At 38.8% G+C, this 576716-nt stretch overlaps 5 protein-coding genes, 2 long non-coding RNA genes, 7 other non-coding genes and 3 pseudogenes across 31 annotated transcripts in view; 11 read left to right on the plus strand and 6 right to left on the minus strand.

Annotated features, from left to right (window-relative positions):
- Positions 1–259: 259 nt before the first annotated feature.
- Positions 260–147588, plus strand: TRIM37 (tripartite motif containing 37). 5 transcript variants are annotated; one of them, XM_011289105.4, is made up of 25 exons: positions 260–714; positions 2422–2523; positions 12234–12274; positions 16224–16340; positions 19564–19651; positions 22555–22677; positions 27336–27459; positions 28542–28609; positions 42334–42458; positions 48969–49019; positions 50643–50724; positions 59088–59164; positions 71401–71580; positions 75220–75334; positions 76464–76679; positions 77920–78056; positions 81487–81572; positions 91937–92131; positions 101027–101335; positions 117036–117164; positions 117521–117710; positions 119975–120114; positions 130656–130766; positions 132121–132199; positions 147328–147588. In XM_011289105.4, the coding sequence occupies exons 1-25, from the start codon at positions 694–696 to the stop codon at positions 147329–147331; spliced, it is 2910 nt and encodes a 969-aa protein (XP_011287407.1). In that variant the 5' UTR covers positions 260–693; the 3' UTR covers positions 147332–147588. The 5 variants fall into 5 exon arrangements, with proteins under 5 accessions (XP_011287407.1, XP_011287406.1, XP_044900662.1 ...); XM_011289104.4 differs by lacking the exon at positions 147328–147588 and having other exon boundaries at positions 132121–133399; XM_003996626.6 differs by lacking the exon at positions 147328–147588 and having other exon boundaries at positions 261–714; positions 119996–120114; positions 132121–133399.
- On the minus strand, positions 145053–372955 carry PPM1E (protein phosphatase, Mg2+/Mn2+ dependent 1E). The gene is made up of 7 exons (XM_023243797.2): positions 372377–372955; positions 170231–170349; positions 162509–162708; positions 159002–159190; positions 156501–156644; positions 156173–156266; positions 145053–150224 (listed from the first exon to the last, which is right to left on the minus strand). The coding sequence occupies exons 1-7, from the start codon at positions 372832–372834 to the stop codon at positions 149167–149169; spliced, it is 2262 nt and encodes a 753-aa protein (XP_023099565.1). The 5' UTR covers positions 372835–372955; the 3' UTR covers positions 145053–149166.
- LOC109494302 lies at positions 248653–253089 on the minus strand (annotated as a pseudogene).
- A 21938-nt stretch (positions 372956–394893) lies between the features above and the next one.
- Positions 394894–433933, minus strand: RAD51C (RAD51 paralog C). 2 transcript variants are annotated; one of them, XM_011289106.4, is made up of 9 exons: positions 433715–433933; positions 430441–430699; positions 429662–429828; positions 428077–428210; positions 416847–416978; positions 408084–408150; positions 407090–407150; positions 397952–398012; positions 394894–396492 (listed from the first exon to the last, which is right to left on the minus strand). In XM_011289106.4, exons 1-9 carry the CDS (start codon positions 433830–433832, stop codon positions 396403–396405), a joined length of 1089 nt encoding a protein of 362 aa, XP_011287408.1. In that variant the 5' UTR covers positions 433833–433933; the 3' UTR covers positions 394894–396402. The 2 variants fall into 2 exon arrangements, with proteins under 2 accessions (XP_011287408.1, XP_044900739.1); XM_045044804.1 differs by lacking the exon at positions 433715–433933 and adding an exon at positions 432848–433705.
- A 69-nt stretch (positions 433934–434002) lies between these two features.
- TEX14 (testis expressed 14, intercellular bridge forming factor) lies at positions 434003–543520 on the plus strand. 11 transcript variants are annotated; one of them, XM_045044798.1, is made up of 33 exons: positions 434003–434519; positions 450741–450783; positions 464491–464627; positions 479540–479654; positions 485577–485742; positions 486767–486903; positions 490871–490952; positions 491842–491972; positions 493748–493861; positions 494918–495041; positions 498161–498339; positions 503095–503246; positions 504389–504579; positions 505199–505349; positions 506922–507823; positions 511168–511274; positions 513544–513632; positions 514980–515261; positions 516143–516243; positions 517818–517937; positions 519341–519407; positions 522341–522422; positions 525677–525739; positions 526253–526380; positions 527298–527503; positions 528547–528643; positions 530071–530145; positions 532852–532929; positions 533652–533751; positions 538643–538735; positions 540996–541105; positions 542353–542404; positions 542858–543520. In XM_045044798.1, the coding sequence occupies exons 3-33, from the start codon at positions 464492–464494 to the stop codon at positions 542892–542894; spliced, it is 4467 nt and encodes a 1488-aa protein (XP_044900733.1). In that variant the 5' UTR covers positions 434003–434519; positions 450741–450783; position 464491; the 3' UTR covers positions 542895–543520. The 11 variants fall into 11 exon arrangements, 10 of the variants coding, with proteins under 10 accessions (XP_044900733.1, XP_006940206.4, XP_044900734.1 ...); XR_006589657.1 differs by lacking the exon at positions 434003–434519 and adding an exon at positions 541399–541475 and having other exon boundaries at positions 450765–450783; XM_006940144.5 differs by lacking the exon at positions 450741–450783.
- Positions 444410–444573, plus strand: LOC111557925. Its single transcript, XR_002738334.1, has one exon. It is a non-coding gene; the product is annotated as a U1 spliceosomal RNA (small nuclear RNA).
- On the plus strand, positions 445117–450337 carry LOC123382065 (annotated as a pseudogene).
- Positions 445190–445355, plus strand: LOC111557933. The gene has a single exon (XR_002738342.1). It is a non-coding gene; the product is annotated as a U1 spliceosomal RNA (small nuclear RNA).
- Positions 452094–452223, minus strand: LOC111557948 (annotated as a pseudogene).
- LOC111557914 lies at positions 453955–454120 on the plus strand. The gene has a single exon (XR_002738323.2). It is a non-coding gene; the product is annotated as a U1 spliceosomal RNA (small nuclear RNA).
- On the plus strand, positions 461851–462014 carry LOC111557892. The gene has a single exon (XR_002738303.1). It is a non-coding gene; the product is annotated as a U1 spliceosomal RNA (small nuclear RNA).
- Positions 465308–478318, minus strand: LOC123381970. The gene is made up of 3 exons (XR_006589658.1): positions 476929–478318; positions 467468–467527; positions 465308–465600 (listed from the first exon to the last, which is right to left on the minus strand). It is a non-coding gene; the product is annotated as an uncharacterized LOC123381970 (long non-coding RNA).
- LOC111557946 lies at positions 468155–468371 on the plus strand. Its single transcript, XR_002738351.1, has one exon. It is a non-coding gene; the product is annotated as a small nucleolar RNA U3 (small nucleolar RNA).
- LOC111557947 lies at positions 473410–473622 on the plus strand. The gene has a single exon (XR_002738352.2). It is a non-coding gene; the product is annotated as a small nucleolar RNA U3 (small nucleolar RNA).
- On the plus strand, positions 478649–478863 carry LOC111557945. Its single transcript, XR_002738350.1, has one exon. It is a non-coding gene; the product is annotated as a small nucleolar RNA U3 (small nucleolar RNA).
- On the minus strand, positions 542826–553874 carry LOC102902113. The gene is made up of 4 exons (XR_441847.4): positions 553340–553874; positions 552894–552941; positions 545753–546026; positions 542826–543087 (listed from the first exon to the last, which is right to left on the minus strand). It is a non-coding gene; the product is annotated as an uncharacterized LOC102902113 (long non-coding RNA).
- Positions 553875–553977: 103 nt separating this feature from the next.
- SEPTIN4 (septin 4) overlaps positions 553978–576716 on the plus strand; it is a 23547-nt gene continuing 808 nt past the window's right edge. For 2 of the 3 annotated variants that reach the window (XM_019817610.3, XM_045044803.1), the window contains exons 1-12: positions 553978–555684; positions 556329–556373; positions 557626–557633; positions 570616–570909; positions 571289–571382; positions 571826–571912; positions 572417–572540; positions 575470–575604; positions 575717–575834; positions 575923–576024; positions 576211–576307; positions 576396–576558. In XM_019817610.3, coding sequence (XP_019673169.2) covers positions 554085–555684; positions 556329–556373; positions 557626–557633; positions 570616–570909; positions 571289–571382; positions 571826–571912; positions 572417–572540; positions 575470–575604; positions 575717–575834; positions 575923–576024; positions 576211–576307; positions 576396–576558 — 2867 coding nt within the window. In that variant the 5' untranslated portion in view covers positions 553978–554084. The remainder of the gene's footprint in view (positions 555685–556328; positions 556374–557625; positions 557634–570615; positions 570910–571288; positions 571383–571825; positions 571913–572416; positions 572541–575469; positions 575605–575716; positions 575835–575922; positions 576025–576210; positions 576308–576395; positions 576559–576716) is intronic. The other variant, XM_006940146.5, reaches the window with a different exon arrangement.

Consider the following 576716-nt stretch of genomic DNA (forward strand, 5'->3'; position numbering starts at 1 on the left):
AGGTGGTTGTTCCAGTCTTTGGCGCGCCAAAGTTTGAGACTGGTGGAGCGCCGCCCTTCCCTAAGGGCGCAGAGGCGTGGAGACCAGCGAGCGCCAAACTCTCATCCGCTTGCGCGCTAGACTGTGGCCAAAGACACGCAGCCCTGCGGCTGCTAGCAGCCAAATCTCGTGTGCGCCCCCGCACCGCGGGAACTAGTCGCCCGCCTCTCTCCTCCCGGCTCCCCTAACGCCGCGTTCGGCGCGCATGCGCACCGCGCCTTTCCTCTTCGCCGCTCTTTCAGCTGCCCTGGTTACCGTTGGTGTTTGCGAATTCCCTGCAGCACCTTCTTTGCTGGAGACCAGCGCCGCCGGGCTCTAGCAGCAGTTCGATACGCGCGCGCCCGCGTCACGTGGTGCGAGGCTCCCTCGCGGTCGCTGGCGGGCGGCTTTAGCGGTGAAGAAGCAGCTGCGGCCACCGCTCGCCCTCCCACTGCGCCCTAGGGCGGGTGCGCGGATAAATATGGCGAAGTGGGGGTAGCTGGCGCCGGACCCGACGCGATGGGGCGAGCAGGTGGGGCGGTCGTCGGAGCCCCCTGAACCACACGCCGGCGTGGTTTTCGTCGGCGATTTGACCTGGCGACCTCGGGCCGGCGCCCAATAGGTCAGACCACGGACTCCGCGGGTCGCCGAGGGCCCCGCCGAGAGCCGGAGGCAATGGATGAACAGAGCGTAGAGGTGAGGGGGGTTGAGAGGGGTGGTGGTTACTCTCCCTCCGCTACCCCCTGAGCCTTCTTTATTTGGGGCGCCCTGCCCTAGCCCTCCCTGTAGTAGAGCACCCCCACTCCGCCGCTGCGGGTGTAGTGAAGGCTGGCCCAGTGCGAAGGACGCCGTGCTAGGTCCGCAGCTCTTCGGGTGCCTTGTCAGGTGGTGGTATCCTGGCGTTTTCTGGGTGTCTTGGCACCGGTACTCATTCTCAGGGTTTTTGCAAACTACAGTCTGGGAAGAGCAAAACTGCAAATTCATTAGATAGACGTGCCGTGCACTCGCTACCTGTTCTTGGGAGTTCAAGTGCAGATCCAAAACTCTCTCCAACTGGAATCATTCCTCCCCGACCCGTACATTTTGCAGACTTCTGCCCTTCCTAAATTGAATGAGGATATACTTTTATTATCCTATTTGTAGTTTTCTGGAACAACCTATTCTTTTATATTTGGCTCTTGTGAGCTGTGATTCCAAATGGTTGAGATATTTACTTAAAGGCCAGTAACATTAAAAAAAAAAAAAAGATTGCTTATTGGACCTAATTATTTAACAGTTGTCGAATTTTGAACTTTCCATTACCTTGGTCCTTAGTAAGTTGCAACTGTATTACAGGCACTCCAGTTGAAAGTAGTTCACCCAATGGTCTTATTGTCCACCCTACCCTCCCCCAGCGTCTGCATCTCACAGGTTCTTTCTGGTTCTGCAGAGTCATGATTGGACTAATGAATAATTTTCTCCTTAGTTCCTCCTGCGAAAGTGTTATAAAGGTTTTGTAACGTTTTCTTGGTTTGGGAGCGTTTAATTCTCCTGGGATGGAGTAAATAAATGTGAGTACGGTAAAAATAAAATATACAATAAGTTGCTTTTCATTATGTCTGTTTTCTTGGTAGTTACTTCCTAAAATGATTTATCTGAGGCTTGCAAACTATCGTTTCTTCTATTTATTCTTATTTTTTTCTTTTCAAAGCCTTCATGGGGCGACCACTAAAATTTTCCATAGGAACAAAATCTAAGGCTCCAATAAAAAGCTAGTTGGTTGGAGTATCAGGGCAAATTCAGATTTCTGGATTCTGAATTAGTTTCTTTCTTGATCAAAGTACACTCTGTTAGTATATGTATCTTTTTTAAAGGTTTTTTTTTTTTTTTTTTTTTAATTTTAAAAGCAGTCCATCCCCTTGGGGAAATTGCAGAAAAAGTTCATATAGTTCATTCAGTCAGTCCATCTTTTTTTTTTTTTTTTAGCTGTTCTGCATCATAATAAGGATATTTTTTTCTATATCCTCAAATCAAGAAGTTTCTAGTGACTGTCATAATCTGTGTTAACTGTCCTAATTTTTTTTATTAACTGTCATAATTTAATATTTTGAAATTTGGGTTATAGCCACATTCTTGTGATTACAATTTATGCTTCAGTGAGAGTATTTGTGCACAAGTGTGTTTGCATTTCATGTTCTTTCCTTAGAATAGAGCCACTGTGAAGCTTAGGAAAGAAAAAGCACTTTTTCCAGATGTTCTGAGGTACACTGGGCCTTGACCAACCAAGTACTGATAAGACTTATTAAAACAGGTTATATCAGCCCCAAATTAATGTCAGTGTTGAGTGAGTTGTTTTAAGCATGCTTTTTACTTTTGATTCAGTAGTCTAAATCTGGTGTACCTTACATTTTTTATTATTTTCAGAGCATTGCGGAGGTTTTCAGATGTTTCATTTGTATGGAGAAGTTGCGGGATGCACGCCTGTGTCCTCATTGCTCTAAGCTTTGTTGTTTTAGCTGTATCAGGGTAAGTTGCATTTCTTTCTACATGCCCTTAGTGTATATACGATGTGTTGTAAAAATCAACCATATTCTTTTAAAATTATTTTTTTAAATGTTTGTTTATTTTTGAGAAAGAGAGAGCATGAGCAGGGGAGAGGCAGAGAGAAAGGGAGACACAGAATCTCTAGTAGGCTTCAGGCTCTGAGCTGCCAGCAGAGCCCGATGTGGGGCTTGAACCCGTGAACCATGACATCATGACCTGAGCCGGAGTAGGATGCTCAACCGATTGAAGCACCCCAAAATCGACCATATTTTTTATCTTTTTTTTTTTTTAAGTTTATTTATTGTGAGATAGAGAGTGAAAGAGAATCCTAAACAGGCTCCGTGCTATTAGTGTGAAACCTGATGTGGGGCTTGAACCCATGAACCTGTGAGATCATGACCTGAGCTGAAACCAAGAGTCAGACACTTAATCAACTGAGCTATCCAGACACCCCAGTTTTGTTATCTTTTTAATTTTTACATTTTGTCTCCTTTTAAAAAATGTTTTAAATGAATGTTCCTTATAGGGAGACCATCACCATATATTACTTAGTACTGTGGAGGTGAGATAACTACCATGAAATGTCTAGAAATCAAAACCCATTATAATTTTAATATATTTATTAAATCATTGCACATTTAACAAGTGCTGGTAAAGTGGTTGCCTGCATTGTGTTTGGGGTTGAAGACTTCTAAGATAAATGATGGAGTGCTTGCCCTGAAGGAGCTTAAATCTAAGTGACATAATGGGTTCCGTTTATACTGAAGAATGTATGTATAGTGTCATAAAGAGGCACTAACAAAGTGCTGTGAGACTCAAAGTTTATACTGTTGGATGGGTAGGATGGAGAAAAAGCTAATAATGGGTTCAGAGGCTTAGATTAAAATCGTATAATCTTACAGGTACAAGAGACTTTAGAGATTAATATAGTCCTTTGGCTTTAAAACGAATGTAGGTGAACCCCTCAAAGAACATTATGAGGAAGCCTAAGATGTGAAACAGAAGAATTTCTTTTTTGTGTGGAGGGATTCAGTAGCACATCCGCAAATCATGGTTAAAAACTGCCCTGCCCACATTACTCGCAGTAGGTTTTGTCTTTTACTGGGAAAATCAAAGCCATCTAACATGCTCTTCACCTCAAAATTTCTCTGTGGTTCCTTATTTCTGCCTTAGGAAGATAAATAAACCTTTGTCGAGAGTAATGGTTGTAACACTTAAATCACTTGCTTCCGGTCACACAGCTAACAAATAATAGAGCTGGATTTGAATCCAGGAAGTCTCGCTTTAGAGCCTGCGTTCTTGGCTTCTACACCATGTGGAGAAGACCAAGGTTATATATCATGCTAGTTCTTCCATTCATAAGCTGAGAAACTCAACTTTTCCTAGTCTTGTTTCTTCAGCTATAGAATGAGGTAACAAGATTTGCCTCACAGAATGGTTGTGGCATTAAATGAGATAAGCTAAAAAGCAATTTAGAAACTGTAAAGTACAGTCCCATTGTAAGGTGTTAATATTTTATTGTTAAAATAGCAATTAATAAATTTCGCATTATTTTTTATAAATGGTGAAACAGAAGCTGTGGAAATTAGGTAATTGGCCTGTATCACTCTCTCAAAATTAAAAAGAAGTGGGAAAATTTCATCTACCTTGGGAAATTTGATTTATTCTTGCAGGTTTAACTATCATTTCTCAGTATATGGCTTTTAAATCTATTCCTTTGGCTTTGACTTTCCAGCACCTTGAACTTTGTTCCCGATCAAATTCTGTTTTTTTAAACTGATTCTTTTTGACTTCTTTTTGTTCTGTTCCGCCAGTCACTCCAACTTGAAACCTTTTACACCAATGATATTTTTTAGGTTTATTTAGAGAGAGCACATGTGCATAAATGAGTGGGGAAGGGACAGAGCAAGAGGGAGAGGCTCCCAAGCAGGCTTTGCACTGTCAGTGAGAACCTGATACAGGGCTTGATCTCCTGAATCATGAGATCATGACCTGAACATGACCTGAGCTGACATCCAAAGTCTAAGGCTTAACCAGCTGATCCCTGGCACCAGTAATTTTTAAGTCCTGTCAGTTATTATCTTCTGCTTTCACTTACATCTGTCCTACTTTTCCATTCCATTATCATCCTAGCAGAGAAATATATACCTTTATTACCTCATACTTAGATAATTATAATCTTTTTTTTATTAAAAGAATTTTTTAATTGTTTATTCTTGAGAGAGAGAGAGAGAGAGAGAGAGAGAGAGAGAGAGAGAGAGAGAGAATGAGTGGGGGATGGGCAGAGAGTGGGAGACACAGAATCTGGAGCAGGCTCCAGGTTCTGAGCTGTCAGCACAGAGCTGGAGGCGGGCTCAAACTCGCAGACTGTGAGATCATGACCTGGGCCAAAGTTGGTTGCTTAACTGAGCCACCTAGGTGCTCCAATCGTTTGTTTTTTTTTTCTTTCCCCAGAGAGAGAGAGAGAGAGAGAGAGCGAGCTTGCAAGTGAGCAGGGGAGGGGCAAAGAGGAGAGAGAGAGAATCCCAAGTAGGCTCTCCGCTCAGTGCGGAACCTGACGTGGGAATTGATCCCAGGACCCTGAGATCATGACCTGAGCCGAAATCAAGAGTTGGATGCTGGGGCGCCTGGGTGGCGCAGTCGGTTAAGCGTCCGACTTCAGCCAGGTCACGATCTCACGGTCTGTGAGTTCGAGCCCCGCGTCAGGCTCTGGGCTGATGGCTCGGAGCCTGGAGCCTGTTTCCGATTCTGTGTCTCCCTCTCTCTCTGGCCCTCCCCCGTTCATGCTCTGTCTCTCTCTGTCCCAAAAATAAATAAAAAACATTAAAAAAAAAAAAAAAAAAGAGTTGGATGCTTAACTGACTGAGCCACCCAGGCACCCCTAGTTAGCTTTTAACTGATCTATCTTGAGTCTTTTTTAAAGTTTATGTATTTATTTTGAGAGCTAGAGTGTGTTTGCTAGGTGGGGAGGGGTATAGGAAGAAGAGAGAGAGAATCCCATGCAAGATCCTCATTGCCAGCGTGGAGCCCTAGGTGGGGCTCGATCTCACGAACCATGAGATCATGACCTGAGCTGAAACCAAGAGTTGGATGCTTAACCGACGGAGCTACCCAGGCACTCCAAGTCTTTTCTTTTCTTTTTTTTTTTTTTTAATATGAAATTTATTGACAAATTGGTTTCCATACAACACCCAGTGCTCATCCACTCCAAGTCTTTTCTTATCTGTGGTTCATTTTATATCCTGCTGCCATATTGATGTTTTCCAGAAATGTCATTTTTTTTTTTCCTTATCAGAAGGATAAGGAATTTTTTTTTCCTTATCAGATTCATTGCCTTAATTCCTTAGAATATTATCTTTATATTCAGACCACTTGGATAATCTGGTTCTTTTCTTTCTTTCTTTCTTTCTTTCTTTCTTTCTTTCTTTCTTTCTTTCTTTCTTTCTTTCTTTCTAATGTTTTATTCATTTGTGAGAGACAGAGAGTGAGTGGGGGAAGTGCAGAGAAAGAGAAGGAGACACAGAATTCAAAGCAGGCTCCAGGCTCTGAGCTGTTAGCACAGAGCCTGACGTGGGGCTTGAACTCACTAACTGTGAGATCATGACCTGACCTGAAGCCAGACGCTTAACCAACTGAGCCACCCAGGCACCCCTCTATTCTTTCTTTCTAAAGCTGTCTTGGTTCCTGAATGTACCATTCATGTGTTTATTCATTCAACAAATACTAATTACACATCTACTTGGAGTTAAGCATCGACTTCCCAGGGAGTTGATTTATTTACTACTTGGGATATGGACAAAAAGGTAAATAGACATATGTTAGATACCAGAAAGTGCTATGAAGAAAATGAAACTGAATAAGGTATAGAGTGGGGACTTTGAGGAGGGTATGAGCAGGTTGTTAGTTATTTTAGATAGTCTGTGAAGGTCTCTGAGAAGTGATATTTGAGCCAAGACCAGAATGAAATGTGGTAGTGATGTATCTACAGGAAGAAAGTCCCAGGCAGAGAAATCAGAAGGAGCAAAGCCCCTGAGAGAAAGAACAAAGAAGCCAGTGTGGCTGGAGCAAAGAGAGAAAGAGGGAAAGGAGATGAATTTGGAGATGGAGCTTAGGGCCTTGGTAAAGACCTTGGCTTTTATTTTAACTGTAATGGTACCATTGAAAGCTTTTGAATGATACGCAGTAATTTTTAAAAACTCACTTTTGCTGCTATGTAGAAAGTGGATTATAGGCACCATAGGTGGGAGAGGAAGTGAGGAGACCAATTTGGTTTAGACTCGAATGGTAACAGTGGAGGTGGTGAAAAATAGGGCAGTTCTGGATATGTTTCGAAGGTAGAGCCAATGGATTTACTTATAGATGGGACATGAGAGTTTTATACAACATTTAGATGAATGGTTTTCTATTCTGAGATAGAAGAAATTTGGGGAGGAAGAGTTGGGTAGGCTATAGATGTATAAGTTTTGTTTTTAAATATGTCAAGTTTAAGATTTTATACATCTAACTGGAGAAGTTGGCAGTTGGAAATACGAATCTGGAGTTGAGGAAGGGGATGTTAGTGATATCGAATTAATAGCATATGGATAGTATTGAAGGCGTTTGATGAGATCACCAGATTACCTGATAGGGAAAAGACTTTTTGCTTTGAACTCTGGGTCACTCAACATTTAGAGGTCAGGAGGAGGAGGAGGATTAAGCAGGAGATAACAAGAAGGAGCCATGAGTGAGGCATCACAGAATTCAAGTGAAAAACATGTTTCAAAGAGGAGTAGGTTAACTGTGTCTTGTATTTCTGGTTCGGGATTTAACCATTGGATTTGAGAATGTGTAGGACATTGGTAACCTTGATGAGTAGTTTTAGTGGAATAATGAAGACAAAATCTTGATGTCTGGGAGAGGGAGGCAAATAAGACAGCAAGTATAAAAACTCTAAAAATTTTGATGTAAAGGGGAAAAAAAAGGAGTGGGTTGAAAAGGTTTATATCTCATTGAATGTGAACCAGTAGAGAAAGATTAATTAATGAAGCTGGGGAGAGGGGATAATTACAGGAGCAAAGTCCTTGAGAGCTGGGCATTCCACCCAACCAAATTGTATTATTGTTTATTTGAATGCCTCTCCCTTCTCTTCCATCCCATCTCTGTTCATTTGACCATGGAAATTTAATTATCCATGACAGGCCAGATGCTTGTGTCACTGAATAAAACAGACTAAGGTCCAGACCCATGAATAGACTTGTCCAAAGTTATCTAGTGGTTTGGGACAGACCAAAACTGGACTCACTCCGAGGCCAACACTCTACCTATGACTCTCTTGTGCTTCTATATGCATATACCAAAAAGTGGGAACATTGGCTGTATTTTCAGGCCAGGTCTCTTTCATTCTTCCAGTTACTCTCAGTTGATTCTCCATCATTACCTGTTCTTATTTTTGTATTTTCACCCATTTTTTTTGCCCCAGTCTTTTTCATCAAGTAGTTTCGGTTTTGTTTTTGACTCCTTGATTTTCAGCATTGGTAGCATTTTATGATTTCCTGTAAATATCGACTTTGTTTTCTTTTTAATATTGGAGTTTTAAAAAATTAGATATAATTGACATACAGTAAGCTGCACATATTTAAAGTGTATAGTGTGGTAAGTTTGATAAATGTATATACTTGAGAAACAATCACTACAAGATAGTGAACATACTTATAATCCTCAAAAGTTTCTTTGTACCTCTTGGTAATCCTTCCCTCCACTTGTCTTATTCCTAGGAAACCACTGATCTGCTTTCTGTCACTGTAGATAAGTTTGCATTTTTTGGACTTTTATAGAAATGGAATCTTATGATATGTTCTCTCATGTGTCCAGCTTTTTTCACTCAACAAAATTATTTAGAGATGTATCTATGTTGTGTGGATCAATAGTATTCCTTTTTATTGCCAAGTGGTAGCATCCCATTGTAGGCATATGCCATAATATGTTTATCCATTCACCTGTTGATGGACATAACTGTGTCTACTTTTTGGTATTTACATAGAAAACTGCTATGAACATTTATATACAAGTATTTGAATGGGCTTAAACTTTCTTTTCTCTTAGGTAAGTAAATAGGAATGGAAGAGCTAGATCACATGGTAGATGTATATCTAACTGTTTAACAAATTGTACAACTGTTTTCTAAAATAGTAGCATTTTAAATTCTTACCAGCAATGTGTGAGAGTTCTAATTCTTCCACATTAATGCCCACACTTGGTACGTTCAGTCTTGAATTTTAGCCATTCTCATAGATATGGAGCAGTACCTTAACATTTTCCTTTAAGATCAGGATAAAGATAGAGATGCCTACTTTCCTTACGTTTATCCATTACCCTTTTCCCCAGTCCCAGTAACCACTATTCTTTCTGTCTCTGAACTAAGTACTTCATATAAATGTAATCATATAACATTTGTCTTTATATATTTTTTATTTAAAAAAAAAATTTTTTTTAACGTTTTATTTATTTTTGAGACAGAGAGAGACAGAGCATGAACTGGGGAGGGGCAGAGAGAGAGGGAGACACAGAATCAGAAGCAGGCTCCAGGCTCTGAGCCATCAGCCCAGAGCCCGACGCGGGGCTTGAACTCACGGACCGCGAGATTGTGACCTGAGCTGAAGTCGGCCGCTTAACCGACTGAGCCACCCAGGCGCCCCTTTATATATTTATTTTTAAAGCTTTATTCCTTTTTTTTTTTAATTTCTTTTTTGTGTTTATTTGTTTATTTTGAGAAAGAGAGAGACAGAGCACGAGCAGGGGAGGGACAGAGAGAGAGGGAGAGAGAATCCCAAGCAGGCTCTATCCAGTCAGCTCAGAGCCCGACACAGGGCCTAGTATCACAAATGGCGAGATCATGACCTGAGCTGAAATCAGTAGTAGGACAGTTAACTGATGGAGCCACTCAGGTGCCCCTCCGTTTGAATTTTAGAATGGGTTTTTCTACTTTTGTAAAAAGCACCATTGTGGTTTTGATAAGAATTACATTGATACCCTAGATTGCTTTGGGTGGTATTGGGATTTTAACAGTATTAAATCTTCCAATACATGAACATGGGATGTCTGTTTATTTAGGACTTTCTTTCAGTGGTGTTTTGTAGTTTTCCATGTATAAATCTTCCAACTCCTTGGTTAAGTTTATTCCTAGGTATTTTACTTTTTTCTTTGATGTTGTAGATGTATTTTCTTAATTTCCTCTTTGAATTCTTCATTGCTAGCATATAGAAACGTGTTTTTTTTGTGTGTGGGTTGATATTGTATTCTGCAACTTTGGTGAATTTGTTCATTTTGTTCATTAATACTAACAGTTTTTTGTGGAACCTTTAGGGTTTCCTACATACAAGATTATGTTATTGCAAACAATTAATTTTACTACTTTTCCAGTTGGGATGCTTTTGTACTTTTTTTCCTTGCTTAAATTGCTCTCTGTGAAATTTTTAGTATTGTGTTGGATAGAAGTGGTGAAAATGAGCATCTTTGTCTTTTTCCTGATCTTAAAGAAAAAGTTTTCAGTGTTTACCATTGAGTATGATGTTCACTCTGGATCTTTTTTGTATGGACTTTATCAAATTGAAGAAGTTCTCTTTTGTTCCTTTTTCTTGAGTGTTTTTATCATGAAAGGATATTAGATTTTGTCAGAGACCTTTTATGCATCAGTTGAGATGATCATGTGGGTTTTTTCCTTCATTTTATTAATGTGATGTGTTATATTGAATGATTTTTGTATGTTGAACTATCTCAGCATTCCAGGTAGTAAATCCCACTTGGTCATGCTGTATAGTCTTTTTAATATACTGTTGAATTCGATTTGCTGGGCTCTTGTTGAGAATTTCCCTAGTCCAGTCTTGCAGAGTTAGGTATGTTGATTCTCTTGTTACCTGTGAGGAAACTTGAGCCCAGTCACATGTCTGGTGTCTTGTAGTCAGTAAGTGCCAGAGCTAGGAGTCAGACTCAGGTCTGAATACTGTCTAAAGCTGTGATTCTTCCATTTTAATGGAGAGAAATTCTTAAATTGAATGTGGGGAATTGCTCTACTATAATTTTTATTTTCTTTAATTCTTCTTGTGCATTAATATTGTATTGCTCGTTCTTACCTTTGGTTTTGGTTTGGGAGAAATATTGTTTTTCCCCAAGTATTAAAATTACCATATTTATTTTGTGATTAAGTTAGATTATGGAATACAAGGTAAAAATGCCATAAATATTCAGAGATGGGAAAGATTACTAGCTTGTTATAGTTAGGAAGGTTTTGTGGACCTAATTACTGGACATTCCCATGGGACAGCACATGGCGGGGGGGGGGGGGACATACTAGCAAATACACAAATATACCAAGCGTGATGTATAGTGTAGAAATAAGCCTGTTTTGACTGGAACGGAGAGACATATTTAAAAATATGGACTGGTCACTCCCTGTCATGGTCCCAACCTTTAGAGAGCTTATAGTCTGGCAGGGCAGAGGAGACCGATAAATAAGTCAGTGTAATAAAGTATTATAAGCACAATAAAGGAAGAAGTACAGGTTGCTGTGGTAGTCTGTAGAGAGTCAGGGCAAGCTTTCTGGAGGAAGTGACATAAACTGAAATCTAAAGAATGAGTAGGAATGATATAGTTGAAGAATATCCTGGGGAGAGAGAGGAAATAAATATACCTAAAGCCTTAACCTTGTTGGGTTCCCTAGAGTGAGGTAGAAGGTGAGGCAAGAGAGGTGTGGGCTGAAACCAGCCCTAGAAGTGTGCTATGGATTTAAGCAGAGCATTGTTTGAGAGGAAGAAACCTGACCCAAATCTTACTTTTGCTGAGGGACCAAAGAAATAATCTTCAAAGTTATTAATAGAGGAATCCTTATGTGTCTGTTTTCTTTTTCTTCCAGCTTTATATGGTTTGCTGTGAAGTACCTTTGTCCTTATTATCTCTTACCTTTTGTTGTCCTTTAAGGTTTCCTTGGGAATTTCATTTCTGAGTTAATTATTTGACTTTAAAAAGCTTAACCATGATCCTATTGTTTTTGGAAAGGTATTCAAATAAACTTCGCATCTCCTTTGTATGTGGTGTAAAACTACTCCCTATCCAGTAATGACTAAAACAATTAACTCAATAGAATTTGAAGTTTAGTGGAGATATTCTCTTATAAAAGCTTTTTATAATTACATTACTGGACTGTAGAGCTCTTAAGATGTAAAGTTCTGTTGTATTGCTTATTCATATTTTAGGTCTAATGTATATATCCATAATTCATAATCCATATTCAAAATTAGTTAGCTTTTCAGAAAGGAATTTAGTAGTACCTTAGACTTTCTCAGGGATTTTATGAGAGATTAGATGGAAGTAAATCATCACTGTGGTTTATTTTCAGGGGTGGTGTATTATTACTGATTTTGTGAAGATTATCAATATCTTCCTTGGGATAATCACATATTCTTAAGATCACTTTCTTTCCTATGAGAGAAAAGCTTCTTAACTGTTTTGGAATTAGTTCTGTCCCTTTGAAAATTTGTCCCCATCATAATGATAATGAGAGGGAGATAGTAGATTGAATGCTATTTCTGTACGTATCTCTGTAATTAATACAAGCACTAGAGAGTTAAACTCATTAAATTTTGTATTTAAGTATTCAATATGTACAAATTAAAGTAATAATTTTTCTATAATCAAAATCTAATTTTTTGCCTCCTTAGCGCTGGCTGACAGAGCAGAGAGCTCAATGTCCTCATTGCCGGTAAGTGTTTTGCTATGATTATTTGTGAATTTGGAAAAATAGCAAGGTGATGGGATTAAAGTGTGCCTTAATATTCAGAGTTTTTTTTGCATTCTGTCACATTTCTCCTCTTTGTAAATACAGTTGAAAAGAAAATAAGCAATCTGTCTAGATAAATGCGAACTAATTTACCTGACTTAGAATTATGTAGAGTGCAGGGGCACCTGAGTGACTCAGTTGGTTAGGTGTCTGACTTTGGCTCAGGTCACGATCTCATGATTCGTGGGTTCAAGCCCCACATCAGGCTCTGTGCTGACAACTCGGAACCTAGAGCCTGCTTCGGATTCTGTGTCTCCTTCTCTGACTCTCCCCTGCTCGAACTCTGTCTTTCTCTCTCTCAAAAATAAATAAACATTAAAAAAATAAAATAAAATAAAAGAATTATGTAGAGTGCATTAAGTACGTTATTTACCATCTTTTATTTTTATTTTTTTAAAGTTCTTATTCATTTTTGAGAGAGAGAGAGAGAGCCAGAGAGTGTGAGTGAGCTGGGGAGGGGCAGAGAGAGAGGGAAACACAGAATCTAAAGCAGGCTCCAGGCTCAGAGCTGTTAGCACAGAGCCTGATGCCAGGCTCAAACTCACGAATGGTGAGATCATGACCCGAGCCGAAGCCAGATGCCCAACCGACTGAGCCACCCAGGTGCCCGTTTACCATCTTTTAGAGAAGCATTGTTTAACTTCTTGATTTTTATAATTAAAATACAACCGAAAAGTTCTCCAACTTTCTAATTAATACAGGTAAATAAAATAAAAAGACTTCTATTTCTGATACTCCCTGCCTAATCTTTTCATTAAATAACACTTTGAAAAGAGATGGTTAGATTTTATTATGTATTCTAGACATTTTTCTAAGAGTATACTGATATGTATACATTTTTCTCAAAATACCCAGATGTGATATAATTCTATTTTGGGTTTTTTTTTTTTTTTTTTTTTTTTTTTTTTTCCGTAAAATATGGTGGGACCTTCCTTGAAGATAGGTACATATATGTCATCTTTTTAAAAAGTGTGAATAATCCACTGTATGACTGTATGTTGATTTATTTAATATGCTTATATTCAGACACATTTAGATAATTTCCACTCTTGTTTTTTTCATATAATTGTGCCAGATTACATTGAAAGAAAGGTTTTTACCATTTACCGTTCCTAATAATAGATATAAAAGTGCCTTTTCCTCTGCCAATACTGGTTATCAATCTATCGTTTTTTTTTTTTTGGGTCATTCCATTCAATGAAAAATAGTATCTCATTTTTAATATGCTTTTTTATTTTTTAAAGTTTATTTATTTATTTTGAGAGCAAGAGTGTGTGTGTGAGCTGGGGAGGGGCAGAGAGGAGAGAGAATCCCAAGCAGGCTCTGCACTATCAGTGCAGAGTCTGATGGGGGCTTGAACCCATGAACCATGAGATCATGACCTGAGCCAAAACCAAGAGTCAGATGCTTAATTGAATGAGCCACCCAGGGGCCCAATTAATTATGCTTTTCTAAAAAATGATTGAAACTGAACATTTTTTGAGGCATATTTAGTTATATTTGTTTTGCTTAAACTACTTCTTCATCTCATTTGTTGCCCATTTTCATCATGTATTGTTTACTTTTTTTATATTAACTTTTAAGAAAGCCAGCACTATCAAACAGAAACTTTCTGTAATGATGGAAACGTTCTGTAACTTTGCTGTTTAATCCCACTGGGTACAGTTCAACAGTGGCAGTTCAACACTTGAAATATATTTAGTTTGACTATATAATGAAATTTTATTTTTTTTTAATAAATTGTTTTTTAATATTTATTTTATTTTTGAGAGAGAGACAGAGCACAAGCAGGGGAGGGACACAGAGAGAGGGAGACATAGAATCTGAAGCAGGCTCCAGGCTGAGCTGTTAGCACAGAGCCCAATGTGGGGCTCAAACCCATGAACTAACTGTAAGACCATGACCTGAGCTGAGGTTGGTTGCTTAACCGACTGAGCACCTGGGAAACAGAAGCCCCATGAAATTTTATTCTTATTTAATTTTAATTAAATTTTAGGGGTGCCTGGGTGGCTTAGTCAGTTGAGCGTTGACTCTTGGTTTCAGCTCAGGTTATGGTTTCATGGTTGTGAGATTGAGCCCCGTGTTGGGTTCTGTGTGCTGAGCGTGGAGCCTGCTTGGGATTCTCTCTCCCTCCCTTTCTGCCCTTCCCCTGCTTGTGCATGCTTGCAGTCTCTCAAAAAAATAAAAAAACTTAAAAAAATAATTAAAATTTTAAATAGTCACTTGTGACTAGTGGCTGTCATTTTGGATAGTACAACTTTAAGGTATTGAGAATTCAATCTGTAATTGGAATTTTTTTTGTAAATGACATTAATGTAAAAATAAGTTGCAAACCATACTTCTCATTCAGTCTGTTATTATTTTAATAGTAATATGGTATGAATATGTTGTGAACCCTGTTTTGAGTATGTTTTTATTTGATAATTTTTTTTTGCAACTGTCTTCCTTCACTTTGTATGTCATAGTTCATGCATGTTGTAGCATATGTTAGAGTTTCATTCCTTTTTTAATTTTTTTTTTTTAATTTTTTTTTCAACATTTATTTATTTTTTTGGGAGAGAGAGAGACAGAGCATGAACGGGGGAGGGGCAGAGAGAGAGGGAGACACAGAATCAGAAACAGGCTCCAGGCTCTGAGCCATCAGCCCAGAGCCTGACGCGGGGCTCGAACTCACAGACCGCGAGATCGTGACCTGGCTGAAGTCGGACGCTTAACCGACTGTGCCACCCAGGCGCCCCCATTCCTTTTTTAAATTTTTAATGTTTATTTATTTTTTAATGTTTTTACTTATTTTTGAGACAGAGAGAGACAGAGCATGAGCAGGGGAGGGGCAGAGAGAAAGGGAGACACAGAATCTGAAGTAGGCTCCAGGCTCTGAGCTGTCAACACAGAGCCCGACGCGGGGCTTGAACTCACAGACTGTGAGATCATGACCTGAGCTGAAGTCGGATGCTTAACCAACTGAGCCACCCAGGCGCCCCCTTTTTTTTTTTTTTAATTTTTTTTTTTCCCAACGTTTATTTATTTTTGGGACAGAGAGAGACAGAGCATGAACGGGGGAGGGGCAGAGAGAGAGGGAGACACAGAATTGGAAACAGGCTCCAGGCTCTGAGCCATCAGCCCAGAGCCCGATGCGGGGCTCGAACTCACGGACCCCGCGAGATCGTGACCTGGCTGAAGTCGGACGCTTAACCGACTGCGCCACCCAGGCGCCCCCAGGCGCCCCTTTTTAATGTTTATTTTTTAGAGAGAGAGAGAGATACAGAGTGTGAGCAGGGGAAAGGCAGAGAGAGAGGGAGAGACAGAATCTGAAGCAGGCTCCAGGTTCTGAGCTGTCAGCACAGAGCTTGATGTGGGGCTCAAACTCATGAAATGTGAGATCATGACCTGAGCCAAAGTCGGATGCTTAACCCACTGAGCCACACAGGAGCCTCAGAGTTTCATTTCTTTTTAAGGCTGATTATTACTCCAGCGTATATATGTATCACATTCCATTTATTCATTAATCTGGTAATGGACATTTGGATTGCTTCCACTTTGGGGCTAAGGTAAATAATGCTGCTATGGTCATGGGTGTTCCTCTTTTCAAGACCTGCCTTCAGTTTTTTTTTGATATATACCCAGAAGTGGTATTGCTGGATTATATGGTAATTCTGTTTTTTAATATTTTGAGGTATAGTTGGCCGATAAAATTGTAAGACATTTAAAGTGTGCCTTGTGATGATTTGATATGTGTATGTATGTATTGTGAAAGGATTCTCCCCATTGATAGCACTTTCATCATCTCACATATTTACCTTTGGAATGTGTTTATGTTAGAAAATAATCTCAAATTCCTGAATTGGAGTATATGTACATATTTTTTCTCCAGTGCTCCACTCCAGCTACGAGAACTAGTAAACTGTCGTTGGGCAGAAGAAGTAACCCAGCAGCTTGATACTCTTCAACTCTGCAGTCTCACCAAACATGAAGAAAATGAAAAGGACAAGTATGCCCTCAACTTGTGTTTGAGTATTTCATAGATGTTGATAGGTGTTATTTTAACGACACTATTGAAAATTTTTTTCGTTTTATAGGTGAACACTTAAGTATTTTTCTCTTGGCATTGTATCAGTATCACTATTTTGAAAGACCCTTCTAACTCTTGATTGGGCTTCTTTTATTAGAGCCTCTGATAAAAGGAGTGGAACTGCTAGTGTTTGCTAAGTCTCTCTTCTTTGTTCTTGATGTCAGCTGGCCCCTCTTCCCCTTGGTCTGCTGAAGATGCATATAGGCCATTGATAAAGAATTGTTCTGATAAATTTCCTTTATTATAAAATCTATGTTAAACTTGGTACTATGGAAATATGCTAAATATGCTAAATGAGCTTACAGATATGCCTAATATGCTGTTTTTTTATACTTTCATTAATTTCTTTTTGGTATTCAGATTACTTACAAATGAGAAAATAAAATGTAGGTGCATTTAGGTATTTTCTCTAAGCTCAGTGTACTCCATTAGTGAGAAGCTTTTTCTTTTTTTTTTAATGTGTATTTATTTTTGAGAGAGCAAGCATGAGCAAAGGAGGGGCAGAGAGAAAGGGGGGGACAGAGGTTCAGAAGCAGCCTTTGTGCTGACAGCAGAGAGCCCAGTGCAGGGCTCAAACTCAAAACCTGCTAAGATCATGACCTGAGCCAAAGTCGGATGCTTAACTGACTGAGCTACCCAGGGGCCCCAGTGAGAATCTTTTTAAGAAATGCAACAGTATGTCTCTTCTATAGGCAACAGACACTTAAAAAAAAATTTTGTTATTGTAGTAAAATACACTTATATAAAATATAAAATTTACTGTTGTAATTATTTTTAAGCATACAGTTCCATAGTGTTTAATATATTCACATTGTACAACCAATCTCCAGAACTTTTTCATCTTGGAAATCTGAAACTCTCCACCCATCAAACAATAATTCCTCATTCTCCTACCAGCCCTGGCAACCATCATTTCACTTTGTTTCTTTGAGTTTGACTACTCTGGATTATTCATGTTAGCAAAATTACGCAGTATTTGTCTTTTTGCTACTACCATCCTTGACTTTGCATAATGTAGCATATGTCAGAATTTCATTCCTTTTTAAGTCTGATTAATTTTCCACCATGTATTTGTATCACATTTTGTATATCTGTTTATGTGTTGGATATTTGGATTGCTTTCACTTTTGGGCTATTGTGAGCAATGCTCATAATGTGTTCATCTTTTCTAAACCTTGTCTTCAAGTTTTTTGGTTTGTTTGTTTGTTTGTTTTAAGGATTTTTAAGTAATCTCTACACCCAATGTGAGGCTTGTACTCACAACTCTGAGATCAAGAGTTGCATGCTGGGTGTGCCTGGGTGACTCAGTAGGTTAAGCATCCATCTCGGCTCAGGTCATGATCTCACAGTTTGTAAGTTCTAGCTCTGCATCAGGCTCTGTGCTGACAGTTCGGAGCCTGGAGCCTGCTTCAGATTCTGTGTCTCCCCGTCTCTCTGCCCCTCCCCTGCTAGTGCTCTGTCTCTCTGTCTCTCTGTCTCTCTGTCTCTCTGTCTCTCTCTCTCTCTCTCTAAAAAATAAATAAACCTAAGAGTTGCATGCTGTATTGACTTAGCCAGCCAGGCACCCCTTTTTTGGATATATACTTGGCAGTGGTATTGTTAGATTATATGGAATTTTGTTTTTAATACATTGAGGAACCTCCATAGTGTTTTCCATGGCAGCTGTACCATCTTATATTCCTACCAACAATATACAGGATTCCAATTTCTCCACATCCTTCCCAAAACTTGTTTTGTTTTTTAATAATAGCCATCTTAATGAGTATGAAGAAATATCTTGTGGTTTTGATTTGCATTTATCTGATGATTAGGATGTTGAACATCTTTTTATATGCTTGTTGGTTATTTGTATATCTGTGGAGAAAAGTGTCTGTTAAAGTGCTTTGCCCATATTTTAATCAGGTTGTTTTGTTTTTGTTTTTGCTTTTGTTTTTTACTGTTGAGTTGTAGTAGTTCTTTATGTATTTTGGGTATTAACTCCTTTATTAGGTACAGGATTTCCAAATATAGTCTCCTATTCCATAGATTGGCCTTTCACTCTGTTTCTTGTATCCTTTGATGTACAGAAGTTTTAAATTTTGATGTAGTCTAATTTATTTATTTTTTACCTCTGTTGCATGTGCTTTTGGTGTCATATTTAAGAAATAATTTCCAAATCCAATATTGTGGATTTTCCTTTATGTTTTCCTTTATGAAGCTTTTCCTTAATGTTTTCTTATGAGTTACATAGTTTTAGGTCTTATGTTTAGGTCTTTGGTCTACTTTGATTTAAATTTTGCATATGATATAAGCTAAAGGTGTTTGTCTGCTAAGGTTGCCATAACAGAATACCACAGGTTGGCTTACATAACAGAAATTTATTTTCTAATGGTTTTGGAGGCTGAAAGTTTAAGGTCAAGGTATTATCAAGGTTGTTTCTGGTGAAGCCTTTCTCTTTGACTTGGATAAGGCTCCTCCTCACATACTCCTGGTGTCTTTCTCTTCTTGTATAGACAGCAGTTTTGTGGGGTGAGGGTTCTCCCCTTATGACCTCATTTGACCTTCATCACCTCCTTAAAGGCTGTATCTCCAAATACATTTACATTAGGCCTCCAAAAGGAATTTGGGGAGGATGAAGTTCAGTTTGCAAACAGGTCCAAATTCATGTTTTGTATGTAGATATCCAACTTAAGGGGAAACTCATTTTTTAAAATTGGGCTGTTCATTTCTCATGAGAATATGGCATTACATTATACAATTGCATGTGTCTTGATTATTATGTGGCATTGGCCACACGTGGGGGACACGCATACATGTTTGGGTAGGTATAGACTCATAATGTGATTTGCCCAAAATGTGAACCTATCTTCTACAGTGATGCTAGGAAATGATGTTGTATTTATACTTTATTTAGAAATTAGTCTACGTTTTTCATATGATCTTAAAGTCTTTATCAATTAATGAAAACAGTACTTAAAATTTGCGTCCACATGTGATTCTTTAGCTTAATTTATGAAAGCTATGGAATGTATTTTATATTGTTTGCTGAGATATTGTTTAAAATTGATTGACCTGTATCCCAAATGTAGGAATTTGTTGAGGTAATTATGTTTTAGTTTTAATTTATTTAATTTAAAGGGTATTTTCTTTTCATAAAATATAGATGTGAAAATCACCATGAAAAACTTAGTGTATTTTGCTGGACTTGTAAGAAGTGTATCTGCCATCAGTGTGCACTTTGGGGAGGAATGGTGAGTAGAACAAATTTAGCACATTACTTTTAGTTAGAGACTGGAAAGCACTGAAATACTTGTTTGATTTAGATAGAAAATAATATTTTACTCTTGTTTATAAAGTTGAAAATTAAATATGTCTGATTTTAGCAGAAGGTATCATACCACAGACTTCTTTTGTGGGAGATGTTGATGTGGGATGTTTACCTCTTACATAAATATATATTTTAATGGAAAACCTATAAAATTTGGGGCACCTGGGTGACCCAATCAGTTGAGTGTCCGACTTCGGCACGGGTCATGATCTCATGCCTTGTGAGTTCGAGCCCCTGCGTTGGGTTCTGTGCTGACAGCTCAGAGCCTGGAGCCTAGTTCAGATTCTGTCTCCTCCTCTCTCTGCCCCTCCCCCGCTTGCCCCATGTCTGTGTCTGTCTGTCTGTCTGTCTTTCTCTTTCTCTCTCAAATATAAAGAAACATTTAAAAAAATGTATAAAATTTATATTCATTAGCAAATCTTTTATTGTAGGATCAAGGTCTTATCTTTGATTAAAGGTCAGTTGATCTGATGTCCTGGCCACAATTTCCAATTTTGGTTTCTTTAAAATGGAACAATAACTTGGGGCGCCTGGGTGGATCAGTCGGTTGAGCGTCCGACTTCGGCTCAGGTCATGATCTCGCGGTTTGTGAGTTTGAGCCCCGCGTCGGGCTCTGTGCTGACAGCTCAGAGCCTGGAGCCTGCTTCTGATTCTGTGGCCCCCTTTCTCTCTGCCCCACCCCTGCTTGTGCTCTGTCCCTGTCTTTCAAAAATGAATAAACATTAAAGAAAATTAAAAAAAAAAAATGGAACAATAACTTTAGGTATTTGTGAAACAATACGAATGCAAATATCTGGATCTTATAATTTTTTTTCTTTTCCAATCTAATTCAAAAGTAGTTTTTTAAAAAGTATTGTACCTTTTATCAAGTCTAAAACATTCAAGTTAGTTTTCCTGGAAATAGCTTTTATTTCATAGTTGTCTTATTGTCTGATTAATATTTACTTAAAACTGTACTTATGTAATAGGTACAATTAATGTAAATAGGCTTGAAAATTAAAACAATAGGTTATTGGGGCTCTGGGGTGGCTCAGTCAGTTTGGCGACCGACTTCGGCTCAGGTCATGATCTTGCAATTTGTGAGTTCAAGCCCTACGTCAGGCTCTGTGCTGATAGCTCGGAGCCTGGAGCCTGCTTTGGATTCTGTGTCTCCCTCTCTTCCTCGTGCTCGGTGTCTGTCTCTCAAAAATAAATAAACGTTAAAAAAAAAGAAAACGATAGGTTCTTGGTGGGGAGAGTTAGTTATAGTAGGAGTAGAAAGTTGTTAGACAACTAGACATATCTGTCAGCAATGAGAATTGATCACTCTTTGGGCATTAGCATATTTTAGGGAGAGAATGACAGGCAACTTGGTTGAGTAGAGCTCAATATAGAATTTTCTGTTAGGATTTGAATAATGTGTTTCTAATTTGATGAATAGAAAAATTGAATTCTTACAATTTAGTTCTTAAATGCATGGGTTTGGTAAGAAGCAATGGAAACATTCTTTTCTGTACTTTAAGTGGACATGCAAAAATCTACATCTTTTTTATCTTACAGACTACGTTTAGGTGCTTTGGTTGGATAAGACAATGCTAGTGAGGACTTTTCCATTAATAGGTAGTTTCTTACAATATAAATTCAAGTTCTATATATTAAGAGAGTTATAAGTTATAGTACTAAAATTGGACAGAAAATTGGTTTTAGGGGGCACCTGGGTGGCTCAGTTGGTTAAGTGTCCGACTTCGGCTCAAGTCGTGATCTTGCCGTTCATGAGTTTGAGATCTGTATCTGAGCTGTCGGCACAGAGCTCTGACCTGCTTTGAATTCTGGGTCTCCCCCTCTCTATCTGCCTCTCTCCTGCTCGCACTCTGTCCCTCTCTCTAAAAAAATAAACATTAAAAAAAAAGAAAATTGGTTGTTAGCTCTCAAAAATTATTTGAATACAAATGGATTAATGAGTCTTCTGTCTCTACAGTAATTCTTTGTGGAGTAAGGAATGAGTGTATTGCTTTGCTAATAGTGTCCTTTCAGTGTCTTACTAATTAATTCAGTTGTGCTAGAGACTGGCGGTTTAGTGATAATATAGATATCAAACAGTTCTGTATATTTAATCGTCGTAATAGGTATTAGGGATGTTTATGCAGTGCTGATAACTGTGAATAACTTTGGGACCTGACCCTGTAAGACTGAGCTAAGCTCCCAAGGATGAGTAGTAATTAAAAGGTGAAGAGTTTGGGGAGGGAAGATGAAGGAAAATTGTTTTTGAGTAAGGAGTTACTTTCGCAAAGGCCTACTGAAAAGAAGTTTGAGAACTTGAAAAGGCTAGTGCTGATGAAGAAGAAAATGGCAAATAAAGTTGTGTCAGGTGGTTGGAACCATGGTTAAAGATTTTGGTTCTTTTTAATGAGTAAAGATTTCTAGATAAATGTAAACATTTTGCTACAGTTCTTTAAAAAAATTTTTTTTTTAATGTTTATTTTTGAGAGAGAGAGTGCGCAAGCAGGGGAGGGGCAGAGAGAGATGGAGACACAGAATCTGAAGCTCGCTCTAGGTTTTGACTGTCAGCACAGAGCCCGACATAGGGCTTGAACTCATGGACAGTGAGATCATGACCTGCGCCGAAGTTGGATGCTTGACTGACTGAGCCACCCAAGCCACCCCTATGCTACAATCTTTAAGGATTTCCTATATGGGCCAAGTGATTTTAAGGAAGCTCTGGTTGATTTTAACAAAGTAAAGACAGCTACTAACCAGTTTATTAGCATCCATAGAGTGTTAATAAAGAAATGTAAATGAATAAGGTAAAAGGAAATGTTCTAAAATTATTCTTATTACTTCAAATAGCATGGTGGACATACCTTTAAACCTTTGGCAGAAATTTATGAGCAGCATGTTACTAAAGTGAATGAAGAAGTAGCCAAACTTCGTCGGCGTCTCATGGAACTGATCAGCTTAGTTCAAGAAGTGGTAAGACTACTACTGAAAGATCATTATCCCTTTTGTAGTTTATCATATATAATATATATGTTTTTGCAGTACAAATCAATTATATTGAAATTGATACTTGAAAATTTGATAAAGTATATTTATAGTCAGTTTTACCAACTTCAAACAGCTAAGGAATTTGCATCTAAACCCCTGGCCTGTTCCACAGTTGGAGTCAGAGAATTGCCTTATGCAGAATTAAGAGAATCAATGAATGAGTTAAATAAGCCTGTTTCATACAGAGTCAATAATTGACTCCTAAACAGTCAATACTGACTTTTAAAAAGTCATTAAGTCATTCATTCTTTGGACTCCCGGGTTTTGGGAGAGTTTCTGCTACCAATAAATGAACTGTTTCCGATGTCTTGAATTAGAACTCTGGAGAATTGAAAGAGTAATATTTAACACTACTCTTTAGATACCTTATGGGTCAAACAGCTTTGGTAAGCTATTTACCATTTGAAATATTATTTGGGGAAATGTGTTAAGTTTCAAACATTTAAGTACTGAACGTACTCTTGAAATATATTTTGTTTAATGTTGCCAGAAGGCCAGTTGTAACTAGTGAGTTTTACAGACCATTCCTAACTTAAGATATCTTTGTTTTACCCTTTCAGGAATGAAGATTCAAACCATTGTTTATAGTAGTGTTTCTGAGTTGTGTGTATGCTACCTACAAAGTAGTTTTGGAATATAAACAAGTTGAAAGACTTCTCTTTGGACTTCATCTAACTACCTTTCTTTTCTTTTCTCTTGGCAACATTATTTGGTTGTTAAGGAGGGTGTTCTAGGTTGATTTTCTTATTGTTTGTATTTATAATAACAAGTATAGGAAAGATTGCTTTTTTAATTTTGGTAGCATCCTATTATGAAATCTACAATGTACTCTGGAGTCTTTGAAAATTCTATTTTTTTTCCTCTGTTCTGAAAAAAATTAAAAACTATGTAAACTAGAATAGATGTGTTTTCTTTTTATGTGTATTTTTTAGAGACAGAGTGAGAGAGCACGCGCTTACGTTCACGCAAGTTGGGGAGGGGCAGAGAGAGGGACAGAGGATGAAAAGCAGGCTCTGTGCTGACAGCAGAGAGCTTGATGCAGGCCTCAAACTCATGAACTGCGAGATCATGACCTGAGCCGAAGTTGGACACTTAACCAATGGAGCCACCCAGGCGCCCGAAGAATAGATAATGGTTTTTGAGTTTTTATTTGTTCTAGGGTTTTGCATGATGTGAACCTGGTATTAGTATATATTTTTATTTTTGTATAGTGGTTTTCTATCAGAGATATGATTGGGGCTTTGAGTATGTATGTATTTTGTATATGGTACCTGAAGCATTTATTTTTTAAGATTTTATTTTACTTTTAAGTAATCTCTATACCCAGCTGGGGCTCAAACTCACAACCCAGAGATCAAGAGTTTCACACTCCACTGACTGAGCCAGCCAGGCTCCCCAAACAATTTTTTTGTAATTGTCTTACACTGTTAAAATAGCATGTACTTTATTATGTTTTGTTTATTTTTAAGAATATCATTCCTGATTTGGTTCAGTGCACAGTTTTTTAAAACAGTGAGTTTCCTATGATATGTAAACAATTAAAAAGTATTATTGGCTTGGGGCACCTGGGTGGCTCAGTTGGTTGAGCCTCTGATTCTTGATTTTAGCTCAGATCATGATCTCACAGTTCATGTGATCGAGCCTTGTGTCAGTCTCTGCACTGACGGCAAGGGGCCTGCTTTGGATTCTCTCTCCCTCTCTCTCTGTCCCTCTTCTGCTCACGTTATCTCCCCCCCCCCCGCCCCCCAAATAAGTAAACATTTTTTTTCTTCCAGTATGACATTTATTAGGTAATGCTGATATTTTGATACTTTATTAGGTAATGCTGATGTTTTGATCCCTATTTAATATACTCCTTTATTTTTTTATTTTTATGTATTTAATTTTATTTTTTAATTTAAATTCAAGGCAGTTAACATACAGTGTAATAATGATTTTAGGAATAGAATTTAGTGATTCATCACTAAATGTACATGTAATATCCAGTGCTCATCCCAACAAGTGCTCTCAATGCCCATCGCCCATGTAGCCATTCCCCCCACCCAACTCCTTGCCAGCCACCCTCTGTTCTCTGTATTTAAGAGTCTCTTATTGTTTGTCTCCCTCTTTGTTTTTATCTTATTTTTCTTCACTTTCCCTTTTTTGTTTCTTAAATTGCACATGAGTGAAATCATATGGTATTTGTCTTTCTCTGACTTATTTTGCTTAGCATAGTACCCTCCATTTCCACTCATGTTGTTGCAAATGGCAAGATTTCATTCTTTTTCATCATTGAGCAATATTCCATTGTTATATATATGTGTGTATATACACACATACACACACCACATCTTCTTTATCCATCCATCAGTCTGTGGACATTTAGGCTCTTTCCATACTTTGGCTGTTGTTGATAGCGCTGCTATAAACATTGGGGTGCATGTGTCCCTTCAAATCAGCATTTTTTATCCTCTGGATAAATACCTAGTAGTGCAACTCCTGGGTTGTAGGGTAGTTCTATTTTTAGTTTTTTGAGGAACCTCCATACTGTTTTCCAGAGTGGCTGCACCAGTTTGCATTCCCAACAGTGCAAAAGGGTTCCCCTTTCTCCACATCCTCGCCAACATCTTTGTTGCCTGAATTGTTCATTTTAGCCACTCTGACCAGTGTGAGGTGGTATCTCATTGTGGTTATGATTTTTATTTCCCTGATGGTACGTGATGTTGAGCATCTTTTCATGTGTCTGTTAGCCATCTGGATGTTAGCCACTTATTTGCAAAAGTGTCTATTCATGTCTTTTGCCCATTTCTTCAGTAGATTATTTGTTTTTCGGGTATTGAGTTCTTCATGGGTTTTGGATACTCTTTATCAGACGTGTCATTTGCAAATATCTTCTCCCATTTTGTAGGCTGCCTTTTAGTTTTTTTGGTTGTTTCCTTCGCCGTGCAGAAGCTTTTTATCTTGATGAAGTCCCAATAGTTCACTTTTGCTTTTGTTTCCCTTGATTCTAAAGATGTGACTAGTAAGAAGTTGCTATGGCCAATGTCAAAGAGGTTGCTGCCTGCCTTCTCTAGGATTTTAATGGCTTCCTGTCTTATGTTTAGGTCTTTCATCCATTTTTAGTTTATTTTTGTGTATGGTGTAAGAAATTGGTCCAGGTTTATTCTTCTGCATGTTGCTATCCAGTTTTCCCAATACCTTTGCTGAAGAGACTTTTTTCCATTGGATATTCTTTACTACTTTGTCAAAGATTAGTTGGCCATATGTTTATGGGTCCATTTCTGGGTTCTCTATTCTGTTCACTGATCTGTGTGTCTGTTTTTGTGCCAGTACTGTAATGTCTTGATGATTACAGCTTTGTGATATAGCTTGAGGTCTGGAATTGGGATGCCTCCAGCTTTGGTTCTTTTTCTTTTTTTTCTTTTTAATTTTTTTGTTTTAATTTTTTCTTTTTAAGTTTATTAATTTTGAGAGAGAGAGAGCATGAGCAGGGGAGGGGCAGAGAGAGAATCCCAAGCAGGATCCATGCCATCCATGCCCGATGTGGATGTGGGGCTTGAACCCACAAACCGTGAGATCATGTCCTAAGCTGAAATCAGGGGCCAGATGCTTAACCACCTGAGTCACTCAGGCGCCCCTGGTTTTCTTTTTCTACATTACTTTGGCTATTCAGGGTCTTTTCTGGTTCCATACAAATTTTAGAATTATTTGTTCTAGCTCTGTGAATAATGCTGGTATTAATTTGATAGGGATTGCATTGAATATGTAGATTGCTTTGGGTAGTGTCAACATTTTAACAATATTTGTTCTTCCAATCCATGAGCATGGAATGTTTTTCCATTTCTTTGTGTCTTCAATTTCTTTCATAAACTTTCTGTACTTCTTAGTGCATAGATCTTTCATTTTGGTTAGGTTTATTCCTATGTATTTTATGGTTTTGGTGCAATTGTAAATGGGATTGATTCCTTGATTTCTCTTTCTGCTGCTTCATTATTGGTGTATAGAAATGCAGCCGATTTGTGTACATTGATTTTATATCCTGCAACTTTGCTGAATAGAAATGCAGCCGATTTGTGTACATTGATTTTATATCCTGCAACTTTGCTGAATTCATGGGTCAGTTTTAGCGGTTTTTTTGGTAGAGTCTTTTGGGTGTTCCAGTCATGTTGTCTGTGAAGTGTGAGAGTTTGACTTCCTCCTTGCAGATTTGGATGCCTTTTATTTCTTTTTGTTGTTTGATTGCTGAGGCTATCTAACACTATGTTGAATAACACTGGTGAGAGTGGATATCCCTGTTGTGTTCCTGAACTTTGGGGGAAAGGTCTGTTTTTCTCAAGGATGGTATTAATTGTGGGTTTTTCATATATGGCCTTTATGATCTCGAGGTATGTTCATTCTGTCTCTACTTCCTTGAGGATTTTTATCAGGAAAGTATGTTGTATTTTGTCAAAATTAAATGAACATTTTTAAAAAAGTATTATTGGCTTACATAAAAGAGGAAATCAACTGACTTTAAGAATAATTTCAGTGATTGCATTAATGTATGTTTGCTTCTATTTTAAAAATTCTTCAATCAGATTTTTTTTTACTTGTTCACCTTCTAGGAAAGAAATGTAGAAGCTGTACGAAATGCAAAAGATGAGCGTGTTCGGGAAATTAGGAATGCAGTGGAGATGATGATTGCACGATTAGACACACAGCTGAAGAATAAGCTTATAACACTAATGGGTGAGTGGTTTTCTATGCTGTTGGGATATTTGATGCTTTGAACCAATCTAGAAAGAATCAAATAGGCTAGGGAGGAAAAGATTGGTTTCAAAAATAAAAGTTCCAGTTATTAAATGTCCCTTTATCAAATAATATTATACCTAATTAATATAACTCCTGCTAACCTCTTGGGTATGTATGCTTCTAGAAATGGCCTGACTTGGCAAACATGCCTGCCTTTCATCATCTTTTTTTTTCCCCCCAACATGCAAAGTGGTTTCTTCTTTTTCTTTTTTATTTCTACCTTTTTTTAAAGTTTTTTTTTTTTTCCTACTTTTTTAATAGTAATTCTATAATGATAATTCGTTTATTCTTGTGTGTTTCAGCTTCTTAAGACTGTTCCTGTCTGGGCATTGTTTTTTGTTTTCACAGGTTTTTATGTTTAAAGGACATATCTTTTGTTGACATCTGGCCAACTTACTATATTCTTCTTTTTAAGCCACAGTTAAATTTTGCAGGGGGGAATTACTTCAGAAGAGTTGATTGAGTAAAAAATTTACTTTGCTAGATCTTTTATATTCCTTTAGAAGAAACAATAACCTTAATGTCTTTCCAGAGTATAGTATTATGTATTCTTTTATGAATTTAATTGACCTTAATTGCAGTTTGTCTAGAACTATAGTTATGGTTGATTCTGAAATCCCCTTGTCAAAGCTACTACAATATTAGATCGAACCTTTTTCTTTTTTTTTTTTTTTTTTTAAATGTTTACTTATTTTAGAGAGTATGTGCACGAGCAGGGGAGGGGCAGAGGGAGAGGGAGAGAGAAGCCCAAGTAGGCTCCGCACTATTAGTGCAGAGCCCAATGCAGGACTTGTTCCCACAACTGTGAGATCATGACGTGAGCCAGAATCAAGAGTGAGACGCTCAACCGAGTCACCCAGGTACCCCTAAATGGAACCTTTTAAAGTTCTGGTGAAATTTTTTAGGGTAGCTATAGTGAAGTTTCACATAATTGAAATTGATTCTTTGTTATTGACTATGTTCAGTGAAAGTTAATTTTATTCTTAAACCAGTGTTGGTGTTTTGCTGTTTTTAAATAGGTCAGAAGACCTCTTTAACACAAGAAACAGAGCTGTTGGAATCCCTACTTCAGGAGGTAGAGCACCAGGTGATGAAATAATAAATGAAATTTAATAAAATCTGTCCACAGGCTTTAAAAATTATTTATTATGGCTTTAGTTTGCATTTGTCTTATAACTAATGTTGTTAAGCATCCTTTTGTGAACTTACTTGCCATCCCTTTATCTTCTTTATTGAAGTGTCTTTTGAGGTCATAGCTAAGAAATTTTTACCTAATGCAACATTGCAAAAAGTTTTTCTTAACGTTTTCTTGCAGAGGTTTTGTAGTTTTTGGTTTTATATTTAGTTTTATGGTTGTCTTTGAATTTTATGTTATTATTATTATTTTTAATGTTTATTTATTTATTTTGAGAGAAAGGCAGGGACTCCCTGAGAGGAAGAGAGGGAATCCCAAGTAGGCTCCACACTGTCAGTGCAGAGCCCGACATGGGTCTCGATCTCATGAACCATGAGATTATCACCGGAACTGAAACCAAGAGTTGGACGCTTAACCAACTGAGCCATCCAGGCACGCTATTGTGTTTTTTTAATGTGAGGTGTGGATCCAATGTAGTTTTTTGTTTTTGTTATTTGTTTATGGCTGTTTTTTCTAGCACCATTTGTTGAAGACCAGCCTTTCTGCACTGAATTGTCCTTGTATCTTTTTAAAAAACTAGTTGTCCATATATACATTGGTCTATTTTTAGACTCTGTTTTGTTCCACTGATTTATTTTTATGCCAATACCACACTATTTTTCATTACTGTAGCTTTATTATTTTTTTATTTTTTTGTCATTCTATGGCCAAATCTGGTCACCAGGGTTGTTTTATTTGACTCATGCTAACACATATATTTTTAAAACAGACATTTTTTTTTTAATTTTTTTTTTTCAACGTTTTTTATTTATTTTTGGGACAGAGAGAGACAGAGCATGAACGGGGGAGGGGCAGAGAGAGAGGGAGACACAGAATCGGAAACAGGCTCCAGGCTCTGAGCCATCAGCCCAGAGCCTGACGCGGGGCTCGAACTCACGGACCGCGAGATCGTGACCTGGCTGAAGTCGGACGCTTAACCGACTGCGCCACCCAGGCGCCCTGTAGAATATTTCTTATAATGAAAAATTTAAAACTAATTTAAATGTCCAAATCAATAGAAATATTAGATAAATTATTGTAGATTCAGACAATGTAACACCAAGAACTCCCAGGAAAAAATAAAGACATTAAAAAATTTATGTAACATATTATTAGATGAAAAGTATGTGTGCACCTAATGATCTTATTTAACATTTTGTTTTAATGTTTATGTATTTTTGAGAGAGAGAGAGAGAGAGAGAGAGAGAGAGAGAGAGAGAGAGAGAGACTGCGCGGGGGAGGGGCAGAGAGAGAGGAAGGCACAGAATCTGAAGCAGGCTCCAGGCTCTGAGCTGTTAGCACAGAGCCCGATGTGGGGCTCAAACTCACGAACTATGAGATCATGGCCTGAGCTGAAGTTGGATGCTTAACGGACTGAGCCACCGAGGTACCCCTATAATGATCTTATTTTAAAAGAATTATATGTGGGAGAAATCCCGGAAAGTATACACAAACTATTAATAGCAATCTTCTCTGGTGGGATTATTTTATACATTTCTCTGTTCAGTTTTTAACTAGAGTATATTTCTTCTGTAAACTTTGCTCACCTGGGGAAAAAAAAAGCTATATAGATATTTTATGTTTCCTTTAGTATCTGCTTTCTCCTTATTTCTTTCTAGGAAACTAGTATCTTGGGCTATCTGAAGAAGAGATTTTTTTATTTTCTCTAATTCCCCCTCCATCCAAGGACCCCATGCACTTAACACATTTACAGTCGAGAAAATAAATGGGAAGAGGCTGTCTCCAGTCCTATATGCTCAATCTTTACTTAGGCTTAAGAAGAATACAGTTTAGTAGTGTGTACTTCAGAGACCAGGACAGTGCATGTGTGCAGCCATGGGCAAACTGCTTAATTCAGTTTCCCTCTCCATAAACCAGTCACAATAATATCCAATTATTAGAATGGCTATAGGGATTGAATGAGAATATAAATGCCTGGCATATGGTAATTACTTGCTAAGTAGTTATCACTATTTTTTTTTTAATTTTTAATTTTATTTATTTTTTAAAAAATTTACATCCAAATTAGTTCAACCATGATTTCAGGAGTAGATTCCTTAGTGCCCCTTACCCATTTAGCCCATCCCCCTTCCCACAACCCCTCCTGTAACCCTGTTTGTTCTCCATATTTATGAGTCTCTTATGTTTTGTCCCTCTCCCTGTTTTTATATTATTTTTGTTTCCCTTCCCTTATGTTCATCTGTTTTGTCTCTTAAAGTCCTCATATGAGTGAAGTCATATAATACTTGTCTTTCTCTGACTAATTTCACTTAGCATAATACCCTCCAGTTCATCCATGAAGCTGCAGATGGCAAGACTTCATTCTTTTTGATTGTCGAGTAATACTCCATTGTATATGTATATATACACCACATCTTCATCCATCCATCGATGGACATTAGGGCTCTTTCCATACTTTGGCTCTTGTTGATAGTGCTGCTATAAACATTGGGGTGCATGTGTCCCTTGGAAACAGCATACCTGTATCCCTTGGATAAATACCTACTAGTGCAATTGCTGGGTTGTAGGGTAGTTCTATTTTTAGTTTTTTGAGGAATCTCCATACTGTTTTCCACAGTGGCTGCACCAGCTTGCATTCCCATCATTACTGCAGCTTTATAATAAAAGTGTTAACTCTCCAACTTCACTCTTCTCTTTTTTAGAGTTGTTTTAGCTATTCCAGGTCCTTTGCATTTCTATATGAATTTTAGCATCAGCTTATTAATTTCTTTTTTTATTATTATTTATTTATTTATTTTGAGAGAGAATGCATTATGTTTATTATTTATTTTTAGAGAAAAAGAGAGCCCGCATGTGTGAGCCGGGGAGAGGCAGGGAGAGAGGGACGGAGAGAATCCCAATCCCAATCTGTGACAACAGTGGGAAGTCTAACTCAGGGCTTGATCCTGAGAACCATGAGATCACATCCTGAGCCGAGATCAAGAGTCAGATGTTCAACCAGCTGAGCCACCCAGGTGCCCCATCAGCTTGTTAACTTCTACCACAAAGAGTTTTGGGGTTTTATTTAAATTGTGTTGGATCTATAAATTAGTTTAGGTAGATGTGACATCTTAATATTGAATCTTTGTTCGTGAAGACTCTTTATTTAGGTCTTTTATAATTTCTCTCAGCAGTGTTTTGTAGTTTTCAGGATAGAAGTTTTTCACATCTTATGTCTGATTTATTCAGTATTTCAGAATTCTTAATGTTATAGTAAATAGTGTCTTTAAAAATTGTTCATTTCTGATTTTTTGTGCTTATACAGTTGGTTTTTGTATATTAGTCTTTTTTTTTTTTTTTAACGTTTATTCATTTTTGAGAGACAGAGGGAGACACATTGTGAGTGGGGGAGGAGCAGAGAGAGAGGGAAACACAGAATCGGAAGCAGGTTCCAGGCTCTGAGCTGTCAGCACTGAACCTGATGAGGGGCTGGAACTCACGAACCCTGAGATCATGACCTGAGCTGAAGTCGGCTGCTCAACTGACTGAGCCACTCAGTCGCCCCTGTATATTGGTCTTGTATGCTTCCATCTTGCTAGATTTAGTTTAGTTCTAGTAACTGTTTTGTAGATTTCTGGGTTTGCCTGCAGATAATCATGTTATCTCTGAATACACACAATTTTCTTTTTGATCTGCTTTTTATGTAGTTCCTGTCAGGATTTTACTGACCAGAACTTCTAGTATAATGTTGATTTAAGTATGATGTTAGCTGGATGTTTAATGTAGATATTCTTTATCAGGTTTTGGAATTCTGTTCCTATTTGATGAGAATTTTCATTAGGAATGAATGTGGGATTTTGTCAAATTCTTTTTCTACATGTATCAAGGTTATATGGTTTTCCTTTTTCTTAATATGGATTATTACTATTTTTAGTATTAAATGAACTTTGTACTTCTGGGTTAAAAACCTTGGTTTGGTCAATGTACCGTCCTTTTAATGAATTATTGGATTTGATTAGAAAAGATTTTGTGTATAATTTTTGCATTTTTATGCCTCAGAGATATTAGATGATAGTTTTCTTTTCTCAGAGTATCTTGTCTGGTATTGTTATTAGAGTAATGATGGTCTCAAAGAATTTTAAAGTATGCCCTCTTCAGTTTTCTGGAATAAGTTCTGTAGAGTCGGTGTTCCTTTAGAAGTTTGATAGAATTCACCAGTGAAGACATTTGGGCCTTGTTTTCTTTTTTTTATTGGGTTCGTCTCCCCACACCCACTTCCCGCCAACCCTCCCCGCTCACTCCTCCCACCACCACCCCCGGGCCTTCTTTGTGGAGTGGTTTTCAACTACAAATTCAATTCCTTTAATAGACATAGAGCAGTTTATATTACTTATTTCTTGAGTAGGCTTTGGTGGTTTCGGTCTTTAAGGAATTATTTCATTTGAATTTGCCAGATTTATTGGCACATAGTTCTTAATATTCACTTATCCTTTTTTTTTTTTTTTAATTTGTTTTTATTTTAGAGCTCATGAGCCGGAGAGAGGGCTAGAGGTAGAGAGAGAATCTTATGCAGACCCCATGCTCAGCATGGATAGAGCGTGACATGGGGCTCTATCCCTCGACCCTGAGATCATGACCTGAGCAGAAATCAAGAGTCGGCTATCCACCTGACAGAGCCACCCAGGCACCCCCTCTTGTTATCCTTTTAAATTTGTAGAATGCAGTGATATTACCTCTTCTTTTTCCTGGTATTGGTAGTTTGTGTCTTTTTTGCCTGATCAGTTTGGCTAGAAGATATCTATTTTTCCTGATGTTTTCAAAGAACCTGGCTTTTTGTTTTTCTCTGTTTTTGTTTTCTATTTCCTTGATTTTTGTTTTGATCTAATTGTTTTCTTTCTTTTGCTTAGTTTGAGTTTATTTTGCTCTTTTTCTGAAATCTTAAGATGGAACCTGGGGTTAGTAATCTGAGACATTTCTGTTCAAAATATTTTCTTCCTTTGTGAGTTATTCTTTGAGCCATATTACTTAGTTTCCAAATGTTTGGTTTTTTTCTGATTGCAGTGTCTTGAGATCAGGTTGGTTGGTGATGTTGTTCAAGTCTACTATATTGTAGATTTTCTTTCTACCTGTTTGATTATTGAGAGAGGGTTGTTGACATTTTCAGCAATAATTGTGTGTTTATTTGTCTTTTCTTCTGGCAGTGCAATCGGTTTTTGCTTCATGTATTTTGGTTTTTTTTGTTTTTTTTTTTTGTTTTTTTTCAACGTTTATTTATTTTTGGGACAGAGAGAGACAGAGCATGAACGGGGGAGGGGCAGAGAGAGAGGGAGACACAGAATCGGAAACAGGCTCCAGGCTCCGAGCCATCAGCCCAGAGCCTGTCGCGGGGCTCGAACTCCCGGACCGCGAGATCGTGACCTGGCTGAAGCCGGACGCTTAACCGACTGCGCCACCCAGGCGCCCCTGCTTCATGTATTTTGAAGCCATACTATTAAGGTCCTAAATGTCTAGGATTGTTACATCCTCTTAATTGTTTCCAACATCACTATGAAATGCCTTTTTTTTTTTTTTTAGTTTATTTATTTGAAAGAGAGAGAGAGGGAGAGAGAAAGGGAATCTAGGCAGGCTCTGCACTATCAGCCCAGAGCCGGACATGGGCTTGATCTCATGAACCATGAGATCATGACCTGAACCTAAATCAAGGGTCAGATGCTTAACTGACTGAGCCACCCTGAAGGCATCCCTGAAATGACTTTATCATAAATTTTTTGCTTTGAAATCTATTTAAGAAAGCCACATCATCTTCCTTTTAACTCATGTTACCATGACATATCTTATTCTGTCTTTTTATTTTTAATATATTTGTTTTTAAATATTTAAAGTCTGTGTCTTAAAGGCTGCATGCAGTTGGGTCTAATGTTTTAATCTGATTGAACAATCTTCGACTTTTTTTTTTTTTTTTTTTAAGTAGGCTCAGGCTCCATGCTCAGCATGAAGCTCAATGCAGGGCTTGAATTGAGTAATTGTTTCTGGATTTTGAGTATTATTGTCAGTGAATGACACTAATATCAGTAATAAAAAAATAAATGTAAAGGATTAATTTGAATTAAAAAAATCACACAATGATCTACTTAATAAGAGATAGATCTAGAGAATGGTGAGGAATTTAAAATGGGGAAAAAAACATTACTAGTGTAAAAAGGACTACTGACAAAGAGGGAACTGTCTACCTTAAGAATAAGAAGAGGGGCACCTGAATGGCTCAGTTGGTTAAGCATCCGACTTCAGCTCAGGTCATGATCTCATGGTTTATGGGTTTGAGCCACACATCAGGCTTTGTGCTGACAGTTCAGTTCCTGGAGTCTGCTTTGGATTCTGTGTCTCCCTCTCTCTCTGCCCTTCCCCCACTTATGCTCTCTCTGTCTCAAAAATAAATAAAACCTAAAAAAATTTTTAAAAAGAGTATGAAGATAGGACAGTTATGATTTTGTATTCTAGGATAAACTCAGAATGTAGAAAACAGAGAATTAAATGATTTTGATAAAATCACTATAGTGAGTTTTTAAATACTTAATAAACTGATAGCACCAACTAAAAGAAGTTTGTAAGAATACAGGGTATTTGAAAAAAAAAAATTAAGATGCTTTATCTAAAAGGTATGTGGAAAAAAAATAAAAGATATATAGGGAGCCCTGCATCCCCAAATGAAGAATACATGCTCTGTTTCAGTTCATATGAAACTGCTCCAGGGTGCCTGGGTGGCTCAGTTTAATTGTCTGACTCTTGATTTCAGCTCAGGTCATGATCTCACAGTTCATGGGATCGAGCCCCTCATTGGGCTCTGCACTGACAGCACAGAGCCTGCTTGGGATTCTCTCTCTCCCTGTCTCCGCTCTCCCCCCCCCCCCCCATGTGCATGTGCTCTCTCTCTTTCTCTCTCTGTCTCTCAAAATAAGTAAATAAACATTTTTTAAAAATCCATAAAAAGGAGTTTACAAAATTATTTGCAAACCCACTATTAAAAAAAATCATTTTGCAGTGCCTGGGTGGCTTGTCTGTCCAACTCCTGATTTTGGCCAAGGTCATGATCTCACAATTTTGTGGGTTCAAGCCCCACATCGGGCTCTGCAGTGACAGTATGGAGCCTCCTTGGGATTGTGTCTCTCTCTCTGCCGGTTTCTGTCTCTCTCAAAATAAATAAACAAACTTAAGAAAAAAAAGTTTCAATACCTAGCCAAGTACTAAGTTATATAGAAGTCTGAAGAAATTTCAGAAACTTATGTAAAGAACATGTTCTATGACCACAGTATAGTTAAGGTAGACATCAAAAACCAATATTATTTTAAATATCATATGTATTCAAATATACATTGAAATATGTTAAATATCTACATTGTTCTTCAGCTTAAGAGGAATTGCAATTGAAATGATAAATTATTGGGGTGCCTGGGTGGCTCAGTCAATTGAGTCTGACTTTGGCTCAGGTCATGACCTCATGGTTTATGAGTTTAAGCCCCACATCGCTCTCTCTGCTGTCAGCACAGAGCCGGCTTCAGATCCTCTGTCCCCTTCTACCCTCTACCCCACCCCTGCATGTGGGCTCGCTTGCTCTCTCTCAAATAAACATTTAAGAAAATTTCTAAGAAAATAAAAAAATGATAAATTATTAAAATACCAGACTTCGCTAATGGATATTTAGAAGAAGACATAGTCTAAAGTGCGATTTAAGAAAATTATGAATGAATGAGTTGTGTTCAACTAAAGAGGCTAATAAAGGAACAATAGTGTAGAAGCATAAAATGGAAAGAAATCATGAAGATAGTGATGTAATTCACAAAAAAGAGAGCCATGAAATAGTTGGGAGTATCAGCATACCCAATATTGGATCTTTGAAAAGCTGCATTAAGTAGAAGATAATTCTAGCACGGTTATCAAGAAAATTGAAGGAAGTGTTCAATGTTGTATTGGGAAGAAGAATTGGGATATAACTACAGATGCAGTAGAAATTTAAATAATAATCATTTTTAAAAGTAAATATTTATACCAGTGTTCTGTGTGCTTTACAAATATGAGCAACATTATTGAGGTAGAATCTACATGACGAGGATAATTTTTAGGAAATTGTAATTGTCTAGAGTCACTTAAGAAAGTATATAACTTAAACAAGAAACATTAAGTAAATTATATTGTTGATAAGTCTCCTTCTAAAGACATCAAATTCAGACTAATGGAAAATTTTTACCAAATTTTTAAATGTCTTTTGCCTATCAAGTAATTTTTTCTTAGAGAATACCAAAGTACTAGATCTCATTCAAGACTGTATATAACACTAATATTAATAACCAGTTGTCATAAGAACAATGTAAGAAAATTAAAGCTCAATATTTTATTTTTAAAGTTTATTTACTTGAGAGAGAGAACATGGGGGAGGGATAGAGAGGGAGAGAGAGAAACCCAAGCTGGCTTGGTGCTGTCAGCGCAGAGCTTGAGGCAGGGCTCGAACTCATGAACTGTGAGATCATGACCTGAGCTGAAGTCAGATGCTTAACTGACTGAGCCACTCAGGCACCCCAAAGCTCAATTTTATTTTAACATAAATGCCAAAATCTTAAGTATATACTGGCAGTTAAAAATCAGTAGGATATGTACAAAAACAAATGAGCGCAAGACCAGTGGGATGGCTCAGTGGAGTATGCGACAGTTGATCTCAGGATTTTGAGTTCAAGTCCCAGGTTGGATGTAGAGATTACTAAAAAATAAAATCATAATTAAGAACGAAAAAGCCAGGTCAAGTAGGGTTACTCAAAGGAATGAAAGGAATGTTTCACTATCAGAAAAATCTTCTTGATTATAACTCAAGAGATTACAGAGCAAAACTATATGAACATTTAAATAAAAATGAACAGGATAATATTAATTTTTAAAGTAACATTATTATATTTGATCTTCATTCATGGCTAAATTACTTAGCAAACTAAGACTAAAAAGGAACAAGTTTGAGCCCTGCATCAGGCTCTGTCCTGACAGCTTGGAGTCTGGAGACTGCTTCGAATTCTGTGTCTCCCTCTCTCTCTGCCTGTCCCCACTCGCTCTCTGTGTCTCTCTCAAAAATAAATAAACATTAAAAAAATAAAAGGGAACTACATTAACTTTATTTTATTCTTTTAATCTTTATTTTTGAGAGAGAGAGAGAGCTCAAGCAGGGGAGGAACAGAGTGAGAGAGAGACATGGAATCTAAAACAGGCTCCAGGCTCCGAGCTGTCAGCACAGAGCCTGATGCGGGGCTTGAACCCATGAACCGCGAATTCATGACCTGACCTGAAATCGGACACTTAACCAACTGAGCTACCCAGGCACCTATACATTTAACTTTATTTATTTTTTTTTTTATTAAAAAAAAATTTTTTTTTAACGTTTATTTATTTTTGGGACAGAGAGAGACAGAGCATGAACTGGGGAGGGGCAGAGACAGAGGGAGACACAGAATCAGAAGCAGGCTCCAGGCTCTGAGCCATCAGCCCAGAGCCTGACGCGGGGCTCGAACTCACGGACCGTGAGATCGTGACCTGAGCTGAAGTCGGACGCTTAACCGACTGAGCCACCCAGGCGCCCCCATTTAACTTTATTTTATAGGAAACAGTCTAAATGGTAAAAATTGTGAAGCTCTGATAAAGAATCCAGAGTTGCTTCATATTGTCGTTTCACTTCTGAGTGTGCTACTCCTGTGTATTAAATTAAAACAGTAAATATGGTACAACTATATATATATATATATATATATATAAATTAAAAATTTTTTTTCTAATGTTTACTTTTGAGAGAGAGAGTGTGAGCAGGGTTGGGGCAGAGAGAGAGGGAGACACAGACTCTGAAGCAGGCTTAACTCATTTGTTCATAATGAGCCACCCAGGGGCCTCAAGACAATAAATGTGGTAGAAATATATTAAAAGGAAGATATAAAATTGGTTATTTGTAGAGGATATGGTTATCTACGTAGAAAGTATGTAACTTACACCTTTTTAGTGAGCTTATCTTGGTTACTGGATATGTAATCAAGACAGAAATCAAATATCGGAAATAATCGGCTAGAAAACTTAATTGAAAATAATCCTGTTTGGGGCGACTGGGTGACTTAGTCGATTAAGCAACTGACTGGTTCAGGTCATGATCTCGCAGTTCATGAGTTCAAGCCCCACGTCAGGCTCTGTGCTAACAGCTCAGAAAATAATCCTGTTCATAATATAACAAAAACTAAGGATTTTGAGTAAATCTAATAAAAAGTGTTGGAGACCTTTGTAAACACTAGAGTTGAATGAAGAAACATCCTGTATCTCATTGATTCTCAGATGTATATTATGCTATTTTGATATGGGATATGTCTTGGGCTCCTGGGTGGCCCAGTCAGGTTAAGTGTCCAACTTTGGCTCAAGTCATGATCTTGTGGTTCGTGGGTTTAAGCCTGGCATGGGGCTTTGTGCTGACAGCTCAGAGCCTGGAGCCTGCTTCAGATTTCTGTGTGTCTCTCTTTCTCTTTGCCTCTCCCCCACTTGCGTGTTTGCGCTCTCTCTTCATCTCTCTCTCTCTCAAAAATAAACATTAAAAAAAATTAAATTTGAAATGGGATGTGTCTTAACAGTTAATACAGCCATAATTTAGTGAAGATTTTTTTTCATACTAGCACATAAAATAGTTAATGTTTAATAATTTATAGCCTACTACATTTTATGGAATATGGTGTATTTATGTAGGGGAAAATTCAGTGTTATAAAGGTGCTATTGATACCGTTCTACAAGTGCAATTCAGCCTTTATTTCAACATATGTTTTCTAAGAATTTGGTAAAATTCCAATATTAATGTGAAAGAGCAAGGGGCCCCATATAGCCAGCATAGTCTTAGATTAAAAAAATAAGTTAAAATTCCTGTCATGTATCAAGACATAATGTGAAAACATAGTAATTATGACACAAGTTTCAGCACAAGGACAGTTCGAGAAGATAACAGAATATAAAGCCCAGAAACAGAACCCCAGGTATGCGTGGAGACTTGATACATTACATGACAGAAATGGAGAAGGATGGGCCTTTCAACAAATATTGGCATTTGTACATGTGGGAAATAAAATTTGATCTTCATTTGATACACAAGACTTAGTTCCAGGTGGACTAAAGACCTAAACATCAGTAGCAAAATTTGATTATTTTTAGAGGAGTTTAGAGGAGAATACCTTTGATGTGGGATAGAGGAAGATTTCTTAAGGTACAGTAGGTACAAAATAGAAAGATTTGAATGCATTAAAATTCAAACTTTAAAAAAGAAATTCAACAACTTGGATGACAGGCCATAGACTTGGAAAAGATACTTGTTACTCCTAACCTGAACAGGAATTGCTATCCAGAATTTATAAAGAAATACAGTTTAAATCTAAATAACTAAAGCAATCTCAAAAAGTAGGCAAGGCAGATGAACAGATAGTTTACAGAAGTGTACAGAGACCAGTAAATGTGAAGTTTCATTGCTAGTCTGGTAAATATAAACTAAAACCACAACAAAATGCCATTTTACACCCATTAGTTGGCAGAAATTAATAGGTAAAAATGTAAATGTTGACAATATACAGCAGAGGGAACTTGTGTAGTACTGATGTAAACTATGTTGGAGAGGAGTTTGCTAATACCTGCTAAAGTTGTCGTATGTTTCAACCAGTAATTCAAATCCTAGAGAAACTTGCATATGTGTACAAGGAACTGCACAAGGGTCTTCTCTCCAGAGTTTTAATAATGAAGAATGGGAATCAACCTGAATGTTCATTGACAGAGAAAAATAACATATTATATTCATGCAATGATATTCTTTAAAACTGCTGAAATGAGTAGATCTGTAGATACCAATAAACAAATCTCAGAAGCAATGTTAAGTGAAAAATGTAGGCTACATGGTGATGTAGCTTGGTCGTATTTATGTAAAGTCTAAAAACATTCAGAACATTGCTGAACACGTAATACATGTGATATAAACTTGAGTGATTTACCTTTGGAGGAAATGGGGTCAATGCCTATGACACTCATCATAGGCATTAAATATTTATTTATTTATAATTTTTTTGAGTTTATTTTGAGAGCAAGAACATGTGAGTGAGAATGGGGCAGGTGCAGAGAGCAAGGGAGAGAGAAAATCCGTAGTAGGCTCCTTGCTGCTAGCGCAGAGCCCCGTGTGGGGCTCCATCCCCTGAACCATGAGATTATGACCTGAGCCAAAAGCAAGTGTCAGATGCTCAACTGACTGAGCCATCCAGGCTCCCCACATTCAATAAATATTTTATAAAAGCTGTAGGTTTTGATATTTGTCGTATGATACCAGTCATATCGTATCATTCTTCACGAGTTATAAGCAACTGTCATTTAAAAAATATAAACCTAACTGTAGTGAGTATTATGAATATCATCTGTATGGCATTTGATAGTGTATTGCTTTGCTAGGGCATCCCTAACAAAATAACACAGACTAGGAGGCTTAAACAATAGAAATTTATTTTCTTATAGTTCTGGTGACTGGGAGTTTTAAGATCAAAGTGTCAGAAGTTTTGTTTTCCCCTGAGGTGTCTCTTGTAGACACTGCTTTCTCTTTGTATCCTCTAAAGACCTTATTTCCAAATATAGTTAACATTCTGAGTTACTTACTAGGGGTTAGGACCAACAGGAATTTGGTGGAGGCACTGTTTAGCCTGTAACAGTTTATAAAGCTGTCTCACATATGGCTTCATACTTGTTACAACAGTCCTAGTGAAGTAGGCAGTGGTAGATATGATTCCAGTTTTACAGATAAACAGACTCTGAAAGTCATATGATTAGTGTGTGGCAGAATTAGGACTTCAAATTGATTGTCTGGAGTAGAAAGTCTTTTAACTATTATGCTTATTTTACTGGAGTTGAATTTCTCAGTTTTTAACCTTTGGCACTACATAATGTAGTGTTTTCCAAATTGATAGAAGTTGAGACTTCTCTGGGTCTGTTACATCCTAACATTTCTCTCTCTCGGAATGCAGTTTGAGAAATCCTTGTTTGATGGCTATTGACCTATAGAGTTTTGTTCATTAGTATATATAATAACTTCTCTATGCTAGTATATATAATAACTTCTCTATACTATTCTCATTAGTATATATAGTAACTTCTCTATATAACATAAATGTATGTTTGCTTATAGTTGGATTTATGCTAACATGCAAGGTGAGAAAAATGCATTAAAATCAAATACATTTCTTGGGGCGCCTGGATGGCTCAGTCGGTTAAGTGTCTGACTTCAGCTCAGGTCATGATCTCGTGGTCTGTGAGTTCGAGCCCTGCGCCGGGCTCTGTGCTGACAGCTCAGAGCCTGAAGCCTGCTTCAGATTCTGTGTCGCCCCCTCTGTCTGCCCCTCCCATGCTCATGTTCTGTCTGTCTCTGTCTCTCAATAATAAATAAATGCTAAAAAAAAAAAAAAAAAATCAAATACATTTCCTCAGTGACTTTACTGTTAGAATGGAAATAACTTAGATCCTTTGTAGATTCTTAACTCTCAAAACCACTTTGAAAGATTTTTATCTCATTTTTTTTTTCTAGAATATGACCAAAATAATTCCTATTTTTATTCTTCATTGAGGATTTTGTGATGCCATGAATATTACTTTTGTTTATTTGATTGTTTTCCTCACACAGCTGCGGTCTTGTAGTAAGAGTGAGTTGATATCTAAGAGCTCAGAGATCCTCATGATGTTTCAGCAAGTTCATCGGAAGCCCATGGCGTCCTTTGTTACCACTCCTGTTCCACCAGACTTTACCAGGTGCGGCATAGTTTTTTAACTTGATTTTCATTTAACGTTTATGTGCATATGCACATACTTGTTTCAAAAGAATGTTAGTTTTCTTAATTAACTCTATGTTTTTTAAGGTGTTATTTATAATGATGTGGTTTAGTAAACTTTATATACATGTAAATCTGGTTAAAAATTCTGGTGGAGTTACACTTTTGACTGTAAAGAGATGATCTTGAATTAGGAGTTAGTTTCTTCCTGGAGTATCACCTTCTGTAGAAAAAGTAACTGATCAAAAAAAAAAAAAAAGTAACATCCCAATTTAATCACTATCTGTTCATTTTTTTAAATTGATATATAATTGACATGTAACATATTAGTTCCAAGTGTACAACATAATGATTTGACCTTTTCAAGTATTGCAGAACGATCACAGTAAGTCTAGTTAACATCTGTCACCATAAACAGTTAAAAAACTTTTCTTATAATGAGAACTTTTAAGATCTGTTTTCTTAGCAACTTTAAAATTTGCAGTACAGTTTTGACTATAGTTACCATGCTATCTAGTATATCTCCATGACTTACTTTATAACTAGAAGTGTATACCTTCTGACCCTTTTTTTTTTTTTTTTTTTTTGGTATGTGTCTTTCTCTGACTTATGTAGCATAATGCCCTCAAGGTCCATCCATGATGCAGTATGGTCATTCTTTTATTTACCTTTTGAATTTAATTTATATCTCATTTAATTTATATCTCATTGTTTACATATATGTTGCCAGAAAGAAAACTCAGAATATGGATGAAATGCCAGAAGATTCTGAAGGTGACATGATGTTACCTCCAGATCCTAAAAGGTGGTGGGAGGAAACAGCTGGTTGTGTTCTATGCATCTTTTAGTTTTTGTCTTGGGCAGTCTTAGAATCCTTTTGAACCAGCATATTCTTTCAAGCATGTTTGCACTGTGGTATTAGACCAGTGGTTCTTGGCATTAGTTGTATGTTAGACTCAGTTGGGATTCTATTGAAAATTACCAATGCTGGTTCATACCTCAGGTCATTTGAAATAAAATCTCTGCAGATAGATTAGTCTGCTTGAACAGCCATAACAAAATAACACAGATTGGGTGGTTTCTACTACAGAAGTTTATTCTCTTATAGTTCTGGATGCAAGAAGTATGAGATCAAGGTGCTAGGAAATCTCATTTCTGATGAGGCTTCTTGCTTGCTTACAGACAGCCTTCTCCCTGTGTCCTCACAACACCTTTTCTCTCAAGCACAGAGATCAGTGTCTGGTATCTTTTTCTCTTCTAAGGACATGAGCTTTATTGAGTTAGGGTCCTTCCCACCCTTATGACCTCAGGTAATCTTAATTACCTCCTTTTAGTTTTTATCTTGGGTAGTCTTAGAATTCTTTTGAACAGCATATTCTTTCAAGCATTTTTGCCCTGTAGTGTTAGAGCAATGGCTTCTTGTATTAGCTGTATATTAGATTCATTTGGGATTCTTTTGGAAAGGTCCTGTCTCCAAATACATTGGGGATTAGAGCCTCCACATACAAATTTTGGGGGACACAGATGGTCCATAACATTGGGTGCAACTAGGCATTTGTATTTTGTTCATTTAAAATCTCCTTAGTTGGTTCCTAAGAAGAGAGGTTAAACCACTGCCTCAGATAAAAATGTTGGTATGGCAGATTTTAGTCCATCTTAGACTTTAAAGATGGCTTTGAAATACTGCCACATGTTTAGTATGTTGAAGGCTGTGTTACCTAAAGGAAATAGCCTTTGTTTTAAAAATGTATAATTGTCTTTTCTTTTTTCTCTGATATGTGGTGCCCTCTGATGGCCACAGGGCATTGATGGTACTCAACTGAATAGTGCAAGCCAGGGTTTTTCAACCTTGACATTGTTGATCAGGATAATTTTCTGTGGGGTTGAGGGAGCTTTGTTGTTTATTGTGGGATGTTTAGCAGTGTCCCAGTAGCACGTTTTCCTTTATAGTTGTGATGAAAATATTTCCAGACATTGCCAAATGCTTCCTAGGAGTAAAACTGCCCCTGGTTTAGAATTTCTGGTGTAAGCCCTTGTTCCTCATCACAGATGCATTCCTGAGGATTATCACCACCCATAGTCCTATAAACAGAAGGGTAAAGTTCTTTTGACAGCCAGAACTCAGGTAGATCTCACTGACTATTAAGTCTTCATTTCTCTCTGAATTAACAAGGCAGATATAATATTCCTATTTTAATCAAGAACTGAATATTACTAAAAGTACTTGGTATTTGCTATCCTTAAGTACATTAGGTGAACTAAGGATGTTCACCAATATCGAAAGGCTGCCTCTTTGATAACATGGTCAGTCATTTCAGTTTTGAAGAATACCTTTTTGGAACCATCCATCACCGCGGAATGAAACGTAAGTTTTGATGTAAATACCATATATAAAGGTAAATGTTTTTCAATTCAAAGTATAGTGCATGGATCACATATCAAAGCCAGCTCTGGAGTGTTTGTCCATAATGCAAATTCCCAAGCCTATTGCCTGGCAATATTTGGAGGTGATGTCTAGATAATGAATCTTGGGCATCCTGAGTAATTCTGTCCTCAATTTTGGGAACCACAAATATAGGTAAACTCCTATGCTGATACTACTTGCAGTGTCTCATTAGGCAGGCACCTCTGCTTTAGATTTCTTGTCAATCTCTCTTATATCCAGTGATTGTTTTGCTTTCTGTTCCCTAACTGCCTAAGTGGCTCAGAACCCCAACAGTCCCTTTTCATTATCTTGTTTTTTTTGGTGTAGATAGAAGGGACTGAAATTGGGAGGGCAGGGAGCAAGGGAGGCAGGTAGGAGGGACATCAAAGAGGAAACGACCAAAAAAAATTTTTTAAGTATGAAAAATTAAGGAGCTTTCCATAGATAAAGTTCACCTTAGGACCCTTTCTATCCCAAATAATGCTTATTTACTGCCTTACTGGACATTTTGGCTTGTAGCTTTGTTGACGTTAAGTTACAGATCAAATTTAGATGTACAAAGGCAGTGGTGAATGTTTCTAAGCTTTGAGACTGGATTGCCTTAAGTTCCATCAGTTGATTTGTGATGGAGCCACAATGGAGAATAAAAAGTCATTGAACAAGTGCGGTGTTATTTATTAAAGACTATATGTTCAGCACTATTGTGCTACACAGGGGAGAAGAAAAACTAATAATCTTACTGGGTGTATATTCCATATTAAATAGTATAGAATTATATATTAAAATCTAGTATTTCGTAATCAGTTACAATTGATCTTTGAACAGTGTGGGTCAGCTGTATAATGCATCCTGTTTAATGCTGCCACATAGCACTAATTTGTTAACAATGTTATTTTTCAAAAAGTTTCCCTAAAAATTATACATGTATAGGAGTACATCACAATACCCTGGGATTGATAGAGGTTTTCTGTGCTCTGAATGTGATCATTTTCTCTTGCAAGTGACAGCTTGGGCACATCATACTATACTCTCTTGGTCAGTGAGCTTTAGTGATCTATTTTAGCTCTTTAGCTCCTAAGCTTTCCACTCCACTGTTCTGAGTTAAACGTATCATCTCCTTCTCTTATTTATTTTGTGTTTTGGTATTTATGTATGTATGTATGTATGTATGTACGTATGTATGTATGTATGTATGTATGTATGTTTGGTTATTTATTTATTTAACCTCCAAGTTAGCGTATAGTGCAATAATGATTTCCAGAGTAGATTCCAATGATTCATCCCCTATGTATAACACCCAGTGCTCATTCCAAAAAGTGTCTTCCTTAATGCCCCTTACCCATTTAGCTCATCCCCGCCCCCACCTACAACCCTCCAGCAACCTTCAGTTTGTTCTCTGTATTTGAGTGTCTTATGTTTTGTCCCCTTTCTTGTTTTTATATGATTTTTGCTTCCCTTCCCTTATGTTCATCTGTTTTGTATCTTAAATTCCACATATGGGTGAAGTCATACAATACTTGTCTTTGACTAATTTCGCTTAGCATAATACCCTCTAGTTCCTCCATGTTGTTGCAAATAGCAAGATTTCATTCTTTTTGATTGCTGAGTAATTAATACTCCATTGTGTATATATACCATATATACCATATCTTCTTTATCCCTTCCTCTGTTGATGGACATTTGGGCTCTTTCCATACTTTGGCTATTGTTGATAGTGCTGCTATAAACATTGGGGTGCATGTGCCCCACTGAAACAGCACACCTATATCCCTTGGATAAATAGTAGTGCAATTGCTGGCTCATAGGGTAGTTCCATTTTTAACTTTTTGAAGAACCTCCAGACTGTTTTCCAGAGGGCTGCACCAGTTTGCATTCCCACTCACAGTGCAAAAGAGATCCTCTTTCTCCACATCCTCGCCAACCTCTTTTGTTGCCTGAGTTGTTAATTTTAGCCATTCTGACAGGTGTGAGGTGGTATCTCTGTGGTTTTAATTTGTGTTTCCCTGATGATGAGTGATGTTGACCATCTTTTCATGTGTCTATTAGCCATCTGGATGTCTTTGGAAAAGTGTCTGTTCATGTCTTTTGTCTATTTCTTCACTGAATTATTCGTATTTTGGGTGTTGAGTTTGATAAGTTCTTTATTGATTTTGGATACTAACCCGCTATCCAAAATGTCATTTGCAAATATCTTCTCCCATTCTAGCAGTGGCCTTTTAGTTTTGTGGTAAACTCTTTTGACCCTTAATGGCTAACAAAAATATGACAAAATAATAGTTTGGTCTTCCAGCCAAAACAACAAAGGAAATGTATAGCACTGGATGTTAAGGATATGGTGGAAAAAACGTTATGTGGAAAACATAACGTGGAAAGATGTTATGAATTTGATGGGAGAACGAACCAACGCTGGTATGATTGGAACTTGCATGAAATTATAAACAAAAGCATGTCATGACTTGACCAAATTTGGAAACTGTCCTGGAGACATTTCCTTGAAGCTCTGATTAGGTTTGTGGTTCCAGGTAGGCTTTCTAGGTACTGCTTACATTCATTCTACTAATTGGGGTTTGGTATACTGAATGTGCGGAAACATAATGGAGAGAAGTTAGAGCAGACGTTCAATGGACCGTGACTTCTAATCTGTTACTTGAAAGAATAGTAAAGATTAACGAGGCAAACATCTGGGAGTGAGGAATATGAGTGTTTTAAGAAAAGGTAACAGCTGCCTTGGAATATGGTTAGGGGTGTTTGACGGTAGGATAGTAGCTATATAGTTAACTATTGCAGGGCAAACCCCATACTTATGTGAAAAAGATATGAGCTATTTAGCTATACATACTTACCATAAAATAAAAAATAATATATTTTTAAATCTATGCTGTGTTTTCACTGGCAAACCACTAATTTCTTTAGGCACTATCACGGTGTGAAAGTGCTGTAGACGTTATCATATATTTTATTTTGGTAATAATGAATTTTCATGAATTAAACTTTAGAAGATATATCTGAGGATACAGTGAAATGGCTTGCAGTTTATCTTTTCGGTAAATTTATAATTTTATTAATTTTATTTATTAAAAACATTTTTTAAAATGTTTATTTAGTTTTGAGACAGAGAGAGACAGAGCATGAGTGGGGGAGGGACAGAGAGAGAGGGAGACACAAAATCAGAAGCAGGCTCCAGGCTCTGAGCTGTCAGCACAGAGTCTGACGCGGGGCTCAAACTCACAAACCATGAGATCATGACCTGAGCCGAAGTCGGTTGCTCAACCTGAGCCACCCAGGCGCCTCTATAATTTTATTTATTAAATACAGAATATTTTATGTTATAATACTGTATATGATAGTGTCTTTATCATAAATGTTTTATTGACTGACTTTTGAAGTGTTTGAATGACAGTACTGTAGACTGTTCACATATCTAAGGGTATATCCTGTGGTTGTGTTGTAGTTCAGTTCTCTTTAGAGAAGAATGTATGGAACTAAAGTTAAGTTGCCTGAGGTAATTTTGCCTTGCCAAAAAATTGTTGCTTATCCACTCTATTTGCCCCTAGGTGATTATGTATTCTTATTCCATAAAATGGTATTTCCAAGTTAATATTCTTAAAATATTTAAGGTCATCAGTATTCCTCATAATTTGTTTTAGAGACTGAAGTTGGGGATTTATTGTGATGTCTTTTGCTGTTTCTTTTGTTTTTTTCTAAACTTCCTTATATCTGTTCATATTTTAGGTTCCCAACTTAAGCACCCTTCCTTTTCCTATTTCCATGAGTAGTTTTGAGAGTCTCTTATGCTTATTTTAATGCTTACTTGTTGCTTCTCAAAAAGCCCAACTATTTTATAAACTATTTGTTGAGTCTCCAATTTAATTGAAAACTTTTGATGTTAGCTTTTGATGGTTTTACAAATTCATTTGGTTTAATATCCGTATTTAGTAAGGATTGAAAAATATTTCTTAGGGACTTAGTTTAAAAACATTTTAAAGGTATTACTGAGGGACTTTGTTTTTAAATTAAATGAAATTTTAAACTTAAATAATTATTTTACCTTTTGCTTCTTTTTAGTGAATTAGTACCATCTTATGATTCAGCTACTTTTGTTTTAGAGAATTTCAGGTAAGAGTTTTTGACTACTGAGATTTGTTTTGTATGTCTACCTAAGTAAGAGCCAGGAAGTATCATTCTTGGGTAGAATACAGAACAAGGATCTGTGTCACTCAGTGTGTAATCTTAGAAGAAGCAAGTTTCATATTAGAAACATATAGGTCATTTGTCTGGATTGTATTTTATCTTCAGGACAGATTGCTTCTCTATCTAGTCTGGGAAAAGAAACCATTTTTTTTATTTTTATTTTTTTTTATTTTTATTTTTTCAACGTTTATTTATTTTTGGGACAGAGAGAGACAGAGCATGAACGGGGGAGGGGCAGAGAGAGAGGGAGACACAGAATCGGAAACAGGCTCCAGGCTCTGAGCCATCAGCCCAGAGCCTGACGCGGGGCTTGAACTCACGGACCGCGAGATCGTGACCTGGCTGAAGTCGGACGCTTAACTGACTGCGCCACCCAGGCGCCCCGAAACCATTTTTTTTAAAGAAGAGGGTCCACTTAGCCTTTGCTAAGGTGGGGCGAATGGGATTATTAAGGTCAATGACCATCCCCCCATCCTCGGAAATAAGAGTGGTGGGAAGAAGTCGATTTGAGTCCATTTATCTTAGCTGGAAGTGAGAAATTGTGAATGAGAGGCCATTGTCATAAGAAATTTTATGCTTTGTAACTTGCATGTTACTTTGTTAGCTTTTACTACTTTTTCTTGAAGATTGGAAACAAAGATCTTAAAACGCTGAGGTCTTAAAGGGACTTGTTTTCAAAGACAGTTTGGAAATGGGGAACCATGAAATAAAAGGCCTTGCCTTGGGGAGAGAAATTCTAGGAGGTGATAACCATCACCAAAGGCCAAAGTTTGAGGATTAATACCTCTTTCTTTCCTTTCTTTCTCTCTCTCTCTCTCTCTTTCTTTCTCTTTCTCTCTTTATCTCTCTTTCTTTTGAGAGATATAGAGAGAGAGCACGTGAGCACCTAAGCAGGGGAGAAGCAGAGAGAGAGAATCTTAAGCAGGCTCCATGCTCAGTGTAGAGCCTGACGCAGGGCTTGATCTCACGTCCTTGAGATCCTGGCCCGAGTCAAATTCAAGAATTGGATGCCTAACCGACTGGGCCACGCAGTGGCACAGTGGGGGCTGGAGCGCCCTCCTCCATCTGTCTTTTCTTATGGGATAATTTTTTGGCTAAAATACAAACTTTCTGAGGATATCCCCACATATGTTAAGATTAAGCATATTTCTTAAGTTTTTCCATATTAGAAAAGGATAATTGTACTACAGCTATGTGAGGAAGAAGCCCATTGGGTTTTTTCTTTAATGGTAAAAGACTGCTTGTTGAAGTGGTAATTAAATTCAGGACACTTAGTTTTATTTTTCTTTATATTTTCCTTTTCCCTTGAATGTCCTAATTTTGAAACTGAAAAGATACTGCTGAATATTTCAGTATCATTAAACCTTATTTCAGAATGTAAGTATATATAAATTTATGCAGTGGAGTCTTGACTTGTTTAGCACCTTCATTTACTTGTTTAGGACTGCAAATAAGTAACATAAGTAAAGTGCTTAGAGTTTGGTTTTGCCTGTTGATATTTCACAACAGTTTTGATCTTGGGATTTGGTTGGTTTTCTTTTACTTCAGCACTTTGCGCCAGCGAGCAGACCCTGTTTACAGTCCACCTCTTCAAGTTTCAGGACTTTGTTGGAGGTTAAAAGTTTACCCAGTAAGTTTTTCATATTTCTAATGAATTTTGAAACCAGGGTCTTTCTTTCAGTGTTCTGTAGCACAGTGGTTCACTTATATGTTTAATTTGACAATTTCATTTACTTCATTAAGCAATTCATGAATCAGGCAGTATCCCATCTAACAGATAGAAAGATGCTCCCTGGTTCACTTTTCTTAGTGGAGTAAAGAGTTAAAGTAATGATAATATTACGGTTTTTTTATAGGGTAGATTACTAAGCATACCAAAAAAATGAGTTAAAATGAACAGTATAAACCTTGACATTACATGAATTTTATTTCTAGGAAGATATTTATCTTTAGATGAAATATTTAAAATTCTTATTTTAGATAATCATTTTTTAAATAAAAATAAATTATTGATACAGAAAGCCATAAAAAAATACGTGTATGCTGATTGCATACTCATGGTGCATTTCAGTGTGTTCCTTTGACCTAGGAATTTTCTGCAAATTGGCAGCTGGATGCAGTGACATGATGAGAGATATATAGTTGCTTCCTATGGCAACAGTATAAGTAGTAGTATGTTCTTTTATCACACCATGTCTAGTTGCATCTCTTATTGTGATGTTGGCAGCTATCGATGTTCATTGCCTACATCTGTTAATTCATTGGAAGTTGTAAAATAGTGATATTCTCATTTTATTTTTCATTTATTTGTAATAACTTTTATAAAGATACGCTTCTAAGAGATGCTTCCCGTTATGTTATTTGGCTACCCATGGTTATAGTTCATAAAGAAGAAACAATTTTTTCCTGTTATTTACTAGTTATCCTTAGTATTTTCTGGAAGTGATCAATTAGGTTTTTAAAAATGTCATTATGAATTCATGGATTTATACATATGTAATGTCTTTAAGTTAGCTTCTGTGTCACTTTGCTCTGACTCTAAAAGTCCCTAGTAGTGATTCTTAGGAGTTAGCTTTCTTATTCTCATATTTATGGCAAGATGTTCTAGGCTCATTATGTACATTTCCTACTCCATATCTGGAGTCAGCCATTTTATTCAAAGAGTCCTGATTCCTTTTAGTGGGAAGTGATATTTCAAGACCAAACTGGGTGCTAGGGATGCTTATTTTTATGAGGTTGGTCACAGTTTCTAACCTCCTTGGTGAAGGGAGCTAGGAAATACAGTGATAAATATGTTAGATGTTTGGAAAGGGGGAAATCTGTATTTATTTATTTAAAATTTATTAATAGATTTTGTTTTTTAGAGCAGTTTTGAGTTAAACATCAAAATTGAGTAAAAAGTAAAGAGAGTTTCATATGCCCCCTGACCTCATACGTGTACATGCTCCTCCATTATCAACATATCTTGCCCCAGAGTGGTACATTTGTTACAGTTGATGAACTCCTATTGACACATTATTATCCAAAGTTCTAGTTTACATTAGAGTTCATTATTGATACACATTTTAGGGTTTTTTTGTTGTTGTTATGTTGTTTTTAGGCCAAAGAATATAATTCGAGAAAACTGGGTAGGAGTATGGATAAAATTGAATTGGATAAGCTCCAGGGATCTCAGTAGACAAAATATATTTATGAACACTTTAAAATTGCTATATAATTAAATACTGGGTTTTTTTTTTTTTGATATATGTATTTTTTTTAAAGATAAAATAACTCATGAGTCAGTGCTTACATTTATAATTCAAGTTCAAGACTGTGGAGTGTTTTTACTTAATCTCTTTATATTACACCTGTGTCTCCTTCCATTTTAGTAATCCCTTTTTTAAAAATTATTATGTATGTATATTTTTTTAAGTTTACATCCAAGTTAGTGTATAGTGCAATAATGATTTCAGAAGTAGAATCCAGTGATTCATCCCCTACTTATAATACCCAGTGCTCATCCCAGGTGTCTTCCTTAATGGCCCTTGTACATTTAGCCCATCTCCCCACCCACAACCCCACCAAGTGCGCACAGTTTGTTCTCTGTATTTAAGAGTATCTTATGTTTTGCTCCCCTCCCTGCTTTTATATTATTTTTGCTTCTCTTCCTTTATGTTCATCTGTTTTGTATCTTAAATTCCATGTATGAGTGAAGTCATATATTTGTCTTTCTCTAATTTTGCTTAGCATAATACACTCTAGTTCCATCCACGTTGTTGCCAATGGCAAGATTTCATTCTTTTTGATTGTTGAGTAATACTCCACCACACACACACACACACACACACACACACACACACACACACACACCCGCATCTTCTTTATCCATTCATCTGTCGATGGACATTTGGGCTCTTTCCATGCTTTGGCTATTGTCGATAGCACTGCTGTAAACATTGGGGTGCATGTGCTCCTTCAAAACAGCATACCTGAATCCTTTGTATAAATACCTAGAGGAATCCTACCTCTTGAAGCCTTTGGAAATTATGTAACCAATCACTCATCTGCTTTATTTCATCTTATAGACAGAAATATTTCAGGATAGGAAGTCTTAATTCTACCATCAATTTGATTACAGAGAACTGCTTTTGTTTATATTTTTTTGTTTATGCTTCATGTTCCCCACACCCCTTCCCCACTTTCTGCCATATTAAGTAGGAGTTTTGATGTCCGAATCTTACTCTCTAGTAGATTCTACTGGAACAGCTAGTGGAAACAATATTCCCTGACTTTATATTTTGAAAAGTTTGTATTTATATACTCTAAAGCCAGTATTGCTGGATATAAAATCCATAGCTTATATTTTCTATCATTGGGTATCTTAAATGTTTAATTCCATTTTCCATTAGGTAAAATCTGATTATAAACTAAGTCTTAAAAGCATTCAGTGATATGGACTAAATGCCCAAATAATCTTTTTGTTTGTTTAAGTCCAGTAATTTACTATTATGTGTTTGGTTGTTTTGAGTCATTATATGCTGGTGTCTTTCAGTATGTAGATTTAGATCTTTTTTGTTTTTCTTTTTTAATGTTTTTTATTTATTTTTGAGAGGCAGAGAGAGAGAGAGCATGAGCAGGGGAGGGGCAGAGAGAGAGGGATTCACAGAATCTGAAGCAGGCTCCAGGCTCAGAGCTGTCAGCACAGAGCCCAGTGTGGGGCTTGAACCCACAAACCGAGAGATGATGACCTGAGTCAAAGTTGACACTTAACCAACTGAACCACCTAGGCGTCCCATCTTTTTTTCCCCCTAAGAAAATATTTCCTGAATTCTAGTTTTAAGTATTTATTATGTTTTTTTCTCTGTTTTTTTCTTGGGACTTGGTGTATTATCTGTATTTTGAGATTTCTTTTCCTGTCTTCAGTATTTATCACTTTCTACTCTTATGAGCTTTTCATTTCTTATTCATTCATTCACTCATTCATTTATTTTTTCTATTTTTATTTATTTATTTTTAATTTTTTTTTTTAACATTTATTCATTTTTGAGAGACAGAGACAGAGCATGAGCGGGGAAGGGTCAGAGAGAGGGAGACACAGAATCTGAAGCAGGCTCCAGGCTCTGAGCTGTCAGCACAGAGTCTGACATGGGGCTCGAACTCATGAACCGTGAGATCATGACCTGAGCTGAAGTCGGATGCTCAACCAACTGAGCCACCCAAGTGCCCTTCGTTCATTTATTTTATTTATTTTATTTTTTATTTAATTTTTTTTTTAATTTTTTTTTTTTTTTTTTTTTTTTTTTTTTAAATTTCTGGGACAGAGAGAGACAGAGCATGAACGGGGGAGGGGCAGAGAGAGAGGGAGACACGGAATTGGAAACAGGCTCCAGGCTCCGAGCCATCAGCCCAGAGCCCGACGCGGGGCTCGAACTCACGGACCGCGAGATCGTGACCTGGCTGAAGTCGGACGCTTAACCGACTGCGCCACCCAGGCGCCCCTCGTTCATTTATTTTAAAGTTTATTTATTTTGAGTGAGTGAGTGCACAATTGGGGGGGAAGGGTAGACAGAGGGAGAGACAGAATCCCAAGTAAGCCCTATGTTGTCAGCACAGAGCCTGACACAGGGCTCAAACTCATGAACCATGAGAACATGACTTGAGCCAAGATCAAGAATCAGACGCTTAACTGACTGAGCCACCCAGATGCTCCTCTTTTTCATTTAAAAAATTTTCCTTAGTTCACTTACAAGATCTGTTTTGTTTATTTGCTCTCATGTTCTTTTTAGTTCAGTGATTATTTCTTGAATAACTTTTTCTTTTATTTCTAATTCTTTCCTTAGTTTTATCACCTGATTTCTGAGTGTTTCTAATTCTGGTATGTTATTCTTTTATGTCCTATTCTTATTTGTTTATTTTTTTTTTTCCTTCTGCAGGTTGTCATATTGTTTTCTTAGTGTCATGGATTGTTTTGAAATGGGTTACAATTTTGATCTATTCTTTGAGTATGTTTTTCAAGAATGTTTTCATTATAAGGATGTTATTCTCTTTTTTTACTTTGGCAAATAATGCTTAACACTGAATTTGCCATCTTAATCATTTCTAGGTGTACATGTAGTATTGTTAAGTGTATACACGTGTTGTGCAGCAAATCTCCAGAACTTTTTTTACATCTTTCAGAACTGAAGCTCTCTGCTCATTAAATGATAACTCCCCCTTTCTCCTTCCTCTCAGTTTGGTAACCACCATTAAACTTTTTGTTTCTGTGAATTTGACTGCTCTAGAGATATCATCTATGTGGAATCATACAGTATTTGTCTTTTTGTGACTGGCTTCTTACATAATGTCCTCAAAGTTGATCCATTTTGTGGCTTGTGTCTGAATTCTCTTTTTAAGGCTGAACAACATCCAGTGTGTATACCACACATCATTTATACCACACATCGTTTATACCACACATTGTTTATCCATTCATCTGTTGATTGGCACTTGGGTTGCTTCTACCTCTTGGCTCTAGTGAACAGTGCTACTGTGAACATGGGTGTGCAAATATCTTTTCAAGATGTTGCTTTCAGTTCTTTCGGCTATGTACCTAGAAGTGGTATTGCTAAATCAAATGATAATTCTGTTTTTAATTTTTTGAGGAACCTCTACACTGTTTTCTGCAGGAACTACCCCATTTTATACTCTCATTGATGCACAAGGGTTCCAATTTCTCCCTATCTTTGTCAGTACTTGTTTTCTGCTTTGATAGTAGCCATCCTGATGAGAATGAGGTAGTAGTTTGGTTTCAGTTTGCATTTCTTTAATGACTAGTAATATTGAGCATCTTATGCCTATTGACCATTTGTACATCCTGTTCAGAGAAATGTGTACTCAAGTCCTTTGCCCATTTGAAAATTTTGTTGTTGGTGTTGAGTTGTAGGAATTTATATATTCTGGATATTAACCCCTTATTAGGGGTTATGATTACACATATTTATTAGATATATAATTTATACATATTATCTCCTATTCTGTAAGTTTCTTTTTATTCTTTTAACATTTCATGTGCAGAAGTTTTAAATTTTGATGTGGTTAAATTTATGTTTTTGCTTTTGGTTTCACAGCCAGGAAATCTTTACCAAATTTAATGTCATAAAGCTTTTTTCTTATGTTTTATTTTAATAGTTTTATAGTTTTAGAATTTACGTTTACAACTTTAATCTATTTTGAGTTAATTTTTGTACATGAAGTAGGGACCCGATTTCATTTGTATGTGGATATCCAGTGTCATAAGGCAATCAAAAATAAATATGGTACCTTGCTTTCTGAGAGATGTCCTGGCTCTGCCCTTCTCCTTCCTTTGTTTTTATTATTTCTCCGCTGTTTATTTTTTATTTCACTCCTAGCACTTTCTATGTAATCTCGGGAGTTATCATGAAAGGCCCTATACATTCGTTTATAATAAGAATAAGAACTTATAAGTGTATAAAATTTAGAGTGACTTAACTGCATTTAATTCTCAGACTTGTTAATGTTAGGCATCCTTGTACTCAGTTCATAATCTGTTGAGCAGCTCATTCCATTTTCAGTTGTCTGTATTTGGCTTGTGAGGCTTTTCAGTGGCCAACTCTGCCATTTTGTGCTTTTTCCTGTTTTTTGTTTCATTAGATGTCCTACAGCTTCCCTCTCTTTTCTCCCATAAAGATGTATATATCATACAGGTCTTAATGGCTGTAACTGATATATCTTTATTTGCTTATATTTTTGGGGTTGTGGAGATAACCTTTTATCTAGTTTTGTTGTAAATATTGTTTGTGAGCTTTTGGATTTTCTGTCCAATTATGTGTTTTGTTTTCTGTTTGGATTTAGAGAGTTGCATAAACTATGTTGCCATTGCTGCAATCTTTCCAGAATCCTGTGTTGAAAAATCTTAAAGCTAGTATTTTGTTGGAAGTGCAGCTGGCATGTACTTAAGATACTAAAACATTTTCCTTAAAATTATGATTAAAATTAAAAAGATTTCTAATATTATTAGCTGATAAAGATCAGGAGTAAAAAATATTCCTTTTTATTAAAAATTATTTTTAACATTTATTTATTATTGAGAGACAAAGAGACACAGAGCATGAGCAGGGGAGGGGTGGAGAGAGGGGAGACACAGAATCCGAAGTAGGCTCCAGGCTCTGAGCTATCAGCACAGAGCCTGACTTGGGCTCAAAGTCACGAACTGTGAGATCATGACCTGAGCCCAAGCCAGTTGCCTAACCATCTGAGCCACCCAGGCGCCCCTATTCCTTTTTATTAATTTATTCCAGGGAAATAGTTCTAGGAGCATAATTTAAAGATTTTTAAAAAAATGTTTATTTGTTCATTTTTGAGAGAAAGAGATACAGACCAAGCAGGGGAGGGTGAGAGAGAGAGAGAGAGAGAGAGAGAGAGAACGAGAACCCCAAGCAGGCTCCATACTGTCAGCACAGAGCCCTATGCAGGGCCCAAACTCACAAACTGTGAGATCATGACCTGAACCAAAACCAAGAGTCATGCTTCACTGACTGAGCCACCCAGGTGCCCCTCTTGGAGCATAATTTAAAAAAAGAAAAGAATCTAGCCATTTGAACAAGGATATTGATAGATTTTTTAAAATAAATATAATTTGAGATAAATTTATATTCAATAAAATTTACTAATTTTGGCAAGTTTCCACAAATATATATAGTCAAATAATTATTACCACACCGTGATTTTTATTAACCCCCCAGTTTTCTCATTTGTTTTTTAAGCTGATCCCTTCTTTCTTCCTTCCTGGCCCCTCTGCAACCACTGATGTGTTTTTTTCACTATAGTTTTACTTTGCATAATTTCATATAATGGGATCATACAATACATAATTCTTTGTATCTCATTTTTTTCACTTAACTGATAATTCCTTTATTCTTTACTGTGTATTGAGCATTTACCTCCTTTAACCCTGAAAGTTTCCTCAGGATCTTTTGAAGCATAGTAGCCTAGAAATGAAGGGGTTAGTAAGTACTTGTACTCCTCCATAGTCATATCCTAATAGACACTGGAGATGAATAATAAGAATCCTTCCTTCAATCCTCACAGTCTGGTTGGGAAAACATGTTTATATATGTAATGACAACAGTGATAGTCATTTAGAAAGGTAGACACGTGAGCAAAATACTGGAGAAATAGAGAAGGAAGTTATTATCTTTGTAATAATCTCTGTAATACAAGTTTAAACAACTTCTTAATCTTCAGACAGACTGTTATATGGAATGCTAACATATAAACATTATATAGAAATTATATTTAATTACTTTCAACATCAAGTGTTATCTTTTTCTGTTTTACTCACTTTTGGTTTTAAATATTTTTTGTCTCCTACCCAGTAAAGTTGAGGTTTTTTTCATATTTGGTGTGTTCATTTTTCATGGAGGCTGATATTTAAGAGTTTTGTGTATGTTAGAACTCCTTCTTTTTGTATGTTAGAATTCTTAACTCTTTTTTAAAAACTTTTTTTAATGTTTTATTTATTTTTGAGGGAGAGAGACAGAGTGTGAGTTGGGGTTGGGGCAGAGAGAGAGGGAAACACAGAATCCGAAGCAGGCTACAGGCTCTGAGCTGTCAGCACAGAGCCCTACATGGGGCTTGAACTCACGAACGGCAAGATTGTGACCTGAGCTGAAATCGTTCACTTAACCAACTGCGCCACCCAGGTGCCCCTAGGATTCTTAACTTTTATCATAGTTGTTGACATTTTCCTTAGTTTGAATGCCTATATATTTTCCATTTTCTTTTTTAATGTACAAAAGATTTAAATTATTAGAGATTTAAATCTGTTGGTCTTTTTATCTGTGTTACTGTTTTAATCGTAGAAGTATTTCCCAATCCAAATATGAGATATTAATGTTTGCTTCGTTGTTGCTTAAATTTTTACACTTAAGTTATCTAGAGTTTGTATTTGTATAACATCTCTCTTTCTCTTTAATTATTGATGTATAGTTGACTCTTCTTCCTTTTTTTAAGGATGGAAATGGAGTCGTTCGTGGTTACTACTTATCTGTGTTTCTGGAACTGTCAGCTGGCTTGCCTGAAACTTCCAAGTAAGACATGCAATTAAATAACAAACTTTATTTATTTTTTTTTTCAACGTTTTTATTTATTTTTGGGACAGAGAGAGACAGAGCATGAACGGGGGAGGGGCAGAGAGAGAGGGAGACACAGAATCGGAAACAGGCTCCAGGCTCCGAGCCATCAGCCCAGAGCCTGACGCGGGGCTCAAACTCACGGACCGCGAGATCGTGACCTGGCTGAAGTCGGACGCTTAACCGACTGTGCCACCCAGGCGCCCCAAATAACAAACTTTAATGTGTATTTATATGCATTCCTCTTAGGATTTTTTAACTTTTGTTAGTTACTGTATTGTTGTATCTGTTAAGATGTGTACTAGTATGGAATCCCTGGCATAGTATAGCACACACTGGCAGTTCTTTCTTTTTTTTTTTTAATGTTTATTTATTTTTGAGAGTGAGGGAGAGCACACATGAAGGGGGAGGGGCAGAGAGAGGTGGACAGGATCTGAAGTGGGCTCTGCACTGACAGCAGTGGGGCTCATACTCATGAACTGTGGGATCACAAACTGGCAGTTCTAAAACTGCCTCAGGAATACTCCTCTTTTTTTTTTTAACCCAATTTTTTTTTTAATTAAAAAAATTTCTAAATTTCTTTTTTGAGGGAGAGAGAGAGAAAAGTGGGGCTCATCCTAAGCAGAGCTCATGTTTGTTTGTTTTTTTACATGAAGCGGGGCTTGAGCTCACCCGGTGTGGGTCTTAAACTCACAAACCTTGAGATCATGACCTGAGCCAAAGTCAGATGCTTAATGACAACCACCCAGGCACCTGGACTCTTTATACTCTTAAATTTTATTGCAAACCCCAAAGAGGTTTTTTGGCTTTTGGTTTTTGTTCTTAATTTTTTTAAATTCAGTGTACGTTGGAAGGCCAGGTGTTCTTTTTTCTGTTTTGTGTTTGAGAGAGAGAGAGGATCCCGAGCAGGCTCTGTGTTGTGCAGGGCCTGACTTGGGGCTTGAACTCATGAACCAGGAGATCATGACGCGAGCCAAAATCAACTGGAAGCTTAACTGACTGAGCCACCCACATGGCCCAAGAGTTTTTTGTTTGTTTGTTTGTTTGTTTGTTTTTTTGAATATGGGTTATATCTGTTATTTTCTGAGTTAGAAATTAAAACTGAGAAAACCTTAAAAAAATGTTATAAATTCGCTTTAAAATAATAAACCTATTGTATACTAACATAAATAATATTCTTGTGAAAGATAACTATTTTTCTAAAGCAAAATAATATTTGGTGAGAAAACTTGTACTATTTTGCATTTTTTGAAATGTCTTAATGTATAGCTTTAAAAAAGACAAATGGATCCTCACATTGGCTTCTATATTCACTTTGTTGCAGTAAGTTCTTTGGTTGAAGTATATGTTTAAAATCTGGTCTCAGAGATTTTGAATATCATGGGTAGTTGGGAAAAGTCGTGTTTTTTTTTGTTTTGTTTTTGATGAGATACAAACAATTCATATACCATAAAATTGACCTTATAAATAAGTATACAGTTCAGTAGATTTTAGTATATTCAGTGAGTGCTGTAACTATCACTGATAACTAATTTCAGAACTTTTATATCACCCCATGAAAAAACCCATTAGCAGTAACTTCCCTTCCCCCTTCTTCCCATTTCTTGGGAACCACTAATCTACTTTTTTTAAGGAGGAATATTTAGAAAAGCAGTTTTAGATAATTGTGAATTTTGATATTACACCAAAGTTGAACAAGTTGTAGTTTGTTGAATGTAGTTTGTAATGGGGAATCTAGAACCATATCAGTGAATTTTATTTTACTCTACTGCAGTAAAATTTGTTGATGTGGTATGAGATGTCTGTTTCTAGCTATGATGGTCTAATAAGGAGATAACCCTTTCTCCTACAAAAATCAATAAAAAGAAAGAAAGAAAAACAACACTTTCTGGACATGAGGCAACAAAGGAAAGCAATCCTTTAGAAATAAGAAACAGATAAGCTGTATGATTGCCTCACCTTATATAGCCTTGAGAGAGTTTTCAGTCTGTAACATAGGGAGGAGGAGCTGAGGTAGAGTCTGGCAGACGCTTTGTGTTTGAGTGTCCAGGAAGACCAGTTTAGCTAGAATGTGTTGGACAGAATTCCAGAGAGGGGAGAGCTCCACAGAGAACTCTGGAGATCTGTAGAGGGTTCCCTTAAATTTAGTGTTCTGCAGAGTACTGATCAGGGCACATGTCTGAGGAAACTATCTGAGGTCGGGAAAGAACCATCTGAAAGATTAGAGGGAGTGGTGCCTGGTGCCCATAGGAGGTAGTAATGTGTCTGTTCTTACAACTGTAGTGGAGAAGCTTGTAATTCATGGGCACTAAATACAATAGTCAGGAAATTGTTGCTTCAGTAATGGAGAACTATTAGTACTAGACTGAACACTGCTCCCAACCCACCTAACAAAGAAAAAGCAAGGCCTGAAAGATCTTGTAACTAAATTGTGTCCCAGAACAAAGTTCAAGAAAATTTATAGGATCACAAAATGTCTAGCACCTGAAAAAGTCAAATTTACAATATCTGATGTTCAATCAAAGATTAATTGACATGTAAGGAGGCAGGAAAACATCAGAAATGAGGAGAGTAATCAGTCAAAATTGAGCAAGAACTGTTTTTTTTTTAAGGATGATTTTAGGCTGATTATTTTTTTAAAGTTTATTTTTTTATTTTGAGAGAGACAGAGACAGCGTGAGGGGAGGGGCAGAGAGAGAGAGAGAGAGAGAGAGAGAGAGAGAGAGAGAGAGACTGAGAATCCCAAGCAGGCTTCAAGCTGCCTGCACAGAGCCTGACACCAGGCTCAAACTGGAGAAACTGAAATCATGACCTGAGCCAAAACCAGGAGTCAGATGCTTAACCCACTGAGCCACCCAGGTGCTCTAAACGATTTTTCTTTATGCAGATTACTTCTGTTGATGTTTTCAGAATTAGAAATTAAAACAAATTGATCTTTTATTCACTAAAAACAATTAAACCTATTGCATATTAAATAATATTTTTCTTAAAATTTTTTTTAAATGTTTATTCATTTTGACAGAGAGAACATAAGTGTATGTGTGCAAGTGGGGGAAGGGCAAAGAGAGATGGGGAGAAGAATCCCAAGAAGAGTCCAAGCAGGGCTTGATCTCTGGAACCATGAGATCATGACCTGAGCCAAAATCAAGAGTCAGACGATTAACCAACTGAGCCACCCAGGTGTTCCTCTACTTTTCTCTTAAAGTAACACTCATCATTATATTTAGGGTCTACATGGATTATCCAGGATAGTTCCCTCATTTGAAGATCTTTAGCTTAATCCCAGCTGTATACTCTCCTTTTTTGCTTGAAAAGTTAACAATCACACATTCCATGGATTAAGATGTGGATATCTTGGGGTAGGGGGTAATATTCAGCCTACCGCAGCCATAAACTATAAAGCCACTATTAAAATGACAAAGACATATTGCTAATAAAGCAACAAAGGGGATAAAATGGATTTACAAACAAATACTTAAGGCAGAAAGAATTAATGGGTAACAAAAGAACAGATGGGATGAATACCCAAATGTATTCGTGTGAATTGTCTCACTACCCAGTTAAAAGGTAGAGATTGTTGGGGCGCCTGGGTGGCTCAGTCGGTTAAGCGGCCGACTCCAGCTCAGGTCATGATCTCACGGTTCGTGAGTTTGAGCCCCGCGTTGGGCTCTGGGCTGATGGCTCAGAGCCTGGAGCCTGCTTCCGATTCTGTGTCTCCCTCTCTCTCTGCCCCTCCCCTGTTCATGCTGTGTCTCTCTCTGTCTCAAAAATAAATAAAACGTTAAAAAAAATTAAAAAAAAAAAAAAAAAGGTAGAGATTGTCAATCAGCCTCCCCTGATTGACATTTATAGACTGATCAGACAGTAGCAGAAGTGCCCAGATTGTTTACCAAGAGAGGCCGTATTCTGGGATATAAAACATATCTCAATAAATTCAAAAGGATTCAACTCATTCAAAGTATGTTCTCTTGCCATCATGGAATTAATTTAGATATTAACATACTGTATTTTGGAAATCTGAAATATTTGGAACTTAACACATTTCTAAATAACTCTGGATCAAAGAGGAAATCATAAGGGATTTTTTAAAAGTATTTTGAACAAAAAATATTTTGAACCAAATGAAAATGAAAGCATATTAGGATTTGTAGTGTGCTGCTAAAGTAGTAAGTAGAGGGAAATTTATAGCAATAAATGTCTATATACAGTTGACCTTTGAACAGTATGGGTTTGAACAGTGCAAGGTTTGAACTGCAGGTTCATTTATACACAGATTTTTTTCAATAAATACAGTAAGTACAGTATTGTAATTGTATTTTCCTTACCTGTTTCTTAACATATTCTTTAGCTAACTTTGTTGTGAGAATATAGTATATAATACAAATAGCGTACAGAATACACTTAATCAACTGTTTATGTTATTGGTAAGGCCTCTGGTCAACGGTGGTCTATTAAATTTTGGGGGAGTCAGAAGTCATACATTTTTGACTGTGTGGGGATCAGGGCCCCTAACCCCCCTGCATTGTTGAAGGATTAGTTGGTAAGTGAAAAGCAGAAAGGTTGCGAGTCAGTGATCTCAACATCTACTTTAAAAAACTAGAGAAAAGAAAAACAAGTTAAATGGAAGGTAAGCTGAAGAAAGGAAATTACAATAAAGATCAGAGCAGAATGCAATGAAATAAAAATTGAAAAAGTAATAGAGAAAATCATTGAGATGAACACAAAATTAGACTAAACCTGCATGATTGTGAGACTTACAGTAAAGCTACAGTATTAATATAGCATAGTATTAACATAAGGATAGAAAAATTCATCAATGGAATATACCACGTTCAGAAATAAACTCACATTCATAAGCACAACTGATTTTTGATACAGATGCAAATGTAATGCTGTGGAGAGAGTATAGTCTTGGTCCTTGAACATTTGGATATCTATATGCAGAGAACATAAACTGATACCCATACCTCATACTACATATGTAAATTAGTGAAAATTGACCATAGTCCTAGATTTAAATTCTAAAACAAAAAAACGTATAGAATATCTGTGACTTTGGGTTAAGCATTGCTGTTTTAGTTACAAACCAAAAGTATAATCTTTAAAAGAACACATTTATTAGACTTCATGAAAACCATGAAGTTCACCTCTTCAAGTTACATAGACTTTTATTCAGAATATATAAGGAACTCTCAAAACTCAGCAATTAAAAAATAAACAAGCTCCCTTCCCCCTGGGGACAAAACATTTGACATCTCACTATGAAAGATATATTGATGGCAAAATAAACCTATTTAAAGTAATTAATAGAATTAGCCATTAGGGAAAAGGAAATTTACCAGCAATACACTACCAGTATACCCTATTGCATTAATCATTAGGGAAATGGAAGTTTATAAACAGTATGATACCACTATATCCTATTGCATTGGGTAAAATTAAAAAGATCATACTGGGCGGGGTGCCTGGGTGGCTTGGTTGGTTGAGTGTTTGACTCTTCATTTTGGCTCAGCTCATGATCTCACAGTTCGTGAGTTTGAGTGGGCTCTGGGCTGTTAGGAGCCTGCGTGAGAATCTCTTTCTCTCTCTCTGCCCCTCCCCTGCTGTCTCTCTCTCTTTCTCAAAAATAAACATTTAAAGAAAGAAAAAAGATCATACCAAGTATTGGCAAGAATATATAGAAATTTGAAGTCGTGTACCTTCCTCATGGGAATGTAAAACAGTAACTACCACTTTTATAAACTATTTGGTGATTTGTTAACAAGCTAACTATACACTTGCTACATGACTCAGCTAAGCCACTCCTAGATATTTACCCAAGAGAAAAGGGACTATATGTCCACACAAGGATTTTTACTCAAATGTTCATAGCAGCTTTGTTTGTAATAGCCAAATAGAATCAACTCTATTTTCAATCAACAGCTGAATAGATAAATAAATTTTGGTGTGTCCCTACAATGGAATACCACTCAGCAATAAAGAGTTATGAACTATTGATACATGCAACAATATGAATGGTTTTTAAATTATTTGTGAAAGAAACTAGAATATGTATATATGATTCCACTAATGTAAAAACTCTAGAAAAATGCAAACTAATCTGTAGTGACAGAATGCATGTATATAGTTGTTTGGAGATGGAGGGACAGACAGGGCTGGGGTTAGGTGAAGGAAAATGGTAAGGAAGGGAGCACAAAAGGCAGAGGAAACTGGGAAAGGATGTGTTTTGTATCTTGGTTGTAGTAATGGTTTAATGGGTATGTATTTATGTGTATGTGTGTATACATATAAAAATTACCAGATTGTGTAACTTTCTTTGTTATACTTCATTAAAGCTATTTACTCAAAAAACAAACAACAATGAGAACTTAATTGGTCTGTCTTGTATTTTGTTTTTTTTTTGTGGGTGTGTGTTTTAAATTTTAGAGAGCAAGTGTGAGGAGGGGAGAGGGATAGGGAGGGAGGGAGGGAGGGAGGGAGAGAGAGAGAGAGAGAGAGAGAGAGAGAGAATGAGAATGAGAATGAGAATGAATCTTAAGCAGGCTCCGTGCTGAACCCAACAAAGGGCTCGATCCCACAACCCTGGGAACATGAGCTGAGCCAAAATCAAGGGTTAGATGCTTAACCAACTGAGCCACACAGGGGCCCCTAATCTGTCTTATACTTGGAATGGATGTTTTACTCATGTATTGATCATTTAGAAAATAATAATTTACAGGGGCACCTGGGTGGCTCAGTCGCTTAAGCGTCTGACTTCGACTCAGGTCATGATCTCACAGTTCTTGAGTTTGAGCCCTGCATTGGGCTTTGTGCTGACAGCTCAGAGCCTGGAGCCTGCTTCGGATTCTGTGTCTCCCTCTCTCTCTGCTTGCACTCTCTCTCAAAAATAATAAACATTAAAAAAAAGAAAATAATAATTTGCTAAATATACAGTTGACACATTTCATCATGTGATATTAAAGAATTACATTCATTGATATTACCATTTTTTATCAGGAGAGTCTTCAAGTATTAGAAAACTTTTTTTTTCTTTTTAACGTTTATTTATTTTGAGAGAGCAAAGGGACAGGGAGAGAGAGTTTATTTATTTTGAGGAGCAAAGGGACAGGGAGAGAGAATCCCAAGCAGGCTTTGCACCGTCAGTGCAGAGCCTGACACGGGACTCAAATTCACAACTGTGAGATTATGACCTGAGCTGAAATCTAGAGTCAGACGCTGAACTGACTGAGCCATGCAGGTGCCTCTGTTAGAAAGCTTTTAAGCTCACGTAGCACCTCCAGATTTTCCAGAGTTAGGACTTTTTTATTTCAAAGCTTGTGTTTTGTCATTGGCAACCAATATTGGAAGTTTTTTTCTTTAGATGTTTTGGTCCAGAAAATGTCTGCCAGATATCCACAACTGAATAACCATTGTTTATTGTTGTTCTTTTAATTTGATATTACACAAAAAAAGTGACTAGTGAATTTACAACTAAGTTAAAGTTATTTACCCAAGACAACCATTGTACATGACTATACAGCAAAAGTACTTTATGTATGTGTCCCATTTTGTGACACCAAGAGGTGAGATTTAATAAACTGTATCAATTTTACTACTTCATCAAAAACATTCCTGAGAGACACTGGCATTTTGTTTCACTGTCTGAAAGTGTGTAGTACTGAATAATTTAATGACTTTAGTGGTACATTAAAAACAAATTTTTTTTAATGTTTATTTTTGAGAGAGAGACCAAGAGACAGAGCATGAGCAGGGAAGGGGCAGAGAGAGGGAGACACAGAATCTGAAGCAGGCTCCAGGCTCTGCGCTGTCAGCACAGAGCCCGACACAGGGCACAAACCCACAAACTGCGAGATCATGACCTGAGCCAAAGTTGGAAGCTTAACTGACTGAGCCACCCAGGTGCCCCTTTACTGGTACATTTTTAACTACTGTTCTTCTGCACCATTATTCCGAATGTCCTCACAATGAAAGAGGCACACAACTTAATATTACGATAATGGTTTGACATTTCGGATCTCTAATAGGACCGTTTAGGAGCTGACCCTTGGGCACACAGATTACATTTTAACAACTTCTGACATAGACTAACCTTAATGCAGAATATTCTTGCCCCTACTGGGGAGTCAAACTATGAATAATGCTAGTGATATGGAAAGGATTCTGCCTTTGAATTATAAGTATGTTTTAGCTGTTGGCTTTGCTTCAAATCTCCTGTGTGATCTTTAGCAGTGGACTCACCTGTATTTTCTTTTTTTAATGTTTATTCATTTAGAGAAAGAAAGAAAGCACCTGCATGTGCCTGAGTGAGTGTGGGAGGGGCAGAGAGAGAATCCCAAGCAGGCTCTGTGCTGTCAGCGCAGAGCCTGACTCGGGGCTTGATCTTACTAGCTGTGAGATTATGACCTGAGCCAGAATCAATAGTTGGCGCTTAAATGACAGAACCACATAGGCGTGTCTCTAACCTGTGTTGTTATTATAACAGCTAACATCTGCTATGTATTTACTTTATGCCAAGCACTGGGCTTTATAGTACCTTTTTTCTTTACTATCCCCTTGTGACCTGTAGGTTATATTATTAGTCCCATTTCACAGATGGTAATACAGTGATGGCTCAAATTATTCAATCAAGATCGGCATTGTTTAACAGCAGTTGGTTTAACACAGACTTTTTGGTTTCTGTATTGTTGTTAATGACCAGGCTGTTTTGATTCTCTGAAATGAGCCATTTTGGTTGGAAAGTGGTTGATCGAGGGCAGAATTATAAGAATCTCAGTGATTACAGGATTTTGTTTGTGTCCCTGTTGCTACCATTAAATCTTGGGCCTCTCCTCATCTCTTGATTAAGCTATTTCTTGATCTATCTCTATTTCTTGCATTGGAAAGTTTCCTTTCTCTGTTACTGATAGGTAGATTTTGTGACATTTCTATTGCCTTTGGTACTGATTTTATTTCTGTGCTTTTATTGTTGATCATATACACTTCAGGAACCTAAAGTTCACATTGTCTTATAAAGAGCAATAAATGTTATCAGTGATAATGAAACATTCAGGATACTGAGGTTGAAAAAGATTATGATTCATATATTTGTTAAATATTATGTAAATACTTTAGCGAGACCTTTCTATTCTGATAAAATGACATCTTACTATCTGTTAATTCTCTTAACACTTCAATAAACCTAGAGGAGAGTTTTGAATACTTTTTCATTAATATTAAAATGTCATTCAGTTATGGAATTCAGAGTTGAACAGTGAAGTAGTTTAACTGCCAAAATATGAAATAAAAACTTAAATCTTTGTGTCATTATCTAGTATATTTTAGTATCATCTGGGATGCTGCAGAAGTACTATCATAATTTCATTATGCTTAAGTATCTCTCTAAAGGTGTGTTGGCATACATGTGTATAGACTTTCAGAGAATATTTGCATATGAGTGACATCCTGAAATTGACTCTACAGTCCTTGCTGAGTGCCTTGTTTTAGAGAAGGGAATTTCTTTGAGTTGCTTAAGGAAAGAGTTGAATTTTTCCTGGAGGAGTAATTAAATCTAAAATTTTTAAGTGAACAGTTATTATATTTATTCAGAGCCTTCAGTTTGGTAGAAGGAATATTCAAATTTAAGGTTTTAGTTTTATCTAAGATTGGGGTTTAGATGCTAAGTTAAGTATTTTAATTTGGATTAATTCCCACATTTGTTAGAAATACAAGTATGTATTTGTCATGATTTTAAAGAACTAAAGCTGGTAAAGGAACTTCTTTCATACATTATGTGGTTTTTCGTACAGTGTGAGTTTTTACTTTTTTCTGTTGATCTTTGTGCTCGCTTTGGCAGCACATATACTATTGATCTTAAACTTTTATCTGTTTTGAACCGAGATGTATTTGACTATCTGCATTAATGTATTCTCCCCCAGATTTTCAATATTCTTGATTGTTTTTCTATGTATTTTGAGTTTTTCACTACTCATTTTAAAAATAGAAGTAACAAGTTAATATTGTAGAGGTGAAATTCATGTAACATATAATTAACGATTTTATTTTATTTTATTTTTAATATGAAATTTATTGTCAAATTGGTTTCCATACAACACCCAGTGTTCATCCCAACAGGTGCCCTCCTTAATGCTCATCACCCACCGGGAGCTCCCCTCCCTCCCACTCCCTATCAACCCTCAGATTATATTCTCTGTTTTTAAGAGTCTCTTATGGTTTGGCTGCCTCCCTCTCTATCTTTTTTTTTTTTTTTTTCCCTTCATCTCTCCCATGGTCTTCTGTTAAGTTTCTCAGGATACACATAAGAGTGAAAACATGGTATCTGTCTTTCTCTGTAGGACTTACTTCACTTAGCATAACACTCTCCAGTTCCATCCACATTGCTACAAAAGGCCATATTTCATTCTTTCTCATTGCCACGTAGTATTCCATTGTATATATAAACCACAATTTCTTTATCCATTCATCAGTTGATGGACACTTAGGCTCTTTCCATAATTTGGCTATTGTTGAAAGTGCTGCTATAAACATTGGGGTACAAGTGCCCCTATGCATCAGCACTCCTGTATCCCTTGGGTAAATTCCAAGCAGTGCTATTGCTGGGTCATAGGGTAGATCTATTTTTAATTTTTTGAGCAACCTCCACACTGTTTCCAGAAGTCAAGCTTTCACTTTTTGCAGATGACATGATACTATACATGGAAGACCCAATAGACTCCACCAAAAGTCTGCTAGAACTGATACATGAATTCAGCTATTCTCAGAATACAAAATCAATGTACAGAAATCAGTTGCATTCTTATACACTAATAATGAAGCAACAGAAAGACAAAGAAACTGATCCCATTCACAGTTGCACCAAGAATCATAAAATACCTAGGAATAAACCTAACCAAAGATGTAAAAGATCTGTATGCTGAAAACTATAGAAAGCTTATGAAGGAAATTGAAGAAGATATAAAGAAATGGAAAAACATTCTGTGCTCATGGATTGGAAGAATAATTAACCATTTTAAAATATACAATTCAGTAGAATTCAATGCATGTAGAGTGTTGTAAACCATCACCTCTTTCTAATTTCAGAGTGTTTTCATCACCCCAGAACACCCCATACCTATTAAGTAAACACTCCATATTCCTTTTTTCCCCTATACCTAGATAAATACAATTTTGCTTTTTCTGTCTCTGTGTATTTGCCTGTTGTGGCTATTTCATATAGAAGATCCTATAGTCGGACCTTTTGTGTTTGGCGTCTGTTCATTTAGCATGGTGTTTTCAAGGTTTGCTCATGTTGAAGCATATACCAGAACATCATTCCTTTATATGACTGAATAATACCAATTTTAAGTATATACTTCAATTTGTTTATCCATTCATCTGCTGATGGATATTTGGGTTGTATGCAACTTTTGGCTATTATGAGTAATCCCGTACAGTTTCTATATGGACATATGTTTTTGTTTCTTTTGAATATACACCTAGTATAGAATTGCAGGATTATATGGTAATTCTGTGTTTATAACATCTTTGGGGACTTGCCAGGCTTTTCCACAGTGACTGCACAATTCTATGTTTTCTACCAGCAGTGTATGAGAGTTCATATTTCTCTACATCCTCACCAATATTTAATAATTTGTCATTTTTAATTATATTTTATTAGCATCCCTGTGAGTAAGTACCTTTGTTAAAGCAAAAGTAACTTTGAAAGTACTATTTTATACAAAATTTATTTATTTTTTGAGGTGCTGTTTTATACCTGCTATATTGGTAAACATGTTTTTTAAATTTTTGTTAAGTTTTTAGTTATTTCTTTTAAGAGAGAACACAAGTAGGGGAGGAACAGAGAGAGAGGGAGAGAGAGAATCCCAAGCAGGCTCTGCAATGTCAGCACAGAGTACAATGCGGGGCTCAAACCTATAAGCCATGAGATCATGACCTGAGCTGAGTTGGATGCTCAACCAACTGAGCCACCCAGGCGCCTCTATTGGTAAACATTTTTAAGAGGGAAAAAGGACCTGGTGTCAATCATTTTGTCGGAGCCCATTACAAAACTGGTGTCTTTATAAATGATAGTCATTTCTGAAAGAAATGTGTCAATAAGTTTTTTCTCAGGTAATTAATGACCTACTTAGTGTTTCAGTATGTTTGTCTTCTATTCTTGTTTATTAACTCTGTATTAATAGTCTGTTTTTCAAATTTAGGTATGAGTATCGTGTAGAGATGGTTCATCAGTCCTGCAATGATCCTACCAAAAATATCATTCGAGAATTTGCATCTGACTTTGAAGTTGGAGAATGCTGGGGTTATAATAGATTTTTCCGTTTGGACTTACTTGCCAATGAAGGATATTTGAATCGGCAAAATGATACAGTGATTTTAAGGTAATAGGAAACATTTGATATTGTTTTTATCATGGGGGAATAATGTCATCAGAACTTTATTTTGAAATTTATTCATTTAACAAACATGAATACTGAAATTCATACTAACTATAATCCTATTATGTTTTTAAGTGTTTCTTTTCAGAAGTCCTGTATAGTGAGTAATATAACTTAGAAATGTGCTTGACATCTAGTTAGTAATTCCATAGAAAGGAAACTACTACTTTTTTTTTTTTTAATATTTATTATTTTTGAAAGAGAGAGACAGAGTGCAAGTGGGACATGGGCAGAGAGAGAGAGAGAGAGAGGGACACAGAATCTAAAACAGGCTTCAGGCTCTGAGTTGTCAGTACAGAGCCCAACACGGGGCTTGAACTCAGGTACAGTGAGATCATGACCTAAGCCGAAGTCGGACACTTAACCAACTGAGCCACCCAGGCACCCCAGGAAACTACTGCTTCTTATAGGTAATGTTCCATTTACTTACCTATTGAACATCTAGCAACCTCCCCATTTGGAAATACAAAAATATTGAGGAATCAAGTGCTTATTTTTTTCAATTGACATTGTATATTATATGTGGGTGACTGGTTTTACAAGCTTAAATTCACAAAATAATTTTCAGTTTCTTCCAGATAACACCAAATTAAAAGTAAGGAAATAGAAATGAAAATTCATGAAAACAAATTAAGTGATAAGTAGTTGGTGTGTTGTTTGTAAGAAAGGACAACATAAACTGACTATAAAACCGCACAGCCCTGTTTAATACTGGGGAACCCTGTATAAGTCAGACATTTTGGAGCATCATTACATGATGTTTTAATTTGATGATGACAGAGCTTGAGTATTAAAAAAGTAGATTCAATTATGGTTTTTTGTTTTTTTTTTTAAGTTTATTTTGTGAGAGACAGCAACTGGGGGAGGGGCACAGAGAGCCCAATGTGGGGCTCAAATTCATGAACTGTGAGATCATGACCTGAGCTGAAGTCAGACACTTAAGTGATTAAGCCACCCAGGTGTCCTGATTCAATTATGTTTTGAACAATGTTTAACAGTTTAAGGAGCTTCCATGAAAACCATTTTCAGAGCATTTTCCTTGGGATTGATTTGGTATACTCTTAATTTCCACTTATTCTGAGCTCTTTGATTCAGAGCATGCTGTAGGAGTTGCTGTTGTATGAACCTTTACTCGTATGTGTTCTTCATAACCCTTTTGGGAGAATGAATAAGTGATAAAAGAGTATTGCATTTTCAGTGTAGGAAAAAAGATTCTTGTTTTTGCCTTCATTTGGGGAATTATTTTAGTTCCATTTTATAACCTTTCAGGGTTTTGTTATTACTATTATTATTTGCCAAAACAAATAGCTTGTTGCTATTCCATACTTTACCATAGGGAAGATAGCAAAATTATTCAGCCATCAATTTGACCAGCCTACAAAAGGGCCTTAAAAAAAAATATTTATTTATTTATTTTGAGAGAGAGAGAGAGAGAGAGAGAGAGGGCAGGAGAGGGGCAAAGAGAGAGGGAGAGAGAATCCCCTGCTGTCAACATGGAGCCTAATGTGGGGTTCTGTCCCACAACCCTGGGATCATGACCTGACCTGAAATCAGGCATCAGACACTTAACTAAGTCACCCAAGTGCCCCAAGAGCTTTTTTTTTTTTTTTTTTAAATCCTTAGTCCTCGCCTTATTGGAGTCATAGTAATGTTGAATCTTTCTGGTGGAAATCTGTGTAATAGTTTTTTTTTAAATGCAGTTTAGCCCAAATTCTAATTCTTTATTTAGGCCATCCCTATTTATAACAAAACTTTTACTTACAGGCTTGAATATTAGTGCAGGAACAGATTCCTATTGTAATATCTTATTATCATTTATACAGCAATGTTTACTGAGTGGCAGTGGGTTAATATTAAGAAAGAATAAGATGGATTTTGCCTCAGGAAAATCAAGATGAAATGGGTAGATAAAAACAATTTTTTCTAAAAGATAGTGCTATAATAGCAGTATAAATAAATTGCTGTAGGATTCGTGGAGAGGAGGCTTTTAATTATCTTATTGCTCATAATATTTAATGGGAGATCGCTGAAAATTTGAACCTCAATTCAAAATTCTGAAGGAATTTTAAATGTACATATCAGAAAGTTACTTTAAGGCTTTTCTACAACTACATATGAATAAATATGTATTTTATTCTCTTTTTGTTAAATGAGAAAGTTAAGGAATTTTACCTGTTGCTTGCTTTCATTTTGATGATACATATACTAACCAATGATAATGTGTGGGCTTGGCTGTAGTTCATTAGGTATTCAAAGGTAATAGTCTTTTGAAAGTCTTACCAGTGTATACTGAGTAGGCAGTATCCACTTAAGCTAGTGATTGAGTGAATAATCTCTGACCTCTAATGCCTGAGTATGCTTGACTGGAAATAGTTATCTGCTGCAGATAATTCTAGATGGTCAGTAGATTCCTATACTAGCTTTAAAATGTTACGAAAAATGGAATAGTATTTAACATAAAGGTGACAAGACTGGAAAGAGGATTTGCAGGCTTCCAAGTTAGTCTTTTCTCTTGGGACTCTTCCTTTCTTTAGAAACATCTTTACATGTTACTGAAAATTTTTTCAGTATAGACTCATTTTCATTCATCTGACGTAGGTAGAGATTCTTTGCATTAGTAGGTATTAGTGTTTTAAAAGTACAGATAACTCTGAAAAGATTGAGATCCTATCACTTACCCATTAAAATCCTTTATTATACTTGTTTTTTTTTCCCTAACCCTCCTGAAATATGCTGTATTGTGATATATGGAGGGTTGATTTAAGCTGCTATCTGGAGGGGTTTAGAATATAGGTTATTTAGAGGATGCAACTCTTTGGGGGACAGTAAAGCAGTCCTGGATAGTTGATCCTTTAAATTATTTTTTTATTGAGGAGTAAGAAAAATGGGGACATGAGATGGAGGCAGGAAAGAAAAAAAACAGAGTCTAAAACAAACTTTGCCTATTTTTGTAGTGCCTGACCTAAGCAAGAAAGGGGAAGGAAAGCATTAGCTTCTTTCTTCCTGCATAGCATGGTCTTCCCATCTCATGATCAACAGTGTATTTGAACTAGTAGTTTGGGAGCTTTAACCATGATATGTAATGTTATTTCTTTACAAAAGTATAGTTTGAATTTAGACAACTGACTTGAAGATAACTTTTTTCTTCCAAGTTTTTATTTAAATTCAAGTTAGTTAACATATAGTGTATTGGTTTCAGGAGCAGAGCTTAGTGATTCATCACTTACGTATAACACCCAGTGCTCATCACAACAAGTGCCCTCCTTAATACCCATTACCCATTTAGCGCTCTAACCCCCCCCCCCCACGCCAGCAACCCTCAGTTTCTTCTCTATTGTTAAGAGTCTGTTATGGTTTGCCTCCCTCTTGAAGAGAACTTCTCAGAACATTATGTCATTCTAATTTGTAAACTGTATGTATAAATGGTTGATACCAGCAGCTCTGAATTCAATTTGAATTTTAGCTTTGTTGTAATGTAATCAAGTAAACTTAAAATTATAGAATTTATAGTTATAGATTCAAGGCTTGGTTGATAATATTTTACTGTTTGGATCACGTTTCATGTGCAGTTCTTCTTTTAAGGTTTCAGGTTCGTTCTCCAACTTTCTTTCAAAAATGCCGGGACCAGCATTGGTATATTACTCAATTAGAAGCTGCACAAACTAGCTATATCCAACAAATAAATAACCTTAAAGAGGTAAGGAAAAAATGTATTTTGGGTTTAGTGTTTCATATTGTGTTTTTGGCCTGATACATTTGTAATTAGATTTTGTAATTTTGTAGAAAAGTCCAATTATCTTATTCTCCCATCTACTTCCCACCTTTGAGCCTCTAATTTTACAGTCTTCACAGTTTGTTAGCCATTAGCCACATATGGCTATGCAAACTTAATTAAAATAAAAAATTCAGTTCTTTAGTTGTACTGGCCGCATTTCAAGTGCTTCTATTGGGCATTGCACATATAGAACATTTCCGTACTGTATTGGACAGTGCTGCTCTCATTGAGGTAAACATTTTGTGTTTTTCTCAATGACTTGAGTATTTCTGTTTTCCATGCTGTCATGAAGTCAAAGGATTCTAAGTTATAGAATAATTGAAAATTGCCACATCTTGAATTTTCACTATTCTTGAATGGAGCATTATGGAGGATCAGTTAAGGAATTTTTATCTTACAGTGGTAAATTACATTATGTAAGGGATTCTTCTTTCTGCCAGTGGAAATTGAGATGGGGTAATAGGATTGAAGTGCTGAGAATGGTTAATAGAAAAGGGAGGAAATATGAATGAATACATGCTTTGAGAGATTTTCATGTTAAGTGTACTATTTAAAACTGCTTATATTGGGGCGCCTGGGTGGCGCAGTCGGTTAAGCGTCCGACTTCAGCCAGGTCACGATCTCGCGGTCCGTGAGTTCGAGCCCCGCGTCAGGCTCTGGGCTGATGGCTCGGAGCCTGGAGCCTGTTTCCGATTCTTTGTCTCCCTCTCTCTCTGCCCCTCCCCCGTTCATGCTCTGTCTCTCTCTGTCCCAAAAATAAATAAACGTTGAAAAAAAAAATTTAAAACTGCTTATATTTATTGACTTTACAGTTTGCTAATTGTATGTGCAGCTTGGGCTGCATATAAGAAGAATGAGGGTAAATTGGGCAGATTTTTTTTTTTTTTTTGCCATAGATTTTTCCATAAGCAAAACCTGGAGGGAGTGAGAGAAATGGTTCAAAAATGTTTTTAGGAACATCTGGATATATCTTTTTACTGAAAATATTTTTACTGTACGAGGGAACTCTTCTTTTGACTCATGTTTATGTGTGCTGTTATTGTTTTAAAAGAGACTTACTATTGAGTTATCTCGAAGTCAGAAATCAAGAGATTTGTCACCACCAGATAATCATCTGAGCCCCCAAAATGATGACACTCCTGAGACACGTGCTAAGAAGCCTATGCCGTGCACCGATATGCTTCTCCAGGATGGTCCTACTACAGCTTCTATAAGAGATGTCAAAGAGGATGAAGAAGAGGAAAAGATTCAGAATGAAGATTATCATGTAATAATTAGACTTGTTTTAGATTCATTTTGTGCTTTGTAAGAGAAATGATAAGACCATGGTTTCCAGCATATATAGAGGAATCAATACACTGAAAGACTTCTCCATTTATTTTCTTTAGTAGAGTATGCCCTTCTGTAAATATTAAGTCAGAAGTTGAATCAAAGTGTTACAAGGCTCTAAAGTTAATTTATTATAGAAAACGTATGTTCTACCAAACAAACTGACACACATTCCGGAAAATATACAACTATACAAATTGTGGAATTAACAAATCTGATCTATTTTCATTCACTAAAACTAGTACAGTACCTTATTTTTGCATATGTAGGTAGAATCATTTAGGATTTGGGAGATAGCCAGGTTTTATGCTAGATAAACAACAACCAGAATGAGAATTTGAGAAGTGATTGTTACTGTTTAAAGTTATGGGTACCTGGGTGGCTCACTTAGTTAAGCATCCAACTCTTGATTTCGGCTCACTTCATGATCTCGTGGTTCATGGGATTGAGCCCTCGCTGTCAGCGCATAGCCTGCTTAGGATTCTCTCTCTGCCCCTCCCCCGCTCTCCCACTCTTTCTGTCAAAATAAATAAACATAAAAAAGAATAGAGTTGAAAAGTAAGACAGTGATGCAGAGACCAGCTTTTGTTGTTATAGTTGTTATTTGTAAGATAGGACACTTCAAGTATGTACTAAAATGAAGGAGCCAGTGAGGAGAGAGGTCAGTTAAGGTATTGACAAAAGAAACTATTTAAGGAGATAATGGAGCACTCAGGTGAAGCAATTAACCTGTGAAAGGGGTGTTAATGGAATTAATGATGGGGTTTGGAGGTAGGGCAGGTGAAATTTGGAGGTATTTACACATAATAACCAGTGTGTTTTTCTATGCAGATAGGTGACAAGAGTTTTATGATGTCCTTGATGTTAGAGATTAGGTCGGACTACAGGATGGTGGTTTGAAATGTTACCCTGTGAAGAGCCTCATTGGCATCTGCAGTGGAGTATATGAAGCATCTCTAGTCACATTGAAGGCCTAACTGAAAATGGCAGCAATAAGTTATTAGTGGAACCAGATAATGTGGTTGTGTGCTGTTCTCTAATGGGCTCAACTGCCTATGCACAGGAGAGAGAATTCTGATCATTTCATTATTCTTTGGTGCTTGGTCCATTGGCTGGATCAGATGATCAATGAGTAAAAACATTTGAGATAGAAGTCTTGTTTCTTTGCCTTGATCTAGCATGAACTTTCAGATGGAGATCTGGATCTGGATCTTGTTGGTGAAGATGAAGTGAATCACCTCGATGGCAGCAGTTCCTCTGCCAGCTCCACAGCAACAAGTAACACAGAAGAAAATGACATTGATGAAGAAACTATGTGAGTGTCTCACATTAACTGCCATAAAGCATCTAAGTAGTAATTATCAGAAGCATATTAACTAAATTTGGGCCTAAAAGTGGAGATACTCAGCATGTTTACTTGCTGTAGAGTATCTTATATAAATGAAGGAACTTGAAGGAAAGATAGTTTTCCTTCTTCACACCTCTGGGTTCCAAACTTAGCTTTAGTTTTTCTTTTTAATTTTTCAATTATTCAATTTAAGAAACATGGAGAAAATGCTAGATAACAATTCCCATATTCCCTTTGTCCAGATTAATTCCCCAGATGTTAATATTTTGCTTAGTTCCTCTTTTCTGTATTTTATAAAAATATTTTTTGGTGAGACTTTCGAGTTAGGTGAATATACTTTTCATTGTGTACTATGTTTCCTATGTAACTACAGTATAGTTATCAAACTCAGGATTTAACATTGATGTAATACTATAATCTGTTACCTTTTAAAAATTTGCCATTGATGCCCTTTGGTCTAGGATCCAAAGCAGTATTACATTACTTTTAGTTAAGTTTCTTTAGTCTTTAATTTGGATCACCTGATCTTTTTTGTTTGTTTGCTTGTTTATGACTTTGACACTTCAGAGAAAGAGCAGTTCTTTCCTAGCAAGCTTCAATTTGGGAGTTGTCCAAATGTTTCTTCACAATTAAATTAAGATTGTGCACTTTAGGCAGGAGTACTAAAGAAATTATGATACCTTTTCAGGACCTCATATGATGGAGTAGTGGGAGAGCACATGTCTTTTATCTCTGTACCATTAATTTAGATTATTTGGTTTAAAAAATAATTTTTTTAAATATTTGTTTATTTTTGAGAGAGAGAGAGAGAGGCAGAATGTGAGCAGGGGAGGAGCAGAGAGAGAGGGAGACACAGAATCCAAAGCAGGCCCCAGGCTCTGAGCTGTCAGCACAGAGCCCGAGGCGGGGCTCGAACTCACAAACCGCAAGATCATGACCTGAGCCGAAGTCGGACACTCAACTGACTGAGCCACACAGGCGCCCCTACATCACTTGGTTAACGTGATGTCTGTCAGGTTTCTCCAACCTGAAATTACTAATTTTTCCCTTTGTAGTTAATAAATACCCTATAGGGACATATTCTGAGGCTGTAAATGTCTTCCCACCCTATCACCTGTTCCCCCCATTCTCCCACCCACCTTCCCTCTGGTAACCCTTAGTTTGTTCTCTATAGTTAAGAGTCTGTTTCCTGGTTCCCCCCCTTACCCCCGTCTCTCTGTCTGTCTCTCTGTCTCGCGTGCGCCCACACACATTTTCTCTCTTTGCTCATTTCTTTTGTTTCTTTAATTCTCCGTAGGATTGAAATCATATTTGTCCTTCTCTGACTTCATTTAGTGTTCATTATACCCTCTAGCTCCATCCATGTTGTTGAAAATTGCAAAATTTCATTCTTTTTGATGGATGAATGATATTCCTGTGTGTGTGTGTGTGTGTGTGTGTGTGTGTGTGTGTGTGTGTGTGTACACCAAATATTCTTTATCCATTCATCAGTCAGTGGACACTGGGGCTTCCATATCTTGGCTGTTGTAAATAGCACTGCTATAAATATAGAGGTGCCTATATCCCTTTGAATTAATGTTTTTATATTCTTTGGGTAACTAGTAGTGCAGTTGCTGGATCATAGAGTAGTTCTATTTTTAACTTTTTAAGGAAACTTCATACGGGTTTCCAGGGTTTACCAATTTGCATTCTCACCAACAGTGTAAGAGGGTACCCCTTTCTCTGTATCCTCCCCGACATCTGTTGTTTTCTGTTGTTAATTTTAGTCATTTTGACAGCTGTGAGATGGGTATCTCATCGTGGTTTTGATTTGTATTTCCCTGATGATAAGTGATGTTGAGCATCTCTTAATGTGTTTGTGTCTTCTTTGGAAAAATGTCTATTCATGTGCTCTTCCCATTTCTTCACTGGATTGCTTTTTGTGTGTTGAGTTTGATAAATTCTTTATAGATTTTGGATTCTAACCTATTATCTGACATGTCATTTGCAAATTATCTCCCATTCTGTCAGTTGCCTTTTAGTAGTTTTTTTTTTTTTAATGTTTATTTATTTTTGAGAGAGAGAGAGAGCATGAGCAGGGGAAAGGCAGAGAGAGAGAGGGAGTCACAGAATCCAAAGCAGGCTCCAGGTCTGAGCTGTCAGCACAGAGTCTGACATGGGGTTCGAACCCATGAACCATGAGATCATGACCTGAGCTGAAGCCAACGGTTAACCAACTGAGCCACCCAGGCACCGCTAGTTTTTTTTATTGTTTTCTTTGCTGTGCAGAAGCTTTTTATCTTAGGTCACAATAGTTCATTTTGCTTTCATTTCCTTTGTGAGTTCCTTAAATATCCCAAACTAGCATTGGTTAGTGTTGTTCCATATAGCACTCTCATTATAATAAGTGGGGCATCTGGATGTCTCAGTTGGTAGAATATGTGACTCTTGATCTTGGGGTTGTGAATTTAAGCCCCATGTTGGACATAGAGCTTACTTAAAATCAATCACTAAGTAAATAAGGAAATTAAAATAAATTTTTTAATTAAAAAATAAAATAAAGCAATAGTAGTTTTTTTGGTAGGAAAGATTTTGTGAGGACTTTGGTAGGAGGCAACACCCTTTTTCTGAAATACCATCTTAAGAAAATAGTATTGATGGGGTGCCTGGGTGGCTCTGTTGGTTGAGCAGCTGACTGACTCTTGATTTCTGCTTAGGTCATGATTCTAGAGTTGTGGGATTTAGCCCCGCATTGAGCTCTACACTGTATGTCAAGCCTGCTTGGGATTCTCTGTCTCTCCCCCACTCGCATGTACACTCTCTCTCTTTAAAAAAAAAAAAAAAAAAAAAAAAGTAATCATATATGTTAATTTGATCTTTTTTTAACCTTAAAGGTAGTGTTTTAAGGCTAATAATTTCTTACCATTAAGTTATAAATTCTTTAAAGCTATATAGTTCCTTCTGCTTACAATGGTTCTCATATTTTCTATTTTAAAAATTAAACATTGGGGTACTTGGGTGGCTTAGTCAGTTAAGCGTCTGACTCCTGATTTCAGCTCAGGTAATGATCTCATGGTTTGTGAGTTCAAGCCCTGCACTGGGCTCTGTTCTGATAGGGAGGAGCCTGCTTGGGATTCTCTCTCTGCCCCTCCCATGCTCACACTCTGTCTCTCAAAATAAATAAGTAAATTTTACAAAAGAAAAATGTTGCCAGCCATCTCGGTGTTTTTGGAAGGTAGTTTGAACATTAACACTACCATGATAATATTAAAAGTCCTTTTCCTCATTTCCGTATTGAGAAATAGCATGTCTTACTTTGTAGGAGAAAGCTATGCACTACTGTTTTAAAATTCATTGAGGTGTGACAAATGTTAATTGTCCTTACTGTATAGGAATGATGAATTTTGTATATTCTTAGGTCGGGAGAAAATGATGTGGAATACAACAACATGGAATTGGAAGAGGGAGAACTTATGGAAGATGCAGCTGCTGCAGGACCACCAGGTACAGAGGCTAAGATGCACAAGCTGTTCTGTCTTCTCTTTCCTCTTCTCTATCATATTTTAATATATGGCAGCCACTGCTCTATATAGCTTGTGGTATTGGAAGTGCTATATATGTATATAATATTGTATATTGGAAGTGTCAATATATATTATATATCTTAGAGTGTATACTAATGGTATTTAAAACAGCAATAATAGCTAACATTTGGTAAGTGTTCTTACATACCAAGGATTGTGCACAAGCACTTTTATATGTACCTTTTCTCATTAATTTCTCACATTCTGTGAGATAGATTTTAATATTATCTACTTTTTATAGCTGTACAAACTGGTATGTAGAGAATTTAAGCAACTTGCTCTCATTCACAATTTAGTAAATGAAAGAGGGATTTGAGTTTTGGGTTTGTCTGAATCCATAGTTCTTGGTCTTCTCTACGGTTATGTATTAATTATCCTTTTATGATATTTGTCTTGTTTGTAAATCTAATTTAACTATAGAATAATCTGAATAGATTCATGGACTGTGACTTACAAAGGACTTTTTGAGAGCTCATCTTATGCATTGAAAAAACTTGAGATTTAATTGCCTAGGTCACATAGGTAGCTGTTGGTAGAACTAGTCTAGAGCTCCATATCATCTTTTTCTTAGATTCCGATTTTTGCCAAACCACACTGTTCTTGTTGGGATGAAGTGGCTCAAATGCTGAGTTTTTCTCTTGTGTTCTTGGACCTGTTTAATTAAGCATGCAAATCTTGGCTAAAATAATTATAAGCTAGCTTTGTATTGCTATTTATTGATGTTGCCCTTGATACAAACACTGGCATATTCTGTGGCGTGTTTGGATCTCTGAAGACCTCTTAAACATTGGAAGCCTTGCAACTTCCACCCATGCTTTGTACTCTTCCTACTTCTCACATTTTTCTAGGTGATTTCAGTTCCACTTGTACTTCAATTCTATTTATATGCTGATTACTCTCTAAGTTCTAGCTGTAGCTTTTATTTTTCTCATAACTTCCAGTTCCATGTAGCTGTGTGGTTTTGATGTTAACAGATTCAGTGTCTCCCAAACAAATCATTGTCTTTTTATCTGTCAGCCTGCCTATCAGTAATAGCTCATCATCTTAGTGATTGATGGTGCTATACATTCTTCATCTTTTCCTCTTGCTTAAATTCTGCTTGTAATACATTACCAAAATCTGTTGATTCTACCTAAATAGTGCATGAATTCATTTGTACTTTCCTTTGACATTCCTAGTCTAGGCCACTGTCTTTCAAAATAGTCTCTTGTCTGGATTCCTTGTATCCATTATTCTTCCTTTCATATGCTCAAAATGAGTTCTTTTTCCCCCTTCAATTTATATCTGATCATGTCACTTCTCTACTCTAAAACCCTTTATTGAATTCCATTTACTTACAGGATAAAATCCAAACTTGCTTAATGGTACAGAAGCCCTTTCATATGCTGACTCCTACTCACTTCTGTAGCCTTACGTCTCTCACACTTGCCTCTGTCATTTTTTTAGTCTAGAGGAACTTCTTTCATCCCCCCAAATGTGCTTCCCACCATGTTCCTTGTGTCTCTCCTCATGCTGGGCGTAGCTCCTATTCCTTCTTAATTTTAGCTTGTATTCTATTCCTGGAAGCCCTCCTCAATTGTGTGCCCTGGGTCTTTTTCTGCTCCCTCAAATTAACCTATTAGAATAAATATTAAACCTGATTATAATTGCTTATTTAGCTGCCCATTATCCCTTTTGGCTCTGAGCTCCACAAAGCTGTATGCCAAGAAATAATGCACATCTTAATTTTGTATCCCTGACATTTAAAAATATAATAAGTGATCATTTAATATTTTTCAGATAAATATTGAGTGAATATATTTATTTTTACTAAGTGTTGAATGTAATTTTTAAAGTTTTAAATAGTATAGAAAAATTCAGAGGGTATCTTGGTATAAAATGGAAGATGGATATATTAAATCAAGGTTACTGAATATTTTTCAGCCTTCTGGGATACTTTTTCTTAGTTAAATCTGTCATTTCCTCTCTTAAACTATATAACAGGGAAATACTTATGTAAAACATTTTTATACATACTGGGTAATGGGTAAATAAGAGGTTATATTTTTCAATTTATTCATTCATTCACCAAATACTTACTGGACACTTGCCTAGAACTATGTACTATTTTACTATCTGGAGCTATAGTACTGAATAAAAAGACTTCTCTGTTCCATGCTGCTTATGTTCTATAATTATGAAATTGTAATTCATTTATTTAAAAAATTTTTTTAATGTTTATTTGTTTTTGAGAGACAGACAGGGCACAAGCAGGGGAGGGGCAGAGAGAGGGAGACACAGAATGAAGCAGGTTCCAGGCTCCACACTGTCAGCACAGAGCCTGATGCAGGGCTCAAACTCACAAACTGCAAGATCATGACCTGAGCTGAAGTCAGACGCTAAACCTACTGAGCCACCCAGGCACCCCCGAAATTGTAATTTATTAATTCAATAAATAGTTTTGGGGACCTATTATACCTCAGACACTAAATTGTGGGTGCTGAGGATACAATAGTGAATCATACCCAGATAATTTTTATTGTATGCTTTTGGGAATTTTAAATACTTGGCATTTGTCAAATGCCTTTCCTATATCAAGATTTTTGGGAAATACAGTGAAAATTACTTACTCTTAACATAATTGATAATCTAAAGGTGAATAGATGTATGAGCAGATAGCTAAGATACGTAAGATAGTGCACCCACAAAAGAATCCCAGTTTCTTTAGATATTGCCTCCTCAGGAGGTAGAACATAACTCCCTACCCTTAAATGTGGGCTATGCTTAGTGACTTGCTTAGATGAAAATATAGTGGAAAGAGAGAAATAATTTTATGCCAAAGAAACAGGGCAAACATTATTGTAGCCAAATTATCAAATTTAACATCATCCATGTTGTCATGTTGATAGCATATGTACCCTTGTTATGATGTGTTGAGAATTGTACTTTACATCTGTGGTGTTGTCCTCCCAAAAACCCATAAACACGATCTTACCACGAGAAAAACACCACATGAACCCTTGTTGGAGGAACATTTTATAAAATATATGACCAGTACTTTTCAAAACTGTCAAAAGCAAGAAAATTCTGAGGAATCACCCCAGACCAGAGGAACCTAAGGAGAAATGACCATCTAGGTGTAATTTGGTATTCTAGATGGAACCCTGAGACACAAGAAGTACATTAGAGAAAGATTAATGAAATCTGAATAAAGTACAGATTTTATTAGTTAATAATAGCATATCAGTATTAGTTCATTAGTTGTGATAAATGTACCATGATGATGAAAGTTGTTGACAGTGGGAAAAATGGATTATGGGATTTATAGGAATACACTGAATTATCTTTGCACCTTTTATAGAAATCTAAAACTATTCTAAAATAAAACATTTTAATATATAAAGAGAATAAAAGCTGAATTAAGGGTGAGGTGGGGCTGAGTGTGGAATGTATTATTGTTATAATTTAATTATGGAAAGTCCATTTCAGGCTTGAGTTTCATATTTCAGAACCACACAATCATTTAAAGAATTATATCAGTTAAGATGTTAAGTTATCCACTAACTAGAAGATCTTCGTTACACAGAAGCTAGGTATGAGGTAAAATAACATTTACTTAATTTCAATGTGTAGATAGTATTAAATAAGGTTATAGCTTGAAATAAATATTTAATGATTCAGGTGGCCTCATTCCATCAAGAATGCTTTTAGTTTATTCAGTTATTTTCATTAGTTACAAGAGAACTTCCGCTTATATTAAGTACTGAAAATGTAAATAAAAAGTTTCATTGTGAAAGTATTCTTTTTATGAAAAAAACTTTTAAATGTTCATTTTTGAGAGAGAGAGAGAGAACGAGCAGGAAAGGGGCAGAGAGAGAGAGAGAGACACAATCTGAAGCAGGCTCCAGCCTCCAAGCTGTCAGGACAGAGCCTGATTGCGGGGCTGGAACTCACAAACTGCGATATCATGAACTGAGCGGAAGTCGGACACTTAACCAACTGAGCCATCCAGGTGCCCCTTGTAAAAGTATTCTAATCTAGAACATTAGCTAGTTGAATCTTGTTTGAGAACTAAAAGATTCTAGTAATATGACGCACTTGTATAACAAATTGATGTTATGTAGGTTATTACTTAAAACATTTGTTACTTATTTTGGTTAAAGACCTTTAAGGTTACTTGTTCCACAGGTATTTAATGATTGCCCACTTGGCATCAGGCATTGTGTTGTTCATTGGGTTAATAAGATGAATGAGCATTATCTTTCTAAAATGAGAATCTAGCACTAGTGATTACAGACCTTTGTGATTGTAAATACAGATATAGGGTGATACTAAAAATAGAACAGGTAATTAGGAATGAGTGAAAAAGGCTTTAGAAAGGGAGTGGTGCTTGCTTTTGTTCTTGAAAGATGAGCTAAAAGTTCATTAGTGGAGCAGGGAAACAATGAGATTAAGAGTGGAAAGGCATTCCAAGCAAAAGATGCAGCATTGTTCTTTTTAGAAACTTGAAATATTGAGACTTGATATGGGGGCAGGCCAGTGGAGATTGGTAAGCAGGAACCCACATCAGGTAATGGAAAGTTTCATTTGCTAGGCTAAGGATTTGGGGCTTTATTCTGTGGAACCATTAAAGGTCTTTAAAAAGAAGTGTGATCAGATTTGGTTACATAGTGGAAGATGAGTTAAAGGACAAGATTAATTAGAAACTACTGAAATGTTCCAGAAGGGAAAATTATGAGGGCCTAACTTAGGGCAGTAGTAGTAGGGATGGAGACAATTTTTTGAAAGATGTTAAATAGTAGAATCAATAGGACTTGGGAATCTAACTGGATGAGATGGATTTGGTGGATATGTGGGGATGATTCCTTAAGGTTTCTGGGTTAGGCTGTGCCATTACCTAAGACAGTGAGTCCAGCAGCAGAAGATACTATATTCAGTTTGATCTTTGTTGATTTTGAGAAACCTGTGGGACAATTATGTGTTGATCTCCAGACCCAAATATCTAACTGTTTAGAAGGTCTCAGCTATGTAATCTGGTCTAGAAAGGCACAGTGTTTGTTTGTTTGTTTGTTTGTTTATTACAAACAATATAAATTTTATTAATTGGAATAAATAAATAAATTAAAAATTTCCAAAAGATTTGTCTATAACATATAAAGAACTTCTACAAATCAACAAGAAAAAGGTAAGACTACCTCCCAGTAAAAAAGGACAAAAGATTGGAATACACCCTTCATGGGGGAGGCTATTGAGATGACCAATGCACGTTTTAAAAAGTACTTAGCCTCTTTCATCAGAGAAATGCAAATTGATATTATGTCTTAGTATGGATCTCTTGGGTATTTATCCTACATGGAGTTTGTTGAGCTAAGCTCCTTGAATGTGATAGACTAATATTTTTCATCATGTTGGAAGTTTTCAGCCATATTTCTTTGAACATTCTTTCTCTTTGCTCTTGTGTTACCCCCATTGTATGTATGTTGGTACATTTGATGAGATCCCACAGATCTCTGAGACTCTTCATTTTTCTTTATTTTTTTCAGGAAGTGTTGAAGTAAAAATCAATAAGATACTGTTGGCACGCCCACTGTAGCAACTAATATATGATAATATTTTTTAAACTGGCAATACTAAATATTGAAGGCATGTAGAGAGGTGGAAACTCTCATACCTTGTCAGTAGGAATGAAAATTGGTAGCACTACTTTGGAAACGTGTTAGGCAATATGTTTTAAAGATGAACATACACATTCCTTTGTATGAGCCAGGGCTTGCCAGTAGATTTTTAGAAGAGTATTTAGAGCAGCATCATTCTTTTTTAGGTGTTGTCATTGTGTGTGTGTGTGTGTGTGTGTATGCATGTATGTGTTTTAATTAAGAAAAATAAGCATAATTTACGGGGCGCCTAGGTGGCTCATTTGGTTGAGTGTCCAACTTCGGCTCAGGTCATGATCTCATTTGTGGGTTTGAGCCCCGTATTAGGCTATGTGCTGTCAGCTCAGAATCTGGAGCCTGCTTCGAATTCTGTGTCTTCCTCCTCTCTACCCCTCCCCTGCTCGTGCTCTGTCTGTCTCTCTCTCAAAAATAAATAAACATTAAAAAAATTTAAGAAGAAAAATAAACAATTTATAACAGTAAAAGATGTGAATAAGCTGGTTTAAGACTAGACTGTATAAGACCTTGAATGTCATGCTGCTGCACACAGGTACTATGATAAAATCAAGAACTTAGATCAGTGTGACATTTTATTTTGTTTTATTTTATTTATTTATTTTTAGTGTGACATTTTAGTAGGGGGTTGGCTCAGGAGGTGGGGGAACCTGTCACTGATTGATTTGCTTTTTTATGAGGTATTTTATATTTTCTTCATGTGACCTTCAAAAGCAGTTTATGTATTTAGAATTTTAGTAGCTTTATTCTTAGCAGCTAAAAACTAGAAGCAACCCAAATTCTTTCCAAATAGAATAAAGAAAGAAATTGGGGTATATTCATATACTGAGATGCTACACAGCAATAATGAAAATGAATAAACTGCTACATATAACAATATAGATGAATCTCTTGAATATAATGTTGAACAAAGAAGCAGGGTATTAGTGCACATTATCATTTCATTCATATAAAATTTAAAAACAGGCAAAAGTAATCTATGGTTTTAACCATAGGATGGAGGTTACTTTTGGAGAGGAAGGTAGTAAACAATATTAGGAGGCATGGGAAGGTCTGGGGGTACTGATACTTTGTGAACATTTATTAAGCTGAATACTTATGTATAAGACAGATATGCATATACAACACACCCAGTACAATGGCAGTATTAGCTCTGAGAGAGGGAAACTGAAATAGATGCTACAGTCTTTGATGTCCTGTGGATAGTTAGTAGAAAGATGGGAACATGGGAAGGAGGGAGTCGCCAAAGAGCATAAACCACGAAGGAAGGGAGTTTTTGTTTATTGGTGAAAGTAAGGCCTGGAAGAGCACTGAGAAACAGGAGAGGGCTAGTGTTAAATAAGTCCATTTAACATGGAAAAATGGGCAACTTCTACTTTTAAAGAAGAACTAGATACCAGGGCAGTAGATAAAATATACAGGGCTGCTGAGTTACTTATTATCCAGTCAGTACCACCTGGGCAGCTTTTAAGAAAAAGATCCTGGATCCCACTCCAATATTCTTTTTCAGACATCTGTAGTGGAGGTAGGGATCTGTAATTCTTTTTTTTTTCTTTTTTTAACATTCATTTTTGAGAGACAGAGTGAGACAGAGCACGAGTAGGGGAGGGGCAGAGGGGCAGGGTGGACACAGAATCTGAAGCAGGCTCCAGGCTCTGAGCTGTCAGCACAGAGTCCAACACGGGGCTCGAACTCACAGACTGTGAGATCATGACCTGAGCCAAAGTCGGATGCTTAACAGATTGAATCACCCAGGTGCTCCAAGGAAACTGTAATTCTTTTTTTTTTTTTTAATTTTTTTTTTTTAATGTTTATTTATTTTTGGGACAGAGAGAGACAGAGCATGAACGGGGGAGGGGCAGAGAGACAGGGAGACACAGAATCGGAAGCAGGCTCCAGGCTCTGAGCCATCAGCCCAAAGCCCAACGCGGGGCTCAAACTCACGGACCGCGAGATGGTGACCTGAGCTGAAGTCGGACGCTTAACCAACTGAGCCACCCAGGCGCCCCAAGAAACTGTAATTCTTAAAACTCCTCAAATGCAGCCTGATTTGGAAACTTCCTAGTAAAGGAAAAGAGTTAAGATGTGTTCTTTTTTTTTTTTTAGTTATTTGTTTGTTTGTTTAAAATTCGCATCCAAGTTAGTTAGGATACAGTGCAATAATGATTTCAGGATGAGAATCCAGTGATTCATCACCTATGTGTAACATCCAGTGTTCATCCCAACAGTGTCTTCCTAAATGCCCCTTGCCTATTTAGCCCATCCCCGCACTCAAAATCCCTTCAGCAACCCTCAGTTTGTTCTCTGTATTTAAGAGTCTCTTATGTTTTTGTCCCCCTTACTGTTTTTATATTATTTTTGCTTCCCTTCCCTTATGTTCATCTGTTTTGTATCTTAAATTCCACGTATGAGTGAAGTGATACAATATTTGTCTTTCTCTAATTTCGCTTAGCATAATACCCTCTAGCCGAGCAATATTCCATTGTGTATACACACACACACCCCCTACATCTTTATCCATTCATCAGTAAGATGCAGTTTTAAAGTGGAGAGGGGATAGTTTTCTGCTTTTTTCTTTTTCTTTTTCTTAAGAGTTCAGCTTTTTCTTGAGTATGTCACAAAGGTTTAATCAAAAAGACTAAAGCCCATATCATCATCAGACTCCTCAGATTCTCCTTTCTTTGCTTTCACTTTCTTTTTTTTTTCCCCTTCTATCCACATTTCTATTTTATTCCTGTTGTAGATAGGTGTGTGTGGTTTTTTTAAGTAATTATTTAATTTAATTTAATTTAATTAATTTATTTATTTAACGTTTATTTATTTTTGGGACAGAGAGAGACAGAGCATGAACGGGGGAGGGGCAGAGAGAGAGGGAGACAAAGAATCGGAAACAGGCTCCAGGCTCCAAGCCATCAGCCCAGAGCCTGACGCGGGGCTCGAACTCACGGACCGCGAGATCGTGACCTGGCTGAAGTCGGACGCTTAACCGACTGCGCCACCCAGGCGCCCCTAATTTAATTTTTTTTTAATTGCAGTTCTTTGCTTCCACTTTCTTTTCCTCAGCTGGGGCAGCAGCATTAGAGGAGCCCAGACCTCCTGCTGGTGTAGCACCAGCTTCTGGGACAGGTCCACCAGCCCCTGCATTACAAATGAGGCTCCTAATGTTGACATTGACAGGGCCTTTGCAAACAAGCCTGGTCAGAAAGGTTTAACATTTATACTGACCGCCTTGATGAGGAGATTCCTCTTATCCTCCATGGTGTCATTGCAGGATGAGGGCCAAGTAGATCCAAGTGAGCTCCTGAGATACAGGCCATGGTACAGGTGAATGCTGAGTGGTGCTGCCAGGCATGGTGCTAGTCACCAAATGAAGTGAGAGCCTTCCTACAAAGGACCAAGCAGTTGTAGCAGTTTGAGGAAAAGGGGAGTTTTCTGCTCTTTTTAATAGGAGTTGCAGGGGGTACCAAGGCTGGGAAGAAAAATTTGCAGTAGGATGATAACCTCATAAAGAGGAAGAGGAAGAAGTTGGAAAAGGTGAGGATGTGAATATAGATGGAATATATATAAGTAGATAATTAGCTTGAAGCTTGTGAATAATTGGAACTTTTCTCCTAAGTTATTTCCTTCCAGATCTCTTTGAAAAACTCATGAATAGTCGGAACCTGGTTATTTTATGTTATTTTTATATTATCTATTTTAAGACTTTGTTGAATGTAACACTTTAAAATTTTAAGTTTCTTTAGAACATATTTAAATAGTTTTATTGAAGGAGGTCAGTTTAAACCACCATTTCTGTACCTGATATTTGCTAGGTATTTTAGTAGGCACTAGATACAAGTCCAGTGGTTTCTTTAGCTTAAGGTGCTTAGTCCAATATAGGTGATACAGATATCACATTGCTCATAGGTGTCCATACTGTGCATCAGTCATTAACAAGTTCAGTCTAGGGGTGTCTGGGTGGCTCAGTTGGTTAAGTGTCCTACTCTTGGTTTTGGCTCTAGTCATGATCTCACGGTTCAAGAATTTGAGCCCTGCGTTGGGCTCTGCGCTGTCAGCACAGAATATGCTTTGGATTCTCTCTCTCTCTCTCTATCTCTATTTCTATCTATCTCTTTATCTCTCCCTCTCTGACCCTACCACTCCCCTGCTCACTGTGTCTCTCTGTCTCTTTCAAAATAAATAAATAAACTTAAAAAGTTCAGTCTAAAAACTCCTCAAGAAGAGTACTGTTTTGGTGTCTAGTTTCTTGGGATCTGTGATACTGTGGGGATTTGTCTTTCTTTGACGATCACTGGGTTATGGGATATATTCTCCTTTTCCTCACCCTTATCTCCCTTATTGTGTATATTATATATGTTATCACCTTTTTATTTCTAGGCCTAAGGATGGGGTTGAGGGTTCCTCCAGAATTCTGGATAGTAATAAGGCCAGTGCTTAGTCACTGTGCTTCTGTATACCTCTCTGGCAGTCTGGTTTCTCCTTTCTGCTTCTCACCATGTTCTTACACCAACTCCTAAAAGACAGGTCCATAGACAAGTATTCAAACCACACTAACCAATTTACTTTTTCTTTTAATGATAATTAAATTCATGCAAATTTATAGCATGCATTTTCTTCATCTCTGTTTCTTTTGCAGGTAGTAACCATGGCTATCTGGGCGCCAGTAGCAGAATGTCAAGAAGAGCACATTTATGTTCTGCTGCTACCAGTAGTTTATTAGACATTGATCCGTTAATCTTAATACATTTGTTGGACCTTAAGGACCGGAGTAGTATGGAAAATTTGTGGAGCTTACAGCCTCGCCCTCCTGCTTCACTTTTGCAGCCCACAGGTAAAATATTAATAGTAATTTCCCTTTTTTCTGTGATTCTACAAACAAACTCTTCATTTTAATCCAAGTGTCTTATTTAAGTGTTGGAACACAGTATGTTTCTGTAGCAAGTTGATTTTTCATTATGTATTATAAAACATGACATTTAAAAAGAATAAATGAATTATCAGTTAAGTGAAAAAAATGAGATACAAAAAATTTTATATTGTATGATCCCATTATATGAAATTCTGAAAAAGTAAAACTGTGGTGAAAAAAACACATCAGTGGTTGCAGAGGGGCCAGGAAGGGAGAAAGAAGGGATCAGCTTAAATAACAAATGAGAAAACTGGGTGGGGGGGGGGTAATAAAAATCACGGAGTGGTAATAATTATTTGACTATATATATTTGTGGAAACTTGCCAAAATTAGTAAATTTTATTGAATACAAATTAATCACAAATTACAGTCATTTTAAAAATCAATCATATCCTTGTTCAAGTGGCCGGATTTTTTCTTCTTTTAAAAAATGACATTTAGGGGCGCCTGGGTGGCGCAGTCGGTTAAGCGTCCGACTTCAGCCAGGTCACGATCTCGCGGTCCGTGAGTTCGAGCCCCACGTCGGGCTCTGGGCTGCTGGCTCAGAGCCTGGAGCCTGTTTCCGATTCTGTGTCTCCCTCTCTCTCTGCCCCTCCCCTGTTCACGCTCTGTCTCTCTCTGTCCCCCAAATAAATAATGTTGGGAAAAAAAAATTTAAAAAAAAATGACATTTAGTGGCACCTGGGTGGCTCAGTCGGTTAGGTGTCCAACTTCAGCACAGATCAAGATCTCACAGTTTGTTGGTTTGAGCCCCTTGTTGGGCTCTGTGCTGACAGCTCAGAGCCTGGAGCCTGCTTCACATTCTGTGTCCTGCTCTCTCTCTCTCTGCCTCTCTCTCAAAAATGAATAAACATTAAAAAATTTTTAAAAAAGGACATTAATATAAATCAGGTTAAGTTTTTGGTTGTTATTGTTACATGATGTTTTTGCACAATAATGTCAAAATGTCTATTAGAATGTTTGTATATGATCTGGCATTTAGATTGTGTATGATTGACAGTTTGATTTATATGAAGTACTGTTGTCCTCTTTGTGAATGACTTAATAAGAGTTTTGCAGGACTCATTAATACCTTTTTTTTTTTTAACGTTTATTTATTATTGAGAGACAGAGAGAGACAGAGCATGAGCATGGGAGGGGCAGAGAGAGGAGTAGACACAGAATCTGAAGCAGGTTCCAGGCTCTAAGCTGTTAGCACAGAGCCCATCTCAGGTCTTGAATCCACAAACTGCGAGATCATGACCTGAGCTGAAGTCAGATGTTTAACCAACTGAGCCACTCAGGTGCCCCATAATACCCTAACTTGTAAGTGGAACTGTGTCTGAATTGAATATAAAAAAGATGGTTTTGTGCTTTGATGTTCAGTAGCCTAAAAATGCATACCAACTAGCATCAGTGTTTTATTTGCCTCAAAACATATACCAACTAGCATCAGTGTTTTATTTGCAGAGGTTATTTGTTAAAGAGAAGTTACATCTGTATTACTGTAATGTGATGTATACCCACACATATTAGATGTGTTGTCAAACCTGGAGGTTTTGAAACTCTCAGGCCTACTTATTTTGAACAGCTAAGGATTTACCTTTAAATGCCATGTTTTAAAAACCATTTTTGTTAGCTTTCTAAAATGTACTCAGTATTTTCCTGCCTTTTTATTTTTATTATTTTTTTTTCAACGTTTTTATTTATTTTTGGGACAGAGAGAGAGCATGAACGGGGGAGGGGCAGAGAGAGAGGGAGACACAGAATCGGAAACAGGCTCCAGGCTCTGAGCCATCAGCCCAGAGCCCGACGCGGGGCTCGAACTCACGGACCGCGAGATCGTGACCTGGCTGAAGTCGGACGCTTAACCGACTGCGCCACCCAGGCGCCCCTCCTGCCTTTTTAAACAGTAGTAGTATACAAATCAAATATCAGTGATTTAGAACAGTGATTTTGATGCTTCTTTATTTATTTTTTTTTTTAATTTTTTTTTCAACGTTTTTTATTTATTTTTTGGGACAGAGAGAGACAGAGCATGAACGGGGGAGGGGCAGAGAGAGAGGGAGACAAAGAATCGGAAACAGGCTCCAGGCTCCGAGCCATCAGCCCAGAGCCTGATGCGGGGCTCGAACTCACGGACCGCGAGATCGTGACCTGGCTGAAGTCGGACGCTTAACCGACTGCGCCACCCACGCGCCCCTTGATGCTTCTTTAAAACAACAGAACTCATTTTTCAAAGTGTGAGGCAGAGCTTTGATGTAGAAAACACCTAGAACTGCTCTAGTTGGAGGGTGAACTCAGAGACTGGATTATTTAGGCCTCTTTTTTTTTTTTTTTTTTTTAAACGTGTATTTATTTTTGAGAGACGGATGTGGGCAGAGAGAAAGGGAGACACAGAATCTGAAGCTCTGAGGTGTCAATACAGAACCCGACACAGGGCTTGAACTCAGGACCATGAGATCATGACCTGAGCTGAAGTTGAATGCTTAACTGACTGAACCATCCAGGCACCCCTAGGCCTCTTTCTTTCTAAGGTATACTCTGGGAAGTCTGGATCCTCAATTTCAAAGATTGTCTCCAGTTATGTTATGAAATACTTGTCTTTTATCTGTGATCCAAGTACATTTTGTATTATACTTGCATTTTTATAAAACTTAATCACACTATATAATTTTACATTTTTTTCTGTGATATTTTTATTGTAGAAAATTTGGAAAATACAGAAAATTGCAAAGAAAATAAAAATCACATATAGTTCTTGTGATCAAAGAAATAGCTTTAAAAAAAAAGAAAAGAAAACACCTTGGTAAGGGTTTTGCTTAAATTACAGCCAGTGTTACTTGCAGTGACCTAGTGGAACAGACAAGTTATGATTCTGCAGGTAGATGTAACTTTTTTGAAGGTAGGTAACTTTTTTGCAGGAAACTGCAGGTAACTGCAGGTTACTGCAGGTAACTTTTTTGAAGGAAATTTTAGTACTAGGTTTAAAATACCTCTATCCTTTGGGACTCCTGGATGGCTCAGTTGGTTAAGCTTCCAACTCTTGATTATGACTAAGGTCATGATCTCATGGTTTGTGAGTTCAAGCCCGCATCGTGCTCCACACTGACAGTACCAGCCTGCTTGGGATTCTCTCTCTCTGTGTCTCTCTCTCTCTCTTCCTCCCTCCCTCCCTCCCTCTATCTGCCCCCCCCCCAAATAAATACATACAATGATACATACATACATAAATAAATAAAATACCTCTATCCTTCAATGCTTATTTTCACTTCTAGGAGTATATCCGAAATAGAAAACAGTCAGAGTTGTTTGAAAATATCCAACAATGTAGTTATGTCTGAAAAATTATAGCTTAACTGTGTGTATTTTATAGACAGGTGAAATCATGTTTTTGAAAAACATTCAACATCAATGGAAAAATGAATATACACTATTAACAGAATAAGATCTTTGTTATCAAAAATAAGTTTTCTATGTAAAATTAATAATATAAATGAAATGATCTGAGTTTCCAATCCAGGTGATCAAAATGCTGATGATGAGGAAGGGGGAACAGTAGAGAGGAAGAGCAAATCTTTAAATATCTACATGCCAGTGGGTATCAAAATAGAGATGCCTATTAGATACCTAAAAATTAAGAAGCGGAATATAGGCAGTTATTTGCCTAGAGGTGATACTGGATAATTAAAACTAAATGAGTTAGATTGTAGAAGAGGGAGTTTTAAGAAAATTTTAACAGGAAGAGGGCCTGGGATGATTATGGTGAACATCTGTTTTTACTAAGTGTGTGGAAGATGAACCAGATTAAAGAACCTTTGGAAAGGAAAGAAACCAAGAAAATAGAAGTCATGGAAACTAACTGAAGATAACCTATATGAGAGGATATGAAAAGCTAACATTGCAGATAGATCCAACCTTCTTTTTAATTAAAATGCTTGTTTCGGTTTCAGTGTTTATTTTGTTTATTCAGTTATTTCTTTGCTTATTTTCTTCTCTTTTTTTTAAAATTAATTAATTAATTTTTTAATTTACATCCAAGTTAGCATATAATGCAGCAAGGATTTCAGGAGTAGATTCCAGTGATTTATTCTTTCTTTCTTAATCTGTGTACCTTTCATTTTCTTTCTTTTTCTTTCTTTCTCTCTCTCTCTTTCTTTCCCCTTCCTTCCTTCCTTCCTTCCTTCCTTCCTTCCTTCCTTCCTTCCTTCCTTCCTTCCTTCCTTCCTTCCTTCCTTCATCTTACTGCATTAGCTAGGACTTCCAGTAAAGTGGTGAAAAGGAGTGGTGAAGGGGAACATCCTTACCTTGTTCCTGATTTTGGTGGGAAAGCTTTGAGGTTTTCACCATTAAGTATGATGTTAGCTATAGGTTTTTCATAGCTATTCTTTATCAAATTGAGAACACTTTCCTCTATTCTGGTTTACTAGGAGTTTTGTTTCTTTAAAAAAAAAATTTTTAATGTTTATTTTTGAGAGAGAGAGAGCACGAGCGAGCATGAGTGGGGGAGGGGCAGAGAGAGGGGGAGACATAGAATCTGAAGCAGGCTCCGGGCTCTGAGATGTCAGGACAGAGCCCGATTCAGGGCTCGAACTCATGAACCGCGAGATCATGACCTGAGCTGAAGTCCGATGCTCAACCGACTAAGCCACCCAGGCACCCCTGTTTGTTTTTTTAAAGTTTATTTATTTTTGAGAGCGACAGAGACATCGTGAGTGGGGGAGGGGCAGGGGGAATCCTAAGCAGGCTCCGTGCTGTCAGCACAGAGCCCAATGTGAAGCTTGAAGTCGAAACTGAGACGACCTGAGCCAAAACCAAGAGTTGGTTACTTAACTGACTGAGCCACCCAAGTGCCCAAAGAGTTGTTTTTTGTTTTTGTTTTTAAATTCATGAATGGGTATTGGATTTTGTCAAATGCTTTTTCTGCATCTATTGATACAATGTGATGCTTTACATTATTTTCGAATGTCAAACCGGCATATCTGGGATAAATCCCACTTAATTGTGGTATATAATCCTTTTTATATACACTGTAAGATTTAATTTGCTAATGTTTTGTTGATGGGTTTTTTTTTTTTGTCTCTATTCATGAAAGATACTGGTCTGTAGTTTTCTTGTAATGTCTTTGATTTTGATATTAGAGTAATGCCTCGTAGATTGGGTTTGGAAGTATTCCCTCTTCCTTGGAAGTATTCCCTACTTATATTCTTGGAGATAATAGAAGGTGGATGTAGGCCTCTTCAGATTATCTATTTCTTCTTCGGTTTTTGGCAGATTGTCTTTCAAGGTATTGGTCCATTACATCTAAGTTATCAAAAATTTGTTGGCATAAAGTTGTCCATAGTATTCCTTTATTTTCCTTTCATTCTTTCAGTACATATTGAGTGAACCTATTATGTATCAGACTCGCTGCAGGTTCATGTTCTTAAAAACATCATACTGTACTGTAGAAGCATTTTAAGAGGTATCAATCAGGGTATGAATTACAGATAATATATTTGAACCAGATTTTATGGTACATGTAGTGGTGAGTAGAAATAGAAAGTCAGACAGGGTTATTCCATGGAAGGTGTTGCATGCCTAGTCTGAGGAATGATGCATAGTGGGCTTTGAGAAGCCAGTTGCAGTTTAGGAGTGGTTTGATTCAAGCTGCTTTTTAGAAGGCTGGCAATGCCCAGAAAACTATCAGAAATGGAAGCTTAATGAGGCTATTATTGTAGAAGTTTATTTCAGTGGTTCCTAGTATGAGAGGGCAAATTCATACATTTCTGGATATTTTCTCAGTCATCGTATACGCAAAAATACGTAGATCTGAGATCTTCAGAATCTTTTGACATTATAAAAGTTCTACTTAACTTCTAAGGAATACATCAATCTACTCTCTATATAATTAAGATTTTATTTGTAGCATGGCAATGGTAGTATGTGGAATCTTGTGAAGTTACAATTACAGGGCTTGGCAATTGAGTGGAATGTGCTAATGATTCTGAAAAAGCTTAGGTGAGCAGAATGGTGGTAGCATTGAGTGATGCTGAAATCTGGAGAAGCTTTAAAGAACTATCAGTCTTGAAGGCCATAACTGAATGATAAGAAAGAATGGTTACAGATGAGATTCTCAATTCTAATTAACCTTGTAACTTGGCACATTCAGGAAAGCTTCTTATTTTCAGCGCAGTAACTTTCTTTAAATTGTCAGGTTCCTGTGGTGTAAGATCCCATTACACTTTCCTGTCTTGGCAGTTATCACATGGTACTGAAATAGATTATTTTTCATTTTTCCAGCTGGACTGAGAGCTTTGTGAGAGCAAAGACTGAGGGTTTGTCTTGTTCACTGTTCTATGTCCTGTCCAGCACAGTGCCTAGCATTTCAAACAATCTTGGTAGTTGTTTGATTATCAGCTGATGGAGGTTTGTTTAATTTTTTTTTTTTTTATTTTCCCATTTGGGATTTTTACTTTTTAAAGTTCTTGTCAGTTTCTAGTAATAATAAACTGGGCCATGTGGGTTAATACAGATTTTCATATTTAAGTCCATGTAGATGTGGGGTACTAGATTTTGTTTAGGAAAACATTTTGAAATATCTTGTGGAGCTCTTGGGTGGCTCAGTTGGGTAAGCTGACTTGGTTAATTGTCTGACTTTTGATTTTGACTCAGGTCATGATCTCACGGTTCTTGAGATCAACCCCTAAGTCACGGGCTCTGTGCTGACAGTGTGGAGCCTTCTTGGGATTCTCTCTCTCTCTCCCCCTCTCTCTGCCCTTCCTCTGTGCTCTCTCTCTCTCGCTCTCTCTCTCTCTCTCTCTCTCTCAGGATCCTCTGTCCCCCTCTCTGCCCCTCCTTTGCTTGCTCTCTCAAAAATAAATAAATAAAAATTGTGAATATCTTGTGCCATAAGCTGTTCAGCCTGGAATACAAAGATCACTAAGATGTTATCTCTACCCTTTGGTTTTTCAGTCTGTATGTTTGTCTTTCTTACTATAATGTGTAAAGTGCTGTAGTAGAAGTATACTCTTAAGTATTATAAAAAATTGGGTCAGAATTGATTTGGAAGAAGTGAGGCAATTGGTGGTTTAGGTGCCTAAAGAAGTAGACATTTCAGATTTCATCTGATGGGCTTGAGTTAACAGAGGGAGCACCGGAAATAGGACATGTGAAAAGCATAAGGGGATATAGCATTGCCTATGTATTACAGAGTTGCAGGTAATACCAAAACATTGGAATATGTTTGGGGTAGAGGTAGGAGATAAAACCACTGAGAGGTAGGGTAGAATCAGATAATGGGCCTCGTGTTCCACGCTGGTGCTTTCATGAATGATTGTCAGCAGGAAAGCAATAGAAAATAATAACTGATTTGGGTTTTAGAAAACATTTCTGACATCCTGGTGGAAAGGGGTTGGATGGAGGATTACACCACAGAGTGCTTTCACAAACATTGTGTCTTCTGAGCCTCATGACAGCCCTGTTATGTGTATATTATTGTCTTCATTTTACAAGTAAATAATGGACTCAGAAGTTGGTGGACTTAGAGAAAGTTACAGCAACTAAATGGTAGATTTGAGACTAAATCCTAGATTTCTAAAATCTGTCCTTACTTAGCTCATTTATAAAATGGAGATAATAATAGTATTTAGTTACCTCAGAGGACTGATATGAGAGGATTAAATGACTTAATTTCCTTAAAATATCTGACATTCAGTAAGCTCTTTATGGATGTTTCTTAAATAAACAAAGACAGTAAAATCTCCCTATCAAGATAGAAAATCTTTCTCAGAAGCACTTCCACCCCAGACTTTTGGCTGGCTGAGTGATGTACCCACCCTAAACACTGTCAGAAGAATGAACCAGTTCTAGACTCTCGTATGTCCTGGGGCCAAAGGAGGGATCTAACCTCCCTGAGCACATTGCTGCCTACTGCCTGATACCTGAACACAATCTGAGTCCTTTCTGCAAGGTAGAAGTAGGGGATTGGCTGTCGAACACATTACAGTGTTTACTTTCTACAGCACTTCATCTTCTATACTAGAAGGCAGGCTGTTTCAGCTGTCATTCCTGCTAATAAAGGACGTGTTCTTTTCTATTTAGTGGCTATTGGTCCCCCATTTTTGTTTTTTTTTAGGTGGGGGGTAAGGCTTGGTTTCTTTTTGCTTTGAGTCTGTCATAACATTCTTTGATTTTCAAAATATTGATATCTTTTTCCTTTCTGCAGTAGAAAGTCTGTAGTTTCCTTACTTATACCTCTATTTTAATATTTGAGGAGTGGGATGGGTGAAAAACAACTACTTTGGGAAGAGAGAAAACTTTAGAAGCTGCAAAGACTGATGGGGAAGTATTTTATGTTGTTCTATGGCACTTAGTAGCTGTAATTACACTGGAAACCTTCTTAGACTTAGATGGAATATATATTTTTTTATATACTATGTATAGCAGATTTGACTACTTAATTTGGATTCTAGGTTTTTGGGTTCTTTTTTTTTTTCATTTTTGTCAGTTATGAAGATGATAAAAGCTCAGCATAGGAAATTTGAGAAAAATGGAGAAGTATAAAGAAGAAAGCACAGGCAGGCAATAAGGCAGCTTTTTTAAACTTTTAGAATTAGATAACTATTCTGATTTGAATGATTATATTGTGATCCAGACTCTAACTTTGAAGGTATGGATAAAATTAGGATACTTGGATCTATCTTTATTTTCATTAATGGAATTTAATGCATGCTTTTAATTGTTGATTCCACCAAAGCACCTTAGCTTTTTACACCTCAAGTTTGCATATATTGACTGTATGATAGAACGATTTAATAGAAGTGTCTATTAACATGACTTACAACTTTCTGTCTAAAGCATCATATTCTCGAAAAGATAAAGACCAAAGGAAGCAGCAGGCAATGTGGCGAGTTCCCTCTGATTTAAAGATGCTAAAAAGACTCAAAACTCAAATGGCTGAAGTTCGATGTATGAAAACTGATGTAAAGAATACACTTTCAGAAATCAAAGGCAGCAATGCTGCTTCCGGAGACATGCAGGCAAGCCTTTTTTCTGCTGACCAGGCAGCTCTGGCTGCATGTGGAACCGAAAACTCTGGCAGATTACAGGATTTGGGAATGGAGCTCTTGGCAAAGTCATCAATTGCTGGTTGTTACATACGAAACTGTAAGTGGAAAAGATCCTATTAGTGTCATTTCTCTGTGTGTCATTTGGGAAGCTAGAGGATGGGTTATTTTTAGAATAATAATATTTAAACACCTCTCTTATAATGACTTAAGACTACAAATACATATAGCCTTTTTTCCCATTCAGAACTGACTGTAGATTTTCTATATAGAGCTAATATTTCTTTTTTTTTTTTTTTAACGTTCATTTATTTTTGACAGAGCATGAGCGGGGGAGGGGCAGAGAGAGAGGGAGACACAGAATCAGAAGCAGGCTCCAGGCTCTGAGCTGTCAGCACAGAGCCCGACGCGGGGCTCGAGCTCACAGACCATGAGATCGTGACCTGAGCTGAAGTCAGACGCTCAACCAACTGAGCCACCCAGGTGCCCCAAGAGCTAATATTTCTTGATTGAATATTCTGTGCTGGACAGCAAACAAGACAGAATACTTAACCTCTTGGATCTTACATTCATAAATTCATGTGGTGGAAATTGGACATTAAAACGTGTAGACAAGTAAAGATAATTTCAGTTAGTAAAAAGTGCTGTGAAGGAAACAGGAATGGGATAGGAAGATGAGGAGTGTGCTGCTTAGGTTAGGGAAGTAAGAGAAAGTCTCTGAGGAGGCAGCTTTTGAACTGAGACCTAAAGGTTGAGAAGGTGGCAGCCATGCAAAGATCTGTGGGAAGCATTTTTCAGGGTAAACAGAACAGAAGATGCGGATTCACTGATACAGGATTTGCTCCGCATATTTGAATACTTGAAGGAAGACCAGTATGGTTGAATATGATAAACAAAGCAGAAGGGAGAATACTAGGGGATAAGTCAGAGAGGTAGGCAGGATCTAGATCAGATAGGGCCTTGTAAGACCTAGATAGGAGTTTTACTCTGATTTTAGAAGCAAGTCTCTAGAGAATGAAAATCGAGGTGGTGGGGGGATGGCAGTGGCATTTATGATCTGATTTACCTTTTTTTTTTTTTTTAATTTTTTTTTTTCAACGTTTATTTATTTTTGGGACAGAGAGAGACAGAGCATGAACGGGGGAGGGGCAGAGAGAGAGGGAGACACAGAATCGGAAACAGGCTCCAGGCTCTGAGCCATCAGCCCAGAGCCCGACGCGGGGCTCGAACTCCCGGACCGCGAGATCGTGACCTGGCTGAAGTCGGACGCTTAACCGACTGCGCCACCCAGGCGCCCCTGATTTACCTTTTACAAAGATTACTTTGCTTGTTGTATGGAGAAAGGTCTAAAAGGGGTTGAGAGTGTATATGAAATATGGTGACCTATTCTGGAGTTACTGCAGTGGAGAAGTGGACTTGCTCATTTTCTAGCAGCCCTTCTTGACTGGGGTTCCTATCTTTCTTAATTCTCTGAAGGGTGGTACATAACTATTACTATTCTAGATACATAGGAGAGAAATTAGTTCATTACATACAATGGATATTTTGGACCAAGAAGACTCTGTTCTCCACTCACAACCCTGGTGTGGAAAGGCTGGATAGTTTGTAGGGAAAGAAAAAAAACTAAGAATGATATTTAAGTTTTTGTCCTAAGCAACTTAGTGACTGATGCTATCATTAATTTAGGAAATAAGGAAAAAGCTGGTGTAGGAGTTGGGGGAGGTGGTGGCAGGAAATTTGGAATTCTTGTTTAAACATTCTAGGTTTTTTTTTTTGGCTTTTTTTTTTTTTTTTTTTTTTTTCAACGTTTTTTTTGGGACAGAGAGAGACAGAGCATGAACGGGGGAGGGGCAGAGAGAGAGGGAGACACAGAATCGGAAACAGCCTCCAGGCTCCGAGCCATCAGCCCAGAGCCTGACGCGGGGCTCGAACTCACGGAGCGCGAGATCGTGACCTGGCTGAAGTCGGACGCTCAACTGACTGCGCCACCCAGGCGCCCCTGAACATTCTAGGTTTAATGGGGTACCTGGGTGGCTCAGTTGGTTAAGTGCCTGACTCTTGATTTTGGCTCAGGTCTTGATCTCATAGTGATAATATCAAGCCACACAATGGACTCCACTCTGGACATGGAGTCTGCTTGGAGTTTTCTCTCTCTTTCTCCCTCTCTCTCTACACCTCTCCCCTACTCACTCTCTCCCACCTACCTCCCACACATACTCTGTCTCTCTCTCAAAAAAACAAAACTAAACTTGTTAGGATTGAGATGTCTATTAGTTATCCTAGTATAATGTCTTGTAGGTAGATGGATGGTAAATAAGTATGAAGCTTATGAGGTCAAAGCTGGATATAAACAGTTAGGCGTCAACAGTGGCAGATACTGTTTAAAGTCAGGGAGTGAATTAGATCAAGTATGGAAGGAGTTTAAATGGCAAAGAGAAATTTTGGCTCTGGGGCACTTTAACATTTAAAGACATGGTAATGAAGGGTGTCCAATAAAGGAAACTGAGAAGCAAAAGAAGTGGGAGTGGTTATACCATTGAGAGGTGTCAAGTTGAAGTGTGGGTGGCCCTTTTAAGAACCATTCCCAGGGGCGCCTGGGTGGCGCAGTCGGTTGAGCGTCCGACTTCAGCCAGGTCACGATCTCGCGGTCCGTGAGTTTGAGCCCCGTGTCAGGCTCTGGGCTGATGGCTCAGAGCCTGGAGCCTGTTTCCGATTCTGTGTCTCCCTCTCTCTGCCCCTCCCCCATTCATGCTCTGTCTCTCTCTGTCCCAAAAATAAATTAAAAAAAAAAAAAAAAAAAAGAACCATTCCCATTGAGGAGTGTAGCAGGGTAGATCCAGTGAGAAACTGAAGCATTATTGCATAGCTCCTTCAAGAAGTTGCATAATGAATCAGGTTGTATCTGGAAGTGGTGTGAAGTCAAGAAAGAGTTTTCTGTTATCTGTCTGTGTTTTCACTTTCTAAGCCTATATGCTTTTTTTTATACCTGTTTCTTTTTTACTGTGGTAAAATGTACATAACATAAAATTTACCATTTTAGCTATTTTTAAGTGTATAGTTTAGTAGCATTAAGTCCTTTCATACTGTTGTACAACCATCACCACTGTCCATTCACAGAACTTTTTTCATCTAGTAAAACTGAAACTTTGTACCAATTAAATAATAATTCCCCATTTCCATCACCCACCCAACCCCTAGCAACCACCATTCCACTTTCTGTTTCTATGAACTTGACTATTTTAGATATCTCATATAAGTGGAACTCATACAGTATTTGTCTTTTTGTGTCTGGCTTATTTCACTTTCACATAATGTCTTCAGGGTTCATCAATATTATATCATGTGTCAGAATGTCATTCCTTTTTAAGCCTGGAAAAAATATTTGATTGTATATATACATATATATATACCACATTTCATTCATCCATTCATCCTCTGATGGACAGGGGTTGACACCTACTTTTTGGCTGTTTCAAATAATGCAACTCTGAGGATGGGTGTTCATCTCTTCAAGACCCTGCTTTCTATTTTTCTGGACATATATACCCAAAAGTAGAATTGCTGGATCATATGGTAATTTGCTTTTTAATTTTTTGAGGAACTGCCATAGTGTTTTCCATAGAGGTTGCACCATTTTACATTCCTACCTAATAAATAGTGCACAAGCATTCTAGTTTGTTCACATCTTCCCCATCATTTACTGTTTTCTGTTTTTTGTTTTGTTTTTGATAATAGCCATATTAATGGGTGTGAAATGGTATCTTGTTGTCTTACTGTGCTTTTGATTCACATTTATTAGTGATGTTGAACATTTTTAAAAGTGTTTATTAGCCATTTATATATTTTTCATTTCATTAAAGAAATGTCTGTTCAGATCCTTTGCCCATTTTTGAAATGAGTTTTTGTTTTGGGGGGGGGTGTTGTTTTTTTAAAGATTTTATTTTTAAGTAATCTCTATACCTAATGTGGGGCTCAAACTTAAAACCTGAGATCAAGAGTTGCATGCTTTACCAGCTGAGCCAGCCAGGCACCCTGGGTTGGCTTTTTAGTTTTGAGTTTCAAGAGTTCTCTGTATTCTGGATATTAATCTCTGATCCCATAATATAATTTGCAAATATTTTTTCCTAAACTGTGGGTTCCCTTTTCACTTTGTTGATGGTATCCTTTGACAGTAAAAGTTTTTAATTTTGCTCAAGTCCATTTTATCTTTTTCTTTCTCTTTTGTTGCCTGTGCTTTTGGTGTCCATATTTCAAAAAAGCATTGCAGAAAAGAAAAAAAGCATTGCTGAACCTGATGTTAAGCTTTCCCCTATGTTTTCTTGTAAGAGTTTTGTAGTTTTAGATCTTACATTATAAATGTCTTTGATCTATTGTTAATTAATTTTGTATATGGTATTAGGTAAGGGTCCAAATGTATCAGCTTTCCTAGCACCATTTGCTGAAAAGATTTTCATCTCATCACTGAATGATGTTGATACCCTTGTTGAAAATCATTAGAGGGGCACTGGCTGGCTCAGTCAATAAAGCATGTGATTCTTTTTTTTTTTTTTTTAATGTTTATTTATTTTTGAGAGAGAGACAGTGTGAGCGGGAGAAGGGCAAAGAGAGAGAGATAGAGACACAGAATCTGAAGCAGGCTGCAGACTCCGAGCTGTCAACACAGAGCCTGAAGCGGGGCTCAAACCCATGAACCATGAGATCATGACCTAAGCCGAAGTCGGATGCTCAACCGGCTGAGCCACCTAGTCCCCCCGCCCCCGCCTTTCTGTTTTTTTATTAAAAAAATTTTTTTTAATGTTTATTTTTGAGAGAGAGGGAGAGAGAGAGAGAGCATGAGTGGGGAGGAGCAGAGAGAGAGGGAGACACAGAATCCAAAGCAGGCTCCAGGCTCTGAGCACTCAGCACAGAGCCCAACATAGGGCTCAAACTCACAAACTGGGAGATTATGACATGAGCCAAAGTTGGATGCTTAGCCAACTGAGCCACCCAGGTGCCCCAGTAGAGCAGGTGATTCTTGATCTCAGGTTTTAAGTTTGAGCCCCACATTGGGTGCAGAGATTACATTATAAAAAAAGAAAGACAAAATCATTTGACCATATATGTGAGCATTTATTTCTGGGCTATGTGTGTGTTTATTAAAATGGGGTATATTAATGCTAGATACTGATGGCAGTAATCCAGTAGAGATGAGTAGGAGAGAGGATGATTGCCAAATGCACAGAATTCTCCTAAAATAATCATGACAGTTCAATAGAAAAAGGATTGTAAAAGGGGGTGTCTGGGTGGCTCAGTTGGTTAAGCATCTAGCTTCAGTTCAGGTCATGATCTCACAGTTTGTGGGTTTGAGCCCCACATTGGGCTCTGTGCTGACAGCTTGGAGCCTAGAGGCTGTGTCTCCCTCTCTCTCTGCCCCTCCCCTGCTTTCACTGTCTCAGTCTCTCTCAAAAAATAAATAAAACATTAAAAAACTAAAAAAAATTATCTTGAAAAATGAGTAAAAGTTATGATTAGGCTGTTAACATAAGAAAAAATACAAATGGACACTATACATCTCAATGGATACTCAGTCTCATCTAGTTGTCAAGGAAATGACAATCTAAAACCAACAGAAGAAATAATGCTTTTTGGATAGAGTTTTGCAAAAAGTTTTTGTTATATTTTTGCAAATACTTCCCTCCTGTTGTCACTGTTTTGTCTTTTTCTGCTAAACAAAAGTTTTACACTTTTAATTTTAGGTCTATTAATAGTATTTATGGGTTTGGGGCTTAATGTTTTTATTTGGAAGGCCTTTTCAACTCCAGGTTTATAAAAATGACCCTTGTTTTCTTATGGTGTTTTTTTTAACTTTTCAATGTTTGTATAATTATAACAAATATAATTTGTTTTTCATGATGATGTGTGAGGTAAGTTCATTGATTCCCCCCCAAAAAAACCATGTTTTTTGAAGAATCTAGTTCATCCAATAATATTTAGTGCATCCTTTATTAACAGACCCAAATTCCCATATTTGCATGATTCTGTTTTTAAATTCATTCATAGGGGTTGACTCATATGAAATTGCCAACATGCAACTGTTTTTGACCTGCAAGAACAGCAGTTTGATACTGTTCAACTGAATATTTGTTGTGTTATTAACTACTGTAGTTTCACAGTTTGTAGTACAGTAATTATTTGCCTTCATTTTGGTTTTGTTTTCAAAATATTCTTGATGGTTCTTGCACATTTACTCTTCGAGAAAAAGATTTTGACTGAAATTGCATTATTTCGTGCATTTAATAACACTTAATTTGGAAAATTGACATCTTTTCAGTTTTAAAACATTAACATCTGGGAATGTGGTATTTCTCCTATTTATTTTGGTCATTTCATAGTTTTAGTTTTCTGCGTGTAAGTTCTGTATCTGTCTTGTTATATTTATTTCCAGATAGGTTATAACTTAGGTTGCTATTGGGAATGGGATCTCTTTCCCCTCCATAATCTTTTCTAATTATTTGTCATAGTAGGAGGACTATTGTTTTTACATGTTTGTCTTGTATTTAGCCCACTTAGTGAAAATTTTAAAGCCGTAAGGTTTGCAGTCAATTATCTAGAATTTTTAAGTAGATGATTGTATTATCAGCAAATAATCAGTTTATTCCTTTATTGCTTATTTACTTTTCATTTTGCACCATCTAGGTAGGCTAGGACCTCAAAACTATGTTAACTAATAGCAGTAGTAGAAATTTTTATTATGTTTTGAATTCTGTTTAGAAATTCCTTTCATTTTTTACTCAAGTACAAACTTTGCTATTTGTTTTAATAAGTAGTTTTTACTAAATTAAAAGACATCCTTCAGGGTTGCCTGGATGGCTCAGTTGGTTGAACACCCAGCTCTTGACTACGGCCCAGGTCATAAGCTCACGGGTTCATGGGATCAGGCCTGCATCAGGCTCTGCACTGACTTGCTTGGGATTCTGTCTCCCCACTTCTCTCTGCTCCTCCCTTGCTTGTGCTTACTCCCTTTCTCTCAAAATATATAAACTTTTTTTTTTTTTTTTAAAGATACATCTGGGCACCTAGATGGGTCAGTCAGTTTAGCTTCTGACTTCGGCTCAGGTCATGATCTCATGGTGCATGAGTTTGAGCCCTGTGTTGGGCTTTGTGCTGACAATTCAGAGCCTGGAGCCTGCTTCAGATTCTGTGTCTCCCTTTCTCTGCCCCTCCCCTGCTCACATTCTGTCTGTCTGTCTCTCTCTCTCTCTCTCTCTCTCTCTCTCTCTCTCAAAAATAAATAAGCATTAAAAAAATTTTTGTAAATGATACATCCTTCTATTGTTAATAATTACTATGTACAGTAAGTACCACTGTTTACTATGTGCCAGATATCATTCATAAGTCACATCCCAACAGCAACTCTGAGGCAAGTTGTTTTTATCCTCAATTTACAGATAGATAAACAGAGGCACAGGGCATTAAACAGTATTGTCAGAATTTCAGTGGTAATTGGCAGAGCAAAGAGCTTAAACCTCAGAGACTATGACTTTGACCATTATACCAAACTACCTCTTTTTCTCCTTACTAAGAGGTTGTTTTTTGTTTATGAAGAAGTTGTATAGAATTATGCTTTTTTGGGCATCTGGCAAAATGATCATACTGTTTTTCCCATTACTTTGTTAACTTAGAGAATTACATTCTGTATCTAATGTTGACCATTCTTGAAATAGTAGATGAATCCTACTAGGTTTTGGTTATTTGTAATTCTTCTTAATATACTGAATATCAATATTCAGTTCACTAATATTTTACTTAGGATTCTTGACTATGGTAGCCATAAGTAAAATCGAGTTGTATTTTTGTTACATTATCCTTAACCAATTTGAATTCCAGTTTTATGCCACTGAAGAAATTCAGAAGCTTTTGTCCTTTTCTGTTCTGTGAAATTGTTAAAATAACATCTTATCTGCTCCTTAAAAGTTTAATGAAACTCATTCATAAAACCATTTAGTAGTTCTTTCAGGGAAACAACTTTAAGAGCCTTTTTAATTTCTCTGTATTTATTGGTCTCATATTTCTCCTTCTTAAACCAGTTTCCATAATTAATTTTCCTAGAAAATTACTCATTTTATTAAATACTTAAATTTGTTGGTATATTTCACTTATTCTGATCTCTTAAATTGTAAAGAGTCCTCTGAATACAGGGTGTTAACTTTTTCACTTATATGTGTTTCCTTGTTTTGTCCTTTGATTTGACTTGCTAGAGATTTGTCCATTTTATTTGTCTCTTCAAAGCCCTAGTTCTGGGGTTCCTGTGTGGTTTAGTCAGTTAAGCATCTGACTCTTGATCTTGGCTCAGGACATGATCTCACGGTTGTGAGTTTGAGCACTGAGCCCTGCTTTGGGCTCCACACTGGGAGTGGAGCCCGCTTAAGATTCTCTCTCCCTCTCAGAAAAGACAAAACAAAACAAAAAAGACCAAAAGCAACAAAGACTAGAAAGTACCAGAGAACACACCAAAAACTCCCAACTCTACAGGCAACACAATGGCAATAAATTTGTATCTTTCAGTACTCACTCTAAATGTCAATGGACTAAACGTTCCAATCAAAAGACATAGGGTGTCAGAATGGATAAGAAGACAAGATCCACCTGTATGCTGTTTACAAGAGACCCATTTTAGACCTAAAGACATCTTCAGATTGAAAGTAAGGGGACAGAGAACCATCTATCATGCTAATGGTCGTCAAAAGAAAGCTGGAGTAGCCATACTTGTATCAGATGATCTAGATTTTAAAATTAAGACTGTGACAAGAGATAAAGAAGGGCATTATATCATAATTAAGGGGTCTATACACTAAGAAGATCTAACAGTTTTAAACATTTATGCCTCCAAGGTGGGAGCACCCAAATATATAAATCAATTAATCACAAACATAAAGAAACTCATTGATAATAATACCATAATAGTAGAGGACTTCAACACCCCACTTACAGCAGCAGACAGATCATCTAAGCAGAAAATCAACAAGGAAACAATGGTTTTGAGTGACACACTGGACTGGATGGACTTAACAGATATGTTCGGAATATTTCATTCTAAAGCAGCAGAATACACATTCTTCTCAAGTGCACATGGAACATTCTCCAGAATAGATCGCATATTGGGACACAAATCAGCCCTCAGTAAGTACAAAAAAATCAAGATCATACTGTTCAGATCACAACACTGTGAAACTCAAAATCAGCTATAAGAAAAAAATTGGAAAGACAATACTTGGAGATTAACGAACCTCCTACTAAAGAATGAATGGGTTAACCAAGAAGCTAAAGAGGAGATTAAAAAGTACATGGAAGCCAATGAAAATGATAACACCATAGCCCAAAACCTCTGGGATGCAACAAAGGTAGTCATAAGAGGGAAGTATATAGCAATCCAGGCCTTCCTAAAGAAGGGAGAAAGGTCTCAGATATATAACCTAACCTAACACCTTAAAGAACTGCAAAAAGAATAGCAAGTAAAACCCTAAAACAGCAGAAGACAGGAAATAATACAGATTACAGCAGAAATCAATGCTTTTGAAATTAAAAACAAACAAAAAACCAGATCAATGAAACCAGGAGCTGATTCTTTGAAAGAATTAACAAAATTGATAAACCCTTAGCCAGTTTGATCAAAAAGAAAAGGGAAAGGACCCAAATAAATAAAATCAAGAATGAAAGAGGAGAGATCACAGCCAGCACTGCAGAAATACAAACAATAAGAATATAATGAAAAATTACATGCCAATAAATTAGGCAGTCTGGATGAAATGGACAAATTCCTAGAAACATATGAAGTACCAAAACTGAAACAGGAAGAAATAGAAAATTTGAACAGACCCATAACCAGTAAAGAAATTGAATTAGTAATCAAAACTCTTCCAGAAAATAAGAGTCCAGGGCCGGATGGCTTTCCAGAGGAATTCTACCAAATATTTAAAGAAGAGTTATACCTATCCTTTTGAAGCTGTTCCAAAAAATAGAAATGGGAGGAAAACTTGCAAACTCATTCTATAAGGCCAACATTATGTTGATTCCAAAACCAGACCCCACTAAAAAGAACTACAGAAGAACTACAGACCCAATTTCTCTGATGAACATGGATGCAAAATCCTCAACAAGATACTAGCCAACCGGATCCAACTGTACATTAAAAGAATTATTCACCACAATCAAGTGGGATTTATACCTGGGGTGTAGGGCTGGTTCAGTATCCGCAAAACAATCAATGTGATACATTACATAAATAAAAGAATAAGAACCACATGATCCTCTCAATAGATGCAGAGAAGGCATTTGACAAAATACAGTATCCTTTCTTGATAAAAACCTCCAAGAAAGTACAGATAAAACGGTCATACTTCAAGATCATAAAAGCCATATATGAAACACCCACTGCTAATATCATCCTCAATGGGGAAAAACTGAGACTTTCCCCCTATGGCCAGGAACACGACAAGGATGTCCACTCTCACCACTACTATTCAGCACAGTATTGGAAGTCCTAGCTCCAGCAGTCTGACCACACAAAGAAATAAAAGGCATATAAATCAGCAAGGAGGAAGTCAAACTTTCACTCTTCACAGACATTATATGGAAAATTCAAAAGATTCCACCAAAAAACTGCTAGAACTGATCCATGAATTTAGCAAAGTCGCAGGATATAAAATCAGCGCACAGAAATCAGTTGAATTTATAATCACCAATATGGAGAAGCAGCAGAAAGAGAAATCAAAGGATTGATCCCATTTACAATTGCACCAAAACCCATAAAATACCTAGGAATAAACCTAACCAAAGAGGTGAAAAATCTATACACTAAAAAAACATAAAAAACCTAAGAGAGAAATTGAAGATGACACATAAAATATTGAAAAATATTCCCTGCTCATGGATTAGAATATAAATGTTGTCAAGATGTCAATACTACACAAAGCAATCTACATGTTTAATGCAATCCTTATCAAAATAACAACATGCTTCACAGAGCTAGAACAAACAATCGTAAAATTTGTATGGAACCAGAAAAGACTCCAAATAGCCAAAGCAATCCTGAAAAAGAAAACCAAAGCTGGAGGCATCATAATTCCAGACTTCAAGATGTATTAAAAAGCTGTAATCATCAAGACCGTATGGTACTGGCACAAAAACAGACACATAGATCAGTGGAACAGACTAAGGAATCCAGAAATGGACTCCCAAATGTATGGCCAGCTAATCTTTGACAAAGCAGGAAAGAATATCCAATGGAATAAAGACAATCTCTTCAGCAAATGGTGTTGGGAAAACTGGGCAACGACATGCAGAAAAATGACCCTGGGCCACTTTCTTACACCACACACAAAAATAAACTCAAAATGGATGAAAGACTTAAACGCTAGACAGAAAGCCATCAAAATCCTGGAGGAGAAGACAGGCAATAAGCAACTTCTTACTCAAAATGTCTCTGGAGGCAAGGGAAACAAATACAAAAATGAACTACTGGGACCACCTCATCAAGATAAAAAGCTTCTGCACAGCAAAGGAAACAGTCAGCAAAACTAAAAGGCAGCTGACAGAATAGGAGAAGATGTTTGCATATGACATATCAGATAAAGGATTAGTATCCAAAAATCTATAAAGAACTTACCAAACTCAACACCCCAAAAAAAAATCCAATGAAGAAATGGGCAAAAGACATGAATAGAAACTTTTCCAAAGAAAACACCAAGATGGCTAACAGACACATGAAAAGATGCTCACAGCACCACTCACCATCAGGGAAATACAAATCAAAACCACAATTAGATACCACTTCACACCTGTCAGAATGGCCAAAATTAACAACTTGGGCAATAACAGATGTTGGTGAGGATGTGGAGAAAGAGGCACCCTTTTGAACTGCTGGTGGGAATGCAAACTGGTGCAGCCACTCTGGAAAACAGTATGGAGGTTCCTCAAAAAAATTAAAACTAGAACTGCCCTACACCCCAGCAATTGCACTACTAGGTATTTATCCAGGGGATACAGGTGTGCTGTTTTGAAGGGGCACATGCACCCCAATGTTTATAGCAGCACTGGTGACAATAGCCAAAGTATAGAAAGAACCCAAATGTCCACCAATGGATGAATGGATAAAGAAGATATGGTGTGTGTATACACACACACACACACACACGCGCGCGCGCACACACACACACACGATGGAGTATTATTTGGCAGTCAAGAAGAATGAAATCCTGCCATTTGCAACAACATGGATGGAAATAGAGTGTATTATGTTAAGCAAAATTAAAGAAAGACAAATATAGGACTTCTCTCGTGTGGAATTTAAGATACAAAACAGATGAACATAAGGGAAGGGAAGCAAAAATAATATAAAAACAGGGAGGGGGACAAAACACAAGAGACTCTTAAATACAGAGAACAAACAGGGTTGCTGGAGGGGTTTTGGGTGGGGAGGGATGGGCTAAATGGGCAAGGGACATTAAGGAAGACACCCGCTGGGATGAGCACTGGGTGTTTTATGTAGAGGATGAATCACTGGGTCCTACTCTTGAAATCATTATTGCATTATATGCTGACTAATTTGGATGTAAATTAAAAAAAAAAAAAATCCCTCTCTCTGCCCCTCCCGCACTGGCACAGTCTCTTATTTAAAAAAAAAAAAAAGGCCTAATTCTTAGATTGATTTCATCTGTTATCTTCTGCCTTTTTATTACATTAAATTCTACCTTTGTTTCTATTAATGCATTAATATAATGCATTATTGGTTAAGGATCGTATTATAGTTTATATATACATTGTAGAGGAAAAATTTGTCTTAATATTTTCTCACATCTTCTTCTTCAAGTGTACAATTCAACAGTTTTTAATATAGACACAAGGTTGTGTGATGATCACCATTGTCTAGAACACTGTCTAGAACATTTCATCACCTTTCTCCCCAAAAACTCCATTCCCGTAAACACTTTATTTTTCCCTCTCACTGAACCCTGGTAACCTCTAGTATATTTTCTCTGCATGGTTTTTCTTCTTCTGGAGTTTCACGTAAATAGAATCATATAATATGAGGCCTTTTGTGTCTGGCTTCTTTCACTTAGCATAACATTTTCAAGGGTCATCAGTGTTGTAGCATGTATTATTTCATTCCTTTTTATTGCTGAATCACAACTTCATTGTATGTATACTGTTTTGTTTACCTACTTATCAGTTGATAGGCATCATGTAATGTTTTTCCACTTTTTGGTTCTTATGAATAATAGTCCTATGAACCTTCATGAACATGTTTTTGTGTGGGCATATGTATTTTTATTTATCTTGCATATATGCTTAGGAGTAGAATTGGGTTATACGGGAACTTTTTGAGGCATTACCATAACTGTTTCCAAAGCAGCTGCACCATTTTAAATTCCCATTCAGTTTCTAATTGGAACCCAGTTGAAGGTTCCAATTTCTCCATCCTTGCCAACTGTTGTTATTGTCCATGTTTTTCTTTCTTTCTTTTCTTTTCTTTCCTTTCTTTTTCTTTCTTTCTTTCTTTCTTTCTTTCTTTCTTTCTTTCTTTCTTTCTTTCTTTCTTTCTTTCTTTCTTTCTTTCTTTCTTTGCCTTTGTCCAGTGTATTGTCAAAAATTAATTGACTATAAATATAAGGGTTTATTTCTGGACTCTCAATTCTGTTCCAATGATCTATATTTCTGTCTTTACACCAGTATACCATACAGTTTGGGTTAATGTAATTTTACAGCAAGTTTTGAAATCAGAAGTGTGAATACTCCATTCAAGATGTTTTTGGGTATTCTGGATTTTTTCATATGAATTTAGAATCAGCACACCAATTTGTGCAATGAGAAAGAAAGACTGGTGATAGGTATTAAAGAGGGTGCTTTTTGGGATGAGCACTGGATGTTATATGTAAGAGATGAATCACTGGGTTCTACTCCTGAAGCCAAGACTGCACTCTGTGTTAACTAACTTGAATTTAAATTGAAAAAACAACTAAATTGAATTTAAATTGTATAACCCCAAAGGAGAAGGAGAAGAAAAAAGACCATTGGAATTTTTATAGGGATTGTGTTAAATTTGTAGATCAATTTTGGAAGTGTTGCTGTGTTAACAATATTAAGTGTTCCCATCAATGAACACAATATTTTTCCCATCTTTTTTTCTTTTTTTAAAAATTTTTTTTTCTTTTTTAAATTTTATCTCCAAATTAGTTAGCATATAGTGCAACAATGATTTCAGGAGTAGATTTCTTAGTGCCCCTTATCCATTTAGCCCATCCCCCTCCCACAATCCCTCCAGTAACCCTCAGTTTGTTCTCCATATTTATGAGTCTCTTCTGTTTTGTCCCCCTCCCTGTTTTTATATTAGTTTTGTTTCCCTTCCCTTATGTTCATCTGTTTTGTCTCTTAAAGTCCTCATATGAATGACGTCATATGATTTTTGTCTTTCTCTGACTAATTTCACTTAGCATAATACCCTCCAGTTCCATCCACGTAGTTGCAAATAGCAAGATTTCATTCTTTTTGATTGCTGAATAATACTCCATTATATATATATACACACCATATTTTCTTTATTCATCCATCGATGGACATTTGGGCTCTTACCATACTTTGGCTATTGTTGATAGTGCTGCTATAAACATGGGGGTGCATGTGTCCCTTCGAAACAGCACACCTGTATCCTGTGGATAAATGCCTAGTAGTGCGATTGCTGGGTCGTAGGGTAGTTCTATTTTTAGTTTTTTGAGGAACCTTCATACTGTTTTCCAGAGTGGCTACACCAGCTTGCATTCCCACCATCTTTATTTATTTTTTTAAAATTTTCTTCCTTTATTTATTTTGAGAGAGAGAGAGTGCAAGCAGGGGAGGGGCAAAGAGAGAGGGAGAAAGAGAATCTGAAGCAGGCTCTGCACCATCAGCACAGAGCCTGACATAGGGCTCAGTCCCACAAACCGCGAGATATGACCTGAACCCAAATCAAGAGTCAGATGCTTAACCAACTGAACCACCCAGGTGCCCCTGATTAAGTAAGATGCAAATTTTTCCATCTTTTTTGTCTCTTAACAGTGTTTGATAGTTTCTAGTGTACGAGTCTTAATGTTTATTAAATTTTTTTCCTAAGTATTTTATTCTGTTTGATGCTATTGTAAATAAAATTGTTTACTTAATTTCATTCTTGGGTGGTTCTTTGCTGATCTATAAAAAGACAATCAGTTTTTGGTCTTAGATTCTGCTACCTTGTTTTTGGTCTTACATTCTGCTACCTTGCTGATCTCGTTTATTACCTTTAAATGCATGTCTTCTTCTTACTCTTTATTTTTATTCTTCTTCTAGTTTTTTGAGTGCATATTAGGTCACTTAGTTTCATTTTTTCCTAATTCATAATAAGGCTATATACATTTTCCCCAATTATTGTCTTAGCCACAAACATCTTGAAATATTTGTGGTTCATTTTTAATTCATTGATTTTCTTTTTAATCCAATAATTTACAATTTTCAAGTGTTTGGAGGGTTATCTTTTTGTTGTTAATACTTTGGCATTGAGATTGGAGTTCATATCTGGTAGGATTTTTCTTTTGGAGTTTACTGATATTTTTCTGGTCTTGCTTCATGAGTAGCAAAATAGGAATGCGTTTTGTGTATAACCCCAAATAAACCATTTGGGACCCCAGTGTCCTGGGTTTTTTGGACACAGTAGATAGAATACCTTCCATAAGATTAGTCTTCCCCTAAGTCCCTGCATAGTGAGTCTTATGCTATTTTACCTTATTCAAAGATATTTTTAAATGTCTTTGCAGCCACAAATAAGAAGAGTAATTCACCCAAGCCAGCTCGGTCCAGTATAGCAGGTAGTCTGTCACTTCGAAGAGCAATAGACTCTGGGGAAAATAGCCGTTCAAAGGGAGACTGTCAAACTCTGTCTGAAGGTAAATTTGGAGAGTTCAGAATGTAATTTCAATGTGTAGATGTTTGTTATTTGAAATTGATGTTATGGTATAGGTAGATTTAGATGTTTAAAGGCACCAGCAGTGCTGAAACTTGATTTGAAAGTTCTTGATCTCCCAAAAACAGACCTGTCAGTAATAAAATGCAATCATTAGACTCATATTCTGGACTCCTTAATTTTAAATACCTGGCATCAAAAAAAAACCTGGGATATGTCTTTAAATTGGCTTTGAGTCTTCCGGCAGTTTAAAAATGTGTATGTAGTGAGACATTCTAAAGTGGAAACTAGAGAACTTTTGTTTGCCTTCTTTCAGAGTATCCCATTTCTTTTCTGTAGGTTCCCCAGGAAGCTCTCAGTCTGGGAGCAGGCATAGTTCTCCCCGAGCCTTAACACATGGCAGTATCGGTGATATTCTGCCCAAATCCGAAGACCGGCAGTGTCAAGCTTTGGATTCAGATGCTGTTGTGGTTGCAGTTTTCAATGGTTTACCTGCTGTTGAGAAAAGGAGGAAAATGGTCACCTTGGGGTAAGTTCTTTTGTTTATGTAGTGGAATAATTGCCAATAGCTTTATTCAATAGCACTTCTTAAGTCTATATCATAATGAATAAAATAAATTTCTACTTCATTAATTTTTTAGCAGATATAAAGTTTATTTGTTGTATTAAAATCTAAAGTACCAGAGACCCTACTTTCTTTTCTTAGTGGAATGAAATGAGATGTTATTAGAAGTTCTGTTATGTTAGAAATCACTGAAGTTAAGAGAATAATATTGTGTAACCTTGTGTGAATTCTGCCTTGTGAGTTTTTGTTGTGTGTGTCAGCTGTTTAAAAATTTATTTTACTTTATTTTTTTATTTTTTCTATCTGCTCCACATTTTTTTTAATTAAAAAAAATTTTTTTTTAACCTTTATTTATTATTGACAGACAGAGAGACACAGAGCATGAGCAGGGGAGGGGCAGAGAGAGGGGGAGACACAGAATCCGAAGCGGGGCTCGAACTCACAAACTGTGAGATCATAACCTGGGCCAAAGTCGGTCGCTTAATCGACTGAGCCATCCAGGCGCCCCTGCTCCACATTTTTTAAGACACTTGTGCTAGGCTGCATTATGTCCTAGATCTTCTATGCATGTTTTGTACAGAACAAAGCAATTCTAGCGTTTTTGTTTTTAACACTGCTTTTGTACTTTCACTTTTTTTCTCTTCTCTTATGAAAATGTCTGCAAAACTCATAGTTGGAATTTCTCAAAAGGATATACTATCTGGTAGTCATCACCTTTATCTCTCACCCGGGAAACAAAAACTCACATCCCAGCCACGTCAATTAAACTTTTACCAATTAAAAAGACTAAGTGATTATGGGATATATTGTCTGTGAACGTGCTAGATGAGCCCTTAGTACCCATCTGCTGATCTATTTTATGGATATTAAATATATTTCTAAATTTATTTAAAAAAAATTTTTTTTTCAACGTTTGTTTATTTTTGGGACAGAGGGAGACAGAGCATGAACGGGGGAGGGGCAGAGAGAGAGGGAGACACAGAATCGGAAACAGGCTCCAGGCTCCGAGCCATCAGCCCAGAGCCCGACGCGGGGCTCGAACTCACGGACCGCGAGATCGTGACCTGGCTGAAGTCGGACGCTTAACCGACTGCGCCACCCAGGCGCCCCTATATTTCTAAATTTAAACAATGGAATAGTTCTACCTTGGAGACTTTGAAAATGATTTTGAATTAGAGAGAGAATAACATCCCTTAAATTTACTTAATTTTATATAGTTTTAAGGTCTGGATAATTACCAAATGTAAAGAACAGTTGGTGTGATTTAGTTTTCTGATTTAGCTCCAGTTTAAGCAGTGGAAAGGTGTTATAATTATTAGATGTTATCTTGTCCTCCCCATTACCTAGCCTGATTTTATACGTATTCCATATTCACGTTGCAGCTACAACCAGCTTTTATATTTTGTTTGTTATGGAGATATTTATATCTGCCTTTAGTCATAACAATTAAATATTTATGAACGTAGACTTTTTTCTAGACAGTAAATCCTTTATAAATATCTGCAGCCCTTAGCTTTAACCCTCACTTTACAGTTAATTGTATCACTAGCCTGGCTTATGTGATGTTTTCTAGTTTGTGTCTTTTTTTTCCCTTCCCTAATTTATAGTAGTTTGTAAGCAAAAACTTTAAATACTAATAATAAGTGGTTAAAAATGGAAGTAAGAAAAGAATATTAAGTGAAAATTTCCCCATCTTTGTCTCCCATCTGCTTAGTTTTCCAACCCCCTGCCCACACACTTCCCTGCTGTTTTTAATTTTTTATATATGCTGTGTTTTTTCAGTTCTTATGCATATTTAAGCAACTGTGACTATATAGCTTTTTTAGTACATAAAGCACACCTTATTTTCTCAGTAATATATCTCAAAAGTCTTTCTATATTAGTAAGAACTTATTATTTAGGACTTCTGTTTTTATCTTTTAATCAGAATTATTATTGAGATAATTATATGTTCACATGCAGTTCTAAGAAATAAAACAGAGAGATCCTATATACACCTTACGTACTTCCCTCTAATGATAACATTTTGCAAAACTGATACAATATCACAACCAGGATATGACATTGATACAGTCCATCATTTTCTAATCTTTTATTGTGAATCTTCTATTGGATTTTTTAAAAAATAAGCACTAGTGCCATATACCCTACTTAGTTTCATGCTCAGTTTCAGGACAAGAAGAAAATGTAGATTATTGTATCGCTGACTAGTTACACAAAAATATCAGGTTGTTTTCTCCCTCTTTGAGGGCTACTGCTAAAGGTGGTCGTCTGGAAGGAATGCAGATGACTGATTTGGAAAATAATTCTGAAACTGGGGAATTACAGCCTGTCCTACCTGAAGGAGCTTCAGCTGCACCTGAGGAAGGTATGGAATGATAAAGTCATAATTAGGTGGAAGGTGAGAATAATGATCTTTTTTTGGTGTTGGTGTTGGGGGGTAGTTAAGTTATTGAGACATTGCTATCCAACATGGTTGATCTGAATACAGCATTTATTGTGCCACTGAATTTACTAGGACATCGAGCACACAGGAAGGCAAAATGGATAATTGGGTACATAAAAGGACACATCTTACTTAGATGGGACATTTGCAGGAGGGTGAGGGGAATCTATAGACAGTTCATCTACTCATTCACATCTCATTCAATTAATGTGTTAAGCCATCTATATGATAGGAATTGAGTTTTCTAGATATGCAAAGAAGAGATTAGATATGTTCACAGGCTTAGGGGAAGGCATGCACAAAATTACAGATTATTATATATAATATAATTATAATGTTAATTGTTAAGTACTTTGTCAGGTCCGTCCTTCCTTCCTTCCTTCCTTCCTTCCTTCCTTCCTTCCTTCCTTCCTTCCTTCCTTCCTTTTGTTTTTTGAGAGAGAGAGAGAAAGCATCTAAGCGAGAGAGGGGGGCAAAGGTAGAGGAAGAGAGGATCTCAGGCAGGCTCCACGCTTAGCACAGAGCCTGGTGTGACACTCAATCCCATGACCCTGGGATCATGACTAGAGCTGAAATCAAGAGTTGGATACTCAACTGACTGAGCCACCCAGGCGCCCCAGTACTTTGTCTTTTAAAGACAGTCTTAAAAAAAGAAGGGGTACCTGGGTGGCTCAGTTGGTTAAGTGCATGACTCTTGATCTCGGCTCAAGTCATGACCTTCACAGTTCATAGGATCAAGCCCTGTGTTGGGCTCTGTGCTGAGTGTGGAGCCTGCTTAAGATCCTTTCTCCCTCTCCCCCACTTGCTCACTCTCTCATAAAAAGTAAAATAAAATAAACTTAAAAAATAATAAAAGGCAGTCTTGATTAAATGTTTGTATTCCAAACTTTAACCATTTAAAAACTCCTTTGGGGCTTTTGAGTGGCTCAGTTGATTGAGCCTTTGACTCTTGGTTTTGGCTTAGGTCATGATCCCAGGGTTGTGGGATTGAGCCCCACATTGGCCTCAATCAATCAAATCAATCTCTCTCTCTCTCTCTCTCTCTCTCTCTCTCTCTCTCTCTCCCTCTCCCTCCCTCCCTCCCTCCCTCCCTCCCTCCTCTCTCAAAATAAGTAAATAAAAATTAAAAATCTTAAAAAAAAAAATTCCATTATGGTAACTGATTTCAACTCTGCCAATTCATTCTCAGTTACATTACTAGTATTCTTCTACATGTTCTTCCAGGTTCATTATTCTTTATTTAAAAGCATAGAAGACATTTTGTAATTTTGAGTAACAGAAGGTGTTCTGTGTGTTTTTACCATTGCTGTGTCCTTTATATGTCAACAGAAAAGGATGTCAACTTTGACATTGATTTTTTCCCCCCTTTCTTACTGAAACTCTGCAGTCTTCCACCTCTGCACTTATTTGAATTTCAATGATTGATGAATTGCTGTAGCATGCAGGTGCCACCATATACCTCTGGCTGCCCTGTGAGAGGGTGTAGGAGTGGTGGCATTTCAGGTTTTTCCCTTTTAGTTGGTGGAGCACAGCATTATTTGCGTTTTGGCAGCAGCATTATTTCAATAGACTAAATGAAAAGGATTTTTATTATTTTTTTCTTTTTATATTGTTTATTTATTTTGAGAGATACAAAGGCAGCATGAGTAGGAGAGGGACAGAGAGAGAGGGCAAGAGAGCAGATCCCAAGCAAGCTTTGCATTGCCTGCGCAGAGCCCGATGTGGGGTTCAAACTCATGAAACTGCGAGATCATGACTTGAGTTGAAGCCGAGTCGGACGCTTAACCGACTAAAACACCCAGGCAGCCAAAAAGAATTTTTTTTTAACGTTTATTTATTCTTGAGAGACAGAGCATGAGCATGAGAGGGGCAGAGAGAGAGGGAGACACAGAATCTGAAGCAGGCTCCAGGTGCTGAGCTATCAGCACAGAGCCTGACGCGGGGCTCGAACCCACAAATGGTGAGATCATGACCTGAGCTGACGTTGAATGCTTAGCCGGCTAAACCACCCAGGCGCCCCAGCCAGGCACCTGAAAAGGATTTTTAAAGTGAAGTATTGATTGTTAAAATGTTAAGAAATAATAATCATTTCTTGACCTTTTGGCTTGGATCAAGTATAAAAAAACATTAAGAAATAAATATTTTGATTAAAAATCTTTATAGAAAGGACCTGTAGGTATTAGCTAGGTACTGTGCATGAATGGATGGATGGATGGATGGATGGATGGATGGATGGATGGATGGATAGTTTATAAATTGCAGTGACTTAAATTTTTATAGCATGTACTGGAATTATAGGCCCCTTTTATTCATTCAGCATATGAAATTTCTAATTTGCCTATCATACATTTGATGCTGGTGAAAAAGTTATTCTTCCTGAACCTGCTGTTTAGTTCAGGATTTCTTTAACTTGTCACCATCGACATTTCGGGCCAGATGATTCTGTGTTGTAGAGGGTTGCCCTGTGCATTGCAGCATCCTTGGTTTTTAACCATTAGGTGCCAGTAGTACCTCCTCTGACTTACAATAACCAAAAATGTCCCCTGGGAGGCAAAATCATCCCCAGTTGAGAACCACTGGTTGAGTTGAACGACTCAACTAGGGATGACCACTTTCTAAGAATCACTTGCCAGAGTAGATCATGGTTTCCTATGGGTACAAGGTATAGTTCTCAAGTATGCTGGTGGGTGTTGTGTTAGTGGTGGTAGGAGGAGGGCAGGGAGGGCAATTGAAAACTGGTCAGGTGTCAGACCAGTTAATAGCCAAGAAAGAATGACGGGTGCTGTGATAAAAGTATATAGGGAACTCAAAGAACAGGTGTGTAATAATAAAAACAACATAATATTTACTAAGTCCTCATTATTATTAGAGACTGCTAAAGGCTACCAGATTTACCTTGTTTTTTCAATGCATGCCTACATGATAGTTACTTTATTATCTTGATTTTATAGGTGAGTAAGCTCTAGTCTGGAGATGTAACTAAAGGGAGCCAAGATGGCAGAACAGCATGGAAGTTTTTTTGTGTGTCTCGCATCCATGAAATAGAGATGTAACTTACCTTACCCAAAGTCACAGAGTTAATAAATGGAAGGGCCAGAATTTGAACCCAGAGCCAGTGCTTTTTAGTAACCTAGTTCACCTTCAGAAAGATGATCCTAAGGGATGAGTACAAGTTTAGTCAGGTGAAGACTAGTGAAAGATAGGGCCAGAATGGAGACAGATGACAGAACTTGAAGCATTACATTGTATGTCCTAGTTACAATTCGGAATTTGCACTTTGGGGTCTAAGCAAGAAGTAAGATAATAAAATTATGTTTTAAAATTTCTGTTCTAGGCACATTGTGGGGAATGGATTTGGGGTGGGGAAATGGATGTGGAATTAGGGGCAGGAAAACTGGTAAGAAGCAATGTTAAATTAATGTAGGTGCGAAGATGACTTTTACTTAATTTCAGCCTTAAACTCGTAAGTTAACATTACCTTAGCAATTTTTCTATGTAAATAGCTACTTGGCACCAAAAACCCTGAAACTTTTTGACAACAGTTTCATTTCTTATTTAAAGATAATTATTGATAGCTTATCATAAACTAGAGAAAGGCATTTAATTGTCCACCTTTAGGGTCTACCATGCACTTTCAAGTCTTTCAGATTCTGATATTTAGAGTAAAGTAGTCATGTGACCCAGTAATATATAAGGAGCGATATGATATAAAGAGCTCAGCACTGAGTAAGAAAAGCTGCTGTAAACATGCCAATCAACAGTGCCACAGAAGTACATCCTTGCAGTTTGTTGGGACCTAAACAGCTTGTTTACCGCTGGAGTTCCAGGATAGGCAGTGAGAAGAAAACTAATGGATGAGGCTGGAAAAAGGGAATACAGTGGACAAAAGGAGCTCTGAGCCTTTTGGAATCTACTTTGTGAGAGGAGGAGAGTGGGGCCTTGCTGCTGTGGTAATATTCTATCAGCAGAAGCAATTCTCAAGAAACCTTTATTCTTTATACTTATAAGCCTTGGTAGGAAGTCAGCAAATGGGTTTGTCTTGTATCCGTGCTTAGGAGACACAAGGCTCTTATTTGAGCAGAATACCTAAGAAAATTTTCTGTGTCAGATTACTGTGGGTAAGTCATTCAGTCTGTCTGTCTGTCTGTCTGTCTTTCTGTCTCTCAAATCTTCCTAAAGAAACTTTAAGGGGCGCCTGGGTGGCTCAGTTGGTTAAGCATCTGACTTTGGCTCAGGTCATGATATCACGGTCCATGAGTTCAAGCCCCGCATCAGGCTTTGTGCTGACGGCTCAGAGCCTGGAGCCTGCTTCAGATTCTGTGTCTCCCTCTGTCTCTGACCCTCCCCCATTCATGCTCTATCTCTCTGTGTCTCAAAAATAAATAAACATTAAAAAAAAAATTAAAAAAAAAAGAAACTTTAAAATAAAGCATTGTTTGTGTTACTGGCTGGGAATTTGGGACTACTAAGGAGGTCTGTTAAATATATTTGCCCATCAATGAGATGGTCTTCTTAGACATCACAGGCATTAGAGCTTTTTCTAAGTGGGACCATATGGGACAACCTTACATTAATCTTGTCTTTAATGGCCTGATACTGAAAAGGTTGACACTACCCATATCCCTGTCAATGCTGCTGCCAGTTGATACCCTCCCTGCAGAATTCTTGTAGGTAGACCAGTGTCTTCCTTGTGCAGTTTAAGACTGGAGAGAATATGCTCTGATTGAGCTCCTATTGAAGTAGCACTAATCTCTTTCAGTTAAGTCAAGGCTGTCAATATATCCATCCCAGGGAAAAGCCATGACATGCCTGTTACAAATCTTACTGGCAACCTAAGAGAGAAATACAGTTTGATACTCCAGCATAACTGATCCCTTTTGGGATATCGGTTAAGAGATTTTTATGTAAGTTAACAAAAACTCAATTCGCTTAAACAAAAAGGAAGGTATACTCTCATATTAACATGAAGTCTCACATAACTGTGGTAGGGCAGTTTCAGGGTTGGAAAACTTAGATGTTCAGTGTTCTCAAGAACTCATTTTTTCCCCATCTTCCCCATCAGAGCACCTTAACATCCTCTTATATCTCATTAATCACTGGCAGAAAAAGGAAACTTGGCAAAGTCTATAAACATTTGGTTCTCCTCCTTGACCCATTCCATGTGGCCATATGGAAGAGGGAAGATACCAAACAGCAGTGAGGTTCTGTATTAGAAAGGAGTGAGGCAGTGGTGCCCAGTGGCTTAGTCGGTTAAGCATCCGGTTCTTGATATTGGCTCAGGTCATGATCTCATGGTTCATGGGTTCAAGTCTGTTTTGGGCTCTGCACTGACAGCGTTGGAGCCTGCTTGGGATCCTCTGTGCCCCTCTCTTGCTTACTCTCTTTCAAAAAATAAACATTAAGAAAAAAGAAAAGAGTGAGGCAGGTAAAACATTAGTGTCTGTTGCACCAAGTGGTTAATATATTTCCTAAGCATCTGAAATTTGAGCACCCATCAATAAGGGAGTTAGAACTAAAAGTATAGTACTAACAGTACTAAGCATATAGTGGATGCTCAAAAAATGTGGTAGGTGATATAAAAATATCCTACTTCAAATTTCACTGTAAGATGCAGGTTTTGTTTTCCGCATTTAACATCTCTGTGGCATCTTACATTTAATGGTATCTTATAATTACTATCAATGAAAGCCAGTTGTCTGAAAACCTATAAACACCTGGTAAGATTAAGAAAAGTCAAGTATTCCGACTTCTTAGAGTTGGTAAAATATCACTAATTAGGTAGGCAGTGGGTAGACATTGCAATATACAGGGCAAGGCACAGCATATAGCTTGTGGTCTGTTGAGTGACAGCAGCTAATTTCATTTTTAAAAACAATGAAAGTGTTTGACCTTATGTTCACTCCCTCTCACTTATTTAAAAAATTTTTTTCTTAAGTTTACTTACTTATTTTTGAGGAGGGGGGGAGAGAATCCCAAGCAGGCTCCACACTGTCAGCAAGGAGCCCGATGCAGGGCTCAAACCCACAAACCATGAGATACCAAGAGTCAGGCGCTTAATTGGCTGATCCACCCAGGTGCCCCTCCCTCTCACTTATTTAAAAAAAAAAAAATTTTTTTTTAATGTTTATTTAGTTTTGAGAGAGAGAGAGAGAGAGAGAGACAGAACTTGAGTGGAGAAGGGGCAGAGAGAGAGGGAGACACAGAATCTGAAGCAGGCTCCAGGCTCTGAGCTGTCAGCACAGAGCCTGACGTGGGGCTGAACCCACCAACCATGAGATCATGACCCAAGCTGAAGTCGGATGCTTAACCGACTGAGCCACCCAGGTGCCCCCCTTCCCTCTCACTGATTGCAATGATTTATGCAGGACCTGTTGACCCAGTGTTGGGTATGGCCAACTATTAAGCTAGAGGTCAGGAGACCAATTTTGCTTTCTCATTACATTCACAAAGCTAGGGAACTTTCTTAAGTATGTGTTCGTGGCCCTGTCTGGTACTATATAAATAAATAATAAGTTTATACTACACTTCATAGGAATCCAGTGAGTGGTATTCTAAGAAATAGGAAGTTTGGGGACCAAAATAATTCCCAACTTTTAAAGATATATAATGAATAAAGAGTTTGAAAGATTTGGGGAATTCCTGAGAATCCAGAGAATGATTTCCTTGTTTGTGAATCTGTCAGGAATTCAGAAACACTAGTTCTAGATCAAATTTATGCCTTTGCCTGGAATTTCAACCCACTTGTATAGTGGGTTTTAGTATTTTCAGCAACAGTTCCGTGAAGGGCCACAAGGTGGAGGTGGTGCTTCATGGAAGTAGCTGGTTTGGTCTCTAAGGAAGAAGTATCGTACTTTGCTTTTTATAGCAGGAAAGTTTTAGTTCTCTTTGCTGAACAAGGAAATTTCAAAAATGTCCATACACCCAGCCTATGTCTTCTAAATATTTAAGGGAGAAATAGTACTACACAAAACTCTTCTTGGAAACAGAAGAGGAAGAATTTACTGGTAAAGCCATTTGGGGCTATAGTTTTCTTTGTTGGAAGTTCTTTTAACTACAAGTTGTATTTCTTTAGTAGGTAAAATACTTATTCAGGTGATCTGTTTTTACCTGAGTGACCTTTGGTAGTTTGTGTCTATCAAAGAATTTCTTCATCTCATTTATGTTCTTAATTTCATGAGCATAAAGTTATTATTTTAATGTCTGTAGAATCTGTTGTGATGTCCCCTGTTTTATTCCTGATATTAGTAATTTTGTTCTCTTTTTCCTTAGTCTCCTTAGAAGCTTTTCAATTTTATTGATGTTTTTAAAGAACTAACTTCTTGTGTCACTGGTTTCTTTTTCTGTTGTTTCCTGCAAATTTTATTTTTGTTCTGTATTTCCTTTCTTTTATTTGCTTTAAGTTTATTTACTCTTTTTTCTGGTTTCTTAAAATAGATGCTTAGATCATTGAGACCTTTTACTTCTCTAATGTAAGCATTTAATGGTATAAATTTCCCTGTAAGCACTGCTATAGCCACATCTCCCAAATTTTGATATGTTGAATTTTTATTTTCATTCAATTTAGAATGTTTCATTAATTTTGGAAAAATTTCTGCCATTTTCTCTTAATGCATTGTCTGTCCTTTGTTATTCTTGCTATCTGTGGCAGTCTGACACCAGTGGAACTATTACCATTTATCCCCTTATATTTTAACTGCTTTTTAATGATATTCATTTTTCTATTTCTTTAATATTCTGTTTAATTTCCTTAGTTCTGTCTTTAAGTTTGCTAACCTCTTTTCCAACTTTGCTTAAATCTATTAATGTTTTAATTTTAATGACTATATCTTTCATTTCTGGAAAGTCTGTTTAGTAATTTTTTAAGTTTCCTTTCTCATATTAAACACGTCCTTATTTTAATTTATGAAAAAATCATGGTATTGTCCTTCTATTTGTGTATTTCGCTTGACTCATTTCAGGTGGATTGCCTGCCTTTTTTGTTTTGTAAATTTTAATTAGAACACACCTTTCTAAGAATCTTTTTCTGCCTCATCTACCCCTCCCCTGAAAAAAATCCATCCCCCCCTGTGATAATTTATGACCTGGATTGTGGAAGCTTCCTCCAGAGAAGCTTTTTTTTTTTTTTTTAAATGTTTTAAGAGTATTCACAAACACTTCTATATCTGCTCTAAAGTCTTTGTTAGTTAGATACTTCCGGCATCTCATTCATTTCAGCATTGATGTTTGTTGATTGTCTTTTCCTAGGTCTTCATATGCTGAACTCATTTTGGATTGTATCCTGGATTCTTTTTTTTCTTTTTTAATTTGAAAGAGAGAGAGAGAGAGAGGAAACATGAGCAAGTGGGAGAGAGGGGCAGAGGGAGAGGGAAAGAGAGTCTTAAGCAGGCTCCACACTGGGCTCCCAACACAGGGCTCCATCCCATGACTCTGGGATCATGACCTGAGCCAAAATCAAGAGTCAGACACTCAACTGACTGAGTCACCCAGGCACCCCGTATCCTGGATATTTTTAATATGTTATGAGATTCTGGGTCTTATTTAAATCTGACAGTTTGGGGCACCTGGGTAGCTCAGTCAGTTAAGCGTCCGACTTAGCTCAGGTCATGATCTCACGGTTTGTTAGTTCGAGCCCTGTATCGAGCTCTGTGCTGACAGTTTGGAGCCTACAGCCTGCTTCAGATTCTGTGTCTCCCTCTCTCTGCCCCTCCCTCGCTCCCTCTCTCTCTCAAACATAAATAAACATTAAAAAAAAATTTTTTAATGTTAAATCTGACAGTTTGGTGGTACTTCAAATTCTGGTCTACACCAATATACCTGTTCCTATTTACTTTTCAGTACCCTTAAAAGCTGCTTCATGGATTCTGTCCAGGTTTTATAGCTTCATTTAGTGGGAAAGATGGAATGGAATGTGCTTATTACTCCATCTTACTTAGAACCTTTACTCCAGAAGATTTTCCATTTGCTTTATTCAAATAGCACTAGCTCCTGACCAATTTTTATATTAATTTCCTGAGACTTAAACCTCAACTTTAAATCCCAAACCTAAATTAGGCACATAGGCCTTAGTTTGAATTCTGAGATCAGCTGAGCCCAGCAGAAACAGACAGGAGACTGTATTCCTATACCAGTAGGCAGACTTTTTCTAGTCCATTCTTTCAATAAGAATTTTAGCTTTATGCAGGGAAATAAGTTTTAGTCATTCAACTCCCTTTCTGTGGTGGGTCCAAGGGAATATTAAAGATGTTCACATCTAAATCTTGGGTTTCTGTGGCATCTGACCTGTTAGTTTTCCTTACCTGTTTGTTTTGGTACCTGTGTATTTCTCTTCCTTTTTTTTTTTTTTTTTTTTAACATTTATTTTTGAGAGGGAGATACAGTGCAAGTGGGGGAGGGGCAGAGAGAGGGAGACACAGAATCTGAAGCAGGCTCCAGGCTGTGAGCTGTCAGCGCAGAGTCCGATGTGGGGCCCAAACCCACAAGCCGTGAGATAATGACCTGACCTGAAGTTGGAGGCTTACCCAACTGAGCCACTCAGGCACCTCTCTCCTCTTTCTTTTAAATGGGCTGTTCATTAACATATATTTTTTTTTATATTTAGCATGTATAAGGGTTTATAGCAGGAAGATTTCCAGATTTTCTTGGTCACTATCTTGTTGAAAGAGAAGCACTTTCTATAGAATTCTTCTTTTTCTTTTTTCTTGTTTTAAGTTTATTTATTTATTTATTTTGAGACAGAGAAAGGGAGAGCACAAGTAGGGGAGGGGGTAGAGAGAGGAGGAGAGAGAATCCCAAGCAGGCTCCACACTGTCAGCTCAGAGCCCAACAGGGTGCTCAAACTCACAAATTGTGAGATTATGACCTGGACTGAAATCAAGAGTCAGATGCCTAACTGACTAAGCCACCTGGGTGCACTTAGAATATTTCATTTAAGAGTCAGTTGATGTATGTAAAAACAAAATTGGAGGCCGAAATGGGATAGTAACTCATTTATTGCTAAGAGTTTTTGGAATTTCTTATATACATGCATATGTGTAAGTATAACCATGTATTTATATAACATTTATATGTTTTAGGCTAGAAACGATTACATCTATATTGAATCAGGATTAAAAGTTTCTATTATCTCTTATGACTCTCGAAAAAACTGTTTGCTTTGGAAAAAATATTCTCAATACAATGAAATTAATACTGGTTTCAAATTACTACTTGCAGATACTTTCCACTACTTGTGGAAAGGGCAATTTTAATCTTTGAGAACAAAAATAAAACCACTGCTCTAAATAACTAATGAGAACTGAGGTTTGTGTGGTTACTTTTTTATTTGTTTTTGGTGTCTTCCACTGTCTTGGGATCTAGGGTAAAATTCAGTAGGAATCTCAGTTTAGTGGGCGAGGAGACTTTGTTTTCCTTTCACTAGCAGTGGTTTCATTTCAGAAACATGTTCTCCCCTTCTTTCATGCCAGGAATGAGCAGTGACAGTGATATTGAATGTGACACTGAGAATGAGGAGCAGGAAGAGCACACCAGCATGGGAGGATTTAACGACTCTTTCATGGCACAGCCCCCGGATGAAGGTGCGGCACATGGTCTCATTTCACAGAGGTTAATAAAACCGTCTCTTCTGCTGCTATTGCTGCTGCTTCTTTTGCTTCTGCTGCTGCTTCTCTGCTGTTTCTGCTTCTTTTTCTTTTTTAATTATTGTCTTTTGTGAAACAATATTCTATGGGGTAAACTAAATGGTGAGTACTGAAAAAATGTGCTAGGTACTGTTTGGTCAGATACCTGCTGGATACTACTTAATGGAGCGGGCTCAGCAACCTGCTCTAGTGTATAGCCTGTAACCTAAGAATAGCATTTATGTTGTACAGAGCTTTTAAAAACAAAAAACTGAGAAGACTTTTCCATAGAGGCAGTCTGTAGCCTACAATACCTAAATATTTTCTATCTGCTCTTTTATAATAAGAAAATGCTTATCAACCCCTGGGGAGGGTTCAGATGTTATTAGATGTTAGGAGCCTAGCTTAATAAGGAAACTTTTTAAAAGATTTTTTTTCTGACTTCTTAGAAATGCATTTAGTTTATGGAAGCATCATTTTTTAAATTTCCTCTTCCTCCCAAAATAGTTTTAGGAATAAAACCCACTGAGATAAAGTCATTGTTAGTATTTTTGTTTTGTTTTAGGAGTACCACATAATGATTTGATAGTATGTATGTATTGGGAAATGATTAACACAGTAAGTTTAGTTAACATCCATCACCCATTACTAATATTTTATCCAGAGACTTTTAATGATCAGTCTTAGCATTCCTCTGCAAGATTTCCTGGAATGGCAACATTGTTAGGCTTGTGCCAGTTTTCGGCATTACAATTTTACAGATTTCCCTGAAGTTCTAGTTTTTTTTTTGTTTTTTGTTTTTTGTTTCCAAAATAGAGCTGAGCAGTTGATGGTTTTTAGGTATTATGACACTGTTAGTAATTTTCTTTTTCTGAAAGAAGCAGCTAGATTTTGGGCACGTTATTTTGAGTGCTGATGGATTTTTTAGTGATATTTGCATGTGCAATTTAATTTGCCTTAAGATACATTTTAATGTTTACAAAGTCAGTCTTCAAAGTATATACATCATCATCATTTCCTGTTCCTTTCTTCAGCTGCTCCCACAGTGTCCCCAGGAGAACAAAGTTAGGCAGTGACTTTCATCTTCTAATTATGGGTATTGCACATTTTACTTTTTCTTGTTTTTTTTTTTTTCCCTTTGTGCTTGCTTATACCTGATTCAGATAACAAATTTTCTATGAAGACAGAGGTTTGTCTACAACCCACTAATCTTTATCACTTAACTAACATGCTTAGGAATATCACTTAAAGACATGGAAAAGAAAATACTGGTCTTTAAAAACTGTTATCTGCTTTTAATTTTTTATCTTAGATACGCATTCCAGTTTTCCTGATGGTGAACAAATAGGCCCTGAAGACCTCAGCTTTAATACTGATGGAAACAGCGGAAGGTAATTTTCAAATCCAGAGAACTGACTTGCAAGCTACCTTGACCCTGAGATTTGCTGTAGTTGGTGCTCAATTTGTCATCGGTCAGATAATCAGATTTGGTCTTATTTTTTTTCATCATCTCTACCTGAAATAGTATTTCTGAAACTTTAGAAAGTAGCACAATTGTAGTATATGACATTAGTACACAGGACAAAATTAGCAGTGTGGGAAGAATTTTGTGTAATGTAATGAATTAACAGTGTAGTCCTCAATTAATTTAGTAAATCAGTATATTCCTAAAAGGCAGTTTGTCTCCTGCAGTAGAAAGGTGGTTAACTGCTGGACAGTGTACGTAGAGACCGTGCATGCGCTCAGTAACTTGCTCAGTCTCGGTACTCCTCTATCCTTGGCTAGATTCTCAGTTGTGTTTAAATGACCACCTTTATAGTTTGGGTTTTAATTGTAGTTTATAGCTTCATTAATGCCTGTAAATTAGGGAAGAGAAAAATTACTTATGTATAGATTCTGCCCTGTAGATACTTTATGTGAATAAATAAAGCAAAAGTAGACTGAATCTCCTCTTTGGAGTATGTTGGCTGACTACAAGTTAATTTATTTATCTTTTCTTGTTTGTTCAGGTGTAGACACACTGATTAATGGCATAATCTTTCTATTATATGACTTTTACATACAGAATTTTAAATGAGTTAAGTTCATGTGAATTGGTCATGTTCCATATGAACACACGGAAGATCATTTACAATTATTTCAGTTTTTCCTGCCTTTTATTAAACAGCTGTAGTGCAACAAGTATTTTACAGCCCTCTTGTCTCTTTTATTTTCATTAGTTGGACATTGTTTTCAGTGTCAATATGTTTAAAGATTCCTACACATTGCACAGTGGTTTACATGAAACTGTGGTATAATGTTTACTTTCATACTTAATTAGCCCAAAATAATTGCCAAACTTTCCATTGTGCTCCTGGATTTGTGTTTGAGCTGCTATAGCATTTGTGAAAAAATACACTGAAAATTGGTAAGAGACTATTGAAGAAGCATGAATATAATACGTGTGAGAGGCACCTCCTCTACTTATATTTTACTTAATGAAGATTGTTTGCTTTTCCATGTCTACTGTCTTGCCAAATTCTGTGATTCATGGTTGGCTTTTGTTCAAAACAGGTCGCACTTTTTGTTAATAAAATGAACTTGAGAAAATATTATGCCTCTGCAATTTATTAAAAGTGGGACAGGAAGCCCCCCACCCTCTTTTTTCCTATTCACATTGCCTGTGTACAGTTGAGGCTGTTAAGCTCTATAGACTGTTAGTAGTAAATGCATGAGGAAATTAACACTTACTTATATTTTATTTTATTTTATTTTATTTATTTTTTTTTTAATTTTTTTTTTTTTAACATTTATTTATTTTTGAGACAGAGAGAGAGAGAGCATGAACAGGGGAGGGTCAGAGGAAGAGGGAGACATAGAATCTGAAACAGGCTCCAGGCTCTGAGCTGTCAGCACAGAGCCTGACGCGGGGCTTGAACCCACAGACTGAGAGATCATGACCTGAGCCGAAGTCAGACGCTTAACCGACTGAGCCACCCAGGCGCCCCAACACTTACTTATATTTTATACTCTTACACTCTTGGTAATACATATGGTTGCTTTTTCTCCTTAAAAGCTAGTTGGAGGAGCGCCTGGGTGGCTCAGTTAAGCATCTGACTTCAGCTCAGGTCATGATCTCACGGTTCATGAGTTTGAGCCCCACGTCAGGCCCAGTGCTGACAGCTCGGAGCTTGGAGCCTGCTTCAGATTCTGTGTCTCCTTCTCTCTCTCTGCCCCTTCCCCATTCATGCTCTGTCTCTCTCTCTCTCTCTCTCAAAAATAAATAAACATTTAAAAAAAATTTTAGTTAGTTGGAGATATTTAAGTACTATAATCATATGAGAAGTAAAAATTTAGCATTCACTTACTAACATGATAGTGTTGGTGTAGTGTCATGTAGTTATTAGGTAGTTTATCATGCAGTGCTCTAAAACATAACTAATACATTCTTTAACACATTTCAGTATCTCTTAGATAGAAATGTTTTTCGGTTTATCACATTTTGTTGACATTTTTTTAATCCGACTTTTTGTTAACCTCTATACTGCCTTGTAATAGATGAAGATATAAAACAACAATTTTGCACCGTTAGTGTTGAGGGCAAACCATTGTACGGCTTGATTAGTAGATTTTTTTTTTTAATGAGGTTCATTAGTTGGAACCCGCAAACACAAATATGTTTGACTACTTTGAATCTCTCACTGTTAGCAGCTCTTTCTTCACTTTTATTTGATATAGAACTCAGTGCTTTCCTGTGTATCTTTATAATTTTATTTATTTTTAAAATATGGGAAACTACATGTGGTTAAGAACTAAGAGAAGCCTGAGAGTAGACTGCTCATTTGGGAAAATTTACTTGTAAAGCTTCTAGCACACATGATTTAATCATGAGATTCTCTTAGGTCATTAATCTACAGGGTAGCATTTTGAGGTATCTCTCTTTCATTTATTGGGAGGATGTATACTTTTTTTTTTTTAAGTAGGCTTCATGCCCATTGCAGAGCCTAAAGTGAGGCTTGAACTCACAACCCTGAGATCAAGACCTGAGCTGAGAACAAAAGCCAGATGTCTAATTTACTGAGCCACCTAGGCGTCTGGATATACTTTTTAAAATCATAGATGTTCTTAACCTTTGCTCTTAATTTTCATGACCTTGCAGTTTTTTTAGTGAGTGGATTCCCTAGAATAACATAGTGATATTTGGATCGTGGTACATTTTTGTCTTAAGTGTTTTTCTAGCTCTTCTGATGCTTTCAGGCTACGTATAAAAACAATCAGGAGTGTTCTCCTTATTTTGGATGAGTTGAGAGCTGGTTTAGACCATTTTATTTAAAAAAAATTTTTTTTTTAATTTATATTTTGAGAGAGAGTGCAGGTGCTAGTGGGGGAGGGGCAGAGAGAGGGAGAGAGAGAATCTCAAGCAGAGCCTCACGTGGGGCTCGATCTCACAAACCCAAAGATCATGATCTGAGCTGAAGTTGAGTTAGATGCTCAGCTCACTGAACCACCCAGGTTCCCCATAATTTTTTTTTCTTTTTTTTTCTTTTTTTTTTTTTTTTTTAAATATGGGGCTTCAACTCATGACCCTGTGATCAACATCTGAACTGAGATCAAGAGTCAGACACTTGAGGTGCCTGGGTGGCTCAGTTGGTTAAGTGTCCAATTCTTGATTTCGCTTAGGTCATGATCTCACAGTTCGCGGGATCAAGCCCTGCATCAGGCTCCACAGCTGGTGGCACAAAGCCTGCACGGGATTTGCTCTCTCCCTATCTCTCTGCCCCTATCCCACTCATGCTGTCTCTTTCTGGGGGGAAAAAAAAAAAAAATGAGTCAGGGTGTTTGGGTGGCTCAGTCAGTTAAGCATCTGACTTCAACTCAGGTCATGATCTCGTGGTTTGTGAGTTTGAGCCCCAGGTCGGGCTCTGTGCTGACAGCTCAGAGCCTGGAGCCTGCTTCAGATTCTGCATCTCCCTCTCTCTGCCCCTACCCCACTCGCACTGTGTCACTCTCAAAAGTAAACATTGGAAGAGGAAAAAAAGTCAGATATTTAACCCACTGAGCCACCCGGGCAACTGAAACCCTTTTAAATTAGTAGGATTTCAGTTTACTTTGATAGCAAGATTATTTTCGGTTGTTACAGCTGTAGGAAAATTGGAAAGTATTTGGTTCTTTACACTTGCACAAAAACTTTGTAGGGAAAATATTTGAGCTTAGTTGTTGTATTCTCATGTATTTTAGGAAGCTAACTTATTCGTATATTCTGAGTCCATATTTAAGAATAAAGTCTAGGGGCGCCTGGGTGGCGCAGTCGGTTAAGTGTCCGACTTCAGCCAGGTCACGATCTCGCGGTCCGTGAGTTCGAGCCCCACGTCGGGCTCTGGGATGATGGCTCAGAGCCTGGAGCCTGTTTCCGATTCTGTGTCTCCCTCTCTTTCTGCCCCTCCCCCGTTCATGCTCTGTCTCTCTCTGTCCCAAAAATAAATAAACGTTGAAACAAAAATTAAAAAAAAAAAAAAAAAAAAAAAAAAGAATAAAGTCTATCTCTTGAAAAGCAAAAAATGCAAGGTTCTAAAGAAATGATATGGAACCTGCCCTCCTGGTATAAAATTCTCTGTTTTGTAATTAAAGTCGGAAACATGTACCAAAAACCAAGAACAAACTGGTAGGTAACTAAAGGACAGAATGAGTACTCAAAAGCAGTTCCATTATGGTGAAGAAAATGATGCCTATTTTGTTGGGCTCCAGTTCACTTCAAGTAATTTTGTTTGTGAATTATAAAATGGTAAGAAATAGGCAGCATATATAAATTTTCAGTCCATTGAGAAAAATGGGATTCAGTTAACAAGTGTCTGCCATTCTCTCTAGGTAGACAACTACCGTCCTTGAGCCAAATCCCTACGGCTGTTTATTTTTGGAAACAAAGTGGTTTTGAAACATATTAATATCCATTCATTTATAGTTTGTCAGTGACTGCGGCAGAGCTGAGTAGCCACTAAGGAAACCTGTTGGCTCCAGAGCCTCAAATATTTACTCTCACACCCTTTACAGATAACAGTTGCTGGCTTCTGCTCTGTTGATATTAATGGGAACTTCATGGTTTTTTTAGTATAGAACGTTTCGGTTTGAAAAAGCATGATTTTTAAGTCAAAAAGGTGAACATTTGATTAGTTTTGTGTTTACTTTTGTATGGGGTACTGTCCTGTTCTAGAATCATAAGAAGGCTGAAAGGGGCACCTGGGTGGCTCAGTTGGTTTAAACATCTAACTCTTGGTCTCGGCTCCAGTTATGATCTAATAATGGTTTATGAATCCGAGCCCCACTTCACGCTTTGCGCCGTAAGTGCAGAGTCTGCTTGGGATGCTCTCTCATTACATTGCTCTTGAAGACCAAACGATTTCAAAGGTGAAGGACCTGTTAGCATTTAGTAGTGCTGGATCTTTTTTTTTTTTTTTTTTTTTTTAAATGTTTGTTTATTTTTGAGAGAATACGAGCGGGGGAGGTGCAGAGATGGTGGGAGACACAGAAATGGAAGCAGGCTCCAGCCTCTGAACTATCAGCATAGAGCCTGACACAGGGCTCGAGCTCACCAACCACAAGATCATGACCTGAGCCAAAATCAGACGCTTAACCACCTGAGCCTTCCAGGCACCCCCGTAGTGGGATCTTTGAAAAATATAATTACTTTCCCAAATTCTAGTCGTGTTATATATAGTAAGTCTGCACTGAATTCCTCAGTGGTGCCAGGAAATCTTCCCTCTTCCTTGGGGTGATATGCCTGCTTTGGCTATGCTAGACTTTAGGTAGCAGTAAGAGGAGGAGAAGGCAGAGAAGAAGGTACCAGTTCCTTTTCCCTCTTCGCATTGGTTCATGATCTGGTCTGCAAGAGCAGACCCCCCCCTTTCACTCCCATTCTCCTACATGTAGCTGTCATCACCTACAGTCTGTGCAAATCCTGAGTAGTGGACATAAATTTCCAATGAGTTCCTCTACTGTGCTTCTACTTTCTGGCACTTTGTGTATCTTTTAAGTCTTTTCCTTCCACCATTACCTTGTTTCACTATTTATTTTTTTTTTTAAGTAAACTCTACCACCAACTTGGGGCTTGAACTCATGACCCCAGATCAAGAATCCCTTGCTCTACCATATGAGCTAGCAAGTGCCCCCAGTATTTAGTATTTTTATTTCGTGTTTCTTTCCTAGAAAATTTCTTCTTAATGAATGTTTTCTCTTAAGCCAAAGGATATAGCAGTTAATGCTTGCAGTGTGCACAAACATGGTTTCTGGACAGCTTTGACCAACTGTGTCATTGAATCCTTAAGTAACCTTTGAGGCAGATGATTTGTGTGTCCTACTCATTTGTCAGAGAAACATGCAGTTTAGGGAGGTTAGGTGATTCTCTGAAGGTTCCACACCACTGGCAAGGATGGAATGAATTGCTGGTCTGGTACTTTTTTTAGTTCTTCACACTTGAACCAAATCCAGCATTTTTATACCTAATAATTTTAAAGCTCCAGATTTTCCTATTTTTTTAACTTTTTATTTTGAGGTAATTTTAGATTTACAAAGAGATACAAAAGTCCTGACAGAGTTCCCATATACCCATCATGCAGCTTACTCAGCTTCTGCTTTTGTTAACATCTTCTATAACTGTAGAATAGTAATCAAAACTAGGAAATTAGTCTTGTTTACAGTACTGTTAACTACAGAATTTATTCATATTTCACCAGTTAATTTATTTTTTAATGTTTATTTTGGGAGAGAAAATGCACACATGTGAGCAGGGAGGTGAAGGGCAGAGATAAAGGGAGAGAGAGAATCCCAAGCAGCTCTGTGCTATCAGCGCAGAGCCCGAAGCAGGGCTCCATCCCACAAACCATGAGATCATGACCATAGCTGGTGTCAAGAGTTGGCTGCTTAACTGATTAAGCCACCCAGACAGCCCACCAGTTATTGTATTAATTTCCTTTTTCTGTTCCAGGATCCAGTCCAGCATCCCACATTGCATTTAGTTGTCATGTTTCTTTAGTATCCTCTGGTCAGTGACAGTTCTCAAGTCTTTCCAGTTTTTCATGACCTTGATATTTTCGAAGAGGACCAATTATTTTATAGAATGTTCCCTTATTTGGGTTTGTTTGATATTTTCTCATATTTAACTGAGATTAAGCATTATTGGGAAAACTACCACAGATGTGATATGCCCTTCTCATTGCAGTGTATCAGGGGCTATATATAGTGCAGGTATTTATTATTGATGACGCTAATCTTGATTAGGTGGTCAAGTTGGTGTCTGCCAGGATTTACACTATTTATTTACAGTTTTTCCCTTTGTAATTACTAAATATTTGAGGCAAATACTCTTTCTGCTTAAACTCTTACTACCTTTAGCACCTACTGGTGGATCTTGCCTACAACAATTATGACTGCAGTGTTCTAATTGTTTTCTATTTCCCTGTTCCTTATACATTTATTATTAGAATTTTGTAAGGAAAAGTCCTTCTTTCCCATTTAGCTTTTTATTCGACCACTTATTTATATCAGTGTGCACTCATGGATATTATTTTATTCTTTATGATCCAGTATGTCATTATTTTAAAGTTCAGTTCTAGTTTTGGCTATTGGAAGCTCTTTCAGGTTAGCTTTTGTATCCTTTTGGTATGTTCCTTCCTCCTCCTTTCCCTCTTCTCCCCCCACAAGATGCTCCAGGCTCATCTTGTCTTTCCTCTGCCTCTTTTTATGGACAGTGGTATTTAAAAAGTAAGATTGGAGTGTTAAGGTGTGCGTGTTGTTTCTGGAGTGTCACTGCTTCTAGTCCTTGTCAATGGAGAGAATAGGAAACCACCTGTATACTTAGTCATGCAAACATCTCTATGTCTTTGTATATGTATGTATATGCAAATATGTTTTAAGAAGATAAATCATGAGTCTGTAATTGATGCCTACAACACCAGTCCCAACTCCATAGTGCTCATTATAGCCTTCCCTTTTATTATAGCTTTCTCTAACAGCCTGTCTCTCATTGGCTATAGTATATTTATTTTTTAAATGTTTATTTATTGGTTTTGAGAGAGGGTGTGTGTGTGAGCAGGAGAGGGGCAGAGAGAGAATCCCAAGCAGACTCTGCACTGTCAGCACAGAGCCCCATGTGGGGCTTGATCCCACCAATCACAAGATCTCGACCTGAGCTCTGAAATCAAGAATTGGACATTCAACCGACTGAGCCACCCAGGCGGCCCAGCTACACTATATATACTTACTTGTTTAACTGTAATATATAAACCAAGTAGTTTCAGAACTGTTGACCTACCTATGCCTTTGTGAGGAACAAGTTTACCAACTACAGGGCAGTGCTGATTTACAGTTTTTTGTTTTTAGCCTTCAGTATCCTGTCACTTTCCCAAAATTATTTAGGTCCTAAGATTCAGAGTTACATTCATTCTTTTCTGCACCATCCTCTTCAGTGTGATTAAATGATTCATTTGTGATAAAGTAAGATTCATCTGTTATAGTCTGCATTTTGTCCTCCCCACATATCCTGGTTGATTTCTAAATTTACATACATTAAAATTTAGTCGTTGTGGTACAGTGCAGTTCTGTGGGTTTTGACAAATACAGAGTTGTGTATCTGCCACCAAAATAACTGCATAAAACAGTTCAGTTACCCTCAGAGTTCCCTTGTGTTAAGTAAATCCTTCCCACTGCCCCCACAACTCCTGGGAACCATGATCTGTTCTCTGTCCTTTTAATTTTCCCTTTACCAGAGTGTCATAGCCTTTCACTTGGCAAAATGCATTGGGTTTCATCCATGTTGTATGAATCAGCACTTCCTTTATTGCTGAGTAGTAGTTCACTGTATGGGCGTACCACTGTTTACCCATTGAAGGACATTTGGGTTATTTCCAGTTTAGGGTGATTATGAATCTTACAAACATTTGTGTGTAGATTTTTGTGTGAACATGACTTTTCATCCTCTAGAGTAATATATGCCTTGGAATGGGATTGCTGGGTGTGTGATAAAGATCTGGCTGGTCTTTGTCTCTGGTTCCTGGGGTGCATACTCCATGGAATGTCCTGAATGATAGAATTGTCTTTGTTATTTATGGTGGGTCCTGATAGCTTATGCTAATGAGATAATTCAGGATGGGGGCTGGCATGTTAGAAAGACTGATCATGTGGTTAGAGGATTGGGGTTCATAGTCACTTGATATCAGCCTGAATAGTTCAGGCTCATTGCCAGTGAGTCTGTCATGCTTACTTTATGAAATCCCAATAAAATCTCTGCATACTGAAGCTCAGATGAGCTTCCCCAGTAGGCAGTACTCTGTATTGTCATCCATAGTTGTTTCGGGAAGATAAAATGCTCTAGTGGGGCGCCTGGGTGGCTCAGTCGGTTGAGCGTCCGACTTCGGCTCAGGTCATGATCTCACAGTTCGAGTCTGAGCCTTGCGTCGGGCTCTGTGCTGACAGCTCAGAGCCTGGAGCCTGCTTGGGATTCTGTGTCTCCCTCCCTCTCTCTCTGCCCCTCCCCTGCTCATGCTCTGTCTCTCTCTGTCTCAAAAATAAATAAAAACATTTAAAAAAAGATTTTTTTAAATGCTCTGGTCACAAGGAAGCTTCACATTGGGACTCTCCTAGACCTGACTATATGCATCTTTTCTTTTTGCCTGGTTTTGATCTTTTGTATAATAAAACTATAAGTATTTCCCTAAGTTCTATGAGTTGTTCTAGCAATTGTCAAACCTGAGGGCCATTCAGGACATTCCAAAGAGTATGTATCCTTGGATACCTACTTTTCCAGAAGTGGCACTGCCATTTTACATTACTAACAGCAACATGTGAGAGTTCTAGTTGGATCTTACAGACACTTGGTACTGTCAGCACTTTTTAATTTTAGCCATTCTAATAAGTGATACTGGTTTTGCTAATATTTTGCTGAGGATTTTTTCATCTATATGCACGAATGATATTGGTATGTATAGTTTTTCTGTCTTCATCCTATTTGGTATCAGAGTAATGCTGACCTTAAAAAATTAATCTTTTCTGGAAGAGAATTATAGAATTGGTGTTATTTATTCCTTAAATGTTTGGTAGAATTTACCAGTGAAGGCATCTGGAAGAGATTTGTTTTTTCCTAGGTGTGTGTTTCGAGTATTTATCCTGCTATGTATTCTGTGAGCTTCCTGGATCTACGGTTTGATGTCTGTGATTTAAATTTTTGGAAGTTTTCTTGCTATTATTCAGATATTTCTTCTGCCCTATCTTTCTCTTCTCCTTTTAGGATTCCAATTATATGCATATGTTAGACTGATACTGCCCCACAGCTCTTATATGTTCTCTTCTGGGATTATTTTGTTTTCATTTTTCCTTCACTGTGTGTGTGTGTGTGTGTGTGTGTGTGTGTGTTTCAGTTAGGGTAATTTATGTTGATTTATCTTTAAGTTTACTGATCTCTCCTCAGCACTGTTCAATCCACTGATGAGCCAGTCAAAAGCATTCATCATCTCTATTACAGTACTTTTCATTTCTAGCATTTTTATTTATAGTTTCTCTTTGCTAAAACCACCTATAAGATCTTGCATATGTTGTCCACCATTTCCATAACATATTAACCATAGTTTAAAATTTTTTTTAACGTTTATTTATTTTTGAGAGACAGAGCACACAAGTGGGAGAGGGGCAGAGAGAGAGGCAGACACAGAATCCGAAGCAGGCTCCAGGCTCCGAGCTATCAGCACAGAGCCCAACACGGGGCTTGAATTCGTGAGCTGTGAGATCATGACCTGAGCCAATGCTTAGCTGACTGAGCCACCCAGTCACCCCTAGCCTTAATTATTTTGAATTCTCTGTCCCAAAATCTTTGTCCTATCAGTCTGCTTCTTCTTTCCTTTCCTTTTTTATTTTTTAATGTTTGTTTATTTTGAGAGAGTGCAAGGGTAGGGATGTGCAGAGAGAGAGAGGGAGAGAGAAAATCCCAAGCAAGCTCCATGCTGCCACTGCAGAGCCTGATGCAGGGCTTGATCCTACAAACCCACGAGATCATGATCTGAGTCAAAATCAAGAGTTGGATGCTTAACCTGCCCGCAGAAGTCAGTGCTTTTTTGTTTTTGTTTCAGAGTTGTGTATTTTTTAAATTGATATATAGTCGATACACAGTGTACAACATAGTAATTCAACATCTCCATACATAATGCTGTATGTTCACAAGTGACAGAGCTACCATCTGTCCCCATACAACACTATTACAATACCAATTGCATTCCTTACGCTGTACCTTTTATCCCTGTGACCTATTTATTCCATAACTGGAAACCTAGATCTCCCACTCCCCTTCACCGATGGCCATACTACCCTCTTCTCTGGCAACCGTCAGTTCTCTGTATTTATGGGTCTGTTTCTGCTTTCTGATTTTTAGATTGCACATATAAATGAAATCATATGGTATTTGTTCTCTGGCTTACTTCATTTAACATGATATCCGTTGTACATCCATGTTATTGCAGATGGCAAGACTGCAACCCTTTTTATATCTGTGTAGTATTCCTGTGTGTGTGTGTGTGTGTGTGTGACATCTTTTTTATCCAATCATCTGTCAATGGACAGACACTTGGGTTGCTTCCCTATCTTGGCTATTGTAAATACTGCTGCAGCAAACAGGAGTGTATGTATCTTCTTGAATTAGTGTTTCATTTCTTTTGGGTAAATACCCAATAGTGGAATTACTGGATCACATGGTAATTCTATTTTACATATTTTATTTTTTTTTAAGTAATCTCTACACCCACTGTGGGGCTTGAACTCATGACCCCAAGATCAAGAGTCACACACTTCTCCCAACTGAGCCAGCCAGGCACCCCAGTAATTCAATTTTTAGTTTTTTCTTAAAGTTTATTTTTGAGAGAGCGTGCAAGTGTGCACACACGAGCAGGGAAGGGTGAGACAGAGAGGGAGACAGAGAATCCCATGCAGGCTCCACACGACGCAGAGCCCAGTGCAGGGCTCAAACCCACCGTGAAATCATGACCCGAGCCAAAATCAAGTCAGACACTTAACTGATTGATGGAGCCACCAGGCACCCAATTTTTCATTTTGGGGGGAATTTCCATTTTGTTTTCCACAGTGGCTATACCAGTTTACATCCCACCAAGCGTGCATGAGGGATCCTTTTTCTCCACATACTTGCCAATATTTGTTATTTCTTGTCTGTTTGATACTAGCTGTTCTGATGTCGTATATCTCATTGTGGTTTTGATTTGCATTTCCCTGATGATGAGTGATAACGGAGTATCTTCTCATGTGTCTTTGCCATCTGTATGTCATCTTTGTAATGTGTTTGGGTACTCTGCCAATTTTTTATTCAGAATGTTTTCTTGATGTTTAGTTGTATACGTTCATTATATATTTTGAATATTATCCCTTTATCAGATATGTCATTTGTGAATATCTTCTCCCATTCAGGTTACCTTTTCATTTTGTTGATAGTTTCCTTCAATGTGCAAGTGCTTTTTATTTTAGTGAAGTCCCCGTAGTTCACTTTTGCTTTTGTTCACCTTGCCTGAGGAGACAGATCTAGAAAAATGTTGCTAAGGCTCATGTTAAAGACATTATTATTGCCTATGTTTTCTTCTAGGTTTTTGGTGTGGTTTTGTTTTTGGTTTCAGGTGTCACATTTAGGTATTTAATCCATTTTGAATTTATTTTTGTGTACCATGTAAGAGTGACTGTGGTCCAGTTTTCTTACCACCATTTACTGAAGAGACTGATGTTTCCCTCATGTATAGTTTTACACCTCCTTTGTCACACATCGACTGGGTTTCTGGGCTTGCTCTGTTCTCTTCCACTGATCACTAGGTCTATTTTTTATGCCAGTATCAGTACGGTACTGGTTTTGGTTACTACACCTTTGTAGTATAGCTTGAAATCTGGGATTGTGATACTTCCAGCTTTGTTCTTTCTCAAGCCTGCTTTGGCTGTTAAGGGTGGCTGGTTCTGATGATTGCTTCACTCTTCAGAATACATTTTTTTTTTCATATGGTTCTGTATAGTTTGTTGAAAGTGACATATCATATGTAGGGCAGTAGATAGTTTGGAGAATTGTTTTTACACCTAAACACAGCAGGCCTTTCCTCCTGCTTATTAGACTTGTATAGCAGAGTCTGAATTAATCTAGGTTAGGAGTATGTGCTTGGTTTGAGGTTCTTCGTTGCTATGATTATTAACCTTAGCAATAAATAACTTATCTTTCCTTTGAATAAAAAGACAAATGACTAGTGGTTTTAAATTGTTGGGTTTTATTAAGGTATTGGCAATATTTCCACATATGTCTTAACCTGAATGAATAGTTTTAATAAAATATGAAGGATCACTCATGATTACAACTGAACTCAAAAGTGAGCTGTAGAGCAGGTTTGTAAATTGTTAAATTTACTTGGTAAGAAATGATTCACTTCATTCGCTTCACTCCATAGAGAATTCTTTGCAGAGTAATGTCATGAACAAGGGAACAAAGCCTGTCTCTCATCAAAGAGCACCTAGAGTAAGAGTTAACAATGATGTATCTGTGGATTATCTAATACATCAGAGTTTATTAAAGTATTTCCTTTTCCAGAACAACTGCTGTGTCAATCTGGAGTTCCCTATTTCCTATTTTCTAATTAATACAATAAATAGTCTTCAAAATAGAAGATAAAAAATACTGCTAAGATGAAGTAACAATTACTTTTCAACACAGTACCATTTGGAAAATAGTCATGTGATAATACTGGTGGTATCTTGTTTTGAAGAAAAACATTTAAGCTATTCACAGGTTAGAACAGAAGAGTGGGTAATTTATCCTTTAATATATCACATGGTTTTAAAAGGTGAAAAAAGTATGTTCTTTTGCTAATTTAAGACTCAAAGAAAAAGTGTCCAAAATTACGATGTGACCAAAACTATATAGTATCCCCCCTTCGTGGCCTTGTGTAGGCGAGAATGGTCATTGAGTGAATAAATTATGTTTAAACACTAAAGTAATAATTTACAAATCACTTTCTCACAAAGCCTTGGCAAGCCTTTGATGGAGAAGTACTTGAACCACAGCAGTTTTATCTGTAAACACTGAACTTCTTTATGCATCATTTTCATCTGCCCATCGGATGTTGCACTTTTTACTGGCACAGTGTTCCAACAATGGAGTATGGTTGTCATGAAGATACAGCGTGACACTATACCACCACGTTGACATTATACCACTATAAATGTGGTCAGAATCAGACTCAGTGTTGACATTGACATTGTTGACACTGTCCTTGGAAAAGGTGTTACTTTCAAGGATCCTCCTACTTAAATGCAATAGTAACTTTAATCTTACTACTTCAAGGACAGTGGATGGCACTTCTAGGTAAAGTAAAGGTATATACATGTGTGTTTCCACCATCCCCTTTAGCACAGATATAAGTGGGATTAATAGCCCCAGTGTTTGGTGCTGTAATGTTGCTAAACCTCAGATATCCCTCAAAAGTACACATCTAGAAAGTGAACAAAGGAAACCCTAAATTTAGGGACCGATTCCCTTTGAAACTCACAGTGAATGTACAAGGAGTTTGTAAGGACTTCATTTGGTAACCTGAAGTCTGTTTCCCTAACAAGTACTACACTTTCTTGTTTATATTTGTTTTACTATTTCCTATTCTAACAAGACTTTAGCAGGCAAACAAATTGATGCATATCATGTTAAATTGAAAAAGGGATACTGTCACTCTGAAGGACTGAGTGTAGAATTTTCACCACCACTAAATTACACAGTTAAAAGTACAAAACACATAATTCACAGACTATTACCTCAGCATTAACAGTTAATATATATTATATATACTTTTATATCTAATATTTTTACAATCACCAGATACACCATCATTAAATACAAGTTACAGAATGTGTAGATACCATTAGTTAGAGGGGTACTTATTGCTTACATTAGCAAGCAGCAAATAAGGGCACAGGATTTGAACTGAAGGGAACTACTTTCTATCACCAGTGGCATTAAGATATAACACTGCATTTCACAAAGCACTGCTTTTTACCTAGTTTATAGAATCAAGAGCAGCATATATCATACCAATAACCACTACTTTAATGTAGAATTTTAAAGGATTTACCTTACAAATGTCACCTAACTACTCTATAAATATGCATGTTGTGAACAAATGAAGAGTTGCTATTTTTCACAATATTGGTTTATAACTTGACCACACTAGAACTACTCTGCTTTATTTTCTAGAGGGCTACTGGTATGAAAAATGGAACTGCTTACTTATATAGTCAGATCTACAAAATTCAGACCCTTAAAAGTGTGGTCTATTCATCCGAGTTTCATCCAACCATTTTTCCCCACTGAAAAAAATCTATCATTTGTATCTTCTTTCCTTTCACCTTCTTTATTCTGATCAAACACAGTAGCAATGGACAACTACAGAAAATCTTAAAAAAATTTTTTTAATTTAGGTAAGTGCTTTGGACTATAATGTGTACCAATACTCTGCTGCCTGTTTTCTTGTTTCCTTAGATAATTTGATTTGAAACTGACTCTTCACCTGATGGGTTGTTAACAAGATCTAGGCTTCAGAAAGTGACAGATGTGAGTGAGGTCCGTATATGGGGGTAAACATCAGGTTAGTGAAAATTCTGGTACTATAGTTGGAGCCATGTTTACTTCCTCCTTTTTAGCCACGTGTCAGAAGACTTGAGAAAAGAATAAATGACTTCAAGAGAAATACTGAAAATCTTACAAATTCTTAAAAATAAAATGTATAGATTAACAATCTGATCATTGCTGAAGTTTTTATGTATTTGATATAGCTATACTGGCATCCAAAATACGCTGCAGTCCTTTGTTTTTAAAATCTAGGAATCTGAGTCCTCCATTATGGGTCTGGGGAACATAAAGTAACAGTATTATTCTGTAAAAAACACAGGCAGTGGACATTTTTCAGCAAGAACATTTGGTGCCTCCCAGTGTTATATGTGAGTGGGCAGCTCCTGTCCATGGTATGGCTGGTCCACGGTTGACTAGGGGAAGGTAAAAGGTCATGTGGTATTATTCATGATTCTCAAGAGAATCAGAGGCAGCTTCACAGAATGAATCTGCTTATTAGTTTATTTGCTGTCTTTAAAGATATGCTTCTAGCTTGAAACTACAGAAATGGCAAAACAGACAAATTATCAAATATAAGTAACTATACTGAAATGAGAAAGACGTCCTCTCTGCAGTCTGAAGTTGCATGTAGCAGGACTCTGGAGCATTCTCCATTCGTAACTAGATAGACCTCAGTCTCCGTTCTCTGCCTTCTCCTTTGCACTTGGCCTCTCTGGGCTGACTTTGGGCAGTGCTTTCAACCTCTTTCATACCAATTATTTCATTCCCTTGGGGAAAACAATTTTAGAGAAGTTAAAACCAGTATTTTTCATTCACCAAAACCAGTTTTTATTTTTGTAGTAGTGTATGCTTTTGCTGTCTGTGAACTTAAAAAAAGGCAGAAAAAATAGAAATACTGTTTTTCTTTTTTAAATGGTAACTTGATTCTAGTATATTTGTACCTAACATCATCTCCATTAAATCAGTTTTATTCCTGAGATGAAGGTACAGTGAAAAACATATTAGCATCATAGGTTAAAACCAGTTGACAGCAGTCTAAAATGACAAATAATAAAAATTCTGCCAAAAGCACCATAACAGGTTATGAAACTCCCAAATAGCTACACAGCCCTAGGAAATACTTTTTAATTCAGAAAATTTTCATAATCTTTTATGTTACAGGAAAAAAAAATCAGTATATCTTTTTGACTGTATACCACCTCACAAGTCTGAAAATATGACACTTTTATACTAGTTTTCTGCTTTCACTGTAACCAATTAAAACCCATATGGCTTTTAGTCTTTTACCAACCAAAAAAAAGAGGGGAGGGGTTCCCTCACAGTCCCCAGTCTTAAGGAACATCCCCCAGTTAAATCTAATTCTGCATTAGGTTTCCCATAGATATATTAGGCACATCAAACCAGGTATCACCTGCGTTCAGATTTCAACATTAGATATCCTGACTAAAATAACTCACAAGCTTCCACTAGTGATGTGAAGGGTAGTAAAGTGGGGATTGTATGTAGGTGTGGAGACACATCACAGGGACCAGTTGTATAATTTTGCTAGTGAAACCGCCAATACTTTTTTTTTTTTTAGATTGAAAACACTTTTGGGTTTTCTAGAGATCTATTTACATTTAAGAATTGAGCCATCCATGGTTTCATAATGAAGCACATATATTTCAGAAATGTCTACCTTGTTTCTACTCTGATAGTGGTGTTTTTATTGGGGGAGAGCTAGCTAGCCTACTTTAAAGAGAGAAAGTATTATATTTTATAGCTCCAAGGAAGACCTGGGTCTGGAATATCATTACTCTTTCTGAGCTTCCTCATCATGTTGGCACTGTATCCTTTCCAAATATTTTGCCTCCATGGCAAAAAACTTCTTAACATCCTATTTCTCTTCCCACTTCGAATAAGTGAGGACAGACCAGTGCCTATTTTGTGGGAAGGCTCTTGAGCAGACATAAATGAATACAACTTTGTATTAAACCTGAATCCATACCATCTCTTTGAATAATGATAGCGTAAATGAGACAATCTGGAAACTCTCTTTCCCAGGAATTTGAACTGTTCATTTTCCAACCTAGGACAGACAGGAGATAAGCTCTCCATTCTGTATATCTGCTGCCCTGTTGAACCCAAATTAAAAGAGGGAAACTCTCCAGCACCACTTTGTTCAGGCAGTGATGATTGAACTGATTTTTTCTCCATTATTAGCTCATTAGTAAGATTTGCCTTCTTTGGTGCACCAGAACCAAACATCTCAATTGGTGGCAAAAACTGGGCACTATGAGGTTTGTTTGCTTCTATTTGTGTGAGATCTAGGTAGCCTGGGTCTTCCAGCACGTTGATTTGGGACCCTGGGCTCAGGCTAGTTCTATCAGTGAATGAATCCACACGCCCATCATAGCCTAGATCGGCTGGTGCTGAGCACTGGTGCTGAGGCCAAGGGCGTTTGCACTCTCCATGATTCTCCTTATCATCCCCACCATCTTCTTGCCCTCCTTGAAAAGAGTTCTCTGTCCAATCTGATTCCTCACTAACATTTACAGCTTTGTTCATGTCCCTCAGGAATACCACAATAACAGTGATGTTATCACTTGACCCAGCATCACGAGCTGATGCAACTAATTTGTGGGCAACCATGCTACTGTCTCCATTATTCTCCTTCAGGTGGTCAGACACAACTTTCACTGCCTCATCAGGGTTCACGGTGTCATAGAAGCCATCACAGGCCAGAATGAGGTAGTCTTCAGTTCCATCCAAAACAGTAGAGGCAGAATCTGCATCCCCACAGATATATGGCTTATGTTCAGCATCTCCTGTGGGAATTAAAAAGTAGGTCAAATTTACCTTGTATGTTTATAGGAATGTTTATGGCCAATGCTGTGACTGATCATAATTTACTGGATTGTGATCTGAATACACTGGAAAGAATTTATAAACTAGTTTCAGATAAAATATAGTACTTGAATTCTTTGTTAATCAGATGCTGCTCACTCCTTACTCTCTGTTAAATAATTGCCATTCACTGGGCTTACTTACTTAGCTAGCTTATTATACTCTGAATCTTGTGCCTCTAGCTATGATTTAGGCTTAGCTGAGCATGGCAACAAATGTCAAATCTAAATTTTTTGCTGCATTGAAAAATTTCAGTCTTAACACAGGAACATTTTGTTTATTGATAGATCTGCCTTTTTTTTTTATTAGTGGTTAAATTTGACTTAACAGACTTGAGAACAAGTCCACATTAAAAAAAAAAAAAAAACCAAAGTTGTGATCACTCTTCATTAAACACATTTTCTGTCTTTGTTTTCAAAGTAATAGCTTTATGCTGCTAGCACAGAGAAAGGTTTGAGTTACAAGGGATTTTTAAAAATCAAGTCAACTCCCTTAAGCCAGGAAAAGTCATCCCAAGATTCAGATGAGAACTAGAATGTCAGCCTCTTGGTTCCCAATCTGGTTTGCTTTCTGCTATTTATTTATTTACTTACTTAGTTACTTTCTGCTTTTTTTTTTTTAAGTTTTTTAAACATTTATTTTTGAAGAGACAGAGACAGAGTGCGAGCAGGGGAGGGACAGAGAGAGAGGGAGACACAGAATCTGAAACAGGCTCCAGGCTCTGAGCTGTCAGCACAGAGCCTGACGCGGGGCTCGAACCCACGAACCATGAGATCATTGAGCTGAAGATAACTGCCTAACCGACTAAGCCACCCAGGTGCCCTACTTTTTGCTTTTTAAAGCTGCTTTACTTGTAACTTCTAGAGAACAACTGGAAAAAATCATATTTCTCTCATCTTCAGGGACTACCGTATTTTTGCTTTCTTCATTTGTCTTTGATCGAACCCCCTCCCCCTGCCACCTTTATTGGTATTGTTCATTCTCTACTTATGAACACTGTGAGAGCCCCCAGAGCCCTACTGGGCCATTATTTCTCTCTTATTTAATAGTTCATCCACTTACAGAATGACATTTGAACTGGGCCTTGAAGTTAGTTATCACCAGGCATAGAAGAGCCCTTGATTGAAGGAATAGCATTAACAAAGACAGAGAGACAACTCTCTGTTAAGGAATGATGCATAGCTATATATGGAGTGCTTGGAGTGGAGACAGAAACTTAGCTTAATGTGGGCTCATGGTCTCCAGTCTATCACCAGACTACTGAGAAAATTAATCATCTACAATGCACATTGGATCTTTCAGATCTAGAGCACTTCCAGATCCATTCTCTCTATATTTATTGTTTTCCTCTAGGTACTTGGAGAGAGCCTAGCCAAAGGGTCCTTAGCCTATTAAGTATAACACAGGATCGCTTATTAGTACAACAAGGGATACTCATTTTCTACTGTACATAGGAAACAGTATTTAGCAATAACTGCTATATTAGGAAACAGTTAAAATTTTAAAATTTACAAAACATTTTATCATTTGTAAAGTACAGCTTGGTGGAGTCAGACTGCCTGGGTCCCAACCCTACCTTTGTTACTTACAAACCCTCATTAGGTACTGATGAAGTACTAAAATGACTTTGTAACTAGGGGATGGTAAAATGAAATTATACTTAAGTGATCTGGCTCTGTCATTACTCTTTCTCATAATTTGTTGTAGGTTCTCTCCTATAAGTAAGGTCCTCTCCAACATTTCACATCCCTGTTTAATCCTCACATAGGCCCAGAAAGCTCAGTAGGAACCCTAGCGATAACCGCTAGGACCAGTGTGGGCCACATGCCCTCTCAGCAGGTCTCGTGATGGGATACCTTGAAAAACAGATAAAAGATAAGAAACTAGTCTTTTTCATACAGTAGCCAGAACCATCTTCCCTCAAACATGGTTTTGATTCCATCAACTTCAATTTCACTTCTATACTATGATGCCTCCCAGTAGCCTGAGAAAGCTAATCAAAACTTCCAATCACAGGATTCAGTGTTCTCCACCAATCCACTTTACTAAATTTCCCCATCCCCTGTTCCACCTATTATTATCATCATTATTATTTTCTGAATTCCAGCTCTAAAAATAAATGTGATCTGAGTCATACTGTTCCCAAAAATCTTGTTTTAGTGCTTCAATTAAAAGGCTACTGCAACTGTTAGTTTGGAACAGAACATACAAAAGATTTGCACAGAGAAAATGCTGCCAAAATTCTGGCTTTTCACCTGCTCTACTGTTGGATGTCAAATTCATGACATTTCGCCCCCAAATTTGTGATTATCCATTTCATGGTAGAAATGGCAACATCCTTTTATCTTCAACCTCCTCTCTCCATGTGCTAGGAAACATCATGCCTCTGTCAACTTGGGATCATAAATCTGAAGGGCTCAGGAGGAGAAACTGTTGAAAGCTGTTCATTTTTAAAGCTTTAAAAGTGTCCCTTATTTCCTAAGTAGAGTTGAACTCAGCTCAGGAGTCCTTTTTCTTGTCCCCATTTAGCCCCCTGTTTTATTCTGTGAGCTTTCCAAATCTTTCCCACATTCTTCACCTCTCTCTTCCAATTAAGCTACTGGATTTTGGTAGAGGGCCTGATTTCCTATGTCAAAGAAAATGAAGTTTATCAAACCTGAATTCCCTCAATTCCTTCCCCTACCCCCTCCCTTTTTATTTTAATTTGAAGAGATTCACCTTATGAGTTACCAGTCTCCTTCTCAAAGCTAACCTGTGCTCTTGGACCTGACTCTCTAGGACTCATTTCTGTCTCATCTTCAGTTTCTCTTCTACTTGCTCTCATCTTTTATCCTACAAATCTGATCTAAACTCCTTATCCTAAAAACAAAAACAATAAAAATAACCCTTTCCCAAATCAGCTTTTCCCACAAGCCACCACATTATTTCCTTTACCACTAACTTGCCCAAGAAACTAAATCTACACACACTCTTTTGTTGTTGCTCATTCTCCCTCTCCTGATTTTTTTTTCTCACCTACTAATCCAAAACATTTCTCTCCTATATTACCAATTATTTCCTATTTTCAGAATTCCATGTCTTTTTTTTTTTTATCCCACATCTCACTTCACCTCTCTAGCACTTGACCCTGTGACTACTTAACTCCTAGAAACCCTATTCTCTTACTTAGTATCTGTGGTAGCCCACTTGTATATTTCTGATCCCTCCTTGATTTTCTTCACTGGCTCTTTCACTTAATAACAGCACTAACGATCATTTTGTGCTAAAACTCTGCCAGGCAGGGTTTTAAGTATGGTGCATGTATTATACTATTTAATACAAAAACTCCATGAGCCAGTCACTGTTACTATTCCTGCTTTACAAAGGAACAACAGACACAAGGAAGTTAATTTCCCAAGGCCCATAGCTTGTAAAGTGACAGAGCCAAGATACAAACCTAGAGAGCAGGAACCTTCAGTAATGAGTCTCATCCTTGGGTCTCTCATCACACTACATGGTCTTCCTGGGCAATGCCTATAGTGTCAACTAATATATACAATATCACTTCACAGACTGCTAATATTATTGCCAAAACGGGATGAGTTCCCACATTTCTGTCTGCAACTCAGAACTCTGCTAAGCTCAGATTTGTATTTCCAACTACATATAAATTATCTCTTCTAAGATACCACACAGGTAAGGTACCTAGAATATAAAATATGTCCAAAATGAACTCATTACCCGCCCTTTTCCCCACCCCACAAACTGCTGCTGCTTTTTTACAGATGCTTTATCATCTCAGTCACACAAGTCAAAAACCTGGAAGCCAGCTTTCCTCCACCCCCACAAACTGTCACTTCCATCCAATCAATTTCAGCCTCCTCTGTATCCTTTCTGAGCTGCCCTCGTAGCTGTAACAAACTGTATCAACAGCCCCTGAAAGATCCCATCTAGTCTTTGTACTCTAGTCCATCTTCTATACCATCATCCCAAACAAATACCTTTATAAGGGATTATAAATGATCATGTGGCCTCTATGCTTATTCACCTGGGAGAGTCTAGACTACTTAGCCTGGCATATAAACCCCTTCACAATCTGGCAGCAACACTTACTTTTACCACGCCCACCCTCTGCCCTAGTCTCTTGTATGTGCTGCTGTTCCTAAAACATGGCATGCCCTTTCAGGCGCCCACGTATTTGTATGCCCCTACCCCTGGAATTTCCTCCCCTACACACTGTCCTCCACATCCAACCTAAAAGTCACTTCGTCTATGAAGTTTGCCTTATTCTCTCTTAGACTGTCTCTTATTCAAGGACAGTCTTCCCTTGCTTTTGGTTTCTCCTTGTGTTATATTTTAGAAGCAAGAAAAGGCAAGTATTCTCTAGTAAAGTTGGTTCTATTACCAGTATGAAAGGTATGTTTCAGTACTGTGACAAAGACAGTAAGATCAAGAGGAACTGTCAGAAATAATTTTACATGAGGGTGTGTTTTAGTAATGAGAAGTTTCTCCTCAGTGGTCTTATTCCAGAGCTCCTAATAACTCTCTCAGTCTAAGATAAAACTAACTCTTATTTTTTCAGAAGCACTTGCAGGATCTTTCAGTTTTCACTTTCTGTCTCAGCCTTCTGCTGCTCACATTTGGGCCACTTCACAGCTTGCCAGCACCTTCCCAAAGAGTGGGAGGAACTCACATCACTGGTGAAACTGAATCAATCCTTTGAGATTTTGTTAATGTTCTAGAATGTTTTGGTAATGATAAGCAAAATTGGGGGGTTGGATGTGAATGCCGTTTATCCATTTTATCCCTATGTCAAATCACTTCATTTTTTCTTTAGGAGCAGGGTCTAAGAACTGCAGTATGCATGCATATCACCTATAAAGATACACACAAATTTATTCTTTTTAAAAACCAGAGGGGCGCCTGGGTGGCTCAGTCGGTTAAGCGTCCGACTTCAGCTCAGGTCACAATCTCGTGGTCCGTGAGTTCGAGCCCTGTGTTGGGCTCTGGGCTGACGGCTCAGAGCCTGGAGCCTGCTTCGAATTCTGTGTCTCCCTCTCTCTCTGCCCCTCCCCCGTTCATGCTCTGTCTCTCTCTGTCTCAAAAATAAATAAATGTTAAAAAAAAAAAATTCTTAAAACCAGAAAATGAAGCTAAGACATGAAGCCTAAAATATAATAAACCCAGGTGCCAAAGTAAAACAAAAATAGAAACAGGACTATCTTTGAACTTACGCCCTTGCATTTTGTCATTCCGTCCAATAAGCTTAGCTGTTTACTCTCTAAGTTTTAGATAGTTTCATTGACTTCCCCTTCTGAAGAACTTATGTACCAGGGAGCCAGATTCTTTAAAACCTAGGGTTACCTGGCAAATCAGTATATTCCACATAAAGAAAATTGTTTTCATCTAAGAAGTACGATGTTGATGTCATTTTATAATTCAATGAAAAACAAGTAAAGACATAAGAAAGGTAAAATATAGAGAGGGAAGCCTTCTTGTTCTCTTGAAAATACCGAGTCAAGCTAAATATGACCCAAAATGGAATGAAATGAGGATCACTATGGTTTTAAGCAAATTTGTGTCCCAAAGATTAAGGGCTTCCATTCAAAAAAGAAAAAAAAAAGAAAAAAAGGATAGAAACTAAGAAGTTCTGCATTTAACATAGTTCCCTTTTAATAATGGTATTTAAGCATATAGATGAAATGGTTGATTAAATCAAATAATTAAGAGGCATTATCCAATCATTATTTTAAATAATAATAACCAGTCTGATAATATAAATTACCATCTCAGGTTTTCTTATTGTAGTTAATATAATATGGAGTTAATATAAGACAATGATCTGGAAGAGGACAGTTTGGAGAAACAAAAATTAATTAGTTTTTCCTACCAATAGCTCTGGAGACCGACAGACTTCCATTCACCCTCCAGGCACCAAACCAGACTACACAACCTCCAAGAGCCTCAATTCGCTGCTTTTCATCCTAAACAGCAATGCAATAGAGAGAAGCAAATAATTGGATTCAGGATTTATTTTTCTACCTTACATAGTAAACAAGAGATATAATATTCATCAGCTTCCTGGAGAGGTTCTCTTTATTACTCCTTTGTAAGGTGGACATGGTTGCTCAGCGAGTCGTGGTAATTATAATAATCAAATGAATCTTAGTAACTAGAAAACTGCCTCTGTGGCATGTGCTCTAACAGAGCACACTTACCTCCCTGTCCGGTTTGTGTGGCTTCATTAGTTCAACAGCTTGGCCTTTTCTCACAAGCATAACCTGGGAATCCCCAACCCAGGCCACATGGAGCATGTTACCTCTGATAAAAGTCACCACTCCTGTGGTCCCACATCTTAAGCTCTGAAAATAATTTAAATAAAACTAGAGTCAGTAAAAAATAAATAGAAATCAAATTCTCATTGAGAAGCAGTTTATAGTTAATATAAACTTTTAGTTGGGGGCTAGATTATTAATAACTTGATTTCACAATAAATAGTAATTCCTATTTTTCAATGCATTTTTATGTGCATGTCCACACACATAGATGCAAACTGTGATATGCAAGGCAGAGATGATCATTTCATTTCATTTCATGTATAGGTAAGAAAAACTACAGCAGGTTATGTGATTTTCCAAGGCCAGGTAATTCATTAGTACACAAAACAACTGAAATTCTTTTTCCTCCTAGTCCAGTTGTCAGTCCACTATAGTAATCTTTAAAGATTTCCATATTCTGGTCTCTATTTTGTTAGTGATGTATGTTCACAGGGAGGATCCTAGATTACACAAAACATATAAAATATCTGATTAATATACAACAAATGCTCCCATACTCTGAGTATTAACTAGGAGCCAAGAGATACATGTTTCCTGGCATGCTAAGTTGCTTATAGTTTAAAAAAAAATCTATAATAATTTTAGGGGCCTTTGCTTTTGGAACACTGCATAAAGAACAGCCTGGAATTTCACCTCAATAGCTCAGTACCACTGTACTTAATGCTCCCGATATTACTATACTAAAATGACATCTCCAATTTGACATGAGTCACCACGAAATAAGCATGACTTTCTGTTACCAAGGACTTGGCCTAAATTAGAACCAATGCGTCAGGGATGGTAAAAGGCCCCTTGTATCCAATGAGAAAAACAACTTCTCATTTTCCCTATATAGGGAAAGTTTGTTATAAATCCTCACCCACCAATAAAATGCCTTCCCACACAGAGTGTTCAAAAACTCAGCCCCCTGGAACACATGATAAAGACACTTCAGTGCATATGCCCTGGAGAGAACAGGAGGCAGGGCTGCTTCACAACAGGAATAGCTACTTTCTTCCCAGCAGTTAGCAGCACATGGATGCACAAGAAGGAGAAAAGTAACTGCTGAGACAAACCTAAATTATTCAAGAGAACTGTTGGCAAGACTGAGAGACATCAGGATCACTGGCAAAGCAAATGAGGTGAACATGGTCAGAAAAGTCCTGATTTTGAGGGCACAGAGGAAAAAGGATAAAACAGAAGATGAAGAAGACAAAGCAAGTCTCTTAGTTTCACGTTGGTGATTACACATCACCTCTCAGGGGCCAGTCTTGTCCTCAGAGTGAGGACAGCCAGCAGCTCCAAGGCAGGCAGAGCCACGCAGCACCAGCCCTCAAAAGCCTCTGAGAAGGTCTGAGGTCAACAAGTATTTTGTTGTCTTGCCCCACCTCTACATGTAGACCCTAGTGGTTCCTGTTGTTGGATTTGCATATTAATCTAAACCTGGGATGCAGGTGGAGAGATAACAGAATATTTTCATTACTTAATACCAAATAGTTCTGAATTAGTCTCATTAATTCCAAGCACCACTATTGCTATAAACCAATAACAATGAGATCGAAAAAATGGATTAAATGGTGACCCTGCTCTTTCCAAGTCCATTTCAAAAATAGTTAATGTTTAATTCATAGGGCAGGAGTCTTATTTTCTGTATGTATAATTCTGTAATTACTTTTAAAAATTAAAAATTATTATCTTGCTATTGTTCCCCAGTTAGAAATGAATAGAGTACTGTAGTTAATCATATACCAATGCCCCAAATGATAATTAGATTAAAATTTTTACTTTTAGATCTTAATATAGAGCCCCTGTCATTCATGTAGAGTAAAAACCTTAGGTCTGATTAACCTTAAGAAATTAGGACATGAGCTCTGACTTTTCTTCCTATTAAGAGAAAATCAGTTCAAGAATCATCTAAGGATTCACTCTTTCCAAGCAAATTTTCCCTCAAGAGATACACAGTAAAACACTGCCAACCCATTTAGAACCAAGTGTATGGGAGTAATCTAGCTTCTGTTTCCTTTTTAGTCCATTGTTTTAATCACCATACCCAGATCTTGTCAGCAAAAGTCTGCTTATAGAGATGGTCCTAGTGTGAACCTGACAGGCGCTGTTAAATAAGAAAGATAAAACTCACCTGCCAAATCCAGCAATGGACTGGCTTTCTGGAAAACTAAAGCTTCGGAGTTTCTCTACAGTACATCATATCACCCCCTAAAGCCCTAAAGAGGGAATTAGAACTACTATCGAATCCAATACTGTGGGTCAAGAATACAGTTTGAAAGAGAACTTTAAATAATGCCTGCCCAAAAAAGACAAAATCCAAAGTAGCCCTTGAACCACAGACCAAGCTGAGCTCAGCCAGTGCATTCATGGCTGGAATTTATGAGAAAAAGGCATACCTCCCTGGCTGCTTTCTGCACAAACCGCTCATCAGTAACCCGGAAGGCCCGGCACAGGGCCTCAGCAGGATCATGGGGGAACATTTCCTGGCGTACTAAATTAACATGCAGGTGAATGGAGGCATAAATGGCAGCATCCACTCCTCCATGGCCATCAAACACTGCAAAGTAAGCTTGTTCTTCCTGGTCCTGTCAATAAGAAAAACAGAAACAGTTAAGTGAGTTAGGTACAGTGTGACTCAAGTGAACCAATCCCCTGTACTGGTGCCCACTGTCCTCCTCTACTACACTTGTCACCCAGATAATGAGACTAAATGCTTCCCTTTTTTGACATGCATGATCAGCTGCTAAAATACCTGCAATATGAGGGCATCTGTGTTTATACACATAACACTGGAACACATCATGGCCAATTAGCTCAGGCTGAAGCACCCTCTTTGTGAAAGTTGTTGTCTTATACCATGGAAACCACCCACATACAGTTGCTTCAAAACTGCCGTTACAAGTTGTGGGAAGGGGGAGGAAAGAGAAGGTTATAAGGACGAATTGAGCAAAAGCTGTTCTGGACTGAGCATTTTTCTCAAAATGAAAGTATTCTTATAAAATTAGAAACCGAGAACAATAGAAAATAATTGGCCTTCAGCACAGGGCCAATTATGTTAGGTTGTTTAAAATACAGAGATAATGAAAGTATACACATACTTCTTAACTATAATATCTTCTTCATAAATCATTCAGTCACACTGAATACCCACCATATATAACACAGTCTCTAAACTGGTTAGCCAAACTTGAACCATATTAGATGTCCAAATGTCCTGTAACCATTATGCCTTGTCCTCTAATCCAAGATTGAGCCTCGCACTTCCTGGCTCACCCACTGCTTGAAGCATAAAGGCAACTGCCAGAGGAGGGTCTTCCAAACCTGTGCTTTGTGTTGACAAAGGAAGCCTAATCACAATATTACATTTAAACATTAAGTAGTTTGCTTCTTTATCTTCAACAGCAGTGTTCACATCTCTGATCTAGCTTACTAAGGAGATTTCTAACTCCCTGAACTCTCACTTGAGTCCTGGGCTCCCTTTAGGCAACAGTATGTAATCATTTTCTTTTGCAAACTTTGACTTCATCCTTGGGATCAGGGAGCTCAGATGAGTCTAGGCCCTGTCATTCAAAGGAAATCAAATATACAAAGTAAACCATCTAATTTTCTTGTGCTTATTTTCTCATCTATTTTAAGTAAGGATGAGTTGCTATCTCATGGGGATTTGGAAGAACTACTAAAACAACAGATATGTCTGTGCTTTGAAAAAATTCTTTTTAGGGAAACCTGGCTGGCTCAGTCACAGGAGCATGCAACTCTTGATGTTGGGGTTGTGAGTTCAAGCCCCATGTTAGATGTAGAGATTACTTAAAATCTTTAAAAAAAAAAAAAGAAAGAAAGAAAAGTTCTTTTTTAAAGTGCATACTACATTTACAAAAGCACCAAATATAAATAGAATAAAAACACCCAAATATTATGATATCAATATCTAATACAGACATTACAACCAGTTAATAGTTTAATAAGTACCATCTACAATGCCATTGACGATTAACTGATTAAACAGAACTATCTTCAGAAAAGTATTGACATGTACTAAATGTACTAAATGACATGTACTAAAGCAGTACTTATAAACAACTCAGTTGGCAGGATAAGGGTAAAACTGAAAAATAGCTTTTACAAGCAGTTTTTAAATGAGTGAGCTGATGTGGGGTCATCACAAAGAGGGAGGGGACAAGAATACTTTTATGAGGACATGAGAATAGAACTTTAGTGTGTGATTGGTGGGAGATTTATTTTTTAAGTTTATTTATTTTGAGAGACTGAAAGAGCGCAAGTGGAAGAGGGGCAGAAGGAGAGAGAGACTCCCAAGCAGACTCCACACTATCAGTGTGGAGCTCAACGCAGGGCTTAAACTCATGAGACTGTGAGATCATGACCTGAGCCCAAATCAAGAGTCAGACGCTTAACTGACTGAGCCACCCACGTGCCATAGTGGGGAGATTCAATATAGCATCTGAAGAAACAGAAGAGAGCCAAGTGGATCTCTTTAAAAAATTAGTTTTAAATTTTTTAATTTAAATTTAATTTTTAATTTTTTAAAAAAATTTTAATTTAAAATCTTTAAATTAAAGATTAAAATCTTAAAATCTTTAAATTAAAAAATTTTTAATTAAAAAAAATTTTAGTTAAAAAATAGTGTTTCCCCTGGTATAAAGATGATGTATTGTTTATTGGGACTAATAAAGAAGTATAAAGAAAGAAAGAAATCTATATTATCTCACCATTCACAGATAACCAGTCATATATATGTGCTGCTTTTGAGGCAAATATATCACATATATATGAGCTGCTTTTGAGGCAAAATGAAAACCAACCAGATCAGAAAAAAAAACAATAATGCCCTCAAACCTGAGTATAATCTTCAAATGGGTATAGTGATAGAAGGGTTGTTTATCATACAATATAGCTTTTTAGGTTATATTTGCACAGGCATGGTAACATTTGGAAACAGAGATATCCAGATAGTCTAAAGATATTTGGAAACAAAGCTGATCTATCTTTGTAACATAAGCACCAATTATCAACCTACTATCACTGCTTAGCAGACCCTGACAGTCAGCTAAAATTTAAATTTAGCTGCCAAATGAAGGAAATACTGTGCTTTGTATAAATTACTACATTGTAATTTTTAAGTTATGGACTTGAGTGAAGAAAAGAGGCAAGTGACAGGCAAAGGAAACAAACCTACCTCTGTTTGCACTAACCTAACACATTTAATAGAAAAAGAAGAGGAAGATAACAAGAAAATGGTTATTAAGCTGACAAGGCTCATATGATCCAATTTGTCAGTCACAGAGATTCACGAAATGTAATTCCAGCTACTTTCCTGTATCAGAAACCAAGATTTTAAAAAGAAAATCACATGAAATCAGAAAACGGTGTCAGTCTCACATTCTTTTATGTTTGTGTTTTATGTTGCTTCAACAACACAGTAATGTGGGAACTTAATCAACAGCTTTATTGAGGTATGACAGTTCTTCTTTTTGCTTATATGTTTATAGAATAACTCTGAAAGTTCACACAAAAATTTGGTACTTCCCTTGTCTTCATGGAAGAGCACTGTCTGTGAGACAAGGATATTTTTTTTTTTCCAATTCTGAACCATGTGGATATATTATTTATTCAAAATAACATAAAATAGGGGCATCTAGCTGATTCAGTCAGTGGAGTATGCGACTCTTGATCTGGGGTTTACATTGAGTGTAAAGCGTACTTTAAATAAAACAAAACCCCCAAAATAACATAAAATAGTTACTTTTCTGTTGTCTAATGCAAGCAAATTTGTGCCACTCTGCCTTTAGTCCTCCAACCCATCAGAGATACTATCAGAAAATAGGACCATGAAGGTGTTTGTTTTGTTTTTTAAATCTCATGGATTCTTGAGAAGTGCCCTTTACCTCTAAATTGAAGAGCATATTAAAGTCAGGAATGCAGACATGTTTGTCTTCCATTTTCCTGCGCATGTTTTTGATGGCATGGATTGATGTTTCATAATAAAGCTGGGGTCTCCTGCGGAGAGGGAAGTCTTTCACCCAGCTGCAGCAAATCTCATGTAGTTTGCTGAAGACAGAACGCGCCAATTTCATTGTCTCAATCTCTGTGAAAGAAACACAGACACCCCCAGTGAAGAGCCATTTAAAGCTGCTTTTCACTAGCCTGCTTGGTAAAGACAGAAGTAGGTCACCTTAGTCAAACTCCTTAATAGAAGAAATTCCTCTTCTCAAGAAAAATGAAATGTTGCTTCTGAAGAGAGAAAATGACAACCAATCTAGTAGAAAATCATCAGCCAGCAGCTGCCATTGATATCCTTATGTCATAAGGAGAGAGAAAACCTCTGGCCAGGGTTGGATCTACTCCTAGACTGGATTTCTTCCAACCCTCAAAGTGCTCTGACCACTGCTATCTAGTTCAGCTCCACAGCGGTGGCTCCCTTTTGGTTGGCTGCCATGGCTATTATCTGGAGAGCCAGCACCCCCTGCTTAGAAGAATGACTGAAATATGAACAGTAGTTATTCAGCAATTGAAATATGAAAGGCCTATGAAAAAAACATCATTCATTTGCAAACTACAGGAATGAGCATTTATTTTGATTACCATTTTGCTTTTGTCTTTTTCTTCCTGACCTCTTCCTTTACCTCCCTCCAGTTCCCTAACTTTTCTCTCTTGTAACTGATCATAATTTGGAACTAAATGATATACATTTTTCTTATTTGATGAATTTTTTAATTAAAGTTTTTGGCAATGGCTTCAATAGTTTAGCTAGAAGGTTAACAAATGAAGTAAAGTTTTTAAAGTTTTAAAAGTCTCTAAGGGAAAAAGTACTTAAACTCTGTCTGTATGTGTAACCCTGGATAGAAAAAGACCAACCAGAGGATTCTTTACCCTAGATCATTAAGTCTACTACCTATCAAGTGGAACAGATGAGCTGCCTTCTGAGTCGGACTCGAATCCTTCAATGGATGACAGATGTGTAAGCCTTTTAGGCCACAATGAATAGTGTTTCACACCATCTCAGCTCCAGCTGTCCTCTACTCAAGTGCAGCTGTTAAATAACCAGGGGGAGATAAGGTTTCCTCAGGCCAGCATTTTAGATTACTATATCCCAGGTAAACCGGTAAAAAAAAATTCAGAATTCTCCAAAAACCTTTTTTTTTTTTTAATTTTTTTTTAACGTTTATTTATTTTTGGGACAGAGAGAGACAGAGCTTGAACGGGGGAGGGGCAGAGAGAGAGGGAGACACAGAATCGGAAACAGGCTCCAGGCTCCGAGCCATCAGCCCAGAGCCTGACGCGGGGCTTGAACTCCCGGACCGCGAGATCGTGACCTGGCTGAAGTCGGACGCTTAACCGACTGCGCCACCCAGGCGCCCCAAACCTTTTTTTTTTTAACTTTACATAAATCAGATATTACCTGACAGCCTGTGAAAATGTGTACCAGATGGCCAGTGGCTGCACATGACTCCTCTGATCTAGAACACAGATCCGCAGAAGAGAGACTTTGTGTTCTAGAATGGCCGAGGAACTTAGATTCCCATTTTTTTATCCCCTTCCCTGCTGCTGCTTTAATCTGTGACTACCTTTACCTGTTTTCTTAAAATCCTTCCAACAATGATTATATTCAGAAAGCTTATCTCAAGGTTTTTGTTGCCTTTTTTTTTTTTTTTCCAACATAGTACAGGGTGGTAACCTATGTTTTGTGGCTCTGCCCCCCCCTTGACATTTTTATTTAATTGAAAATCAAGGGTACATTTGAAAAAGAAACCAAGTTCAAAGAGCCAATACAACCTGAGGAGGTGTGTATAAGAGAGGAACTGAAGCTAATAGACAAGCCAATATTTTTACTGTTTTGACAAAACTCCAATCTTTATTTTTTTAAAGCACCAGTTGCCCAGAGATTCTTTCAGCCAGCAATTACCTATTTGTATCACTCCAACCCATTTGGTCTTTGCAGCAGCATAGGTGTGAGTTTGACTCAATCACAACAGAGGACTGCAAAACAATAAGTGAATTTGGAAACACTTAGGGAGAATGGAGTCGGGTGAAACAAATAACTGATGTTAACTATCGGGATAGTTTCCAGATAATGTTCCAAATAGAAACCATTATTTTTTGACTTGTATATTACTCTTCTTATATAGACCCGCACTGTCCAGTAAGGTTGCTTACTAGCTACATGTGGCCATTTAACTTTAAGTAAAATTTAGAATTCAGTTTTTGGGTTACATTGGCTATATTTCAAATGCTCAGTAACTGCATATAGCCAGTGGCTACCACATTAGACAACACAGGCAGAGAACATTTCCATACCTGTGCTGTCTATTGGACAGCAAATTGGTTAGGTGGAGGCAATACCAGCTTCCTCTAGTATTTAGTAAACCAGTAGATCTGTTCCTACCCCCTCCCAGTTGCTTCTTCCATTACATTCCCATTACACCATCTCCTATAGCTCTTGCCACATTTTATACCAATAGATAATATTTATTAAGTACTTGTTACATCCTCTTTCTCTAGAACATTTCACAAATAAGTAAAACCATTTTTAATCACAGGTCTGACTCCAACACCCGTGCTCTACATTTCCCAAATTAGACTGTACATACAGTGTCTCAATTATACTTGATTCATCATAGTACAGTAACTGACAGATAGCAGGGGCTCACTAGATGTTTACTGAATAAATGAATATGCAAACATAAATTAGCTACTAAAATATTAAAATATTTGTATGCTTTTTGATTGTCCATTCTGCTTCACTCCGATTTTAACTTTTTTTTTTTAATGTTTATTTATTTTTGAGACAGAGAGACAGAGCATGAGTGAGGGAGAGGCAGAGAGAGAGGGAGACACAGAATCCGAAGCAGGCTCCAGGCTCTGAGCTGTCAGCACAGAACCCAACATGGGGCTCGAACCCACGGACCGTGAGACCACTACCTGAGCTGAAGTCAGATGCTCAACCGACTGAGCCACCCAGGTGCCCCTTCACTCCATCAATTTCTACAGTGGTGCCATTATTTTATAATTACTGTAACTTTGGGGCACCTGGGTGGCTCAGTTGGTTGAGCGACCGACTTTGGCTCAGGTCGTAATCTCGCAGTTTGTGAGTTCGAGCCCCACGTTGGGCTCTGTGCTGACAGCTCAGGGCCTGGAGCCTGCTTCGATTCTGTGTCTCCCCCCTCTGTCTACATCTCCCCTGCCTGCTCACATTCTGCCTCTCTCTGTCTCTCAATAAATGTTAAAAAAAAATTTATAATTACTGTAACTTTATAACATGTTTTCATATCAGAACTAGTTTTCCTACCTAATACTAATTTTAAAAGGCTATCACTATGGTAGTTTGACATGTTTATTCTTCCAGATGATTTTTCTAATTATTTTGCCAAGTTTGAAGGGGAAAATTTGTTGCCCTTGTGTTTGGGGTTACCTTGAATTTATAGAGTAACCTGCAAAAGAAAAAAAAATTAATGTATTTTTCATATTGAGTCTTATCTAGAAACAAGTTGTTTCATTATTGAAACATTGTTTCATTAAATCCTTTTTATGTTGCTCACTAGTTTTAACATAGGATTAAAAAAATTTTTTTTAATGTTTATTTATTTTTGAGAGAAAGCACGAGTGAGGGAGGGGCAGAGAAAGAGGGAGACACAGAATCTGAAGCAGGCTCCAGGCTCTGAGCTCTCAGCACACAGCCCAATGCAAGGCTGTAACTCACAGGCCATGAGATCATGACCTGAGCTGAAGTCAACACTTAACCAACTGAGCTACCCAGGCGCCCCTCATAGGATTTTTTTTAAAGTAATTTTCTGCCCCCAAAGTAGGGCTCGAACTCATGACCCAGAGTTCACATGCTCTCCCAACTGAGCCCGCCAGGCACCCCAGGAGCTTCATAGTTCTTAAAGAATATATTCCTAGTTATTTTACTTTATTTCCTATTTTGAGTCAGAACTTTGCTTTAATGTGTTTTTGGGTTGGTTTTTTTTTTTTTTTTTGCCACCTAGCAAACATTCTTCTTTCTACCAGAGACATTTCCTTCTCTCAGTTCCTGTGTATCTAGGGGTAAAACATGTGATTCAGGTCTAGCTAATTAGAGAATCACATTCCTCTGGCCACAGTGATGGGTTCAGGAATTGGCAATAACCCAAGCTGGGCTGGTTAGAGTGAATCTGTGATTTATGTAAGAGCAACTGAGTAGTTAGTTACTCTTATTTTCCTGCTTGATTTGCACCTGGGCAGTTGAAGACCTGGTGGCCTAGCAGTGATCTTGCCTGAAAATGGAGCCTGAAAATAAAATCAAAATTAAAGAGGGGTGCCTGGCTCATGTGGTAGAGCATGCAACTGCTGATCTCAGGGTTGTGAGTTCAAGCCCCATGTTGGGTGTGGAGCCTACTTAAAAAAAAAAAAAAAAAAAAAGAATACAGCTGAGATTTGGAGAAATGCCAGGTTCTGATGAATCATGTGAAGCCTTGCATCTAGCCGTGTAGCCCATACATTGAAGGGTAGCCAATAAATTCTGTTTTGCTGAAGCCAGTCTGAGTTGTTAGTGGTCACTTGCAACTAAAAAAAAAAATTTTTTTTTTAAGATTTTATTTTTAAATAATCTCTACACCCAACATGGAGCTCGAACTTACAACCCCGAGATAAAGAATCACATGATCATCCAACTGAGACAGCCAGGCACCCTGCAACCAAAAAATTCTTAAGCATACATTATGCACAAATGCTAGATTTTGCTCTGAGTCAAATTTTGTCCTACAGTGTCCAAGAGGTACCCATCTAGTTATACTTTAATAAGTATATTTTTAAAATTAGGAATGGATAATTGAATTTAATCAAATGCTTCTTTGGGCATCTTTTGAGATTATTCTGCTGTTTTTCTTTTGACCTATTAATATACAAATTATGCTAACAGGCTTCCTATTATTTTTGTTTTATGGTCTCCTCAGCACATGCTAAGCATATGGTCAGCCTTCAAGAAAATACACATTGAATGAATTAACTATTGTACTCAATATACAAGTATTTTACTTAAGATTTTTTACATTGATTGCTAAGACTGACCCCTCATATCATTTTTTAGTTTTGTTTCAGGCAAGTTTTGGTATCGGTGTTATGGTTTACAAATTTTCCTTCTTTGTGCAATTGGACAATTCATTCTAAGAAACATTGGAATTATCTGTCTTTGATCATTTGAGAATGTTCACTTTGTAGAATCACCTATTCTTTCTCCTTTTTGGAAGACTGCTCCTGGGCAATCTTCTCAATCTCTTTCTTCTTAGGTAAAGTCTGTTAACTTGTATTTTTCTAGAAAATACCCAGCTTTTCAGATTTATTTACACAAAATGTTCATAATTCTTTTAATTTCCTCAGTATTACTGATCATTTTCCCCTTCTTGTTTTTAATTTTTACACTGGGATATTTTAAATAGATTTTAGGTTGTCTGGATAGGCGTTACATCCGCCAAACTAAATTTGTACCAAGAGACACACAAGGTCATTTAGCAAACATTTTGCTATGGGTGACATAAACTTTTAGGTTAAGGATTTTTATTAAGTCTGTTTTTGGAAACAACTAAGAGGAGAGACAATGGCATTTCATTGGGGACTTGAGTGCCTGTAATCCAGTGACAGCAGACCTTACTCAGTAAGCTCATTTCCCACTCTAATGTGTGGATAAACACAATATGCCCTGTAGAGATTCTCCTCAGCAGCAGTTCACACTGAGTGATTTGGGTTAAAAGGATTAAGGACTTGCAAATAGTTAGATTACAACAGATCATTCTGAATCACAGGCATGGCCTGGAGACATTACTGGGTAATCTATTGAAAAAACATAAAATCAGAACTACCAATGATACCACCATTTCACTTTTGCTATCTTATGGGGGTTCCAAATATTCTTCCAAAATAGGCATGCAGGGCAACACTTCAATCTTGCTACGTTAAGTATTTTCCTTCTGCAGGGAGTGTAGAACATCAGTATGTATAATTGCTGCTTGAAATGGAAAAATAAAATAAAAAAGGGTGTGAAAAAGAGAAAATTGTCCAAAGTAGCAATCCACCCCCTCGCAGCTGTAAATTACTCATTAGTCGTTAATGTCACTGTACTGAGCTGGAACTGAGTCAGCCATCACCCAGGCTGCAGTGAAGCAGAATTTAATCTCCCTCATCTTTTCATTACAGGGCTTTTACTTCATGCATCAGTAACAGAGGAAAGACCAATGCTTTGTAACAGGAATTCCATCCAAGTTGTCTCTGGAACAATTTGGTTCCAAGTGAATCAATTACTCTCAGTAAAAACAAGAAGAGGAATTCCTTTCTTGCCAATTTTCTGTCAAAAATGATCTAGAGAGATAAAGGAAGAACAGAAATGTTTACTTTTATATCTGCCTCAAGTTCTCTGGGATTAGCTACTCTGATTCATTAATATATGCTTTGCTCCTTATGCACCATGTTTAAAGGCAAATGCTTAAGTTGGAATAAAATGAAATATTAAAATTCCTTTAAAAAAAAAGTTAAAAGGGGGGTGGCGCCTAGGTGGCTCAGTCAGTTAAGCATCCAACTTCAGCTCAGGTCATGATCTCCTGGTTTGTGAGTTCGCATCAGGCTACGTGGGGACAGCTCAGAGCCTGGAACCTGCTTCAGATTCTGTGTCTCCCTGTCTCTGTTCCTCCCCTGCTTGTGCTCCCTCTCTCTCAAAAATGAATAAACGTTAAAAAAAAAAAGTTAAAAAAAATAAAATTCCTTAATGAATGTGAGTAGTAATTCCTAATTTATAAGAAAATAGGTATTTCTTTAGAGCCTGGCAAATATGTATAAGCATAATATGTTAATAAAATAGGCCTTCCTTCAAAAATAAAACCTCTTAATTTGCCTGGAAAAAAGATGTCCAGTGATCCATACAATTAAGTCACATTACATAGTTGTCATAAAGAACTCTGTTCATTTACTGGTAGAAATAAAATTTAATATAATGAATGAGAAGTTATGTTACAACTGATTTCTTGAATTTTTATATGATTTTTCACTTGGATTCTTAAAGGTAAGTGAAAAGTTTTAAATAGGTTTTGCTCAAACTCTCTCTCCCCTCACTCACTCATCTTTTCTGTTGTGTCTTCACACTTCTCACTTTACTCTTTCCATTTACCCAGGCATTATTTATGATAATATTTTGTTAGGGCAGTCTCTTGCTCCAATTATTGTCACATATTTTCAAAATACACCTGTATTTTTTCTTTTTCCCTCCTTTTATTGACTAGTTTGAAATATATATATAATTTTGCATTTTTTTCTCCTTCTTCTGCTAAAATCAATAAGTGCATAAAGAATTAGATTTCATGTTGTGTAGACATTTTCTGTGTGTCACTACACATGAGAAGATTTTAATATATATATAAAGTTTATTTTGAGAGAGAGAGTACACATGTGAGCACAGGAGGGGCAGAGAGGGAGACAGAATCCCAAGCAGGCTCCATGTTCAGCACAAAGCCTGACATGGGGCTCCATCCCATGACCATGAAACCATGAGCTGAGCTGAAATCGAGAGTTGGACACTCAACTGACTGAGCCACCCAGGCGCCCCATATTTTAATATTTTTAAGCGAATAATGTAGAAAGGTACTCACCCACAGTTCCTTCTGTGCCATCTGTTTCCTTTGGGATATAATGTGCAGAAAGATCACTCTGAAGGACTTCGTCTGACGTGGCTCTGGCTAAAGCAGCAGCCAAAAAGGAAGGGCAATTACTGAAAGAGAAAGGGCTATTTCAGTAAGAATTAGGAAATAATCCATTTAACATTAATAATTAGTATTAATATATTTATCTCAAAACAAAATTATATCTTTAAACACTGTTCAACACATATTTATTGAGTGTATATTATGTGCTAGGCATTCTGCCTTGGAATTGGGTATACAATGGTGAATAACACAGACATGACCTCTGACTCAGTAGGGCTTATAATCTAGTTAGGGAGACATGATAAATAGGTAAACAAATAGTTGAAATTGGGATAAGTTTTATAAAAGAAACAAACAGGTTACAGTGATAGAAAATAAAGAGGGGGATACCTACTTAGAATGGTCAGGAATCTGTACCTTGGATTCCTGGATTCCAATAGATTCAGGAATCTATTCCTAAACAACAGGAAAGATTCAGTTTTGTGGGTGTGGGAAGTTGGGAGAGAATATTCCAGGCACAGAAAGTACCATGTGTACAGATCCCTTCTGAGAGTTTGGGATGTTTGAGGAACTGAAAAAAGCCCAGAGAAGATGAAGATAGTGGAAAAGGAGGAAAGATGGCAGGGAATAAGGTCAGAGCGACAAGCAATGGCCACTTATGTGAACCTTTTGGACCATGGAAAGGAATTCAGATCTTACTCAAAGTGCAGTGGGAAGTCACTGAAGACTGTGAGCAAGGGCATGCCATAACCAGACATACTAATTAAAATATGACTTTGACTACCAATGGAAATCCGAAAGGAGCAAGAATAAAGAAGGGTGTCCAATAACAAGATTGTTGTAATCCAGGTGAGATTGAAAAAAAAGTATAATCTGGAGAAAGAAAATATAGAACCTGCTGATTACTGGAATACAGAGGTCAGAGAAAAGAATTGAGACTGAGTCTTGGGTTTTGGACTGAGCAACTAGGTGAATATGGCATCATTCCCCTAGATGGAGAAACCAGGCAAAGAACAGGTTTGTGGGAGGAAAGGGTGAAGAAGAAAATAAGAGTTAATTTTATCATGTTAAATTGGAAATATCTGTGAGATATCCTAGTTAAAGGTATCAAATAGTTATTAGATATTCTAGCGTGGAACTCAGAGATGTCGGGAAATTCAGAAGCCATGAATGTACGGATGGTATGTTTTTTTTTTAAGTTGCTTTTCATTCTTTTTTTTTTGTTGTTTTTTGAGAGAGAGAGAGCGCGTGAGTGTACATGTGTACAAGCAGGAAATGGACTTTTTTTTGAGAGAGAGAGAGCGCGTGAGTGTACATGTGTACAAGCAGGAAATGGACGGGGTAGTGGGGGGGAGAATCCCAAACAGGCTCCACACTGTCAGTGCAGAGCCCAATGCCGGGCTCTAACTCATGAACCATGGCATGAGCTCATGACCTGAGCCAAAATCAAGAGTCAGACACTTAACCAACTGAGCCAGCCAGGCGCCCTTGTATGGATGGTATTTAAAACTGTAGAAGAACATACCACATAGGAAGAGATTATAAAAAGAGTATTGCCTCTCGTGGAATAGGAAGGGTATCTCAAGCCTCACCATTGTATTTGGGTAGTTATGGGAAGGTTGTATAGTTTGCTTCTTTTTTTAATTTTTTTTTTTTTAGATTTGCTTGTTTTAAGAGAGAGAGAAACTGGGACAGGCAGAAACAGGGAGAGAGAGAGAATCCCAGGTAGGTTCTGCACCATCAGCACAGAACCCTATGCAGGGCTTGAACTCACAAACCGTGAGATCATGACCTGAGCCAACGTCAGACACTTAACTGACTGAGCAACCAGGCGCCCCTAGTTTGCTTCTTTAGTCACCATGTTTTCATATCAAGTGGAACTATACTCCAGGAGCTGTCATCAAGAAATTGTACCCAAGGAATCTCATCTGCACTTGACCTCACTGAGTTTCTAAACTTCAAGCCTGAGCCTGATGCCATTAAGAAATGGAACTTTGGGAGACTTTCTTGGGAGGGGGCAAGTGTATTTTTCATGTGTGAAGGATGTAAATTGTGTGGCCAGAACAGACTATGGCAGATTGTTTTTCTAAAACAAGCTACAACAATATTTCTGGTATCTAGTACAGCTGCTTTAGCAGTTCCTTAAAATGCTTAATTATTATATAGCCCAGCAATTCCACTTATAGGTATATAGCCAAGAGAAGTAACCACGCAAAAACTTGTATATGTTCATAGCACCATTATTCATAATAGCCAAAGAGCATAAACAACCAACTGTCCATCAACTGATTATGCATAAATAAAAGACAGTATATTCATACAATGGATTATTATTCAGCCATAAAAGGAATAAAGTATACATACATGCTACAATGTGGATAAACCTTGGAAACATTAGGGTGATAGAAGCCAGTCACAAAAGACCACACACTCTATGATTCCATTCAAAGGAAAAGTCCAGAATAGGCAAATCTATAGAAACAGAGTACAGTAGCGGTAGCCTAGGGCAGAGGGGTGAGGTGCGTAGGGAGTAACTGCTGATGGGTGGGAAGTTTCTCTTGGGAGTGATGAAAATATTCTAAATCTTGGATTGTAGTGATGATTAAACACTTCTGAATGTATGAAGCCATTGAATTGTACACTTTAAATGGGTAACTTTTATGGTATGTGAATTATATCTCAATAAAGATGTTTAAAAAATTACTGACTTTGTTAAGAACCACTGAATAGTGGAGGTGAAAATAGGATTAGAAATGGAAGGCAAGGAAGTGTGGCAGTGAAGGCAAACAGAAATGGGACAGTAACTGAAAGGGCATATGAGGAGAGGGAGTCTGTTCTTATTTTAGAATGGTGTAGAATCTGATTGTATATTAAAGGAAATGATCTAGTAGAGAAAGGCTGATAGATAATGTAGGACACAGGGGATGACCAAAGGAGCAAAGTTCCTGAGAAGGCAAGAAGAGATGAGATCTAATTCATATCTGATAATGCTGACCTTTGCTAGCATGAGGCACATTTCACCGGTTGGAGAAGGAAGGAAGAAAATGGGTACAGATGCAGGTAGGCTTCTAGACTTCTTAGTAGGAAATAAGAGTATTCCCATCTAAAGGTATGATTCAACAGTAACTTATTGAGGCTTACAGTTTCCAGGAACCATTCTGGCACTCAGAATATAAATGACCAAAAAAGACAACTCCTGCCTTTGTAACCCTCATACACTGTTGGCGGGAATGTAAGTTGGTGTAGCCACTATGAAAAACAGCATTAAGGTTCCTCAAAAAATTAAAACAGAGATACCATACAACTAAGTAATTCTGCCTCTGGTTATTTACCCAAAGAAAACAAAAACACTAATTCAAAAAGATATATGCCTTCCTATGTTTATTGCAGCACTATTTATAATAGCCAAGGTAAGGGAACAACCTAAATGTCCATCCACAGAGGGATGAAGAATTATGTAGTTTATATACAATTGAATACTAGCTATAAAAAATAATGAAATCTTACCTTCAAGATAACATGAATGAACCTAAGTGAAATAAGTCAGAAAAAAAGACCATATGATTTCACTTATATGTGGAATCCAAAAATCAAATGAATGATCAAAGAACAGAAATAAACTAATACAGAGAACAAACTAGTGGTTGCCAGAGGACAGGAAGGTGTGGGAAATAAATGAAGGGGATTAAGGGGGACAGACTTCCAGTTATAAAATAAATAAGTCATGGGGAGGAAAAGTATGGCATAGGGAATACAGTCAATAATAGTGTAGTAGCTTTGTATAGTGTTTCATAGTGTATATAACTGTTGGATCACTGTGTGGTTTACCTTAAATATTGTATGTCAATTATATATATATTTTTTAAATGGGTACCTGGGTGGCTCAGTCGTTTAAGTGTCTGACTTTTGATTTCAGTTCGGGTCATGATCTCACAGTTTGTGGGATCGAGCCCCATGTCAGGCTCTGTGCCTGTCTGACAGCACAGAACCTGCTTGGGATTCTCTTTCTCCTTCCTACTCTGCCTCTCCCCAACTAATGCATTTTCTCTCTCAAAATAAATAAACATTAAAAACAAAACAAAAATAACCTCTCCTCTGGAGCTTAAATTCTAGAGCATGGCTTCTCAATGAAGTATGGTAGGTTAGATCAGCAGTTCTCAAACTTTTGCAGACATCAGAGTTACCTTGCAAGGCTTGTTAAAACACAGATTGCTGGGTCTCATCCCTAGAGTTTCCGACTCAGTAGATCTGAAGACTTGAAAATTTTCATGTCTAGCAAGTTCCCAGATGAGGTTCATGCTGCTGGTCTAGGGACAACACTTGGAGAATCATTGGGGTAGGTTATCAGCTGGGTGGTAAGGGTAGAAAGAAAGTACATGCAGCAGGAGGGATGAGAATGTAGTATGAAAAAGAGAGTAGGACTGTCAGTGCTAAGAGACTGTTGGAAGCTTGAGACAATTTTTAAATGAAACCAGTCTTTTTGGTTGTACGATTTTCTCCATCTATGTTCATGTGTTGGAATATGTGTAGGTAAAAAGAATTGTCTAGTTTGTCAAGATTTGGGATTTTGCAAAGTAAGTATTAAAAAGTGAAGAAGAGACATGGAAATTTATTATCTTTTAAGCATGTGATTACAACGTTATACCTTGGACTTTAAAGTGGCTAAGAAAGAAGAGACACAAGTGGCAAATCAGTGTGATCTATATGTAATGAAACAACTGTAGTTGGGAGCACTTGGGCACATAACCTGGAAGAACGAAATATTGTAGCCTGAAAGCAGGATGCCTGTGGATAGGATTCTGGAGCTAGTGCAATTTTTGTGATAGCAAGGTTTAGGTGAGACCAAGAAAGTACGTAGTTGAGTGGTTTAGAAACAGATAAAATGACAATGTTTACATTCTAAGTCTTGAAGGGAAAAAAATCATAAAATTAGCTATCCTTATTATTCATCAGTATTTTTCAAATTATAGGTTGTGATCCATTAGTGGTTAATGAAATGAATTTATGAATTGTGACCAGAATTTTTTTTTAAAAAAAGGAAATAGGTACAAAATCTATAAAGAACTTACCAAACTCAACACCCAAAAACCAAATAATCCAGTGAAGGAATGGTCAAAAGACATGAATAGACATGTCTTCCAAAGAAGACATCTAGATGGCCAACTAACACATGAAAAAATGCCCAACATCACTCATCATCAGGGGAATACAAATCAAAACCACACTGAGCTACCACCTCACACCTGTCAGAATGGCCAAAATTAACAACTCAGGCAACAACAGATGTTGGCAAGGATGCAGAGAAAGAGGATTGCTTTTGTACTGCTGGTGGGAATGCAAACTGGTGCAGCCACTCTGGAAAATAGTATGGAGGTTCCTCAAAAAATTAAAAATAGAACTACGTTACAACCCAGCAATTGCACTACTAGGTATATATCCAAGGGATACAGGTATGCTGTTTTGAAGGGACACATGCACCCCAATGTTTACAGCAGTGCTATCCACAACAGCCAAAGTATGGAAGGAGCCCAAATGTCCATCAACGGATGAATGGATAAAGAAGATGTGGTATATATATTCAATGGAATATTACTCAGCAATCAAAAAGAATGAAATCTTACCATTTGCAACTATGTGGATGGAACTAGAGGGTATTATGCTAAGCGAAATTAGAGAAAGACAAATATCATAGGACTTCACTCATATGAGGACTTTAAGAGACAAAACAGATGAACATAAGGGAAGGGAAGCAAAAATAATATAAAAACAGAGGGGGACAAAACATAAGAGACTCTTAAATATGGAGAATAAACAGAGGGTTACTGGAGGGGTTGTGGGAGGGGGGATGGGCCAAATGGGTAAGGGGCATTAAGGAATCTACTGAAATCATTGTTGCACTATATGCCAACTAACTTGGATGTAAATTTTAAAAAATAAAATAAAAAAATAATCTAAAAATTAAAAAAGGAGATAGGGTACATGAGGTAAGGCTAAGTATGTATTCTGGAAACATACATAAGTATATACTGAATCCTGATTGTGATAAAAAAATTTTTTTGGAAGCCACTGCCCTTTAACAATTATGAAATAAACTGATGGCATCCCTTGAAATCCAAATGTTTTATAAGCCATATTACCATTTCTTCTTTCATGCCAAGTTAACTGAATTTTTCTTGATAAGTCAAAATTTTTCTCCATAGACCTAAATAAACTCTTTGTCAGCATTGCTTGACTTTACTTTTCTATCATGCTTTATTTTAACCAGTCACATCCAAATATTTTGCACAAGTGGAATTTTAATATATACTTACAAGATTTACTTGGTCCTTTTGTTTCCAATTTATATTAAAATTACCTTAAAACTTTTATTGTAATCTTATTCCCTATAATTCCTCCCCTGCCAAGAAAAAAGATATCTTTTGTGTAATTATTAAAATATCTAGGATCTAGTAGGCTCACCAAAGGTAAGAATATGAAAACTTTAAAGAATAAGGCAAGAACCATTAGTCTCATTAATGTGTCATCTGCAATACATTTTTAGTCCCAGTTAATGTAATTTTTTACTTTTTGTCAGACAGAATGAAAATATTTTCAGTGAAGTAGGAAGGAGGATTAGGTGACTAATAGCTAGATATAAAACATCAAGCTAGACGCTTCACCCACATCAGCTACTTCTACCTGTCAAAAAGCTATAACACTTAGCATGAATAAGTTCTTATGATTTTGACTCTGAAGTGAAAGTGATTATTTCTGAAAAATCAGAATTGCAAATATATTTTAAAACATAGTCACATCAAAGAATATTTGATACAAGTCAAATAAAAACTTATCATTAGAGCTTGTCATTTTTAAGAGAATTATCCAGAGTGACTAACATGATAATAACATAGCAAAACTGCTTTCTTTTACCATTTCTCATACAACCCTTGAAAGAAACATATACAATGCTCATACAGGTCTCAAAGTTTGGCAAATGTATTGCATGGCAAATATCAGAGGAAGGCCAGTACTCAAGGCAGTTTAGGGAACTGAGATTATCTTGAGAGCATTGCTGAAGTAGAGTATTGCTGAAGTAGAACATTTTTAACTTTTGCAGTGTGTGTCATTTTGGGAGACTGGCTCTTTTATTTAAAAAAATTTTTTTAAGTTTATTTTTTTTTGAGAGAGAGTGAATGGGGGAGGTGCAGAGCGAGGGAAACAGAGAATCCCAAGCAGGTTTCGCCTGATGCAGGGCTCGAACTCACAAACCGTGAGATCATGACCTGAGCTGAAACCAAAAGTTGGACACTTAACTGACTAAGCCACCCAGGCGCCCCAGGAGACTGGCTCACTTAAAGTCAAATACCAATTTATTACTTTCTTGTTTGCTTTAGGCATCAAAGTACATACTTTTTGTATTCACAGATAAAAATAAAATCTTTGTCTAGTTTTTATCTAAGTCATATATAAACTATACACAAGCCTTTGAACAACGCTGAAACATCATTAATTAGGGGTCCATTTAATTTTAATTTTTAAGTGTAGTCACATAAATAAACAAGCCACTTCATTAAAGCTCTTTATGTTAGTTATGCTACATGGATGCAGATTTGAATTTCTGTGTATATTGACTTTCTCAATGTTACATATTGTAAGGCAGAAATCCAGACTGTATTAAGCTTCATAAACTGTACTGTATAATCAATTCTTGCAGTGAATCCACTAGTTATGAAAGAATCCATCAGATTTTGTATAGCTTGTTTTCTTAGAGACACATCTATACTGTAAACATAATATAACATAATATTGTCACCAACTGGTTATGAAGCTTAATATTTCAAACAAGAGAATACTATTTCCTACCTCTTTAAAAATATTTATTTACGGGGTGCCCTGCATGGCTCAGTTGATTAAGTTGGTTAAGATCCCACTCGCAATCTCAGCTCAGGTAATGATCTCACATTTTGTGAGTTTGAGCCCCTCACTGATGGTGCAGAGCTTGCTTGGGATCTGTCTCTCCTCTCCGCTCCTCCCCTGCTTGTTCTCACGTGCTCTCTCTCAAAATAAATAAACTTAAAAAAATTTTTTAAAATATTTATTTACAAGAGGGGCGCCAGGGTGGCTCAGTCCGTTTAGCTCAGGTCATGATCTCATTTAGCTCAGGTCATTTAGCTCAGATCTGACTTCAGCTCAGGTCATGATCTCACGGTTTGTGAGTTCGAGCGCCATGTCTTCCTGTCAGCGCAGAGCCTGCTTCAGATCGTCTATTCCCCTCTCTCTCTGTCCCTCCTCTGCTCCTGCTCGTGCTCTCTCTCTCTCAAAAATAAATTTAAAAATTTTTAAATATATTTATTTACAAGAGCTTTTCATTATACCTCCATTCTATAGGTTGATGAGTCCAATTCACATTTTCCATTAGAGAAAAGAAAAGGAGTCAGATTGGAATTGAATCTGAAAGGTAGCTCCCTTCTAGCACTGTGTATTGCCATCTTGGTATAGAACAGAACCCACAAAAAGTTACTGTGGCATAAAAACATTTAATTTGCATTCATTTTCAAATATTATGGGTAGATAAATCCTGTTAGATGGACAGGACAGTATTTTAGTCAGATCTTTTTCTAAGTTGATTTGTTAGTACCTTCCACATGCATGTTAAGACAATATACATTTTAAGGCTGCAAACTGAATTCTCATTATAAACCAGGCTAGGAAGCATTTTCATCACAATGCCAAACCTACACAAATCACTAAAGACATTATTAGATAAATTAGGGGTTTAAAAGTACATCCTTCCTGACACTGGCAACGTGGGCGTTGGCATAGCACCCACAGCTGTGTTCCAGCAGTCGTGGCATAGCATTGCTAAGGTAATAAACATTCTGGAAAGTGGGAAGTTTCCATCAATTAACTTTGAGAGACTCGTCTAGAACAGCCTCATCCCAGCCCACATGTTATGATGATTCTATCTACTGAGTATACCCTTGCTAGGGTGACAGCACTTAAATGTTGAATTTCTGATCACCACCACCACCCCCCACAAGTTAATCATATGTATTCTAAATGTAGAATAACACATTAAACTAAAAATGTTTAAAGGCAAAGTTTCCACCTGACTTGGTATTCTTTTTCTTAGTGGACCAAACAATTAAAATCAGGGCTGAATTTTTCCCTCTTTAAAGCTATTTTCTTTCTTTCTATAGCAACCTCAAGGAATGCCACCTGGAGTCAACGGACTGTAATGCCCACACATCACAGATTCTCTAGTTAGCTTTTCTGAATCTAAATAATGTTACCTTCCAAATGACTAGTTCCTGCAGTTCTGAGTGTGGGGTTCTCACAAGAGAAATTTCATTCCCTACTGCTGCTATTAGTGTAATCTTAACAACCGCTTATTCACACTGACCAGGTTGACATTCAAGCAAAAACAACAGTATCCTAAGTTTTCTGTGAAAAGCAATCTAGATGCTACATACTTACACAAGGTCAAACTACCACTAGTTCCACAAAACCACAAAAAGAAGAGAGTTTAGCATTAACTATCTTTCTTGTCAATCCTTTCTCCATGACCAAAAGGAACTAAATAGCACAAGTTTACTGAAAAGCTTGAAAATACCACCAATGTGACCTTCCTGTTGCTAAATCCTATACTCTCTTCTCAGGTCCGACCCATTTAGCAGCTGCTAAGTGACTGCTGCCATCTAAATGTTCATCATTCCCTCTTTGATATACTTTGATATACTTTCTTCTCTAGTCTTCTAGATCATCATACTCTCTTATGTAACTTTTAGGGTTCTGTCTTCTCAGTCTCCTTTGATGGTTCTTCCTCTCCTCCTTGCACTTGTAATTCCTCACTATTATAAATCTTTTCCTTTTTGCATAGCCTTTTACTTTTCTAGTATTTTACATGCGTTTCTTATTATGTTTATTGTTTATGTCTCCACTCCTCTTCCCACTTAACTGCAGACATTTTTATCTGTTTTTGGTGATTGATGCCCAATGCCCAGATAAGTGCCCGACACACAGTGATCAACTTTTGCTGAATGAATAAACTTCTCTTTTTCTGACTTATATATGTTTAAGCCATTCCCTAACTCCTTACAATGAATGTTCCATAAGACTAGGAAATCAGTATATTTATGAAAGAGTATTCCACATAACAATATTGAAACCTTACATGTAGGCTATGAAACAGTCTAGCATCAGTAAATGGGTGATAACCATTGGCAAACAGGAATTATGGTCATATTTACACTTTTGTTGCCAACTCAAATAAATTGTGCCTGCTCAAATAAATGTTTGTATTAGAGACTTTAGCTCTTCTCACTAAAAAATAATGTATTTAAATTTCAAAAGCATGTATGGCTTTTTTTTTTTTTTGGTAGGCTTCATGCCCCACGTGGAGCCCAGTGTGAGCCTTGATCTCACAACCCTGAGATCAAGACCTGAGATGAGATCAAGAGTCTGACACTTAACCACCTGAGCTACCCAGGCACCCCTGTATGGCTTGTTTTTTTGTTTTTTATGGCTTGTTTTTTTGTTTTTTAACTTTTTGAGCCTCACTTTTTAAAAATAAATAATGTATTTACTTTTTAATTTACACTCGAGTTAGTCAGCATATAGAACAACAATATCAGGAGTAGATTCCTTAGTGCCCCTTACCCAGTTGGCCCATCCCCCCTCCCACAACCCCTCCAGTAACCCTCTGTTTGTTCTCTATATTTGAGTCTCTTATGTTTTGTCCCCCTCCCTGTTTTTATATTATTTTTGCTTCCCTTCCCTTATGTTCATCTGTTTTGTCTCTTAAAGTCCTCATATGAATGAAGTTATATGATATTTGTCTTTCTCTAATTTCGCTTAGCATAATACCCTCTAGTTCCATCCACATAGTTGCAAATGGTAAGATTTCATTCTTTTTGATTGCTGGGTAATACCCCATTGTATATATATACCACATCTTCTTTATCCATTCATCCGTCGATGGACATTTGGGCTCTTTCCATACTTTGGCTGTTGTGGATAGCACTGCTGTAAACATTGGGGTGCATGTGTCCCTTCAAAACAGCATACCTGTATCCCTTGGATATATACCTAGTAGTGCAATTGCTGGGTTGTAAGGTAGTTCTATTTTTAATTTTTTTAGGAACTTCCATACTGTTTTCCAGAGTGGCTGCACCAGTTTGCATTCCCACCAGCAGTACAAAAGCGATCCTCTTTCTCCGCATCCTTGCAAAACATCTGTTGTTGCCTGAGTTGTTAATTTTGGCCATTCTGACAGGTGTGAGGTGGTATCTCAGTGTGGTTTTGATTTGTATTCCCCTGACGATGAGTGATGTTGAACATTTTTTTCATGTTGGCCATCTGCATGTCTTCTTTGGAGAAGTGTCTATTCATGTCTTTTGACCATTCCTTCACTGGATTATTTGTTTTTTGGGTGTTGAGCTTGGTAAGTCTTTGTAGATTTTGGATACTAACCCTTTATCTGATATGTCGTTTGTCAGTATCTTCTCCCATTCCATCGGTTGCTGATTGTTTCCTTTGCTGTGCAGAAGCTTTTTATTTTGATGAGGTCCCAAGAGTTCATTTTTGCTTTTGTGTCCCTTGCCTCCGGAGACGTGTTGAGTAAGAAGTTGCTGCGGCTGAGGTCATGAGGTTTTTGCCTGCTTTCTCCTCCAGGATTTTGAGGATTTTGTCTTAGGTTTAAGTCTTTCATCCATTTTCAATTTATTTTTGTGTATGGTGTTTAAAAAAGTGGTCCAGGTTCATTTTTCTGCACATTGGTGTCCAGTTTTCCCAGCACCATTTGCTGAGGAGACTGTCTTTATTCCATTGGATATTCTTTCCTGCTTTGTCAAAGATTAGTTAGCCATACATTTGTGGGTCAATTTCTGGGGTCTCTATTCTGTTCCATTGATCTGAGTGCCTGTTTTTGTGTTAGTACCATACTGTCTTGATGACTACAGCTTTGTAATACAGCTTGAAGTCTGGCATTGTGATGCCTCCAGCTTTGGTTCTCTTTGTCAAGATTGCTTTGGCTATTTGGGGTCTTTTCTGGTTCCCATACAAATTTTAGGATTGTTGGTTCTAGCTCTGTGAAGAATGCTGGTGTTATTTTGATAGAGACTGCCCTGTATGGCTTCTTAATAGGAATTCTACCTCGATCAATATTTTAGGTTTTTTGTTTTTCTGTTTTATTTTTTTTTAATGTTTTTTTATTTTTGATTGTGAGACATGGCATGAACAGTGGAGGGGCAGAGGGAGAGGGAAACACAGAATCTGAAGCAGGCTCCAGGCTCTGAGCTGTCAGCACAGATCCTGATGTGGGGCTTAAACCCACAAATTGTGAGATCATGGCCTGAACCAAGGTCGGAGGCTTAACCGACTGAGCTACCCAGGCACCCCAACCAATATTTTGTAATAATCAACCAGTCTTAAGAAAGCAGGGACTTACTAAAATTACGCACAATTATCCTTAGAAACACAACCAGAGGTAGAACCGTCTTAAATGGTTCTAGTAATCCATATTACTATTTCTGGATATTAATTAGGTCAAAAGCTGTTGCATATACATTCTGAGTACAATAATATCAATATAACAAAATTATATCTCCTTTTCAGGAAAAATAATAAGAATACCTATAATTTTTGGAGTTCTTAATATATGCTAGCTAATATACTAAGTTCTTTACATCTTTAATTCTTACAATAACACTGTGAAATAGGATATATCTACTATGAATATCTTAGAGAGGTTAATAGTGGAGTCACATTTTAAACCCAGGTTTGTAAGTCCTGAAAGCTATATTGTAAACCTCTAGCAGTATAATTGTTTATCCCCAAAACACGTGTAATAATAATTCTTCAGAATTTACTGATTGAGAAAACAAGACATAACAATAATCTGCTAAAAGTAGTGTAGTTTGTCAACAATGTGGTGGCTACAGGAGCTGGGCCCTGCTTCTCGTGTCTCCATGAACATAGCCTATGTAGTTACTCATTAAAAAAAAATTTTTTTGTTAATGGTTTTATTTATTTTTGAGAGAGAGAGAGAGAGAGAGAGAGAGAGAGAGAGAGAGAGAGAGAATGAGCAGGGGAGGGGCAAAGAGAGAGGGAGGCACAGAATCCGAAGCAGGCTCCAGGCTCTGAGCTGTCAACACAGAGCCTGACTCAGGGCTTGAACCCACAAGCTGTGAGATCATGACTGAGCCGAAGTCGGATGTTTAACTGATTGAGCCACCCAGATGCCCCTATATTCATTTTAATTAAAAAGTAATACATGCCACATATTTCTTGAAAAAAAAAAAGAGTACAAAAGTATTTAAGGTAAAAAGTAAAGGTAAAAGTTATCAGTTTGTTATATCCTTCCAGACTTTTTTCTACACAGAAAAATATAGCTTTGTCTTTACTGTAATATAAATGAAATGCCATATGTGTTATTATAACATAAACTTTTCCCTAATATGTTTTAAAGAGCTTTCCATTTCAACACACACACACACACATTGTTATTTTAAGCTGCTACATAGTTCCTCTATCAATGGACATTTAGATTTATAATTTTTAAATACCATTAACAATGGTTCAGTGAATATCTTTACATGCCTTTCTGTGCACACTGCACAAGCTATATAATCCATTATGTTATTTTTTAAAAATTGTTTACATTTATTTATTTTTGAGAGGGGGAGGGCAGAGAGAGAGGGAGACAGAGGATCTGATGTGGGGCTCAAACTCACAAACCTTGTGATCATGACCTGAGTTGAAGCTGGATGCTTAACCAACTGAGCCACCCAGGCACCCCAAATATTTTTATTTTTATCAAAATATTGCAATGTTAAATATACTGGAATTAAAATAAAAATATAACAAACATATTGCAATTGTATACTTTTTTTTAATGTTTATTTTTGAGAAAGAGAGCAAGAGAGCACAAGCAGTGAAGGATGGAAAGCGAGAAGGAGAGAGAGATTCCCAAGCAGGTTCAGTGTTGTCAGCACAGAGCCTGAGGTGATGCGGGGCTTGATCTCACTAACGGTGAGATCATGACATGAGCCGAAATCAAGAGTTAGGGGCTTAACTGACTGAGCCACCCAGGCACCCCTGCAATTGTATACTTTTAAAAGTCAAATTGAACTAAAATAAGATTCACAGCGAAAGACAGAAAACCCCTATTTTTCTCTATGCCCTAGAGGCTACCATCCTCAATTTTTTTTTTTTTTTACCATTTTCCTCTGTTTCCATCCTACTAAATAAAATGTTTATATGCATATTTTTTTAAGTAAGCTGTACGCTCAACATGGGGCTTGAACTCACAACCCCGAAATCCAGAGTCATATGCTCTAGTGACTGAGCCATCCAGGTGCCCCTATACTGGTGCTTAACATATCAATATTAGATATCAAATATATTATCTTCTCTTTATGGTAGAAGAGGTGTTAGTTTGTCTTGACTTATCAATATTAACTATATTTTTCACCGTAATGAAGATTTTAGTGATTCTTCTCATACATACAACTTTCCTCCCCTCCAACATTTGGTTAAATCAATAAGTTCAAAATATTAGAGCCATACAATAAGTATCAATTTCTAAGCAAATAGTAAGATCACAATTCCTTTCTTGTACAACTATTTTGTTTTTCTAGAGCTGATAACTGCCTCTTCAATTTGCTTTGTTTTAAGCACACCTATCAGTATTTTTTCCCAAATGCTCTAACATCATTGTGACACACCACTGAATAATATTTTCTATATGCTCAAACAAATCAGTTCCTTTTTTTTTCCCCCTGGAAAACTCCCTAGACTCTAGCTTTGGTGCACAAATGACATCCTGGTAGTTCCTCATGAAGCTCTTCTGTGTTGGGTCACCTATTTTCTAGATTCCAGGTTTTCGTTTCTTCATACTATCTCTCTTCTTTATAATCCCATTCTTTTGGGTCATATAGTATTTACATTAACATTGTTAATAACATGATAAATTGCCCTAGAATAGTAATGTCCACATTAATCCTATGGATTCAGGATCGGGTTTTTTGTTATATTTTATTTATCACTTGGTTAGCTAAAAAGTCTGTCTTCTAGTAATTTCTCAAGAAGGCATCAGAAAAATTCTATTTTCTAAGTTTCTTGTTCAAAAATGTCTGTTGCCTTTTCACTTGAACAACAGTTTGGCTAGATATACAATTCTTGGGTCATACTTTTTGTCCTTGAGGACTTTACAAATACCGCTCTCCACTGTCTTCTGGTACTTTTCTGAGAAAAATTCTGAAGCCAATATTTCTCTCCCTCATATGTTGGGTTTTTGTTTTTTCAGTCCAATAACATTAGTAGATTATGTATTCATTCATTCATTCATTCATTCATTCATTCATTTTTTGGATTGTGTCTTCATGTTAATTGTTCCATGCAAATTTTTCCCGGCTCACTGATGTGCCTCTCAATCTGCAGATTCAAGTCTGCATTTGTTTCTGAACAGCTTCCTTGAAAAACATCCTTAAATATTACATTCAACTATGTGAATTTTATTCTTCAACAACAATTACTCCTTTTCATCCATGTGTCACATCTAACATTGGCTCTCCATTCCTTTTAAACACTTGGTTAGTTTCCATTTCCTTTTGTTCATTTTTTCTCAATTTTCCCCTCCTGCACCTTACTATGTTTTTCAGAAATGTATATTCTCCTTTTTGTTGATTCCCATATGCCCTACTGTGGGTAAAATGCATTATTAAACAGCATCACATGCTATAGAGCATGAAAGGAAGAGTCAATCAATGTGGCAAACTTCACTGTTGTCTTAAGAAATTGCATAGGCACCCCAACTCTCAACCACTACCACCCTGGTCGGTCAGCAGCCATCAACATCAAGGCAAGACCTTCCACCACCAAAAGGATGACAACTCACTGAAAGTTAGATGATGGTTGGCATTTTTTAGCAATAAAGTATTTTTATTAAGGTATGTACCTAGGTTTTTTTTTTTTAGACATAATGCTATTGCACACTTAAGAGATTACAGTATATTGTAAACATAATTTTATATGCACTTGGAAACAAAAAAAAATTTGGCTTACTTTATTGTGATATTGCTTTATTGTGGTGGTCTGGAGCCAAACCCACAATATCTCCAAGGTATACCTGTATTTTATTCTTAATTTCCTCCAAGCCAACAGACGGACAACCAGAAGTTGCTAATAATACAGGGTCTCTTTCCTCACATTGCTTTTTCTTCATATTAAAAAAAATACAGTATATTTCCAATTCCTCATTCAGCTTCTCCTCTCCTCTTTTGTGGTACCAAATTAGGTATTAAGAAGTTCCTGCTGGTAGCCCATGAATGGCTCCAAAATTGTTTATATTTGCCCCACAGGGCATACCACTTTCTTTGGAACATATATCCTATTGGCTTTTATGGAGATGTGCAAATGTAGGCAACCTGTCTCATCATTTTCTCAAACTCATTTGGCCTTTTTTGCATTTGACAGCCCTTACTCAATTTTGTCATTTGGTGTTGGAGATATTTCCTACTCCTGCTGAAGATGGAGTTTGCATTTTTCCTTTTCATCCTCCTTTATTATTTTTTTCCCTAGTGATTTCTGAGCGAAACAGACAATGCCATTGTTATTCTACTATTTAAAAACCTTTAGTGAGCCCTTACTTTTTTTTTTTTTAAACTAGGGATCAAACTGCTTTTCAGAGATAGTGATAATTATTCTCATAATACAGACACCTGCATTAACTGTTTTTATTCTTTAAAACATTTTTTTTAAGTTTATTTATTTATTTTGAGAGACAGAAAGTGAGAGAAACTCCCAAGCAGACTCTGCACTGTCAGTGTGGACAGGGACCCCGGGCTCAAGCTCATGAACCGCAAGATCATGATCTGAGTGGAAATCAAGCGCCAGATGCTCAAACAACTGAGCCCCCCCAGGTACCCCAACTTTATCTTGATTCTTGAGTAAATAAGATAAAATGATACTTTCTTGAAGGAGCACATATTCAATGAGTTGAATCAAATACATTCAATTATGAAGCCTACTAATTAGGGAAAGAAGTGATCCTGGAATCAGGAAAACTGATGTGTGATAAAGCTGTTTGAAACTTGGATTCTATGCTATTTAATTCATAGTATGACCCTATATTAGGCATTTTGCCCTCTGTAAACTTAAAATCTTTGTTTGTAGCATGGATTTTGTGTAGAATTTAGAAATCTTGTTTATATATAAATTCATAACAACTAATTTTGAGAGTTAGTATCAAATCACCAAAAATTTATGAAGTGTTTATAATTACCTTCCATTCGCCTTCCTGCCCTCTAAATTATTCCAGTAAGCCTAAGAAAGATTCAAGCCAGGCAAAATCCATAGCAGGTTGTACAGCCCTTTCTAGTTTACACAGCTAACATAATGTGCAAAACCAACTACGTTCGCCAAATTTAAATAAATCACTAAGGAGGAAAAGCTGTGATTTATTTTCCTACTTTTATTTTATTGTAAAGGTTTTATTTTTTAAGTAATCTCTATACCCAATGTGGAGCTGGAACTCACGTCCCCAAGATCAAGAGTCATATGCTCCACCGACTGAGCCAGCCAGGCGACCCTTGCCCTCATTATTGTAACCACACATGAGTACACAGAAGTTCCAACAAATGGTCTGGAAAATACTTGCATCTTATAAAATGTGATAAAACCTCAATTAAATTCTCAGGATAGAGGAGGAAGGAATAATGTCTGGTATTGAAAATAATGACAATTTATCCCAGACCTCCCAAACTTAACAGAATTTAAAATGGTGAGTTAAGATTAGATAAGCAAGCTAACTTCTCAGTGGTGTATATAAACAAAATACTAAAAACATAAGCAAAATAACATGATAACATAAAGAAATCCAGCAGTGTTCTATGTATAGCTCCCTAGACCTTTCCTTTGTTTAAAAACATATTTTGTGTAGAAAATAAGGAATATGAATCTTTTTATTTTGCATTCCTGGGCCAGCTAGAGACTGGAAGCTGATTGACCTTTTTTTCAGTGGCCACATTTTGGTTCTTGATGTACCTAGAAGTTTGTAAATTAGATTAAACTTCTCTTCTGGAAACACACACACACATACGAAATCTAGCAGGGTTTCATGGGAGTTCTGTGAAAACTTACATCCAGCCAGAAACATCATAGATGCTATCACTTACTTTGCTTTACTCCTTGGAGTAAGTAAGAAAGAAATTGCTTTTGGGTATCAAATGCTTTGTTCCCTTCTTAGTATTCTATTATGAAAATTTTCAAATGTACAAAAAAGTTGAAAGAATTTTACAGTGAACATTCATATACCCATCACTTAGACTCTTCCATTAATACTTTGATACCCACCTATCCACTGATCAAGCCACCTCATTTTTTACATGTTAAAGTAGCATACAGGTATCAGTATACCTCCCTTTAAATACTTTAATCTGCATACAATTAACTAGAATTCAATATTTATTTACAAGTTTTAGTAAAATTCACATGTAATAAAACACAAAAATCTTATATTTACTTTCACTGAATTTTGACAAGTCCCTGTCAAGATATAGGATATCATCATTATTCAAGAAATTCCTTCATTCCTTTCTAATCAGTCTCTATTCCCAGCTTTTCACTGTTCTTACCTTTTACCACCATAGATTAGTTGTACTTCTTTTTTTTCTTTTTTTAAAGGCTTAATTATTTATTTTGAGAGAGAGAGAGAAAGTAAAAGAGGCAGAGAGGGAGAAAGAATCCCAAGCAAATTCCTCCTCACTGTCTGCACAGAGCCCATCACAGGGCTCTCAAACAGTGAGATCTCACAAACAGTGAGATCATTACCTGAGCCAAAACCAAGAATCAGATGCCCAACTGACTGAACTACCCAGGTGCCCCTAGCTGTACTTCTTCTTCTTTTGTTAATGTTTATTTATTTTTGAGAGACAGAGAGAGACATAGCATGAGTGGGGAAGGGGCAGAGTGAGAGGGAGACACAGAATCCAAAGCAGGCTCCAGGCTCTGAGCTGTCAGCACAGAACCCAACGTGGGGCTCGAACCCACAATCCGTGAGATCACGACCTGAGCCAAAGTTGGACACTTGACCAGCTGAGCCACTCAGGCACCCTGCAGTTGTATTTCTTCTTGAACTTTATATAAACAGATTCATATAGAATGTGCTCTTTTAAGCCTTCTTTCACTTAGCAAAATGTTTTTGAGATGCAGTCATATTACTGTACATCAACAATCCATTCCTTTTTTATTACTAAGTGCTTTCCATTGTGTTAATATACTACAGTTTATTTATTCTCCTGTTGGTGGACATATGGGCTATATCCAGTTTGGGGCTATGATGAATAAAGCTGCTATAAACATTCTTGTGTGAGTCATTTTGTAGACATATGTTTTTATTTCTCTCGGTAAACACCTAAGAAGTGGAATTACTGGGTCATAGGGTAAGTGATATTTATTTTTATTTTTTTTAACATTTATTTATTATTGAGAGACAGAGACAGACAGAGCATGAGCATGGGAGGGGCAGAGAGGGGGGAAGACGCAGAATCCAAAGCAGGCTCCAGGCTCCAAGCTGTCAGAGCCCGATGTAGGGCTCAAATCCACAAACCGCGAGATCATGACCTGAGCGGAAGTCAGACCTTTACCAACTGAGCCACCCAGGCACCCCATGTATATTTAGTTTTATAAGAAACTACAGACCTTCCCCCAAAGTGACTGTATCATTGTTATATGCCCACTGACAATGTATAGAGTTCTGGTTGTTCCACACCTTCATCAGCATTTGGTATTGTCAGTCTTTTTAATTTTAGTAATTCTGGCACATTTGTAGTCATATCTTGTTGAAATTTTACTTTGCAATAAAATCCTTTTTTAAGACTTAATATAACAGGGATGCCTGGGTGGCTCAGTCAGTTGAGTGACTGACTCTTGATTTTGGCTCAGGTCACACTGTCACAGTCATGAGATTGAGCCCCACATCAGGCTCCACGCTGGGCATGGAACCTGTTTAAGATTCATTCTCTCTCTCTCTCTTTCTCTCTTTCTATCCCTCCCTCCCTCCCTCTGCCCCTCCCCTGCTTGTTTGCTCATATACTCTCTCAAAAAACTAAAAAACAAAACAAAAATAATAAAAAAATAAAAATAAGAAAAATTTTAAAAGACTTAATATAATAAATAATAATAAACATAATAATTTCTTTCAAATGTCAAATAGTCCTAATAACAGTATCAGAATGCTTCTAATCTGAATAGCAAATTTTTCCATACTAGAATTTTTTGTTTCTGGTTGTTTTTTTGCCAAACAAAGCAATTCTATTTTAAAAAGCAAACACAGCGTTAACTGACAATTTTTTATTACATCTGTATTCATGGACATGGTCATATAAATTTGATATCTCCAAGTAAGCAGAAAAACAAATGTCACACATTAACTAATTAATATCTGATAACCCTGATAATACCTTGATACTCAATATCCTAATAATCTTAGATTTAAAGCAGAAACAGCCATTTAAGTAATGAATGGATGCTAAGGACAGAGACAGAAATGAAAAGAGAGGCTATCATTTCATGAAAAATGCTTCAGGTAGTCACATGAGGAGAAAATGACATAAACAGGGAAAAGGTTTGATCATGGAACTTAGCAAAAGCAATACATGCAAGAAATGTTGTAACATTGCCAATCTATAGGGGCTCCTGGGTGGCTCAGTCGGTTAAGCAACTGACTCGATATTGGCTCAGGTTGTGATTTCATAGTCGTGAAATTAGGCTCAATGATAAGCAGAGACTGTTTGTGTTCTCTCTCCCTCTCTATCCCTCCCCTGTTTGTTTTCTCTCTCTTCCCTCCGTCCCTCCCTCCCTCTCTCTCATAAATAAAAAAAGTGTGAATACTTAAAACTGCTTACACCAAAAAGATGTTATTATTTTCATCATCATAGCCTTACAAAGATGGCATACTTTATATGACCTTCCATTAAAAGATGACCTTTTGTCTTTTTTTTTTTAACAAACACAGTCTATTCTTAAAAACACTTTCTACAAAGTTATATTTATAGTAAGACAATGGAACAGCCCCCAAACACCTTTAGAAATTTTTACTTTTAGATCCTTGAGCACAGCAAGCACTATATAATGGCTTAAAAATAAAGAAAAAATTGGGCCTCCATATTTTACCTAAAGAGCTAGTATCAGTAGTAGTATATGTTATGAGCTGAACTGTGTTGCCCCAATATTCACATGTTGAAGTCCTAACCTCCAGTAGCTTATAATGTGACTGTATTTGGTGACAGAGTCTTTAAAGAGGTAACGACTTAATTTTAACTTTATTAAGGTGGACCTAATTTGACTTGTGTCCTTATAAGAAAGAGGACATTTGGACACATATAGGTACAAAGAGAACACAATATGAACACACAAGGAGATGACAGCCACCTATCCAAGCCAAGGAGAAAAGGTCTCAGTAGAAACCAATTCTGCTGACACCTTGGTCTTGGACTTCTAGTCTACAAAACTGTGAGAAAATAAATCTCTGTTGACTGGTTACCAAATCTGTGACACTTGGCTATCATAGCCCTAGAAAACTAATACAGTATAACACTATGGTGTGGATGTTTTCATATTAAGATCTGGTATTCATCAAACCTTTTTTCTTTCAGTTCCAGACTAATTTCTTTAAAATCCTGGCCTTTGCTAATTTTTAAAAAATGTTTATTTAGGGGCTCAGTCAGTTAAGCATCTGACTTTGGCTCAGGTCAGGATCTCGGATTTCCTGAGTTCCAGACCCTCATTAGGTTCTGTGCTGACAGCTCAGAGCCTGGAGCCTGCTTCAGATTCTGTGTCTCCTTCTCTATCTGTCCCACCCCTGCTCACACTCTCTCTCTCTCTCTCCAAAATAGATAAACATTAAAATCCTTCTTTCAGGGGCGCCTGGGTGGCGCAGTCGGTTAAGCGTCCGACTTCAGCCAGGTCACGATCTCGCGGTCCGTGAGTTCGAGCCCCGCGTCAGGCTCTGGGCTGATGGCTCGGAGCCTGGAGCCTGCTTCCGATTCTGTGTCTCCCTCTCTCTCTGCGCCTCCCCCATTCATGCTCTGTCTCTCTCTGTCCCAAAAATAAATAAACGTTGAAAAAAAAAATAAAATCCTTCTTTCACTTTCACAATTAAATGTTTATTTATTTTGGAGACAGAGAGAGAGAGAGAGAGAGAGAGAGAGAGCACGTGTGCTAGTGGGGGAGGGACAGAGAGAGAGGGAGATACAGGATCTGAAGTGAGTTCTGCACTGACAGCAGAGAGCCTGATATAGGCCTGAACCAACCAACCGTGAAATCATGATCTGAGTCAAAGTCAGAAGCTTAACAGACTGAGCCACCCAGGAGCCCCTGGCTTTTGCTAATTTTAATGACTGCTCTAGTCGGAAAGCAATATGAAAGTAGGAACTATTCAGGTTAGAAAGAATACTGGCCTTAGACTTAAGAGGTCTTTTAATCATACTGTACTTCACTTACACATTCAATGAAGTGTGGAATTATGATACCCTTAACATTCTTTTCTAGTGTCTATATATCTCTGTTCCATACTTTTAACCTTAGTTGTTTACCATCCAACTATAAAATGATCCTTCAAAGTGTAATCTTGATAAATGAGATGTGAGAGACTTCTAAAGACAGAGAAAAAGTCAATGAGAAACCAAGAAGTAAATGAATTTACTTGAGGTGACATACTTCACCAAAGACGCCATTACCTATTTTTGTAAAGGTAGTATAGGAAGTCGAAAGACTAAAAATGCTGTATAGCTAATTTAAAAGTCAGTAAGTAATACATCTCTACAGTATAAAAATAAATATATTTGAAAGAAATGCTATTTATTACAAGTCCATATATTCTGACAAATCTAGATCAGGTTAAAAAAACTAAATTGTGACTTAAGACCTCAAAAAGAAAGCACAAAAATCTCTGACTGGATGTTAGTCAACATTGTAAAATCAAGAGTTTTATTTTTCATGTTATAATTAAAATAACTTGCTTTTAAATATACATTCATCTTATACATTTAAGTTCATAACATTTATATATTATAAAGTCAATTGTATTAGAAAATGAGGTTGTTTGTAAACACTTTAAATCTGAAATTGTAGATAGTGTGGCAATCTTCTATCAGCCTTAACACCTAGATGTTTTTCTCTATTTTGTTTTTGTTATGTTATATGGAAGACAATCCAATTTCCAAATGATAGGTAATGGTAACAGTTGTTCAAAAATCCACTTCTAGGGGCGCCTGGTGGCGCAGTCGGTTAAGCGTCCGACTTCAGCCAGGTCACGATCTCGCGGTCCGTGAGTTCAAGCCCCGCGTCAGGCTCTGGGCTGATGGCTCGGAGCCTGGAGCCTGTTTCCGATTCTGTGCCCCCCTCTCTCTCTGCCCCTCCCCCGTTCATGCTCTGTCTCTCTCTGTCCCAAAAATAAATAAACGTTGAAAAAAAAATTAAAAAAAAAAACCACAAAAATCCACTTCTAAAATCTCAAGCTATTCTTCAACTAAATAGCAACAGCAAAGTTTATTAGATGAGCACAAACACACAAAATAATCTAGCAGCACAATTAATTGGTTGTAGTCTCTAAGGGTATTGTATTAATATTTTATTGTATTTCTCTATTATAAATTTTAGATAGTATATATAAAACCCAAAACATATATATATAGTATATATAATGTGTATATATAGACATATGTAAATATATTTTTAAAGTATATAAAAAATAAAAAGACATAAAAGTTTTTAAAATATTTATGTGTTTTTGGGAAAGAGAGAGAGTGAGCAGGGGAGGGGCAGAGAGAGAGGGGGACAGAGCAACTAAAGCAGGCTCTACGCTGATAGAGAGCTCGATGCAGGGCTCAAACTCATGAACCAAAAGTTGAGTTGACCTGGGCCAAAGTTGGATGCTTAACCAACTGCACCATTCAAGTGCCCCAAAAGGACTTATAATATAGAGCAGCAATATTCTTCCTTCCTCTTTTAGTTCTGTTTACTAGAGACAACCAGTAAGTCAGTTACAATACTTTGAATTTAGATTAATGCAAAACGTTTAAATAACATTACTATACAATACCTGGTTGGGAGGAGGGAGGAAGAGTATAGAGAAATTGCTACTCCATATATTGTTGATGAGAATATAAAGTGACAAAAATGTTTTGAACAGCAATTTGGGTACATCTATTTTTTAAATATATAATATTTATAAAATACACATAACTTTCAACTTAGCATTAGAAATTTATCATACTGGGGTGCCTGGGTGGCTCAGTAGGTTAAGCGCCCAACTTCGGCTCAGGTCATATCTTGCAGTTTGTGAGTTCTAGCCCTGTGTTGGGCTCTGCACTGCCAGCTTGGAACCTGGAGCCTGCTTCAGATTCTGTGTCTCTCTTTCCCTTTCCCCCACTCACACTCTGTCTCTCTCTCTCTCAAAAAAAAACATTAAAAAATTTTTAAAAGAAATTTATCATACTAATACAGGTATAAAAGTACTCCAAAAATATATTTAATGATATTCACTGTGGTGAACACCTAAAAATAATCCAAATGTTGCACCAATAGGTCACTGGTTAAATACAATAAAACACAATGCAGCCATTAAAAAGATTAAGTTAAATCTATATATTCTGCTACAGAGAGATGTCCAAAGATATATTATTAAGAGAAAGAAGAAAATTACATTAGTATTTTAAAAAGGGATTTAGATGTTGACACACACAGTTCTAAATAAGTGGACAGTTACTTTGGGGTAGTAGGAATGAAAAGTTAGGGGACTTTTCATTTTCTGTATTTGTTTAATCATAACACAGTATTACTCTTATAAATAAAGTAAATAAATCAATGGCACAACCAGGAAGCCTAACAACTTTTATTATATGAACTATTTAGAAATCCTACCTAACCATGTGGCTAGGATTGAGAATCATCTGCTTTAAGAATCTATCCAATCACGCCCTATAGCTCAGTCACCACAAGAAGCCAACATCTCCCAGATAATCCCTTATATCACTGTCTCTCATTTCCATTAAACTCTGTATGTTCCTTAAAATGAACCAGACTCCTAAAACTCCTCTCCAATCTCCCTAACCCTTTACTGTGCTCTCTGGAACTCAAGGTCTGTCATCAGCAAATCTACCTCCAGCCTCTTCTCTGAGCATTCTATTCCTTTCGCCTTCTTACACTAATCCATACTTGACTCCCCTGAATATACTGTTTTCCTTGGAGCCCTCTCAGGCAGTGCCAGTCTTCTCTTTCATCTCTCATATAAAGTAGGTTAAGTGTCTTCCTTGTTCCTCATTGCCACCTACCTTCACCCTAAAAACCTTTAAAATTTATGTTATCAGGCTATTTTATTGATTATACACTACCATTAGAGTTTTCAGACCTCCATATCATATGACCTCATTATTTGAATATTTTAGCACATATCTTTGCTGTCTCTTTCCACAATTCTTACACATTTTTAGTGATTTCAATATCTATACAGATGATCCTTCCAACATTCAGACATCTGTTTCTTGACTTCCTCACCTCCAATGATCATGTCCTCAACTTCAACTCAGTCCCATTACCATCCCATAGGCCTTGTCTTTACTAACAACTAAATAACCTCTATAATTACCAGTTCCTATCTTTCCAAATCACTCAGGGGAGTGAATTCACTCAGTGAATTGATTCAGGGGAGGGCAGTGGGGCCTCTGAACAAGAAGGCTGGGTCCCTTCCCTCCACCCACGGTGGGAGAGAGAGAAAGCAAAAGGCGGTTGTTTTGGCCCTCCTGAGTCTCAAGGAAAAGGGAAAAGCCGCTGTTTTAATGTCAGGAATTTTGGGAAGGGGGAAGGGGGGAGGGGGTGCTGGGTGGGGTACAGGGCAGTTGGAAAAACTGGCAGATAACCAGATGGTAGCTCTATGTGTCCTTCGAGTTGGGGTCACTCCAGTATGGTGGTGGGGGGCTCCCCACTGTTGATGGGGGCTGAGGTCTCCGGGGCTGTGGGCTGCCTGGGTCTGGGCGGCTGCTGCCGCCACCGCTGGAAGTAGGGGCGGTTTCGTGGGCGCTGGGGCTCGGGCCGGGACACTTCAACAATTTTAACTCCACCAGGGCCTTTAATCCATGTTCCCTGCAATCTCTACTACTCTCTTCCCTTGGTCCCTCATTAAAATCAAACTCTCAAATCTCTTACTCTTCTGCCAAACTCACTTTGTAAAATCCTGTTTAACTCCAACTCTCTCCTTATTGCAGCCACCACCCAAACAGCTGAATGTGACCAAAATAAAATTCAAACATACTACCTTGTCTGCCTTTAATTCATGATCACTAACTTTAAGTTAGTGTTGTCTAATAACTTACTGTATTTTGTCTTAATCATTTCATTCTCCTCCTTCCCTCTCCTCATTTTTGAGAAAACAAATGATTAGAACTCATATAAGCTCCCACCAACAAATCTACCAAACTATGTGCACCCATAACCATAAAACTCTTCCATTACAATGGTAAAACTGTCCATGCTCCTAAGCCCATCTCTTCCATTTACCTAATTAGATTCCATCCCCTATCAACAACCAAGGATATTACTCCTGAAATTATCTTCTCTCTCCAGTATCAACATTTCTACTCTATAAGTCATTTCCAACAGTGCAAAGTATCTCCAATGTTAAAATATAAGCTTCTTTAAAAAAAAATGCTTATTTTGAGAGTGTGCGTGCGTGAGTAGAGGCAGGGGGCAGGGGTAGGCAGAGAGAGAGGAAGAGAGAATCTGAAGCAGGATCCATCCTCAATGCAGAGCCCAACATGGGCCTCAATCCCATGAACTGTGAGATCATGACCTGAGACAAAATCAAAAGTCAGACACCTAACTGACTGAGCCACCAAGGCACCCCTAAAATATAAGTTTCTTGACCAACATCTCACTCCCCCAGCCAAAATCACATTTCTCTGCTGTTCACTACAACCAAACTTAAAAGAGCAATCTACTTGCTGTCTTAACTTTCTCTACTCCCACTGTCCCTTAAAAAAATCATTTTTTATTACAGTAAAAACACAAACATAAATTTTACCATCTGTATCATTTTAAGTAAACAATTCAGTGATGTTAAATACATTACCACCATCCATCTCCAGAATTCTTCACACCTTGTAAAACTGAAACTCCATATTCATTAAATAATAATTCCCCATTTCCCTCTCTCCTAGCCCTTGCCAACCACCATTCTACTTTCTGTCTCTATGATTTTAGCTGCTCTAAGTACCTCTAAGTGAAATCATGTAGTATTTGTCTTTTTGAGACTAGCTTATTTCATAATGTCCTCAAGGTTCATCCATGTTATAGAATGGATTAGAATTTCATTCCTTTTTAAGATTGAACAATATACCACATTTGTTTATCCATTCATTTGTCGATGGACACTTGGGTTACTTCCACATGAAAAATGCTGCCATAAGGTGCACAAATATCTCTTTGAGATCTTGCTTTTAATTCTTGTGAGTACATACCCAGAGGTGGAATTGCTGGTTCATATGGTAATTCTATTTTTAATTCTTTGAGGAAATTCTACACTGTTTTCTACAACAGTTGTACCATATTGCATTCCCATGAACAGTGCACAGGGTTCCAATTTCTCTATAGCCTCCACCAATCTTGTTATTTTCTGTTTTCTTTTGACAGTAGCCATTCTTATGAGTGTGAGGTGATATCTCATTGTAGTCTTGATTTATATTTACCTGATTATTAATGATGTTGAGCATCTTTTCATGTGCTTATTGGCCATTTGTATATCTTCTCTGAAGAAATGTTTATTCAGATTCTTTGCCCATTTTTGAATTGGATGTTTTTTGTTGAGTTTTAAGTGTTCTCAATATATCCTAGATATTAATATGTTATCAGATATATGATTTACAAATATTTTCTTCCATTCTATGGGTTGCCTTTTTACTCTGTTGATAATGTATCTATATGCAAAGTTTTTTATTATCATTAAGTCAAATTCGTCTACTGTTTTCTTTTATTTTTTAAGTTTTTATTATTTTAATTTTTGAGAAAGAAAGAGACAGGACATGTTGGGGAGGGGCAGAGAGAGAGGGAGACACAGAATCTGAAGCAAGCTCCAGGCTCTGAGCTGTCAGCACAGAGCCTGATGCTGGGCTTGAACCCATGAACTGCAAGATCATGACCTAAGTTGAAGTCATAGGCTTAACCAATGGAGCCACACACGCACCCCTGTCTACTGTTTTCTTATGTTGCCTGTGTTGTTTGGGTCATACCCAAGAAATCACTGTAAAATCCAACATCATGAAGCTTTTGTCCTAGGGTTTTTTTTAGGAGTTTTACTGTTGTAGGTCTTACCTCTAGGTCTTTGATCCACTTTGAGTAAATTTTTATATACGCTATTAGGTGTGGGCCCAATGTTATTCCTTGTAGGTAGATATCCAGTTTTCCCAGCACCATCTGTTGACAAGATTGTCCATTGCCTATTGAAATCTTGGCACTTTGTCAAAAATAATCTGACCATACAGGCAAGCATCTCACTCTCTATTCTACTCTCTATTCTTTTTTTTTAAATATGAAATTTATTGTCAAATTGGTTTCCATACAATACCCTGCGCTAATCCCAACAGGTGGCCTCCTCAATACCCATCACCCACCCTCCCCACCCTCCCACCCCCCATCAACCCTCAGTTTGTTCTCAGTTTTTAAGAGTCTCTTATGTTTTGGCTCCCTCTCTCTCTTTTTTTTTTCCTTCCCTTCCCCCATGGTCTTCTGTTAAGTTTCTCAGGATCCACATAAGAGTGAAAACACATGGTATCTGTCCAGTTCCATCCACGTTGCTACAAAAGGCCGTATTTCATTCTTTCTCATTGCCAACTAGTATTCCATTGTGCATATAAACCACAATTTCTTTATCCATTCATCAGTTGATGGACATGGCTCTTTCCATAATTTGGCTATTGTTGAAAGTGCTGCTATAAACACTGGGGTACAAGTGCCCCTATGCATCAGCACTCCTGTATCCCTTGGGTAAATTCCTAGCAGTGCTATTGCTGGGTCATAGGGTAGATCTATTTTTAATTTTTTGAGGAACCGCCACACTGTTTTCCAGAGCGGCTGCACCAGTTTGCATTCCCACCAACAGTGCAAGAGGGTTCCTGATTCTCCACATCCTCACCAGCATCTATAGTGTCCTCATTTGTTCATTTTAGCCACTCTGACTGGCGTGAGACCCCTAATAAGCCAAAGTAATATTGAAGAAGAAGACCAAAGTGGGAAGCATTCAATCCCAGACTTTAGCCTCCACTACAAAGCTGTAATCATCAAGACAGCATGGTATTGGCACAAAAACAGACACACAGACCAATGGAATAGAGACTCCAGAATTGGACCCACAAAAGTATGGCCAACTAATCTTTGACAAAGCAGGAAAGAATATCCAATGGAAAAAAGACAGTCTCTTTAACAAATGGTGCTGGGAGAACTGGACAGCAACATGCAGAAGGTTGAAACTAGACCACTTTCTCACACCATTCACAAAAATAAACTCAAAATGGATAAAGGACTTGAATATGAGACAGGAAACCATCAAAACCCTAGAGGAGAAAGCAGGAGAAGACCTCTCTGACCTCAGCTGCAGCAATTTCTTACTTGACACATCTCCAAAGGCAAGGGAATTAAAAGCAAAAATGAACTACTGGGACCTCATGAAGATAAAAAGCTTCTGCACTGCAAAGGAAACAATCAACAAAACTAAAAGGCAACCAACAGAATGGGAAAAGATATTTGCAAATGACATATCGGACAAAGGGCTAGTATCCAAAATCTATAAAGAACTCACCAAACTCCACACCCCAAAAACAAATAATCCAGTGAAGAAATGGGCAGAAAACATGAATAGACACTTCTCTAAAGAAGACATCCAGATGGCCAACGGGCACAAGAAAAGATGTTCAACGTCACTCCTCATCAGGGAAATACAAATTAAAACCACACTCAGATACCACCCACCTCACATCCACTCTCTATTCTATTCCGAGCTCTCTATCCTATTCCACTGGTCTGTCTTTATGCCAGTCATATTGTTTTGATTACTGTGCCATTATAGTAAGGTTTTAAATCAGCAGGGTGAGTCCTCTAATTTTCTTCTTCTTTTTCAAGATTGTTTTTGGCTCTTTGGGGTCCCTTGAGATTCGACATAAATTTTATGATAGATTTTTCTACTTCTGCAAAAACCATCATTGGGGTTTTGATAGGGATTGCACTGAATATGTATTTCGCTTTAGGTAGTATTGACATCTTAACAATATTATATACTCCAATCCACGAACACAGGATATTTTCTCATTTATAGGTCTTCTTTTTTCCAACAATGTTTTTTTTATTTTTTATTTTTTGACAGCGTGTATACACAAACAAGTTGGGGAGAGACAGAGGGAGAGGGAGGTAGAGAGTCTTAAGCAGACTCCACACCCAGAGTGGAGCCCGAGTCAAACCTCAGCCAAAATCAAGAGTTGGACACTTAACAGAATGAGTCACCCAGGCCCCACAACGTTTTATAGTTCATTATGCAAGTCTTTAACCTCTTTGATTAAATAATTCCTAAGTATTTTATTCTTTTTGATATTATTGTAAATAGAATTGTTTTTGTAATTTCCCTTTCAGATTGTTCACGTTTTTGTATAGAAATGCAACTGATTTTTGTGTGTTGACTTTGTATCCTGCTACTCTGCAGAATTCATTTATTAGTTCTAACAGTTTTGTGTGTGTGTGTGGGGGGGGGGGGAATCTTTAGGTTTTCTAAATATAAACTCATTTAATCTGCAAACAGATCATTTTACTTCTTCATTCCAATTTGGATTCCTTTTATTTCCTTTTCTTAGCTAACTGTTCTGATTAGAATGTCCAGTACTATGTTGACCAGAAGTGATGACAACTGTGTTCTCCTTATGGTTCAATTAGAATGTTTGGGTCTTAAAGATAACAACATCCCAGTTTACTCAGATAAAATTTTAGACCTCATAACTGTAACTCATAAAAAGTGTCTTTTCTGTATTTTATCTAGATTTAGATTTGGGGCTCAAGAAGATCATGGCTGAATCTGAATATTTAAAAGTATCTAAATAAATGTTTCTTCAGTTTTTTAGAAGCCTGCATTTTTTAAAAGTATGTATTATTTAGGGGATAAAAAAGCACTCCATTAAAGATTATAAATAAAACACCATAAATCATAATGAGATAATAGAATATTAATTCTAGCCTCATATAAAAGAGGGTTTTCTTCTACTTGACACAAATCCCAGTCATCTAAGTAGTCTCTATCTGATAAAGGAATGTGCCCTTAGGAATTCTACTGATTAAATAGTTTGATTTCTGAAGAAACTATTTTTAAATAAGCCTTAAAAATGCACCAAAACCCAATACAGTTGGCAGCTCCAGAAAAGCTTAATTACCCTCTCATTCTTTTAACCATCCAAAGAATCCAATCCACAGTACTTATTACCTGCTGTGAGCATAGTCAAATGGATTCCCCACTGTTAAATTCAGAAAATAAACTAGGGAAGAAGAAAAAAAGAAAGAAAAGAAATAGGAATGCTTGAAAGGGTAAGTAACAAAATACAGCAACCAGGGACAAAATGAGAATCTAAGCCTGGCTTTTGATACTGAGAAAGATCTGAGAAACTATTTCCAGGAATTATATGAAAAATATCTAGGAAAATGTCTTTGCTCATAGTGGTAATAATAAAAATCAGACTAAGGATAGAGTAATTAGCTACAATTTTCTTTCAATGCTACTCCATAGGGAACAGAAAATTACAATTTGACTTTGAAATGATCTGGTAGGATCAGTAAGTGAAAACTGAAAAAACGTTAAAAAAAAAAAGATGAGTGGTAAAACGTTTTTTGCAGCAGCAGCAGTAGCAGAACAGTACAAAGCACGTATTATTCTCATAATGAAAAGAAATAATTGGCAGTAGACATTAAAGCAGGGTTCAAAATAATTTTACTTTCTAGCTCTTAGATTCTCATTTGAAGTCACCATAAACTTGGCTCTGTGCTGCCGAAGTTAAACCTATAGTAGTGGCATCAAGCTGAGTGAATCTGACGGCAAAGAGCTACTATTTTTGGTTTGTTTGTTTGTTTGTTTGTTTGTTTTGAGATAGAGTGAGAGTGAGAGTTGGGGAGAGGGGTGGAGAGAGAGGAAAAAAACCCAACCAGGTTCCACACTCCGCATGGAGCCCCACAGTGGGCTTCATCCCAGGACCCTGGGATCATGACTGAGCTGAAATTAAGAGTCAGATGCTCAACCGACTTAGCCACTTTTAATTTTTTTTTTTAACATTTATTATTGAGAGACAGAGAGAGACAGAGCATGAGCAGGGGAGGGGCTGAGAGATGGGGAAACAAAGAATCCGAAGCAGGCTCCAGGCTCTGAGCTGTCAGCACAGAGCCCGACGCGGGGCTCGAACTCACAAACCGCGAGACATTACCTTACATTACCTCACTGCTTATTCATTACCATCTGCTACAATTCTACTTTTCTTCAGTCCATCCAGTCATACTGGTCTCCTTGTTAGTCTTCAAACATACCAATCATGCTGTCATATCAGCCTCTTTGTTCTTTTCATCATTTCCTCTGCCTGGAATAATCTTTCTTCATATATTCAGATGGCTCATACCCTCACTTCCTTCAAAGCTCTACCAAATGTAACATTATTAAAGAGCTCTGTCTAAAAACAGCTTCTCATCGTCTTTCTTATAACTTATTTGTGAATGTATTATGTATCCCCCTCTTGTCCTCCACAGAGATACAGCCAGTTTTGTTCACTGCTTTATCTCCAGCACCTAGAACAGCACCTGGTATACAGTAGGCACTCAGTAAGTATTTGTTAAATGAATGGGTGACTCATAATAAAAACATATTTTTTAAATCCTTCAAGGATCTGTATCCTAACAAGAATAAAATCTTAAACCAAAGGAATAAACCTCTGGTGTTATAATTTTAGATAGCATTATCAACTAGTAGAAGTACTTAAAAATACAACAGAACAGCCTTCAAACCACCCCTTGAAATCATGTGTCGATTATTACTTATTTCATTTGGTTCTAAGGCCCACTCCATTCTTAGTAAGGCCTATACTATTCTCCAGTACACAGGAAGGTGGTTAAAGGTTATCCTCTAATTACTGCGTTTCAGTGAAAGTAGAGGGAAGAAATATAAAGAAAATTATTTAAGTTAATGTGATCAGAGCCAAAGCAGGAAACTGAAGGTTCTTTTTTTTTAAAAATTTTTTTAATGTCCATTTATTTTTGAGAAAGAGACAGAGTGTGAGTGGGGGAGGGGCAGAGAGAGAAGGAGACACAGAATCTAAAACAGGCTATAGGCTCTGAGCTGTCAGCACAGAGGCCAACGTGAGGCTTGAACTCATGAACTACGAGATCAGAACCTGAGCTGAAGTTGGATGCTTAACTGAATGAGCCACCCAGGCAACCCTACAGCTTCTTTTTCAATATGTACATTATGGAGAGGACACTCTCAAACAAACAACTTTAAAATCGTGATTTTTTAAATATGAAGGGCTCTATATCTAAAACTAATTTCTCAGATTTGGTAGCATATGTTATTCAGTCAATGATGGTGCCAAATCAAATTATATTCTTTAACTTTAGATTTTAACTTGGAAGACTAAAGAGTAAAAGCTAGTTTTAATTCTGATGGTCATATTAAAATCTACCTGTTTCTAACAAATATTGTATAGCATCTGGCATAACATCTCATCTATACCTACAGCTAAGCATCACAAACTCAAAGTATTCTTGTTTCAGCAAGCCACATGCTTCCAACCAGATCATATTCCCACTCTCTGCCAAACTGTTTAAGCATCAGGCAAGATTGCTAAAAATGAAATAAAATGGGTTCTCAGAAACAAAAAATTATTTGATTATGATTGAGATCCAAGATACAGGTGAACTCAAAAGTAGCAGATAACTGGAATTACTAACAAAGCTGTGCCCGTTTACATGTTCTTGCTGCAGGTTATTACATTAGCTAAAAAGCTTGATGAATCATCATTCATTTATTCAACTAATATTTACTAAGTACCTGCAAACATACACCACAAGATGATAACCCTTTTTGTGCTGTGGAGCATAGAAAGACATATAACCCAGTGACCACCCTCAAGTGGTCATTAAATAAATAATGAAATTTATTAAATAATAGTTATGTAATAATTAAAACATCATTCCAATTTACAATTCTTTCTTATACAGTATTTTACTTGATCAGGTTTGGCAAGCATTATCCTCTCAATTTGCCTGATAAATTTCTGTTGAAAGAAGTTAAGGGTTTTGCCCAATTATATAGAACAAATGGTAGAACAGTATAGTCCTAATTTATAAGAGATTGGGGGAGGGAGAAATTACTCCTAGCAAGGCTGGTAATGTTCTTCCTACTGGCTGGTATTTTTACACTTTGAATCTGCTTTACAGGCTTAATCTTCAACGGACTTAATTCCGTCCCACATCCAAAAGGTCTTTCTCACAGGCATACCACTAACTTTCTCCCAAATTAGGTGCTTGTCTAGAATTTACCAGCTCTTATATCATAATTAAAAGCACTGGCTTCCAGTTATAAAAAAAAAAAAGTCACAAAGATGAAGAGTACAGCATAGGGAATACAGCCAATAACACCATAATAACGCTGTATGGTGACAGACGGTGACCATACAATCTGTGGTGAGCACTGAGTAATGTATAGAACTGTTAAGTCAATATGTTATACACCTGAAGCTAATATAACATTGTATGTTAATTATACTTCAATAAAAAAAGGTAAAAATAAATGCATTAGCTTTGAATCTGGATTAAAATCTGTGTTCTGATGCTTAACTACCTGTGACCTTGAACAAGTCACATAAACTCCTGGGCCTTTAATTCATCTGTAAAATGGGTCTTTTGGGGCTATTGTGAGAATTAAGTGGCATAATTAATATGTAGTACTTAATGTACAGAGATACAGTATTAGTACGATGGATATGCTTAGCTTATAATGGTTACATTATTTCATTTAGAGAATTTCCTATGGTGGTAATTGTGTGGGATTTTACTCTTTTATCAACCATTAACTCATTCTTTCTTATTCTCTATACTTCTATATAAGAAGAAATGTTACTGAAGATCTAATTGTACCTGCCACCCCATCAACCTAACCTCCACTCCAGCATAACTTTTTCTTTTTTTAAATGTTTATTCTTGAGAGAGGAAGAGTACAAGTTGGGGAGGGGCAGAGAGAGGAGAGAGAAAGTAAGTATCTCAAGCAGGTTCTGCACTGTCAGCACAGAGCCCGACGTGGGGCTCAGTCCAATGAACCCCAAGATCATGACCTGAGCCAAAATCAAGAGTCAGACACTTAACCAACTGAGCCACCCAGGCGCCCCTAGCATAGCTTTATCAAAATATGTAATCACCCTATTTGTTTGGGTTTGTTTCCTGACTTCCTCCTTTAGAATGCAAACTCCGTGAAAGCAGGGACTTTATCTTTCTAGTGCCTAAAATGGTACTGAAATATTAGTTGACTGACTGAATGAATGAGTGAGTGAATGAATAGGACAGAATTTCTCCTCTTGAGAATGTTAGTCTTTTGCAGAGGATATACTAGTTAAACAGACAAAGTGTAAGATTTATGCACTGGATACAACAGAAATACCAAAGATAGCTAAGAAAGTCTCCTCTAAGAGATACCTCTTATCTCTTTACTTTTTACTTTTTATATTTTTTAAATTTTAAATTTTTTTAAATGTTTATTTATTTTAGAGAGAGGGAGCAAGCCAGTACGGGAGGGGCAGAGGGAGAGGGAGACATAAGAATCCAAAGCAAGCTCCAGGCTCCGAGCTGTCAGCACAGAGCCCAACATGGGACTTGAACTCACGAACCGCAAGAACGTGACCCGAGCTGAAGTTGGATGCTTAACCAACTGAGCCACCCAGGTGCCCCTACTTTTTAAATTTTTAAGTTGAAGTAGGCTTCATGCCCAGTGCAGGGCCCAATGTGGGGCCTGAACTCATGACCCTGAGATTAAGACCCGAGCTGAGATCAAGAGTTGGACCCATTCTAACCAACTGATCCACCCAGGTGCCCCTACCTCTTAGCTCTTTAAAATAAGTTTTGCTTTGTTTCTTAAGTTCAGTTTGCCCTTTCCTTCCATGGGGGGGGGGGCGGGGGAGCCAACTAGCATTCATTAAACTTACACAATGTTCCACTAAATTTTCAACTAACAGTTGACACTATTTTAGCTTCCCATTTAACGATTCAATAATCTTCAAAACAATTCTATGAGATAAATACTACTATAGCTGAGGAAACTAAAGAACAGAAAGTATAAGCAACTTGCCAAAAGATCACATGATTTAAAATTGGGCATTTGAAAAATCCTGAATGAAGAGTACAGGCGGTAATTTCTCTGCCATCGGCAGCAGCAACATTTTTCTAGATATATCTCCTGAGGCAAAGGAAACGAAAGCAACAAAAATAAACTACTGGGACTACATCAAAATAAAAAGCCTCTGCACAACAAAGGAAACAATCAACAAAACAAAAAGACAACCCACCGAATGAGAAAATGTACTTGCAAATGATATATCCAATAAGAGGTTAGTACTCAAAATATACTGGGGTGCCTGGATGGCTCAGTCGGTTAGGTGTCCGGCTCTAGATTTCAGCTCAGGTCATGATCTCACAGTCTGAGGGATCGAGCCCTGAGTGGCCTATGCTCTGAGACAGTGTGGAACCTGCTTGGGATTCTCTGCCCTTTCTCCACTCACGTGCCCCTCTCTCTCTCAAAATAAATAAATAAACATTAAAAAAAATTCTTAGCCTAGGTGTGCCTAGGTGGCTCAGTCAGTTAAGCATCCAACTTTGGCTCAAGTCATGATCTTATAGTTTGTGAGTTCGAGCCCAGCCTCGGGTTCTGTGCTGACAGCGCAGAGCCTGCAGCCTGCTTGGGATTCTGTGTCTCCCTCTCTCTCTGCCCCTCCCCCACTTGTGCTCTGTTCTGTCTCTCAAAAATAAATAAATGTTAAAAAAATTTTTTTTAATTCTTAGCCTAAACCTTTTCAAACTTTACAGATGATATGAATACAGGTTGCAATCCTTTGTATGAGCCACACTGAGATTATGAATCCACAAGTGGATTTTTTTCCTAAATTTAACATGACATGTATTAGAAATATATTTAGGGTGCATATATCTTTTTGAATTAGTGTTTTTATATTCTTTGGGTAAATAGTAGTGGAATTACTGAATCATATGGTAATTCTATTTTTATTATTATTTTTTTAAGTTTATTTATTTTTGACAGAGAGAGAGAGAGAGAGAGAGAGAGAGAGAGAGAGACAGAGCATGAGGGGGACACAGAATCCGAAGCAGGCTCCAGGCTCTGAGCTGTCAGCACAGAGCCCAACATGGGACTTGAACCCATGAACCATGAAATCATTGAGCTGAAGTTGGCTGCTTAACCGACTAAGCCACACAGATGCCCCACTTTCTGCTTTTAAAAATATATATATATGTATATTTTTAATTTTTTAATATATTTTTGAGGGAGACAGACACAGCATGAGCAGGGGAGGAGCAGATGGAAAGGAAGACACAGAATCCAAAGCACGCACCAGGCTCTGAGCTGTCAGCACAGAGCCCCATGCAGGGCTCAAGCTCACGGATCGCGAGATCATGACCTGAGCCAAAGTCGGGTGCTTAACCAACTGAGCCACTCAGGTGCACCCGGTAATTCTATTTTTAATTTTTGAGGAACCTTCATACTGTTTTCTACAGTGGCTGACCAATTTTGCCTTCCCACCAACAATGCATGAGGGTTCTTTTTTCTCTACATGCTTGCCAACACTTATTTCTCGTGGTTTTGATTTTAGCCATTCTGACAGGTGTGAGGTGGTATCTCATTGTGGTTTTGATATGCATTTCCTTGATGATGAGTGATGTTGAGCATCTTTTCAGGTGTCTTTTGGCCATCTGGATGTCTTCTTTGGAGAAATGTCTGTTCATGTCTTTTGCCCATTTTGTAACTGCATTATTTGTTTTTTGTGTGTGTTGAGTTGTATAGCTTCTTTATATACGTATTTTGTTTTTGTTTTTGTTTAGTTTTTTCCATGTTTATTTATTTATTTTGAGAGAGAGAAAGAGAACATGCATGCACATGCACATGTAAGGGACAGGCAGCCATGTCCCATGTGGGGGTTTGATCTCACTGCAAGATTATAACATAAGCCAAAATCAAGAGTCAGACACTGAATTGACTCAGCCACCCAGGCATCCCTGGGCTAAGAATTTAGTTGAAAGTTGTCCTACACTGGAAATGTCGCTAGAGCACCCAAAAGAAGCAAACTCTAAATCCTGTCTGGATAAATCCAGTTCTTATCCTAGGCCTCAAATAATTTCACACATAAAGTTTCAAGGAAAATTAGACCTCACAGTCAAAATTATAAAGCACATGAAGAAAAAAGTCACCATGAGTGACAATCAGTGGAAACAAAAAAGAGCAGAACTACAAGGTCCAATATATGAATTACTAGGTTCAGGCTATAAAAGAGTTATGTTTATTATGTTTTAAAAAATGAAAGATCTAACAAAACAAACAAACAACAACAACAACAAAAATGACACAAACCAAGAAACAGACTCTTAACTATAAAGAACAAAGTGATGGTTACCAGAGGGTGAGTGGGGGGATGGGTGAAGAGGATTAACAGTGTATTTAACATATAACAGTATATTTAACAATAATGAATTGTTGAATCACTCTATTAAACACATGAAACTAATACAATACTACCTGTTAACTATATTGGAATTTAAAAAATTTAAATAATAATTAAAAATAAATTAAAAATTAAAGATCTAAAAATTTCAGAAAACGCAGATCAGAAAAAGAATCAAACTAAACTCCTAGAAATCAAAAATATAAACTCAATGGATCAATCTAAGAGTAGAATAAATCCAGTTGAAATAAATACTAGTATATTGGAATATAAATCTGAAAGAACATGCTCCATAATGTGACACAAAGAAGCAACAGATGAAAAATGTAAGAGAGTTAAAAGACATGGATGATATAAAAAGCAGGTCTAACATTTATATTTTTTAAGACTATATTAATCATTTTATTCTCTTTTTGTGTGGAAAGGTATCTGGATTTTATTCTTTTTTTAAATCTCAAGTTAGTTAACATACAGCATAGTCTTGGCTTCAGGAGTAGAACCCAGTGATTCATCACTTACATGTAACACCCAGTGGAGCAGGTCTAACATTTAATCAGACTTGCAGAAGGAGAGAGGAAACACTGAGGAAGAGGCAATATTTGAAGATATAAAAGCTGAGTATTGGTTAGGGGTGTGTGTGTGTGTGTGTGTGTGTGTGTGTGTGTGTGTGTGTGTGTGTGTGTATGATTAATTTTACAAGAATCTGCCTGATCTTTTTTTTCAAAATGGCTGTTTCTGTCTTTTAGACATGTTTCCATTATTCTTTGAGCACTTTCTTACTTTTAGGCACAAGATATTACTGGATCATCTTATATACCCTCACCTCAGCTTGGAATCAGCAACACTTCCAGAGAACTACAGTTCCTTTTAGTGGATAATAGTATTTAGAAACTCATATTTTGCCAATAGTTATGCTCATTGATATTGGACAGAACTACCACCAGGCCTTCTCAGTAGACAGAGCCAAAGAATACATGAATGACAGGGCACGTGGGTGGCTCAGTCAGTTGAATGTCTGACTTCAGGCTCAGGTCATGATCTTGTGGTTCCTGAGTTTGAGCCCCATATCAGGTTCTGTGCTGATAGCTCACAGCCTGAAGCCCGCTTTGGATTCTGTGTTTCCTTCTTTCTCTGCCCCACCTACAGCTTGCACTCTGCCTCTCAAATATGAATAAACATTTTTTTAAAAAATTAAAAAAAAAAGAATACATGAATGAAAATATGTTATATAGGTGTGTGCACACAAGCACACATGTATATATACACACATTTCCATCTCTCTTTCTGTATATACCTCTTTAGATATAAAAACTATGTGTTTGGGGGCACCTGGGTGGCTCAGTCGGTTGAATGTCCGACTTCAGCTCAGGTCATGATCTCACAGTTTGTGCATTTGAGCCTTGCATCACGCTCTGTGCTGACAGCTTGCTCAGAGCCTGCAGCCTGCTTCAGATTCTGTGTCTCCTTCTCTCTCTCTGCCCCTCCCCCACTCATGCTCTGTCTCTCTCTGTCTCTCAAATAATAAATAAATGTTAAAAAAATTAAAAAAAAAAACAACTATGTGCTGGGGCAACTGGCTGGCTTAGTCAGTGGAGCATGCAACTCTTGATCTCGGGGTCTTAAGTTCAAGCCCCCTTTTGGGCACAGGGCCTACTTAAAAAATAAAAAAAGAAGAAAGAAAATTATGTGCTCACATTTATATCTCTAATTCCAATTTAAGACTACAAAGCCCATGCTAGGTTTCTTTCTTTCCATATCTTTTACTTCCTATTCCAACAATTAAAAAACTTGGCTCCTGCTATCCTTAATATTATATATACCTATTTGAACAATCCTCCTATATGTAATGAATTCCGCATTACCATCATCCCACCCCACTCTGCATCAGTGTTCTCCTCACCCTGCTCGACCAATGCTGCCTCCACCCTCTATAAATACTCTCCTCATCCTAGTTTAGTTACTAATACCTATGTGATAATACTACCAACTTCCCACATGGATTCCCTCCTCACCACACTCAGGCTCTGATACCCCCCACCAGACCAGCGCCACCATTGGACACTCCTTACCCTACTCAGGCTCTGATGCTCTGATAATCAATGCCAGAATGACCTCTTGTATGAACATCTTCTTCATCTAATTCAAGTTTTCACAATCTGTGCCAAGATGTCCTCTGTGTGGACACCTTCCTCATCCTGTTTGGGCTCTGACATCCCACAATGAAACAGAGATACTGCTTCTATGACCTTAAACAAATACCTTTCCCCCTATGCCAGATGCTCTCCTTACTCTACTGGAGTCACCTCTCTACATGGATACCCGCCTATGCAGATACCCTGGCATCAAATTGTCTCTCTACATGGATATTCTCCTTACCTCACTAAGGCTCCAGCAGTTGGAAATCACACAGAATATGTTTTCATACCATAGTGAATTTAAGCTAAAAATCAATATTTAAGAGATAACTAGAAAATCATTTGTTTGAAAATTACATAATTTGCTTACAAATGACCCATGATTCAAAATGTAATCATAGTGGAAAATAGAAAATAGTTTGAATTAATGGTAATTAAAACACTATATACTGGGGCACTTGGCTGGCTCAGACGGTATAGCTTGTGACCCTTGATCTCTCAGGTTTGTGAATTTGAACCCCACATTGGGTGTAGATATTATTTAAAAAAATAAAACACTATATACCAAAATTTGTGGTACATAGTTAAAGCCATACGAAAAGAAATTTATAGTTTTAAATAGATAGATTAGAAAAAAGGCTAAAATATCAATGTTCTAAGCATTTATTTCAAAAAGTAAGATGAAGAACAGAAAATTAAAACTAAAAAGGCAGAAGGAAGGAAATAATAAAGAATAAATGAAAAAGTAAATGTACAACAGTGAAGATCAACAGTCTACAAAAAGACTAATAAAAAAAGACTAATAAGTTTTATGAACCCTGGAATAGAAAAAAAGAGAACACGTAAATTATCAATATCAGGAATGAAAAATGTTATAGCATTACAAATTATATAAATATCCAAAAGGATTAAAAAACTTTTGCCAATAACTTTGAAAACTGATGGCAAATAAACTGTCAGAAAAAATATAGCCTATCAAAATGTCTATAAGAAGAAATAGAATAGAAATTCTGACTTTATTTATTAAAGAAATTGAATCCATGGGGCATCTGGCTGGCTCAGTCTGTAGAACATGTGACTCTTAATCTTGGGGTCATAAGTTCGAGCCCCATGTTGGTGGCAGAGTGTACTTAAAAATAAATAAATGAAATCTTATTTTAAAAAAGAAAGAAATTGAATCCATAATTAAAAATCTTTCTACAAAAGAAGTCCAAGTCTGGTGGCTTTAACAATTAAGTCTACCATTTAAGAAAAAAAGAACACCAATCTCCTACAAACTATCCGAGAGAATAGAAAAAGAACAGGTCTCGATTCCCCTCATAAAAGCAACCATAACTAAGAAACCAAAATTCCAACAAAATTAAGACAAAGGAAAACACAAGCTTATCTCAATAAGTAACATAGATGTAAAAATCCAAAGGACAATATTAGCAAACTGAATAATACATCACAACTAAGTTAAAATTATTCCAGAACACAATATTAATTTAAAATTAGAAAATCAAGGGCTGCCTGAGTGGCTCAATAGTTGAGCATCCAACTCTTGATTTTGGCTCAGGTCACGAACCCAGGGTCGTGGGATATAGCCCATCGGGCTCTGTGCTGAGTATGGAGCCTGCTTAAGATCTCTCTCTCTCTCTCCTTCTGCCCCTCTCCCCAGCTTGTGCATTCTCTCTCTCTAAAAATCAAATAAAAATAGAAAAAAATTTTTCATAACTTTGTACTAGACAAAGTTTCCTTTTTTTTTTTTTAAGATTTTATTTTTTTAAGTAATCTCTACACCCAATGTGGGGCTTGAATTTACAATCCCTAGATCTGGAGTTGCAAGCTCTACCAACTGAGCCAGCCAGGAGGTGTCGCTACACAAAGTTTTTTTTTTTTTTTTAATGCTTATTTATTTTTGACAGAGATAGCGTGAGCAGGGTAGAAGCAGAGAGACAGAGAGACAGAGAGACAGAATCTGAAGCAGGCTCCAGGCTCTGAGCTGTTAGCACAGAGCTGGACATGGGGCTCGAACTCACGAACCGTGAGATCATGAACTGAGCCGAATTTGGACACTTAACCAACTCAGCCACCCAGGTGCCCCTGACAAAGTTTTCTTAAATAGGACACAAAAAAACTCTAACCTTAAAGGAAACTAATGACACATCTGACTATATTAAAAATTTTCTGTTCATCAAAATAAAACTTATAAAATTATTTATAAATAATTAAAAAGAGACTGAGAAGTAAAGATATGGAGACATATCTTTTAATTTGTCAAATGTTTTAGAAGTTTGCCTCTAAAGGAGAATAAAGTATGATGGATACTAATTGGAAGAGATTATTTTACGATGGGAGAGACTAGAGGAATATTTTTGAATGCTGATAATACAGATCCTGTTTAAGAGGAGGAGGTAGAGGAGGAGGAGGGAAGAAGAAGAAGAAACTAAAAATGCAGAAGAAGCACTAACCAATAGAATTAGTTACCTAAGCATAAAATGATGGGAGTTTAGGTCACACATGGAGGGGGTCAGTCTTTGAGAGGAAGACAGAAGAAGATGGACGCAGATACAGGAGAGCCTGTAGAACTGGTACCTGTAAGAAGAGGAAATTTTCATTTGATAGCTCCTTATATTCTCTATGAATTATGAAGCAAGCTGCAATAAGGAAAGAGGAGATGGCATCCAGAGGTCTGAGCAAAGAAAGTCTTAAATAGAAATTATGGGGTGCAAAAGAGTGAACTTACTAGAGAAAATGAGTTAGAGGCTACTCAGTTGAGGTTGTTTATCATGATTTTATAGTGACCCTATAAACCTGTTATGAGATATTTCTTTAGTAATGCTCAATTGTTTGCATGTGGTACCAGAGAAAGCAGGGGGCCTGGGGTTTTGCTAGGCAGATGGTTTTGCTAGGCAGAAAGAGAAGGGCAAAGGACCTGATGGTATTTACAAGAGCATGACTAGAAGGAAGAATGGTAAAATCTAAGTTGAATAAATCTGTAAGTAAAAATAAAAGAACCAACAGAATGAAGGTATTAATGAAATCAAAGAACAGTTGCAGTAGTGTACCTGAACACATGTATTTGGAAGAGGAGAATGTGGCTAATGAATGCAATATATGAATTAGTAATTTTGGAGGCAGAGCAATTTCTAGGAATGACAAGATTTGGGGGCAGGCTAAGAGACAGAAAATGGTAAGAATTAGAACTAAGATCATCTTTGCTCATTAACAATTACCTAACTGCTATTTTTCATTTAAGTGCCTGAAGGAAGGTAAATGCATATATTAAGCATAGTTAAGCAATTACATTCCTATAGAAGCAAATTCAGGTTGATCTTAAATATATACCAGACCAGGGGCGCCTGGGTGGCGCAGTCGGTTAAGCGTCCGACTTCAACCAGGTCACGATCTTGCGGTCCGTGAGTTCGAGCCCCGCATCAGGCTCTGGGCTGATGGCTCGGAGCCTGGAGCCTGTTTCCGATTCTGTGTCTCCCTCTCTCTCTCTGCCCCTCCCCCGTTCATGCTCTGTCTCTCTCTGTCCCAAAAAAAAAAAAAAAAAAAAAAAAAATATATATATATATATATATATATATATATATATATACACACACACACACACCAGACCAGTTAATGCCATGCAACACACAATAGTAGAAGATACAAAAAGGGGAAATGGGGGGACCTGGCTGGTTCAGTCAGTGGAGCATGTGACCTTGGGGTTGTGGGTTCAAGCCCATGTTGGGTATAGAGATTACTTAAAAATAAAATCTTAAGAAAAAAAGAAAGGAAAGGGGTGCCTAGGAGGCTCAGTCAGTTAAGCATCTTACTGTTAATTACAGCTCAGGTCATGATCTCATGGTTCATGGGACTGAGCCCTGTACTGGGCTCTGCCCTACCAGCATGGAGCTTGCTTAGGATTCTCTCTCCCTCTCTCTCTGCACCCTCCCAGCTTGTGCATACTTGCACACACTCTCTCTCTCAAAATAAATATTTAAAGTAATAAAGGGAAATAAAATCATCTCATTATATATGAATTCTAATCACCTGCATGATTATTTTTCTCACCGTAAAATAATTGAAAGTTGATAATCAACTTCTTCCAGATTGATATATATAATAATAAAAACAAACCATGTTATATTTGATGTTTCAAACACTGTAAGTTTAAGTGATCATTATTTGCTCCTTAGCATGTGGCAAAAAGTGTTTGCTAGCTAACAAGTCATTGCCACCAATGTCATTTTAAAAAAAGATACTAGGATTTTTGGCAATGCAAATTTTATATCTACTTGCTTAACAAGTGAGAAATGTCTCAATCTCAAATTATCTTATGGTACTTCAACAATTTTAATTAAAGTATTTATGTATATATGGAATTGAAAAGAGAAGTTTTGTCAGCTTAAACTGTCATCTCTTTTGGAGTACTCAGGTGGCTCAGATGGTTGAGTGTCCAACTCCTAATTTTGGCTCAGGTTGTGATCCCAGGGGTCTCGGGATTGAACTCTATGTTGGGCTCTGTGCTAAAGTGGAGCCTGCTTGAGATATTCTCTCTCTCTCTGCCCCTCTCCCCCACTCACATGCATGCTCTCTCTCAAATAACAGAAGTTAAAAATTAAAAATTAAACTGTCTTTTTCAAAATGGAAATATCTTGTTTTGGTTCAAAAGCATTAATATGTTCATTATAAAAATAATAGTAATAAAAACTAGCTGTCGGTGTCGTTATACCTAGCATAAAATACACATAGTAAGACATACAAAATGTAAAATATGGCACAAAAACAGACACATAGACCAATGGAATAGAATAGAAACCCCAGAACTAGACCCACAAACGTATGGCCAACTCATCTTTGACAAAGCAGGAAAGAACATCCAATGGAAAAAAGACAGCCTCTTTAACAAATGGTGCTGGGAGAACTGGACAGCAACATGCAGAAGGTTGAAACTAGACCACTTTCTCACACCATTCACAAAAATAAACTCAAAATGGATAAAGGACCTGAATGTGAGACAGGAAACCATCAAAACCTTAGAGGAGAAAGCAGGTAAAGACCTCTCTGACCTCAGCCGTAGCAATCTCTTACTCGACACATCCCCAAAGGCAAGGGAATTAAAAGCAAAAGTGAATTACTGGGACCTTATGAAGATAAAAAGCTTCTGCACAGCAAAGGAAACAACCAACAAAACTAAAAGGCAACCAACGGAATGGGAAAAGATATTCGCAAATGACATATCGGACAAAGGGCTAGTATCCAAAATCTATAAAGAGCTCACCAAACTCCACACCCGAAAAACAAATAACCCAGTGAAGAAATGGGCAGAAAACATGAATAGACACTTCTCTAAAGAAGACATCCGGATGGCCAACAGGCACATGAAAAGATGTTCAGCGTCGCTCCTTATCAGGGAAATACAAATCAAAACCACACTCAGGTATCACCTCACGCCAGTCAGAGTGGCCAAAATGAACAAATCAGGAGACTCTAGATGCTGGAGAGGATGTGGAGAAACGGGAACCCTCTTGCACTGTTGGTGGGAATGCAAATTGGTGCAGCCGCTCTGGAAAGCAGTGTGGAGGTTCCTCAGAAAATTAAAAATAGACCTACCCTATGACCCAGCAATAGCACTGCTAGGAATCTATCCAAGGGATACAGGAGTACTGATGCATAGGGCCACTTGTACCCCAATGTTCATAGCAGCACTCTCAACAATAGCCAAATTATGGAAAGAGGCTAAATGTCCATCAACTGATGAATGGATAAAGAAATTGTGGTTTATATACACAATGGAATATTACGTGGCAATGAGAAAAAATGAAATATGGCCTTTTGTAGCAACGTGGATGGAACTGGAGAGTGTGATGCTAAGTGAAATAAGCCATACAGAGAAAGACAGATACCATATGGTTTCACTCTTATGTGGATCCTGAGAAACTTAACAGGAACCCAGGGGGGAGGGGAAGGAAAAAAAAAAAAAGAGGTTAGAGTGGGAGAGAGCCAAAGCATAAGAGACTGTTAAAAACTGAGAACAAACTGAGGGTTGATGGGGGGTGGGAGGGAGGAGAGGGTGGGGGATGGGTATTGAGGAGGGCACCTTTTGGGATGAGCACTGGGTGTTGTATGGAAACCAATTTGTCAATAAATTTCATATATATATTAAAAAAGTGTAAAATGAAGAACATGAGCATTTTCAAATTTAGCCAAGTTATCAATTTTTATTCTGTTCCCTAGGGATTTTAATAGTTTCTCACTATATCTAATTTGCCACTTTATCTAGTAAGGAGCATCATAGCTATGGTCTCCTTTATCTTCTTACTAGCTACAATCAGAAAAGTAGGCACACTATTTGTTAATTAATTAAGCCAAAGACATTAACTCTGCTTATTTTACACAAGAACAAAGGCTAAATATTAGCCATCTTGGTAAACAGAATTATACCAGCTTTTCCTGTAGCTGAAGTTCTAAAATACTTCCTAGTTGTAACTGATTTTTATCATATGACATTTGTCTATACCTGGTTGCTACAGCTATCTTTAAAATAATCAGCCAAGTCTAGGGGAAAATGTATAATATTTAGACGAAAACAACAGAGGGTAGGAGACTCAAGCAGACAATATAAAAGAATGTCATACAGAGATCAGTCGGAGGTGGCATAGAAGCATATGCAGTTTCAAAACATTAGAGAGGCATTACCTACACAATTTTTTTTTACATAATCTCCTAACCCACTGAGATACATGGTAAAGAATTCCCCTTGTGTTTCTCTCTTTACGGTTTTTTGTGCTACTGCTGTCTTCTGCTGGTGTGGAAAGCAAAAGGTATGTTCTATTATTCTTATAAGTTCCTCTGTTGATTAAAAACTATCTGAAGGCATTTCAAGAAGGTCAAGAGAATATTATTGATTTCTCTCTGCTTGGTACTCAGTTAACCTGGAAAGCTGAGATAATCTGATATCTTTCTAACAACACCATTAACTATGAAAGAAGTCTATTTTTCAGTTCTCAATGACACTTACTGAAAACTCTTAACATAAAATCATTTCTACTAGACTGAGTTTTGTTTAAAAAAATTTATCCTGAGCAAACTGGTGCAGGCACTCTGGAGAACAGTATGGAGGTTGCTCAAAAAGTTAAAAATTGAACTTACAACTGCACTACTAGTACCCAAAGAATCCAAAAATACAGATTTGAAGGGGTACATGCACCCTGATGTTTATATTTATGGAGGCATTATCAAAAATAGCCCAAATGTCCTTCGACTGATGAATGGGTAAAGAAGATGTGGTACACACACACACACACACACACACACACACACACACTGGAATATTACTCAGCCATCAAAATGAGTGAAAAATCTTGCCATTTACAATGATGTGGATGAAACTAGAGTATATTATGCTAAGTGAAATAAGTCAGACAGAGAAAGACAAATACCACCTGATTTCACTCATCTGTGGAATTTAAGAAACAAATCTTGATCTTGTTTCTTATAATTGATCTTGCTGTTTAATACAAAAAATCATTCTTTTAACTGCTTTTCTTCACTTTTTCCTCTCAATGTATTCCATTCTATAACACCATTCTAACAACACCATTACTTCAATTACTTTATAACACATTTGTCAGTAGTCTGATAAAATTATGTATAATAAAAATAATAGATACAGGTGCCTGGGTGGCTCAGTTGGTTAAGCATCAGATTCTTGATTTTTGGCTCAGGTCACAATCTCACGGTTCATGAGTTTGAGCTCCACATCAGGATCTATGCTGATGGCACGGAGCCTGCTTCAGATTCTCTCTCTCACTCTGTCTCAAAATAAATAAACTTTTAAAAAAAGTGATAGATAAATTAGCAACAAGATGATAATATATCAGGAAAGCTCTTCTTTGAATGCCACTATGGTGCTAACAGTCCCTTCATGTGATACCACTATCGGAACTTAAAATTAGTTACGTAAGAGTCAAGGTAAATTTAATAAAATAGTAAAGGCTGACATTATAATAAATTTCTTCCAGCTTTTATTTCTCTAAGGAGGTCTTAAGTGGTAAGATTATTGAAGCAGAAGGCATGAGGCCCCCAAATACCTTAACTTGGCGTATCTGGATCTGGCCCATGCTGTCTCTCTGCCTTCAACTGATTCCTCCTGTGCACCCTTTGCTCCAGCCATACAGAGCCACTTACACAGTAGAGGTATAGCCACAACAATGTGTTATGTTGTTTATGCTAACACAAACTCAGAAATGCCATTTCCTCATCTTGAACTACTCTTCTTCACTTAGTCAACAACCCTTCCTAGGCTCTAAGATCTCATTTAAAGCATTACCTTCTTCAAGAAGCCTTCTTTGACTCCTTTCCTCCCACTTGTATACTTTCATAGCAGCTTTTGTTTTTAATTTTTTATGTTAATTTATGTTAAAGAGAGAGAGACTGAATGCAGACTGTGAGCAGGAAAGGGGCAGAAAGAGAGGGAGACACAGAATCTGAAGCAGGCTCCAGGCTCCAAGCTGACAGCACACAGCCCGACGCAGAGTTCAAACTTGTGAACTACAAGACCATGACCTGAGCCAAAGTCAGACACTCAACCAACTGAGCCACCCAGGTGCCCCTAATAACATCTTTTTCATTTATTATAACATAATTATTGATTTACTCATATTTTTTTTCATTATTCTTCAAGATCCTTGAGGGTAAAGACATATATTCAACTTTATTCTTTTTCTCTGCTCTTAGTATAGGACTCAGTAATGATTGTTCAGTGTAGTGTTCTTGAAGTGATTTCAAATTCAAGTAAAAGTCATAATAACTGTATGATCTGGTTTTTAGGACTCGTTATAGGTCTGTGGTACTATTACTTAATGCCCACTGAAAATACATAACAATAATATATTTTATTTGGGAGATATTAGATTACCTTTTAAGTAATTGAGAGGGGAAAAAGCCTACATAACAGGATGCTTTATTCTGATTTTTACAACAAATAAGAGATACATTTAATATCCAAGTTGCTCATTTAATCAGTCATATTTCAATTACTCAGAAATATAGATTCTTCTATAATAATCTAGGTTCTCTTCCTACCAAGTGCTTAAAAAAAAACAACTGAGGGGCATCTGGGTGGCTCAGTCAGTTAAGCATCTGACTTCGACTTAGGTCATGATCTCATGGTTTGTGAGTCTGAGCCTTGCATTGGGCTCTGCACTGTCAGCTTCAGATCCTCTGTCTCCCTCTCTCTGCCCCTACTCCACTTGCGCATGTGTGTTCTCTCTCTCTCTCTCTCTCAAAAATAAACATTTAAAAAAAGTTAAAAAAAAAAAACTGAACTCGGTAGTCCTAGGCATAAAGATGGGGTCACATGTGTATGTCTACAGGTGTACATGTTGGAGGGTGATTTATTAAGATTTCCATTTGCATTTTGATCTCCACTGATTTTTTTCTCCCTTCCCCCATTTTAAAGGGGTAACCAGGCCTCTGGGCTCCACCATTTATGGGAGACCTGAGCTACTGGGTAGAATACAGAAGTTATTCATGAATAATCTGCCTTATTTTATTTTTGGAAGCTTGAGTTAAAGGCAACGTCTTTGAGGGCTGTCAGGAAGTAGGAAAGAGCTTCCTAAACTCAACTTCAAAGGACTGGAAACAGTTCAGCAATATCAGGAACACCAGAGACCTGAATTCTACTCCTGGGCTGTGCTTCAAGGAAATGGCAAGACCATAGAAGAAAATGGCTACATGGAACACCTTGGGAGGTTCCATTCTGGGTCCTGGTAGCTCAAAATCTCAGAGACTCTCATGAACAACCTTAGCCAAAAAGCAGTAATGTCATCTTACTTTAAGAAACACATGGGCTTATTTAATAAAGATATCAGATGTGACCATGAAAAACTTCAGAGAAGTGGGCCCAACCTACTTTGGTTTTCTTTTGATAGATTCTTGAATTGCAGAGGAGAATGAAAGGAAAGGAAGAAAACCTCATTCTTCTCCATGTGCTCCCATAATGACTGACAGGAATCCCCATCTTACCAGGTTGGGCAATTCAAAGTCATATTTAATTTAGGGGAAAGAAAATAATTTTATATTTCTCAAATATATGAATCTGCACACAACCAAACACAATATGGATCTGTATGTTTCTAACAGATCTTAATATACGTTTTTCATTATTCATTATTTGTATTATTTGTACTTCACAACCCCTCTACCACAATGATTGAAACAATTGCACTTTGAAATATAAAGTTCTTCTTTGGAAGCAAAACAGTGATGGCTTTATGGGCAGAACTGATTGTGGCCGTCAAAAAGAAGTTCATCATCATAAGAAGTGTAATACTAAAAGATACTTGTATAATTTGGAATCAAGGACTGCAAACAAAACACCCAAAGGAGTGGGAGAGAAAAAGCAATCTCATTAGGTGTTCCCTAGAAAGGCCTAGACAGAGACAGAGACTGATGACTCCTTTCAGAAATGCTTCATATCCCACATGCTAGGCTAAATGAATGGTATTTATTAACAAAACAAAACACTGATGGTTCCCTAGCATCCTTAAATCCACCCATTTAAGGCGTAGCTGGGAAGGACAGATACCAAATTCAGAGAAGTGGCTATAATAAGAGGGAACAGGCAGATGTAAGATTCAAGAAAGGTTATGTAGGGGGCTTAGATCAATAATACTGTTTAAAAACAATCTTTAAATAAAATCAGTCAAACATTAAATATGGTAAATCGGGTCGTGGGTATATGAGTGTTTGCTTTGTTATTTCTTCAATACTAAATATTTGGGGAATATTTCAAAATAAAAATCTAGCATAAACATGTATCCTAATTTTTACCTGAGTACAAACTTTCTCCTCTGCGGTTTAGAATCAGGATAGTTTGATACAGAGCCTAGTGTATTACTGTGCTCAGTAAGTCTTTACAAAGAACAATTAAAAAGGTAATGGAAAAACTGATTATCAGGTTCATTATTCATTCCTTTCCAAATTAAGGAAGCTTCATCCAAATGAAAAAAGAATCAACATAAACAGAGGTAACAAGAGATGTTCACTGGTATAAAATGTATAATATTTCCATTTCATATAGTCTAAAATTTTTAATTAAGACAGATTCATATATATCCATTGGCAGAGAGGCTAAATGATTCATTCATTTAAAATTTATTTAATTTCAGGACACCTGGGTGGCTCAGTTGGGTAAGTGTCCAATTCTTTATCTCAGCTCAGGTCATGATCTCATGGTTCGTGGGATCAAGCTCATATCAAGCTTTGTGCTGATGATGCAGAGCCTGCTTGGGATTCTCTCTCCCCTTCTCTCTCTCTGCCCCTCCCCTGTGTGCACATGTGCTTTCTCTCAAAATAAGTAAACTTTTTTTAAAAGTTTAAAAAAATAATTTTTTAAAAAAATTTCAACTATGTGACAGACCCTGTATTAAGGATACAGAGATGGATGAGAAAAGATCCTTGTTCTTAAGGAGCTCACAGTCTAAAAAACCCTGACAAAGAATTGACATAAAATGTGATAAATGCTATAAAAAGGAATATACAAAGCGATATGAGATCAATCAGTGAGTATTGGAGGGAATGCTAATTCTGTCTAAGAGAGGTGAGAAAGGTTTCAAAGATAGGGTAACATTTGAGCTAGGACTTGAATAATAAGTAGAAGGTCAACAGATACAAAGAGGAAAATGCATTTAAGGCAGGAATGAAAAAATATATATGTAAACAGTTAGTCTCATTATTCACCCATCTACTCACTAAAATTTATTTATAATCCTAAAGTCATTACTTTTGCATCATTCATGGACATACACAGATTAACAATTTGAATTACCTTGAAGCACACATTCTTAGCTGAGGTCAAACAAGGCAACGTTCACTCTGCCTTCTTGTTTTAGCCTTTCATAATGTACACAAGTGTCCTTTCTATTTAATGCTACGTTTTTCTCCTTTTTTGGTGATTTCCGTTGATGACCTTGTTGTTTAAAATGGCCCCTGAGTATAGTGCTGCCTGTGTTCCTAAGCATATGAAGGTTGTGTGTATTTTATAGAGAAAATACATGTATTTGGTAACCTTTATTCAGGCATAAATTATAGTGCTGTGCATCCTATGCTAATGAATCAACCATATATATTAAATAAGGACCTTTAAGCATAAACACACATAAAACAAAGTTGTACTGACTGGTTGACAAAAATGTTGTCACCAGAGGCTCACAGGAATCTAACTCTGTATTTCCCCTAGGAAAAAGAGTTCAGTACGAATTCAGTGTTTGATGACTTTATAGAACATAACCAATGTGAATAATGCGAATCAACTGTGTTCGATTCAACTGTGTGCATGTGTGTGTATTCACTAGTTAACAAAATGTTTCTTTGAATAAGATTTATTTATAGGAACCACTGTTTTGATTAGATATGCACAGCAGAGTACCTTGTCTTGAATAAGTAATGAATGATCAACTATAATGAAAATAACTGACAGCTTATTATGAATACTTATAGTCTTTAAAGATTTTAAACAGCATGGTATTATGAGGTATTTCGAGGTTTTATGGTAGGGCAAAGAAGACCTCACAGATAAGCTAATACACTTGTAACCACTTAAAAGATGGAATACAAATTTACAGAAGCAGACGTGGCATAATTTTACTGATTTAGTTATTTCTTCAAGGCATTATTCTGGATCATGGCAAAAGCAGTGTGGTGAAAACTGTAGAAGAAAAAATTCTAAGATGATTTAAAAAAATTTTAATGTTTTATTTATTTTTGAGAGAGTGCAAGTCGGGGAGAGGCAGAGAGAGAGGGACAGGGGATCTGAAGCAGGCTCTGTGCTGACAGCAGTGAGACCGATATGGGGCTCAAACTCACAAACGTGAGATTATGATGCGAGTTGCAGTCGGATGCTCAACCAATCGAGCCACCCAGGTGCCCCTAAGATGACTTTAAAAGGTTTCCTCACTCAATCAGTTAATAGAAATAAGCTGTTACTCACCCAAAGTGATTCCAATGAGCAAAAAAAACACAACATCACACACATAGATTAGCTCATTATAATGAAAAAAAAAAAGCAGGTAATATCCTTAAATAGTCATGTTGCTATAAGGTTAATCTCTGGAGAAAAGTAGGACAAGCAAAGTGTACTATTTAGTATTTCATAATGACTTTTTAAATGTTTATTTATTTTAGAGAGAGAGCCCACAAGAGAGAGGGAGACACAGAATCCGAAGCAGGCTCCAGGCTCTGCACAGGGCTTGAACTCACAGACTGTGAGATCATGACCTGAGCCGAAGTCAGATACTTAAATGACTGAACCACCCAGGCACCCCATGACGATTTTTTTAACATTACTATTTCCTTTAATAAAGATACCCATAACTTTAGGAAGTATGTAATTCAAAAATTGACATGTCCATTCACTAGAGAAAATGAAAAACCTAAAAGAACATATAGACATTACTAAGGTAATGACTGAGAATAATGCCAGAAATTCTCCATATCTGTCTATAATGTTACATTTTAAAATCACAATGCCACCTTTTCCAGTTTCACTGAATGGCCTGCACCACTAAAATTACACTCAATGGTCTAACAATTAAGTTACATATTGCACATTTTAAATATCCATTTGTAGTCTGGGAAGATAGTTTTCAAAAGCTATTGAAACTGACAATGCTAATAGATAAAAGTCTTCTAATAATGAAATAAATTCTATTTAAAAATACAGGAAAGAAATGAGGATGAAAATTATTGCTTAAAACAAGTTTTCACTGTATATATAAGACAGAAAGTACAAAGTCAGTTCCATGGATATCGTTTATTTATAGATAATGCTTAAATCTGCATCTCCAGTCACACCACTCTTCTGAGCTTCAGATTCTTATATCCAACCACACATACTCAATATTTCTACTTCAGTAAATGCCATAATCTTAATTTGTCCAAAACCAATTTCTTGACTTGCCCTTTAAGTCTGCTCTTCCTCAAGCCTTCATCTTAGTAAATGGCAATTTCAGTCTTCCAACTGCTAAAGCCAAAAACCTTGGATTTATCCTTGACTCTATTTTTCTCATACTCCACATAAACAAATCCTATTATTCCTTCCTTTGAAGTGTATCTGGAACCTAACCACTTATTACTGCTTCCAAGATTACCTCCCAGGTCTAAGCCACAATTATTTCTCACTTGGACATCTGAATTGGCCTATTTTTTTTTTTCATTTTTTTTTCAACATTTATTTATTTTTGGGACAGAGAGAGACAGAGCATGAGCAGGGGAGGGGCAGAGAGAGAGGGAGACACAGAATCGGAAACAGGCTCCAGGCTCTGAGCCATCAGCCCAGAGCCTGATGTGGGGCTCGAACTCACGGACCGTGAGATCGTGACCTGAGCTGAAGTCGGACGCTCAACCGACTGCGCCACCCAGGCGCCCCTGAATTGGCCTATTAACTGCTCTCCTTTTTTCTTTTCTTTTTTTTATATATGAAATTTATTGACAAATTGGTTTCCATACAACACCCAGTGCTCATCCCAAAAGGTGCCCTCCTCAATACCCATCACCCACCCTCTACTCCCTCCCACCCCCCATCAACCCTCAGTTTGCTCTCAGTTTTTAACAGTCTCTTATGCTTTGGCTCTCTCCCACTCTAACCTCTTTTTTTTTTTCCTTCCCCTCCCCCATGGGTTTCTGTTAAGTTTCTCAGGATCCACATAAGAGTGAAACCATATGGTATCTGTCTTTCTCTGTATGGCTTATTTCACTTAGCATCACACTCTCCAGTTCCATCCACGTTGCTACAAAAGGCCATATTTCATTTTTTTTTAATTGCCACGTAGTATTCCATTGTGTATATAAACCACAATTTCTTTTTTTTTTTTATGAAATTTATTGACAAATTGGTTTCCATACAACACCCAGTGCTCATCCCAACAGGTGCCCTCCTCAATACCCATCCCCCACCCTCTCCTCCCTCCCACCCCCCATCAACCCTCAGTTTGTTCTCAGTTTTTAACAGTCTCTTATGCTTTGGCTCTCTCCCACTCTAACCTGTTTTTTTTTTTTTTTTCCTTCCCCTCCCCCATGGGTTCCTGTTAGGTTTCTCAGGGTCCACATAAGAGTGAAACCATATGGTATCTGTCTTTCTCTGTATGGCTTATTTCACTTAGCATCACACTCTCCAGTTCCATCCACGTTGCTACAAAAGGCCACATTTCATTTTTTCTCATTGCCACGTAATATTCCATTGTGTATATAAACCACAATTTCTTTATCCATTCATCAGTTGATGGACATTTAGCCTCTTTCCATAATTTGGCTATTGTTGAGAGTGCTGCTATGAACATTGGGGTACAAGTGGCCCTATGCATCAGTACTCCTGTATCCCTTGGATAGATTCCTAGCAGTGCTATTGCTGGGTCATAGGGTAGGTCTATTTTTAATTTTCTGAGGAACCTCCACACTGCTTTCCAGAGCGGCTGCACCAATTTGCATTCCCACCAACAGTGCAAGAGGGTTCCCGTTTCTCCACATCCTCTCCAGCATCTAGAGTCTCCTGATTTGTTCATTTTGGCCACTCTGACTGGCGTGAGGTGATACCTGAGTGTGGTTTTGATTTGTATTTCCCTGATAAGGAGCGACGCTGAACATCTTTTCATGTGCCTGTTGGCCATCCGGATGTCTTCTTTAGAGAAGTGTCTATTCATGTTTTCTGCCCATTTCTTCACTGGGTTATTTGTTTTTCGGGTGTGGAGTTTGGTGAGCTCTTTATAGATTTTGGATACTAGCCCTTTGTCCGATATGTCATTTGCGAATATCTTTTCCCATTCCGTTGGTTGCCTTTTAGTTTTGTTGGTTGTTTCCTTTGCTGTGCAGAAGCTTTTTATCTTCATAAGGTCCCAGTAATTCACTTTTGCTTTTAATTCCCTTGCCTTTGGGGATGTGTCGAGTAAGAGATTGCTACGGCTGAGGTCAGAGAGGTCTTTACCTGCTTTCTCCTCTAAGGTTTTGATGGTTTCCTGTCTCACATTCAGGTCCTTTATCCATTTTGAGTTTATTTTTGTGAATGGTGTGAGAAAGTGGTCTAGTTTCAACCTTCTGCATGTTGCTGTCCAGTTCTCCCAGCACCATTTGTTAAAGAGGCTGTCTTTTTTCCATTGGATGTTCTTTCCTGCTTTGTCAAAGATGAGTTGGCCATACGTTTGTGGGTCTAGTTCTGGGGTTTCTATTCTATTCCATTGGTCTATGTGTCTGTTTTTGTGCCAATACCATGCTGTCTTGATGATGACAGCTTTGTAATAGAGGCTAAAGTCTGGGATTGTGATGCCTCCTGCTTTGGTGGTCTTCTTCAAAATTCCTTTGGCTATTCGGGGCCTTTTGTGGTTCCATATGAATTTTAGGATTGCTTGTTCTAGTTTCGAGAAGAATGCTGGTGCAATTTTGATTGGGATTGCATTGAATGTGTAGATAGCTTTGGGTAGTATTGACATTTTGACAATATTTATTTTTCCAATCCATGAGCAGGGAATGTCTTTCCATTTCTTTAAATCTTCTTCAATTTCCTTCATAAGCTTTCTATAGTTTTCAGCATACAGATCCTTTACATCTTTGGTTAGATTTATTCCTAGGTATTTTATGCTTCTTGGTGCAATTGTGAATGGGATCAGTTTCTTTATTTGTCTTTCTGTTGCTTCATTGTTAGTGTATAAGAATGCAACTGATTTCTGTACATTGATTTTGTATCCTGCAACTTTGCTGAATTCCTGTATCAGTTCTAGCAGACTTTTGGTGGAGTCTGTTGGATTTTCCATGTATAATATCATGTCATCTGCAAAAAGCGAAAGCTTGACTTCATCTTTGCCAATTTTGATGCCTTTGATTTCCTTTTGTTGTCTGATTGCTGATGCTAGAACTTCCAGCACTATGTTAAACAGCAGCGGTGAGAGTGGGCATCCTTGTCGTGTTCCTGATCTCAGGGAAAAAGCTCTCAGTTTTTCCCCGTTGAGGATGATGTTAGCTGTGGGCTTTTCATAAATGGCTTTTATGATCTTTAAGTATGTTCCTTCTATCCCGACTTTCTCAAGGGTTTTTATTAAGAAAGGGTGCTGGATTTTGTCAAAGGCCTTTTCTGCATCGATTGACAGGATCATATGGTTCTTCTCTTTTTTTTTGTTAATGTGATGTATCACGTTGATTGATTTGCGAATGTTGAACCAGCCCTGCATCCCAGGAATGAATCCCACTTGATCATGGTGAATAATTCTTTTTATATGCCATTGAATTCGATTTGCTAGTATCTTATTGAGAATTTTTACATCCATATTCATCAGGGATATTGGCCTGTAGTTCTCTTTTTTTACTGGGTCTCTGTCTGGAATCAAAGTAATACTGGCTTCATAGAATGAGTCTGGAAGTTTTCCTTCCCTTTCTATTTCTTGGAATAGCTTGAGAAGGATAGGTATTATCTCTGCTTTAAACGTCTGGTAGAACTCCCCTGGGAAGCCGTCTGGTCCTGGACTCTTATTTGTTGGGAGATTTTTGATAACTGATTCAATTTCTTCGCTGGTTATGGGTCTGTTCAAGCTTTCTATTTCCTCCTGATTGAGTTTTGGAAGAGTGTAGGTGTTTAGGAATTTGTCCATTTCTTCCAGGTTGTCCAATTTGTTGGCATATAATTTTTCATAGTATTATTTCAGATTTGTATTTAACCTTATCAGAGAGGCCTTCCCTGATCACCTCATAAAAAATAGCAAACTCCCTATGCATCCTTACTTCATCATTTTTTTTAATGTTTTTATTTATTTTTGAGAGAGAGACAGAGAGAGTGGAGGAAGGGCAGAGAAAGAGAGGGAAACAGAGAATCTGAAATAGGCTCCAGGCTCTGAGCTGTCAGCACCAAGTCCGATGTGGGGCTGGAACCCACAAGCCATGAGATCATGACCTGAGCCAAAGTCAGACGCTCAATGGACTGAACCACCCAGGCACCCTACTTCATCATTTTCTACTCCCTTATCCTGCTTTTTTTCACAACAGTTATCAAAACTATCTGACTTAAATATTTAGTGTTTATTTTCTGTCTTCACTCACTAGAATCAACATAATTTCCCTGAAAGAAGAGATTTTCTTCTTTTTACTCACTACTCTATCCTTATAATCTAAAATAGTACTGGGCACAGCAAACGTACTCAATAAACATTTGGTGAATTATGACTGAATGAAACGAACCCAAATAATTATTTTAAAAGGTCTGACTTATGGGGCGTCTGGATGGTTGAGTCGGTTAAATGTCCAACTCCTGCTTTCAGCTCAGGTCATGATCTCATGGTTCATGGGTTCAAGCCCTGTGTTGGGCTCTCTTTGCTTGCAGTGCAGAGCCTATTTGTGATTCTCTCTCCCTCTCTCTCTGCCCCTCTCCTGCTCTCTCTTTCTCTCTCAAAATAAATTAAAAAAAAATTTTATACATAAATAAATGGTCTGACTTATAAGGTCAATAAAACTGAAACCCTGTAGGTTCATCTAAAAACTGATAATTTAGGGGTGCTTGGGTGACTCAGTTGGTTAAGCATTCAACTTCAGCTCAGGTCATGATCTCGCAGTTCATGAGTTGGAGCCCCACATCGGCTCTGTGCTAACAGCTCAGAGCCTGGAGCCTGCTTCAGATTCTGTGTCTCCCTCTCTCTCTATCCCTCACCAGCTGGTTCTCTCTCTCTCTCTCTCTCTCTCTCTCTCTCTCTCTCTCTCTCAAAAATAAACAAACATTTAAAAAAAAAAGTAAAGTATTGCAAATGACATATCAAAGGGTTAGTATCCAAAATCTACAAAGAACTTATCAAACTCAACACCCAAAAAACAAATAATCCTGTGAAGAAATGGGAAAAAGACATGAATAAACACTTCTTCAAGGAAGACATCCAGATGGCCAACCAACACATGAAAAAATGCTCCACATCACTCATCATCAGGGAAATACAAATCAAAACCATAATGAGATACTACCTTACACCTGTCAGAATGGCTAACATTAACAACTCAGGCAAAAACAGATATTGGCAAGGGTGTGGAGAAAGAGGATTTCTTTTGCATTGTTGGTGGCAATGCAAGCTGGTGCAGCCACTCTGGAAAACAGTATGGAGGTTTCTCAAAAAACTAAAAATAGAACTACCCTATGACCCAGCAATTGCACTATTAGGCATTTATCCAAGGGATACAGGTGTGCTGTTTCGAAGGGACACATGCACCCACATGTTTATAGCAGCACTATCAACAACAGCCAAAGTATGGAAAGAGCCCAAATGTCCATCGATGGATGAATGGATAAAGAAAATGTGGTGTGTATACACACACACACACACACACATACACACACACACACAATGAAGTATTACTCAACAATCAAAAAGAATGAAATCTTGCCATTTGCAACTACATGGATGGAACTGGAGGGTATTTATGCTAAGTGAAATTAGTCAGAGAAAGACAAAGATCATATGACTTCACTCATATGAGGACTTTAAGAGACAAAACAGATGAACATAAGGGAAGGGAAACAAAAATAATATAAAAACAGGGATGGGGACAAAACAGAAGAGATTCATAAATATGGAGAACAAACTGAGGGTTGCTGGAGGGTTTGTGGGAGGGGGGATGGGCTAAATGGGGAAGGGGCATTAAGGAATCTACTGAAATCATTGCTTCACTATATACTAACTAATTTGGATGTAAATTTTAAAAAATAAAAAATAAAGTTAAAAAGAAAGTAAAGTAAAAACTGATAATTTAATGCTATAACAATTGTACCTAAATTTGCCATACCTATACTGATATAAAAGTTGTATCTGGGGAGGGGCCAAGATGCCACAACGGTATGAAAGGGGTTTTTTTTGCATCTCTCATCCCTGAAATACAGCCAGATCAATACAGAACCATCCTGCATACCTAGAAAACTGATTTGAGGATTAACACAACAATTCGCACAACCTGAACCACAGAACTCAGCAGGTACGTGGCACAGAGAGGTGAACTGGTGGAGAAAGCCGTGGAGGTCAGGGAGCTGTTTTTACTTGTGAATAGAGGATGGAGACAGGGAGAGAGTATGGAAAACATCCCCCCCACCACCCAAAGGCTGGAGAGAAAGAAAGAGTACGCAGGGGACTGAACAAAAAAGGGAGAAAGGAGAAAGAAGGGGGTTTAAATTCCAGTAAGACTCTATAAACAGGGGGAGTGCAGAGTATGCAACTCCACAGCTCAATACGTGGTGGTGCTCTGGTGGGAAGGGCAAATTCCCAGGAGCAGACAGCGAGGTCCTGGGAGTCCTCGGGCCAAACAGGGGAGGTGGTTCCCCTGCTGGGAGGGTATTTGGTAGAAACTGTGCAGCCTCCCCACAGGCAAAGGTCACAATGGACCCCAGAGAACGACCACATTCGCTGATGCAGGAACAAGGACGTTAAGGGGGAAAGCCTGGTGTCAGACGTGTTGTAATTTTCCAGAATTCCTGAAACACTGCTGCTATACGATTGCATGAACTTTTTGGGGGGTGGGCTGGCACCCAGCCGTAGTCTCTGGGCATTAGCAGCAGCATGGTCTCCAGAATGTTCCTGGGGGCGGGCCAGAACCTGGCCATTGTTCAGTGAGACCCTCTGCCAGAAGGTCTGAGCAGGTCAAAGCTGCAGTCCTCAGAAGTGAGGGGATGGGGAACACAGTCACATTGGAGACAAAACTCAGGAGGGAGGTACCGCCTAGAAACCTGACAGCTTGGTCACAGGCAGTGTAAAAGCGGGGAGTGAAAAGAAGACAGAGACAAAGGAGGGGTGCGCAACTGCTATTCAGGGAGAGCACAGAGTTCCGATACTAGAGACTGGGTAGCTAGGTGACGCCATTTTCACCCTCCTGAGCATGCGCATACACACCTACAAGCACGACAACAATCCACTCCAGTAAGCTAAGCAGCACCATGTAGTGGAGAACGGAGCTGTTACACTAAGCTCTGCCCAACTGGGTCAGCCTTGCTCTTCAGGAACAACACAAGTCTCTCTGCCTACTTAGTTTATGGACTATAAACTGCCTCATAGTTCGACTTCTAGGGAAAACCAATGTAATTTCAATCCTACCTCAGTCTGTTTGCTGGCCCACCTGTTCAATTTTTTTTTCTTTTCTTATTCTTGAATACAGAAAGAGAAAAAATTTATTATTATTTTCCATTTTTATTTAACATGTTTTTAATATTTTCTATTAAATTTTTTAACTTTTGTAAATTTTTCAAATTCTGGTTTTTTTACTTCCATCATTTCATTTTATTCTATTTCATTATATTCATTTTTTCAAATTTTCAAACATTTTCCTTTTTTTCTTTTCTTATCTTTCCCTTTTTTCTTTAATCATCAAGCTCCTTTAAACAACCAGACCTGAACAAACCTAGAAGCTAGCATCCTTTGATTTTTTGTGTGTTGTTTTTAATTTTTTAATTTTATTTTTTTTACCTTATTAATTCCTTTTCTTCCTTCAAAATGATGACACAAAGGAATTCACTCCAAAAGATAGAACAGGAAGAAATGACAGCCAGGGACTTACTCAACACAGATACAAGCAAGATGTCTGAACAAGAATTTAGAATCATGATAATAAGAATACTAGCTGGGGTTGAAAACAGGTTAGAATCCCTTTCTGCAGAGATAAAAGCTAGTCAGGATGAAATAAAAAATTCTATAACTGAGCTGCAATCTCGAATGGATACTACAGCGGCAAGGATATAAGAGGCAGAGCAGCAAATCAGCAATATAGGGGACAAACTTATGGCAAACAATGAAGCAGAAAAGCAAGGCAAAAAGAGCACGCTTTAAGAGTTAGAGAAATCGGTGACTCATTCAAAAGGAACAACAACAGAATCATAGGGGTCCCAGAAGATGAAGAGAGAGAAAAAGGGGTAGAAGGGTTATCTGAGCAAATCATACCAGAAAACTTTCCTAACCTGGGGAAAGACACAGACATCAAAATCCAGGAAGCACAGAAGACTCCCATCAGATTCAACAAAAACCGACCATCAACAAGGCATATCATAGTCACATTCACAGAATACTCAGGCAAGGAAAGAATCATGAAAGCAGCAAGGGACAAAAAGTCCTTAACCTACAAGATCAGATTTACAGCAGACCTATCCACAGAAACTTAGCAAGCCAGAAAAGAGTGGCAGGATATATTCAATGTGCTGAATGGGAAAAATAGGCGGCCAAGAATTTTTTATCCAGCAAGGCTGCCATTCAAAATAGAAGGAGTGATTAAAAGTTTCCCAGACAAACAAAAATTAAAGGAGTTCCTGACCACTAAACCAACCCTGCAAGAAATTTTAAGGGGGATTCTCTGAGGGGAGAAAAGATGGGGGCAGACAGAGACCAAAAGCAACAAAGACTAGAAAGGACCAGAGACCACCACCAGAAACTCCAATTCTACAAGAAACATAATGGCAATAAATTCCTATCTTTCAGTACTCACTCTAAACATCAATGGACTAAATACTCTAATCAAAAGACACAGGGTAACAGAATGGATAAGAAAACAAGATCCATCTATATGCTGTTTACAAGAGACCCACTTTAGACATAAAGACACCTGCAGATTGAAAGTAAGGGGATGGAAAACCATCTATCATGCTAATGGTCAACAAAAGAAAGCTGGAGTAGCCATACTTGCATCAGACTATCTAGACTTTAAAATAAAGATTATAAAGAGATGAAGAAGGGCATTATATCATAATTAAGGGGCCTATCCACCAAGAAGATCTAACAATTGTAAACATTTATGCTACAAATGTGGAAGGACCCAAATATGTAAATCAATTAATCACAAACATAAAGAAACATAACAGTAAGGGACTTCAACACCCTACTTACAGCAATGGACAGATCATCTAAACAGACAATCAACAAGGAAACAATGGCTTTGAATGATACACTGGGCCAGATGGACTTAACAGATATATTCAGAACATTTCATTCTTCTCAAGAATTCTTCTTCTCAAGTGCACATGGAACATGCTCCAGAATAGATCACATACTAGGACACAAATCAGCCCTCAACAAGTACAAAAAGACAGAGATCATACCATGCATATTTTCAGACCACAACACTGTGAAACTCAAAATCAACCACAAGAAAAAATTTGCAAAGATAACAAATACTTGGAGACTAAAGACCATCCTACTAAAGAATGAATGGGCTAACCAACAAGTAAAAGAAGAAGTTAAAAAGTACATGGAAGCCAGTGTTCTCGGGGCGCCTGGGTGGCTCAGTCAGTTGAGCGTCCAACTTCAGCTCAGGTCATGATCTCACAGCTCGTGAGTTTGAGCCCCATGTCGGGCTCTGTGCTGACAGCTCAGAGCCTGGAGCCTGTTTCAGATTCTGTGTCTCCCTCTCTCTCTGTCCCAACCCACTCACATTCTGTCTCTCTCTCAAAAATAAATAAACATTAAAAAAAATTTTTAAAAAAGTACATGGAAGCCAAAGAAAATGATAATACCACAGCCCAAAAACTCTGGGATGCAGGAATGGTGGTCATAAGAGGGAGGTATATAGCAATCCAGGCCTTCCTAAAGAAGGAAGAAAGTTCACAGATACACACCTAATCTTACACCTTAAAGAGATGGAAAAAGAACAGCAAATAAAACTCAAAATCAGCAGAAGACAGAAAATAATAAAGATGAGAGCAGAAATCAATGCTTCAAAACCAAAAACAACAAAAAAACAAACAAAAAAAAAAACAAAAAAAACCCAAAAACAGTAGAACAGATCAATGACACCAGAAGCTGTTTCTTTGAAAGAATTAACAAAATTGATAAACCCCTAGCCACTTTGATGAAAAAGAAAAAAGAAAGGACCCAAATAAATAAAATCAAGAATGAAAGAGGACAGATCATAACCAACACAGCAGAAATACAAACAATAAGAGAATATTACAAGAAATTATATGCCAATAAAATAGGTAATATGGAAGCAATGGACAAATTCCTAGAGACATATAAACTACCAAAACTGAAACAGGAAGATCTAGAAAATTTCAACAGACCCATAACCAGTAAAGAAATCCAATTAGTAACCAAAATCTCCCAAAAAAACAAGAGTCCAAGGGGGTGCCTGGGTGGCTTAGTCAGTTGAGCATCCGACTTTGGCTCAGGTCTGATCTCACAGTTCGTGAGTTCGAGCCCTGCATCGGGCTCTGTGCTGATAGCTTGGCGCCTGGAGCCCGCTTCAGATTCTGCATCTTCCTCCCTCTCTCTCTCTCTCTCTCTCTCTCTCTCTCTGAACCTCTCTAGCTCACACTCTCTTTCTCTCTCTCAAAAATAAATAAACAACAAATATTAAAAAAAAAAAAAAAAAAAAAGAGTCCAGGGCCAGATAGCTTTACAGGGGAATGTTACCAAACATTTAAGGAAGAGTTAACACCTATTCCCTTGAAGCTGTTCAAAAAAAAGACATGGAAGGAAAACTTCCAACTCTTTTTATGAAGCTAGCATTACCTTGATTCCAAAACCAGACAAAGACCCTGCTAAAAAGGAGAACTATATACCAATTTCCCTGATGAACATGGATGCAAAAATTCTCAACAAGATACTAGACAACCGGAATCAACAATACATTTAAAAAATTATTCACCACGACCAAGTGGGATTTATACCTGGGAGGCAGGGCTGGTTCAATATCCACAAAACAATCAATGTGATACATCACATCAATGAAAGAAAGGACAAGAAGCACATGATCCTCTCAACAGATACAGAGAAAGCACTTGACAAAATACAGCATCCTTTCTTCATAAAATCCCTCAAGAAAGTAGGGATAGAAGGATCATACCTCAATATCATAAAATCCATATATGAAAGACCCACTGCTAATATCATCCTCAATGGGGAAAAACTGAGAGCTTTCCCCCTAAGGTCAGGGACAAGACAGGGATGTCCACCCTTGCCACTGTTATTCAACACACTATTAGAAGCCTTAGCCTCTGCCATCAGACAACACAAAGAAATAAAAGGCATCCAAATTGGCCAGGAAGAGGTCAAATGACATGAATCTCTATATGGAAAACCCAAAAGATTCCACCAAAACACTGCCAGAACTGATCCATGAATTCAGCAAAGTTGCAGGATATAAAATCAATGCACAGAATCAGTTGCATTCCTATACACCAATAATGAAGCAACAGAAAGAGAAATCAAGGAATCAATCCCATTTACAATGCACCAAAAACCATAAAATACCTACGAATAAATCTAAGCAAAGAAGTGAAACATCTATACACTGAAAACTATAGAAAGCTTATGAAAGAAATGTAAGAAGACACAAAAAATGGAAAAATATTCCATGCTCCTGGATAGGAAAAACAAATATTGTTAAAATGTCAATATTATCCAAAGCAATCTACCTACTCAATGTAATACTGATCAACATACCAGCGTTCTTCACAGAGCTAGAACCAACAATCCTAAAATGTGTATGGAACCAGAAAAGACTCTGAATAGCCAAAGCAATCTTGAAAAAGAAAACCAAAGCAGGAGGCATCACAATCCTGGACTTCAAGCTATATTACAAAGCTATAACCATTAAGACAGTATGGTACTGGCACAAGAACCGACATTCAGATCAATGGAACAGAATAGAGAACCCAGAAATGGACCCACAAACGTATGGCCAACTAATCTTTGACAAAGCAGGAAAGAATATCCAATGTAATAAGGACAGTCTCTTCAACAAGCCGTGCTGGGAAAACTGGACAGCTATAGGCAAAAGAATAAACTGGACCACTTTCTTACACCATACATGAAAATAAACTTAAAATGGATTAACGACCTAAATGTGAGACCTGAAACCATAAAATTCCTAGAAGAAAACATAGGCAGTAATTTCTCTGACACTGCCCTAAAAACATTTTCCTAGATATGCCTCCTCAGACAAGGGAAGCAAAAGCAAAAATAAAATATTTGGTCTGTACCAAAATACAAAGCCTTTGCACAGTGAAGGAAGCCATCAGCAAAATGAAAAGGCAACCTATTGAACGAGAGAAGATATTTGTAAATTATTCATCCAATAAAGTATTAATATCCAAAACATAAAAAGAACTCAACACTAAAATAATAATAGTAATAATATGTAATAACCCAATTAACAAATGGGCAGAGGACCTGAAAAGAAAGTTTTCCAAAGAAGACCTAATTTCTAAAGCAATCATAAGATATTTAAAAAATAACATTCATCTGGGGGCACTTGGGTGGCTCAGTGAGTTGAGGATCTGACTCTTCATTTAGGCTCAGGTCATGATCCCAGAATTGTGGGTGCAAGCCTGTCAGGCTCCACACTGATCATGGGGCCTGCTTAAGATTCTCTCTTTCCCTCTGCCTATCTCCACTGCTCGCTCTCTCACGTGTGCACGCTCTCTCAAATAAATAAATAAATAAATAAATAAATAAATAAATAAATAACATTCATCTGATGATTTCTGGTTTAAAAAAAAATGCAGATTAGGCATATGCATTTACCTTTCCCCTTATAAAATAACAGCAAAATAAGCTACAGGGTTTAAATACACAAGGAAAAAGAAAACAGAAGAGAAGGCAACAATGGATAAAATATTTCAATATGTTTTTAGAAAAGGGAGAGCAATTGGAAGAGTGGTACCTGATTTATCAGGGTGAGAGAAGATATAACCTTGAGGAATACTTGATGAAAACAGTCAATTCACCTTGCAAAGAACCTGGGAAACTCTCATACTTTGGAAGTACCAAGTAGGTGGAGAGGAAGAACAAAGTGAAAAACAGGATGACAGTCCATTGTGGGGAATAAGCTTAGGAATCTCTCGGGTTTACACCAATGAGTTAACAAGGCATAAAGATATACAAAGTCACAGAATGCTACCCAAGTTTGGGTAAACCAGATTGCCATCCCAAGAACAGGGGGGTGCAAAGGCACCAAGAATAGGGAGGTACAAAGGCACCCCAAAATACAGAGGGGGTGCAGAGCCCCCCCAAATAGAGAGGGAGGGGCAAAGGCCCAAAATAGGAACGGGTGCAAAGGTGCCCAGTACATACGTATATGAAATAAACAAGATTAGATATTCAGGGTGGAAGCACCCCCAATTTAGTACTATAGCAGAAAAGCTGCTTTCACAGGAAGATAGGGCCAAGTTAGGTAAATTGGTGAACTGCTGGACTACGGACTGCTGCACTGCAGGCAAAGCAGCCCAGAGTGGAGAGGTTAACAAAAGAAAAGGTGCCTTGTTAACCCTGAGGTTATTCCCCCTATTTGTCTCATCCCCTAGACTAGCTAAGTTAAACAGACACGGTGCCTCCTGTCTGCCATTAACAACCATCTGCCTGGCACCAGGATTTTGTTTTATATTGATCCTAACCTCAAACACTGTATATCTTCAAAACCCCCATCTTCCCTCACGTCCCCAAGTTAATGTTCCCAGTTTCTTTGTCTCTTTGTACGCCGATCACGTTTGTAAGTCTTCTGATCTGAATAAATACAGGGCAAGGACCCTTATTCGGGGCTCTTGTCTTTTCCCAGACGTTAGCCATCTCTCACTTTAATCCTGCATCCGCTCTTTTGATGGCCAAAAGAGAACTTTAGAGTCTACGATAGTCCATGTGGGTGAAATGTTGATTCCCCTTCACCGCCTACATACAGAATGGCGGCGGCTAAGTGCACACACTCCAGCCCTGGTGGGAGAATGGAAATTTATCCTCTAGAGATATTGAAAAGGAACATCTAGACTTGGAGACACCAGGCAGCATAGAGAGTAGAGATGATATGGACTGAAAAGAAAAATATTTATTGAAATACTAAATCTTAGGATTAATTCCTCTAACCATTCTTCTACTCTATCCCACCCCTAATCCCAACTCCACCCCAGAACACTTGCATTTAATGCCCCAGGGAAAAAATGGAAAGGTCTTTTCTGGAGGAAATGAACAATCCCAGAGAAAAATCCTCCTCATAGTGACATATGGTCATGTCTCTATCCTAACATCCGAAAGTGAGGCTTACCTAAAATAAGTCTTCTTATTTCTAAAGAGTTTTTAATCGATCAGTTTAAAATATATACAAACCATCAAGAGTCATCAACTTGTGAGGAAATCATGAAAGATTAAAAGCAGGTATCATAAAAGCTATTTGGTATTTAAAATGATTGATGAAATAAGGCATTAAATAGAGATTACAAAAATCTTCAAGAAAGTAGAATTAAACAAGAAATGGAAAATCAAAGAAAAGGTGAGATAGTTCAAGCATCAGTGTAGTGAGATTAACTTTTGACTAATAGGAGAATATCCAATGGAATAAAGACAGTCTCTTCAGCAAGTGGTGCTGGGAAAACTGGACAGCGACATACAGAAGAATGAACCTGGACTACTTTCTTACACCATACACAAAAAGAAACTCAAAATGGAAGAAAGACCCCAATGTAAGACAGGAAGCCATCAAAATCTTCCTGGAGAAAGCAGGCAAAAACCTCTTTGATCTTGCCCGCAGCAACTTCTTACTCAACACGTCTCAGGAGGCAAGGGAAACAAAAGCAAAAATGAACTACTGGGACCTCATCAGAATAAAAAGCTTCTGCACAGCAAAGGAAACAATCAGCAAAACTAAAAGGCAAATGACAGAAAGGGAGAAGATATTTGCAAATGACATATCCAATAAAGGGTTAGTATCCAAAATCTAGAAAGAACTTATCAAACTCAACACCCAAAAAACAAATAACCCAGTGAAGAAATGGGAAAAAGACATGATAAACACTTCTTCAAGGAAGACATCCAGATGGCCAACCGACACATGAAAAAATGCTCCACATCACTCATCATCAGGGAAATACAAATCAAAACCACAATGAGATACCACCTCACACCTGTCAGAATGGCCAACATTAACCACTCAGGCAACAACAAATGTTGGAGAGGATGCGGAGAAAGAGGATCTCTTTTGCACTGCTGGTGGGAATGCAAACTGGTGCAGCCACTCTGGAAAGAAGTATGGAGGTCCCTCAAAAAACTAAAAATAGAACTACCCTATGACTCAGCAATTGCACTACTGGGCATTTATCTACAGGATACAGGTGTGCTGTTTCAAAGGGACACATGCACCCCCATGTTTATAGCAGCACTATCAACAATAGCCAAAGTATGGAAAGAGCCCAAATGTCCATCGATGGATGAATGGATAAAGAAGATATGGTGTGTGTGTGTGTGTGTGTGTGTGTATATATATATATATATATATATATATATATATATATATGTGTGTGTGTGTGTGTGTGTGTGTGTGTGTGTACACAATGAAGTATTACTCGGCAATTGAAAAGAATAAAATCTTGCCATTTGCAACAACATGGATGGAACTGAAGGTTATTATGCTAAGTGAAATTAGTCAGAGAAAGACAAAAATTATATGACTTCACTCATATGAGGACTTTAAGAGACAAAACAGATGAACATAAGGGAAGGGAAACAAAAGTAATATAAAAACAGGGAGGGGGACAAAACAGAAGAGACTCATAAATATGGAGAACAAACTGAGGATTACAGGAGGGTTTATGGGAGGGGGAATGGGCTAAATGGGTAAGGGCACTAAGGAATCCACTCCTGAAATCATTGTTGCACTATATGCTAACCAATTTGGATGTAAATTTTAAAAAATAAAAAACAAGCTAAACAACAACAACAAAAAATTTTGACTAATAGGAATTCCAGGAAAAGAGGACAGAAAAAAGAGAGGGGGAAAAAATAAGAGCAAATACTTATTAAGGGCATACTATATGTGATAGACATTGTTCTAAGTGCTTCAGATAATTTAAAATATTTTTAAGTTTAGTTATTTATTTTGAGAGAGAGAGAGAGAGAGAGAGCAGGGGAGGGGCAGAGAGACAGACAGACAGAGAGAACCCCAAGCAGGCTCCGTGCCGTTATTGCGCAGAGCCTGATGTGGGGCTCAATTCCATGAACCAGGAGATCATGACCTGAGCTGAAATCAAGAGTTGGTTGCTTAACCGAATGAGTCATCCAGGCACCCAGTGCTTTAAATAATTTTAATTAACTAATTAATTCTCTGGTTACTCTATGAGGTAGGTACTATTATATCCCCATCTTAAAGATGAAGAAAATTAGGAATGTAGAGGTTAATTGAATAGCTAGTAGGTGGCAGAGCCAGAGTTCAAACCCAAGCAGTCTGGTGCCATAACTCACACTCTCAACAACTATATACTGCTGTCTCTCTATCAAAGAAATAATATGAGGCAGTGCATCCTGGGTCAGTGTAGCCATGGCAGCTTTTGTCCTTTCTGCCATGTCTGTGACTGCCTGTAGCCTTCGTGCCACCACCCTGGATCCCCACACTGGCGGCAGCCCAGCCACTCAATATCACCCTGTGCCCCCCAGGGGCCTGTATGAGGCCTGGGGCTTCGCGTTTGGCCTCGGTGGTCATGCAGGTTCCAGTTACACAGTTATACCACCAGTACCGTGATGAACCCCGTTGGTCATTAGAGGGAATCAAGGACTGTGTTCTTTACATCTTAAAACTCTATGACAAGATTGATCCTGAAAAGCTCTCAATAAATTCCCACTTTATGAGAGAGTTGGGTCTAGACAGTTTGGACCAAGTGGAGATTATCATGGTCATGGAGGACAAATTTGGGTTTGAAATTCCTGATACAGATGTTGAGAAGTTAGTATGTCCACAAGAAACTGAGATCACATTGCGGATAAGGAGGATGTACAGTAAAACCTTGGATTTTGAGTAACTTGTTCTGCGAGTGTTCTGCAAGACAAAGAAAACATTTCTAATAAATGTCTTGCAATACGAGTAGTATGTGATGCCAAATGTCACATGATCACCCCTGAGCCAATTGTTCTTCTCTCTCTCTCTCTCTCTCTCTCTCTCTCTCTCTCTCTCACTGCAGGATTGGGGGTGATCCCATGTTCTGATGCTTGGTCTGGTCTGAGGCTGCAGTGTTTGGCAGAAATCAGTGATTTTTCAGAAGTTGCAACGTGCCCACAACTGTCACTAGTGTATTTTTTGTCACTTCAAAGCACCTATGGACAGTCCTTTGCTTTTCCATACCAGAGTAGGTTTAGAAATCCTTTGCTTCATTCTAGGTCAGGCTGCCTGCAGGTAATGATCCTTTCCTCTGCTGCCTTATTGCCAGTTACATTAAATACAGCATATGACAGGAGTTTATTAATACCGTATTGTAGTAAACATCCATGTGAGCATATATAATGGCCCCTATGTAGAAAAAGATTCCACTGAGCCAATAGATAGCAGTGATTCCATTAGTGATAGTGAAAGTCATCCTACACAATAACCCTCCTCTCTCCTGTCTCCCTCACACCAGCCACGAAGGTTTTCAAAGCTAAGTGCAGGTTAATTTATTTTTCTTTATATTTTTTATTTTTTATTATACTACATACAGTATTTTAATCATTTTTATAGGAATATTTTTGAGTTGGCAATGAATCATCTGAGTTTCCATGATTTCTGATGGGGAAATTTGCTTTGATATATAAGTGCTTTGGATTAAAAACATGTTTAAAGAACGAATTATGCTAGCAAACCGAAATTATTTTCGGTTATGAATAAAATATCAGATGTCTTTTTTCTCTTAGAGAAGACTCAAAAGATGCTAGCAAGTGTCTGGAACTGAGAATGTGTTTTGGCATTATTGTTGCCTTTGACAGAGAAATTCTGTTTTGACTTGTATTTTATTTTATTTTACTTCTTAAATTGTACTTAAATTCAAATTAGTTAACATACAGTGTAGTCGTGGCTTCAGGAGTAGAACCCAGTTATTCATCCCTTACATCTGAACTCAGTGCTCTTTCAGAAAAGTATCTTCCTAAATCCCCATCACCCATTTAAGCCATACCCCCACCCCCACCCCTCCAGCAACCCTTAGTTTGTTCTCTGTATTTAAGAGTCTCTTATGGTTTACCTCCCTCTCTGTTTTTATCTTATTTTTCCTTCCCTTCCCCTATGTTCATCTGTTGAGTTTCTCAAGGAAAGCTTCCAAACTCATTCTATGAAGCCAGCATTACCTTGATTCCAAAACCAGAAAAAGACCCCACTAAAAAGGAGAATTACAAGCCAATTTCCCTGATGAACAGGATGCAAAAATTCTCAACAAGATACCAGCAAATCAAATTCAACAGTACATTAAAAATAATTCTTCACCATAATCAAGCGGGATTCATTCCTGGGTTTCAGGGTTGGTTCAATATTCTCAAATCAATTAACATGATACATCACATTAATAAAAGAAAGGGTAAGAACCATATGATCCTTTCAATAGATGGAGAAAAAGCATTTGACAAAATACTGCATCCTTTCTTGATAAAAACCCTCAAGAAAACAGGGATAGAAGGAACATATCTTAACATCATAAAAGTCTTATATGAAAGGCCCATAGCTAATATCATCCTCAATGGGGAAAAACTGAGGGCTTTCCTCCTACAATCAGAACACAACAAGGATGTCCACCCTCACCACTGTTGTTCAACATAGTGTTGGAAGTCCTAGCCTCAGCAATCAGACAACAAAAAGGAATAAGTCAAACTTTCACTCTACATGTATCATGTCATCTGATACTCTACAGGGAAAACCTGAAAGACACCAAAAAACTGCTAGAGCTGATACATGAATTCAGCAAAGTCGCAGGATATAAAATCAATGGACATAAATTAGTTGCATTTCTATACACCAATAATGAAGCAACAGAAAGTGGTATCAAGGAATCGATCCCAATTACAATTATACCAAAACCCATAAAATACTTAGGAATAAACCTAACCAAACAGGTAAAAGATCTGTACATTGAAAACTATAGAAAGCCTATGAAAGAAATTGAAGAAGACACAAAAAAATGGAAAAACATTCCATGCTAATGGATTTGAAGAACAAATATGGTTAAAATGTCAATACTACCCAAGCAATCTACACATTCAATGCAATCCCAATCAAAATAACAGCATCCTAAACAATCCTAAAATTTGTACGAAACCACAAAAAAACCTGAATAGCCAAAGAAATGTTGAAAAAGATAACCAAAGCTGGAGGCATCACAATCCTGGACTTTAACTTGTATTACAAAGCTGTAACCATCAAGACAGTATGGTATTGGCAGAAAAACAGACACATAGATCAACAAAATAGAATAGAGAACCCAGAAATGGGCCTACACAAATATGGCCAACTGATCTTCAACAAAGCAGAAAAGAGTATCCAATGGGCAAAATAGACTTGTATTTAAATTGTCTGTTTTACCCTTTGAAAATAAATCTATAAAACCAGAAAAGAGAAAGAGAGAGAGAGAGAGAGAGAGAGAGAGAGAGAGAGAGAGAGAGAAAGAAAGAAAGAAAGAAAGAAAGAAAGAAAGAAAGAAAGAAAGAAAGAAAGAAAGAAAGAAAGAAAGAAAGAATAAGTGAGACTTCCAGGTTTAGAGGGCAAATTGAACACATTCAACTTGCTCCCTCCAGAAACCCTGCCAGGCAACGGTAAAGGGAATATTTTAAAATAATAACTGAAAGAGAGGAAGAAAAAAGGCGACACAAAGTAGATGATGGAGTGGCAACTGAAGTAGCAGGACACAGAAAGCCAAGTCTTAAACCAACAGTGAGGAAAGCTGAGAACAAACCCAATATATACAAAAGAATCCTCTAAATAAACAAAAACTGGCCACACTAAGTACCTGTAGAACTGGGGGTAAGTGGCAAATGGAATGGATAAAATAAGAAAAACTGAGTGAAAGCTGTTTAAGAAGCTGGTGCATCCCTAGATGCCCCATTCCACACCTAGATGACTACCTTCCCTAACTTCCCAATTTTGGCAGAAGTCTGCAGCTTTTTCCCTCAAGAGGATAAAACAGGCATCTCTTGATGAAGAGACACCAGAAACTGTTGAGGGCATAAGTACTATAGTAAAAAACCAAGGCGATTAAGTGATTTTATACATAGGTTAATGCTGAATTCACAGATTAGCAGTTCTCCTCCCTGATTCTATTGAACCAGACAGATGAAATGGAGTTAGGGTCAGAAGTTCCCCCCAAATAAATTAAATTAAATTAAAAAATAAAATAAAATAAAATAAAATAATAAAATAAAATAAAATAAAATAAAATAAAATAAAATAAAATAAAATAAAATAAATACAATACAATACAATACAGAAGAAAAAGAAGACGAAGACAATGACAACAGAGTAGAAATAGTAGCAGTAGTAGTAGTTTCCCTAACAAATGGCTCAACCAGATTATCCTACAATAAAAGTCAAATTTGACTTAAGGGGTGCCTGCGTGGCTCAGTCAGTTAAGCGTCTGACTTAGGCTCAGGTCACGATCTCACAGTTTGTGAGTTCGAGCTCCACATCGGGCCCTGTGCTGACAGTGTGGAGTCCACTTAAGATCCTGTCTCCCTTTCTCTCTGGCCCTCCTCCACTCATGCTCTGGCTCTCTCAAAAATAAAAATAAACAGGGGCGCCTGGGTGGCTCAGTCGGTTGAGCGTCCGACTTCGGCTCAGGTCATGATCTCACAGTCCGTGAGTTCGAGCCCCGCATCAGGCTCTGTGCTGACAGCTCAGAGCCTGGAGCCTGCTTCGGATTCTGTGTCTCCCTCTCTCTCTGACCCTCCCCCGTTCATGCTCTGTCTCTGTCTCAAAAATAAATAAACATTTAAAAAATAATAATAAAAATAAAAAATAAAAATAAACATTAAAAAAATCTTTAAAAAAATCCTCAAGGGGTGCCTGGGTGGCTCAGTGGGTTAAGCATCCAACTTCAGCTCGGGTCATGATCTGCCAGTTTGTGAGTTTGAGACCTGTGTCGGGCTCTGTGCTGACAGCTCGGAGCCTGAAGTCTTCTTCGGATTCTGTGTCTCCCTCTTTCTCTGCCCCTAACCCACTCACACTCTGTCTCTGTCTCTCTCAAAAATAAACAAACATTAAAAAACAATTTAAAATAAAAAAAATAAATCCTCAATATCTAAAACAGTATGTAAATATACAAAAATAGATTTGGAATGAAACATACCAAAATGGTGATTTCTTGATAGGGGAGTAAGTTGGGGGGTTGAGGGAAGCTTTTGCTTTTTATTGTATATATTTCCATTTTAAAACATTTTACAATGGGGGTGCTGGGTGGCTCAGTCAGTCAAGCGACTGACTTCAACTCAGGTTATGATCTCACAGTTAGTGGATTTAAGCCAGGAGTCGGGCTCTGTGTTGACAGCGAAGAGCCTGGAGCCTGCTTCAAGTTCTGTGTCTCCCTCTCTCTGCCCTTCCACTGCTCATGCTCTCTCTCTCTCTCTCTCAAAAATAAAATAAAACATTAAAATTTTTTTTAAAAAAGCTTTTACAATGAACATATTTTCATCTATTACATTCGTGCAATTTTTTAAAATATTTTATTCATCTAGGAGCAGCTGGCATGGTTCAGTTGGTTGAGCACCCGGTCAACTCTTGATTTTGACTCAGGTCATAATCCCAGGGTCATGGGATCCAGCCCCATGTCCTGTTCTGCACTGCGTCCTGAGCATGGAGCCTACTTAAGATTTTTCTCTCTCTCTCAAAATAAAAATTTTTGTAAATGCTTTAAAGATTTTATTTTTCTACACCCAACACAGGGTTCGAATTCACAACCCCAAAATCAAGAGTCACATGCTCCGCCGACTGAGACAGTGAGGTGCCTCCATTTGTGTAATTTTTAAAAAATATTTATTTATTTTGAGAGAGAGAAACTGAGTAGGGAAGGGTTGAGAGAGAGAGACAGAGACAGAGACAGAGACAGAGAGAATCCCAAGCAGGCTCTGCACTGACAGCATGGGGTTCCATGCTGATGAGCTCGAAGCCACAAACCATGAGATCATGACCTGACCTGAAATCAAGAGACAGTTGCCCAACATACTGAGCCACCTAGGTGCACCTGTGTTAATTTTTTAAAGAGAGAAAAGAAAGCGAAGAAGTGAAAGGAAAATAAAAAAGGACTGGTATAATACTTAGCAGGTGGGGAATATTTTCTTTAATTAATTAGAATCTCAAAAACAAGACTAAATAATAATGATTTTACTTGCTGTGTAATATTCTACTTGATGAGGACATTAAAGTCACCACCAAAGCACTTAAGACAATAAAATCTACAGAAAGTGAAATATGTATCTTATATATATTACATATATATTTCTTAATAACCAAAAACAGTAGACTATTACCAACTTAAAAAAAAAAAACTCTTGCACAACAGAATCAGAAGAGAAATTTTCTCTTAACAATTATGCTTTTAAGAAGTCTGCAATTCTAGCCAAAAGATTACATATTCAGGAGATATCACCAGATTCTTTCCTAAAAAATTATTACAGACTCTCACTGCTCTATTCTGGCAAAGTACTTATGTTTACACTTCTTTTGTGTAAAACCCTGCAGGAATCTTCATATTCCTGATCCTGTTGATTAAGAAAACACTAACCTCCCATTTAAGTCCAAGACTACTGAAAATGTTGAAACCCAAATCTTTTTAAAAGTTAATTTATTTCAGTGCCTAACTTTGTTTTCTTAAATGATAACGTAATTTTAGATTTTAAACATATGGTCAAAAATTAAAGGTAACAGTGAAACATTACAAGTAGTATTTTGTTTCAAAGATATTAAAAATAATAAGTGCATTAAAATATTTTCTGGTGTGCCTAGGTGGCTCAGTCAGTTGAGTGTCTGATTCCTGGTTTTGGCTCAGGTCATGATCTCAGAGTCATGGGATTGAGCCTCGAGTTGAGCTCCATACTAAGTGTGGAGCCTGCTTAAGATTCTCTCTCTGTCTCTCTCTTCCTCTCTCTCTCTCTCCCTCTGCCCCTTTCTTCTGCTCATGCTCTGCTCTAAAATAAAAACAAAATAATCATAAAATAAATTCTTTCAGAGTGTGTTTCTAATTCTGTAAGTCCTTGGATGCACCTTTTGCAACATAATCAGAATATTCAGTTAAGATCTCCCACTAAAAATTTGTACAAAGAGTAAAACTAAGTAGTTGAAAAGCATTTTAGTTCCTAGCTGCCAAATTCCAGAGTCTAGATTATTGCAGGAACACCCTGCTGTCATCTCTATCTAGCAAGAGTTCTGAAGGAAAAAAGAGAAAAATATGTTGAAAGATGGGGAAAATAAAATCATTATAGTTTGGCACCTTTTTTGGATAACTCATCAGTTTCATGTCACCATTTCTTCATTTAGCAGCGATTGAATTACTAAAATTCAACTGAATTACTAAAAAGAAGAAATAAATATCATCTGTAACTTTGTTCCCCAACTTTGAGCAGCAAAAGTCAGTTTTCATAAATATTTTCAAAACTATACTTGAGGGGCACCTGGGTGGCTCAGCCGGTTAAGCCGCCGACTTCGGCTCAGGTCATGATCTCGCGGTCCGTGAGTTCGAGCCCCGCGTCGGGCTCTGTGCTGACCCTCAGCGAGCCTGGAGCCTGTTTCAGATTCTGTGTCTCCCTCTCTCTCTGCCCCTCCCCGTTCATGCTCTGTCTCTCTCTGTCTCAAAAATAAATAAACGTTAAAAAATTAAAAAACAAAAACAAAAACAAAAAAAAAACTATACTTGATGACTCTCTAAACGGATCTTAAACTCCTAAAATATTCTTAGTTTCCAAATGATTACTTGATCTGTGTTTTCCATTTGTATTTTCCCCCTAGGTAGCAGATTAAGATCTTTTACTGAATTTATTAAATTGACGACTTGCTTGGCATATTTCTCATAACAAATACAAATAAGTAAGTAATCTAAAGTCACTCTTTCCTTATTTGGAAGTTTGGCCACAAGAAATGATTCCCCCTTTCAAACTTTTATTTCTTATTTTACTTTTGATAATAGCTTCACTGATATATATATATATATATAATTCACATATCAAACTCTTTTATTATTTATAGTTCTACTTACTATAATCTTTCAATGACCATCTAACCATTAATAACAAAATCTCTCTCAATTTTTCTGTTTGTAAACTGTTACCCCTAAGAAAACTAGGAGTTAAAGAAAAATGTTTATTTATTTTTATGGGGGGGCAGAGAGACAGGGAGAGAGAGAATCTTAAGCATCTTAATTAAGTTAAGAATCTTAATCTTAAAAATCCTAAAATATGGATGCCTGGGTGGCTCAGTCATTTAAGTGTCTGATTTCAGCGTAGGTCATGGGTCATGATTCACGGTCACGATCTCACAGTTCATGAGTTTGAGCCCCACATCGGGCTCTGTGTTGAGAGCTCAGAGCCTGGAACCTGCTCTGGATTCTGTGTCTCCCTCTCTCTCTGCCCCTCCCCTACACTCACTGCATCTCTCTCTCCCTCAAAAATAAACATTAAAAAAAATCCTAAAATAAATTTAAAAAGAAACTTTTAAAATACAATTTGTTGAAAAATTGAGGTTTCCTATAATATAGACCAAAGAACTCCCAGCAATCTGTAAAATCATTGTGAAGATGTATTTATCTCTTTGGTAGGGAAGTGATAAGTTTAGAAATATAACATGTGAACCAGCTATTTATTCCCTGAAAAACAGGAATTAGAAAATTTAAAAAGCAGTATCTTGATTTTCCATTTTTCTTTTCCTTTAGAAAAATCTCACCCTTTTCATTAACAATGGAGAATATGCTTCACATTCCCTAATGATGTCCCAAAGCTACTTGTGTTGGTTATGCAAATAGTCTTACTATATGGTCAAATTTTAAAAAGCAAAACATAACTGTTTAAAATATCTTAAGTTCAAATACTATAGATTTTACAATAATGTGTAGTAATTTAATTCAACATGCACATATTTCATTTAGGAGATATATTTTAACCAACCACTGTTAAAATCTAATAATTTAGGTTGAAATCTAAAATTTTACAAACTGTCTTCAGCTTTCTCAATCATTATAATGTCCTAATTACCTTCAATCTTTTGATTTAGTATCAGTTTCTGACTTATTCTATAAGTAAAAAATTTTAATTTTAATTCCTTACATTTCAGGAAGAAGACTAGAAATAACAACATACCCATTAATGAATTAATATTTTAAGTTTGCCAGTATTTCACAATTTTCTGTGAAAAGATCAAGAAATATATCACTATATCATTATAGCAGATTTCAAAATACTAGTCTCAGATTACAGAATTCCCTACCTACTGACATTTTGGTTATCTGCAGAAAAGCCAAAACCTGCAAGCAACATGGCAATTAAATACAGGAAAATGTTTCTGAACGAAAGAAAGGAAGGAAGAAAAAAGTTTCCTAATTTTCTGATAAAATAAAGACCATAGTCTTTTGTTTATAAATACAAGGAAAATGTTCTGAAACTCAATTAAAAAGTTAAGGATAATAAAAATAACATTCCTTCAAAAATTAATCAAGATTGTAGAAATTTTACCTTATACAAATTGTCTCTACATACAGATATGAAGTTTTATTCTTGGAGATGAAACTTTTTTTTTATATATATAAGTAGGATCCATGCCCAACATGGGGCTTGGACTCACAACTTTAAGATTGAGAGTCTCATGCTCTACCAACTGAGCCAACCAGATATCCCCTATTCTTGGAGATGAAATCTTATAGAACATGCTATAAACTACAATACACTTGCTAGTAAATGAATAGCATTTTGAGTGCTTCCCAAAGGCAAAAACAAAACTTCTGAAGCAAAATAAAAACTCATGTTCATAATATATTTTTTCCAACTTTTAAAAGCTGCTTAGTTTTTGCCATCAACCTTATTTCCATTTTGTTTAAGAGTGTGGAAGAACAGCTTAAGACCACTCAGTTGTTGTTCTTGCCCATTTAGTGGCCTGAGCAGTAGAAGCTGCAGATCAGTCTTCAGTGGCAGGCTGAACACTCCAGTCTTTAGTAAAGAACTGTTCTATGGGCAGAGAGGGCACCTCTACACCTTCATACCAGTCAACTGCTTCCAAGTCCAGGAGCAGTCCATTCACCTTTAAGTTCCTCCTTGGTCACAGCCTCTTCAGCAGCAGGGTGCTCTTTGTTTTCAGTCTCTTTAGGATCTCTGGAGAAGTAGAGATTAGGCATGACTTCCCACAGGTGTTCATGGGAGGCAGTGCCACACATGCACACAATTTCCCAGGCCAGTATCTATCATATCACACCCAATGAGTGAGCTCCCTTGTTGCAAGGGATGTCAGTATCTACACAGCACAGAAGAAAGTCTGTGTTACACCAAGCAATGGTAGGCATATTAACAAAAGACACTGTGGCAGACCTGGTGGTCAGCCTTGGGATCAATAACCTCTGGAAGTCTTGGCTCCCAGAAGGCTATCTGGATCTGATTAATGGAGGTTCTAGGAGTGAAGTGGCCAGCAACAGCAATGGCTCCAATGGCAGCAGCAAACTTCACCACAGCTTGCTGGCCAGTATTCCAGAATGACAGGACACTGACATCAGCCGAGTTTTCAACTGTACCAAAGGCATGAGCTGCCAGTGGAAGCCATCACTTTTCCTTTTGTAGATGTATTGTTCCACTTGGAAGTCGAGGTTCCTACTGCAAGGAATTTGAGGACATTCTCCTTTACTTGCAGAACATCAAGGACTCCAAACATTGTGAAATTTTCCCTTTAAGTTATGAATGGAACCCAGAACATTATATGGGTAGTGCAGAAAGGGCATAATACATTTAAATCACAAGCCATAGCACTCATTATGCAGTTTAACAAGACATAACCTCTCAACAAATGAAAAACATAAACTCTTTATTTTTTGTAGAGATGTAAAGTCATCGGTACTCCATGGAGTCACTCTATTCAGGTGAGGTCTTTGTACAACAGTTCTCATTCATGACAGTGCAAATGTGCTGGCATCCTAGGAATTTTTCATTAAGATTCAAACTAGCTGCATTCTATCTCATGGGTCTCTTCTTTGATGAGCTGCATTTTTCTCCTTGCTTGTACTATCTATGGTATTAGTAATAATTAGAACTAAATCAGATTTAATTACAGTAACTTTCAAATAAGTTACTAAATATAGTTCTTTGTTCAGTCAACTGTGTCCATAAAAATCACAGGCATGTTTAAAACAAGATACACAGAATTCTATTAAATTATGTTCTGGGAGAATTGATTATAATTTTAGCAAAATGAACTTTGTTCTGCCACATGGGTCTCAAAATGGCAATACCTGAAACACTGATTTACAAGTATAGTGTATACAGTACCTGTTCATTTTGAAACCAGAAAAAAGTATTGCTTCTATTAGTACCAAGCAAAGAAAGATCAAAGTAAATTTGATCAGGTTCAGCCAAGTGCAAGAAAGAAAAACCCTCTGACTCACGTTTTTACACAGTCCTCAATGTGTCAATTTAAAGCTTACTTTCTTCTTTTTTAAATTTTAATTCCAGTATAGTTAACATATAGTGTTCTATTAGTTTCAGGGTATACAATACAGTGATTCAACAATTCTATGTATCACCCAGTGCTTATCATGATGTGTGCACTCCCTAATCCCCATCACCTATTTCACCCATCCCCCCCCCCACCTCCACTCTGGTAAACATCATTTTGTTCTCTATAGTTGTCAGTTTCTCAGTTTGACTCTCTATGTCCTTTGTTTGTTTTCTTAAATTCCACATATGAGTGAAATCATATGGTATTTGTCATTATATTCTCTAGCTCCATCTATGTCATTGCAAATGGAAGATTTCATTCTTTTTATAGCTAAATAATATTCCATTATGTGTGTGTATATATACAATAAGATGTGGTGTGTATATATATATATCTTATTTATCAATTTATCACACACCTTATTTATCAATTAATATATCACTGCACACTTGGGCTGCTTCCATAGTTTGGCTATTATAAATAATGTTGCTATAGGGGCACCTGGGTGGTCAGTTGGTTATGCATCCCACTCTTAACATCAGCTCAGGTCATGATCTCAAGTTTCATGAATTCAAGCCTTGCATTGGGCTCTGCACTGACAGTGTGGAGCCTGCTTGGGATTCTCTATCTTTCTCCCCCTCTCTCTCTGTTCCTCCCCAACTTGTGCGCTCTCTTTTTCTCAAAATAAATAAATAAACCTTATAAATAAATAAACCTTATAAATAAATAAATAAATAAATAAATAAATAAATAAATAAATAAATAAATAAATAATCTGCTATAAATTGCAGGGTATATGTAACCCTTTGAACTAGTGTTTTTGTATTTTTAGGTAAATATCCAGTAGTGCAATTACTGGATCATATGGTAATTCTATTTTTAACTTTTTGGGAAACTTCCATACTGTTTTCCAGAGTGGCTGCACCAGTTTGCATTCTCATCAGTGGTGCAAGAGGGCTCCTTTTTCTCCACAACCTCATCAACACTTGGTGTTTCTTATGTTTTTGATTTTAGCCATTCTGACAGGTATGAGGTGATATCTCATTGTGGTTTTTATGTTTATTTCCCTGATGATGAATGATGTTGAGCAGCTTTTCATGTGTCTGTTGGCCATCTGCATGTCTTCTTTGGAGAAATGTCTGTTCATGCTTCTGTCCCCCCCCCCTTTTTTTTTTAGTTATCAGAATATAATGTTATTAGACTTGGGAGATAAAAATGTTACAAACATTTCTGAGTTGGAGATAAAATCTTAGTAAAATGAACAAAAATAATGATACATTCCATGCCTCATTCTTAATTCTATTGCTTCTTTCATTTGGGGTGGGAGAGTGGGGGGGTGAAGAGGAAGTATTGGCAAAAGCATACACTTCAGTAAAAGAATCAAAAATTCATATAATGAACGCCACCATTCTATCACTACAGTTTCCATGTAAAAATGTCCCTCCACCCCACAAAACATAAAAATGTGTTTTTTTAAAGGTATTTTTCTCTTTTGGCACAAGAAAGCTACAAAGAATAAATGACACGTTTCATGTAATTGTTTAGTTAATTGTAATACTATGTAAAAATATGATAATAAACATTACTGCTCAAGAAAAAAAACCCAAACATTTAGTGTTACTTCTTGTTTCTTCTATCTGGGACCTCAGCACTCGGATCACACGACTCCTTTCTCAAGACCCACCCAAAGCTTCTCATCCAACTTTGAATAAAGCACAAACTGTTCAGATCTCCCTAGCCAGCTTCTCCAACATTAACCCTACTCTCCTCCATCCTTTGTTCCTGTCCTCATACTTACTAAATTCTAGAGCCTAATTTAGATGAGTCAAGCATGCTGAAAAATGTAACAAATGGATAAACAAAAAGTAAATATGCTGGAGGTAGTCAAAGTATGCACACTGATTATTTTCAATAGACAGGTTTCCTATTAGCTTTTGCCTGGATCCATACAGGTTCTGTCTCGTGTTATAGCCTCCAGTTCATTCTGTCAAATGACTGAATATAATTGAGGACTTAGTGTGGGAAGCAGATTAACCCAGCCTTCTTTGCCATTACTCTCCAAGGTGAGTGAAAATGGCCTGTTTGGCTTTTGACTAATCTTTTTTTTTTTAATTTTATTTTTTTATTTTTTAAAATTTACATCCAAAATTAGTTAGTATATAGTGAAACAATGATTTCAGGAGTAGATTCCATAATGCCCCTTACCCATTTAGTCCATCCCCCCTCCCACAAACCCTCCAGTAACCCTCAGTTTGTTCTCCATATTTATGAGTCTCTTCTGTTTTGTCCCCCTCCCTGTTTTTATATTAGTTTTGTTTCCCTTCCCTTATGTTCATCTGTTTTGTCTCTTAAAGTCCTCATATGAGTGAAGTCATATAATTTTTGTCTTTCTCTGACTAATTTTACTTAGCATAATACCGGTACTCCAGTTCCATCCATGTAGTTGCAAATGGCAAGATTTCATTCTTTTCAATTGCCGAGTGATACTCCATTGTATATATATATATACCACATCTTCTTTATCCATTCATCCATCAATGGACATTTGGGCTCTTTCCATACTTTGGCTATGGTTGATAGTGCTGCTATAAACGTGGGGGTGCATGTGTCCCTTCGAAACAGCACACCTATATCCCGTGGATAAATGTCTAAAAGTGCAATTGCTGGGTCGTAGGGTAGTTCTATTTTTAATTTTTTGAGGAACCTCCATACTGTTTACAAGAGTGGCTGTACCAGCTTGCATTCCCATTCTGCCCACTTTTTAATCAGATTATTTACTTTTTGGGTACTGAGTTTTGTAAGTTCTTCATAGATTTTGGATACTCTTTATCAGATATGTCATTTGCAAATATCTCCCCCCATTCTGTAGGTTGTCTTTTAGGCTTTTTTTTAATTGTTTCCTTCGCTGTGCAGAATTAAAGCCTACTTTCTTGCATAGGCTCTTTTCCTCAATTTTTTTTTCAAAGCTGCCTGCTGCTACTTAGACAAATTAATATGGATACAAAGAGTGTACATTATTTAACACAATAAGGCTAGTTACTGACCTACTTGGTGAAAAATGTTGTTTCGCAAGTTCATCACGCTACGTTAATTTACTAATCTAAAAGAAATCTACAGAGAAGTCTTTCAGACCTCCTATTTTTATGTTTATAATTAGATAAGTTAAAGGCAGTTCTATTGTTTTTAGAAATAATAATTTTATGAGTTAGAAGGACACACACCAAATTCAAAAGAAGTTGCCTCTTATGAACAGAAGGGAATGTGACAAAGATAGGCAGAGGGAAGATAAAGGGTACTTTAGCCTTATCTATTCATGCTTTATTACTTTTATACAAAATATTTAAAATTTGAAATTTCTCAAAATAAAAATTTAATTTAAAAAAAGTAGGAACTGGGGCACCTGGGTGGCTCAGTTGGTTAAGCATCTGATTTTGGCTCAGGTCATGATCTCACTGCTTGTGAGTTTGGGCCAGCATGGAGCTCTGTGCTCACAGCTCAGAGCCTGGAGCCTGCTTTGGATTCTGTGTCTTCCTCTCTCTCTGCCCATCCCCGGTTCATTCTCTCTCTCTCTCTCTCTCTCTCTCTCTCTCTCTCTCTCTCTCTCTCTCTCTCTCAAAAATAAATAAAACATTAAAAAAATTTTTTAATGTAGAAACTCAAAATAATTCCTTATCATAGCCATCTAATCTCCTCTACATACGCTATCTAAGAAATTGCAATGTACAGAGCTTCCAATAGTGAAAGGCCAGTTATTTTCTCTTCTACATCTTTAAAAGTCCCAATTATCCAATAAGTCACTAAGAAAATACCCAAAGTCTCTCTCAGGTAGTCCAAATCAGGTGATTGTAACTGTATCTCTGAGGTCCAGAATCCACTTCTACCTAAACTAATGACACGTTCATATAAATGTCTTATGGAATGAACACTTTGGCACAATTCACCTTAAACTCTCAGACATAAATTATTAAGATTTCTGTAACTATTAGAATCTTGACAGAACTCTCAAAGCTACATAATCAGTCATAAAATTATAAAACATAAATCTATTTGTTCTTCAATAATGGGAGACAGTATACAAATGGACAATGACCATACAAAATAACAGGACTCTGTCCTACAATCTTTTCAGCAACCAGTCAGAAAAGCCGATCACAACCTCTGCAGCAATCAGCCTAGAAGAGTCAGGATTTTGTTAATGACTGCCAGCTCTTCCCTACCACCCCCCCCTTTTTTTGTCACCAGCCCACACACCAACCCCACATGATTTCAACTTGGAGACCAACCAGAGAAATACAAATATGTTCCCCAAACCACTTACCTAAGATGCCTGGCTTCTACTTATCCCATGCTACTGAGCTTACCCAAGCTAAAAATCTCCAATCCATCTCCTTTTTTTCACCATAAAACTGCCCGCTCCCCTTTCAATCTGCCAAATGCAATGAACGATAACAACTGACTTTCTTGTTATTGCAAACTCTGAATATATAGCCAGTTTGTTCTCATTTTGGATGATTTTTATTTATACAGCAAGTGTAAAAACTGTGCAAAAACAAAGAAAAAACTGTAACACTATGAGTACTTTATTCTAATCCAACCAAGATCACACCTCAGTTTGGCTGTTTCTACCTTAGTTATTGTTCTGTTTTTCAGTCAGTATACCAGTACCAATTTACTATTTTTGATAATTTTTTCCATCACTTTGAAAACAAATCTTGTATTCTCCTTTAACATTTGGTATTTCTAACATAAGTTGGGAAGGTTTCTTTCTAGGGAACTATGAAAACAATAACCAAAGAAAAGACTGCTATATTCTAGAAAAACAGTAATACTGATGATATAAATTGTAACTAAATAGTGCAGTAAAATATCTGCTATCATCTATGACTACATCCACAGAAAATGTCAGAAGGTGATTGCTAAATTTTCTTGATATTGAAGAGAAAGTAGACCAACCTACAAAGAATTATGAAAATTTATCTGTAGTAAATTGGAATTGTTTTGCATAAAATGTGAGTTTAGTTCTATGATAGCATAACTAATGTGAAAGGAAAATTTAATGGTTTTATAAGAAAGGTTAAGAAGAGGAATAGGGAGTATTAAATTCTCCATCACATCACATCTTTTGGATTTGGTAATAATAAAGATTCTTAAGGAAGTTTTAAAAAATACCAATAAGTTCTCAATTCTTTGTGTGACATTATTTATATACCCAAGAAAGGAATGAAAAAAATTTCTAAATATTGTTGGAGGCACATGTAACATGTAGAAAGCAGCATCTATACTAAACACATCGGATGAGGTTTTACCATAAGTTATTTGTTATGATAGTGGAACTTCCAGAAATTATTAAAACAATTGAAGTTTACGGCCCACTAATCTTTGACAAAGAAAAGAATATCCAATAGAAAAAAGACAGTCTCTTCTTTAGCAAATGGTGTTGGGAAAACTGGACAGTGACATCCACTTTCTTACACCATACACAAAAATAAACTCAAAATGGATGAAACACCTAAACACAGGACAGGAAGCCATCAAAATTCTAGAGGAGAAAACAAGCAACAACTACTTTGACCTTGGCCGCAGCAACTTCTTACGTGACATGTCTCCAGAGGCAAGGGACACAAAAGCAAAAAATGAACTATTGGTATCTCATCAAGATAAAAAGCTTCTGCACAGTGAAGGAAACAATCAGCAAAACTAAAAGGCAACCAATGGAATGGGAAAAGATACGTGCAAACAAAATATCACATAAGGGTTAGTATCCAAAATCTAGAAAGAACTTATCAAACTCAACACCCAAAATACAAATAATCCAGTGAAGCAATGGGCAAGAGACATGAAATAGACACTTTTCCAAAGAAAACATCCAGATGGCTAACAGACACATGAATAGATGCTCACATTACTCATCATAAGGGAAATAAAAATCAAAACCACAATGAGATACCACCTCACACCACCTGTCAGAACAGCTAAAATGAACAATTCAGGCAACAACAGGTGTTGGCGAGGATGCGGAGAAAGAAGAACCCTTTCACTCCTGGTGGGAATGTAAACTGGTGCAGCCACTCTGGAAAACAATATGGAGAGTCCTCAAAAAAATAAAAATAGAACTGCCCTATGACCCAGCAATTGCACTACTAGGCATTTATCCAAAGGATACAAAAATGCTGATTCGAAAGGGCACGTGCACCCAATGTTTATAGCAGTACTATCAACTATAGCCAAAGTATGGAAAGAGCCCAAATGTCCATCAACTGACAAATGGATAAAGAAGATGTGGTACGTACATACAATGGAATACTACCTGGTGATCAAAAAGAATGAAATTGTGCCATTTGCAACAGTGTGGATGGAATTAGAATGTATTATGCTAAGCGAAATAAGTCAGTCAGAAAGACAAATATCATATGATTTCACTCATACATGGAATTTAAGAAACAAAACAGATGAACAAAGGGGAAGAAAAGCAAAAATAAGATAAAAACAAAGAGAGAGACAAACTACAAGAGACTCTTAAATACAGAGAACAAACTGAGGGTTGCTGGTGGGGTGTTGGGTGGGGGGATGGGTTAAATGGGTGATGGGCATTAAGAAGGGCACTTGTTGGGATGAGCACTGGCTGTTATATGTAAGTGATGAATCACTAAATTCTATTCCTGAAATCATTATTATGCTATATGCTAACTAACTTGGATTTAAATAAAATTAAAAAAAATTAGGGGTGCCTGGGTGGCTCAGTTGGTTAAGAATCTGACTTCAGTTCAGGTCATGATCTCAAGGTTCATGGGTTCAAGCCCAGTATCGGGCTCTGTACTGACGGCTCAGATCCTAGAGCCTGCTTCAGAGTCTGTGTCTCCCGCTCTTTCTGCCCATCCTCTACTCGCACTCTGTCTCTCTCTCTCTCTCTCTCAAAATGAATAAACGACGGGGCGCCTGGGTGGCACAGTTGGTTAAGCGTCCGACTTCAGCCAGGTCACGATCTCGCGGTCCGTGAGTTCGAGCCCCGCGTCGGGCTCTGGGCTGATGGCTCAGAGTCTGCACTTGATCTTAGCCAAAAGGCCGAGAAGCGATGATGGCTCAGAGTCTGGAGCCTGTTTCCGATTCTGTGTCTCCCTCTCTCTCTGCCCCTCCCCTGTTCATGCTCTGTCTCTCTCTGTCCCAAAAATAAATAAATGTTGAAAAAAAAATTAAAAAAAAAATAAAAATAAAAAAATAAAAAAAATGAATAAACGTTAAAAAAATAATTTAAATAAAATTTTAAAAAATTAAAAAAGCTGTTGTAACCTCCCCCCCCCCCAAAAAATAAATAATGAAACAACTGAAAGTTTTATAATTGATTTTTTTAAACCACAAGTGGCCAGAGCATTGAATGATTTGTCGACATTTTAAATTTTTTACCTTTTTTAAAAAACATCTATTATGTGCTGTCCCAGGAAATATTACAAAAGAGCTTCAGAACAGAACTCCAGGCATTCACCTGTATAGTTTACAATTTGAATCTTTAGGTCCTAATTTATAAGTATTTCCTAAAACTTGTCACTAGGGATGTCTGGGTGGCTCAGTCAATTAAGAAGCCAGCTTTGGTTCAGGGCATGATCTCATAGTTCATGAGTTCGAGCCCTGCACAGGCTCTGCACTGGCAGTATGGAGCCTGCTTGGGATATTCTCTCTCTCTCTCTCTCTCTCTCTCTCTCTCTCTCTCTCTCCCTCTCTTTCTGCTCCTCCCTGACTTGTTCGCTCTCAAAATAAGTAAACTAAAAAAAAAAAAAACAAAAAACCACAAAACTTGTCACTAGGATTATTGTCCTTTCTTCACATAGCAGCCAGAGTTGTCCTCTTAAAATGTAAATCAGATCATATTACTTCCTTGCTTAAAAAAAAAAAATCCAAACTCTTTATGGAAGTCACAAAGGCTTCTGAAATGGCTCCTGTCTAACTTCTCCAGCTTTATATCTGGTTACCCTCTTCCCCATCTTTGAAGCTTCAACCACAATAGCAGTTCTCTATTACCTCAGAGCTTTTATCCTTCTGTCTGGACCCTTGTCCCCACACTCTTTATGTGGCTGGATCCTTCTCAACTCCTTTAGGTCTAATCTTAAATATTTAATATACATTAGTGTGAGGAGAATCAGCTCTCTGGTAACTGCAGTTATAGACACTGATACTTAGGAAAGAAAAACATATTATTTACTACTAATATTTCAATTTAAAAAGTGTTAGGGCACCTGGGTAGCTCAGTTGGCTAAGCACCCGACTCTTGATTTCAGCTCAGGTCATGATCTCATGCTTTGTGAGTCCAAGCCCCACATCAGGCTCTGTGCTGACAGCTTGGAGTCTGCTTCAGATTCTGTGTCTTTCTCTCTCTCTTCCCCACCCCAGCTCATGCTCTGTCTTTCTCTCTCAAAAATAATAAATAAACATTAAAAAATTTAATGAATTAAAAAATAAAGTAATTAATTAAAAATTAATTTAAAAACTGTTAAGTGAAAAAAATAAGACCCATCTATATACTGCCTAAAGAGACTAATTTCAGACCTAAAGACCTGTAGCTTGAAAGTGAGGGGATACAGAAACATTTATCACACAAACAGATGTCAAAAGAAAGTCAGAGCAGCAATAATTACATTGGACAATATATATAGAGTTTAAAACAAAGACTATAACAAGAGACAAAGAAAGACATTACATGAAAATAAAAGGGACAATCCAACAAGAAGATATAACAATTGTAAGAATTTATGTACCAAATATGCGAGAATGCAAATACATAAAACAGTTAATAACAAATATAAAGTAACTACTCAATAGTAATACATTAATAGTTGGGGGCTTACCCTACTTGTATCAATGGACAAACCATCCAAATAGAAAATCAAGAAGGAAACAGTGGCTTTGAATGACACACTGGACCAGATGGATTTAACAGATATATTCAGAAGATTCCATCCTAAAATAGCAGAATACACATTCTTTTCAAGGGCACATGGAACATTCTCAGAATAGATAACATATTAGGCCACAAAACAAGTCTCAAAAAATTCAAAGAGATCAAAGTCATACCAAGTATCTTTTCTGACCATAACACTATATAAAACTAGAAACTGACCACATGAAAAAATCTGGAAAGAGCACAGATACATGGAGACTGAATAACATGCTACTAAACAATGAATGGGTGGACCAAGAAATCAAAGAAGAAATAAAAAATTACATGGAAACAAATGAAAATGAAAACACAATAGAACAAAATCTTTGGGCTGCAACAAAAGCAGTTCTAAGAGGGAAGTTTATAGCAATATAGGCCTACTTCAAGAAGCACAGGAAAAATCTCAAAAAAACAACCTAACCTTACACCTGAAGAAGCTAGAAAAAGAAGAAACAACAAAACCTCAAACCAGCAGTAGGAAAAAAATAATAAAGATTAGAGCAGAAATAAACAATACAGAAACTAGGGGTGGCTGGGTGGCTCATTAAGCATCTGACTCTTGGTTTCAGCTCAGGTCATGATCTCATGGTTTGTGAGTTCAAGACCCACATCCGGCTTCATGCTGACAGTGAAGAGCCTACTAGGATTCTTTCTCACTTTCTCTCTGTGTCCCTCCTCCACTCACTCTCTAAAAATAAATAAACTTTAAAAATTAATAATAATATAGAAACTAAAAACAAACAAACAAACCAGAACAGATCAATGAAACTAGAAGCTGTGTCTTTGAATAGATCAACAAAATTGATAAACTTCTGGCCAGACTCATCAAAATACACACACACACACACACACACACACACACACACACACACAGACAAGACTCAACCAAAATCACAAATGGAAGATAAGAAATAACAAGAACATATAAGAAAGACAAACAATTATAAAAGAATATTATGAAAAATTGTATGTCAACAAATTGGGCAACCTAGAAGAAATGGACAAATTCCCAGAAACACAGAACTTACCAAAACAAAAACAGGAAGAAATAGAAAATTTGAACAGATCAATTACCAGCAATGAAATTGAATCAGTAATCAAAAAACTACCACCACCACCACCACCAACAACAACAACAAAAACCCAGGACCAGACAGCTTCATGGGCAAATTCTACCAAACATTTAAAAAAGAGTTAATACCTAGTCTTCTCAAACTATTCAAAAAAAAAAAAAAAAGGGAGGGGGGAAGAAAGAAAACTCCCAAATCCATTGTATAAAGCTAGCATTACCCTGATAATAAGATAAAGACACCACAAAAAGTAAAAAAAACAAGAGAGAGAGAGAGAACAAAAGGACAACATTTCTGATGAACGTAGATAGAAAAATCCTCAACAAAATACTAGCAAACCAAATCCAACAATACATTAAAATAATCATTCACCATGATCAAGTGGGATTTTTTCCTGGAATGCAAGTGTGGTTCAATATTTGCAAATCAAATAATGTTGATACATCTATTAATAAGAGAAAGGATAAAAACCATATGATCATTTCAACAGATGTAGAAAAAGTATTTGACAAAGTACATCTTACTCATAATAAAAATCTTCAGTAAAGCGAATGGAATATACCTCAACATAATAAAGGCCTTATTTGGAAAGCCTACAGTGAATATCATACTCAATATGGGAAAAACTTGAGAGCTTTTCCCCTAAGATCAGGAATAAGACAAGGATATCCACTCTCACCACTTTTACTCAACATAGTACTATGAGACCCAGCTACAGCAATCAGACAACAGAAAGAAATAAAAGACATCCAAATTGGCAAAGAAGAAGTAAAACTTTCACTTATGTGAAGATGACATGATATTACATATAGAAAACCTAAAAGACTCCACCAAAAAACTACTAGAACTGATAAATGAATTCAGCAAAGTTGTAGGATACAAAATAAATGTACAGAATTTGTTGCATTTCTACACACTAATAATGAAGCCGCAGAAAGAGAAATTAAGAAAACACTCCCATTTATACTTGCACCAAAAAAGAATAAAATACCTAGGAATAAACTTAACGAAAGAGGTGAAAGATCTATACTCTGAAAACTATAAAACAGTGATGAAAGAAATTGAAGACAACAGAAAGAAATGTTAAAAACATTCCACGCTCATGGATTTGAAGAACAAATATTGTTAAAATGTCCATACTACCCAAAGTAATCTACACATTTAATGCAATCCCTATCAAAATATCAATAGCATTTATTTCATATAACTAGAACAAACAATCCTAAAATTTGTATGGAACCACAAAAAAAAAAAAAAAAACCGAATAGCCAAAGCAATCGTGAAAAAGAAAAACATGGGGTGTCTTGGTGGCTCAGTCAGTTGAGTGTCCAACTCTTGATTTCAGCTCAGGTCATGATCTGGACCTCCACAATTCTGGATGTCCTTGTACTCCACTCCTTCAAGCAATTTGAAAATTCTTTCATATTTTCGTCCAAACTGTTGAATTTCCCTCTTTAATTGATATATTATTTCAGTGCTGATTTCCATTGGTATTGGCAGTTTATCTAGCACTTCTTCCAACACGGACATTGCTATGACTTTGGGGTCATCATCTTCCAAGAACAAGGCTGAACACCCAAGATGGGATGTTCCCTCTCCTTCCTGTTTCAATGACAGCAGCGCCATGCTCATCCTTCTCTTAGATGGAGGAGGACTCTTGGGTTCTTCATGATGTTTCCTTTGGCCTTTGACAGCAGACTCCTCTGCTTTATCAGTAATCATTTCCAGGGTCTTGGGTGGGCCTACAAGTAGATCTGCCTTTTTTTTTTTTAAGCTTATTTTTGAGAGAGAGAGAGAGAGAGAGAGAGAGAGAGAGAGAGAGAGAGAGAGAGAGAGAGAGAGAAAGCATGAGTGGGGAAGGGGCAGAGAAAGAAAGGGAGAGGAAGAATCATAGCAGGCTCTGCAATGCCAGTCTAGAGCCAGATGCAGGGCTTGAACTCACTAACCGTGAGATCATGACCTGAGCCAAAGGCAGATGCTTAACTGACTGAGCCCTTGCCTTATTTTTTTTATAAGTTTTAATTTAAATTCCAGTTCGTTAGGGGCACCTGGGTGGCTCAGTCAGTTAAGCGGCAGACTTCAGCTCAGGTCATGATCTCGCAGTCCGTGAGTTCGAGCTCTGCGTCGGGCTCTGTGCTGACAGCTCAGAGCCTGGAGCCTGTTTCAGATTCTATGTCTCCCTCTCTCTGACCCTCCGCTGTTCATGCTCTGTCTCTCCCTGTCTCAAAAATAAATAAAACGTTAAAATAAATAAATAAATAAATAAATAAATAAATAAATAAATAAATTCCAGTTCATTAACATACAGTGTATTATAAGTTTCAGGTGTACAATATAGTGATCCAACACTTCCATACAACACCCAGTACTCATGTGAACAATGTTTTTCAAAAATTAATAGAAATGTCAAAGTTCATCACATGTATTAAGTTTCATAAAACTTTTATTTCAGTTGTATTTATGTATGTATATGCATGCATGTGTGTATACTAAATCACACTATATTACTTACTATGGATTAAAATTAAAAACAAAAAGATTAAAAGACATTGCTATATATAGGTCTATCTGAGGAATAATCAAATCACGTCACTCACATGCCTGAAACTGTTCAGTGACTTCCTAATTTGCTTAAAATAAAACCTAACCTTATCATGGTCATAAAGGTCCTGTATAGGTCTGAACTCTCCCTCTCTCTTCAGTCTTACTGTGTGATACCTTCCTCTTAACTCACTAGTCACATCAGTCTCCTTTCAGGTCCTCAAATATGACAAGCTATTTTGTTCTCAGGACCTTTACATATGTTCTTTTCCTCCTTGTTATATTGTAATTTACCTTGAAATATTTCAGTGTACAGTGAGATAGTTTATTTAAATCTGCTCTACTGCTTTTCAGTAAGGTGGGGGGTTATACTGGATGGTAATAGGGTAGGTGGTATGCTCCCACAAGGGGCATTTGGAAATGTCTACATGGAGGGATAGTTTGTGTTACTGAATACAGCTGGGGGGTGAGGGTAGGGGAGTGTCACTGGTATTTACAGGCAGAATTCAGGGATACTAAATATCCTATAACATATAAGACAGTCATGCCTAATGAAGAACTGTCCTACTCAAATACAAATAAAATAGCACACTGTCCTCACTCCCTATTATGAAAAACATGGATCCATGCTCTAAGGGCAATCACTTAATATTTGAAGCACCATAATTCAGGAATACCCATTCCAGGGTATTTGAATGACTTTATTTTTTTTAAAGTCTATTTCTTTATTCTGAGAGAGAACCAGTGGGGGAGGGGCAGAGAGAGTGGGAGATGGAGGATCCAAGCGGGCTCCACACTGACAGCAGACACTCTGATGCGGGGCTTGAACTCATGAACTGAGAGATCATGACTTGAGCTAAAGATGGGATGCTTAACCAACTGAGCCATCCAGTCACCCCTGAATGCCTTTAATTAAAAAAGCAAAAACAAAAACAAAAACACCCATCTACCTTCTAAATTTTAGAGTTTGGTCTATTCACATGTAATGTAATTACTGATATGGGTGGACTTATGTCTGCTATTTTGATATCTGTTTTCTATATGTCTTACAGCTTTTTAGTTCTCTGTTCCTCCATTACTGCTTTTTTAAAATTTTTAATATACTATGTTATCTGATTTTTAAACTATAATTTTGAGTTATTTTTCTTCTTTATTTTCCTTAATTTGTTGTTCTAGAGGGGCGCCTGGGTGGGTCAGTTAGTTGGGCGACTGACTTCGGCCTAGGTCATGATCTTGCCATTCCCGAGTTCGAGCCCCAGGTCAGGCTCTGTGCTGACAGCTCAGAGCCTGGAGCCTCTTTCAGATTCTGTGTCTCCCTCTCTCTCTCTCTGCTCCTCCCCGCCCCACCCCCCACCACACTCACACACACTCTGTCTCTCTCAAAAATAAACATTCAAAAATTATTTTTAATTTGTTGTTCTAGAGATTTCAATATGTATCTTCTCACAATTTACTTAATGTTAATACTAACTTAATTCTGGCAAAATATAGGAACTTGGCTATAATACAGCTCCATTTGCTCCACCCTCTTTGTCCTACTATTGTCATATATACAGCATCTATATACGTTATAAACACAGCAAACAATGTAATTCTTGTTTTATACAATCTTATATTTTTAAAAGACACTAAGAAAAGAAAAAAAAATACACCATCTTTCACGTTTACCTAAATATTTACCATGTTTGTATTCCTGTGGATTTGAGTTGTGGTCTGATATCATTTCCCTCTAGCCTAAAGTACTTCTTTTGGTATTTCTTGTAATTCTCACAGTCTTTATCTGGGAATGCCTTTATTCTGTAATTTGGCTGGATATGAAAATCTTGGTTGACAGTGTTTTTCCTCCAGTATTTTGAAGATTTTTAAAAAATGTTTATTTTGAGAAAGAGAGCAAGCAAGCACACAACCAGGGGAGAGGCAGATAGAGAGGGTGAGAGAGAATCCCAAGCAAGCTCTGCACTGTCAGCATGGAGCCTGATGTGGGGCTCAATCCTACAAACTGTGAGATCATGACCTTTCCCCCAGTACTTTGAAAATGTCATCCTAAGGAGAAGTCAGCTATTATATATTATATATTTTGTTGTTCCTTTCTACATGATTCATTCTTCTCTTGTTGCTGTCAAGATTTTCTGTCTTTGTCTCTCAGTAGTTTGACTATGGAGCATCTAGGTATGGATTTCTCTGTGTTTATCTTATTTGGGATTTGGGGGCTTACTGAGCTCCTTAGATCTACAGATTAATGTTTTTCACCAAATTTAAGAAGTGTTCAGCTAGTGTGTCTTTAAACACTCATTCTGTTCTGCCTCCTCTTCTCTCCTTATGGGACACTCCTTTTACACTTGTATGGGCACACACTTGATGTTGTCTCAAGTCTCTAAGATTCCGTTCAGTGTGCTTTAGTCTTTTGTTCTCTGACAGATTGGAAAATTTCTCTTGATCTTTATTTCGGTTCACCAATTCATTCTACAAGCTCAAATCCTCTCTTAGCCCATCTACTGAACTTCATTTCAATTACTATAATCTTCGAATCTAGAATTTCCATTTGGTTCTTTTTTTAAAAAATTTTTTTAACATTTTTTTTTGAGAGACAGTGAGAGAGCGTGAGCGGGGGAGGGGCAGAGCGAGAGGGAGACAGAGAATCAGAAGCAGGCTCCAGGCTCTAAACTGTCAGCACAGAGCCTCATGTGGGGCTCAAACTCACGAACTGTGAGATCATGACCTGAGCTGAAGTCGGACACAACCAACTGAGCCACCCAGGATCCCCTCCATTTGGTTCATTTAATTATTTTCTATTTGTTTAATGATTTGAACATATCTATAATAAAGGTTTCAAAATCTTTATCTACTAAATACAACATCTGGGATTATTCAGAGTTAATTTCTGTTGATTGCCTTTTCCCTGAGTATGGCTCACACTGTCCTGTTTCTTTGCATAGCTTATATAACTATGCTCGCTTGCTCTCTCTCTCTCTCTATATATATACATGTGTGTGTGTGTGTATAACATAACTTTTTTGTTGAAAACTGGAAATTTAAATAATATTTTGTGGCAATTCTGAATTCTGAACTCTTATTTTCTTTCTTGATAGTTGTTGTCATTGCCTGGACTTCTGTAGAAACTGTCTTCCCCATGATGTGCATCTGCTAATTTGTCTGTCCCTCGCCTACCACTCCCCTTCATTTGCTAAGCTCCAGTCACACAAATCTTATTTCTGACTCTTAAACACACCTAGTTTATTTCCTTTGCACTTTAGTTCCTTCAGCTTAGAATGTTCTTCTCCCCAACATTTACATAGCTGGCTTCTTCTTAAATGCCATCTCCACAGAAACACTCTCCCTGTTATTCAAGTTAAAGTAACTCTACCCCCAGTAACTCTCTATTACTTTTCATTTTGCTCAAGAAACTTATCATGACCTGTAATTATCTAACTGTCTATTGCCTGCCTCTCCCACTAGAATATACGTTCCCTGAGGGTAGGAACTATATCTGTCTTGTTAACTCTTGTATCTTCAGTGCCTCACAGGACATGACATATACTAGGTACGCAATGAATATTTTTTAAAGTAAATTAAAGAAGTAAGGTGGAATTAAAGGAGTGTCAAGCAATAATAAAAATTAAGCCAAATGTGTTTGAGTGTCTAGTTCTAGGCATTGGACTTTGTGTCTTCAGTTACATTATCTCACAAAAGCATTTAGAATCTTAACATACACATTCTATATACTAACCAACAGTACATTTTGCTTGTTTTTCTATTCTTATATTTTTATATCATTTTATCTCACTTCTTTTATTGCTTTGATGTATTTTATGAACTTTGTAAGCCACTTCTAAGACCTTATAAGTGTATAATTTCATCTAATAAAGATGTAATTATGTATCCAAGTAAGTAGAACATTTCAAAGACTTGAAGTAAAAATAAAAATGCAAGGAAAAATTTATTCATACACTGGAAAAGTGAAAGTTCCAATGATAAGAGTTGGCCAAATATACTTAGGTAATCTGAGAAACCATGGGGGAAAACAATAAACATTTCACTGATTCTTCTCACCTAAGTCTCATCTACACTTTCTTTCCTTTTTTAATGTTTATTTATTTTTGAGAGCATGAGTTGGGGAGGGGCAGAGAGAAAGGGAAACAGAGAATTCAAAGCAGGCTCTGTGCTGTCAGCACAAAGCCCAACATGGGGCTTGAACTCACGAACCCTGATATCATGACCTGAGCTGAAGTCAGACATTCAACTGACTGAGCCACCCAGGCGCCCATCTTTTTTTTTTTTTTTAAGTTTACTGATTTATTTTGAGAGAGAGTGCATGCATGTGGGGGAGGGGCAGAGAAAGAGGGAGAGAGAGAATCCCAAGCAGGCTCCATGCTGTTAGTGCAGAGCCTGATGTAGGGGTCAATCTCAAAAACCGTGAGATCATGACCTGGGCCAAGATCAAGAGTCAGACACTTAACAAACTGAGCTACTGAGGCGCCCCTACACTGTTTTTATATTTTATTTTATTTATTTTATTTTTATTTAAAAAAAATTTTTTTTCAACGTTTATTTATTTTTGGGACAGAGAGAGACAGAGCATGAACGGGGGAAGGGCAGAGACAGAGGGAGACACAGAATCGGAAACAGGCTCCAGGCTCCGAGCCATCAGCCCAGAGCCTGACGCGGGGCTCGAACTCAGGGACCGCGAGATCGTGACCTGGCTGAAGTCGGACACTTAACCGACTGCACCACCCAGGCGCCCCTATATTTTAATTACTGAATATGAATATCCTATAATTCATAGAATTCTATGTGTAGGTGTGGTAAATCATCTTCAAGTCACTCTTTTAGTAGGATTCAAGTATTTTAGGGTCATCAGCGGGATATTAAGAGCAATTTAAATTCAACTGGGGCAACTTACCATAAAGATTGTTTTTGGTGAAGTATTTAGAGACATTTTCTAAAATCTATATGGTTATTGTATAACAAGCCAGGAAAAGCATTTTGTATAAAAGTGCTTGTCTGTCAACAGGATATTAAAACAGCCTGTTTAAATAAATATCAAAATATTTAGAAAATGATATGCCATTCCTTTATATTGCCTTTATGTATTTGGGACCTATTTTTTGGATTCTCTGTGTTTAAAGCAGGAAAAAATAGTTCATTTCCCAGAAAGGTGATTGAAGAGGTAGACCTATCCTACATTTGAAGTAATTGCAATATTTATGAAGTGCTAGAGAAAAAAAAATCATTGAAATTTTTTAAATTTCTTTTGAAGCTAAGTAGGGTCAGAATATACGACCATCTTGGGTAGGAAGTTTGAACTAAAAGCTGGATTGAAAGCAAGTGACTGTGAGGGAATCATGTGAGCACTAAGACAGGGTCTCCTTATTGTCTTTATAATGAGGAATGGGGCTTATATGTTTTAGTTCAAATATGAGTTCAGGTAATAAAGTCAAGACTTTCTCACAATTTTGCAATGCTTTGGAAGCTACCTTTAACATTTCTGATTTTTAAATTAAACAGATAAGCATACTATAGACCTAGACATATGATACACCTGACATGTAGAATTAAGTGTTTGTTAAAATATATACTAAAGTGTTACAGATTAAAATATAAAATTATTGGGGAACCTGGGTGGCATAGTCAGTTGAGCGTCCAACTCTTGATTTTGGCTCAGGTCATAATCTCATGGTTAATGGGTTTGAACCCCACATCAGGCTCTGTGCTGACAGTGTACAGTCTGCTTGGGATTCTCTCTCTCTGCCCCTCCCCTGGCTCACCCCATCCGTCCCTCTCTCTCTCAAAACAAATAAACAAGAGAGCATGCAGGGGAGAGGTGGGGGGGGTGGTACAGAGGATCCAAGGCAGGCTCTGCACTGCAGCTGCAAGTCTGATGTGGGGCTCAAACTCACAAACTGTGAGATCATGACCTCAGCCAAAGTCGGACACTCAACCTGACTGAGCCACCCAGGTGCCCTCAAAATAAAAATTAAATAAAATTATTACATATTGAATGATTTGTTTATTAATACTTGTTTTTATTCAGAACAAAATTTGTCCATGGGACAAATGGGAAAATATTACATTTTTGAAAACAAAATATAAATGCAACAAAACTACAGTAGAGGAAGAAAGTCCATAATTCCATGCTTAAGAGTTTCATTTATAAATTGTCTAGTGTCTCACTTTGGATGCCAAAGCTACTCATGAAAAACTTTACACAACAGTTTATTTTAAACATTTTTTTTTCAACGTTTATTTATTTTTGGGACAGAGAGAGACAGAGCATGAACGGGGGAGGGGCAGAGAGAGAGGGAGACACAGAATCGGAAACAGGCTCCAGGCTCTGAGCCATCAGCCCAGAGCCCGACGCGGGGCTCGAACTCACGGACCGCGAGATCGTGACCTGGCTGAAGTCGGACGCTTAACTGACTGCGCCACCCAGGCGCCCCCACAACAGTTTATTTTAAACTAATGTGAATGAATAGCACATTTCTGTAAAACGTTTTCTAAATCTGTTGTTATTGTTACCTTTATGCATTATAAAAGGTCAGAAGAGACATGGTCAGGGAAGGATATCATAAATTCATATTTTTGTGCCAAAAACCTTAGATGTGCTAAAAAATAATAAATGCTAAAGGCTGAAGTTTGCTACATATCTAACAAAAAACTGAATGAATATGACAGTAACTAAATCTTAAGTACATGCCCAAATTGTTACTCATTTCCATTTGTCCAGCTTCCTAATCCAAGGCTACACCAAGTTTCTTGTTTATACCATACACTAAATGCAGACACCACTGTAGAAATTGAATGATGGTCACACAACCCCTTATCCAAAGTTCTTGGGGTTACACTGGTAATGAAATTTCTAATCATTTGTCAACTAACCTCCAAGACCAGTTTTTTTTTCTAAAATGATAAATGTAAAAAACCAAAACTGCCACAGAATCATTGAGCATTCAGGCAGACTAAGGGATAGGATTTATTTGGTGATATTTAAAGTTAAAAAAAATGGATTATTGTTCTATCACTTTCAAATTCATCCAGCTGTCACTAATTTTGTAATACAGACTAGCTAGTATATAGCTATTATACTTCAGTAATGAATTTTTCAATTAGGGAATGACTAAATTTCAAAGATGGCAATAAACAATAAAATAATGTTGAAAATATTTTTAGAAAACATAAAAGATTACAGGCAATGGAGGAATTGTATAAAGTGTCTTTCACTGAAAGCATCTGTCTTTACTGGGGAGTTGGGTTCTAAACCAAATCTATTAGTGTGGTTCTTATCATACGTAACTATAATTTCAAATTTTTATATTTCCACATACTTAAAAAATATAAAAACCTGAAGTTAAAATAGCTTTAAATTTTTTTACATCATAAAAATAAAACATGTTAAACAATTTAGATTTCTTTTTTTTTATTTTTTTTTAATGTTTATTTATTTTTGAGACAGAGAGAGACACAGCATGAATGGGGGAGGGGCAGAGAGAGAGGGAGACACAGAATCGGAAGCAGGCTCCAGGCTCTGAGCCATCAGCCCAGACCCCAACGCGGGGCTCGAACTCATGGACCGTGTGACCTGAGCTGAAGTCGGACGCTTAACCGACTGAGCCACCCAGGTGCCCCAACAATTTAGATTTCTAAAAACTTTCAAAATCAAAGTGCCTGGATGGCTCAGTCGGTTAGGCGTACAACTTCAGCTCAGGTCATGATCTCATGGTTCATGAGTTCAACCCCTGCATTGGGCTCTGCAATAACAGTGCAGAGCCTGCCTGGGATTCTCTCTCTCCCTCTCTCTCTGCCCCTCCCTCACTCGTGTGCATTCACTCACTCTCTCCCTCTCTCTCTCTCAAAATAAATAAATAAACTTTTAAAAAAGCTAAAACAAAAACTTTTGAAATCAATGAATTCTTAAACCAGACCATCAAAATTGCTCTAATACTCAAATAACTGTATTTCTGAATATAAAAATTCTAAATGCATTAAGCATATCAACAATTAAGCTCAAATATCTCATCTTTAATTGCTACATGGGACTCAGAACATCCAAGAACCCAGATTTATAATAAAAACAGAGCGAAGATTAAAACACATGAAACAATGTGCAAACAATGTACAACAAAACTAAGCATTATGTAGTATAGTTATAGGTGCTCAGAGGACAAAAAGAATTAAAGATAACTAATCTTAAATACAGGTTGTGAATCCCTCAGTGTTAGGCCTAATGCAAGTGCTCAGCAATTGTTTATCAAGTAAATGAGCCAAGAGATCACAAAAGAAAACCAATTTAAAAAAGACAAATACCATATGATTTCACTCATATGGAATTTAAGAAACAAAACAAATGAGCAAAGAGGAAAACCAAGAAACAGATGGTTGGTTACCCGAGGGGAAGTGAGCAGGGATGGGTTAAATGGCTGATGGGGATTAAGGAGGGCACTTATTGTGATGAGCACTCGATGTTGTATTTAAGTGTTGGATTATTAAATTCTACACCTGAAACTAATGTTATGCTATATGCAGGCTAACTGGAACTTAAATTAAAAACCTGGAAAAAAAAAGAAAAGAAGAAACTGTAGTAGAAAAACCTGGCTAACACCAAATTAAATAATTGATCAAGATAAACATCACCAGTAGTAAGAAGACATATCAATATTATGAATCCTTTGATATGCTGTATTGAAGACAGAACATCATTGAAAGTCATGAAAGGAAAAGAAAGGCTGAACAACTGTTACAGACAACAAGAGACTAAGGAGAAATAACAACTAAATGAAATGGGAGGCTGGACAAGACCCTAGGGCAGAAAAAAAAAATTAGTGGAAAATCTGATCAAATTTGAACAAGTAATAAACCTTCTTTAATAATATTGTACCAGGGCTCATTTTCTGTTCTTGAAAATTATACTAGGGTTATATGAAATGTTCATGGTAGGGAAAGCAAGGTTAAGGAATACAAGGAAATGCTACACTATTTTTGCAACTTTTCTATAAGTCTAAAATTTGTTGAAAATAAAAATATTTAAAAAAAATAAAATTAAAAACCACAATAGGGTTGTACATTAAGGTGCCAACAATACCATAGGTAATAACATTTCCAAGCCAATTTACAATAATGCAAAAAAAAACTGAAATACTTAGTTATAAATCTAACAAAATAGATATAGGATATGTGTACTGACTACTACAAAATACTGATGAAAGAAATAAAAGATGACCTAAATAACTGGAGAGGCATGGCATGTTCATGAAGTACAAGACAACATAGGAAAGATGTCAATTCTCTCAAAATTGATCGGAAATTGGCTTAATACAATTCATCTCAAAATCCTAAGAAGGTATTTTGTAGATATAGGCTACTGATTCTAAAACATGTATCAAGAATTTAAATAAAAACTTGAAATAAAAAAAAAAACATTTCTAGATTCAACATAAATCAGAGTGGAAAGACTAACCCTTTCTTTTCAGTTACTCTCCTAGTGAAATAGTGGATCAAGTATTATCGATAAAAAATACATTATGTGGGCACCTGGGTGGCTCAGTTGGTTAAGCCTCTGACCCTTGATCTCAGCTCAGGTCTTGATCTTAGGGTCATGAGTTCAAGCCTCACATTAGGCTCCACACTAGGCATGGAGCCTACTTTTTTAAAAGTACATTATGTAAAGCTAACACTTATTATAAATTGAAGTGTATTTAAACTAATAGCCCTGTATTTTAAAATATGGAAATACAACTGTCTCTCCACTGAAAAAAATAATTTAAGAAAAAAAAAATATATATCTGGGGGTGCCTGGGTGGCTCAGTTGGTTGAGTGTCTGACTCTTGATCTTGGCTCAGGTCATGATCTCATGGTTCGTGGGTTCGAGCTGGGCTCTGCACTGACAGCCCAGAGCCTGCTTGGGATTCTGTCTCTCCCTCTCTCTGATCCTCCCATGCATGCATGTGCTCTCTTTCTCTCTCAAGATAAATAAATAAACTTTAAAAATAAAGTAAAATATGTATGGAAAGACAAAGAAACTGGATAGCTAAAAGAATTTTGAAAAAAAGAAAATGAGAAAAATCACACTATCCTTTTTAAGTCTTATTATGTAGACAAAAGTAATGGAAGATAGTGGTACTGGAAGAGAGATAGACACAGAGGTGAATAAAATAGAATAAAGAGTCCAGAAACAGACTCACACATATATAGGGAACTAATTTTTGACAAAGGCATAAAAGCAATTGAAGAAATGAAGTTTTTATTTATTTATTTATTTATTTATTTATTTATTTATTTATTTATTTATTAATATATGAAATTTATTGTCAAATTGGTTTCCATACAACACCCAGTGCTCATCCCAAAAGGTGCCCTCCTCAATACCTATCACCCACCCTCCCCTCCCTCCCACCCCCCATCAACCCTCAGTTTGTTCTCAGTTTTTAACAGTCCCTTATGCTTTGGCTCTCTCCCACTCTAACCTCTTTTTTTTTTTTTTTTTCTTTTTCCCCCTCCCCCCTGGGTTCCTGTTAAGTTTCTCAGGATCCACATAAGAGTGAAACCATATGGTATCTGTCTTTCTCTGTATGGCTTATTTCACGTAGCATCACACTCTCCAGTTCCATCCACGTTGCTACAAAAGGCCATATTTCATTTTTTCTCATTGCCACGTAGTACTCCATTGTGTATATAAACCACAATTTCTTTATCCATTCATCAGTTGATGGACATTTAGCCTCTTTCCATAATTTGGCTATTGTTGAGAGTGCTGCTATGAACATTGGGGTACAAGTGCCCCTATGCATCAGTACTCCTGTATCCCTTGGATAAATTCCTAGCAGTGCTATTGCTGGGTCATAGGGTAGGTCTATTTTTAATTTTCTGAGGAACCTCCACACTGCTTTCCAGAGCGGCTGCACCAATTTGCATTCCCAAAGGAAGTTTTTAAAAATTTTTTAGAAGTTTATTTACTTGAGAGACAGAGAGAGCGAGCAGGGGAGGGGCAGAGAGGGAGAGAGAAAATCCCAAGCATGCTCTGTGCTGTCAGTGCAGAGCACAACATGGGTTCAGTATCATGAACAGTGAGATCGTGACATGAGCCGAAATCAAGAGATGTACGCTTAACTGACTGAGCCACCCAGGCACTGCAAGGATTTTTTTTTTTTAATGATGTTGGAATGATTAATCATCTATAGGCAATAAACTGAACCTTGATCTAAAGCTCACAATTTATACAAAAATTAACTCCAAATAGATCTTTGATCTAAATACTATACAACTTTTAGAAGAAAATACAGGAGAAATTACTTACGACCTAAGTTTAGGCAAGAAGTTCTTACATATGACACCAAAAGTAGAATCCATAAAAGAAAAAAGTTGGATTTCATGAAGATTACAAATTTTTACCCTGTGAAAGATACCTCCACAGATGAGGAGAAAATATTTGCAAATCATATATATGTGTGATAAAGTACTTATATCCACAACACATAAAGAACTCTATAAACTTAACAGTAAACACCCTAATTAGAAAATGGGAAAAAAATAAAATTAAAAAATTAAAAAATTAAAAAAAAGAAAATGGGCAAAAACTTTACCAATAAAAATATATGCATGGCAAATAGGCATACAAAAATATGTTCAAGAATATTAGCCATCACAAAAATGCAAATTAAAGCCACCATGAGATACAACTATACACCTATTAGGATGTCTAAAATAAAAAATGCTGACAATACTGTACTGGGTTCAATAGTAACGTCTGAAAATTCATGTCTATCTGGAACTTTAAAATGTTGATCTTATTTAGGGGTGCCTGCGTGGCTCAGTTGGTTAAGCGTCCGACTTCAGCTCAGGTCATGATCTCACGGTTTGGGAGTTCAAGCCCTACATCAGGCTCTGTGCTAAAAGCCCAGAGCCTGGAGCCTGCTTTGGATTCTATGTTTTTCTCTCTCTCTGTGCCCTTCTCTCACTCATGCTCTCTCAGTCTCTCAAAAATAAATAAATGCTAAAAAAATTTTTTTAATTGATCTTATTTAGAGAGTCTTTGCAGATATAATTAATATGAGGTTATAGTGGATTACAGTAGGTCCTAAATCCAATGACTGGTGTCCTTATAAGAAAACCATGTGAACACACAGAAACAAAGGGCAGATAGATACACAAAGGAAGACAGGCATATTAAGACAGAGGCAGAGATTGAAGTTATGCTGCCACAACACAAAGAACACCAAGGATTTCCAGCAACTGTCAGAAAGTAGAACAAACAGGTGGGATGGTTTCTTTCTCAGAGGCTGGTCCTGCCAATATCTTGAATTCTGACTTCTAGCCTACATAACTATAAAAACACCCAGTTTGTAGTAATTTGTTATGGCAGCCCTAGGAAATAAATACAAATACCAAATACCAGTTAAGGACACAGAGCAATAGCAACTGTCATGCATTACTGGTATGAATGTAAAATGGTACAGTCACTCTGGAAAATTGTTTGGTAGTTTCTCATAATGTTAAACACACATGACACAACTCAGCAATTACATTATCCTAAAGATTATGAACTAATGTTCACACAGAAACCTGCACATCAATGTTCATAGTAGCTTTATTTGTAATAGTCAGAAGCCGGAAACAACCCAAAAACCTTCAACAGATGAATGGATAAACAAGCTATTGTGTATCTTTACAATAGAATACTATTCAGCAATAAAAAGAAATGAACTACTGATACACATACAACAGTCTAGATGGATCTTAAGGGCTTACGCTGAGTTAAAAAAAAAAAATCCCAAAGGTCACATATTACATGATCCCATTTATATAAGTCTTTTTTTTTTTAAAGAACAGTATATGATTCCTTTTTTTAAATTTTTTTAAATGTTTATTTATTTTTGAGACAGAGAGAGACAGAACATGAATGAGGGAGGGTCAGAGAGAGGGAGACACAAAATCTGAAGCAGGCTCCAGGCTCCGAGCTGTCAGCACAGAGCCCGACGCGTCGCTCAAACTCACAGACTGTGAGATCATGACCTGAGCCGAAGTCGGATGCTTAACCGACTGAGCCACCCAGGCATCCCTATATAATAGTTTTAAAATGACAAATTACGGTGACAAAAAACAGACCAGTGGTTGCAGGTTGACTATAAAAGGATAACATGTGGGAGTTTCTTCGGGAATTTCTGTATGCCAGTTGTGGCAATGGTATATGAATTTATACATGTGATTAAATTTCATAGAACTATATAGCAGGAAAAAATTTTAAAGGAGTGTATGTTGAAAAAAAAGAAGTGTGTGTAAAATTTAATGAAATCCAAATAAAGTCTGTAGTTTAGTTAATAAATAGCAGTGTACTACTGTCTGTTTTCTGGTTTTTATACGGATATTTATTTGTACTGGTTTTATTCTGGTATTATGGTTATATAGTTTATTCAGTCTACAGTTTTCTCTTTCAGTATCTTAACAAAATGTATTCACACAGATGTAGGCAGTAATAAATTTGCCTCCATTTGTACTCATATATGAATTTGACTTTGGACTTTTTATTCCCATTATTACATTTACTTTTTGACAGAAATGTAGGTTTATGGGACACCTGGGTGGCTCCAGTCAGTTAATCGTCAGACCCTTGGTTTCCGCTCAGGTCATGTTCTCGTGGTTGGTGAGATCAAGCCCTACATCATGCTCTGTGCTGACAGAGCAGGACCTGCTTGGGATTTTCCCTCTCCCTCCCTCTCTCTCTGCCCCTCCCCCACTGTGTGTGTGTGTGTGTGTGTGTGTGTGTGTGTGTGTGTGTGTGTGTGAGAGACAGTGTGTGCATGTGCACACACGCGCACCCTCTCTATCTCTCAAAAATAAATGTTTAAAACAAAAAAGGAAATGTAGGCTTTAGCAGAGACCTTGTCTTTTTCACACCTGTACTGATGACATCTAATCTGTTATTGTCATTAGGGGAAGCTCCATAAAGGGTACGTGTGAGATCTCTGTAGTATTTTTGCAACTTCTATATGAGTCTAAAATTATTTCCAAATAAAAGTTTTTGAAAATTAAATTTTATTTATTATGCATAGATTTAACTCTCAACCTACAACCCAAAGTTGTGGTATGATTATACTGGGATTGGGGGTAATAGTAGTTGTATGAAATTATTAAATCTTCACTTTCTAGAGTAGAAAACTAAGAGTTAATGCCTAAAACTGAAAAAGCAAGAAACAGCAATAGAAACATTCTTTAAAGACATAGAGGTAAATCCCAAAAGAAATGACTTAAAGAGTTAAAAATAGTTACCTCTAAGGATTTGGGTATAGACAATAGGGTAAAAGACAGCTCTTTTTTATTATAAGTTTTACATATACAATAGTATACCATTTCACTTCACCAAAAATTTTTTTGCCTATATACTATAATGAATAAAAATTAAAATATTTTAAAAATCTACAGATTCTAATGTTCTACTCCCAGACCCACTGTGTAACAATCTCTGAATAGAACTACTTGTTTCAATGGCCTTAAAATATTTGAACGTGTTCGTTCACAGTTGAATAATGCTTTATTAGTATATTAGGATAATATACTAATATTAGTATGTGCTTTATTAGTATATTGGAATAATAAAGCACATATATAAATATATATAATAGTGTATTTGTATAATAAAGCATTAGTTCATGACTTGAAGCCCAATGCAAGCTTTGCCATATTCTGTGGACTCAAAAATGCACTCTCAATCCTAGTCAGCAAACTTAAACATTTAACTCATCACAAAGAGAACGAAGACAGAGAGTTTAAATGGGTCAGCACAATCCATCACCACTACAAGAAAACCTCATTAAAAGTACACAAAAACAGACAATAAATTAGTAACAGAATCTTTGATACATTAAGGAAAGTTACACTGACAAGTTGAAACTAATTTCTCTTGCAATCTAGAATGATAGATAGTAAGCAATAATTCTTATTGTATAATTGGATTAAATGTAGCTTTAATATTTTCTCTCCTTCAAAATAGCTGATCTTTGAGGTTCTGCTGAATTTTAGTTGCCATAACAACCTGAGTAAACCCTTTATTGCTACAGACATCTGTAGCTATTTATAAATGCAACAGCTGGATCTGTCCAACTACATTTCTTTTATAAGACACTAAAGCAGTTTTCTTTTTTCCTTTCCAAGTTTTTGTTTAAATTCCACTTATTATTCCACTTATTATACAGTGTAATATTACTTTTAAAGAAGTTTCCATTTGCTCTGGATAATGTCAGGATCATGGAAAGTAAAGCATTTCTATATTTAATTTTTTTTAAGTTTATTCATCTATTTTGAGAGAGAGCATGCATGGGTGGGGCAGACAGAGGTCAAGAGAGAGAATCCCAAGCAGGCTCCACATTGTCAACCAGAGCCCAACTTGAGGTTCAAACTCACGAAACGTGAGATCATGACCTGAGCCAAAATCAAGAGTTGGACGATTAACCAATTCAGCCACCCAGGTGTGCCAAAACATTTCTATATTTTAAATATAGAAATTTACTATAAACTAGGTAGAATAAATCAAGATGGAAAATTCCTGCATTGCCATTGCATTCTGTCCTGAAGAAACATCAATGTCAACACAAAGCTTTCTAAACTGTCAACCTTTTTCTAAATTGAAATTGATTATTTTAAATAAATTTCTTCTCTCCACAGTTGAAAAATACAAAACAATACACAAAGAAATAACACTGGCATTTATATAAAACATTTCATCAGCAGCTAAAACAACCAAAATTCACTGAGAAAAGATGAACAATTATTTTACAACAGAATCCTTTCTCTTTTCAAAATGAATGTATTGCTTCTATTAAAATGACTAATAATAATTAGATTGGAGAAATATATATCTTCACTAGCATGTGTTTTTGAAGATTTAAAAATAAGAGCTTTGGAGGCACTTGGTTGGCTCAGGTGGTAAGTGTCAGCTCAGGTCTTGATCTCAGGATCCTGAGTCCAAACCCATGTTGGGTTCCACACTGGGCATGAAGCCTACTTAAATAATAATAATAATAATAACAATAACAACAACAACAACAACAACAACAAATAATTTAAAAAATAAAAAGTTTATTCTGTAGCATGTAACAGTTGATTAGAAGCTTCTGAGATATGATCTGTGCCTATGCTACAGTCTCATAAAGCATTGGCTCAACAGATCACTCAGATTAAGAGTGCATTTAGGGGCACCTGGGTGGCTCAGTAGGTTAAGCATCTGACTTGGATTTTGCCTCAGGTCATGATGGTTCGTGAGATCAAGCCCCACTGTCAGGCTCTGCGCTGACAGTGTGCAGTCTGCTTGGGATTCTCTCTCACTGACCCTCTGCCACTCACCACATGCTTGCTTGCTCTCTCTGTCTCTCTTTCAAAAAAAAATAAACATTTTTTTAAAAGACTGCTATATTTAGAACAACCTATAATTTTTATCTACAAGAAAAAAAGTTTTAAATTATGTATTAATAAATTTATTGGATGATAACTGTTACAAACCTTTTCTGCCCTGGATTGAGATTTTCATTTATGTGTTCTTCTCCTTTTAAACCTCTTTCCCCAACTATAATTCATATGTTTTAAAAGCATATACAGCATCTTATGCATCAGATATGATTTATGTCTATAAATTTGTATGAAAATTAAATTTCATACCCTGTCTATATTTAATCTAGTCTATGCTTGATTTTACAATAATTTTTACAATAATTAAACAAACACACAAAATATAATTTCCTAAAGAGAAAAAAAAGAACCAAACAAGCAATAGGCAATCCAAATAGTAGTGGCAATATTATTTCCAAATTTCAGAAGATAACTACAAATGCATAAGAAAGAACCATTCTCCTATATTCATTACTGTTGTATTTTGATATAAAGCATATCTCATTATTAAATAAGGTCTCTTCCCTTTCACCTAAATCATTCAGAGAATAGCATAATCACAATCCTAAGAAACCATTTCTGTGCCTGGAATTTCAAGTAAGTCTGCCTTTCAAGCAAGTACCCGCATGATTATTTTCCCATTACTTTTATAGTTGCTTTCCTGCTCATTCCATTTCTTGAACAATTTATCAGAAGTGCTTACAGGACAGGAATATGACCATTTCAGCTTATCTTTTAACTAGAAACAATTCTCCTTGGGTTAACAGAAATGAGGATAAGACTTCATTTTTATATATTGCCCTTAGAGTTTAAAAAGTCCTCACATACACTATATTATGTGATATACAAATAATGCTTTGACATAGGTAACAGAAATATTATCCTCATTTTGAAAATCAGAAAAAATTAGGCTAGAACAATTTGCCCTAGGTCAAACAAGAAGAGCAAGAATAATCAGACCTCACTCCTAACATACTTTTCCACAACATTCTGATGCCCCACTATTTTAGAGGTGACAAAGAGAATAGAGTAGGGCAACTGACTTTGACAGCCTGCAGTTGTTACAGACCCTGAACAACAGAATCAATTACGATCTATATTTTCCAACAGCAAGTCCTGGTACTGTGGCAGACCTGTCTGATATAGTTTTGATTATCAACCAGAGGCTTAAACTTATGCTTGTTGGAATTTCCCTACAGAAAAAAAAAAAAGCACACTTATTCCAGAAAATAATCACCTATAAAGATCCAAATTTTCACATTTTCTATTCATGACCAATCGGTATTTAAAATATGAATTATCTTAATCAAAGAGCAATTATACAAATGCCTATGGGCATACCTTTAGGAATGTGAACACACTGTCTTTTTGGGAAACACTTAATCACAGTATAAGGCCAGAACAGAAGGGAATAGAAACAGGCTCCAACTTGATGTTCTTCCTACCAGTTAACAATATGGTTAGTATCTATAAGTTGTTCTAACCATAATTATCAGGTAAACCCATAACAAAATAAGAAGCAGGTTCATATTCACTCCTGCTTTGAAGAACGAGAGAGAGAGGGAGAGAGAAAGTGATTGTTTTGGAACTCTCTTTCCAAAAAAAAATCAGATTTAGCAGCTATACTTCTAAGTAAACAACCCACATTGCTGCTCGTTTTATAATGCCTGTTCGTAGTCACATACTTGTTTATTTTACTCAGTGCCATGTTTCAGTGCCTCATTTCTTTGATCTATTTTTCACTTCCACTGCTCTTGTTACTGATCCACCTCCATTATCATATCTTTCTTTCCATCTTTTTCATAATCTCCATCTCTATCTGGGCTGTTTGTTTTCTCCCTGCCAGACTCTTCCTGACACTGCCACTCAACTCCCACTAAAGCCTTGCCGTCATCAACAACTTATGATGCAAATGCTTTATTCCTTACTTTTCCCTTAACCTCCTTTCAAAAGCTCATTACCTTGATGCATTTTAGTTAGTTATTAGAAATGCTAGCTGATTAAACTAGTTCATAGTAAAAGGTACCTAACTTAAATAATTGGTGTCATTTCAAAAGAATGAGGGAGTGGTTTGGAAAAGGACAGTTTAACACAGTTCAACCCACTCCCATCCCTGCCTCTAGTGAACAATAACAGAGTTAGTAAGCCCAGGAAAATACTTTCACCAATTCCACCGACTCTCCAAAAAAGTTCCCTTCAGTGTTAAAGAAAACTTCAGTTATGATTCTAGTTGCATGTCTTCTACTAGTTTCCTGAGGCCCTAATATTTACTCTTTAATCAAGAGAGCCCATTTCTGTTACACTGGGAAAGTACTCGCCTTGTCCTAAACTAAGTTAAATCAAGCACCTAAAGCGTGTATACCTATATCAAATATGCATGATATTCTGGTCCCTGAGTGGCACCTACTAGAAAGGGAGATTGAATGTAGGAATCAGATACAGAAAGACAAATACTGTATTATTTCACTTAGATGTGTAATCTGAAACACAAAACAAACAAACAAGATACAAACAGACTCACAAATACAGAGAACAAATTGATGTTTGCCAGAAGGGAGAAGGATGAGGAGATGGATGAAATAGGTCAAGAGGATTAAGAGGTACAACCTTAATCTTCCAGTTTACAAAGTAAATAAGACAGGGGGATATAATATACAGCACAGGAAATATAGTCAATAATACAACAACGTTTCATGGTGACAGATGGTAACTAGACTTATTATAACGACCATTTTGTAAAATATATAAATAAAAATCACTATATTGTGCATCCAAAACAAATCCAAAATTGCATGCCAATTATTCTTCAGTTAAAAAAAACTTACTCCTCCCTGACTCTAAAAATACAAAGTTTAGCTAAAGGACCCTAACATAAATTATACATAATGTGATCATTTATATGAATTGCTTAACATTTATACTTTAAACATCGTATGTTATAATTAGATTTAACCACAATATTAAGTATTTCAGACCAAGCTATACTTTATTTTATTGTCACACAAAATTTGGTATCTATTCAGTCCTCATAGTTTGCTGTTCGTATAGCACAGTAATTTGTTTATTTAAAATTAGTGGAACTACTGCTACTAACCCTTAATTATGACTTACTCAAAGTAATTTCCTTTATTCATGATATACTTTAAATGTATTTTTTAAATATTTGTTTGTATACCTAAATGAGATAACTTAGCCCACAGACAATAATCCTGTTGAGCTTCTAGCACAATTTGGACACTAGGATGAAATAACAGTCATTGATGGGAAATCAAAGACTTGAATGTAAGACTTAGAACCATAAAATTCCTAAAGAAAATACAGAGGAGGGCACCTGGGTGGCTCAGTTGGTTAAGCGTCCGACTTCAGCTTAGGTCATGATCTCATGGTTCATGAGTTCAAACCCCGCATGGGGCTCTGTGCTAACAGCTCAGAGTCTGGAGCCTGCTTCAGATTCTGGTCTCCTTCTCTGCCCCTCCCCTGTCCTCTCCCTGTCTCTCAAAAATGAATAAATGTCTAAAGAAAAAAAAATTTTAAAAGAAAGGAAAACACAGAGGAAAACTCATTTGACATTGGTCCTAGCAATTATTTTTTTGGACACCAAAAATGCAGACAATGAAAGCAAAAATGAACAGTGGGACTACATCAAACTAAACGATTTCTGCACAGCAAAGGAAACTATCAACAAAATTAACAGCTAACCTACAGACTGTGAGAAAATATTTGCAATTCATATATCTGATAAGAGGTTAATATCCAAAATACATAAGGAATTCATACAACTTAATGGCAAAAAACCCAAACTGATTAAAAATGGGCAAAAGACATGAATAGACATTCTTCTAAAGAAGACATACAGATGACCAACAGGTATACAAGACATCACTAATCATCAGGAAAATGCAAATCAAAACTGCAAAGAAATATCATCTTTTGCATGGTTCGTGAGCTCAAGACCCACGTTGGGCTCTGTACTGACAATGCAGAGCCTGCTTGGGATTCTCTGTCTCCCTCTCTCTCTGTCCCACTCATGCTCACTTGTGCTCTCTGTCTCTCTCTCTCAAAATAAATAAATACCTTTTTAATTTAAAAAAAGTCAAAAGATAACAAGTATTGGTGAGGATGTGAAGAAAAGGGAATGCTTGTGTACAGTTGGTGGGAATACACATTGGTACAGCCATTATGGATAAAAGTATGAAAGTTCCTCAAAAAATTAGAATCTAAACTTCATGAAAATAAGAATTTGCTCTGCAAATCTATGTTAAAAGGATGAAAAGGTGAGGTGCCTGTTCAGTTCAGTGCGTGGAGCATGCGACTCTTGATCTCAGAGTTGTGAGTTCGAGTCCTATGCTGGGTGGAGAGATTTTTTTTTTTAAGATTTTATTTATTTTTTTAAGTCATCTCTCCACCCTACATGGAGCTCAACTTTACAACTCCGAAATAAAGAGTTGTATGCTCTAACAACTAAGACATTCAGGTGTCCCAAGATTACTTTAAAAATTAAAATCTTGGGGCGCCTGTGTGGCGCAGTCGGTTAAGCGTCCGACTTCAGCCAGGTCACGATCTCGCGGTCCATGAGTTCGAGCCCCGCGTCAGGCTCTGGGCTGATGGCTCAGAGCCTGGAGCCTGTTTCTGATCCTGTGTCTCCCTCTCTCTCTGCCCCTCCCCCATTCATGCTCTGTGTCTCTCTGTCCCAAATAAATAAATAAACGTTGAAAAAAAAATTAAAATCTTGGGGCACCTGGGTGGCTCATTTGGTGGAGCATCTGACTCTTGATTTCAGCTCAGCTCATGATCCCAGGGTTGTGGGATCAAGCTCCATGTAGAGCTCTGTGCTGAGCATGGAGTCTGCTCAAGATTCTCTCTCTCTCCTTCTATCCCTCTCCCTCACTCGCTTGCTCGCTCTCTCTCTCTAGAATAAAATAATTTTTAAAAGAAAATCTTTAAAAAAGAGGATGAAAAGATAACCAACAGTCTAGGAGAAAATATTCATAAACCACATAGAGTTAATCTGACTTGGAAGGGTCTGCACTCTATTATAAAGGTTTGGTTACTTTTATTTTTATGTATTATCTCCAGAGGTATTTATTCTAATTTTGTATTAAACTATGCTTTTTACTTAAAAGTATGAAAAAAATCAGGCAGAGGGGATTCCAAGATGGTAGCATAGGAAAATTCTGAACTCACCTCCTCCTATGGGCACACCAAATCTATAGCTACATATGGGACAATTCTCTCTCAAAAATAATTGAAAACTAGCTAAGCTGCCCCACTATAACAAAGAATAAAAGAACCACATCAAGACAGATAGGAGAAGCAGAGACAAAATGTCTCCAAAAACCCTACCCCTGGCCAGGCAACCTAAAATAGGGAAGCATCTCTGGATGCCAAGAGATTCTCTCAGAGGGATGAGAAATTTGTACCCCACAAGATATTCTAACCCTTGGGAACTACACCAGAGAGACAAGCCCCCAAAATGTCTAGCTTAGAAAATCAATGGGGCTTACATCTAAGGGACACAAAGAGCTATAGGAAACTGAGATTCTCTTTTTTTAAATGTTTTTTAAAAATAATTTATTTTTGAGAGACAAGAAACAGAGCACGAGTTGGGGGGGGGGGGGGCAGAGAGAGAGAGAGAGGGAGACACAGAATCCGAAGCAGGCTCTAGACTCTGAGCTGTCAGCACGCAGCCAGACATGGGGCTTGAACCCATGAACAGTGAGATCATGACCTGAGCAGAAGGAGAACATTTCCATCTGAGCCACTCAGATGCCCCAGATTCTCTTTTTAAAGAGCTTGTGTGTGGATGCACTCACCATGGCACCCAGCACAAAAGCAACAGTTTGAAAAGCACCTACACTATATGTGAAGGAGATTAATCTTCTAGTCTTTAAGATTTTATTTATTTAAAAAATTTTTTTTGTATTTTAGAGAGAGACAGAGCACGCGAGTGGAGAAGAGGGGCAGAGGGAAAGAGAGAGAGAATCCTAAGCAGGCTTCACATCCAGCATGGATGGAGCCTGATGGGGGCTCAATCCCACAACCCTGGGATCATGACCTGAGCTGAAATCAGAGGAGTCAGACAGATGTTCAACCAACTGAGCTACTTTAAGTAGTCCCTTTAAGATTTTATTTATATAATTTTTTTAATTTTAAAAAATATTTATTTATTTCTGAGAGAGCACGAACAGGGGAGGGGCAGAGAGAGAGGGAGACAGAATCCCAAGCAGGCTCCACGTTCTGAGCTGTCAGCACCGAGCCCAATGTGGGGCTCAAACCCACAAACTGTAAGATCATGACCTGAGCCGAAGTCAGACACTTAACCGATTGAGCCACACAGGCACCCCAGATTTTATTTTTAAGTAATCCCTACACCCAACATGGGGTTCAAGCTTACAACCCCAAGATCAAGAGTTTTATACTTTACTGAGCCAGCCAAGCACCCCTCGTATGCTAATCTTAACACATCTGCTGGAAGGGCAAGGGAAACTGGGCCTCTTTTCAAAAATAGAGGCCTTGGTGGACTCCATTTTTGTACTTGCCCTCTACCCTGCTAGAGCAGGTGGACAGGCACAGATGCAGCACCCTCTCGCTGCCTTTGCAAGGCAGGCAAAAGCAATTAGTCAGGCACTAACCTGCTGCCTAGCTGAAGCTGTCAAGGGCAGGCAGTTGCAGCACTCCCCTGCTTCCTGGCTGGGCCAAGGAGCATCAGTGATGACACCATTCTTCAGAAACATTGGTAAAGCAGGTGCACACATGTTGACAAGGCACTCTCCCACTACATCACTGAAACCAGTGAGCATGCCCCGCACCCGATGTTCTGCAGTTGTCTCACCAAAGCTGGTGGGAACACATGATCCACACAGGGAAATAATTAATTAAAGGAAATACAAAATAAAAAATGTAATGTGCCACCAAAAACATAAAATGTTTTGGAGCTAAAGTGCATTATGCTATGCAAAATAAGTCAGAGAGACACAAATACCATATGATTTCACTCATATGTAGAATTTAAGAAAGAAAGCAGATGAACATAGGGGAAGGGGAAAAAAGAGAGTGAGGGAAACAAAACATAAGAGACTCTTAATGATAGAGAAAAAACTAAGGGTTGATGGAGGGATGGGGGTAGATGGGGTGGGCTAAGTGGGTGATGGGTATTAAGGAGAGCACTTGTTATTCAGAACACTAGGTGTTATATGTAAATAATTAATCACTAAATTCTACTACTGAAACCAATATTACACTATATGTTAACTAACTAAAATCTAAATAAAATTTTGAATAAAAAAACAAAACACTGGAGAAGGTGCTAAAAATATAGAGTTTTAGAATAAGTTCAAGTTGCTATCAACTTAAAATAAACTGTTATATACATAGGATGTTATAGGTGAACTTCATGTTAACCACAAAGCAAAAACCTAAAATAGATACACAAAAGAAAACAAGAAAGGAATCTAAACATAACATTAAAGAGAAAGCTATCAAACCAAAAAGGAAGAGAGCAGAAAAAGAAACAAAAAATTACAAAAACAGAAAATAATTAACAAAATGTCATTAAGTGCATACCTATCAATAATTTTAAGTATACATGGATTAAATTCCCAATTCAAAACACATGCTGTGACTAAATGGATTAAAAACCAAGACTCATGTATATCCTGCTACAAGATATTCACTTCAGATGTTAAGGACACCCACAGACTGAAAGTGAAGGCATGGAAAAAAGGTGTTTGACACAAATAAAAATGAAAACTACTGTAGTTATACTCTATCAGAAAAAATAAACTTTAAAACAAAGATGGTAATAAAAGGCAAAGAAGGGCATTACATAATGATAAAGGGACCAATCCAACAAGATGTTATAATATTTAAATTGATGCACAGCAAACATAGGAACACTACAATATATGAAGCAAATATTAACAGACCTAACAGGTGAAAAGGACAATACAATAATAGTAGGGAACTTTGATACAGATGTATATCAATGGGTAAATCAACCAGACAGAAAAACAATAAGGAAACATTGGCCTTAAACAATACATTAGAGCAGATGGACTTAATAGATATGTACAAAACATTCCACCCCAAAGCATCAGAATACACGTTATTCTCAACTGCACATGGAACATTCTCCAGGATAGATCACAAAACATGTATGAATACATTTAAGAAGACAAATACTTTCAAACATCTTTCCACCACAATGGTATGAAAATACAAATCAGGAGAGGAGCCAAGATGGTGGAACAGCATGGAAGTTTTTTTTGCATCTCATGTCCATGAAATACAGCCAGATCAACATTAAACCATCCTGCACACCTAGAAAACTGACTTTAGGATTAACACAACAATCTGCACTACCTAAAACCAAGAACTCAGGAGGTATGCGGCATCGAGAGGTGAACTGGGAGAGAGAGAAGCTGCGGAGGGTAGGGATCTGTTTTTGTTTGCAGAGAGAGGACACAGACAGGGGGAGAGTACAGGAAATGCAACCCCCCCCCCAAAGCAGCTGGAGAGAAAGTGGAGTGGTGGAAACAGCCACAGTGACTGAACTACAAAGGGAGAAACGACAAAGGAGAGGGTTTAAATTCCACTAAGACTCTATAAACAGGGGGAGCGCAGTCTGAAATTCCGCAGTTCAATAACTGGCGGTGCTCTGGTGGGAAGGGTGAAACCCAAGAGCAGAGTGAGGTCTGGGCGGTCCACGGGCCATACGGGGAAAGGCAGTTCCCCTGCTGGGAGGACATATGATAGAGGCTGTGTGGGCCCCCAACAAGCAAAGCTACCAGCAGACACTAGAAAACAACCACATTTGCTGGTAATGGAAACTAATTCTAATGGTGAAGCCTGGAACCAGATGTGTGTTCTGATTTTTCCATAATGTGTGAAACACTGCTGCTACACGATCGTGTGAACTTTTTCTGGGGCGGGCTGGCACCCAGTTGTAGTCTCTGGGCATCAGCAGCAGCACAGTCCCGTGAACGCTCCTGGGTGTGGCCAGCACCTGGCCCTTGCTCAGTGAGACCCTCTGCCAGAAAGTCTGAGCGGGACAAAGCCACAGTCCCTCAGAAATGAGGAGTTGGGAAACACAGCCACATCTGAGATAAAACTCAGGAGGGAGGTGCCACCTGGAAACCTGATGGCTTGGTCACAGACAGTGTAAAAGTGGGGAGTGGACAGAAGCTGGAGACAAAGGATGGGTGCACAATTGCTGGTCAGGGAGAGCACAGAGTTCTGATATTAGAGACTGGGTAGCTGGGTGATGCCATTTCCACCCCTCCCACGCATGCACTACACGCCTACAAGTGCCACAACAATACACCCCAGTGAGCTAAGCAGCACATTCTACTGGAGAACAGAGTCGTTACTCTAAGCCCCACCAAACTGGACCAAACTCACTCTTAAGGAACACCACAAATCTCTCTGCCTGCTTAGTTTACGGACTATAAAGTGCTTCACAGTGTGACTTCTAGGGGAAACCGACATAATTTCAATTGTATTTCATTCTGTTCGCTGATCCATCTATTCAATTCTTTTTTGTCGTTGTTTATTTTCTTTTTCTATAATACAGATAGAAAAAATTCTATTTTCATTTTCCATTACTATTAAAATATTCTTATTTTTTTAACTATATTCTTAACTTTTTTGAAAAATTTTCAAATTCTATTTTACTTCCATCATTTCATTTTATCCTATTTCATTGTATTCATTTTCTCAAATTTTCAAACATTTTCCTCTTTTTTTTTCCTTTATTCTCTAATCAAGCTCCTTTCAGCAACCAGACCAAAACACACCTAGAATCTAGCATCATTTATTTGATTTTGTGTGTGTGTATGTTTGTTTGTTTTTTAATTTTTTAATTTTAATTTGTTTTTTACCTTATCAATTTGTTTTCTCCCCTCAAAATGACAAAACAAAGGAATTCACCTCCAAAGAAAGAGCAAGAAGAAATGACAGCCAGGGACTTAACACAGATACAAGCAAGATGTCTGAACCAAAATTTAGAGTCACAGTAATAAAAATACTAGCTGGGGTCGAAAAGAGATTAGAATCCTTCTCTGCGGAGATAAAAGAAGTAAAAACTAGTCAGGATGAAATAAAAAAAAAAATGCTGTAACTGAGCTGCAATCTCGAATGGATGCCACACCAGTTAGGATGGATGAGGCAGAATGGCGAATCAGCAATAGAGAGGACAAACTTATGGCAAACAATGAAGCAGGAAAAAAAAGAGGGAGAATAAAGCAAAAGAGCACAATTTAAGAATTAGAGAAATCAGTGACTCATTAAAAAGGAACAACATCAGAATCATAGGGGTCCCAGAAGATGGAGAGAGAGAAAGGAGTAGAAGGATTATGTGAGCAAATCATACCAGAAAACTTTTCTTAACCTGGGGAAAGACACAGACATCAAAATCCAGGAAGCACAGAGGACTCCCATAAGATTCAACAAAAACCGACCATCAACAAGGCATATCATAGTCAAATTCACAGAATACTCAGGCAAGGAAAGAATCATGAAAGCAGCAAGGGACAAAAAGTCCTTAACCTACAAGGGAAGACAGATCAGGTTTGCAGCAGACCTATCCACAGAAACTTGGCAGGCCAGAAAGGAGTGGCAGGATATATTCAATGTGCTGAATGGGAAAAATATGCAGCCAAGAATTCTTTATCCAGCAAGGCTGTCATTCAAAATAGAAGGAGAGATTAAAAGTTTCCCAGACAAACAAAAATTAAAGGAGTTTGTGACCACTAAACCAGCCCTGCAAGAAATTTTAAGGGGGACTCTCTGAGGGGAGAAAAGATGGGGGGGGGGAGACCAAAAGCAACAAAGACTAGAAAGGACCAGAGACCGCCACCAGAAATTCCAACTCTACAAGAAACATAATGACAATAAATTCCTATCTTTCAGTACTCACTCTAAACGTCAAGGGACTAAATGCTCCAATCAAAAGGCCTAGGGCAACAGAATGGATAAGAAAACAAGATCCGGGTGCCTGGGTGGCTCAAGTCAGTTAAGCATACGACTTTGGCTCAGGTCATGAACTCACAGCCCGTGGGTTTGAGCCCCACATCGGGCTCTGTGCTGACAGCTCAGAGCCTGGAACCTGCTTCAGATTCTGTGTCTCTCTCTTTTTCTGCCCTTCCCCCACTTGTGCTCTCTTGCTTTCTGTCAATATTAAATAAACATTTTTAAAAATTTAAAAAAAGAGAGAAAACAAGATCCATCTATATGCTGTTTACAAGAGACCCACTTTAGACCTAAAGACACCTTCACATTGAAGGTAAGGGGGTGGATAACCATCTATCATGCTAACGGTCAACAGAAGAAAGCCAGAGTAGTCATACTTATATCAGACAATCCAGTCTTTAAAATAAAGATTGTAACAAGAGATGAAGAATGGCATTGCATCATAATTAAGGGATTTATCCACCAAGAAGACTTAACTGTTACATTTATGCTCTAAATGTCGAAGCACCCAAATATATAAATCAATTAATCACAAACATAAACTCATTGACAATAATATCATAATAGTAGGGGACTTCAAGACCCCAGTTACAGCAATGGACAGAGCATCTAAAACAGAAAATCAACAAGGAAACAATGGCTTTGAATGACACACTGGACCAGATGGACTTAACAGATATATTCAGAACATTTCATCCTAAGCAGCGGAATACACATTCTTCTCGAGTGCACACGGAACATTCTCTAGAATAGATCACATACTGGGACACAAATCAGCCCTCAACAAGTACAAAAAGATAGAGATCTTACCGTGCATATTTTCAGACCACAACGCTGTGAAACTCAAAATCAACCACAAGAAAAAATTTGCAAAGATAGCAAATACTTAGAGACTAAAGACCATCCTACTAAAGAATGAATGGGCTAACCAAGAAGTTAAAGAGGAAATTAAAAAGTACATGGAAGCTAATGAAAATGATAACACCACAGCCCAAAACCTCTGGAACGCAGCAAAGGCAGTCCTAAGAGGAGCCTATACAGCAGTCCAAACCCTTCTAAAGAAGGAAGAAAGCTCTCAGATACACAACCTAACCTTACACCTTAAACAGCCAGAAAAAGAACAGCAAATAAAACCCCAAACCAGCAGAAGACAGGAAATAATAAAGATTAGAGCAGAAAATAATGCTATCAAAACCAAAACCAGGGGCGCCTGGGTGGCGCAGTCGGTTAAGTGTCCGACTTCAGCCAGGTCACGATCTCGCGGTCCGTGAGTTCGAGCCCCACGTCAGGCTCTGGGCTGATGGCTCGGGGCCTGGAGCCCGTTTCCGATTCTGTGTCTCCCCCTCTCTCTGCCCCTCCCCCGTTCATGCTCTGTCTCTCTCTGTCCCAAAAATAAATAAACGTTAAAAAAAAATTTTTTTTTTAAAAACCAAAACCAAAACAAACAAACAAACAAACAAACAAAAAACACCAGTAGGACAGATCAACGAAACCAGAAGCTGATTCTTTGAAAGAAGTAACAAAATTGATAAACCAGCAACCAGTTTGGTCAAAAAGAAAAAGGAAAGGACCCAAATAGATAAAATCAAGAAGGAAAGAGGAGAGATCACAACCAACACAGCAGAAATAAAAACAATAATAAGAGAATATTATGAGCAGTTATATGCCAATAAAATGGACAATCTGGAAGAAATGGACAAATTCCTAAGAACATATACTACCAAAACTGAAACAGGAAGAAATAGAAAATTTGAACAGAACCATAGCCAGTAAAGAAATCCAATTAGCAATCAAAAATCTCCCCAAAAAACAAGAGTCCAGGGCCAGATGGCTTTCCAGAGGAATTCTACCAAACGTTTAAGAAACAGTTAACACCTATTCTCTTGAAGCTGTTCCAAAAAATAGAAATGGAAGGAAAACTTCCAAACCCTTTCTATAAAGCCAGCATTACCTTGATTCCAAAACCACACAAAGACCCCACTAAAAAGGAGAACTATAAACCAATTTCCCTGATGGACATGGATCCAAAAATCATCAACAAGATATTAGCCAACCAGATCCAACAACATATTTAAAAAATTATCCACAGGGCGCCTGGGTGGCTCGGTCGGTTGAGTGTCCGACTTCGGTTCAGGTCATGATCTCGCGGTCTGTGAGTTCGAGCCCCGTGTCGGACTCTGTGCTGACAGCTCACAGCCTGGAGCCTGTTTTGGATTCTGTGTCTCCCCTTCTCTCTGCCCCTCCCCCACTCATGCACTCGCTCTCTCTCTCTCTCTCTCTCTCTCTCTGTCAAAAATAAATAAACATTAAAAAAATATTATTCACCATGACCAAGTGGGATTTACATCTGGGAAGCAGGGCTGATTCAATATCCACAAAACAATCAATGTGATTTATCACGTCAATAGAAGAAAAGGACAAGAACCACATGATCCTCTCGATAGATGCAGAGAAAGCATTTGACAAAATACAGCATCCTTTCTTGATAAAAACCCTCAAGAAAGTAGGAATAGAAGGATCATACCTCCAGAATAAAAGCCATATATGAAAGACCCAATGTCAATATCATCCTCAATGGGGAAAAACTGACAGCTCTCCCCCTAAGGTCAGGAACTAAAAAGGGATGTCCACTCTTGCCACTGTTATTCAACATAGCATTGTTAGCCTCAACCATCAGACGACACAAAGAAAAGGTATCCAAATCAGCCAGGAGGAGGTCAAACTTTCACTCTTCGCAGATGACATGATACTCTATCCATACAGATTCCACCCAAAAGATTCCACCAAAAAACTGCTAGAACTGATTCATGAATTCAGCAATGTGGCAGCATGTAAAATCAATGTACAGAAATCGGTTGCATTCCTATACACCAACAATCAAGAGAAAGAAAATCAAGAAATCGATCCCATTTATATATGCATCAAAAACATAAAATACCTAGAATAAATCTAACCAAAGAGGTGAAAAATCTATACACTGAAAACTATAGAAAGCTTATGACAGAAACTGAAGACACAAAAAAATGGAAAAATATTCCATGCTCCTGGATAGGAAGAACAAATATTGTTAAAATGTCAATACTACCCAAAGCAATCTACATATTCCATGCAATCCCTATCAAAGTAACACCAGCATTCTTCACAGAGCTAGAACCAACAATCCTAAAATGTGTATGGAACCAGAAAAGACCCCAAATAGCCAAAGCAATCTTGAAAAACAAAACCAAGCAGGAGGAATCACAATCCCAGACTTCAAGCTGTATTACAAAGCTATAATCATTAAGACAGTATGGTACTGGCACAAGAACAGACACTCAGATCAATGGAACAGAATAGAGAACCAGAAATGGACCCACAAACGTATGGCCAACTAATCTCTGACCAAAGCAGGAAAGAATATCCAATGGAATAAAGACAGTCTCTTGGAATAAAGACAGTCTCTTCAGCAAGCGGTGCTGGGAAAACTGGACAGCGACATGCAGAAGAATGAACCTGGACCACTTTCTTACACTACACACAAAAATAAACTCAAAATGGATGAAAGACCTAAATGTAAGACAGGAAGCCATCAAAATCCTAGATAAGAAAGCAGGCAAAACCGTCTTTGACCTCACCTCAGCAACTTTACTCAACATGTCTCTGGAGGCAAGGGACACAGAAGCAAAAATGAACTCTTGGGACCTCATCAAAATAAAAAGCTTCTGCACAGCGAAGGAAACAGTCAACAAAACTAAAAGGCAACTGATGGAATGGGAGAAGACATTTGCAAATGACATATCCGATAAAGGGTTAGTACCCAAAATCTAGAAAGAACTTATCAAACTCAACACCCAAAAATCAAATAATCCAGTGAAGAAATGAGCAAAAGAGATGAATAGACACTTCTCCAAAGAAGACATCCAGATGGCCAACCGACACATGTGGAGAACATACTTCAACATAATAAAGGCCATAAATGACAAGCCTACAGCTAACATAATACTCATCGGTAAAAATCTGAAAGCTTCTCCTTTACAATCAGGACAAGACAAGGATGTCATTCTCACCACTTCTATTCAACATTCATCTTGCACATTGAAGTAGTTGTAGTTAGAAGTCCTAGCTATAGCAATCAGACAAGAAAAAGGCATAAAAAGTTTCCAAATTGGTAAGGAAAAAGCAAAACCCTCACTATGTCCATATGACATGATTTTATATATATAGATGATATAGATATATCTTCCTATCTTTTTTTTAATGTTTATTTTGAGTGGGAGAGAGAGAGCACAAGCAGGGGAGGGGCAGAGAGACAGAGAGAGACACACAGAATCCCAAGCAAGCTCCAGGCTCTGAGCTGTCATCACAGAGCCCACTGTGGGGCTCAAACCCACAAACTGTGAGATCATGACCTGAGCTGAAGTCAGACACTTCACCGACTAGGCCACCCAGGTGTCCTGGCATGATTTTATATATAGAAAACACTAAAGACTCCACCAAAAAACTATTAGAGCTAATAAGTGAATTCAGTAAAGTTGTAGGATACGAAATCAATATACAGAAATCTGTTGCATTTCTATACACTAACAATGAACTAGCAGAAAGAGAAATTAAGAAAACAATACCATTTACAATTGTAACAATAATAAAATACATAGGAACAAATTTTTTAAATTTTTAGAAAAATGTTTATTTTTAAGAGAGAGAGAGGGAGACATAGAGTGTGAGTGGGGGAGGGGTAGAGAAAGAGGGGGACACAGAATCCAAAGCAGGCTCCAGGCTCTGAGTTGTCAGCACAGAGCCCAATGCAGGGCTCAAACCCACAAACTGTGAGATCATGACCTGAGCTGAAGTTGGACGCTCAACTAACTGAGCCACCCAGGAGCCCCAGGAACAAATTTAATCAAGGAAGTGAAAGAGCTATGCTATGAAAATTAGAGGACACTGATGAAATAACTTGAAGACAAAACAAAGAAATGAAAATATATACCATTCTCATGCATTGATTAAAATGTCCATGTTATCCAAAGCAATCTTCAGCTTCAGTGCAAATCCCTATGAAAATACCCATAGAATTTTTTACAAAACTAGAACAAATAATACTAAAATACATATGGAACCACAAAAAACCCTGAATAGCCAAAGCAATCTTGAGAAAGAACAAAGCTGGAGGTAACGCAATCCCAGATATCAAACTGGACTAAAAGCTACAGTAATCAAAACAGTGTGATACAGGAGGAAAAAAAAAGGATACATAGAGCAATGGAACAGAAAGAAACCCACACATATATGGTCAATTAATCTACAAAAATGAAGACTATACAATGGGGAAAGGACAGTCTCTTCAATAAATGGTGCTGGGAAAACTAGGCATCCATATGCAAAAGAATGAAACGGGACCATTTTTTTATACCATACACAAAAATAAACTCAAAATGGATTAAAGACCTAAATGTAAGACCCGAAACCATACAATTCCTTAAAGAAAACACAGTCAGTAATCTCTTGGACAAATATTTTTCTGGATCTGTCTCCTCAGGCAAATGAAACAAAAGCAAAACAAAACTACTAGAACTACATCAAACTAAAAAGGTTTTCACACTGTGAAAGAAACCATCAACAAAATGAAAAGGGAACCTACTGAATGGGAGAAGATATTTGCAAATGACATATCTGATAAGGGGTTAATATCCAAAACATATAAAGAAATAATACAACTCAACACCAAAAACCACCACCATTCGAAAATAATAAAACCCAAATAATCCAATTAAAAATTGGGCAGAGGTGCTGAATAGGATCTGACTCTTACTCAGCTTCCACCTCCAAAAAAGAAATCTTTCCATTCATGATAACATGGGCAGACCTAGAAGTTATAATGCTAGGTGAAATAAGTCAGAGAAAGACTAATACCATATTTCACTAATCTTGAAAACAAAACAAACACCAACAAAAACAAGAACAGACTGACAAATACAGAGAACAAACTGGTACTTGCCAGAGAGGAGCGGAGTGGGGGGAGTAGGTGAAATAGGTGAAGGGGATTTAAAAGGTACAAACTTCCAGTTACAAAATAAGTCAGTCACAGGGAATTAAAAATATGGCATGGAGAATATAGTCAATAATATTATAGATAGTATTTACCTGTATCTGCTTACATATATATGAAGAAACAATGGAAGGATACAAAGAAACCATAGGGATGGGGAGTAGAAGGAGAATAGACACATCACTGAGAGCAAGACTTGTCCATGTATGCCTTTAAATATTTAATTATAAAATGATATATTAAAATGATTTCTTTCCAATGGAAAAATATTATAATAATTGCATATGATGACAGAGGGTAATTATACCTATCATGGTGAATATTTCATTATGTATATAATCACTGAATTAACTATATTGTACACCTGAAACTAATATTATATGTCAACTAAAATTAATAATTTTCTTAAAAATATCATATAACATTGGCATAAATACAGACACATAGATCAATGGAACTAAATAGAGAACCCAGAAATAAATCCATGCATATTTGATCAATTTATGACAAAGCAAGCATGAATATACAATGAGGAAAGGATAGTCTCTTCAGTAAATGGTTTTAGGAAAACTGAATGGCTGCATGCAAAAGAATGAAACTAGAGGGGCATCTGACTGGCTCAGTCCATACAGCATGCAAGTCTTGATCTCAGAACTGTGAGAGTTTATGAGTGCAGAGTTTACCGAGGGGGGGGGGGGGCGGGGGAGAACAAAACTACAGCACTATCTCACACCATCCACAAATATTAACTCAAAATGGATTACACACTTGAATGTAAGACCTGAAACCATAAAATGCCTAGAAGAAAACCTAGGCAGTAAGCTCCTTGACATTTTTCTTGGCAATTAATTTTTCGATCTGACTCCAAAAGCAAAAATAAACAAGTGGGACTACATGGAACTAAAAAGCTTCTTCATAGCAAAAGAAACCATCAACAAATGAAGACAACCTAATGAATGGGAGACAATACTTGCAAATCATATACCCAATAAGGCTTTAATATCCAAAAATATATAAAGAACTCATACAACTTAATAGCAAAAAAACCAAACAACACAACTGAAAAATGGGCAGAGGATATGAATAGACATTTTTCCAAAGAAGACATATAGATGGCCTACAGGCACATGAAAAGATGCTCAACATCATTGATCATCAAGGAAATGCATATCAAAACTACAATGAGATATCACCTCACACCAGTTGGAATGACTGGTATCAAAAAGACAAGAAATAACAAGTGTTGGAAAGGATGTGGAGAAAAGCAGACCCTCATGCACTTGGTGGGACTGTAAATTGGCATAGCCACTAAGGAATACCATAGTGCAGCATTATTCATAGTAGCAAAAATATTCAAACAATCTAAGTGCCCACGGAAAGATGAATGGATAAAGAAAATGTGTACGTACACACACACACACACACACACACACACACACACACACACACACACACAGAATATTATTCAGCCTTAAAAAAGAAAGAATTCCTGCCATTTGTAACAACATATATGAACTTGAGGGCATTATGCTAAGTGAAATAAGCCAGACACAGAAAGACATATATTGTATTATCTCATTTACATGTGAAATATTTTTTTTAAAGTTGATATTATAGTAACAGAGAGTAGAATGGTGGGTTACCAGAGGCTGTGGGTAGGGGAAAGGGGGAAATACTCATCAAAGGGTCTAAGCTTTCAGCTATAAGAAGAATAAATTTGAGAGACCTACTGTATAGCATATTGACTATTGTTAATGATAATGTATTATATACTTGAAATTTGATGAAAGTCTCAGATGTTCTTATATCACACAAAGATAGTAACTATGGGAGGTGATGGATATGTTAGCTTGATTGTGGTAATTATTTTACAATGTATATGTATATCAAAACATGACACATACCTTAAATATATACAATTTTCATTTGTCAGAAATAATTTAAAGTCACTAATGTGTATTCACTCTATTTTATTCATTTTAACTTATTCAGCTATTTTAGCAATATTTTAAAGTCATGTATATACGTATTTCCTATCGTAGCCCAATAAGTACTTTCCTTTAGGACACTGATCATGTCTCATACAGTTGAATCCTTAGTATGGTGACACAGAAAAAAAAAAAAAAAAAAACATTAAGCCACATTAAATCAAGTCTTGTGCTTAGTTTAGCACATCACATGTATTATCCTCTTTAATCTTCCCACCAATCCTGTGAGGTTGGCACTATTATCTAACTCCATTTTCCTGATGAGAAACTTGAGGTGTTAGAGAGTAAGGACTTTACTCAAGGTCACATAAATTACTAAGTGGAGCCAGAATTAATTCTAAATCTGACACCAAAATCCATGCCCTTTATCATTGTATTATATCGTTTCTCACATATTCAAGAAAAAACATGTAATTAGAAGAATGGCTATGGAAAATTGGGCACAGATCAGTAACTTTAACAATTGTTACAGTATAAGGATTTATAGAGAAAACAGAATTTTACATATTTATTCACCAAAGATTTAATAAACATGTACCCGGCAATGTTCAAAGATTCCTGTCCTTATGGTGCTTACATAAGAGGTCTTACCAGGAAGAAAGTTGCAAGGAAATAGGAAAAGCCACTACAGAATGACAACATATAAAATGGAGATGGTAGCAGCACCTGGGTGACTCAGACGGTTGAATGTCTGTCTGACTCTTGATTTTGGTTCAAGTCATGATTTCACAGTTGTGAGATTAAGCCCCATGTCAGGCTCTGCACTGATGAAGTGGAGCCTGCTTGGGATTCTCTCTCCCCCTGTCTCTCTCTGCTCCCCTTCCCCACTTGTGTGCTCGCTCGCTCTCTCTCGCTCTCTCTCTCTCTCTCTCTCTCTCTAAATTAACAAAAATAAACTTAAAAAATAAAGTAAAATAAAACGAAGATGGTAACCACCAGTATAAATCTTACCTAGGATCTAGGTGGCCTAATTATCATTGGCTCTTATGTGGGTTGCAGTGCATGAAATACCAAGAAAATAGTGAACTTGGGGACTATATTAAAAGCTTACACTAATTAAAGGCTGTATATGGAAATAGGTAGCCTTCAAATCTCTGTAATTAAAATCCAATTATCTTTTTCTCCTGTATCCCTACAATGTTAAGTGGTTTGGGCTCATCTTTTTTTATAAACTCCTTAAGACAGAAATGAAGATATATTTATTATCATTGTCAGTGGCAACAAGTAGTCATTAAATATGCTTTTGGTTAAAGATGTTCTGAATTAAATATAAATCTACTAGTTACTTGTGTGACTTTAGGCAACTTATTTAACCTCTCTGTACGCCTCAAGTTTCCATCTGTAAAATAAAGATAATAAGAGTCCCTACCCCATATAGGTTGTTGTGGGTGTTAGACAATGTGTTCAAAGTACTTAGCACAAGGTCTCAATAAAACTTAACTGTTATTACGTTTTGTCTCTTTTTTCCTGATTAATATTATTTATTTTATTTTTTTATTAACATTTATTTATTTTTTGAGAGTCAGAGGGAGACGGAGCACGAGCAGGGGAGGTGCAGAGAGAGGGAGACACAGAATCAGAAGCAGGCTCCGGGTTTTGAGCTGTCAGCAAAGAGCCCAGTGCGGCGCTGGAACCCATGAACGGTGAGATCATGACCCAAGCTGAAGTCAGTCGCCCAACTGATTGAGCCACTCAGGCACCCATTCCTGATTAATATTATTACTTTTTAAAATAAGGTACTGATAACGAACTAGATCTAGTACAGATTTAACCTTAGAAAAAAACTAGAGCCTATTATTCTCAGGAAATTTAAGTATTTTCCAGGAAATAAGCAAAATAGAGTGTTTTATTATCATACAAATTTTTAAATGTTTGGGAATCCTTAGTGTTAATTTGTTTGAGAAGTGGCATGTTTTAGTTGTAGCACCTTTTGTTGGCTTGAATGTAAGAATTTTTCTAGCTTCTCGGTGAATGCAGGACAAAGAAATCAGTATAATACTCCAAATTCTGAGAAATGGAAGAGAAAAATACTAAAAAGGCAAGTGTAGAAATGTAAATTGCCCCCAAATGATAACACATTTGTAAAATTCCAAGACATTTTCATATGTTAAAATGAAAATGGTAAACATTTTCACAATAAGGTAATAATAAACCTTCCAAAACTATCTGTTAAAACATAACGCACGATACAATCACCGAAAAAGGTCTGGTCATTCCTCAAAAAGTTAAACATAGAATTACCATATGATTCAGCGATTCCAATCCTAGGTACATGCCCAAAAGAATTGAAAGCAGGGACTCAAAGAGATAATTTGTACACCAAGCTCCATAGCAGCATTATTCACAATAACCAAAGGATAGAAACAATGCAAGTATCCATTAACAGATGAATGGATAAACAATATGTGGCATATACATAAAATGGAATATTTGGCCATTAAAAAATGAAAGTCTAATACCTAGTAGAACATGGATAACCTTCAAAACATGTCAAGTGAAATAAAACACAAAAAACACATTGTAGGATTCCACTTACACGAATGAGGTACCCAAAATAGGCAAATTCATAAAGATGGAAAGTAGAATAGAGATTACCAGGGGCAAGGTGAAAGGGGGGAATGGACAATAATTGTTCAATGGGTATAGAGTTTCAGTTTGGGATGGTGAAAAGGTACTGGAGATAGATGGTGGTGACGGTTATGCAACATTATAAATGTATTTACTGCCACTGAATTTGTACACTTAAAAGTAATTAAAATGGGGGGCGCCTGGGTGGCGTAGTCGGTTAAGCGTCCGACTTCAGCCAGGTCACGATCTCGCGGTCCGTGAGTTCGAGCCCCGCGTCGGGCTCTGGGCTGATGTCTCAGAGCCTGGAGCCTGCTTCCGATTCTGTGTCTCCCTCTCTCTGCCCCTCCCCTGTTCATGCTCTGTCTCTCTCTGTCCCCAAAATAAATAAACGTTGAAAAAAAAATTAAAAAAAAAAGTAATTAAAATGGTAAATTTAATGTTATATGTATTTTACCCAAAGGAAAGTGTTAAAAAAAATAAGGCAGGTAGAATATATATAATATTATTGCAAAGAGTAAAGAGGAGGAAATATTTTCAAATGTAGAAATATTAAATCCTTTATTCCATAGTTAAAATGACAACTTCAAAAAATGTCTTTTAACATTGAGAGTGGGAGAACAAAATTACGTATGGCAATTCAACATCATTATCTTCTCACAACAATGATTAACATATATCCTGTAAAGAGCAATTAACTTGTTATTCCTAAACCAAGACCCAAAATCAATGTCAAAATCAGCCCTAGTAGATAATCAACATTTGATTTACATAATCTGATACAAAAACTCTTCAAAAGACTGGGAGAATAAAAAATCAAAAAATATCTTTTGAAGGGTACCTGGGTGGCTCAGTTAGTTAAGCACCCGACTTTTGATCTCAGCTCAGGTCATGGTCTCACAGTTTGTGAGACATAGCTCTGCATTAGGCTCTGCGCTGACAGTGTAGTGCCTACTTGGGATTCTGTCTCCCTCTCCGTTCATCCCCTTTAAATAAACTTTAATAAATAAACTTTAAAATACATATTATTTGAAAAGAATAGCATTAACAAAACTACAACTAAGTAAAAGCAAAAGAAAACCCGTATTCTCCCTGTCCCTTCTGGGTATCTCTAGAAGAACATATGGTTTCTCTCAATTATTAACTTTATTTCAACAATGGTAGTCTGACAAAAACTGTGAGATGGGATCAAAATCAGGGCAGTAATCCTACCATATGCTAATTTCAGGAATCTCCAAAGCAATATATATTTTCCAGGTAAAAATTCTAGTTTACACAAAATAACACAAAGCACATGAGATGCTGAATTAGTACCATCAATTTAGGCTTCAAGACTCTTGGATAGGAGCACCTGGGTGGCTTAGTCGATTAAGAATCTGATTCCGGCTCAGGTCATATCTCATGGTTTGTGAGTTTGAGCCCCACATCAGGCCCTCTGCTGTTGGCCCAGAGTCCACTTCAGATCCTCTGTCCCCTCTCTCTCTGCCCCTCCGCCACTCATTCTCTCTAAATAAATAAACTTATACAAAAAGACTCTTGGGATACAGTAGCACTTATTTACAACAAGTCTTGGCCATAATTTTCAGTTAACACTGATTTTAAGGAATTCAAACCAATACATATTATCACTCTAACTCACAGATATAATTATAGTTAATATGGTGGAAGGGTAGTTTTATTTTCCTACTGAGAATTCTAAAGTTGAGGGCAAAGGTTTAAGTGGTTTATCCAAGAAATCAATGGCAATAACTTTAAAAGGGAAGAGACGAGGGGTGCTTGGCTGGCTCAGTTGGTGGAACATGCAACTCTTGATCTTGAGGTTCTGAGTTTAAGCCCCATGAGGGGTATAGAGATTACTTAAAAAAATAAAATAAAATATTTACGGGCCTGGGTGGCTCAGTCAGTTAAGCATCCTACTCTTGGTTTTGGCTCAGGTCATGATCTCACAGTTCTTGGGCCTGAGCCCCACGTCGTGCACTGTCAGTGCAGAGCCTACTTGGGACTCTCTCTCCCTCTCTCTGTCCCTCCCCAGCTCACTTGCACACACTCTCTCCCAAAATAAGTAAACTTAAAAAAATAAAACCTTTAAATAGATAGGAAGAAAGGAAAGGGGATGGATTTTTATCACTGAGCATTCACATGCACTAAGCTAAAAATATTTCTGCACCTATAAATAAATTTTTCTTATAGCTCATGTAATTTTTTCCTGAAAACATCTGTACCACATAATTTCACAAGTCAAGGGTGCACCATTCACATCCTGGTCTATGTCAGGGGTGAGCAACCTTTGGACTGTAGAGTCAAGTCTAGCCCACTACTTGTTTTGTAAGTGAAATTTTATTAGAATACAGTCACACCCATTTGTTTACATGGGTGTAAACATGTGTACTACACATGTTGCTGTGTACTATAACAGCAGGGTTGCCAAGTTATGACAAATACCTTATGGCCCGCAAACCCTAAAATTTTACTTTCTGGCTCTTTATGGAAAAGTATCACTAATCTTTGGCCTGTATGAAGGCTACTCTGGAATAATGCAGTGCACAACCTATGAAGCAGCCCTGAAACAAGTTAATTCTTTATTTGATAGATGCGAAAACGAATACTCAGTAATATCAAGTAATGTGTCTAGGATCATGCAGCTTTTTTTTTTTAACTTTTTTTTTTTTTTTAATTTTAGAGAGAGAAAGAGTACGAGCTGGGGAGAGGGGCAGAGGGAGAGAGAGAATCTTAAGCAGGCTCCATGCTCAGGACGGAACCCAACACGGGGCTTGATCCCTGACTCCCTGACTTGATCATGACCTGAGCCAAAATCAAGAGTTGGGACACTCAACTGACTGAGCCACGTAGTCACCCCTAAGGTCATGTAGCTTTTAAGTGACAAAGTCAACTTTCAGATCCAGATAATCCCACTAAATCAGATAAGACCACGTATACAGGGGGTAGTAATAATACCTCCCACAGTTGTTACTTTCTCAGATAAGTGCGTAAAAATATTGGGGAAATGCTAGTTGTTGTTTTTATTATTATTACTACAGAATCAAAAGTAAACACTCATGCCATTTGGCCTTATATTCTCCTTTAACCTTCCATAAAATTGGGCTTCAACTCTGTATGCCTCCATATTTACCAATCCCTCAAAATGTGATCCTCACACTCCTATTCCCAACATATTCCATCTGTCCAAATACTACTCTTTTTCTAGAATCAACTTAAATGTCATATTCTTAGTGACACTTTCTCTGAGTCTCTAATCAATCTCCATTGCTCTTTCCTACATCCCCCTATTATTACACCTTAACTGGAAATGCTGTCTATCATTTGTTTCATTTTATATTCTATTATTCACTGATCTATTTCTCCTTCTGGATTTTACATTATTAAGAAATTGTTTCTCACTCATCCTTATATCCACCTCAATCTCCTTCCCCACCTAGAGAGTCTATCAAAGTTCTTTGTACAGAGTGAATACATACATTGGACTCCATGACGCTGTTCACCTAGTTCTGCTCTATGTTCCAATCTGTTGCTTATCACACTAAACTAGGTTGCCTCCAGTACATCTGTCCACTGCTCAAAAAAGCAAGAGGGCGGGGGTCGCCTGGGTGGCTCAGTTGGTTGAGCATCTGACTTCGGCTCAGGTCATGATCTCATGGTTCAAGGGTTCGAGCCCCGTGGCGGACTCTGTGCTGACAGCTCGGAGCCTGGAGCCTGCTTTGGATTCTGGGTCTCCCCCTCTCTCTCTATGCCCCTTCCCAGCTTGCACTCTGTCTCTCCCTCTCTCAAAAATAAGTAAACATTAATTTTTTTTTTTTTTTTTTTTTTTAAGCAAGAGCCTAGGTGGCTCATTCGGTAAGTCTCCGACTTCAGCTCAGGTCATGATCTCATGGCTCGTGAGTTTGAGCCCTGGGTCGGGCTCTGTGGTGACAGCTCAGAGCCTGGAGCCTGTTTCAGATTCTGTGTCCCTCTCTCTCTGCCCCTCCCCCACTCACACTTGCTCTCTCAAAAATAAACAAACATTAAAAATTAAAAAAAAAAAAAGCAAGAGGAAAGCTGGAAAATTCTTGTAAATGAAATACAGAATTTTCTATTTCTACAATGTTTAGTAGGATATTCAATATTTTAAATGTGAATTCCTCCCTATAATTTAAGATTAATGATTCCATCAGGTTTATCAACAGAATCATTCCCTCATTTAATCTTTAGATCAAATTGTTCATACTCAAATCCTCTCACAAATAAACACAATGTTCCAACTCAGCTGTTGGCAGCAGAATATGTTCACAATGAACAGCCCCTACTATGCTGGTAAGAATGACAGGATTAGCTAATTATAGTATAATCTTCTATATCTGTTTTCATTGGGATAAGGAACAATCTGGACATATCAAAAAGCAAACAGCCCAGGAAGAATCTTAGGGTTTTTCCACAAACATGGAGGTTTCATTAAGCCAACTTAATTTGGGCTTTTCTCTACCACGTACACAATTTTTCCATGAAAGTAAGAGAAATGCCAAGGTTCCAGGTTTTCATGAGAAATGGGCTAAAAAGATCCCATTGTACAAGCTAGCTAAAACAAAAGTACTTCGAGTAAGTTGGAGATTTATATAGGCCTGAAGTTTGACAAAAAGAAGATAGATAACATGTAAACAGAACAGAAGGCAGTCTCTGCCATAAAAGAGCTAGGTTACCTTTGGGGAAGGATAAAATAAATATATGAAATAACTTGAGGATAATAATGAACATTATATTCCTACAGGCAGTGATTCAAAGTATTTCTCTCATCTTACTGCTACATAACAAATTATTATAACTTGTATCCCCCCCCAAAAAAAAGTCCTTAAGATTGAGTCACAGAAATTGAAGGGAAGAAAGATTATTTTTTATTTTTCATTAATTGTGTTTCACTAGATTCTGAAAGGACTTGAGGAAACCTTCAGAGTAAAACAATCTGTGCTATTTATCCTTCAAACATGTAGGAAAGTAAATAAATCACCTGAGGTGAGCATATTACATGCAGACGAAAACAATGAAACATCAATTTTCTACCATTGTCTTACAACAAAATGTAAAACTAATATGAAACATATCTTTTGTTATGAATTCAGCATCATAAACATGCTGAACAGACAATATCAGAAATTCTCATTCTGAGGGAATTTAGAGATTAAAAAAGTAAAATGGATTTCTGCAACACCTGTCCTGCCTTTATCTTGAGTTCCTCACCTTTTAATGACAAAGGATGATAATGTTAATGAGTATTAATAAGGCCTTTCTTTTTCTTCTCCAGCTAATGATAATGAACTGGATAATGAACATGGTACGACAGGAACAGCATAAATCCATTCACCTTACTGACTAATCAATAATTAGCAACATCTTACAGAAACATTTCACTTATAGGACACTTCACAGATACCCACAGTTTTTAAAGTCTCCATTTTTTACTATTAATTTTACTGATTGCACAATGTATAAACAGTAATAACAGATTTTGAAGACATAAAGCAATTTGCCAAGAAAATTCACTTCTGATGTGACAGTGCAAAGAATAAATTCTAAAATTTCTATTTCAAAAGACGAAGTCCCATTTTATGTTGCTATAGATCTATTATGTTCCCTATTTTTTCCCAATTGATTAGCTAAAATATTTCCAACCTTCCATTTCAGGCAAATAGAACACTACCCTGAAAAAACCCCTCTTAACATGTCACCTAAAAATGCTGGCTAAACTATGAAAATCATCTTGAGATAAATGGACATAAATTTGCAATGAAAATCACATATATGAAGCAAGCTACTGTGATTAAGGGTTAGCAGAAACAATATATGTGAGACTCTGACCCACAAAGACAGTGGAATTACTGGCTACACAATAACATTTAATGAAACAAGAAAAGCTATAAAAATACGACGAGACCCTATTAAATTACCAGGCAGATCTGAAAAGACACCAAAGAGAATTTCTAGAAACTGGACATATAATAATTAAGATCAGAAACTTAGCTGGGGGCGCCTGAGTGGTTCAGTCAGTGAAGCGTCCAACTTCAGCTCCGTTTATGATCTCACGGTTTGTGGGTTCGAGCCCCCGCGTCTGGCTCTGTGCTAACAGCTCAGAGGCTGGAGCCTGCTTCAGATTCTGTGTCTCCCTCTCTCTGCCCTTCCCCCACTCATGCTCTGTCTCTCTCTGTCTCTCAAAAATGAATAAACGTTTACAAAAAATTTGTTTAATTAGAAACTTGGTGGACAGGTTGAACAGCAGGGTAGATGAATCAAGTGAGAATTTACAGTTTGAACTGGAACAGGGATCTGAAGAATTTACTCAAATACAAAATGGAGACATAAAAGAATGAAGGGACAAGAGGGAAAGAGTAATAACTCTGAATACATCTACTTAGAGTAGAAGAATAAAACAGAATAATCAGGAAGCAATATTTGAAGAAATAATGGCTAAGAATTTTTCAAGCTTGATGAAAACCATGCTTTCTCAGATTCAGGGAGCCTAACAAAGCAGAAGCTTGATAAATATAAAGAAGAGCACCCTATATAGATTGTAGTGAAACTAGAAAGCCCCATAAAACATGGAAGATATTTTAGAGGGGCACCTGGGTGGCTCGGTCAGTTAAGCGTCTGACTTCAGCTCAGGTCATGATCTCATGACTCATGAGTTTGAGCCCCGAGTTGGGCTCTGTGCTGACAGCTCAGAGCCTGGAGCCTGCTTGGAATTCTGTGTCTCCCTCTCTCTCTGCCTCTCCTCCACTTGCACTCTGTTTCTCTCTCCTTCAAAAATAAATAAACATTAAAATAATTTTAAAAATATATATTTTAGAGGCCATAAGAGAAAAGACACTGATAAATACACTGACAATTGATTTCTTAATAGCAACAATAAAACTCAGAAGACAGAAGAATAGATTTCTTAAAAAACTAAAAGAGAGGCACTTGAGTGACTCAGATGGTTAAGGGTCCAACACTTGATCTCGGCTCAGGTCATTATCTCACAGTTTGTGAGTTCAAGCCTGGCAGCAAGTTTTACGCTGACAGTGCAGAGCCTGCTTGGGATTCTATCTCTCCCTCTCTCTGCCCCTTTCTCACTCTCTCTCTCAAAATAAATAAATAAACTTAAAAAAAAAAAAGAATTCATGAATGCTTTCATATCATGGAAATTTCTTGAAAAAAAAAACTATAATTAGATACCACCTCATACCTGTCAGAATGTCTAAAATCCAAAACACGAGATACAACAAGTGTTGGTGAGGATGTGAAGAAAAAGGAACTCTTATGTGCTCCTGGTAGGAATGCAAATGTGTGCAGCCACTGCAGAAAACCGTACGAAAGTTCCTCAACAAGTTAAAAATAGGGGCGCCTGGGTGGCTCAGTCATTACGTGTCCAACTTTGGCTCAGATCATGATCTCATGGCTCGTGAGTTCAAGCCCCGTGTCAGGCTCTGTGCTGACAGCTCAGAGCCTGGAGTCTGCTTTGGATTCTGAATCTCCCTCTCTCTGTGTCCGTCCCTCGCTCGCTCGCTCTCTCTCTCTCTCTCTCTCTCTCTCAAAAATAAATATTTAAAAAAAAATTTTTAAGTCAAAAATAGAATTACTATATGTTCCAGTAATTCCACTACTGGGTATTTACCCAAAGAACACAAAAACACTAATTCAAAAAAATATATGCATCCCTAAGTTTATTGCAGCATTATTTACGATACCCAAATTATGGAAACACCCCAAGTGTACATTGATAGATGAACAAAAAAGAAGAGGTGGGCATGTATGTACACACACACACACACACACACACACACACACACACACACACTGGAATATTACTCAGCTATGAAAAAGAATGAAATCTTGCCATTTGCAACAAAATGGATAGAGTCAGAGGGTATAACACTAAGTGAAATAAGTCAGTCAGAGAAAGACAAATACCATATGATTTCACTCATATGTGGAATTTAGAAACAAAATAAACAAAGAAAAAAACAGACAAAAAAAAAATGGCTTCTTAAATCCAGAGAACTGATGGTTACCAGAGGGGCGGTGGGGGGTGGGGGATGGGTGAAATAGGTGAAGGGGATTAAGAGTACACTTACTGCGATTAGCACTGAGTAATGTATAGAAATGTTCAATCACTACACTGTCCATCTGAAACTAATATAACACTAGGTTAGTTACACTGGAATTATAATTTAAAAATTGAAACTAAGAATAAAATGAAAATTTATAACACAGTCTCCATATAAATAAAACCACCTTTGTGATAAACAGATCACATTTTCCTATCACTATTCAATTAAGTTAAAAAGAATAACTATAGGAATTCTCTCTCTGGCCCTCCCCTGCTTGCTCATGCACATGTGCACACACACATGCATTCTCTCTCAAAATAAATTAATTAATTAAAAAATAATAAGTATAACTATGATATAAATTTCTTTAATAAAAAGTAAACAACTGTTGAGGGAAAATTATTTTTTACATAACAGTTCAGCTATTAGATGCGTAAGTAATGACAGAGTTAGACAATCACCCTTACCAATCATCAATGAAAAACAAATGTAGGCAATGATCATCAATGGCAGCTAAAACCATCAGGGTGAAAGGCCTGGTGAGGTGGCTGAACTATCAATACTTGAACCTTTGTATAAACTTTAACATCACAAAAAAGAACAAGATATTATTTGCTCCCCAGTTGTAATACAATATAAAATGCACAGCACCACCTATGAACTGTTCTTGACAAAGACTCAAACCTAAGTCAGATCAAGTCTGTAGATTTGCACTGTCCAGTCTAGTAGCCACCAGTCACATGTGGCTACTGACCATCTGAAATGTACCCACTCTGAACTGAGATATGCTGTAAGTGTAAAATACACAACAGATTTAAATTTTTTTTTTTTTTAAAGTAAGCTTCACGCCCAGCATGGAGCCCAATGCAGGGCTCAAACTCACAACCCTGAGATGGAGACCTGAGTTAAAACCAAGAGTCAGACACTTAGCCAACTAAGCCACCCAGGTGCTCCTAAAATTTTTTTAATTAAAATCTTATTAATAATTATTTGTACCGAGTATACGTTAAAACAATATTTTTGAAATCTTGGGTTGAATAAAATGTGTCATTAAAATAAATTTCATCCTTTTACTCTTTTTAATCCAGCTACTAAAAGTTTTAAAGTGTATGTATGTATGATCAAGAGTCACATGCTCCTCTGACTGAGCCAGCCAGGTGCCCCTAGAAAGTTTTAGATTACTTGGGGTACCTGGGTGGCTCAGTAGGTTAAGCGTCCGACTTTGGCTCAGGTCATGATCTCATGGTTCATGGTTGGAGCCCCGCATTGGGATCTGTACTGACAGCTCAGAGCCTGGAGCCTGCTTTGGATTCTGTGTCTCCCTCTCTCTCTCTGCCCCTCCCCCACTCATGCTCTGTCTTTCTGCTTCTCAAGAATGAATAAACTAAACGTTAAAAAAAGTTTTTAATTACTTACATGGCTTGCAGTTGTGGTTCACATTAGATTTCTACCAGACAGCATGCACTGCTCTAGAACTAAATGTAGTAGTTGTCCCCACATCCATGGGAAATACTATTCCAAGGTCCCCACTGCATACCTGAACCACAGATATTACCGAATCCTATATGTACTATGTTTTTTCCTATAAAAACATATCTATGATAGTTTAATCTATAAATTATGCACAGTAAGAGATTAACAATAAAAAATTAGAACCACTGTAACAATATACTGTAATAAAAGTTGTGTGATTGTAACACTCTCTTAATGCACTATACTCACCTTTCTTCTTGTGATGATGTGAGATGATAAAATCCCTATGTGATAAAATGAAGCGAGGTAAATGATGCAGGCATTGTGATGTAGCATTAGGGTACTACCGACCTACAGACAAGTCAGAATTAGCATCATCTGCTTCCTCCCAACCATGGTTGACTATCAGTAAATGAAACCATAGAAAGCAAAGCCACAAATAAGAGGGGACTACTGTACTATTTCACAAAAAATATGACAGATACAAAAACATATTAAGTGAGGGAAACCTGGGTGGCTCAGTTGGCTAAGCGTCCCAATCTTGATTTTGGCTTAGGATGTGATCTCAAGGTTGTGAGATCGAGTCCCACACTAAGCTCACTGCTGAGCATGGAATCTGCTTAGGATTCTCTCTCTCCCTCTCTCTCCCTCTCTCTCCCTGCCCCTCCCCCACTTGTGGTCTGTCTCTCTCTCAAAAAAATAAATAAACATTAAAAAAAAAAACATATTAAATGACATCACAGAAATGCAATTAGCCAAATCCAAAATGTGAGAAAATGTACTAACAAATTATCTGGTTTCTTTAACAAATAAGTGGCAAGAAAAAAATGGAACGAAATTGTTATAGATTAAATGAGATTTAAGAGACATCAAACTAATACAATGTATGGATTGCGTTGAATACTGATTGGATATTAGAAGATACCTAAAAAATTGTTAATCTTTTTAGGTATGACAATGGTACTGTAGTTCATTTTTTTTCTTTTATTTGAGAGAGACAGAATGCACATGTGAGTGAGGGAGAGGGGCAGAGGGAGAGAAAGAAAGACTCAGGCAGGCTCCGTGCTCAGCATGGAGCCCAACATGGGGCTAGATCCCCACAAGCCTGGGATCATGACTTGAGCTGAAATCAAGAGTCAGATGCTCAACCGATTGAGTCACCCAGGCACCCCATAAAAGAGCCTTTACACCTTGGAGACACATACTGACATACTTACAGAAGAAATAAAATTATGTCTAAAATTTGTTTTAAAATAATCCAGGGATGGGGCACCTGGGTGGCTCAGTCAGTTGAGCATCCAAGTTTGGCCTGGGTCATGATCTCACAGTTCCTGAGTTCGAGTTCCGCATCAGGCTCACTGCTGTCAGCACAGAGCCTGCTTCAGATCCTCGGTCTCCTTCTCTCTCTGCCCCTCTGCTGCTCATGCTCTCTCTCTGTCTCTCTCTCAAAAACAAAAAAAAAACCTTAAAAAAAATAATCCAGGAGCCCCTGGGTGGCTCAGTTGGTGATTTTGGCTCAGGTCATGATCTCATGGTTCGTGGGATTGGGCCCCACTTCAGACTTGTGCTGACAGTGTGGAGCAGGCTTGGGATTCTCTCTCCCTCTCTCTCTCTGCCCCTCCCTCACTCATGCCCTTTCTCTGTGTCAAAAATAAATAAACAACAAAAAAAACCAATCCAGAAGAAAGGGTTTTTTTTTTTATTTATTTTTTTATGTTTATTTATTTTTGAGAGGGAGAGACAGAGCATGAGCAGGGGAGGTACAGAGAGAGAGGGAGACCCAGAATCCAAAGCAGGCTCCAGGCTCTGAGCTGTCAGCACAGAGCCGGATGCAGATCTCAAATTCAGCGACTGTGAGATCGTGACCTGAGCCGAAGTCAGCTCAACCAACTGAGCCACCCAGGCACCCCAGACAAAAGTTCAGATAAAAGTTGGAAGAAACACAAAACAAGATTAACTTTGTTAGTTGTTCTGGAGATACTGTTCTATTCTCTTGACTTTTTGCATGATCCCTAAATGTCCATAATAAAAAGGTGTGGGGTGTGTGTGTGTGTGTGTGTGTGTGTGTGTGTGTGTGTGTGTGAATGTTTAATAGATTAGTAGTTGCCTGAGGCCAGGATACTAGTGGGCACAAAGTTTCTTTTTTGGAGTGATAGAAATGTTCTAAAATTAGATTGTGATGATGATGGTTGTGCGACTCTGAAAATTAACTAAAAATCATTCAAATGTCAATATATATTATGGTATGTAAATTGGACTTCAATAACGCTGTTTTGAAAATAAACATTAATAGGGGCACCTGCGTGGCTCAGTCGGTTAAGCATCCTACTTTAGCTCAGGCCATGATCTCACAGTTTGTGAGTTCGAGCCCCGCGTCAGGCTCTGTGCTGACAGCTCAGAGCCTGGAGCCTGCTTCAGATTCTGCGTCTCCCTCTCTCTCTGACCCTCCCCCACTCACACTCTGTTTCTGTCTCTCTCTCAAGAATAAATAAACATTAAAAAAATTAAAATAAACCTATTAAAATAACACACCTAGGAATAAATCTAACAAGAGTGTGAGATCTTGTTTTTGAATGTTTATTAATTCATTTTGAGAGAGAACAAGCAGGGGAGGGGTAGAGAGAGGGAGAGAGGAAATCCCAAACAGGCTCCGCAATGTCAGTGCAGAGCCTGATGCAGGGCTTGAACTCATGAACCATCAGATCATGACCTGAGCTGAAATCAAGAGTCAGATACTCAACCAACTGAGCTACCCAGGTGCCCCAAGAGTATGAGATCTATACAGAGAAAATTACAAAATTTGATTGAAAGATATTTTAAAAGCCCTAAATAGAGATCCCATCTTCTTGAAATTCTTTTCAAAATTATCTATCAATTCAAAGTAATTCAATCTAATAAGAATCCAGAAGGATTTCTCATAAGACTTGACAGGCTGATCCCAAGGTTTACATGGAAGAGCAAAGGATCATGAAAAGCCAAAACACTCCTAAAGAACATTCCTAAAGCAGTTGACCCTACTAGACATTAAGACTTATTTTAAAACTATAGTAATTTAGTCAGAACAAAATTTATATAAACAAATTTAAATTAATAGCCCAGAAATAGGCCCATGAAAATATGAAAATTTGATAAAGGTGGCATTACAAATCAATGAAGACTGTCAGAATAAACATATGTAAGTAGATGTACACACACATACTTCTAGAGGCAGAATTGCTTTATCATTAAGTACGTACATCTTCAATTTTACCAGATAATACCAAAATATTTTCCAGTTAACATTCTCACTTGTTCCACTACATCCTTGCAATACTTGGGATGATCCAACTCTCTAATTTCTGCAAATCTAGTAAGTGTAAAAACTTTGTTTCACTGAGTTTATAATTTGTATCTCTTTGATCACTAATGAAGCTGAGCGTCTTTTTAGTAGTTTCTTGGCTATTCTTGTTTTCTCTTTGTGAAATGCCTATTCCTGCTACTTTTCTATTTTCCTATTGATTTGTCTGTTTATTATTGGATTGTGGGAGTTTTTTCTTTCATCAGTTATATATGTTACAAATATTTTCTTCCAATATATGGCTTCTCTTTGCATTTTTCTTACATTCTTTTTAAAATTGAGATATAATTCACATACTATAAAACTTATTCATTTAAAGTATACATTTCAGGGGCGCCTGGGTGGCTCAGTTGGTTAAGGTCATGATCTCACAGTTCATGAGTATGAACCCCACATTGGGCTCCGTGCTAACAGCTCAGAGCTTGCAGCCTGCTTCGGATTCTGGGTCTCTCTCTCTCTCTGCACCTCCTCCCACTAAAGCTCGCTCGCTCTCTCTCTCTCTCTCTCTCTCAAAAATGAGTAAACATTTAAAAAATAATTAAAAAAATAAAGTATACATTTCATGTGTGCTTGGGTGGCTCAGTCAGTTGAGCATCCAACTCTTGATTTCAGCTCAGGTCATGATCCCGTGGTCATGGGATAGAGCCCCAAGTAGTGGAGTCGGCTTGGGATTCTCTCTCTCTCTCTCTCTCTCTCTCTCTCTCTGCCCCTTCCCCTGTTCTCACTCTCTCTCTAAAACAAATCTTTAAAAATATATATATACACAATTCAATGGTTTTTAGTATATTCAGAATTCTGCAACTATCACAGCTACCTAATTCCAGAACATTTTCTCACCTTGACAGAATTAGCCAAAAAGCATATTTTCACTGCATATACGGCTGCTTAGTGCTTGCTTCAGCAGCATATATATTATATACTGCTGCTTAAACATTATTTACATTTAAAATAGTGCAACTAGGGGCCCCTGGGTGGTTCAGTCGGTTGAGCATCCAACTTTGGCTCAGGTAATGATCTCACAGTTCGTGGGTTCCAGCCCTGTGTCAGGCTCTGTGCTGACAGCTCAAAGCCTGGAGTCTGCTTGGGATTCTGCATCTCCCTCTCTCTCTGCCCCTCCCCAACTCACATGCAATCTCTCTCTCTCTCTCAAAAATAAACATTAATAAATGAATAAATAAATAAAATTGTGCAACTAAATATTACTTTCAGTTCAACTAAGATGCTTATTTATTCAGCACCTACTATGTGTAAAACACTCTGAAATATAAAACAAGAATATCCAAGATATAATTCTAACTTCCAGAATTAGAGAGGGAACCTAAAATCAAGTATGTTCACTAAAACACATTCCTTAAAAATTTTTTTTAATTATAAAAATATCAAACATATATAAAAGTAGAGAGAATAACATAGTAAATCCCTTTGTATCCAACGTTAGCAATTATCAACATAAAACATTTTCTAATGCTACTATAATATCAAGCTACCAACACTCACTGTAAGATCTGAAGACCTCCACTTGAAAACCTTTTTTTCTGTAATACAACCATGACAGGGTACAAACTGGAAAACATGAAATAATATAGACTATCCTGCAATAGCTACTTTCATATTCTTTCTATCTCACCCATCTCTTAATTGTATATCAGAAATCCCCAGAAATCAGAAATCTTGGACCAGGACCAATGCTACCTTGATAGAGCTGACATGTCTATCTCATATCAGGCTCTTATTCATGATTATTCATGAGTATTCCATTCTAATCGCTCTTCCTTTTGGAGGTTACAGAGAAACTCTGAACAACTAAAAGTTTTAAAATCAGACACACACAACAATTTCTTTATTTAAAAAAAATGACAAAAATATGGGTGGCTTTTCTCAAAAATAGAAAACTGCCTAGGAAAACCACTCCTGATTTTCCACCTTTTCTTGTTAAAAATTAAGATAAAACCATATGATTGTCTCAATACAGGCAGAAAAAAATTTTGACAAAGTACAACATGGTTTCATGATAAAAACTGTCAACAAGCAGGTTTAGAGGAAACAGACTTCAACATAATAAAGCCCGTATATGAAAAATTCATAGCTAACATAATACTCAATGATGAAAAACTGAGCTTTTTTTCTAAGATCAAAAACAAGACAAGGAAAAAAAGGAAACAAGGATGTCACTCTCACCACTTTTATTCAACATAGTACTGAAATTCCTAGCCACAGCAATCAGACAAGAAAAAGAAGTAAAAGGCATCCAAATTGGTAAGGAAGAAGTAAAACTTTCACTGTATGTAGAAGACATCATACAATACACAGAAATCCATAAAGACTCCACCAAAAAATTAAACTGATAAAACTAAACTGATAAATGAATTCAGTAAAGTCACAGGATACAAATTTAATACATAGAAATCTGTTGCATTTCTATACACTAATAATGAAGTAGCAGAAAGAGAAATTAAGAAAACAATTCCATTTATAATTGCATCAAAAATAGTAAAATAAATGGGTGATGAACATTAAGGAGGGCATTTGTTGGGATGAGCACTGGGTATTATATGTAAGTGATGAATCACTGGGTTCTACTCCTGAGACCAATACTACACTGTATGTTAACTTGAGTGTAAAAATTTTTTTTTAATTTTAAATAGAATACCTATAAGTAAATTGACCAAGGAGGTTAAATACCTGTACTCTGAAAACTATAAAACACTGATGAAAGAAATTCAAGATGACACAAACAAATGGAAAGATATTCCATGCTCATTGACTGGAAGAACCAATACTGTTAAAATATCCAAGCAGTGCCTAGGTGACTCAGTCAGTTAAGAAGCATCCAACTCCTGGTTTTGGCTCAGGCCATTATCTCACAGTTTGTGGGATCAAACCCCACATGGGGCTCTGAGCTGACAGTGCAGAGCCTACTTGGGATTCTCTCTGTCCCTCTCTCTCTCTGCCCCTCCCCCACTCACATGCACTCGCTCTCAAAATAAATATTCAATAAATAAATAAAAGAGTTAAAAAATGAAATAAAATATCCATACTACCCAAAGCAATCTACAGATTTAATGCAATCCCTAGAAAAATACCCAAAAAATTTTCAAAGAGCTAGAACTAGAACACATAACTACTAAAATCTGTATGAAATTACAAAAGACCTTGAGGAACCAAAGCAATCTTGAGAAAAAAAAAACAAAGCTGGAGGTATCATAATCCCAGATGTCAAAATACACTACAAAGCTGTAGTAATCAAAACTGTATAGTACCAGCACAAAAAGAGATACATAGATCAACAGAACAGAATAGAAAGCCCAGAAATAAACCCATGCATATGCGATCAATTTCAAAAAAAAAAAAAAAAAAACCACCAGAGAATCCCAAGTAGGCTCCATACTCTCAGCATGGAGCTCTATTCAGGGCTCGAACCCATGAAACATGAGCTCATGACCTGAGCTGAAACCAAGAGTCAGAGGCTTAACTGACTGAGCCACCCAGGTTCCCCTCATTTGACAATTTGAATTTGTTTTTATAAGAAGACTATGGTCAAGATCAATATGTTAATTTATTTGAACAGAAGTCAAATTGAGGTGAATCTGAGCCTCATCCTAAAAAGTTAACAGAACTGGTCTGGATCTATATTTAAATAAGTCCTGTTCCTTTAGGTTACCTTTTTTTTCCTTTTTCTTTTTCTTTTTTTTTTTTTTTTTTTGAGAGAGACTGAGAGAAGAGCAGTGGAAAGAGGCAGAAGGAAGGAGGGGGGAGACGGAGGGAGAGAGAGAGAAAGAGAGAGAATGCCAAGCAGACTCCACACTCAGCTTGGAGCCTAACACAGGGCTCTATCTCATGACCCTGGAATCATGACCTAAGCTGAAATGCAGAGGTAGATGCTCAACCAATCGGGCCACCCAGATGCCCCTAGGTTACCTATTCTTAAATATAAGTGCAATGATTTTACATATACACAAGGATATTTGCTTTCTTTATATTATAAGAAAAAAATATTTCCAGATCCCAAATGATTGGAAAATGTGAGTGCACATTGTTTTCTGATACCTGTAACACTACTAGTAAGTCAACTTTCCTTCCCTCCATTCAGGGGTATTTTGATGAAGTCACATATTAGCAGAGAATATCTGGAACAAAATTATACTAATACATACAAGTAAATCTGTGTCTTTATGAAGGATGATGGCAACATATGAAAGCAATGGCAAAAAAAAATCTGTAACAGTGTATTTTAATATTTTCTCGGGGGGCTTGGGTGGCTCAGTTGGTTAAACATGTGACTTTGCCTCAGGTCATGATCTCACAGCTTGTGGGTTTCAGCCCCACATTGGGCTCTATGCTGACAGCTCAAAGCCTGAAGCCTGCTTCAGATTCTGTCTCCCTCTCTCTGCCCCTCCCCCACTCACACTCTGTGTGTGTGTGTGTGTGTGTGTGTGTGTGTGTGTGTGTCTCAAAAATAAACATTTAAAAAATTTATTTTCTCAAAGAATTTTTGAGTATCAAAAAATTATTATACCTGATCATAATATTTGTAATCCGTAAAAGGTAGGTGGCCTATCTTTAAAAGATCAAATTTATTATAATACTAATGAAACTTAAGTAAATGACAACATGCAAAGTCGAAACTACTCTTGGGGTGCCTGGGTGGCTCAGTTGGTTGAGCGTCCGACTTTGGCTCAGGTCATGATCTCGCCATTCGTGGGTTTGAGCCCCGCGTCCGGCTCTGTGCAGACAGCTCAGAGCCTGCAGCCTGCTTCGGATTCTGTGTCTCCCTCTCTCTATGCTCCTCCCCTGCTCACCCCCTGTCTCTCTCTCAAGAATAAAGAAAGATTTAAAAAAACAAAGTTAAAAAAAAAACTATTCTTATGCACTTGAAATGCCTTCCCCCTTCTCTTTTACCTCCATGTCATGCAAAGATCTATGAAAATATTGAGAAACTATATATATAATTCACTAAAAGCTGGCTGACAATTAAATCTAGTTAGAGAAAAATATTTGGTAAGAAGAAAATATAACAGGAAGTCAGAGGGTATCTCCCCTGTGACTAGTGAGCTAATATAATAGCAAAAGGTATAAAACACACCTAATTAGTTACCCAAAAAGAGAGAACAGAAAGATAGGGCAGATAAATATTAAAGGAAATAATGAATAAAAATTTCCCAAATTTGATAAAGGACATAAATTTCAGATTCAAAATGAAAGAGGATATCACCCTAAATCCTACAGACATTAAAAGTATAATAAAGGAATATTATGAACAACTTTATGCCAATAAGTTTGACAATATATATGAAATAGACAAGTTCCTGGACAAATACTACTTATCAGAACTTACATAACATGAAATAGAAAACCTGAATAGCCCTATATCTATTAAAGAAATTGGATTTCTTATCAAAAATCTCCCCCAAGGGGCACCTGGCTGACTCAGTCAGTAGAGCCAGTAACTCTTAATCTCAGGATTGTGAGTTTAAGCCCCACACTGAGCATAGAACCTACTTTAAAAATTTTTAATTAAAACACAAAAACCTCCCCCAAAAGAAAACTCCACACTAAGACGGTTTAATTGGTAAATTCTATCAAACACAAAGAACACTGATCTTAATACAAACTCCTTCAGAAAATGGAACAAAACACTTTTCAACATTTCATGGGGTCAATATAACCCACTAATCAAACCAGAGATGTTATCAAAAAAATAAGAGCAGGGAGGGGGGGAGGGAGGGAGGGAAACAGGCATAGGGAGCGAGCAGGGTGAGAGAAAGAAAGAAAAAAAGAAAAAATTATAGGCTGACATCCTGAACACAGATGTAGATGTAAATATTTTGTCTAAGACAAAATATTAGCAAAATAAATCTACCAATATATAAAAAGGGTAATATATCATCAGTAAGGGAGGTTTACCCCAGGAATACAAGGTTGGTTTAAAAAAAATTTTAGGAGCACCTGAGTGACTCAGGTGATTAAGCACCTAACTTTGGCTCAGGTCATGATTGCATGGTTGGTGGGTTCAAGCCCCATGTTGGGCTCTGTCTGCACTGACAGCTCAGAGCCTGGAGCTTGCTTCAGATTCTATGTCTCCATCTCTCTGCCCCTCCCCTGCTTGTTCTCTCCCTCCCTCTCTCTCTCTTTCTCAAAAATAAATATTAAAAAAAAATTTTAAGAATGTAGTTCACTGTATTAGAATAAAAGACAAAAAAATACAATCATTTAAATAGATGAATAAAAAACATTTGACAACATTCAATATCCATTAATGATAAAAACTCAGAAAATTAAAAACAGAATGGAACTTTCTCAGTCTGACAAAGGACATGTAAAATATCTACAGCTAGCTGGGCACTTGGGAGGCTCACCTGAGCATCTGACTTTGGCTCAAGTCATGATCTTCACAGTTCATGGGTTCAAGCCCCACATCAGGCTCACTGCTGTCAGCCTGTCAGTAAAGAGCCTGCTTCAGATCCTCTGTCCCCCTCTCTCTGCCCCTTCCTCACTTGTGCTGTCTCAAAAAATAAAGAAAACATTTTTAAAAAATCTACAGGGGCACCTGGGTTGCTCAGTCGGTTAAGCGTCCGACTTCAGCTCAGGTCACGAACTTGCAGTCCGTGAGTTCGAGCCCCGCGTCTGGCTCTGGGCTGATGGCTCAGAGCCTGTAGCCTGCTTCCGATTCTGTGTCTCCCTCTCTCTCTGCCCCTCCCCTGTTCGTGCTCTGTCTCTCTCTGTCTCAAAAATAAATAAAAAACGTTAAAAAAATTAAAAAAAAAATCTACAGCTAGCGTCATACTTAATGGTGACATATTGATATTCTCCCCCTAAAATCAAGTACAAAGCAAGCATGTTCATTTTTACCCTTCTATGCAGTACTGCACTGGTAGTTCTAAACAATGCAACAAGGCAAGGAAGGGTGGGGGGAAGCATAAAGGAAGAAGTAAGTTGTACCTGGTCACAAATGACATAATTTGTTTACAAAGAAAATCCTGAAGAACATAAAACAATTACAAAAACTTACAGTTGTATGTTGCAGGTTACAAAGTCAACATATAAAAATAAATTGCATTTAAAAAATTTTTTTTAATGTTCATTTATTTTTGAGAGAGAGAGAACACGTGGGTGCAAGCAGGGGAGGGGCCGAGAGACAGGGGGCAGAGGATCCCGAGGAGGCTCTGTGCTGACAGTAGAGAGCCCGATGTGGGGCTTGAACTCAGGAACCTTGAGATCATAATCTGAGCCAAAGGCAGACGTTTAACCAACTGAGCCACCAAGGCACTCAATTACTTTTTTAGATAATAGTAAACAATTAAGAAAATAGAATCTTTTTAATAAAATGTTTTAATGTTTACTTATTATTGAGAAACAGAGCATGAGCATGGGAGGGGCAGAGAAAAGGGGAGACACAGAATCCAAAGCAGGCTCCAGGCTCTGAGCTGTCAGCACAGAGCCCAACCTGGGGCTCAAACTCACAAACTGCGAGATCATGACCTACAAAAAGTCTTGCACAAGAATGTTCATAGTAGCTTTATTCATAACAGCAAAAACCTGGGAATAGCTCAGATGCCCATCAACAAGAGAATAAATGAAAAAATGGGGTACATTCATTAATGGAGTAATAAAGAGAAATAAACCCAGTAATAAAGAGAAATAAACTACCAATATACAGCAAAATGGATGAATCTCGAAAAACATGCTGACTGAAAGAAGCTTTACCAAAAAGAGTGTATATTTTTTTAAGTAATCACTTCACTCAACATGGAGCTCAAACTCACAACACCGAGACCAAGAGTTGCATGCTCCACTGACTGAGCCAACAAGGCACCTCCAAAGAGTATATATTGTATGATTCCTTTTATATGAGATTTTAGAAGAGGCAAAATTGTATCTGTGGAGGAAAAACTTGTGGTTCCTTTGGGAGATGTGGGTGGGGACTGACTGAGAAAGGACATGAGGAAACCTTCTGGAATCAGTAATGTTCTAATCCTGATAAGGGTTTTGAGCTACCAAATACATATACATATTTGTCAAAATTCATCAAATGGTACAATTAAGATTTATGCATTATAACGTATGTAAATTTTACTTTACACAAATTAAATATTGAACAGTGGTAAATTACTTATTTAGATATTTAGGAGGATGGTCTACAACTTACTTTAAAATACAATCAAAATACAAAGGATAGAAGGATCATAAATGGATAAAACATGTGAAAAAGCAAATACTAAAACATTAATAGTAGAATCAAAGCTGTGGGTGTTCACTGTTGAATTCTTTTGGCTTTTCTGTATGTTTGGAAAATTTTATATATGTTGCAGGAAAAAAAGTAAATAACACTGAATCAAAAGATAAAGTCAACATCAAGTTAAAGTACTACAGAAAATCAAAATGTAAGTTATTAAAAGTATTCAATCATTTAACATTTTAAACATTCCAAACTTTAACACAGCTGAAAGACTATATCTGCCCAATTTAAAACTGACTTACACTTGGCCTTAGGTGATGTTTATAAAATGTATTTATAGCAGGGCACCTGGGTGGTTCAGTGGGTTGAGCATCTGATTCCAGCTCAAGTCATGATCTCACAGTTCATAGATTTAAGCCCCCCATCAGGCTTTGTGCTGACAGTGCACAACCTGCTTCAGATTCTCTGTCTCCCTCTCTCTCTCTGCCCCTCCATGCTCACACTCTCTCTCTCTCAAAAATAAACATTAAAAAAAGTATTTATAGCATAAATATAGAATAAGAAACTCAAGAATAACCATGTTGAAAAATAACATTTTGTTATCAACCCAAGTGATAATAGTTCATACTTCAACTGTGATAATTCAAGGTATTATAATAAGACAGAAAATCGTAGATACATTTAAAATGTAATATATAGTCAGGTTAAATGGACAAAATGTATACAGATCTTGTAATTGCAGAACTGTACATATATAAGCAAATGTTATAATGTATTTAATATAAAATTTAAACTCCATATCTCAGGTGTAGTTTGCTTAACTTTATTATTCTATAAAATTAAACATAGTATTTTACAAAAGCATTTAAAACACATTTTAAAATGTGAGATGTTGCTCCTCATCAGGGAAATACAAATCAAAACCACACTCAGATATCACCTCACACCAGTCAGAGTGGCCAAAATGAACCAATCAGGAGATTATACATGCTGGAGAGGATGTGGAGAAATGGGAACCCTCTTGCACTGTTGGTGGGAATGCAAACTGGTGCAGCTGCTCTGGAAAACAGTGTGGATGTTCCTCAAAAAATTGAAAATAGACCTACCCTATGACCCAGCAGTAGCACTGCTAGGAATTTACCCAAGAGATACAGGAGTGCTGATGTATAGGGGCACTTGTACCCCAATGTTTATAGCAGCACTCTCAACAATAGCCAAATTGTGGAAAGAGCCTAAATGTCCATCAACTGATGAATGGATAAAGAAATTGTAGTTTATATACACAATGGAGTACTACGTGGCAATGAGAAAGAATGAAATATGGCCCTTTGTAGCAACATGGATGGAACTGGAGAGTGTGATGCTAAGTGAAATAAGCCATACAGAGAAAGACAGATACCATATGGTTTCACTCTTATGTGGATCCTGAGAAACTTAACAGAAACCCATTGGGGAGGGGAATGAAAAAAAAAAAAAAAAGAGGTTAGAGTGGGAGAGAGCCAAAGCATAAGAGACTCTTAAAAACTGAGAACAGGGGCGCCTGGGTGGCGCAGTTGGTTAAGCATCCGACTTCAGCCAGGTCACGATCTCACGGTCCGTGAGTTCGAGCCCCGCGTCGGGCTCTGGGCTGATGGCTCAGAGCCTGGAGCCTGTTTCCGATTCTGTGTCTCCCTCTCTCTCTGCTCCTCCCCCGTTCATGCTCTGTCTCTCTCTGTCCCAAAAATAAATAAACGTTGAAAAAAAAATTAAAAAAAAAAAAAACTGAGAACAAACTGAGGGTTGATGGGGGGTGGGAGAGAGGGGAGGGTAGGTGATGGGTATTGAAGAGGGCATCTTTTGGGATGAGCACTGGGTGTTGTATGGAAACCAATTTGACAATAAATTTCATATATTTAAATAAATAAATAAATAAATAAACAAACAAACAAAATAAAAAATAAAATAAAATGTGAGATGTTAAAAAATAAAATACAAGATGTTAGTGGATTATATGCAATGGTGTACACATGTACATGATTATATTTATATCTATATCTATAAAGAGGGATCAATCATAGGAAACAGCAAAGAGAGAGAGAACAGTAAGGACAGGGAGTTAAATCAGTAAAGTTGAGGAGGAAGAAATATGAGAACCAAGTTCAAATGGAATAAGAAAAAAAGAAAACAAAGAATATCTGCCAAGCCAACATAATTATTAAAAAGCCACTAAAAAGGTAGTAAAATTCATGTACAGTAAAATAATCACTGCTCAAGGCATTTATATAACCCTAATACATAGGGAAGACCAAAGTTGTAAACAATCATGGTAGAAAACAGGATATAGTGTCATGTCCTCAAAAGAAAAAAGCAAATAAAAGCTCACAGAGAGAGATATACTTAAATTGGAATCTTCCAGGAACGTTTCAGAGAGGAAATGGACTTATAATGGCTCCCTGGGAATATCCATGGGTAGAAAGGAGAGGGAAGGCTAATCTAGGGAAAGGAACAGACATTCAAAGAAAGACGCAAAGGTGGGAATAAAAATGGTATGTGGGGAAGAAGTAGGCAAAAAAGAAAACTGTTAAATATAACCTGAGTGGAGAATTACTTCCTAGACCACATTAATATGAAATTAGGCAGAAAGTTCATGTGGGGAGTAATGGAAAATAAAATGGGTAAGGATGACAGGATATTGATAGAATAAGAGACTTCAGCTGAGCCTTAGCTTTCAGTAAGTAGGTCCACCTCTATTGTATGCTCCTTGGCATCAGTCCCTTTCATCACCTGCCTAACCTCTATGTATGTGATGTGGCCCATTATGATTAAGTTCCCAAAGCTTACCCATCATATCCTCTTGAAGGAAAATCCTGCCGCACTCACATATGTCCTGAGAGTACATATTAAGTCAATCCAGAAAACCTGGAATTTTGTGCTTAAATAGAATGAAACATTCCTATACAAAGTAGAATGCTTTCCAGCTAATGAAGTAATTCTTATGTTTTTTGGAGTTATAAACTTCTTTGAGAATCTAATAAAAGTTCTTCATCCTTAATACAGCAGATACTAAGCACATACGCCATGTACTGGGGAAAGAGCTAAGGACAGGACAGTTATAGTCTCTGCGTTCGTGAAATGTATAGTTGAGAAGACAAAACATTATTAAACAATTACAGACTGCCTTCTCTGGTCATCTAAAATAGGTTTTCTTGGGCATCTGGGTGGCTTAGTTGGTTGAGTATCCCACTCTTGATTTCCGCTCAGGTCTTGATCTCGTGGTTTGTGAGATTGAGCCCCGTGTCTGGCTCTGTGCTGACAGTGAGGAGCCTACTTGGAATTCATTCATTCATTCTCTCTCTCTCTCTCTCTCACTCTCTCTCTCTCCCCATCCCCTGCTTGTGCTTGCTCTCAAAATAAATAAATAACATTCAAAAAAAATAAACTAGGTTTTCCCTTCATTCCTGTTTGTGTTCTTTATAGTATTTATCATAATCTGTGATACTTTCTGTTCTGGTTATCTATCTATCTATCTTGTTATCTGTATAACAAGTTACTCCTAAATTTAGTAGCTTAAAATCATTCTCTCCCTCTCTCTCCCTCCCTCCATCTCACATGGGCAATGCCCAGCTGTGTAGCTCTCACTTTACCTTCTCATATGTGTTTGCAGTCAAATGGTACTGGAGAATAAAGTCATCTAAAGGCTCAACTGGAGTGGATATTCAACATGATTCACTCATCAGTTGATGCTATCAAAACTCCAGTGAGGCTGTGCAGTGCGTACACAAGACCTATTCATGTGGCTTGAGCTTCTCACAATATAGTGGTTGGATGTTGAGAGGGATCATCTCAAGAGAAAATGTTCTAAGACTCCTGTGGAAGCTGCAGAGCTTCTTTTAACTTTTTAATGTTTATTTACTTTGAGAGAGAGAGAGCAAGCATGCACATGAGCAGGAGGGGCAGAGAGAGGGAGAGAATCCCAAGCAGGCTCCATGCTGTCAGCACAAAGCCTAATGCAGGGCTTAATTTCATGAACCGTGAGACTATGATCTGAGCCAAAATCAAGAGACGGATGCTCAACCAACTGCCACACTGGCACCCCGAAGCTGCAGAGCTTCTTAAGATTTGGCCTCAGAAGTTCCAAAACAAATTTCTGCCATATTCTTTTGGTCAAGGTGTTAAAGTCAGCCCAGATTCAAAAAGAGAATTAGACCCTACTTTTTGACATGAAAAATAGTATGCATGACTACAAGAGAAGGAATTGATGGTATCCATCAGAGACTACCATAATTGAGTATTTGTCTGGTATATGCCTTTGCTACTAGACAATAAACTGTTTTAATTTTTTTAATGTTTATTTTTGAGAGAGAGAGAGAGAGACACAGAGAGAAAGAGAGAGAGAGAGACAGAGAGAGAGAGAGAATGTACACTCAGCACAGAGCCTGATGTGGAGTTCCAACTCACAAACTGTGAGATCTTGACCTGAGCCAAAGTCAAGACACTTAACCAACTGAGCCATCCAGGTGCCCTTTTTTTTTTTTAATATAATTTGTTTTAATGTTTAGATCACAAACCTTTTAAAGCAAAAACAGTATCTGCCTTTTTCAGTGCCATGTACACCAGAGTATCTGGCACAAAGTAAGCCCTCAACAGGGGCGCCTGGGTGGCTCAGTCCATTAAACGAAGTAAGCCCTCAATAAATGTTTGCTGAATATCTTGTTTACTCAATAAAAATTTCCCAAGTACCCAAGAACCACCACATACTGTGCTAGAATGAAAATTGTATAGAATTTAAGAAATTTACTTTCTGGTAGCAAAAACAAAATAAACACACAAAACTCTGAAATTGGAGCACTATCTTATCCTACAAACAGACCTGAATCCACAAAACTCCTAGAAAAAAACACAAGTGGTTAGTTAGTTCCCTGACATGAACCTTGGAAATAAATTTTTGGATTAGACACCAAAAGCAAAAGCAACAAAAGCAAAAATAAACAAGTGGGGCTACAGCAAACCAAAAAGCTTCTGCACTGCAAAGCAAACCATCAAGAAAAAGGCAACCTATCAATAAGAGGAAATATTTGCAAATCATATACCTGATAAGGTGTTAATATCCAAAGTACATAAGGAACTCATATGAGTTTAAAAAAAAATCCAATTTGAAGACAGGCAGAGGATCTGAACATTTTTTCAAAGAAGACACATGGCGAACAGGTACATCAAAACCACAAGATATCACCTCACATTTGCAAGAAAGGCTATTACCAAAAAGACAAGTAGTAACAAGTGTTAATGAGGATGTGGAGAAAAGGGAATTGTGCACTGTCAGTGGGAAGGTAAACTGGTGCAACCACATTGGAAAATAGGCTGGAGGTTCCTCAAATATTAAAAGTAGAACTACCATATGATCCAGCAGTTGCACTTCTGGGTATTTATCCTAAGTAAATAAAAACACTAACTTAAAAAGGAATCTGCACCCTTGTGTTCACTGCAGCCTGAGTTAGGAAGGCCAAGACTTTTTGCAACTTTAAGTATCCATTGATGAAGGAATTTTCTTAAAAATATGGCCCACACACACACACACATGCCAGAATATTATTCCGCCATAAAAAAAGGTATCTTGCCACCTGAAATAATATGAATGGACCTTAAGGGCATTGTTTTAAGTAAAAATAACTCAGATAAACACTGTGTGATCTCTCCTATATATGCAATCTAAAAACAAGAACAAGGAGAAGCCAAGATGGTGGAATAGCATGGAAGTTTTTTTGGGTCTTGTGTCCATGAAATACAGCCAGATCAACACTAAACCATCCTGCACACCTAGAAAACTGATTTGAGGATTAACACAACAATCTGCACAATCTGAACCACAAAACTCAGCAGGTACATGGATGGAGAGGTGAACTGGGGGAGTGAGAAGCCGTGGAGGGCAGGGAGCTGTTTTTGCCTGCAGAGAGAGGACAGAGATGGGGGGAGAGTTCATGAAAAGCAACCCCCCCACAAAAGCAGCTGGAGGGAAGTAGGGAAGTGGAAAAGTGGAAACAGCCACAGAGACTGAAATAAAAAGGGAAAAAGGGGAAGGTTTAAATTCCATTAAGACTCGATAAACACAGGGAGTGCACAGTTTGAAACTCCACAGCTAAATACCTGGTGGTGATCTGATGGGACGGGTGAATCCCAAGGAGCAGAGTGGGGCCTGGGAGGTTCTCGTATCACATGGGGAGAAGCTGTTCCACTGCTAGAAGGCTATTTGGTAGAGGCTGTGTGGCCACCTGGTCCCAGCAGACCTCAAAGAACAACCAAATTTGCTGGTGCTGGAACAAGGTCATTAAGGGTGAGGCCTGGTGCCAACTGTGTGTTATGATTTTCCATAATCCCAGAAACGTTTCTGCTACACAATCACGTGAACTTTTTGTGGGGCTGGCTGGCACCCAGCCATAGTCTCTGAAAATCGAGAGCAGCACAGTCCCGTGAACACTCCTGGATGTGGCCAGCACCTGGCCCTTGCTCAGTGAGACCCTCCGCCAGAGGATCTGAGCAGGTCAACGCCACACTCCCTCAGAAGTGAGGAGTTGGGAAGCACAGCCACATCTGAGATAAAACTCAGGAGGGAGGTGCCACCTGGAAACCTGATGGCTTGGTCACAGACAGTGTAAAAGTGGTGAGTGGACAGAAGCTGGAGACAAAGGACGGGTGCACAATTGCTGGTCAGGGAGAGCACAGAGTTCCGATACTAGAGACTGGGTAGCTGGGTAACGCCATTTCCACCCCTCCCACACATGCACTACATGCCTACAAGTGCCACAATTCACCCCAGTGAGCTAAGCAGCACATTCTACTGGAGAACAGAGCCGTTACTCTAAGCCCCACCAAACTGGACCAAACTCACTCTTAAGGAACACCACAAATCTCTCTGCCTGCTTAGTTTACGGACTATAAAGTGCTTCACAGTGTGACTTCTAGGGGAAACCGACATAATTTCAATTGTATTTCATTCTGTTCGCTGATCCATCTATTCAATTCTTTTTTGTCGTTGTTTATTTTCTTTTTCTATAATACAGATAGAAAAAATTCTATTTTCATTTTCCATTACTATTAAAATATTTTTATTTTTTAACTATATTCTTAACTTTTTTGAAAAATTTTCAAATTCTATTTTACTTCCATCATTTCATTTTATTCTATTTCACTGTATTCATTTTCTCAAATTTTCAAACATTTTCCTCTTTTTTTTCCTTTATTCTCTAATCAAGCTCCGTTCAACAACCAGACCAAAACACACCTAGAATCTAGCATCATTTATTTGATTTTGTGTGTGTGTATGTTTGGTTTTTTTAAATTTTTTAATTTTAATTTGTTTTTTACCTTATCAATTTGTTTTCTCCCTTCAAAATGACAAAACAAAGGAATTCACCCCCAAAGAAAGAGCAAGAAGAAATGACAGCCAGGGACTTAACACAGATACAAGCAAGATGTCTGAACCAAAATTTAGAGTCACAGTAATAAAAATACTAGCTGGGGTCGAAAAGAGATTAGAATCCTTCTCTGCGGAGATAAAAGAAGTAAAAACTAGTCAGGATGAAATCTCAAAAAAAAAATGCTGTAACTGAGCTGCAATCTCGAATGGATGCCACACCGGTTAGGATGGATGAGGCAGAATGGCGAATCAGCAATAGAGAGGACAAACTTATGGCAAACAATGAAGCAGGAAAAAAAAGAGGGAGACTAAAGCAAAAGAGCACAATTTAAGAATTAGAGAAATCAGTGACTCATTAAAAAGGAACAACATCAGAATCATAGGGGTCCCAGAAGATGGAGAGAGAGAAAGGAGTAGAAGGGTTATATGAGCAAATCATACCAGAAAACTTTTCTTAACCTGGGGAAAGACACAGACATCAAAATCCAGGAAGCACAGAGGACTCCCATAAGATTCAACAAAAACCGACCATCAACAAGGCATATCATAGTCAAATTCACAGAATACTCAGGCAAGGAAAGAATCATGAAAGCAGCAAGGGACAAAAAGTCCTTAACCTACAAGGGAAGACAGATCAGGTTTGCAGCAGACCTATCCACAGAAACTTGGCAGGCCAGAAAGGAGTGGCAGGATATATTCAATGTGCTGAATGGGAAAAATATGCAGCCAAGAATTCTTTATCCAGCAAGGCTGTCATTCAAAATAGAAGGAGAGATTAAAAGTTTCCCAGACAAACAAAAATTAAAGGAGTTTGTGACCACTAAACCAGCCCTGCAAGAAATTTTAAGGGGGACTCTCTGAGGGGAGAAAAGATGGGGGGGGGGAGACCAAAAGCAACAAAGACTAGAAAGGACCAGAGACCGCCACCAGAAACTCCAACTCTACAAGAAACATAATGACAATAAATTTCTATCTTTCAGTACTCACTCTAAACGTCAAGGGACTAGATGCTCCAATCAAAAGGCCTAGGGCAACAGAATGGATAAGAAAACAAGATCCGGGGTGCCTGGGTGGCTCAAGTCAGTTAAGCATACGACTTTGGCTCAGGTCATGAACTCACAGCCCGTGGGTTTGAGCCCCACATCGGGCTCTGTGCTGACAGCTCAGAGCCTGGAACCTGCTTCAGATTCTGTGTCTCTCTCTTTTTCTGCCCTTCCCCCACTTGTGCTCTCTTGCTTTCTGTCAATAATAAATAAACATTTTTAAAAATTTAAAAAAAGAGAGAAAACAAGATCCATCTATATGCTGTTTACAAAAGACCCACTTTAGACCTAAAGACACCTTCACATTGAAGGTAAGGGGGTGGATAACCATCTATCATGCTAACGGTCAACAGAAGAAAGCCAGAGTAGTCATACTTATATCAGACAATCCAGTCTTTAAAATAAAGACTGTAACAAGAGATGAAGAATGGCATCGTATCATAATTAAGGGATCTATCCACCAAGAAGACTTAACTGTTACAAACATTTATGCTCTAAATGTTGAAGCACCCAAATATATAAATCAATTAATCACAAACATAAACTCATTGACAATAATATCATAATAGTAGGGGACTTCAACACCCCAGTTACAGCAATGGACAGAGCATCTAAAACAGAAAATCAACAAGGAAACAATGGCTTTGAATGACACACTGGACCAGATGGACTTAACAGATATATTCAGAACATTTCATCCTAAGCAGCGGAATACACATTCTTCTCGAGTGCACATGGAACATTCTCTAGAATAGATCACATACTGGGACACAAATCAGCCCTCAACAAGTACAAAAAGATAGAGATCTTACCGTGCATATTTTCAGACCACAACGCTGTGAAACTCAAAATCAACCACAAGAAAAAATTTGCAAAGATAGCAAATACTTGGAGACTAAAGACCATCCTACTAAAGAATGAATGGGCTAACCAAGAAGTTAAAGAGGAAATTAAAAAGTACATGGAAGCTAATGAAAATGATAACACCACAGCCCAAAACCTCTGGAACTCAGCAAAGGCAGTCCTAAGAGGAACCTATACAGCAATCCAAACCCTTCTAAAGAAGGAAGAAAGCTCTCAGATACACAACCTAACCTTACACCTTAAACAGCCGGAAAAAGAACAGCAAATAAAACCCAAAACCAGCAGAAGACAGGAAATAATAAAGATTAGAGCAGAAAATAATGCTATCAAAACCAAAACCAAAACAAACAAACAAACAAAAAACACCAGTAGGACAGATCAACGAAACCAGAAGCTGATTCTTTGAAAGAAGTAACAAAATTGATAAACCAGCAACCAGTTTGGTCAAAAAGAAAAAGGAAAGGACCCAAATAGATAAAATCAAGAAGGAAAGAGGAGAGATCACAACCAACACAGCAGAAATAAAAACAATAATAAGAGAATATTATGAGCAGTTATATGCCAATAAAATGGACAATCTGGAAGAAATGGACAAATTCCTAAGAACATATACTACCAAAACTGAAACAGGAAGAAATAGAAAATTTGAACAGAACCATAGCCAGTAAAGAAATCCAATTAGCAATCAAAAATCTCCCCAAAAAACAAGAGTCCAGGGCCAGATGGCTTTCCAGAGGAATTCTACCAAACGTTTAAGAAACAGTTAACACCTATTCTCTTGAAGCTGTTCCAAAAAATAGAAATGGAAGGAAAACTTCCAAACCCTTTCTATAAAGCCAGCATTACCTTGATTCCAAAACCACACAAAGACCCCACTAAAAAGGAGAACTATAAACCAATTTCCCTGATGGACATGGATCCAAAAATCATCAACAAGATATTAGCCAACCAGATCCAACAACATATTTAAAAAATTATCCACAGGGCGCCTGGGTGGCTCGGTCGGTTGAGTGTCCGACTTCGGTTCAGGTCATGATCTCGCGGTCTGTGAGTTCGAGCCCCGTGTCGGACTCTGTGCTGACAGCTCACAGCCTGGAGCCTGTTTTGGATTCTGTGTCTCCCCTTCTCTCTGCCCCTCCCCCACTCATGCGCGCGCTCTCTCTCTCTCTCTCTCTCTCTCTCTCTCTCTCTCTCTCTGTCAAAAATAAATAAACATTAAAAAAATATTATTCACCATGACCAAGTGGGATTTACATCTGGGAAGCAGGGCTGGTTCAATATCCACAAAACAATCAATGTGATTTATCACGTCAATAGAAGAAAAGGACAAGAACCACGTGATCCTCTCGATAGATGCAGAGAAAGCATTTGACAAAACACAGCATCCTTTCTTGATAAAAACCCTCAAGAAAGTAGGAATAGAAGGATCATACCTCCAGAATAAAAGCCATATATGAAAGACCCAATGTCAATATCATCCTCAATGGGGAAAAACTGACAGCTCTCCCCCTAAGGTCAGGAACTAAAAAGGGATGTCCACTCTTGCCACTGTTATTCAACATAGCATTGTTAGCCTCAACCATCAGATGACACAAAGAAAAGGTATCCAAATCAGCCAGGAGGAGGTCAAACTTTCACTCTTCGCAGATGACATGATACTCTATCCATACAGATTCCACCCAAAAGATTCCACCAAAAAACTGCTAGAACTGATTCATGAATTCAGCAATGTGGCAGCATGTAAAATCAATGTACAGAAATCGGTTGCATTCCTATACACCAACAATCAAGAGAAAGAAAGAGAAATCAAGAAATCGATCCCATTTATATATGCATCAAAAACATAAAATACCTAGAATAAATCTAACCAAAGAGGTGAAAAATCTATACACTGAAAACTATAGAAAGCTTATGACAGAAACTGAAGACACAAAAAAATGGAAAAATATTCCATGCTCCTGGATAGGAAGAACAAATATTGTTAAAATGTCAATACTACCCAAAGCAATCTACATATTCCATGCAATCCCTATCAAAGTAACACCAGCATTCTTCACAGAGCTAGAACCAACAATCCTAAAATGTGTATGGAACCAGAAAAGACCCCGAATAGCCAAAGCAATCTTGAAAAACAAAACCAAGCAGGAGGAATCACAATCCCAGACTTCAAGCTGTATTACAAAGCTATAATCATTAAGACAGTATGGTACTGGCACAAGAACAGACACTCAGATCAATGGAACAGAATAGAGAACCCAGAAATGGACCCACAAACGTATGGCCAACTAATCTCTGACCAAAGCAGGAAAGAATATCCAATGGAATAAAGACAGTCTCTTGGAATAAAGACAGTCTCTTCAGCAAGCGGTGCTGGGAAAACTGGACAGCGACATGCAGAAGAATGAACCTGGACCACTTTCTTACACTACACACAAAAATAAACTCAAAATGGATGAAAGACCTAAATGTAAGACAGGAAGCCATCAAAATCCTAGATGAGAAAGCAGGCAAAACCGTCTTTGACCTCACCTCAGCAACTTTACTCAACATGTCTCTGGAGGCAAGGGACACAGAAGCAAAAATGAACTCTTGGGACCTCATCAAAATAAAAAGCTTCTGCACAGCGAAGGAAACAGTCAACAAAACTAAAAGGCAACTGATGGAATGGGAGAAGACATTTGCAAATGACATATCCGATAAAGGGTTAGTACCCAAAATCTAGAAAGAACTTATCAAACTCAACACCCAAAAATCAAATAATCCAGTGAAGAAATGGGCAAAAGACATGAATAGACACTTCTCCAAAGACGACATCCAGATGGCCAACCGACACATGAAAAAATGCTCCACATCACTCATCATCAGGGAAATACAAATCAACACCACAATGAGACACCACCTCATACCTGTCAGAATGGCTAACATTAACCACTCAGGCAACAACAGATGTTGCTGAGGATGTGGAGAAAGAGGATCTCTTTTGCACTGCTGGTGGGAATGCAAACTGGTGCAGCCACTCTGGAAAACAGTATGGAGGTTTCTCAAAAAACTAAAAATAGAACTACCCTATGACCCAGCAATTGCACTATTAGGCATTTATCCAAGGGATACAGGTGTGCTGTTTCGAAGGGACACATGCACTCCACTGTTTATAGCAGCACTATCAACAATAGGCAAAGTATGGAAAGAGTCCAAATGTCCACCGATGGATGAATGGATAAAGAAGATGTGGTGTATATATATACAATGGAGTATTACTCAGCAATGTAAGAATGAAATCTTGCTATTTGCAACTATGTGGATGGACAAGAGGGTATTATGTTCAGTGAAATTAGTCAGAGAAAGACAAAAATCATATGACTTCACTCATATGAGGACTTTAAGAAACAAAACAGATGGACATAGGGGAAGCGAAGCAAAAATAATATAAAAACAGGGAGGGGGACAAAACATGAGACTCTAAAATATGGAGAACAAACAGAGGGTTACTGGAGGGGTTGTGGGAGGAGGGATGGGCTAAATGGGTAAGGGGCATTAAAGAATCTACTCCTGAAATCATCGTTGTAGTATATGCTAACAAACTTGAGTGTAAATTTAAAAAATAAATTAAATAAAAATTAAAAAAATAAAAAACAAAAACAAAAACCATACTTATACAGAGAACTGATTGGTGGTTGCCAGAGGTGGGGTTGGAGGGCACTATAGGATCATAGTTGATTCTTTTTTTGATACAACATTGTACATTGAGACAGAGAGGTCAGCTAGTGAATTTGTGCAGTTCCTGAGATTATCTCAGAGAGACACATAGTGAAAGCAGTGCAAATTTAAACCACTAAGAGAGAAGAATGTAAGTAGAAAAACAACTAGAAGGTAGAGTTAAAGAACCCCTGAACTAAGGTGGTTCCAGTAAGACTAGAAAGAAAATCTGGGACACATTTCATAAAAGTGTCAGAATGGAAGAAGATATCTGAATAGAAATGGGGATGGAAAAGAATGAGATAATTATGAGAAATACTAAAGAGGTGCTATTTGATGAGGAAAGAGGCAGAATCTTGATTTGTATAAACTGAAATGAAATGTATGTCAGGGCACCTGGGTGGCTCAGTTGGTTAAGTGTCTGACTTTTGGTTTTGGCTCTCGTCATAATTTCATGGTTCATAAGATTGAGCCCCATGTTGGGCTCCGGGCCAACAGTGCAAAGCCTGCTTGGGATTCTCTCTCTCCCCTTCTCTGATCTGTCACCATATGCTCTCTGTCTCTGTCTCTCTCTCTTTCTCAAAATAAATAAACTTAAAAAAATTAAAAAGGAAAGAGAAAAGTGAGTATGTCTACTCTGTTCTCATGGAAATAACAGGCTTGAGCTCCAGTGAGACCGAGGTTAGAAATGTAAAAGTCTACAGTCATAAAAGAGGAAAAGTCATTTAATTGCATTTACCAGGCAATCTTTCAGTACAAAACAGAGGTACATTTTATATGATAGGTTTGAGATAGTCCATTTTGTGGAATGTTATTACAAAAATTCTACATTTTGAAGATACAAAGGCAACATAACAAGCATCTGCCACCTCATTGTCAGGATTAATTCAGCTTGTTGGGTGAGCTCTGGTCATTGGCCATAAGCAAATTTACTAAAATTCATTTTATCTAAAGGCTGAATTCACTTTAACTCTTACTTGCTAGGATTTGCCTTCATAGTAGCATACAAAGGAGTGTTCAGTTTGCTTGCCCTAACCCCCTGCTATGTCACCAGAGAGTGAGAGACAGAGAAAGGAAGAACGAGGCTTAAAATCTTCAAAGCCTCCCTGATAATACATTCATTGCAATTGTATCCTTAAATATGAAAAATTCTCAACACCAGCAAGGAATCAGAGTAAAAACAAACTGAACATTCTTTTAAATGTTACTAAGAACATGGAAACTGGTCAACTGACTCTAACTAAAAAGAAGCAATTCAGGGAATTGGCATTTGGTGAAATGGACTGCTTCTGCTAAGTAAATGTACCATTATTTCCTCACAATTACATATGAATCCCTCTTGAAGCTACACCTTGATGAAAGAGTACTATTCTACCAAATTGAAGAGGCTCATTTTTCTGTCTAGGGCACACAAATAACTCCAGTCGCCTTGTTAATCTTGAGGAAATAGTCTCTTTGGATGAAAATCAAGGAAAAGACTTTACCCAGTTAGATGTGCTGAAAGACTACAAAAATAGAAACCTGGAATAAGTTTGTATAAAGAACTGGCATTTACATGCTTTAAAGAAAACTGCTATCTCTGAATGTGACAGAAGCATTTTTTTCAGACTAGTAGCATTTCTAAATTACTGTATCCTTTTAAGCATCATTTTATTCTCATAATTGTGATTTTCCTCTATTTCAGGCTATAATAATGAGTTGTAGATAATTATTTCAAATACTAAACACATTCAATAATTCTACAATTGAAATAGCTATGATAGCTAAACACTACTAACTAAATATATACATAAGACCACGATGTCTTGATCAGATATGCTAGTGTGTAGGGGTACCTGGCTGCCTCAGTCGGTTAAGCATCGGACTCTTGATATCACTCAGATCATCATCTCGAGGTCATGAGATGGAGTTCTGCATCAGACTCAGCACTGGGCATGGAGCCTGCTTGGTATTCTCTCCACCGCCGCCGCCGCCGCCCCCCCCCTCCCTAGCCCCCCTCCACGCCCGCCCCTCCACCTCTTGCACTATCTCTTTCAAAATAAATCAACATGAAAAAAAGGCTATTGTGGAGGCACCTGGGTGGCTCAGTAGGTTAAGCAGCCAACTTCAGCTCAGGTCATGATCTTGCAGTTTGTGGAGTTGGAGCCCCACACCCGCCTCTGTGCTGACAGCTCAGAGCCTGGAGCCGGCTTCACATTCTGTGTCTCCCCCTCTCTCTGCCTCTCCCCCAAGTGCCCGTGCGCACACGCACTCAGTGCTCTCTCAAAGATAAACATAAACAAAAAAAATTTTAATGCTATTGTGTATGTTCTCCCCAAAATACTAAAACGAATATCTTTACATCAAGAAATTTTGTATTAAAAATTTCTAATTCATTTTCCATTTTCTTTCTTTTTTTCAGATTTTTAAAAAAAAATTTTAAGGTTTATTTTTGGAAGAGAGAGAGAGAAGGGCAGGGGCAGAGATAGAAGGAAAGCGAGAATTCCAAGCAGGCTCCCCACTGTCAGCACAGAGCCCAATGCAGGGCTCGATCCCACAAACCATAAGATCACTACCTGAGCAGAAATCAAGAGTCTGATCTTAACCAACTGCCCCTCCATTTTTTTCTTAATACAGAGAGCATTTATTCATTGAGTGAAACAGTTTCTGTATTGGTTATGTATGTTCTCTAGACCCTTAGGAATAGCAATGCCACACAAAGTGAATAATGTAAAATGATTAGTTCAAGGGCTCCAAGAATAATAAATTATTAAATCTACAGGGAAAAGTTAATTTCTGGATCCTCATTTTTTTAAAAACATATCTTGGGCCAGTAATGCATTGGTACTTAACAACTCATACGTATTCAGAGAACTTCTGCACAAAACACCTAATCTAATACAGTTCACTACTGAAGGAACCTTGCCATTATAATTGCTTATGCCCAATATGGGAGTCAATGGAGTTTGGAGTCACAGCCTGTTTGCCCTCTTTGCCATTTATTAATTATACAACTTTCACCAAGTTACCAAACTTCTCTAAGTCTTGAATCTCTCATGTAACAGAATTTGTAGGAAAATTAAATACAACCATGCACACAAACTATTTGGCACATTTTCTGACCCACAGTCAGAGGTATTAGCTGCTATTGTTATATTCAGTGAGCCAACAGCAACACATGCACCGCCCAGAACTCCCCAAATCAAAATTATGTAACCAGCCTCTAGACGATTTTCAGTATATGTTCAGAAGAAATTCTTCCAGAAATCTAAGATTATCCAATGTAAGGCTAATAGTTCATGCACAGAGATTATAACTGTGGTTATTCAAATATAAAAAATTAAAGTAAACCCAAATATCAAAATAAGGGACTGATTAAATATAGCCTGAAGATGGAACATTAGGCAACCAAAAAAAAAAATTGGAAATCCATATAGCAATATGGAAAGTGTGTATCATATACTCACATATTAAGTGAAAAAGGCAAAATATATCATTGGTACACTATAACTGCAATTCTACAAAAGTTGTATGTTTATAGAGGGGGAACTAACAGGGGGCAGTGCCCAGTTGGCTCAGTAGGAGGAGCATGGGACTCTTGATCTCAGGGTTGTGAGTTCGAGCCCCACACTGGGTGTAGAAATTACTTAAAAATAAAGTCTTTGAAAAAATAAAAAAGAGAATACACAAATTAGTGAAATTGTAGAAGAATGGTAGGATCATGAATTACTTTATCTTACATAGATTTCATATTTTTTATTAAAAATAAACATTATGCTATTTCTTTAAAAATCTGAGTGCTAAGGTAACTCAATGGGGAAAGGAAGTCTCTTTCAACAAATGGTGCTGGGACAACTGGATATCTACATGTGAAAGAATGAACTAGGACTCTTACCCTTATCATACATGAAAATTCAAAATGGATCATAGATCTACAGATAAGGGCTAAAACTATAAAACTCTTAGATGAAAACACAGGAGTAAATCCTCATGACCTTAAATTAGACAACACCAAAATCACAAGTGATAAAAGAAAAAATATATAAATTGGACTACAGAAAATTTTAAAACATTTATGCTGCAAATGACACCATCAATAAAATGAAAACAACTCACATAATGGGAGAAAATATTTGCAGATCATATATCTGCTAAGAGACTTCTATCCAGAGGTACTCAGCTGGAAGAACATGCAATTCTTGACCTCAAGATCATGAGTTCATGCCCCATGTTGGGTGTAGAGATTACTAAAAGAGAGATTTATCTCCAAAATATATAAAGAACTCTTACAACTCAATAATAAAAGAAACCCAAGTAAAACATGGTAAAGGATATGAATAGCTATTTCTCCAAGGAAGATGTATAGACATGATCAATAAGTATATAAAAAGTTGCAAAACCAATACATTCAAAACTCATTTGAACTAAAAACTCTCTCTAGCATCCTAAGGTAGTAAGTCAGCCTTGTTCAAGTACTACAAACTACTGCCTCTCAAGGCAGCCTGTTATTTTGAAGACACTAGAAATTCATCTTTCCATCTACAGTCTCTGGTCCCAGAGCTGCTTTATGGCTCAGATTAAGTCTAATCACTTTTCTACATGACAAAAAGCTGATACTACTATCATTTGGACATATGCCAATCTCCCCACATGGGGTACCTAAATCTGGATGCATGGCAGGTATTAGCCTAACCAACCTTCATTGTTTAGAAAACTGTAATAATCAAATTTTGGCAGGAAAATCATGCTCCTGATTCATACTAAGTTCACCAATAGTAACATTCCCTTTGTCATAAATGCTCCCATTAGATTATCTTTCATCAATTCTTTCAACATATTTTTCAACCCAAATGCAAGATTATGTATTTAATTATACTACATTTTTTATTAAACCAATCTATGAAGTCCCTGTTAATACAGACTTCCAAATTATATTCATTACTTGCATAAAAATCAAGCTTTGTGTCATTTGGTTAATATATCGTCGATGTCCTTACTTGATGCTCACTTCCATTCTTCCTAATATCAATAATTCCTCAACGTTTGGCTTTCCCACCTACAAATTCTCATGACATCTTCAGATACAATTAGTTCAGGTTAAGGAATAAAGTCATTATTGAACAGTTAGATGCTTTCTTAATTTCATCTATATTGGACTTGAATTCTCCTTTACCAAATGATTTTTTTTTATTAGAGCATACAGAATGCTCTCCTTGACAGAAAATATGGAAATGAAACAGGAGCTGTTAATATTAAGTAGGCATATATCTTCTTTATTCTTGTTTCTGAATTGAATTATAAAATCTTAAAATTATCTTTCACATATTCCCTAAATCTGTAAATTCTGGATTTGAGCTGTTCTGACACTTAAATGTTTGCGTCACTTTTCTATATTCTAATCTTCTATAAATATCCTTTTAAAACCTGAACTAAGATTGTTCCAAGTGGAGTCAACGTAGTTTTAGTTGCTTCTGCCTTTTAAAAAATCATAACCATAATCTATACTTATACAATTTCACAATTATTTTTGAGTGTTTCCCAACTTTCCTAGTCTCAGGTCATAAGGTCACAACTGTATTTTTTATTCACTTCTTTAAAGTTTTCTTCCTACAGGGGTACCTGGGTGGCTCAGTTGGGTTAAACTCATGGCTCATGAGTTCAAGCCCCATGTCAGGATCTGTGCTGACAGCTCAGAGTCTGGAGCCTGCTTCGGATTCTGTGTCTCCGGCTCTCTCTGTCCCTCCCCTGCTCATGCTCTCTGTCTCTCTGTCTCTCTCAAAATAAACTTAAAAAAAAGTTTTCTTCCTACAATCTAGATTATGTATGTATGCAACTACTTCTAGAATTCTCCACCTTAGCTATAACAAACTCTATAATGATATGGTCACTCTGTCTCCAAAAGTTTCTTTCATTCCTACCCACCAAGCAATTCTTCTTCGTTGACGACTATAAATAGACCAGAGCAGTAGCATCCTTCATTGTATCCTTTACCTCCTCCTATTTTTACTGAATAACATTTTTTGATTAAAAAAAATTAACTGTAAATAGAAAAAGTTCTAAAATATATCTGAAATCTCACCACCTAAAGAAAAGCGTTACTAATAATTTGGTGTACAGTTTTCAAGACTTTTTCTCAAACATATACATATTTCCTCCTTGCATTCTAACGAGTTGTTCTTGTTTTTTTTTTTTTAAACAGGATTCACACCCAATGTGGGCCTTGAACTCACAACCCTGAGATCAAGACCTCAGTTGTGCAAGAGTCAGATGCTTAAACGACTGAGCCACCCAGGCCAGGAACCCCTTTCCCCTTTGCAATCTAAAAGAGAAAATGTCAACGAGGCAAGAATTTGTCAAACATCTAATACTATGTTTCAAATTAATCGGGTTGGCCATGAAGTCAGCTGAGAAATCTTCACTTTTGTTCAAATGTTTTTCCTACCCAAAAAACATCTACCCTTACTCCAACTTACAAATCTTATGGTCATGCTCTAGCCAACTATATTTATTATCACTGCAAGCATTTTAACAAAATTAGAATCCCATCAGAAACTCACTAATCTTGTTAATTATGAATTATTATCAGAAGTATGATTAGATGTATCAATTTTAAGTAGCTTAATGGAACAGTATCCAATACAAAAATTAACTCTCAAAGAATAAACATAAAAAGCTATCAATATCCTGATAAAAACGTTAATAGATGGGGAGGTTAATTATACACTTTAAAACATGGCTCAAATCCCAGAAGTCATAGAGAAAAAAAATAGCTGATTTCATCAAGTAGATTCCATAGTAAAGGTTCAAAAGATATTTTGTACACTGGAAGAAGCCATTTGCAACACATAATACTCAAGAGACTAATATCCATAATACATAAAGATTTCCTACAAATCAGGGATGCCTGGGCAGCTCAGTTAGTTAAACGTCTGACTCTTGATCTCAGTTCAGGTCATGATCTCACAATTTGTGAGATTGAGCCCCACGTTGGACTCTGCACTGACAGTGCAGAGCCTGCTTGGGATTCTCTCTCTTTCTCTCTACCCTTCCCCCACTAATGCTCTCTCTTTCAAAATAAATAAGTAAACATTAAAAAAAAATTTCCTACAAATCAATCATACAGAAGCATATAAATAAGCATTCATAGAATACAAATCACAATAAGCATATGAAAAGATTCCAAACCCATACATTCAAATTGAACAGATAAGTTTTCTTCATCAGATTGGCAAAAATTGAGGTTGAAAATATCCGTTTTACCAACAAAACAAAAAGTCAAACTAGTGAATGGGAGAAGATATTTGTAAATGATGTCAGTAAGGGGCTAATAACCAAAATTTATAAAGAACTCAAAAAACTTAACACCAAAAAAAAAAAAGCCAATTAAAAAATGGGCAAAGGAACAGAATAGACATTTTTCCAGAGACATACATATGGCCCAAAGACACATGAAAAAAATGTTTAATATCACAAATCATCAGGGAAATTCAAATAAAAAATATAATGAATGGGGCACCTGGGTGGCTAAGTTGGTTAAGTGTATGACTCTTGATTTCAGCTCAGGTTATGATCTCATGGTTCATGAGATTGAACCCCACGTTGGGCCATTGGGCTCTATGCTGACAGTGTAGAGACTGCTTGGGATTCTCTCTCTCCCCCTCTATCTGCCCCTCTCTCCCACTCATGCATGTGCACATGCTCTCAAAAAAAGCAAAAAACAAAAAACAAACCAGTACAGAACAAACTCTCACATTTGTCAGAGTATCTAAAAAAACAAAACAAAACATATATATATATATATATATATATATATATATATATATATATATATCACAAGTGTTGACAAAAATACTGGAGAAAAGGGAACCTTCATGCACTGTTAGTGAGAATGTAAACTGGTGCAGCAACTATGGAAAACAATATGGATTAAAATTGAAAATAGAACTACCATATGATCTGTCAATTCCACTTCTGAGTATTTATCCCCCTCCAAAAAAATAAAAACACTAACTTGAAAAGATATATGCATCCCTATGTTCACTGCAGAATTAGCACTAAATTTACTGTTCACTGCAGAATTAGCCAAAAAAGGGAAGCAACTTAAGTGTCCACAGATGAATGGACAAAAATATGTGTGTGTGTGTGTGTGTGTGTGTGTGTGTGTGTACACACAATGGGATTATTCTTCAGCCATAAAAATTATGAAATCTTGCCATTTGCAACATGGATGGACCTAGAGAGTATTATGCTAAGTGAAATAAGTCAGAGAAAGAAAATACATGATTTCCCTTACATGTGGAATGGAAAAACAGGAAAGAGACTAATACAGAGAACTGGAGTTATCAGAAGGGAAGGGGTAGGGGGATGGGTAAAAAAGGTGAAAGGGATTAAGAGGCACAAATTTCCAATTATGAAATAAATAAATCACAAGGATATAAAGTATAGCACAGGAGATATAGTCAATGATATCGTAACTATGTATGTGCAAATGGTAACAGATTTAATGTGTAATCATTTTGTAATATATATAAATGACAAATCACTATGTTATACATCTGAAACTAATATTGTATGTCAACTACACTACTTTAAAAAAAAAAGAAAAAAGAAAATATCTAGTGTTAACAGCAGGGGAAAATCTTTTCCCTCATAAACTATCAGATATCGTGCAAACTGATATAAATTTTCTGAAGGATAATTTGAAGAATTAAATGACATTTTTTAACGTGCATACCCTATATTCCAACAGTCTTAATTCCAAGAATTTATTCTACAATAGTATATGTAGGTGTGCACAAAGATCTATGTATAAGAATGGCCACTGCATGGACATGTAATGTACAACATGAAGAATACAGTCAATATCATATTGACTTTGTGTGGTGGCAGAGGGTAACCAGATTTACTATGGTGATTATGAATGAATGCATAGAAAAATCTGAAAGTCATTTTACAATATATAAATATATCAAATCAACATGTTGTACACCCTAAACTTACACAATATTGTGTCAACTATATCTCAATAAAGCTGGGTAAAAAGTTAACAAAAATATGAAATGCCCAGGACCAATGTAAAGAAAGTTATTAAACTCTACTGAGGGGCATAAAAATAACTTTAATAATTTAAGAATGCATCTCATCTTTGCATAGAAAAAAATCTGAAAGGACATATATTAAAATGATAAAGAAGACTTTTTACATTGCATCACTTTAGCAATAATTTGTTACAGCCAGCATGAGTTACTTGGTAAATATGCTCTCATATGCTTTTAAATACTTATACCTACTGGCCCCAAATTGGAAAGAATCAAATCTGTCCAATAAAGAGGGGCACTACTGAATTACAGTGCACTCATACAAGAGAACAGTATTTTTCCAACTTCAGGCTGCAACTCATTACTGAAATGCAAAATCAGTTTTGGAGGGAGGGATGTAACAAGTATATTTCAAAAATTAAATTATAAAAAAAAATATCAGAATGCATCACACTTAGTAACTACTGCTCTACAACTTTTTAATACAATTAAATACTTATGTGTAGCCTTAATCACAAAGTAAAATGTATTTACTACTGTGGACTTTGACCAAAACAACACTTAGATCCTTTGCAACCCTTATACATTATGTTTTCAAGGAACATTTAATGAAAATGCTCACTTGAAAGTGTTAAATGAAAAAAAGCAGGACATAAAAATTTACATATATGTAAGTGTGATCTCCATTTAGTTATAAATATATTTGCATAAAAAAGGAATGGGAGTGCCTGGGTGGTTCAGTTGGTTGAACAGCCAACTTTTGCTCAGGTCATGATCTCATGGTTTGTGAGTTTGAGCCCAGAGCTGGGCTCTCAGCTGTCAGCATGGAGCCCACTTCAGATCCTCTGTCCCCCTCTCTCTCTGCACTGCTCATGCTCTCTCTCTCTCCCTCAAAAATAAACAAACATTAAAAAAAATTGAGAAAAATATTCCTAAAGAATGGCTATTTGAAGTGGCAAAATACAAGTAATTTTTCTGTTCTTGCATGCAGTTTCAAACATTCCTACAATGAGCATGTGTCTTTAATCAGAAATAAAAATACTATTCAAAACATGTTAATTGTTATGTTTTACCACAATTTAAAAAATGTGTAAACATATATTCAATTAGTCATCATGTACTTATTGAATGAAAACCTACTACGTACTAAGCATTCAGTATTCTAGGTATTAAAGATAGGACAGTGAGCAAAACAAAGTCCCTGCCTTCATGAGGCTTATATTCTAGTAGAAAACTCTACATAGAATAAAATTCTGTCTGATAAATAGGACATTATCATTCTTTCAACAGTTATTAAATCTCTAAAGGTACTTATTAGGCACTCCTCTTAACTATACTTAACGACCCCTAGCCATCAGGTAAATGGTACTTTAGTAGCACAATCAAGTCTTTGATTTACATTTTTAAAACTTCCGTAAAGTAAGTTTCATACTTGTGTCAAATTTAGAAAATAAAAACATCTTGTGCATAAAAAAATGATGTTCATTCTTTTTCCACTATTAACAAAAAAATATATAGAGATCAAAAGATAAAAGTATAAGAAACATCTTTTCCCATGTAAAATTAGGGACCCTTCAAGAGCCTAATATATAGCATTCATAAGTTAGATATTTTTACAAGGTTAAATCATCTTCAGCATTTATTGAAGCAAAGCAATTAATGACACCTAAAATGATCAGTTTATATAATTAAAAATAAGGAAATTACACAAATCAGGAATATTTTATTCATGTGTACCACAAGAACATCAATAAAAATGCACTTTTTATAGAGAAAAACCTTATAATAACCTTTATCAGACAGAATATATATTATTGAAGAATATATATTATGGGATATCTTTTATATATACATTTCAAATCATCACTATGCAAATTTATCTAGCTTTTTTATTTCACAAAAATCTGTTAAGTGTTCCAATAGCTTCCAAAAATTAAAGTTACTGGACTTTCACTTGGATCAATCAGTGCTTAAGTATTCCCCCAACACATTTTTTTTTTAATTTTACTACAAATGATCATCTACTACTATCACAAACAGCAAAATGACATGCTAAAAGAATCCTTTGACATCCAACTAATTTTAAGAAACCTCAATATTACTATATACAATAAGTAAAAGCAAGAATAGCATTAACACAATTTTAAAAAGATAATGCTTAGATGTAGGCTGAATTTGTTTAAAATTTTTACTTGGAAACATTTGTCATCTTATTTCTGTAAAATGCTCCTAATAATGACTAACAACGTCGAAGTAATTGCTAGTTTAAAAAAACAACATTATTGTAAAAGTGGTTGAGTGTTTACCATGAAGCTACCCCATATGGATTCATATCTTAGCCACTTACCAGTGTGAATTTGGGGCAAATTTCTTACTTAGTACCTCAGTTTCCTTACCTGTATTAAATGCCTATTTCTTTTGGTTGTTGTGAGAATTAAGTGAATTAATATATGCAAATTACCAGGATCAGTGCCCTATATTACAAGCATTACTTAAGCATTTTTTATCTTTACTCCCACTATAAAAACAGTTTAAGTTTATAAAACCATTGTATATCACATTAGGAAAAAAAAGAACTACCTGGATGAAAATCTATACTGAACTTCCTTCCTACAACTTATCCTAGCCTTTATCAATTTTAATAATGCATATTTATTCCAAGATAACTGGCATTCTATCAATAGTTCCATATTTTTCAAAATCACAGATAAAAACACTCTATGGCAAGTAAATCTAAAACACAATGTGTTGTTAAGGAAAAATATGTATTGTTAAATGTTATCTAAACCACACTATTTCTTTTTTTTTAATGTTTTTATTTATTTTTGAGACAGAGAGACAGAGCATGAGCAGGGGAGGGGCAGAGAGAGGGGGAGACAGAGAATCTGAAGCAGGCTCCAGGCTCTGAGCTGTCAGCACAGAGCCCGATGCAGGGCTCGAACTCACGGAGTGTGATATCATGACCTGAGCTGAAGTCAGATGCTTAACTGACTGAGCCACCCAGGCACCCCTAAACCACACTATTTCTTACAATAAAACTAATAGTCCCAAACTATAGTATATGAAATCACACCTTAAAAGACTTCTATGCAGATTAGAACATTCAACACACCTTTTCTTAGTCTTTAGTTATAAAACCATGGTGCTTTACTTCAAATGTATTCACAAAACATGGTCATTAATATTCAAATTTTTTTTCAACCTTTATTTATTTTTTTTGGAACAGAGAGAGACAGAGTATGAACGGGGGATGGGCAGAGAGAGAGGGAGACACAGAATCGGAAACAGGCTCCAGGCTCCGAGCCATCAGCCCAGAGCCTGACGCGGGGCTCGAACTCACAGACCGCGAGATCGTGACCTGGCTGAAGTCGGACGCTTAACCGACTGCGCCACCCAGGCGCCCCTCAAATCATTTACATCTATATATGCTTTTTAAAACTTAAAGTTCCAAAACACAACATCGATCTTGACAGAAAAACTACATTGAAAATATCTTCCTATTCATTTTTTCTTCTATTTTATGCTCTGCTTTGTATGAAATGTTAATTTATTATTTTAACATTAGGTACATTTTCAATTTCATGTAACCTCAATTTTATTTATTTTTTAGGCTCCACATCCAATATGAGACTTGAACTCAAGACCCCAAGACCAAGAGTCGCATGCTCTATTGACTGAGTCAGCCAGGCACCCCTCCTGTAACCTAAATTTTAATTTGGATTTTTACATTCTCCCTAATGCAGTGGGTTCTCAAACTCTGGTGTGCATCATAATTACCTAGGGCTTTTACTCAAAACAAGATTCTTGGAAACCAAAGAAATTCTCATTCGGGAGGTGTGGACAGAAGCACAAGAACCTGCATTTTTAACAAAACATCCCAGATGATTCTGAAGTAAGTCATGTCCCACACTGTACAAAACACTGCTCTAATGATTTAGTTTATGATATGGATGCTGTGCTTTAATTCATTAAGTATTAGCTCAGTGCCTTATGCATACAAAGCTTAGTGCTATGGATCAAACATGAATTTTGCTGCAAGGAAGGTACATACAGTTTAACAGAGGAGATACAATACGTATATAATGACATATAAAAAGGAAGGAATTATTGAATGTTTTCTAAAAAGATACAGATAAAATACTTGGGAGTTCAGGGAAGGGGATAATTACAACCAGCTGACCTCTGGGAAATTCTAGTTGAAGATAACATTGAATTTGAAATAAGTGTTGAAGTCTATGTCTTTAGATTGTAAAGAAGAAAGTAAATTAAAAATTCTCTCACTGAATAAATGTGTCTAATAATAAACATCACTCCTTCTGACTCAGAAAAACCATTCCTAACTTCCTAAAGTTTATATTTCTAATCTGGGTTTTGGTCTTGTGTTGTCTTGTATATCCATCCGGCAGTTTGATGTGCTTCTATCTCTCCAAATATGTCTTTGCTTTGAAAGCATCGGTTTTAGTACTTTTAGTATATTTATCCTCTGAAAGATAAGTTCACACGGTAGATACTGATACACAGAAACATACTTATCCTTTCATAAAGCTTTAGGAAGAAAATAAGATTTAAGTATAGTTAAAATGAGAACACTTTAGGCAGTCTTCAGTTCTAAAATCTCCACACAGGTTGGCATCAGGTAGCATGACGAGAGGAAATGATAAGAAAGAAAAGAAGAGAAAAGAAAAGAAAATTTTACAATTTAGAAGCCATTGTTCTAAAAGCCAAATAAAACACAAATTATAGAGCAGAAGAAAGAACATAAAGCTCTTCTGTTTCCTGATTATGGGGCATTTTGTTTAACATTACTGGCATTAAACAACTTGTGATTTTAAAAATTCCAGTATCAAAAAAAAAAAAAAGAAAGAAAGAAAAGAAAAGAAAATAATAAAAATTCCAGTATCTTCCCAAAGATGTGTGAATACAAAACCTACAATGCCCGATACTGACTGAACAAATGAATGAGTGAATGACTTCTGGGTTATTTCTCTGGTCTTTCTTGAGGTTTACCCTTCTTTATTCAGAGAAGTAAGAGTCAGCCAGACAAGTCCCAAATGGAATATGCTTTCTCATCTCCATGATTTTGTACATGGTAGTCTCTCTGTTGGAATGCTTTTCCTGCTCCTCTTGGCTAATTCCTATTTAATCTTCTAAACTCTAAAAATGTAAACATCCCCTTCCACAATCTAATGTCCTACATTAGCACACCTGCCTCAGTGTCCCCATAAAATCCTCTTCATCACTGTGTCCTTAACGCTTTTCAGTCAGTACATAGCAAGAAAACAAACTTTGGAGTCAGACACACCTAAGTTTAAATTCTGATTATACCATTTACCATTTACTAGGTTACCTGGGAGGAGTTACCTAATGTTACTAAACATTAATTTCCTGATTAAAAAATAGAAAACAATAGCCTATAATGTGCTTAGTATATCACCTCATATATAACAGAGTTCATAATTTTTATTATACTCACATTGTACTGTACTTGCTGGTTAACTTGTCTGATTTTTCCTCTAAACCGCACACTTCTTGAGGAAAGGAACATATATTTTATTTCTGTATAAGCAGCATATAGCACAGTGCTTGGCATATGGTAGGTACTTAATGTCTTTTGATGACTAAATAAATATTACTCCCATTATAGGAAAATTAATTTGCCACTTGAAATCCTTTCTGTAATGAGGTGGAAAACAAGTAAAGAAAATAAACTCCATTAATATCAGTTTCACAAAAGGATGCTGCCTTTAATCATACTGTTCTTAGAATTTACTGTTACTTATACATATTGCAAAATACCAAATGATTCAATATCTTGCCTGAATATTGCTGGTGACATATGCCTCAGGAACTAAATACCTATTTTTTGGCATATATTAACCACAAAATTACCAAGCCATACATAAGGCTATCTTTATTTAGATAACCACTTAGAAAAGTTATAGTAAAATAAGCTTTTTAAAACCAAGGAAATTCTTAATATAGCAAAGCTTAATTAAAATCTCCTTTTGTAGTCCTTAGGGAAAAGAGAAGACTTAGTTTCACGGTTTGGTAATTTTAACCTATGGAAGAGTATAAAGATATACTAATTAGTTAATGTAATATTTAATAGACTTTTTCCATTTAATGTTTAATTAGTTGGTTTGAATAAGAGTATAAGGCCTCATTTTGAGAAAATGCTTTTGTATTTGACCTTCCATATATTTTAACTTCAAAACATTTTTAGAGAACTACACTAGGTGATATCACTTGTTCTATTTTCTCCTCCTTTCCTTGACAGTCAAGGATAGTTTTGCTTTGGTATTATATGTTGAATATAAACTGGATATTTTAATATATAAAATGACTCTGAAGGACATGTTTTACTTTGAGCCAGTTTTTAATGCATTACGCAAAAGAATAATGATTTTATGATGATAATGATTCCAAAACCATGTTATAGCATACAGACCCATCCATGACACTTCTAGAATACAAGCAGTCATTGCTTTCTGTAGTCACTGCTTATTAATGACTACTATGTATTTTACTGGCTTCTAAAAGATTATGTACTGAATATATGACATTAATACAGACTATAAACTGAGCAAAACTATTTCTCTTCTTGGGGCATCTGGGTGGCTCAGTCAGTTGAGCATCCAACTCTTGATTTTGGCTCAGGTCATGATCTCACAGTTCATGAGATGGAGCCCTGCATTGGGCTCCATGCTAACAGTGTGGAGCCTGCTTGGGATTTTCTCTCTCCTTCTTTTTCCATCCCTCCCCCGTTCACACTCTCTCCGTTTTCAAAATAAATTAACATTTAAAAATCTATTTCTCTTCTTACTTAATTAAAAAAAAATGTTTTTAAGATTTCTTTCCCAAAATAACTACTACATTGAGTAGATGACTACTACGTTAGACATTAAAACTGTATAGAAAATATGTGCCTTTGGCTACTTCAACAATATTGAAATTAAAAGATCTAAAAGGGCAGGTTTAGTCAAGTATAAAATGGAATAGTGACATGTTTGTTTGCCACTGTTATGAACTATACACCAAGCTGTATTTTTAATAAGCAGCACTAATTGTTAGTCTTTTCATTAGAAGCAAGAGTTCAGGAATATATTAGGTGCAAACATTTTAGACTGCTCCTTATCGGTAAAACCTTAGCAAGATGGACTTTCAAGGTAGAGGAAGAAATGAAAATCCAACTGCACTCTCTCCCTCAAAAGAGAGGTTATAGTTAGCTGGGAAAGTAGATGTTCCATGAAGAAGTAACAGCACCTACAAAGGCAAACAGGCAAGAAATAACATGATATCTTTAGAGAAATACAGAGAATTCAATTGTGTTAGAAAATCCAGTAAGGCTAGATTAGAGGGAGGAGACTAATGGCTGGGAGGCTACTAAAGTAATCAAGGCAAGAAGAGGTAAGCAGAGTGAATTAAGCAAAAACACTGGTCAAAATTCAAACAACTGAATTGTATCTTCACTGAGATTCTTCCCTACAAAAGTATGTTTGTAACACACCATGAAAAATCATAAAACAAACTTCAAAGCTCTCAGGTGAGTCTCCCTGATTGACTTCCTAGTGATAACCACTAATAGTGAACACTTGAGAAAGTTCTTTAAACTGTGACTTGGCTTTCACATCTGCAAAATGGGTTAATAATAGAACCTAATATCAAATAAAATAGTCCTTGGACAAGCTCTCAATAAATGTAGTAGCAACAAAAGAAACAGGAGCAACTTATAACTACAACTAGTTCCACAATTATTATTTCAGGTGCAGACAATGCCGATTCTCTGCAGGTTTACACCGTTAACTAAGTCTTATAGAAAGGTATTTATATTTACCAATCCAAGATTAGAGAATATCCTGGCAAAGAGCATTTAAATGCAAATTCATATTTATGTTTTAAAAGACTGAAAATTGTTTCTAAATGCAGTTAACTTTCCATGACCTTGAAAAGTTGAAGATATTTTTTATTCTTCTAATTGCATATAAGTAGATTGTGAATATGACAAATCCAAGTAACAGATGACACTGTATTTATAAGCTGCCTTAAACGAAGGTTCTAAGAACTAATAAATATTCACAATTGCCAGAAATCAAATCTCAAAACTTCAGAGGTCATTTCTATTGCAAAATCAGTGACAGCCTGATTTAATGATGGTCACCTCTCATATTTATGTGATAACTTATAGGTTCAATAAGAACAAGTTCACAACCTGATTCCTGCCCTCTAGAGTTTTGGCCTAAGAAAGAGTTTTATGTATCACATACCTCAACCACAATTTTGCAAACACTATACATATCACCTTAAAGGCATTACATTTTATTTTTTGTTGCTTGTTTTTTTAATGCAAAGGTAAATATTAGCTGTAGCACAATATAATTATCAAAAAACAGGCTAATTAAAAAGCAATTTTTTGTTTTAGTTTTTATTTTTAGATTCACAGCGTAGAGAAATGTGAATAAGAAATTCCTATGTAAGATCAAAGATGAGAGGTTCTGTCTTGTGGTAAGTAGGTCAAATACTTCAAATTCATACCAAACAATAACTATAACGTTTCTGTCGGAATTGTATACATCATTATGGAATCAAGTCACCAGGAAGAAAACTATGTTTGATATTTCTAACCAGCAGATTGGTTCTTTGATTCTTTTTCCTTGATGACTTAAAACTAAAACAAAAAGTAATGGACTAGTCCTCCTCAGACCTTTACACCAGAAGGTAAAACCTTAAGTGAAAACACACACAAAGAATTAAAAATCTTCTCAATCTTTTAACTAGCTCTTTTTTTTTAATGTTTGTTTATTTTTGAGACAGAGCGCGAGTGGGGGAGGGGCAGAGAGAGAGGGAGACAGAATCTGAAGCAGGCTCCCAGCTGTCAACACAGAGCCCGATGCGGGGTTCGAACCCACAAACCGTGAGATCATGACCCGAGCCGAAGTTGGAAGCTTAACTGACTGAGCCACCCAGGCGCCCCTTTTAACTAGCTCTTTTAACTAGCTTCCTCTCTCTACAGTATTATTATCATTATTATTCGAACTTTTCATTGTTCACAATATTCTCAAAGAATTTACATGAAAACTCTTTTAAGCCACTGAAAATGTTCATTTTGCAAAAATGTTCATTTGCAAAACTGTGGAGTGCTAAAGATGAGAACTGTAAACATTGCTATAGCTAGTTAAAAATGTTAACATACGAAAAATAACATACAATAGGAAACCAAGCTCCTCTACCATTCAGAGAGCCGCAGAAGAAAATAATAACAAAGAGAAAGAAGAGAATGAGAATAGGCCTATAAAAATCTGGAAAGGAAACAACATGGTAGATCAAACACAAAATAAGTTGACGATTCATTCATTTATTCAGCAAATAACTGCCTACTATGGGTCAGGACTTGTACTAGATGCTGGATACACAAAGAACAACAAAACATTCTTTATCTCTGGCCCGCATTTGGGAGAAGATACATTAAACAACTAATGCATGCATATATATAAATTGTGATAAATGGATCTAAAGAAAAAAGGATGCTACGAAAACCAAAAACAAAACTTAATTTAGACCACAGGTAAGGAAACACCTCTATGAGAAAGAGATACTTTAAACCTAATGTTTGAGTTGGGTAGTTGGAAAGAAGGGGAAAAGCTGCTTGGGCAAAGAAAACAAAAGCTCGGAGGCCCTCTGACAGAGCAGGGCAGATTCTGGGAACTAAAGGAAGACCACTGTGATTGAAACATAATAACTGAGCACAGAGCCAGATCAAGATGAGGTCAGACAACTGCTGAATGGAAAACCAATGGACGGGAGGGAAATGTGGAAGAATAGTTTATAGAGTACTGCTGAAAGGGCGGGCCTACGCCGGCCAACTCCATCTTGTTCTGTGTCCTTCACCTTGACCACACCTCCTCCCCTTGAGTAACCCCCCCCCCCACCACCTGCCTAACAGGACTCGGACCCTTCCCCAGGACCCTTCCCCAGCCAATTGGCTGAGGCCATAGCCATTACCTCACCAACTGCCCCTAGGCCCCAATAAAACCTTTGTCCTTTTGAAACTCGCTCTCTTTCCCTGGTATCTCACCGCTGTGTCGGTGCAGGTAGGGGATTGAGCTCGAGCTAGCTCGAATAAAGGCTCTTTGCTTTTGCATTGGACTCGGCTCCCTAGTGGTCTTTGGGGATCACGAATTCTGGGCATAACATTTGGGGGCTCGTCCGGGATCCCCAAGACCCCCGAGGGACCCCCCGACCCGGAGAGCCTGACTGGCCACAGTTAGTGTCTGTTTGTTCTGTCTTTTCTGTGTGAGCTCATTTCTGGAATTCTGGTAGTGCCCGACGCGGTCTAAGTGGACTCACTGGAGGACCACGGGCCAGGAGTTTCGGATGACGTTCCGATTCTCCCTTCTGGAGGGACGTGGAATCCCCTCAAAGGTCTGAGACGAGGCGGGTCGTTCCCGCTGGTCGGCGTGAGGCCATCGTCTTTGGAGGGACGTGGAATCCCCTCAAAGGTCTGAGACGAGGCGGGTCGTTCCCGCTGGTCGGCGTGAGGCCGTCGTCTTTGGAGGGACGTGGAATCCCCTCATCGGTTTTGGAAGGACATGGAATCCCCTCAAAGGTCTAAGCTAGCTTGCAGTTTTGCTTCCATGGAGTTGGAAGACTCTCTAGGGGCCCTCTGGTTGTCTGTTTTTGTGTTTCCCTGTTTTGTTCTGTGGACTTACTGGACAGACGTTATGGGACAGACTCAGACTACTCCTCTAAGTATTATGATTGATCACTTTAAGGATGTGAGGGGAAGAGCTAACAACCTCAGTGTGGAAGTCCGAAAGGGTCGGTTGCAGTTTTTTTGTTCTAGCGAGTGGCCAACTTCCAATGTCGGATGGCCACCAGAGGGGACCTTTGACCTCCCTACCATCCACCGAGCCAGGAGTATCACCTCTCAGCCTAAGACGGGCCATCTTGATCAGCTCCCTTACATTATCACTTGGCAGGACCTTGTAGAAGACCCACCCTCTTGGCTTAAGCCCTTCCTAACCCTGCTCCCTCCGGAGCCAAAACCCATTCTTGCTTTGCAGGAGACAGAGAAGAGGAAAAGTCTTACCCAGCCTTCAGCACCCCTCTACCCTGTCCTACAGGGGGGTACTGAAGAAGAATTAATTTTTCCTCCCCCGTATAACCCCTCTAGGATGCCGAAGAACACCATCCTCCCCCTCCGGGGGAGGCAGACGCTGTTCCAAGAGCGGGAGGCGGAAACGCTCCAGGGGGAAGCCCGCCCTTTACCAGACAAAGGGATCAGAGAGAGCAATCCGCCTCCAGCCGCTGACTCCACTATTCTGCCCCTGTGAGCCACCGGACCCCCAGACACGGAGGGGAATCAGCCCCATCACTATTGGCCTTTCGCCACTAGTGACCTCTACAATTGGAAAGCTCAGAATCCTAAGTTTTCCAAGAAACCGGCAGGGCTTATTGATTTATTAGACTCTGTTCTTTTTACCCATCAGCCCACGTGGGATGATTGCCAGCAGCTTTTGCAGGTCCTGTTCACAACTGAAGAAAGAGAAAGAATCCTCAGTGGGGCCCGAAAACTAGTTCCAGGCGCAGACGGGAATCCCACCACCAACCAGGATCAGATAGATGCCTCCTTCCCCTTAACTCGGCCCCAGTGGGATTTCAACATGGCAGAAGGTAAGGAGAGGCTCCGGGTCTACCGCCAGACTCTAATGGGGGGTCTCCGAATGGCTGCTAGAAAGCCAACCAATTTGGCCAAGGTAGGAAATGTACAACAGGGAAAAGATGAATCTCCGGCTACCTTTTTAGAACGGATCATGGAGGCATTCCGTACCTATACCCCCATGGATCCAGAGGCTCCGGAAAGCAAGGCAGCTGTTATCATGGCCTTTGTAAACCAATCGGCCGTAGACATTAGGAGAAAATTACAGAAAATAGATAGACTAGGAGAAAAAAGTCTGCAGGACTTACTGGTGGTAGCCGAAAAGGTATATAATAACCGGGAGCCTCCTGAGGACAAGCAGGCTCACGCCATGGCAGCTGCCAGCAGTAAGCAGACTCCAGACCTGGCCAGAATACTACTAGCTACCACTGTTGACTCCCCCAAGGAACGAGACCGCCGTCTCCGGCAGCTGGCAGACGACGCAAGAAAAGGTAAAGGAACCACCAAGTGGGGGAAGCAGAGGCTGCAGAAGGATCAGCGCGCATACTGCAAGGAGATAGGGCATTGGGCCCGAGATTGTCCAAAAAGGGCCGGCGGGAAGGGAAGCAAGACTGATCGAGTAAAAGTCCTAGAGCTAGATGAACTAAGTGATTAGGGGAGTCGGGGTTCGGACCCTCTCCCCGAACCCAGGGTAACTCTTAAAGTGGAGGGGACCCCTGTTGACTTCCTTGTCGACACCGGAGCACAACATTCGGTCCTCCGCACCCCACAAGGAAAACTAGCCAAAAGAAGTCCTGGGTACAAGGGGCAACTGGTATGAGCCAGTATTCATGGACTACCCGAAGAACAGTAGATTTGGGAACGGGCCGGGTATCCCACTCCTTTCTGGTAATACCAGAATGCCCCTACCCGCTGTTAGGACGGGACTTACTGACCAAGATTGGAGCTCAGATAACTTTCAGACAAGGGGGGCCTCAGGTCACCGATGGCAAGGGCCACCCCATCCAGGTCCTGACCATGAAACTGGAGGATGAATACCTCCTCCACCAGGAGGCGCTCCCAAGAGAGGAAAATATAGACAGATGGCTACAAGAATTCCCCTCGGTTTGGGCAGAGACAGGGGGGATGGGACTAGCCGCTCATAGGACCCCAGTCCTGGTAGAGCTCAAGCCAGGAGAGAGTCCGGTAAGGATCAAACAATACCCCATGTCTCAGGAGGCCCGGAAGGGGATCTAGCCACACATCCGGAGACTACGAAGCCTAGGGATACTAGTTCCTTGCCAGTCTGCCTGGAACACCCCCTTACTGCCGGTCAAAAAGCCTCACACAAATGACTACCGACTGGTACAAGACCTCCGGGAAGTAAATAAAAGGGTCGCGGACATACACCCAACTGTTCCCAACCCATATACTCTCTTGAGCTCCTTGGCGCCCTCCAGGGTCTGGTATACTGTACTAGATTTAAAGGACGCCTTCTTCAGTCTGCCGTTGGCACCCCAGAGCCAACCCTTGTTCGCCTTTGAGTGGCATGATCCGGAGGAGGGCTACAGTGGGCAACTCACCTGGACACGGCTACCTCAGGGATTCAAAAATTCACCCACCATCTTCGACGAGGCACTACACGAGGACCTGGTATTTACAGACACCTTCTCTGGCTGGGTGGAGGCATACCCAACCAAGCATGAAACGGCTCAGACGGTGGCTAAGAAGCTACTAGAAGACATCTTACTGAGGTATGGTTTTCCTGCCATGGTAGGATCAGACAATGGACCAGCTTTTATCTCGCAGGTAACACAGGCAGTAGCCAAGGCGGTGGGGGCGAACTAGAAATTACATTGTGCTTATAGGCCCCAGAGCTCAGGACAGGTAGAAAGAATGAATAGAACCCTAAAAGAGACCCTTACCAAATTAACCATGGAGACTGGCGGGGACTGGGTGACTCTCCTACCGTACACCCTTTACCGGGTTAGAAACACTCCTTACACTCTGGGTTTTACTCCCTACGAGATCATGTTTGGCAGGCCACCCCCTGTTATTCCCAGCCTTCGAGCTGAACTTATTGCTGAGTTTAAAGATCAAGAACTTTTTCTTTCCTTGAGAGGGCTCCAGAGGGTGCACGAGGACATTTGGCCGTGCCTCTGTGCCATCTACGAGGCTGGCCCGATCCCAACACCTCATCAGTACAGGCCGGGAGGCTGGGTCTATGTCAAGAGGCACCACCGAGAGACTCTCGAGCCGCGCTGGAAGTGACCCTACATCGTGGTGTTGACAACCCCCACCGCTCTCAAGGTAGACGGCATCGCGACCTGGGTCCATCACACCCACGCTCAGCCAGCGGACCCCTCCTCTATCCGTAAGGACGTTGTCACGCGATGGGCCATCAGTCGGGACCAACACAACCCGCTCAAGCTCAAGCTACAGCGCATTCTACCTACCTAATATTGGTAACTCTGTTAACTCTGCTTGTCATTGCTCATGCTGCCGGGAGTCCCCATGCCCCCCAAAACATCACCTGGCAGATCATAGACACCAGCTCGGGGACAATACTTAATCAGACGTCCCAGAGCCACCCCAGGGACACTTGGTTCCCAGAACTTTGCGTAAACCTCCAAACTCTGTTCCCCTTGTCACCATAAATGCAGCTGGTCCCATGATTGGGTCCCTAAGCTACATGACAAGGGGGGAATGAAAGGGCGGGCCTACGCCGGCCAACTCCATCTTGTTCTGTGTCCTTCACCTTGACCACACCTCCTCCCCTTGAGTAACCCCCCCCCCCCACCACCTGCCTAACAGGACTCGGACCCTTCCCCAGGACCCTTCCCCAGCCAATCGGCTGAGGCCATAGCCATTACCTCACCAACTGCCCCTAGGCCCCAATAAAACCTTTGTCCTTTTGAAACTCGCTCTCTTTCCCTGGTATCTCACTGCTGTGTCGGTGCAGGTAGGGGATTGAGCTCGAGCTAGCTCGAATAAAGGCTCTTTGCTTTTGCATTGGACTCGGCTCCCTAGTGGTCTTTGGGGATCACGAATTCTGGGCATAACACTGCTACAGGAAGCTAAGTAAGAGTTGATGAAAACTTGGTCCAAGCTGGTGGAAATGAAGACAAAAAGAAATGGGCAGACTATTTTTCTTTCATTTACAAGTGGAATTAAAAGACTTTGAAACAAAATAATTAAAATGCTCTGCCATCTTGCTTCTCTATTGTGGTATGAAAAATTACTAAAATGGCCCCCCAAAGATGCCCCACTCTTAACCGCTAAAATCTGTGGATACTAATGAAATATCACTCCTATGATTGTAAGTTGATCTGAAAATAGGGAGATTATCTCAGTGGATCTGATCTAATCAAATGAGGTCTTAAAAGCAGACAGCTTTCTCTGGCAGCAAGAGAAGCCAAAGAAATTTGAAGAATGAGAAGGATTTTGATGTGCCATTAGTGGTTTGAAAATGAAGAGGGCTCTGTGAGAAGGAATGTGGGTGGCTTCTAGGAATGATAATCAACTCCCACCTGACAATTACCAAGGAAATAGAGACCTCAGATCTTTCATGAGGATCTAGATTCTGTTAACAACCGGAATAGGCTTGGGAAGTGGAGCCTTCTCCTGAGCCTCCAGATAAGTCCAGTCGGCCAACACTTTGGTCTTAACTTGAGACCTTAAGCAGAGAACCTAGTGGAACATTCCTGGACTTAACTGTAAGAAAACAATAGGCATTGTTTCAAGCCACTAAGTTTGGGTAACACATTACACAACAACAGAAAAGTAACTGAAAACTATCACCCCCTATACTCCGTGAAAAGTTAACAATTCAGTAATCTAAATCAGATTATTCTCTTGTCAAGAAAGAAATCTAAGAAAAATAAATTCAGCTTGCTATTCCTCCAAAAACTGAATAAAGATGTAGATGGTGACTGGAGGACCCATTTAAATGTGACTTTGAAATTAAATGTCAGATACGCATTATAGAATTAAAGTTTTTGTTATTTAACGAAACCCGTGTGATTCAATACAGTCACTAGACTGATATGGTACCTAAATATTTGAAGTATGATATTCTAAAGTCAGATGTGCTATAAGTGCAAAAGATACACAGGATTTTGAAAACTCGGTATAAAAAATTGTAATGTCTTTGGGCACCTGGGTGGCTCAGTCAGTTAAGTGTCTGACTCTTGATTTCAGTTCAGGTCATGATCCCAGGGTCATGGGATCAAGCTCCACTTCAGGATCCATGTTGAGCATGGAGCCTGCTTAAGATTTACTCTCTCTCTCTCTCTCTCTCTCTCTCTCTCTCTCTCTCTCTGCACCCCTCTCCCCTGCTCACATTCTCTCTCTAAAATAATTTTTTAAAATTAAAATTAAAAATAATATTTTAATATTGATTACATGTTTAAATGGTAATATGTTTTGATATATGATATTTGGATATACTGTATTTGGTTAACTAAATTATTAAAACTAAATTCACCTGTCTTTCAATTTTTAAAATGTGGTTACCAAATTTTCAATTATATATGTGGTTCAATTATACTCCTTTTGGATAGCACTGGTCTAGACTTCTAGGTGAGTGTCCTCTTCCAAAATGCCAGCCAACTAGAAGTATTCTCTTTCCATTATAGTTCAGTGACATTACTGGCATACAGCTATGTAAAAATACTAGCTGACTGGTATAGCAGTTCAAATATTAGTGAGAACACTGACAAACCAAACCTCTTATACAATGAAGTTGGACAAAGTAATCTGGCAATGTCTAACAAAGTAAAAGTGTAAGTAACTTCAATCTGACAATCCCACTTTTAGATATATACCCAAGAAATCTATAAAGACATGCACAAGGAGACATGACCAAACTGTAGAATTATCTGAAGGGCAGAGAATGCCAGTTCTCCATCAAAGTTCTGTGTTCTTTTTTCCATGGTGTAGAGTTGCTCTCGGTTCTGTTTGCTGTGAAATGTGGGCCATGGGTGGTGCCAACATGACTTGCATTCTATTCAATGAAAAGTGAGAAGAATTATATATGTCCTTTGTCCTTTCTAAAGACTGCTCCTAAAAACTTCCAACACCATTCTCTACTCTTCTTATGCTTGCTTGCTGCATGGATGTTGATGCCTAAAGCAACCTTGGAAACTACAGGTTGAAGGTGACATACCCTCTATTAGCCTGAATCCCTTAATCACTCTATAGAACACAGCCCTTTCTTCTCCATTGAGGGTTACTCTGTGAGCAAGCAATTAACACTATGTTAGGCTTTTGAGATTTTAGGATTTACCCATTACAGTAGCTATTATTAAACTAATAGAGTGCATAATATGCAAAAATTAGAAACAACCCAAATGTCTGTCAATAGATTGGATAAATAAGTCATAATACAATCAGACAATGGAATGCTATATAGTAGCTAAAATGAAAAAAAACCAAAAACCTAGATCTCTATGTATCAACACAAATCTTTTTTAAAGTCTCAAGATAGCTATTTATAAAAACAAAAGCAAATTAAAAGCCCAGCATACATTGAGACCATACAAATTCATATGTAGTAAAAATATAAAAATACAGAAGGATACATTACAAGAATCCTCAGATTACCTTTGAGAAAAAGGAAATGGGTTTAGAGAAGAGAGTGAAAACAAAATCTTCAATTCCATATGAAATGTTTCATTTCTTTAAAATGATCCTAATTATGACAATTTGTTGAAACTGAATAATGGGTATATGGATATTTGCTTTATTATTCTATTTGGTAAATATTTAAAATATTTCATAATACAAAAAAATCTTTTTCTTTTTTTTTAATGTTTATTTATTATTGAGAGACAGAGAGAGACAGAGCATGAGCATGGGAGGGGCAGAGAGAGGAGGAGACACAGAATCTGAAGCAGGCTCCAGGCTCTGAGCTGTCAGCACAGAGCCCGATGCAGGGCTTGAACTCACAAACCGCAAGATCATGACCTGAGCCCAAGTTGGCCGCTTAACCAACTGAGCCATCCAGGTGCCCCAAAAAATATTCTTTTTAAACATATATCTGCTAGAGGGTAAACTAATAAAACCTTGTTAGAGGACATTTTAAAACTGTGAATGAAAAGTCTTAAATATGTAAATATGTTTTAACACAGTCCCAACAATAGAACTACACACTAAGAAAATTAAAAGTTTGCTCAAAATATGAGCATCACAGTATTCTTAGAGTAACCAAAAATTGGTTAACACCTAAAAGTCCAATAGAATTGTGATTAAATTACTGAGTGTTCATTTTAAAGTTACATAGGATATAATGGGAGGTGGGGTGAGAGGTCTGGAGGTTAGGATGAAACAAGATTGGCCACAAATTGATCATTGCTAAGGGTGGGTGATGAGTGCATTATTTTATTTTCCATACACTTAAAAGTTCAAAATTTAATAAGTTTTTTATTTTTACTAAGTTTTTAAAAAAGCAGTTTAAAATTGTAAGAACTACATTTTTTAAATCTTTATGTTTAATTTACTTATTTTTATTTTTAATGTTTATTTTTGAGAGAGAGACGGAGAGCCAGGTGGACAGGGCAGAGAGAGAAGGAAACAGAATCTGAAGCAGGCTCCGGGCTCTGAGCTGTCAGCGCAGAACCCAACGCAGGGCTTGAACCCACAAACTGTGAGATCATGACCTGAGTCGAAGTCAGACCCTCAACTGACGGAGCCACCCAGGCACCCCAGAACTATCTTTTTTAAAAATCTCAGCTCATTCACTGGATCAGCAAATATTTATTGTGTGTTGTACATGTCCCTCTCAATATTAACCTAGGGATATGATGGCAAACATGTAGCTAATAAATCTAATGCAAATGGCTCCAAACACTTGCTCAGACACCCTACCAAAATATTTGGAGCACCACGAACCTCCTCCCCAATGTGTGTATACTTTTTGTTCTCTCTCTCCCCTACCATGTATGTGTATGTATGTGTGTGTAAAAAAAAAAATATATATATATATATATATACATATGGTATATCTGTATACATATGGAATATCTGTATATGTATACAGATATTTATAAATTACATACATACACACATGCACATTTGCACACAACTCTCACAGGTAATTTTTTTTTTAAAGTAGGCTGCATGCCCAATGTGGGGCTTGAACTCACGACCCTCAAGTTAAGAGTCACATACTCTACCAACTGAGCTAGCCAGGCACCCCTCACAAGTAATATTTGGTATTTCTTTGAATAACCTGTATTTCATTATTTCACATAATCTACTTAATAAATCCATTCTTGTTGATTTCTAATCAGATAGGATATTCTCTTTTTTAAAAAAATCTTATGTAACTAAGTATGGGAGAAGCACAGGCAATCGAGTTTTGTTGTTTCTTACACTTACAAATATTATATTAAACCTATGATTTCTTTGCAGGAATTTTTATTTTGTTTTGCAGGAATTTTTAAAGCCAAACATCCATTTTGTGAGGGTTAATTTTGTTAAAACCAGGAAATATATTAAATCCATTTAATCAGTGTAGGTAAACTGCAATACTTCATAACATTCTGAAAAATGGGAGGGAGGGTGCCAGTGTTGATTCTTCTAACCTGTGAAACTTGCATTTCATCAGTATACCTCATTTACCATGCTTGACATAAAGTTGTCACACGGAACTGCCCATCTAAATCAACACATCAAGTATTAACAGCACTTACACTTGCATTTTGTATACAAGTAAATAGATTTCAGTATTTTCTTCTTTTGCCCTAATGGATTGTTTTGGGTACACCTCACTTTGAAAACCACTGCTCTAGTAAAAAACACATATTTGTTGACAAATAAAATAATGAATCAAACAAGTGCTACAACAGGAAAAGGCATTGGGTATTCTAGAGGGGCACATGGAAGAGACACTTAACTCATGAGTGTGGGGATGGTGAATAAGCTGTTAAATGGAGACCTAAAGAATGGGTAAGAGATTGGACTGGGAAGGGTGGTAGTGGGGGTGCATAGTATTCTAGGTAGAAGGAATACTGTGTTATATGCAAAAGTGCAGAGGTAAGGCCAAACATGGCATGTTCAAACTAATATATTAGTAGTCTAAAATAGCCGTAGTTTCTAGAGCTGTAGAGGTGGGATGGAGTCAGCAGACAGTGATTCAGAAATGAGGCTGATGGGATAAGATTATAAGGCCTTCTTTGAATTTTACCTGAAGAGCAATGGAGAGACAAGTAATGAAGGTATACAGTAAAGAACTTGGCTTTGCCCGGAGAGAGGTCTGGCCTTTGTCTGTGGCTCCCAGGAGGTAACCTCTAAACTTTGGAATTTCTGGAGTAATGGGAGTGCCTTCATTATTTATGATGGGCCCCTGGGACCACATGGTATCAGCCTGACCTCCAGTTCAACCAATCAATCTCAATAAAAACTCTGGACACCGGGGACCCTGGCTGGCTCAGTTGGAAGAAGGTTGTTTTTTGTTTTTGTTTTTGTTTTTTTTAGAATGTGCGACTGTTGGACTTGGGGACATGAATTGAAGTCCCACGCTGGGTATAGAATTTACTTAAATAAAATTTAAAAATGAAACAAAACAAAAAACCTCTGGACGCTGAAGCTCGAGTGAGCTTCTTGGGCTGGAATACTCTAGGTGTTATTATCACACATCAATCCTGGAGAGGGGAGCACATCCCTGAAGACAATAGAAGTTTCACATTTGAAACTCTCCTAGATTGTGTCCATGCATGTCTTCTGTTGGCTGGTCCTAATTTGTTTTCTGGGTTTTTTTTTTTTTAAGTATATATATATATATACATATATATATATATATATATATATATGTATATATATATATATATTTTTTTTTTGAGAGAGAGAGAGAGAGACAGGAAAGGAGGGAGGGAGGGAGGGAGGGTCAAAGAGAGAGGGAGAGAGAGGGAGAATTCCAAACAGGCTCCACACCATCAGCAGAGTTGGGTGCAGGGCTCCAACTCACGAACCAGGAGATCATGACCTGAGCTGAAATCAAGTGTCAGGTGCTTGGGGTACCTGGGTGGCTCAGCTGGTTAAGTGTCTGACTTCGACCCAGGTCATGATCTCACAGTTTGTGAATTCGAGCCCTGCCTGGGTTCAGTGCTGATAGCTTGGAACCTGGAGCCTGCTTTGGATTCCGTGTCTCCCTCACTCTCTGCCCCTCTCCTGCTCGGGCTCTGTCTTTCTCTCTCTCTCAAAAATAAACAAACATTTTTAAAAAAGAGCCAGATGCTTAACCACTAAGCCACCTAGGCACCCCCTTGCTTTTTGTTTAAAGATTTTTAAGCAATCTCTACACCCAACCATGGGGCTGAAATTTACAATCCCGAGATCAAAAGTCGAATGCTCCACCGACTAAGCCAGCCAGGTGCCTCTGGCTGGTTGTAATTTGTAACTTTTCTCTATAATGAACAATATCCATTAGTACAATAGCCTTCAGGGAGTTCTGTGAGTCTTTCCAGTAGGTGACCAAATCTAGGGGTCGTTTTGAGAAATCCCTAAACTTACAGTTGATGTCAGAAGTGAGGGTGGTCTTGTGTGGTCTCTTCCATCTAACTCTGTAGTTGAACCCTAACTCCTTGCAGCTGGGGTCAGAAGTCTTGGGCAGACTTAGTGGTCTGGAGTACTGTGCCTTTAACCGCACAGTCTGGCTAGCTGAGAAAAGAATAAAAATGTTTAAGCAGTAGGTGACAATTAGACAATCTACATAATCTAGATTCTAGAGGAATCACTTATACTGGGGAGAATATACTGGAGAAGAGTAAGATTGGCAAAAGATGACAATGACAATGGGAATGGAGTGGGACATATCTATGAGATGTTTACAAGGCAAAATTTATTGAATGTGAAGGGTGAGAAAAAGAGAAATCAGAAATGGACCCACCAGAAAGAGAATCAGATTTTAGTTTTGTTTGTTTTGAGGGAGACAGAGGGAGTTGGAAGATTGAATTAGGTTCTGAACAGTTTGAGAAGCCTTTTGGATATCTAGGTAGGGCTGTTTCCAAGCAGAGATGGAAACAGAGTTGGGAATCAAATAACCAAAGCCATGGGAGAAATTGGTATCAACTACAAACAAGAAAGACATCAGAGTTGAAAAGGCTAAGGACCAAACATCAATATTCAAGGGATAGGCAGAGTACTAAAAGCTCACAGAAAAGCAGCAGCCTGAGAGACAGGAATAAAACTTGAAAACAATGGTTAACAATGAATGCTTGATATCTTTCTTCTTCTTGCTAATGTGAATTTTCTCTGCTTCTTATAGTGAACATTCATTACTACTTTTTTTTTTTATGTTCATTTACTTATTTTGAGCCAGAGCGAGCACAAATGAGTAACGGAGGGGCAGAGAGCAGAGATTCCCAAGCAGGCTCCGCGATGTCAGCACACAGCCTAACACAGGGCTCAATCCCACAACCATGGGATCACATCAAGAGTCGGACACTTAACCAACTGAGCCACCCAAGCACCCCTACTTCTTACTAATAAGAAAAAAGGTGTAGTTTTAAATGAATGATATTATAAAACTTGCATGCAGTTATTTTTTATTTATATATGTAAAAGTGAGACAAAGTTTAGTAATTTCTGAACTATCTGAAACTTATTAAATGTTTCACGTAATTCAATATAACTGAATTACTAGTGTCTATAACCGAAGATTTTCTTTTCAAAGCCATTTTAAAATTCCCCTGCACCCCTCATTACTATATGGAACTGCTTAACTTTGCCAGGGTACTGGAATATGTCTCCCCATCAAGAAGTCCAATGAGTAACTGAGGAAACAACTGCTCTAAAAATGTAATGACATATACCTCTAGTAAAGACTTCAGAGCATGTGCTTCTTCTGGATGAAAACAAATAGATTTATCCCCAGTATAGTGTAGACAAATACACAGTAGTGACCCATGTAACCTATACATGTAGCCTCATATTCACATCTGCTCTAAGATCAGTTGTAAACTTTTTATTTATTTATTTGCAAACTATTTCAAAGCTATAATCCTCATTTCCACCTTTTCAAAGCAAGTCCCTCATTAACCTCAGAAACCCTAATATTGTCATTAGAAAAAGGTTCTAAATCACTGGAATTTTTTATGACAATAGATCAACTCAGTAAAAGTTCTAAAATACCGCATGCTTTTATTATTGATTCTTAAAGTTTAATAAACTGGAAAAAAATGTTTAAATGGTCCTTAAAAAGGTATTTAATAGCCCACAACAGAGGTCTTTCCCATCCAAGGAGACTTGCTATTTTCAAATTGTTGTTCTTATTCTTTCAAAATGTTACATGTTGTTTTTATCTAGTAGAGGATATCTAAATATATATTTCCCATTTTGAAAGCAAAAACTTCATCCCAAATACTACTCTGAAAAACTTTTAAGTTGCTAATTATAACTATATTTTGTTTATTTAAACATTGATCCTTTACTTACCTAAATAAGTGCTTATCTCAAGGTAGTCCTGACTTTATCAAAATGAAGAATGTTTAACTCTATCTGCTGTTCCTATTCTAAAATTCTTGAGAAGCAAAATATTGAGAAAAACATTCACTATGTTTGTTTTTTTTTACTTTCAACCAGTCTATACATAAAATAGTAATGAGAAGATAAGCACCTTTACTTCTTTTCTTCAGAGAAGCTTAGTCTGTTTAGCAGCTACATATTGTATAGTTATAAAATCCTGACAGAAAACACACACTACAGACTTATAAAACTGGTATTAAAGGGGCACCTAGGTGGCTCAGTCGGTTGGGCGTCGGACTTCAGCTCGGGTCATGATCTCGCAGTCAGTGAGTTTGAGCCCCGCATCTGGCTCTGTGCTGACAGCTCAGAGCCTGCTTTGGATTGTCTCCTTCTCTCTCCGCCCCTCCCCAGCTCACACTCCGTTCTCTCTGTCTCTCAAAAATGAATAAACGTTAAAAAACAAAAACAAAAAAAACCCTGGTATTAAATGCAGTGTGATTTTCTTCTTACACTAGTCCCAACTATCAAATTGGTGAATATATAGTTCAGGTAGCTCTATTTAAGAATTTTAGCACCATTTGACCAGTATGACAGAGTTTTTAAAGCATATTAAGAATTCCCAAAATAAGGAGTGGGTGGTTGAGAAAATATTTTGGAAAAAAAAATAACCTTCCCCAAGTAAGCAATTTCAACATCTTTTTATTTCTTTCTTTCTTTTTTAAGTTTATTTATTTATTTTAAAGAGAGAGGGAAAGAGGGAGAGAATCCCAAGTAGGCTCTGCATTGTCAGCCCAGAGCCCAATTCTGGACCCCATCTCACCAACTGGGAGACCATGACCTAAAGGTGGACGCTTAACCAACTGAGCCACCAGGCGCCTCTCAACATATTTCTAGTCAGAATCATTTCAAAATATTTCCTAGGAAACTTGAGTACCCATCATTTCAAATATGTAAAGCAGAGTTGTGCAGTTCAGAGTTTATGTTGAGAAAAGTCAAAACTATTTGTACATAATTTGTCATTTGTTAGTTCAGATCCACTTTTCTCATCTGTAAAATAAAGTGCTTAGACAGAAACATGATCTACCTCTACTGTGTCTTCCAGTATTGACTCTGGCGACTGATATGATTTTCTTTTATTAAAAAAAAAAATTAAAAGTGTTAACTTAAAAGTATGTTTTTTAAACCGTGAAGATTTTTTTGTTTTTAATCTGTTAAGGAGTTTGAAGATACTTTACATAAACAAGCCAGCCATTTTATATTCGAGTAAAAATAGGTTAATAGCTTTTGCACAAAACACAGTAAAAATCATGAAATCTTTAACTTAAGGTGAAATAATATTTTCTAACTTTGTTAGTTACTTCAAATCCAAACTTCTGTTCTCAAGTGGTCATTTTAGCATTTGAATACTTTTTCTAGTTTTATGTATGTTGAAATTAATCTTGCTTCCCTTCCATATGGAAAAACACATCTACTTACCATCTTACTTAACATCTTTATATAGATTTCAGTTTTTCAAAATCTTCTTGAATGGTAAATGTTCATGGTTGTTTTAAATTAATGACTCTTTTTAATGAAACTTCTCTACTGTTTGTGTTTCTTTAATTCTGTCACTGCATTTGTAAAGGTAAGAGCTGTCCAAATAAAATTAGTCTGATGCTGAGATAAATTCCTCCACTTTGGTAAACATTTCCATTTTATTTTAAGCAGGAAGTTTCAAGTGTCTATTTAGTGTTTGAAAATGACATTTCATAAGCCCTTTTCTATGACAGTTTTCAAACACTAGGAAGAAATACTCTAAAATGTTAATACTGTTTATCCTTGGTGGTGGTATTACACGCCATTTTATTTTTTACATTTCCCAGAAAGCATTATTACTTTGGTAACCGGATAGTATTTCAAAATTAAATTTTAAATAGCTTATAAAGTGTAGGACATCAACACAGTCCACTTCTACAGCACATACGTTAAATGCTTTTTCCCTATTGATAAACTTCTGCTTTAACAGGAAGAATGATTTGGTCAGATGTCTGTTAGATTGGATGAAGACCTGACATTTACTTTCCAGGCCCTTCTTTCAAGTCAGGCTTTTGAGAAAATCCAAGAAGTGAGTTTGAATTTAATTGCAGTGAATCTTGCAGCAGTAAACTTTTAGGGAGCCAGAATAACACCTTTCATCACAACTATCAGCAGAATGCCAAGACACTCTCAGGTTTACCAATGTTTTCAGAGATTTGTCAGTATTCTTCTCTGTCATTATTTCAGAACAATTCCATTTAGAAAGAAACGCAATTGTAAACCGTTTCTATTTCAAGCCCATAAAAACCAGAACTGGGATGAAAGGCAAAGCCTCGACCTTTCTATTTTAGACTTTCATCTGTGTAGCTAAGCCATCTGCTTTCTCTCCCCTACCCCATCTACTTACTTAATGGACTGAAAATACTGCACGTAATTGCAATGTTATCAAACCAGCCTGACTTTTCCACTTTAACGAATTATGACTCTGTGTCTTTCACCTGAAGATTCGCTGGTAAAAATGTGCTTACCCTTCCCTCTCAATTCCTTCCCACCTCCCTCAATTACAAGTTATCAAAAATCTTTAAAACACTCGGCTTCCGCGGATCAAGCCCATCTAAACACCGCTTCACTTTCAACGCTGAGCGCCTGAAGGAAAATCAACCCCAGTCTCTCCTGTGGATCTAAGGCCGGTATTATTATCACTGTTCTTGCGGTTACGCAGAAGGCACCTCGCAGCTCAGCCTAGAAAAGAGTCGCGTCTCTCCGCCGCCAAACAACAAGGGACTCAGACTGGGAAAAGACAGACCCGGGTGGGAGGAAACCTCCCAAGAAGAGGAAGGGAGCCGGGAAGAAGAGGGAGCTCATAAGACGGGAAGAAAGGACCTTCCGAAGCATGAAGGAAAAGGGGGTTCGTGAAGTGGAACAAGAAGTGGGCAGCCGAGGTGCAGCGGGAAGAAGGGGCCGAGGCCGGCGGGAGGGCGCCGGGGGCGGCTCCCCGGTCAGGCAGGAGACGCGGAGGCCGAGGCGGGCGTGGGCAGCTCGCAGAGACCGCCCGAGTCGGAGCAGCTGGGGCGATTCCAACGGCGCGAGGCGCGGGAGTGGGGGTGAAGAGAGGAAAGGAGAGCAGTTGAGGGGCCGAGAGCCGCGTCGAGGCCGATGCGGCGGAGACAGCGGGCCCACCCCCAGCCAAGCCCCGCTACTTAACTATTTGTAGAGCTGCTGCAGGCACAGGTCCAGGCTCTCGCCCTCCACCTCCTCACGGGTGATGCGCTCCGACAGCGGCCGCGGGAGCGGGGGCAGAGGCGGCAGCTGGGGCTGCGGCGGCGGCGGTGGCACGGCCGACTGCCCCCGGGCTGCCGCCGCCTCCTCCTCCTCGCCCTCTGCTGCCGCCGCCGCCTCTTCCTCCACCGCCTCCTCTTCGGGCTCGGGGTCTTGCTGGTGCTCTTGCTCCCCCTCCTCCGTCGCGGCTACGGCGGCCGCCTCCTCCCCGGGGTCCTCTACCGAAGCCTCGGCCGCTTCAGCCACTACCAGTTCGGGCTCGGGCTCCAACTCGGGTTCGGGTTCCGGTTCAGGCTCGCCGCCGCCGCACGGTCCGCGAAACTCGCCCAGGAATAGCTCCAGGAAGCGCCGGTAAGTTTTCTCCTCAGGGCTGCAGCCGGCCATCGCTACTCATGCCCCGGGGCCGACCGGGAAAGTGGGGGGGGGGGGAGTCCAGGAAGGGGAGGGGGCTGCTCTCGAGCCTCAGTCTCCCGCAAAGGCTGTTAACGGCCACACCGGCACGAGCGATCAGCACTAGGTTGCCTGGAGAGGGCTCCCGCAGGCGTGCGCGCCGCCGAGCGCGGACGTGCGCGGCCCGGGGGCGGGGGCGGAGCGCGCTGCCCCCTCCCGGGTCTGTAGGGAAAGTTGGTGACGGGCGCGCGCTCAGGGTCCAGCGGCAGCCCACCCTCCAGCCCTCCCGAGAGCTCAGCCCACGCTGCCTAGAGACTGTCGCCATGGCAACCGGCTCTAATTAAGAATTTCAGGGTCCCTCCCGTCGAGCCCGCGGAGTCCAAAGGACACTCGAATCGACCGCTCTCCAACTCTGCCTGTCTTTATTGTACGGATACCCTAGCCTCAAGAGGATGAGAGTGAACTAAGACATCTCCAAGTCTAGCTGTTGGTTACCACTTGGATTAGATTTACTTCAGTTTTTTTTTTTTATCTGTCCCGGCCTTGCCTTGGCGTAGGTATCTGTTGAAAGATACTACAGTGTTAACACCTTTTGTTGTTGATGACATTAATTTAATAAGTAGTTTGGGGGAGGGGGTTATCAAACACCTACCAAGTGATAGGTTGCTTTGCATATATTCTCTCACTTGATTCTATGAAGAAAGTGGTGTTATCCTCATTTCTCAAAAACAGGAACCAAGATAAGGTACTTTACTTGCTTCAAGGTTTCACAACTACCAGCCATGGCATTGTCATTAGAACCCAGTTTGTCAGCTTCCGAAGCCTTCTAGAACCTTTTCCTTTACTCTTCCTTGCTTCTGAAGATTCAACACTGCAATATGTCTATAAAGCCTTATTTTTATAGGACTTTATAGTTTACAAGTTTTCATCCCTTTAATCCTTACAATAGCACCTAAGGTAGAAGAGAGCATTATCATTATAGTTCCATTTTACAGATGAGAAAATTGAGCCATAAAGACATGGTGACTTTGGTCAAGGTCACACACAAGTGATACAACAAGGACTAAAATCCAGGTCTTTTTGCTGCAAAGCCATTAGTTTTCCAGCATACCAAGAAACCCCTCTGTAGTCTCTGCATAATACATATTACACTTTATTACATAATATGTACTTTTTGTACATTGTCTTTGCTCTTCTTCCCCATCCCTGGAGCCTCTTTCTTTCTTAGATTGAAACTGAAACGATTTCAAATGATCCTAATTTTCTTACCAAACTACACACAAACCTATTATTTTCAAGCCTTACTGAGGGGGGTGAGGGAGGGAGAAGCTGTGTTATACAGCTGTATAGATGATAGCATCATTACTGCATACTGCCATGTCCATGGCAACATATAATTCAGCAAAAACACAGTGATTCTTTCTCTACTTTGAAAAACATGTTCACAAATTATCTACCCCGTAACTGAAACTGGGTCTGAAATACCATTTCTAGTCAGTTATTAATGGCAGAAGAAGGAGTCTCCCTGCCAACTGTTTTCATATAATACTGTATTCTAAATCCCTGACCTGATACTGTTATTTTAAGATTAAGTGGGTTGAGCTCACTAATGTACGGGCATCATGTAATAGCATCATGTAATATAGCATCATGTAATATAGCATCATAGTAAAATAGACATCCATTCTTTCTGCTGGTTTGAGATTAAATAATACATGATAGAAAGTGTACAGTGGGTAATGCACATGAGTCCTCTATAACTATTTATTTTTGTCTCAAAAGTAAATGGAAAGACCCAATAAATAAGTCTGTTTCCAGACAAGGTAAATGTATTTATATGTGTTTTGTTTAAAATATCACCAGCATAGACAACTTTCCTATGAAATGCCAACACAGCCTTTAAACTCCTCATTTGTCTTTGTTTTCAATCCACCTGTTCATTTCCTTTTCAGAATGTCTGGAAAAGATTGACAAAACTTTTAAGGCTGCAAACCTAAATGTCCACAACTTTACATTCCAACTACTGTTTAATATCTCAGAATTTGACATGATGTCATTTAGTTCAAGAGCTGTCAACTATAACAATTCATATCAAGCTACACCTTCCTACTTTGTAATGTAGTTGCCTCCCTCATCTAGATGACATTTATTTGTGACATTAATTTATGACTCACCTCACATATCAAAGGGAAATGTTATATGTTGGGGAAACATTACCACTAAGAGTAAAGGAAAAAGCCCACACCTCTATATTACTATAAATGAAGGTGTATTTGCTCATATTAATAAAGATATTCTTTCACAAATATGGTTCCTATTGCATTCATTGGACAAAATAGCTTTGACAGAAGGTTGCTGACAGCAGTGCTGGGATCTCAGAGCAGCTGTGTAGGATGACTTTACCATTGTCAAGAAGTCTTTTTAGTCATTATTTTGCATTGCTTTACTTTCCTTTTCAGTTCCTCTTCTATACTTCCCCAATCCCTGTCTTACTATGTATTTAAAAATATTGAGCTATGGAAGCATATATATCAAGGGTATTTAAATTCTCTGAGGTTTTTTTGTTTTTGTTTTTTTGTTTTTTTGTTTTTTTCTCATAAGAATTGCCCTCCCTCTAACCTTAGCTCTTTGGAGGAAATGCACAATGTCCTTTCATGGACATTCACAGTAATGATCATATCTATAAAATTAAAAAGAATTGTTGAGTTTGGCAATTTTTTATTATATGACCCAGCAATTCCTCTCCCAGATATTTATCCACAAGAAATGAAAACATGCCCACCAAACACATATACACACCACAAAAAACCTTGTACATAAATGTTAACAATAGTTTTATTCATAATAGCTCAAATTTGGAAATAACCCAGATGTCCATCAATAGGTGAATGGATAAACAAATTGTGGTATATTCATGCAGTAGGCTACTACTTAGCAGTAAAAAGAAGCTGATAAACACAACATAGATGAATCTCAAAAACATGCTGAGTGAAAAAAAAAATCTAGGCACAAAAGAAGACATACTATACGATTCCATTTCCATGAAATTCTAGAAGAGGCAAAAAATCTATAATGACAGGACAGGCCAAACTAATCTATAGTGGTTGCCAGGAACTAAGGTGGATGGGAGATTCATGGCAAAGGAGTGAAAAGGAACTTGGAGGGAATAGGGGATTAAAATGTTCTATATCTTAACTGGGTGGTCACATATGTATATTCATTTTGTCAAAAATTATTAAAGCCACTTGGGTGGCTTAGTTAGTTAAGCTCCTGACTCTTGATCTTGGCTCAGGTCAGGATCTCTCGGTTCATGAGATGGAGCCCAGTGTCTGCACTAACAGCACAGATCCTGCTTAGGATTCTCTCTCTCCCTCTCTCTCTCTGTTCCTCCCCTGCTTGCTTGCTCTCTATTTCTCTCTCTCAAAATAAGTAAACTTAAAAAATAAAAACAAAAATTTTTTAATGTTTTATTTATTTGTTTTTATTTTATTTATTTCATTATTTTCAAGAGAGAGAGTGTGTGTGAGCAGGGGAGGGGCAGAGAGAGAAAGGGAAACAGAGAATCCCAAGCAGACTCTGCGTTGTCAGCCCAGAACCCAATGCAGGGCTTGAACCTATGAATTGTGAGATCATGACCTGAGCTGAAATCAAGAGCTGGATGCTCAACCAACTGGACCACCCAAACACCCCAAAAATAAAAATAAACTTAAAAAATAAACTTAAAAAAATTATTAAAGTGTACATTTTATATAAAGGCATTGTAAGTAAATTATACCTCAATAAAATTGATTTTAAAAGTTAAAAAGAATTGGGGTCACCTGGTTGGCTTGGTTGGTTAAGCGTCATGATCTCATGGTTCATGAGTTCGAGCCCAACATCAGGCTCTCAGTACAGAACATGCTTTGGATTCTCTCTCTCTCTCTCTCTCTCTCTCTCTCTGCCCCTCCCCCATGCTCTTCTCTCAAAAATAAACATTAAAAAAAAGTTAAAAAGAACTGATTAATTTGTTAGTCCCTGTCCTTTTTGCTTTTATATCCATTCCTCCTCCCTTCTTCGGTCTGTATTGTAGGGAGGCTGAACCTTTCAGGCTGTATTCACCAGGTTCCTTGACATTCGACTTCCAGCTGAAATTTGATCAGTGGGAGGTATTGGCAGGAAATTGGAAGGTAGGAAGAAAGGTGAAAAACCAGGATATTTATTCCCTGTTGCCTATTTCAGTTCTAATGTCTACTGCATCTCCTTGATAGCTTTGCTCCCCTGGAACATGTCTGTTGATATTCCAACTTTTGCCTATGACACCAGTCTCTGAGCTCCAGAAACAGCATCTTCCATTTATCCATCAGCCAAATGGCAGTGGCTTCTAGCTTCCTAATCTTGCCTACTATAGACTCAATGTTTGTGTTCTCCCAAAATTCATATGTTGAAATCCTAACCCCCAAGGTGACGGTATTATTAGATGGGGTCTTTGGGAAGTGGTTACATCATGCAGGGTTGGTCTTGGGATTAGTGTTTTTAAAAAAAGAGGCTCAGGAAGGACACGTGGGTGGTTTAGTCAGTTAAGCTTCCAACTTCGGCTCAGGTCATGATCTCATGGTTCATGAATTGGAGCCATGCATTGGAATCTGTTCTGACAGCTCGGAGCCTGGAACCTGCTTTGGATTCTGTGTCTCCCTCTCTCTTTCTCTCTCTCTGCCCCTCCTCCTCTTGTGTGAACACACTCTCTCTCTTTCTCTCTCTCTCTCTCAAACATTAAAAAAAAGAGACACTTCTCTCCTACCCTCAGCAATCAGACAACAAAAAGCAATAAAAGGCATCCAAATCAGCAAGGAATAAGTCAAACTTTCATTATTTGCAGACAACATGATACTCTATGTAGAAAACCAAAAAAAAAAAAAAAAACTCCACCAAAAAAAATTGCAGAACTGATACACAAATTCAGCAAAGTCACAGGATACAAAATCAACAGAAATCTGTTGCATTTCTGTACACCAATAATAAAGCAGCAGAAAGAGAAATCAAGGAGTCAATCTCATTTATAATGACACCAAAAACCATAAGATACCTAGGAATAAACCTAACCAAAGAGGTAGAAGATTTGTACCCCGAAAACTAAAGAACACTTATGAAAGATATTGAAGATGACACAAAGAAATGGAAAAACATTCCATGCTCCTGGGTTGGAATAAAAAATTTTGTTAAAATGTCTATGCTACCCAAAGCAATCTACATATTTAATACAATCCCTATCAAAATACCACCAGCGTTCTTCACAGAGCTAGAACAAACAATCTTAAAATTTGTGTGGAACCACAAAAGACCCTGAATAGCAATCTTGAAGAAGAAAAGCAAAGCTGGAGGCATCACAGTTCAGGACTTCAAGCTATATTACAAAGCTTTAGTTATCAAAACAGTATGATATTGGCAAACACAGACACATAGATCAATGGAACAAAATAGAAAACCCAGAAATGGACCCACAATTATATGGTCAGCTAATCTTTTACAAAGCTGGAAAGAATATCCAATGGAAAAAAGACAGTCTCTTCAACAAGTGGTGTTTGAAAAACTGGACAGCAACATGCAGAAGAATGAACCTGGACCACTTTCTTATACCATTCTCAAAAATAAATTTAAAATGGATGAAAGACCTAAATGTGAGATGGAAACCATCAAAATCTTAGAGGAAAACATAAGCAGCAACCTCTTCGACTTCAGCTATAGCAACTTCTTACTAGACACATTGCTGGAGGAAAGGGAAACAAAAGCAAAAATGAACTATTGAAACTTCATCAGCATAAAAAGCTTCTGCACGATGAAGCAAACAATCAACAAAACTAAGAGGCAACCTAAAGAATGGGAGAAAATATTTACAAATAACATCTGATAAAGGGTTAGTATCCAAAAATCTGTCAATAACTTATCAAACTCAACATCCAAAAAAACAAATAATCCAGTTATGAGATGGGCAGAAGTGGGGCACCTAGGTGAGTTGGTTGGTTGGGCATCTGGCTCTTGATTTCAGCTCAGGTCATGACCTCACAGTTCGTGGGATCAAGCCCCACATTGAGCTCTGCACTGACAGTGTGAAGCCTGCTTAGGATTCTCTCTCTCCCTCGTTCACTGCCCCCCCCCCCACTCTCTCTCTCTCTTTCTCTCTCAAAATAAACACTTAAAAAAAAGAAATGAGCAGAAGACAGGAACAGACATTTTTTCAAAGAAGACATACAGATGGCTAACAGACATAGGAAAAGATGCTCAACATCACTTATCAGGGAAATACAAATCAAAACCATGATGAGATACCACCTCACATCTGTCAGAATGGCTAAAATTAACAACAAAGGAAACAACAGATGTTGGCGAGGATGGGGGAAAAGCCTCTTAAACTGTTGGTGGGAATCCAAACTGGTGCAGCCCCTCTGGAAAACAGAATGGAGGTTCCTCAAAAAGTTAAAAATAAAACTACTCTATTACCCAGCAATTGCACTACTAAGTATTTACCTAAAGGATATGAAAATATTGATTCAAAGGGGCATATGCACCCCAATGTTTATGGCGGCATTATTAACAATAGCCAAATTATGGAAAGAGCCTAAACATCCATCAACAGATGAATGAATAGAGAAGTAGTGTGTGTATGTGTGTATATATTTATATATACATATATATACTATGTACTACACACGCACGCGCGCGCACGCGCGCACACACACACACACACACACACACACACACAGTGGAATATTACTCAGCCATCAAAAAGAATTAAATCTTGCCATTTGCAACGACATAGATAGAGCTAGAGTGTATTTTCCTAAGTGAAATAAGTCAGTCAGAGGAAGACAAATACCATATGATTTCACCCATATGTGGAATTTAAGAAACGAACAGATGAACATAGGGGAAGGAAAAAAAAAAAAGAGAGGGAGGCAAACCATAAGAGACTCTTAACTACAGAGAACAAATTAAGGGTTGCTGGAGGGGAGGTGGTCAGGGGATGGGCTAAATGGGTGATGGGTATTAAGGAGGGCACTTGTGATGAGCACTGGGTTTATATGTAAGTGATGAATCACATAATATCATGTAATATCACCAATATTACACTACATATTAACTAAATAGAATTTAAATTAAAACTTAAAAAAAAGAGAGATACCATTCTCCCTTTTCACCATATGAGGACACAGTAAAAAGATAGCTTTCTGGGGGCACGTGGGTGGCTCAGTTGGTTAAGCATCCAACTTTGGCTCAAGTCATGATCTTGCAGTTCGTGACTTCAAGCCACACGTCAGGCTCTGTGCTGACAGCTCAGAGCCTGGAACCTGCTTCCAATTCTGTGTCTTCCTCTCTCTCTGCCCCTCCCTTCTCGTGCTCTGTCTCTCTCTGTCTCAAAAATAAATAAACATAAAAAAATTTTTTTTAATTACAAAGGTGGCTTTCTGTAACCAGACACTGAATTTGCCAGAACTCTGATCTTAGATCTTCCAGCCTCCAGAACTGTGAGGAATACATTTTTGTTGATTATAAGCCACCCAGTTTATGATATTTTTGTTATAGCAGCCCAAACAAGACTGCCTCACCTTCCCTTTTGACTTTTCAATTCTTCTGTTACTTGTACAACCAGTTCCCTGTATTCTATTCCCTCTGATTTCTTAACTGGATCACAACTGATACAATAACAAACACAACTTTAAAGAACTATAAAATGGATCATATATATATATATGTATATATACATATGTATATATATATATATATACATATATATATATAATAACTATAAGTGGATTAAGCAGGCATTAAAGCAAATTTAGGTCTTCAAAGGTGCTTCTGGAACATTGAGCTTACTTGAAATTAGCAGTAAATTATGACCTAGAATTAAAAGTTGCCAAGGTTTCCAAGGGTTCAAGGGAAGTAGGGAAGGATGAATAGGTAGAACACAGAGGATTTTCAGGACAGCAAAAACTATTCTGTATGATACTATAATGGTGGATACATATCATTAGACATTTTTGAAAATCCACAGGATGTACAACAACAACAGTAAAACCCTAATCTAAACTATGTATTTTAGTTAATAATGAATTGACTCCACTAACAACTACCTAACTAATGTAAGATGTTAAATAATTGGGGAAACTGGGGGTCGGGGAGAGGGTATATATGGGAATTCTCCATCCTTTCCACTCCTTTTTTTGGTAAATCTAAAACTTGAAAAAATAAAGTCTATTAATTTTTAAACATTAATAAAATGTTTGACATATGGTAAATAATTGGTACTTGTAACTAATAAAAATCTATTAATTTCTTGACTTATCTCCAGTTAACATTTTCTTGGTTGTGCAAATCTATACTATTCTGTCTATTCTAAAGTATGCCTGTTTTATCTCTTTATAGGGAAAAAATAGAAATACTATTTCCAGAAAAGCCTCAATTTTATTATGGATAACTATAAAAATCTATCAATTTGAAGTTGATGCTATATCCCAAATGATAAAACAAATATTTTTATATTTTTGAAAAAAGTATAATAACAATAAAATGTATAATCTCATATCTACTGCCTAGGAAAATGGTTAAGGCCAGGCCTAATGATGAATGTTAAAATGTAAATATAAGAATGTGTAAATTTTCACTCATATTTTAAAAATTGAATGGAAATATGGCTAATATATAAGTACTTGTTAAGATATTAATTCAGTTGTGTTGTCAAACTGACCAGTAGGGAGCAATAGAATACCTGACAAATGAAAAAACTAAGCACATGGAAATGTTTTCAAATAAGAATTTTTCCTCCTTTCTCCTCAATATACCCTAGCTACATCTTTTCCATTCTAGATCAATAGCTTTATTTTTTTTATTTTTTTTACATTTATTTATTTTTTGAGAGACATAGAGAGACAGAGCACAAGTTGGGGAGGGGCAGAGAGAAGGAGACACAGTATCTGAAGCAGGCTCCAGGCTCCCAGCTGTCAGCACAGAACTCAACGTGGGGCTTGAACTCACAAACCGTGAGATCGTGACCTGAGCTGAAGTCAGATGCTTAACCAACTGAGCCATCCAAGCACCCCTCAATAACTTTAAAACAATCTCCATTTGCTGCCAAAAATATGACTGCTATATTAATTTTTACTACTTCTCTATTGCTAGCTAATATGGGCATATAGCTGCAACAGTCCAAAACTGTCAAAGTTAATATTCACATCAGGTAATAATAGGCCTATATGCACTATTTCATTGGTTTTAACAAGCAAAGAAGTTCCCCACACAGCCTCTTTTTTCTTAGTGTTTTAACCACTACTGATAACAATCTTTGTTTTTATCTAGTATAGCTTTTTGAGAAAGCAAAATTATTTGTGAATTTATTATGACATGCTTATGAAAGAGGAAGAGGGCAGGGGTTCGTGGTAATTTCTGATGAACATATTAAAAATGGCTAACGTGGTGTATTCCTTCTGTAATTAATGGTTCTTCAAAAATGAATGGACTCTATTACAAAAAAATCCACTTCAATATTTTGCTACAAGTTTTCACTTTACAGAAACTAAAAAGTGCTTTAGAGTAGTAAAAGTCTATCTTTATTATCATCATCTAATTTCTAATTCCCTTTTTATATTTATTTAGAGTAAATACATGCAATAATTGAGAGTGATATTGATCATGTTCTATTTTAGTCAGCAGATGCCCATTACTCACTCTGGAGCATTCATCAAAAAAATCCAACTGATTTTTAAAATAAAAATGAAGCAGGCAACTAAATATGAAAACTTCACAAAGGTGTCTTCTATGCTCAGTGTTCTGAACACTTTATTCTTTGTGGAGTGTGGATCTGATGGAATTGAGCCACAATGACATTTGTGACTAGAAGGGAAGATGGAAATGATTCCATTAACCTAGAGTGCTGTAACATATGGTAATCATAGGTGGTAGAATAGCTGTGTTGGACAAGGGTAGAAGTAAGCCATGTGGCACAGACATTATCAATTACCACACATGGTAACCATGCTGACATAATGTATCTTCTCCAGAAAGGAAATGATTTGGGCATATGAAGCCGTTTGTTGCCTTATGAAAGAGTGATCTATAAATGACATATCTGGCACCAGTATAGCACACGTGGTTTTTAGTAATCCTGCATGTTGAGGACTATTAAGATTTGATGAACCTCCATCTACCTAAATAACAGCACAATACATTGCAGTTATTTGCACAAAGGCAAATCAAAATATGTATGCAAAATAAACTTGGGTCCTTCGTGTATAAAATTATTTTTCAAATACCTTTTTAAATTCTCATATAAAATTTTGGAACTTTGTATCTCTGGAAATATATGCCAATAATTTCATGAGTCTTTAATGTATAAAGCCTATGGACATAGGCAAAAGGTCAAGATTAAATCTAAGCTGTTTTGGGAGAAGGAATTTGTTCCCAGTTTTGGCAAAAATACTGAATTTGAAAGAAACATGATAAAAACCATGTTCTAAGAAAATTTAATATATAAATATTCTTTCAGATGAGTGCAGGGTAGATTGAAAAAGAGAAATTGAAGGCTTAAAGATCAGTGGGGCAATGGGAAAGAATGAGAACACAGAAGAGAATGATGTCAGTGGGAATGAAAAGGAACAGAGGAAGCTAAAAGACACTGTACAGGAAAATATGAAATTCTAAGAAGGCACCTGAAGACACAAATTGGAAAGATCTGACACCCTACCCAGGGAGACTCTCAAGAGGCTATTCTGGATATCTGTTGCTGCATAACAAACTACCTCAAAACTTGGTGGCTAAAACAAAAACCATTTTATAGTATTCCACAGCTCTGTAGGTTGACTGGGCTCGGCTAGGTGGTTCTCACTTGTAGGTGTCATGAGGTTGCAGTCAGATAGCAGTTGGTTGGGGATAAAGTCATCTGAAGGTTCAAATGGGCTAGATGTCCAAGAGGACTCACTCACATTATACTTTTTTCCTTTATATTGGAAAAATTGAGTAAAAAATTACTAATATGTACATTGTTTTCAAGATACTAATTTGACTATGTTTCCAAACTGGAAGTTGAAGCTGGCTGTTAACTGGGTGCTCAGCTGGGCCTATGAATGCCTACACAAAATGTGTCTAACTTGATGGCCTTAGAGTAATTTGACTTCTTACATGGTGGCTCAGGTTTCCAAGAGTGAGTGTTCCAGTGAGTATGACAGAAGGTGCATAGCCTTTTATAATCTCCTGTCATAAGTTAATAGCATCACTTCTGTGGTACACTATTGGTCAAAGCAGTAATAGGCCCATTCAGATTCAAGAGAAAGGGACAAAATACATCCTACCTCCTGATGAGAGGAGTGTCAAAGAATGTTCTAAAACTACCATCCTGACAATTATCTGCCTAAATTTATAACAAAATATAGCAGTTTGAACTTGGAGGCTCAGAAGTGTGAGTGTTTCAACCTTAACTACATGGAGGAATATTAATGAACAAATCTCACAAGCAACTGATGTATAAAAATCAAAATAACATACAAATTTACAATGAGAATATTACTTATATTGAAACCAGACATTTGCATTGATCTGGCTGTAACTAAAGTGACTGGGACCCAATTTATCAACAGGTTGAGAACTGATAGGCAGAGAATCAGATAAGAGTTCACTATGTTTCAAATATTTAATAGCATCAGACTGGGATAGCCTGATGCAGCCATTTCTAAAATAAGGATAAGGTATCAAGACCAATCTAAGAAGGATCCTCAACCTTTTGAATAGGGCTTGAGTATTTATACAGAAGTTTGTTCCATTTTGACCTTCCCTTTTCTACCATACTGTGTTGTTTATTAAGACTTCTCAATGACACATTTTAAGAATATGGCCCCATGCCATATTTTCTCTGGTTAGAGTTACCAACCTTAGCATTATTGACGTTTGGGGCCAAATAATTCTTTATTGGAAAGCTGTAATATATATTTTAGGACATTTAGCCGCACACTTTGACATTTACCTGGTAAATGCCAATGGCATCTGTCCCAACAGTTGTGATGAGTATCTCCACACTGCCAAATGTCCCCTGGGAGATAAAATCATCCCAAAAAGCATAGGCTCTGGAGTTACACTTTGAATTTCTGATAGGCTGTTTCCTAATGGTATTACCTTGAGCAAGCTTTAATTTACAATGTGCATTCCTTGTTTTTGGTTGCCCAGCAGCTATAACACTTTCCTAGCAGCATCTCAATCTCTTTGAGGGAGTTACTTCTCCATTTTATGTAGTTTGGATAGGATTCCTGGCCTCCTCTTACACAAGCTTCAGACTATCTCCCTATCTCTCTGCCCCTCCCCTGCTCACTTTCTGTCTCTCAAAAATAAATAAATGATAAAAAAATTAAAAAACAAATAAATGAATAAATGATCCCTCTAGCTGCTACTGTAGAAAATAGATTATAGGGGAGGTATGTGAAAGTAGGGAGACTAATTGGGAGGCTATTGCTGTTATCCATGTGAGAAAAGACTTTGGCTTACAGTATGGATAGTAAATGGCAACGGAAGGATTATATTTAAGACATATTTTGTGTATAAGTGAAAGGACTTGCTGTTATGGAATGTGGGATTGAGGATATTAAAGAAATCATTTACCTTCAATTTTTGGTTTGAACAAAACTGGATGGATGGTGGTACATACTGAAATAAAGGATATACTTCTTTTGGGAGGTGATTTGGGGAGTTAAATTTGAAATTTTTATTACACAAGTAAGTCAAGATGTCAGGTTGATGGTTGGTTATACCAGTCTGGAGCTGAGAAGAAAAATCAGGATTGCATATACATATAAGTATCCTTTTCATCAATTTGAAATAATTCCTTATCTGCCGTTTTCTAATCTAACCAACATATTACCCATGGAAAAAAATACTTGTTAAAAATAAATGAATCAAGGGGCACCTGGCTGGCTCAGCCAATGGAGCATGTGACTTGATCTCAGGGTCTTGAGTTGGAGCCCTATGTTGGGTATAGAATGTTTATAAATACATACATACAAATATTAATAAATATAAACAAATCAAGAAAACCCAAAATTCACAAAGAAAAATGCATTAGCCAAACTACTACTATATTCTACTAACTGTCCTCTATAGAACTTGCCTTTAGAGTTTGGCTGTCATAAGATAGAATACACTGGCATTTTTCATAAAACTGTCTTCTAAGATATCATTTAATGCCCCATAATCAGAAATCCTCTGTCAAATTCAGGACCCAAGGCCACAGCTAACATACAAATAAATTCCAAATGGAAAGTAAAAATTGGAGCATTTAATAATCATGGAGTGAGTGTTTCTAACTAGAACACTCAGAAACAAAATAATGGTAAAAAATGACTATATAAAAATCATATTTCTGGGGTGCTTGGGTGGCTCAGTCGGTTGAGTGTCCGACTTCAGCTCAGGTCATGATCTTGAAGTTCATGGGTTCGAGCCCCGTGTTGGGCTGTGGCTGACAGCTCGGAGCCTGGAGCCTGCTTCATATTCTGTGTCTCCCTCTCTCCCTGCCTCTAACCCACTCGCATTCTGTCTCTGTCTCTCTCAAAATTAAATAAACATTAACAAAAAAAAAGAACTCTTGCTGACTCATAAGACCAACCACGCAATGGAAAAATGGACAAAAAATATGAACAGCCACTTCATAGAAAAAGAAATAGAGTAACTATGGGCACCTGGCTGGCTCATTTGGTAGAGCATGCAACTCTTGATCTCTAGGTCTTGAGTTCAAGCCCCACGTTGGGCATAGAGCTTACTTTAAAAAAAAAAAAAAAAAGAGGGGCATCTGGGTGGCTCAGTCAGACAAGTGTCCAACTCTTGGCTTCGGCTTAGGTCCTGATCTCACAGTTCGTGGGTACTAGCTCTGTGTCGGGCGCTGTGCTGACAGTGCGGAGCCTGCTTGGGGATCTCTCTCTCCCTCTGTCTCTACCCCTCCCCTTCTCTCTCTCTCTCTCTCAAAAATAAATAAACTTAAAAAAAAAAAGGAGTAACATTAAAGTAGATGAAAAGATGGATGTCCAACCTCACCTATAAAAAAAGAACAAGAAAAATGTAGTATCACACTACAAGATGTCATTTTTTAAAGCTTATTTATTTATTTTGGGAGAGAGAGAGAGAGCTCATGAAAGTGGGGAAAGGGTGGGGAAGAGGCAGAAAGAGAATTCCAAGCAGGCTCCACTCTGTCAGCACAGAGCCCCAATATGTGGCTCGAACTCACAAATCCATGAGACCATGACCTGAGCCAAAACCAAGAGTTAAAGTTTAACCGACTGAGCCACCCAGGTGACCCTCGTCTTTCTTTTCTGTTTTTCAATTAATTTTTAAAGTAATATTTGCACAAGATTTTATTTTATTTTATTTTATTTTAATTTATTTTATATATAGAGAGACACATGAACAGGGGAGAGGGGCAGAGTGAAAGGAGAGAATCGTAAGCAGCCTCCATGCTCAGCATGGATTCCGACACAGGACTCTATCTGTGCCAGTGTCAATGCAGAGCCTGCTTGGGATTCTGTCTCTCCCCATCTCTGTGCCCCTCCCCCCTCTCAAAAATAAATAAACATTTAAAAAAATGATTAAAAATAGAAGCACCCTACAGCACAACAATTGCACTACTAGATAATTATCCGGAGGATAAAGGTATGCTGTTTTGAAGGGGCACATGCACCCCAATCTATAGCAGTGCTATTGACAATAGCCAAAGTATGGAAAGAGCCCAAATGTCCATTGACTGATGAATGGATAAAGATGTGGTATACATATACAACGGAGTATTACTTGGCAATCAAAAAGAATGAAATCTTGCCATTTGCAACAGTGTGGATGTAACTAGAGTGTATTAAGCTAAGCAAAATTAGTCAGAGAAAGACAAGTATCATATGACTTCACTCATATGTGTAATTTAAGATGCAACACAGATGAACATAAGGGAAGGAAAACAAAAATAATATAAAAACAGGGAGGGGGACAAAACATAAGAGACTCTTAAATACAGAGAACAAACAGGGTTGTTGGAGGGGTTCTGGGTGAGCAAGGTGGGCTAAATGGGCAAGGAGCATTAAGGAGGACACTTGTTGGGATGAGTAGTGGGTGTTATATGTAGGAGATGGATCACTGGATTCTACTCCTAAAGTCATTATATGGTAACTAATTTGGATGTAAATTACAAAAAAAAAAAAAAAAAAACAAAAAACTCCAGAAAAACATTTTTTTCTCTTAAAGAACTGGTATACTTCTTATCATTAGACCAAAAGTTTATGTAATCAATTATGTTTTTCTCTTTGCCTTGGCTTATATGACTTCTTAATACAAATTCTCTTAGCTACTTTTATCTGTATTAATTTTTAAATTTTAAAATTGGTAGGACATGTTTCCATGAGTTCTCAAGCCCTTCTTTTTTTTTTTTTTTAAGTTTTTATTTATTCTTTGCACAAGTGCTGGAGGGGTAGAGAGAGAGAATCTCAAGCAGGCTCCCCATCATCAGCACAGAGCCCAATACGAGGACTGAACTAACGAACTGCAAGATCATGATCTGAGCAAAATCAAGAGTTGGATGCTTAACAGTTTGAACCATCCAGACACCCCTCAAGCCCTTCTTAGAGAACCCAAGTTTTATATTCTCATAAAACAGGCTACACAGAAAATCATTATCAGAGTAACGGTGTTTAAAAACACACATCTTCCGTGGGCCTGGGTGGCTCAGTCGGTTAAGCCTCCAACTTTGGCTCAGGTCATGATCTTGCAGTTTGTGAGTTTGAAGCATGTGTGGGACTCAGCGCTGACAACTCAGAGTCTAGATAGAGCCTGCCTTAGATTCTGTGTCTCCCTCTCTCTCTCTGCCCCTCCCCCACTCACACTCTGTCTCTGTCTCTCTATCTCTCAAAAATAAGCACTAAAATTTTTTTAATAATAAAAAAATAAAAATTCACATCTTCTACACATAACGAGAGTCAAATGGATAATGAGAGTCACATGCATAGTTGAAGCACAGAAAGGCCAATGTCAATGGTGAACTAAATCTGAAAACAAAGGATTATACCATGGTCAAAAATACACAAACTCTTGTCAACATGTTTTATGCCAAAATCATTTCTGAGGGAGCAAAATGTTCTGTAAATTTTTAACAGTAACAGTAAATTTAGGCACTGACGTTAACTAAAAATACATATTATGAACAGCCAGCCTCTCTTCTGCAACTCAATGTTTTTTTTTAAAGCAATACAACATTTCAACATTATGTCTCAAAACTGAAATGCAGTGTATTAGAATAAAAATCTTAGTATTATTGATTTTGAAAATTAAAAAAATGTGCAAATGTCAGTATTTTTCATATTTTTAATATTGCTCATTTAAGTGAATATTAATAATGCCTCTACAAAAGGAGAAACCACAAAATATCCAACAATGAATTTACCATCATTTAGACCTGTCTTGTTTTATAAATAAGAGAAAGGTATAAGAAAATAAAGGTGCCAATATTGATACAGCTTATTAATGTCTCAGATGAAATTAGAATGCAGGTCTTCTGACTCTCGGCCTATGTTTTCTCTACCACACTATAACTTATCACTGGTAACCAGATGTAAACATCTTAGTAGGAACATTATTAACAACAAAAACAGTAATTAGAAAATAAAAATAGTTGATCTAAGAAATGAAAGTTAAATTTATTAGGGTTAGAATTTAAGCTAGTAGGAATAGTTTGAAAATATTCCAAAGACAAATCAACTGTCCCAAACTTGATAAGCAATAAAAGTCAATAAAACAAAAAGTGTTAACTCGTATAAATTTATAAACCGTTCAATCACTATTAGAAATAACCCAAATGTCCATCAAGAGTTGAATGAATAAACAAAATGTGGTATATACATACAATAGAATATCGTTCAGCCATAAAAATGAAGTTATTACACATGCTACAACATGGATGAACCTTGAAAACATTATGCCAAGTGAAATAAACCAGGCATAAAAGGCAAAATGTTGCATGATTCCACTTATATAAAATACAGGGATGCCTGGATAGCTCAGTCAGTTGAGCCACCAACTCTTGATTTCAGCTCAGGTTGTGATCCCAGGGTCATGGGATCAAGCCCTGAGTCAGGGTTCATGCTGAACATGGAGCCTAATTAATACTCTTTCTGTCTCTTTCCTCTTTCCCTCACCCCACCTCTCTAATAAAAATACATAAATTAATAAAAAATAAAAATAAAATGCATACAATAGGCAAATTAGAAATGGAGTAGATTAGAGATTACCAGGAGCTTGGGGGGAGGCAGTGTGTGGAATGGAAAATTATTGCTTCAAGGGTACAGAGTTTCTGTTTGGGTGATAAAAAGTTTTAGAAATAGGGATGACTATACAACACTGTGCATGCAGTTAATGTCATTGAATTGCACACTTAAAAATGATTAAAATAGCAAATTTTATATCTATTTTATCACAATTTTTAAAAGTAAAAAAAAAAAAAATTGAGTGTGCCTGGCTGGCTCAGGCCACCCAGGCGCCCTAGAAAAACAGAATTTATTCTAAATTTTATTTGAAATACTTACTCATTCAACAAGTAGTTGTTAAATGTGTACATGTGTTAAGGCTTTGGATGAATAGAAGAAGGAATTAAAACAGACAAACCATCCTATCCCATCTACCTTACAGAGTTGCTGTGAGGATCAAATTAAATTATGTAAAGGTGTTTCAAAATCATAAGGCACTATGCAAATTCAAGCTAAAAGTTATAATACTTTGGGAAAAAGATACTTTAAAAAAGGATAAATTGTTATAAAATCAGGAAAGAATTAATTTAGAAAAAACCTACTGCATGTTTGAAATATTGCAGATTTATGAATTAAAGATATTACTGGGATTATCTCTATGGTTTCCTCTAGCAATAAAAGTCTATAATCATTGCATTGAAATGTTAAGCTTCTATCCTGAAAACAAAACAACAAAAGTCATGAGTTAGGGTGTCTGAGCTTTTAATTCTATACCTTATTATATTTTATACCTTTAATAACTTTTTTGAAATAAAATTTATTTTCCAAGTCCATTAGCATGGAAAAAGTTTCTCAAAAAAGAACAAATTCTGAGTTGCTAGTATTTGTTTACTTTCCCCAGAATGAGTACTTTTTAAAGTAGACTATTAATGGCCTGTGTTGTACTAACTGTGGCCAGGGCATTGCAAAACATGGAATTGCCTTAACAAATATTTTGGAAATAAATGTTTTGTATGTGTGTGTGCAAATATATCAATGTGTATATATGAATTACCAGAAAGAGTGATCATAGCAATGGCATTTAAATGGAGTAAAAGCCGGAGCACCTGGGTGGCTCAGTCCATTGAGTGTCTGACTCTGGATTCCAGCTCAGGGCATGATCTCTTGCACCGTGAGTGCAAAGCCTGCTTGGGATTCTCTCTCTCTCTCTCTCTCTCTCTCTCTGCCCCTCCCCTGCTCACCTGCTCTCTCGCTCTCAAAATAAAGAAACTTAAAAAAAAAATCAAAATAAAAAGAGTAAAAGGCAATATACAATCTTTTGGATTTACCACACTGCCTAACCTCAAAATGAAAGATGGATGGTGAGACTTTTAACTAATTTACTGGTAGCATTAGGTGGCAAATACACATATAAATTGTGGAATGATAGATATTCTATCACATCATGAGTTAAAACAGAAAAGACCAGGGGAAAATTTTATACTTCTGTATATTTTATAATTAAGAAAGAATAATAGTCTTTAAAAAAAAGCTTTCAAAAAGCCAAGGAACTGTTAGGGTCAGGTGTAAGGCAGGGTAAAGATAAGAGTCAGAAGCTAAAAAATTTTAGCAGTCAAAGGCTTTATTGGGAACTAAGGTCTCGGGCGAGGTTCTGGGACTCAGGGAGAGAGAGAGAGAGAGAGAGAGAGAGAGAGAGAGAGAGAGAGAGAGGAGTCAGGGAAGTCGCGCCTGGGTGTGGTGGGGTGGGGTGGAGTTTTTAAGCTGCAGCGGTTCCAGGTTTAGGTCCAGGTGGGCCTTTTTCGCGGCAGGTCATGCCGTCGCTTAGTGATTGGTTGACCTTCAATTCTTTCTGGTGCCCCGCTAGGGGCTTTTCGTTGGGTTGCGCTGGCAAGATGGCCGTCCCCTCTACTGTGGTTCCAAGGACATCCTAACAGGAACTATCTTTTTATATCCTTTTATATATTTATTATATATTGATATATAAATTATATATTTATATATAAATATATTAATATATAATATATTTAATATATATTATATACAATATATAAATATATTATAAATATATAATTTATATATAAATATATATAATAAATATATAAATATATGTACATATATATAAATATATAATTTATATATATAATATATATGTACATATATTATATATCCTTCATTCCCATGGGAATGACTATGAAAACAGTTAAAAAATGGCAATGTCTGTCTCCGTGCTTTTCAAACTTCAGTGTGTTTATCACCCAAGGACCATTATTTCTTGAATGTTACCAAATGAAGTGAGAGGCTGAATAATGGCTCCCCCAAAACATTTACAACCTAATTCTAAAATTTGTGAATGCTAATTTACATACCAAAAGGGACTTTGCAGATGTGATTAAGGGTCTTGAGATAGGGAAATTATCCTGGATTATCTGACTAGGCTCTAAATGTAATCACAGTGTCCTTATAAAAGGAAGGCAGGACACAGAGTTGGAAAAAGGCAATTGAGACAGACTGGAAACAGAGAGATTGGAAGATGCTACACTGCTGTCTTTGAAGATGGGCTATGAGCCAAAGAATGCAGGCAGCCTCTAGAAGCTAGAAAAGGCAAGAAAATCGATTTTCCTTAGACCCTCCAGAAGGAACGCAGGCTTGCTGACACCTTGGTTTTAGCCCTGTGAAACTGATTACAGCTTCCAGAACTGTAAAATAATAAATCTGTGTTCTTTTAAGGACTTAATCTGTGGTAATTTTTTACAGCAGCAATGAAAAATTAATTCAAATCCTAATTTCAGTTTCTTTTTTTAAAATGTTTATTCATTTATTTTTGAGTCAGAGAGAGAGAGAGCGCGAGCGAGCAGGGGGAGAGGGCAGAGAGAGAATCCCAAACAGGCGTGACACTGTCAGTGTCCCACGCGGGGCTCAAACGCACGAACCGAGAGATCATGACCTGAGCTGAAACCAAGAGTCAGACACTTAACCGACTGAACCACTCAGGCACCCCCATAATTTCAATTTCTTTAAAAAAGGAGGGGCGCCTGGGTGGCGCAGTCGGTTAAGCGTCCGACTTCAGCCAGGTCACGATCTCGCGGTCTGTGAGTTCGAGCCCCGCGTCGGGCTCTGGGCTGATGGCTCAGAGCCTGGAGCCTGTTTCCGATTCTGTGTCTCCCTCTCTCTCTGCCCCTGCCCCGTTCATGGTCTGTCTCTCTCTATCCCAAAAAAATAAATAAATGTTAAAAAAAAAAAAAAAAAAAAAAAAAAAAAAAAAAAGGAACTTGTATGCTTATTAGAAGCATTGTTTATAACTCTAAAACTACAGTAGTAAAACTCCAAAAAGAACTTTAAAATTATGCACAACCATTAAAAACTATCATAGAAAAATTATGTGGAACACATGAGTGTATATTGGGCTCTTTAAATTTTGTTTTTAATATTTATTTATTTTTGACAGAGAGAGACAAAGAATGAGCGGGGGAGGGGCAGAGAGAGAGAGAGAGAGAGAGAGAGACAGACAGACAGACGGAATCCAAAGCAGGCTCCAGGCTCTGAGCTGTCAGCACAGAGCCCAACACAGGGCACAAACTCACAGACTGTGAGATCACAACCTGAGCTAAAGTTGGATGCTCAACCAACTGAGCCACCCAGCTGCCTCCAAATTAGGCTCTTTAAAAAGCAGGTAAAAATTTTTTTAAAAATTTTACGTGTACATATTTTAAATTTCCTAGATTTCTACAGACCGAGTCGTCATCCCAAAATTAATGTGTCAAAGCCCAAACCTCTGTGTGACTATATTTGGAGCTTTGGGAAGGCAACTAATGTTAAATGAGGTCATACAGGTGAAGTCCTAATCTGATAGGACTGGTGGGCTTATAAGAAGATGAAGAGAGTTGGGAATGCAAGCTGGTGCAGCCACTCTGGAAAACAGTATGGAGGTTCCTCAAAAAACTAAAAATAGAACTACCCTACGACCCAGCAATTATACCACTAGGCATTTATCCAAGGGATACAGATGTGCTGTTTCAAAGGGACACATGCACCCCCATGTTTATAGCAGCACTATTGACAATAGCCAAAGTATGGAAAGAGCTCAAATGTCCCATCGATGGATGAATGGATAAAGATGATGTGGTATATATATATACAATGAAGTATTACTCGGCAATCAAAAAGAATGAAATCTTGCCATTTGCAACTACATGGATGGAACTGGAGGGTATTATGCTAAGTGAAATTAGTCAGAGAAAGACAAAAATCATGACTTCACTCATGAGGACTTTAAGAGATAAAACAGATGAACATAAGGGAAGGGAAACAAGACTAATATAAAAACAGGGAAGGGGACAAAACAGAAGAGACTCATAAATATGGAGAACAAACTGAGGGTTACTGGAGAGGTTGTGGGAGGGGGGATGGGCTAAATGGGTAAGGGGCACTAAGGAATCTACTCCTGAAATCATTGTTTCACTATATGCTAACTAATTTGGGCGTCAATTTTAAAAAATAAAAAATAAAACAAGTTAAAAAAAAGATATAGATATTAATTAAAAATAAAAAAAAGAAGATGAAGAGAAAAAGATCTCTCTCTCCATGCACATTCACCAAGGAAAGGTCCTGTGAGCACTCAGTAAGTAGATGGTTGTCTACAAGCAAGGAAGAGAAGCTTCACCAGAACCAGATATCCGGGCACACTGATCTTGGACTACCAGCCTCTAAAACTGTGAGAGAATTCTGTTGCTTAAGTTTATGGCATTTTGTTATTGTGGCCCAAGCAGACTAAGATTTAAGTATATTATAACTAGAAGAACAGTGATCTTTTTAGCAAAAACAACTTTGAAAGGATATTTACATAAAGTTTATTTATAAAGAGTTGCGCACACACACAAAAAAGTTACAACCAAAAAGAAATACACATGGCTTTGTCTATATCCTGGGTTCTATAGTTCTTTAGAGTGTTATGATGCTTTATAAAATGAGATTCCTATAGTTCTGCTCCCTAGTAACACTGATATTTATCACTAATAACCCCCTGTCTTGATTTTGTGATTGGAGCATAGAGAATATAAAATGATGGGTAATTTTTTTATAATGACTGCATTAATAAAAATATATGCCTTAAAGACCTCAAAAATAATTATAATCAGTCATCCTACACTCAAATAGTCATTTGAAATTAGTCTTCTATAATTAGGACGACCATATGCCTGATTTGCCTGGGATGGTCCTGGTTTATGTCCAGTGTCCTGATGTGATTGTTAGCAGTGTCTAATTTCATTCTCAAAAAAGTCCTGGCAAACCCTAGTTATTCTATGAATAATCAATTACAGAATAACTGTGTTTTTAAAAACTTTATAAATTTAGTGTTCACTCTGGGAGAGGAGGAAATACCAATTGCCTCTAAAATGTGGAGACCATGGTTGTCACAGTACATAATATTCAATTATTTAAATAATTTTCTTCCATTGGGAACCAGAGTAAATTTTGTGAATGAATTGAGAAGTACTAAAAAGAATCAGGTGCCAAAACACTTTTAGATGATTTTAAAACCATTCAAGAATCCAAATTTTTAATTCATTCAAACAGTGTTAAGATTATTCAAAGGAAAATGTCAATACATCTAGAATTCTAGAATGGATCACACCGTGTTTCAAAAATATAGAGATAAATAACTGTAAATTTATCAACTTGACTATTCTGGAAGATGTATGTTATAGACAATTTCTAGATAGGGTAACAGCTCCAAAGTCCTTCCCTTAACATTATAAAATAACATTAAAAAAATACACAAATGGGTTAGATTTTAGGATTGGGGTGACTAAAATCACATTGGTCATGTAAAGTTTATATCCTACCATTAAAACTGAATACAATAATATGCTGACTCATGGTGCTGGCTTTTCATTACAATAATAAAAACAAGTCATTTTTAAGAATTATGAAAACTACATTTAAAGAGGAGAACAAAATAGGAATGTGAAAAAAATATTTTCTTCCAAGGGTTCTCTACGCAATTAGCAAAAGAGGAAAAAACAGTCTGAATGGTAAATTCACACTGGCCACATGAGATCAGCTTTCCACATCTGCAAAAATACAATACCTGTATCATTTCTGCTGAATGTTACTAAAAAAGAAAATGGGGCAAAATATAATTGTAAAACTGCTTTTGAAAAATTCAGAGAATCATACTAATTAAATGTTTTTCACATTCAGTTCCTATGCTCTTGATTCAAACATCCCATAGTGTGTGTTTACATTTTATAATGAGTCTACTACTTTGTATACATTACAACTTACAGCATCAATACATATGTATACTTTAAGATTAGTCTTTGGATTCCTGTTCTTCTTCTCATTCTCGTGACCGTTTCCGGGAATTCAATGAACCTTCTGTTTGCCAAGAACATGCAGGAGCAACAACAGCATCTCTAAATCCCTGAGGCTGGAAGATGAAAAAATATACAAGTATGCTTTAAGAACATCTAAAATAACAACTGGTCTTCCAAATATTTTTAATTGATAAGAGAGCTACTTTACTGAGACAGAAGTTACCAACCACTGTGAGTGAAGAAGTTAAACCTCATGAGTACGTGTCCAAACCAGAGCTGTACTAAAGTATTTTATATCTAGAGTATTTTTTATATGTATGCGTGTATTTATTTATACATATATATATATATATATACATATATACACACATACATACAAATTTCAGTGCATTATAAACATATACTCTAAAAGACAATCCTTTTATTTATTTATGTTTATTTTTTAGAGAGAGAGAGAGACAGAGCGTGAGCAGGGGAGGGGCAGAGAGAGAGGGAGACACAGAATCTGAAGCAAGCTCCAGGCTCTGAACTATCAGCACAGAGTCTGATGCAGGGCTCGAACTCATGAACCGCGAGATTATAACCTGAGCGGGTGGGATGCTTAACCAACTGAGCCACCCAGGTGTCCCTAAAAGACAATCCTAACAAACTTTATGGTGGCTCTATTGGAAGAGGTAAAAGGAAGTAACAGGTATTAATTACTTAGGTGCTTTACAAATTATTTTCACAACTAAATAAAATTTTCCAGTTAGGATACTTTACTTTAAATTTTAGTGTTTTATTTATTTTTGAGAGAGAGAGAGAGAGAGAGACAAAGAGAAAGAGCACACATGAGTAGGGGAGAGGCAGAGACAGAGGGAGACATAATCAGAAGCAGGCTCCAGACTCTGAGCTGTAAGCACAGAGCCTTATGCAGGGCTTGAACCCACGAACTGCAAGATCATGACCTGAACTAAAGTTAGATGCTTAACCAATTGAGCCACCCAGGTGCCCCTCCAGTGAGGATACTTTAAATGCACCTAGGCAGTACAAAGACTAAATCGATGATTCAATTTCAGAATCTCTATTTCTGTTTTTGTCCTTAAAAATGAGACGCCAAGAATATATTTGGCTCAACACTACTGATAAATATGCATATTTCAGCCAAAAAGAGTGTGTTCTATGATTTTAAATTATAGGAAAATTAACATTTTAAAGTAGGATATATTTGGTGGCTATGATAGATCTATAATATCTACAGACTAAAATGAGTAGTGTTAGTATTTTTTCTTGGAAAATCTTTAACAACTTTCACTTAAAAAATTTTTAATATCCTGACATTACATATGGCATGGAACACACTAGCCTACAAATAAGTATTTCCTCTGTTCTTAAGAATAAATTTCAGTCCAATTGTGACTAGAATATTCTGTATATATACTACTATTTTGGGGATAATGTTCTAAGCATCAAAAGCTGTCCTCAAATATGCTTGCTGCCTACAGGAGTTAACAGAAGCAATTTGTAAATGCTCTCTTCAGATAATTACTGCCCACCAACACCAAAATCCCACTCTAATCAAATGATACTGACTGTGATTTGAAACAGTACTGTAGATTCCTTCTGGCTTGGTGATTTGCACAATGTTGCCAACCTGCTTAGAGAAAAAGAATAAATATACACAAATACATGATCTTAATTAATTAGTTCAGATGACTGATTTAATAATTTAAATTTAGTTTTTTCCTACAATTCTATTGCTTTGTTCTCTAAGGACACAGAAAGTAGAAAGCAAAGAAATATCAAAAATACTCCCTTTAATCAATAGCTATATGTATGCACATAATAATTATTTTATATAATAATAGACTTGTTTACCTAAGTGGAATTTTAAGCAATCTAAAAGTCCAATGACTAATTCAAATAATTTTCGATGTGACAAAATACTATTGATGTTTAAGAAAATAATGTGGAAGAAAATATTTAATTAGATGGGAAAACATTAATAATATATTAAGTAAAAGTTATGCTGTATGATCCCACCTTTATGAGTAAGTATGTAAATACACATAGACAGGAAAATTAGTAGAAGACCACAGTCAAAAAGTTAAGCTGTTATTACAGGATAAAAGGAGTTTTTTTGTTTATATTTTTCCAACTTTTTGCAGTCATCATGTATTTTTTGTTATGATAGAAGTATTAAGACAATTTCTTGGGATATAAATGAGGAATACATACTCATACTAATACAAATAAGCAAGGAAGACACATTCTTTCAAAATGATTACGTCCGGAAGAATCACTGTCATGACAAGAACAAGGTCTGTTTAGGCAGAATTCAAAAAATTTTTTAGTGTTTACTTATTTCTGAGAGAGAGAGAGAAAGCAGGGGAGGGGCAGAGAGAGAGGGAGACACAGAATCCGAAGCACCTGAAACAGCCTCCAGGCTCTGAGCTTCAGCACAGAGCCTGACGCGGAATTCAAACCCACAGATCATGAGATCATGACCTGAGCTGAGGTCGGACACTTAACTGACTGAGCCACCCAGGCACCCCTGTTTAGGTAGAATTTTATCATGTACTATGCAAAGTAATATAAAACTAAAAGATGAGGGGCACCTGGGTGGCGCAGTCGGTTAAGCGTCCGACTTCAGCCAGGTCACGATCTCGCGGTCCGTGAGTTCGAGCCCCGCGTCAGGCTCTGGGCTGATGGCTCGGAGCCTGGAGCCTGTTTCTGATTCTGTGTCTCCCTCTCTCTCTGGCCCTCCCCCGTTCATGCTCTGTCTCTCTCTGTCCCAAAAAAAAAAAAAAAAAAAAAAAAAAAAAGTTGAAAAAAAAAAAAACTAAAAGATGAAAGTAGTTAGAAATAAAATTCTAAGTTCTTATTAACTTTGCTCAAATATTTTAACAGCAAACAAATACAAGAAAAGCTTTTATTTTATTATTTAAAAAAATTTTTAATTAAGTAAGGTCTCTATGCCCAACTTGGGACTCAAACTCATGATCCCAAGATCAAGAAGCACAGCTCTACAGACTGAGCCAGCCAGGTGCCTTAAGCAAAAACTTTTAAAGTTCCTTTTAAAATCACTTTAAAACTGATATAACTTATTCACAATAGGCAAAAGATAGAAGCAACCCAAGTGTCTGACAGATGAATGGAAACATAAAAAGTGGTTTCTATGCATAATGGAGTATTATTTAGTCTTAAAAAGGAAAGAAATTCTTGTCACGTGTTATGATGAACATTGAAAACTATGCTATGTGAAAAAAGGCCAGTCATAATAGGACAAATATTGTATCATTTTACTTATATGAGGTGCCTAGAGTAGTCAAATTCATAGACAGAATGTAGAATAGTGGTTGCCACAAGCTGATGGGAGGGAAGAATAGGGAGTCAGTGTTTAATGGGAAGAGTTTCAGTTGGGGAAGAAGGAAAAGCTGTGGAGATGGATGGTGGTGATGACTGCACAATAATGTGAGTGTACTTCATGTCACTAAACCGTACACTTAAATGAAAAAAATGATGAATTTTATGATATGTACAATTTACCACAATTTTATTAAAAAAAATTTTTTTAAGGGGCGCCTAGGTGGCGCATTCGGTTAAGCGTCCGACTTCAGCCAGGTCACGATCTCACGGTCCGTGAGTTCGAGCCCCGCGTCAGGCTCGGGGTGATGGCTCAGAGCCTGGAGCCTGTTTCCGATTCTGTGTCTCCCTCTCTCTCTGCCCCTCCCCTGTTCATGCTCTGTCTCTCTCTGTCCCAAAAATAAATAAACGTTAAAAAAAAAAAAATTAAAAAAAAAAATTTTTTTTAAGTAAGCTCTATGTCCAACATGGGGCTTGAACTCACAACCCCAAAATCAAGAGTGGCATGCTCTACTGACTGAGCCAGGTAGATTTACCACAATTTTTAAAAATGGATAAAACTGCACAAATAGCAGTTTCTAACAGAGAAAAATCACAAACTCTCAGAGTTAAAAGGTTCATTAATTTCCATACAATATAATGTTGATTTTTCTTTCTTTTTTTTTTTATTGGCTGCTTGGAGTTTATTTTCCACTTGGTGCAAGGCACAAGGTTACAAGGTATGTCAAGATGCCTTGCGTGTGGCTTAGAAAGTAAAGAGTGGGGTTCTCTCAACTTCCTTTTTGGTGTTTTGCCATTTTGATATAAAAGAACCCAACTGCTTCTGCTTGCTGCAGCCTACCTAGTCTATGAGGAGGGGAAAGATGGGTAGGGGTTGTGATATGAGCTTAGGGTCTCCTAAAGCCTAGTGGCTGGTAGTGGCCACTCAGGGCTGTGTTGGCTTTGCCAGGCTGGCCACCAGGCTGCTTCCTCATGGTTTCCAGAGCCAAGTCACAGGTGATCGTGCCATTGGAGGCCTGGGGATTCCAACACTGTAGCCATGAACAGGAGAGTAGACTTCCTGAAAAAAGAAGCTTGCTTACCACTGACCCAAGTCAGCCTTGGGGAGACCAGGGTGGTAAGGGATGGCTTCCCCAGGATACTCTGCACTTATGCAGGACCTGTTACTGGAAGTGGAACCCTGGAGGCACCAGTATTAGTCATGGGTGGCCACGAGCGAGCCACTGGAGAGGATGACTGCCATGCTGTTGCTTGTAGGCTGATGGAAACTTTGGCACCAATCCCTTACGGGCCTTGGTGTGTGATCACAGGTGGTAGGGACAGGGACGCTAGGCCACATAGCCTACGGCAGAGGAAGCCACAGAAGACCACTCCCTGACCAAGATGCAAGCAAAGTCTAATTTGTTTTCAAAGAAAATTCAAAAAGGACATCTTGGTTTATGATCTGTTACTCTTCAAATTTTGAAATTGCCCCTCCACACAGGCACAATTCAAAAGAGAAGCAATCAGAGATCACAGTCCATTAGCTTAATGTCTTAGGTTTGTACTTTTAGGACAAAAATGGCAGAATCCAAAATGTCATATACTCTGTAACTGCAATTGTATACAAAAATGAAATAATTGCTGAGTAATATGTAATATAAGAATGGCATTAGGGACTGAGATTATAAGTTTTTACAATGCTTTAGAGTTGATAATTCTAACTTTAATACAAAATATAACAGAAAAATTGGGGCACCTGGCTGGCTCAGTTGGTACAGCATGGGATTCTTTTTTTAATTTTTTAAAACATTTATTTATTTTCGAAAGACCGAAAGATGGCATAAGAACAGACACTCAGATCAATGGAACAGAATAGAGAACCCAGAAATGGACCCACAAACGTATGGCCAACTAATCTTTGACAAAGCAGGAAAGAATCCAATGGAATAAAGATAGTCTCTTCAGCAAGTGGTGCTGGGAAAACTGAACAGCAACATGCAGAAGAATGAACCTGGAACACTTTCTTACACCATACACAAAAATAAACTCAAAATGGATGAAAGACCTAAACATAAGACAAGAAGCCATCAAAATCCTCGAGGAAAAAGCAGGCAAAAACCTCTTTGATCTTGCCCACAGCAACTTCTTACTCAACACGTCTCAGGAGGCAAGGGACACAAAAGCAAAAATGAACTCTTGGGACCTCATCAAAATAAAAAGCTTCTGCACAGTGAAGGAAACAATCAGCAAAACTAAAAGGCAACCGACAGAAAGGGAGAAGATATTTGCAAATGACATAACAGATAAAGGGTTAGTATCCAAAATCTAGAAAGAACTTATCAAACTCAACACCCAAAAAACAAATAATCCAGTGAAGAAATGGGCAAAAGACATGAATAAACACTTCTTCAAGGAAGACATCCAGATGGCCAACCGACACATGAAAAAATGCTCCACATCACTCATCATCGGGAAAATACAAATCAAAACCACAATGAGATACCACCTCACACCTGTCATGAACAACTCAGGCAACAACAGATGTTGGCAAGGATGTGGAGAAAGAGGACCTCTTTTGCATTGCTGGTGGCAATGCAAGCTGGTGCAGCCACTCTGGAAAACAGTATGGAAGTTCCTCAAAAAACTAAAAATAGAACTACCCTACGACCCAGCAATTGCACTGCACTAGGCGTTTATCCAAGGGATACAGGTGTGCTGTTTCAAAGGGACACATGCACCCCCATGTTTATAGCAGCACTATTGACAATAGCCAAAGTATGGAAAGAGCCCAAATGTCCATCGACGGATGAATGGATAAAGAAGATGTGGTATATATATACAATGAAGTATTACTCGGCAATCAAAAAGAATGAAATCTTGCCATTTGCAACTACATGGATGGAACTGGAGGGTATTATGCTAATTGAAATTAGTCAGTCAGAGAAAGACAAAAATCATATGGCTTCACTCATATGAGGACTTTAAGAGACAAAACAGATGAACATAAGGGAAGGGAAACAAAACTAATATAAAAACAGGGAGGGGGACAAAACAGAAGAGACTCATAAATATGGAGAACAAACTGAGGGTTACTGGAGGGGTTGTGGGAGGGGGGATGGGCTAAATGGGTTAAGGGGCACTAAGGAATCTACCCCTGAAATCATTGTTTCACTATATGCTAACTAATTTGGATGTAAATTTTAAAAAATAAAATTTTAAATTAAAAAAAAAAAAAAAAAGACCGAGAGAAACAGAGCATGAGTGGGGGAGGGGCAGAGAGAGAGAGAGACACTGAATCCGAAGTAGGCTCCAGGCTCTGAGTTGTCAACACAGAGCCCAATGCAGGGCTCAAACCCATAAACCGTGAGATCGTGACCTGAGCTAAGTCAGACACTTAACCAACTGAGCCACCCAGCCCCCTGAACATGGGATTCTTGACCTCTGAGTCATGAGTTAGAGGCCCACTTTGGGCACTGAGATTACTTTAAAAAAATAAAAATAAAAGTAAAAAAAAAAATAAATAAAAATACATATATATATATATATAGACACATATATGTACACACACATATACATATATATACATGTGTGTGTACATATGTGTCTATATATATATTTTTTTACTTTTATTTTTATTTTTTTAAGTATATGTATATATACTTTTTACTTTATAAGTATAAAAGTATATATAAGTATACTTTTTACTTTTATTTTTATTTTTTTAAGTATATGTATATATATATACATATGTGTCTGTACATATATGTATATATACATGTACATATACATGCATATATATGTATATATATGTATATATACATACGTGTGTATATATATATATATACACACACACACACACATATATATATATACATATATATATATAAAGAGAGGTATGGTGTATTTTAACCTGTCTTGTTAAAAAATCATTCTTTTTGATTCAATAAAAATTAGCTAACCTTCTGAAAAATTATCTAAATCACGTCATATCACAATATGTCCAAAAAGATACCCAATACATCTGAATTTTCTGAGAAAATTATTAAAAAGTAAATGAGCTTTTCAGAAGCATTTACATGTTTATTAAAAATCCTAAAGTCAAGTAGGCATTAAATATTCAGGGTGAAAATTTTCCTCTAATTTCTAGGTAAAAATAAAATTTTATATTTCATATCTGCATCTCAAGAGATCTTTTTAAACAACAAACTAAACCAAAGAATCACTTGGCTCATGGCCCCAGCTAAGATGAAGCTTAACATATGGCTGAACTACACAGTTTGGGTCAGGAAGAAATAAGACAGAAGCACAATTTGTGCTCTAAAGCTGAGCACACATATGAAACACTATGTGGGGGTGTTGATGTATTACTCCACTCTACCACCAGATCTTTCTGGCAAAAAGTGATATAATTCTGAAAAATCTCAGCCTCATATTATCATGAATATGAAATTTGGAGGAAATCCCACACAATATACAGGACAGAGATAAAAGTATTTATTTGAATAACTGTTGGAATGTTATTTCATTGTTAGAGGGTAAAAGGGGTTTCTGGTTAAAAGATGGGGACTGAAGCATAAGATAGGACACTTAAGTTCAATTCTCAATATAAATTTGGCTAGTCAAGGTTTTTAGTTTTCTACTCTAACTGGAAGTGTTCATTTTTATAACTATTTTTCCCCAGTGTGAATTTCTATTTTCATCCTTTCAAGATAAACTAAATGTTAAAACACATACAAGACTTCATGCAACTTTAATGACTTAAAGATAACTGGTTTTAAACAATGAAGAACAAAACTATTTTAATTCTACTAAATGAGGTCAACTTATTCTGATCATAATAAAGTATGCAAATTACTTATATATCTCTAGCTGGGGAGAAAAAAACAGTTTGGAGAAAAAGGATTTTATCTAAAAAGGAGGATAAGAGCTATACTTTCAGATTTGCTGGCAATCAACACAATACTATAATTACATTCTAGAAACAGCAATTATAGGAAAAGAGACTATTATAGAGTCAGCTATAAACTTTGGATACTACTACTTATTTCATAGAGTTATTTGGAAAATAAAATGAAGTATTATATATACATACACATAATGCTTAGTAAAGGATAGTTAATAAATATTCAATAAGTGGTAGCTATTATTTACTACTTAATTAATCTTTCTGGGCAGCCTTGGTATTCTCACTTCTATGTAAGTATAGATCCCTCAAAAAATTATCGAAGGGATTATTGAAGGAAATGTTGTATACAAAAACTGCCCAGTTAAATACCTAGTATCAGCAAGTAGTCACTAAAATAATAGTCTGGGATATAGAAAAAACTTATGGAACAGATTTCCCCTAAATCCATCTAATTCATTGTCAAGTGTTCTATACCATTCTCCAATTTCTTGGAAAGGATCAGTAAGAAGCTGGAAGTCATAAAATGGCTAACTCCTAAAAAGTAAGCATAATCTTCTGATCTCCTGGGTACCTAATCAATGCTAACTTCTACAATTTGACAAAGAAGGCAAACATCTCCTTCCAATGAGTGCATTAAAAGAGGAAACATCTTTGGGGCACCTGGGTGTCTCAGCCAGTTAAGCATCCGACTTCAGCTCAGGTCATTATCTCACAGTGAGTTTGAGCCCCACGTTGGGCTCTGTGCTACAGAGCCCGGAGCCTGCTTTGGATCCTGTGTCTCTCTCTCTTTTTGCCCCTCCTCTGCTCTCTCTCTCAAAAATAAATAAACATTAAAGAAAAAAAAAAAAGATGGAGCATCTTAAAAAACAAAAAGACCCTAAACAAAAAGACTGAAACATCTTGCTTTGCTTGTATTATTTTTATTTTTTAGATGTATTCTATTAGTGAATATTTAATAGTAGAATAAAAGTGGCCATTTAAAATGGGAATTCCTAAAAACATTTAACAGTGGGATGTACTTTACAGAAAACCTAAATCTGAGAAAATATAAGTAATATGTTCATAAGATTCTCATCTGCAGAACTGTTGACAAATGTTTACAATAGAGTTTGTTGCCAAGGAAAGAATTCCTTTTGTGATCCAGAATACAATGACTTATTTACAGAACTGGGGGATGGAAGTTAATTGTAAAGCACTATGTATTATGGGGGATGGGGGGGGAGGAGAGTTACCTGAGCTCTTTGGAAATGCCATTTTTTTTTTAAATTTTTTTTTTTCAACGTTTATTTATTTTTGGGACAGAGAGAGACAGAGCATGAATGGGGGAGGGGGCAGAGAGAGAGGGAGACACAGAATCGGAAACAGGCTCCAGGCTCTGAGCCATCAGCCCAGAGCCTGACGTGGGGCTCGAACTCACGGAGCGTGAGATTGTGACCTGGCTGAAGTCGGACGCTTAACCGACTGCGCCACCCAGGCGCCCCAGGAAATGCCATTTTTAAAAGGGACACAAACCATGTGAATTAGTTTCAAAAGATGTATATAAAAGTAATAAATTCTGCTATGAGTTCAGAGTTAACTAAAACCTAATTTGGTCAGGCATGATTTTTTTCAGTTTGGAGAACAGAAAAATGTAGATAAAGAACTAGACAATATCACTGACCAGACCTGATTTATATTTAAGCAACTCTTTTTTTTCATCTTTGCCCACCTGCTGTCTCACTCTCCCCCCATTCATTAGAGCACTTCCAAATGAAGTTCTCTCAGTTATACCAATTAATCTCAAAGCAGAGAAGCTGCATAAATCTGACATTTCTAGAAGTGTATAATAAAAGACTCCACAGCTTTCATTTGCCTATTTTAAAGAAAATGAAAGCTGGTTTGTTCATTTGCTCAGCAGCTTTAAAAACAAATACAAAGGTATCACGCTGCCATAGTTTTATTTTAAAGAACAATACTTGTGAAAGGCAGGTAAGTAACTGGATAACAAAAGTAGGATAGCAAAATACAAAAGAAAACAAAAATAAACACAATTTCATACCCAAAATATATTAAGCAACTAAGAAAAACCATCCTATTTTCCACATAAATTGGCCTAAAGCTAACCTCAAAGTTTTCCTTTTGTCTTGGTTTTATTCTTCCTTCAATCCCTTCTAGGAACAGAGAGTACCCACCTCCTTCTGCAAGACTAATAAATGGTACTTGGTTTCAAAGAGCTTTAGAAGGTAGCATTCCTTGGCCACCTACTCATTTCAGGTGCACCCCATCATTTAAATATTCCAAAGCATTTCCTATGTTAGCTAAATGTGTAGTTTAACAATATGTTTCTATGATTTCTCTAGGTGATAGAGAACAAGGCAACAAAAGCTTTAGTTCATGGGGGTACTGTAGATTTCATCCACTGGAGTAGATCTAAGAAAACATAACTGTTGGTGTAATTAACCCAATATTCAAAATTATTAACTTGTTTCTATACTGACCTTTGATTTTGGTCCCAATGAAAGATTAGCCGTATTGTAGCAGCATGTCCCCAGCTTTCCCCTAGTGGGAACAAGAACAGAACAACTGTATATTACCTTACTGACAAGGTTATAAGTCTTTCAGAATGCCTCTGACCAAAACAGTTTTATTATACCTAATTTAACACAAAAATATACTTACACTTTCAAAATCCCTTGTATATGGGTGGCAACTTGAGATTAATAGATTCTTACCTATCTATGGAAATACTGCAGATCATTATCCTTTATTTGCTTTCAGAAAACTTTATAGTTTGAGTCAACATATTTGTCAATCTTCCTTATCACACTTACTAACATATTTCCGGCTACCAGAAGAAAAGCAAAAACTCAGACAGAATATTCTTAAAGAATTTAGTACAAAACAATCTCGAAACACTGTGTCCTAACAAAACCATGACTGAGGTTAGGAAAAATCATAAGTCTATTCACTGTAGTGTGATCAGTATTTAAATGGATTTACCCTTCTTACTGCCTAAGACTTTCTGAAGGCAAGAGTCATCTTATGAATACTGATATGCTCAGTACCTGACACAATGGTTGCCGAATAGTAGATGCTCAATAAATGTTTGTTAAATAACTGAAAGGATGAGTCAGTGTCTAAGGACACTGTGCTCCATGCTCACTTGTCAGTGAGGAAGACAGATACAATCTCTGCTTTCATGGAACCTACAGTACTCAACAAGCATCAAATGAAAGAGGTAGAAAAAACTGTGTTAAATTAAAAATGCGGGGTGCCTGGGTGGTTTAGTTGGTTAAGTATCTGACTCTTGATTTTGGCTCAGGTCACGATCTCACAGTTCTTAAGACTGAGCCCCATGTCAGACTCTGCACTGAGTGGAGCCTGCTTGGGATTCTCTCTCTGGCCCTCCCCTACTCACACACACTCTTTCTCTCTCAAAATAAATAAATAAACTTTAAAAAATTAAAAATTCTTATCTGATTAATTACCCACCCAATGCAGGAACCAGCAAGGCCTGATTTCTATCAATTTTTGTTGTCATCTGATTAGTTAAAAGTACCTAAAAAAGGTGAGAAAATTAGGTGAGTCTCTCCCCCAAATTATCAAATAGTCCTGTGACTTTACTATTCTGAATACAATTTAAAGAAAAACATATTTAGGTAATGAAAACTTTTCTGATAAATTCTTAAAAATTTACCCATTAAAATGACTAATTATCTGAAAACAGGTTCTATTGAACATAAACATTTTTAACAGACAAGAACAAAGTTCTAATTGTGAAAATGGAAGAATAAAAATAGATAATACATAATACATAAAGGTCTAAAGAGACCATGTATAAAAACTTCCTAAATGGGAGTATTGGAAAAACCTCACTTTTAAAAATTAAGTTTTGGATAAGCCAATAGAATCCACCAGACCAACAGTAGCAATATCAGTAGTGGTAATAAACATTTATTGAGTACTTAATAAATATCAGAAGCTATGCTAAGTGCTTTACCTTCATTATCTTATTTAGCCTTCACAACTACTACATGAATGAAGTATTATTATTATTCCAGTTTAACACATGAGAAATCAGAAGCTTACAAAGATTGAGTCTCTTTTTTTTTTTTTTTTAACCACTGTTGCCTCTCTAGAATATATTTAATCAAAAGAGTGTGACATACTTAATAAATACTCACTGTTTCCTCTTCAGGAAAGAGACAAATACAGTTATTACCATTTCTGGTTTTATAGGAAAAAAAAAACTGAAGCAAAAATTATGAGAAAAGACCTAAAATCATAAAGAAAATACAGAAGAAGTGGGAAAAAATGAAACCCAGTAATCAGGTCAAATGACTCCAAATTATGACTATACTCGTCTGCTGATAATAGATATAGGTGTTACTTTATTCAAAGATGGCCCTCAAGGCTAAAAATATTACTAATTCTTTTGGATTAAATAGTGACTTACAGAAAAGATTCCATGGTTTGAAGGAGAGCAATTTTATTCTTTTTGGTATTTTAAATTAAATTATTTAATTAAAAATTTTTGTTAATGTTTATTTTTGAAAAAGAGAGAATATGAGCTGGGGAGGGGCAGAGAGAGAGGGAAAGATGGGGGTTCAAAGTGGTCTCTGCACTGGGGCACCTAGGTGGCTCAGTCGGTTGAGCATTCAACTTCAGCTCAGGTCATGATCTTACGGTTTATGAATTTGAGCTCTGCATTGGGCTCTGTGCTGACGGGTCAGAGCCTAGAGCCTGCTTCAGATTCCGTGTCTCCCTCTCTCTGCCCCTCCCCTGCTCATGCTCTCTCTGTCAAATGTAAATAAACATTAAAACATTTTAAGAGAAACAAAACAAAACAAAGCGGGCTCTGTACTAATAGTGGAGAGCCTGATGCCAGGCTCAAACTCATGAACTGTGAGATCATGACCTGAGCTGAAGTCACTTAACCGACTGAGCCACCCAGGCACCCCTCTATTTTTTAACTCCAGTATAGTTAACATAGTATTATATTAGCTTCAGGTGTACAATATAGTCATTCAACAATTATATACATACACACACACACACACACACACACACATCTTCCTTATCAATTCATCTGTTGCTAGATGCTTGGGTTGCTTCCATATCTTGGCTATTGTAAATAATACTGCAATAAACATGGGGGTGCATATATCCTTTTGAATTAGTGTTTTCTTATTCTTTGGGTAAATACCCAGTAGTGTGATTACTGGATCACATTACTTCTATTTTTAATTTTTCAGGAACCTCCATACTGTTTTTCATAGCGGCCACACCAATTTGCATTCCCACCAATAGTGCTTGAGGACTCCTTTCTCTTTACAACCTCACCAACACTTGCTGTTTCTTGTGTTTTTGATTTTAGTCATTCTGACAGGTATGAGGTGATATCTCACTGTGGTTTTGATTTGCATTTCCGTGATGATTGATGATGCTGAGCATCTTTTCATGTGTCTGTTGGCAATTTGTATGTCTTCTTTGGAGAAATATGTGTTCAGGTCTTCTGCCTATTTTTTAATTGGATTATTCAGTGTTTTTTGGTATTGAGTTGTATAAATTTTTTAATTTTCTTTATACTGCCCTAACACAAAAGAGATTTATTCTGCCCTGTAAGCAGTGAGTTGTATAAATTCTTTATATATTTTGGATAACTCCTTATTGGTTATATCATTCACAAGTATCTTTTCCCACTCAGTAGGCTGTCTTTTAGTTTCATTGGTTTCCTTTGCTGGGCAGAAGTTTTTTACTTTGATGTAGTTTCAATAATTTATTTTTGTTTTTGTTTCCCTTACCTCAAAATGAAGGACAGTAATTTTAAAGTAGAGAAAATGAGTGTTTAAAGCTGACTTAATGCAGTAAAAGATTATCTGGCACTTCCCAGCCCCAAATTCTCTAGAAAGAGTTCTTTTAAATATTCTTCCAATACAGACCTTCCCACCAGAAATATGACAGATACAATTGCAAGCTGAAACTGATAAAGAACTTCTATGAAAAGCAATGAAAAAAGTACCTGTTCTGAAAAAGTCATCAGTTCCATAAGAAAATGGAGAAAGAAAAGGCTGTTTGGCTATTCCCACTGCAGTGGTATTTTTATTTGTCTACAAAGGAGAAATCTGTGCTCCATCTAGATTTCAATTAGCCACCAACTGGACGACACATTTTCTTCTAGCTCCTCTTCCCTTTAGTGCCACAATGGCTTCCCCATGTACTACCTCATGCCATGCATCTTAGAACAAGCTAAGCGGAATGTAAACTGATAATTACCTGAAATATAGGATTAACTGGCATCCCCAACATGCTGAATAATACCCTTTACAGACTACCAAGTGTTTAAACTCTAGTAACTGGGATATTTATTTATACCACCACTTTTTGGTTAGAGGTGCACCATCCAATTCTGCAGCCATTAGCTACACATAGAGCTTTTAAAAATTAAATTAAAATCTGGGACCCCTGGATGGCTCAGTCAGTTAAGCATCTGACTCTTGATTTCGGCTCAGATCATGATCTCACAGTTTCTGGGTTCAAGCCCTACACCAGGCTCTATGGTTGATAGCTCAGAGCCTGTTGGGATTCTCTGTCTCCCTCTCTGTCTCTCCCCTTCCCCTGCTCGTGCTCTCTCTGAAAAATAATAAACATTTTTTTTAAAAACACTCTTTAAAAAATTAAATTAAAATTAGACATTCAGTTCCTTAGTAGCACTAACCATTTTTCAAGTGCTCAATAGCTATGCAACTGCTATATTACACCGAGCATTTTCATCTTCGCAGAAAAGTACTATCAGACAGCACTGGTTTACAGAGTACAGGTATCTCCTGATTTTCAAAAGTTCCTGTTATGCCATTTCACTTTTATGAAAGACCTATATTAGTACCTGTTTTTGCTAACCAAAATAAATCCAAAGAGGATTCGCACTTTTATGGAAAAAAAAAAAAAGCAAAAAGCAAATACAGCATTCAGCATTTGTTTTGCAGTGAACCATTATAGAGGCAGAGAGCACCCAGACAGGGAGAGCAGCATCACCAAGCTCCTTCCCCTAGGAACAATACTCAGCATCTTAGCATCAAGCTGCCATAGCTTTGAACTGTGTCTGTAAGCATCTGTGCTTTATCTTGATGTACTTCGTGCACCAAATTAATCTGTCCTAAGGTATCAGAAAAGCCTAAGAAAAGTTACTTTTTTGGGGCACCTGGGTGGCTCAGTCCCTTCAGTGTCTGACTCTTGATTTCAGTTCAACTCATGATCTCATGGTCATTGAGCCTGAGCCCCACATTGGGCTCTGTGCTGGGCCTGGAGCCTGCTTCGGATTTTCTCTCTCCCTCTTTATTTGTCCCTCTCCTGTTTGCACACGTGGGCTCTCTCTTTCTCTCTCTCTCAAAATAAATAAATAAACTTAAAAAAAAATAGTGAAAGTTAAAAAAAAAACGTCTATATAAAGGTGTTTGGTTGGCTCAGTTGGTAGAGCATGCAACTCTTTTTTTTTTTTCAATATATGAAATTTATTGTCAAAATGGTTTCCATACAACACCCAGTGCTCATCCCAAAAGGTGCCCTCCTCAGTACCCATCACCCACCCTCCCCTCCCTCCCACCCCCCATCAACCCTCAGTTTGCTCTCAGTTTTTAAGAGTCTCTTATGCTTTGGCTTTCTCCCACTCTAACCTCTTTTTTTTTTTTTTCCCTTCCCCTCCCCCATGGGTTTCTGTTAAGTTTCTCAGGATCCACATAAGAGTGAAAACATATGGTATCTGTCTTTCTCTGTATGGCTTATTTCACTTAGCATCACACTCTCCAGTTCCATCCACATTGCTACAAAGGGCCATATTTCGTTCTTTCTCATTGCCCTGTAGTACTCCATTGTGTATATAAATCACAATTTCTTTATCCATTCATCAGTTGATGGACATTTAGGCTCTTTCCATAGAGCATGCAACTCTTGATACAGGGGTTGTGAGTCTGAGCCCCACTTTTAAAAAAAATCTTAGGGGCGCATGGGTGGCTCAATCGGTTAAGTGGCCAATTATAGCTCAGGTCATGATCTCACTGTTCGTGAGTTCAAGCCCCATGTAGGGATCTGTGCTGACAGCTCAGAGCCTGGAGCCTGTTTCAGATTCTGTGTCTCCCTCTCTCTCTGCTCCTCCCTCACTCATGCTCTGTCTCTCTCTCAAAAATAAATAAACATTAAAAACTAAATTTTAAAAAACCTTAAAATAAAAAAAATATGTCCATATACATATATAGAGAAAGGGTAAGTTTGGAAAAATATGTATACCAAACTCAACAATAATCATCTCTGGGTAATAGATAATTTACTTACTTTCTACTTAGAAAGTTTAAAACTTTTTATAGAAAACATATATAACTTAAAATTGTGAAATGTAGGGGTGCCTGGGGGGCTCAATCAGTTACGCATTCGACTCTTAATCTTGGCTCAGGTCATGATCTTGTGGTTTGTCAGTTTGAGGCCCGCATCAGGCTCCATGCTGACAGTGCACAGCCTGCTTGGTATTCCCTCTCTCCCTCTCTCTCTCTGCCCTTCCCCTGCTCATGCTCTTGCTCTCTCGCTCTCAAAAATAAACTTTAAAAAAAATTGTGAAATATATTTAAAAAAATTTTTTTAATGTTTTTGAGAGAGAGAGAGAGAGAGAGAGAGAGCAAGCACACACAAGGAAAGAGAGGGGCAGAAAGAGAGACAGAGGATCTGAGGTGGGCTCTGCGCTAATGTGGGGCTCAAACTCACCAACTGCAAGATCATGATTTTCAAACACATGAACTGCAAGATCATGACCTGGGCTGAAGTCGGACGCTCAACCAACTAAGCCACCCAGGTGCCCCTTAAATTTTTTTGTGATGTTTATTTTTGAGAGAGAGAAAGAGAGCGTACTCCTGCAAGAGTGAGGAAGGGGCAGAGAGAAAGGGACATGGAGAATCTGAAGCAGGCTCTGTACCATCAGCACAAAGCCCGACTGGGGCTCAAACCCATGAACCTTGAGATCATGACCTGAGCCGAAGTCACTCAACCACCTGAGCCACCCAGGCGCCCAGTGAAATGTATTTATTGTCAAAGGTCACACATGATTCTATACATAGAAACTTGGAAATTAAAAATCAAGCAAAGAGGAATTTATAAAGTAAGAGGGGAAAGTATGTCCTCAGCCCTACAAAATCCTACTTCTAGAAGTAGTCATTATGACCATTTTGATCCTTTCAGATCTTTTTGTCCATGTAAATATAAATGCACACATATAATTTTTATTTTTCTCAAAAGTGGGATCACATAAAATATATTATAACGTGACTTGAATGTTTTCACTTAATCATATATCTGGATATATCTTGTTCTGTGCTAGTATGTCTACATTTACATTACTCTACTACATTACATTATATATTTACATTACTCTTCTTAAGCACTGCATAGTATTCCACCGTTTAGATTAGTTATTTAATCAGAAAATCAAAAATATTTCTGTTAAAAAAACAAAAATAAAAAACCCTAAGGAACTATGCAACCCAATAGTCTTGAGTGCCCCCTACTGCGCACTCTCCACTGATATTAACAGAATGCTAAATTACAAATTAATGACAATAATTCAAACACAGGACACTATGCTTTTTGGTATATGGCAAAAAAAATAAAAACTCCAAAAAAAAAAGATGTTTTGAAATGATTTCATCAAGGAGTTCTTTATCTACTTGCATCATGGATATGTGCTAAAGACTCTCTAATTAGGGTAAGTACAAAAAAATTAAGCAGTTTACTCTTTTCCCATCTCCCTCCTGGACAAGTGTGTGTATTTGTGTGAGAAAGTGGCATGGGGTTGCAGAAGTGGAAAGTGATGGCAAATAGTCAAAAAAAAAAAAAAAAAAAAGATTGTTACCTCACTCCTTTTTATGTCTTCACTTCTGAACTTATGTTTGTCTAACCTCATATTTGAAATCTAGAAGAGTTAGCTCCATCTCCAATCATCCAGGTTATTCACACTACGTAAATTTCTATTGGTCTGGGTCTGTGATTATACAACACGTACTAATAAAAAGGCCCAGGGTAAAAGAAAACTGGGGATGTTAAAAGAGCTTACCTGAAAAACATCAAGCATATTTATTAAAAAATATTTTTTTTAGGGGTGCCTGGGTGGCTTGGTCAGTTAAATGTCCAATGGGCTCAGGTCATGATCTCACAGTTTGTGAGCTCAAGCCCCACGTCAGGCTCTGTGCTGACAGCCCGGAGCCTGGAGCCTGCTTCAGATTCTGTGTCTCCCTCTCTCAGCCCCTCCCCCACTCATGCTCTGTCTCTCAAAAAAACATTTTTTTATATGTTTATTTTTTTGAGAGAGAGAGAGAAGACGGGGGTGGGGAACAGAGGATTCGAAGAGGGCTCTGCACTGACAGCAGCAAGCCTGATGCAGGGCTCGAACTCATGAACCATGAGATTCTGACCTGAACTGAAGTTGGACATTCAACTGACTCAGCCACTCAGCTGCCTCCCAAAAAATCAAGTATATTTAGACAAGAAAAACCCAACATTGCAATTACCAAAGGTAGTATTTCTTTATCAAACAAGTCCATTTTAAAACATGGCATCTTCAAGACAGTATGGTACTGGCACAAAAACAGGCACTCAGATCAATGGAACAGAATAGAGAACCCAGAAATTGACCCACAAACGTATGGCCAACTAATCTTTGACAAAGCAGGAAAGAATATCCAATGGAATAAAGATAGTCTCTTCAGCAAGCGGTGCTGGGAAAACTGGACAGCGACATGCAGAAAAACGAACCTGGAACACTTTCTTACACCATACACAAAAATAAACTGAAAATGGGTGAAAGATCTAAATGTAAGATAGGAAGCCATCAAAATCCTAGAGGAGAAGGCAGGCAAAAACCTTTTGACCTCAGCTGCAGCAACTTTACTCAACACGTCTCTGGAGGCAAGGGACACAAAAGCAAAAATGAACTCTTGGGACCTCATCAAAATAAAAAGCTTCTGCACAGTGAAGGAAACAATCAGCAAAACTAAAAGGCAATTGATGGAATGGGAGAAGATATTTGCAAATGATATATCAGATAAAGGGTTAGTATCCAAAATCTAGAAAGAACTTATCAAACTCAACACCCAAAAAACAAATAATCCAGTGAAGAAATGGGCAAAAGACATGAATACACACTTCTCCAAAGATGACATCCAGATGGCCAACTGACACATGAAAAAATGCTCCACATCACTCATCATCAGGGGAATACAAATCAAAACCACAACGAAATACCACCTCACACCTGTCAGAATGGCTAACATTAACCACTCAGGCAACAACAGATGTTGGCAAGGATGTGGAGAAAAAGGATCTCTTTTGCATTGTTGGTAGCAATGCAAGCTGGTGCAGCCACTCTGGAAAACAGTATGGAGGTTCCTCAAAAAACTAAAAATAGAACTACGCTATGGACCCAGCAATTGCACTACTAGGCATTTATCCATGGGATACAGGTGTGGTGTTTTGAAGGGACACATGCACCCCCATGTTTATAGCAGCACCACCGACAATAACCAAAGTATGGAAAGAGCCCAAATGTCCATCGATGGATGAATGGATAAAGAAGATGTGGTATATATATACAATGGATTATTACTTGGCAAACAAAAAGAATGAAAGCTTGCCATTTGCAACTACATGGATGGAACTGGAGGGTATTATGTTAAGTGAAATTGGTTAGAGAAAGACAAATATATGACTTCACTCATATAAGGACTTTAAGAGACAAAACAGATGAACACAAGGGAAGGGAAGCAAAAATAATATAAAAACAGGGAGGGGGACAAAACCATAAGAGACTCTTAAATATGGAGAACAAACAGAGGGTTACTGGAGGGATTGTGGGGGGGTGGGTGGGCTAAATGGGTAAGGGACATTAAGGGATCTATTCCTGAAATCATCATAGCACTATATGCTAACTAACTTGGATGTAAATTTAAAAAATAAAACATAAATAAATAAATAAATAAATAAATAAATAAATAAATAAATAAAAATACAGCATCTTGATTATGCTTATTATTCTCTAGGAAAACTGATAGAAACATTTATGTCTAGAATTAATTTTTTCCAGAAATCAAACCAAAACTACATTCAAAACTGTGTCTGCATTATTTGCTTTTAGTCAAATTCTATTTTGCTATTTCTAGACATTACTAGGTTATACAATCTTGACTTCATTATAAAGTTCTCTTGACTAATAATACTTACAGCTAATCTGTGGTTATTTGCAAGGCTGATCATTTGCTGGGCTAGACCATTTAGTAATCGACTACGAAGGGAGAGGTCATCTAGGTCATGACGAAAAGGAAAAGCAATACCATCCACTATCACTAATCGAACCTAAATGTGGAAGAGATAAGGATATTAGGTTTGGTGTTAAAATTTTAAAAATGACATCCAAAAAGCATAGTTCATTGCAGGAAAAAAATTCTTCTATTTCTATTTTTAACTCTCCAAAAGCTTTATTTTGGAGAGTTATGAATCTATTCACCCAATGCTTTCTGCATTAATCATTGAAAGTTAAAATGTACTCTGGTATGATAATTTATCAACTTGGGGCACCTGGGCAGCTCAGTCAGTTAAGTATCCAACTGGATTTTAGCTCAGGTCATAATCTCATGGTTTGCAAGTCTGAGCCCCACACTGAGCGTGGAGCCTGCTTAAGATTGAGTTCAGAGTCCTGGGTCTCACTGCCCCTACCCCATGCTCATGCTCTCATGTGCACGCTCTCTCTCTTTCAAAAATAAATAAACTTTAAAAACAAAAGATAATTTATCAATTTAAAAAGGTAATTCAACAAAAGAAAAAGAAACAATTTTCTTATACTTTGCCACTATAACACAATCGTTACAGAGGCATTTTACACTGATAAAAAGCACTTCTAAAGTCTTAGTAAAACAAATTCTTCGATTCAATGTCATTTTACCTTCAAGATTTTTTGGTTAAAAAAAATCATCAAATATTAAATTATTATACCTTCTTCAAAACCTAATTCTTAGCATACTTTCTCCCCTTAATTTTAAATATACTATAAGGCAATTAATCATTACAGAATCTGTTATAATATAGAATTCAGCATGAGACAGGTTTGTGTTGAAGTTCTAATCAAGAAGGTTCACTTATAGATGATAAATATTTTCATCATGACAGTTACAATATAGTCCAAGATCTAAAATCCAAGAACAAACAGAATTTGCGAACTAATCCAAATATAAACAAGTTTTAAAAACCTGTAAGATTATATATTTTTCTATCTAATAAGGATTACACTAAAGAAGAGAATTTGATAAAGCCACGTGTAAGGAAGCCATTTTTATCTTTTATTTAGAGTATTCATTCTTTCATTCAGCAAATATTTATTGATACATACTATATGTTAGTCACTGTTCCAGGCAGTGGGGAACAAGCGACAAGGTCCCTGTTCTCTTGGAGTTTATGGTCTAGTGGAGTAAAGGACAATTAACATGCAAGCAAATACATGAATAATTTCTGATAATACTAGGAGTTATGAAGAAACTACACTGGGTGAAATGATGATGAATAAGTAGGTGATAAAGTAGAGGGAAGTTAACTCAGACCAGATGTGAGAGAAGGCATCAATGAAACAGGAGGCAACAGAACTGAGTCCTGGATAAGAACCTCCAGGAGGGAAAGACAGCCCACATATAAAGACATACACACATACCTTTGTGTATGGTGACAGATGGTAACTAGACATATTGTGGGGATTATTTCATAATGTGTAAAAATACCAAAATACTATAATGTACACCTGTAACTAACAGGATATTTTACATTAATTATACTTCAATTTAAAAAATATGCCTTTGTTGTTTTTCATCACACTTGTTAACATAAGCAAAAATATCAATCAGCATTCATGTTAAAATAGTACTTGTTATCAAAACCACACTCAGGTATCACCTCACGCCAGAGTGGCCAAAATGAACAAATCAGGAAACTATAGATGCTGGAGAGGATGTGGAGAAACAGGAACCCTCTTGCACTGTTGGTGGGAATGCAAATTGGTGCAGCCGCTCTGGAAAGCAGTGTGGAGGTTCCTCAGAAAATTAAAAATAGACCTACCCTATGACCCAGCAATAGCACTGCTAGGAATTTATCCAAGGGATACAGGAGTACTGATGCATAGGGGCACTTGTACCCCAATGTTCATAGCAGCACTCTCAACAATAGCTAAATTATGGAAAGAGCCTAAATGTCCATCAACTGATGAATGGATAAAGAAATTGTGGTTTATATACACAATGGAATACTACGTGGCAATGAGAAAAAATGAAATATGGCCTTTTGTAGCAACGTGGATGGAACTGCAGAGTGTGATGCTACGTGAAATAAGCCATACAGAGAAAGACAGATACCATATGGTTTCACTCTTATGTGGATCCTGAGAAACTTAACAGGAACCCATTGGGGAGGGGAAGGAAAAAAAAAAAAAAAGAGGTTAGAGTGGGAGAGAGCCAAAGCATGAGACTGTTAAAAACTGAGAACAGGGGCGCCTGGGTGGCGCAGTCGGTTAAGCGTCCGACTTCAGCCAGGTCACGATCTCGCGGTCCGTGAGTTCGAGCCCCGCGTCAGGCTCTGGGCTGATGGCTCAGAGCCTGGAGCCTGTTTCCGATTCTGTGTCTCCCTCTCTCTCTGCCCCTCCCCCGTTCATGCTCTGTCTCTCTCTGTCCCAAAAATAAAAAAAAATTTAAAAAAACGCTGAAAAAAAATTAAAAAAAAAAAACTGAGAACTGAGGGTTGATGGGGGGTGGGAGGGAGGAGAGGGTGGGTGATGGGTATTGAGGAGGGCACCTTTTGGGATGAGCACTGGGTGTCGTATGGAAACCAATTTGACAATAAATTTCATATATTAAAAAAAAAAATCTACATAGGGCGGTGACATAAGAAAAAAAAAATAGTACTTGTTCACCACGAGGTTAGCAACTTCTTTTGAACTGGAGAGCAATCAAATGCTAATTGGTAGTGTGATTTTGCCAAACAATTCCATAGGTTAGATAAGGATACATAAGTTTAGCAAAATTAAAATAACGAAAAACTTCATATGTTGGTGGTAAGAATGTAAAATGGTTCAGCAACTATGAAGAAACAGTTCGGTGGTTCCTCAAAAAATTAAACACAGGGGGCGCCTCGGTGGCTCAGTCAGTTGGGCGGCCGACTTCGGCTCAGGTCATGATCTCACGGTCTGTGAGTTCGAGCCCCGCGTGGGGCTCTGTGCTGACAGCTCAGAGCCTGGAGCCTGTTTCAGATTCTGTGTCTCCCTCTCTCTGCCCCTTCCCCGTTCATGCTCTGTCTCTGTCTCAAAAATAAATAAACGTTAAAAAAAAAATTAAAAAAAAAAAATTAAACACAGTATTACCACATGACCCAGCAATTTCATTTCTAGGTATATGCCCCAAAAAACTGAAAACTGGTACCAAAAAAAAAAAAAAAAAAGTATGGATATACATGTTCACAGCAGCACAATTTACAATAATCAAAAGGTAGAAACTGCTCAAATGTCCACTAACAGATAAAAGGATAAACAGATTGTGGTGTATACATACAACAGAATATTACTCCACCATGAAAAGGAATGAAGTACAGATACATGCTACAAAGCAGATGAACTTTGAACCTATTATGCTAAGTGAAAAAGCCAGACCAAAAAGATCATGTATCATATGATTCCATTTTATATGCAATATCCAAAATAGGTAAATCGATAGAGACAGAACACAGATTGGTGGTTGCCAGGGTCTTTGCAGGGGGAGAGGAAAGGGAGCAACTCTTTAATGAGTTTCCTTTTAGGGTAGTAAAAATGTTTTGGAACTAGATACAAGTAGTGGTTGACAACATTGTGAATGTCCTAACTGCACTGAATTGTTCACTTTTATTATTTTTATTTATTTATTTATTTTTAGAAAGAGAGAAAGAGCAGGGGAGAGAGGCAGAAGGAGAGAGAAAAAGAATCCCAAGCAGGCTCCATGCTCAGCAGGGAGCCCAATGCGAGGTTCGATCACACAACTCTGGGATCATGACCTGAAGCCAAAATCAAGAGTTGGATGCTCAACCAACTGAGCCACCCAGGTGCCCCTGAATTGCTCACTTTTAAATGGTGAATTTTATTATGTGAAATTAATCTCCATAAAAAAATCAAATCAATGAAAGCTTTCTGTAAGACTTAGTTGGCTACAGATTTACAATAAAGAGTACCATTTGGGGGAACCTGCCTGGCTGAGTTGGAAGAGCATGCAACTACTGATCTCCAGATTATGAGTTTGAGCCCCCCACTGGGTGTAGAGATTACTTAAATAAATAAAACTGAAAAAAAAAAAGAGTATTCTACATTTTATTATTATTTATAAATGGTGTACTATACATCCTTTATATCAGCAACTTTATAATAAACATGTATGCATATATGTGCATACATTTTCTTTCCTGGAAAGCCAGTCACTAAACATTTACCAGCATACCAATGGAGAGGTAAAAATGAGATTTTACACACACACACACACACACACACACACACACACACACGCATGTTTGTGTGTATTTATTCATTTACTCATTCATTCATTGGTTCTCAAAGGCCAGAAAGTGATAGGATAACATATACAAATTGCTGAAAGAAAAAATACTGCCAACCAAGAACTGTGAATTTGGCGAAAGTATTCTTCAAAAATGAAGCAGAAATTAAGATATTCCCAGATAAACAGAATTCATTGCTAGATCTATTCTACAAGAAATACTATACAGAGTCCTTCTGGCTGAAAATGAAAGAACACCAGACAGAAACTCAAATCCATATAGAAATAATATAAAAAAATAATTATAACTCTATGTTGACGGGCACACAATGTATAAAGAAGCAATTTGTGACAATGACAACATAAAGGGGGGGTAAATGGAGCTATACAGCAGCAAGATTTTTATATACTGTTGCAACTAATCTGGCATTAATTTAAACTAGACTGCTATGAATTAGGATGTTAATTATAATCCCCAGAGCAACTAAGAAAATAACTAAAAAATACATGATAAAAAAATGAGAAGGGAATCAACACGGTACACTGGAAAATATCTAACAAAAAAGAAGACAGTAATGGAGAATTTGAGAAATAAAATAGAAATGTTCCTCAACTCACAATGGGGTTACATCCCAATAAACCTATACCAAGTTGAAAATACTGTTAAGCCAAAAATGCACTTAATACACTTAACTTGCTGAACATCATAGCTTAGTCTAGCCTACCTTAAATGTGCTCAGAACACTTATATTAGCCTACAGTTGGCCTAAATTATCTAACACAAAGCTTATTTTACAGTAAAGCACTGAATATCTCATAATTTACTGAATACTACATTGAAATTGAAAAACAGAATGGTAATATGGGTATAGAATGGTTGTAAGCATATTGGTTGTTTACCCTTGTGATTGCATGCTGACTGAAAACTGTGGCGCACTGCCACTATCCAGCAACACAAGAGGGTATTCGACCAAGTATCACCAGCCCAGAAAAGATCAAAATTTGAGGTAGTTTTTACTGAATGTGTACCACTTCTGTACCATTGTAAAAGAAAAAAAATTTTAAGTTGAACCACCCCAAGTCAGAGACTTAGGCACAGATTGGCAGATGGATTTTTAAAAAAATGATCTAACTACAGACTTTCTACAAAAGACTCACTTTAGATTCAAAAATACATATAAGTTAAAAGTGGAAGGATAGAAAAAGATATTGCCTGCAAACAGTAACCAAAAGAGAGCCGTAGCAGCTATACTAATATCAGACAAAAGAGACTTTAAGAGAAAACTTGTTACAAGAGACAAAGAAGAATAATGATAAATAATAATTTACATAAAATAATTGTATAATAATAAAAGAGTCAATTCATCAAGAAGATATAGCAATTATATGAAAAAAAAATTAAAAAAAAAAAAAAAAAGAAAAAGAAAGGGGCACCTGGGTGGCGCAGTCAGTTAAGCGTCCGACTTCAGCCAGGTCACGATCTTGCAGTCCGTGAGTTCGAGCCCCATGTCGGGCTCTGGGCTGATGGCTCGGAGCCTGGAGCCTGTTTCCGATTCTGTGTCTCCCTCTCTCTCTGCCCCTCCCCCATTCATGCTCTGTCTCTCTCTGTCCCAAAAATAAATAAAAAACGTTGAAAAAAAAATTAAAAAAAAAAAAGAAGATATAGCAATTATATACTGTGATGGCAACTGCAGAACCCTCTCCTCAGCTGCTCCCCAGCATCCTGACTTGCCTACCACCTGCCTGCTTACCAATAAAGAAAAACTGACCTACTTTTTTAAAGAAACAATCAATCATCAATACATATACACAATAGGGCTAACAACAGAACCTTAAAATATCTAAAGCAAAAACTGACAAAACTAAAGAAAGAAATGAGACAATTCTACAATAACAATCGGAGATTTCAACACCCTACATTCAGTGATGGAGAGAACTGGACAAAAGATAAGCAAGGAAAGAAAAAACCTAACAACACTAGAAGCCAACTAAAATGAACATATAAATATATATAAAACGTTCCATTCAAACAGCAGAATGAATACACATTCTTCTAAAATGCACAAGGAACATTCTCCTGGATAGACCTGGATGTTGGGTCACAAAATAAGTCTCAATAAATATAGAAAGATGGAATCACATAAAGTTACCTTCTCTAACCAGAATGGAATGGAATTAGAAACCAGCATCAGGGGTGCCTGGATGGCTCAGTCAACTAGTGCCTGACTTCGGCTCAAGTCATGATCTCACAGCTCATTGGATTCAAGCCCCACATCGGGCTCTATGCTGACAGCTCAGAGCCTGGAGCCTGCTTCTGAGTCTGTGTGTGTGTGTGTGTGTGTGTGTGTGTGTGTGTGTGTGTGTGTGTCTGCCTCTCCCCCACTCATGCTCTGTCTCCCTCTCTCTCAAAAATAGATAAACATTAAAAAACAATTAAAAAAAAAAAAAGAAACCAACATCAGAAAGAAATTTGGAAAATTCACAGATATGTGGAAATTAAACAACACGCTCTTTTTTTTTTTTAAGTAATCTCTATGGGCACCTGGGTGGCTCAGTCAGTTAAGCATCCAACTCTTGATTTCAGCTCAGGTCATGATCTCACATTTGCCAGGTGGAGCCCTGCATTGGACTCTGTGCTGACAGTGCAGAGCCTGCTTGAGATTCTTGCTCTCCCTCTCTCTCTTGCTTCTCTACTGCTTGCATGTGTGCTCGCTCTCTCTCTCTCAAAATAAATAAAAATGAAAAATAAATAAGTAATCTCTACATCCAACATGGGGCTCAAACTCATGACCCCAAGGTTAAAAGTCACATGCTCCACCAACTGAGCCAGCCAGGGGCCCCTATTTCCCCTTTTTGTATCTTCTATTACGTGTTGCATGGCATTAACTGGTCTGATGTATATTTATAGATCAACCTGTATTTCAGGCATGCTACCCCCAAATTTGGCACCTTGGCATACTGAATATCTTAAGTTGAAGTTTGAGAAAACAGAAGCAGGAAGCAGAAGCAGGAAGGTCAAACAGAAGCAGGAAGGTCACTTTGACCTCCTACTCTCTCCCTTCTTCCCTGAAAGGAGATAACTCTCCTGCATGAAAGGTATCAGAAGAAAAGGAGATGCCCTTATCACCAGAGACAGGGTATTTAGGGCTGAGAAGGCATATAAACAAACCTTGTTAAACTAATTTTTTTAATGTTTATTTCATTTCTGAGAGAGAGAGAGAGAGAGAGAGAGAGAGAGAGAGAGAGAGGGAGAGAGAGAGGGAGAACGTGAGTGGGGAAGGGTGTGTGGGGGGAACAGAGGATCTGAAGGGGGCTCTGCACTGACAACAGTGAGCCTGATGTGGGACTCAAGCTCATGAACCTTGAGATCATGACCTGAGCTAAAGTCAGATGCTCAACAGACTGAACCACCCAGGTGCCCCTGTTAAACTAATTCTTATTTTCAAAATTATTTCTTCACAAATTACCACCTCTAGCCCAAATCCCTTCATCAATTCTTCACATATTTACATGTTTTTGCCTAAAAGGTATAAAAGTTTCTTGTTCTGGTCATTTCTTTGGGTTGTCTTGTAGAAGGCTGCCATGTACACATAAAAATTCAGTAAAATTTGTGTGCTTTTCTGTTATGCTGCCTTTGTCGTTTTTTTCAGATCCATCCATGGACTTTCAGAGGGTTGAAGAAAACTTCTTCCTCCCCTACTTAGAGAAGTAAATTTTCATGATCATCGATTTGGCAATAGATTCTTATACATGACACCAAAAACCTAACAACAACTAATAAATAATTGGACTTCACCAAAATTTAACACTTTTGTGTATCAAAGAGCACTATCAAGGGACACCCAGGTGGCTCAGTCAGTTGAGTGTCCGACTCTTGATTTCTCTCTGGTCACAATCTCAAGGTACGCAGGACTGAGCCCTGTGTCAGGCTCCGTGCTGACAGTGTGGAGTCTGCTTGGGATTCTCTCTCTCCCTCTCTCTCTCTGCCACCCCCCGCCCCTGCTGTCTCTCTCCCTCAAAAAAATAAAAATAAACTTAAAAAAAAAAAAAGGCACTATCAAGAAAGTGAAAAGAAAATTCACAGAATGGAGAAAGGATATTTACAGGAAAGATAAACGGGCCCTTAGAAGAATAGGCAGGAAATCTAATAGATTATGAAAACGTCTATTTTGGTGAAAGTTCCACATGAACTGAGAAGAACATGTATTCTGCTGTTGTTGAAGTAGTCTACGGATATCCACTATATTCAATTGACTGATGGTGTTATTGAGTTCATCTATGTCTTTACTGGTTTTCCATCCATTTCTAGGAGGTGCTGAAGTCTCCAAATATAATAGTGAAGTCATCTATTTCTCCTTGCACTTCTATCAGTTTTTGCCTCATGTAGTTTGATGTTCTGTTGTCAGACACATACATGTTAGAAACTGTTATGTCTTTCTGGGGAACTGACCGTTTTATCATTAAGTAATGTCCCTCTGTATCCCTGATAACTTTCCTTGGTTTGACGTCTGTTCTCTAAAATAAATACAGCTACTCTTGCTTTCTTTTGATTAGTGTTGGCATGATAGATCTTTCTCTGATCATTTACTTTTAATCTACAAGTATCTTTATATCTAAAATGTTTTTTTTAAGATTTTATTTTTTTTAAGTAATCTCTACACCCAACATGGGGCTCAAATGCACAACCCCAAGATCAAAAGTCACAAGCTCCAGTGACCGAGCCAGCAAGGCAATCCTAAAGTGGGCTTCTTGTAGTCAATATATAGTTCAGTCTTGTTTTTTTGATCCACTGGTACAACCTTTTTAAAGGGCAATTTGTGTAAAAAAAAAAAAAAAAAAAAAAATATTCTGGGGCACCAGAAAATAAAATGTTGGACTTGATCTCAGCTCAGGTCTTGATTCAAGCCCCACGTTAGGCTCCATGCTGGGCGTGGAGTCTTCTTAAGAATAAAAAAAAATTTTTTTTAACTAAAAAAGTTATTCTGACGCTTGTTAAAACAGTAATGAAGAATTTATTCAAGAAGATATCAACAGGGTGGCGCCTGGGTGGCTGGATCAGTTAAGTATCTCACTCTTGGTTTCAGCTCAGGTCATGATCCCATGGTCTTGAGATCGAGCCCTGCTCTGAGTTGGCAGTGTGGAGCCTACTTAGGATTCCTTCTCTCCCCCTGTCTGTCCCTCTCCCACTTGTGCTCTCTCTCGAAATAAACATTTAAAATTTTTGAAAAATTTAGCAATAGGGGTTTTGCAACAGGAGAGAGAGACTGGGTTTAAACCCAAATACAACAAGGACAAGTGGGGATTTATAGCCAAGAACAGGGTGAGTGTCAGAAAATGGAAAATTACTAAGAGGAGACATCAGGGGTAGGATTCTTGTTAAAGTGACTTAACACAATTCTTGCTACAGGCAGACCAAAGACATATACATCAAAAGTGGGGAATGAGGAACTTGAGATACCAAGGTTGATCAGGTATGAAGGGTAGGAGAGTCTAATTTACAGGATTCTTTATTATTGTACCCCTATATTCACAGCAGGATTATTCACAGTAATGAACTGGATTAGTCAGGCCTAAGACAAGATGTGGATGAAGTTCAAGGCCTATTGAAAAAGAAGGCTCAGAGGAGGCTGACTAAAGTTTGGTCAAAGAGAATCTTTCTCATGCGTAATATTTGTGCGTATACTCTTTAATGTAATTCTAATACTTAGAATTTATCCTATAAACATACTTACAAATGTATCCCAAGATGGTATGTATAAGGATTATCTTCAAACAATTATTAATAATAGCATCTAAAAGATCACCAATAATAGGATTGGTTAAATAAATTAAGGTACTTAATTTTTCCCCAATTTTTTTTATATAGTAAAATACAAATATTCGTCTTGTAAAACTGAAACTCTATACCCATTAAACAATAACTGCCCATTCTCCTCTTCCCCCTAGGCCCTAATAACTACCATTCTACTTTATGTCTCCATGAGTTTGACTACGCTTGACACCACATATAAGTAGAATACAGCATATCTTTTTTTGTGTGTGACTGGCTTATTTCACCAACAAAATCAACATTTCAACATAACGTCCACAAGATTCATCCAAGTTGTAGCGTATGTCAAAATTAGATTGTATGTATATACCACATTTTGCTGATCTATTCATCCATCAATGGACACTTGGGTTGCTACCATGTTTTAGGTAATATTAATATTGTTGCTATGGACACAGGTGTATAAATATCTCTTCAAGACCCTGCTTTCAATCCTTTTGGTTATATACACAGAAGTGGAATTGCTGGGTCATATGGTAATTCTATTTTCAATTTTTGAGGAATTGCCATACTGTTTTCTGAGGCAATTGTATCATTTTATGTTCCCACCAAGAGCAAAAAGCACCTTCTTAAAATGAAATAATATGTAGCTACAAAAAGAATGAGGTCTATCTACATGTGGTGATATAGAAAGATAGGCAAAACTCTCAACCAAAATGGAAGGTGCAGAACCATATTACAGTCTTATCCCATTAACAAAAATTAAAATACTGCAAAATACATAAAAAATTTTTTGGGAAGACACAAAAAAACAATAGTGATCAACTTTAGGGAGAGGTATTAGGAAACAATAGAAGGGTAGCTTTATTTTCCATTTTATACCTTTCTACAGAGTTTGTTAGAAACTATTCCACCATTACTGGAGGCAGAACCTCTTTCTATATTATTTCAATTTCTTACTTTGGGCATAAAATATATATATGCTAAATATATGAAAATACAAATAAACTGTAGAACAAGGAAGAGATTTTTGAATGGGCTTATGCCACTATACTATTTACTTATTTTTCATGTTACTCAAACACCTCCAAAGATACTCCAAAGGTTAACTATATTTCAATAGTTTGAGCCATACCTTTGAGTGTTCTGAAAGGAAGTCTGGGAGGAGATAAACTTGTGCCAATAGCTCTGTGTAGTCACGACAACGAAAATAGTAAATATGGGAAAGAATATTTTCAAGAGTGAAATCCTCCAAAGCTTTTGGGTGCTCTAAAATAAACAAAACAATCTTAAAATAATTAGTTTTATTTGTTTTGATATATTGGTGATAGTAGGAAAACAATACCTTTGAAAAACAAAATGCTTCACCGTGAATAACAAACTCTCCACTTGAATTGAAAGATAACAAAATTGTAACAAAATTACTATAAACTATCATTGCATAATTCCTGGCCTCTTATTTTCACCTTCTCCACTGTTTCCTTACATACTAGGCTATTGAGAAACTGTTTATACACATATACAACTACAGTCTTAATGCTTGCCTTTTCGTATTTCTAGTTATTACTTTCATTGAATAGAAGTAACATAACGGAATTTCTCTTTGTTTTTTTCACATGACTGCAAATTAAGGGGTGCCTGGGTGGCTCAGCTGGTTAAGCGACCAACTCTTGATTTCAGCTCAGGTCATGATCTCACAGTTGGTGAGATGGAGCCTACTTGGGATTCTGTCTCTGTCTCTGCCTCTCCCCTGCTCACGCTTTCTCTCTCTCAATCTCTCTCTCTCTCTCCCTCTAAATAAATAAATAAATAAATAAATAAATAAATAAATAAATAAATATTTTTAAAAAGTCAGATGCTTAACCGACTGAACCACCCAGGTATCCCATCTTTAAATGTTTTTTAAAAAATCAAACACTCTTTCTCACAAGCTTATAAGCTTATACTCACAAGCTTAAAAAAAACTTCCCAAACACTTTAATGATACAATTAAACAGCCATGAAGTCAATTACATTCTACTCAGAGCCCCCTAAAGTCAATCAGCTTAATATTCCAAACATTTCCAACATGGTTTTTCAAAGCTACCTTTGGTTTATTAAAAAAGCCAGTATGGCAGTCAATATAAACTGAATGCATTGAATATACTGAATGCACTGGGACAACATTTACTTACATTAAGTGTCCAACAACATTAATTTACACCTGGCAGGTCAGAGCATGATGATTTGAAATCATACACTGAAATACACACACAAGTTATGTGGCCCAGAAGCAAGGGTCATAAAAGGAAAAGAAAAAGCCAGTCTAGGTTGTGGCATTTCTTTTTTTTTTTTTTTTTTAATTTTTTTTTTTCAACATTTATTTATTTTTGGGACAGAGAGAGACAGAGCATGAACGGGGGAGGGGCAGAGAGAGAGGGAGACACAGAATTAGAAACAAGCTTCCAGGCTCTGAGCCATCAGCCCAGAGCCTGACGCGGGGCTCGAACTCAGGGACCGCGAGATCGTGACCTGGCTGAAGTCGGACGCTTAACCGACTGCGCCACCCAGGCGCCCCGGTTGTGGCATTTCTAATTCTGTAAAAGAGATCTGAAGGTTGGACACTAGGACACTGTCAAGTCATTAAGCTTCATTCTAAATGGTTTCTTGCTGAGGACTGAAAGGTACAATTGCAAATTACTTTTATTATACAGAAGAAAGAGGATCACTTGCTAACTTACCCTCTCCCATATGTGCTTCTGCTATAAGGTGAAGGTGCTGAATGCAGGCAGTAGCAAGGTCTACCACTCTATCAACCATAAAACTTCCTTCAGTATCAATAAAAACTGCTTCACCTTCCACTCCTCCAAAACATTCTGGTATCTGCACATCTACTGCCAACTGCATACTGTCAAGAGAAAGCTGAATGACCAAATCATAATCATCATCATAATCATAATCCTCTAAGGCAATGGTTTTCAATGCCACATCACCATCCATTAGGTACCACCATTAGGCTACAGATGTGGCTAACTCTCTGCTCCAAATATATGTGTATCAATTGATATCTGGATTAGTGGGGCAGGGGGTGTACTCATAAAACCATGACTAAGGATTTTTTCGTGGTTTTTAGGCCTCTGGGAAGGAAACCCTTTCTTATACATAAATGTAGTTTCAAATATTTGACTTTCAAATATACTCCCAGGAATTAATTATATAATAAAATAGAAGACTGCCTATTTACCCTAATAAACACATTACAATGCTGCAAAAGAAACATTTTTGGATATCAAAATAATCCATATCAATTTATCAAAATGGGGTGCTGATGTAACACAAATGGCAAATTGATTTTTGTCTGATGCATGTACACACACACACACACACACACACACACACACAATTAAGAGCACATACATGTCATTTTTGGTCTCCTGAATATAGACCCACAGCACCATATTCTATTACTTACATAAAATGTTATTAAGCCTACCCTTAAGAGGGGAACATTTAACTTTACCATAATTGTGTTTTTCCAACACCTGGTACTCCACAAATTTCTGTTGTTTTGGTTAAGGGTATTCCACCCCCAAGAATATTATCTAGTGCTGAACAGAAGGTAATTATGAAGCTCTGGGTATGCTCCTGCTCAAGAAGTTCCAGTGCTGTACACTTCTTGCCTGACTCAGCTACAGCAGCATATCTTGGTTTATTTGTGAGACATTCTCTTCTTATAATTTGCAGAGTTTCTAATGCTTCCTCTTTAGATATCCCAACTTCTGAAAGTAAAATAAGGAAAAAAAAACCAAAACACCCTGATTTTAGAAATTTAAAAGTCTAACATGTTATTGGATTGTCTTCATTAATTCTAATTTTACATAATAAGAGGGATGCCAAGAGTAAAGAAACATAAAAACGTAACATTCCACTAACTATTGAATTTTTCAAGTTAATAAAGGCAAGTATCTGTATTTTTTACTCTTTACATACTTTATGATTTACTTATTACCTCAAAAATAGAATTCAGAAACCTAAACCTTTAAAGCATTTGAATACTTACAAGAGTATCTAGAGGTAGAAATAAAAATTGGGGCGCCTGGGTGGCTCAGTCGGTTAAGCGTCCGACTTCAGCCCGGGTCACGATCTCCCGGTCCGTGAGTTCGAGCCCCGCGTCGGGCTCTGGGCTGATGGCTCAGAGCCTGGAGCCTGCTTCCGATTGTGTGTCTCCCTCTCTCTCTGCCCCTCCCCCATTCATGATCTGTCTCTCTCTGTCTCAAAAATAAATAAATGTTAAGAAAAAAAAATTAAAAAAATAAATAAATAAATAATAAAAAAGAAATAAAAATGTACCCGCAGTCCCTTTTGGTCCCATGAAGTCATAGTTATCTTGCTCTAATAAGGTATCTAAATTATTTTCAGAAGAGAACAAAATGGCCTCCAACTGCCTAAAACAAGATTTAACTTTAAGAAATATATGTGCATTGGGTGCCTGGGTGGCTCAGTCGGTTGGGCGTGGGACTTTGGCTCAAGTCATGATCTCACAGTTCGTGGGTTCGAGCCCCACGTCAGGCTCTGTGCTGACAGCTCAGAGCCTGGAGCCTGTTTCAGATTCTGTCTCCCTCTCTCTCTGCCCCTCCCCTGTTCAGGCTCTGTCTCTGTCTCAAGAATAAATAAACATTAAAGAAAAAAAAAATTGAAAAAAAAAAGTATATGTGCATGTATTATTCATAACAAAAATTTTTAAGGAAACATTGTCATCAAAAATTCATATATCACTTCAAAATTATTTACTGAGAATAATTTTAATGCACAAATATTTTAAACAATACACTTATGCTTCCTTATCTACACAATTTCATTCCTATCAGACAATATGGCTTAAGGAAATGGCAATTACAAAAGAAGCTGCTGGGGCATCTGGGTGGCTCAGTCAGTTAAGCACCAGATTTCAGCTGACGTCATGATCTCATGTCTTGTGAGTTCAAGCCCGACATCGGGCTCACTGCTGTCAGTGTGGAGCCCGCTTTGGATCCTCTGTCCTTCTCTTTTTCTCTCTCTCTCTTCCTCTCTGCTCCTTTGCTCATGGTCTCTCTCTCAAAAAGGAATAAACAGGGGCACTTGTGTGGCTCAGGCAGTTAAGCTTCCGACTTCGGCGCAGGTCATGGTCTCATGGTTCATGAGTTCAAGCCCCGCATCGGACTCTGCACTGACAGCTCTCTCTGCCCCTCCCCTGCTCACACTCTGTCTCTTTCTCTCTGCCCCTCCCCTGCTTGCACTCTCTCTATCAAAAATAAACATTAAAAACATTTTTTTAAAGGAATAAACATTAAAAAAACAAAAACAAGCTGCTAATGAAAGAAATAATGGTGAAGGTGACATCACTTATGAATTTGATATGTCAGTGCTTGATTTAGTTAGGATATGAATGTAAATTTGGTGCTAACAAAAGACAACAATGGTGATAAGGAAATGAAAATCATGCCCAACTAAAGAGTCTAAACTCTGGAGTCAGCTTTCTTGGGTTTGTAAACCCTGACTGAACCACTTACTATGTAGTTACTTAGTATGGGCAAGTTACTTTTTTTGCCTCAGATTTTTTCTTTTGTAAAACGCTCTTAAATTTTTTTTTTTATGTTTATTCATTTTTGAAAGACAGAGACAGAGCACAAGCAGGGGTGGGGCGGAGAGAGAGGGAGACACAGAATCTGAAGCAGGCTCCAGGCTCTGAGCTGTCAGCACAGAGCCCGACGGGGGGCTCGAACTCACCAACTGCAAGATCATGACCTGAGCCGAAGTCGGACGCTCATCTGACTGAGCCACCCCGGCGCCCCATCAGATTTTTTCTTTTGTGAAACGGGAATAACACAATACATGTTGAAAAGTTTGATAGAATACAGAAGCCATCCAAAATGCTCAATAACTGTTACCTATTATCATGCAGATTCTCTCATTTCTTTTTTGTAAAATCAATATATTGAAAGAGCCCATTAAAATTTGGGAGGCAATGTGCAGCTTAAGATTTAAAAGTTAACTTGGGTCTACATTTATTCTTGAATGACAAGTTGAAACTTCCTTATTTTCCATTGTTGAGGGCCAGGATTTAAAATTTTGTTCTATCTTCAGAGGACAGTTCTGAGCACACCATAATATAGCATGTGGAGTGGGACTGACAGCATACAGCTTCATTTTTGTATACCTCATGACACAGTGGTTCCCACCAATGTATCATTTACAGTGTTCTGGAATAAGAGGTTTGGGGGGGCGTTTTGTTTTGTTTTCCAGTGAATGACATAAAAGAAGCAATGTCTTCTTTGTATTGCTTTCTCCAGGTTCTGGGGATTCTGCTCCCTTTCTCGCTCAGTGTCTCAAATCCTCTCACGAATCCTCCATTTCTCAAATGTAATCCCTTGCCCCTTGGATTTTGGAACAGCGAAAACTAGATAAGCTGTCTGGGTACCAATCCTGGCTCCACGATATCCTAGCCCAGTTATCATAAAAAGTTACTTAACCTCTCAAGCATCTGCTCCTTCATCAACATATTGTACATAATAATCCACGTTAAAAGGGCTCTTCTTGAGTAATAAATGAGATAATGAGTAAATGTTTTCAAGGCCACAGTTCTAACCGTTCAAACCATGTTTAACTGGAGTCAAGGAGCGGTTTCACCTTACAAACGCAGCGTTGGGCGGAGGAAACTGACGGACACTGGGCTGAAGCCTGAAGGCGGAAGAACCGAGATGGAGGCGGCACAGACGGGGGTCCGTGTACCTCAACTTGCCATCAGGAGTCATTACCTTTGCTGAGCTCGGATGGTTTCATCTCTAGGAGTTCCTCAGCAGTCTGGAAACCTGCAGACACCAGCTTCACCCGCACCGCTGGGGACAGCGGGAAACTCACTAAATCCCGCTGCATTTCAAAGCCCGACACCCACGCGCGCAGCGGCGCCAACCCAAAGTTGCTAAACCCCTGCCACAGCGCCGCACGCTCGCGCCGGCCCGCGCCGTGTGACGTCACGCGTAAGCGGAAGGGGCGGGGTCTGCGGCCTGACTGCTCGAGGCCTAGGACTTGGCCTTACTGAGGAGGAATGCCAGGTTTTCAAGTAGCCGCACCATTTTAGTCGTGGTTCTTCCAAATCCCATCATGTAGGGTTTTCCCATAAAATGCACATCCTGACAGTAAAAAGATGGATGAAGACCGCAAGACAGAGACCAGGCCCTACACACGACATCTCACCTCAGCCCTGCCGCTTGAGTGGAAACCTCAGAGTTATTAATAGGAATGAGCTCCCTGAATGGGGGTAACGCACACCCTGGCTAGTTACCGGTTTGGGATATAGAATGGCCATATAAGGATTAATCAGTGTTTCCATTATAGGGTTCCACTTTCTTGGCTTGTCGGGTGTCCCCCTTGCCTTCCCCCTTCTCCTTTCCGGCCCTCGCCTGCGCGAGGGATTGTGGGCCAGCCCCCCAACGCCGCAGGGAGCACTGGGTGCCCAATCCCCGCACCCACCCACGCTTTCTCCGCGAGTCCAGTGTGAAGCATGGTGGTTTTCGAGACCGTTGGTTCAGCGCCTACCTGGCTTAAGAAGTAGCTGGAAAAGTAAGCAAGTAATGTCCCTGTGGTGGGCTGGGCTCCCCGTTCTTAAGAGGAAATAGTTGGGCTACGCAAGATCTCCTACTCTGGTACAGAGTTGAGAAGGGCCCGATTCTGAAAGAGAACTTTGAGGGAATTGAGGCGGTTTGGAAGGTGGTTTACGCAGTCTTTCCTTGGCTAGGTGAGTATGATTTCTTTAGGGGAGTAACTCGTTCACTACCTTTTGGTAAGATTCTTAGCCTTGATTTTTTTCCCCTAGCTTAAAGGAACTTCCTAAATATTTCAAATCAGAGCTCCCTAACTACTTAAGATCTAAGGAAGGAAACACGTTGAGCACTTTAGCAAATCCCACACATTTTAAATGCTCACAATCATACCACGAGGTGTAAAACAAGGACATAGAAGCTTAGACAGTTTTCTTGAAACAAAAATTAAAACCTAGTACCCTTTCTTCTACCCTGAACTACCTCCAAATTGTGAGCCCATCTTGGGGTGGGGGTTGGGAAGTAGAAAGGAAGAAGTGTTTGTCCCCCATTTGGTAAGGCGGGGAAAGTCTGGTAGGACAAATCAAAATAAGGCTTGTTTGCCACTCAGTGCTAACTACTAGTATGAGTCACATCTGGGCACACAGTGGGCATTGCATAAACGTAAGGAGAATTCATGATTATAAAGCAACCAGTCTTGGGTGAAGAAGAGGTGGTGTTAACATATTCAGGGTTAGTCCTTCAGTTAGTTTGCTCAAACTCATTGGAATCGGTCGTGTTTAGAACTTAGTTTCACTGACAGTGGAGAGTTAAAAGTAGACTCTATCTGTAGTCCTACAATTAAGCGTTATTAATATCTTATTTTGACCCTTGAGTTGCCTATAATTATTGTCAGAAATTGCCTATAATTGTTGTCAGAACATTTTTAAGATTTCTTTAATGCATTTTGCTCTCAAAGTAGGATCCAGGCTTTCAAAGTAGGATCCAGGTTTATGAGGCCAGGCACTAGGAACTAAACAAAGCTATGAGATTTTTATGTACCTTCCTATGCTGTCAGAGTCTCAAAAAAAAAATTTTTTTTTTGAGAGGGAAGAATTGAATGATTTAACTGGTAAGCTACTTAAAACACATTAAATAAAGTAATATATTGTAAAGTAAAATGCAAACATAAATTTTCGGATAAATATAAGAAGAAAGATCCAGTTCAAACTGGATACCTCTGTAATCATACAAAGCCTCCTGGGAATATGGGTGTTTTTTCCTTTGCAATTTGTGGTCACTTGATGAAAAAGTTTGAGAGGCACTGCTATGGACAAATGAGCATGAGCTTTGGAATCGTACAAATTTGAGTTTCTATCACATCTCAGGAAATTACCATCTGTGAGACTTGCAGCAAGTTACTCAGTTTCATCTCCTTCAGGTGGAAAGTAATATTTCCTGGGGTTATTGGAAAGATCAAATTAACAAATATAAAGTCTTTAGCACAGAAAAGGTACATAATAAATTTTAGCTTCTTCATTTTAAAATACTCTGATATGTGTATTCAGCTGAATAAAGCTTTGTTACACACTAGCTCAACAGAGTGCTAATGCTGTGAAACATGTTTTTTAAATGCCTACAATTGTAAAGTGCCAGAGAAAGGTGCTTTTATATATATTTAATTGAACTTGATGCTTACAATAATTCTGTGATGCTTACAATAATTCAGTTTACTGGGCCATTTTCTAGAGATACTAGAGAGGAGTAATCTGAATATTTCTGTTGTGGCTGAGGAGAAATTTATTTTCTTTTAACCTAAAAATATAGAACTTCTAAAAATGGTGACCTTGCATGTTCAAGTGGATTTGGGAATGGTGAGAGAAATGAGTGCTGTTTGGACTGAGAAAAAACTTTGAATCCAGGCTTAGCTTTAGAGGTGGTTATGATAGGGGTACCTGGGTGGCTTAGTCGGTAAAGCATCTGACTTCAGCCTAAGTCATGATCTCGTGGTTTCCGACTTTAAGTCCCAAGTCAGGCTCTGAGCTGAAAGCTCAGAGCCTGGAGCCCGTTTCAGATTCTGGGTCTCCCTCTCTCTCTCTCTGCCCTTCTCCCACTCGTGCTCTGTCTCTCTGTCTCTCGCAAAAATAAACATTAAAAAAAAAGGTGTTTATAATAAAGCCTGTAGCCTCAGACACATATTTGGAACATCACTGTCAATTGCACAAAGCCTTATACATGGTAGGAGCTCCATATATATTTGTCCTCCATAAACTCTTGAAACATTCTTCTCATTTCTGTGATGCTACACTCCTCCTTCCTACCCAGCTGGCTTTTCTGTCACCCTTGGAAACTCCTCTTCCATAACCTGGCCCTGAAATGTTACAGTTCTTTTAAAGCCTCATAGCAGACCTGTTGCTAACTATTCTGTCTCTCTCCTCTCTTGTTCCCTCTCATTCTCTCTTTCTCTGTCTCTCTCTGTCTCTCTCCTCTCTTGTTCCCTCTCATTCTCTCTCTCTCTGTCTCTCTGTCTCCCTCTCTCTCTCCCTTTCTTTGCTATCTTACTCACATTCACACTTCAGTGACTATATGCCAGTGATTCTTAAATTTATATTTCTAGCTCTGCCCTGTTCTCTGACCTACAGAAGCAAATATCTGATAGCGTTCTGAGCAGTGCAAAGTCTCTCAACTCAGCCTGTCTTAAACCTAACTTATCTTCTTCAGCCCACTCCCAAAACCTTGTCCTTTTCCTGCATTTCCTGCCTCCAGAATTGAATATCCATCCTTCCATGTGCACAGACCACTTCCCTTCCACTCCCCATGTTTGATGCACATGCAAATACTATCAGTTTTCTCTTTGACATGTCTTGATGATATTCATGTCTCTACCTCTAGGCCAAGCTGCCACCATTTTGTTTGCAGGTACATAAGATCATTTTAGTTGGTCTCTCTGCATCTTCTCTTCCTCTCTAGTTTGTTCACCCATGCTGCAGCCAAAATGTTCTTTCTACAGTACATTTCAGTTCAGGTCACTTCCTATTTTGCTCTTAGGATACAGACCAAATTTCTTAGACTCCCTTTTAAGGCTATCATAGCACCAAATGCCTCTGTGTGATCGTTTACTTAACATATGTCTCCCCAACTAGATTGAAAACTTCAGTAGAGCAGGACCATATGGATTTTACTCACTGTTGTTTTCCTAGAGCCCCTAGCCCAGTGTATGACTTTAGTAGGTACTCAGTAGATACCTGTTAAAAGAAAGGATGATCAGATGATTGACCTGCACCTCTCTCCCTATACTTTTCTATTTTGTACCTTGGTGGAAAATATATGGTAGAAAATATATACTTACAGGAAATATATACTTGTAGAAAACAAAATGTAGGAAATATAAAGAAGAAAATAAAATTGATTCACATTCTGTTTAACTCAGATAAATTTTGGTTTATTTTATTTTTTTGGTTTATTTTAATCTTTCTACAAGTTCACATAAAAGTGTTTATTTTACATATTTGTGGTTAAATTATGAAGAAATTTGTATATCTTTTATTTTACACTTAATATTTTGTCAGAAGCTTTCTCCCGTGTAATTACAAATTATTTGAAAATTAAGTTTAGTGGTTGCATACTGTTCTGTCCTAAGGGCCATCTTTCTAATCAGTGGCCTATAAATGTACAGTTGAATTATTTCCAGTTGTTTTGCTGTGATTAAATAGCATTCTATCTCTCTCTTTCTCTCTCTGGATACATTTCTGGAAGAATTCCTGGGTCCTCTAGAGAGTATGTACATTTTCATTTTGGATCATACTGCCAAATATTTGTACCACTTATACTCCTATTGACAGCATATGAGGGCTAGTTTTCCCACCTCCACCCCAGCACTGGCCCTTAGCAGTCTTTAAGTGCTTTTTCCCCCCTTCTTTGTTATTGAGGTATAATTAATTTTATTTTTTTTATTTTTTTTAATTTTTAAAATATTTTTGAGAGAGAGACAGAGTGTGAGTAGGGGAAGGGAAGAGAGAGAGGGAGACACAGAATGCTTGATTTTAAATTGTTATCTTTTATTACTAAGAGAGGTTAAAAAATTTTTTCATATAGTTTTCATGGATAAATATACCTTATCATTGTAACTATCTCATTTATATCCTTTGCCCACTTTTAATTTGTAAAAATGGTAAAACACACATAACATAAAATTTACCATATTAACCATTTTTAAGTGTACAGTTCAATAATGTTAATTATATTCACAATATTGTGCAACCAATCTCCAGAACATTTTTATCTTTCAAACCTGAAACTCTGTACCTATTAAACAATAACTCCCCAGTCCCCCTTCTCTCAGCCTGTTCTACTTTCTGTTTCTGTGACTACTCTTGATACCTTACAGAGGTGGAATCATGTAGTATTTGTCTTTTGTGACTGATTTATTTCACTTAGCATAATGTCCTGAAGGTTTATCCATGTTGTAGGATGTGTCAGAGTTTATTTTCTTTTTAAGTCTGAATAATATTCAATTGTATATCCATACCACACTTTGTCCATTCATCTGTGAATGGACACCTTTTGGCTATTGTGAATAATGGTGCAATGAACATCTGTGTACATTCTTTCCTACTTTATAACTGAAGTACTTTAATTTAAAAAACATATTTGTGGGCACCTAGGTGGCTCAATTGGTTAAGCATCTGACTTTGGCTCAGGTCATAATCTCAGGGTTTGTGAGTTCCAGCCCCACATTGGGTAAGCTTGAGCCCCGTATCAGGTGAGCTCGAGCCCCACTTCAGGTGAGTTCAAGCCATGCTTCAGGTGAGCCCTGCTTCTCTCTCTCTCTCTCTCTCTCTCTCTCTCTCTCTCTCTCCCCCTCTCTCAAAAATAAATAAATTAATTAAATTAAATATATATTTGTAACAGGCCTGTTTTTTTTTAATTATCAGAAACAGTAACTAATATTTATTGTGCTTAGTGTAGGCCAAGCATTCTGCTCATCTTTGACATCAAAACCCATATTCGTAATGCGTATGCTGCCTACCCTGTCTGATAAGCATATTGCATTATATGGGCTATTTGCCTAATCTGTACATCACAAATATCTTCCTACTTTGTCATGTGTATTTAAACTTTGAGGTTTTTGGGATGCCTGAGTGGCTCATTCAGTTAAGCATCTGACTCTTGGTTTTGGCTCAGGTCACAATCTCATGGTTTGTGGTTTCAAGCCCCTCATCGGGCTCTGCACTGCGTGGGATTCTCTCTCTCCTGCTGTCTCTCTCTGCCCCTCCCCTGTTTGCACGTGCTTGCTCTCTCTCAAAATAAATAAACTTAAAAAAAAAAAAGATTTTAGGGGCACCTGAGTGGGTCAGTCGGTTAAGTGTCTGACTTCAGCTCAGGTCGTGATCTCATGGTTTGTGGGTTCAAGCCCTGCATCGCGCTCTGCATTGATAGCTCAGAGCCTGGAGCCTGCTTCAGATTCTGTGTCTCCCTCTCTCTCTGCCCCTCCCCTGCTCACACTCAGTCTCTCTCTCTCTCTAAATAAATAAACATAATAATTTTTAAAAACTAAAAAAAAAAATTTTTAAACTTTGAGATTTTCTACTTTGTTCATGTTTTTTGTATGCAAATATAGTCAAAGTTTGTATTTAATTCTGACTTTGATAACATGCTTAGGAAGTCTTTTCTTTGGGGCCCCTGGCTGGCTCAGTTGAAAGAGCATGTGACTCTTGATCTTGGGATTGTGAATTTGAGCACCACATTGGGTGTAGAGATTACTTTAAATAAGAAAATATTTTAAAAAGTCTCAGGACGCCTGTCTGGCTAAGTTGGAAGAGTGTGAGTGTCTTGATCTTGGGGTTGTGAGTTTGAGCCCCACGTTGGGGGTAGAGATTACTTAAATAAACTTTAGGGGTATTTGGGTGGCTCAGTCAGTTAAGCATCTGACTCTTGATCTCAGGGTTGTGAGATCAAGCCCTGCGTTGGGCTCTGTGTTAGGCTCTGTGCTGGGCAAGGAGCCTACTTAGAAAAAAAAAAAAAACCATTCTGAAATAAATAAACTTTAAAAAATAAATCATAGGGGCGCCTGGGTGGCTCAGTCAGTTGGGTGGCCGACTACAGCTCAGGTCATGATCTCATGGTCTGTGAGTTCAAGCCTTGCATCTCTGTGCTGACAGCTCAGAGCCTGGAGCCTGCTTCCAATTCTGTGTCTTCCTCTCTTTCTGCCCCTTCCCTGCTTGTTCTCTCTCTCTCTCTCTCTCTCCCTCTCTCTCAAAAATAATAAACATTTAAATAAATAAATAAATAATCATAAATAAATAAAAATTAATTTAAAAATTTTCCTTCAAAATTATAAACATAATTACCTGTATTTTTTCTACATGATTTATAATTTAATTTGGATATTTTAGCCTATCTATTTTTAAATGTAAAGTAGGAGGAAGAAAGTAATTTTTTCCTTATTTCCAGTGGTGAGCCAAATTTCTAAGCACTCTTTTTTTTTTTAAGTTTATTTATTTATTTTGAGAGACAGAGAGAGTGAGTGTATACACACTAGCAGGGAAGGGGCAGAGAAAGAATCCCAAGCAAGTTCTGTGCTGTCAGCACAGAGCCCAACATGGGGTTCAATACCACCAACCATGAGATCATGACCTGCAAGTCAGAGGCATAACAGCCTGAGCCACACTAGCACCCCTCTAAGCACTCTTTATGAGGTAATCTTTCCCCCCATATGACACGCTACTTTTATACTTTATAAATATAAATACATACATATACACACACACACACACACACACACTCACACACACTTTTATACATATACTTTTATGTACTTAGGTCCTATATTCCTGGTATAAAACCTATTTAATTTACTGTGTATGTTATGTTAATACTCTACAAGATGTTAATACTCATAAAGATGTTATCAATTTGGTTAAGAGTTTTGCATTTTTATTTTTGAGATTAATTTGTGAAGTTATTATGTCTACTTTGTCTGGTTTTGGCAATAAAGTTTTGCAACCTTTGAAAAATGAACTAAGAAGATTCTTTAGTTTTTCTATGTTAACATGTTATTATTTAACAAACACCTGTATTTCCTTATATTTTTCCAGTCAAAGAAATATGGCTCTCCTCAGGGGATACTGAGTTCTATAGGGCTTCTGTGAGGATTATAGCACTAATGTCTTTTTTTCTTCTTCTTCTTCTTCTTTTTTAAATGTTTATTGTTTAGAGAGAGAGAGACAGAGCGTGAGTAGGGAAGGGGCAGAGAGAGAGAAAGACAGAATCCAGAGCAGGCTCCAGGCTCTGAGCTGTCAGCACAGAGCTCAATGTGGGGCTTGAACTCACGAACCGTGAGATCATGACCCAAGCCAAAGTCGGATGCTTAATTGTCTGAGCCACCATTAATGACATTAGCCAGCACTAATGTCTTCCTTAACCTACTTGAGCTACAAGAAAGTGAGAGAAAGTTACCTTTTTTGCCATAAGGCACACTGTGTCAGATGAATGTTTTGATAACTAGGCCGATAGCAATAAGTTCTTGTGAAATATTGGAATTAGTCTCGTGAAGAGTATGGGTGGTTTAAGAGCTGTGTGTTATTTGTTTAAGAAATTTTCTGGAGCGCCTGGGTGGCGCAGTCGGTTAAGCGTCCGACTTCAGCCAGGTCACGATCTCGCGGTCCGTGAGTTTGAGCCCCGCGTCGGGCTCTGGGCTGATGGCTCAGAGCCTGGAGCCTGCTTCCAATTCTGTGTCTCCCTCTCTCTCTGCCCCTCCCCCGTTCATGCTCTGTCTCTCTCTGTCCCAAAAATAAATAAACGTTGAAAAAAAAAATTAAAAAAAAAAAAAGAAAGAAATCTTCTGAAAATGGCATTTTGAATTTAAGAGTTGTTTGGTGGTAACAGTAGTTTAGTTCTTAGACATCATCTTTCTCCCTTACATGAGTGGTTCCTGCCAGATTTCAAGGTATCTTAACTTTTATTTCACAAAACAAAACGTAGATATTTTGTTTATAGATTAGACTGTGTATACATATATATGTTTATGTGTATATATGGATATATATTACATAGTTGTTCTTTGGGGGAGAAAATCTATAAAAATCAAACTGTTTACTGTCAAAAGGCCAGATTTGAGGAATAGTTGCAGCTCACATCACAGAGTCTCTTCCCTACTCTGCCCCAGAATGTTTTTCTCTCTCCATGTCAGACACCTGTATGTTCTCAGTTATTACTTGTTAATCTTTAATAAGATTTTTAAACAGCATTTTTTCTTCCTGTTTTAACGATATGAAACTCTGGCTAATTTGTTTTGGCAGAGGACAGAACACCAGAAGAGTTTTGTATAATAAAAAGACTTGGGAAATAAGGTGATTCTGGTGTGGTCTTGGAGAAACAATTGAAGAACAGTTGGAACTTGTAAACTCCAATTTTTTTTTTAATTTTTTTTTTCAACGTTTATTTATTTTTGGGACAGAGAGAGACAGAGCATGAACGGGGGAAGGGCAGAGAGAGAGGGAGACACAGAATCAGAAACAGGCTCCAGGCTCTGAGCCATCAGCCCAGAGCCCGACGCGGGGCTCGAACTCACGGACCGCGAGATCATGACCTGGCTGAAGTCGGACACTTAACCGACTGCGCCACCCAGGCGCCCCTGTAAACTCCAATTTTAATTTACAGTGAAGAAGGCAGGAGAGGATTAAGACTATTTATATGTCGATGTGAAATATTTGAATCATTAACCATTGCCTGAGACAGGATTTACTCTTTTTGAAGAGTCTAATATGAATCAATGAAGGCTGGGTGGCTTCTTGTAGGATGGAATCGCCAGTAGTATTGTTTTGGGTTTCAGAGATATCCGTTCAGGGAAGAGTGGAGGGTTAAGGATATTTGGAAGCACAACTTATTTTTGCTTGGGAAGACATCCTGGTCAGTCAGGCTTCCAGTCCTATAGACAATCATCAGTGCTACCTGAGCTGTTCTCTAATTAACTCAGCTCAGAACTAGAACTAGTGTTTATACAACTGCTCTTTTTTTTTTCTTTAAGAGTTTCTTTTAAAAAGTCACCTCTACCCCAAACGTGGGGCTCAAACTCACCCTGAGATCAAGAGTAGCATGACCTACTGAGCCAGCCAGCTGCCCTCCTATACACCTGCTCTTTTAAGTAAGGGTGATCATTTGCTGCATATTTGAAAGAGCATAGTTTGTACTTGTGCTGGAAGCCTTGGACAACCTATTTAGCAATCTTAGGACTGGATTTTCTTTTCTTTTCTTCATGTTTATTTATTTTTGAGAGAGAAAGAGAGAGGAGTGCATGCAAGCGGGGGAGGAGAGAGTGAGGGAGACAGGATCCAAAGGGCTCTGTGCTGACAGGAGAGAGCCCGAAGTGGGGCTTGATCTCATGAACTTTGATATCATGACCTGAGCTGAAGTCAGACACTTTACTGACTGAGCAACCCAGGCGCCCCACTAAGACTGGATTTTCATACGCAGTTTTGCCAAATTTAATCTTTTTAGTCTTGGTATTTCAGTCATGTGGATAGCAGCTTACTGAACTGTGCTAGACATCAGTGATGTCATCAGCTCCAAAACCTTAAAAGAAGGAACTCATTTATGTCGTTTATCTTTAAATCTGTAGAGCATCTTTACCTTTAAATGTTATTTTAACAGCACCACTAACTATATAGTAGAAATAGGGTGTGCTAAATGAGATCAACAAAAGGGGTGTGGAATATGTAGATGAGCGCAGTGACTGCTGGTCATGGTTACATTTAGGCATATATTTTCCAAGATTTTGGCAATATTCAGGTGTACAAAATATTTCTGCATAGTAACTGTAGTTTGGAAACTCTTTATTTCAGAAGCAGTGGGGTGGATAGAATGCATGAGGAAAGTGATCCTACCTGTAGAATGACTTGAATCTGAGGGTGAGGTGCTGGGCAAGGTATGAAGACCCTTACTGGTAGGAGACATACCATGATTATGAGGGTGGCTTTCCCAAGGTGAGGCTTACCCACTGAATCCAGGATTGTGCTGACCACAAAGATTTCCCCAAATGTGTGAAGCTCAGCTGTATAACTTGTGATAGTAGGGGATTGCATATGTGCTTTACCCTGGTCTTCCCTTAAAAGAAGAAAAAAAAAAGAGTATGTCTTGCACATTCCAGGCCACATTAAGATGGAGAGCTTTTCTTAGGGTCTAGTAGTGAGCTGTTTCATTTACCTATAAGGGTATGGCTTGTTCTGTATAATTTTGTGTAAGTGTTTTCTATTACAATTTTTATATCCTTTCTTCATACAGTAGCCTTATGGTTACATTAGGTATGTGTGGATGATTAGGGATGTCCTACCCTTTGCAGATCTTTTGGCCACACTGTCAACATCATGCCTCACAAAGTAAGAGAATATTCTCACAGGTTTTTCGGATTAGGAGAGCGGTATTTTTTTTGTAGGCAATTATTTAGCATACCACATCATCGGAACCAAGCATACAGCAATGTCACCCAGAGGGACTTAGAATATGTAAATGAGCAGTGTCTGCTGGTTTATGTTGTACATACATTTGTCTGTTTTGCAAGTATTATGGTACCCAAAATGTTACTGTCTGGCTTTTACAGTTTGGAGAAGTCTTCATTTCCTAAGTGACAATCTAGAGTTTGCATGAAGAGTGAAGAGAATGACCACGTGTCTAGTGCTTGGAATGAGGATGAGGTACCAACAATGCCATTTGCTTATACTTACCTGGTAGAGGAGAGATACCAGGATTACAAAGGTGATATTTTTCTCTGGGCACATCTTACCCGTTGCACTCCAGGTGCACTGGCCTCTGTGATTTTTCTCAACTATGGGAAACTGGACTGCATGATTTGTGGTAGAGAGGGATTATGTCTGTGCTCTCCACTTGTATCTTGCATTTTGAAAAGACAGTTGATGATTGACTTATTACTGCTTGGCTTTTAAGCCATCAATATTTTTTGTAATCATTCTTTTTTTTAAAAAAAATGTTTATTTTTGAGAGAGAGAGAGAGACCGAGTGTGAGTGGGGGAGGGGCAGAGACAGAGGGAGACACAGAATCCAAAGCAGACTCCAGGCTCTGAGCTGTCAGCACAGAGCCTGATGCGGGCTGGAACCCCGGAACCGCTAGATTGTGAGCTGAGCCATGGTGGGTCGCTTAACCGACTGAGCCACCCCAGACGCCCCTTTGTAGTCATTTTTCACAGTTTTTTTTTAAATGTATATTTATTTTTGAAAGAGAGTGTGAGCAGGGGAGGGGCAGAGAGAGGGGGACAAAGGATTCTAGGACTGAGCCATCCAGGCGTCCCTGTAATCATTTTGTATAACTTGATGTGTGTGGCCATTATTGCTTGCGTGGGTGTTCACTTTCCTACCAAGTTGTCTAGCCAAATGGAGTGTACTCTTCTGTCGACCACTAGAGGGCTCACTTTGCACCACCTCAAGCTACCTGCATCTGTTTCTGCTCTTGATTGTTCCCTAGGTGTTTACAGTAAAAGAATAGCAAGAAGAGGTTTCTAGGAAAGTTTGAGCACCTAGAAATGCACCTAGGACAGGGGATAAAGGGTGTAAATAATTTAAAGGACTGTCTTCACTTTGTTGATTAACAGTGTGATGTGATGGCTGGCAGTCTCAGTCAGTGGAACATGCAACTCTTGATCTTGGGGTTGTGAGTTTGAGCCCCACACTGGGCGTAAAGATTACTTAAAAATAAAATCTTTTAAAAAAGTGCAAAAGGACAGATTACTTTGAAGAAAGCTGGGAGTTTATAATTTACCACTTATATTCTTAACTGAGTAGTTATAATTTCAGAGGGGTTTTTCACTCCTTTTCAGGTATGTCTCATGAGCAGTATCCTTAGATTTTCCCCAAAATGAGAAACTGGACTACAGGTATAATCTCTGCTAGTGACAGTGTTTTATGTTTTCTCCTGGACCTTGATTTTTGCCCCCAAATAATTTTACTAAAGTAATGTTATGCAAGTGAAAAGCATTATACAGAAAGACTCCATCTGAATAGTAACACTCCCTTGATCCACCCTTTCACACTCTGCCCCCATTCCTCTCCCCAGAGCATTACGTTTTTTTTTATTTTTAAAGTAAGCTAGAGGTCCAACATGGGGTTTGAACTCAGGATCCCAAGATCAAGAGTCACATGCTCTACCTACTGAGCTAGGCGACTCCCAGAATACTACTTTTAAAACTTGTTTAGCTGTTTTTTATAGTCAACTACAATAAATGTTTGTGCTAGTGTTTATATGAAGGATTTGGCTGATCTTCCCCACCCTAGTACATTCCTTCCTCCATCCTGTCATTTATATTCCTGGAATAATCTTTTAACTTCTTTAGTCGGTTCCCTTGGTAGCTTTAAGTCATGTATCTTTATTATTTGTTAGGTCCTCACTAAGAAAGACAAGGATATTAGCAAGACTTTGGGGCTTTAAAACAAAGTGTTATGATTTTTCCCCTTCTGATCATAAAAAGAAATTTATTAATAATATTTTTGTAAAAAAATAACATTTTTGTAGACTATGTACAGTCTACAGGAAGAAATGTGAGTGGTAGGAAAATGTGAAGTTTTACCACTTGTAAATAGTATTGATTTTGAAATTTCATTTCCTTTTTATTTTATTTATTGAGATATAATTGACATACAATATTATATTAGTTTCAGGTGTACAGCATAATGATTGGACATTTGTATACATTGTGAAAAAGTTACCATAGTAAGTCTAGTTACCATCTGTCACCTTACAAAGTTAATACAATACTATTGACCAAATTCCCCATACTGTATATTATATCCCCATGACTTCTTTATTATATAGCTGGAAGTTTGTACTTCTTAATCCCCTTCAGCCATTACACACCACCACCACCCCCACCCCCGACAATCAACCATCAATCTGTTCTCTCTATTGATGAGTCTAACAAACATTTTGTTTTTATAGATTCTACATATAAATGAAATCATGTGGGATTTGTCTTTCTTTAACTTACAACCTTCATTTTTTAAGTATTCATTGCTGGAGGGTGCCTGGGTGACTCAGTCAGTTAAGTATCCGACTTTAGCTCAGGTCATGATCTCACAGTTCGTGAGTTCGAGCCCCACATCAGGCTCTGTGCCAACAGCTCAGAGCCTGGAGCCTGCTTCAGATTCTGTGTCTCCCTCTCTCTCTGCCGCTCCCCTGCTTGCACTCTGTCTCTCTCTCAAAAATAAACATTAAAAATATTTTTTTAAGTGTTCATTGCTGGTATGTAGAAATACAGTTGATTTTTGTGTATTAATCTTGTATCCTGTGACTTTGCTAAATTCAATTACGAATTTTAGTAGGTTTTTTTGGTGTAAATGCTTTAGGATTTTCAACATAAACTGTCATGTCATGTGTGAATAGAAACTGTTTTCCTTCTTTCTTTCCAAACTAAGGCTTTTAATTTATTTTCCTTGCCTTAACCTCTAGCTGGAATAAAAGTGGCTAAAGTAATCATGCTTGTTTTTTCCTTATCTGGAAGAAAAATACTTTCACCATAAAGTGTTTTAGCTGTAGGATTTTCATAGATACCATTTATCAGTCTAGTGGTACCTTGCTAAGTTTTTTGAAATCATAAATGGATATTGAATTTTGTTAACTACTTTTTCTGCAACTACTTCTTAATCTGTTGATATGATGAATTATATGGCTTGATTTTCTAATGTTAAACCAACTTTGCATTCCTGGGATAAACCCTACTTGATCATGATGTACTATTACTCTTTTTGTTTATTGCTGGATTTGGTTTGCAGTTTTAAAGGAATTAAAGTAATTTTGTATCTATGTCCATGAGGGATAATATTCTGTACTTTTCTTACATGGTCTTCATCTGGTTTAGGTATCAGAGTAATGCTGCTTTATAAAATTTTTTTTTCCAACGTTTTTATTTATTTTTGGGACAGAGAGAGACAGAGCATGAACGGGGGAGGGGCAGAGAGAGAGGGAGACACAGAATTGGAAGCAGGCTCCAGGCTCTGAGCCATCAGCCCAGAGCCTGATGTGGGGCTCGAACTCACAGACCGCGAGATCGTGACCTGGCTGAAGTCGGACACTTAACCGACTGCGCCACCCAGGCGCCCCTAATGCTGCTTCATAAAATAAGTTGGCTCCATCCCTTGGGTGCGCCATTGAAGGTCCTTGGTGTCACATAGGGCAGAAAAAGGCAAAAGTGGTTGGGTTCCCACTCTGGCCAAATGGTGTTGGATGAATGTGAGCAGCTCTCCTCCCAAGTCCGGGTATTTGTGCCAACAAGTATATGGTGAAAAGCTGTGGCAAAGATGGCTTTCATATTTGTGTGTGGCTCCACTCTTTCCTATCATCCACATCAACAAGATGTTGTCCTGCACTGAGGCTGAGGGGTGTCTTCAGAAAGCTGCAGGGCACATTGGTCCACGTTGGCCAAATTAGCATGTCCATCCACACCAAACTGCAGAACAAGAATCATGTGATAGAGGTCCTATGCAGGGTTGAGTTCAAGTTCCTTGGCTGACAGAACATCTACATCTCCAAGAAGTAGTACTTTACCAAGGTTAATGTGGGTGAATTTGAAGACATTATGGCTGAAAGGCAGCTCATCTCTGGTGGCTGTGGGATCAGATATATCCCTAATTGTGTCCCCCTGGATAAATCTCAGGCCCTGCACTCATGAGGGTTTCAGTGCTGCCCCTCCTTACTCATACCCACCAATAAAACCTACTTCTTGTCCAAAAAAATTGGGGGGGGGTAGGTAAAGAGGTAGGAAATGTTTCCTTCTCTTCTGTTTTCTCAGATTAGTGTTGTGCAGAAGAGTGACATGATTGAATTTAGGCTTTAGCAGGATACTTGGCTACTGTGTTAATAGACTGGGAGTGGTAAAAGGATGGAAGAAGGGAGATTACTTAGAATGTTACTGCACTCTTCTAGGCAGGAGATGAGAATGGCTTGTACCAAAGTGGTAGCACTGGAGGTGGTGAGAAGGGGTCAGATTCTGAACATATTTTTAAAGGAAAAATGATAAAGACTTGCTGTGGATTGAATGTGTTATATAAGAGGAAAGAAAGGAGAAAAATATGACCCCTAAGTTTTATCTGTACCTTTAATTTTTTTTTCACCTATTAAATGTAGAATCCAGGAGGCTGTACCTCCTGCTCCTCCTCTCCATCATTCTTATTCACAGATGGGGAGGCCAGGGTATCAGCATCTCAAGGTACTTAAAATCATGTGGGAAAGGATGGTCTCCTTCTTTACATAGTAAAAAAACTTTTTTTGCGTGAAAAACTTCTAATGTAAACTAAAATAGATTAATAATAATAGTATTCTCCTATTTAGCAACACTAAGTTAAGCTTCAGCAATGAACAACTCAAGGCCAATCTTGTTTCATCTATACCTCTACACTTTAAACCTCCAAACCTATCTTGAGATAAACCCATACATCATGGTGTTTCAGGCATGATTATTTCAGTATGTATCTCTAAATATAATGGCTGTACTTTTTCTTGACATTTTTAGCTACTTTATTGAAGTATGATATAAAATAACATTCACCCATTATTTGGTTTAATGATTAGTATTTTATACAGTTGTCAAACCATTACCACAATCCAGTTTTAGCACATTTTTATGACCCTCCCCACCCAAATTCTCCTGTGCCCATTTGCAGATGCCCTGGTTCCCATGCCCCAACCCTAGCCATGGGCAACAATGGATCTATCTCTTATAGATTTGCCTTATCTAGAAATTTCATATAAAATGGAATCACATAGGGGCGCCTGGGTGGCGCAGTCGGTTAAGCGTCCGACTTCAGCCAGGTCACGATCTCGCGGTCCGTGAGTTCGAGCCCCGCGTCGGGCTCTGGGCTGATGGCTCAGAGCCTGGAGCCTGTTTCCAATTCTGTGTCTCCCTCTCTCTCTGCCCCTCCCCCGTTCATGCTCTGTCTCTCTCTGTCCCAAAAATAAAAATTAAAAAAAAAAAAAGTTGGAAATAAAATGGAATCACATAGTGTATAGTGTGTCTGACTTCTTTCATGTAGCATAATGTTTTTGAGTTCATTCATACTGATAAATTTATCATTATTTTATTCCTTTTTATTGCTAAATAGTATTCTGCTTATTTTTCTATTCTGTATTTTTATCAATCAGGTAAACCTGTACCACCTAATTTGTGGCACTGGAATGCTAACTTTATTTGTTGTTTTTCCTGATTTTATCTCTTGTGAAAAAGGAGGTTTAAGATTTATTTCTGGCTGGTTTGTTTTTCTCTAGGTCAGTTTGAATTCTGGACTCTTGAGGCTGTTAAAATAACCAGGTATATTACTCTTTTTTTTTTTAATGTTTATTTGTTTTTGAAAGAGAGACAGAGCATGAGCAGAGGAGGGGCAGAGAGAGAGGGAGACACAATCCGAAGCAGGCTCCAGACTCTGAGCTGTCAGCACAGAGCCCAACATGGGGCTCAAACCCCCAAACTCTGAGATCATGACCTGAGCTGAAGTCAGACGCTTAACTGACTGAGCCACCCAGGCACCCTATCGGCTTTTTTGTTTATTTATTTACTTCTGAGAGAGAGGAAGAGCGTGACCAGGGGAGAGGTGCAGAGAAAGAGAGAGAGAGAGAGAGAGAGAGAGAGAGAGAGAGAGAGAGAGAGAGAGAGAGAATCCCAAGCAGGCTCCCTGCTGTCAGCATAGAGCCAATCCCATGAACCATGAGATCTTGACCTAAGCCAAAACCCGAGTCAGACCTCAACCAACCCAGCCACACAGTTACCCCGAGCATCCAACTCTTGATTTTGGTTCAGGTCATGATCCCAAGGTCGTGGGATCGAACCTCGCGATGGGCTCGCGTCAGGCTTGTATCAGGCTCTGTGCTGAGCATGGAGCCTGCTTGGGATTCTCTTTCTCTGTCTCTCTCTCCCTCTGCCCCTGTCCCCCACTTGAACTCTCTCTCTCTCTCTAAAAAGAAAAAATAAAAAACATTTTTTCCACCTACATGTTTTTTCCCAACCTGTATATTCAATTTTTTATTTCTACAATCATATATTTAAGATCTTTATTTGTTTTTCTTTACTTTCTTGTACTTGTTTTTCAGGTGCAAGGTGTTTTAGCTGAGGATTTTTTTTTTAATTTTTGTTAATGTTTATTTATTTTGAGGGAGAGAGAGACAGAGTGCAAACTGGGGAGGGGCAGAGAGAGAGGGAGATACAGAATCTGAAGAAGGCTCCAGACTCCGTGCTGTCAGCACAGAGCTCCATGTGGGTTCAAAATCACAAGCTGCAAGATCATGACCTGAGCAGAAGTCGGACGCTTAACCGACTGAGCCACCCAGGTGTCCCAGCTCTCTAATGATAGTTTTTATTTTCATTTTTAGTTTTCTTCCCTTTGCATAATCTGCCTTCTCCAAACTGTCTTCTTGTGGTTGGTTTGTTTAGCTTCTTTCATGTTAGAGGCTTTTGTCTGACCAGATGTCTGGTCATCCTTGGTGGTTCAGTGTTCCTTGATTATTTATAAATGTTCAATGTACCATCTCTACCCATTACCCAGAATTATTTACAGTGGTGAAAAATTGAACCAACCTAATTGTCCAGCATTAGGGGAATGATTATATAAATTATGGGCCATCCATAAGATGGACTGTCGTGCCGAAATTAAAAAAAAAATTTTAAGTTTATTCATTTTTGGGAAAAGTTTTCAATTAGCAATAATCGCGCCTCGGATAAACCTCATTGGCTACGATACTGCCACTGTGCAAAGCTTAAGTTTATTCATTTTTGAGAGAGAGACAGTGTGAGTGGGAGGGGGGCAGAGAGAGAGGGAGACACAGAGTCCGAAGCAGCCTCCAGGTTCTGTTGAGCTGTCAGCACAGAGCCCGACACGGGGCTTGAACTTGAGAATGGTGAGATCATGACCTAGGCTGAAGTCGGGTGCTTAACCAGCTGAGCCACCCAGGTGCCCCAGAAATTTAAAATTATATTAACAAGTAGGGAGTTAATTGGAAGCACTTAGGGCCAAGGCAAGGGCTTCCCTGTAGAGTAATCTGCATAGGCCCTTGTAGCAGAGAAAGCCCATGGCTGACATCTTTGGGACTTTGTTTTAGGGTGTTCACATTTTTCAGAGGAAACTTCCAATATCCTAGAAGGTAAAGGTTTGTTGCCAGTGTCCTGGAAATCAAATGGAAGTTGAGAGGGAGGTCTCAGCATTCAGCCTTTGGAATGTATATGTACATTTTCTTTTTAGTAAAAGTTTGAGTTTTCATCTGAGCTTCTCCAGAGAGCTCCAGAGATGCAGAAATTTAAAGTCCTGCTTCCTGTATATTTTTAATGAGAATGAAGTTAGTTGGTAAAATAATGTATGCATTAATTATATGTTATAATTATATGTTGTATTGTCTTCACTATTTTGTTTTTTTAATTTTTTAAAGTTTGTTTCTTTTGAGAGAGAGAACACATGCAGCCCAATTCAGGGCTTGAACTCAGGTACCATGATATCAGTACCTGAGCCGACATCCAGAGTCAGCCTAATCGATGCTTAACTGACTGAGCCACCCAGGTGCCCCTGTCTTGACTATTTGAAAAAAAAAACAAACAAAAACCCTGCTCTAGAGACCCACAGTCTAGTGAGTACGGGAATTGAATGCCAGGCAGAGAGAAAGTAAAGAAGCAATATAGGCACAGGCTAAACTGCTCTGAAGGAAAGCAGTCTGTCCTTAGGGGGCTAGGTGTTAACAGACCATGAGCAGGAGTAGGAGACAAAGCTTGGAGCCTGAGCTGGGTGGGAGAGCTGGCTCAATAGTTCTTCCCCCTTCTGTACAAACTGAGGAACAGATTCAGAGGCTAAAAGCTTATCTAGAATTGTGCAGTGTGTACGCTGAATTGCATTCAAGATCTTGGATGCCAAAACCCTCACTCTGCAATACACCCTGCCAGCATGTAGCCGCAACGTTCTCCACTCCTTGCTCTTCCACCTCCTGGAATAGGAGAAAATGGTATGGAGCATTGATATCCCTAGAAACCCTGAAGCTAAACTGGCTTGCGGCTAAAGGCTCATTTGTGTTGGTTTGCTGAAGGGTACTTCACACAGGGAGATCTGAAGACCAGCTATACCAAAATTCGGGAGAGGGATGGATGGATTTTTGTCAAGAAAATAGCCTGTAGACATCAGTTAGGTTGGGGCAAATAGGAGGAGGAGCTGGTCTGAAGAGGCAGCCTCAAGGGGACTCACTCAGGTGTAGGCTTAACCCGCCCAGGGGTGTATGACGTTATAGTTGGAAGTGGAGTATGTAGATTCAAGACTCAGGGCATTTTGGAACTGTGTTTTCTGGAGAGATGTGCATGATTATTTGCCGTTACCAATTAAGGTACGTAGTAAGAAAATCAGGCTTTGAGTGTCGCTATATAGATAAAAGCCAATTAGAGTCGTTTCAGGAGTGACCCCAACCTCAAAGTGGTGTGCGCAGCAGTGGGTATCACTGTGATCACTTCCATCTCATACTTACCTAACAGGAGAAATACCATGATTACAAAGGTAGCTGCTCAGGGTGAGGTTTATCCATTGTACTCTAGGTGTGCTGCTGGTCCCTGTGATTTCCCCAAATGTGGGAAGCTAAGCTGCATGACTTCTGGTAGTGGGGAACTGTGTTCTGGTTTCCCCTATGTGGTTGTGTCCCAAGAACAGTTACTATAGTTGTTTTTTGGTGCGTTACTAAGGCATTTTGGAGGAGATTGGCCTGAAATTCTTGATACTAAGATTGCTCTGTTTTAGCCTATTCGGTTGGTAATGCTTTTTGGTGGTAGTGAATTGCTTATGTTTGGGTAAGTTAATTCTATAATTACTAAGCTTGTTTCTTTATACCATGTTAAACTTGTTTTATATCCTATTGGACAGCACTGCTACCCTTACCTAAAAAGTTCCCACATTCAGCTTTCTTTTGTGAAAGCTGCGGGGTGCGGGTACCGGGCGGGCCTAGAGTTCTAGAGAGTGAGCCAGTGTGGAGCTTCTCCCCTGCTTGCTCAAGGACGCGTGCATGCGCGTGCTCTCTCTCTCTCTCTCTCTCTCTCTCTCTCTCTCTCTCTCTCTCTCTCAAGATAAATGAAGTTTAAAAATATATGTTAAAAAGAAAAAGAGCTACCTGGGATCCACAGAAGCCACTATTGAATTCAGGGTTGGTTTAAACATTTAGGTACTGTAGGCAGGGTGCCTAAAACAGTTTTAAAATCAAAGAAAAAAGGTGAATTTTTAGGTGGAAGAAAATGTCATATATGGGAATGCTTGGCTGGCTCAGTCGGTAGAGCATGCAACTTTTGCTCTCAGGTTCATTATGAGTTCGAACCCATGTTGGGGGTAGAGGTTACTTTCAAAAAAAAGAAAGAAATGTCATGTATAATAATATATTTATCTTCTTATAAATGCAGTCACATAATTTTAATCCGTATGGTTTTTTTAATGGAGGAAGGGTCCATGAAGGCAAAAGTGTGTAAAATCATAACATGGTCCTGACTGAAGCTGATTTTAAAAGTGTGTTTAAAATCATAACATGGTCCTGACTGAAGCTGATTCTTACTTTCATTAGTTCTCACCACTTTTCATATAGTTCTGGCAGGCAGGTCTATTTTCCTTACAGGTTGTGATCTTATTATTGAAGGCAGAATCTATCTCTGCATTTTTTCTTTTAGTATCTCTAGTGCTTAGGCTGGTAGCTGGCACCTTAAAAGTTTAGGTGGCTTGGGGTGCCTGGGTGGCTTGGTGGGTTGAATGTCCGACTTTAGCTCAGGTCATGATCTTATGGTTCGTGGGTTCGAGTCCCATATTGGGCTTTGTGCTGGCAGCATGGAGCGTGCTTGGGATTCTGTGTCTCCTTCTCTGTCACTGCCCCTCCCCCACTCGTGCGCAGGTGTTCGCTCTCTGTCTCTCTCAAAAATAAATATTTTTAAGAAGCTTAGGTAGCTGTGAGAAGTGTGTACTACATACATTTAAGTAATGACTTGAGAACAGTTTTTCATTTTGCTTAATCATTAGCAGTACTGATAGAAATTCAAGAATACTTTGTGAATACTGAAGATACTAGAGTAGACAGTGTGGCCCTCGGAATAGCAAAAAGTCTCTGAGTACTTACGAAGTCAAATCTGTGGGGGACACAAATAGTCCTAGAGGTCTCAGGGCTATAGCTAGCCTGGCATTCATGGATACCATGGAAACAGCCGAAGTTTTACCTTCCTTCTGTGAAATCAAATCTCCCGGAATGAAATTAGGAAGGTAGTTCAATAATGAAATGATACTTTATATAACTGAAGTGGGCTGGGTCACACTTTGTAGATGAAGTTATCTAGCAAATGTCTAACTAGCGTGACTGAAGCCAGGGCCGATGTGTGAATGGGATCAGCTACCTGCAACCCAGGGTAGAGTGGCTGTAGAGTGTTATTCATGCTTTCCTGGTAGTGGATTAGATTCCATTTGTGCTGTGGGCAACTTCTTGACAGTTACACCTGCTTTATAAGCTTACATAACAAAACTCAGCTTTTAAAAATTGAATATACATGCCACCCTCATTATATTTCTACATATCACTCCTTCTCTGGTCCCATGAGTCTAAGGAATGGATGGAGATTGAGAGATGGAGATGAGACTCACAGACTGAGGGGCTTGTCAATTGGAACAGAACATCTGAATTGGCAGGGAAGCCATGATCTAGGAACTCTCCAAATACTCACTGTACTGAGGGAGGGGCTGTGTTTCTCCATCTTGGCTTATTTGGGGCCTTTGATTTAGTTGGTCATTGTAGTTGGTTGTTTTATTCTCTATGTATATACAAATTATTACTGATAATTATCATTGTTTCTAGAAGATATATTGAAGCACTGATACCTAAAATATGGTTAAATCACAATTTCAACCTAAGACTATTTGATGTTAAACCCAGTATTCAAAACTCTTTATTTTTAAAAAAATTTGTTAATGTTTATTTATTTTTGAGAGAGAGAGAGAGAGCATGAGTGGGAGAGGGGCAGAGAGAGAGAGAGTCAGACACAGAATCTGAAGCAGGCTCTGAGCTGTCAGCACAGAGCCAGACGTGGGGCCCGAACCCATGAACTGTGAGATCATGACTGATGCTTAACAGACTGAGCCACCCAGGCACTCTGCGTTCAAAACTCTTTAAATACTATGCAATACTCCTGCAGTGATTCAACTAGGATTTGGTGGTCCCCATATTTTTTTAAGTTAATTTATTTGTGTATTTTGAGAGAGAGTGAGAGTGCATGGGAGGGACAGAGAGAGAGGTGGGGGGAGAGAGAGAGAACCCCAAGCAGGCTCCACACAGCTCGGAGCCCAATGCCGGGCTCAAACCCACAAACCACAAGATCATGACCTGAGCCAAAATCATGACCTGATGCCTAATGGACTGAGCCACCCAGGCGCCCCTGGTATTTCCTTATTATTCATAATCTCCTTATTATGAAGAAAAAACAGTCTAACAATATTATTGAAATTCTGTAACCTGTATTTCACAACTAATAAAATTTATGTCTTTTGCATTTCCTTTCAGTAATTTTCATTAAGGATACACATTTTTACAAAATTGTGGTCATGGTATACATACCATTTCATATTCTGTTTCCTCCTAACCTTTTATATAATTTTTTCATGTTGTTAATTGTTATTATTTACCATTACGTTTTTTTAATATTTCCCCTATTGTTTTGACGTCAAAGGTTTTTGGGCTACTTTGGTTTTTGCAATGGTAAATAAATCTATGATGAATACCTTTGTACATAGGACATTGTCTTTCTCTAGAATTACTTCCTTCAGGTAAATTAAAAGAAATTTCTGGGTCAAAAAGTATGAGCATTTTTTGGCATGAGATGTATATAATTAGGGTTATTTATTTATTTATTTATTTTGCTGAAGTAATATTACAGTCATGTTACAGAATATTTAAGGGAAAAAATATTAGCCCATAGTTCTTTGATGACACTAACATAATTATATTAGTTTGCATTTTGGTGTATTTCCCTTAAGTCTCTTAAACTTAGAAATAGCTTTAGAAATAGCTTTTTTTTTTTTTTTTGAGAGAGAGAGAGAGAGAGAGAGACAGAGGAGAGAGAATCCCAAGCAGACTCTGCACTGTTAGCACGAAGCCCAACAAGGGGGCTTGAACTCACAAACAGTGAGATTATGACCTGAGCCAAAATCAAGACTCAGATGCTTAACTGACTGAGCCACCCAGGTGTCCCAGAAATAGTTTTAATCATATTATATATTCAATTTTGTATGCTGCTTTTATGGCATGCAACATTATATAATTTAGGCTTTCTTCTCATTCTTAACAAACTTGAAGTTAGTTTTATAATTAGCTATGAACCCTGAAATTAGAGATCTAGACTTTGAAAGATAAAAGAAAAGTTGTTTCTAAAGAACTTGAAAATATTTATCACATGTCACCTCTTCTCCCCACACCCACCCCCAATAATTTAAGGCACTTCTTAAGATGACTGTAAAATAACAGGGAAAAAAACTATTAAAAATTACCCCAAGAGGCATGCCTGGCTGGCTCAGTTGGTAGCATATGTGACTCTTGATCTCAGGGTCGTGTTTTTGAGCTCCACTTTGGGTATGCAGTATATGTAAAAATTTATTTAATTAAATAAGTAAACAAATAAAATTAAAATTACCTCAAAAATCATCATTAATTACTTACAAAGATATATCTACAATGCTGTTCATATATATATGAACAGTGGCAATAAACTAGAAGCAATAGAGTACTGATTATACAGTTATCTGTGACCCAGTATATATAGCAAAAGGAATGGAAAACATAAAGCAGCACATGAAGTATAATCCTATTAAAATATATATTTATATTGAAATTAACCATGTTTAATATCAAAGTGTTAACAGTAATAATTTTGTAGTGTAATTGTGGGTTTTTAAAATTTAATGTTTATTTTTGAGAGAGAGAGAGACAGAGTGTGAGTGGGGGAGGGTCGGAGAGAGAGGAAGACAGAATCTGAAGCAGCTTCCAGGCTCTCAGCTGTCAGCACAGAGCCCCAAACGGGGCTCAAACTCATAAACCACGAGATCATGACCTGATCTGATCATGACCTGATCTGACCTGACCTGATCTGATCTGACCTGATCGGTTTGGACACCTAACTGACTGAGCCAGCCTTTTTTTTTTTTTTTTTTTTTTTTTCTCCTCCAGCATCTAAATAGACTTTTATTTTTTCTTTTACTTATTTGGACAGAAAAGAAAATTCATCAGCTTTCATTATAGTCTCCCTAAGTGTTGGAAACACATTAAACTCACCAATAGTGGACATTGTAGAAAAGCATCACAGGGGCGCCTGGGTGGTGCAGTGGGTTAAGTGTCTGACTTCAGCCAGGTCACGATCTCGCAGTCCGGGAGTTCGAGCCCCGCGTCAGGCTCTGGGCTGATGGCTCGGAGCCTGGAGCCTGTTTCCGATTCTGTGTCTCCCTCTCTCTCTGCCCTTCCCCCGTTCATGCTCTGTCTCTCTCTGTCCCAAAAATAAATAAAAAAACGTTGAAAAAAAAATTTTTTTTTTAAATAAAAAAAAAAAAAGAAAAGCATCACAAATTAAAAATATATTTCTCCATGTGGTAAAAGTACTTTCAATCCAATTAAAGGACACGGCGAAGGTATTTTGAAACACAGTTTTAAAATTTGGCCTACAATCCGTGGCACAGTTTTAAAATTTGGCCTACAATCCGTGGCATCGAATTCAAACCATAGGGCAAGGGGGATCATCACGAATGCAGGCTACAGGAATGGCATGGAGTTCAGGAGCATGCTGCCAGCAACACGTTTAATTAACTGAGTGTGAACAAGGAAAAAAGTCCCAAAGCCTGAGTAGAATAGATTTTGCATTTGTAAAAAAAAAAAAAAAAATGAGGGGGCTATGTAAACCAGGCTGGAGGGGGATCATGGAACTCCAGGAATCACTCATTTCTTGTCTGTGGGAGATGGTCAGACCAGTGGACCACCCTGGTAGAGGTCTCCCCTGGAGACACGCAGACCTGGGCTAAGAAGGAGCCCCAGATGTCATGGGAAATAATGGAGCCCTTGCTCCCTGTGGTTTAATTTTTTAAAAACACTTTTCTGCCTTTGGGGCGCCTGGGTGGCTCAGTCAGTTAAGTGTCTGACTCTTGATTTTGGCTCAGGTCATGATCTCATGGTTCCTGAGATCACAACACTCATCCGGCTCTACGCAGACAGCGCAGGGCCTACTTGGGATTCTCTCCTTCTCTTTGCCCTTTACCTGCTCAAGCAGTCTGTCTGTCTCTCTCTCTGCCTCTAAATAAGTAAATAAATAAATAAAATTTAATAACACTTTTCTGCCTTTTCCAAATTATCTACAAGGGACATTTATCACAATTGTAATAGTTTAAAATACCCTCAGGGTGCCTGTGTGGCTCCCGGTGCTTGGTTAAGCATCTGACTTCGGCTCAGGTCATGATCTTGCGGTTTGTAAGGTCAAGCCCTGTGTCGGGCTCTGTACTGACAGCTCAGAGAATTGGATTCTGTGTCTGCCTCTCCCCCACTCACGCTCTGTCTCTCTCTCAAAAATAAATAAACATTAAAAGAAATTTTTTTTAATGCCCTCAAAAATTTTAAACAAAGGAAAGCTTTTTACTTATTTTTTTTAATGTTTATTTTTGAGCAAGTGCTTGTGCCTGTGCACAAGAGGGGGAGGGGGAGAGAGAAAGGGAGACAGAGAATTCCAAGCAGGCTCCCACAGTCAGAGCAGAGCCCCATGCAGGGCTCAGACTGTGAGATCATGACCTGAGCCGAAATCAAGAGTTGGCTGCTTAATGAACTGAGCCACCCAGGTGCCCCAAAGCAAAGCTGTTTTAAAAAAATCACATGTACTGGGGTTCCTGGCTAGCTCAGTTGGTAGAGCATGCAACTGTTGCTTTCGGAGTTGTGAATTCAAGTTGCACGTTGGGCATAGAGACTACTTAAAAAAAAATGAAGGGTAGCAGAATATGCCACCCCCAAATATGCCCACCTTGGCATAAGGATTCTTTTGAGCTAAAAGCACTTGAAAAACAGCATATAAGAAGAGGGTCTTGACCTACCCTTTTCTTCCTGAGATCAGGAAATAAAACTCCCATGTAAAAGATGTCTTCCCTATACCAGGGGATAAGAAATGTTCTCAGAAAAGGGGAGTCAGACCTGAGAGAATTTTGTACAAACCTTGTTAAAAAGAATTCGTGTCTATCTATAACCTCCTCATTTATGTTACTTTTGCACAATTGCCTCTCCTTGTTCAATCTAATATGAAAGCATTTAGTTTTGCCATTTCTTTATTTCCTTATAAGAACTTCCGTGTCAGGTAAATTTCTGTTAAATTTCTAATGCCTTAATCCTGCTGACCTGTCTATGCCAATCTAATTCTCAGGCCCAGCCAGAGACGCTAACAGGGCAGAGGTAAAGTTTTGCCTCTCTACACCATGAAAGCCTTCAATACTACAGTTGTTGCAAACACGATGGTTTTGCCCAGAGCACCTGGTCAGCAGGGGCAGAAAGGATAACCTAATGTGCTATTTATTTTTGTTCTCTAAAAAGAAGGAGGCGCACTTGGTTTGTTATCAAATCCAGGCTGATTGCTTTTTCCCTTTGTGTGGAAAATTGCAGGCTCAAATCATGGCGAAGCCATCTTTGGGTCCCCAACTACACAGGGCACCTAACCCTGGAATGTGGCCGGGGTGGAGGTGGAGAGGCTTGAGGCTGCATTTCACATGTATTCTCTTATTCCGTCCTCACAGAAACCTTGTGAGGTAAAGGTAGGCAGGCAGTATTATTTCTTTACAATTTTGGGAAATGGAGACTGAGGGAGACTGGGAGTATGACCTAGGCCCTCAGTGGAACAGCAATTCAGACCAGCGTAATGGACCGTGCGATTTTCCCTCCCGGTGGCAAGTCACTGCCTCCCAAACTGCTCTGTCCTGCAGCACAGAATTTAGACTCGTGACAGATGCAAGGCCGGAACCTTTGCATATGCGCTTGGGAAGGCAAGGATTTTAAAATCTAACCAGCTACACCCGTGGGTGACAGTCTTTTGAGTCGTTTCAAGGAATAGCTAAAGTGAATTTTTCCGTTTCTCTAACAAGTGGAGTGACGTCAATAGTGACGACAAGTGACAAGAGGCGGGCATATGGAGATGAAGGGTGAGGTGACTGCGTGTTGGAGCTCATTTTTCACGAGGCAGAATTTCCACTAAATATCCACTGGTGTGTTCTGGTCAGTGTCATGTAAATAATGCCATAGTTTCGAACCAAGGGCCTAAAGAACTTGGAATATAATTGACCATGACTGTATAGTGTGTTGAGGACGAGGGTGAAGTACCAGGCAAGTGTCAGAATTCATACTTACCTGGCAGGGGAGATACCATGATCATGAAGGTGGTTTTCCCAGGGCGAGGCTCACCCATTGCACTCCGGATGTGCTGACCCCTGCGATTTCCCCAAATGTGGGAAACTCGACTGCATAATTTGTGGTAGTGGGGGACTGCGTTCGCGCTTTCCCCTGGCAAAAGTCCCAAAAGCAGAATTGTCATCTGGGCTATAGTTTCTCTTTCTTGCCTGCTGTGTATGGTTTGGTGGTGTATTACATGTAAGTTTTAGGAGTATCTGGGTGAAGTCAGTAGTTTAGGTTTCCATTTCAGGTCATGATATTATGGAAGTGACACGGTAGAAAAAGATGCCTGAAAGAAGTTTTATCCTGTTCATTCACGCATGCAAATTTCAGTGATTAGTGTTCTAGTGTTGGGATGTTGATTGTTCTGCAGAGGAACGTGGACAGCAAGGTTAAAGAGCTGGATAAAAGCTGTCTTACCTTGCTCCTGCAGTGCTGACTCCACACCTTGTATATGCTTTAAGGTCCACTACTTCCTAGAGACTATTTTTTGACAGTAAGCTCTGGTGGTTACTGGAAAAAAAGGAAGACTAGAAATACTAAGGGAATGAATGTCAATCCATGCTTCAGTTCTCAAGGGATGTATGTGTTCTGGAGTTTTAAGAAAAAATAATCCTGTGACACTGAAGTGGGTCTCAGGGTTTTTACTTATGTTTTATTTGAACTTATTATGTTAAGAATGTAGTCATGTATTTGTGTAAATGCAATTATATAAAAAATAACTTTAGAGAGATCAAAAACCATTAAGATGACTATTATTAAGCGGCACCTGGTTGGCTCAGTGGGTTAAGCATTCAACTCTTGATCTCACCTCAGGTCTTTGTTATTGTTGTTATTGTTTGTTTTGTTTTGAATGTTTTTTATTTATTTTTGAGAGAGAGAGAGCACGAACAGGGGAGAGGCAGAGAGAGGGAGACACAATCTAAAGCAGGCTTGGGGCTCTGAGCTGTCAGCACAGAGCCTGATGCAGGGCTCAAACCCATGAACCGTGAGATCATAACCTGAGCCGGTCAGACGCTTAACCGACTGAGCCATCCAGGTGCCCCGAGTTCGGGTCTTGATCAGGGTCATGAGTTCAAGCCCCATGTTGGGCTCCCCAGTGTGGAGCCTACTTAAAAAAAAAAAAAAAAAAAAAAAGATGGCTACTAAAGAAAAGGAAAAAAACAAAACAGGAAATAACACCTATTGATGAGGATCTGGAAAAACCAGACCCCTTGTATAACTGTGGTGAGAATGTAAAATGGTATAGCCAGTATAGAAAACAGTTCCTCAGAAAATTAAACATAGAGTTACCACGTGATCTAGCCATCCCACTTCTTTGGTATATACCCAAAAGAATTGAAAACAGGGGTGCCTGGCTGGCTCAGAAGAGCATGCGACTTTTGATTTTGGGGTCATGAGTTTGAGCCCCACAGTGAGTGTAGAGATTACTAGAAAAATAAGTTTAGAGTTAAAAGAAAAAGAATTGAAAATGGGATTTGAAGAGAGATTTGTACACCCATGTTCATAGCAGCGTTATTTACAATAGCCAACAGTAGAATCGACTCAAATGTCCATTGATGGATAAATAAGCAAAACATTGTATATACACACAGTGGAATATTATTCACCCTTAAAAAGGAAAGAAATTCTTAGATAAGCTTCCTGGATGGTGAAAACCTACTGAATGTGTTAGCCTTCTTGGCTTTTTCTTTTGCTTTACCTCTTTTACATCCTCTATGTCTCTCCATACAAGAAACAGTTATGCCCCTGATGTGCATGTTGTCAATTCATGTAGTTGCGGATTCCCTCTCTAATCCACTGTCTATGGAGCATCAACATGATACCTCTTGTCTGGCCTCTGCTAGACCAAGCATTTGTGATGGCAGAGATCCAATTTTAGGTGTCTTACACAGTACCTGTCACGTTTGAGACACATGGTAGGTATACCACAAACTTGATTGTATATGATGATCAGGTGTGGTTGCAACACATGGAAACTTATAATTTCTCTGCACGGATCTTATTGTGCATACTAACAGCTAACAACTACACAGAGCTAGCTTGGTGCCAGGCACATTTCTAGGCACTTTACACATATTAGCTCATTTAAACCTCTCAGCAACCCTCTGGTTATTATTATCTCCATTTACAGATGAAGAAATTGAGGCCTATCAGGGTTAAATAATTTCTTCAAGGTTACAGTTAAGGAGGTGACAGGGCCAGGACCAGAGCTTCGGAGTCTGAACTGTGAACTTAACCCACTACAGTATACTCTCTACATCCCCACATGGTAACTGCATTTGTGTACTAACCTTTCAAAGTTAATAGGCTCTTAGTTAATGATACAACAAACATATATATTTCTAATTTTACTTCCTAGGAGTCATCACTTTTTAGTCCTGGGAATTAGTGTTAAATATATTGTTTTTCAATTTCACCAGTAATACTGAGAATAAAATTAATCTTGTAGGGTTTCAGTAATTGTTTCCCTAATCCTGTTAATTATAAATGAAAGTGGACAAAAAGTGAAAGAAATGTGAAAGAATCTAAGTTGCGTGCTTGCATTTCTGATTCAGTTAAAATAGCATGTTGCTTTCTTTTGAAACAGGATGTCTAGGGCTGTTCATCTTCCAGTCCCCTGTCCTGTTCAACTTGGTTCCTTAAGAAATGACTCCTTGGAAGCTCAGCTTCATGAGTATGTCAAACAAGGGAACTATGTGAAAGTGAAGAAGATTCTTAAGAAAGGTAAGCACTGTACTGAAATTGCAGCACATTTCTCTCTCTCTCTCTTTTTTTTTTGTTTATTTTTGAGAGAGACAGCAGGAGCTGGGGGAAAGGTAGAGAAAGAGAGGGACAGAGGATCTGAAGGGGTCTCTGCGCTGATAGCAGAGTCTGATCGGAGCTCAAATTCACAAACAGTGAGATCATGATCTGAGCCAAAGTTGGACGCTTAACCGACTGAGCCACCCAGGTGCCTTGGTCCACATTTCTGAATAGTGTTAGAAGGAAAATCATAAAACTCGGAGTTCTTGGAGAAATAGAAAGTTAAATTTAGAGATGAGATGTTCTCTACCAGTGCAATCATATTGCTCAGTAGAGGTTTTAAATTGTTTTTGGAGACTGTTTTGTTTTGTACTAGGGAACCATAAGTCTTCCAATTATTAGACTCCTAAGATTTCTCCTCAGGCCCCAGCCACCCACTTTTTTTTTTTTTTTCAATAAAGTTTGTTTGTTTATTTATTTATTTTGTATTTTTTAAGCTATTGCCACACACAACACACCCACTTTTAATTCTACCTGATTAACTTTTCTTCTTCTTAAAAAAAATTTTTTTTAACGTTTATTTATTTTTTTGAGGGACAGAGACACAGAGTACGAGTGGGGGAGAGGCAGAGAGAAAAGGAGACACAGAATCAGAAGTGGGTTTCAGGTTCTGAGCTGTCAGCATAGAGCCCAATGCAGGGCTCGAACTCATGGACAGAGAGATCATGACCTGAGCCAAAGTTGGACACCAAACCGACTGAGCCACCTAGGCGCCCCAACTTTTCTTTAATCTACACCATCTGATGGAATCTTCTGAAGCCTGTGGTGGAGTGAGGAGACCGGCTTTCACAGTTCTCTTCCCCATTTGCTCCTCCAAGGCTCTTGGTGCTTTTGGTTTCCAGGGTTTTTTGTTTGTTTGTTTGTTTGTTTTGCTGGATGCTATAGGCAGCTCTGCCTACAAGGGAGATGGAAATAGCAGATGTAGCTCAGGCAATCTTCAAAAGAACAAACACACACTAAACCATACATGGACAAAACCACTGCTGGTATTTGTCCTCTATCTACAGATCCAGACCTGCTTTTTTTAGAGTAACTAGAAGTCCTGCTGAATTCCCCCCTCTCCCTACTTAGTATAAAGGGAGAGGTTTATGAAGGTTCTCTCAGCTGGTTTGTGAGACAGTCAGGATGACCTAATTTCCCTGCAGTGTTTCTCCTATTTGCTTTAACGGCATTCCTGAGGACTTGCAGAAAGGTAACTCCCAATTTTTGCAGGATCCAACTATCCCACAAAATAATTCACCCAGAAGGTTCTCAAATATTTCCATGTATCAGCCCTGGAGTCTACAGATGACATAGCTGACAGTGAATTCAATAATTTATTTGAAAGGTCCTGTTGGTTTTCCCCGTCAAAATTTTGCATTTTATTCCATAACACATTCATGTGTTTGTTAACATAAAAATGGATGTTTAGGATGGGTATGCTATGACTCCTAGTGTCTGTCTATCCACACTCTCCAGTGTGGGAAGCAGAATATTAGAACATTTATTATATCTTAGACATCTGAACGTCCTGCATCTTCAAATTCGTGACACTACAGCAGGAGATGGGGTTGACAGGTATAGCTGGATATGAAACAGGACTTCATCTGTGTCTGGGAATTTCATCTAAAGCCTCAGAGTAGAGAACAAGGGGTGACAAGTTCCTCCACAGTCTCAAGCAGGGCTTCTTAGGAGATAGCCAAAATAGTCCTTGGACCTTAAACTCCATCACCCACCTCGGGCCTATCTAGGAGAAGGCAGTGGGGTAGTGGTGGGGTATCAGTGGAAAAGATTCCCTAAAAGGCATTCATAGGAATAGAAGACTGTGGTTTTTTCCCCTCCTTCCCAGCTTCAAGCCAGTAAGAGGCCCTTCAGGTGAATCTCATGCAGAGAACTGTAGCACTTGCAAGCAGGATAGCTGGGAGCCTTTGTCTCAGCCTCCTGAACAGTTTAGACGTCAGCCCACACCAGCTGTCACCAAGGTGGTGTGAAGAGAACCTGGCATGTGACCTGGAATTTAGGGGTCAGGAGGATTGTCATCTGCCTCCTTCCTGGAGCTGCTCTTGATGGTTGGGTAAGCATGAGAAGCCAGCAGTTGGATTAGCTACACTACAGAGCATTCTGTTAGAAGTGGTCAGATGAGGGGCGCCTGGGTGGTGCAGTCGGTTAAGCGTCCGACTTCAGCCAGGTCACGATCTCGCGGTCCGGGAGTTCGAGCCCCGCGTCAGGCTCTGGGCTGATGGCTCAGAGCCTGGAGCCTGTTTCCGATTCTGTGTCTCCCTCTCTCTCTGCCCCTCCCCCGTTCATGCTCTGTCTCTCTGTCCCAAAAATAAAAATAAAGTTGAAAAAAAAGAAGTGGTTAGATAAGATAAACCTGATGGTCATATTAGTCATATTAGTATGAAGCAACTGAAAAATGTGGTTCATTAAGAAAGCCATGGGCATGGCCACATGGCACTGTGCTTCCTAGCATCCTGGAAGATACGGGGCAGAAGCATTTTTACAACAGAGTTAAGTAATAAAAACAGTTAACACACATTCGTATATAAGGTGTGTTCTTTGAGGAGAAACTGGGAGTAACTTTTGCCACAGTAAATGGGTAGGCTGTTTCTGAGATTTACATACAAATCAGGAATACAAATCATTCACTACTAAACTACTTTGAGGGACGATGTACTCAGTGCTTTATTAGAGAAATTGATTTGATTGGAGACTAGACTTCCTGAGGAAGACCACTATGGCTTACCAGAAAGAATCCAGACTTAATTTAGTACCAGACATACCTAGGTTCCGACAACAGTGGTTCGTTCCCCCAGCTGTGTAACTGATGTTATAGCCTGCATCTGTAAGAACGAGAAAATAATGACACCTTTCTTCAGTTGTTTAGAGGATGAAATGAAACAACGGATTAAAGTGCCTGTCATCAAGTAGGCATTCAATAAATCATCATGGTTATGATTACTATTATGTGGTAGTAGAAGTGTACACTGGTTCTTAATTCTGCTTCTATCTCCTCGCTGCCTCTTCCCCCCTCTTCTCTCTTTCGAGGCAAAGGAAACCTGGCCTCCTCAAGTCAGCGGGACTGTAGCAAGCAAGAGGCAGTGCAACGCTAACCAGTGGCCTAAACACCGTTTTCTTAGCCTGTAGTGGGGCGGCGCGACCCGACTGGGACCCATTTGGTGCCTAGTGCGGTGGGCGGGGTAATACAGATCCCTCTGGGCTGGAGTCGGCAGCATGCAGCGTGTGATTGGCTGCTAGGAAGCCGCATGTTAATAAGGTTTGTTACTGTTTTAAGTGTTTCTGGAAGATTTCCAGGCAAAAACTGGTATTTTGAACTTTGTCATTTCCTGAATTGTTATGAAATAGAAAATAAAACGTATTTAAATAGGCAAATTAATTGACAAAAATGTCGCCATGACTAGAAAGTATGTGACTGTCGTAGACCTGCAAGAGGCAGCAACGTGGAGAGTAAGACTATACTTTCAGGGATCATTTCTATAGTTCGCTACTAGAGAAGTTTCTCTGAATGTGTAGAGTACCCGGAACTACGAGGAGGAGGTGTAGTATCCTTTCCTGAGCGTGAAGTTGACTCTGGGCGTTGTTTTTACAGCTGCCTTTTGTCGTTGATGATCGTTCTTCTCTTCCTCTTTAGGGAGAGAAAGAGGGAAAGGATACTGTCTGAGTGGTTCCTTATGGGCTAAGTGTCTTCAGGAGTGAGTTTTGCTGTGTTGTTCCAGACGTCAACTGTTGTGTTTCTAGCTGTGGTTGTTAGTAACTGGCCTAGCGGTTGCATAGAGTTCTTTGGGCTTGGGCCTTTTTTTATTTACTTTTTTTTTTATCGCACGTATGGCTGTGTGTTTTTAGAGGGCGTTTATTTTTTTCTATGTGTGGTTGTACTTTGTATTTGTTTTTCTACACCTTTACCGCACTGGTCTTACAACTTTCTTGAGGTAGGTATTAAGCCTTACAAACTAAATTCTGGAGTACCCAACTTTTAATTTTCTTAGTTTGTGTTACTTTCTGGGTCTTTTGGTTTTAGTTACTAAATTTTGTATTAAATCCTTTGTGTGTTTTAGTTTTCAAGAGTATTTTTTAAAGATTTGTTATAATTGACATGAACGTTTGTTTCTGTACAACGTGATTGTGCATTTGCCTATATTGCAAAATGATAACCACAGTGTTTAACATCTGTCACTATACATACAGAAATTTTTCTTGTGAGCATTTTTTTTAAAGATTTTAAGGGGCGCCTGGGTGGCGCAGTCGGTTAAGCGTCCGACTTCAGCCAGGTCACGATCTCGCGGTCCGGGAGTTCGAGCCCCGCGTCGGGCTCTGGGCTGATGGCTCAGAGCCTGGAGCCTGTTTCCGATTCTGTGTCTCCCTCTCTCTCTGCCCCTCCCCCGTTCATGCTCTGTCTCTCTCTGTTCCAAAAATAAAAATAAAAAACGTTGAAAAAAAATTTAAAAAAAAAAGATTTTAAGTAATCTCTATGCCCAAGGTGGGGCTCAGACTCAGGACACTGAAGGATCAAGAGGCATATACTGTACCCGCTCTACCCAGGGCCAGCCAGGTACTACATGATGAGCACTTTTAAGATATACTCTGTTAAGGGCGCTTTGATGGCTTGATTTTGGCTCCTGTCATGATCTTGCGGTTTGTGAGTTCCAGCCCCACCCCCCATCCCCCCACCAGGTTCCACGCTGAATGAGGAGCCCTGATTGGGATTCTCTTTCTCCCTTTCTCTGCCTGTTCTGCTTGTTCTCTCTCTCCCCAAATAAGTAAACTTTTTTTTTTTTTTTTTAAGTAAAGTAAGAAAAAAACAACCCTTCCTGGGGCACCTGGCTGGCTCAGTTGGAGGAGCAGGTGACTCTTGATCTCAGAGTCTCAAGTTCGAGCCCCATGTGGAATGTAGAAAATAAATAAATAAAACTTTAAAATGATCTGGCAGTTTGTGAGTTCGAGCCCTGCACAGAGCCTGCTTGGGATTCTTTCCCTCTCCTCTCTCTCTGCCCTTCCCTCACTCCTGCTCTCTCTCTCTCAAAATAAACTTTACTTTTTTTTTTTTAAGTTATTTATTTTGAGAGAGAGGGAGAAAGAGCTCGGAAGGGGAAGAAAGGGAGAGAGAATCCCAAGCAGGCTCTGCACCATCAGCATGGAGCCTGATGGTGGGGCTCAAACTCATGAACCCTGAGGTCATGAGCTGAGCCGAAGTCCAATGCTTGAACAACTGAGCCACCTAGGCACCCCAACTTAAAAAAATGTAAAAAAAAAAAAAGTTTGAAAGGGAACTTGGTCTCTGCTTGGGGAATGGATTAGATAGAGAAGGGCAATGGTGTGTATAGGCTAAGCTCTGTCCATCTGAAAGATGATCACTTGACCAGCCAGGGAGGTGGTAGTGGTGAAGAAAAGTGGAAGAATCTGAGAGGTATTTGGGGGATAAATCATCAGCCTTATGACAGGTTGGTGTGAAGGAAGCTGTCAGAGATGACCCTTGTTTTCTGGTTTGTGCTCCTGGTGGGGTAGATAGTGATACCATCACCAAGGCAGGGAACTGGAAGAGGCCTGGTTTTAGGAAGCAGACGAGTAGTCATGTTGAGTTCAAGGTGCTTTTGAGACATTCAATCCAAGATGTCAGTCAACTAGATGTCAGGTAAGCAGATCTACAGCTGGGGTCTGGTGTCTGCTATGTGCTGCATGTGAGTCAGACCTCTTGGATTGAAACCTGGTCTGGCATTGTCTCTCAGCAAACAGAAGTTTCTTAAGTTCAGTGTGCCTCCATTTCTTTGTAGAACAGAAGTAATAACAATAACACCCCTCCTACAGGTATTGTAGATAATAAATAAAGTACTTTGAAATTATCAGAGTTAGAAGGGACTATCAAAGCAGGTCATTTAGTCCAATTCCTTATTTCAACATTTTATAAAGGTTATGTTTCTTTTTCTCCCCCCACTACCTTTATCTCACTCTTGTACTCAGAAGTGGGGTGTTTCTGTGTGTGTGTGTGTGAGTGTGTGTGTGTGTGTGTATCACATGGGTGTGAGATATGCAGGGCGAAGTCTCAGCTTCCTCCAGGGAGTCCTACCTTGTCTGAGTACCCAGTTGATGACTCGCTAAGTCTACTGAAGACAAACTGCCGTTAGTTAGTAATCTCCTTGAGAAGGACAGGAGTTTGGGGTGTCATTTTCTTTTTGATCTGTCACAGAGTTGCCCAGTACTGTTCACTGGGCAAACAATACATGGCTGTTGTCTGTCAGGAAATGACCAGAGGGCCTTCAGGTCAGGATATCCTGTATCCTTAGCCTTTTTCTTTTTGTAGCACTTCTGACGAGTAAGCCAACTCCCATCAGTGGTTCATTCCCAGCCACCCTTTCTCAGGAATGACAGCCCTATGATTTGCTTCCTTAGCATCTGTAAGAAATGCCTAAAAATGATGTGTCACTGCTCCTCAGTGCACCTGGATTCCCCCTTTTTTTCCCTTTGCAACTTCTGCACCCCCTACGCCACCCCCCAGTACTTCTGCCTATTTCTCTCCTTATGGGTTTACTTTAGCTAGGTCAGTTTATTGAGTTTACCTAGTTCTAGTCTTAGGCAAAACACAAAGAGCCTCTCATGTGAATTACTGGAAGGAGATAAGGATTTACAAGATACAGAAAGGTACAATGTCAGTGCTGAAGGCGGAAGGAGACAGCCTTCTGGCCTTGGTGAGCCACTTAACATTTTGTTTCCTTAAACTCTTAGGGCTATTTCCAAGATTAAATCGGATGATCTATGTAAAAGGGTTTAGTAGAAGGTCTGGAACATCGTAAAGTAGTGGAGAAATGATAGGGTTTTTTTGTTTTGTTTTGTTTTTGTGTTTTTGTTTCTTTTTTTAACAAATAAGAAATCACATTTAAGTCTGGGTTTTTTGGAGGGGAAGGGTAGAGGTTTGTAACCTGTCAGACTCACCTGGCAACTTATTTAAAAAAAAAAAAAAAATCTAAGGGGCGCCTGGGTGGCTCAGTCGGTTAATCGTCTGACTTCAGCTCAGGTCATGATCTCACGGTTTGTTGAGTTCGAGCCCGCATTGAGCTCTGTGCTGACAGCTCGGAGCCTGGAGCCTACTTTGGATTCTGTGTCTCCCTCTCTCTCTGCCCCTCCCCCACTCATGCTCTGTCTGTCTCTCTCTCAAAAATAAATAAACATTAAAAAAAAAAAATCTAAGACTTACTTAGGTTGAGGGGTGTAATGCCCCGATTTTGAATCCGAGAGACCACCAAGGAGCCGATACCGATGCAAACGCATGAGGGTTTATTTGCAAGCTCGAGCTTGGGCCCAAGTATACCCGACACAGCAGAGCAGGGACTTGGACTCCTAGGTTAAGAGGCGTAGCAGTTTTATGGGGGCCAGTGGCCAATGAGATTGTAACACACACAGAAGGTTGCACATTCATGTCAGTCCACACGCAGGTGGCCAATTGAATTACAATTTACCCTATAGTAACTGAACTAGCCTATCACTCTGGTCAGAATTGGCGCGCAAGTTTGGCGAGCAAAAGGCGGGATTTACATTCTTTGGCGGTTAGGGGTTCCACATTCCTAAATGAGCCGGTTTCCAGTAAGGGTGTGCTCAGCGGCTTGACTAGGGTGGGGGAGTGTCTTAAGTAATAAGTAGGTCATATGGGGGTTATACATGAGATGGTGGGTGTAGCACAAAATGGAGTTAGTCTTGCTCTGCTTGTCCAGGGGTAGGGGATTTTTGTTAAATTTCTTGGGTCCCACAAGGGGCAGTTGGGTAGTTCAGTTGGTTAAGCGTCCCACTCTTGATCTGAGCTCAGGTCTTGATCTCAGTGTGGTGAGTTCAAGCCCTGCATTTGTGCTCCCCACTAGACCTGGAGCCTGCTTAAAAAAAAAAAATTATTTAGGTGGATTTATTTATTAATACTGAGCTGCACCGGGAAGAAAGCTAAAAATAGGCTGTGATCTGTCTAGACAGACCTGATGATATGTGAAATAAAGGTGATACAATTTAAGATTTTAAAAAATTCAAACAATACAAAAATATACAAAATTACTAATTAAAGCAGACCTCTCCTTCCCTAAAGTCCCCAAAGTAACCACACTACAGTCGTTACTTTTTTCCTAATTAAAAAAAAAAAATTGGGAGGAAAAAACGTTTTTCAAAATAAACTAATACGTTCCCCATTTAAGACTGGCCTGGATACATTGTTTTGAAAAGCTACCCAGGTGAATCTGATAAGTGCCCCTCAGGTCCACACTCAAGTGAGTAACCAGCAGCCCGTCTCAAAGTAAAAATGTCAAATTAACCTACCTATTAGCTTTCAAAATTTCCGATCTTAGAGGCTTAAAAAATTAAAAAAAATTAAAAAAAATCCCACCCACAGACGCTGCGTGTCGTACTTGAGATGCAAATATTAATTGGCGCCGCCAAGCGCACCTAGTCTCCCAACTAGTCCGGAAGTGCTTGTGTTTAATTTAGAGTCAGAAAGACAGGAGCTTCTGATTGGCTGTCAATCCGTAATAGGTTAATTACAAACTAAAAGGCTTAGCATCTTAAAGAAAAAGCCTCATAAGAGTATTCAGAATTTTTTTAAAGGTGCCATATGAAACAATACTTTGGAAATATGTTTATGTGGTATTTCTCAAGCAGGAGGAATGTGGAAAAATGTCGCCATCAGCGTAAAGTGGACGGCTGCTATAGACCCAGCAAAGGTTGGCAGCCAAAAGCTAAGACTATACTTTCAGGGATCATTTCTATAGTTTGTTACTAGAGAAGTTTCTCTGAACGTGTAGAGTACCAGAAACCACGAGGACGAAATGCAGTGTCTTTTCCTGAGCGTGAAGTTGATACTGGGCGTTGTTTCTGCAGCTACCCTTTATCGTTGATGATCGTTCTTCTTCTCTTTGGAGAAAGTAGAGGGAAAGGATGCAGTCTGAGTGGTTTCTACTAACTTAGTTAATTAAGTATATGCAACATTTCTTAACTTTCGTATTTGGGCCTCTTGGTAGGTTTTTTTTTTTTTTTTGAGTTGGTAGTTGTAAATTTCCAACTAGGTTGTTTAATTTTTATGTGAAGTTGCTCCTTCCTGTTACAGGTTTTCAAGTTGGTTTTTTTTTTTTTTTTTTAACAGCTCACTTATATTTTAAGGTAGGTGGGTGGGCGGATGTAGAACCTGAAGCAGGCTTGAGCTGCCAGCACAGGTCCCGTGGTGGGGTTCGAATTCAGGAAGGGTGATCTGAGCTCGCGACCTGAGCCAAAGTTGAATGTCTAGGCGACTGAGCCATTCAGGCACCGCTAGTTGTGTGTGTGTGTGTGTGATTGTGTTAGATTAAATGGAAAGATTTGGCCTTAAGCCTTTGTGAGAACTCAATTTTCCTTGTCATCCTAAAGTTAGTAGTATGCTATTAAAAGAATGACTTAGTGCCCTGTGTAGCTTAAAGTCACTAACACCGCGTTGGCAATTAGCGGCAGGAGTTGAGGTGCAAATGTGAGGCCAGGTTAGGCACCTACCTTCTGCATTCATCAACATGGGAGGAGGATGGTGGTGGTGATGGAGAAAGAGAAATTGTTCAGATCTGAAAGATATTTGAATAATATTGGCAGAATTGGGGGGATTGGTTCAATGTAGGTATGAGTGAGAGGAGCTATTAAGGATAATTATCAGGGGCGCCTGGGTGACTCAGTCAATAAAGCATCCGACTTCGGCTCAGGTTATGGTCTCGCAGTTTGTGAGTTCAAGCCCTGCGTTGTTGGCCTTGGTGCTGGTAGCTCAGAGCCTGGAGCCTGCTTTGGATTCTGTTTCCCTCTTTCTCTCCCCCTACCCCCTCTCTCAAAAATAAACATTTAAAAAATAAAAAATTAAAAAAAAGGATAATTGTCAGGATTTATGACTTGTGCAAATGGGTTCCTTATGTTAAGATGGGGAGAGTGGAAGAAGAACTGAATTAGGTAGGGCAATGGGGTGGGAAATGATGATAGAATTCAGTTTAGGGCACATTTAGGAGAGATTTCTGACCTTTAACGCATGAATGGCATAAGGGACAGCCAGACAGGTAGAAGGGAAACCACATGAACTGTGCTTGACCAAAGCCAAGGAAGGGGAGTGGGGACAGAGAAATGTGTAGAAAGCAGATGAGAGATTAAGAGGCAGTTAGAAGGGTATCCATGGCATTTAATGGTGACTTTCTTGGTCTTGTGATAGAGAAACTGTTTTGGGATGAGCTGATCAGTGAAGGGGTGGGAGGGCTTGCCACTAAATGAGTGTAAAGAGCTCCCAGAAGAAAATCAAGCTGTGATGGAGAGTATAGAGGTAGATGTGCATTTAGCTGGGGGGTGAGCCAGATTGTTTTGTGATCCCTGGAAAATTGCTGAACCTCTCTAAACCTTGTTTTTTCAATCCATAAAACAGTGATAATAGTATCTTCCTCCCATTGTACTGTTGTGAGGATCGAGTTAGAATGGTGCCTGGCACACATGGTTATTAATATCAGGTCTTGGGGCGCCTGGGTGGCTCAGTTGGTTAAGCGTCTGCCTTCAGCTCAGATCATAATCTCAGGGTTCGTGAGTTCAGGTCCTGCATTAGGCTGTATGCTGACAGCTCGGAGCCTGAGGTCTGCTTTGGATTCTGTATCTCCCTCTCTCTCTCTCTGCCCTTTCCCTGCCCATGCTCTCTCTCTCATTCTCTGTTTCTCTCAAAAATACATAAACATTAAATAAAAAAAGTAAAAAAAATAATATCAGGTCTTGCTTCCTGGAAGCCCAGAAATTAGGTCACTGACCCATCTGGAGGCCCCAGGCTAAAAAAGTTGTCATTAGGACTTCAACACTTGAACCCAGTTCTTTTGACCTTTTTAGTCAGTCTTTGTGAAAGCTGCCTTTGGCCACTTGTTGGGGGGGTTACTTTGGTCACCTTTATATCAATCCCAACATGGCTACAGTGGGACTGGCCTGAAATAAATATTTGTTGAATGAATGAATTAATGAGTAAATGAATAAATGTTTTCTACTAGGAAATCACCGAAAAGCCATTGTTTGTGTAAGTTGTGGGGACACTGGTTTTCAACCTATTTTTCTCTGCAGCTATCTGTATATTCTCAAGACTTTGTTGCTCATTGCCTCCCTAAGTGTTTCTCTAAGCCTTCAGAGGCCCTGGTTGGTTTAATGTTACTTCATGAACCCCAGGGATTAACCAGTCTGCTTCCCTAAACTGTAGTTCCTTCCTGTCAAGAATTATGAATAGTCTGCAGTTTTACAAATTAGCCTGCTACAGGTTTATCAATTCAGGCAGCAAACATGAGATTCCTGGGTAGAGAATTGAATGATAATTTATTACTCATAGCAGCAGCAATAGCTACACTTTTAGTTTTTTTGGTCCTGGTTCCTCAGGCCCTAATTCCCTCAGAGCCATGCAAAGAGCTATATAACATTACACACGTAGTGGGTTGCTTTACAGCAGAAGTATCCTGAGCTTGGGGAATCCAAATCTTCTATAATAGACAGTATGCCCTTTGCTCCACAAAGAGCCATTATCTTTATTACACTGGGCAGTAAGCATGACTGCACTTTGCTCTAAAGGAGATACTGTATCTTCCGAAGTTTGGTATACAGACATCTTCAAAAACATAGTCTGGGGAGCCTTGGCTCACTCATGGGTAGAGCATGTGACTCTCAATCTCAGGGTCATGAGTTCAAGCCCCACGTTGGGCATGGAGCCTACTTTAAAAAAAAGTCTAGAGGGGCGCCTGGGTGGCGCAGTCGGTTGAGCGTTCGACTTCAGCCAGGTCACGATCTCGCGGTCCATGAGTTCGAGCCCCGCGTCAGGCTCTGGGCTGATGGCTCGGAGCCTGGAGCCTGTTTCCGATTCTGTGTCTCCCTCTCTCTCTGCCCCTCCCCCGTTCATGCTCTGTCTCTCTCTGTCCCAAAGATAAATGAAAAAAAAAAATAAAAAAATAAAAAAGTCTAGAACACAGGGTAGTTAGTGCCTCACTCTCATGACGTGTAGACACAGGAGCCATCCACGGAAGACAGTTGTCTTCCCACATTGCTCTTTGCTGCTCTTCTCTACCCTTAGGCTTGCTTTTGTTGGTCAGATAAGTTTACTTGGAACCAAAGGACTAATTTGGCAGTTTCTGCCCTCAAGGTTAGGGGAGAAGGTTTGGTAAAGAAGACAGACATGGCACAAATACTTGTAACACGGTGAGACCTGAGCAATAAGAAGAAATATGAACCCCACTAGTACTGCTCTCACCAAGAACATTGATCCTTCTTACTAGATTTCTCCAGCTCTGATGCTGTTGACTGATCCTCCTTATCTCCCTGGAGCATCTGGGTGGCTCAGTCATTTGAGGGCTCAGATCATGATCTCATAATTCCTGAGTTCCAGCCCCATATTGGGCTTTGCATTGCCTGTGTGGAGTCGTCTTGGGATTCTCTCTCTCGCCCCCTCTTTCTCTCTCTCAAAATAAATAAATAAGCTTTTTAAAAAAGTTAAATGAAACTCTTATTTCCCTTGTCACTGTGACCCACTTGTTCTAGGTTTTCTCTTACCTCTTTTGGTTTCCTTCTCCCTACTTTTTGGCTTTGTCCTCTCGGCTTGCCCCTTAGATGTTAGTGGGCCTCAGGGCTCCATACTCAACTCTTTGTTATTTAGGTAGGATATTTTGTGACTCATTTTCACCCATGGCTTAAAATGGCCAATTACAATGTTTACAACCCCTATCTTGCCCAGTTCTCTGCACTGACACCTTTGCTTGGATTCATTATTCGATACTAGGTGTTTGGGATATTGTTGGTATACAAGGGCAGTTCATAGTCTCTGCTCTTCTGAGACACAGTCTTGTGCAAAGAGCAGGCATTAATCAAAGAAACACACAGAGAAGATGTTTGATGTAGTTAAGGAGGTCAGGGAAGGGTGCCCTTAGAGGACACTTGGACAGATGTCTTAATGATGAATTGAAGTTAAGTTGAGAAGGGGTTTGGAGAGAATTCCTGTAAGAGAACAGCTTGTGCAAAGGCTCTGTGGCAGAAGGTAAAATGGTGAGCCTAAGAGCTGTTAAGTTCAGTACGGCTGAAGTGAGAGGGAATTTGGTGCAAAATAAGGCTGGAGAGCTGATTGTGGGCCAGACCGTGAACGGCCTAGTAAGCTATGTATATTGTCCTTAGCCCAAGAGCTGAGAGCTCCTGAAACTTTAAGCAGGAGAATTATGTATTGTGTTTATTTAAACACAACTTTTATGTAAATAAAAATTCCTTAATTTGTTAAAAAAAAATCTCCAAAAGAACATTTATGTCTGGTATTTTGATCACAGGATTAAGTTTAAAAACAGGGAGTGGCAGGGCGCCTGGGTGGGTCAGCCTGATAAGCCTCCAATTTAGGTCATGATCTCACGGTTATGAGTTCCAGCTGCATGGGGTCTCTGCTGTCAGCACGGAGCCCACTTAAGATTTTCCGTCCCCTCTCTTTGCCCCTCCTCAGTTTACACTGCCTCTCAAAAATAAATAAACATCAAAAAATAAAAATAAAAACGGAGTGCTTTGCAAATGCAAGTCTTTGGCTTTGGGCTTAAGTTTCATCATCTACTTCTTAACATATTTCTCGCAAAAGGATTCCTCACTTACACGGTTAGTCTAAACTGAGGCGCATCCTGGACTTCCGGCGCGCTTTGTAGTCGTCATCATTCACCTAAACCTGACGCTGCGGCAACGGGGGTGGAGGTTGCAAAAAAATGGCGTGTGATTGGCTGCTTATCAACTGTATGGTAATCAAAGTGATGACTTGAATTGTCTTCTGAAATGCAATTTATTTAAAAACGCTTTGTCGAACTTTGGTAATGAATAATTCTTTGGTAAACACATACCAGTGTACACCTGAGAAATTATTGACGTTTAAATAAAGAAAAAAAAAACTTCACCATCAGTGTAATGTAGGTGGGTTTCTTTCACTCTGGAAAGTTGGGTTACTTGCCGTCAGGACTATACTTTCAGGGATCATTTCTATAGTTCGTTACTAGAGAAGTTTCTCTGAATGTGTAGAGTACCCGAAACCACGAGGAGGAGGCGAAGTGTTCTCTCCTGAGCGTGAAGCTGGCTTTTGGTGCTGTCGTTACAGTTGCCGATTGCCATTGATGATCGTTCTTTCTCTCTCTTTGGGAGAGTAAGAGGGAGAGAGCACAGTCTGAGTGGTTTTGTTTTCTTTCAGTCGCTATAAGTTAGATGGCTTTTAATGGTGAGTTAAGGTTTTTGGTCGGTTGGGCTCTTGTGTTTTAAGACTGTACTTGGTTTGGGGACACTTCGTAGTGATTCTTGGTATGTACTTTTTATGGTTGTGTTTATTTTCTATTAGCTGGTGTTTTTTTGCTTGGGGGCTTTTTCTTCTTTATGACATTTCCTGAGTGTTAAGCTAGTTTTGTAGTTTAGCGCTGGTTTGTGTGGTTTTGAACCAATTAGGTTGTTGGTCATGGAACCTGATAGTAGTTTACACCCATTTCATAGTAAGAAAGGGAAAGCACAGGTGCTGGAGACTGGGAGGCTACGGAGGGAATCTGAAGTAGGCTCCACGAGAGTCAGATGCTCAAATTATTTAGCCACCCAGGTGCCCCATAACCTGGAAATAATTTTAATTGGGCTTTTAGAGTGCTGGGGTGGGATGCTTTCATTCAACCTTCTGTAAGTAGTATTTTTGATGAATGGAATGCTGGTTGCCTTTAGCTAATTTGTGAGTTTTTATGTTTGAAAAAAAGCTTACAGTAGTAAAACATAAAAATACTGTATAAGGGAATTAAAATTTTCTCCTGGTAGGAACTTCTCTAGTTTTAGGGGATTTCGTGATGTTTGTATTGACCCTTGCATTTGTTTTGCAGGAATTTATGTTGATGCAGTTAACTCCCTGGGCCAGACTGCACTTTTTGTTGCGGCATTACTAGGCCTTACGAAGGTAGTTGATGTTCTGGTGGATTATGGATCAGATCCAAATCAGTAAGTACAATAACATCGCTGTCTAGAAAATGAGTAGTATGCTTTTATTTAAATTTTTTTTTTAATGATTATTTTTTGAGAGAGAGAGCGAGCGAGCAGGGGAGGAGTAGAGAGAGGGAGACACAGAAACCAAAGCAGGCTCCAGGCTCTGAGCCATCAGCAGAACAGAGCCTGATGTGGGGCTCGAACTCACGAACCATGAGATCATGACCTGAGCCGAAGTTCAACGTTTAACCGACTGGGCCATCCAGGCAACCCCCCTCCAAAATTTTTTTTAATGTTTACTTTATTTTTGAGAGAGAGTGTGTGTGTGAGGGAGGGAGGGAGGGAGGCAGGGAGGGAGGCAGGGAGGGAGGCAGGGAGGGAGGCAGGGAGGGAGGGCCAGAGAGTGTAGGAAACACGGAATCTGAAGCAGGCTCCAGGCTCTGAGCTGTCAGCACAGAGCCCAATGTGAGGGCTTGAACGTGAGATCATGTCCTTAGCTTAACCAACTGAGCCACTCAGGTGGCCCAGTAGTATGTTTTTAAAATGAGTTGGGGCATTTAGGAAATTATTTGGGAAGATATTAAAAGAGTCTTACTAATTTATATCAGTGAAAAATAGTTGTATTAGCTATGTTGAGACATACTTTTAACTTCTAATAAAAAGCTTTCTAAGCAGTTTTACTAGGCCCAGTGAAATAATTCGATCTTAATTAGTTATTAACAGCACAATTGCCATATTTCCACCCCAGGTTACAATTTGTATGATTCACTTAAGCAGTTTAATATACCCACCAACCAAGTTCTTCTTTAATATACTTGGCATCAGTTTCTCAGGATGACTTGTAATTGTGGTCTAAAAGAATCTGAGTTTGATCGTTGGCCCAACTTATAATATGATACAGCAGTGTAATGTAATCAAAAAGCTACGCTTGAACATCTCTTCTCTGTGTAGCACTTTTGCTTTTCCCAGGGCTTTCCCAGGCACCAGCTCACTTGATCTTTACAACCACCTTCTCAAGAGGGAGGGGACAGTAGGTATTTTTACAGTTCCTATTGGACAGAACCAGAAACAGATTTTGAATACTTACTTGATTCTGGCTGATTTTCACAGGAATTCCAGAATACAATAATAAAAGTCATAAAATAGCATTCCCATCTCACATGAGGAGGCCCTGTTTAATGTACTTTAAAAAGTATTGATGTCAGGGGCGCCTGGGTGGCTCAGTCGGTTAAGTGTCCGACTTCGGCTCAGGTCATGATCTCATGTTTCATGGGTTCGAGCCCTGCATAGGGCTCTGTGCTGACAGCTCAGAGCCAGGAGCCTGCTTCAGATTCTGTCTCCCTTGTTCTCTCCTCCACTCATGATCTCTTTCTTTCTCAAAAATAAATAAACATTTAAAAAAATTATTGATGTCAGAAGATTTGGGGGGGAGGTTTTGTTTGTTTTTTGTTATAAGATTGCTTGCTTAGTGGGAGAAAACTTTGAAGCTTGCAAAAGTATAATGAAAAAATGCCAATTGACAAGTATTAGGTTTGTATAACCCAGATATAACTTAATACAGTGAACATTTTGCTGTTTCCTTCTAGACTCACATACACTCTCCTGTCCTGTATTAATGTTTAATTTCAAAGCTCAGGGGCTCAGGGTTTAATTTCAAAGCCTGAGTGGCTCAGTCTGTTAAGTGTCTGATTTAGGCTCAGTTCGTGATCTCACAGTCCATGAGTTCAAGCCCTGTGTGGGGCTTTGTGCTGACAGCTCAGAGCCTGGAGCCTGCTTCAGATTCTGATTCTTCCTCTCTCTTTCTCTCTCTCTCTGCCTCTCCCCTGCTCATGCTCATGCTCTCTCTCTCTCTCTCTCTCAAAAATGAATAAATGTTAAAAAAAATAATTTCAAAGCTCAGAAATGAAAGGCTGTCTCACCTGTTTGTAGGTAAGAGCATTGTAGGAAGCCACACTGGGGAATCCCTGGAGTTCTCAGCAAAAATGCAGTATTTTCCAGTCATCTTCAATTACATCTGTTTTGTGCAGGCTTAGAGTTGGGCTCTTTAAAGATCAAATCATTCAAACATTTAATATTCCAGTTTAGGGAACTGAGGCCCAGAAAATTTAAGTGACTGGCCCATAATGGTGCATTAATGATAGAGATGAGACCAGGAGCCCAGGCCTTAAGAACTCAGTTTGACTTTCCTTTTTTAGAAGTCCCCATGGTACCAGGGGGAGGTAGGAAAGGATGTTGTCAAAGGGAGGAAGGCAAACCACATGGGTTTGTATTTTGTGATAGGACCATTTTCACATTTATCTTCTTCTGATCTTCTGATCAAGGTGAAGGAAAATTTTTGGGGGGAAGCTGTATTCTTAAGTACTCAAAGGAAATGCTGTGGTGGCTGGAGCCTACTGAATGCCCAGGGTCAGATGCCTGTGGGACCAAGTGGAGTCAATGAGTACAGACTCTAAGAAGGGTTAGGAATTTGTTGCTGGGCAGGAAAGGGAGCCAGGGAGACCAGATCTTCCAAATTTCCAAGTGGCTGAAAATTCCAGTTTTTAATGTGAAGTCTCCCAGTATTAAATATTGTCTGTTGTTAGGGCACCTGGGTGGCTCAATCCAACCTTGGCTTAGGTCATGATCTCACAGTGTGAGTTCGAGCCCTGCATCGGGCTCTGTGCTGACAGCTCAGAACCTGGAGCCTGCTTGGGATTCTGTGTCTCCCTCTCTCTCTGCCCCTCCCCTACTTGTGCTCTGTCTCTCAAAAATAAATAAAATGTAAATATTGTCTGTTGTTTTAAATTCCTTTTTATTATTTATTAATTTTTTTTAAGTTTATTTATTTACATTGAGAGAGTGAACACAAGCTGGGGAGGAGCAGAGAGAAGGAGAGACAGAATCCCAGAGAGGCTCTGTGCCATCAGTGCACAGCCTGATGCAGGGCTTGAACTCATGAACCATGAGAACATGACCTGAGCCAAGATCAAGAGTCAGACGTTTAGCCACCTGTACTACCCAGGCACCCCTTAAATTCCTTTTTACAACATTGTGTGGGCCAAATAAAACATGCTTCTGGGTTGCCAAATCAGTCTGCAGGCCTCTAGTTTCATCCTCTAGGAGGATATTATAGTTCCTACAGTTTAGTGTGCCATTGGAGACTGACCCAGAAACAGGAGAGTGTTCACAATGAAATCTCAAGTGTGTACAGGCCAACCTTGTTGGCACCACCTGGGGAACTTGTAAAAAACACACATTCCTGGGCCTCATGCTTGCAGATTCTGACTCAGTCTGGTGTGTTCTTTGACAATCTGTATTTTTGACAAATATCCTAATGGCTCATTAACTAAATTATGGTATACCCACACATTAGAACACTATGCAGCTGTTTAAAATAATTGAGATGTCTTGGGACAACTGGGTGGCTCAGTTGGTTGAGCGTCTGACTCTTGATTTCGGCTCAGGTCATGATCTCATGGTTTGTGAGTGTGAGCTCCACATCGGGCTTTGTTCTGTCAGCTTGGGATTCTGTCTCTTCCTCTCTCTCTGTCCCTCCCTAGCTTTTGCTCACACTCTCGTTCTCTCTCAAAATAAAAAAAAAAAAAAAAAAAAAAAGAATTGGAGTGACTTGTATGTTGTCATATGGAAATTTCTCCAAGATACATTAAGTGAAAAAACTTAAATGCAGAACAGTTTATGTAGCATATTCTTATTCCTACTTGTATATGCAGAGAACATTTCTTTTTAAAAATTTTTCTTTAAAGTTTATTTATTTGGAGAGAGAGAGTACGCGTATGTGCCAGTGGGGTTGGGGCAGAGAGAAAGGGAGAGAAAGGGTCTAAAACAGAATCTGCAACAGGATCTGCGCTGTCAGCATGGAGCCTGGCCCATTCAGTGCTCAATCTCACGAACCTGTGAGATTACTCATAAGCTGAGCCAAAATCAAGGTTGAGGCCTAACTGCTTAATCAACTAAGCCACCCAGGCACCCCTGCAGAGAAGATTTCTGAAAGGATATAAAAACTTGTAACAATAGTTGTCTTTGAGCAAGAGAACTGAGGATCTAGAACTAGGAGACTTTTTTTTCTTTAAAGATTTTATTTATTTATTTATTCATTCATTTATTTATTTATTTAGAGTGCAAGTGGGGTAAAAGGGCAGAGGGAGAGAAAGAGAGAATCTCAAGAAGATTTCATGCTCAGCGCAGAGTCTGATGAGGGGTTTGATGCCGTAACCATGAGATCATGACCTAAGCTGAAATCAAGAGTTGGAGGCTTAACCAACTGAGCCACCCAGACACTCCTAAAGATTTTGTTTTATTTTTTATTTTTCTAAATACTCTCTTTCTTTCTTTTTCTTTTTCTTTTTTTTTTTTTTAGTTCATTTAATTTTGAGAGAGAAAGAGACTGTGAGCAGGGGAGAGAGAGAGAGAGAGAGAGAGAGAGAGAGAGACCCAAGCAGTCTCAGTGCTGTCAGCGCAAGCCCAGTGTGGGACTTGAACCCATGAACTGTGAGATCATGACCTGAGCTGAAATCAAGAGTCAGACACTTAACTGACTGAGCCACCTGTGTGCCCCAAGATTTTATTTTTAAGTAATCTGTCTACCTAACATGGGACTCAAACTTACAACCCTTACAGACTAAGCCATCCAGGGAGACTTTTTCTTTTTCCTTTTTTTTTTTTTTTTTAATTTTTAAAGTAGGCTCCACACCCAGTGTGGGGCTTGAACTCATGACCTCAAGATTCACATCACCTCAAGAGTCACATGCTCTACTAACTGAGCCAGTCAGGCACTACCACCTTCAGACTCCTTTCTTTCTTCTCAACTTCCTCCTCCGTTTTCATTTTGTTTCTTCTTCTCCTTCTCTTTTCCCTCTGCCTTCTCCTGTTTGTGTTTCTTTTTCACAAGAACCGCAGTAAGCTTCCTGTGTGGTCCTAATGTGCAGCCAGGTTAAGAAACCACAGCTATATATCACATATCACTGTATTCTGAACACAATAAATGCCACCCTCTTATGCTTCAGATTGTTAATTGGCTTTGGTGACGTTTTCCTGAGTTGCAGATTTTTTTTGTTAAGTTTATTTATTTATTTTGAGAGAGAGAGAACACAAGCAAGGAAGGGGCAGAGATGGAGAGAATCTCAAGCAGGCTCAGTACCCTCAGCACAGAGCCCCATGTGGGGCTTGAACTCACAAACCATGAGATCATGAATTGAGCCAAAACCAAGAGTCAATACTTAACCAACTGAGCCACCCGGCTGCCCTGTAGATTCTTTTTTTTTTTTTTTTAATTTTCTTTTTTTTTTAATGTTTATTTTTGAGAGAGAGAGTATGAGCGGAGTACGGGCAGAGAGAGGGAGACACAGAATCAGACGCAGGCTCTAGGCTCTGAGCTGTCAAGCACAGAGTCCGACACGATGTTCGAACTCACGAATCATGAGATCATGACCTGAGCCAAAGTTGGACGCTCAACCCTACTGAGCCACCCAGGCATCCCTGGGCCCTGTAGATTCTTGATCAGATTGCTGGTGCCAAGGTTTTGCGGGCCTCTACTGGGGGATTTGGGAGATAGAGACATTCTCACAAGAGAGGGATGGTGTCTGGTTAGGTTGTGCTTCACCAGCCTGACCTCGAGACCCTACACACATGAAGAAATTGTTTCAGAGCAGCCAGTATCAAAGGGCAATGGGAAAAGGGATACCAGATTTGGAACCAGACCCATACTTGGGTATGAATTTCAGCTTTGCCCTTTTGTTTCCTTATCTGTATATTGGAAAATGATACCACCTTGAAGGGTAGAGGTAAGGGTGGAAAAAGAGGATGTATATAAAGCTCCTGTTGGCAAAGCCTCACAAATGATATTATTATAATCCTCCCAAAGGTTTCCTTTGTAAAAAGAGAGCTTTTTGTGTCACCCATTGAATCCCCCCCACCTTATACTGCTACTTTCCCCTCCAGCCGCTGCTTTGATGGGAGCACCCCTGTTCATGCAGCAGCATTTTCAGGGAATCCGTGGATCCTCAGTAAACTGCTGGATGCAGGGGGTGATCTTCGACTCCACGACGAGAAGGGTCAAAATCCACAGACCTGGGCCCTGACAGCAGGGAAGGAGCGCAGCACCGTGGTAAGGTTGGGCCCACTCTGTAGCCACAGCCAAGGCAGAGCACTGGGCTGGGAGCCAGGAGCCCAGGGATCAGGGGCTGATCCTGGGGACAGCACAGGGCTTGTAGTGGTCTTGCTTTCGGCACTGGACACACAGGCCTGGGTTGAAGCAAGTTACCCAGCTATAAAACCTCAGGCAAGATTAGTGAACTTTTCTTTCCTGGACATCCATTCAGTGAGAAGGAAGAAGAGTTTTTTTTGAGAGACCATGTGCGACAGGGGAGGGACAGAGGGAGAAGGAGACACAATCCAAATCATCCTCCAGGCTCTGAGCTGTCAGCACAGAGCTTGATGCAGGGCTTGAACCCACAAACTGTGAGTGAGATCATGACCTGAGCTGAAGTTGGCCGCTTAACCGACTGAGCCTCCCAGGCACCTGAGGAGGGAGAACAGTTGTAATTTTGACCCTTGACTAGCACTTAACTACACATCAGAGGTTCTGAATTAAATTAGCTCAGTATTAAGTCATTTAATCTTCACAATAAATCGGTCATGTAGATGCCGTTATTGTCCCCATTTAACAGATGAGGAAACTGAGGCCCACTGACATTACATAACCTGTTGAGGCTGTACACTGGCAGGTGTGATGTGTTTGAATGAGGTCTAAATAACATAACAGATGTAAAGCATAAAGTGCGTGCACAATACTTGGCATGTGGAGGGAGGAGGGAGGTGGGCAGAGGCCTCCCTTCCTTCCCCCTGGTTCTCCAACTCATTAGCTGTTCACCTTAGACAAGTAATTTTGCTCCTTCTGCTTCAGTTTCCTCATCTGTTAATGGAGGGAGTTGGAGGAAATGATTGCCAAATCACCTCTCTGGAAACATTCTGTAAAAAAAAAATCACTTGAGCCCTTCCCTTTCCAGAGATTTCCCTGTCAGGGGCTCCTGGCTCCTCAGCTCCATTCATGTCAGACTCTTCCAGTTGCACTGAAAGCCAGGGTAGCCACTAGTTGCCTCAGCACTGAGCATCTTCACACTGTGTTGCAGATGGTGGAGTTCATGCAGCGCTGTGCCTCACACATGCAGGCCATCATACAGGGCTTCTCCTATGACCTCCTAAAGAAGATTGACTCCCCTCAGCGGCTCATCAGTGGCCCACCCCGGCTTGGTGGCCTCATACAGGGGTGAGTGCTGCCTTGAGCTGAGCCAAGTGGAATATTTGGCGGACATCATCCCGGCCTTTCTTGTAGGAGTCCTGCACCGTGAGCCACCATGGTCTCCTCCATATTGGTCCCCTCCAGGATCTGGCCCACCCTAAGTGGTGAGCTCTGAAGGAGAGGATGTGGCCGCTTAAAAATGTACCTAGAGGAGCACCTTCAGCTGTCGTGCCCCTATCCAGGAATGTCCAGGGGAAATGAGTTCTGGGCTCTAGTGGGCACCACCCTGTGGTTAGCAAAGAAAGAACTTTTCAGGTCTGAGGAGCCCTGCAGAAAACTCCTTCCCAGCAGAGCAGCCAACTGGATTTTTTGTCCTCTCCCAAACCATGGAAAGAGTGTTCCTTTATCTCTAAGACTACAAAAGAATACAAATGCTTAACCTAGCGTCCTCAGGCTGTGTTAAGCTGGTGTGATTTGCTGCCAGCTAGTGGGCAGCCCACCTAACCCCATCACAGCTGCAGGAGGTGGGCCTCGGGTTTATCTCCATGCTCAACTGCCTAGCTATTTGAAATTCTTAGGGCTTAAAATAAAACAAAATAAAATAAAGTTCTTAGAGCTTTATTAATTCAGGGTTTGTATCCAGAGAATCCTTTCCATTTTGATTTTCTCTGATGGCATCACTTTCTGTAGTCAGAGTTGCAAGACTTGTCACACCCTCGCAGGCTTCCTTGTCCTGTCCTTCCCTGCACAAGTCCTGGTTTTCTTTCTGGGTGCCGTTGGCTTCTTAGGAAAAATGAGTTAATTCCCTTGAGGTCTAGTTACTTCTAACTGCTCCCCCCATACCCCCCTGCCACTCTTGCCAGTCTCTGCCAAAAACCCTTTAGGTCATTCCCCATAGCTATCAGAATAAACTCCTACTTCCTCATCTGACCTTGGAGGCCCTGCTGAGCTCGGTTCCTTGCCTGTCCTTGCCCTCCCCCTTGTGTGGAGTTCCCTCCTTCAGAGTTTGGAGAGACTTGTCCCAGTTTGTAATGATTTTATTTATATATGTTCTTGCCTGTTTCTAATAAGACTGAACACTGCTAACTGAGAAAAGGAGGCAAAACTGAACAAGACACAAAGACCTTTTATTTGGGGTCTCAGAATTACAATTCAGGGGGCACAGATTCTGGTACCAAGCAGAAAAGTGGGGGAAAGTGAGTCTTTTTTATGAGAAAGAAGGGGGCTAATTATAGAACTTAGATAAAGAAGAGAAGAGGAAAAAGCCTGTTAACTGGTACTAAGTAACTGCTTGAGCTGGGGTTTTTTTTTTTTTTTTAACCTTTCTTTATTTTTGAGAGAGAGAGAGAGAAAGTAGGGGAGCAACAGAGAGAGAAGGAGACACAGGGTCCAAAGCAGGCTCCAGGCTCTGAGCTGTCAGCACAGAGCCCAACGCCGGGCTCGAACTCACGATCAGTGGGTTCATGACCTGAGCTGAAGTCAGCTCAACCAGCTGAGCCACCCAGGCACCCCTTGAGCTATTTTTGATTGCTCTCTGTTTTTTTTGGTGCTGTCAAATAAAACTATTCTTGGTGTGCATTAGTAAACTATTCTGTCTTAAAGTTCATACCAACAGTTTTATGGCGTGAATGCCATTTGTTCTGTTGAATTTTATGGCAACTGCTTTGTGAAACCATTGCTGCTTCTGGCCCAGTTCAGGAGTTCATTAGTTGGAAAGGAAGATGGAACTTCAAAATGGAGTCTGTCACATTCAGAAATTTTATACAGTTCCACAACCCCAAGAGGGCAAGGCCTGTGTGTGTCTTGCTCACCATCACCAGCCCTTCACTGCTTGTTGTATGGTAGGGCTGAGTACAAGGTGAGGGGGTACAAGGGCCAGCCTAAAGGAAAATCCAAGTTAAGTGTTAAAAAACCTAACAAATTTCAGATACTAATCTAGATGTAGCATTTATTTTATAGTTAGATGAAACATTATTTTTTTAATGGGGTTGGACCATGCAGTACTTAATGGAAAGTAGAGTGGAAGTACATACATCCCCCTTTTTAATGTGAAGAAAACACATGAATCCTTGAGATAAGAACTGGCTTCTCAGATCTATGAGTGAGGCCCATGTCGGTAAGATTCCTCACAGGTACGTGTTTACGTAGAGCCTGGTTGGAGGGAAAGAAAAAGCACTGAATTGAGAAGAACAGATGGTTGTATTGTTATAGATAACGGAAGTCAGTTTTCCCCCTTCCACCCAGCTGAATTTACTTAAATAGACATGGCCCGAGAAATTCAGGTAAAAGAGCAAGAAATGTTGATCTGATTGTAGTTATAGTCCAAGTCCCTGCTGGAGAACAGCCAGTTCCTCTGCTTAAACGGAGCTCATACCCTTTAAAAAGCCACTCACATACCTGAGAAGCCCCAGATGGGAAGGGGGAGTAGTGTCAATGGTATCCTGTTCTGGTGCTGCTGGGGAGGCATGCCGTTGCTGCCACCTCAAAATCTGTTCCCCTGGGCAGGAAACAGTTGTTGTCCCCTGGATATTTGAGGCCTGAGCATGTAGCCTCTGTTTCTAGAGGAGATTAAGAATTTGGTGTAAGAAGGGGGCATGTCCACTCAGATTACGTTGACCAGATAGCTTATCCTCCATGCTGGGCTGCTTTTCGAGTGAAGGGGATGCTACCACGAATGATACTGGAACATTACGTATAAATTGGGATGTCCAGTTTATCTCAGTCCAAACTGTGGAGTCTTCATTTAAACCTCACAGCAGCTAAAAGTGAGGAAGGGACAGCCTGGCCTAAGTTGCTAATGAGATAGAGCCTAAAAGTATCTCTGAAAGCAGAGTAAAGAATTTGCTTCTGTGCATGAAAAGTGGGCACATGGAGCCTCACAGAGCTGATGTGGGGTGAGGATGAGTACACACTGTTACCTGCAGCTCCTTTGCCATTTGCTGAGGGAGGGAAAATGGCTCCAGCACTAGCAGAATGTTTTGTCCTTCAATCTGAGCCTAAACTACTCATTTGGAAAGCATTAAGTAAGCACCTACTACATGCATGCCACCATGCCAGCCTTGGGGAGCCAAAGAAATATAAGCCATTCCTTGCCAGACCCTCAGTTCATGGGGGGTCCCAGTGTGCAGTGTCCCACGGTGGTGGTTTGGGTGTGGTATGTGGAAAGAGCAGTGGCTGGAATGAGTATCAGGGTCTGTCTGGCCATTCCTGCTGCTCTGTGACCTCAGATCAGCAGGTTCCCCCTCTCTGGGCTCCATTTGTCCCATCTATAAAAATAAAAGCTGGATAAGATGTTTTGTTCTTAAAAGAAAAAAAGACATGTTTTGATTCTTTCCAACTTTGACCATTTGAACTCATCATCTATTGCTGCATATTGAATCCACCCCCAAGCCACCCAAACTTAGCAGTTTCAAACAGCAGTAAACATTTGTATCTCACACAATCTCTGTGGGTCAGAATTCAGGGAATGGCTTAGCTATGTGGATCTGGCTTAGGGTTTCTTACGAAGTTGTAGTCAAGATGTCAGGTAGGGCTTTATCATCTGAAGGCTTCACTGGGACTGGAGGATCCAGTTCCAAGATAGCATACTCACATGGCTGGCAAATTGGTAGTGGGTGTGGGCCTCTCCATAGGGCTGCTAGAGTGTCCTCACAACATGGTAGCTGGCCTCCTTCAAAGCAAGGGATCCGAGAGTGATCAGAACAGAAGCTCTGGTGGATCTAGCCTTGGAAATCAACCACTCCATCATTTATTCAGTGCCCAGTTGGCCTAACAGGTCTGCCCTATCTGAAACCCACAAAGGCAAGATTACCAGGAGGTGGAAATCACAGGGCCCTCTCATAGGCTGGCTCTTACGTAGTTTCATGATAAAAAGTCAAGTAGTAAAGACAAAATGAACTACACTTTCTCATAGCTCTGGATATGGTTAATTCATAGCTCAGTTCCTCTGGATATGGTTAATTCTTACTTTTCTTCCTTTTAAAAATACTTCTAGAAACCCTAATGGCTCTCCTAACCGACTGCTTAAAGCTGGAGTCATTTCTGCACAAAATATCTACAGCTTTGGCTTTGGGAAGGTAAGAGGTTGCCACTGACACCCAGCATTTGCAGGGCCAACTGGAGAGCCAGCTGGCCCTGACTCTGGCCCCACTTCCCCCAACCCTGTCCAACTCTTTCTTCCTTACCCTCTCCAGAGTGTTGTTTCTTCTTTACTACTTTTGCAGGACAGATAACTCTTAGTCTTCTTGTCCTTACTGAAAAATGGAGAAAGCCCTGGAAAGTTCCTTTGAATGACATTGGGCTAGATTTGGGGAGTTTAGAAAATGATCCTTTCATTAATTCCCAGTGAGGGCCCCAGACATGTCTCCCTGAAGAGAAGCAGAGAGCTACACTGACCCTGTAGGTCTTATTGGTGGTTGACTTGCCCTCCGTAACTTTTTGTTGGAATGCCTTTAAGGCATTGAGATTTTGAACTGAGAAATGTGTTGAGGGAAAATATCTTTTGGGTTCTTGGTTCTGCCCATCAAAGAGAGACATTTGGGAATGTAACTGGGTGTCTGGGTGATGTTTGCTGACAGTTTTCCCTTGCCCCGCATCTGTTGGTTGTGCCTAGGCAGCCTTGGGTGGGAAGGAGGGAGCAGGAATGTTGGCCTTGGCTGCACATAGGTCTGGGTTCTGTGGGGGCACAAGAGGTCTGTGAGCCCCAGCCTGGTACTTCAGGCAGGCGTCTGACCTCTCTTCATGAGCCTTGGTTTCCTCACTAGTAAAAGGGAAAGAATATTACAACCTTGCAGGGTTTCTAGGCAGATTAAAGATAGTACAAATTAAAGAATAGTGTCCAGTGCATAGGGGAATTCAGCAACTTTTGGTAAATAGCAGTTATTATTTTTAGCTGGCACAGGATTCTGAGGGCATTTTGCTTTTCCTCTTTTCTCCCCTCAATTTGAAGCTGTGCTCTGCTCTCAGTTTTATCTCACAGGGGGAGCACAGCTGGCCTACCTGGGATCTCTTCCAGTAATTGGAGAAAAGGAAGTGATTCAAGCTGACGATGAGCCTACCTTCTCTTTCTTCAGTGGCCCCTACATGATCATGACCAAGTAAGCAGAAGCTGGCCAGTGGGAGGTCTGATTTAGGCCCACAGGAAGGGTGGGCTTCATGTGATTCCCTTATGTGTGGAGGGTTTCCCCCAAAACACAAACAATGAAGAATATACGTCAAAATCAGGGTTTTTCAACCTGGACACCATTGATGTTTTTGGCTGGTATCCTTCGTTGTTGGGGCTGTCCTGTGCAGTGTAGGATGTTTAAGAGCATCTCTGGTTTCTACTCACTGGATGCCGGTACCAGCCTCTGCTGACCCCTTTCCACCGTTGTGACTGTGACAACTCAGAGCGTCTACAGACATTGCCAGATGCCCCCCATCCCCCCACCCCAGAACAACTTATCTAAAAGATTACTCATGATGATGTTCTAATCTCTCTGTTTTCTAGAGTTAGAGGCAGCTTAGTGGTTACCGTCTGGCCTCTGATATAGGCCAGACGGTATTGATTGAGGCCTCTGTGGAAGCCAGAACAGGCATCAGCTACAGCTCTCACCAGCCAGCTGCGGGGGAGGGGGAAGCAGTAATGGGATTTGTCTATGACAAAAGTGCCTGGGGTATTCTCAGTCCCCAGAGACCTGGCACCTGCAGGGTCCCAAGAGTTGTCTTGGCCAAGGTTTCTTGGCCTGCTTGAACCTGGATGCTTCTTCCCTGCCTAGAAGAAACACCTTTCCAAAAAGGCCTCTGCCAGACTCCTGAGGCCCTCTATCCCCTAGTTTCCTGCCTGTGCCACAGATCACAGATTTGTTACCAGGTCCCCCCTCCTTTCTGTCCTACTGCTGTGGTCTTTGTTCAAGTCATCAGTGCCCCTCACACAGACTAGCTTCCTAGCCAGTTCCCCATTTTCTGACCACCCCTCCCTACCATTCCCCACACTGCTGGTGCTGTTATCTTTTTTTTTTTTTTTTTTTTTAATGTTTGTTTATTTTTGAGAGAGAGAGAGACAGAGAATGAGCAGGGGAGGGGCAGAGAGAGAGAGGAAGACACAGAGTCCAAAGCAGGCTCCAGGCTCTGTGTTGTCAGCACAGAGCTCAATGCGGGGCTCAAACCCACAAACTATGAGATCATGACCTGAGCTGAAGTCAGACACTTAACTGACTGAGCCACCCAGGTGCCCCTAATGCTGTTGTCTTTCTAAAATGCAAACCCAGGGTCACCTGGCTAGCATTCTCCTCTTGATTTCGGCTCAGGTCATAATCTCATGGTTCAATTCATGAGATAGAGGCCTCACATTGGGCTCTGTGCTAACAGCATGGATGCTGCTTAGGATTTTCTCTCTCCCTTTCTTTCTGCCCACCCTGCCCCCCCCAATAAATAAATAGGGGCTCCTGGGTGGCTCAGTTGGTTGGACGTCCAACTTTTGATTTTAGCTCAGGTCTCTCAGTTTTCTGAGTTTGAGCCCAGCATGGGCTGATAGCGCAGCTAAAGCTTGAGATTCTCCCTCTTTCTCTGCCCCTTTCCCACGCACACTCTCTGTGTCCCTCTCAAAATAAATAAAATAAACTTTAAATAAGTAAATAAATAGACAAACATTAAAAAATGAAAAAGAAATGCAAACCTGGTAGAGTCACTCCCTCCCTCAAATCCTTCAGTGACTTCCTGCCACTCATACTAAGTTCCAGAGGGTGCTTTAGGACTAGGGGGGTAGGGGAAGGGAGGACCCAATGGTGCAGAGTGGAGTTGCTTTATAGATACTGTGTAAATGCCACTTCTCCTGTTTTTGCCTGGGAGAGCTGCTCATTCCTTGCTCTCACACTTTCTCCTGCCCTTGTAGTCTGGTGTGGAATGGGAGCAGGGTCACAGTGAAGGAGCTGAATCTCCCCACCCATCCTCACTGCAGCAGGGTTCGGCTGGCTGACTTGTTAATTGCAGAGCAGGAACACAGCAGGTGAGAAAGAAGCCCAAGAGCCTGGTGCATTACAATCCACGTCTCTTTACAGACCCAAGTTCAGGGCTATACGGTTCTGGTGCTGGTGCTGTTGCAGAGGTGTGGAGACCAGCCCCCCTCAGCTTCAGCATTTCCTGACTGTTGGAATGGGCTCATTTGACTTCTAGAGAAAGAGAGAGAGAGAGAAAGGGAAATTAATGGATAGCCTGAGGGGTGGGAATGGTGGTGCTGAGGGGCTTAATTCTGTTAGCTGATTGACTTCCCATAACACTTGTCTCCAAGCCAGCCTCCAAGCCAGTAGCCCCTGAGGCTTTTTGGCCCTGTGCCCAAGAGGACAGCATGCACAGTCCTGTCTTCACAGATGATGGCTGTGCATGAGATCCACACAACTGAGGAACTGAGTCTCTGCCATTGAGGACATGCCCATGGGTGTACCTTAGTACCTTAAGTTTCCTACAGCTCCAGGGTTAATCCTTTAGCTCTTGCTAAAGCAGGATCTTGGTTCATGGTTTCACACCAGGACTGCTGAGTGAATGGACCCAGTTCCTTGAGTAGGACACTCAACCCCTGCAAGAGATGTATCAGAGGCCAAACTCTTCCTTTTGGGGGAAATCAGCCTAAAGGGACCCCAGGAGGCTGGAAGGATACATATACACAATGTGGGCTTTGATGTGAGACTGAGGGGTGTGTGACTTTGGGCAAGTTTCTGACATCTCCCTGACCTTGTTTTCCTTATCTCAAAAATGAGTATAAAGTATTTCGTACAGGTGGTTGTTGAGATGATGCATGTAAAGTACCTTGATCAGTAGCTCTTGGTGATGTTGTGTCTTGTCATCATCATTGTCGATGACTAAGCCCTCAGGTTCTGATCAGTGAGAGACCATAGATTCCCCTATCCCTATCTCACCCCACCCATCCTGTTTTCTTAGAAAGACATTAGGTACAAATGGTATTTGTTTAGAATGTGTTCAAGGGGCCTAGGAGGAAGGAAAGCACTCATTTTTTCATCATATCTTTCTGCCTTCTACCTCATGTGAAGCTGCTTTTGTTTTGTAGTAAGCTGCGGCACCCGCACCTGCTACAGCTGATGGCTGTGTGCCTGTCCCAAGACCTAGAGAAGACCCGCCTTGTTTACGAGCGCATCACTGTCGGCACACTGTTTGGTGTCCTCCACGAACGGGTAAATGGCTGTTTTTGGTGAATTTTCTCTTGCTGCCCTCTCTGCTCACCGCTGCCCTCTTCCCCCTACCCCAGAAGTGGAGTTCCCATTTGTGTATGTGAGGACGATAAACCTCCTAATCCTTTACTTTCTAAGGGTATATAATGCACCACTTAAGGACCTGATTGGAACTAGTGTGATTTTATTGTCTGTCCTGTTTCTTCATCAAACCTCTAAGAGTTCAGCAGACCCAGAAAACACACAGATGCATTTCTAGCTAACTGTAATCACACAGCCCCTGGCTTTGTTTTCCTGTAGTTTCACTTATTTCTTTCAGGGCCTTTGCTGTAGAGAGAGGTTTGTTTATATACAGACCTGTATCACTCCCTTTCACTTTTCAGATTTCTTTGTAGGAACATCTTTCAGGGCCCATTGACTCCCTAGGAAGTGTGCTTTGGGCTGAGATGTGCCTTCAGAGAGGTCCTGAAGCATTTGTTTTTCTTTCTCTATGACTTTATTCTAAAGATCCTAGGCTGGAATGAGAAGAGACCCTCCAGAAAGAGTCCTTTCCCAAAATGGCTAGCCATTCCTCCTGCCTAAGAACTTACTAGTGTTATTTCTCTTCCCCTCCCTTTCCCTCTCCTCCCCTTTCTTCTCCTGTCATTTGATGAAGGCATACCTTAAAATGCCATTTCTCTGGGGAATAGGATAGAGAGGTCAGAAATAAACCCAGGCTTATATGGTCAGTTAATGTGCAACCAAGGAGGCAAGAACATACAATAGGGAAAAGACAGTTTCTTTATCAAATGGTGTTGGGAAAACTGGACAGCTATGTGCAAAAGAATGAAATTGGACCACTTCGTTAGACCATACACAAAAATAAGCTCAAAATGGATTGAAGATCTAAACGTGAGACCTGAAACCATCACAGTATTAAAAGAAATCATAGGTAGTAATCTCTTGGATGTGGGCTTTAGCAACAAATTTATGGATATGTCTCCTCAGGCAAGGGAAACACAAACAAAAATAAACTATTGGGACCACACTGAAATAAAAAGCTTTTGCACAGCCAGGGAAACCATCAGTAGAACAAAAAGCCAATTGACTATAAATGGAAGAAGATATTTGCAAATGATATATTGCAACTAAATACCAAAAAAAAAAAAAAAAAAAAAGAGGGGGGCCAAATGATCAGATTAAAATGGGTAGAGGACTCGAATAGACATTTTTCTAGAGGAGACATACAGTTAGCAAACACACATGAAAAGATGTTCAGTATCACCAAACATCAGGAAAATGCAAATCAAAACCACAATAAGATATCACCTCATACCTGTCAGAATGGCTAGTATCAGAAAGACAAGATATAATAAGTGTTGGTGAGGATGTAGAGAAAAAGGAACCCTTGGGGGTGCCTGAGAGGTTCAGTTGGTTAAGCATCCGACTTCAGCTCAGGTCATAATCTTGCAGGTCATGAATTCGAGCCCCACATTAAGCTCTGTGCTGATAGCTCAGAGCCTGGAGCCTGCTTCAGATTCTGTGTCTTTCTCTCTTTGCCCCTCCCCCGCACATACTCTGTCTCTCTCAAAAATAAAGAAATTTTTTTGAAAAAAGAAAAAGGAACCATTTTGCACTGTTGATAGGCATGTAAATTGGTGCAACCACTGTTGAAAATAGCATGGAGGTTTCTCAAATAATTAAAAATAGAACTACTATATGATATAGCAATTCCACTACTAGGTATTTATGAAAAGAAAATGAAAATACCAATTCAAAAAGATATATGCACCCCTAAGCATTATTTATAATAGCCAAGATATGGAAACAACTTAAGTGTCCAGAAATAGATGAATGGATAAAGAAGAGGTGAGATATATGTATATATCTATATGATATGTGTATAATGATATGTGTATATAATATATATGGTAAATATACATACATATAATGTGAAATTATAATATGAAATATGTTTCACAGATGGAATATTACTCAGCCATAAAAAAGATTGAGATCTTGCCATTTTCAACAATGTGGATGGGCCTAGAGAGGATATTATGCTAAGTGAAATAAGTCAGACTAAGACAAATGTCATATCATTTCACTTGTGTATGGAAACTAAACAACCAACCAACCAAACAGAAATAGACTCATAAATACAAACTAGTGGTTGCCAGAGGGGTAGAGGGTAGGGGGTGGGAAAAATAGGTGAAGAGGATTAAGAGGTACAGACTTAACAGTTACAAAACAAATCATGGAGAGGCTCAGTCAGTTAAACATTGAACTTTGGCTCAGATCATGATCTCACGGTTTTGTGAGCTCAAGCCCCGCTTCAGGTGAGCCCCGCTTATCTCCCCCCACCTATCTCCCTCTCCCCCCCCCTTCCCTCTTCACCCCTTGTGGGATTCTCTCTCTTACCCTCCCTATCTGCTCCTCGCTCACTTGCACCCTCTCTCAAAAAAGCAAAAACAAAAACAAGCCAAAATACGTCATGGAGATGAAAGGTATAGCATAGGGAATATAGTCATGTTGTAGTAATGTATGGTGACTAAACTTACCATGGTGAGCATTATGTAACGTATAGAACTGTTGAAATATTGTGTTGTACACCTGAAATTAATATAACATTATATGTCAATCATATTTCAATAATTTTTTTTTAAAAAAAGAATGCCATTTCTCTGAGGAGAGACCAGTATGACTTTGATCAGTCAGCTACATTGGTGTGAGTGAATTTCTTTCCCCTTAGGATCAGTCATCTGCCCGGGGCAGGGGCTGGACTGGTCCTTTAAGCTTCCAAGTTCTCAGCAGCACAGGCTTAGATGGGTGCAGGGCAGGCTCATTGGTGGTGGTGGTAAGCCCACCCTGGATGTACATACCAGGCTTTCAGAACTGTCTGTTCAGTTTTTGTGGTGTGAAACAGCTCAGTTCAGAGAAAGGAGTCTAGGCTTGGAGCCAGAGGGCCAGGGTCAGTGGGACCTTAAGCCAGTCATTTAACCTTCAGCTTTTGGGTCCCCGTTTATAAAATGAGGACCCTAGGTAGCTGTGAGGATCAGTTGAAAAGACTTTGGAAACTGCAAAGCATTCTGTAGTGTCCAGAGCCCAGCGTTGTTCCTTGCTGTTTTATCCCTTGCTTCTAGCGGTCCCAGTTTCCCGTGCTCCACATGGAGGTGATTGTGCATCTGCTGCTCCAGATCTCTGATGCCCTGAGATACTTGCATTCCCGGGGGTTTATCCACCGCTCCCTCAGCTCCTACGCCATCCACATTGTCTCCGCTGGGGAAGCAAGGCTGACCAACCTGGAGTACATGATGGAAAGGTAGGTGCTCTAGAGAAAGAATCTGATCTGGACAGGACTCTTCCTCATTGGTGGGCTGAACTCTTCATTTTTGGGGAAAGAGGTTTCCCAAATGCCTTGACCTGTCTGTCAACATTAGAGGGACTTTAGGGAAGTTACTTCTGCTCAGGACATTATCATTTTAATGCACATTTAACAAGCAAGGAGCCCATATTAGCCAATATGTGTAAATGCCCTAACTATTCAACTCAAAATTTTAAGTGGCTTAATAAACCAAGGTGTGTTTCTCACTCACATTGCAGTCTAGTGTGTGTATTGGGGCACCCATTGGGTTCTAGGTTCCTCCCATCCATGGTTCACTTGTCCCCAAGTCTCAGTCCCCCACTGTGTCCTCTGCATTGCTGGTCAGTGAAGAGAGAACATGGAGGGGCACATGGTGTTTAAGGTCCAGTCTGAATTGGCTAAGTCATGGCTTCCCACTTTGCAGTCACCTCTGCACTGCAGAGAGGCTGGGAAATGTGCCATAGCTGTGCATCTTGGAAGGAGAGAGAAGGTGATGGGTGCTGATGAGCCTCACAATTGGTCACACCTCCTACTCCTGGGCCAGGTGCTTGGCTAGGTGGGCACTAAAGCCATTCCCTGCCCTCGAGGGCCTAAGCACAGTGAGGTAGGTGGAGACAAAACAACACCCTCATTCAGGGTTGGTGGGTGGGATTCATTTCCTTGTTGGCAAGAGTCAAAGTCCTCCAGAGAGTTGGGGGCATGTGCCATTTCCTGCCCCTAGGTTCTGGAAGGCAGAAGATCTCCCCTGTGCTTCTGTGCTGCCTTCTGCCTTCTGAGCCTCAGCCCGTTGTTGGTTCTGCTCTGCTGTAAAGCTTGAGCCACTGGGCAGAGCTCATGATCAGACCTGCCTATGTTGGCTTATCCTTGCCCCCACCTACCCACCAATCACTGAGGCTTTGTTTCGGAGGCTCTCTGCTGGTCATTCCTTCTTGCATACCCTCTAATGTTTTTCTCACTATGTGAAAAGCTCTATGAGGGCAGGGATTTCCGTTTTTTTCTTTAAATGTTTTGTTTATTTTTGAGAGAGACAGAGCATGAGCAGGGGAGGGGCAGAGAGAGAAAGGGAGACACAGAACCTGAAGCAGGCTCCAGGCTTCAAACTGTCAGTACAGAAACCAATACAGGGCTCAAACCCACGAACTAGGAGATCATGACCTGAATGGAAGTCAGAAGTTTAACCCGCTGAGCCACCCAGGTGCTCCAGGGATTTCCATTTTATCCATTGCTGTATCTCAAATGCCTAGAGCAGGCCTTCATGTGGTGGGCACTCCGCATATGTTTTTTGAATGAATGAAACAGAAAGTCTTGCTTCCCAAACCACGCATGCCCTTAGTCCCTTAAGGGGGGAATTGGTTGTGTTTGGCTCTGTGGACCTTGGTGAAGAGTTTTTATTTTATCCTAAGAACATTGGGATGCTTGAAGGGCTTTATTTATTTATTTATTTAGCGGATGGTGTCATGGATGATTGACAGGCTAAGATCCTTCTCGTTCCTACATGTGAAGAAGGGGCTGAGAGGAGACAGGAGAGAAGCAGGGAAGCAGTTAGGGTGTAACTGTAGTACTTGTCCACATGAGAACTGGTAGAGGCCAGACAGCTGTCCCCAGTTGAGCTGCACAGCCTTGGATCAAGTCCATTCTCAGTTCCAGTGAAAACCTTTCAGTGTCTCCCCATTGCCTACATGATTTAAGTCCAGGCACTTTGCAGGGTGTGGAAGCCTTCCAACGTGAGGCTCTACCCACAGTGCCAACCTTCTCACTTCCCATTCCCTGCTTGGCCCTCCAAAGCCTCTTTCAGTATAGGCCACCTCTCAGTGAATAACTTGCCTGTTTATCCTTTAAATTTTCCTCAGGCACAGTCTCTCACCACACCCGTGAAGCCTGTACTGAAGTTCTGGTCCCCGAGTACTTAGCATATTCCTTTCCTCCACAGCTATGTGTCTGTCCCACCAGATGGTGACCTTTGAGAGGGCAGGAACGGTGCATGTTCATTTTCAGCTCAGGGCCTGTCATGTAGTAAGTCCTCGGTATTTGTTGGTTAAATGAACAGATGAGTGTAGATGATGGGAAAACTCGAAATTGTTCAGAATGGGATTGGTCACTTTGGCTATGTGCTCAGCAGCAGTGAAAGCTAAGGTGTTTGGACATTTTTGTCTTCCATAACAAAGGCTTTTCAGGAAGCCTGTGAAAGAATACAATCTATTTGCTGGTGATAGAGCACCATCTGTTGTTTACATGGAGGTATAACAGTTTCTTCTGCCTGAGCTCTCTGTAGAAATGTGAATCCTAGAGTGAACTAGAACTTTGGAGATGCCCCAGCCCAATCTTGTCTTTTACAGATGAGGAAACCAAGGCCCAGAGAGGTGAAGAGCTGGTCTGAAGTTACCCAGCTATGGCTACAACCAAGTGGTAGAGGACGTTTCCTGGCTATCAGGAGAGAATGGATCAGAGGTTGAGGATAGGAAGCCCAACTAGGAGGCCACTGTGTAGGGTGTGGTGGTGACTACAGAATCAGAATAGAAGTGAAAAATGTGAGATGCATTGAGAAGCTGGTGTTCACAGATTAGTCAAATGAGGGTCTGGGAGATAACTGAGTAGGAAGGTGTGTGTTTCCTTTTGGGTTTGCTGACCTCAGAATGGAATCTCAGGCAGAAATGTCAGTCAGCAAGCAGTTACAGCCACAACGGCACATCCTTCTTTGACAGCTGATAACATGAGCTGGGATCCAAGAATCCAAAATAGCTTTCAATTCCACATTTATTTTTGGAAACATTTTATTTGTTGAATGTCATTGTCAAGGGTAACACTCCATCTCATGGTATGAAAATGACAGAGCAGTTTTTCTTATTCTTCAACTCCTTCTTAATGGAATCTTTAGAGCTGGGATTGACCTTGCAAGTGGTATCACATAGCTGTAGCCAAATGTAATTTTAATGATGTCAGAACTGAAGCTTAGAAAAATAACTGCCCCAGAATGACAGCCAGAAAAGAAGCGCCACCCCCCCACCCCCCTACGACTATCTTTAACAGAGAGGAAAGGAGGATTGTAAGAGAAGAAGGTGAGTGGAAGTAAAAGAGAAAGGATATAAATACTGGTTGTAAGTGACTTACCCTTATCTGAACCTTAGACAAGCCTAAGAGGTCTGAGAATGTAGTGAGTGTTTCCCTTGGAGAATCAGCCTGTGAAGTGAAGAGCCAAACATACTAGGTCTTCAGAGTAGGACTAGGACTTCATACTAGGACTTCAGAGTTCTCTGGTGGGAAAACACTCCATTGCTTTTCCTGTGATATTGGCATGCTTGTATGCTGTTCACATTATACTAGGCCACATCTAACTATTTAGCAATACAACCAAAAAGTCAATACCAGCTTTCACTGGTATTTTCACTGCCATCTACCAAAAGCTCTGCTGGAAGAAATATTATTTAGGGAGGTTTGCTCAAAGTCCAAGAAGCCCATCTCATCCTCAAATCTGGCCTTCACTAGACCAGCAAAGAACTTCTGGTCACTTGCTTTAAAAAAATTTTTTTTTAATGTTTATTTTTGAGGCGGGGGGAGGGACAGAGCATGAGTGGGGGAAGGGTCAGGGAAAGACGGAGACACAGAATCCGAAGCAGGCTCCAGGCTCTGAGCTGTCAGCACAGAGCCCAATGCAGGACTTGAACTCATAAGCTGTGAGATCATGACCTGAGCCGAAGTCGGATGTTTAACCAACTGAGCCACACAGGTTCCTTAAAAACTTAATTCTTAACTTAGCAGTCCTCAGTCTTTACCAAATGCCTACCATAACATTCATATTAATAACTTACTTGCATAGTGCTTTATGGCTCAGAGAGTTCTCCACATGCAAGGTCTCATTAGATTTTCATGACACCTGTAGATGGAAGTGGGCGCTAACTTCACCCTGAGGACTCTTGTTGGCTCAGCAGATATTGAGGATGCTATGACTTAGTTCTCAAGGAGTCTAGTTGGGACCCAGTTGAGTTTTTCAAACACATCAGTGAACCTTTGAGTGATGAACTGAAAGGACTTGTTCCCAAGAGGGCAGAGTTCAGAAGAAAAGCAATCACAGGAATTGGAGGAGTCCCACAAGGGACTTTAATAAAGCAGATGGAGCTTGAGGGGGGTCTTGACAGAGTCTTAAGTAGGCATTGAGGCCCTCATGTAAGTTTAGAGATACATGATATAAAAGACAGATAAGGTGCCTCTTCTCATGGAGCTGACTCTAGCAGAGGGGAGACAGATAATAAACAGTAAGTAAATGAACAAAACTTCAGATAATATGTGCTCTGAAGCCAATAAAACAGGACTACAGGTGGTCAGGGAAGGCCTTTCTGAAGAGGTAATTTTCAAGCTAATACCTTTCTTATAAGAAGCAGCCAGTCAAGCTAGGATCTCTGGGCAGAGCATGGCATGCAGAAGAAGCCAGTTTCCAGTGCAAAGACCTGAAATGGTGATGTACTTGGCATGCTGGAGAAACTCAAAGAGGGTCCCCGTGACTTGAGTGAGAGAGAGCCAGATGAGGTTGGAGGGTGGGCAGGGCCCACTCAGGTAGGTTGAAACAGCAGGCAGCGAGGGTTAGCTCAGGGTCTAGCTGGGTTTCTAGAAGCTCAAGGAGGTTGCCAGTCTTCAGAGGTAGATGTTTCACAGAGGTACTGTGTGATGGTCATGATGATCCTTTAAGACATGAGTCTGACCTTGTGTTTCCTTCTGTAGCCAGGATGGACGTGTACACAGGGACCTGACTCGAGTGCCCCTCCCAACCCAGCTGTACAACTGGGCTGCCCCGGAGGTGATCTTAGAGAAGGCAGCCACAGTGAAGTCGGACATCTACAGCTTTTCGATGATCATACAGGAGATTTTAACAGGTAGATCCAAGAGCACATTCACTATGACCAGAGTCTCTACTCTTGGGTTGGGTTTTTTTTTTTTTTCCACAGGAGTTACTTTTATGAAAATTCAGAACATAGGAAAAAGAGATTTCTTCACGGAAACTTCTTTGTACTTAATAGAAGATATGAGGTGATTGTCCAGAAATCTCTTTTGACTTGTTCTTTGAGACTCAGCAAAGCCAACCTATCCTCCTATTAGTGGTGATGCATTTAATCCAAGCAAAGTTGTTTTTTTTTTTTAATGTTTATTTATTTTTGACAAAGAGGGCGCATGAGAAGGGGAGGAGCAGAGAGAAAGGGGGACAGAGGATCCGAAGTAGGTTCCACGCTGACAGCAGCAAGCCTGATGGGCCTGGACTCACGAGCTGTGAGATCATGACCTGAGCCAAAGTCAGGCGCTCAATCGACTAAGCCACCCAGGTGCCCCAATCCAAACATAGTTTTTAAACTGAATATTGCTATCAGTGCTTAAGGGTCTCTGTGAGGTGCCCTTTAAGAACTTGTAAACGAGGGGAAAAGACTGGCCTCTGAGAAATAAACTATGAAACCAAATACACCTAGAGTTCAATGTGTATATAAGCAGTGTCACCTGACAGATATGGAAGCCATTCAATCCTTCAAGACCCTAATGCTAAGGAAGTGATCACATATCTGAAGATAGAAGGAATCTTTCAGGAGAGGGCACACACACACACACATATACAGTAAAACCACATTCACTGAGGAGGTAAGTGAGTGTTCCCTCTCATTTAGCAGTGTTTACAATCTGAGAGGCAAAACCACACCTTCCATGAGAGGAGTGCACTGAGCTGCCCATCCTGATGCCATGAAACATTTCCTGTGGTCTCCAGGTCTGCCAGCAGGGAGCCCACATGTACATAATTCTGACAGTACTTGTTCCTGTCTCCGTAGCAGAGATTTCCCTGGTAAATGGGTAAAGTGGTTTCTTGTTTATGACTGGTCATCCAGATAGTTTTTTCTATAAAGAGAAATTAATGTTTAAAGGGGTTGAGTGACTTAACTAAGGTTACCCCAATTACCCAATTTTAAATGATTTCTTCTTTTTTTAAAACATGATTTCTTTATGTTACTTTTTCCTGTGACTTTTTCTTTACCAGATAACATACCCTGGAATGGCTTAGATGGCTCAGTTATTAAAGAAGCCATAGTCTTGGGAAATTATTTAGAAGCTGATGTAAGGCTTCCAAAACCTTATTATGATATTGTTAAGTCAGGCATCCAGGTCAAGCAGAAAGACCGAACTATGAACCTTCAAGATATCCGGTACATTTTGAAGAACGACTTAAAGGTAAGCTCTGAAGCTGTTAGGACTTTATTTCTGCTTACTCGTCACAGAGGCATAGGGGGTTAGAGATGAGGAAGAAGCTAGTTGAAAGAAGTTTTGGAAATCCTCATTTCATCATATCCTTTCTGTGCTCCCAAGAAAAGGAGCTGCTAGCTGCTTCACTTGGTTAGGGCAGCAGGAAATTGATGAGGGGGGCTGGAGAAGGTTGGCACATAGTAGAGGTATCCTGTAGGCACATAATGCTATTCAGTGACTGGAAGCTATTGTTACTGTTTAAAAAATATTAGGGGTGCCTGGGTGGCTCAGTTGGTTGAACGTCTGACTCTTGATTTGGCTCAGGTCATGATCCCAGGGTCATGGGATAGAGCCCCATGTTGGGCTCCTTGCTGAACGGAGATTAAGATTCCCCCCCTGTCTCACCCTCTGCCCCTCACTCCTGCTCACGCTCTCTCTCTAAAATTAAAAAAATATATATTGGTAATAACAATGAATTAGCTAATTTGGATTACAGTCAGCCTACCCAACAGGAAGAAGTTTATTTGATACCTAGACCTGCTTAAAAAATACTAGTGACATTCAGATAATTGCAAATATGTCCTTGATGATATTTCCCTTATTATAGGATTTTCTCGGAGCCCAGAGAACTCAGCCAACTGAGAGCCCCAAGATGCAGAGATATGAACTCCATCCTGATGTCAATGTTTGTCTAGGACTGATGTCAGAACATTTGAAAGAGACCCCTAACTTGGAAATAAAAGAGCTAAAGGAAACAGGTATGGCCTTAACCCACAGGTTAAGCATTAATTGACATGAATGGGTTCCAAGAGTTGCAGGCTACAACTAATCAACTCCTCCAGACTGTACACATCACTTATACTGGGAAAAGATTGATGCCTTCAAGAAAAATCAAGATCCTTGAAATTACTAAGTTAAATATTTTTGGCTCCAGAACTAAGCAGTAACAGCCAGTTTATTTCTAGTATGATTATTCTTAGGAATTTATTTAATTGCTTCACAAATAAAAACGGTGATTTTTTTTAAAAGTTAATTTCATTTTGAGAGAGAGGGAGAGAGAGAATCTCAAGCAGGCAGAGCCCGACATAGGGCTCAATATTATGAACTGTGAGATTATGACCTGAGCCAAAATCAAGAGTCAGATGCTTAACTGGCTGAGCCAGCCAGGCATCCCCCAAAATGGTGATTTTTATATTTAAAACTATTATCTGCTCATTATAGAAAACTTGAAATCATACAAAGAAGAAAATTACTTATTTTAATTCTGCCACTTAGAAATAATTTGTTAATATTTTGGTGTTTCCCTCCAAGCTTTTCATATAGTTTTATAGCTTTGTTCGTACATTTAGAAATCTTAGGGGCACTTAGGTGGCTCAGTCGGTTGAGTGTCTGACTTCAGCTCAGGTCATGATCTTGCAGTCAGTGAGTTTGAGCCCCGCATTGGGCTCTATGCTGACAGCTCAGAGCTTGGAACCTGCTTTTGGATTCTGTCCCCTTCTCTTTCTGCTTCTTCCCCGCTCGTGCTCTGTTCTGTCTCTCAAAAATGAATAAACGTTAAAAAAAAAAAAAAAGAAATCTTAGAATGCAGAGCTGAAAAGGACCTTGCAGTCATCTGGCTTAATATCCTCATATTCCAGATGAGAACACTAAAGTTGAGAGAGGTTATGGCTTGCTCAGGATTCCAGAACTTACTAGAGAGCTGGAATCCAGGCCAAGTGACCATTCTTTCTGCCTCTCTTTGGACAGGGCTGGAGGCCTCCAGAATGACTTCCAACAAGCTTTCATTACTTTGGCTCCTCCATCCCATTCTCTGTAAGCTGTATACCATCAACCAGAGGTGATGGGTGATCAGTTCTAGTGGTATTTTTTGAATTAATTATTCTTCCCATTATGTAGTGGCTTCTCAGGCAGTGTCTTGGCTACTTTTATCAGATGCTCACCAAGAGCATAACTTTGACATGAATATTCAAACTCCTGTGTGTGTAAAGAAAGCTATGAATTTAGTTTTTAAGATTCAGGGGCCTGTAACTTGCATGTCCTATAGTTAGGCATGTTTTGAACACATTGTAACTTAAGCTTAGAACATTTTCCCCAGGGTTTGACCCCTCCCCAATTTTCTACCTCAACTCATGTCAAAATGGGAATTTTCATCTCTTAGAAATACTCCCTCACCTCCTGGGAGTGTATCTTGTAGTCTTCCACACCTGGGAAGGGAATGGGAAACTAAAAAGTTTCTTTCTCCATTTTCATATCGCTGGAGCAACATGCTAAGGCTGCTAAGTTGCTGCATGTGATCACTTTAATCAGTTGCATGTTGCCACTCTTTCCAGCAGGCAGTCGGCTTCATTCACCCACGGAGAAAGCAACACCAGATCCTCAGGTCCTAGATCCAGGTCTGATGGCCAAGGAGACTCAGAACCGAGATGCTGCTTCTCCTGCCTGCTCTGTGATGGAAGAGGACGCCAGGGGGCCCAGCCCAGGTCAGGCTAGCCTCTGCAGCTTTGAAATCAATGAAATCTACTCAGGCTGCCTGGACAGGGGAGATAACACGAAGGAGGAGCCCCCAGGAGCTGATTCATCTGTTGTGGGAGCTGGACCAAGCCAAGCAGATGAACTAAAGTCCATGGAGGAAGAGTTGGAAAAGATGGAGAGAGAAGCATGCTGTTTTTATGATGAGGACGAGAGCTCTTCAGAAGCTGACACAGAGCTCTCCTTTGAGGACTGGGATTGGCAAAATGGTTCTCTTAGTTCACCCAGCCTACCTGAGCTAGCCAGAGAAGCCAAGGGCAATGGGAGCAATAGGTGCATGACCGAGGAGTACATCAGTAAGTGTGTGCTGAATCTGAAGATTTCACAGACATTAATGTACCAGAATGCCGATTTGCTGAGGAGTACTGAACAGAGAATTGATAAACTTGAGATGATACAAAAGGGGCAGGAGGAGTACAGGTCTTTGTGGGCTTCTTCAAGAGAGTTTACAAACATTTATGACTCACCTTCAGCCTTGGGCCCCCCAGCTTCCACCTATGTTCCACCTGTCATGCAGCTGCCGAGAGGCCAGCAGCTGGACACCAGTGGCAATTGCCAAACCCTGACAAGATCTTCCATGGTGAGAGACTTTCAAGGAGGACATTTTGGCAAAAGGTCCAGGAAAAGAAGTGACTGTGGCTGGAAACCTGTCATCCAAGTCTCTGAAGAAAGCACTGGGGATCAGTCAGAGAAGAGCCATCAGGTACAGCTAAGTGGGAGGCAGGGCAGCGTGGGCAGGATCTGGAACATGATTCAGCATAGCCCCTAATCCATGTGCAAGGACTAACCTAAATACAACCAACTCATAGTGGGGTCCTCTTGGCTTTGGGAAATAAGGCCTCTAGGATGGAATTCCAAGGTAGATACTCTTCATCTCTCATTCCAAACCCAACATACAGCCCATGTTCTTTGTAATCCATGCATCAGATGAACTATTTGAAATTGCTGTCTTATAGGTCAAAATATTCAAGTATTGACAATTATACGTGGTTCAACTTACTAAATATGGTATCTTGGGCAGGTATTAATCCCCATTCTAAATTGTTTAGTCATTCATTTACTCACTCATTCAATAAACATTTATAGAGCCAGAGGCTATGCATTAGACTCTGGGATATGATGATGCATGAGCCACAGACTCTACCTATGAGTAGCCCCAGTATGGGACAGATGGACCTGGTCATCAAAGAAGACACCTCAAAGGAGGTGAGAAGATACCATGGGAGCTGGCTTGGCAGGTGTAGCTTGAGGCTTAGTGAGGTTGTAGCTCTTCCATGAGCTCCTTAAGGACAGGGTCTGTGTCTTACTCATTCTGTGTCCTAGCAAGGGTGCCTGGCACATAGTAGGTACTTGGCAAATGGTCACTGAGGGAATGAATAAATGAATGAGTCTGAACAAGTTCACACATGGAATGCTGGCTGCCTCTTGAACCAGGATTTTAGAGATGGATCAACCCCATCATTTTACAGAGTATGAAGCTCAAGTTCAGTGCCTTAAACTTCCTAATGTCCAGGTGTTACAGAGGTGGGGTTGAGGTAGGAGAGGTCAGCCTCATTTAGAAGGAGGACTTTTTACTGAAATTATTTAGAATTGCTGGCCTGCAGTGATAAAAAGCTGGCCAGCTTTTAGTGGGTTTTATTATAGTTTAAAAATTCTCTGCCTGTAGTACATCCTTTAATTGCCTGCACAGGGCAGACAGCTCCCCTCGGCACCCCCCCCCCCCCCACTACACTACTACCAAGGCCCACAACTGATTAGGGGCAGAGTTCTTCACTCCTAGTTTAGTGTTCTTTCACTGTGCCCTGCTGAATGTCAGACTTCAGTCCTCACTTAAAACATTTGCAAAAGTGTTGGCATTTTTTTTTTTTTTTTATAAAAAGAAGGCACAAAGAACTTACTTAGACTCTAATTTCTGTTTATATTGAAATTTCAAATTTATTAGAAAACTATTAGAAATAAGTTTTCTTGGGGCGCCTGGGTAGCTCAGTTTGTTGAGCATCCTACTGTTGGTTTTGTCTCAGGTAATGATCCCAGGGCCATGGGATTGAGCCCTCTGTCAGGCTCCATGCTGAGCGTGGAGCCTACGTAAGATTCTCTTCTCTCTCTCTCTCTCTCTCTGTCTCTTTCTCTCACTCTCTCACTCCCTCTCTCCTCTCCTCCCCTCCTTCTCTCTCCTACCCCCCCTCCCTCATCCACCTCCCCTGCCAGCCATCTCTCTCTCTCTGTCTCTCTCTCTGTCTCTCTCTCTGTCTCTCTCTCTCTCAAATAATAATAATAAAAAGGTTCCTTGTATGTTATGTTTTGGTTATTTATCACTATGTAATAACAGCAACAAAAACCCAAACTTCGTGGCTTAAAACAATAATTTATTTCTCACAATTCTGTGGGTCAGGAATATGACAGGGCTTACCTGGTGATTCTCTATGTGTGGCATGGGCTGGGATCACTCTCTTGACTGTATTCAGCTGAAGGCTAGGATAGGCAAGAAGGTTCAAGGCCTCATTGACATGCCTGGTGCCTTGGCCTCCTCCAAGCAGCCCCTCTCTGCACTTGGCTTCTCATCATCCAATAAATAATCTCATCCAAGCTTCTCTACAGCATGGCAGCTGCCTTCCCAAGTGAAAGCTGAAACTGCTAAGCCTCTTTAAAAACTAGTCCCAGCCCTAGGACAGTATTACTGCTGCTAGTTTCTGTTGGTCAAAGCCGCAAGGCCAGCCCAGATTCAAGAGGAGGGAAATAGGTTCCAGCTATCTTGTGGCAGTGTGGACACGGGAACAAGGGAAGGAATTCATGGCAAGCCTCATTGAAAACCATCTACTGATACATATGACTATGGATAAAACAATTGTACCATATTGAATTTTTCTTTAAAAAATCTACCCTGCTTTTCTAGCATAATCAGGGAATAAGGCATTTCCATCTAAATGGATTTTTCAGTTAATTGAAATCCATTAATTTATCAGTTCTTAAATTTTTAATCATACTAAATGAAAACATTACAAATTTCCCATTATCCTAAATACCTATTTTGAATATATTCTAATCTTTCCTTGGTGACCATGACATTTTTCAGAACATCTGTTACTTGATGCTCCATGATAAAGTTGTTGCCCTTAGCCCCTGCTAAGGAATCTTCTCCCCCACACAGAGTCCTCTGGAGCTCATACTTTAGGGAGCTTATGATCATTTTTGTGCATCCTCTCACTTTTAGGCATCTTGATGTCATCCCAAAATACCACATTTGTTGTCTCAATTTGCCGAAGGTTAGGAAGTACAATGAACTAAGTTTGTTAAACTTGGAATGAGCAGATCCAAAAGTCTCTCTTTGGGATAAAATATACAGTGTTTAATTTACTTTTTTTTTTTTTTTTTTTTTTTTTTTAGATAGAGAACATGAGTGGGGGAGAAGGGCAGAGGGAGAGACAGACACAGAGAATCTTAAGCAGGCTCCGTGTGGAGCCTGAGGCAGGGCTGGATCTCACGACCCTGGGATCATGACCTGAGCTGAAATCAAGAGTCGGACACTCAACTGACTGAGCCATAGAGGCGCCTGTGATTTAATTTACTTCTATTTCCAAAGTATTGTAGCTTTTATTTTAGTGTGCTTTATTTTCATAGCATCCTCACTGGTGGACTCAGATAGATACTACATCCCAGTTTTATGGATGAGGAAACTGAAGCACAAGACTTTCTTAGGTTATTCTGAGTAAGGGTTTGACTAGAACCCAGGGCCCCGGTTTCCTGCCACAAAGCTTGCTGCCTCAATAATAATACAGGGGAAAGTTTTGGGATTTTTTATGTCTGTTTTGTCTGCTTATTCTTCACTTGCTCCCAGTCTGTATTGGGTTCTTGGGGGCCAGCTTCTCTATGTAAAGACCTCCACGCAATGTATGAGTTATTAGGTATGAAACATGAAAAGGGAAATCATCTTAGTAGGTTCAATTATTTCTGCACATTTAGCAAGAATGGCTTGAAAAATAGAATGTGAGAGTGAAGAGAAGAGGAATTCCTTCATCAAAGCACTGAAACAGGTCTACTCTTTTTAAGCTGCCAAATTTTAGTGGACCTGGAAAACAGGGCACAAGTGAACAATCGCAGCCCTCTCAAGGAGCCAAGCACAGTTTGGAAAGAAACAGGAGCCCAAATACCAGCAGGTGGGTTAACATTTTGTTCTTAGACTCTCATGTGACCCCAAAACCACTTAATGATCTTCATGTGTCTTGTCACAAAGAGACTGTGAGTGATGAAAAACAGTAACACAGAAACAGATCTTGGCAGGTTTTCTCCTTGGAATGAGTGGAAGGAGCTATGTAATGGGAACTTGTAGGAGAAAACATCAAAGGTAAAGGACCTGGCAGGTTAATCAGACAGAATTCATCATTTATCAAAAGCAAAGCACCTTTCCTTTCCAAAGCTGCCAAAATTGTTTTTCTTATAAAAAGAGATGCCAGGTACCCCATTTGCCAGTGCTCCAGAAACCAAACTGTTTGGAAACCAGGGTTGTTCAAAATAAACATCCCTGACGTCGGAGCAGGGTTGAACAATACAACTGTTAACTATGCAGCTTCTGATTTCCAGCCAAATCAATGAAATGAATTGGCTTCAGCACAAATCACAGGAAGGAGAGCATATGTGTACAGTGAGTTTTTAAGAACTTATGTAAAACATTTTATTTTGCATAGGGGCAAAATTATTAAAGGGCCAATAAGTGTGTTTCAAGATAGACTAGTCCATCAATTTCAGTTTTTCTTTTCTGTGGTTAAATGATTTTAATCCATGGTTTGGAAAGAAGTAACTTTTTGTTTCTCTCCCAGTGTTGACTTGAGACTAGCAACAAGAGTTTGCTGTTCCTTTCATGTTGGTAAATGTGTTCACTAAGGAAGTATCAAGAATACCCAGACATCTTAGTTCAGTGTATGTTACCTTTACAAAGAGAATTACTGGAGAACCAACTAACTGGCACCAAAGGGGTTAGAGCTCACATCATTGAGAGAAGCAGATGCGGTGACAGTATAGGAATTAGGTGGTAAATCAAAGCCCCTATTCACCGTGTTCCCCCCAAAACACAAAAAAACAGGCCAAAGAAAAGTTTGACGTTTTGCTGCCAATCCACCTAGTCTTTTTATATCTTTTTTAGATATAAAATTATAATTACGTGTAAACATATATAGGTACTTTTATATCCTGATTTTTCCCCTTACATTAGAACAAGAGCATTATCTCACATTATTGGAAAACCTTCTGTGAACTCATAATTGTTGGATTTCCCCCATTGTTGAATTTTAGGTTGTGTTATTTTTTTGTCCATTTTGAATAGGGCCACAGCGACTTGTCAGTGCAACTGTTTCTGCACTTTGGAATTATGTCCTTGATGGATTGCCAGAAGCAGAGTTACTAGGTGAAGGGTTTAAACATTTTAAAGATAACTTGATAGCTGCTGTCAGATTGCTCTTTAAAGAAGCCAATCAGATTTGACCTTTCTAATTCAGTCTCTCTGCTTTCTGGTCCAGCAGGGAAGTAGGGCATTCAGGATAACAAGGAATTCATATATATGCCACAAGTCACACATTTTCAAAGGGTTAGTTTAATAGATGATAAGATACATATATAATCATGGATGTGTAGAGGAAAAGAGATTCCCTTGTTTTTCAGATGAGGAAGCCTTTGTACAGAGAGATTAAAGTGTGCCAAAGGCAGGCAGCTAATTAGTGGTGGGTAGGGTCTGGAACTCAGTGAAACTAAGCTGAAGATCTCTGAATGTTCTTCAGGTTCCCTGGTGCCTTAAGACCATGCTTACAAATGTTAGTTATTGTGCTATCACTGATATGCAGGTGGGCCTGTTATAAAAGAATTCTGAACAAAGGGTAGGAACAGTTACTGAACCATCACCTGTGTTCTGTGGCATTGTTGGGGTCGGGGGCTCTGCAATAGCTCAGGGACTAGAAGTCTGTCTACTGAAACTGTGTTTCAATTGTGGGGTTTCTTCTACCTCTGAAAAATTTTCAAGAGTACTTTTAGAATCATGTAATCTGAATTTGGAAACTGAAAAAAACCTCAGAGGTCTTCTAGCCCAGTCCTTTCATTTCCTAGCCAGGGAAGGTCTAAAGAGTCTAGGTGCCCGAACCAAGTTGACTCAGCTTAATAGTGTACTTTTCCCTGTGCCAAGCCACCTGAAGGGACCTCTGGTGTCATCCAGCCCTGGCCAGGCCTCTGCTAGGTAAGGAGTCTTGCTGTCAGAATGCTGGGGAGTCTGACACTCTCTGGTGGCAGGCAGGAGTCAGTGCAACCCCAGGAATGGCTCTGAGAGGAGAGGATGGTCCGGGTGGGCTGGAGCTGCAGGGCTCAGGGTTGTGTCAGGAACTTGAGCAAACTACTATATTTGTGTCTACCCTGTCCCCCCCCGCACCCCTTTATATAATTTAGGATCAGTGTGGAATCTGTGTCTTCTGAAATCTGTCATACAAAGTTAAGAAATAACGAAGATGATGGAGAGGTACACTTAAAATGGAAATGTGAGTAAAACATCCTAAGTTCTGTTGGGCAAAATGAAATTTAAAGTATATTTCTAACCTGCTTGTTATCTCTAAGTACACAGCCTGTATTGCACCAGCCTCCCACATTCTTTTCTACTGTTGGATCGTTCCAGTTTAAAAGCAAGGCTTTCTGGGGTGCCTGGGTGGCTCTGTTGGTTAAGTGTCTGACTCTTGATTTGGGCTCAGGTCATGATCTCACGGCTTGTGAGTTCAAGCCCTGTCAGGCTCCATGCTGACTTCTTAGGACTCTCTCTTTCCCTTTCTCTCTGCTTCTCTCCCTCTCTCTCTCTTTCTCTCTGTCTCAAAATAAATAAACTTAAAAAAATACATTAAAAAAATAAAAGCAAGGCCTTTCTGACTACAAATTACAGAAGGGAAATGCTTTTTTCTTTCTTCTTTCTTTTTTTACCATCTAGTCAGGAAAGATAACCTATGTCTTTTAACATTGTTTAAATGAACATATTTTGTGTTATTAGTCCAAAGAAAAGAGATTATCAAGTCCACCACTGTGTATACTGTTTTGTTCAGTGATTTTTTTTTCTGGAAAAAACTTTTTTCATTTCTAGACTTTATAGGAATATTTCCATATATATATATACTATATATATCACTATATATATATATATATAGTATATACTATATATATCAGTATATAATACTGATGATTATAATGCTAATATATATATACATATGTATATATACTGATGCATATTACATAACAACTATAGCAAAAACAGTACACGATATAGAAATTTAATATATAACATTCATTATTAAAGAACATTCAGTGTCACTTGGATATACCTTGTGGGCATTTTCCTTTCGTATCAGTTTTATCTTTAAAAGGGTACGATGTCTATGTATTTTAATCCTAATGTTAAATGACATTAGCAAAAGTATAGAACATTTGGAATGAAGACACATGCACATAAGCACACACATATATACACACTCCCAAAATATGAACTCAGCATAGTCCAGAGAGGCTAGACAAACTCAAATAGAATCCTTTCCACTAGTTTCTACAGGCTGCAGATGTTATTTTCTTGTAAAATCTTCATAGCAGGAAGGTCTGTCTACAAGTTTTCTGCTACCTTCTACTCCAGAATTCAGAAATTAACTGAAGATTCTGTCCTTCCCTGTTATCACTTCTTTTCTCTCCTCCCCTTCGAACCAAAAAGCTCAAGCTAAGGATGATGCAGTTCTAAAAAGGCAATTACTGTGATAATATGAACTTTAAAAGTATTTTGTAGCTCTTCAAGAAGCAAAAGCTTTTGTCTCCAATGTTCACAGTTCTGTTTTAAATGCTACTTTCTCTCTGTCCAGTGGAGGTGAAAGAAATGGCAGAGAGAGCAGCCACCGGGCAGCTGGCAGTACCACCATGGCATCCTCAGAGTAGTGCGACTTTAGAGGATGAAGCTAAAGATGAGCCTGATTCCCTGCTGCAGCCCCCGCTTGGGGACCCTGAGAAAGTGGGTTGGCAGTGCACTGTAGAGTATCCCAGGGAAAATGATGAGTCAAGAGAAAATGGCAAATGTAACAAAATGGGTAACAGTGACTGTGACAGTGACCAGTATGGCAAACAGCCTGGACCTCAAAGCTTCAACAGTAAGTGCAGTTGGAGGAATTGGGATGGTTGAGCTCTATCAAGTTATTAGCTCTCAAATATAAGTAAGCATCCTGGAATATTTCCTTTGCTTGGTCTTCTCCCCTTTCCCATATATCTGGGATCCCTGAATTCCAGGGGAAAACAGCATACCCTTTTGATTCCATTGTCCCTCCTGTAGGTAAAGAAAATCCAGAAATTCGTGAGTTTTTCTGTTACTGGAGCAGACCATTTGCTCAAAGGGAGAAAAATAATCTGTATACCATGACCCTGTTGTTGGCTCTAACCTGGCAAGGAATTGAACCTTTTTTTTTTTTTTTTTTTTTTTTTTTTTTTACCTGAGTACAGTAGTAGATGGCCATTCCCTACTGCCCACTTCTTTGCATTTTCAGCCAGAAAAACTTCACTGGCTCCTAGAGATTCTGTGCTAGAGGAATCTAGAGACAAATGGCATTGACTGTCATCACTTTGTAGATTTGCAGGTTAAAACTGAAGGCTATGCATTTCTACCTGGTAATTTGCATGCAATCAGGGCCTGGAATATTATTTCACAGTTGTTTACAAATCAAAGAAAGGTACATCTAAAATTTTCATTTATGTTAGGTAGAAAACCTACTGGCTTGAGGTCTTTTGGTATTTAGAATCTGTTCCTTATCAAGCATCCCCCTTGAATGGGTGGGCCAAAGGATTGATGATACAGGACCACGTGTTGGGGCCAGACCAAACTTACAGTCTCCACTTTCTGGACTGAACCTGACATATGGGACATGGCCATCCTTGGCAGAATATTCACAGATCTCTTCTCTCCTGCCACTCCTCTTCCCTTCCATGCCATCTGAATATCATGGAATGACTATGGCCCTGGTTGTGTTATAATCATTAGGTATCAGGCACCTGTCTCCCAGCAAAAATGTGTATCCAGAGCATAGTGAAGTCTTTCAAGCAAGTTCTGACGCATCTGTGGTCATTGAGAAATCTTACAGTGTAAGTAATATGGCCTGCAGAGCCAGGTTGAACCCAAGGACCTAATAAAGTAGAACTGAGTTGTTGTTATATATTATGACATTGAAATAATATCTATAGTAGTTCTTTTTTGTTGGAGTATGTGCTTCACATGAATGGAAAAGTATTTTCTCCCTGCCTAAATACTGTTTGAGTCAGTTCAACTCAAAGCATTGTGTATCTTGGGGCTTGGGTGGAACACAGACAAGTGCCAGATTCTGGAAACTCTTGAGCTTTCTTTCTAGCTGCGTAGATGATGAGACCAACTCTGGAATCACAGTGTGAGGTCAGGTATCAAAGCTCATGGCCCAGCAGGTGACTGAGGTCCAATTGGAGTAGGAAGAGCAAGGCCAGGGTTGTGATGAGAGGGCCTTCTTCACCTAGAGTGTCCTCTGAGACCCAAATTCAGCTCTCAGTAGAAGGAATGTGTTTCTGCCTGGCAACTGCACCTCAGCAGGATCTTTGCATTGAGGCTGCAGCCCTGCGTCAGGGGTTTAACACATCCTTGAGGTATGTAATTGGGCCACAGTCCAGCCAGGCTAAGGAACCAGAGTGTGTTATCATTGTGACAGGAGGACACAGTCACTTAAAGAATATAAACAGCAACTGAAAATGAAATAATATAAAAATACAATTGTGGTAACATTTGAGATCTTTCAAAGAACATACTATTATATTTAATCACGGCACACAAACCACCCACAGGACAATTTAGGACAATTTATTCTTTTTCTCACATGGGGGCTGGAAGGATAGGCCATGTTAAGCATACTGGCTTGGCTGGAGAAGCAGGTCTGTCAGGGAAGCGGGGAAGGTATGTGAGGCCAGGCTTGTCTGAGAAGTTTCAATTTGATACAAGAGGTGAAGGGGAGCAGCTGCCAAGTGTGCAGGAAGAGGAAGCATGTGGCAAAAGCAGCATCCAAGGAAATAAATCATAAAACCTCTGCAAAGGGATCATTGAAGGTGTGGAAAGAAGCTCGTTAGTTGCCTGTGCATGTGGTGATCAGGGCCTGAACATGGAGAAATAAGCAGAAAAGGAAGGGGTGGAATGGAGATGGTGAAGAAATAGCTGTTACTTTTGAATCTTCAAGTTTTATTTTTATTATTGAGATTGCATTGCTATTTTTAACATTATACTCCTTCACTTTTAAACTGTAGTGCCCACAGGACTCCTTATTTTTGAGCGGCCTCAGCTTCCTCATCTGGAAGACGATGCCAACACACGGACTGCGTCTGTGGGTGTTCAAACTCAGTGCCAGCTTGAGTTGTCTAGGGCCTTTCTTCTTAGAATTTCAGAGCAGAAAGGTCACCTAACTCCCTCCCCCTCCATTGTACAGATGAGGATGATGAGTCCCAGGATTTTCATTTGCCTCACTTGCTGCAAGGGTTCACAGCTTGCTGTGGGGAAGGAAGGCAGAGGCAGGTGGTGCAAGCAGGTGGGGGGGGGGCGGCCCAAGTGATTTTAGATAACCCCGTTATTAACACTGCATCCAACTGTAAAGGGATTTGTTTACAATGAACACCGACCTAAAAGTGATTTCCTACATTATTAACAGGATCAGTCCATGCAATCAACTTGTTCACCAGAGTCTTCTGAGGATGTAACAGATGAATTTTTAACTCCAGACTATGAATATTTTCATTCTTCAACTGCTCAAGAAAACTTAGCTCTAGAGGTAAAAACCACAGTTTAGGGTAAAGTACTTTTCAGCTTTCTCTGTTGCCTTATTTCTTTTAAATTATTTTTATTGAGAAAAATAGCTTACACATAAAAGCGTCTAATTTCGACTTAGTGTTTTCATGTGTTTTGAAAAGACATCTGAAAAATAAGATTTGTGAGAATGGAAAGTCATATGCAGTTTCTCCCAAAACTGTGGTTCCTGTATTTGTACAGCACTTTGTACTTTTTTTAAAAACACTTTTCTTCATGTTACCTAATTCACATATCCTTCCTGTGGGGAAGAGAAGAAGGCCTGCTGTTATTCCTCTGTGTGAAGAAGTGGTGATCCACAGATGTAGGGAATTAGCCCTGGCCTGCCAAGCTTTAGTGGCAAGAGAGCCAGGATTAGAGGCCAGGGCTCAGCATGAATGTGGGGTTGTGCAGTGCATGGGGCTTTCTTGGGAACCTGCCCAACTTTTGCAAACATCTATTTGTACAGAGTATTTTCATTTATAAAATGAAGCTCCTTACATTTTCTTACGTATTTGTTTGTTTGTTTATTTATTTATTTATTTATATAATTTCTACCTCACCTTCTACTGACCTACCATTTTTTGGACCTTTTACCACTATGGAAGGTGGGGTAGAGGAAAGGGAGGATTGTAGATCTTAAACACAATATTTGACTAGCAGGAATTCAGTGATGCAACAAAAGCATCACTTCCACTCTTCTGCACTTCTGATAACAGTTTTCTATTGTTAATCCTTCAGCTATTCTGGCTTTTAATGTGAGCAGACTGGCATATTAAGAAAATCTTTAATAAAAAGATATACAGTACATATACACATATTATGTATACATATACGTATAAAGTGTAACATAGAAGAAAGTACACAGCTCTTAAGTGTACAGCCTATTGACTTTCCCAGACTTGAACACATTCATGTAACCAACCAGATCAAGAAGCAGAACATTATGGGTCCTCCAGAAGACCCCTGTGGGCTTCTTCCCAGTTACTGTCACCTCTCAAAGGAACCAGTGTTCTGACTTCTCACCCCCCAGAAAGTAGCTTTGCAGTCTGGGCCATTTTTCCAACTTTGTAGCTTTTCTGATAAAAGTCCTAGGAATCAAAACATCTTTGTGGGAAGGTTGGGGGAGTGGAGGGGATAATATAAAGAAGGGAAAAGTCACACAGTTCTTCCTCACAGTGGGGGCTGGGGAGGGCTTGTTGAGGAGGAACATAAAGTACAAATGAGCACTTAATGTCTTCGAAGCAGGTTTATTCTTTTTCTATAAAAGATGCAGGAACCTTAGGAAGATTTTCAAGGTTTAAGAACATCAAGAAGTTCTCCCTCTACTTTTGATGATATGACGGCCTCCAGTGACCCTTCTTTCTTTGCTCTTTTATTCTTTTGTAGACTTCAAGTCCTATAGAAGAAGACTTTGAAGGAATACGAGATGCATTTGCCCAACCTCGAGGTTCTGGTAATAAGCTCTTAAGGCAGATTCCTTTTCACTTGCCTTTACTTTCTGTTGGATGACAGATCTTTAAAGCTGGAACAGTCCTTAGAGATAACCTCCTCCAGGCCTTTGATTTTACAGATGAGGAAACCTAGGCTTTGTGATTTCTCCTCATTAGAATGAATCTCCTGCTCCTCACCAGCCTCATAACATCCGCATATCATGTTTTCTGTACTTCCCCTTGCATCCTTATAGCATATGTTTAGTGGTTGCTGCTGCTTCCCCCGCCTTCCCAGCCTTTCATTAGATTTCTGGCCCCTTTGTGGCACATAGCAGGTGCTTGGTTATATTCACTGAGCTGACCTGAGGGATTGACCCAGGCTGTACAACTGGTTATTGATGTAACAAAAACTAGAACTAGCTTTTCATGTCCTTCACCCTAAGAGGCAGAGTTTGACTGTCATTTTCCTTTGCTTGCTTAGAATCTTGGCAAAGAGATAATAACAGCCAATAGTGCATAGTCAACATAACATCCTTCCCTCGGGAGGCCTTGGGTTCTGTATAACTCAGCAACTGCTTTTCATTACATGGGAAGTTAACCTTGAATCAGCAACCCGGGTGTGGCACAAGATAAGATAGAAGTCAACCACTGATTCTGATACAGACATTTAAAAAATTGTGTACTTTTACTCTTTTAAGGTATACAACTGTCTATTTTAAAGTTTATTTATTTGGAGAGAGGGAGAGAGATAGCACAAGTGGGGGGGGGGGCAGAGAACAAGGGAGAGAGAGAGAATTCCAAGCAGGCTCCATACTGTCAGCACAGAGCCCAGCGTGGGACCTGAACCCATGAACTGTGAGATCATGACCTGAGTCGAAATGAAGAGTCGGATGCTTAACCCACTGAGCCACCCAGGTGCCCCTACAACTGTCTATTTAAAAAAATTGTTTTTAATGTTTATTTATTCCTGAGACAGAGAGAGACAGAGCATGAGTGGGGGAGGGGCGGAGAGAGAGGGAGACACAGAATCAGAAGCAGGCTCCAGGCTCTGAGCTGTTAGTACAGAGCCTGACGTGGGGCTCGAACTCACAAGCCGTGAGATGATGACCTGAGCCGAAGTCGGTCATTCAACCGACTGAGCCACCCAGACATCCCTACAACTGTCTATTTTAAAGTCAGAGTTATCTATCTACTGAGCCAGGTAGCTATTTTCAGTCATGTCTCAACATTCTGAACCCAGACAAGGTGGGCTTGGATTCTGAACTTACTGCCTTCCTCCTGCTATATACTCTGGTTTCTATCTCTAACCTGATTCATGCCCCTGTCACAGTTGACATCATCTCAAGCAGTAGGCTTTTAGATGAACAGTTAAATTCTCAGGACAACGTGTATTAAAAGTCTCCAGACCTGGATCTTGGGTCACCCACTTCTTTCATGTGGCCTCTGCCTGCAGTTACTTTCTGTGTGAGCCTGACCTGCACATAGCCATTTCACTTCTGTTTAGAAGAAGGTTGAGTGGGATAGAGAAGTTGTGGGGCAGGTAGGTCAGAAATCCAGGGCTACTTTGATACAGACATCTGAAGTACACGAAGAAACCTCTGATTTCCACTCATGTCCCGCTTTCACCCTTCTCTTCCTCCTTTTCCACTAGGGCTCTGACATATACCCCTTCCACACCAGGCGATGCCACAGGTAAAAATCGGACACATGCCAGGTTCCAAGCCCAGTTTTGCCACTGATTTTTTTTTTTTTTTTCATGCATGATCATTTCACCCCAGGGCTCCATTCTCTCTTTGTATAAAGTAAAGGAGAGGGTCAGACTGCAAAATCTCTTAAGTTTTTTTCCGGCTGTAATGGTGCTTATTAGGAATTCCTTAATGCTTTCTAGGGCTTTATGCCTCCTAGGTATTTGAAAGAGGGTCACAGGAAGAAGAGCCCTCATGCTTCTCTACTGACGTTTCAGACCTCCTTGGTACCTGCTAAAGGTGACACTGTTTTGGTGAGCCTCCCCATCGTCCACCATACTACTTGCTCTAAGAAATGGCCTTGGGATCATGAGCATTTGCCAAGAGGGCAGGCTGCTCTGCCTGTCCCCTTCTCTATAAACAAAGCAGTACACTGGTGGGAAGAATAATGAATAGTGGCCCTGTCTGCCCAGAGGTCTGCATAGTATCTAACCTGAGAACTGGTGGGGAGTAACTTTGGATACTTGATATCAAGAGGAACAGAAGAGGTGCACCTGGGTGGCTCAGACAGTTAGGCATCTGACTCTTGGTTTCGGCTCAGGGCATGATCTCACAGTTTCATGAGTTCAAGCCCCATGTTGGGCTGCTCCGTGCTGTCAGTGCCGTGCCTGCTTGGGATTTTCTGTCTGTTTCTGTCTCTGCCCCTCCCTTACTCACACTGTCTCTCTGTCTGTCTCTCTCTCTCAAAATAAACAAACTTGAAAAAAGAACGGAAGATAGTTGAATTAGCTCCTTAGTACTCAAACCCCCCACCCCCATTCTTTAAGTGGAGTATGATGGCCAAGAGGCTCAGCACTCTGGGAATGCCCAGCTAATGGTCTTTTCTATTTGGAATCTTTAGTGAACAAACAGTTCTTGGTTTCAACGCCCCCTGGTGTCTGTTGACAGGAACCAGGTCAGTTTGCCTTCCTGAAAAGACAAAACAACATTTGTCTCCAGAAATAACTGTGCTGTTATAACTGAAAGGCCAGTAAATGGCTTGATTGTATTTTGAGTGTCAGAATATAGTTACTCCCTCTGAGCAAGGAAAATAAACTTTCAGAGCAAAAACCTCTCCTATAGCACTCAATCCAAACCCAATTAGGAAGTACTTTGTTTATCCAGATTATTTCTCATTCTGAACCAGACCAAGGGAAATTCTAGAGAATGAAAACATTAATTTGAGTTGGTAAAAATTCAGTAAAAAAGATGCATTTACTTTATTCTTTCAGGCGAAGAAAAGTTCCAAATGAGAAAAAGCCTTGGAAGGAATGCTGAGATTTTGACCAGGTCTCAATTCCAACCTATACGAACGTATGTGCTAGTATTTTAGTCACAGTTTCAGACTCACAGATGTAACGTTAAATGTTGATAATGTCCCATATTTATATATTGCTTGTCTTCAAATATATTTGTCACCACATTATAAAAATTTGCTTTGGGGAATTTAACTTTCTTAGGACTTTTTCAGCAGGATTGTGAGGGATCGTGAAAAGGAGTCATTATCTGTATTCAGATCCTGACTCTGCCTTTCCTATCCCTATGACCTTGGTTAAGGTTCTCAACTCCTCTCTTCTATTTCCCCATTTATAAAATTAGGAATAAGAATCCTTATAACTCCTGGCATTCTTTGCAGAGGAATGAAGACTTATGTTCACATAAAAACATATACATGAGGGGCGCCTGGGTGGTTTAGTCCGTTGAGCTTCCGACTTCAGCCTAGGTCATGATCTCACCATTCCGGAATTCGAGCCCCACGTGGGGCTCTGTGCTGACAGCTCAGAGCCTGGAGCCTGTTTCAAATACCGTGTCTCCCTCTCTCTCTCTGCCCCTTCCCGACTTGAGCTCTGTCTTGGTCCCTCAAAAATAAATAAACATTTGAAAATTAAAAAAAAAACCACATACATGAATGTTTATAGCAACTTTATTTGTAATAGCCCAAACCTGGAAACCCAAACATTGTCTAACAAGTGAATGATTTAACAGACTGGTACATCCATACTATGGAATACTTCTCAGCAGTAAAAAAGAATGAACTATTGATACCTTCAACAACCTGGATAAATCTCCAGAGAATTGTGCTGGATGGAAAGCACAATCCCTCAAAGTTATTTACTATATGATTCCACTTATATGGCATTCTTGAAATGATAAGATTATAGAAATAAAGAACAAATGAGTGGTTTCCAGGGGATAGGGAAGAGGTAAGGAGTAGGAGGGAAGTAGACATGCCTATAAAAGGGGCAGCCTAAGGGAATCCCTGTGGTGGTAGAAATGTTCTGTATCTTGACTGTATCAGTGTTGATATCTTGGTTGTTCTGTAGATTTGCAAGATACTACCATTCAGGGAAACTTGGGTCAAGTGTGTTTCTTTAAACGTCATGTGAATATTCAGTTACCTCAAAATAAAAAGTTTAATTAAAAACACTAATAATAGAGGTAAAGTACCTGACACAACAACATTCATTTTACTTTCCCTCTCTCTAGGTCTCAATTTCCTTACCTATAATAATTACAGCTGGTGTTTCCTAAGTAACTACCATATTCAGCCCTGTGAGGCACATACTGGCATCTCCATTTTGCAAATAAGGAAAGCAAAGTTCTGAGAGTTTTAAGGATTTTTTCTAAGGTCGCAGTTAGTAAGTGGCTAACTGTAAGTTAGCAAATGGTTAGTAAGTGGTCAGGATAGGCTAGATTACGCTATATAACAAATAACCTCCAGATTTTCATGGCTTAAAACAGCAAACATTTATTTTTTACTCATGCCCCATGTCCACCATGGGTTGGCCAGGAGTGTGCAGTGCTCTATTACCTTCTATCCAAGATCCAGGCTTAGGGAGACTCCATCCTTGTGCTTCCTTGATTGCTGAGGCAGGAAAGGGAACATGAGTTGTGCACTATCCTTAAGGTTTCTGCCCAAAGTGACTCACATCACTTTTGCTTATACTTCACTGGTTGAAACAAGTGAGGTAGCCATTTATATAAATTAGGAGGGCCAAAAAGTGCTGTTGTATACTTGAAAGGAGAAACAAATACTCTAGTGAACAGAATTAGTAAAGTCATAACTCAATCCAAAACCCATGTTCTTTCCTTTGTACCTTTGGTCTCAGGATTGTTGCAAAGATTAAAAATATGAAAACATATGGAAGGATTTCACATGGGAGCTGACTTATAGTTTATATTTAGTGGATATTGAAATTGAATCCTACCTATTAGTTAAAGTAGAAAAAGGTCAAGTTTGTCTTCAGTATTCTTTTCTGGCCGTTTTTTGGCATAAGTCTTTCTTGGCCCCACCTGATGTTCCATGTAGGACGCTGTCTCACAGCTGGTAAGGCCCCACCACTGTGCCCTTTGCTCCAGCCTCCATCCCCAGCAAATTTCCTGTGATCCATTGATTTCCTCAGGAACTTGCTCACTGTCATGTAGTATCATCAGCTGATTTCAGATGGGCTGAAAGGAGACTGAGGCCCAGAGTAAGGCCCAGACATGCCTGAAAACATATGGCTAATCAGTAGCAGAGCCAGGACCAGAACCAACTTCCTACTTTTTTTTTTTAATTTTTATTTTTTATTTTTTAAAATTTACATCCAAATTAGTTAGCATATAGTGCAACAATGATTTCAGGAGTAGATTCCTTAGTGCCTCTTACCCATTTAGCCCATCTGCCCTCCCACAACCCCTCCAGTAACCCTGTTTGTTCTCCATATTTATGAGTCTCTTCTGTTTTGTCCCCCTCCCTGTTTTTATATTATTTTTGTTTCCCTTCCCTTATGTTTATCTGTTTTGTCTCTTAAAGTCCTCATACAAGTGAAATCATATGATTTTTGTCTTTTTCTGACTAATTTCACTTAGCATAATACCCTCCAGTTCTATCCACGTAGCTGCAAATGGCAAGATTTCATTCTTTTTGATTGTCGAGTAATACTTCATTGTATATATATACCACACCTTCTTTTTTTTTTTTTAATTTTTTTTTTCAACGTTTATATTTATTTTTGGGACAGAGAGAGACAGAGCATGAACGGGGGAGGGGCAGAGAGAGAGGGAGACACAGAATTGGAAACAGGCTCCAGGCTCTGAGCCATCAGCCCAGAGCCCGACGCGGGGCTCGAACTCACGGACCGCGAGATCGTGACCTGGCTGAAGTCGGACGCTTAACCGACTGTGCCACCCAGGCGCCCCACACACCTTCTTTATCCATTCATCCATCAATGGACATTTGGCCTCTATCCATACTTTGGCTATTGTTGATAGTGCTGCTATAAACATGGGGGTGCATATGTCCCTTCGAAACAGCACACCTGTATCCCCCTAGTATTTACTACTAGGATAAATACCTAGTAGTGCAATTGCTGGGTCGTAGGGTAGTTGTTTTTAGTTTTTTGAGGAACCTCCATATTGTTTTCCAGAGTGGCTGTACCAGCTTGCATTCCCACCAACTTTCTATTTTTGATTTAGCGCCCTTTCTGCTGCTTCTTACACTGGGCTGACAAACTGGTCCATTGTACCAGGTTAGTGCACTCTGCTGACTGGGGATTCATATGATTTTCTCATTTTCTCTCCTACAGTACTGAAGGTGAACAAGAGGAGACATTAAAGGAATCACCAAAGGAGCTGAAAGAGAAAGACATGTAGGGCCACCAAAGGGTTGCCTAAGGATGCTGTGTAAAGTCTTGGTTTTAGGGAAAAATGAGGAATTTCCTTATTTGTGGGAAAATATATTCCTCCCGTTTTTATTCATACATTTAATGTGAGCGTGTTTCTTCTTTCACCAAAAAGCTGTTAACGATATGATCTAAATTAATAGCATCTTACAATCAAGGAAATATAATGATGATGATGATGATATTAATAAGTTTATACTGGAGGTAAATGAAATCTGTTTTCCATGTAAATATACCTTCATCTATGGAAATTGTTTTATTTTTAGCTGCTGAGATATGTTTAAAGTTAGTACTCTTTTTAGGATATTCTCTGAGATTCTCTTTAAGATACATAAGATATTCTAAGATAGTCTCTAATTCTGGTCTGCTGCCAAGTAAAGGTTGTTGTCAAGAGCATCCTTAAAAAGCACCCCTCAGGAAAATATTGTTTGATTTTTCTAAACATCTTCTCCTAATTACTTTGTACTTTAAATTTCTTAGATCACTGACAGACATTCAAGACCTGTCTAGTATTTCCTATGAACAAGATGGTTCCTTTAAGGAAGTCTCATGCAAAACACCCAAAATAAACCATGCACCTACAAGTGTCAGCACTCCACTCAGCCCAGGTAATCACTGCGGGAGAAGTGTTTGGGGAGAAGAACTAACAGCCCCTGCCCCATTGGCTTTGGGAAGCCAGGCTGTGAGAAAAGACTGCCAGGTGTTTCCTCAGTGTAGAGGTGTCTCCTTAGCACCAGAGTTGAAGGGGATAATCCCATGGGGGGCCAGGTAGGGGTTGGTGGTACTGGTTATAAGCAGCTCTAAGGAGTTTTTTTACTTTAGTGGTAGAGACAGGCAAATGCAAACTGTACTTTGTACTCTAGCACTACTTAAAACCTATCTTGTGCTTAAATACACAGGTTTTTTTTTTTTTTATGAAACACTTCTTATTTTTAAATTTTTTAAATATATAATTTACTGTCAAGTTAGCTAACATACAGTGTATATACAGTGTGCTCTTGGTTTTTCAGGTAGATTCCTATGATTCATCACTTACATACAACACCCAGTGCTCATCCCACAAGTGTCCTCCTAAATGCTCATCACCCATTTCCCCCGTTCCCCACCCCCCATCAACCCTCAGTTTGTTGTATTTAAGAGTCTCTTATGGTTTGCCTCCCTCTCTGTTTGAAACTAGTTTTTCTCCTTCCCTTCCCTCATGGTCTTCTGTTGAGTTTCTCAAGTTCCACATATGAGTAAACACACATAGTTTTGAGTCTTGCAACCTCAATGGCCAGCATCACATAGCCTCTCTCTGGTGTCCTTAGTTCCAGTATATTTGTGGTTCAAATAATCTCCCTTTCTTTGGATGGCCAAATTTAGAGACTGTCATTGTTTTTATACTTTGAGAAGCTATATCTCATATCTGTGATTATTTTAGTTATTAACAACTTGGAGAATCCCTGGTATAGATACATAGTTTTGTGGTTTTGTTTTTAAATAATGTAGAGGATTCAGAAACTAATTGCCCTCTTTTCTACAACAGGGTCAAGTTCTTCAGCTGCCAGTCGGTATAAAGACTGCCTTGAAAGTATCACATTTCAGATTAAAACAGGTTCTACCTCATGCTGGAACAGTCAGGAATCCATTCAAACTTCATCTGATAGATTTACAACTGTTCGAGAGAAAGCAAAGAGCCTAGATTCCTTTCTTACTTCCTCTGAAACTGCCCCTTCAAGACTGACTGATCTCGTAAGTATACTGATTCTGCTTTCCACACTCATGGAGTCAGCCTAAAGGCCTCAGGGATCCAAAGTGCCAAGATTTCTCCAAATCCATTATACAAAGAAAGCAAGAAATAAATTGGATCTTCTCTGGGCTTCCCTGAGGTATCTTTCTGAGTCTGTATTCTAGGATAGATCCTAGGTTTTTGTGCCTTTTTTTGCCCCAGAGATAACATCTGGCAATTTCTCCAAAGAGCCAAATTGTCATAGCTTAGGATGCTGCCTTCACCTGCATTGTACTCTCTGTCTACCCACATCCTTCTTACTTGAGGAGGCTTGGGTTCTGCTTCCTCTTTGATGCCTCCTCTGCTTAGTTCCCTGAGAGGTTTGATTGCTCTCTACCTTCTCTGAACTCCTGAACTAACAGTCTGCAATAAAAACACATAATTGTGTGCTACCTTTTCCTCCCCTCCTCCTTCTCCCCCTGCCGTCCTTCTTTCTTTTTCTCTTCTCTCTCCCTTATATTCCATATGTGTAGACTCTTCAAGAAAACTACAAATTCCTTACTTGGCACTGTTCATTAAAAATGTTGACCATTCTATAGGCAGACTGATTACTTGCTTTGGCCCTCAATTAAAAATCAATTGTTACCTTCTTTGGGCATTTGACTCACAAAAGATTCGCTCTAAAGTAGGGAGATAAAGAGTTTTATGCTTTCATTCAATAAATTGTTAACTGGGCAGGTTTTAAGTGCCAGGTACCCTGCCAAGCCCTCTTCTAGGTACCAAATGTGAATAAGATAAACCTAGTCCCTGCCCCAGAGGAACTCCCCACCTAGTGAGAAAGGCTGGCTAACACAATACAGAGGTAAGTACTGGGTGCTATGGAGGCAAAGACTGGGTGAGAAGGGATCCCAGAGGAGGGGACATTTGAAAGAGTTTGACTCAATCAACAAAACAAGTGGCTTATTCCATCAATGAAACACAGGCTTAATCTTGGAAATGATTGAACTGCATTTGCCTTTTGAGCTCAGTACATGTGTCAATTACCATGTTTACATCTTACTTATAGAAAAGATTGCCTGCATTTACTGGGGCCAGTTCCTCCAGCATTGCTAAGTCACCTGACACATCATCCCATGCCACCCAGAGAAGGAGCCTGCAGAAAGGTACCCTGTGTTTAATATGAAAATACAACCAAAATACAAAATAATAGTAAGCCAATTTAAGGGAACTTTAGTCTCATCGTTGATGCTACATTAAATTCAAACAAAAATGCTATTTTCCATCTGATTATAAAAGTAAAATATACTCATTAAACTTGGAGAATAAAAAGAGCTTTAAAAGAAAACTATCATTTAATTCTACCACCATTTTATTCTACCATCATTTAATTCTACCACCTCTTTCTTGTACTATTCAGTACATAGTTTTTCTTTTTAAAATAAAAAAAAAATTTTTATATTTAGAGAGAGAGAGCATGCAAGTGGGGGAGAGGAGGAGAGGGGGAGAGAAAGAGAATCTTAAGCAGTGTGGAGCCTGATGACGGGCTTGATCCCACGACCCTGGGATCATGACCTGAGCTGAAATCAAGAATCTGATGCTCAACCAGCTGAGCCACCCAGGTGCCCCCATTTTTTTAAAGTAAACTGTGCCCAATGTAGGGCTTGAACTCACAACTCTGAGATCAAGAGTTTCAGGCTCTGCCTACTGAGCCAGCCAGGCACTCTCTCTTTCATATTTCTAGAAATGTACAAAAATGTATGTATTTTTAGCATAGTTGATATCATATTGTGTATTATCTCCGGCCTATTTTTTTTCTTTTGATGCTATGTTTTGAGGATCTCCCCTTAGTGAAAATTATTTGTTAAATATATGTAATGGCTTCATAATAGTCCGTTCTACGTATGTTGCTTAACTATGCCATTATGTTGAAGATTTATATTGTTTTCTATTTTTTGTTCTTTGTATAAAAATCTTTGTACCTCTGATCCCTTTTTTAGGATAGATTCTTAGGAGATGGTTTTCAGATCAAAGGATATGAGAATGTTAACAACTCTTGAGGCATATTGCCTTTGCTATATTAATTTTAATGTCTTATGTTTTCGTACAATTCTTGGATTTTGTGAATTAAGCTGAGGGGTTTTATTTAAGGTTATAAGGAGGGGAAGGCCCAAAGAGTGGTTGTTCTTATATCCCCTGGCCTGATAACCTATAAAAGACCTTCCATTTTATTTTTTATTCATTTTGACTGGCCCAGACTGTATCCCTCCAGGAGTCCTATGCCAGATTAGGCCCCCAGCCTCTTAGTAAGAATTTATACTTCCCCTACCCTAAATATCTTTGGGAGGGAGGGACACAGATCAAGAAATACTGGGATAAGGGGTAAAGGAGGAAAGGATTTGGAGTAAAAAGGGGAGTAAATCCATTCACATGTTAGGAGGTCTCAACTAGAACTGCTAATGTAAGAGGCTGTCTTCCTACCTCAGTTTGTTTCATTGCTGAGAAGTCCTATGTCAAATTCATGTGGAAGCCTGGAAAATCCAGTTCAGGGTCAGAAAGGTGTTAAGCCATTTTTCTCTTTATGTTTTTTAAGCATTAGTAGAAGCCATTTCACAGCATCATGTTGATGAGCTACCACCACCATCTCAGGAGCTGCTTGACGAAATTGGTAAGGGATGTTCAATACAGAATGTACTCCATGGCCCTGTTATGGTCACTGACCACAATATAGTTCTTTGTCTCAGGTGTAGGTACTAGTACAAGTGGCCCTAGTAAGAAGGTCTAACTGAATGAACAATTCAGGAAGGAGCAGTTTTCCAATAAAGTGGGCCTCACATTACTACTGAAACCTGGCCAGGATATTAGCCTGTGTCTGTTGTCATTTTGTTACTTTAAAGGGCCTATGGTAATGATTCTAAGAAGAATAACAATATTTAAGTGGTTTATTATGATGAAATTGTTTTATTAAAGGAATATTTCACCTCCTTTTGGAACCAAACCAGCTATACCTTGGAGGCCTGAAGTCTGGCTACTAAGGTTGAGACATCCTGTACTTTCAGTTTTGCCATTAGCAGGAGGTATTAGAGGTATTGGCATCATGGATGAATCACCTTCTCAGGGGCAGAGATGTCAGTGGCACAAGATGTAATGAGACCAGAATTTTCCATCTCAGACAGAGACCCAGCTATACCAGCTCAGTTTTACTTGTAGCTGGATTGGCTGGCCCTGCCCAGCTGAGCCAATGCTGAAAGTACATGGAGGCATTGGGCCAGGTGGTTTCTCACTTGAAGAGTGAGAAGAGACGTGATTGTTCTCTCCTTGACAGCCTGGTTGACCAGCTTCTTACTCTGAAAGGACGCATCTTGGCAGACCTCTCACAGTCCAGTTCTTGGTATGGGGCCTCTAGAGAATTTCCCAATATGCACCAGCTATTTTTCAGGGTCTCTGAGGTTTTGTGTCTCATCAGGAAGAAGGAGGTAAATGAGGACTTATGTGGTCTGACTCAATGGACAGCTACCATCTAGGCTATCACAACCCCCAGCCCCTGATTATTGGTCTGATGAACTAGGGTGGAGCCAGTCAGAGCTGCCAGACCTTACTTTTTTCTTTTTCTGTACTCATAGGCCCCTTCACCTCATCACACCTCTTCCCCAAAGCCACAGGGTCATAGGGTTGTTGGGTCAGGCTCTTAGGGTGCCTACCCCTTAGGGCTACCCCTAGGGCTTTCCTTCTCTAGAATGCCCCAAGGAGTCCTTGCAAATTCTTTCTCTCCAGTTGTTTTTCTTAGTACAGTAATAGAACTGCTGCTTATGAGAGTAGAGGTCACCCACACATGTCCAGCTCAGATAGATTCTCAGTGTCATTTTTCTTTTGTCATGACTTAAGGCAGTATTTGTAGGCTCCTTTGCAGTTTGACCTTAGTGATACTTTTCTTCTGGATCCTGCTGTCTTCTCTCTTAGTCACCATATAGACTCCCCCATTTCAGCAGCTGTTAGCAGCCTTCCTCCTAGGTTCCAGCCTCATGGCACAGCTGTACCCCAACACACTCTGCAGAAACCTTTTCTCATTTTACTCATGGGAATTATCTGGACCAGGTTTCTAGGTGATGTCTGTACTTTGACACAGGTCAGTAATTTCCCAGAAAGACAAAATTGAGAGGTCACTTGGGTAGTTTCTTCTAATAATGGGCACTCCCACCTGATTATTATAAATCATCATTCCATTGTTTCACCTCAAGAGAGCTTTGGAGAGTGACCTGGTGCTGACACCTGTGCTCTTTTGGAGGGCCCACATCCACAGCTCTAGGCTTCTGACAAGGGCCTAACAGGGAGGATCCTCTCGAACTCTAGGATATAGGTGATCTTTTAAGATTAATAAAGGACTATATTTAATAAGGATAAAAATGAATTTTTTATTTCAAGTTATTTCAAGTGATCAAATGGGGGCCCCTTGATGCCCAGGAGCTGTCAGGAAAGGCCTGCTTCCTGACCTGCAGGAAGAGAGACCCCTGTGCCTGCACACAACAGGGCTGCACCAGGGAGTCCAGGGTCCCTGTGTGTGCCGCCTCACAGCTGTCTCACTGCTCTGCTGTGGGGAGCACTTGAAGGATACTGTGCAGCCACAAATGCAAAGCACTATGCAGTTTGGCAGATGCTTGTCTTGGTGTAATGGTCAGTTCTTTAGGAAATGGAAATTATTTTCTTTGCCTTCTATCTTTTCATAAACTAAGTAAAAAAATAGGAAATATAGGCCATAGAGATGGGGGAAATTGGAACCTGCTTTGATGTGTTACAAACTTGACAGAGTATAAAATAAAGATTAACAGCATAAATCTTAGAGCTGGACATCCTGGGTTCAGATCCCATCTCTGCTTCTTACACTGTGTGTGATTCCAGGCTAGGTCCTCAACCTTTCTTTACCTTCATTTCCTCATCTGCTCAACAGGAATGACAATCACACGATGAGTCTTGTAAGGTTGTTATGAAGATTGTGAACATGAATCTTGAATGAATGTGTGTAAGTTAAAAACAGTAACTGTCACCTAGGGCTTTGCAAGTGTTACCTATCATTGTTATCATTATTATTTTTATTTTTAGTGTTGGATAGAATTGGATGCTCTAGACCAGTGGTTCTCAAAGGTTATCAGCTGTCAGAATCACCAGGAGGGCTTATAAAATATGATTGATGGGCCCCACCCCCAGGGTTTCTGCCTCAGTAGGTCAGGGATGAGGTCTAAGACTTTGCATATCTAAGTACTGAGTATACTGAGGCTGCTGATCCAAGGACCACCCTTTGAGAACCACTGCCCTAGAGAATGGTATGACATCTGAAGGAAGAAATAAGTTGTGTTTTGCTTTTGTATTATTGTGACAGAGCACTTGAAGCGACAGCAGGCCTCATCCACAGTGTTGCGGGAGAACACAGCAAGTTATCTCGGTGTCACTGTAAATGGTAAGCCAGCTGCCCAGACCCTTTTCATCAGGTCCTTGCTATAACACTGCCCTTGGCAGCACAATGGTACATGTGGGACACTGTGGGCATTGAGGTCAGGCACAATTCCACCTCATTAAGCTGTTTAATGTCTCCGAGCCTCTGTCATCCTCATCTGTAAAATGGGGATGATAATTCTTACCTCCTGGTTTACACAATAGCTCTATGAACAATGTCTGGTACATTGTAAGATACTGAACAAACTTTACCTTCATAGGACCATTGGCAGGATGAAATGAGACAGTATTGTAAAATGCCTGGCATACATTAAAGGGTACTAACTACCTTTCCCCACCCAAATTCTTTCCTTGGGGCTCCAACCTAGAAACATTTACAGGTGAGAATAGGGTGGTCACCCAAAGTGAATCAGTGCAATTTGTTTTCAGGGTGTCTTGGCTCCTCTTTTATGTGCCCTCTCTTTCCTCTGCTTTTTCTGTCTCTCTTGAGTCTTGGCACAGGTAAGGTTTCCTATTGCTTCATCTGGCACCAGAGAGCTCCCAAGACCCCAGAAGCAGCTTCTGTGAATGCAGGCACCCTGCAGACTGCCACCTGGCCCCTGGGAAGAAGTAGTACAATATATACTTCAGGGACCACTGATTAGCTTTAATTTTTTGCACTCCATTTCAAGGCAGGCTTTCTCAATTTGTTGTTCTAATAAAGTTAAGTCTTTCAACCATTTTTAGATCAAAGTCACTTAGAAGAACAAGAAACTAACAGTAAAAAAGAAGATAGCAGTATGCTCTGGACCAAAGAAACTCAGGATCTAGAAGAGGACACAGAGAGGTAACAGAAAAAGCTGGGCTTCTAAAAGGATTTAATAAACTGTATTAGTGTGTTCATTTTTCTTCCGATATTGACCAATAAGAATGGGGAAAAAAGGTCTTTCTTCCTACTGGCCTGATAGCCCCTATTCCTAAAGGTTTTTTGTTTTTAATTGTAATTGTGATAAAATACACATAAACATAAAATTTTCAAGTGTACAGTTCACTAGTGTTAAGTATATTAACATTGTTGTGCAACCGATCTCCTGAACTTTTTCATCTTACAATACTAAAATTCTATGCCCATTAAAAACCAACTGCTCCCTTTCCTCAGTTCTAGCAACCACTATTCTGCTTTCTGACTACTCTTGATACCTCACATAAGTGAAATCATACAGTATTTGACTTTTTGTAGCTGGTTTACTTCACTTAACATACTGTCCTCAGGGTTCATCCATGCAACATGGTCAGAATTTCCTTCTTTTTAAATTTAATTTTTTAAATTTACATCCAAGTTAGTTAGCATATAGTGCAACAGTGATTTCAGGACTAGATTCCTTAATGCCCATTTAGCCCATCCCCCCTCCCACAACCCCTCCATTAGTCCTCTGTTTGTTTTCCACATTTAAGAGTCTCTTATGTTTTGTCCCCCTCCCTGTTTTATATTATTGTTGCTTCCTTTCCCTTATGTTCATCTGTTCTGTGTCTTAAAGTCCTCATATGAGTGAAGTCATATGATATTTGTCTTTGACTAATTTCACTTAGCATAATACCCTCTAGTTCCATCCACATAGTTGCAAATGGCAAGATTTCATTCTTTTTGATTGCCAAGTAATACTCCATTGTACAGATATACCACATCTTCTTTTTCCATTCATCAGTTGATGGACATTTGGGCTCTTTCCATACTTTGCCTATTGTTGATAGTGCTTCTATAAACATTGGGGTGCATGTGCCCCTTTGAGACAGCATACTTGTATCCCTTGGATAAATACCTAGTAGTGCAATTGCTGGGTTGTAGGATAGTTCTATTTTTAATTTTTTGAGGAAACTCCATACTGTTTTCCAGAGTGGCTGCACCAGTTTGCATTTCCACCAGCAGTGCAAAAGAGATCCTCTTTCTCCACATCCTCAGCAACATCTGTTGTTGCCTGAGTGGTTAATGTTAGCCATTCTGACAGGTATGAGGTGGTGTCTCATTGTGGTTTTGATTTGTATTTCCCTGATGAGTGATGTGGAGCACTTTTTCATGTGTTGGTTTGCCATCTGGATGTCTTCTTTGGAGAAGTGTCTATTCATGTCTTTTGCCCATTTCTTCACTGGATTATTTGTTTTTTGGGTGTTGAGTTAGAGAAATTCTTTATAGATTTTGGATACTAGCCCTTTATCTGATATTTCGTTTGCAAATATCTTCTCTCATTCCATCAGTTGCCTTTTAGTTTTGCTGATTGTTTCCTTTGCTGTGCAGAAGCTTTTTATTTTGATGAGGTCCCAATAGTTCATCTTGCTTTTGTTTCCCTTGCCTCTGGAGATGTGTTGAGTAAGAAGTTGCTGCAGCCAACAGAATTTCCTTCTTTATTTATATTTGAGAGAGAGAGAGAGAGAGAGAGAGTGTGCGTGTGTGTGTGTGTGTGTGTGTGTGTGAGAGAGAGAGAGAGAGAGAGAGAGAGAGAGAGAGCGAGCAGGGAGGGGCAGAGAGATAGCCGGAGACACAGAATCCGAAGCAGGCTCCAGGCTCTGAGCTGTCAGCACAGAGCCTAATGTGGGGCTTGAACTCACAAACTGAGATCATGACCTGAGCTGAAGTCAGACACTCAATCAACTGAGCCACCCAGGCACCCCGAGAATTTCCTTCTTTTTTAAGGCTGAATTACAGTGTGTGTGTGCGTGTGTGTGTGTGTGTGTCTGTGTGTGTGTGTATCAAATTTTGTTTATCTGTTCATTTATTGGTAGACACTGGGTTGCTTTTACCTTTTTGCCTACTGTGAATAATACTGCTAGAATATGGGTATACAATATTTCTCCTGGACATCCTGCTTTCATTTATTTTGGATATGTAACCTGATGTGGTAATGCTGGATCATATGGTAAATCTATTTTTAATTTTTTGAGGAAATACCATACTGTTTTCCACAGCAGCTGCACCATTTTACATTCCTACCAACAGTGCACAAGGGCTCCAATTTCTTTACATCCTTGCCAGTACTTGTTATTTTCTGTTTTTTTGATAGTACCCATTCTAATGGAACAAGTATGAAGTGATATCTCATTGTGGTTTTGATTTGCATTTCCCTAATTAAGAGTGATGTTGAGCATCTTTTCATATGCCTCCATGGCCATTTGGCAGGCAAGAATTCTACCACTGAACCACCAGTTCTCCAGGTATCCATGGCCATTTGTGTATTTTCTCTGGAGAAGTAACTATTCAAGTCCTTTACCCATTTTTTAATATTTTTTTCTTGTCAAGTTGTTTTTTGTTTTTGTTTTTCATTTTGTAAGGCAGACACAGGCTTCAGCTTCTTTCAAGACGTTTTATTATTTTTTAAATTTTTTAAAAATATTTTTAAATTATTTATTTATTTATTTTTGAGAGATACAGAGTGAGTGGGGGAGGGGCAGAGAGAGAATCCCAAGCAGGCTCTGCACTGTCAGCACAGAGCCTGATGTGGGGCTGGAACTCACAAACCATGAAATCACGACCTGAGCTAAAGTTGGAGGCTTAACCAACTGAACCACCGAGGCACCCCTAAAAGTATTTTTATATTTATTTTGAGAGAGAGAGAGAGAGAGTGTATGTGTGTGTGAGAGAGTGAGTGAGCATGAGTGGGGGAGGGGCAGAGAGAGAATGCCAAGCAGGCTCTGTGCTCACAGTGCAGATGAGGCTGACATTGGGCTTGATCCCATCAACCATGAGATCATGACCTGGACCAAAATCAAGAGTCCAACGCTTAACTGACTGAGCTACCCAGGTGCCCCCAAACATTTTAATTAAAGGCCTTGGAAGAGAAGTTTTAGACCTTTGTGGCCAGATAAGAGAAAATGGGGGCAGCCATCCAGACAATTCAGTCTAAAAACACAAGGTTGCCTCAAGAAACCCGATTCTGTTCCCAATTCACTTCAGCTCACCTCCTGTGCCTCCTGACTTCTCTTACCTTGCCCTAACCATCATTCAGGGCCAGGACTGGCATGAAGCGAGTGAGACACTCCTTGGGCACAAAATTAAAGGAGACACCAAAAAATTCAGAGTCAAGATAAGTTGTTTGAATACATTATTTTAAAAAATAAAAACTGATGCCAAGAAATCAATGATGAGCAAAGTATCTAAATTTTGTTGAAGAAAAAGAGGATCTGAACTTGTCCTTGCAACACTTGCCTTATCCTAATCCTGGTCCTGTGGATCCTTAAGGTAGCCCTGCAGAATTCTTTCAACTGCAAATGATGGATAACTCTACCTTCATGCTTAAATGAGTTTGTCTCACACAGGAGGCAGTCCCACAGGTTGGCAGGTCATGCCTTGTGTAGCAGCTCAGTGATGCCACCAGGGACTTAGACTCTTTGGATATTCCTGCTCTGCTACCTTACTATGTTGGCTTTTATTTTCAGACTTGTCACCTCCTGGTTTCAGGATCGCTGCTATCTACACACCAGGCAGGTGGGGAAAAGGAATATTCTGACTCTGCCCCTTTTTTTATCTGGAAAGCAGAAACTTTCCCAGAAGCCCTCCCCAGCAGATGCCCACTTACATTACACTGGCCAAATGTGATGCATGACCACCCTCATTTGCAAGGGAGACTAGAAATTGAGGTTTTAGCTTTTCAGCTGCTATAGAAGAGGAAGGGAAGGAAGAAGAGTGCTACGAATAACTTTTAGGTAGTGAATCTAGTTCCTGCCCCACTCTTTAAAGGCTAAATTATTCTCTATGAGGAAGAAAAAGAAAGAGACCTGGAAGGGAAAGTTCGGGAGGTGGAAGAGGAGATGAGCCCTGGGACCTGCAAGGAAGGTCCTGGGGAGACAGAAAAGACAAGGGCAAAGGGAGAGGAAGAGAAATACATTTTAAAAGTTGTAGAAATCTTTTTATCTATAATGTATGATGTAACTCCAGTCCTCCCATCTCCTCAAAACACCTTCAGTAAAAATCTACATCATTATTCAAGCCAAGGAAGATTAGCTCAAGAAGGCCGAGTTAAACTTGGTTGTATAAAGTACTTTACATGTGATCAAAAGTTAGTTACTATTATTATTTTCCAAAAGGGCTGGCTGTGCTGGACATAGATAGATGCCCAGAGTGGGACTTTTCAGGCCTTCTGAAAACACTGTGCATCCTTTAGCTTCAGGGGCAGTTCTTCATTCAAAAAACTTATAGGAATGAGTGTACAGTTCTAGCCCAGGGTGGAAATTAACTTAATGGCCTAGAATTGAGACTGAGTCTGGCATTGGACTTTGGGAGGTGGCTATTCTCATGGGTGCTGAGGCTTTTTATTAAGAAGCTAAAGAAGGGGCGCCTGGGTGGCGCAGTCGGTTAAGCGTCCGACTTCAGCCAGGTCACAATCTCGCGGTCCGTGAGTTCGAGCCCCGCGTCGGGCTCTGGGCTGATGGCTCAGAGCCTGGAGCCTGCTTCCGATTCTGTGTCTCCCTCTCTCTCTGCCCCTCCCCCGTTCATGCTCTGTCTCTCTCTGTCCCCAAAATAAATAAACGTTGAAAAAAAAAAAAAGAAGCTAAAGAAGAGTTTTTGGTGTGCATCTAAATTGTATGTAAGTGACCTCTGCAACTGTAAATACAATCTCACCTAGCTATCATTTTCTTATCTGTACAGTGAAAACACACGTTTTAAGGTCCTTTCCCACTCTAAAACACTGTACCTCCTTGTCATGGAATAAGAATTGTCTCAGTTCTCTTCACTTGTCCTTGGACAGAGCTCACTCTACTCTTGATGAGGACCTAGAAAGATGGCTACAGCCACCTGAGGACAGCACGGAGCTACAGGATCTCCCCGGAGGCTCTACAAGGTTATTGTTTTCCATCAGGGGGTCATTTTCTTTTTTGTCAAGAAGGAGGACTAGATTTTAGTCTTTAAAAAAAAAAATACCTTGACTCTTTGGAGAATGAGTGTTTGTAGATAAGCCAGCCTTGACTCCTGTCTGCCCCTCTTCCTCCACACACAGTGTTCAAGATACTGATTAGCAGATTGTATCAGTATACAGAGAGGCCTCTAAGATTGCTATACCTTGGCCTTGTCACCTTCAACATTTTCATCAGCGATTTGAATTAAATCAGAAAAGGCACGCTTATCAAATTTTTAGGTAACAAAAATCTAAGAATGAATACTAATGTGATAGGTGATAGACTGGATTCAAAATGGCCTTGACAAGTGGAAATGTTAAATGCTTCTAAAAGATGAAAGTGAGCATTTAGATGTGTAGAATGCAAGGGATCTGACCTAATGGAGAATTTTTGACTGGAATCTCCTCCTCACTGGTTTTATTGAAGGTAGGAAGTATGTCGTTTTATTTTTATATGCTCAACACTTAGCATGCATTTTGAGACATGGTAAGAATTCAAAAAATTTTTCTTGAAGAAGGCATAAATAGCGACTCCATGAGGCCTCATTGATGCAGTTGCTAAAATGGTCAATGCAGCATTAATGCTGAACAAACAACAGCGTCTTGCCCAGGCCAAGGTGATGTCTCATGCTAAAGAGAGGACTCGTAGGACACAGTGTGGGGTTACTTTCTGGGCAAAATATTTTATTACTTTTTAAAATTATTTATTTATTTATTTTGAGAGAGAGTGAGGGAGAGGGGCAGAGAGAGAGAGAGAATATCCCAAGCAGGCTTTGCACTGTAAGTGCAGAGTCTGGGTGCAATATTTTATTTTATTATTTTATTTTATTTTATTTTATTTTATTTTATTTTATTTTATTTATTTTGTTTTGTTTGTTTTATTTTAAAGATATAGGCTTGTTTTTTTAAAGTGTATCTATTTTGAGAAAGAGAGAGCAGGGGAAGGGCAGAAAGAGAATCTCAAGCAGGCTCCACACTGTCAGCACAGAGTCAGATGTGCTCAAGCTCATGAACTGTGAGATCATGACCTGAGCCGAAATCAAGAGTCAGATGCTTAACTGACTGAGCCACTCAGGTGCCCCTGGGTGCCGTATTTTAAAAGCGATGTTGACAAACAGAAGAGAGTGGCCATCGAATAGTCAGAGGTCTGAAAACCATATCATGTGAGAATAGCTGAAGGAGTTGGGGAGGCTCAGCTGGAGAAGTGCAGGTGGAGTGGAGAATATTTGATAGTTACCCTCAAATACCTGAAATGTAAAGTTAAGAGAGTCAGCTTACCCTCTTCTGCCCCAAAGGGCAGAGCTAGTGACTAGAAACTGCAGTTAGAGATTTTATCCAGTAAAGCACATGCTTTTTAATAGCTATTGCTATCTGATAGAAAAAGCAGGTGCCTTTACAGTTTATCAACAGCTCCTCCCACTCAAGCACAGGCTAGACAACTCTGGTTCTGGGCATTTGGACAGAGGTGGAAGAGAACCTGAAGGCTTCCTCCAATTGTAGAACCTATGATTCTATTAGAGGTTAGGAGGGAAAAAAATCGTTTTTGCTTTAGGTGGCTTTATTTTCTCTCTTGTTTTACATATTTTGTTTTGAATATTTAGTAAATAAAAAAAAGAATAAAAATCCCTGTACAGTGTCAAATTGGTTCAGCCAGCATCTGTTGAGTGCTGACAACCAAGTGCTGTGCTGCAGGAGCAGAGGAGTGGGATGTCTCTGCCCTTCAGGAGCCTACACTTGAGCAGGGGAGATGATTTCTGCTTACTAGTTTGGCAAATATGGTCTTAAATTGTTAGATACTTCAATCAGAGATACTTGAGAGTTTCAGGAAATGAAGTAAGGTAATAAAATAAATGGTGGTTACAAAAAAGGGCACCAATTACAACATAAGTGAAATGCTTCTGTTGGGAAGGGAGGTAAATAATATAGCCTAGAGGTTGATAGAGTCTGAATCAGACTGCCTGGGTCAGATCCCAGATCCAGGATTCCTGAGGCACATAACTTCTGTGTACCTCAGTTTCCTTATTACTTGCTGGGAATGGTAATGGTAACTATATAGTTGTGATAAGAATTAAATGGCTTACTATACATTATAGCACATGTGCCAATGCCTGGCCAGTAGTGCTAGCTATTATGTTTCCTTTGGAGTAGTCCTGTTACCCTGGCCATTGTGCATATGGTTTGATGCCCCAAATCATTGTCTTTGAAGGGAGGCAAATACCAAGGATCAAGAAGTTGGTGAAAAGAAGAGAAAAGGGGAAGAAAGCTTCAAGTCAGAGAGAAGGAAATCAGACAGCTTTTTAGGCAATTCTGAAGAAGGTATGAATGAATGGTTGTTTATAATGTAACCTGGAGTCCTTGGGCTATGGTGAGCATCAGAGTTATTTAGAAATATTTCCCAGATGCTATACATAATCCTTCTATGCTTTCCTCCTGTAGTTCAGCCCAGGTTTTCTGTTAATTGCCAGTTACACCTTAATCACAAAACAGTAACATCCTATTTTATTTCTAAAGCAAGCCTTTGGCCAATCTCATCATCTTGTCTTGCACATTGTCTAGAAAGATGTTTTGCTTCTAATTGTCTAATGTCTTCAAAAGAGTTCTAAATTTAGCTCACACAGAGGCTGCAGAATCTGAGAAGGAATTATAAACTGTGGAATTTAAGTGGAATCTACAAGTAATGTGAAAGGTATAAATTGATCTTAATTTCAAAACTATTTTGATAGAGCTTTAGGCACCATTCACAAATGACACCCTCCTATATTTAAGTTCCTCCTACTTAAGAAGTTAGAGATACTGATTTTTTTCAGAACACCTGGAATCCCTTTCATTCCTTCGCCAATTCATTCTCATTCTCCTTCCTCTGCCCTATTTTGTGCTTTGTGAACTATCTCCTGGGCTTTCTGGCCAACAGGCTTCCTGTTGGCCAGTGGGAAGAGGGCAGAGGAGTGGTTGGGTATTACTTCCCCTACCTGCCTACTTCAGCACCTTATCTCTGGATAGAAGTGGTGTCCCTTCACCAGCACAGCTTCTGTAAGGCAGCCTGTCCTCAGTTCCAGCTCTCACTGGGTTCCAGTAACTGTTCTGCCCTAGCTCCACCCTAGTCCCTTTTGACTTAGCATTGATAATGGCTTCCCACTGCTGCTAGTCACTGGGTGCCTTGCCATCCTTTGTTTGCTCCCTTAACTCTGACTATACCTATGTAAGTAGTCACTTCATTAAAGGGCCCGAGAGTGTATTCTTTTTCCTCTGGGACCTTGGACTGGCACAAGACCCAGAGTGTGTAAGCATTTAGCTAGTGTTGAATTCACTGAGAACATAATGCAGAGACTTTGTGAATTAACATCATTAGTATCCATTGCTGTGACAGGGAGCTGCAGAATGTTAGGTGGGGAAGCCCATTAACTATTTTTGGAAAGATTCTGTCTCTAGCAGAAAACAACTATTACCAGTTAAACAGTCCACCCTAAACTAGAGAGAGAGCACTAAAGCAACTTCTGGATACTGGCACCTTTAGACCCAGAAAGTAACCTGGTTGTGTTTTCTTCTTTCTATATTTCATCAAGAGGAACTAAAACCCTGTTTTTGGAAGCGACTGGGTTGGTCTGAACCATCCAGGTAATGAGTTGGCATATGTTTGTAGGTTCAAGTTCACTGTCTCTAGACCACATGAACAGGCTTTAAACATTTATCAGCATATAAATAAACATTAATGTTAAAGTTATTGATAAAGTTGTTTGAATGATAATTCAAAGTTGCTCAATTTTTTATGTGTTAATGTTTACAGCTAATTAAAATACAAGGTGAAATTAATGCCAGATTTGATTAAGTCATCAGTAGAGTCAGCACAAGAACAGTTTTGGACAGAGGGAGGACAGGATGATGCTATCAATTGCTTTGTAGTCATTGTACGTTCCCATGACATACCAATTGATTATCCCCCTTGACTATAAAGATCAAAATCCCTTCCCTTGAACTCAGTTGAATAGAAGGAAACTGTTGTTTGTGTCTTTAAAAAACATAGATACTCACTTGAAACTCTTTTTTTGTGTGTGTTTAAAAAATACACAGAATAATCGTGCTGGATCAGAGTGACTTGTCAGACTGATGGGAGTTGGATCGTACATGAACTCCTGGCCTGAGTTTGAGCATCCTGCTTGTGAGCTCCCGTCTCTCCTCATCTGCTTCAGTCACCATCAGGGCAGTGATTCTGTAGCTCACACTTTGTTCAGCTGCCACAAGAGACAGAACGGCTGGCCCTGTCTGCACCGCAGTTAACCATCTGTTTTCAGTTCAGATTTCTGAAAAGTGAAAGGTAGCTTTTATTGTAAAATTTTCTCATTGTTCCCAGAATGGCTTTGGTTTTGGTTTTGTTGGTACAGATTTTTGAAAACTTTAATTCCTGTTATATAATAAAATGTTTACTTTTAATACCATTTAGGTTTTAGCTGTGTAAGATATTTCTGTGTTTTAGTTAGTGGGAGAGGAACTGCCACCCAAAGAGGCTTCAATATCTGTTATAAAGTTTGACAGATAAGCAATGACTGCTACCACCTCTCATATAAGCCAGCACCAGTCATCCATATTTTAGAACAGAAATACTGCCCTCCTCTTGGCCAGGATTGTCATATTCCCATTCCAGCTAGAATTTACTTACATGATGAAAGTACAGGTCGGAGTAAAAGTCCAAGATATTTTGAACCCTTTAAAGTGAATAAACATCATTTCTGAGTATTTTGGATTGTATACCTCACATCATTTGTGTCTTAGAGGAGTGAAATTGTGGGAAGATGAAGATCACAACGTTTTCTCTAATTTAGCCTCTAGTGACTCCTGGGCAGATGCATACATGTGTCTGGCATGGTATTTAGAGGATTGATATACCTTCATCTGCCTCAAGTTTGGAGCTTTTACATGTGAATAAAAACCTTTTCTTAGAAGTTATGTGCTGTTGTGCAATACTAGCCAGCTACCAGCTAACATTTTATTCTTAGCAAGTGAATGATAGGTCTTTTGTTTGTGAAAACTGGATAGTTCCTGTTGAGGATGGTCATATCATACAGTTTTTATTAGCACCCCAGAATTCTACCCTGCACAAATAAAATAGGAAGGTACAAATCTATTTGACTACTTTGAAACAAGGAAACAGTTGCTTGCCACTGTAACCAGAGCAAAACCAAAGCAAATTACTTTACAAATAATACTGTGTATAAGAAACTTGGGGGGATACGGAGACTTGTAATACATAGTCCTTCCTCTCAAAAACTTAAAAAAAAAATTTTTTTTTCAACGTTTATTTATTTTTGAGACAGAGAGAGACAGAGCATGAACGGGGGAGGGGCAGAGAGAGAGGGAGACACAGAATCGGAAACAGGCTCCAGGCTGTGAGTCATCAGCCCAGAGCCTGACGCGGGGCTCGAACTCACGGACCGCGAGATCATGACCTGGCTGAAGTCGGACGCTTAACCGACTGCTCCACCCAGGCGCCCCTCAAAAACTTTTAATTGGTGCAACAAAACCAACATACATAAAAATGTAAGGACTTTGTGTCCAGGACCCACAGGAAAAAAAATGTATGGAGTGATAGACATATCATGTTAAATAGTGAGTTGTGATATTATAGCATTATCTATTAGTATTCATAAGGGCTACAAGTCCTACATAAACTCTCACTGATGTGGTTTATAATCACTAATATTGGCCAACATTAACAATAATAATGTTGGCAGATAATGTTTATTGGTTATGGAGTAACTGTTAGGTGCCAGGGTTCCATGATCTGCCCAAGACCATACTGGAGCAAACATGTTTGTATACTTCACAGTAAAACAGAGTAGCTTTCCCTGAGGCTGTAGTTCGAGAGTGCCCTGCGCACTCTTGGAAGTGAACCAAGAGCAAATTTAAGTTAAAACTGATGGTGATATATCCTTTATGAACTTAGTCCCCATCCTCACATCTGTCCGGTGGGTTTGGTGCTGAGTTTTTAGAGTATACGGAGTCCTTCACTTTTCCTCAATATGTGGAAACATAATGAATACATAAACGGTTCTAGACACATAGTAGATGGCTAATAAATTATTGTTGGCTCACTATTGAATGGAATTTTCCCCTTGGAAAATTTGATTATTAGAAATTTCCAGATTAGATTCTAGTTGCTGTTGTTGTTGTTACTGTTTTCAAATACATAGCTTTTGGCCCTTTTCTGGATGCTAATAGTACTGTTTTATAGGTTGCTATTAGAAGGGTGTTTTAGTTGTGCCTGGCTGCCTCACTCAGAGGAGCATGTAACTTGATCTCATGCCCTATGTTCAAGCCCTATGTTTGGTGTAGAGATTACTTAAATAAATAAACTTAAAAAAAAAAAAGAATTGGGTTTTAGAGATGTGCCTCCCAAGAACTTAGAAATAAGTTGGTCCTCTGGGAGTTATATAAGTAAAACTCCAGTGTCCCACTGAATATGATTAATTGTATAGTGGAGTAAAATTAAAGGACCTTCTATAAATGTGTGACTTAACAGATATTTGGAAATAATATTGAAAAAATAGAGTAAGGAGGAGGGATGTGTCCTACCAGATGTGAAAGCATAGCATAAGGCTGCAATAATTAACAGAATATGGTATTGACATCAGAATGGAAACCTGATCCTTTAGTTCCATCTCCACCCCTTTCAGTTGTTGTCATGAAATTACATCTTTATGTAAAGTGTGGCCAAAAATAAAAGCTAATAATATTTTTAATGCATTACTCTCTTAAATTATGTAAAAAATAAACCAGGATTTGGAGTTATAAATCAAAGTTACAGTAACACTAACTTTTATACTAATTACTGCTGTTTTCTTGCTTTAAATGTATTGATCTCCTAAATCATGGAGAAAACAAAAAGTGCAGTTACAAACCATTGTAATGGTTGTAACCAAAATTAGTATAAAAACTAATACTGGTTTTTATAATTGCTCATGTACTTACCTTTATTGAGACCTTTTATTTCTCCATATGGCTTTGAGTTACTATGCAGTGTCCTTTTATTTCAACTTGAAGCATTTCTTGAACATTTCTTGTAGGGTAGATCTAGTGCTTACAAACTCCCTCAGCTTTAGTTTTTCTGGGAATGTCTTAATTTACCCCTCACATTTGAAGGACAGCTTTTCTGGATATAGGATTCTTGGTTGACAAGGGTTTTTATTTTTTATTTTTAGCACTTTGAATATATTGGCCTACTGTCTTCTGTCTTTCAGAGTTTCTGTATATAAAAGAATCATTAGTTTATATTTAGGGGCACACTATACACAAGAATGTAACTCTGTCACATCAACAATTAATAGGGGTAGGATGAAGCGGTAAAGGAAGAGAGTTTATTGTTATTGAAGTTAAGCTGGTATAAATTCAAATTAGAGTGTTACACATTTAAGATGCAAAATGTAATCTTCATGGTCACCACAAAGAAAATAGCTATGGAATATACACAAAAGGAAAAGAGAAAATAAACATTTCACTACAGAAAATCAACTAAATACAAAAGGAGACAGTAATGCAAGAAATGTGGGACAAAAAACAAATAGCGTAATGACAGACGATCTCATCAGTAATTAGTTTAAACATAAATGAATCAGGGGCGCCTGGGTAGTTCAGTCGGTTAAGCGTCCAACTTTGGCTCAAGTCATGATCTTGCGGTTCATGAGTTCCAGCCCCACATCAGGCTCTGTGCTGACAGCTCCAAGCCTGGAACCTGTTTCAGATTCTGTGTCTCCCTCTCTCTCTGCCCCTCCCCCACTCACTCTCTCTCTCAAAAATAACACTAAAAAAATTTTTAAACATAAATGAATCAAACTCTCCAATCAAAAGACAGAGATTGGAAATGGATAAAAACACATTAACTATATGCTATCTATAAGAGACATTCAAAGACATAAATAGATTGAAAGTGAAAAGATCAAAAAGATATTCCATGCAAGTAGTAAACAGAAGAGCAGGGGTGGCTATACTAATATCAGACAAAGTAAACTTTAAATCAAAAAAGGTTACAAGAGACCAGGACATTATATACAAAAGGTTCAATAGGGAAAGAATATATTACAGTTATATTTATATACCTAATGACAGACCACCAAAATATATGAAGCAAAACTGATGGAATTCAAGGGAGAGAATAGACGATTCTGTAACAATAATTGGAGACTTCAAAAACTCACAATAATGGATAGAACAACCAGACAGAAAATAAGTAAGGAAACAGAGGAGTTAACAAACCAACTAGATCATACAGATATATATAGAACACGCTAGCCAACAACAAAAAAATACACATTCTTCTCAAGCACACATGGGACATGTTTTAGGATAGGACATATTGTAGGCCACTTAAGTCTCAACAGATGTTAAAAGATAGATATGATAAAGTATCTTCTCTGACCACAACAGGATGAGATTATAAATTAATAACAAAAGGAAGGAAACGTGGAAAATTCATAAAATTGTGGAAGTTAACACTTTTAAAATGACCAATGGATAAAAGAAATTACAAGGAAATTAGAAAATACTTTGAGATGCAGGAAAACAAAAGTAACATCAAAACTTATGGGATGCAGCAAAAACTGTGCTAAGAGGGAAACTTATAAGTTATAAATACATTAAAAAAAATCTGAAATCATGGGGCGCCTGGGTGGCTCAGTCGGTTGAGCGTCCGACTTCGGCTCAGGTCACGATCTCGCGGTCCGTGAGTTCGAGCCCCGCGTCAGAGCCTGGAGCCTGCTGCCGATTCTGTGTCTCCCTCTCTCTCTGCCCCTCCCCCGTTCATGCTCTGTCTCTCTCTGTCTTAAAAATAAATAAATGTTAAAAAAATAAAATAAAAAAAAATCTGAAATCAACAACGTAACTTTACAACTTAAGGAACTAGAAAAAGAACAAACTAAATCCAAACTAGCAGAAGGAAGGTATAATAGAGATTAGAGCAGAGATAGAAAAACAATAGAGAAATGAAACCAAAGGCTAATTCTTCAAAAAGATCAACAAAATTGACAAACTTTAGCTAGATAGACTAAGAAAAGGGAAGACTCAAATTACCAAAATCAGAAATTAAAGTGGGGACATTACTACTTATTCTACAGAAATAAAAAGGATTATACGGGAGTACTATGAACAATTGTATGCCAACAAATTGGATAACAGATGAAATGGACAATTTCCTAGAAACACAAAACCTGCAAGACTAAATCATGAAGAGAAAATCTGAATAGACCTATAACTAGTAAGGAGATTGAATCAGTAATCAAAATCCTCCCAATAAAGAAAAGCCCTGCACTTGATGGCTTCACTGATGAATTCTACCAAACATCTTAGGGACTAATACCAATCCTTCTCAAACTTTTCCAAAAAATTGAAGAGAAGACACTTTCTAAATCATTCTGAGGCCAGCATTACCCTCATACCAAAGCTAGACAAAGACACTCGCAAGAAAACTACAGATCAGATCCCTTAGGAACATTGATGCAAAAATCCTCAACACGAGCAAACAAAATTAAGCATATTGAAAAGATTATACACTATGATCAAATGAGATTTATTCCTGGAATGCAAGTATAGCTCTACATGAAAATCATAATATGTACTGTTATGCAACAATGTAATATGTGATATGCCACATCAATAGAATAAAGAGGGGGAAAAGCCTCATCATTTCAACTTGATGCAGAAAAAGCATTTGACAAAATCAACACCTTTTCATGACACTCAACAAACTGGGAGTAGAAGGAAACTCTCTCAATATGATTAAAGCCACATGTGAAAAGCCTCTGGCAAACATCATACTCCATGGTATGGAAAGACTGAAACGTTTTCCTCTAAGATCAGACACTAGAGAAGGATGCCTGCTTTCACCACTTCTATTTAACATAGTAGTAGAAGTTCTGGCCAGAGCATTTAGGCAAGAAAAATAAATAAAAGGTATCCTAATTGGAAAGGAAATAGTAATCTCAAATAGTAATAGTAATCTCAAATAGTAATCTCTGTTTGCAGATGATATGAATTTATATGTAGAAAACTCTAAAGACATAACCAAGAAAACTGTTGGAACTAACAAATGAATTCAGCAAAGTGGCAGGATACAAAGGCAACACACAAGATTCCATTGCATTTCCATACATGAACAAGGAAGAATGTGAAAGGGAAATTACAAAAACAATTCCATTTACAGTAGCATCAAAAAGAATAAAATACTTAAGAATTAACCAGGGAGGTGAAACACTTGTACTATGAAAACTACAAAACAGTGCTGAAAGAAATTAAAGAAGACATAGATAAATGGGAGCACATCCTATGTTCATGTAATGGAAGACACTATATTGTTAAAATGTCAATACTACCCAGAGCCATTTATAGATTCCATGCAATACCTATCAAAACCCCAATGATGTTCTTTGCAGAAATAGAAAAACCCATCCTAAAATTCATATGAAATATCCAAATAACCAAAGCAATTTTTCAAAAGAACAACAGAATTGAAGGGCTCACACTTCCTGATTTCAAAACTTACAAAGCTACACTAACCAAAATAATGTGGTATTGGCATATAGACATATAGATCCATGGAATAGAATAGAGAGCCTAGACGTAAAACTTTGCAAATATGTTCAAATGATTTCTGACAAGGATGCCAAGACCATGGGGAAAGGACAGTCTCTTCAACAAATGGTGCTGGGAAAACTGGATATCCACATGCAAAAGAGTGAATTTTTTTTTTTTAATTTTTTTTCCACGTTTTTTAAATTTATTTTTGGGACAGAGAGAGACAGAGCATGAACGGGGGAGGGGCAGAGAGAGAGGGAGACACAGAATTGGAAACAGGCTCCAGGCTCCGAGCCATCAGCCCAGAGCCCGACGTGGGGCTCGAACTCACGGACCGCGAGATCGTGACCTGGCTGAAGTCGGACGCTTAACCGACTGCGCCACCCAGGCTCCCCAAAAGAGTGAAATTCTTACCTCACATTTATCTAACACCATATACCAAAATTAATTCAAAATTGATCAAATACCTAAATCTAAGGCCAAAAACAATAAAACTCTTAGAAGAAAACATAGGACAAAAGCTTTAAGTATTGGATTTGGCAATGATTTCTTGGACATGACATCAAAGGTACAGGCAACAAAATAAAAAAAATAGATATATTGAACTTCATGAAAATTTAAAACTTCACTATCCACAGAGTAAAAAAGCAAACCCCTAGAATGAGAGAAATAACTTGCAAATCATATATCTGATAAGAGATTAATAGCCAGAATATACAGAGAATTCCTAAATTCAACAACAAAAAACAATTCAAGATTGGGCACAGGACTTGGAATAGACATTTTTCCAAAGAAGTTATATGAATGGTCAAAATGAGCACATGAAAAGATGTTCAACATGACTAATTATTAGGGAAATGCAAATCAAAACTACCATGCAATACCACCTCACATTCTTTAAGATGGTTACTATGAAAAATACAAAACAAGTGTTGGCAAGAATGTTTTTAAATTAGAACCTCTGTGCACTGTTGGTGTGAATGTAAGATGGCACAGTCATTATGGAAAGCAGTATGGTGGTTCCTCAACAAATTAAAAATAGAATTATCATATGACCCAGCAATATATTCCACTTGTGAATAGAGTCTCCAACAGATAGTTCTGCACCAATGTTCATAGCAGCATTATAGCTCAAATGTGGAAACATCAGTGTCCATAAATGGATGAAGGGATAAACAAACTGTGGTAAATATGATGGAATATTATTGAACTTTAAAAGGGAAAGAAATTCTGCAATATGCTACAACATAGGTGAACCTTGAGGACATTATGCTAAGTGAAAGAAGCCAATCACAAAAAGAAAATAATGTATGATTCCACTTACATGAGTTACTTACAGTAGTCCAAATCATAAGGACAGAAAGTATAGTGGTTGTCAAGGCTGGGGTAAGGGGGCATTGGGAGTTACTGTTTAATAGGTATGGAGTTTTTATTTGGGATGCTGAGAAAGTTCCTGAAATGGATAGTGAGTGGTGATGACTGCACAACATTGTTAATGTACTTAATGCCAATGCATTGTGCATTTAAAAATGGCTAGAACAGTAAATTTACAAGATGAGAAGAGTTATAGGGATGGATGGTGATGATGGTTGCATAACAATGTAAATGTATTTAATACCACTGAACTGTACACTTCAGAATAGTTAATATGGTAAATGTTATGTGTGTTTTACCACAATAATTTTTTTAATTATGGAAAAGCATAAGTGGACTAAGTAGAAAGGTGTCCAGGACATATTATGGACTCATGCTAGTAGGTATAATATGACCCCATGAAAATTTATGCATAAATGTCTACATTTGATAAATGCATAGATATCTGGAAAGATGCTTATTAAAGTAGTAAAATAGTCCTTTCAGGAAAGATGCTTATTAAAGTAGTAAAATAGTCCTTTCAACTTTTCATAATTCTTTTGGCTGTTTTCTGTTTGGAGAATAGAAGGTTTAGGAATACTTAAATCAGTGGGAGGCAGAACTATAATGTCATAGTTAAGTAACTATAAACTTAGTCAATTTTATTAGAACTCATTTGAAGGAAAACTGCTTAATAGAAAGGAATGGTTAGTGTCAAGCATAAGAAAAGGAAGTTTTAGGTGCCAGACATGGGGATGGATGCTCAGCTAAAGCTGTATGGATGAGTGGATGGGGAGTGCACTAGGTATGCCTAGTGCTTTGTGACAGGTGTTGCCCTCTTGTGGAATATCATACTGACTTCTTGATCCAGTTTCATGTTCACCAAGCAACTTTTCTTCCTCTTGAAGTTGGTGTGTCTATAGGGAAAGAATGACCTGGCTTCCAATCAGTTCAATAGTGTGTTTCTCAAAGTATATTAGTGGGTTGTTATTCTGGTTTATATATTGGTCTCTGTGCTTGGTTAATGACAGTTGACACTAGAGAAATTGATTTACATAATCTATTACTTCATAAGAAATTACCTCCAAAGCTTAGTGACTTAAAATAGCAATAACCATTTATCTTTAACAGTTTTTATATATCAGGAATTTGGAAGTGACTCAGGTGGGCAGTTGTGGCGCAGGGTTTCTCCTGACGTTGCAGTTTAATGCATTTACTAGTTGACTCACTCATATGACTGGCAATTTTGTCTTGGCTATTGACTAGGGACCTCAGTTTCTTTCCACCTGGGTCTCCCATTGAGTTTCCTCACCACATGGCAACTGGTTTTCCCCAGAGTGAGCAATCCAAGAGATTTTGCCTACACCAAGGCAAAAGGTGCAGTGCCATTATGATCAGCTTCAGAAGTCCCAGACCATCATTTCTGCTATAAACTGTTGGTCACGGAGGGCAAGCCCTGATTCAGAATGAGAGAGGCCTACAAAAAGGCATGAATACTAGCAGATGAGAATCACTGGGGGCCATCTTGGAGACTGGCTACCACAAATCCCATCAACCAAGTGGCAATTCCTGGCAATCCTGTCCTTTGCTGTATGCTTTCCATTCAAAATAAAACAGTTTAATATAGCTTTTACATCTCATCACATTTTATCTTCATCATACCCCTGCCAGTAGGAAGAGCAGGAGAAGTGAGAGTGTGATTACCCTGAAAGAACCTACTTGTGACTCAAGCATGGGTTAATACAAGTTAGATTATTCATGATGAGGAAAATATCAAGATTCTGTATTTTGTTTTGCCCATTTTTGCAAGAATCACCCTTTTGTGTTTACTTGTACTGAAATTGAACACTGAAAAAAATATTTTCCCCAATATTAAGAGAATATAAACAATTATTCAAACAAGTACTGAGATGATTTTAATAAGAACAAAAAAAGTGATAGCAGACTTAACGTTACATGTTGATGGAGAAATTAAAACTCACTCAATAAATTTATAAAGAGAAATATAATCTTCCCAGACAAACAGATAAGCATCTGTGGTTAAAGCATCATGGTTAAAGGTTATAAATCAACAAGTCACCGTATTGAAAGGAGCATCTCCTAGGAAAGCTTTTTTAAGTCAGCCAGTCTCAATTTTATAACAAGATATCAAATAAGTATAAACAGGAACCATCTTCATTTCAACCTGGCTTACCCTTAGTGTCTTCAAGATATCTGACTTGTATTCTACTTTTATCCTTTTCTGTAAAACAAGATATAATGGTTAGCCAAATGTTTTATATTCTAAAGACGTGTCAGTAGCTCAAGGTTTCTTGGCCTATTGAGATTCCTGTTACCTAAGAACGTGTTGGTTTTTGTTTCAACTTTGTCTTTAATCAAAGCGGATTTTAAAGATCCAGAAACAATGAATCTGACTGTCCTGTAACCATGAAGACCCTTCAGAGTCAATAGTGGAATGTGGATATGGTAGAGAGCAGCATGTGAAAGGGAAAGAAAGATGACAGTGTCTCCCATCCAAAATGGTATCCAAGATGCAAAGGCACTTTTCAAATCAAGAAAGAACCAAAGTCCAGCTAATTAGGAGAATTGAGAGGAGAGGATTGTGAGAAAAGACACTCACATTTTTTGAGTGACACTTACCTACCAGATGTTGGTTTCCAGATGAAGAAACCAAGGCTCAGACAAGTCAAATAACTTGTCTAAGGTGCACAGTCATTTACGATTGAAACCAATGACTAATTCCAAATCTTTCCTACAATCCTATACTCACTCCTAGGCCAAGAATGTGAGACTTTATGATTTGAGAAATCTGGATTTTTACCCCAGGGTCAACCAAACCACTTCTGATGCCTGGAAAAGTATGGAGCTCTATTTTTTTACTTCTATACAACTAAATTGGGGACAACTTTGTACTTGCATCTTATTAAAACTGGTACTAACACAGAGTGATTGAGTTGAGTAGCCTTGCCTTAGCAGGATATTCAGACTGATTCCTTCTCTAGATGAGTCTGGGAATTCCTAGAATCTGTGGAGAGTAACGGAGAGTCTGGAGCCTTCCCTGTGTACTAGGGAAAACTGGTTTTACTAAGAACCTGACCAAAGATCTGGTGGTGTCAACTCCAAAGACAAGTCGCAGTTTCCTTGCAGTTACTGCTTGAGATTCTCTGAAGAACTGTGGCAGTATGCCAGGATGTTTAGTAGGAAGCTCCTTCCTTTATGACATCACCAGGTAGGTAATGACATCAGGCAGGTAGCTAAGGGGACTATTTGAGACACTCTTAGAATAACAGCCACTTTTGTGGGAGTACAAGAGCAGCAGCTTTTAAAACCAAGGGTAAACATTCAGACTTCATTAGGATCCTCAATACAAGCCAGCCAGTAAAATATGGGATCTACCCATAGGAGCTCAGTCTATCGGATGGTCAAGACAAATAAAACTGGGTCCAAGGTAGCAGTTTCAGCACAGAAAGGGTCTGAGGTTACTAACACAACCCCTCAGCGGGGACAAGGATATATGATTGCCTCGAGCTCACGAACCGCTGCAGCCCCCCGAAGTCCTTCGCCCCATCGAAGATCAGAAGCTGGGCATCTCCCCTCTTTCCATTCAGCATCAGACTATCCACGTTCTATCTCCCCCCAGTCAGGGCCCAGTGGAACACCCATCCCTCGAGGAAGTGAGGCCCGATCAAAATCAGAATCATACCGCCATCCCTCTATTCATCGAAAGATCCAGCAAACTCAAACATCAGCTTCCCATGCTGTCCAGACACAACGGAATGTTAGCCCATCCAGAGAGGAATCAGCACGAAGAGGGGGTGAGAGCAAGCCAGGGCGTGACATCAGTAATCGCTACTCATTAACCCCTGATGCCAAATCCTCTCGCCGGTTGAGTTTTGTAGACCAGAAGGATAACTTACAAATCTTGCAAGAAGACCCACCCTCCAAGGTCCAGTACCCACAAGGGGTCAGAGTTCCCCGTAGGACTTTGGTTTACCCAAAGGATGAAGCAGTCCAAACTGAACCCATCCAAAAGGGTTTGACTGCTACTGAGATCAGATCTCCAAGAAGACCCTCTAGCCCAGAACATAGCAGTGGCCGAGTCAGTGCAGACTCTCGGACAGCCCAAAGAAAGATCCCTGGCCAAGAGTGTGAAATGAGTCATCCCAGCCCAATTTACACAGAACCCAAGACTTTGCATAGGAATATGAACTTGGAATCATCCCTCAGACTCTCTATCCTAAAGGATCTGAGTGGTGGACACCGAGTTTCTAGGCGTTTAGATCCTGAGACTATCCCTAAGCAGTCTGTCTACACTGACACCAAGACCTCCCCAAAGAACTTAATATCATCAGAAGTAGAGTCCAACCTGAGGTCCTCAACTAGAGGAGATGGCGAGGTCAGCCGCAGGGTCACCATCTCTTCAGCGGAACAGTTATACTCAGCTCCCCGTGTGACATCTCGAGCAGTGTCTGAGAACCCCCACAAATCTATGTTTGTCACTCCAGAACCCAGCTATAAGCAGCACACCCAAAGACCCTCAGAAAGTGTCTGCATGTCCCCAGGACCTGCACTCAGGTATCCAGAACCCTCCCCAAAGCCCTCGGTCCATGCAGAACTGGAACTGACCCCTCGGCCCTTACCCCCTCGGGCCTTACCTAGGTATGGACCTGACTGTTCATGGTGGGCCTTACTCAGTCCTGAAGTTGAAACATCCCAAAGCCGGCCGACAACACCTGATTTTGAGTCTAAGTCCCCTCTTCCCCCAGACCCTTTATTGTCCTTTTTTGAAATGGACTCAAGTCCTTTCTGTGAGGAAATGATGTTCCAGAGAGAGAAGGCAAGTCCATCACCACCACCATCAGCAACACCACCGCCACTATCACCACCAAAGGAGTCTCCAAACCAGGCACCATTGAGGGAAATGCCACAAGCCCTCAAGCAGACCTCCAAACAACCCATTCAAAGGTTTAGTGCTTTCTTCTTGGGTATGTGAAGAAGCAGACTACCCAGGTGCAGCCCCAATTTAGTGAGGTGGGACATTGGGGTGGGTAGGAAAGTCAGTCCCCTTCTTCATTCTGGGCCTCAGAGCTGCTCTCCTGCCAGTGCTCAAGCTAAACCTTGAGCCTGTTGCCCCATTCCTTCCCTGCCAGCTTTTTTGAGCTCCAAGCTAATGACATCAATAACGATGCTTGGGCAGGCATCAGGCATTGATTCTTCCAGGCAACGCTGCTTAACCTTTCAATGGAAAGTAATAGAGAGTGGTTTTCAGGGTAGGAAGCACTTCCCAAGAATGGAGATAAAGAACTGAGTTGGGACTAGGGCTGGTTAGGACTAGTAAAGAAAATAAGGTTCTCAGGTAAATATTCTGACAACAAAGTGGAGAAGGTGAATCACAGATACGCTAGGACCTAGACTTCCAAGAGGGGAAAGGCATTAACAGTGGCACAGAGGGTGGAGAAAAGGGTGGAGCAGGATTTAGTCCTAGACTGCAGGGGCTTCTTGGAGAGGATCAAGGGCTGAGGGCACCTTTGGATGGAGAAATGTAGAGCCTAAAAGGGAAATGTTAAGTAGTGGGGAGAGAGGTATACATCCCACAGTGAAAAAGAGCAACAATTTCTGTTACTTTCAGATGTGTCTGAGGAAATGTATAATCGTGTCATCTGGTGGCTAAAAGGTCTGTGATTTTCCCTCCTGTGGGTCCGTTGTTGGGGTTTGGGAGGCAGGAGGACAGGTGGAAGGATGACCGCTATGTATCTACAGAGCTAGGTCTATTAGCACCACACATACTAGAGGGTTGACTATAATTCCACTATTAGAGTCATTCCTTTGGGACTTGGAACCTTTTTCATTTTCGAGAGCGTCCTTTCAATGGGAAGTAGTCATTTCTGAAATGGAGAGCAATTTAAGCCTATGCCTTTCAGTTTAGCTAGTCTTACCTCTCGTGATTTTTAACCCCCTCCTCCCCCCTCCCAAAAAAAAAAAGTCACCAAGACAAATTACCTGTTTCACAGTCTTACTCAGGGTTTACCCCGCCCTAATGTAGGTTGATGGGTCTCCTCTTGGGTCTTGTGTCAGAACTCTCCTCAAGCCCCCTTGCCCAGACTTGGGAGGTATTTATTGGCTGCTTCCCAGGCACAATCTCCAGGGATGTCCAGGCCTCTGTCTTGAGGCCATCAGTGGGTCCTGTAGCCAACTCTAGAATCCTTAAGTATCCCCAGGGCCTCGTGACACCCTCCCCCTCTTTGTACTCTTGACCTCTCTGGTGGAGAGAGAGGGGACAAACCCTCATATAGTGAATATTAGTAACAAAGAGTTCCTGCCTTGAATGTTGTGGCCCAAGATATGCTTTATTCCTGTGAGCATGAGGGAGTCCAGGGCTCTGGATGAGGAAGTCCCTAGGGAGGAGAGAGTCCTGTGAATGCAATCCAGTCCCAACCGCATGAGCTATCAAATTGGCAGCAAAGAGCAGAGAAAGGCGTCCCTGCCCCTCAGAGAGAGCAAAGCTCTATAAAGCTGAGGTTTAGTAGTGTGGACTCTGGAGTTATAGTATTAGGTTTGAGTCCTGTGTCTAGTATTTTTTCACTGTGACCTTGGGTAAGTTATTTTATTTTTCCAATTGTTAGTTGCCCCAACTGTCAGTGGGAACAATGGCTACCTCTAGGGTTTATAAGAGGACTAACCAAGCTACTACATGTACAGCACTTAGCATGGTGCCTGGTAACAGTGAGTCCTCAGTATTTACTGCTGTAAATTTACTAGCTGTTGCTATTTGGGCCACTTTCACTAGAAAGGATGTTGGGCCACGTTATGCCAAAGTCCACTGGAGATCTTTAGTAAAATTCTCTTTTTCCCTTCCTGTTGGTACTCTCTGAATTCCATTTGCTGTCCCTTGGGAATGCCTGACTTCTACTTCTCCATTATGACAGATGAGGAGGTAAGAACACCCCTGGGAAGTTACTTCCAGTTTTCCCATGCTCCCCCTTATCCAAGTCCCTCTCTTAACCTCTCATGGAAGCAGGAATGGAGGGAGACAGACAGAACTCTCCCTATAGTTGGGCAAGTTGTTCACTGCACAAGGGTACCTAGCAGAGAGGGCAAGTGGGGGCTGAAATCTAGCCTGTGTTCTACTTGCCATGCTGTGCACTTGGCGGGGTGGGGGGAGCTGCATCTCCCCAGAAGGAGATTTGCACAAAGGTGATCTAAAAGCTGTCTGGGAAACCATACATTGGATCAGCCCCCACTTGGCTCTCCCCTCTTCAGCCTAGGGCAATCCAGAAAGGGAACACTTTTCTGGGTTACACACTATTTGAGTCCTCAACTTGGAAAGGCACAAGGTAAACTCTGCTCTCAGCAGCCCTGCGTCCTGAATTTGGCAAAGAGTGTCCTGATTTCAGAGTGCATTATTCCTATAACTACTTTAGTTCTTCTTGGCCCATGTTTGATAAGATAGTCTGAGCTCTTCCTGCCTCCATTCTTTCTCTTACCCTATCTCTCCCTTACCTAGAGCCTAGCATGGCTTTTAATGGGTCCCATCCATAGGTTAGCCCAGGATGGACAGTTAATTACAGATAGAAAACAAATAAAGGAGGTGGAGCAGGACAGCCTGAGCTCAGATGATGGAACAGCTGAAGGGGAGGTGCCAAAAATGTGGCTGCCACTCCCTCTGCCATGGCTTCTTATTCAGTCCCATGCCCTGAGCTCAACTGTGGGTGGGAACAACTACGTTTAGAGATCACCTCCACGAGAGACAGTAAATCCTTCTCTCCCTCTTTCCTTTTGCTCTTCCTTCCTTCCTCCCTCTCTCCCTTCCTTCCATAAACAACTTCATTCAGATGCCTAGCACTCTGCTAGGCACTACTGGAGAGAGCATTGAAGCCTCAGAGCACACACATTCTTTGGCCATGAGAAACTTACCATCTGGTTGGGGAGATAAGACATGGACAGGAAACATTTAAACAACAATATGAAATAGTTTGTGCTCAAATGTCCAAATAAATGCAACAGACTGAATATGTGCTCTTGGAGGAACTTAGGAGAGAAGGAGTCATTAGGGGATGTGTGTGTGTTGGCGGGGGCGGGGGGGGGGGGTCAGGTTACACTCGCCTTCTCAAAGCTAGAGATATCTTAATAGCTAGTCTCTTACCTTTGGGAAGGGGTTAGTGTTTTCCCTCATTCTGGATATGACGGTTTTGACTGAGAAAGTTCTTCCCTTTTCTCCCCCATCCTCACCCCCTTTCTTTGTGCATCTTGTTTTAGTTTAGAAAGTCAAAAGCCTTGGCAGCAGAACGGCTCCTTCCCAAAATAGCTCTTATCCTGTCTGGATAATTGCAGCTCTCCAGCCCTGTTCGGCAGCAGAGCTGCTCCCCAGAAGCTGGGAAAAGAAGCTGGGGAGAGACCAGCTGGGCCTGCTGGTCTTCTCTGGCTCTTTGGAAGTGCGGTGTCATGGAGGTGGGCCAGGGACTCCTCACAAACCATGAGAGTGCTAGGCTTTCCCCAGCCTGTCCTCCAGGCTGAATGGCCAACAGACCTTCCCACATTAGAGACGATGGTGCTAGTGTCCAAGGCCTCTAGTTCCTCCGATCTGGGAATGGTTGACTGTAGAGTCTGTTCCAGATTCCATTCCTGGCAGGAATTCTCTGGTGGCCAGCCACAGCTCCTGGCTTGTGAACAGCAGCATGTTTGTTGTTGAACTTCACAGGCCCTTCTGGGTCCATAGTTGAGGATGGAGCCTGATTCAACCATCTCTCTCTCTCTCTCTCTCTCTTAAGTGTCAGTCTCCTCCCAAGTGGCTCCTCAAGGCCCTTTTGTCTAAGGAGCAGGGATTACAGATGCTTCTCATCCTTGGATTGGTAATTTAGGGGCTGGAATCTCCCCAGAGAAGGTTATGCTGGAATGAGGGAATCATTCCTAATGATTTTGTTTTTTTGTATCAAGACTAGCAGAAGCTCAACAGGAAGGTCTTGAGGGTGCCCTATGGTGTCAGCTGGGGCTGTCTTCCCACACGGTCCTGGGGAATTCCTTGGAATAAAGCAGCTCTTGATGGGAGGGGCTTCAATGCTCCGATGGATGGAGCTGCCTTGGCCCTAAGAACCTTGTCCTCAAAGCACCTAACCTACTTGCCCTTGCAAATGACTTCTCAGGCTGTTAGCAGACAAGGTGGTTTACTCCCTTCTATCTCTATCAATTATGCAAGAAACCAACTCTGGAAAACAGGCCAGGAAACAGGGGAGGCCATCTCAGTGATACCTAAGGCAAACTTCAGTGTCTTTAGAGTGACCTGTCATTTGGCCCCTGGGGGATGGTATGGCCAGCCTCCTGTTGGCTTTTGAGTCTCAGGGAAGTTTTGCTCAGACTTCCTCGACAGAGAAAAATCCAGAGTCCAGGAGGAACACAGGGAGTCTCTGCATTCATGGGAATGTTAACAGAATCCCAGGATATGCGCTGTCTGAAAGGAACCTTAGAACCATCTTTCCCACTCCCCTTATTTTCTCTTGCTTTGTACCAAGGCTTATAGTTGAGAGGAGAGAGAACTGAAAGAATGGAGCAGAGCTGCTAAAAATGGGGCAGGGCACCTCGGGAGGCTTTTCATAGCAGCCTGACCCTTGATACCCAGCTTCTTTTCGTGTCAGATGGCACCTTGTTCATTTTCAGCTACCATGGGCAGCAAAGTCCAGAGCTGGATGGGAGGCTGGTAACCTCTGACCCACATTGCTATTCTGGGGACAGGCTAGGTTGACCCAACTCAGGGTTTGCCTGGGATGTTCCTGGTTTTAGCATCCTGTGTCCTGGGACCCCCACCAGTCCTGGGCAAACTAGGACAAATGGTGACCGTAGGACAGGCTAAAGTGCATTATGCCTCAGCAAGAGCCACTGGAAGCACAGGGCAGGGGGGTGATGTCCTGCCTTCACTGTGAGATCTGAGCAGATTGCTCCCTCTGACTATAAAATGGGGGCAGGAAAATCCTATGCCCCTCCCTTGTGGTCGATGGTAGAACTGAGGCCAGAATCCTTTAGTTTTTTACTCTTCTCAGAATGATCCCACATAGGGAAGAACCTGCCACATTTATTTTGGACTTTCTGGTGTATTTCCAGAAGTTACTTGGTTCCCTGCTTGGAACCCATCTCCAACATTCTATCTTTCTATCAGAGAAGTTTGGTGGTGTTTGAAATGGTGGGGTTTTCAAGTAAGAGGAGAAATAGCAGGCCTGGATAGATTAGGGAGCTTGGCCTCAGAGAGCAAGGAAGCATACTTGGGCGAGGAAGAAAATCTGTAACACAGAAGCCACCCTGACAGCTGCTCAGCCAGAGGAAGGCTATCCTGAGTGACGAAATGGCCATGTCCCTTTACCCTCTTCTGCTCAGCTGCCTTTGGCCCAGCTGCCATGAGGGGAGAGGCCAGAGACAGCTGCACCTTGGGGGCCAAGTGCGCGCTTGAAGGAAGGGGACAGAATGTGAGGCAGCTCCTGAGAGAAGCTCAGGCTCTGACGCTGAAGGTGGGAGGGCAGGGCCAAAGTCATTTCCTTGGCACACCCACCACAGGCAAAGTCATTTAGCTCCAAGAGTCTCTATGATGGCTGTTTTTGGGAATTCAGCTCAGTAAGTCTGAAACCAAGACTAGTTTTCTAGAGATGGCGTGGGGTTCAGCTGGAGAAGCTGACTCTACAGTTGGTGGCAGCATGGTCATTCCAATGTCACTTTAGTCAAGGGCTCTTTTCCCATCCCTCTACACTATTACACATGCACATTCCTAATTGTTTGTAGAGAAAGCATTTGAAATGGTCACAGTGATAGTTGCTGATTTGGTGTTGATAATTTTCTCATTAGCTGAGATAGTAGCTACCACTCATTTTAGTGCCTGCACCATTCTAAGTGTGTTACCTTAGTGAATCTTCACGGCAACCTTATGAAGTGAACTTTTGCTCCCCATTTTGCAGAGCTGGCTCCTCAAGACTGAGAGTATTTTAGGGAGCACCCTGCCCCAGGGATTCATATGTGGTGTAGAAACCCTTCTTCCATAGCCACATCTTCCTGGAAAGTAACTTATCAATATTTCAGCAGCACCTTCAGATATCACAAAATATGAAGGGAAAGGTTTTAGTGAGGGTAACATTTGTGTCTTTGCATGGAAATTACAAGGCTGGGAGATGAAGTATGAGCTGGCAAGCAGCCAGAATGAAGGGCAAGTTATGGATGGGTCAGTGAGGCCCAGAGCCTCAAGGCTTGTCTGTGCTCCAAAATCAGAGTGGAAAACTAATCAATGAATCCTTTCAGTCAATTCATATTGATCAGACACCTCCTGGGGGCAGAGTCCTGGGCATCCAGGAGGACATTATATCACATGTTCACTGAATTGAAGTGAGTAGAGGTCATACTCGCTGTCCTTGAGGGGCTTATGGTTAGTTTGGAAGAGAAAAGTCTATAGATGGGTCACTTGAAAGAGTGTGGACATCCAAGAACAAAACAAAGTCCAGTGAAATGAGTTAGCAAAGCTTCTAGCATGGAGGCACTTGGAGGGTAAAGTCCAGGTACACACAGGTTTCAACTCCAGGTAATGAAGACCTTTGATAACACTGCCCAAAGATTGAAGGGCAGTAGAGTCAGTTTTTAGTCGTGGGAAACTTTTAAGAAGATGGGATGTAGGGTGGGGGCTCTTGAAGGGGGTCACACACCAATGCATATGTAAGTCTCTTCCATCTCTCAGCTCCTGTGCCCTGCCCTACTGCAGAGAAGGTGTTGGAAAGGCCCTCTGGCAGGACTCTGGCAGGACTCTGGCACTCTACTTGCTCCAGAACTGCCTCTTACCACAGCTAGACAACAGGTGCCAGGAAACAGTGCTCCCTGACATTACCACCCACATTTCATGCCTGATCCAGGATCATGAGACACTGGGGAACATTAGGGGTGGGAGTGAGGTTGAGGGTATTTTGGTTTCTTGCCTTTGCACAAAACTTTCTGGACAGGCTGGCTAAGGTTTCCTTGAAAGACACAACCCGGTAATAGTTCTTTGCCCCTATCAGAGCTCTCTGACTATATCATCAGTGACTCATCACCTCTGGGGGAAGGGAGATACAATTAGTTCTTGTGCCACTTAAGAAAACTCTGCTACTGAGAGGCAAAAGTGGCCTTTGCTAGTCATGCAGATCCGAAATCCTGATTTCCTGTGATAATCACTCTTTATTCTTGGCTTTTGAACCTGGACCTTGACTTTGCCCAACGACAGCATCCTTATTTAGTTTGGTGCCACACAACCTTCACCCATGGGTAGGCAGGAAAGATCCAATGGAGGGGGCCAGGAGTTTTTCCACATAGACCATGCTAGCCTGACCTAAGCAGAGGGACCTCCTGATAGCAGACTGGAGGTGTGTGCTGATCTGAGTTCCCAGAAGAGTCATCCCTTGTGCCAAACAAAGTGTTCATTCCCCAGACCCTTGGCTTGAAATCCCCACTCCAGCAGTGCATGGGAAATTGTACTCTAGTCAAGGATATCATTTCCTGGTGATGTGGAATTTCAAGGAAGAGTCAGACTCTAAGGACTGAGGGGTACCTGAGGCACGGTTGGCCAGTCCACATGCTAACTGGAGATGGGGAGGAGCACTCAATGGTCAGTGACTCATACAAGGGCAGCTATATTTTGGCCCTGCTTCTGACCAGGTGTCAGACGCTACCTGCACCATCACAGAACACAAGAACTGGAGTTGGGGGGAGTCCAGTTCTCTCTCAGTGGGGGAAAAAGAGGCCCATGAAGGAGAAGGGATATTCAGGCAGTGAGCTAATTGCCAAAGCTGGTATGGGGTCCTAAGCCAAGGCCAAGTTCTCTCAGAAACTCACAGTGCTTCAGAGTTAGTATGCGAGATTTATGTAGATGGAATGGCTCAAAGTCTGTCTTTAGCTTTTACTTCACCCAACATGCCTCATGTTGGGCAGCTGATGTAGTGATTACAAAGACACTGGTGAGCATCAAGACCCTAAGAGTCTTGGTGTAGAGATGAGTTCCACAGTCCCAGGCCTCTCTTTGGGGCTCACTTCCCTCAAAACAAGCTGGCACCAACATGCCTCAGGACACACAGGGCTTGCTGGGGGCCTGGGCAGCTGGTGCCAGAGCAGAGTTGGGATTCCAGCCACAGCTGAGGATGAGCTAGCTGGGCTGCCTTCTGAGACGTGTCTGTGTCCACACTTGGACTACAACCAGGACTGGGGGGAGGAGGGAAGTACACTTGCGGAAAACAAGGGTTTGTTTGTGATGGGGCCTGTCTTCCTTGACATAGGTTTTCTCCCCTCGGCCCAGCACTCCCAGCCCAGGCCATGCAGAATGCCAGTGGAAGCACTCAAGAAGCAGTCTTATGAGTGCATACGTGAGTGTTAGTGGCCTATAGCTAGTTCCCAACAGTGGGGCTTTGTGTAGTGAGTTTGATGTTCAGGTCTGACGGCAGCAGCTGCTGCTACTTCTGTAGCCTTCGAATAGCCATTGGTTTCTCTCTAAAGAAACTCTTTCATGTCTTTGTTTTCCTGAGTACAGCTTCAGATCTCTTCATCTACCCCAGGCCTTTTCCAGGAAACTCTCTATACATTCAGAGGCTCCCTCTTATCTGAGCCAAGCTGCTGGCGATATCCTAGTTCAATCCCCTCATTTTCTGGTGTGGGAACTGAAGTCCAGAGAGGTAAAGTGAGTTGCCCAAGGTCACCCAGCTAGGAAGGTTCCTCCTCAATTTCCAACCCCGTGAATGCCCCTGATTTCTTTAAGCAATGGCACTCCTTCCGTCCTTCAGTCCGCCAGTGCCAAATATCTAATAACGTCTCCAATAGCCATCCCATGTTTTCTGAACGTGTTCTCATCTGTATACCTAGGCCCCCCTCCGTCCCTCTGCTAAGTTCTAACTTGATCTCAACCATGACCACTGGTCACAGATCAGACTGAAATAGAGCAGGCAGGCTTCTGGGTGTTCTACCAATAGAGAGGGCCATGCCTGTGGACCTGTTTTATTCAAAGTGTATTCAGGCAAATCAGCATGCCCTGGAGGAGAGTTTGTGGGAGTCAGGAAGAGGCATACTTCTGGAAACTTCCACAGAAGCCTGACCAGCTCAGCCTTGTATTAGCTCGGAAAATCCTCACCAACCCCCACCCTCTAAGCATCTACTTCTTCCTTGCTGCTGCTGACCCTTCTGAGCCTCTAATGCTTCTAAAGCTGCTGAGGCATCTGTCCCCACAGCATCTCACCTGCTTGCCCAGCATAGACTGGCTCACACCTGGGCTGCTACTTCCCACTTCCCTCAGCCCCAGACAAGACTCTACTGCCCCATAAAGGCCACTCAGCCTCTTCCCTTCCACCTTTCCAGCAGATGATCCCTGGATAATTTATGCAGCAAATCCTCTTTAATCTTTAATCTAGGGTCCTGCAGGAAGGGAACATTTTGTCTCTTCTTCATAGCTTGGGTAAAGGTAGAGAAAGTCTGACATTCTACCTTAGGAGGTGTAGAGGGGGGTAGGGACAATCAGTTAACTTGGACATCAGTTGGGTTCATTTCCTGAAAACCTTCGGTAACTAATGGAGTCTCTCCCGACTCGTGGGGCAAACCCCTCTCCTTCGAAAGACCTCTCCTGGGGATGCTAGGTTGGCCTTTCCCTTTTTTTGGGGGATTTGCTCAAGCCCCCACGGTGATGCGCTGCCTGAAGAGGCTACTCTTAGGGGCTGAGTAAGGAAGAGCCAGGTGAGCAGTGCTGCGCTGTCCTGAGCGCCTCTGCTCATCGGGGGGGGGGGGGTGGGGGGGTGGTCACGGGCTGCAAGGCCCGCCTCTCCCCGCAGCCAGCCGCCCGCGGCCGCCTTCAGCTTTGCAGGCGTCCGCGCCTCAGAGGGCAGGCCCCGCCCCAGGGCCGGCTCGCCCCGCCCCCGGCCCCGCCCCCCGGCCGGTCCGCACTCTGGGCGGCGGGCGGGGGCCGGCGGTCCCTCGAGGTCGGCTCGCAGCTCCGGCCGCGGGTCGCTCGGACGCTGTCCCTGCGGAGCTGGCCCGGCCCGGGCTGCAGCCATGGTAAGGCGCGCGGGCGCGGGGCAGGGCCGGGGCGCGCAGGGCCCGCTGCTCCCAGCGGCTCCGCGGGGACAAGCGGCGCAGCAGCCCCGGCTGTGCCGGGCGGGAGGCGCTGTCTCTGGCTGCTGGTGGTGGACGGCGTTGCGTCGCCGCTTCCAAGTTTCTCGCTCTGATCCGAGCAACGGCGGAGCGGCCCCCGAGGGCTGGGGTGCTGTCCGCGTTTTGGGACCGGGGAGTGGGTCGGTGCTGACGGGAGGTGGGGGGGCCCGCCGACAGAGACGCGCATGTTAGGCTGGGGAAGGCGCGTCAGCGACACGCGGAGGTGAGGGTCCCCCGCCCTTTCCTGAGTCAGCTGTTACCTGGATGACCCCTCCTCACCCACCTACCCTGGGCTCAGGGGCAGCACCAACTTCCTTGGGAAGACACACAGAGGAGGCCTACAAACACTGCCTGCCTCCCGGAGAGGGATGGTGAGACGCTTGGGCCCTCCTTCCCGCAGCCTGGCAAAGGGCATCTCCTGGCTCTTCCCACAGCGCCCTCTGCCCAGGGACCCCTGAGAGAGGGAAGCCTAGCCTACCATCCTACCCTTGGGATCATCTATACATCACTGCCTCTGAGACAGGACCCATGGGGAAGCTTCCTCCTGCTGCATCCTACACTACCCCAAACCAGGTCCCTCTGCAGTGGTGGGGGTGGGGGAACTCATTCCTGCCACCCGCCTGTACTGGAAGGAGAGGTACTAACCCCAGTCAGCCTCCTGGATACCCCCAGGTAGGAAGTTTTGATGTCTGACTGCAAGGGTGCCAGCTCTTCTGCCATCCTTGCCAGAGCCTGCCACAAACACATTATGCTGGGTGTCAGTGCCTCCAGGCCCCATGCCAGCCTCTCCTCCCAGGTTGGAGGCCCCCCAACATTTGCCCACTGCATTAGGAGGCACAGGCTGTTTACAATAGGAGGAGATCCATGACCAGCCTGTGGGGCAGGATGTTGGCTGTGGGCAGCCTCCAGAAGGGAACTCCCTGGGCCCCATGGAATCAGAAGCTTCCAGGTCTGGAAAGGCCAACCTCTTGGGCTTTTGTCTTTCAAGCTGTGTCCAGGCTGAGGCCCAAGCTTTGGCTAGGAAGTCTTGGTGACTCTGTGACCTTCCCCAGAGGGGGTTCCTGGGAGAGGCCAAGTGGTACTGGTCTTTATCCCTGCCCCACTTCCCTCCACATGGGTACCGTCACACTGATTGTTCCAGTGATAGAAGCCTGGGGAGAACTGACTGTCCCCATTGCCAAGCCCAGCAGGGACCAAGAGGGGCTTTTCTGCCACACACTAAGTTCAGTTCAGCTGAGGTCTTGGTGCTTTCAACTTGGCTGAAGCCACCCTCTAATTAAAAGACATCCCCACCATCACCACAGTCCTCAGCTTTAGGCCTCTTAGGCCGAGTTCTTAGGCTGACTGATTTATGTCAAGCCAGACTGCTCTATAAGAGGTCTCTCTGTGAAAGGAGATCAGTGTCCCAGCCACTATGGAGGTCAGTGGGTACAGTGGGGAGAGCTCCCCAGCCTCCCCTGGAAACCTCCCCAGGGGGTTTTAGTTTGCATGGGAAAAGAATGATAGGCCAACATTAATAACAGTCCTGTGACTTGAGATGTACACTCTCTCTCCTCAGCTTCAAAACAGCTTGAGTTATCTCTCCCCAGCCTTCCTGGGAGGCAAGGAAGGGCCATTCACAACTGGACATTAGAGGCCTGAAATTAAGACAATATTCAAAATCACAAAGGTTTCTGGACAAACCAGAAACACTGGCCTCCTGATTCCCAGTCAGGTGCTCCATCTGCACCCTTCCAGCCAAGCCCTTCAGTTTGTCTCCCACCTAATTGGCAACTCTGAAGCCTCTGGGATGCCAGCCTCCCTTTGGTCTCTCAGAGAACGAGTGCTAGCAGCTCTTCCATTGACTCTCTAGAAGCAGTGGGGTGATGGAAGTGATATGGGTCCCCATGAGTCAGAGGTCAGGTATCCTAGGGTGGAAGGAGTCCTTTTGTGGCTGGGACTCTGCAGGGAAATCTAGGGGCAGATGTCTGAAGAGACTGGGGTTCTCTGCTGGAAAACACAAAGGGATGCTTAGGAAGAAAAGCAGGGCTGTTCTCATGAGAACATATTTCTAGGGGATTATAGGACATCCCACCCTACTTCAGCACTGCTTAAAGTTAAGGTGAAAGAGATTGGAGTCCTTTGACAGTGGAGTCTCCTGGGTGGCTGTCCCCATGTACTGATGGGCCAGGTCACCTTGGGGACAGCTCATGACCCTCTGGCAGGCCTCGGTGCCCTTGGGGGTTAACAGGCCAGGTGGATCAAGAGCCTGGGCTGCAGACAGACTCGGGAGGCTGGTGCTGTGCCCACCGGGGTAGGCAGCGGGCAGGCGTCATGAGACAGCCAATCAGAGTTGGAGGGGACTGCAGAGAGACAGAGTGATCCTGCTGCAGCCGAGCTGTCCTTGGAGGGTGGGAGCCAAGGGAAAGGGAGGAGGATGGGGTGGGGAACGACATTCCACAAGCTGTTTTGGCCCCTGACAGAGACAGGGAGGGGGGAGGGGGGGCCAAAGAGAAAGGGAAAGGAGCAAGCCAGGAAGCTGGATTACAAGAGCATTGAGACCAGGTTGTTTCCGTGTGTGAGCAACTTTTCCTGGGGGATAAAATTAGACCTAGAGCTTACCGACAGGGTATCTGAAGTGTGGGAGGGACATGGACCATTCACTGGGATGGCAAGGTAGTTCTGTCCCTGAGGACAGGACTGAAGCTGGGGTAAGGTGCTACCCTGGGAGCTGGGGGTGGGGAAGGACAGGCAGCAGGTGAGGAGGAGCCTAGTGCCTGACGCCTTGTCTAGGGCCTCTGTGGGCCGCTTCCTGCTGACAAGTAGCCAGGACTGGCAGGGAGAATGATGCTGGGTTCCTGGTGACTTTTGGAAGACTGGATGGTAGGGGTCCCAATCAGGGCCTTCCTTTCTCTTTTAACTGCTGCCCCTCTGCTCAGTGCTCCTGGGGAAACCAGGTGGAACACAGTCTTCTTTCTTCCACCCTGACCAACTGCTGGGTCACTGTGGGGTCATGCAGAGAGGCGGGATTTCCTGGAATTCCCCAGACTCTAGCTGCCAGAAAACAGGACCTGTGGGACCCCACCCTCCTCAGTCCCATCTCTTCTCTGTTGCATATAATTAATTGTCCAAGCCGGGACACTTTTGAGAGTGAAAAGGGGCACAATTAATCATTATGCTGCAACAACAAACAAACTGAGATGTACAGTTGCTCCATGGGATCCCATAAATACTTTTGCTGAGAAGAGCCTGTTAGGTCAGGCTTGCTTCAGGACACCCTCTTTTGGTCACTAAGCCCCCACATGCTGGTTCCAGTTTCAGTCTAAAGGGCCTCTTTCCTCCCCTCTGTCCAGGCAAGGCTTGGAGATGATGGCTATAAGCAGGTGTGGGGACTTGAGAGGTGACAGCCTAGAAGTAGTTCTTAGGGGACTTTTCCCTGTAGCCTCTAAATCACTTCCCTCTAGCATAAACCTGGCAATGTGTATGTCTGCCTCCTTCAATTCTTCCCTTTGTAAAAAGGGGACCTGCAGAAGACTGTGGCCATCTTCTCTCCCTCCACCCTGGCCGGGTCTCCACAGTGGTCCGGGATAGCCCCCACTGGCTTGGCCAATCCCCAGGGAGTGAGTCAGCCTCTGAAGCCAGCCCTTGTCCATTGTCTGGAGGTGGCATGTGGGTATTGTGAGGCAGAGCTGAGCCCAGCACTGCCAGGCACTCCACAAAGGGGACTGGCCCCCAAAGGAGAGAGGAAGTTTTAGGGTCTAGAGTTGGTGGCAGGAGTAGGGGGAAGTGGCCTCTCTTCCAGGTTGGGAGATGGGGTGGAACAGGTCTCTACACAGAGCCAGTCATTGTTTGTCCACCCCACTGTGGTTCACCATTGGGGCCAGATCCCTTCCTGAGTGGCTAGCTGAATCTTACTCCAGGCAGAGGGGGCAAAAGACAACCGATGGGTGCTGTCTCCTATGTGTCCCTCACAGGTAGGGGCTGTCAGCAGCCTAGTGTCCTCCCATCCTCCCTCACTGGGTCCCTTCCAGCTCCCTTCTACCCTGCACTCAGCATCCACTGGCGGGTTTGCCCTAGTCTCCTGGGGCCTACCCTCAGGCTCTGGTGTGGCACAGTGTCTGGAATAAGGGACAGAGGTGTCAGATCAACTGTACTGAGCTCCGGGCAGTGAGCCCTGGAGAGTGAGCACCCCCAGTAGAGTCTGCATCTCCCTCCCAGAGCTCACTGACCTGCAGTGACAGGAGGCACAGGGCCCTCTGCTGGCTCTTGATTTACCTGGGGCTGGCAGGTCCCTTCTCCCCTCCCTACTTCCCTCCTGCCCCTGTTCCATTCTGACCGACTCTCTGCACTGTCCTTGGATCCTGAGCCCGCATCCTCGTCTCAGTTCTAATGCCTCTGTTGCTCCCCCTTATTCAGTCTGACTTCCTGGCCTTTAGGGCATTCACTGGCCTCTGGCTTGGCCAGACCCCCCAGGAAGGGCAGGGCAGCAGGCACCCTGTCAAGAGGGAACATCAGGACTGGAGCTTCTCTGATCCCAAGAACAGTTGCTGCCTGCAACAACTGGGGGCTGCCTAGGGCTGCTCCAGGACTCCAGGGTCTTTCCTGGCATCTCGGCTGGGGAGGCACATGAGCAGGTGAGGGAGGAATGGTGAGCACTTCCTCTGGCTTGGCTGCTAGTGCAGTTTCTTTTCCCTTCTAACCACAACCACTTTCCTCTCTCTCCCTCTCACCTTCTCTGGACTTCCTCCTTCATTCTTCCCTTCATGCCACCTACCCACTCCCCCCCATCCTCCCACCACCTCCCCTCCAACCCCCAGATCAAGCGCTTCCTGGAGGCCACGGATGACACAGAACTGAACAAGTTCGTGAAGGATTTCCCAGGAAGCGAGAGCTGCCACCAACCAGAGGCCAAGACCTGGGTGTCCAGGCCCCAAGTTCTGGAGCCAAAGCCCCAGGCCCCGGACCTCTACCAGGATGACCTGGAGTTCAAAGGCCCCTCGTGGCCCCAGCCCTCTGACAGCCAGCAGTACTTCTCTGCCTCAGCCCCTCTCAGCCCCTCAGCCCGACCCCGCAGCCCATGGGGCAAGCTTGATCCCTATGACTCCTCTGAGGTAGAGCCTCCAGCCCTGTCTTTGCCTTTCAGTGGGCTGGTGCTGGAAGACCCAGGGAGGGAGCAGAGAGATCCCGAGTGTCTGTGCATGTATGTGCATGTGTGTGTATAGGTGTGCACATATGCATGCATGCATGTTGAGCTGGGGCCTCTCCTGTCTAGTGTCAGCACCAGTTCTGCGGTGTTGGCCCCCAGGTGCATTGGAAACTGACTATCAGCAGGGGCAGGAGCCCTGCTGGTGGCCCCAGATGGGGCCTCAAGGGAGTTTGACACCATTCCTCTAGGGCTGGGGCAAAGACCTAGGAGGGAGGGAGAAGGTGTTGGGTCCTGGGACCCCTCCTGCCTCTCACTCTGACACACTCTGCCTTCCTGTCCATTAGGATGACAAGGAGTATGTGGGCTTTGCGACCCTCCCCAATCAAGTTCACCGAAAGTCTGTGAAGAAAGGCTTTGACTTTACCCTCATGGTGGCAGGTAGAGCTGGGGAAGGGCTGGGCTAGGCAGGGGGTGTTTCAGGTGGGGCTGGTATGTATTTGGGGAGGAGGTATAGGTAAGGAAGGAAGAAGCAGCCAGCAGCCATGCAGTTTTGCAAAGTAGCCAGGAACCATGGGTGGCCAAAAGTGTGTATGTGTGTGTTGGGGGGAGGGGGGTTGAAATGGTACAAAGAACACCTGACCAACAGTTTTCTAGTATTTGCCTTGTTCTGTGTGACCTTGGGCAACCTCTTATCCTCACTGAGCCTGATTCAAATAAGAAGGCTAGACAAGCTGTTTTCTCTGCTTCCTTCTGGCTCTAAAACGCTATGGTTCAGTTGGTCTCTTCTCAATTTGGTGAAAAAGCAGCTCTCTACACACCTTGTTCTGGTGGGGTTGCCTTTTGGCTATAGATCTTATCTTCTGTCCTCTCTCGCCTGTCAGGAGAGTCTGGACTGGGGAAATCCACTCTTGTCAATAGCCTCTTCCTCACTGACCTGTACCGGGACCGGAAACTCCTCGGTGCTGAAGGTAAGGCAAGGAGAGGGGCATGGAGACTGGCATGCAGACTTGACTTGGGAAATCAAACTCATGCCACAGCCTGGGGGCTGGGGCCTTCCCCAGCATGCAGGAAACCATGGCTTCCTAGAGGGCCTTGACGGCATCTCTCCATAGGCCTATCTAGCCTGGCAGCCCACCAGCCAGCTCCCTAAAGATTTGGGTGCTGAAGCCAGGCAGGGACCAGAATCCTGCTCTCTGAGTGAGTCTCTGACCCCCAAAGGATTCCAGGAATCCAAGAAAAGAGCCGGGAGCAGAGAAGAGGCTGGGGCCAGAGCCAACAGCCACCGGCATTTCCTGTGTTGGGAAATGTGCTCCTTGCTGGTTCCCAGAGAACAGGCCCCCAGGCGGCCTGGGGTGGGAAGGGGGGCAGTGTGGATGAGGCATTCTGGGCAGCAAAGCTGATTGGGGTGGGCGGTTTGTCCTGACTGGGCAGGTCCTTGCCCTTGCCCTGGTCTCAGTTTCCCTTTCCTGCAGAGCGGATCATGCAAACTGTGGAGATCACTAAACATGCAGTGGACATAGAAGAGAAGGGTGTGAGGCTACGGCTCACCATTGTGGACACGCCGGGTTTTGGGGATGCAGTCAACAACACAGAGTGGTATGTCTGACCACGCACAGCCCCAGCTGCCCCCTTCCCATTACACACACACATACATCCACGGATGCACACATAAGCACAGACATAGCCACAATTGTCAGGAGTTTATGGCCTTTGAGCATGCCACCACCCTTTACAGGGCAGCTGAAGTGAGAGGAAAAGAGTGGGAATAGAAGATCTTTTTTTTGTTTATTTTTTCCTATTTATTTATTTATTTATTTATTTATTTTTAATTTACATCCAACTTAGTTAGCATATAGTGCAATAATGATTTCTGGAGTAGATTCCAGTGATTCATCCCCTATGTATAACACCCAGTGCTCATCCCAACAAGTGTCTTCCTTAATGCCCCTTGCCCATTTAACCCATCCCCCCACCCACAACCCCTCTAGCAATCCTGTTTGTTCTCTGTATTTAAGAGTCTCTTATGTTTTGACCCCCTGCTTGTTTTTATATTATTTTTGCTTCCCTTCCTTTATGTTCGTCTGTTTTGTATCTTAAATTCCACATACGAGTGAAGTCATATGATATTTGTCTTTCTCTGACTAATTTCACTTAGCATAATACTTAGCATCTTGCAAATGGCAAGATTTCATTCTTTTTGATTGCTGAATAATACTCCAGTGTGTGTGTGTGTGTGTGTGTGTGTGTGTGTGTGTGTGTGTGTGTGACATCTTCTTTATCTGGGAATAGATGATCTTTAATGAACTTTCTGACTCTGACCTAATGTACTTTCTGTAATGGGGGTGAAGACACAAGATAAGAAAGAAGAGCCTCAAAAAAAGCAAACACATGTGGAAACATGTAGCACAGGGCCAGACATCTAGTAGGGGCTCAATAAACACCACCTCCCCTCCTTCCTTTTCTTTCACCAGCAACATTTTAGGTGCCACAAACAAGTTTATTAAAGGGATGAGAGTGCACTGAGGGAGTGGTGAGGAGGAGAAAGAGGAGGCAAAGGGTAAAAAAATAGGTTGAACTTTGTTTAAATTCCAGGAGTCCTCTAGGCTACCTTCCAGAAGAAGAGGTGGCTTTGCCACATACCCCATCATCCTTGGCTTTATTTTTTCAGAAACTGGAGGGATGCTTAGATAATGGTCAGACCTAAGTGAGTAGATGAGAAGGAGGATGAATGATAAAGACAGGAGAAAAGGTGGTGCCCTTGATGAAGAAGTTAGGCAGGCAGTGCTAAGATGGCTAGCCCAAGAGTTCAGATCTTGGGTCAGCATATAGTAACGGCGTGGTCTTCAGCAAATGACTGCATTCCTGTTTCTTCAGTTGAAACATACTGGCCCTTACCATCTTATCCAGTTGATCTGAAAATCACCCAGAATGATGCATGTGAATGAGTATTAGCAACTAAAGTAGGGTGTCCAGGTGGCTCAGTCGGTTAAGTGTCCAACTCTTGGTTTCAGCTCAGGTCATGATCTCACGGTTCATGAGATGGAGCCCTGTGTTGGTCTCTGGGCTGACAGTGTTGAGCCTGTTCAGGATTCTCTCTCTCCCTTTCTGTCTCTCTGCTCCTTCCCTGCTCACGTGCATGCTCTCTCTCTCTCTCAAAACAAATAAACATAAAAAAACCCCTAAAGTAAAGGGTTGTTTACATTATACCTATTATAATTGCAGCACCAGTACAAAATGTAAATGCAGGGCCCCTTGGTTAGAATGATTAAGAATTTCAAGACAGCCACAGCAGAGAAGTAAACCAAGCATAGGCCCTTCTGAGATCAGGACCTGGTGTTGATTGCACAGTTTGCATTCCCAGAAAGCTGACCCTGGGTAATTGCCTCACAGACTCATCAGACTCTTACAGACCTTTCTGTGCTCTGAGTCCTCAGCACATGCTTTAGCATTAAAACATGTGATTTTCAGCTCAGCACACTGGTTCATCTTCAGCTTCAGTGTCTTAGTCTTGAGGGGAGGGCCATTTTTTCTTATATTCTTGCCACAGCACTGTGCTGGCACATGGTACATGGTCTCCTGATGTAAATATTCCTGATGGATCGAGGTGGCCTCCGTGTCATCATCACCCTTTTTACTCTCGGTATATGCCTCAGTACACTGGGCTTGCCATGACACTGTACCCAAACCAGCACCTGGTTCGTACTGTAGCAAGTATCACCCTCTCCTTCAATCAACCTACGTACCTTTCCTTTCCTTCCACAAGAATAATCATTTCATTTGCTTGGCACTTCACAGTATACAGTGCACCTCCACATATACTTTAGTCAACAAGTAGGAGTTTATTGAGCATATACTAGGTGTCCAACCAGTGCTGGGCATTTTAAGGGATACAGAACAAGTATGAATCATCCTTGTCACTGAGAGGCTTATGGTCTAGTGGCAGCGGGATGGGAAGGGTTGGCAGCAGTTCTCTAACATATGTGTCAATCAACTTCAGTTAGTAAATAGGTCAGACAGTGTAGTGGCAGACACAGAGACAAGTCAGAAGGCCAAGTGTGTATATGTATACATATATATTTACAGTGTGGTGGAGAGAAGGGGAGAATAGTGTACATAGATGTACACTGGAAGGAGCCTTCATGGAAGGGTGGGTTTAGAGTAGAAACACATAAATAAAGATTCTGAGGCTGGACTGTGAACCTGACTGAGGGCTGTCCTGGCTTCCAATTGGTGTTCACCTGCAGGCACCTTATTCTTATTGGTTTGTTTGGTCACCTAGGCTTTTTTCCTCTCATCAAACTAGCATTTATTGAACTTTGCCTGTGTGCTTAGTCTGATTTTCTATTGGGACATGTCAGATGCACCCCTGTCCCACCCAGGGACCTCCCTGAAGATGTAGTAAAGTAAGCCAGGGGATAACAGAGTCTTGAAAACACTGCTCAGGATGTGGGCTACTCTGTAGTCCCAAAGCTCACGAGGCAGCCCCCACTCCCACAGTTTCTCTGCTTGTCTGTCCCTGCTCCAGCTGGAAGCCTGTGGCAGAATACATCGATCAGCAGTTTGAGCAGTATTTCCGAGATGAGAGTGGCCTGAACCGCAAGAACATTCAAGACAACAGGGTGCACTGCTGCCTGTACTTCATCTCACCCTTCGGCCACGGGTATGGTCTGAGCCTGAGGCTCCCAACACTACCAGGTGCTGCCAAGGGAACAGGCTGGGAGCACCAGGGCAGGGCTGCCACTAGCAGGTGGTCACAGATTCCTATCTCCCAGGCTCCGGCCATTGGATGTTGAATTCATGAAGGCCCTGCATCAGCGGGTCAACATCGTGCCTATCTTGGCTAAGGCGGACACACTGACCCCTGCTGAAGTGGAGCGCAAGAAACGCAAAGTGAGGGAAGCCGGTGGGGGGAGGGTAGCAACTGGGCTTCTGGAAAGGATGGGGTCCCCAGAACTGTGGGCCCTCATGTGTTTGCCAGATCCGAGAGGAGATTGAGCACTTTGGAATCAAGGTCTATCAGTTCCCAGACTGTGACTCTGATGAGGATGAAGACTTCAAATTACAGGACCAAGCCCTAAAGGTGGGGCTACGCGAGGGCATCCCTTTCCATCTTGTTTCTTCTGGGCAGAAGAGGGAAGTGGAATTCTATATAAGGGGTGGGAGAGCACGCTGCTTTTCTAGAGTGAAGCAGAAAAGATAAAGATATAGGTGAAAAAGAACAGGTGAGAACAGGGAGTATTGACCAGGCACCCTTAACTTCTTCCAGGAAAGTATCCCATTTGCTGTAATTGGCAGCAACACTGTGGTAGAGGCCAGAGGGCGGCGAGTTCGGGGCCGTCTCTACCCGTGGGGCATTGTGGAAGGTAAAGCATTGAGCTGGTGACCTGGGTATCTCCTTGCCCTCAGTGGCTCTCCCAGTGCTCCTGGTTGACCCCTAGCCTTGCTGTGCAGTGGAAAATCCAGGACACTGCGACTTTGTGAAGCTGAGGACAATGCTGGTGCGTACTCACATGCAGGACCTGAAGGATGTGACACGGGAGACACATTATGAGAACTACCGGGCACAGTGCATCCAGAGCATGACCCGCCTGGTGGTGAAAGAGAGGAATCGCAAGTATGACCAGAAGCCAGGACAGAGCTGGCAAGGGTGGGGATCCCAAGCACAGCCTTGAGTGAGACCAAGCCCTTCCTTTGTTCTTCTACAGACCCTGGGCTCAGTCCAAGCAGGTGCTGGGGTCCCCCTAGCCTTACCAACCCTCCTTTCCCCTTCCC

The sequence above is a fragment of the Felis catus genome, chromosome E1 (genome assembly GCF_018350175.1).
Source record: "Felis catus isolate Fca126 chromosome E1, F.catus_Fca126_mat1.0, whole genome shotgun sequence".
Lineage (NCBI taxonomy): Eukaryota > Metazoa > Chordata > Mammalia > Carnivora > Felidae > Felis > Felis catus.

Bases quoted from the DNA above. Each gene is read 5' to 3' on its own strand.
- TRIM37 (XM_011289105.4), top strand. From the start codon at position 694: ATGGATGAACAGAGCGTAGAG. The intron at 16,341-19,563 runs GTATGCCCTCAA...CATAAAATATAG, and splicing joins GAAGAAAATGAAAAGGACAA to ATGTGAAAATCACCATGAAA. The intron at 78,057-81,486 runs GTGAGTGTCTCA...GTATATTCTTAG, and splicing joins GACATTGATGAAGAAACTAT to GTCGGGAGAAAATGATGTGG.
- PPM1E (XM_023243797.2), bottom strand. From the start codon at position 372,834: ATGGCCGGCTGCAGCCCTGAGGAGAAAACTTACCGGCGCTTCCTGGAG. The intron at 162,709-170,230 runs GTGAGTACCTTT...TTTCTTTCACAG, and splicing joins TGGCACAGAAGGAACTGTGG to AGATTGAGACAATGAAATTG. The intron at 156,267-156,500 runs GTAAGTGTGCTC...ATTGCTGTTTAG, and splicing joins CACACAAACCGGACAGGGAG to GATGAAAAGCAGCGAATTGA.
- RAD51C (XM_011289106.4), bottom strand. From the start codon at position 433,832: ATGCAGCGGGATTTAGTGAGTTTCCCGCTGTCCCCAGCGGTGCGGGTG. The intron at 430,700-433,714 runs GTAATGACTCCT...TTTTACTTTCAG, and splicing joins ACCATCCGAGCTCAGCAAAG to AAGTTGGGATATCTAAAGAG. The intron at 429,829-430,440 runs GTAAAGTTAAAT...TTCTCTTGACAG, and splicing joins GTTGGAAAAACACAATTATG to TATGCAGTTGGCAGTAGATG.
- TEX14 (XM_045044798.1), top strand. From the start codon at position 464,492: ATGTCTAGGGCTGTTCATCTTCCAGTCCCCTGTCCTGTTCAACTTGGT. The intron at 503,247-504,388 runs GTAGATCCAAGA...TTTCTTTACCAG, and splicing joins CATACAGGAGATTTTAACAG to ATAACATACCCTGGAATGGC. The intron at 526,381-527,297 runs GTAATCACTGCG...TTTCTACAACAG, and splicing joins CAGCACTCCACTCAGCCCAG to GGTCAAGTTCTTCAGCTGCC.